Genomic DNA, 576,716 nt, shown 5'->3' with positions numbered 1-576,716 from the left:
TTCCCCGCATACAAGTTGAAAGCAATAGTTGTTTATGCAGCTGTCCAGTATTAGAAATAATTCGGGGAAAAAGAGAGGAATTGACTTGGTGTCTAAGTCTACAAGACTTAGACTCAGAGTTTAAGGCCCAAGGGACCATCATGATCATCTAGTCTGACCTCCTGCATGTTGCAGGCCATAGAACCTCATCCATCCACTCCTACAGTAGACCCGTAACCTCGAGGTGAATCAGTGAACGTCTCAAATCTTGATTTAAAGACTTTATGTTTAGAGAATTCGCCATTTATTCTAGTTCAAACCAGAAAATGACCCATGCCTCATTCTGGAGAGGAAGGCATAAAAGCTTTATATAACACTGATAGATGCAGGTGATCAGTTGCTAACTGACCTGCATTTATGTAGTCAAAAAGCAGCTGAAAAAAACAGCCTAGGGACTTAAACTTGGCAGTAAAACGTTGCAGGAGGGAATTAAAGCAAACCACTTTGGGATATCTACAGACCATATATCATTAAAAATGCACTTCACGCGTAATCCCATTATTGATTTAGTTATTAATGTCTTCTTCATTCTGGGATGGAGTGGGAAGAGAGCAAAAGACTTTCTCCAACGCTACCGTTGAGGTAATCTACAAAAAGGCAAGGAATCCCCCAAGATGGTAAGTTTATTCAAGATGGGTCTTGTGTTGGGCTGTGACAGAAGAATCTTTGAGAAAAGCTTGTCATCTTGACTTGAACTAGTAACCCCCTTCCTTTGTAAACCAGGGAATGCGTTTTTGGGTAAAGGGAAGAAACTGTGCAGCCAACTCATGAAAAAATCTTTTACTTTCTTTGTCACAAAAGTTTCCATCCCACTGTCTCTCATCTCCATGCAGGGATAGCTCAGAGTCCTTTCAGCTTTGCCGAATCAGCATTTTCCAATGAAACCATGTTTTGTTGGAAAAATCCCGACCAGCACTAGTTCTAGGATATTGGTGATATTGTTGGTAAAATATAATAAAATTATAGATTAAAAAAAATGTTGGGGCTTGATCCTGGACCGCTCAAGCCAATGGGTGTTTTGCCCTTGATTTTTATAGGACAGTAGTGGATTCCTATTGTCAATATCAACACACGGTGTTATTAAATACGCTAAACTAATTCTCAGACCTCATACGCTTTGTTCTTGTATCCTGAGTAGACAGACATCCAGTTTGTTGGCATCCAGTCATCAGAGACAGAGGAAGAGAGGCTAATTCTGCAGAAAAGGTCTTATACAAAGGGTTTCTTTGCCAAGGGACAAGATCTAGTGAATGATTTCAGAAATCAGTTCTTAATGACAAATTCCTTCTTAGAAACATGAGCAAGTGCTCTGATTATATGGTCTCGTCACAGTCCAAGGATGGTGTTGAGTTTATACTGTTGTTAGGGTGATGTGATTGGGAGTTATAACTCAGTGTCTTGATTTGAAAAAATAAGCAGGTGTACTGAGCTGGACATTCTACATTTTTAAAAAATATTTTCTCTGACATGAGCCTGCATTGCTGTTTTCTTTGCAAAAGGTGCGCTATTATCCCATGCTTTTCCGAAAGAACTCATTCACCAAGTCAGCGTTGACATAAAGTTTTGTGAGTATTTCGTTGTACTGCCCAATATGACATGAATTATAGAGAGCTCAGAGCACTTAAACATCTGGTTAGTTGCTCTACCTGCCCTTCATACCCACCTCCTTCCAATTCTCCCTCTTCTACCCTACCTTTCACCCTTCATTCCCTTTCCTCTAAGGTCTGTCTCCCTTCTTTTGTCTTTATGTCTAGCTAATCCCCTCCCAACAAACCTCTACAAACATTGTTTTTTAAATTGTGACTCTTCCATAATGTTTGCAGGCCATCACTGTTTGAAAAAATAATGTTGGGGCTTGGTCTTGCACTACTGAACCAGTGGGAATTTTGGTATTGATTTGAACTGGCTGAGGAGCAGGCCCTTATTTTCAGTCTCAACATATGGTATTACTAAATATGGTAAATTAATTCTCACACCACAAGTGCTTTGTGTTCATATCCTGATTAGACAGATACAGTTTGTTCACACACATTCATCAGAGACAGAGGAAGTTAGGCTGGTTCTGTGGTTACAGTATACATAAAAGGGGATGTTTTGCCAAGGGATGTAGTCTAACAAATGATTTCAGAAATCAGTTCTTAATTGCAAAATGGTAGCGCCATTTCTGCAGCTGTTGTTAAGGTTATGTCATTGGGTGATAAAACCATTGATCTGGACAGCAGTTTAGTGCATCATGGCCTAATCTGTGAGGTGATGTAGTTTAATCTCATTGATACTGAGGATTGATACAGCGGGTTGCCCCATAATATATAAATGAGCGTAACAAATTCTTGGAGAGCAGAAACTAGGAGAACTGTTTTCTTAAGCCACTTGGGAATTAACTTCAGTTATTGATGGTTACAGAACGTGAAGAAGTTGTCACTTCAGTGGGAACCATTTGGGACACAAGTATCTAATAGATCGTGGTCCTCTTGTATTCCCCCCATGGAGGTACAGAGTTACAGGAAGAAGACCAGCTCTCAATATTTCTATTTTATAAATTGTTCCCTGAGATGCTAAACAGGCTGTAAACCTTGTAAACACAAATATAAGAATCACAAAGCCTAAAATCTGCACATAGCCCTATTTGAGGATTAATATCATTGGAAATTTTAAAATTCAAGATAATCATAAAGTCCTTTTTTCAAAGAAAATTAGAAAACTGTTTTGGAAGACTTAAAACTGCTATTTTAAAACAATTCTTTAAAATCATCCTGTCTTCCATTCACTTGCTGAGACCCAAGTTCAGGATTCCATGAGGGATTTTTGGTGAAAAAGCAGTTCCCTGTTCCTACCACCTGAAGGTCAGCAGAAAACTGAATTACTTAGGGCTTGACTTTTTCCCCCCTAAGAAATTACACAGTTCAGTTGATGTTTTTACTGTCTCCTTTAAAATGTGATGATTAATATCTTCAGTGTTTATTCCAATTAAACTTGGCATTTATTCCAAACGAAAAAGTTCTGATTTATAAAGATTGAAATGAATGATAATACTGGAAATATTATAGGTGAGATTCACTTTCACCTGGATTCACTTTCACCAGGTTTAGTTCTGCTCACAGAGTCTCTTAAGAGCTCAGAAACAGAGGGATCCAAAGACTGTCAAATATATAATGTCTTATACATATATACGTATAAAGCATGAAAAAGCTTTCAGATGATGGAAACAGTTAAAAGATTGGGACAGTTTAGCTTTGTGAGGATGCAAATGAGAGGTAATAGGCTCGAGGTATATAAAATAACAGATGATATAGAGATAATAGATACCCCTAGAAGATAATATAAGAACAAGGGAGTGTTTAGTGAAATAGGAGAACAGATTAAAAACTGATAAAGGGTATTTATAAAAACCTGTGGGATTCATTGCCACAAGATATTGAATCTCTTTGAACTGAGGTTTCAAAAAGGATGTGGATAACGAGAACATTGATATTTATTCAAGACAGAAATAAAGAATATAAACCATTGTGCATCAGCAAACCACCACCTGATGGGTTAGGAAAGAATTTCTCCACTGAGCAATTTATTCTGGTCCATAGGGAACTGGACTACATGACCTCGCAAAGTCCCTTCCAGTCCTACAATTCTATGATTCTGCAATTGTTTATTATGAAGACTTTTGCACCTTACTTTAATTCATCTAGTGCTAAACAGAGTCGGCGACAGATTATTAGTCTAGATGTACCTCTGGTATAATCTAGTGGGGGAAATTCCTATATTTCTAAACTTTAATCCTTAGAGGTAAGGCTGAAACTGCACACTTCACACCCTATCATGCCAACATGTATTATAGCAACATGATGCATAAGGTCAATGTTTGGAAGTCAACAAAAAATCCAGTGCAAACAGAACTAAGTATGTCATATGAGGCAATCTTGGCACTATTATAAATGAGGTTTCCAGTGTTTACTTAGGGCTGAGTCCACAGTATTGCATTTGTCTTGAGTCTGAGATTTCAGATAGTATTTTTATTCTTCAGTTAATGCTTGTGCAGTTTCATATACACGTGTTAAACCCACATCTGATATTTATTTTGTATGTCATGTGAATCACTTTTGGGGTCTGTAACTTATAATGCTAATTCCCAAGTACATAATGCGGAAAATTCCCAAATGCAAAGTAGTGAGTTATAAGTTTCCTTAGCTGCGTCCAACATAATGCTGCCAACCTGCCTCTGAATTCATCTGCTGGGGATACCAAAATGTTCAGTAGGACCAGTGGCATTCCATTCCTGTATGGCATGATAACAAAATTCATACAGCATGGTGACATTCCTCAACAATTTGCTGTCCCTTTGCATGGAATGACCTCCTAGTCACAGTCTGCAAGGCCAACAACCTCTTCTCACTTACCACCTGAACCAAATCCCACTGAAGTCAATGAAAAGACCCTCCGTGAGTTCAATGCCTTATCATCAGGCCCATAGTGCCTTTCTAGATGATCATAGAATCAAAGAAGATAAGGTTGGAAGGTACCTCAGGAGGTCATCTAGTCTGACACCCTGCTCAAAGCATGACCAACCTCAATGAAACCAACCCAGCCATGGCTTTGTCTTCTTGCACAGTGCCCAAAAGATTAGATTTCATGACAGTAATAATTAATTGAAAATAAACTTAAGTTATTCCCTCCTCTGGGTTTCCCTCTGATTCACTTTTAGATTACAAGCTCTTTGAGGGAGAGATTGCTCTTATTTTTCAGTGTTTTACATTACTGAGCACAGATATTTAGCGCATTTACCATTTAAAAACCAGTGCTGCTCTTACCGTGGACTAGTAAAATATAATGATATAATTAATATAATATCTGAAGATGGTCCTGCCATGGAAGAAGGGTAGTCCAGTGGCTATGGTTCTAACCTAGCACTTAAGAAACCAGATTGAATTCTGTGCCCTGTCACAAACTTCCTGTGTGACCTTGGCCTTATCATTTAGGCCCACATCCTAAAAGATGTTTAGGGGCCTGGCTTGCACTGAAATCAATAGTCCTAGGCACCTAAATACCTTTTGAAGATCTGGTGATCTTGCGAGGAGCTCTGATACTATGGTAATAGGGACATATAAGTACCTTGGATAGATAGCATATAAGTGAGAAAATGACATGTTTTTCTCAGTTGTCTTGCTGGCCTTGGAAGATTTATTTTAGAGCAAAATTACTCCTCCATCCCTCTTCTGTGTGAAAGGGTGCAAATTAGTGGGAAAGCCCAGTTAGCATTATTTGTAGAATATTCTGTAACTTTTGCTCGGCCAAAAAAGATCTGCAAAAGTAATAGTGAAATAAGCAAGCATGAGTATAGTAGAAAAGGGCCAGGGTGTTTAGGCTTTCCCAAGCAACATTGATTGAAAATCCAGGGTACACCCTCCAGTTATTTGCTGTGACTAAAAAGGCATTAAAGGCATGCTACAGATAGAACGGAAACATTAGGGGTCAGAACTCAAGCATGCAATGAACTGATTACCTCCTGTGTCATCGTCAGCCCTCTCATTGATCTTTCTAGAAATGAAGGATACCCGGTGCATTTCAGGATCATGTCCCTAGTCTCCAGTTATTACAAGGCTGGAAATCCCAAATCCAAGTAATTGGTAAAGCTTATTTCTAATGTGACCCTGAATGACACTGTTGATCCCTTCAAGGTACTGTCATGTACCCTAAACTATGTACTTTTTTGGCAATTTGGGCTGTTCTCATATTGATCTACTTGGGTTTCTCTTAACAGAGCAGTTTTGCTTTCCTCTTGCTTTATTTTCCAGAGTCCCTGGACAGTCTGTTTAATGTTAATCTTTTCTGAAGAAATGAGGCTTGCAGCCTACACACTCTGCAACCTGCTCCTGTAGCCATGAATTTGGAACATTGTCGCTGTGTGTTTAATGGGGTTCAATTTAGCGATTATGCTATTTCTGGAACTGCTTGGGAAATGCATTGTTTACAGCTGCCTGTCACTGATGTTGAAAAAAGAATGGATGTCAGTGGATTGAAAAACTAAAGGGGCTTGCGGGTCCTGTTAACGTATCTGACAGCTGCTGCCTAGACATCTCTGCATCCTCCCTCATTCTCCCAGAGGTCTGCATTCAGCCCTTCATGTAGATCCTCTCTCCAGCAGAATGCATCCACTATGTATCCGTTGTGGTTGTTTAGCAGCTTAACTAAACTTGGGCAGTTTTCCTTTTTGGAGCCAAGAAGATGATCTCTGTCTAGGAATGAGCAGTGACTTTCTAATCAGTTGCACCATTCTTACCAATGAATGCATTTTATTGGTTTCACAACACTCCCACTTAGTATTTCTGTGCCTTGTCTGAGAAAAAGTACTACCACTGCCATCTAGTTGCTCTATAGCAGTTTTACCTTTACTACCTTCACTGTAAAGTCTCCTTTAAATTAAAATTATTTTCTTTCTTGGTAAGTGGTTCATATATTGGAGCACAAACCAACAGTTTCCCCAGTTGTTGCCTTTCCAGAACGTTGATCATTTTCAATGAGTCCAGTTTCTTTTTATCAGCTATGAACATTTTTATTTTAGGAGTGGAACTGTGCTGGAAACAGTTATGTTTCTCATCTACTTATCTCTCTCTTTTAACTGGCTACAGTGTGCATTAGATCTATGGAATAGAACCTTCTGGTAATATATGGTTTTACAGAGTATACTCACCATGAACCTAACCCTGTTCTATTGACATTGCTACCCTAATAGGTAAGAAGTGCATTTGGGGTTCAATGTTTATGGTATTTTAATAATTTCCAAGCCCTATTTACAGGGTTTGCAGGGTAAAGGATGGTTTATCTAACTACAGCACCTGAGAAGTCAGTGTCATTTGAACAGTGCCAAAAACTCCTGGGTAGAACTTCCGTGGGCAAATTACTTACAGATAGATTATTCTCAGTCCGTATGCTGATACACAAGGGGGGAGAGACAGGAGGAGAGTAGAGGACCAGGACCAGGACCAGGACCCACCCACCCCCCGTTCAATGCCGGGCTCCGCCTAACTGACCTCATGTAGCTCCCGGGTCCTCAAGCAGGCTTCAGGGACTCACTGCCACCGTCCCTTTCTGTATGGCTAGTTGGGAAGGGTGATCCTGAAATTTATGGGAGAGGGTCCTGAGTCTTTGTTTCTGTTGTAACATGAGGTCACAGCGCAGAGAAGGTTGGGAATGAGGTGCACTGACCTGTGTTAAAAGTGCAAGTGTGACAGACAGTGCGTTGGGCTCCCGCCCGAGAAAGTGGAGTGCTGGTACACTCCCATCCTATGCAGGCCCCGGAGTGTCGTGCCTGGCCTCTGGCCACTGTTTGAGAGCTCTCCCCAGTGCAGTGGGACCTAGCAACTTCCCAGGCTGAGCAGGAGGCAGGTCGGAAGCCTCCGTGGGCACAACAGGGCCCAACAAACGGTAGTGTTGAGCAGCAAAGTGGTCCTGCAGCCTCTCTAAGCATGGCAAAGCTCAGTAAACTCAGGTGTAATGATAATAACAGTTTTCTTAGGACTTGAGTCCAATGCTGTATGAGTATTTAATAAAAGTCCTTTTAATTTAGGGTTGTTTTTACCGTGTCACCATTTTATCAGAAAAAAATAATTTGGGGTGTTACAATTATCATTCAAGAGCACTAACAAATGCAAAGATATATAAGTTCTGACACTTCCGTGAAATATTATGATGCTAATAGTATAATAATTACTATTGATATTACCAAATATTGAGTTAGTCAAATCCAGGAATTAAAAATAATATTACTTAAAATTGTTTACTACAGAGAGTACTATTTAACATCAACAACTGGTCAAATTATTGCATGAGCACAGCCAGTAATCAAATCACAAATATCTTTATGTATCCCAGATTATTCTTAGAGATTGCTCAACCTATCTTAATTAATACCCAATGGTATCTTAAGGCTGGTCTACACTAGTTAGGTCAGCTTAAATTCTTCTCTGTGGCTATGGCTAGAGTGACAGCAGCAAATTTGCCACCGTTTGATCAATTTATCCAGATCGATTGAGCGGAAGTGGAGACCCGCTCAATTGACCTGGTATTCGATGCTATTAATCCACCTCTTCCAGCTGCAGTAACTCCTCAAGTGGCTACCTTGAAGAGTGCCTCAAACTAACACCACACCATGTGCCTCTCCCACACATCGCAATTTATGTACCAATATAACTGATCCACACAAAGGAGTGGGGGGTTCATTCTTAGGAATATAAAGGTAAACTGAAGGGGTAAGACAAATGGAGAAAAGACTGCATGACCACTTTTCATGGGAATTGTGTGCAGAGGGCACAATTGGCTGTACGTCACTATATCATATACTGCAGTTGTCAGTACAACATGTTTGTCAGTCAGGAAGAGATGTTATCATAAGAAAATTTCCAGTGTAAGAACTTTTACCAGACGAGAACCATGGGACTGACTTGCCTATATTAGTGTCTGAGTTCCTTCCCAGGGAAATTCCAGAAAGAGATTGTCAAAGACAAGTCATGTTTCCGTGAAACGACTTTGGTTCAGTGGTCCGTAACCATATCACTTGTATCTAGGACTAATTACTCTTTAAGATCATCTGCATGATGCATGATTAAGATTTTTATAGTTTATTCAGCAGAATGATTAAGTGAATTAGACCTGCTTGGGTTGCCAATATTCAGCAAAGCAGGAATTTGCTTTTCCTTGCAGCAGTCATATACCCACCCGGCACACATGGCAGAACTATGCAGATGCAGACTAAGCAAAGACACAGGAAACACAGCAGGAACAAAGGAATATTCCGGCAATATCTTGGTCTCTTTTCAGAGCTAGTTTAGCATTTGTCTCTATTGAGGAGAACTTAGTAGTTACTGCGAGGAATCACCTCAGTGACGTGGGTTCCATTACAGGTGTTTTGAGCCTCAGTTGTGTTAGGGGTGAGGAGGAGCTAGGATACTGCTTAGCAGCCAAGGCTGGAGGCATTAAGCATTTGCAAAGTATACTGCTTCCTGGACTGTATGGGGAGAGATACTTTTGCTAAACCTTTGACAGCAGTTTCAGTTCACAGCCAATCCCTGACCAGACATGCCCCTCTGTGACCACTAGCACAGCCAACAACACTAGCTGCCTCTCAATCCTTTGAGCTCCCCTTGCCAATGACCAAACGAAACTGCCCTCTACACAGAGGTGCAATGAGGAAGGACTCACTACATCCTCTCCCCCTGGAAGGCAGTTCATTTGGAGTTCATATAAATTGCTCTCCGCTCCAGTGTCAGAATCGTCAGCCCTCACTTAGCAGCTGCCACGTGACACTGTTGTGTAAATTATGTGGCCTTCCACACACCTAAAACATGCGTGAGGAAATTCTTGAGGCCCCATCCCCTGATACCTAAGCCCTTCCTTCAGCCTTTCCATAAGAGGTATCAATCTTAAGAAGGCTGATCTCTACACAATCCCCAGTGGGCTAAATTCTGGTCCCATTTACATACCTGTGTAAACTCAGCGTTACTCCAGATGTAGTCTGGTGTAATAGAGAGCAGAGTCTGGCCTACTTTATCAAGGGGCAGTGGCAATGGCTACTGAAGAAAAAAGTCAGGAGCTTTGAAATAAATGGAATCGTATTCAGATTTCCCTTCCATTGACCTGCCTTTCTCTACTTCCCCCTTACTGTCAACACACAGCAAGTACTTGCCTCCTCCGAATTTTCTCACCATCTTGCGGTGTTTGTGCAAGAATATTCTCAGACCACAGAGCCTTCCTGTAATTTTCTGCCTTGTCAGCTTCTAATGTTTTCAAATTTCACTGGAAAGCATCTGCGTAGCATACTGGTGCCTATGTGTTATTGATCGCATTTTTCACACACACACCCATAACCAATTCAGAGCAGATACAATTTGTTATAGCCCCTAGCTATACAGATTTGTATTAAGCTGTAAGAGTTCATGCTTTTAGCTGTGAAGGTCCCCCATTCTGTTCCCTATATGTTGGTCAAAAGAGCTGTTGGCACATATGCTCGTTGGAGATTTATCAATTCAGACCAATATACTACCAAGGATTACAATGTTCTTTTCTTCTTTACCATATATTATTTACTTTATGCCTTCTGATCCACTGATCTCTGCCTCCTGCTGGAGATGTCAGTGCCCTGACATCCCCCCTGCTCAAGAAAAAGCCATTCAGACCAGACTATCAACAAAACTTAGCCTCTAGAGGCCTAAAATGGTTACGGGGTGACCCTGACCAATAGGGAGACATCAAGTCAGTAAAGAAGGCTTGCCTGCTGCTTAGCAGGGAGCAGAATAGGGTCAAACTGGGTTCCTCTGTGCTAGCGCAGAACCCCAGCACCACTTGCCCTCAAGTGTTGTAAATAAGCGCTTGTGCTGAGTTTGGTTTGTTTGTTAAAGGCACAGACAGTCAAATTTTGAGTTTTGTTGTCCTTAGTTAACTGTTGGTAGCTTCTAATAAACTATGCCTCGTGGTGTCTTCATTCTCTTGCCTCTTGTATTTTTTTCTTAAATTATCAGAGAATTATATTGGCCATTCTCCTAATCATTCAAGAATATATATGATTTTAATATCATGTACTCTCATAACTCAGAAACAGAAACTCCAGGCAAAAAAAACAACCCCCCCCCCCCCCCCCCCGCCAAGCTGAAGAATTTCAGTTAGAATCTTCATTGTTAAGAATGTTAAAAATTACTATTTTATGCATATGCATTCCAATTTTCTCCTTATTTCCTTCTCAGACATTCTTCAGTGGGTATGTCTTCACTGAAATAAGACCTCCCTCATTTATCCATGTCATGCTGAAGAACTCAAAAGCAATTTAGCTGCACATTGTCCTTTTTTTCTTTTCTTAGTGCTTTGATTTATTTTAAAAAACCAGGAAAATGAAATTCAAATAATCCTGCAGTCTTTCTTCTAAACTCATACTGAAGTCAATGGGAATCGATCAAAGTCTTTCAAGTTTGGACGATTGTTGGTTTATTGATACAAATGATACATGGCTACCGGAAATTATACCTGCTGTGGGAAGTATTTAGTAGTCGCTGTTGTTTGCACTATAAATAATCAGTCATTCATGTATCATAACTCTACTCAGTCTCACCTCACAATCTCACCTGTTTAAAAAGAGCCAGGTCTTTCCAAAGAGAAGGGAAACTGCATTGATTGTATTGCATCATGCATCACGATAGTATTGACATATCTGAACTTCACGGGTGAAATCCTGGTTCTGTTAAGTTAATGGCAAAACTCTCATTGACTTGAGCAGGGCCAGGATTTCCCATGATATTCTCATTACATGAGAGACTGGTGGGCAGTGGGGGGAATTGCTATCATTTGGATTGATTTTCACACCTGTAGGTTTTATGTCAGGCACCAGAGACAAACAAAATCCTTGTTCCTAAAATCAAACTCACTTAATCATCATTGATTCAGACATTTGACTCTAACTCTCTAGTTAAACATTCTACCTGCCCTTCATACTCACCACCTTCCTCCCCTCCCACATCTACCCTACATTTCACCCCTCATTCCCTTTCCTCTAAGGTCTGTCTCCCTTTGTTTGTCTTTCTCTCTAGCTAATCCCCTCCCAACAAACCTCTACAAACATTTTTTTTAAGATCATGATGTTTGCAGGCCATCACTGTTCGAAAAAATAATGTTGGGGCTTGGTCTTGCACTACTGAAGCCAGTGGGAGTTTTGCCATAGATTTTAACTGGCTTAGGAGCAGGCCCTTGTTTTCAGTCTCAAAATATGGTATTACTAAATATGGTAAATTAATTCTCACACCACAAGTGCTTTGTGTTCATATCCTGATTAGACCGATACACAATTTGTTTACACACATTCATCAGAGACAGAGGAAGTTAGGCTAGTTCTGTGGTTACAGTATACATAAAAGGGGATGTCCTGCAGCCTCTCTAAGCCTGGCAAAGCTCAGTAAACTCAGGTGTAATGATAATAACAGTTTTCTTAGTCTGGTGTAACAGAGAGCAGAGTCTGGCCTACTTTATCAAGGGGCAGTGGCAATGGCTACTGAAGAAAAAAGTCAGGAGCTCTGAAATAAATGGAATCCTATTCAGATTTCCCTTTCATTGACCTGCCTTTCTCTACTTCCCTTCTTACTGTCAACACACAGAAAGTACTTGCGACCCGTGAATTTTCTCACCATCTTGCGGGGTTTGTGCAAGAATATTCTCAGACCACAGAGCCTTCCTGTAATTTTCTGCCTTGTCAGCTTCTAATGTCTTCAGATTTTACTGGAAAGCATCTACGAAGCATACTGGTGCCTATGTGTTATTGGTCGCATTTTTCACACACACACCCATAACCAATTCAGAGCAGATACAATTTGTTATAGCCCCTAGCTATACAGATTTGCATTAAGCTGTAAGAGTTCATGCTTTTAGCTGTGAAGGTCCCCCCATTCTGTTCCCTATATGTTGGTCAAAAGAGCTGTTGGCACATATGCTCGTTGGAGATTTATCAATTCAGACCAATATGCTACCAAGGATTACAATGTTCTTTTCTTCTTTATCATATATTATTTACTTTATGCCTTCTGATCCACTGATCTCTGCCTCCTGCTCGAGGTGTCAGTGCCCTGACATCCCCCCTGCTCAAGAAAAAGCCATTCAGACTAGACTATCAACAAAACTAGGCTCTAACTGCATTCCTACGTGCTAGCACAGAACCCCAGCACCACTTGCCCTCAAGTGTTGTAAATAAGCGCTTGTGCTGAGTTTGGTTTGTTTGTTAAAGGCGCAGACAGCCACATTTTGAGCTTTGTTGTCCTATCATGCCGTACCAAGTTAAATGCCTTACAGAAATCTAGGTATATTATATTGACACTTTTACCTTTATCAAACAAACATGTAATATCATCAAAAAAAGATAGCAAGTTAATTTGCCAGGTCCCATTTTCCATATACCCATGTTGATTTGCATTAATTATATTATCCTCCTTTAATATTTTAATCAACTGACTCCTGTATTTTCTGTTCCAAGGCTAAGGGCATATTGGGCTGCATTAGCAGGAGCATTGCCATCAGATCTAGGGAAGTGATTATTCCTCTCTGTTCAGCACTGGTGAGGCCATATTTGGGTTAGTTTAGGCCCCCTCACTCCTCAGTGCAGAAAGGATGTGGACAATTTGGAGAGAGTCCAATGGAGGGCAACTGAAATGATTAGGCGGCTGGAGCTCATGACTTATGAGGAGAGGCTCACAGATTATTTAGTTTGCAGAAGAGCAGAGTGAGAAGGGATTTGATAGCAGCCTTCAACTACCTGAACGGGGGTTTCAAAGAGGATGAAGCTAGGCTGTTCTCAGTAATGGCAGATGTGGGAACAAGAAGGAATGGTCTCAAGTTGCAGTGGGAGAAGTTTAGAAGCTGGGAATGGATGACTGGGGATGTATTACTTGATGATTACCTGTTCATTCTCTCTGAAACAGCTGGCATTGGTCATTGTTGGAAGACAGGATTCTGGGCTAGATGGACCATTGGTCTGACCCAGTATGTCCGTTCTCATGTTCTTATTTGCCTCTGTTCTCATGTACTCTCACATATGGTGCTATTTGTACCTTAGATATAGCTATTCAAAACAAGCATCCTAGGGAGATGTTTTATATATAGGAAATAGATAATATGGTAAATAATGTGAATATAAATACATATATGTAATATTTTTCTAAGAGAATTATATGTGCACTCTTGGCCTGATCCTGCAGTCTCTCTTCATAACTCATACTGAAGTTAATGGAAATCAACCAGAGTAAGTCTTGCAGGTTAGGATAATTGTTGACTTGTTGATACAAACAATACATGGCTACCGGAAATTATATCTGCTGTGGGAAGTATTTACTAGCCACTGTGGTTTGCACTATAAATAATCAGTCATTCATGTATCATAGCTGTACTCAGTCTCACCGCACAATCTCACAATGTTTACAAAGGGCTACACCTTTCCAAAGAGAAGGGAAGCTGCTGTGATTGTATTGCATCATGCATCATGATAGTATTGACATATCTGATTTTCACGGGTGAAATCCTCGTTCACTTTGACTTCAGAAGGGCCAGGATTTCCCATGATATTCTCATTACATGGGGAGTGGGGGGAATTGCTATCATTTGGATGAGTTATCACGCCTGTAGATTGTATGTTAGGCACCAAAAACAGACAAAGTCCTTGTTCCTAAAATCAAACTCACTTCATCCTCATGGATTCAGACATTTGACTCTATCTCTAATACTACTGGGTTTGCGTCCTGCCAAAAAATACATTATGAACAAAATGAACAAAGAGAAATATCTGTTGAAAAAATGGACCAGAGACTAGACAGAAAAAACAGATGCAGGGAAACTGTGACAATAGCTGTGGAGATGGGGAGAGAGAAAATTGAATTAAAAAAATAAATACGGCTCCTCACTTGATGTAACTCAAAGGAGATGATTAAATGGAGCAATGCCAGTTTGCACCAGCTGAGGATCTGGTCCACTGTGTCTAACGTACATGAGGCACCTAGTTGTGGTGGGCTCACTTGGGGGGATTCAGCTATCCCCAACAAACAGCACCATTTTTTGTTTTGATAAAGAGACAGGGGAGACAGAAGTGCCTAGGAAAAAACTGATTTGTCCTTCAGAAAAATCCTGTAAACCAGCCTAATCCTGATCCAATTTACAGCACTGTAAACTGTGGCAAAACTGGTTTTCTTCTATAATTGAGGAGCTGACGCCTGCATCTTGGAAAGATGAAAGGGATATGATTCAGGATGTCTATCCATTTGGAAGCTGATTCCTACGTCCACCCAAAAATCAATAAACTCGCCCCACAAATCGATTAAATTAATAAAATAAATCATCTATTAATTTGCTGCCAAAATCAGTTCTGCTATTTCAAAATGGTTATCCTCCAAATCAATCAATTCTTCATTTCTCTACCCACCAGTTCTTCCTAAAGCTCATATTAAATTATCTGTATGATATTTCAATGAGTTATTTTAATATAAATCCCAGGATCATCTACACTTCAATTTAGGGAAAGATGAGAAATGATATAAATTCAGAACTTATTTCATGGATGCAAAAGCATACACACTTGTAATAAAGGAGCAGCTATTCCAGTCTTGTTTAAAAAAATCAGTGTCTCATTTTCATTTCAGTTTATGCTGTTCTAGTTTGAGATGAACAGCTTAACAGTTTTTCTATAGACCTAAGGTACAGACCGATTCATTCATTGACATCATATACCAAGCTTATTTATCCCTTTTTCTTGTAACAGACCCAGGGCACTTTAAACATTCCACTCTGGCCAAATGAAATGAATGTTTATGTCAATTCAGGGCCGGTTATTTTGTGACTTTGTATCTTCTTATTGAGCTGTGAAGGCTTTCCCACCGCTTAAAAAAATCTGTTTCAGCCACAGGTTCTAAACAGCCCACCCATTTCTGTTCTAAGTACCCTTTATTAACTACCATGTGCTGCACTTTCTCCATTGCCAAATCCTTTGAGGATGAGGGCTAGCTGTTTAGAATGATCCCACTGACTTGTCCACTTCGTTACTGTGAATCGTTAGTTATTTCCCTCAGGTGTCTTAGAGGTAGCTTTATTTCCATTTGCTGCCACCTCTCCCCTCTCTGTGCTAATGCAGGAATCCCCTGCCAGTTGCTGTGCCAGTTAGTCCTGTTGAGCATTGCAACACCTAACTATTGGGTACCTTGCCAGCCAGTGAAATGCGCTGCCCTGAGTCAGGTGTCCAGACTTCCAATACAAGGAATGGGGAGAGTTAGGTTATCCAGAATGGAATTCACAAAAGCCAGCAAGTTGAGCCGGGAGCCGTCAAAACTAGAAAATGCCAGCGAGAGGGGCTTAAGTCCCACTCCTCAAGGAAACTTAGGTGCTTAACTCCAGGCAGGAAGGAGGCATCAATTTCCAACGGGGATTCTCAGATGTGAATCCTCTCCAGGAGTTACATGTCTAAACCAGTTCAGCCATTTCTTGCAAAGACACAGCAAAGAGGAGTCTCTACCCTCTAGTCCAGTGGTTAGAGCATCCCCAAATATGTGAGACACCCAGGTCCAAAATCCCACTCTCTCTGATTTGGAGCAGGGATGGGAATTTGCATTTTCTACCTCCCAGGTGAGAACCACTGTGCTATAGAATAGTCTTGGGTAGAGCTTTCTCAGTCCCTCCTGTTGAAGCTGCTCCACTTTGTACAAAATACTTTAATATTTACTGTAGCAGGAACTGGAACCTGGGTTTTCCCCGTGAGTGAACTCACCACTAGGCTATAGAGTCATTCTTACTCTCTAGCCTGGTGAATATGTAAGTATTTCATACAAAGTGAAACAGCTTCAACAGGAGAGGCAGAGTGAGATCCACCACAGAAGAGGATACTCTGTCGGTACTCATCTGGGAGGTAGGAAACCCAAGTTCAAGTCCCTGCTCTGAACCAGACCACAGTAGTGACTTGAACCTGAGTCTCCCACATCCAAGATGAGTGCTCTGGGAATAAGGGGACCTATCACACCGCAACATATTCTGCCAGGAATTAGGAAGCTTTGTGCATGCCCACTGGCAGAAATGTAGGTACCATGGGGAGTTTACTGGCCAAAACTTAGGTGCCTACAAGGTTATCCAGAAGCTGAGCTGAGGTTTTGAGGACCTAAATTTTGGATTTAGGCACCGAAATCCCTTTGTGGATCTAGCCCTTTGTAGCTGCAGGACAAGGGCAATTTTCAGGCTCCAGGACTCTAAGGACAGTGAAGGGGGTTTATATTTTAAAAAGGTCTGGCAAACATGTATTTTATGGCAGTGTCCAAGACTCCACTCAGGATCAAAGTCCAATTCTGTTAGACCCTGTCCAAACCCAGTTCCTGGCCCAAAAAGCTGAGAATGTAGGGCAGAAAATGTCCCCCTGAGTAGAGTCATTATTCTTGCCTCTCCGCACTGAGCCAGTCTTATCACTGTGCTCCACTAATCGCTATGCAAGTTTTAGCAAGTTTTGCTTCCTGTTACATAATATCCTAAGGCTCTGGTACATCTTTTTTTTTACTGGGTGTGTCAGGGCCCTCAAGGTCCTTGTTACTTAACCTTCCTTTCTTGAGCAAGGAATAACTGCAGCTGAAGAACACTGACCTTTATTCTTTCCACTCTACCTGATGGGATTCCTTAAAGGTGCTCATCAGAGGGGAATGTTTTTCAATTATATATCATGTGAAACAGGATTGGCTGACACAGCAAATTGCAGGGGATTCCTGGGTTAACAAGAGATCAGAGAAGTGAGAAGTGGAAGACATTGGCACTATAGCAACCTCTAAACAGATTGAGGAAAATAACTAATGATTCAAACTAAGAAAGTGGACATTTCAATTGGATCATTCTAAACGGACGCAACACCCACAGGGACAAAACTGGGATATTCCCCACATACAAGTTGGAAGCAATAGTTGTTTATGCAGCTGTCCAGTATTAGAAATAATTCAGGAAAAAAAGAGAGGAATCGACTTGGTGTCTAAGTCTACAAGACTTAGACTCAGAGTTTAAGGCCCAAGGGACCATCATGATCATCTAGTCTGACCTCCTGCATGTTGCAGGCCACAGAACCTCATCCATCCACTCCTACAGTAGACCCGTAACCTCGAGGTGAATCAATGAATTTCTCAAATCTTGATTTAAAGACTTTATGTTTCAGCGAATCCACCATTTATTCTAGTTCAAACCAGAAAATGACCCATGCCTCATTCTGGAGAGGAAGGCATAAAAGCTTTATATAACACTGATAGACGCAGGTTCTATAGAAACTTACCGTGATCGGGTGCTAACTGACCTGCATTTATGTAGTCAAAAAGCAGCTGAAAAAAACAGCCTGGGGACTTAAAGTTGGTGGTAAAACATTGCAGGAGGGAATTAAAGCAAAGCACTCTGGGATATCTACAGACCATATATCATTAAAAATGCACTTTACGCATAATCCCATTATTGATTTAGTTATTAGTGTCTTCTTCATTCTGGGATGGAGTGGAAAGAGAGCAACAGGCTTTGTCCAAAGCTGCTGTTGAGTTAATTTACAGAAAGGCAAGGAATCCTCCATGTTGGTAAGTTTATTCAAGATGAGTCTTGTGTTGAGCTGTGACAGATGAATCTTTGAGAAAAGCTTGTCATCTGACTTGAACTAGTAACCCCCTTCCTTTGTAAACCAGGGAATGCAATATTGGGTAAAGGGAAGAAACTGTGCAGCCAACTCATGGAAAAATCTTTCACTTTCTTCGTCACAAAAGTTTCCATCCCACTGTCTCTCATTTCCACGCAAGGAAAGCTCAGTCCTTTCAGGTTTGCTGAATCAGCATTTTCCAACGAAACCATGTTTTGTTGGAAAAATCCCGACTAGCACTAGTTCTGGGATATTGGTGATATTGTTGGTAAAATATAATAAAATTATAGATTAAAAAAAATGTTGGGACTTGATCCTGGACCGCTCAAGCCAATGGGTGTTTTGCCCTTGATTTTAATAGCACAGTAGTGGATTCCATTGTTAATATCAGCACACAGTGTTATTAAATATGCTAAACTACTTCTCAGACAGCATACGCTTTGTTCTTGTTGACAGACATCTAGTTTGTTGGCATCCAGTCATCAGAGACAGAGGAAGAAAGGCTAGTTCTGCAGAAAAGGTCTTATACAAAGGGATGCTTTGCCGAGGGACGTGATCTAGTGAATGATTTCAGAAATCAGTTCTTAATGACAAATTCCTTCTTGGAAACATGAGCAAGTGCTCTGATTATATGGTCTCGTCACAGTCCAAGGATGGTGTTGAGTTTATATTGTTGTTAGGGTGATGTGATTGGGAGTTATAACTCAGTGTCTTGATTTGAAAAAATAAGCAGGTGTACTGAGCTGGACATTCTACATTTTTAAAAATATTTTCTCTGACATGAGCCTGCATTGCTGTTTTCTTTGCAAAAGGTGCGCTATTATCCCATGCTTTTCCGAAAGAACTCATTCACCAAGTCAGCGTTGACATAAAGTTTTGTGAGTATTTCGTTGTACTGCCCAATATGACATGAATTATAGAGAGCTCAGAGCACTTAAACATCTGGTTAGTTGCTCTACCTGCCCTTCATACCCACCTCCTTCCAATTCTCCCTCTTCTACCCTACCTTTCACCCCTCATTCCCTTTCCTCTAAGGTCTGTCTCCCTTCTTTTGTCTTTATGTCTAGCTAATCCCCTCCCAACAAACCTCTACAAACATTTTTTTTTTAATTGTGACTCTTCCATGATGTTTGCAGGCCATCACTGTTTGAAAAAATAATGTTGGGGCTTGGTCTTGCACTACCGAGCCAGTGGGAATTTTGGCATTGATTTGAACTGGCTGAGGAGCAGGCCCTTGTTTTCAGTCTCAACATATGGTATTACTAAATATGGTAAATTAATTCTCACACCACAAGTGCTTTGTGTTCATATCCTGATTAGACAGATACAGTTTGTTCACACACATTCATCAGAGACAGAGGAAGTTAGGCTGGTTCTGTGGTTACAGTATACATAGAAGGGGATGTTTTGCCAAGGGATGTAATCTAACAAATGATTTCAGAAATCAATTCTTAATTGCAAATTGCCTTTCTTGGGTAATCAAAAACTGCTTTAAGTATATCATCTCATAATCCAAGCATTGTGCTGAATTTATAAACAGCAGCGCCATTTCTTCAACTTCTGCATTTCCTTCAGACAGAGACAAAAACCTACTGGATCTCCATAAAATATTCTTAAAACTACAATACCCACCTGGAGAGGTGAAGAAACAAATTGATGGAGCTGACGGGTACGCAGAAGTCACCCACTATAGGACAGGCCCAACAAAGAAAACAACAGAACACCACTGGCCATCACCTACAGTCCCCAATTAAAATCTCTCCAACACATCATTAAGGATCTACAACCTATCCTAGCAGATGATCCCTCACTCGCTCAAGCTGTGGGAGGCAAACATACCCTTGCTTACAGACAGCCCCCCAACCTCAAGCAAATATTCACCAGCAACCGTACACCCTACAAGAAGGCCAACTCAGGAACCTATCCCTTCAACAAACCCCGTTGCCAGCTCTGCCCACACATCGACTCTAGTGACACCATCACTGGTGCTAACTATATCAGCCACACCATAAGGGGTTCATTCATCGGCACATCTACTAGTGTAATATATGCCATCATGTGCCAGCAATGCCCCTCTGCCATGTACATTGGCCAAACTGGACTGTCACTATGCAAAAGAATAAATGGACACAAATCAGACATAGAAAAAAGTAACATCCATAAATAAGTCGGAGAGCACTTCAACCTCCCAGGACACTCTGTCACTGACTTGAAAGTTGCCATACTTCTACAAAAATACTTCAAAAACAGACTTCAAAGAGAAACTGCTGAGTTTGAAATCATCTGCAAACTTGACACAATCAAACTGGGTCTGAATTGGGACTTAGAATGGTTATCTCATTACAAGAAGTAATTGTCACTGATTACACATTCTCACGTCCTAATCAATGGTTGTGAATAGGCCTCAACTACTCTAACTGAATGGACTTTGCTTTTATTCACCTTCCCCATTGTTGTTACTTACCCTTGGGTATGTATATATATTCCTCCTATGTGATTTCTATTCCTTATATCTGACAAAGTGGGTTAAAGCCCACGAAAGCTTATGCCTGCAGAAATTAAATTTGTTAGTCTTTAAAATGCTACAGAACTCTCGTTGTTGTTTCTGCAACTGTTGTTTTTATTATATCATTGGACGATAAAAACATTGATCTGGACAGCAGTTTAGTGCATCATGGCCTAATCTGTGAGGTGATGTAGTTTAATCTCTCATTGATACTGAGGGTTGATACTGGGGGTTGCCCCATAATATATACTCTAGGTTGCCCCATAATATATAAATAGGTGTAAAAAATTCTTGCAGAGCAGAAACTAGGAGAACTGTTTTCTTAAGCCAGTTGGGAATTAATTTCAGTTATTGATAGTTGCAGAACATGAAGAAGTTGTCACTTCAGTGGGAACCATTTGGGACACAAGTATCTAATAATAGTGGTCCTCTGTTATTCACACCATGGAGGTACAGAGATACAGGAGGATGACCAGCTCGCAATATTTCTATTTCATAAATTGTTCCCTGAGATGCTAAAAGGCTGTAAACCATGTAAACACAAATATAAGAATCACAAAGCCTAAAATCTGCACATAGCTCTATTAGAGGATAAATACCACTTGGAAATTTTAAACTTCAAGATGATCAGGAAGTCCTTTTTTCAAAGAAACATGCAAAACTTTTTTGGAAGATCTAAAATTGTTATTTTAAAATAACTATTTAAAAATCATCCTGTCTTCCACTTGCTTGCTGAGACCCAAGTTCAGGATTTCATGAGGGATTTTCGGTGAACAATCAGTTCCCCGTTCCTACCACCTGAAGGTCAGCAGAAACCTGCATTACTTAGGACTAGACTTTTTTTCCCCTAAGAACTCACACAGTTCAGCTGATGTTTTTACTGTCTGTATTATTTTATACACCAGATTAAATTTATCATTGATTTTTGATAAGCCAATGGCACAAGAAAAAAATTCTCTAAGTAATACAGGAGATCTACTTGGCTATCATTTGTTGTTTTGTTCTTGTAGATGAATTTGCAGCACCCTGATATCAACAATAACAAAGATTAAAGCCAGTTCCATAACATAAACAATCTAGAAACAAACGACAAAGTTTTGATGTATAAAGAATAAGACTAATGATAATACTGGAAATATTATAGCTGAGATTCACTTTTATCTGGATTCTGGGTTTAGTTCTTGTCACAGAGTCTCTTAAGAGCTCAGAAACAGAGGGATCCAAAGACTGTCAAATATATAATGTCATATATATATATATGTATGTATGTGTATATATATATATATGTAAAAAGCCTGGAACAACTTTCAGATGATGGAAACAGTTAGAGATTGGGACAGTTTAGCTTTGCAAGGATGCAAATGAGAGGTAATAGACTCAAGGTATATAAAATAACAGATGTTGTAAAGATAATAGGTGTCCCTTCAAGATAATACAAGAACAAGGTAACATTTATTGAAATAGGACAACAGATTAAAAACTGATAAAGGGAATGTATAAAAAGCTGTGGGATTCATAGCCACAAGATAGCATCCTTTAAGAATCTGAAAGGGGGTTCCAGGGAGGATGGAGCTAGGCTGTTCTCAAAGGTAGTAGATGACAGATCAAGGAGTAATGGTCTCAAGTTGCAGTGGGGAGGTCTAGGTTGGATATTAGGAAAACGTTTTTCAGTAGCAGGGTGGTGAAGCACTAGAATGGGTTACCAAGGGAGGTGGTGGAATCTCCATCCTTAGAGGTTTTTAAACTGCAGCTTGAGAAAGCCCTGGCTGGGATGATTTAGCTGAGGTTAGTCCTTCTTTGAGCAGGGGGTTGGACTAGATGACCTCCTGAAGTCTCTTCCAACTCTAATATACTATGATTCTATGATTCTAAGATATTGAATCTCTTTGAACAGGTTTCAAAAAGTATGTGGACTATGAGAACATTAATATTTCTTCAAGACAGAAATAAAAAATATAAACCATTGTGCATCAGCAAACCACCACTTGATGGGTTACTAAAGAATTTCTCCTATGAACAACTTATTCTGGTCCATAGGCAACTGGATTACATGACCTCACAAGGTCCCTTCCAGTCCTATGATTCTGCAATTGTTAATTATGAAGACTTTTGCATTTAGTGCTAAACAGAGTCAAAGACAGATTATTAGTCTAGATGTACTTCTGGTATAATCTAGTTGAGAAATTCCTATATTCCTAAACTATTACAGATAAAATGATATAATTAATATAATATAATATCTGAAGATAATTCTGCCATTGCAGTGACTATGGTTCAAATCTAGCACTTAAGGAACCAGGTTGAATTCTGTGCCCTGTCACAAACTTCCTGGATGACCTTGGTCTTATCACTTAGGCCCAGAGCCTCAAAGATGTTTAAGGGGCCTGGCTTGCACTGAAATCCATAGTCCTAGGCACCTAAATACCTTTTGAAGATCTGGGAATCTTGCGAGGAGCTCTGATACTATGATAATTGGGACATATAAGTACCTTGGATAGATAGCACATAAGTAAGAAAATGACACGTTTTTCTCCGTTGTCTTGCCGGCCTTGGAAGATTTATTTTAGAGCAAAATTACTCCTCCATCCCTCTTCTGTGTGAAAGGTGCAAATTAGTGGGAAAGCCCAGTTAGCATTATTTGTAAAATATTCTGTAACTTTTGCTCAGCCAAAAAAGAGCTGCAAAAGTAATGGTGAAATAAGCAAGCATGCCTTTCGCAGAAAAGGGCCAGGGTGTTTAGGCTTTCCCAAGCAACATTGATTGAAAATCCAGGCTACACCCTCCAGTTATCTGCTGTGACTAAAAAGGATGTCTCTGCCACATTAAAGGCATGTTACAGATTGAAGGGAAAAATTAGGGATCAAAACTCAAGCCTGCAATGAGCTGATTACCTCCTGTGTCATCGTCAGCCCTCTCATTGATCTTTCTAGAAATGAAGGATACCCGGTGCATTTCAGGATCATGTCCCTAGTCTCCAGTTATTACAAGGCTGGAAATCCCAAATCCAAGTAATTGGTAAAGCTTATTTCTAATGTGACCCTGAATGACCCTGTTGATCCCTTCAAGGTACTGTCATGTACCCTAAACCATGTACATTTTTGGCAATTTGGGGTGCATTAATATTGCACTACTTGGGTTTCTCTTAACAGAGCAGTTTTGTTTCTTCTTGCTTTATTTTCCAGAGTCCCTGGACAGTCTGTTTAATGTTAATCTTTTCTGAAGAAATGAAGCTTGCAGCCTACACACTCTGCGACCTGCTCCTGTAGCCATGAATTTGGAACATTTGTCGCTATGTGTTTAATGGGGTTCAATTTAGCGATTATGCTATTTCTGGAACTGCTCAGGAAATGCATTGTTTACAACTGCCTGTCACTGATGTTGAAAAAAGAATGGATGTCAGTGGATTGAAAAACTAAAGGGGCTTGCAGGTCCTGTTAACATATCTGACAGCTGCTGCCTAGACATCTCTGCATCCTCCCTCATTCTCCCAGAGGTCTGCATGCAGTCCTTCATATTGATCCTCTCTCCAGCAGAATGCATCCACTATGTATCCGTTGTGGTTGTTTAGCAGCTTAACTAAACTTGGGCAGTTTTCCTTTTTGGAGCCAAGAAGATGATCTCTGTCTAGGAATGAGCAGTGACTTTCTAATCAGTTGCACCATTCTTACCAATGAATGCATTTTATTGGTTTCACAACACTCCCACTTAACATTTCTGTGCCCTGTCCTCTGAGAAAAACTACCACCACTGCCATCTAGTGGCTCTATAGCAGTTTTGCCTTTACTACCTTAATTGTAAAGTCTCCATTAAATTAAAATTATTTTTTTTCTTGGTAACTGGTCCATATATTGGAGCACAAACCAACAGTTTCCCCAGCTGTTGCCTTTCCAGAACGTTGCTCATTTTAAACGAGTCTAGTTCATTTTTATCAGTTATGAACATTTTTATTTTAGTTTTATTTTATTTTATTTTATTTTATTTTAGCTTTGTCCAAAGCTGCTGTTGAGTTAATTTACAGAAAGGCAAGGAATCCTCCATGCTGGTAAGTTTATTCAAGATGAGTCTTGTGTTGAGCTGTGACAGATGAATCTTTGAGAAAAGCTTGTCATCTTGACTTGAACTAGTAACGCCCTTGCTTTTTAAACCAGGGAATGCGATATTGGGTAAAGGGAAGAAACTGTGCAGCCAACTCATGAAAAAATCTTTCACTTTCTTTGTCACAAAAGTTTCCAACCCACTCTCATTTCCATGCAGGGAAAGCTCAGTCCTTTCAGGTTTGCTGAATCAGCATTTTCCAATGAAACCAAGTTTTGTTGGAAAAATCCTGGCCAGCTCTAGTTCTGGGACATTGGTGATATTGTTGGTAAAATATAATACAATTATAGATAAAAAATATGTTGCGGCTTGATCCTGGACCGCTGAAGCCAATGGATGTTTTGCCCTTGATTTTAATAGGACAGTAGTGGATTCCTATTGTCAGTCTCAGCACACGGTGTTATTAAATACGCTAAACTAATTCTCAGATGGCATACGCTTTGTTCTTGTTGACAGACATGCAGTTTGTTGGCATCCATTCATCAGAGACAGAGGAAGAGAGGCTAGTTCTGCAGAAAAGGTCTTATACAAAGGGATGCTTTGCCGAGGGATGTGATCTACTGAATGATTTCAGAAATCAGTTCTTAATGACAAATTCCTTCTTGGAAACATGAGCAAGTGCTCTGATTATATGGTCTCGTCACAGTCCATGGATGGTGTTCAGTTTATACTGTTGTTAGGGTGATGTGATTGGGAGTTATAACTCAGTGTATTGATTTGAAAAAATAAGCAGGTGTACTGAGCTAGACATTCTACATTTTTAAAAATATTTTCTCTCTGAGATGAGCCTGCATTGCTGTTTTCTTTGCAAAAGGTGCGCTATTATCCCATGCTTTTCCAAAAGAACTCATTCACCAAGTCAGCGTTGACATAAAGTTTTGTGAGTATTTTGTTGTACTGCCCAATATGACATGAATTATAAAGAGCTCAGAGCACTTAAACATCTGGTTAGTCGCTCTAGCTGCCCTTCATACCCACCTCCTTCCAATTCTCCCTCGTCTTCCCTACCTTTCACCCCTCATTCCCTTTCCTCTAAGGTCTGTCTCTCCTACTTTGTTTTCAGTCTCAACATATGGTATTACTAAATATGGTAAATTAATTTCCACACCACAAGTGTTTTGTGTTCATATCCTGATTAGACAGATACAGTTTGTTCACACACATTCATCAGAGACAGAGGAAGTTAGGCTGGTTCTGTGGTTACAGTATACATAGAAGGGGATGTTTTGCCCGGGGATGTAATCTAACAAATGATTTCAGAAACCAGTTCTTAATTGCACATTGCCTTTCTTGGGTAATCAAAAACTGCTTTAATTGTATCATCTCATAGTCCAAGCATTATGCTGAATTTATAAACAGCAGCGCCATTTCTTCAACTTCTGCATTTCTGCATTTCCCTCAGACAGAGACAAACACCTACAGGATCTCCATAAAATATTCTTAAAACTACAATACCCACCTGGAGAGGTGAAGAAACAAATTTACGGAACTGACGGGTATCCAGAAGTCACCTACTATAGGACAGGCCCAACAAAGAAAACAACAGAACACCACTGGCCATCACCTACAGTCCCCAATTAAAATCTCTCCAACACATTATTAAGGATCTACAACCTATCCTAGCAGATGATCCCTCACTCACTCAAGCTGTGGGAGGCAGACCTACCCTTGCTTACAGACAGCCCCCCAACCTGAAGCAAATACTCACCAGCAACCGTACACCCTACAAGAAGGCCAACCCAGGAACCTATCCCTGCAACAAACCCCGTTGCCAGCTCTGCCCACACATCGACTCTAGTGACACCATCACTGGTGCTAACTATATCAGCCACACCATAAGGGGCTCATTCATCTGCACATCTACTAGTGTAATATATGACATCATGTACCAGCAATGCCCCTCTGCCATGTACATTGGCCAAACTGGACTGTCACTACGCAAAAGAATAAATGGACACAAATCAGACATAAAAAAAAGTAACGTCCATAAATAAATCGGAGAGCACTTCAACCTCCCAGGACACTCTGTCACTGACTTGAAAGTTGCCATACTTCTACAAAAAAACTTCAAAAACAGACTTCAAAGAGAAACTGCTGAGTTTGAAATCATCTGCAAACTTGATACAATCAAACTGGGTCTGAATTGCGACTTGGTATGGTTATCTCATTACAAGAAGTAATTGTCACTGATCACACATTCTCACGTCCTAATCAATGGTTGTGAATAGGCCTCAACTACTCTAACTGAATGGACTTTGCTTTTATTCACCTTCCCCATTGTTATTACTTACCCTTGGATATGTATATATATTCCTCCTATGTGATTTCTATTCCTTACATCTGACGAAGTGGGTTAAAGCCCGCAAAAGCTTATGACTGCAGAAATTAAATTTGTTAGTCTTTAAAGTGCTACAGAACTCTCATTGTTGTTTCTGCAACTGTTGTTTTGGTTATATCGTTGGACGATAAAAACATTGATCTGGACAGCAGTTTAGTGCATCATGGCCTAATCTGTGAGGTGATGTAGTTTAATCTCTCATTGATACTGAGGGTTGATACTGAGGGTTGCCCCATAATATATACTCTAGGTTGCCCCATAATATATAAATAGGTGTAAAAAAACCTTGGAGAACAGAAACTTGGAGATCTGTTTTCTTAAGCCAGTTGGGAATTAACTTCAGTTATTGATAGTTGCAGAACATGAAGAAGTTGTCACTTCAGTGGGAACCATTTGGGACACAAGTAACTAATAATAGTGGTCTTCTGTTATTCACACCATGGAGGTACTGAGATACAGGAGGATGACCAGCTCGCAATATTTCTATTTCATAAATTGTTCCCTGAGATGCTAAAAGGCTGTAAACCATGTAAACACAAATATAAGAATCACAAAGCCTAAAATCTGCACATAGCCCTATTTGAGGATAAATACCACTTGGAAATTTTAAACTTCAAAATGATCACGAAGTCCTTTTTTTCAAAGAAAAATGCAAAACTTTTTTGGAAGATCTAAAATTGTTATTTTAAAATAACTATTTAAAAATCATCCTGTCTTCCACTTGCTTGCTGAGACCCAAGTTCAGGATTTCATGAGGGATTTTTGGTGAACAATCAGTTCCCCGTTCCTACCACCTGAAGGTCAGCAGAAACCTGCATTACTTAGGACTAGACTTTTTTTTCCCCTAAGAACTCACACAGTTCAGCTGATGTTTTTACTGTCTGTATTATTTTATACACCAGATTAAATTCGTCATTGATTTTTGATAAGCCAATGGCACAAGAAAAAAATTCTCTAAGTAATACAGGAGATCTACTTGGCTATTATTTTTGTTATTTTGTTCTTGTAGATGAATTTGCAGCACCCTGATATCAACAATAACAAAGATTAAAGTCAGTTCCATAACATTAGCAATCTAGAAACAAACGACAAAGTTTTGATGTATAAAGAATAAGACTAATGATAATACTGGAAATATTATAGCTGAGATTCACTTTTATCTGGATTCTGGGTTTAGTTCTTGTCACAGAGTCTCTTAAGAGCTCAGAAACAGAGGGATCCAAAGACTGTCAAATATATAATGTCTTATATATATATATTTTAAAAGCCTGGAACAACATTCAGATGATGGAAAAAGTTAAAAGATTGGGAGAGTTTAGCTTTGCGAGGATGCAAATGAGAGGTAATAGGCTCAAGGTATATAAAATAACAAATGTTGTAGAGATAATAGGTGCCCCTTCAAGATAATACGAGAACAAGGTAACATTTATCGAAATAGGACAACAGATTAAAAACTGATAAAGGGAATGTATAAAAACCTGTGCAATTCATAGCCACAAGATAGCAGCTTTTAATTACCTGAAAGGGGGTTCCAGGGAGGATGGAGCTAGGCTGTTCTCAAAGGTAGTAGATGACAGAACAAGGAGTAATGGTGTCAAGTTGCAGTTGGGGAGGTCTAGGTTGGATATTAGGAAAACGTTTTTCAGTAGGAGGGTGGTGAAGCACTAGAATGGGTTACCAAGGGAGGTGGTGGAATCTCCATCCTTAGAGGTTTTTAAACTGTGGCTTGAGAAAGCCCTGGATGGGATGATTTAGCTGAGGTTAGTCCTTCTTTGAGCAGGGGGTTGGACTAGATGACCTCCTGAAGTCCCTTCCAACTCTAATAAACTATGATTCTATTATTCTAAGGTATTGAGTCTCTTTGAACTGAGGTTTCAAAAAGTATGTGGATTATGAGAACATTGATATTTCTTCAAGACAGAAATAAAAAATATAAACCATTGTGCATCAGCAAATCACCACTTGATGGGTTACTAAAGAATTTCTTCTATGAACAACTTATTCTGGTCCATAGGCAACTGGATTACATGACCTCACAAGGTCCCTTTCAGTCCTACGATTCTGCAATTGTTCATTATGAAGACTTTTGCATCTTACTCTAATGCATTTAGTGCTAAACAGAGTCAGAGACAGATTATTAGTCTATATGTACCTCTGGTATTATCTAGTTGGGAAATCCCTATATTCCTAAACTAATACAGATATAATGATATAATTAATATAATATCTGAAGATAATTCTGCCATTGCAGAAGGGTGGTCCAGTGGCTATGGTTCAAATATAGCACTTAAGGAACCAGGTTGAATTCTGTGCCCTGTCACAAACTTCCTGGATGATCTTGGTCTTATCACTTAGGCCCAGAGCCTCAAAGATGTTTAAGGGGCCTGGCTTGCACTGAAATCAATAGTCCTAGGCACCTAAATACCTTTTGAAGATCTGGGGATCTTGCGAGGAGCTCTGATACTATGATAATAGGGACATATAAGTACCTTGGATAGATAGCATATAAGTAAGAAAATGACACGTTTTTCTGAGTTGTCTTGCTGGCCTTGGAAGATTTATTTTAGAGCAAAATTACTCCTCCATCCCTCTTCTGTGTGAAAGGTGCAAATTAGTGGGAAAGCCCAGTTAGCCTTATTTGTAGAATATTCTGTAACTTTTGCTCAGCCAAAAAAGAGCTGCAAAAGTAAAGATGAAATAAGCAAGCATGCCTTTAGCAGAAAAGGGCCACGGTGTTTAGGCTTTCCCAAGCAACATTGATTGAAAATCCAGGCTACACCCTCCAGTTATCTGCTGTGACTAAAAAGGATGTCTCTGCCACATTAAAGGCATGTTACAGTTTGAAGGGAAAAATTAGGGATCTTTCTAATCAGTTGCTCCATTCTTACCAACAAATGCGTTTTATTGGTTTCACAACACTCCCACTTAACATTTCTGTGTCCTGTCCTCAGAAAAACTACCACCACTGCCATCTAGTGGCTCTATAACAGTTTTGCCTTTACTACCTTAATTGTAAAGTCTCCATTAAATTAAAATTATTTTTTTTCTTGGTAACTGGTCCATATATTGGAGCACAAACCAACAGTTTCCCCAGCTGTTGCCTTTCCAGAACGTTGCTCATTTTAAACGAGTCTAGTTCATTTTTATCAGTTATGAACATTTTTATTTTAGGAATGGAACTGTGCTGCAAACAGTTATGTTTCTCATCTAATTATCTCTCTCTTTTAACTGGCTACAGTGTGCATTAGATCTATGGAATAGAACCTTCTTCCGGTGATATATGGTTTTATACGTGGTATTCTCACCACGAGCCTAACCCTGTTCCATTGACATTGCTACCCTAATGGGTAAGAAGGGTATTTGGGGATCAATGTTTATGGTGTTTCAGTAATTTCCAAGCCCTATCAAATATTCCCAGTTTGCAGGGTAAAGGATGATTTTTCTAAGTGCAGCACCTGAGAATTCAATGTCACTTTGAATCAGTCAGTCAGAGCTAGGTTCATTCTGGGACATGGATGATGGAACTTCCCTTTGAGCTTTCTATGTACTTAGAGGGCATTTTCAGCAGCCAAGAGAAGTTTGAGCACAGCAGTGCTCTCACCATGCACTATTTCTCATGCCACACTCCCAGGTACCCCTGATGGTGTGAGAAGTGGTATCAGAGAGGCGGTGTAATGGTCTGTGCTAGCCAAAGAAGAGAATGCAAAGGGGAATTTCCTTGTACCTCCATCCTTTAGGTTTCCTACCTTCTTTACACTGTCAGAGCAGTATAAAGGGACCATAGAACAAAGGAGAAGCACGACAGGAACTCATATATGAAATGTAACCAACAAGATATGTTCAAAGAGCAGCATCTATGTGGGGCCTGAATGGAACAAGAACCTTCATGACTCAACAGAACATGTCCCCAGTATCTTTTGACAAGGCCCTGGAGGTTACAGAGGTGAAGTTTAATTATATCAAAAGACTGATGTCTTTCCAGAGGGCTGAATATTCTAGGAAGGCAATGATTTCAAAAATACTCTATACCATTGGGCACTGCATGAATAGAAAGTCATGTACATACACCGCCTGCTGGATGTTCTTAACATTTAAGGTGTTTGGGTCATTGTATTTGGTGGATGAGATAACGTGCAATTGCTGTGCAGTGCTGCAGTGCATTGACTTTTGAAGAAAGTTTTCCATACAGCTATTGGTTTGCGTAATAGATCAAATTCAGTGCTAGCTGCAGGCACAAAACTCCAGCTGAAGTCACCTGAGGGCTATAATTGGCCCCATGACCATTATTTTCCAGCTATAAAGAGTTCAAAGTGTAGTCTAATGCTTAGCACTAAGGGCGTGACTCCAGACTCATAGGATCTGTATCCAGTTCTTCTTCTTACTCTTCTGGGTGACCTTGGGAAAACCACTTTAACCTGTTTTCCTTCAGTTTGCCTGGCTGTACAATGAAGATGATAATACTTACCTAGCTCACAGGGGTGCTGTGAGGCTTAAATTTACATTGTTCTTAAAGGTGCAGAGTACGACTGTCCAACATAGCTCACACAGGGGGGCAGTGGGCGGCCACCCCATTCTAGGGGGCGCAGCAGAGAGATCTTCTCTCAGAGAGGCAGACGGCCTTCCAGAGCTCCTGTGTCTGCTGGAGAGAATGCAAACTGCTACACTCCTTTAAGAGTACAGCATACTCACTGAGCTGTGGCTGGCCAGCTCTTCTGGGCAGCTTATAATGGGGGGCAGACCCATAGCTAAGCCCACTCCCTGATCCCTGGGGGACACTGTGCATCCCTGGGAGAGCATCTCAGCAGAAGCTCTGTGTTTCCTTGAGTGCAGGGGTTGCAATTCTAGCCAGTCCTGATGTGGAATGTGTGAGGAACGGGGAGACTCCTTACCTCCAGCACTGATCAGCCATGTTAGGTCCGGGCAGAGCGTAGCCTCCCTGGGCACAGCAGGGCTCAACAAGCATCAATGCCGAGCTGTCCAGCAGTCCTGCAGCCCCTCTGGGCGTGGCAGGGCCCAAGAAACGGTAGCACTGAGCAGCAAAGCGGTCCTGCAGCCTCTCTAGGCACAGCAAGGCTCAGTAAACAGCGTTACTGTGCAGTAAAGCAGTCCTTAAAGCCTCTTTAGGCGTGGCAGGACTCACAGACAGTCTTGCTGAGCAGTAAAGCAGTCCTGAGGCCCTTCTGGGCGTGGCCGGGCTCAACAAAGAGCAGTGTTAAGCAGTAAAGCAGTCCTGCACCCTCTCTAGCCCTGGCGGGGTGCATCCCTTCCGGCGGGCTCTGGGAGTGTCTCTCCCCTCTATTGTCCCACCCGATTGTGAGGCCTCTGCTGGGCTTTTAACCCCTGCTTCTTGCCAGGATGGGTACAGCGTGCATGACAGGGAGGGCCCTTTCTGGCCACTGAGGAAGCTGAGGTCTCCCCCTCTGCTGGGAGGGACTAGTACACCCCATCACAGTAAGGTGTCACTTTCAATTTCAGGGTTTTTTCTGGATCCTGCCTGCAGACTAGGGGGCTTGGTAAGGAAGCATGTGAACTGGGCCTAGCAGCTGTCAGTCAGCAAGCCAGCATAGAGTAAGGTTGGCTAAGTTGTGCTCTCTGTTTTGGGAAGCAACCTGTTTTCTCTCTCTGTGTTTTGGGGTTTTTTGTGTGCTATCATTCTGAATTCTAAGAAATAAAGTGGCATTATGATGCAAACTTCCAGCACGGGTGTTTCATGTTTTTATCTAACTTCTCTGCATGCCAGGAATGTAAGAGAGAACTACTGGTCTCTGCAAGATAAGAATTTCCCTCCCACGTACTGAATGTGTTGCCTTATCAGGGCTTCCAGTCTCTGCCAGAATTGGGATTGTGAGGCTAGCTCCAGAAACCAAACTCAGGTGTAATGATGATAACAGTTTTCTTAGGACTTGAATCCAATGCTGTATGAGTATTTAATTAAAGTCCCTTTTGTTTAGGGTTGTTTTAACCATGTCACCATTTGATCAGGAAAAAATAATGTGGTGTGTTGTAACAATTTTCATTCAAGAGCATATACAAAGTTATATAAGCTCTGACACTTCCATAAAATAGTAATATGATAATAATATGATAATTAATATTGATATTACTACATATTGAGTTAGTCAAATGCAGGAATTAACAATAATATTACTTAAAATTGTTTAACTACAAAGAGCACAATTTAAGATCAACAATTGGTCAAATTATTACATAAGCACAATCAGTAATCAAATCACAAATTTAACATAACATGAATGATCAAATGGTTTATTTAATATTTCTATCGCTATATGGTTTACTTAGCAATTCATACTTTCCGTTGTGTAAAGATTAGGTTATAGTTTGAATCTTTATGTATCCTAGGTTATTCTATGGGTACATCTACACTGATGATGGCAAAGTCGCCACCGTCAGACCGACCTATCTGGATCGATTGAGCGGTCAGTGAAGACCCACTCAACTGATCCAGAAGACGCCAGAAGTCAATGTTAATCCACCCCCTCAAGTGGTGTAGCGCTGTGTCAACAGGAACACGTTTCCTGTTGGTGCAGTGCAGTGAAGACGGAGCACAGAAGGGAAGCACAGCAGTCAATGGGAGTCACGCAAGCTACTCAGGCTGCTGCTGAATCGCTGGGTAAGTGTAGACCAGCCCTTAGAGATTGCTCAACCTAGCTTAATTAATACCCAATGGTACCTTAAGGCTGGTCTATTCTACAGAGTTTAGGTCAGCTTAACTACTTCTCTGTGGCTATGTCTAGAGTGATGGCGGCAAATTCACCACTGTCGGATCGATTTATCCAGATTGATTGAGCAGAAGTGGAGACCCGCTCAATCGATCTGGAAATCGACGCTATTAATCCACCTCCGCCAGCTGGAGTAGTGCTATGTCGATGGGAGGGCATTTCCTGTCAGCGCAGTGTACTGAAGACACCATGGTAAGTAGCAGTTAGGTAGTCGACAGGAGATATGCAAGCTACTCTACGTAGCTTGTGTATCTCCCGTCGACTGCCACCGAATTTGGCAGCAAGTGTAGACATAGTCTCAGGGGACTGAAACATTTTGTGTCTGTGTGATGTAATTAAGCCAACCTAAGCCCTGGTGTAGACACTGCTAGGTCAACAGAAAATTATTTGACCTAGTTACTGCTTATAGGAAAGGTGGATTTACTACAACAATGGAAGAACCCCTTCTGTCAGTGAGCTGGGCTGCGATGTCTTCGTCTCTACTTTCACTGAAACAGGAAATAGGAATATCAGCTGTCAAATTTTCATCATGGTGACCCCAAGAGGAACACATTTCTTCCTCATTTACCTGGTCTTTTATGTGTGAAACTCAGGGATTATCATCCCACAGGACCTCCCCTGTCTTGTTGTGATCAGATTAATGGATCACAAGTCTCTCACCCCAGCTGTATTGTCCAATCTCAATTAGGTGATGTCATTCTGACTCTTGGTCATTTTTTAGGGTACTATTTCTTAATCATGTCCACCAGTCTGTCTTTTTCCCAAATAAGGAACATTGAGGGACTAATAGAAGATGATGACTCTATCCAGATGATCTCAACCCTTTGTGTTTAGATGAACAGCCAAGGCTTTTCAATGGCCTCTTGACTATTGGGGCCTGTCATCTTCCTGGTCATAACTTACATCCCTTTTGCCTTTGACTTACAAAAGCACTTCCTTTTGCTTTCACACATCTCATTCTTATACTTCCTCTCGGTGGACAAGGCCTCATAAACCATATAAGAATTTACGGAACTGTCACCACATCTAGGATATTGGGTGAATGCTTATTTCACTCTATGAAGGTTCAAAGTCAAGCTGCTTCAAAGCTACTTATTACATACATTCACATAAAGTTATTAAAAATATAATCAATTAAAATTTATACTCAGTGTCTACATGACTATATGCGTATATGTCCTACACAGGTCTTCTATTTGGCAGTACAGAGCATGCTGTGAGGTCGTTAGGCCAGTGTAGTCTTTCATCTCATTAACTTAATAACTCTATGGTTTTTCTTGACCCTTTCAAGTCATGAACTCCCATTTTTGATTTTATAGACCTTAGGAAGGGGACAGAGTTGTCCTTAACTGTTTGTTGTTCATTGTGAGCATTTCACCAGATATCCTTTTTCAAAGGGGATGCAGTTTATTTATTTATTGATTGATTGATTTCTATATAAAATTTTGATTTTTGATTTTATTTTAACTGATTTTTTGTTTTACTTCAATTAGATCTTTTAAATTAGATTTGATCTTTAGCTCTTTAGATTAGATCTTTAGATTAGATCTGTTCAATTAGACCTTTAATCTTTCGATTAGATCTTTTCAATTAGATCTTTAATCTTTCAATTAAATCTTTAGATTTTTAGATTAGATCTTTTCAATTGTATTTATTTTGTTTTGCTTCAATAGTTTATTGATATTTCTTTTTTATATGGGGGAACTTTGATTTTATTTTAACTGATTTTTTGTTTTGCTTCAATTAGATCTTTTCTTTTGCTTCCTTTAAGCATTTTACTTTGTACTTTTCACAAGCATTACTTTTCATATTTCTTTCTGGTAACATTGGGCCCAGTGTGTGGAAAAAGGGTCTGCTCTTCATAGGTTCATAGATTTTTAGGGTAGAAAGACCATTAGATCATCAAGTCTGACCACCTGTATAACATAGGCCATGGAATTTCACCCAGTTACCCCTGTACTGAGCCCAGTAACTTGTGTCTGAGTAAAGTATATCTTCCATAAAGACATTCAGTCTTGATATGAAGATTTCAAGAGACGAAGAATCTCCCACTTCTGTAATGCCCCATCTGAACTGGAGGCTGTTGGGTAAGAGAGCAAGGGAAACAGCACAAGTTGGCTGCTCAGAAGCAGCCTTGTGGTGTTTAGAATATGCGGTTCTTTCTTTCTTTTTTTTTTTTTTTAAAAGAGGGAGCCTGAAACAGCTTGAGCCTGGGATGGTTTTGGGGGGAAGGAGGAAAAGAAAAAATCAGTGGCAGCTTCCCCCTGTGGAGTGCTGCTGTGAGCAGGGCAAACAGGCAGTGGTGTAAATGGCTGGTGGAGTCTGGAGGGACTCTGAACAGTGCTGGGAGATAGAGGTCAGTAGTGAGTGAGGCAGCAACTGGCACCAGAAAAGAAGAGACACAGTAAATAGGGGCCTAGTGGCTAGGGACCTTGGTGGCTGAGTTGTGGCATCGGAGAGGCTGAAAGGGAGAAAGTCCAGTTTAGGAGGGACAGGAAAAACAGAAATAGTAGGAACAGTAGGGATAGCAACAAACGGGGCAGTACCTAGAAAAGGGAAAAGCTAAAGGAAGAAGAGTTAAACAAGAGGAAAAATAACTAGAGTTTTTAATTGTTGTATGCATGTTGTTGTAACTCTGTGGTTTCAGGACATTATTGAGGCAAGATGGGTGAAGTAATATCTTATATTGGACCAATTTCTGTTGGTGAGTGAGACAAGCTTTCAAGCTACAGAGGGCTCTTCTTCAAGTCTGGAAAAGGTACTCAGAGTGTCACAGCTAAATTCAATGTGGAACAGATTGTTTAGCATAAGCAGCTAACACATATTTCAAGGGGCCATTCAAGGTAAATTGTTGGTTTCAGTTAGTTGTTCTTTGTTTATCTTTCAAGCTAAAAGGAAATTATATATCATTCAGGTAATTTATTAGTAATTATTCTGTGCAATTATGTAATTTACACATGGTTCTTTTTCTACTTATTTTGGGGCCAATGTCAAATATTTTTGCACAGTAAAGCAAATTATTTTAATAAATTGTGAAGGGAAAAAAGAATTCTCGTGAAAAATCAAATCATGGGTAATACATGATTTAAATTATGAGATAAAATTTAAAATCCCAAATTATGTTCCCTCATATCTTTTGTAAAAACCCTGTAGTTCCCTTTTGCCTTTTTGGCATGCGCAAGTCCGTATTGTTGAATGAGACTCACAATTCACTTGTATTCATTCAGTTTATTAATACCTTTTGAAGTTGAAAAGTAGTCATAGTCATGCATTGTTTGTGTTGACTAAATAAGCAGCAAATTCATAAGGCACTGGAACAATACAATAAATATCAAATGGGTGAAAAATATCGACTTAAAAACACCAAAAGGCATGATTTTAACATTATTTTGAAATGGATGCTCAGATTCTCAGCTGTTGTAAATTAGCATCACCCCAGTGAACATCAGTGGAGCTGCATCAGTTTACAGCAGTGTGGATCAGGCCTGAAGTACTCTCAATTGATCTATTTTAGTGCTAGACTGCAGCCTCCTTCCCTAAGTAGCTCATAGCTCTTGGTATTTGCCATGTCTTCTTGGTTTCTATAGTATCATTCAGGCTAATGGTTTCCTCAGAGCTTCTCTCTACCTTTGATGCCTGATTTTAGGCACCTTGCCATTTCTCTAATCTCACTGTGGCTTGTTGTGAAGGTGTCATGGTCAACTGTTTCCATGGGGACATGCCAGTATAAAAACATTTTCACATGACATCACTGCAATATCTTAAGGTGATGTCTCCACACTCCTGGTATCAGTCCTGCTTTCTGACCCATTCTTTACACATATGAATTCCCCAATGATCAAATGGAAAATTTCCCAATATAAGGACTGCAGGATTAGCCCTAATTATTTAAATAGCAGTCGCCATTGGCCTGTTCCTGAGAGGTGCTGAGAGCCTCTTGCAAGATGCTAAGAACCCTCAAATTAGTGGATTTGATTGTACATGCGATCCCACAGGATGAATTCAGCATCTCGCAGGGGGATCTGTTTAGTTCTTCATTGACTTTAAATGGTCTAATGTCTTTTGAAATGCTAATCATTTTCTTCTCTCACCTCCTATTAAATTAATTCAGTTCCAGACTGATATAAGCTATACAGTTCCCATATATACAGTATACCTTTGGTGGCAGATAAACAGAGTTTGTTCACAGAATCATTCTCTATAAATCCCTATTCCCACAATAGTATTTCCATTTGCTTCAGGCTGTTCCACAGCTTGCAACATGGTACCCAAGTAGAAAGTGATTAGCACCAGAACATGGAGTTAGTTTTCAAGACACGAACAATTCTTTTGCTCCAGATGCTGTATTCAAACTGCAGTGGCCCGTTGAAAAAGTAGATGTAACCTGTCGGGAAAAAGACTTGTTAAAATGAATTACATTCACAAATTAATACCAGTTGGAATTTTGTTATAAGTATTACTTCAAATAAAAAGAAATCCTGGGTTTTCAGACTAAGTCTATTCAGCAAAACGATTTGCTATTTGACATTCTGAGCTAAATTTTCAAATTGGCCTAACTCTGGCTCCTAAATTAGTGCCAGCAGTCAATATTTTGAATGCTCAGAAATTTGGTTCTTCTCTTTTACATAGCATATGGCTGTGAAAATCATGTGGTTACTCATTTATTCAGTTCCCTGATTTGAAAATACTATTTAAATATAATGTAGTCTGATCTCAGAGGCATGGACACATTGTGTAGAGTTCTGACTCTAGTTCTACCAGAGAGTTTTTGGGTGGCCCTGGAAAAGATATTTCACCTTCCTTTCTCAGTTTCCCTCCTACAAAATTTTAAAACCTGCCCACCAAACTCACTATTTTGAGCATATAAAGCATTGTACATGACAAACGTTCTTATTAAAAAGAAAACAATTTAAAATGTCACAAAATAATACATGGTGATTAGAGCTGGTTGAAAAATTTCAAATGGAACACTTTTCCATCAGAAAATGTTGAGTTAATGAAATGGAAACATATCACAAGAATATATTGATTGCGTTGAAAGTTTTGACAAAATCATTGAAACATTTCTTTTCTATAAGATCAATGTGCTTTGTTTCAGCTTTATTGGTTTGATTTTTATATATTATGTTACTTGAAATGAAACATTTCTATAAGATCAAAATGAAATATTTTAAAACAAAACAGAATAAAGTTGTTTCAAAATTTCCAAAGATTCATTTCACAGGACATTTTCAACCTTTTGCTCTGTTTTGGATGGAAGGAAATTTCAAAATGTTGGGAATTCTGATTTTGGACCAGCTCTAATGGTAAGAATGAAAGGGAGAAAATACCATTTTTTTGGTAGACTGCATCCACTCTATTGCCAATTCCTGGGAATTCTTCCTCTATCCGTTTGGAATAGCCTTTTTCCATAACTTGGTTTTCTTCATCATAGCTATATTAATCACGGAAGAAAATACAAATTCAGGAAACCTGCATGGCTTGGGGCATTGCACTCTGACAAAAGTCCTATAACCCTTTAGGTACCTTGTTCAAAGATACCCAGGTTGTGAGTGGCTGGAAGTCACTAGATTGTCTATGCCAAATGAAATGGTGATTATGAGTTCAATTTTCTAGGTGTCACTATACCAGAAACACAACTTCAGCTGATACAAGAACAATAAAGGTAAATTTGTAAAGGTTGGGTAATAAATGACAGAATAAAAAGGCTAGATTGTACCTGGATCTTGTATACAGGGGCAATGGTGCTGCAAGTCTTTCTCTGGAGCAGGTGGGCAGAGAGTGGCAGGGAATGCATGGAACATTGTCTCTGTGCCCCACTAGCTGGCCAGCACAAGAAAACCAGAACTTGGTGGGTCACATTTGCTGGTGGATTAGAGCAGTAGTAATTTACTACCTTGTCCCATTCATGCCAAGGAAGAGGGAAGCAGTGAAGGAATTCTGTCTGAGGTGTACCTGAATTATAGTGCCTCATGGGGGTAATCCTGGAGTGGTGCAAAGTGCTTACAACCTTCTTCTCAGTGCTGTGCTGAAAGTCGTAATTTAGTCCTATGTGTTTATTTAATTATTGCTACCTACATCTTTATGGTACATTCTAAAGAGCTGCTACTCCTATAAAATGTGGAAACTATAGAAAAAAACATATGATCCATGTGGCCGTAAGTGTCTACACTGAAACAAACAAACAAAAAATTGGCCCTTTTGTATAAAATTAACTTTGCTAGAATTGTAAATAAAAAGTAATAAATCTCTAACATACCTCCAGTACTTGTCTCCAGTAAAAAAGAGAGTCTTGCCAGTGTCTTTAATGTGGACAGCCGCATCTATTGTTTTAATGTCTTTAGGGAACCCCAATTCATGTATTTTTTTAGGATAACCTTCAACTATGACATAGCCATTCAGAGCCCAGAATTTCCTGCCTGTAAACAATGATGACAAAATGTTAATCTTTTACAATAGTGTAGCATCAATGGAAAAGTATTAGAAGAGTAAAACTCAGCAATGATTATTACATTATTATATGACATTTTTATTTTTATGTGACTTAGATTGTTGGGGCCAGATCCTCCCAGGTATAAAATGAAGCCATTATACCAGTTGAGGACCTAACTTTCTGGTCTAAATTCTGCATTCTTTAGTCCACTGAAGTCTTGTAGGGTTGCATGGGGTGAAACCAATGGAAGTTTTGTCTGAGCAAAGACTGTAGGATTTAACCCTAAGTATCTTTATTCGGTGAGACTAATTAAGATACTTCCAGTTTTCTGCCATTTGCAAAAGGCTTACCCCTAAATATGAACACATGATCTTTCATGGGATTTTCATAAGCAGCATCAATTTTGTTTGGAAGTTCTGGCCAAAATGACTTAATTAACACCAGTTCTGCGTCAACCATCTGAGGATGTAGGCGCCAGAAGAACCTAATTCAGAAAGAGAAAATGGACTTTTTATTATCTTCTTTCATAGTAAAGCATTTTCAAAGTGCTTCACAAATATTAACTAATTTGGGGTTCCCAGTCTTTTTTATAATGTGGACCACACTTTAATTCAAAGACAACCTTATAGACCTCCACCTCCTCTCCTAGTCATGATGCTTCAGATTACCTCTCTCATTCAGAACAGGAACACTTTCTCAGAAGAGAACAAACTGATTTCATTTTGCCCAATTTTTTTTTCCCTAAGAAGAAAAAGTACAGCTAAATGTGGCAGTGCACATGTAAGGTTGTTGTGTGCAGTGCAATTTTGCACAGGGAATGAAATAATTTCTGAATTTTGGAGAAAATCCAGAGGAATCCTGTGAAATGGTAAGTATGGCTGCTTGATCACGTGCAGACTGAGCCCCTCATACCAGTTTCATATCAGTACAACTGTACTGACTTCCAGGAATTTACTCTTGATTCACACTGGTGTGACAGGGAATCAAGCCTGTATTTATGTTATAAAGGCTGCTTAAATGTGATAGGCTTTATAGCCCTTACAGTCATTTTTGTTGATTTCACAACCTATTTTAGCTGTGCTTAATAAAATCTTAAAGAGATAAACCTCTAAAGGAGAAAGTTAGCAGTTTTGTTGGAAGATAAAAAAGAATCACATCAATTATTTTTTCAGAAACAAATGATTAATGGAAAATAAAAATAAATTAAATAGTGTTTTTCCTCTTACTCAAGTTTGTACAAGGTTTTGGGGCCAATTTCTTATTTCAGTTGTACCAAGTGTAGTTCTAGTAGTGAGTTGGCTTGGCCCTATACCGCAACAGAAGAGTATGTAAACCACACTTTCCATCATTTATTACTGTCTCACCTGTCCTTGAAGATCACCATTTCTCCTCGAAGTTCTGTTATTGCATCAAGTGACAAATTTGCATCACATTTCTCTGGAGTTTTGGGGTGTTTTGGGTTGGGATCTCTGTCTCCTGCACCTGTAACCATAAATTATAATTTAGCTTTGACTGCTTTCGTTCTCCTTCCATGTAAGATAACCATGTACTAAATGGAACACTAAAGAGTCCACCTGTAACAGAATGAATATGACTATCAAGGACAAACGGTCTGGACTGATGATGTTTACTTTCCCTTCTTATTCGTCCTCTAGCAAATCATGTTCCTGTGCTTTGGGGTTTAGTTATGTTGCAAAGATATTAGTGGCTAAAGCTAAATGGGCATCATGGACACCATGATCTCTGGGGCCTCTGAGAATGTTGCTTCCTCTCAAGGTCTCCCTTATGGACATTTCTGTTTCTTCCACTTCATGATCTTTGATCATATTCTCATGTGAGACAGCTCAGGGACCTTAAGTCCACCACAGCAGGTAGCCAGCTAATAGAAACCACCTGTGCACTTGATACTGCTTACTGCAGTTTATGTCTGACAGTTAAATGTGGGTGTCTTCTGACAGTGGGACCTGATTCCCATGATCCTTGGTTTCTGTCTAATTTACCATGTAGTGACCATTGAGCAATAGGAACATCAGCAGCAGATTGCTAACCCTAAATTAAATTGCAGTGCAATGTCTACGACCCAGGATATATGGATGAAATGGCAAAAGGAAGACAAACCATAGAGAACTTGGATTCCTTGCACATCATCATCAGGAAGCAAGAAGCCCGTGTTGCCAGTGTATGTGTAAATAGGGAACATCAGTGCTCCCGGGTCTCTGGAGTGCTCAAGCCCCAAAGAGTGACCAAACTCATGGGCAGCCACAAGAAACAAGTTATATCCTACAAGAAAACAAAGCAAAAACAGCACTGAGTCAATTAAATCTGTTCCCAACAAAGCTAGATGACACCATGCTGAAAAACAGTAACAGCAGCTGAAACGATGTTAGTGACAATTGGATCAATTTTTCAAAACTGGCTCCTTGTGCAGAGAAGGGCAAATATTTTCAAACTTCATAAAAGTTGGCTGATTTTTAGATATGGTGAGTATCTACACCTGGCTCTAGTGGGAGTCACACCATCTGTGTGAGATACGAGCTGGGCACCCTATATGCAAGTGCAACAATACGATGATCGAATGGTTAAAAAACCCAAACTGCCTTGTTTCTCTGGGTACCTAGGTCATGTTGTTCATTATTTTGGTGTATTCAGACAACTGACAGGTATTCTAGAAAAGGGTTGCAAATCCCCAATTTTAGCACAAATAATTTTTTGTCCAAAATTCGTGCCAGACATGTACCATTCTCCTATCTACAATCTGGAATTAAAAACAGCTCTCTGTGATTTTAGTAACCAATCACACAACATGAATAATGAAAAACAAACAGAGAACAGTCAAAGCAATTGTTCACAAACAATATATAGGGTAAAAATTATCCATCCAAAGTGTCTGGCAAATATTCTGAATAGCAAATGCATTTTATGAAATCAGGATGAGATTGTGAATGATTTGCTATCCAAAAGGGCCAAAATTCATAGCCAATATTATTTGAAACAAATAGTGCTCCCAGTTCTAGTTAAAGTGATCTTTAGAACATATGTTACCTCTGGAATCAGTTGACCAGGTTTCATCATCATCAAAATGGGCATCTCCTCCGTAATTTGGTCCAGGAGGAAAAGCATGAGCCAGTAATCCAGAAGGTCCATCAAAGGGATAAAAGTCGCCATGTTCTACAAAGCAGCATTTAAAATACCAACAGCATTTACATCTCATTATTAACAGGTGAAGATATAATTAAATTGCTAAAAAGTAATCTTTCTTTGTTACCTTTAGTTCCAAAGGAAATCATGATATCAGCAGTGCCACTACGAATTCTAGTAAAGTTCAGTGGTGTCACTTCAGACCAAACCTTGAATGCTTTTTTGAACGCTCTGTCCACTTCAGCACGTGTCAGATCTCGAGTGTAATTCACAATTCTATCAATCAGATAAAATATTTTAAATTAACCTTTCTGCAGAGCCAAGTAACTTTGCAATGTACCTCCATGAAAACCTATTTTTGACTGGGAGACAGTCATTTCTCAAAAGCTATCCCTAAAATGCATTTATCTCAGAAAAAAAAAATATTAATATGTAGTAATCCAAAAATAAAAATGTACATTTCCATCTATCAGTATCATTCAGAGAGATAATGACCTAACAATTTGGGATTTGGGTTTTTTTCCCCCCATTATTATATTCACTAGAGAAACCCCAGAAAACTAAAAGTTTGTTCTTTATTAAGATATTTTGTATAGCTAATATTGGACTTTAATCAGGTAGAGCATATTTTACAATAAATATTTTGAAGAGATATAAAATATCATGCACCTGACCATTCTGGAGAGATAATACATGATCAAGAGAACATTAAAGAGATACAGTGGTCATCACTACAAAAGCAATGTTTGTTAACAGCTTACTATGCAGCATTATCAGATATACTATAGTTATTTCCATATTCAATACACAGGAAAAATAGCCCTCTGTCTCTTGTTTACTACTCTTTGGTTTCTGGCTAACAGTGACTTTTTAATGGCACCATTGTATCATAGGTGACAACTGAGTTCTTCCTGAGCTTGTCAACTTGATATTCAATATAATAGCTGTTGAACAACTATGTAGCAGGATATCTTGAAAATAAGAAACAATAACACTAAATGTTATAATTTTACCTGTATGTTAAATTATTTTTTGACCATTTTAGTTTTCTAGGGAAAAAGTTGTATTCCCCCACATCAGGAACACCACATCTTGGCTGCTGCATCAGCTCATATGTTTCTTCATCTAATATGCCAGTCACCTTCAACCCAAAAAAAGATTGCATTTCTCGAAGTTTGGATGCCACTGTGTTAGCATTCTTCCTCATTATGCCAGCAGGACTGGAACGTAGGTTGTAATGTGTCTTTAGATAGCGCTACAGAAAAAAGAAAATATTTCTAGTTTCCAAAGAACAAAGGCAATCAAACAACAGACCTTCATATGTGAAGAGTGATTTTATACTGTACCTCTGCAAACTGGAGGTCTTCTGTTGTGAATTCATCGCTGTCTTCATGGGAAATAGGCAGTGTCAAACAGTATGACAAGCCCAACAAGAAAAGGAAGGCAGCTGCAAGGCTTGGATGCATCATGATGAATTCTTGGGTTCTGAAACTCTGATTTTCAGAGTGTAAATACCTTACTTTTATAGACCTAAACTGGTGACTCATCTCTTGTGGACCAGTTAGAACTTCCTTGTCATTGTAAAGTAAACATGCTTACATGGCTATTTTTTTTTCTTCACCCGAAGAAGTCGTGGTTTGGACATCTGTGGTCCCACTAAGGGCTTAGTAACTCTATCTTTATATAAACATTCTCTCAGCATATTTACAGATGCTGTGGGAAGTATTGTGTAGAAGCAACTCAGCATTATTTCATTACTTTGCAATAACTTAAATTGACCTACTTTTCCCCCCTTTGATAGGATAATTACTTTTCTTTTATTTTGACAATATATGACAAGTTATGTGAACTGATGGATTTTCTTAAAGTAAAATAATTGTATAATTTTAATGTCTATACTAATTCATTAGCGAATCACCTATTTAGCACACTTACTCTCTTAATTCATAACACAATAGCAATGAGAGGTATATTATATTACTAACATGTTTCTGTTTTGGGTTTATTTGGTGCGTCTCAATCCATATCAGAATAATTTTTAGACACATTTTTAAAATTGGATTGGGCTGTCCTAGGTTTTGGCTACCAAGTTGAGATGTACCTGTAAACACAGCAACTGAAAATCGGTTACTCACTTTTGAAAAATGTTGGCCTTAGAGATATATTGAGCCTGTAAAATGGCCAGTTCACGTCATCTGACTTCCTTTAAAAACAGTAATATAATTTATATAGGTCTATTAGGCATACAGTTCCTACTGTCATGTGGGCTGTATAAAAACCTAGATAGGCAGGTTCTATCTGTGTACAAAGCATGAGAGAAGCATGGGATTACGCTAATTTACAAACCCAAGATATAGTGAAACTGGTAGAATGGCAGCAGCAAATGCTACAATACTTTTGAGTTTGTGGCTACTTCTTGTTTCCACAAGGTCAATTCAATATTTTAGAATCCAGATTGGTTACCATTACTGATTCTGTTCCCATCACATCACATCACATGCCTACATGAATACCAGACAAAAGTTCTGTCAGAGCTGAAATTCACCTGCCACCTTCATTTAGTCTGATCTTCCATCAGAGACCTCACCCAGCTTTATATTACACAGTGTGTCTCAGTATAATTCAGCCTGTTTATAAAACAGGCAAGAGACAATGATGCTAAATGTTAAAAATTCAGCCAGTTGCCCAAATGAGAAAAAGAGTTTTATCAAGTGATGACAAATAGCAAAAAGAGATGAAGGTGGGCGGAATTTTGTATTGGATTATTTGGTCCGGTTTCTAATTTAACTGTAAGCTTCAGCCAGTATTAAATATAGTCATAGCAATTAGATATGGAAAACACCTATTAAATCATCTTGTCCATCCCCCCGTGAATGCAGGGTTTTTCCCTACATACTATCTAATATGCTAATGTGGACACTGAAGCAATGAAACACGTATGCCTGCGAATGGTTAAATGGGGAAGCCTCAGGTTTATTAAACTATTAGCCAATGAGAAACCTCTCCCTAAACTAACCAGCCGAGGAATTCTAGTGTGGAATTTAACTGGGCATCAATGGCCCTGGGTTCTACACACCTAACGATGGCTCTGAGGCAATTCCCTTTCTACTCCTCTCTCCCTCAGGCCTGCCCAGGGACCCTGGCAGGCAATCAGAGTCCCAGCCCAATCCCCTCCTTCCTGCCGGAGGTAGGAGAGATGAAATGATGGGAGACATGAAGACTTACCCCCTCACTGTGCAGTATTATGCTCTGAGCCCATTGGGTTACAGAGACCTCACATTGGGCAACAAATGGTGATAAATGGAATGTAAATCCCTGAACCAGATCTCCAAGATGGCAGATGGAAGGTGAAAAAATCCCAAATGGTCATTTGTCAATTTTCCCATCTGAGGGGGAAAAAAGCCCTTTCAGACCCATAAAATCTTGTGACCAGTATAGCCCCCACCAGCCCAAGAACTCCAGAAATAAAGGTGTGAAAGGGTGGTGCTGGAAATGTCTACAAGCCATCAGGGGGCAGAAACAACCTCCGCTTCCTCCCCTGCCTCTGGAAGTGGGAGCCAGTTTGTCAGTCTGTCCTGGCCCCCATCATCCAGTTGCAGTGGGAGCAGGTGGAACAGGCTCAGAACTCAGACCAAGTTAAAGCCAAACCCCTGTCCCAGAGAGGGAGAGGGAAGGAAAACCAACTGGGAGCAGAATTACCCTCATTTCTTCCCCCCATCACCCACCATGAATGGGAAGTGAGGGGTACCAGTGTCCTTGCCACTCCCTGGCTCGCTAGTAATGCACCCCAGTTAGCAAGTGTGTATTATCCAGTCCACCTTTAGACCCTTCCGTCTGCACTCAGATACTGTGGTGGTAAGAAGTTAAATTCTCATCTCGTCTTAAAATACAGTTCTCCTCTAAGAAGTGACTTTGACAAAATGGGATTGTGGGGTTTCATGGTCTTGTGTTTAATTCATTTCTTGTCAAATTTATTCAGTTTGTCACTAAAAAGATAATTTTTCTAACGGCAGCCTCAGCAAACGGCCCCTGGGCTGTGACAGTTGCACTAGTTTCTTTTCCTCTCATGCACCAACAACAGCAATAGGTAGCAAAGTTCTTTTGCTTTGCTCATCCCTTCTCTTCTGCTTGTTGGGGGCCCAGTGCAATTTGAGTTGCCTGACCACTGTCCTACAGGCCTACCATAGCTTCAGTTGCTTGCTTGGCTATTCTGACCCCTGTAGCATGACATCTTCCAGTTGGCAGAGATGAATAGGACTACTGAGTAACCTTGCAGATGTCTCAATGTCTGCACACCACAGCACATAACAAGACAAAATACACAACATGTATGCTTGCAGCTGCACATAGATAACAGTGATGGGAACAAGAAGTTATCCTTGAATGTCTGGGGGTACACTGTTTCACTGCAAAGGGGCATATTTTTACCCTGCCCTTCCTATCACCAGATGTTGTTTTGACGACCCCAATTACCATGGTGAGAATGGAATGTAGTCAAGGGTGAAAACCCAATGTAGATAATTAGCATATATGATAATGAGTAAAGAGGTAAGTAGGTGAAAGCTGTTTATAGAAGGGTATAAGAAGTCACCACTTAGACAAAGGGGGGCGCTCCATCAACACCTGACTCCGCGGGAGGTGCTGCCGGTCGGACCAGAGGATCCACTGACTCCCTGGCGGGGCCCCTGAAGAAAGCCGTTCCTGTATACAACCTTTTGAGTGACTGCTTAGCTCTCGAGGCTTAGTGAGTATGATATATTATAGTTAATTTTAGGCTTTGTATTCAACTAGTATATTTATAGAAAACCTTGCACATTAAACCTTATTGATCTGCAAATCGGGCGTACCGTGTCTCACTGGTATCCACACTGATCACTAAGTGTCCAGTATCAACACTGCCCCCTCTCACCTGGCTGTGACAGGCAGCTGAGTTCTGCTGTTCTGTGCAGCCCCTTTGTTACCCAGAGTTCTGCCAACCCAAAGCTCATGGTAACTTTACTTTGTGCACGGTGGTGCCAGGAAATAAACCAAAGGGAGACACGACCATCTGGTCGATAGCTGGACTGGTAAAATAGTATAACACAAAAGTGCTCTTACTTTAAAGCTATATTTTACTTAGGCTGAAGGACTTACACACGTCCGCAATAGGTTAGTAAAACACCCCAACCCTGAACCCTCAATAATTACCAAAGTTTGGGGCAGCTTTCAAGTGGAAACAGTGACAGCTTTCTGACTGACTTGATCTTCCAGCTGTCATGAAAGGATCCCAAAACTGTGTCCAAGAAGAGATCCCAAAGAGTCCAAACCTCTCCCCTCTATTTATCCTTTTTAGTAGATAAGAACACATCAAGAAAAAAACTTGTTGGGCAAGCAGTTTCAAAAGTTAATCAAGAGGTCGCCTCAGAGTACTAATTACCTAAATGTATTCCTACAGAATCTATATATCTTGAGGCCCAGACACACATCTCCCAGAGGACATGCATATATAAGCTTATTGGTTTTTTACTGAAACACAGATCCCATCACGTTCACCAGAGCATCAAGGAAGGGGGATGTGGTGTCAGGCAAACATTGAGTAAGGGGTCTTCCTGTTATCGCCCAAACCCCCCTCCCCTCCTGACTTAGTTATGCTAAGGCTGCACAAGCCTCTCACAGAGGCCTACCAATTTCAGTTACTGTTAGTAACAAATATGATAGTCAATATTACACTATCAAGTGGTCCCTAGCCCTTTCACTGGTCTATCACCATACACCTCCTCACCCTACAGTAATGAATCTCAGGTTGTTGTTGCATTCCCACTTAGGCTGCCTGTCATATAGCTAGCAACTCAATGTACAGGCAAATCATAGGTAATAACATTGTAAATTCTGGCATACACTCTTTCTAATAATGGATCCAATAATGATTTATACATCTCCTACTCCCTTCCCTCTGAAAATACCGCACCCTGAGTTAGTCAGTTCTCCATAATTGCATTACTGACATATGTGATATTGCTTTTAACTGAATTAAGTGGTGGTGGCAGATCCTCAGAATTACTAGTCATAGCTCTACTGACATCAGAAGAGCTATGACAATTAACCCCAGCTGGGGATCTGCCTTGTAATTTTTAAAATAACCTTCCATATTAACACTTTACTAAATTCAATCCCAGCTGTTGTGAAGTTCTGAGCGTGTCTGCTGTGTGGAACAGCAGCAAATCTGAGTCCTAAGCAGTCTCAGAGATGTGTGTTAGTATCAGGGAATAATTTAAACTCCTTGAATCCCAGATGCTCTGCAATTAGCTTCTTCTAACTAACGGGGTATGCAAAGGAACAGCTGGAGTGCTTGTGTACTACTGCCCACTACACTACAGGCTGGAATTAGAAGTGACCCACTGTGTGTCTTAGGCTCCATATTGCTAATATCAACTCTTTTGTTAGCTCAGGTGGTAGGAACAATGCTTAATTTGTAATGAAAGAGGTGCTGGGGCTCAAGCCATTAGGTGCTGGGGCTCAAGCGATATTTTTACTTTCTTAATTGATGCAGCAAATCCAGAGGTGCCAGGGCTATGAACTGCCCAGCCTGGATGTGCTGGGGCTGCCCTGGCACAACTGAAGCACTGGGTAGGAGCCTGTGTTTTTGGAATAGGAGGCTATAATTTCTATGCTCATCGTCAGAGTGAAGTTCTAAGTGACCACGGTGTGCAACATAGTGACACTGGTAAGTTCCTAGGTGGTCACAGAGTTATTACAATAAGTATAGCTTGACTACGTGATGTTTAAAGATGAGGATGGGTAACTACCGGCAAACATTTGAAGGTTATAAACATAAAAGGGAGAGTAATTATTTAGGGACAAATGGTTTGAAGCCCTGAACTTCAGATATTTAATGTGAGACTAGTCAAAACACTAGTAAATATACTGTTAAGGACTGCCCTGAACTAGTAGGAGGATGGACTAGATAGCCAGAAAGTCCTCTTCCACTATAATTTTCATAATTTGATTATTGTTTTAAAGTGATTATACTCAGGCTCCTGAGTCTTTGAAGTCTATAAGGAAAGCACTCTTCTAAAGATTCTGTTTTTAGTGCCTTTTCAATAATTGTTCTGTGACCTCACGGCCCAGATACACAGCCATTTTATTTGTAGAAAAAAAAATTACCATGGGAATGATTTTTTTCTCTAGGCAAACACTAACCTAATCAGTCTTGTAATAAAAGACATAAAGTTAAATATAGAAGGAGAATTGGAAAATGGGGGTCTTTTTCAACATTAAATGTTAAAAGAAAATGGAAAAACAATCCATCCTGCAGAAGTTTCTGCATAATAAATGTTGGTCCTTTTCTATTTAAAGGCAATGTCCACAAATAAAAAGAAACCTCAGTATTTTGGATGGTCTTTGCTTGTGGGTAGAAAGACATACCGCAAGGAAAAGTGATCAACTCAAAGACTATCTTTAATGTTTCAGCATAAGAGGGTAATTATTTCGTCACAAACATTAAACATTTTTCTCAAAACATTAATATAGAAGTTGAGTCATGAAAGATTACTTACAACAATCATCCTGTGTGCAGGTGATGGGCTGAATCCTGCATTCATGCACATCCAGTTGTTTTCATTAGAGAATTTTTGGACATGCAAGGAATGCAGGCATGGATTTTATTTCTATCCTTACTTCTATTATACTAGTGGCTTCCAACGGAAGGGAAACACTGGCGAGGCACTATCTAAATAGATAAGGCAGACAAAGGGTTTGAGGAATTGGGTCACAGAGCGATCACGTGACTTAAAGTGAGCCAGAAATACCATACCAGAGATGGGAATTGAACTCAGATCTCCTAAACCAGTGCCTTAATCTTAAGCAGCAGCAAAGCATGTTGTTGTTAACTGACATTTCCGGCTGGCAATTATTTGCAGTGATACCAAAGCCTTCTGACAACACCCAACGGTGTGAAGTATAAAATGCTATCCACCCAGGCTGAGGTGATAACAGATGACACTAATATTAATGTTAAAAACATCCTCTGCTGAGGATTGCAAAATAAAGCTTAAGGTGGGTATTAAGTGGCTCATAGGCCTTGTGTTGGTCCTTTGCACAGAGGTAAATTTCCCCCAGTGCAAACTTGCCAGCACAAACTGTTACATAGTCAAACACCTGTCAGGAATGGTCTAGTTATTACTTAGTCCTATCTTCTGTGCAGAGGAGCAGACTAAATGCCTGTTGAGGTCCCTTCCAGTCCTATACTTCTATGATTTTGCAAGTGTGCGAGTCTGCCAAACTGCTGAACAATATGCTAACAACAAGCACAACACAATATCTGCAATTCTTGTTTTTGGGGTCATGTGTAAGGTAGGTGGGACTGATGGTAATTTTCTCAGGGAGCTGAAAGATAGGAGTTTTCACTAAGCATATTTTTTTTTCCGCAGAAAGAAATAAACAGAGAGGAAGAGAGGCGGTGGGATAGATTGAGCCCCAAACAAGCACTGAAGTGCTAATCAATTGAAAACAAGGACCATGCCAAGAAAATAGTTTCAAAACAAGTTTAACAAAAAAATAATTGAAACTGTGGCATATTTTGATTTATTTCAAATAGCATTCTAAGGCATATTTATATCTTCATTTTTTCTGTGACCCTAAGCTGGCAAACAGTAAACTTTAGAAAAACAAATAAAAGTGAATAGGCCACTTTGTCACCCTCTGCTACAGCAAGTTAAACTTAAAATAGAATTGTCTCTAATATGTAGGGCTAGCTCACCACATTCAGTAGCCTTTTGCTTCATAACATCCCTGTGAGATAGGAAAGTATTATAAGGTCCATTTTACAGCCGAGTAAAGTAAGCGCTAGAGTGGTTAAGTAACCTGCCCAAGGTCATACATAAGGCCCAGCTCCTGCAACTATACAGGCAGACTGCTGCAGCTATGTCACTTTCGTGGGGTGCTATCCACTCATAGGAATCCAGTTACAGGACCAGGGATAAGGAAAGTTGGGAATAGAACCCAGTACTCTTGAGTTCCAGGGTGCAGATCTAACCCCTGCAGCCTCATTTCATTTGCAGACAGTTGCCAAACAGTGGTATCTGATAGAGTTAGGTAGAAAACGGTTTTCCTATCCCTGGAAAACATACGAAATCTCGAAAAATGTTCCCATTCCGAATAGGGACAAAAATTCAATCTAAAAAATTTTTGCACATTGAAAAATCAAAAACATTACAGTTTGGATCAGTCAAAATGCTTTGTTTCGATCATTTCAAAATGTTTCATTTTTATTTTGGCCATTTTTTGTATTTTGTACACTTTTTTTTTTTTTTTTTTTTTAACTATAATTAGCTCACAGTTCAAGCTGGGAAACCAGAATTTTTCATTTGAAAATGTCAAAACAGGCCATTTCAACAATTGTGAAATGTTTTTCAAAACAAATTTTGACTTGAGAAATTCATCAAATCTGATTTTTTCCCCAAAAACAGTTTTGGTTTTGACAAATTCACTTTTTTTTTTCCAGGAAAATAATTCATCAAAAAATTCCTACCGCATTCAAAAGTTCCAGAGGGGTAGCCGTGTTAGTCTGTATACAGCAAAAACAATGAAAGTCCTGTAGCACCTTAAAGACTAACAAATTTCTGCAGGCATAAGCTTTCGTGGGCTGCAAACCCACTTCCTCAGATGCATAGAATGGAAACCACCGATAGGAGGTATATATATATATATACATCCAAAGGTAAGAAACATAACAATAGGGAGGGCAAGTGCTAACAAAGTCAACTCAGTTAGGGTAGATGAGGCCTATTGACAACCGCTGATTAGAAGGTGAGAATGTGTGAACAGTGACAATTACTTCTTGTAATGAGATAACCATTCCAAGTCCCGGTTCAGAGCCAGTCTGATTGTGTCAAGTTTGCATATGAGTTCCAGCTCTGCAGTTTCTCGTTGGAAGTCTGTTTTTGAAGATTTTTTGTTAAAGAATGGCAACTTTCAAGTTAGCTACAGAGTGTCCTGGGAGATTGTCAATAATAATAATACTATCTTTTAATATAGTATGTATAGCACCTAGCACAATAGGGCCCTGAACTCACTTGCGACATTTTGGAGCTACCATAATACAAATAAATAATAATAATGCATAGTGCATGTACACTGAGACCAGTGGGCTTCTTGCATGTAGTGAACAAACAGGTATGAATTTCCATTGCAGATAAATAAAAATAACCATTTGAACATGATTTTGCAGCATTAGACACTCATAATGACTAAGAAGAAACATCTAGACTCAAGAAGACGATAACTAGAGAGATTTTAAGCACATATGTACATAGATTTCATGGTCTTTAAGTCCAGAAGGGACCACTGGATCATCTAGTCTTGAGTTTGTCTAACATCAGCTTCCACCCACTTAGACCTTGTTCTGTAAGGCTATAAAGCTTCCCGTCTTCATATATCTTTTCCATATTTTAAGTACCTGTGCACAGTGACTAAATCATTTCTCAGACTTCTCTTCAATAAACTGAGCTCCCTAAGCCTCACATTGTATGGCTTGTTTACCAGTCCCTGGATCATTTTAGTGCCCTTCCTTTGAACTCTCTCCAGTATTTCAACATCTTTCCTGAAGTGTGAAGAACAGGACATAATATTCTAGTAGTGGTCTTACCAATGTAGTATACATAGGCAAGATCACTTTCCTACTTCTACTTGATATTCCCCTTTTTATATATCCAAGGATCACATTAGCCCTTTTGCCACAGCACTGCACTGAGAGCTCATGCTGAGGTAATTATCCACAAAGACCGTTAAATATTTCTGAATTATTATAGATATATTGTAAATATACGTACGCAAATTATATAGCTTTGATTTTTAGTAATACCATCAGCAGCAGAGGAGCAAGAGGCTCAATTTTTTTCTTGAAAAGCTGTAGAAATCAGTGGAAAGTCTTACCCGAAAAAACAGAGAACTGAAAGGGGTGGGGGTGGGGGGGAGGAGAATGCAAAATATAGCAGGCTCCTTTTACCTGTATGTCAAGTTATAAATTGGCCATTTGAATTTCCTGGGGAAAAAGTTGTACTCTGCCACATCAGGGACACCACATCTTGGTTGTTTCATGAGATCTAAAGTTTCTGCATTCAGCCAGCCATTTATCTCCTGGCCAAAGAACAACTGCATATGCTGGAGTCAACTTGCCAGGGAGTCTAAGCTTCTTTGCTGCACAACGCCTGGATTAAAGTGAGCTTTGTAGAAAGCATCCAGATAACTCTGAAAACATATGAGAAATACAGCACTTAGTGAAACAAAAATAAGATTAATGAGGAAGTCTAGGTCACTATCTGTGATGGCATCCATTTCTAATATTGCCATTCTAGGAATTGTCAATGGCAAACAATGTGCCAGACAACAGAGTAGGAAAGCACTGGAAACAGACATCTTCATCTTTATCATGTATGATTACTAGATAGTGTTGAGCACTCTTTTATAGTGAAATATCCTTTTATAATGAAAAATATTGAGTGCTTGACTCACCTCCTATCCACGTGATACTGACACATCCTCCCTTTAATTCAAGGACACGAATGCTCTGTATCACATTCTTTTACAAAAAGTCAAAGCCTGTGGTTTAAAAGTTAAAACTAGTGTACCATCTCTTTCTCCTTCAGAGCTCTGTCTCAAATAAGGTAGCTTTTTCCCACAGAACTGGTGTAACACAAGTAGTAAGATGTAACACAACAGTAAACATGCCAGTGTGCCTTATTCTAAACTGGAGAGGTAACCCTCTAAACCAGGGATTCTCAAACTTGTTTTTGCTGGGACCCACTCTGAAAATATTTCAGTCTGTGTTGACCTCCATCCACAAAAGTGATGCCCCCCCCCCCATGCCATGCCATCCTTACCGGCATGCACAGGGGCTGACAGTTTGTGACCCCCCCTATAATAACCTTGCAACCCTCCCTCCCCCCCCCCATAATAACTTTGTGATCCCCCTGAGGGGTCACAACCCCAGTTTGAAAACCCCTGCTCTAAACATTTGAAACCTCTAGGGTAAAAAAATATTTAAGTTCCAGTACATAGTTCGTCTTTGGTCTCTTTGCTGAGACTGACCCAGGAAGCCATTTAGAGTAACATTGTGATGTGTATTTGGAAGAGGACCAATACCACCTGCTACTTTCACATAGGACCACTGAACATCTCTGACACTGATTGTTAATTTTAATGCCACACCTTTCCCTAGATCCCACAAAGGATTTTCTGTGGACCCAGGGATCTGTACAGGAGAAGAGGCAGGCAGTACTGATTAAATAATTAGAGCTGTAAATAATTAAAAGCTGGACTTGATCACTCTTTAGTGAATAAAAGCATCTAGTTCAATTTGCTATCATTCCTGGAGTCAGGTTATTTGTTACTTCCCAGGATCCATCAAAATGTTCATGAACTCTAAGAGTTTCATGACTTCAGCACAAATGATTATCCATAATGGAAGTGCATTTTTTCACGACATTATTCACTACTCTTTATTCTCTCATTTACAATATCCCAGTCATCCAGTCAGGGATAAGAAACAAAATCATATGACTGAAGTGACCAGTCATATGCCAGAAACAGCAAAACATAGAAATAAACAGCTTTTGAAAAACACATAGGCCCCAATGTGGGAAAGACTTAGTTAGGCATATGCTTAAACGTCTGCACAATGAGTAGTTCTATTGACAACAGTGGATCTTAGTTTGAAAATTATGCATCCAAACTATTTTGTGAGCATATTAAAAAATTTTTAAGAATATCAAACATGGTTTGGAAATGATTTACTCTCCATAAAGGGGGCTGAATTTGTAAAGAATGTTAGTTGTAATAAATAGTTTGACCAGGTGTAGTGTACATAACAGAGATGAAACGAAGCTGCAACATCTGGATCTGGATCCTGGTTTCAAATCTCCAGAATTTTGGGGGATCTGAGATTGAGACCGTTATACAAAGAGTGGTCAGCTATGAAATTAGGATCTGGATGTGAATTCAGTGCTATCCCCCCCTCAATATTTGAAGATGATCAAGGTTGGAGGGGGAATGGGGTGGGCCAGTTACTTTTCCAAATGGTAGCAAATTCATCATATTAGGGATAAAATTTTCAACTCCTATTTTTAAAAGTAACTCAGGTATTTATGAGCCAAAGTCACATTGACCTTCAGTGAAATGTATGTACCTAATTGCATAGGTGCCAGATTTGCGAATGTGTTTATGTGCCTACAGATCCAGCTTGACATCTAGCGGGATTTACAAAAGCACCTGAGCAGGGTAGGTGTCTAACTCACATTGAAATTTATGGGAGTTAGTCACTCATATGCTTTTGTAAGTACCCCTTAGGAGCCCATCTCCATGTTTAGATACTCTAAATACCTTTAAAACCCTGGCCCTAAATCACTTTTGAAAATGGGACTTACGTTTGTATGTCATTTAGACACTTTTGAAAATGTTGCCCTAGGAGACAGAAAGTGCAATTGAGAGAGCACCACTTTAAAAAAAAAGAGACCGCTTTTCTCTTTAGATTATTGTACATAATAGCTTGAGCAGTAAAGGAAGAACAGAACTCCAAGAATGCAGATTGCTTCATGCAGTTATCCAAACACAAGGATTTTTTTACCTTGTTGGGCAATTCTAACTATAGTGTGTCATCATTATCCCTTACAGGAAAAGAATAAGTAACAGGAAGAAATGATAAATTTCTTGTTCAGAGCTGAGACACCCCCCAAACAAAAATAAATAAACATGGTAAAGTAAACTGCCAGTGACTGAAATTATAGAATATGTGGTGCAGTGGCCAACAGTTAACCAACATGCAAGTGTTTATTTCTTTCTTAGCAACATTGCTAGCAATAAATCAGTGAAAAAAGTACTAGTACTTAGCACGTATAGAGGGCTTTACAGCTTCAAAGGACTTTATCAGCATTAAGTAATCTTCAGACAACCCAGTCAGCTAAATATGCAATTGTTATTATAGAGAATAATATAAAATTTAGAAACCTGAAGTAGTGAGATTAAGGCCAAATTTTCAAAAATAGCCTCTATTTTGCATGCATTAATTTATGGCTGTCCAGCTTTAAATATGTGCATTCTGATTATCAGAGAAGCTAAACACCCACAACTCTGTTTGAAGTCACTGGGTAGTTCAGGTGCTGAGCATCTGTAAAATCAGGCCCCAAACGGTGTCACCCAAAATTACAGATCACTTTTGAAAATGTGAACTTAAATGACTTGACCAAGGCCTCATAAAATGTTATTTTAAAGCTCATTAACAAGAACTGGCTTCATGAATATGGTGGCAAGCTTACAGCCCCAAACAGCTGGTAATTGTCTCCAGTGTTTATAATTAGACCTGGCAGAATTCAATTTTTATTTTCTTATAATTTGGATGGATAATAGCAATATTTATTTTTAAGCATTTTTTCAATTTGTATGTATTTAAATTTTGACAATTGTGGGAAATTATGTGTGGGCAGACAAGGATTATTTAATGACAGTAGATGTTCAGATTCAATAATTAAAGCTTTATAATCATAAAAACACAAATTGTCAACATCACAGGTGAAAATATGCAAGGTATTCAAGGTATTTCCTTAAATCAAACTCTAATAAGTTGTCAAGGAGCATTTTTCTTACTTTGTCTATTTGTAAATTTAAATTATGATCAATGGAAATATTTTTCATCTGTTTGTGTACATATGATGAAATGACATTTATTGACATTTACCAATAAAAATCTAATCCTTCCAAGCCAATTTATAACATTTCTAAAGCTGTGTATCCAAATTAGAGCAAAGTGTTCTTTGCAGTCCAATCCTCCAGCTACTAGGTCTAACAAAATAATGTCGACTAGCATTGGTCTTCCACACCAAATCACTACGTGATCTCTCCTTGCCACTGCCCTACTTCCAACCAGCTGTCCCCAAGATGACAATTCAATATGGAAAAGAAAACGTGTAGGTTCCCTCTTCTTGAATTACATGCAATGCACAGCAATTATCAATATGCTAAGAAACAGAGATCTGAAGAGGAAGAAATGTTCAGTGTGATGAAATGACTAACTGATGCTATCTGCAAAATGCTACTTATAAGAAGCTGAACATTTGGTGGTGACTTGGATCTAATGTTTATACTGGGCTTTTCTCTAATTCTTTCACGAGGGGATTCAAAGCTACAAGTCAGTACCAAGACGATAAGTATAATAAACTTCCTGTGAGATCAAAAACAAGCATTTGTATTGCATGCAGTTTATGTGCACAGTTGTACAGGATCAATTAATTTTATGCTTACTATGACTGAAGTGAACTAAATCTAATCTCTTATGAACTGATAAGATTCATTACAAGGCCCTTTGAGTCATATGAATACTGTGAGTCAAGCTCTGGTCTCAAATTCATACAATACTTGTGGCTTATTAAAGAATGGAAAGACAAATTTCCTTGTCCTGTTCGCTTGAAAAGGAGAGAGAAAGGTGTTGCATACCTTTCACAAACATTTTAAAGCTGATATTTTTCAGTGAATCACCACTGGGTTTTCCATGCGTAGTAATAAATAATAGCCCAAAGACACAAAAGCAAACTGCTGAAGTGCAAAATAAATGTCATGTTAAACAAGGGTCAAACTTTGTTGCAGAAAGTGGAGAAAGCAACTAGAAGGGACAGCCATTTTAGACTTGTTTCTGACCAACAGGGAGAAAATGGTTGTGAGTCTGAAGGTGAAAGGCTATTTGGGTGAAACTGATCATGAAATGATGATTGCATAATTTTAAGGAAAGGAAGATGTGAGAACAGCAGAATAAACACAATAGGCCTCAAAAAAGCAGGCTTTAACAAACTTAGAGAATTGGTAGAAAAGGTCCTCTAGGAAGAAAATCTAAGGGATAAAGGAGTTCACAAGAGCTGGCAGTTTCTCAAAGAGGCAGTATTAAAAGGACAACTGCAAACTGTCCCAATGTGAAGGAAAGACGGAGGATTTAAAAGGCCAATATGCCTCCATCAGGAGCTCTTTAATTACCTGAAAATCAAAAAGGAATCCAACAAAAAATGGAAACATGGATGAATTACTAAAGAGGAGTACAAAAGAATAGCACAAGCATGTAAGGAGAAAATCAGAAAGGCTAAGGCACAAAATGTGTTGCACCTAGCAAGAGACATAAAAGGCAATAAGCAGAGGTTCTTTAAATATATTAGGAACAAGAGAAAGATGAAGGAAAGTGTAAGTCATCTACTTAGCAGGGAAGGAGTGCTAACAACTGATGACATCAAGAAGGCTGATGTGTTTAATGCCTGTTTTATTTCAGTCTTCACTAAGAAGGTTAATAGTGACCAGATACTCAACCCAATTAATATTAACAAGAAGAAGGAACACATGCCATAATAGGGAAAAAACGTTAAAGAATATTCAAAGCATCAGGGACTGACTAAATTCATCCTAGAGTACTCAAGGAACTAGCTGAAGCAATCTTGGAACTGTCAGCAATTATCTTCAAGAACTTATGGGGGATGGTTGAGGTTCCAGAGGACTGGAGAAGGGCAAGCATAGTACCCTTTAAAAATGGGAACAAAGAGGACCCAGGGGATTATAGACCAGTTGACCTAACTTCAAGAAAGATATTAGAACAAATTATTAAGCAATCAATTTGTAAGCACCTGGACCATATGGAATAGGCAGCACAGATGTGTCAAGAACAAATCATGCCAATTTATCCATTTCCTTGTTTGACAGGATTACTGGTCTAGTGGATGGAGGTAAAGAGTAGAAGTGATATATCTTGATGTTAGTAAGGCTTTTGACATAGTCTCACACGACATTCTCATAAGCAAACTAGAGAAATGTGTTTTAGATGAAATTACGATAAGATAGGTGCACAACTGGTTGCAAGATTGTACTAAAAGAGTAGTTATCAATCATTAGTTGTCAAACTGAGAGGGCATATCTAGAGGTCAGAATATTTTCACTAATATGAAAATGGATAATGGAGTGGAGAGTATGTTTATAAAATTTGTGGATAACACCAAGCTGGAGGGGGTGGCAAGCACTTTGGAGAACAAGATTAGAATTCAAAATGAGCTTGACAAGTAGAAGAATTGATCTGGAATCAACAAAATTAAATTCAGTAAAGACAAGTGCAAAGGACAATGCTTAGGAAGGAAAAATCAAATGCACAACTACAACATGGGGAATAAGTGGCTAGATGGTAGTATTGCTGAAAAGGATCTGGGAGTTATAGTAGATTATAAATTGAATCTAAGTCAACAATGTGGTGCAGTTGCAAAAAAGGTTAATATTCTGGGGTGTATTAACAGTAGAGTCATATATAAGACACAGAAAGTATTTGTCCAGCACTACTTGGCACTGGTAAGGCCTCAGTGGAAGTCGTTTGTCCAGTTCTGAGTGCAACACTTTAGGAAAGATGCAGAAAAATTGGAGAGAGTGCAACTTTAGAAAACCTCACCTATGAAGAAAGATTTAAAAAAACTAGGCATGTTTAGTTTTGAGAAAAAAAAAGACTGTTAAGGGCTGTTATAAAAAGGATGGTGATTTATTGTTCTCATGTTCATTGAAGGTAGGACAAATAGTAATGGGCTTAATCTGCAGCAAGGGATATTTAGGTTAGATATTAGAAAAGCTTTCTAACTATAAGGGTAATTAAGTGCTGGAATAGGCTTCCAAGGGAGGTTGTGGAATCCTCATCATTGAAGGTTTTTAAGAACAGGTTGGACACCTCTCAGGGGTGGCCTAGGGTTATTTGGTTCTGCCACAGCACAGGGGGCTGGGCCTGACCTCTCAAGGTCCCTTCTAGATCTCCATTTCTATGATTCTAAATAACTCTAAAATCTTTTTTAAACTGCTACATATTTGTCAATATATTGCCAAATTTGCTCAGGAAAGAGACACAGGGCATTTCCTCATCTCCCAGTCTTCAGCCACATGATCCATTTTACTGTATGTTACTCTATGAAATTTTGTGCTGCAGCTCTCCTTTACCAGTCACTGACTACACCCGCCACCTCTTCCAACAGCTATAGCTGGTTCTTTGTAGAGTTAACAACCTCTGTTTCATAGAATTATAGAATCATAGAGTCATAGGGCTGGAAGGGACCTCGAGAGGTCATCTAGACCAGTCCCCTGCACTCGTGGCAGGACTAAATAGTATCTAGACCATCCCTGACAAGTATTTGCATAAGCTGCTCTTAAAAATCTCCGAGATGGAGATTCCACAGCCTCCTTCGTCAATTTATTCCAGTAATTAACACCCTGACAGTTAGGAAGCTTTTCCTAGTATCCAACCTAAACCTCCCTTGCTGCAGTTTAAGCCCAGTTTAAGCCCAGAGGTTAAGAAGAACAATTTTTCTCCCTCCTCCTTGTAACAACCTTTTATGTACTTGAAAGCTGTTATCATGTCCCCTCTCAGTCTTCTCTTCTCCAGGCTAAACAAACCCAGTTCTTTCAATCTTGCCTCATAGATCATGTTTTCTAGACCTTTAATCATTTTTGTTGCTCTTCTCTGGACTTTCCAATTTGTCCACATCTTTCCTGAAATGTGGCGCCCAGAACAAGACACAATACTCCAGTTGAGGCCTAATCAGCACGGAGTAGAGTGGAAGAATTACTACTCGTGTCTTACTTACAACACTCATGCTAATACATCCCAGAATCATGTTAACTTGTTTTGCAGCAGCATTACACTGTTGACTCATATTTAGCTTGTGGTCTACTATGATCCCCAGATCCCTTTCCACAGTACTCCTTCCTAGGTAGTTATTTCCTATTTTGTATGTGTGTAACTAATTGTTCTTCCTAAGTGGAGTACTTTGCATTTGTTCTTATTGAATTTCATCCTATTTACCTCAGACCAATTCTCCAATTTGTCCAGATCATTCTGAATTATAATCCTATCCTCCAAAGCACTTGCAACCCCTCCCAGCTTGGCATCATCCGCAAACTTAATTTGAAACATCGTAGTTAATATATTTGACTTATTTACATCAATATTTCCACATAACCTGTGATGTTTCAAGTTTCTGAAGACTGGGTACATATGGTAAAGTGCAATCAGAGTCTTCTAGCCATTAATCTGAATTGCTATATGCTGCGGGGGCTGGGATGGATAGAGAAGGTAATTAAATTCTAGTGTAATGACTACCATCTTGATCACCACCAGGAACTGAAGGGACTTCCAGAACTAAAATCATGGGTGCGACAGCTTGAGCTAAATGACTAATTTCCATAGATGATGTTTGTAACAATCTATATTTTCTTTGGAACGGACACTGAGACAGATGCATAACACACAGTGAAACTGGTTACTCCGACATGACCTAAGTTTGTAACATTTTGAACAGCAAATATCTGGGGTTTGGCGGAGGGCACTGCTTGCCAAAAGCAGTTAAGATTTCTTCCTAATAAAAATGACTAACCATAGACACACATAAAGGAAAACGAAAGGGGTTTGCATTAAAGCTTATGTTGTCATTTGGTTTCCAATTAAAAAACAAAATGTTTGTTAGAGAGAGCTGTTTGTGAAAATCCTTACGATTGTTACCAATGAAAAAGCTGCCGAGCCTGATTCTTGTCTCACTTACACTCCAATGCAACTCCATTAAAGTCAGAGGAGCTACACTGAATTTACACCAGGGTAAATTGATTAACATTTGGCCCATTATTGTCTTGATACCTTGGAAATAGCAATGTTGTTATGCACCTGAATTATGATAATGAATGAAAGGGAAAATAGTGGCTTTAAACACCTGTAATTAGATTTTTTATACAGTGCATTCCTGTTCTCCTTTGCCATACATGTCCCTCCTACCCACAGAATCTGGTTCTTGCCTTGGAGACAATGGACTTCTCAGGGATGAGTGTGTTTGTCTGGGGAATTCTCTTTCCTTGCTGTCATACTGTGAAACTTTCTTAATTCCTAAGATTTTCCCTCCTCATAGGATAGGAAAAATCCCAGATATTAAACACAGAAAATGTATTAGGTCACCCAGACATGCCCTATTAATGAAGGATTGTTCCCCACAATTTGATTTCAAGAAATTTGCCCTGACAAGCTTTAAACGTCTCAGTCAGTGGGACTTCTGACATTTTGCTCCAGTCAGAGAATCACCTTAAGGAAACTGTTCCTGATATGAATTTAAAAGGACCTTAGTTTCATGCCATTACCCCTATGAATCCGAAGATGCCCATGAATGCTAGTCTGCTCACTCCCTACCTCCTTATATTAGGGTCTGAGACTCTTAGGGTACATCTGCACTGCAATGAAAAACCCATGGCACCAAGTCTAGGTCAAGTGACTTGGGCTCACGGGGTCCTGGCTGCAGGGCTAAAAATTTCAGTGTAGACATTCAGGCTCATGCTGGAGCCTGGACTCTGAAATCCTGCCCCTTGCAAGGTTTTAGAGTCCAGGATCCAGCCCAAGTCCAAACGTCCACACAGCAATTTTTGGCCCAGTGAGCCATAATCCTCTGAGCTAAGCCAGCCACTCCACAACACAGGACTTTTATTGCAGTGTAGACATACCCTGAGATTCTGAGTACCAGGCGCAAGGAAATGAGTGCTGTCTACTCTCAAACGGGTCAATGGGAGGGGAGGATTCTTAGCAACTCACAAGATCAGGATCTTATTGAAAAGAAGAGCATTAAAAAAATAAAAATTGTAGAACTGACAACGCATGCTTAATTTTTCCATTTCTTCACCTAGCTTTTCATTGCTTACCCACCCCCACCTTTGTTTGTATGGTGTCTATTCAGATTCTTCAGGGCAGGGACATGGTCTCTCAGATGTCTATCAGGCACCTGGCACACTGTGGGGGCTCTGCAAATAAAATAAATAATGGAACAGTTACCAGCCCTTTCAATCTAATCTAATAGTTACCTAATTTCCAAACCTGGCCCAAACACTGAATGAAGAGAGACCAGCTATGCAAGTTGAACAGTAACTACCATGGATAGGCTCCATAGTTTTCCTTATCCTCCTATGAACGGTTAACAACTTTCTTTCACATCTCCTCATCATGTTAAGAAAGAAATGGCATTCCTCCCAACTCCTTTGTGGCATTCCCTCACAACTCAGTGTTGCCAATTCTCATGATTTTATAGCAAATCTTGAGATGTTAGGTGTGTTTCTTAAAACTCCAGCTTTCAGAGTCTCATGGCTACTCACATGATTTAAATTTCTCACATGTATAAATGTTTGCAGCATCAAGCCCTTACACCATAAGATGATGAGAGTAATTCTGAAAGGGGGGCACAAGGAATTTTTCTTATATATTCATCTGTACTTAATACAGTATTTATAAATGATTTCCTCTAAAGCAGAGTAAAAGTGGGGAAGAGCCATATTTTACATGAGAAAAGTACTAAATAGGGCAATATTTTGAAAAATGTACAAAGATGCATTTTCAAACGTGTTTTCCCCTCATACTGACGGGAACTCGTTCTCAGGGGAAGAATAAGGCAGTATCCTTGGAGGACCTGGGCACCATGAGTGGGTTGGTCTCAGATGTAGCAGCGAATCAGAGGTGGAACAAAGGAGAAGTACATACACGAGGGATTTGGGGAGGATGATCAAGTGCTCAGGCATGGGAGGGAAAGACAAGAGTCCTTCTGGAGATGAATGAGACAGAGTGTGTCTGTGGTGAAAGGGTTTGAAGCCAGTGAAGTTAGGCTGGATTTACACTAATGTAACAGAGAGCAGAATTGGGCCCATCATCCATAAACCAATCCTTTTGTTTTGCATAGAGTAGCCAAGGATTGGACCGCAGTCTTGAATGGTGAACGTGTCATCTACATGGCACTGGTTTGATTTGATCAATCTGTTGCTTTTTTATCAAATTGATTAATTGCACCAATTTGTCATTCAGAGTGTGTGCAGTATGAATGGGTGAATTTAGTGGGTGCACATGTCAAAGGGGAAGAGCATGTTCTTGTCTTGTTTGCATACCCAGTGAATAACAAATGTATGTTATTCTGCTTTGCCACTTTTCATCCATTTTTCTGGTCAATTTACACCTGACATGCCAACTTACACTGACATTTACGTCACTGCTGCATTTGGACCATAGATTTCCACAAGAGTTGCCTCCTCTCATTTTAGGCTTCCACCAGAATGAATTTCAGTGGAGAGTAGAGAGGCCTTTCCTGCTGTTAAGTTTCTGTTGGGGGTCAAGGTTTGGCCATAAATCCTCTCTTGTACAAGGTGTGGTAAAGCAAAAGAAGTAAGTTTGTGCTGGAACCTTATTAAGGATATGGCTGGCCTTAGACAGAAGATAGGCAAGCAGCTGTATTTGTTTTTTCCAGTAGTGGAACTATAGGGAGAAACAATTCATGGCTTGATACTTTGGTCCTGAAATTTCACTTCTTCTCCTGTCTTAAAGCCAATTGCTAAAGGTCCCACAAATTGTAAGGCCAGCGTGCATTAAAACTAAAAGGGGAGTTTCCCCTTAGAAAAATGTACGGGCCTTCCTAAGGAAATTTTCCTTAGTTTGATATATTGTACCTGTTTTATAATTAATTTGAGTGAAAAAAAGAAGGAAGTTAAATGCTTATCCAAGCAACTCCAAAACTTTTCCATACTGGTGAGAACTACAGTAGTGTATAGTTTTACAATTTTGTATAACTAAAGCCTGCATAAAGAAGGACTAGTAGCTAGTAGGTGGCAGGTTAGAAATGTGAAACAGTTAAACTCACTGCGGAGGCAAAATGAGTGAGTGAAGGAGATGGTGGCTCATAGCAGGTGTGGAAAGGTGAAAGCATTTGTTATCTTAGATGTCTCACGGCTCACCTTCTTGTATTGTAATGTCACAAAAATGATATCTGAAGCCTAATAAACAAAACATATGAGTCATATTCTGGCATCAAACTCAGACAGCACCTAGTAATTAGGCCTCTAAAAATGTGCTGCTTATCCTGAAGTATTATTTTTGTATGTGAGAAGGGGATTTTGTATTTCACTGAGGTAATATATGCTGCCTATTAGCAAACAAGTGCATATAAAATGCTAGGTGTGAAATACTGACAATATCTCACATACAGCATCATTCATTCCAAAAGATCCCAAAAGAACTTCAGAGACGATAAACATCAAAGGAATCCTTTCCTTCATCAATGCAACAGAGCCAGCGTTGAGGTGCACAGCAGCAATTTACTACTGCGCATCCACCTACGATACTTATGAACATATTTAAAACTTGAGATCTCTTTACTTCAACTTCTGCTTTGAATAGCTGTAAACATTGTAGATCCTAAAGGTGTAAACCACACCCACTCACTGTGGCACTCTGTCCCCCTTTAGTGGTAGCTGAGCCGTGTAGAGGTTGATGAATGTGTTTCCTATAGGTAACAGATGGGAGTCTTTTAACTCATTCAATAGCAGATCATGCCTCAAGATCCAGAGGTACCAGATTCACTCTCCAGTGCCAAATGACCCACGGTTGTGTTACAAAGACAATAAATAACATATTCAGAAATGATAAAATCCAATACGGTAAGACATCCAATACAGTAAGACATTCATGCCAATTCCCTATAGTCAGTTTTCTATATTCAGTACTTTTAAATTAACAGTAGCCGAGATCATACAGATTTTTTAAAAAATCATTTTCTATTTGATTACCAGATGATAAGCTGCAACGTTTATTTTTAAAATACTTACTAGTCTCATATTTTTGTGCCTCCAGGGCAAAAGTTAGTGTCAACAATAACACAGAATGAACATTTGCACAAGCATGACTGTTTTTTCATAGCATTACACAATACCTGATCTTACTACGTATGTTGTTTCTGCTATTTTAAGTCAGTCATGGATGGAAAATGCCAACTTAGAATTAAAAACACTGAGGGTCCAATCCTGTTGTCTTTGTACAGACAAAATTTAGGGCAAGATCCATATAGGATATGTTCATTACTTATTACATATATACTTATTACATATATTAATTACTGAACTTTAATAAAATAAGTTTTATATTTAAATAACACCTTATGCACAGGATAGACACTAAGAGTAATTCACTCATAATTATTACATGGAATTGTAGTCTTCCCTTTTAGATATAGGTGATAGATTTTTAGGCCAGCCTTTACTTTTGTTAACAAATTAAAAAATATGGAAAGTTATAATCGCTATTTGCATTTCTGATATTTGGTTTGGGATTGAGGCTTTCATATCAGGGTCTGTCTATATCTGTAACATCTGATAAATGATTGGAGAGTTTATAAGAGCAATACATATCTGTCCGTTGTTATGTTTGTAAACCAACATAGATTGATTTTTTGGAATGCTTCAGTGAGTCTGGCACTTATTTGTACATGAGACCTCAAACAAGCTCACAGAACTACTTCAGAACCCGTTCACAATCATATGTTCCACCTTGAATAGAAAAGTTTTTTTTCTCAAAACAGGTAAAAAACCAGTGATCATAAAGACTGAGCAAAGACACAATAAGATTTTTAAGTCAAATTAATTGCTAGTGTAATTCCACTGGTCTCTATAGAGTTACACATGGGATGAATCTGGTCCTGTGTTTTGGACTTCTCACCATATAATTATATAGGCAAGATGAGCACAAGAAGTGGTTTTCTGGCTTTCCCATCAATGTAGTGACTGATCATTTTGGGAATGAAGACAACAGCAGGCTTCAGTTATATTGTTGGTTAGTATTTTTTTCCATTAAATGCTTAGGCAAATCTTCCCTGTCCTCTGACTCTTTCTTGTCCTGATGAGCTATGACGGATTTTTGGAAACAATATCCTGAACCAACTGAAATGATTAAGAAAGTCCTGTTCATTGAACCACACTGACCGAACTTTTTCCCACATTCTCCTTGGTTTGTGGAAGCTGTTGAACTTTTATCACATTCTTTACAAACCTCAGGTGAAACTAAATAAAAAGTACTTATTTTGAGACAGCATAGCTACATACATAAGAATGGCCATATTAGAGCAGACTAAAGGTCCATCTAGCCAGGTATCTTGTCTCTAACAGTGGCAGTGCCAGACACTTCTGACAATGAGAGGTTTAGGGACACCCAGAGCATGATGTTGCATCCCTGACCATCTTGGCTAATAGCTATTGATGGACCTATTCTCCATTACCTATTCTTACCTGTACTTTTCTGAGCCCAGTTATACTTTTGGCCTTTTCGACATTTCCTGGCAACGAGTTCCCCAGGTTGACTGTGCATTGTGTGATGAAGCACTTCCTTTTGTTTGTTTTAAATCTGCTGTTTATTAATTTCATGGGGTGACCGCTAGTTCTTGCATTATGTGAAGGGGTAAATAACACTTCCCTATGCACTTTCTCCACACCATTCGTGATTTTATAGGCCTCTATCATATGGCCCTTTAAGTCGTCTCTTTTCTAAACTGAACATTCTCAGTCTTTTTACTCTCTTCTAGTATGGGAGTTGTTCCACACCCCTAATCATTTTCGTTGCCCTTCTCTGCACCATTTCCAATTCTATTTGTTAAGATGAGGCAACCAGAACTGCATGCAATATACAAGTTGAGGGTGCACCACGGAAGTATATAGTGGCACTGTGATATATTTGTTTCCTAATGATTCCTAACATTCTGTTAGCTTTTTCAACTGCTGCTGCACACTGAGTGGATGTTTGCAGAGAAATTCAATAGCTATATTAGAATCTGGCTAATTTGCGCTCATTACAAACGATGGGATGTTACAAATCACTGAGGGCTAGATCTTCACTGTCTCTAGGTGCCTGTGCAAGGAGGTGTAAGGTACCACCTATACTATGGGTTGCAACATGGGAGGGCACACATGCTCTTTCTAGCTTCCACTTTCCTCCAACAGACTGGTGGAGGGTAGGGCAAGGACTGAGTGAAGACTTAGCTTCAATGCACCAGGTGGTGTAGCTATGTCATTGCAGTGGGTGATGTCCTTTGGGTATAGGCCCAGTGTAGTTTACTTCCTCCCCGGAGTGCAGGGCAGGGGAAGATAGGGAGTGAGATAGTGATTATCAAATCACAATCTGCATCTCATGCTGCTCCTGGGGCAGTTCACCTGCCCCTTGCTCATGATATGTGACAAAGTGACCATCTAGCCCTGAGTAAGCAAAAAAAAAGAAATGAAAGAAAGAAAAGGAAAGCAGGTGATGCTGCATCACAAAATGAACCTTATTCATCTATCTGATGAATATAACTTATACCTTATTACTTATGACCCTTCCATAGTATCCTACTAAAAGCACTGAGATAGATTTAGTAAAAGTAACAAAGTCTTAGCAGCATGAAACACCACCAGCGCACTGTGCTAGTAAATCTTGGCTGAGATGTGCTGAGCAGCTGCCGACTGCAGTGTGTGAATTATAAGGTATGTGGATTGGTGAAGTCCCACTGCAGTATGTTGATATGTCCAATTATGGAAAATGAACAATCACTTGTGTTGCCTCAGAGGCTGACCACCAAAGCTAATTCGGAGTCAAACAGATGATTTCCCTGTTCATTTATACACAGGAGCTTTCCCAAGGGAATCATGACATGATTTTCTTGCAGCATAATCTAATATTTATTGCCTGTTTATAGTAGGATAATATAATTTTTAGGGTCAGATCTTGCTTCCACTGAAATTATTTGGAGTTTTGCTTTTGACTCCCATGAAAGTAGCATAGGTATCCTGGACCCTGATCCAACAAAGCACTGAAACATTCTTAACTTCAAGCATTAATCTCACTAGCATGATTTCAGTCGACTTTGGGGGACGTTCAGACCCTCTCCCCATATAAGTTAATTATTTTTTGTCTCTGTCAAAATAACAGAAGCAAGATACTGCAAAAGTTCATTCTTCTGGAGGAACTTGGTGCAGTATTCAATGTATCCATTGACTCCCCCAGCTTTTTAGCAATGAAACACTAATCAGCTCATATTGCATTACTTCACAGCAAGCTGCATGCAACACTATTTCTTATGGCCTTCAAATATTTCCAATGTCATGGAGTATGATTCTGCTTTCAAATATAAGCCTATGTTCCTGACATCTGAATTGACTGAATAATTTTGGGACACTCATAGCATAGATTGGTCTATTCAGTCATAACAAATATATGATAGTGTTAGGCAATGTACATGTGGCAAAGCATAGAATGAAGATAACACTTAATAAAGCTGGATGAACCTGGCTCTTCCAGAATGATACTGTATGTGTCAAAAATAGTTCGTTATTGAAAATTTCAATACAGTTTTAAAATAGATCAATTACGTTTCAGTTTTGGTAGAGAAATGGGGAAGATAGGCAGTTATAATGATAATATCTAGCACTTATAGGGTTTTTTTTTTTGCCAGTAGATCTCAAAATTCTTTACTTCACCCTCATTTTATAAATGGGGAAACTGAGACACAGAGAGGGGAAGGACTTGCCCAAGCTCACTCAGCAGGCCCATGGCAGAGCCAAGATTAAAACCCAGCTCTTTGGAAGCCCAGGCTGGGGTGCAATGCATCAGGCCACCCTGCTTTTCCTACTTAAATGTTCTCTTGTTCTTCCCTTCTTAAATAAAAAGGGCAAGCAGCAGTGAGCCATATGGGCCTGGTTGTCTTCTCACAGCAGCGGTATAATCTAAGGTGTTACACTAGGGTAAAGCTAGTGTAACTGATGTAAGACTCAGGCCCATAGAATATAAGGATATCACCTGGGCTTCACGCCCTTTCAGTATTGTTACACCACATGTTTTAAAAACTAAAAGTGGGGAAAGGCGACAGCCAAGGTTGAAGAAGGAGGAATTTTCAATACGACGAGATGTTACAGGAACTAGCACATACTGTATCCTGGACAACCTCTGTTGGTCAATGAGGCAAGCAAAGCAGGTCCTCAGCAATTTTGTGAGACGCCTGGACCTCAGGCCGCTCAGGCCCGTAAAAAGTCAGACAAAGCCACTGTGCCAACCACAAACAGCTGGGAATTGAGAGGGGGCCCTGACCAAAGACACTGATATTCCCAATGGACACATCAAGCTCTCTGAGATCTAATTACATCCTGTGGACAGTGCCTGGCAAAGACAAAGCAGAGATTGCCCTCCAGCAAAAAAAAAAAAAAGAGCAAACAAGTATTCAGTATGATCCAAAGTCTGTGGTCAGTGTGGTTGGGAGACTTATTGCTTCCCAGTAGAGGTGGGTTGCACAGGTTTTACAACACAGGCCATGCCAAGGGCAGGGAAAACAACCTCCACAGAGGCCTCCAAAAGGACAGCAGCCACACAGACCAGAAAGGGAGAGGAGACGGGTCACGGCAAGTGCTGAGCATAATTGTGCCACACCTCAGCTCTTGGAATTGCTTCTTTATGTGCTTGTTTGTAAAAGACAGTGGCCTATTTTTGACTGCACCACAACTCATAAAGATACCTTCTACCTGGCTTTCAAGACTCACTCTTGACTCATGGGGAACATTTCTCACCACATTTGTTGTCCAGCACTAGCAACTCTTGAATTGTTCGTAGTCACCAGCTGCTTTCCCCCATTTCTGACTGGCTGTTTATGAGCACCCCAGTATGCCCAGTTCACTACTAGCCATCAATTACTGTATCTCAAGCACAACATAAGTCAGATCCCAGGGTTACCAGCATAATGAATACACCTAATTTAATTGCCATCAGACACGTACCATTTGGTATTTACAGTTATAAATGTCCCTAGGCTGCACTGTCTACAAAGCAGTAATATCCTCCTAAATAACACAGCCCTCTCCAGCAGGGCCAGATGGCATTTCTGTACTTTTTAATTGTTTTACTTTTTGTAGCTGGCATGGGATATAAATCAGCATAGCCACTCTGCTGCTAATCAAATACTAGTTGTTATTCTGGCTGGAAGTAATTAGTGCCATTAATTCTAATGCAGAACGCTTAAAACTATTAATAATAAATATTATTGCTCCACCCAGAAGGCCCAAGGTTCTAGGGTCTGTATGTACAAAGCGTAGGGGATAAACCCTGTCCTGAAAAACTGACAGTAAAATTACACAAAGGGTGGAAGGGAAAGGCCTGATGTAGTGTCACAGAATAGGTCAGTAGCAGAGGCAGGACTAGCACCCAGGTATCCTGATTTCCAGCTCAGTGCTCTCTCCACTGGAGCATGGTGCCTCTGAAAGTGTATGTGATAAGTATGTCTTTGATTTTTACATTAGTTTAGTTGGCATGGAAGAAGCTTAGCAAGGAGGAAAAATCCAGAGTTTAAAAGAAACGTTTGCCTGATTGAAACAGCCTGGTTATAGGAACAGTATGTTAAGGAAAGTGTAGTAAAGTGGTTATCATGCGGCTATATGGGCCAGCGGTTCTCATCCTTTCCAGACTACTGTACCCCTTTCAGGAAGCTGATTTGTCTTGTGTACCCAAAGTTTCACCTCACTTAAAAACTACTTGCTTACAAAATCAGACATAAAAATACAAGTGCGTCAGCACTCTATTACTGAAAAATTGCTTACTTTCTCATTTTTACCATATAATTATAAAATAAATCGTGATCCCCCCCCCAGGTCGAGAAACATTGATACAGTATATAGAGCAGTATAAACATGTCATTGTCTGTATGGCATTTTAGTTTGTACTGACTCCACTAGTGCTTTTCATGTAGCCCGCTGTAAAACTGGGCAAATATCTAAATGAGTTGACATACCTCCTGAAAGAGCTCTGTGTATCCCAGGAGATACACGTACCTCTGACTGAAAACCTCTGATCTAGCCTACCCATTGTACTAGGGGATGCTGGCAAACTACCCGCTACCCTACTTCCTGTTTGTCAGTGGGAGTCCCCCGCCTTCCCTACTCAGTCTGTGGTGCAGATGGATAATGTAGCATGTCCCCCACCTGCAGTCTTGTGAGCCTAGTGTTGTTTTTGTTGCACTGTGTTTCTTCTCCAGGACAGATGCAAAACAGAAAGAACTGTGACATTTGCTCCAGTTCTAGCTAACCCTTTAGCTGAAACGTAACCCACAGCTAGGGTGACCGGAGAGCAAGTGTGAAAAATCGGGGCGGGGGTGAGGGAGAATCGGTTGCCTGTATAAGACAAAGCCCCTAATATCCAGATGGTCCTGATAATATCGAGAAATCTGGTCATCTTACCCCAGCACAGGGCATGTGTAATGTCTGCTCTGTGGCTGATCCACTGCTACTGCTCCCCGCTAATGGATCCAGTCCTTTGACTCAAGCAGGAGAGGGCTGGCTGGCTGGCTGGCTGTCTCTGCTGAAATGCTGAAGGTCCCCAATTCAAAACTCCCCGGTTGCCTATGCGGGAGGGCTGCTACATGAGCTTACAACATAACAAAAGTGAACCCTTTTAATAAACTGAGGTTAAAACCATAAGTGTCCATCTTGCAGATAAGACATAAAACTGAGGACCTGGCTTCTAAGGAGTAATAAATGAGGTGCTAACCCCCAATGATCTGGCATAAATTCCCCCTGAAGTTGTCTTTGTGTGATCTCCCCCTCTAAAAGGGGTACATAACGATGCCATCTACTGTTCAGCAACTTGACACAATCTCCCCTTCGGGCAGTTTGTACTTCCTCCTTCTCTGTTCAGTGGCCATCAGCCACAATTTACTCTTCTTATAAGTAAAAGCAGTGACATAATTTTGGAATTCAGCTGGTACCAGGCAGGTGGAGTCTGATCGGCTGTGACCTATTCACTGGCAGAGTTCTGCCTAAAGTTTAGAGAGAGCAGAAACTCCGCTGGAGATATTTTCCGACTATGCATTTTACCAGACATTTGAATCAATGGTATTATTTGTCAAAATTCCCTTAGAAGGTTATTGCTGGCTCCTCAGCTTCCCAAAATGCCTCCAGTTTGAGGTCAATGTAGAACACAAAATGCATTGCTGGGGCCTGATCCTGCAAGGAGCACATTGCCTCTAGAGAGGGGCTAAGCTTGGAACTGAAGTTAATAGAAGGATAAGCACATTGGGATCAGGCCCTGTCATTTAATCAGACCTACATAAGAAAAATAACTACGGGATCCCACTTCACATTCTCTTTCCTTTCTCAATTCTATCAGGCTTTTATAGGCATTGATCCATATTCTGCTGTCAATTACACTAGGGAAGTCAGAAGATTTACTCTAGATTTGTACTAAGAACATATTCTGGCTTGTTATTTTTAAAATCTGTTTTTTCCCTAAAAAGACGACAGGCCAGAGGAGGGCTGTGCTGAACCCAGCTCTGATGCTGCTGGGATAAAGATGGCTTTAAACCACTATTGTACCCCACCAATCCCTGCGGCTTGGCCCCTGGATAACGTAGGCTATGTTTACGCTGGCGGCGGCAAAATCGCCGCCGCCAGATCGATCTTTCATGATCGATCGAGCGGTCAGTGAAACACACTCAGTTGATGAGGGAGTCGACTTAATAAGTCCACCTCCTCAAGTAGCGTAGTGCTGAGCCAACGGGAACGCTTTTCCTGTCGGCTCAGCGCAGTGTGAACAGCGTGCAGAAGCAGTCGACGGGAGTTACACAAACTGCTCTGTGTAGTTTGCATAACTCCCATCGACTGCCGCCGAATTTCCAGGTAAGTGTGAACAAGCCCCCGGAACACTTTCAGGGGTCTTTTAAGTAACATCTGCTTGCAACAGCTGCCTAAGACCTATTACACTGGCCAGGGATTTCCCAAGTTCAGTATGTTCCACACTGGGGGAATCCCTAGCCGCCCCATTAGGGCAGCTTTTCATTTCCTTTGCACTGCTGACAAGGTACAAATGGACTGGCACAGAGGCCAAGATCAGGCCCTCAAACTCTTTATTTCCTGGTTATCGTTCTAGAAAATTGTATAACTAATCAAGATTAACGAGGGTTTTTTTTAAATGACAGCACTTGGCTCTTATTAATTCAGCTCCATACAGCACTGATGCTGTAAAATAAACTAATCTGGGGCTGGCCCTGACAGCTCATTCCTGCTTTCCACTCATGGGGTTTTTGTTTACCAAACCACTGATTTTTGCCAGGAATAGTAACCACAAAAATTACCATTTGGATTATGAATGCAGTTGGCACAGACAACAAGTCCCTTTCTTCTTAGAGTGTGGAAAAGGAAACGGGAGGCCTACAGTTCCACTGGCTAAGAGGTGACATGCTCTCTGAGCTAGTGTAGCAGGACACCACCACAGGAAATATAACACTAACAGTGGTTTTATTGCTGCCAGTAAGGGTTGGCTAGTGCCACAGGACACAGCATTTTGAAGCTGCTGCTTTTTTTTTTTTTTTTTTTGTTACTCCCCTCCAAACTGAACTCTCACACAGCTGGTGCCTGTAGTAAAACAAATTGGTATTTATGTTTATTAGGTTATTAAGCTAGAAACAAGAGACTAAATGTTCAGGGCCCCATTGTGCTAGATGCTGTACATGCTATATTAAAAGATAGTATTTTATTATTGACAATCTCCCAGGATACTCTGTAGCTGACTTGAAAGTTGCCATACTTCAACAAAAAAACTTCAAAAACAGACTTCAATGAGAAACTGCAGAGCTGGAACTCATATGCAAACTTGACGCAACCAGTCTGGGTATGAATAGGGACTTGGAATGGTTATCTCATTACAAGAAGTAATTGTCACTGTTCACACATTCTCACCTTCTAATCAATGGTTGTGAATAGGCCTCATCTACTCTAACTGAATGGACTTTGTTTACAACTATCCTCCCCATTGTTGGTTCTTACCCTTGGGTGTATATATATATACCCCCTATCTGATTTCTATTTCATGCATCTGAGGAAGTGGGTTGCAGCCCACGAAAGCTTATGCCTGCAGAAATTTGTTAGTCTTTGAAGTGCTACAGGACTCTCATTTTTTTATTATCAATATGGATCATCACCTAGCAACTGAGGGTACTCCATATTGTTTTGCCACAACTTCCTATTCTCTGACCTATGTAAATGACATGTCCTGGATGATTTGGGGGTATTATAGTGCTGCAAGCTCTAGCTCTGAAATGAAAGATGGATTAATAGACATGTTTGCATTTGATTGGTTGTCTCCCATCTTACCTTCTTATCATAACATGAAAAAATGGAAGCAGTAGTTTTTGTAACCTCTGTTGTTAGGTAATCATGCCTTAGGTTCTGGGGTGATCAAGCTTGTGCTGTGGCGTGCCCTTGTATTAGAAAAATACTGCTTGTAACGTTCCTCTCAGCGCATCCTTCTTTCAAAAAAATAAAAAGTTCTCCTCTTGTAAAGGTGTTTTAGTCCCCTGGTTGGGATCTCCTTTTGTTAAATGGTGACATTTCAGTTGGCTTTGTGATATATTACTTGTCTTTTCTATTATCTATTTGGCTGGCTTTTAATTGGATTGTCCGTTAACAGTTTTCAGCACCCTGAGCCTCTCTTTGACACTGAGCACTTCACACATCATAGATCCAATCCTGAAGACCCCACTTAGCACCTATTCAGTCCTGACACTGGCAAAACACCCACTGAAATCAGAGGGTTTGTTCTCATCTCACATCAGTTTTATACGAGTGTAACTTGGCTGATTTTAACTGAGTGATTCCTGATTTTCCATGGTGTCAGAGGAGAAGCAGGTCCATTGACTTCAATAGGAATTTCACCTGAGTACAAATGGAGCAAATATTAAATGTCAAGATTTGGCCTAAACTCAATCCCATCAGGAAGGGCTATTGGCCAAATGGCAAGAAAAATTGTTCTTTAAAAGAGGCCATGGTATGGCCAAGAATGGACAATTTTACTTTTGGCTGATTGTACTTGAAGCACAGAGGTGGAATCTAGTCTTAGTATGTATCAAAATAAATCTCAATCTCAGGTAAAAAAAGAATATATCATAATACATATCCTCAGTATTATTATTTATTATTTGCATAATCATAGCACCGAGGAGCACTAGTTATGGACCACGACTCTATTGTGCTATGCAGTATACAAACACAAAACTGAAGATCAGTCCCTGCCCCAAAAAAGTTTATATTCAAAATATGAGACAAGAGACAACAGATGGATATAGGCAGACAGACATCTAAGGAGCTTAAGGTATATTACAAAGTTATCACACAACAGCCCCGTGTGGCAGAAAGTAGTAGAGTACTCATCCTACAGATGATGAAACTAAGGCACAGAGAGACAAAAGGAGCTTGGTCAGAATCCTGCCATCATAGAACCCAAGAAATCCTGATTTCCAATCCCTTGCTCTAGTCACTAGACCACATTCTTTCTTTTTCCTATGGCTAGTTGTTGAAACACAATAGCCACCTTAGATGCTGGTATACTTGGCAAAACCAAAGGAAAATTCACTCATGTTCCTCATCTCAAAGTTCAAATATCCAAAGTAAGGGTAAAGTAGCCTAATAAAGGTAGGCTTCTGCTTCAATCTTGTGAGCCGTTTAGCTTGGTAAAATTGACATCTCTTGAGTTGTTAATGGAATAGTATATCTATAATATTATATGTATATGTATATATAATATGTATGTAAAATATATTTATGTATATTGTATTATAATATTCCATTAACAACCCAAGAAACTATGATCTGCTTTATGTTTGTTACTACAGTTTGCATCTTGTGAATAGTTATATCTTACCTTCCTGTAGTCAAACAAATGAGTACTTATCTTATTCCCTATAGGTTACCTTTATATTCAGTAGGTTAACCTGTATATACCCATAGTCTTTCGCTTTGAACTTATATCTTGTACCCAGAAAATCAAATGAAATCCCGCTTCCTCACCCTGGAAAGTCCAACAAATTCATCATCCTTTACAGATGTAAACATAGGTAAGGAGCCATATGGGAGGAGTAACTCACTGTGAGAGGGAAAACTACAGCATTTCATGTCCCATCCACAATATAAGTTTTTTTGCCATACTTTTAGTATTGCAGTGATGATAGGAATGAAAAATCCTAACCTGTGCTTACTCCGTTCAGCATAGCTGCTATCTGGTTATTTTGTTTGTGTGTTTGGTTGGTTTTTTTATATTTATATTTTTTATTAATTTTTCCCAATACAATAAGCGTACCAAAATACCAGATTCATCACCATAAAGTGATGGTGAGTTAGGTAAAGTAAAGAAAGTGAAAAGGGTTAGGATAGAGGGAGGTGAGGGGAAGTGACATATTGATCTTCAGGGACAGTCATTTGTAGCTACAGGGTCAGCCATATCACTGAGCCAGGATCAGTGTTTGGCGGGGATTGACTTTTCCAGTTTTTGCAGGATTAATATTTAGCAGCCAAAGTTGCATGTTGGAATCATGCCACCTTGTAACCAAGTAACCTACAGGTATCAGGAATATATCCAAGAGCCAAATTTAAGGAGGAGACCTCCAACTGAGCATCCAATATCAAATTGGTCTTTTGACCCACCTCATACCAGAAATTCTTGGTACAGGGGCACTCCCAAAACATCTGAGCTAATACAGCCCCAAGAGAGTTACATTTCCAACAGCGGTCAGCACTTATGAGGCCCATTACCATTAATTAGCCTTTGAGGGGACCACTATATTCGAAAAAGTGTCCTTTGCTGAATAAGCAGTCTCAGGTCTATAATTGCTTTTTTAACATTAGATACAATTGTATTCCATTGGGTCAGAGATAGTTATGCAGCCAAATCTCTGTTCCAAGCAACTCTCAAATTAGCAATCTAGGGCAGAGTTTTTTGGGCCAGAGAATTGTTAAAGGATACCACTGGTCAAGTTAATCTACGAAATTTTCTCCAAAAGATGAAAGCTTTCAAGGTTCTGGAGCTTCCAATGCATCTGGTCCAAATATATAATTAGAGCCTAACTGCTGGCTGTGTCATGCATTGAACAACATGAATGTTGAGAGCACACATTACATATGACTTATTCTTGCCAGTGTTCCATAGAATGCTGGGTTTTTTGCACCTAACTTCTTGACAACAATAAACATTAAGGTTCTTAGAAGGTCTAGCATAAGAGTTACATGGTCTTTGGCCTATCAGTGACATTGAATACTTTCTGGAAAACAGAGATTAAATAAAATTTTGGTTTTACCATTGCAACCCTGATCCATATGTTTGGGATAATGTTAGTCCCAGTCAGTTATATTCTGTGTACAACCAGGTGAGGTAGAATAAGGAGCTTGGTCTGAAAAAGGGACCATGAGCCAATTACATACGTTTAAATCTAGCCCCATACATAGGGCAAGTTATTGCAGAACACTGGCCATGTGCAGAGGAGTGGTTCTGCAAACTTCTCCCACAGCAACCTGACCCAAAATACAGCAGAACCCCATTTATCCAATCTAATTGGGACCGGGGCCAGATTGGAGAATCAAAAATTTGGAGAAGCCAGAGAATGGGAAAGTGCCAGGCTGCAGTGCCATCTAGCGGACACAGGAGAGATTGCCCGCTTCTGAACTTGCGGGAGCTGGCTGTTCAGTTAATATGAAGAGCCAGAAAAAGGGGATTCTATTGTACTGGCAGAGCTCACAGGCAATAGAGAGACCGGTGGATCACCTTGCCAGGATGATTTCCCCCTAACTAAGTAAACAACCCCTTCACCACCTTCTTCAGTATATTACATAATGATGAAAAATTTTTAGTTTTGCAATTTGTAAATATTCAGGAAGGCATCAGGAGAAGTTCTTATGAAATCATGTGCAGATGCATTTTGGTTTATTGGACATTTTAGAAGTCTTTACAAATACATGTTCTTACTCACCCTCTATAGCATCATAAGTCATCACTAATGTTAAAAAATATGCCCTCACTATCTTGCCAGGATAAACTAAAGACCACATGAAATGATTGCTCTCAAACTCCACATTTCAATGAACTGAAGTATTTTGCAATGTTTTTAAAAGTACTCCTTGGCTTCCATTTTCTTGCACTTGCAGTCAGCTCTGTTATATGATGATCTCAGCATTCTGTCACTGCATCATGGAAGTAGTTAGCTCTTTCTTTTCTTGCTTTATTTATCTTTCATAACATAGTGTGACTTCCACCATACAGGCCAGAATTTAGCAAAATACATTAGTAAAGGTAAAATCGCCTTCGCTTCCCATATTGGCCCAGATTGCATATAAAATTTAATTGATTAAATTACTTAAATGAATACATTAAAATGATATTAACAATCTGAGCCAATTAAAATACATATTGATTTAGTTTATAATTTTCAGCATGGACTTATTTTTCAGTCTTTTTAGAACTTCTGATTAACTGCCATGTATCATTCAATAGGTCTTGATTCCTACTCATCGTAAATAAGACCCTATTAGTCAGGTAAGGGATTCCCAAAGCAACAATCTCATGCAGAGGTTTTCCTTAATATATTTGCATTGTATCTTATGATGACTAGTTATAAAGATGGCACTTTACCTGGAAAGCACTATATATAAAATCTTCAGTGAAAAACTCATATTTATAAGCATCTTAATTTGAAATAACCGTAACGTAGAGTAAAACAACAATGGGGAGTTATTTTTTTCTCTTAAAAGTATACTGTGGTGATATGCAAGTAAGCAAGAATCACACTGAGCTTTATATTTTCAGCAAGCAGGTGGTGCAGGCAGTGTTGGAGGGAGGAATGAGCAGCAATACTAGCCGCTTCCTGCATGCAGGTCAGTTCCCCAGGTGAGCGCGGGAGGAGATGCAGGGGTTAGGGGTGAAGAGAAAACGGTGCAGGGGCTGGGATGAAGGGGGAGTGCGGAGCCCATAGGGGCCAGAGGATTGCACTCAGAGGCTTGCCGTATGAAAGGGATCTCCAATTCAAAAGGTCTGAGAACCATTGCTAGGGTGTATTGTCTGAGAGCTTTTTCTTGATATGTCCCTTCTCTGGAGTACTCCTCCACCGCATATTCAAATATTTACTTTTTGAGCAAGTTCAAGATTGCATTACAGAACAACCATTCACTGAGAATAACAATGAAAATATTAAAATGTGTTATTAGGGTTGCTTAGTGAGCCTGGTATTAATACTATGCCCCACCATGCAAGATCATCAATGGAATTCCACAGGGATCGATATGTATTGTTCTGTTTGCAGGGTGGGTGTCTTAGATGCTAATATCTTTGGATAGTAACAAAGGACCAAATTCAGATCTCAGCTACATCAGTATAAAGCAAGAGTAACTATATGGAGTTTTTCTGCTTTTACACTGGTGTAACCGGTGCTTAATTTGTAATGAAAGAGATGCTGGGGCTAAAGCAATTAGGTACTGAGACTCAAGCAATTTTTTTACATTCATAACTGATGCAGCAAGCCCAGGGCTATGAAATGTCAAGTCTAGAGTTGTGGGAGTTAAGCCCTGGCACAAATTAAGCACTGAGTATAACTGAGAGCAAATTTTGGTGCTGTGTTTTTACCCACTACGCAGTTCCATGTCAAGCAAAGAGTTGGCGCTCCACAAATAATAAATATTATTTATATGTTTTTATTATTTGTTTCCAGTAGCAACCACAATATGGTAAGAGCTCTATAAACATGAAGGTGTGCTCCCTGCAATAAAAAGCACATTATAATCTCATGTAGTCGTGGGTAGATTGTTGTGCAGGTGCAGCAATTTGCTTATTCTCTGTTATTTTTAAGATCAGGGACTAGCAAGGTAACAGGCAAAGAGTAGGGCGACAATATACAATTCAAGTAGTCAAGGTGATGAATAGCCATACCTCAATAGTATTTTTTTTAAATTGTATATTCAATAAATATTGGAGAGGGGGTGTCATTAATAATATAAACAATGAATCCTCCTGCACAGAACAAGAAAAATAGAGCAGTAAATCAGGCATTCTGCCTGATTATCTCTAAATACGTAAGTGTCATTTACTGCTTTATTGAATGCAGAAGCTGAATGTTTCTCGTCAATTAAATATATAAAGGCAAGCCAGTTATGACGCATTGTCACAAACTTTCTGAAATTGGCAGCGGTGCCTGAGCTGACACTGGAACTGGCAGAACATCAAGTGGCTTCATGCTCAATTGTAAAATACAAAGCGGACACCGTTTTAACTTGGATTGCCTACTACTGTTTGGTACCTAATACAGAAATATGACAGGCAAAGTGATCTGATCTATACTAGTCCTAAAATGTAGTTTTGCTGTTGGCTGTGTTCCAGATTATGACTGGCTCTAAGGTCAGAAAGAAAAGACTAGATATATTTATTGTAATAAAGCGAAGGTCAACTGACCAAGAGCTAATAGTAAATATGGATTAGGACAGAGGTATGTCTACACTGTACAGTAAAGTCGACTTACTCTCAATCGACTTTCACTGGCCGATTTTTAGAAGTCGCAGGAGCGTGTTCACACCACGCTCCTTACGCCGGGCTCTTGCGTCCACACTCGCCATGCTTGGGTCAACGTTCAAAGCAGTGCACTGCGGGTGGCTATCCCGCAGAGGCTGTTGGGAAGATTTTCATCGTCCCATGATGCTACACTTCTTCCCTTTCCTTCTTGCCCCAAACAAACAGGAAACTGGTTTTCGCGCCATTTGTTCATGCCACACGCTTGCCATTGCTGCAGAGACATGGAACCTACTCAACTTGGCACTATTATTGTGAGCATCACAAATACATTGTGGGTTATCCTGGATTATTTTCAAAGGTGAGAGAGAATCTGAAGCACAGACAACAGCAATATCACCGAGGCTGCCCTGCTACAAGCCAGAGAGCGGAACAATTCCTAATTGCTGCAGGCTGTTACACATCATCTGCAGTCAGTGGAGCGGCCAGTTCTGATCCTGGGAAACAAGCACAGACTGGTGGAACCTCATCGTTATGCATCTGTGGAATGAAGACCACTGGCTGCAGAACTTTCCTATACAAATGGCAACTTTCCTTGAACTTTGTATGGAACTGTCCCCAGCCCTGAAGCGCGTGAATACTCACTTGAGACAAGCTCTGATGGTGGAGAAGCGAGTGGCCATCGCTCTGTGGAAGCTGGCAACCCCCGACTGTTACTGTCTGGAATCAATTCGGAGTTGGTAATTCTACAGTGGGAGCTGCCATGATGCAAGTGTGCAGGGTCATCAATAGACTTCTCTGACAAAGGGTAGTGACTTTGGGAAACATGCAGGACCTACTGGACAGGTTTGTCACAATGGGGTTCCCAAACTGTGGCAGGGCAGTAGATGGCACGCATATCCCTATCCTAGCACCTGACAATCTTGCCACAGAGTATGTTAACAGGAAGAGATATTTCTCAATGGTGTTGCAGGACCTTGTGGATCACAAGGGACGTTTCACTGACATCAATGTGAGTGGTCTGGTAAGGTGCATGACGCGCGCATATTTAGGAACTCAGGTCTGTTCATGAACATGCAGGCAGACACTTTCTTCCCAGACTGAAAAATTAACATCGAGGATGTTGAAATGCCCATAGTGATACTGGGGGATCCTGCTTACCCTTTGCTCCCTTGGCTAATGAAGCCATACACCAGGCACCTCAACAGCGACAAGGAGCGTTTTAATAACAGGCTCAGCACTTGCAGAATAGTGGCAGAATGCGTGTTTGGGCATTTAAAGGCCAGATGGAAATGTCTCCTTACTAGGCTAGACATGAGTGAGAAAAACATCCCATCAGTGATATCTGCGTACCGTGTTCTTCATAATGTGTGTTAATCGAAGGGGTAAAGTTCCCCCAGGGTTGGGCTGTGGAGGCAGAAAGGCTGGCTGCAAATTTTGAACAGCCAGATGGCAGCAATAAACTCAGAGCCAACCGCGGAGCGCTTTGCCTTCGGGAAGCATTGAAAAATCGGTTCTGCAATGACCCGCAGTAATGTTTTCTGTATGTTTTGTGCCTTTCTTTCCCATCCCCCCTACCATCGATATCAGCACCCTCCAAATCCCTCTCCAACCAAGCTATGAATTAATAAAGACACATGTATTGAAATGTTGCAAAGTTTTATTTATGAACATTCCAGTGGGTGGGGACGGGAGTGTTAGTTCACAGTTTAAAGTGATACTAAGCAAGTGTGATACTAAGCAAGTTCTCAATGGGGCTGCTGCGTCTTTCTGCTGGCCTCCACCAGGATGGAGTGCACCACGTACTGCAGACTGCCCAGTCTCCTCCTAGGCCGCTTGGGGGTGGGGGGAGGGCAGCAAAGCGATAGGCAGAGCAGCGTTCTGGAGGGGCTGCAGAGGGACTCTGTCCGGCCGCCGCTCTTCCTGTAGCTCCAGAAGATGCCTGAGCATGTCAGCCTGATTTCACATTATTTGCAGCATCTCCTGCTGCGTACTGCGCGCCTGCTCCTGTGCAGATCTTCTATGTTAACGCTCTGTCTACACTGACGCAAATTTGACCCATGAAATTCAAATTACGAGCTATGCCACTTGCAGAGGTGATTTTATTAGATTAACTTTTACTGCACTTTAAGTCAACAGAACAAACGTGCCAGTGTAGGTGCATGCTTTAGGAGTTCGACATAAGCAACATTACGTTGACCTCCATTGCCAGTGTAGACCAGGCCAGAGATTGCACATTTACAAATCAGAGCCCAGTCCTGCTACCTCCAGGGAAGAGGTGAGTGGCTTTAACTCCCACTAAAGTCCCTTTCCTTTTACCAGTTGGGTCTGTTCAAAAGTACATCTAGAAAAACAAACTTTCATATAGTATTTTGCACTATTTATTTATTTGGCATATGCAGTTTGGTCAAATCAAGCCACACCATTCTGATCGGCAATGTTCAAGGCCCAAAGACCTCCTGGAAGTTGAGTCATTTTGCAGTCCTCAACAATATGTGCCATGGTTTCTGGTTGTCCACATCCACTGCAACACAAATTCCATGTCTGGTACAAAACTGGTTCAGAAGATTCCATTGCCTTCGTGGTAAATCAAACCCAGGTTGAGGTTGAGTGGGGCCTGAAACAAGATGATTATTTGTCACTTTCTGATGTAGACCACAAAGCTTGTTGTTGTAAATCCCTCACCTGGTGAATTATCCACAATGAGCCCCATGAGGGCAGATGACTATGTGGTGGATTAAACAAGTCTTTAATTAAGGGTAGATGTGGCATATCACACAGTTTAGTCATGAGCTTTGCTATGGTTTCCTTTTTGAGAACACTGGGTGAAGCAATATTGCAGAGAACCAGTATTTTGCACTAGAGTCAACTCACATCTCTGCTAATAAGGAAATAGCCCTTTGCTGGAGTCATGGGATCATAAAAATAAAAGGTGGACAGGCCTATTACCATAAATCATCTAGTCCAGTGTTTCTCAACGACCGGTCCGTAGACCGGCACCGGTCCCCGAGATCTCCCTGACACAGTATAGAAAGTCAGTCCCTGGTATCAAAAAGGTTGAGAAACACTGATCTAGTCCACTGCCCTGCCAGTGTAGGATTATTCCCTATTGTATACTAACTAGAGTTTTGTCCAGTGTAGTTTAAATGTCCTAAATTGTGTATCACTTTCTTTGGGAGAATATCCACAGCCCAATTATCTACCTGTCAGTTGAATTATTACTGATATTAAGCCTACATGTTCCATTTCTTAATTTCATGCCACTGCAACACCCCCACCAACCCAGCTGTCTTTTGTGGTGATGTGTGCTGTGAGAACACCTGTGAAAACCTGCCCCATGTAGGTGGGGGAATGTCTAGTTTGAAAGTCCTGCCGGGGTTTCAGTGTATATTAGGGCCCTGAACAGCTTGTAACTGTGAGAGAGTGTCAGGATTTAGGCGGCTTTGTGCATGTCTACCTGTTGAAATCTAGACGTCTAGGGGACTGTAGGTGGCAGCTGAGTGGTGGCTTGGAGAATGTTAATGGCACCTAGATGCTGTTGGACATAGGTATCTACAATTCAGTGTCTGAGCGCCTTTGTGGATCTAGCCCCTAGCAGGATTTTCAAAAGCTCCTAGGTGCCTAACTACCACTGATTTTGAAAATCCCAGTAGGCGCCTATCTGCATCCTTAAGCACCTACATATCTTTGATGATCTGGTCCTTTATTTCAATGGGAATTAGGTGCCTAAAAGACCTTTGAGGCTATGGGCATAAGTCAATTTTGAAAATGGGACTTAAGTGTCTAAGTCACTTCCATGCTTTTAAAAATGTTACCTACATCTTTCATAAACGTTGTTTAAATGTTTACATTTCACTCACTTTTTCCTTGTGTTGAAATAACTGTCCAAAAAAACCCAGACGGGGATAGACATGTTCAACTATCCATGCCTATTCTGCATCTTTGCTTGTTTCCTGATTAGGGCATAATTAAAAATAAAAAATCATTCAAAACTTAGTGGCAAGATAAAATTATTTCATGTATCATTGAGGCCATCACTGGGCAATGGGAGAATTAAGCTTTTGCTTAATATATATTGCAGTCTAATGTAGATTTCTCTGTCTAGTGAAGTAGACTACATAAACTTGAATCTTTTGAGGTACACAGAGACCTCTGGTGGTAGCAGCTTGGTATATATCATTGTCTTAATATTAGCTAACTGAAGTTTAAACATTGTGTCACCTAAGTACTAGTTTACAGTTTTCAAGCTGAGCTCTAAGGGTATTCTTCTGCATTAATTGCCTTCACTGGCCTGATTTTTTATAAAGTTACCAGGCAGAAAATATAACTCTTTACTGAAAAAATAGTCAATGCACTTTCAACATTGACCCTCAAATTATTATAGATAATATTAAGTACTTCTAACAAGTACTTCTGGATAAAGAAATAATACTCTCTACAGCAGGACTTATTGGGTGAAATTCTCTAGTTCCAAATTCTTTGGAATGCTGTCACTCTGCCTATGGAGCAATAGGGGCTTCAAAATAAGCAGTAAGCTAAATGGCTAACGGGCATTTCTGCTTACAATGTTTCTATATGGTTGTGAGACATAATCAATTTCATTTGGGCTGTCTTCTGTCTGTTTTCAGGATCAAATAGTTGGACAAGATTCCCAGTATCAAAATCCTTAACTTTGTTGGATGTCCGGCATTCAAGGCATGTTCATAAAAGCTCAGCTGTCTTGGTCTGGGTGTCTCGTTCATATACCTGACTCGAGAATACCCAAGGACATATTTTATTATCAGCTGAAGCAAGGCATCCATTCTCATGGTGACTAATACAAACAATATAAAGACACACTGCAGTCAAACTTCAAAGTGTGTCAGGTTGACCCCATCAACTGGGAAGCAACAGCCCATGACAGAGCAAGGTGGCAGCAGATTTGTCATGTCACCGCTAACTGCTATGAAGCAAGGCCTGATGTGAGAAACATGAACAGCTCAGGATACAATAGCCTGCAATTGTCATGGACAATCGTGTCTGTCCAATATGTAATCAGGCTCGCAGTTCTTGCATTGGTCTTACCTCAAACATATTGTTCACCTATAACGTTTGTTGAATCCTCATGTGTTGATATGACATGAGAGTCCATTATCATCAGTGTTTATCAAAGTACAATATATCCCCAACATTTTCCTGCTGATCATAGCTGAAGTGTGGGAAGAGAATACTAATTTTTATTTCTATGGTCATTTGTAATTCTAAAGATACACAAGCCTATAACTGTCTGGATTTGTTTGGAATGAACAGAGTAGTGTGTATAATGAGGATAACTACATCCCAAGACTGGATTTAATTAAGAATAAGGACCTCATTGGCAAAATAACTTGGGGAGGAGGGTAGTGGAAGGACTTGCTGTAGGGGGAGAGATGGAATGACTAGAGAATCATTCAAAAGCTGAGCAGGCAAGAGGAGCAGAGCCATGGCCACTAGAGACATAGATCAGGATATGGGACCAAATAAAGCATCTGCCTGGACTATGATCAAAGTTGCAAAGAATCCCTTCTTCACTCATCTATATAAGGAACTCACTGGGGTCCCTCCAGATCAAATGACTTTTTACAAGTCTAGGACTGGGTTGGGCAGCTCAACTATCCTAGGCAGCATCACTGAAACCAGTGGGAATTGCAGATGCTCAACACTTCTGAAAATCAGGCCACTTATTTAGGCCATTTTTTTAGGTGCATGTAATGGTGTCCACCCTACACAAAGCAGAACAGGTTAAATTAGAATAATTAACCTGATGGGCTGCATCTGGGGAAAAGCCAAGGATTGAAGGACTGATTGAAGATGGAGCCCATCTGGGAAGGAATAGGCAAGGCTAGGATAAAGCCAGGAAGCTGGCTGTAGAAGAGGGCTGCAGTGATGGAACCTGTAGCCACTCTCTGGCCAATCGAGAGGGTGAGAGAGGATGATGGGTGAAGAGACCTCCAGAGGAGGGCACAGCACCTGGAAGGAGCTAATCCCCAGATGCAGCCAGGAGGAGGTCTAACTTCAGGCACCCAAGTTTATAAAAATGTTGGCTTGGCCTTTAATTGAATAACCAATATCTGCATCAGCAATTATAATGATCTGACTTTTATATAGGACTCTGTAAATACAAGAAACTGATAAACAATACACAGAGATCATCCACCACCATTTAAACATAAAAAAGCAAAACTATGCCACAGTTTAGGATAAATAGGCCAAATCAGTAGCTCCTAATGTATTCATAGTTTCAGATATTTTTAAAGCCAGAAGGACCGTTACAATCACCTAGAGCATATCTACCCTACAAACTTTTGCCTATGCAAGTTATGTCAGCACAGTGCTGCCGCAGTTAGTATATCGCTTGTGCACATGCATACTTGGCTCCTTATGTTGTCAGTGCACATACTCACCAGGAGTGCTGGTGTCTGCACAGTGAGGTCCACTGTTGGTAGGTATCCCAGTATGCAACTCACCATCATCCCGCTCACTGGCTTTTGGGAAGCTTTGGCAATGCATAGTGGGGCAGAAATGAGTCGCATAGGAATGACAGGGACTGCAGGGTAAAGTTCCCATCATGCAACTTTCTCCATCTAATAATGCCATCCCTATCTCATAATTTTCACAGCCACTTTTAAAATTCCACAAATCCATGCGGGACTTGTCTCTGACCAACAACGCTGACAGAAGTATGGAAGAGGCACAGCTCTGCACTATTGTCATAAATATTGCAAGCACAGGACATATGATTCTCCAGTATTTGCAGATCTGCAAGAAGAGCTGCAGGGAACATGACGATTTTGTGGTGAACAGATTGTTGCAGGACATAGCGAGAACCAATTCAAGGTTGTTGATAGCATTCCTGGAGCAGCTGCAGATGGTGGAGTGTTACTTCTGGGCCTGAGAAATGAGCACTGACTGGTGGGATCACATTGTCATGCAGGTTTGGGATGATGAGCAGTGGCTGCAGAACTTAAGGATGTACAAGGTCACATTCCTGGATCTATGTGCTGAGCTCACTCCAGCCCTCCAGTGCACGGACACCAAAATGAGAGCTGCACTGACTGTGAAGAAGCGAATTGCGATCTGACCATGGAAACTTGCAGTGCTGGATTGCTACAGGTCAGTGGAAAATCATTTTGGAGTTGGAAAATCCACTGTGGAGGCCATTGTCATGCAAGTATGCAGGACTATTAATTATTTCCTGGTATACAGGACTGTGACTCTAGGCAATGTAAAGGATATACTGGACGGATTTGCAGCAGTGTGGTTTCCCTGATGTGTTGGAGTGATAGATGGCACATATATCCTTATTTTGGCACAAGACCATCTTGTCACAGGATACATCAACAGAATGGATTATTTTTGTACGGTTATGCCAGCATTGGTGTGTAGCTGAGAACATTTCACTGACAGCAGCGTTGTCTGATCAGGAAAGGTGCATGATGTTCACATCTTTCAGAGCATGGCACTGTTCAGAAAGCTGCAAGCAGGGACTTTCTTTCCTGACTGGCAGATTACCATTGGCAATGTTGAAATGCCAATAGTGTTCCTGGGGACCCAGCTTACCACTTGATCCCTTGGCTCATGAAGCCATGCACCAGGCCACCTTGACAGCATCAAGGAAAGATTCAGCTACCGACTCAGCAAGTGTGGAATGACAGCTAAATGTGCTTTTGGTAGATTGAAAGGGTGCTGGCATTGTGTACTCTCAAGATTCTATTACAGTGAGAAAAATATCCCAGTGGTTATAGATGCCTGCTGTGTCCTACATAATAACTGTGAAGCAAAAGAGGGAAACTTGTTAGCTGTTTGCTCTGTCCTTCTCCATACAGTCTGCAATATCCCCCTGCTCATGGTCTGATGCACCACTGGCTTGCAGGATCTCACTGAACAGTTCATCCCGAGTGCTCTTCTTTCTCTTCTTTTTCTGGTTCAAGCATTCAGAGGGTGTGGAGCGTGAGCCCTTAAAGGCCATAACGCATAAGCTACAGATAACACACAGAGGTATCATTGTCAATATAGCCACAATGGAATGGGAAAGTTAAGATTTAGATCTCCCTTCCCTTGCTTCCTTGAAGTTATACACAGGATGTGCTTATTCACACTTCCGCTTCAGAGTGCTTGTGTCTGGCACCACTCACAGCACCAGCCCTGATGAGTTTGGCCCAGCAAGTATAAGGGAAATTAGGAGGAGATTGTCTCGTTTCATGAAATTATGAGTATAATGCAATGACACTGAATACTGGCCAGGTTTTTCACAGGCAGTGGTGATTTTACCTGGCATCTCACTCCCGAGGGTAACAAAGGCATTTGTCAACATGATACTGATATCCCAAAGCCACCCAGGCCAATATCCCGTTAGCCTGTTTGCTACAATGGTGCCTGCCAAAATTATTGCCGACTGGCATGGGCAAGTGTCCTACCGCAGAGGAAGAAAATAAGGCTGCCCTTCCTAGAAACCGTTGGGAGAGGATTGCAGAGTACCTCCTGGAAAGTTACATTGAGATCCCTCAGGAGGATTCAAGTGACATCGCTGTGCACATAAACAAACTGCTCCTTGTGCCCCTCCCCCCATTTAACTGTACATGAGAATGAAAAGCAGAAAACCAATGCTACCTCTCTGTGTTGTACCACTACCTCTTCTCATACAAATAAATTAATGAAAAATCAATAGCTCTTTCCTGCTAAATTGGGGGCATCATCCATTCTAATGGGAAATAAATGTACACACTTACCTGAAGTTCCTTTCCCTGCTGTGGGCTCACCTGTGCTCAACTGCTAGGACTGACTCGACTGCAATGGAGTCTCAAAGAGGTCCTGGCTTGTGGCATAGCTAGACTCCCCAGTTACATGTCCCTCATCCTCCTCCTTGCTGTTCACATCAGGGGCCTATGTCTCGGGCTCCTCATAGGTATCCACAGTGGTGAGCGGGGTGGTGGTGAGATCTCCACCAAGAATGACATGCAGCTCTTTGTAAAAGCAGCAGGTCTACGTCTTAGCCCCAGACTGACCATTGGCTTTCCCGGCTTTCTGATATGCCTGACATAGTTCTTTCACTTTTATGCAGCACGGCTGCTATTCCCAGTCATACCCTTTCTCCTGCATCCCCTGAGCAATCTACTCATAGATGTCCACATTTCCATGGCTGCTCCATAACTGTGCTTGCTTCTTCCTACAGGCTCAGGAGATCCAATATCTCCTGTCTACTCTAGGCCGGAGCACATCTGGAACGTGTAGCTGGCATGGTCTGCTGGGCAGTTGCACAGAACAATGGAGAGCTGCTGGGTGTGCTCACCAAGATGGACAACCAGAAAAAGGCATTTAAAAATTTGCAGGGTTTTAAGGCTTTTGGTCTTTGTGACCCCTGGCCAATAGAGTTCACAATTGTGACCAGAGTGGTCACTGTTGGGCATTGTGGGACAGCTGCTGGAGAACTGTTAGTGTCGACATAGGCAACACAGAAGTGTCTATATTTGCATTGCATCAACTTTAGTACATCAACTGTGGCTCACTGCCGCTCGGGGAGGTGGTGTTACTATGTTGGCATAATGGAGCACTTACATCGCTTGAAGACATATTTAAGTGTAGACACATGCACAACCAGTTTGACACCGGGTGGATGTTGGGTTGAGAATACCCTTGTGTTATGTTCCCTATTCCTTATGGGTAAAATCCTCAATGTGGGAATTATTATGTTAATTAAATGAAATGTTTAAGCTGATAGTCATTTTGAAATGGCGAAAGAACAACTAGGACTCCATCCTGGAGGTCTTCTTCCCCTGTGTTTCCCGCCCTTTCTGGGAAAAAGGCGGGAAAGGTAAGGTGAAAAGGAGTGTGATCTGCCTGGCAACAGGAATCTATAAGTTGTAGTGAGCCAGTCAGCTCGGGGCTGTCAGCCCTAGAGGCAGCAAGGTGTCGTCACGTGCAGGAGTCGCTGAGAGAAGAAGAGAAGCGTCTAGGAAGAACATCATGGCTAGCCCCCACATAAGTGTCGGAGGCCCATACAATTTGAGTTTCTTGACCACTGTCCTACAGGCTTAGCATAGCTTCAGTTGCTTGCTTGGCTATTCTGACCCCTGTAGCATGACATCTTCCAGTTGGCAGAGACTGAATAACCTTATAGATGTCTCAGTTTCTGCATAGCACGGCACATAGCAAGACAAAATACACAACATGTATGCTTGCAGCTGCACATAGATAACAGTGATGGGAACAAGAAGTTATCCTTGAATGCCTGGGGGTACACTGTTTTATTGCCAAGGGGCATACTTTTACTCCGCCCCTCCTACCACCAGATGTTGTTTTGATGACCCCAATTATTATGGTAAGAATGGAAGGTAGTTAAGGGTGGAAACCCAATGTAGGTAATTAGCATATATGATAATGAGAGAGAGATACTTAGGTGAAGGTTGTTTATGGAAGGGTATAAGTAGTCACCACTAAGACAAAGGGGGGCGCTCTATCAACACCTGACTCCGCGGGAGGTGCTGCCGGTTGGACCAGAGGATCCACTGACTCCTTGGCGGGGCCCCTGAAGAAAGCCATTCCTGTATACAGCCTTCTGAGTAACTGCTTAGCTCTCCAGGCTTAGTGAGTATGATATATTGTAGTTAATTCTAGGTTTTGTATCTAACTAGTATATTTATAAAAAAAAACCTTGCACATTAAATCTTATTGATCTGCAAATCAGGTGTACCGCATCTCACTGGTAGCCACACTGATCACAAAATGTCCAGAATCAACACACACTACCATCCTTCTGTCCGTGGAATAAGGGGAATTAAGAACTCGCCTTACCCATCTATACAGGCTACCCAGATTTAGGTTCATGAACATAAGATTAAATGTTTGTTGCATGTTTACTTACTCCCTGCTCCTGCTGGAGAAGATGGGCAGTGATTTGGTTGCACCCCACAACCAGTGGCCAGAACAGTTGAGCTGGTTTTGTGGGTGGGTGTCATAATTTGAAACTGGAAGAGGACAGCAGAGCAAGAAGGAAGCGTGATAAGGTACGGCCAAGTGGCTATGAGAGAGTCACTGAAGGCAGGTATGTAAGCCTCAGACTGGTCAGAGCCCTGCTCCCAGCCAGCTGGGAAGGGCTAACCTTAGGTTAATGAGACCACCTGGGGCTAATTAAGGACCCGCCTAAGATCTATTAAAAGCCCTTGCTCCAGCCAGAGGGCAGAGAGAGTTTGGAGCTGGGAGAGTGAGGAGCTGAAAGAAGCAGAGTGGAAGAAACCAGAAGCAGGAGTGGACTAGGGGACAGAGCCACAGTAGGGGAAAGTTGCCACTACCAGGAGGGTGACTATGAGAGTCCGGGGAGGACAGCATGGGGAAGCAGCCCAGGGAAAAGACTGTAGCAGTTTACACAAGCCAGCAGCAGGAGGCTGCTGCCATCAGGGTCCATGGGCTGGTGTCCGAAGTAGAGGGAGGGTTCGGACACCCCCCACCAGCCACAGCTGGGATGGCCAAAGCTCTCCCCAGAGAGACGTGAAGACCGCATGGGCCCAGCCAGGGCTATAGGTGACAGCGTGGGCTGACTGCTGAGGGAAGCGCCAGACCCAGGGGCACCAGGTGGATGCCCCATCAAGTGCCACACCTCAGAAGCAACAAATTAATTGTGACTTAGAGTCATAATACCTCCTCAGGCAACTCCTATAGCATTTCTGCACCACCCATTGCTCTGGACTGTGCCTAGAGTCAATACTTAGTTCCAATAAACTGGTCTTCTGAAATAAAGGACAAGATCTTTTCACAGAAGAGCTCTCTTTTGAGATGATGCCAAGCTGCAAAATTGGATCTAGATTTCCTTCCCCCAATCCTCAAAGTTGTGGGGTGTTGGCTCAGGCCTATCTCTGGTTTTATGAGTCATGACCCAATCAGAACAAATTGGAAAACTACTTAAAATCACAGATTTCGGGGAGGGGGAGGGAACCTCCTGGTTAAACAGCCCTGCTGGGAAATGAAATGTGATGCAAGTAATTTGTTTATACACATCTGCTAATTACAAATATCGAAGTGGTTTAATTTTTGTTACTGTTGATGCACTTGAGGAGAGGAAACTGACTTTACAAGACAGCGCTGGGAATTTATCCCTCGCAATTGAGATCAGTCATTGATAGTCAAGTTGATCATTTTTCTATATACCATTTCAGTGGAACCTGGACTATAAGCCCACGGGAATTTGAATAATTACAAAACATATTAATATCATAATTGATTATTAGAATAGCACCGAGAGGCTCCAGCTATTATTGAGATTGTACAAATCCATAGTAAGAGACAGTTCCTGCCCACAAATGCTTACAAGAGAGAGGAAGTATTGTTAACTCCTTTCATACATGGGGAACCAGCGCATAGAAAGACTGAGTGAATGGCTCATGGCTTCAGGAAGTGTATGGCAGCTGGCAGAAATGGAACTCAGATCTCTTGACTTCCATCCCATTGTTTGGATCATAGGCCATCTTTCCATTTGAAATAGTCTCTCTCCTCTCCTATGCAGCTTCCTTTCAGTCTGCCTGACTCCCAAGTAGGGAGCAATCTGATATTGGGCGAGGAAGTTAGCAATAATTATTAGAAGGGAGGAAGGAGTGTCTGAATGGGACAGGGGAACAGCACGATAGCAGGTCTGTCATTAATAAGGCATAAGGAGAAGGGGAGAAGAAATAGTTGATTATGTGATGAGGGACCAAATGGGAACAGAGCCTTTTTTCCTCACCCAAACCAGGGTGACTCACCATCACAAAAAGAACCATGGTGCAGTTATCACAAGGACTAGGCTGTGCTGCCTCCTTACTATTCAGTTTCAAACAGGTACTGAAAAATGTATTTACCTAAAGCCGGTGTTAGAATTTTGGCTGGAATTCAGAGCAATACTAATTTGAGGCTGAATTCTGGGACAGTCACAGTACCATCAAAGTGAGTCAGCTTTCCTCAGCCACAAAAATCACCTTACTAAATATTCTTTGGCTACTTTAAAGCTACTGCAATAACAGTAGCTAAAAGTAATGGATTTGTTCTTTGTCCTATCCACATGTGGGCAGGAAATAAAATCCTCACTCATTCTTCAACTTTTTCTAAAGACAACCATCTAAGCTATTAGAGAGAAAAGGCGGGTGACGCAGTATCTTTTACTGGACCAACATCAGTTGGTGAGAGAGAGAAGCTTCTGAGCTACACAGAGTTCTGTTGAAAGCTTGTCTCTCTCACCAACTGAAGTTGGTCCAGTAAAAGATATTACCTCACACACCTTGTCTCTCCAATATCCTGGGACTGACACAGCTACATCAACACTGCATACAGCTAGGTACGAAGCAGCACACTTACAGGTCATAGTTCAGGCGATTCAGAAGGCACAGCATGCCCATCCTCTGTTTTACAGTGGGTCGAATGCTAAAAGAGTAGTATTCACAAATATATACTCAGTTGCTGAACAACTCTTTTCATTTTCATACACCTAAGTAATTACTATTCAGGAACACACAAACGAACAGGTTTTGTTTGTGTGAATTTCTGTTTTTCATACAAATGCCCATATTCATGTGTGTGTCAAGACTCTTCTCTTTTCATTATTTGCTCTTTGTTATTCACCGTTTGTTTCTTGTTATTCCTCTTTGAAATCTCAGTCAACCAATTAAGAAACAGAAATGATGCCATGTGACAGTGGACCAATCTCACTCTACAAGGAATGGGTAGTTCAAATGCAGGGTTTGCAAGCAAGCAATAGGCTGGCATATGTTCATTCCATCTATTTGTGTCATATTTGTGAGTAGTTAACACCCTTGCAGAAATCAGTATTTGTTCACACAAAATTCTCAAACGTGCACCAAAAAAGGGTTAAATTCAAGAGGTAATTTACTTACACTGGATGACTTGTCCAGCTCTAATCTCTTCAGTATCAGGGTGGTGACTGATGCTGTGTGAAATATTAGTAACAACCAAATTTTTCATTGAGATATATCTGTGTTTGAATTTATGGAACCTTTACCAAATGAGAAGCAGTTTTTCAGAAATTTAAAAGTTTTTTTATTTCCTGTATAAATCTACTTTCTTAATCTTGGAATTTTTTCTCACCAAACCACAACTTTTGGGGTTTTCTCAGCTTGGCTATCATTGAGCTGATTCATCATAACCACTTAAACAACACATCCCTTGACATACTATACAATAAAAACAGAGGTAGATATGGCACATCACTATTATGAAACATCAAGTTGGGAGAAGGGAAGTGGTTAGGCTGCCAGTAAAAACTCTAGAAATGAAGCATTTTTAATATATTAAATATAGAAGATTGTATTTTAAAATAATACCCAGCATTTAACAAATGATCACATTTCTTTTTCCCAATGGCCTCTTTTATATATGTAGTCTTTATTTTAATTAAGGTTTTGTTTTGCTTTGCAATTTTGGACAAACATTAGTAAAATTCATAATAGGATGGAGGAATTCTGGAAACCAGCATAAAACCCAGGTGATTAGAGTATAGTGCTCCCAGAACACAGGAACAGGCCATATGACTGGAATAATGGCTGCCACCCCTCCACACTCAGGGGGTTCCTGACCATTGAATGTCCCTCCTCCAGCCCACTGGTGGACCACACCCAGTGCTCTCCTTGACAAAGGCCAGAAAGAATAAAAATTCACCTCAGTAACAGAAAACTGGAATTTTGCTTTAATGTGGCTACTCTGACGATAAACCATTGTCATCAATAGAGGATAAACTACTTAGGCTTTTGAGAATTATTTTTGGTGAGGAACATTGTAAGTGAAATGCTTTTAGCATGAAGGAGGGGTGGCATGAACTCAAATTTCTTATTACACTGAAATCAGCTTATTACTATACGATAGTATGGGATGTCATCAGACTATTTATGACATCATCTTACCTGGATAGCAAGTAAAATTCACACTTACACTAGTTTACTTTCATTATTGTCTTGCACAAGCCATAGAAAAATAAGATAATGTCCCAAAGGCTTTCTATGAATATTTTAAAAATATTAAAAAGACAGCTTCACACTGGAGGAAACTTAAAAAGATGAATACAAAGAGAAATGTATCTAGCCAAGCTCTTTTTGCTGTTATTAAAAACACCAATACTAACAGCCTAGCTTCTCCATCCATTATTTTTGCAGTGTCAGTGAATTGTTTGCCTTAATCTACTATTGCCATTTTTATGACAATTTATGAATTCCTACCAGCAATTCTACAGCCTCAGGCTGTCATCCCTTAAATTACAGTAAGCCAGGTTGGACTGGGCCAGACCTCCAGGGAAATTCCAGGTGGCCAATGAAGTGATTTTACAGGTCTTTCTTCTGAGTCAGTGCTGACCCAACGGCTCCAGCCTACTGTTGCATACTGTGCTCGTAGTGTTACCCCAGAATTTGATACTCTTGCATGTACCCCGGAACTTGACGATATTGCAGTTAGCCATTTTGTATGTTCAACCACTGCCAGCTGAAAACCAAATACCATATAGCGAGGAATAATCTTAAGCCTTTGTGAGGCAAGGTCAGATAGCTGCATACCTGCAGTTTGCTAATCAGAATGGGAAGATGGGACAGAAAGCTATGGAAGAGAGTGAGTGAATAGCAATCTTGGTTTTAAGTGCCCCTGACATATTGTTGTTATGACTAAAAATAGTAGAAATGTTTTGAGATAATAAGTAGTTTTGCTGAAATTAGGAGAATTGGTGACCCACTAGGAGTCATGATAAGTTATGTGTTTTGTTTGAAGTTAGATATAAAAGATTAGGTGAAAGACTATGCTTTGGAGCAGTCTGAGGGAGCTTTTCTTCAAGCAACGAGCTGACATCTGAACTCCCATCATCTGGACAGAAAGAAAGCCCCTGAAAGCCTGGCTGGTGATCACTCAAAACTATCTCAGACTATGGATAACTATACGTGAGATGTCCTAAACCTATTGCGTATGTGTGTGTGTGCTTAACATCTAATAAATAGTAGTTTTAGATAAAAATACTCATTTGTATCAATTATTTATCAGATGGAAGTACTATGTTCCCAATGGTTTACTCCTGACACCGCCTGGAGTGAAACAGTTAAGTTACCACTGCTTTGGCTTCTGAGAAACCCTGGGTAACGCTAGATGCCATCTTTCAGATGAGATATAAAACTGCTGTCCTGGGTGTGATGTCTCTAAATTCTAGTGAATTTTCATTGTCATTGATTTACATCTTGACCACCCACCTTACCAAGAACCTAGATTGAACCAGTTTGTAGTTATCCATGTTATTCCTCTTATACATTCTGAGCCACGTTCAGAGATGAGTTTAATCTATAGTCAAAGCTGGTAAAACAAACCCTTTCTTCTGGTCTCTGCATTGCATATGTTATGCCAGTTTAGACCATTTCCAGACTCCCTTAGATTTACTTAGATACACAGAACCAAATTAGCTGCTGCACTCAGCTTCCTCTACAGCATAATGGAGCATGGGGCATCAGAAGCCTGGTAATAGCTCCCTGATGCTCTGTCTGAGCCCTGGTCATGGTGCCTTGGGTCTACCTTGCTCCAGCCGGCAACCATCTACCAGTCACATAAAGCCAGGGCACAGTATGCTCCAGCCACTTCTTTCCCACTCCCTCCTTGATGTGCCTCCTGTGTTGGGGGCCAGGGGAAGCTGGAATAGGAACCTGAGGGGCAAAGGTGATGGAGTGGCTCAGATAGTCTGTGCCTTACATGCTGTTAGACTCACAAAGCCAAATAATCAGAGGTGGTATGTTATCCTTACACTAACTCGGACTTCTTTAGATCTATTTATGTTCATTCTGTTGATGTCCAAGAGACCCTACATTGGTGTAACTTGTCTACGAAGGAGCCAAAGGAAGGTGTAAAATGTTTTGGTTGCAAATACTGCAGGGAAATATTTTTGTTTCAGTTTGCTCTTTTAAATGTTTCCATGCAGATATGGCACTATGCAGACAGGGCTAGTATTTCAAAGTGGCATCATCTCAGTCTCTACAGTTGCACATGCAAATTGGGTAGTTAGCCATGATCTGTAGAGTTTTTAGAGTCTCTTTTTGAAAATTTTTGTCCACAGCATATTCTAGGATTTGTGGTTTAATTAAACGTATTTGTTGATAGTAAGGGCAGGACTTTTTCTGATCTCCTTTGGGAAGGGTGCTAGCTGCAGCTAGGTATGGTGGCTCCCACCAGGAGAGACACTCCTGAAGACAGATTGAATCTATTCCATATGGAGATTTGTAAATCAGAACCTTGATATGAATCCAGTAGTTAATGAGGCCTAATCAGATATGACATCTGAAAAAAATGCAGTGGGACACATCTTGCTGTTCATTCCCAGGCAAAATTCTCATTGAATTTGGTTACTTAATTGTTCAAGCAATTGGGAAAGGGAAGGGGAAAGAGGTATTCATTCCAACTTTATCATCAGATTTTCTTGCAGGTACTCTTGCTATATTGCGTTGTTAACTGATCCTAATCACCCATTTTGGTTAATATTGCAAAGAACGTGTTACATTTTATTAATCTAAAATATGAACCATTTGTTTTGATTGCATCCATTGCAGAAAAAGAAAATATGGAGACAGTGATTCATAGCTTAGTGCTAGTGCTGGGTTGCACTAATGTCAGAAATAATAAGTGCCAGATGTAGAATTCAAGGTAATAGCATTAGGCCAGATTCATCTCTTGTGTACCATTGAATTCACTGGAATTACACCAAAAATTAATTTAGCCTCAGTGCACAGATTATGTGGCACAGTTATAATATTTGTCAAATAGGCACCGTTTATGAGGCCTAATTATAGTATTTGTCAAAACAAGAGACATATTCAAGTTTTTTAAAAGCTGACAGCATTTTGAGTGATAAGTGCTTTTAATAGCCAATGTTAATGCACCAAATGTTGAGGTTTGATTCAAACTATTACATAAAAGAAAGCAACATACTAGTAACAAAGGAAAGGTTAAGAATTACCAACTCTGACTCTGCAGTTACTGTAATGAACTATTTATAATATTCTCAAGCAAAACTTTCATTAATAGGCCACAAAATGGGCATTAAGAAACCCAGCTGTTAAAGACTTGTTATTGGAATTTTTTATGATGATGTGAGAAGCATTAAGCTGCTACATCTGTGAGTGCTTTAAGGGGATAATTTTCTGATTGATAATCATAGGTAGGCGCTCTAGTAACCCAGCTCACACATCCATTTCAGGAAAGAAAATAGAGACTCTGGAGGGTCTTGTTGATTTGTGTTTTTCATATACTCTTTCTCCCTCTCTCTCTCTCTGGATGATTTATTGTGGCTAGGGTTTGATTTAGATTCATATTGATCACATCGGAGATTAGCTTTTGAACATTATTATTTATTCATTGTATTTCATCAAAACTTGCTAAGCACTATACAGATGAATATAAAACTAGGCCCTTCTCCAAGGAACTCGCCTTCTAAGGCCCCAGTCCTGCAAGCTTCTCCAAGCAATCAGACTCCTTTGAAGGATCAGAGCCTAAGACAATGTGTCTGTGGTGTATTAAGAACTGTGTTGGAACTGCAGGCTATCACTTTAAGAATGTGTATGGAGGGGTTTCCTGGTCCTGCTTGCAGGGTAGGGAGCTCTATAAGGAAGGGTGCAATCACAGTCAGTCTGGAGAAAACCAGTCTAGAGTAAAGTCAGTTGAGTTGTTCTTCTGTTTTATGGACCAGTCTGCTTTGTTTCTCTTTCTGATTTTGGGTTCTTTTGTGTTATCATTCTAAATTCTAAGAAATTAAGTACTGTTACACTGCAACCTTCAAGCAAGAATATTTTATGGTTTTATCTAATTTCTCTCTGTGTCCTGTGAACACAATGGTATTGATGAAGGTCAGGAACAAGTGATTGGTGGTGAAGTGTAACATGGGTCTTGCTAGTGACAAGGGTGAACGTTTTGTTTTCCTTTCCTTTTTATCATTTACAGTATTTTTCTAGCACTTTGAGGAGACTACAGTTCATAGGCCTCAAGTGAAAAGTGTGCTGTGAGTAGGGACTTGAAGATGCAGAGGGGAAAGTCATTCAGGCATTGAACTTGAAGATGCAGAGAGGAGAGTGATTCAGGCATTGGGGGAAGAAGGCATATAAAAGAGATTGGGAGGTTAAATGTTTAGGATGGCTGGTGCAATGAGGTGAGGTGGCCCAATCCTCCAATTTGTCTAGGTCACTCAGTATCCTATTCCTACCCTCCAGGGTATCTACCACTCCCCTTAGCTTAGTGTCATCTGCAAACTTGCTGTGGGTGCAATCTACCCCATCCTCCAGATCATTAATGAAGATGTTGAACAAAACCGGCCCCAGGACCGACTCCTGGGGCACTCCGCTTGTTACTGGCTGCCAGCTAGACATGAAGCCACTGATCACTAATCAACTAAACAAACCTTTAAACTAAACAAAAATTTTCTTTTGGACTTAAAATGTCAGTTCATTTTGTTTTTTTGGTTTAAAAACATTAACCCAAATGCCTCTAAGATGAAATGTCATTTGGAAACAAAAAATTACATTTTGTTTTGACTTAAAATATCATTTTGTTTCAGTTGTTTGAAATTTTTTGAAACGATTATTTGGAACCATTTTTTTTGTTTTGTTTTACATCTATTCAAAATGTCTTGTAAGGAAACTAACATTTCACCTCCTCTACTTAAAACCCACTTCTTGTATCCTGCCTTCCATTTCTGACTTCCAACAGCTGTCTCTGTTCCCACCCTTATACTTCAGCCATCTTCCCTTAAATTGTATCCATCCACTTTAGATAGAAAGTTCCAAGGTAAGATTTGTCTGAGATCTTTAGGGCAGGTACAATCATTTTGTTTTGGGTTTGTATTTCTGCGATGGGTTCCTGGTCCATGGAGAAATGGGAAGAAGAACAGACCTATTTTGAGGATATATTTCTGCTGAAACATTAGTTTTTCTTTTCTTCTCTTACTGCTTTTGTAATCAGTTTCAGATCTTTTCTTGCAAGGAATAGGGTACACTAAGGTCTTCTCCTTGCTATTTCCTAGTTAGAAACAAAACAGAATTTGCCAGATTCACTTTACATGTGTAACATTCCATAGAACCCTACAGTACAATGAAGTGCTATGGGTTGTAATGTTGTAGCTCTGATTCACTCTGATTACTTTCTGAAAGTACTGGGTTGAAAGTACATTATTTTCCAATTGAGTCATTTAGTGAAATGATAAACAAAATAAAATCCTCCTATCATAACTTGACATTTCTCTTTGTTTCTTCACTTATGGAATACATCTTGGTGATTTTTCCATTCTCCTGCAGCTACATATCTGAAAGATACATACGTTCTAAATCTTTAATTTTTTTGTATTAATTTACTGTGGTTTGCAGAATTTTTTCCTGTTCTCTGTCTCAAAACTCCAGTAAAAAGAGAGCTTGCATAATGACAGTAGATAATATTGCAAGCCTCATGTTTAGATTCAGGCATTAATTTACTTTCAGGAAGTAAGTGATGCATTTTAACTTTTTAAAAGGTAATGTGGATGATTTTTTTTTTTTAGAAATCATGAAGGCTGGGTTAAACAGCAGAGACTTGTAGTTAATGAAATGTAATAACAGCAATAATAAATGTATACTTGATATCATATTTCACCCAATGATCCCAAAATTTAAAACTCCCGTGTTTATTTTGAAGAGAGAAGAGGATGTCCTGACCACATCCTTTCTCAGTTTTAGTTCCCTTGGCTTTTTGCTGTTGCATGAAGCATTGCTTAACTAATTTGAAAGGGCCCAGTTGTGCAACACTTATTCACACTGGTGAGCACACACACAATTAGTTTCAGTGGGGTGGCTCACCGAAGTGAGGTATGGTTTTACAGTCAGGTTCAAACATTAGCTCGAACAAGTTCGACCAGTCGGGAGCCATACTCTTATGACAAAGACAGTTTTGAACAAATACAGGCATCTGTTTCCCAAAGATGTGCTTCACAGACACTGTCTTACTATATGAAACTCTGATCACTACCCTGTGTACAAAGTGAGTCGTAACAGAAACATTGACAAATGGTAAAATAAAATTTAGCTAACTTTATAAAAACAGAGCAACATGGGGCAATGTGCATTATAGCTGCTAAATGGCAATTTCTGCACATACCCTTACTAAATTCTATTAAAATTGGATCAATCTAATCCCTGTTCCGTCAGGATCTTTAAACAGCCACGTATTCTACATCTGATTTGAAGTGACTCTTGTAATGTTTTCCCCACTAGCTGCCAAAGGTTAATGTTCCACATTCCCATACTTTCTGTACACATTCTAGGGCAGTTTCTGCTGGGTATATAACTCCTCAATTCCCTACCCTAGCCCTGACCCTAGCTTAAAGGCTATTCTAAATTGTGCCAATTGGCTGTGGTCCCCTAGGAACCATACGTCAGCTGGAGGTAGCTGGAGTGCATCAGAATTTGGCCACTCCCCCGGATGTCCCTTGTAATGGGTTTGCAAGAAGGGAGGTATAGGTGATGGCTCTACTGGTCCCATATCCATTATGGACTCCCTCACACAGAAGAATCTCCAGCAAAGGGTTTGTGAGTGGCATTCCCTTCCTTAGAGCATCCAGAACGCATAAAATGAGTAGGATGGGACAGAGAATGTGCCACTTGAAGTGATGAACTCATAAGCAGTGGAAGTTAAGAAGGTTAAGTATCATTAAGATCAGAAAGCAAGAAATATAAACCAACATTTTCAAAAGTACCCTCTAGTGATGGCTATCTTAAGTTTCAGGTCTGCAGCTTGAGAGATGTGACATACTGGAAAAATGTGGGTCATTTTTGAAATTTGTGATCCTGACGCCTGATTTTCAGTGGTCCCAACACCAGTAACCCCAGCTAGTCAGTAAGAGCGACAGGTGCTCAGCACTTCTGACATACAATCCCTATGTCTAGCACATTGGGCACAAAAATACTGAACCACCCCAAATTAGAGGCCACTTTTGAAAATTCAGACCTGAGAATTTTGTTGTGAGATTCCAGCCAAAAATCTAAAACTGTCCCAGACACTGCCAGACACTACTGTAATTTCCTCACATTTCTCTGTTCCCTGTTATACAAACTACCCCGTCAACTCTAACTCTTTCCAGATGGTTCATATATAGCATGCAGCAATCTTTGCTTCCCACTATCCACATTAAAGGAAAAAACTGCTAACTTAGCAGAAATACAGCCCAGTTCACAGGGTTTAAAGACCAGGGCTTAAAAACTGTATACTAAACAAGTGATGTGAACATAGACTTAGTACGAACTTGATTTGACATGAGTGCACTCTTTCTGTCCTCTGCCTGGTAATTAAAGACAGTTTATCTAACCATATTCTGTTCACTTGTAAATAATGTTTTCTATTGTGCTTATAGTTAAAAAATCCACACTTTTGGGTGTGGAAGGAACATTTGGATTGACCGTTTAAAAATATACAGAACAACATAAAAATGTCTGAAATAAACTTTGTTATTTATTGTTGAAAGGGCCAAATTTTGCCCATGGTAGCCATGCAACTCAACTGGACTCACCGATGTGCTTGAACTACAACAATAAAATCTGAATACTGTGTCTGTATTGCATCTTAAAGGTTGGCACATCTGGGTTTCCTGTCCCAAACTCCACTTGCCATGTGAGGGGCAGCCCACTTACAGGTAAAAGGTGAAGACACTGAGATTCACAGGCAATGCTATGAGCCCCTGCTGCCAGTGCATGGGATTCTTCTGTCCTAAGTGCAGGACTCTGCACTTATCCTTCTTCAACCTCATCAGCTTTTTTTTGGCCCAATCCTCCAATTTGTCTAGGTCACTCTGTATCCTATCCCTACCCTCCAGGGTATCTATCACTCCCCTCAGCTTAGTGGCATCTGCAAACTTGCTGAGGGTGCAATCCACCCCATCCTCCAGATCATTAATGAAAATGTTGAACAAAACCAGCCCCAGGATCGACCCCTGGGACACTCCACTAGTTACCGGCTGCCACTAGACAGTGAGCTGTTGGTCACTATCCTTTGAGCCCTATGATCTAGCCAGATTTCTATCCATCTTATAGACCATCTTAAACTCGATGATTTAATGGTTTCTTCTGACCTTAAAATGTATGAATCTATTAATCTGGAATTGTATTTCTCTAGATTGGGCTGAGTGGGCCCAAGGCTCTCCAGTGGCACAGAGCATTCTGTCTCAGGTGCTTGGATGGCTGGTTCTTGCTCACATGTTCAGGGTCTAACCAGTTGCCTGTATGGGATCAGGAAGAATTTTCCCCCAGGTCAGATTGGTAGTGACATTGGGGTTTTTCATCTTCCTCTGCAGCAGGTGGGTGTAGGTCACTTGCCAGGATTATCTGGGAATATTAACAACAACAATACACTTAGACAGGAGAGATCCACAGCGCTGAGTGGTCCTGACCACACTGTATGGTTTTATTCCAGGTATCAAAGAGCTCCAAAGAATTATTACTGATCTGGTGCAGCAAACTTCATCACAGACAACTGCATGATGGCCACCAGACCATGATCAGGCAGTGCCCCTTCTGACCTCAAGTCCGATCTTCAGAGCTCAATGTGGGGGACCTTTGTCTCGGAGACAGGCGACATGACAGCCAGCAGTGGTCAATGATGACTTTAATCCTCTCAAGTCTAGTTCTCAATGATACATCCCTATTACTGATAAAAATTGAACTACCTTATACCCAATAGTTGCTGCTGGCAATGCTTATGAAATGCTTCTAGCCTCCTGATGTCTTGTTCAAGCAACATCCATGTTTCATATAAGATTATCAGAATTATGCAGGTTTGATAAATCTTTTATATATCGTTTCACTGGCTCCAGACCCTATGGAGGTCCTCCATGGCTAAGGCTGCTATACCAGTTCTCCTTAGGATGTCTGGCTGGCTGCTCCTGTTTGAGGACAGTTTATTCCCTAAATAGCTTAAATCATCCACTATTTACATGGTTTGTTTGGAAGCATCGATGTCTTGTACCAGAACTTTTGCCCCTACACTCTTTTTTTTGCCCCTTAGCCCTGGGCAGTTGCCTTCTGTGGGAAGGTCTCTAACGCATCCTTGTGATTGCGTGCGTCCTGACCAGAGAGAACAACGTCTGTCTTAACCTCATGAGTTTATCTCACTTAATCATTTCTCTGCCATTGTGAAGGCCTCGGGCATTGATGCACCTTAGTCTCACCTATTCTCTGCCTGTGGCACATAATTGCCCAGTCTCCTGTGAACTATTTAATTTTGGTTATTGAGTTTAGTGTACGGGTGCTGGACAGTGTTGGTGGGCTGTGATATAGAGGTCTGACTAGATAGTCTGGTGGTCCCGGCCAGCTTTAAACTCTATGCCTCTAAGAATCAGATCTATTGTGCTGAATAAATCTTATAGGACCAAATCCTGAAGTTCTTACAGAATTCTTACTGAGATCCTTTTCAGACAAAATTCCTATTGACTTCAATCATTAAACATGTCTGTTCCAGTACAGATCCAGTTTAGGAGTTGATTTACGTCATGCAACAATATTTTACTTGCATCTACGCTAAAAGCTCTTGTTAGTATATTTGTGGTTTTGTGTATTGCATTGACTTTTTAACATGAAAACAAAGATTAATTAGTGAATGTTCATGCAGTGTTTTGAAATGTAAAGCACTGTGTAAATACAATTTATTATTATTAGCAAATTTGAATTTTAAAATTAAAATTCTTCCCGGTTGACTGTCATTTAGCCATCAAAAAACCTACCCTTCTGCCAGAGCTTTGAAAGGTTATACACAGAAGATTTTCAGCATGAATCCTAGCAGGTTGCACATATACAACACACAAGCTGAACAGCTTTATAGACTTTTTCCAATCAAAGGAGAAAGGAGCAAAGCTGTCAGTCTGGGAGATCTGAATTATTTAAAAAATTTATGAGTGAGACTTTAATTGTCTTGCTGGAACATATGAAAAATCCTTCTTGATAAGAAGGATATGATTTAACACTCCCTTAAAATGAATTCAAAATGAGCCTCCCTCCAGATGAATGGGATTCAGAAGGTCTGGACTGTCACCTATGGCCAAACTGCCTTTATGCAGTTGCTTCTGTTAAGTTACTCTTTGGAACAGGGAGAACTTCCCATCATGACTATGGAGATGGGGGACTTGTAGCGCCTCTGTAGGCTAACAGCTGCAGAGGCATTTTTGGGGCAGAAGAGAATCCACATTGTGTATATAAAATGATTATGAAAAGCAAATAATTTTCAAAGGGGTAGATCTGGCATCAGTTAGCGTATTATCTATTCTACGACATGGATGTGCTGACCTTACAGGAAAGATCCTTGAACTTCACAAGCTATTCTGTACTGTTTGCCACAGTTTGCAGTTTCACTCACCAAAAAACCACAGCAGAATCAGAAGTGGGGAGAAGCTTATATTTATCCACCGCTGGCAGTATGAGTTAAAGAATGGTTTTCCAGCTAACCCTCCAGCTTCTCAACTTTCTGCTCATGAAAGTCATCACAATCTCATACATTTTTTTCCCTTTTCCTTGGAGAATCACAGATAAAATAGAAGGAACAGGAGTGAAATGCTGGCTTTATTTTTAGGAAAATGACAAAACTCCTATTGACCTTAGTAAATCAGAATTTCACCCAGGGTGTACCCTGTTTAGTATAGTTATAAATACATGCATAGTAAACAGACATGGGATTGGTGAAAAGCATGTAATGATTTGTTGCAGGTAGATCACATTGGATAAACAGCTTCAAAGTAACACAAGAAACTAATAAAGTGCAAGTAATGATGCACTAGGTGGTTTAGTTGCCTGAATATCAGTTTCAGCATTTTTGAGAGGTAGGGAGTTCAGGTCTGGGTGTCGCAAGTGACCATGATCCTGGGACAGGAGATCATGCCATCTCAGAAGCTCCAGCATGGGGGTGATCGATAGGTCCAGCAGCATGCTGAACCAGTGCTGGTGTGGCCAGTATGGTGCAATTAAGATAATGTCCATCTTGTCCCTCTTGATTTTCAGGAGGACTTTGTGAAGGAGAGGAATGGGCAGAAACGTGTACATGAAGTTCCCCAACCACTGCAGAAGGAAGGCGTTGGAGAGCAACCCGGACTCCAGATCGTGGAGGGAGCAGAACTGTGGGCATTTCTTGTTCCATGCTGATGCGAACAGATCCACCTGGGGAGAGCCTCACTGTTGGAAAATCATTGAGACCACACCTGGATGCAGTGACCAGTAGTGGTGGGGTAAGAACAACCTGCTGAGGCGGTCCGCCTCATCGTTCCTCACTCCCGGGAGGTGAGAAGTTGTTATGTGAAAATTGTGGCTCACTGCCAGGTCCCACAGACAAATGGCTTTCTTGCAGAGGGCTGAGGAACGGGATCCCCCCTGCCTGTTGATGTAATACATAGCTGCTGTATTGTACCTGTATTATACCTGTACTACCTTGCCTGCAATAAAGTGGAGTAACACTCTACATGCTAGTCACCACCGCCATACATTTTGTAAATACCCTTGAGGAAAGGTCAAAGGGCAATGCTGCAAACTGGTAGTGGGAGCCAGCTACCATGAAACAGAGGAAATGCTTGTGGCTGGGGAAGATAGAAATGTGGAAGGTCGAGGGTGGCATACCAGTCTCCTGGATCCAGGGAGGGGATAATGGAGGCAAGGGAGACCATGTGAAATTTCAACCTCTTGAGATATTTGTTGAGATGACGCAGGTCTAGTATAGGTCTTAGACCCCCTTTCGCTTTGGGGATGATGAAGTACCTCGAGTAAAACCCTTTTCCCCTCATGTCCCGTGGAACCCTTTCTATGGCCCCCAGGCTGAGAAGGATCTCTACCTCTTGCATGAGGAGTTGCTCATGAGAGAGATTCCTGAAGAGGGACAGGGAAGGAGGGTTGTTGGGAGGGGTAGAAGCAAACTAGAGGGCATAGCCTGCCGAAGCTATGCCAAGAACTCAGCGATCCGAAGTGACCTTGGCCCATTCAGGCAGGAAGGGAGATAGGTGGTTCAAGAAGGGACGGGAGGGATCCAGGGAACAGGCTGGAACGCCTCCCTTGGGTGATCCAAAATGGCCTTCTTTGATTACTGGTTCGCCTAGACGACCCTTGCTGGGGGGGCTGAGGAGGAACCTGGTGTTGGCTGATGTCTCCTAGACCCCCTATTTCTGTCCCTCTGTCTGTAGGGAGTGAACTGCTGTGGTTGGTACCTCTGCTGTTTCTGGCCCTGAGAATGGAACTGGCGTCCAGAGATCTGGGGCGTATAAAGACCCAAAGAGCAGTACGTGGCCCTCGGGTTTTTCAGACCATGCAACTTTATATCCGTCTGGTCTGAAAACAAGGCTGATCCGTCGAAGGGGAGGTCCTGGATGGACTGTTGGACCTCCTGGGACAGCCATGAGGATTGCAGCCACAAGCACTGCACATGAAGATGGCGGAGGCCATGGCTCTGCCTGCCGAGTCTGCTGTGTCCAAAGACGCCTGCAGCACTGCTCTGGCCATCATGATATCCTCCTCTAGGATGGTACTAAAGTCCAGCGCCTGATCCTGGGGCAAAACGTCCACAAAGTGCTTTAGCGAGTCCCAGAGATTGAAGTTGTACCTGCCCGAGAGAGCCTGCTGATTGGCAATTCGAAACTGCAGGCTTGCTGTCACATAAACCTTTCTCCCGAACAGGTCCAATTTCTTGTTATCTTTATTTTTTGGTGTGGAACTGGGCTGTCCCTGCCTGTCTTGCTGGTTGGCTGCATCTACCATCAGGGTACCAGAAGAGGGGTGGGTGAAGAGGTACTTGAATCTTTTTGCTAGGACATAATATTTTTTCTTGGCCCCTTAGAAGTTGGGGCCACTGATGAAGGGGTCTACCACAGGGCCTTCACTATCTTCAATACCCCCTCATGCACGGGGAGGGCAACCTGGGATAGGGCGGCTGCTGCCAGGACATTAAAGAGACTGTCTGACGCCTCCTTCAGCTCCTCCGCCTCCAACTCCAAGTTGGAAGCCACCTTCTTTAGAAACTCTTGATGTGCCCTGAAATCATCCAGGGGCGCCAAGTGTCCCTGGGTGACCTCCTCATCTGGGGAAGCGGAGGAGGACTGGAGGGGCGTAGCAGGTGGTGGCATCCTTTCCTGCTGACGAGGGCCCCAACAGAGGTCCCTTTCTAGGGATCTGAATTGTCGTTGGAGGCCGAACCATGGCCCTTCTCTGGCACCGATGGTGTGGACTGCACCTCAGATGACCTGAATGACTGCGGACCTGGCCTGACCAGAAACCCCCAGGGTCCTCAATACAGCCGTTGGGGTGGCCACTGCCCCTGAGGCCATCCCGGGGCTGCCTGAGCTGAAGGGTGCTCCGGCATCTTTTGCTGGTGGTGACGACTCACCTGGTGGCCGCCCTCTCAAGAGGATACCGACTCACTGTCAGACGACCACAGTGGGGACTGCCTCAGAGGCTCCCACTGCATGGTGCCGAGTGGTGGGGGAGTTATGACCCGATCCGTGGGTGCTCCGGCGCTCTGGAGAACAGCCTCTCGGTGTCACAACCGGTACTGATGCAGGGAACCATGCTCCGACTGTAACTGGAGCGTCCGGAGCGGCGCCTGGGCACCAATAACTTATGGTGCTGCTTCCCTCTCGGTGCTGAGTCATCCTCTGGTGACCAGGTTCTGTGCCTCACCGGTGCAGGAAAACTCCTTGATACTGGGGAGCGGTGCTGACTTCCCTCTGGAGAGCGGCCTCCTGCAAGCGACCCAGACAGGTGCTGCCTCCTGGAACGAACTTCGCTCGGTGCCGAGGATCATGACCGGTGCTGGGAGGGCAACCTCGCTCTGTGTCATGCTGATGTGGGGTGCTCCGGCGACCGTGACCTGGAGCAACCTCTGGGGGAGTGGCGTCGTGTTGACCACTCCATCTGGGATGACTGTGCTGTTGGAGATCTTCCTCCCTGCGCCGGGGATTGCCTGAGACAATCAGGGGATCCCAACATGGGCTTCCTCTGCAACACTAGCCCCTTTTCTCTGGGTGGAGGCCAACAAGGTCCATGCTACCTGAAACGCCTCTGTCTGGCTTTGGTGAGGCCCCGTGTTCAACCCCGCTTTCTTGGATGGTGCAGGGGAGCAACCCTGCTCTACGTGCTGTTTTCGCTGCTTCTTCCTCTCTGTAGAGGAAGTAGTGTGGTGCAGAGGTGGGGCTGGTGCTGATGAAGTAGAACGAGTTGGTTCAGAGGCTGGTCTGAGTGCTGCTTCCATTAGTAAGGTTTTCAAGCAGATCACTGTCTTTTTGGGTTCGAGATCTGAAAGTCTTACAAATTTTGCGTTTGTCCTTATGATGAGCTTCCCCCAGGCACTTTAGGCAACTATCATGGGGGTCGCTCAGTGGAAAGGCCTTACCGCAGGATGCACATGGTTTGAAGCCCGGTGACCAGGGCATGCTCCACTCCTGGCAAAGTCCCAGCCAGGACTATCCTAAGTGACTAACTATCACCATTAATAACACTTAAGGTCTAATCTACCTAAGACAAACAACAAACGATTAAGGAGAACAAAAGGGAATGAGCACTTGCGATGCAAGCCGAAGCAGTTCCAGCAACCGTCAGAGGCAGAAAGAAGGAACTGAGGGGGTATAGGGCCGGCAGCGTCTCATATGCCGCGGCATGTGCGTAGGGCTCCAGGGGGCACTGAAGCCAGCCCTACTGCTAAAGGGAAAAAAAGTTCCAGTAACCGTGCACGAAGGCACGCACACATCTACAATGGAATGGACATGAGCAAGCACTCGAAGAAGGGAATATTAACATCTAGATGAATCTTGGGTATAATAATGTCATTGCCTGTATTTGCCTTTGAGGTTTAAGTAAACTGTCTATTAACTATTTAATGGATAATTACCAATGTGTGCCTAGAAGGTAGAAGATGTTACTTCATAGCTACAAGTAATTACATATTATGCACCCAAGGATTACCTGCTATGATGTCTGCTGTCAAGTGGCTATCATAAGCCTGCTAAAAGATTATAAAAGAAGCCTTGGATCCAATCCTGTTTATTTTAGAACTGCTTAAACCTTTGTCAAGGGCAGTTTGGATTGCAAGTCTAAGATTCCAGCACCAAGTCTGGATTTACCCTGTTAATTCTCATGGGAGAATTTGAACAGACTCTGTACATGGATTATTTGAACTATAACCTGTGAAACCGAAAGAACTTTTGAACTCAGCTACCATTTATACTATGAAACTGACCTTTGGGCTTTTATTCTCATCTATATGTATAATGATCTTTTAACCAATATTTTTTCTTTTAAAAAATAAATATTAGTATAGTTAATAAGTATTAGCTATAAACGTGTATTTGGACAAGATCTGAAATATTTATTGACCTGGTGTGCAATGTGTCGAGTCCTTTGGAATTGGTAAAACTTTTTTACATATGATAGACAAAGATTTTCAGTAATCTCCATAATATTTGACTTGCTTGTCTGGGTGGAAGCCAGAGGGCTGATTGCTTTAAGGGAACTGTGTTTTTGTCTTCAGAATAACCAGTGAGGTGTTCAGAAGCTGTTTGTTGCTGGCTTGGTATACTTATGGAAGAATAACTACCAGTATTTGGGGTTTGCCTGCCCCATTCTTTGCAGTTAACCCTAATTTGAGCATCTCAGCATGGCTCCTCTAGAGGCCAAGATCAAAAATGATTTTACTGATGTATGATTTTTAATGCTGCTGGCAGGCTGAGTTTGTGTTATCCTTATCTTCAGGCATTGGTGGTTATTTTTATTATCATTATTATTGTAGTGAGACAGACTAATTTTCAGGACATTGAGAAATTTTTATAAAGATGTTTTCCCCACTTTGTTGAAATCAATGTAACTCAATAAATACTATAGTAAATAATAAGAGAGAGAGTTTTTCTATTTGCATGGGCTCCAATGCAGCATTTTAAAATATTAATAACGTTGTTAATCCAAACCCAATTATTTTCAAATTTATCAAGAAGGCAGCAACATGGAAGCCTGACGTTTTAAAGTTATTATCTTTGTGCTGAATGAAAAAAGCAGCAAGGTTTATTTTTTAAATAGGAAAAGTATATTTTTCATGACCTCATATCCCAGAAAGAGGTGAGAAGATTTTTCTTGCTCTCTTGTTAGGCAGCAGGTGTGCTGTAATCCCCTTTTATTAAGCTGCTTTGAATGATTTTATTGTTACTGGGTGTTACTCTTGTTTGTTGGTAATAGCCACCTGTTATCTCTTGTCTCATACTTGGGCTCATACTTTGCTTTATTACTGTAAGTAGTGGTGCCATTGATTTCAATGGGACTACTCAATAGTAAAATTAAGCATGTGCTTGTTTGCAGGGTTGGGGCCTCAGACCGTAAACCGTTCAGGGCAGGGGCCATCTCTGTTATACTTTTGTATAGTGCCTAGCACAGTGGGCCTGCAGCCTCTAAGCACTACTACAATGCAAATAAATTAATGAAATAACAACTTTCTTCTCAGTGTTTAAAAAAGAACTTTTGAGCTGAGACTTAAGGACAAAGGGTGTGAAAATCAAATATTTTTCCTACTCTGGTAATCTTTAACTGAAAGATCAGTATTGTATTTTTGCTGAAATACTACTGTTTTATCTTAATTTAGAACCACCAGCTCATGGTGGACTAAAACTTCCACCCCATTTTTGACTTAGTCAACACTAGAAAAGTTTTGCTGGTTTATTTATGCTGGCAAACCCCCTCCTAGTGTAGGCTTAGCTTATACTGGCAAAAAAAATGCTTTTGCCGGTATAGCTATTGCAGTTCCTCAAACAAAGCAAGTTGTACTGCCAAGAGCAATTTTATGTCACTGTAACTGCATCATCAGTAGAGTTTTTGCTGATATAGAAAGCTTACAGAAAAAACAAAAAAAATCATATCCCTAATTGACATTGCTTTAGTGGCAAAAGCTTCTAGTGTAGAGCTGGCCTTAGTCAAATGTACAGAGTGCTGCATCTGTAAAGCCACTGCATCCTCATTCTTTTCTGTTGGCAGAGTCCAGGGGTTTGCTTGGCATTCATGGAATGAGGTCATGTAATCTGGGAGCCCAACTGGTTTCACTCGCATCCAATCGAGATGTCCCCAATGAATTTATAGTGGGCTTGTCAGTCACAAATAATGCTCAGTCAGAATCACTGAGTGGCTGTTTGGCTGCTGACCAAGTTCACCAATTGCCCCCAGATTTAACCAATAGCAGTGGTGCTGTAGTTTCTAGTAGGGGTTACTTGTAGCTGAGTGATCTAGTACCTGGTGTAGTCGGAAATGTTGCTGGGACCAAAGGTGTTCAGATCGCCTTAAAGTCAGTTTCTGCCCAGTGCAGTCTGTCAGGTTTACAACTGTGGACAGAATCATTAACATGCTGGTACTTAGTACTCTGCCCAAAAAATGCAATTATGACAGTAAGTGATACCATCCAAGAAAAAGTTCTAATAGATAAATACAACAAATAAGGGGATATTAATATGGAGCATGCCATACTGTGATTAAAACTAAGATTTAAACAAGGGAAAACAGATGTGGGCAGGGGTCTAGGCAAATAATAACCTATCCTGAGAGTCCAATATTTTATTTTAGAAATAAGAACAGTAGTGGAGAGTACATTGTTGGGGAAGACACCAAGCAAATGTAGCATTAGTGTACACTGAGCCTTTGACACAAGTAAATAATTTAAGCTGAGAGCTTTTTCACAATTGCAGATTCGAAGATTTACCATTTAACGGAAAATGAGCCTTAAAGGAGGCAACAATAGGCTTAGGGTACTGTAGACACTAAATAATCTTTTGCATCATCTATATGCTGATAGAAAAGATGATTTCATGTCTAGTCAAGTATTTGTAGGAGGTTGACACCTAAACATCAAACTGATCTGACAGTATAATTGCCACAGAAGATAAGACAGAAAGAACCTGTCCGCACTTCAGACTGAGAGTACGTCTACACTGTTGGGACTGCACAGATCTATGGAGTGGGATTGATTGAGCGGGCTGTGGAGACCCGCTTAATATATCCCAGAAGTGCTCTCCAGTTGACGCCATTAATCCATTCCCCCATTACATAGCTTGTGTATCTCCCATCGACCGCTGGCGCCAGTGTAGACCAGGCCTGAGACATATGCATAAACTAAAAAAGTAAGGATTTTATTATTTGGATGAAAGGTTTGTCCATCCATGAGGGTAGGTATGCAACTTTTGGCCTAAATATGATTTCATACTAATGATCTTTGATTTGGATTTTCTAATGAATATGGTTTTCTTTACAATACTTTTGGATTTAGGCTGTTTTGGAGGGCAGGTCCTGCAGGTTTTACTCATGCACACCACAAATTTCTGACCTTTATTGAAATGTAGAGGGACAAGAGATACCTAAGCTGGAGCACTCATTCTAAAATATAGGCCGGAATGGTGGCCATTCTGGTAGGGTACCATCAAGATCGTGCCTGAAATCAATAAGGGTTATAGAGAAAGTCTGGTGACTGAAGATTACTGAAATGCAAAAGGTAACATAAGGCTGGATATATTGCCTGATCACAATGTGTTTGACAGACCTAGATTTATAGACCAGCTTCCATCAATTTGATCTGGGAATTAAGAAATATCTTTAAATTCCCTTCCTGGCACAGAGACTGAAAAATGTGAGGCAGTAGTATGGAGTCTGTTCAATAGCTGAGAAAGGTCTTGTATAGAGCCTTGGTATAGGAAAATTCTTGCCTATGGCTCCAAAATCAGTCCAACTGTCAAGCAGCCAATTGTTATTGATGCACTCCATTGAGTAAACCAGTTATGTAGTAGCTTTGATTATGGAGGCATAATTACAAAATATTTGCCTTTGAGACTTTTAGAAGATAGTTAGTATAAAAAAAAAAAAAACTAGTGAAACATGAGTGGCTGAAGAAATTCCTCACTACTCTCAATTTTGATAGGGTTCCAGGTGATGGGAAGCAGTAACGTACTTGACACCCAAAATTCGTCACTGAGTTATTGAGCTGTGCAGGATTTTTCCTAGAAGTCAATATATTAGCGTATGTCCAGCTGCAACAATGTTCCATTACGTTAAGCAATATGCAAGTGTCCATTGTAAAAACAGAATGAAGGTGCCAGCCCAACACAGCAGGAATGAATGTGCTGGTCATGAAAAGCCCTTGTTGTCCAATAGTTTGTTTTTGAAACTATGTACAAGTTGGTCAATTTCAAGGAGGCAGATAATCAAATGTTTCTAACTCAGTCAGATAGATGGATCCTTGTTTCAATTCCTCCCTGGAGAAGACACTAAAAGAGTCCATGGGAAAGTGCATTGAAAAACATGGCACAGTAACGAGAATGTGGTAATCAGATGAAGTGTTCCTTTTCCATGGTGGAAGTTGGAGCTGCTTGTTGAAGAAGATATGTGATTCACATACTGAATCAGATAGGACAATTATTAGAGGCAGTATTAGAGAGAATAATTGTTGTCTAGTAACCTGAGCAAACAGTTAAGTGCCTGCTACAGAAATTGACATGTCACTTTGCTACTCTTGTTTAAGAGCAAATCTCTATTCTCCAGCAAATCTGGCAGAGACAGAGACTTTATTCAGTAAAGCTGTGTTTTAGCATCATGTTGTATTTGATTTTAAACACCATGGAATATACACAAATGAATAACTGATAAAAAGGCATCATAACAGGAGCAGGGACAGATTTTCTGCCTATTATATAATTTATATTTATTCTTCATTTTTAACAAGACTAAACTTGTACAAGTTTGTACATTTTGCACAAAACTCTTCTCTAGCTTTAAAAACAAAATACATCAGAAACAGTTAAATTTATGGTCCCGTTGTAAAATGCATGTTGTCTTCACTACCAGTATGTCTGTTCAAAAACTTTGGAAAGGTGAAATAAGGATATCCAAGACAAAACAGTTCAAATACGGATTATGACACATCCCCTTCTGACAATGTGACCTATACCAAGTTTGTATCTGTATTAATCAAATCCTAGTTTAAACAATTCCACCATAAAAATATGTGAAATTACAAAGTCATATTAGGAAAGGATTAGATGCTGAAATGGTAAAGTTAAATACAGTACAAAGAGCTAACATGGGTCCCAATTTTGCAAACACGTATGCATGTGCTTATCTTTATTCTTGTGCATAAAACTCACTTATTTAAGCACCAAGTTAGGCATGTGCATAAGTGTTTGCATTATATGAACACACAGCTAACTCTTTTATTACTATGATTTCTAAATATGGGTTGCATCTTTACATAGATGAACTATTGCCCTCTTCCCAACCCACATAGTTTTTTAAAAATAAATATGAAGTGTTATGAAATAGGAAAATTGTATATTACCTACACAAGCTATGTAAAAGGGAACTTGCTGTATGAAAACATAAGAATTTAGGGGAAGTTTTCTATTTAATACCACAGAAGAGATACCATTATTATTAGGTTTTGGAAGACATAATATATTTCATTCCATTTACATTTCTTTGCTTTTATTGTTATAAATGTGACAATGCATTTTACTTGGGAACTATTTTTTTTTAATTGAAAAAGTTGTTATAGCTGTTTTAAATCCTTCTATTGAAATGCACCTGAGCAAAGCAAAGCTAAAATTCTGAAGCTAAAACATTCAGATGGACTCAGATTTGGCTTGTGGACATGGACACACAAGTAAGAATATACATTAGTAGCTTTTTGGGCACTTATTTGAATAAGAGGTAAAGAGGTTTAAATACTCTCCCCTCCAACAAAACAGCTAAAGTGACAAGTCCACATTTAAACTGTGCAAGCCAGTAGTTCACATTTAAAGAACAAGCTTGATTGCAGTTATGAGCATAAAAACATGACTTTAAAAACCTAGCTTCTATTTTTTATTCAATTTGACAAAGTTACTGATATTTTTAAAATCTAAATACAGTACATTCATTCCCAGGCTAAGAAGTTTTACAGCAACTCATATGATTTTTAAGCACACACAACCAAGTTATAAATCCCTGAAATATGAATTTATTACAGGAATATTGACAAAAACTTGAGAGAGAAATGATATATCGAAGAGTCCTCAACATTAAATACTTAAACATGTTGGCATTGGCAGATGAATCATTCCAACTGTTTCACACTAATACCACCTCCTAGGACCATCTTGTTTAAAGAGACTTCACAATTGTTCCCAATTACTTAAAAGGATGCTTTTATACACTACAAACATTTAATGTCTTAACTTGTATTCCAAGAATTTTGGAAAAGTTACTTTCACAGCCTCACAGGGTCTGAACACTCTCTTCTTGCAACGATATCTTTGCTTAACTTCAACAATTCATTTCATGTTTTACTTCTTCCAACTGTTCAAGACACCCAACACAGCAGTTCTTGTTCTTTATCAGAACTTTTTTGGTGCCTCATTTCACAAACCTTATGACCCTTCCTGTCAGTGCATTCTGGGACTCCTGAAATAACTCTCATAAGACTTCGCAGTACTTCTCTGTAGGAGATTTCGGGTAATTTCCAAACAAAAGGCACTGTGTTGTGGGTGAAGTTAGAAGTACCAGCAAATACAAAACTTGTGGCTTTAATGCTTGGGCGACACTTTTGTGGACTGCATTACATCAGCACAGCGGTAGTGTGTGTGTGGACACTAGCCACTGTATAAGAATAGCAAGCTCAAAGTGTTTCAAACAGTGCTTCTTCACTTGGATAGAGTTATAAAAGAAGTGTATATCTACAGTATAAAGTGACCCCTATAAGACTGCTCATGCAGCAGCACTGGGTGTCTCCTGCACCTTGAACAGTAGGTAAATCTAGAAAGAGTAGTAATATTTCTCTATTGCAGAACAACAAGAACATGGAGATACTACTACATTCCCCCACCCCCTTTTGTCTACTGTAAACTAGTTACTGAAGCCAAGAAAAAAAGTTTCCTCAGATATGAGATTTCCTAATCTTTCCTGAGCCTGGATAGGATGTGTGCAAAACAGTTATCACTTCCCTGAGGCAAAGATTTTCAAGTCACACCTAGTTCCCTGCCTTAAAGAGCACACTATATTTTTTATCTTTTGGATTTACAGCATTTAGCACAATGGGGCCTTGATCACTGACTGGAGTTATATAGTGCTACCACAGTATAAGTAATAACATAATAAGGCAGGGGTCACAAACGCTTCATTCTCTCATGTCCTGAACTTGCACATTTCCTCAATAAATTCCCCTCTCTCTTCTTCATAAGTATGCTACGACTTCGATGTGGTATCCATCTTCACTGATAGTAAAGTATAGTGATTCCATTCCCCCAGATTTAAATGCTGCAAGATGATATCAAGTGCCAAAATGAGGCAATGGAAAACAGTTACAGGGATCAATACAAGAGTAACGGGGGAAATTGAATGGCTTGAGATACACGGGAGGTCAAATTAGATGATCTAATGGTCCCTTCTGGCCTTAAACTATCCAAAAAAAAAAAAAAAAAAAAAAAAAAAAAAAAGCCACCCTTCAGGGAGGAAAGGTTAAGAGAATCACCTTGAATGCTTCTAGTCCAAGGTATAAAAATCCAAATTAGCATTGAAGCCAAGTCATTAAGTGTTCCCAGCTCTCCTTTTTAAAATATAAATTGCACTTTCACACAAAGCAATCCAGAGACTCAAATGTGGTAAGAATGTACAGCTGCCTTGCTGTACCAAATAGTATTAATGTTAGTACCCTTTGATATACACGTGACTTTTCTAGGCATACAGCATATGGAGCCATACCCATACCACTTTCCATTTAAAATGGCCGTGCCTTTAAATTACACGGCCCTGACTGGGTGCTGGAGAAAAATGTATTTTTAAGGCCTTTGTCTTCACCTGGAGATGAACGTTGTGGCACAACCCATGGCTGGTACTAGTATGCAAACTAGTAAAACAGCACCCAGAGCTTAATATCAACAGTCGTTCTTCCTAACTTGTGTCACACAAGACAATCTTACCCTTAACAAACTACGTTGCAAACCAGTTAAGTGCATTAAAAAAAAATCGAAACAAAAACAAACAAACAAAACCCAAAACAAAACTCATCGCAAAGGGCATTTCTGAGAAAGAAAAATCTTAAAGTTTTGAATTTCAAAAATAGACACCACACTCAAGGGACATCCTTCACTTTTAGGCCTTTGTCACAAATCTGGATCTTTATTGTTCTGAAATAAACGCTATAAACATAAGACTCAAAAACAAAGAAACTCCAACTTGCAGTCTCAGAAGAGGTGTGGTTCAATGCCCATATCACATGTAACAAGAAAACTTCCTTTAAAAAAAAAAGGAAAAAAAAAATCACTGGAAAGTCTTTCATAAGCATGAAAATGCAACCCTTGGTTTTGTCTCATTAGTTTGTACAGAAGTGGGCATCAACAAATCCTGCATTTTCTTCAGAGTTCTTGCTATGACACTTGACGAACTTTTTGCCACTCAACAAATTCATCAAGGAGAACAGGCCCTGGAAATAGCAATATTCAAAGTCACAAGATGCAAAGTCTTTTAAAAATACTTTCTATTCTCCTCGTGAACTATGAAGGCTAAATCCTTCAGTTTAGATAGTGTTCAGTGTCAATTATTATGATAAAATGTTAATGAAGAATTTAAGGTGACTAAAATCATACCATATGAAAAATAGATGAACGAGATTTGTATTTAGGGGCTGGGAGTAGGTAGGGGGTGGTGAAGTTTTTTGGTTTCTTTTATATAAAGCATTTGACAGTTTGAGTAGATTTTATTAAAGAGGTAAGATGATATTAAATTAACATCTTAATAGGGCTATACTATAAACCAAGCCAAATAATTCCCTTTTACTAAAGATTTCAAAATTGCATGCAATTGCCTAGAATAAGGAGCAATATGAGATGCCTTATTCAATAAAAGTGTAATATTCTTGTCTGTACTTTAGTTTTGTCTGGAAGAGAACCATAGATCAATTCTCCAAGGATGAGCAACTATGTCGCTTCACAGTTTAACTGGAGGCCAGAATTCACTGGCTCAAAAGAGAGGTTGTTTCCAAAACAAGGGTTTCATGTAGCAGCTGAACAGAATGGACCAAATCCTGAGCTCATGTAAATTGGCATGGAGCTGTACCAATTAACAACTACTGATGATCTGGCCATTAGGCCAGTTTTTCTTTATATTTTTTCTAAATTATGTTTTGTCCTTTAAAGTAAAATTTCCTTTCTTGGAACTTAGATGTATTCCTCTATTCTGGGAATATAGAAACTACACTCGAATGAATAAATGTTATGAACACTTACATGCACCATCTTCATCGTAGTTGCTAAGATCTGCATGAACGGTTCTGCTGAATTCTAACACATTGTACCACTGATCCTTGTTCATAACTCTATACTTTGATTGCTAAGAAAAAGAAAAAAATATTTAATCAAGGAATCAGATAATCATTTCTTTAATTTTTAGTATTTCTAGAGTCATCTTGAACTATTTCCCAATGTTCACAAGTCCATTACTGGATACTGCATCCATTATTTCATCAATTTACAAGATACCCATTAAAATAGTATCTCAGCGCATATAACACCAGCTGAAAAAACAAACAGAAGATTAGGGAGGATATATTCTGCACCCGCTGCAGAAGCCAGAGCAGTTTCTTTAAGGAATTTGGTTGTGGCTAGTGTCCAGAAAATAAAAATATCATGAGAATCTAGTGGCTGTTATTGGGAAACTTGGACAAAAGGGTGTGTTTTACATCTTGCCCTGAATCAAATTCAACAAGGGATTCTCCTTCCTTCCAGACTATGTAGCCAAGTACAGTCCTCATAGATACTAACTTTGGGTCATGTAGTGGCTTAAGTGTAGAGAGGCACATTTAACGTCAAGTTTATCTTCTCAATATGAGAAGGAAGATATTTCAGCTACTTACAGTACAGCTTCCTTTGGCTCGGAAGGGTATAGAAGACAGGAAAAAAAGTTCTCCTTTGAGATATACAGAAGCTATTACTATTCGCTGAGCCCTCAAACAAAGGTGCACAAGTCACAAAATCTCTTCTTACAACAGCACATTGCAAAGTCATCAGCCAGACAGGTGAGACAATTTGTTATTTTTTAAAACAGTAACAGAGTGCATACCTCCAAGTACTGGTAAAATACTGAGAACAGTGGCCATGTTCTTCCAAGCAGAAGAGCTAACATAGATTTTGCAGTATCAATATCAAGACTTCGCTGGTCTTTATCCTAAAAATACAAAGAAAGGAGCACTTAGAAAAAATTGATAAAGGAACTTGTACTCAAATGTTCTAATGATCAGACACAGAGACTTACCCTTGCAAAATCAAAGGCATATCTGTAGATATTCTTAAAGGATGAAATATCATTCAGTTGTGACCGCAAAAAATCAAACTTATTCTGTAACTTTTCTGTGCAGTCACACCTTAAAAAAAACCCAAAACAAACAATGTTAAATAAATTTTAAAAAAAACCAAAAAAACCCCCCAAAAAAACAACCTATATGCCAGGGTCAAGTTTGCTCCTATTATAAACATGCTTGCAGAGTGTAATATAAATCTGTTTTTCAGAAGTGTTCAGCATTCGTAAGTCACTGACTTTATGGATGATCAGGCCTGTAAATAGACTTTCGTTACCAAGTACAGTTTAAATTCTCTTCTGGTATTTTTCAAAATACAACCTTTTTAATTACTAAGGGCCAGGTTCTGCCACCTTACTCATACTTAGTAGTACCTTACTCTGCAAGTATTTCAAGCCTGATTGAGTAAGGTACTGTTCAGTGTCAATAAGGGCAGCAGAATCTAGCTGTAAGTGAAGACCCTATGCTACACACCTTGCATATACACAATTTTCATTATAGTTATACATATGTAGGATTTGCAGGATTGCTCAAGCACTATGCAAAATATCTTAGAGCCAGTTCGTGTTTTATAGGACTTAACTGAAAGTTGAGAGCAAATGCCACAGCATGAACTGCTCAGTGCTCATTAAACTGGGATGGGCAGGAAAGAAGGTTCACAAATTACTGAACAGAATTTACAAGTATAAAAATTATTGCTCATGATATTGCTCTGTTATTCACTAAGCTATTTTTATTTTTCTTAGCATGGCTCTTTTAAAAAAAAGCATATGGGCTACATTCACCAACACAGGCACAGAAAGGGGTAATTTTCTCCTGTGAATCTCTCTGTAGGGATTTACTTCTAAGAGGAGCAGTTGGTTATATTGACTCTGCGCTCCACTGGGGTTCTATTGCAGGGGTTATAAATGAGAGAGAAGCCCATAAGAGTCTTGCAATGCATGCTGCTGAGATGGTGCACCGCCTTCCCAGCCAGCATCTCCTGGCTCACTGTGTGCTTCCCAGGGGAAGAATACCGCTGACGTTTTGCTCTGTCACAACCTCTTTCTGGCAGACTTTTTGCTGCTGGTGGAGGCCACTAGCATCTACAATGAATGGCACAGACCCCAGGCCAAATCTTCAGAGTGCAGAGAAGATCAGTGCTCAGTAAATAAAGTAATTAGCTAATCAGATTGTATGTACACATGACAAAAATTACAGTTTTATACTTAACCCATGTTTTAACCTCAATCTTGCCTTATTTTTGTAAAATATGCTAACTCCCTACATAAATAAAAACAAGACCTAAATTAGTTCAGTTTTTATTTAGCCTCCCAAGAGAGTCTGAACCCTGGAATATATTCGTCAACTTACACCCTGGACACTTGTCCCTAAATTTGAATATAGTATAGTTAAAATAAAAAAACCAAAATGCATACATAACAAGACATCTCACACTCTTTCATTGTTGGAACCTTTGTCCTGATAGCTGAAATAAAAAATATGTCTGCAATATATATAAGTATGCAATACATAAGTCAATATAATGCCAGGAATGAGTGGTCCTTTGACTTCTATTCTGGGGATCCACCTATGGCAGACTCCACATAGAAAGTGCCATAATAGATTAACTATTGTCCATCAGGCCCAGTATCCTGCCTTTAGCAATACCTGTTGCATCAGAGGAAAGTAAAGACACCTCGCACAGAGCTGTTTGTCACCAAATTCTTATTGGTGATTTATCTACCAGATTTTTAAATAAAAGAAAAAACCACAAGCTTTATGCTAGTGTGTCCAGCACTTCTACAAAACAAAGTACCACCATGAACACCATAAAACCTCAAGGCTTAAATGGTACTGACATAAATATTCTTTGTTAGAACCATTTTTTAATCTGCAAAGGAGAGAGAAAGCCTCTCAGCAGCTCCCACCTCCACTTGTATTGTGGTTGATCTAAATGAGCAAACTGCACCAAGGAACTGGATCCATGTTGCCTATTTCTCCAGTCATGTAAAGCAGTCGCTGCAAGTTCCTCTGAAGTATTAGCAGACAACCTATAAAGTGCCTCAGACTATGGACACAGTACAGCTTCAGTGAGAATAGCAGAGAAGCATATCTTTGTTGCCCCAGAAGTCCCACAACATCAGTTGATCAATTGCATGAAATGTCTGGCGGAAAATTTCATTTATATTAAACTTACTACTTCCTGTTGGGCTATGGAAGAAGGGAAGGAGAGGTGATGATGGGGAGGAAGTAAGCGGCAAAGTTAAATGATACCCATAAGAGCACAAGAATAGCCATAATGGATCAGACCTATTGTCCATCTAGCCCAATATCCTGTCTTCAAACAGCAGCCAGTGCCAGTGATCCATCTTCTGTCATTCAGACCCAGCTTCTGGGAGTTGGAGGTTGAGGGAAACCCAGAGCATGGGATTGTGTTCCTGATCATTTTGGCCAACAGCTATCGATGGAGTATCCTCCTTGAACTTGTCTAATTCTTTTTAAACCCTGTTATACTTTTGGCCTTCACAACATTCCCTGGCAATTAATTCCACAAGTTGACTGTGCATTGTGTGAAGAAATACTTCCTTATCTTTGTTTGAAACCCGCTACCTATTAATCTCATTGGGTGACTTTTGGTTCTTGTGGTACATGAAGAAGTAAATAGCACTTCTTCATTCACTTTCTTCACACCATTCAAGATTTGAGAGACTTCTACCATATCACCCCTTAGTCATCTCTTCTCTAAGATGAAAAGTCCCTGTCTTTTTAATTTCTACTCATATGGAAGGTGTTCCATACCCCTAATCATTTTTATTGCCCTTCACTGCACCTTTTCCATTTTAAATATATCCTTTTTGAGATGGAGCGACCAGAACTGCACACAGTATTCAAGGTGTGGGTGTACCATTTATTTATATAGTGGCATGATGATATTTTCTGTCTTATTGTCTATCCATTTCCTAAGAGTTCCTAACCTTCTCCTAGTTTTTTTGACTGCCACTGCACACTGAGCAGATGTTTTCAGAGAACTATCCACAATGACTCCAAGATCTCTTTCTTGAGTGGTAAAAGCTACTTTAGACCCCCTCATTTTGTAAGTATAGCTGGAATTATGTGTTCCAATGTGTATTACTTTGCACTTATCAACATTGAATTTTCTCTGCCATTTTGCTGCCCAGTCACTCAGTTTTGTGAGATCTCTTTAACTCGTTGCAGTCAACTTTGGATTTAACTATTTTGAGTAATTTTGTATCAGCTGCAAACTTTTCCACCTCACTGTTAACTTATTTTCCAGATCATTTATGAATCTGTTGAACAGGACGGGTCCCAGTCCTGATCCTTGGGGGATATTGCTGTTTACCATTTTCCATTGTGAAAACTGACCATTTATTCCTGCCTTTCATTTATTTTTTAACTAATTACTAATCCATGAGAGGGCCTTCCCTCTGATTCTACAACTGCTGAGTTTGCTTAACAGCTTTTGGTGTAGGACATAGTCACAGACTTTCTGAAAGTCCAACTGCACTACATCATCAACTGGATCACCCTTTTCCACATGTTGAGATGCTCAAAGAATTCTAACAGATTAGTGAGGCATGACTTCCCTTTACAAAAGCCATGTTAACTCTTCCCCAACATATTGTGTTCCTCTGTGTCTGATTGTTCAGTTCTTTACTATAGTTATAATCAATTTGCTTGGTACTGAAATTAGGCCTATAATTGCCAGGACTGCCTATGTAGACTTTTTTTTTTTTTTTTTTTAAATCAGCTTTAAATTAGTTATCTTCCAATTATCTGGTACAGACACTGATTTAAGCGATAAGTTACATATCACAGTTGGTAGTTCTGACTATCGCCTGGTCCTAGTGACTTCTTATTGTTTTATTTATAAAGGAAAAAAAGGAAATACACGGATTCAAAACTGGGAAAGTAGTTGTTATTTTAACTCAAACCCATTGACAATAGAAAGATTAAAAAAGGGAAGAACTAAAATAGCTATGGTTAAAAACAAAGAAAAGAAATAGAGTTCAAAAGGGTGACAGTTATGTATGGATTTAAATTTAATTAAAATCCTAGCATTTAAATATCTCTTCTTCCATGTTAACTGTCTAGTTAAGAGTATAAAATCTTTGAGTCAAGAAACCGTCTTCTTGCATATCTACAAAGTCCACTTTTGGGCAAAATGTAAGTAATTTCATACAAAAATCCCAGTATGTTAAAATATTATTTAGGTTGCACAGTAAAGCACTCCAAAGTTAGATGTATAGTTGCACAAGTAACCTTAATATTGCCCTCTTGTGCGTCCATCCTGTGCACTGACTGAGCCAGAGGTCCTGTGAAAAAAAATAGTATGTGATCATGTAATTAAAGACTGTATCAGAATGCGTATACACAAGGGGACTGAATTAACGTTGAAGAGGCAACTGTAAGTCTGGCACTTCCTAACTTTGGAGTGTTTGATTTTGCAATCTACATAACATTCTTTTGACAGTTTTTTGTAAGTAATTTCTTAAAAAGTTCTTTTCTGTTTAAAAGCTTTCTTTAAAGGGAGTTAGGGGGATTCCTGCCCCATATGGTGCCCTTAGGACAAGGGTGGTGGAGGGAAATAAACTGCTGTGACCAGGTGCTGGGTCCAGGAGGGTTTATAGAGTGGATCCCAGTTTGACTTTCTCTTCCCCAGCACTCACTAAGAAGTGGAGAATCTTGTCCTAGGCAAGGGGTCCCAGGGGCCATAAGCTACTGGGGGCCATGTGACAGATCAGGGGGTGATCCCAGCTTTCTTTTCCCCACATTACAACTGCTCTGGCACCTCCCTAGCATTTCCCTCACAGTGTGTGCTGTTGTTGCTGTAGCAGCCCAGCCTTAGAATGTTCATGTTTAGTTATTATCTTGGCATGTTGTCAAAAATTTCCTAAGAAAGAAAGAGAGAGAGAGAGAGAGAAAGGAAATTGTGATTTTAATAGTATCTCAGCAAAAAGCTGAATGGAATTTCATGAGAGAAAGGAAAGACTTCTCTAGACTCAAGGCTTTGCCACTGACAATATCAAAGATCTGTGAACAATGGAAATAGGAGAGCTTCTCAAAGAAAGGACCTAAGAATCCACTGGGCAATGGAAACATAAGTGTCATTTAATATAGATGACTGACAGCATTAGAGACTGGATATTGAAATCCTCTGTTTATCCACTGAGCTGGTGTCGTGTAGGAAGCAACAGTGCAAATTTCCCCATATTGCCCATCAATAAACCTCAACACTGATATGTCTCCATATCCACTCACTTGCGTGTCTGCTGACCAGGATAACATTTCAAGATATGATTTTTGCTAAGTGAATATTCATTTATTATGGTCTGAAACAACACCACCAATTCATTTAAGAGAAATCATTAAATTGATGATTTGACAGCATATGGCTGCTACTGCCAGTGACTGACTGGGGCCAGGTTTGAACTGGTGACCTACGAGCAAAAGGTGTTATCTTATTATCAGTCCTGCATAATATTCAGAAATTGGGAGAAGGATAATTAATATCTGATGCCTCAAACATAAATTTGAACGCACTATCATATATAAAAAGCTCTTACTGTAATGAGGTCATCCCCTTTAACCACTCTTCCTTGGTAAAAAATCCCATGCTTTCAGCCTCTAATTTCCAGGCTAAAACTAACATAATAATCTAGTGAAAAAAGAGAGTAAAATATCAGTATACTAAGACAACAATAATTATAACTATAATTTTCAAACTGGTATCTAGATGTTTATGAAGAACATTTAAAGCATTCAAATAATTAAGTGATTATTCTACAGACTTAAAGGAATCCAAAATGTGAAATGTAGCTAAATTAGTTGAATTCTGTGTGACAATCTTTCCCTAATTCTACATTTCAGAAAATAAAGTACATCTATTCTTTTTAAAATAAACATAGTTGACACATTTAACCACTCTCCCCACCCCTCTCCCCCCAAAACAAAAAAAACCCAAACCTCCCTAATTGTAACCATGAGAATAATAGGAAAAAAAACCTATAATTAAGAGGCCACAACACATTCCCCTTTCACTTACTGAAGTGAAATTTTTTGGCATAAGATTAAACTTAATCAATTTATTTACTTAAATTTCCATTAGTGTCCAGTAGTAAAACCTACATTTTCAGGTTCAACACCAATATCTTCACAGAACTTTTCCATTCCCTCTGGCCCTACCACTTCATCAGGACCTTCAAAACCAAAGAGAAATCAGTCTACGTTATATATAACATTCAAATCACAATTGCTGCTAATTTTGATTACATATAATAAAAAAGATCTTAAATAAAATATTACATTTAAAAACTGACATAGAATTACAGTATAACTTATTACTAGATTTTGTGGTAGAAAATGACCCTATATGCAACACAGGGGAAGGTGAAAAGTAAAGAGTACCAGTTATTTACAAAATATCCTGAAAGGCTATTTGATAACTCAGCAATCTTCAACATGCATTGACCTAATCAACAAGAGTCCCTACAGCTATTTTATCCAGGAAAACATTCGCTGAGGCCAAGTAGCTATTGTTATTATTATTTTTTAAGTACTGCTAACATTATGATTTAAGTCTAAATTTGCAGGAGGAATCAAGTGCTATAGGATTAATTATTTACCAATTAGTAATTGTCCATAGCCTCAATTTCAGAATTTAGGATGTTGAATGTACTTTTATAATAAATAATAATAGTATGATAACATTAAATGTATTACATAGCAGATCTAAGGATGAGCTTGACTGGGATTGTAATGCTTGGTTTTATGCTATATGCTGCCCCTTTGTATAATAAGGCCTCTGACAAGCAGCAAACTTGGCATCATATTTAAAAAAAAAACCAAAACACATGTACAGACATATTCTGCAGTTTATCAATCACATTGTTTCTATGAACCTCTTCCTGGTACTTCAGGTATTTCTGCTGCGTTTGTTCCAACAATTATTCCAACTGGGATATTAACAAAGATGGATGAATACATGTTGTTGGAAGGTCTGTTTACTTTACATACCATTTTGCTAGGTCCTGGATAATTACTTTAGTATCACTAAAATAGTGTGTTAGCAAACTACAAAAGGTGGATGTTATGTTTTCGGTACAACTATGGTAATTTTGCAAATTATTACTTTTTGGGGTACATGGATAGCTTTGGAGGGGATGAGAGACCTATAATTTTCCATGCATTATAGCCATTTTAAATTAGCTGTATTATGGCTATCATCCTGAATCAGAACTCATTTTAAAAATTTGGAAATTTTCTGCTGGTTAATGGGATGAGAGCCATACTCAATTCTGAATACTGAAAGTTACAGCCTTTACAGGTTATGGGTGTGCTACTGGCAGGTAGGAAAATGAATCTGGTTTACAGAGCACAACCACTGGTTAACTGAACTAGTACAAGGTGGCACCCTATTGTCCAAGTACCTGGTCTTGAGCAGAAGCAATCATATGGAATATATTTAATAGTTGAGCATTCAATCTTGAAAAACTGTTAACACATATGAGGAACTTTATTTTACAATTAACAGCCCCATTGACTTCAATGGCAGTACTTGAGTGTCTTTGCAGGATCATACACTTAGTACTTTGTAAAGTTCCAGAGGGGTAGCTGTGTTAGTCTGTATACAGCAAAAATGAGAGTCCTGTAGCACTTTAAAGACTAACAAATTTAATTTCTGCAGGCATAAGCTTTCGTGGACTGTAACTCACTTCGTCAGATGCAAGAAATAGAAATCAAATGGCAGGTATATACATACATACAAGTTTAAGGAACAACAATGGGAAAGTAGTGGAGGACCATTGTTGTTCCTTAAACTTGAATGTATGTATATACCTGCCATTTGATTTCTATTTCTTGCATCTGACGAAGTGAGTTACAGCCCACGAAAGCTTATGCCTGCAGAAATTAAATTTGTTAGTTTTAAGTGCTACAGGACTCTTGTTGTTTTCACTTTGTAAAGGACACTATGCATGAATCTCATGTAAATGTGTTGCAACTTCTTTGTGATTACAGTTTTTTCTTCTCTACATAATGTATTTTTTTAAAAAGATTAAACATTTTTATTACAAAAAATAATTTAATTGTATCCTTAAAACATTTAGTCCACTGGGTTATATGCAATAATAAATCAATTTATTTTTTTAAATATAAAAGATAAATTTACATAGTTCAAGACTCTATAAAACTGTAAATTGTATAGGATTTTAGTTGTCATAAAAGCACTATGAATTTAGTGACCAAAAGCCCTTGAGACTGAAATGCTCTACTTTTCCACCGGAAAGATGTGGGAAAGCCCAGGCTAATATGCCTCAAATGTAGTTTGGAGGGGCCACCATTAAGGGTGAGAGGTTAGTTCACTTTCTAGCTTCTTTGCTGAGACTATCAACAAGGGTGTCAACTGGTGTCAGTTGTGATATAGATATTTGATCCAATTCCTAGTGGACAAAACCAACTCATTTCATGTTGGCTGGTGAACAGTAATGACTTAGCCATAAACTCTTTAGGATGGATTTTAATCAAAAATCTACAGAAGAAGGGCTCTGTAAGCCATTAGCAATTTCCTAAGGCCCAATTTCTAACTGTTTAGTAGTAAATAAGCAGCAAAAGTAATAAATTACACAAAACACATTGAATTTTTGTTAAGATGAGTGATGAGTTATATAGCAGGTTTAATGTATAAAAAAGGAATTTTCTTTAATATTTAAAACAAACCATTGTTGTTTGTGATATTGATGTGTATAGGTTTTGTTTGTTGTCATAAATGGAAGCAAAAAGTTAGTATTATGAACTAATGCACAAAATGCTATTTAAGAGCTTCCCCATTATGTTTTAAACAACAGAATTTAGTCAGACAAAAGATAATCAGATGTTATTTTACTGTCTGGAGAATTTTTTCACCCCCAGATTTACTGTGTTTTGTTTTCTCCAAATTAAGAAAAAGGACATATGGCCTTTGGACAAGTACTGTGTACAATGCGATACAGTTATATTATTTTAAATAAGGCCACAATAAGTAATAAGGTTTAGGAGTATTGATCAAGTAGAAGAGGAATAAGGAGGAGGTGGAGGAGATGGGATACAGAGGTTGATTCTAAAGAAGTTAGAGGCCTACTTTTTAGCTGAGAAATACAATTGTACAAGAAACACTAATCCATATGTCTTATGACCTATTTATTCAGAAAAACATTAATGTGAAAAAGCACGTGTTAATTTTCTTTAATTTATTATTAGCTTGTTAATTTCAAACAAACGCATATGATTTTAAACATGTCTGTAGTTACTTCCATACCTGCATATTCATAAAACCAAGCCAGGCACTTCTTGCTTGAAAAATGCTCCTCTCCACTTATCACTTTACCAGAGGCTTGCGATCTGCAATAGCTTATAAAAATACACATACAAAGATGCCTAAAATGTTACATCCACTGTTCCTCATTTTAAAAATTGACTTCTTTCCATTAAATTCCAAATAATTCATTACTAATCAGAACTAAACCAAAAAATGTCTTTAGGAACAGTCAACATATATGGAATAAAATGGAATTTTTTTTAGTGGCAGCAGTTTGATACAGTACTTCACATAAGTTCTATGCATTAGTAAGAGTTGTAGACAGTTTTCTCACACTACCAAATGTCTGGCAAATATTCCTTGTTTTGATATTTAAAAATATTACTAGTTTGCAAGAGCATAAAAGGACATGGTCTGTCAAAATATTAATTCAACAGCAATAGGTCTTATGTTGTCAACCAAATTTTTAAACTTGGGTGCTTAGTTAGGCTTCTAAATCCATAATTAAACATCCCAGTTTAAGTGGCCTGATTTTTCAGAAGTGGTGAGCACCCACAAATCCCACTTAAAGGGAACTACAGAGTTCAGCACCTTTGAAAGTCACACTATTTTTATTTATGTCTATAAATCTGAAAAAAAAAATCTGTTTTCTAAGGTAAACATCTGTTTATATCATCACATATCCTATAAATGGTCATTCACAGTTTGCCTGGATGCCAGAGACATTAGTAACAATAAACAATCCATGTTAAAACCATTAACATTAACACACACACACACACACAAGACAGTAAGGACCAAGTTTTGCTCTTGCATTTGTGCACTAAACCCAAATGAATTAATTGTGATATACAAATGTGTATCTGAGGGTAAAATCTGTACAGTACATCATTCTACATAGATTACACTTTATAACCTACATTTCTTTCCATTAAAAATGGTCACATGAAAGCATCTTTAACAAACTATAAAACCTTAGAAGATGTCTCCTTTCAAACTCAGATGACATCCGTTTAGATTATTAAATTTTTAGTTTATTTAAAAATGAGATAAAAACTGACTGTAAATGAGGCTTTGGAATTATACAACTCCTTCACAGCAATTTAAAATGAGACATGTCAAGCAAGAAAAGAAGGTTCCAATCCTGGGAGGTACTGACCACACTTATCGCCCAATAAACCACTGCAAACTTCATTGGGAGTTCAGAATGTGCAGCACTTTGTAAAATCAGGCCTTAAATGTCAAACTGCACTTAACACTGTGCTGCAGAAAAGCATCTATCAATTTGAGATTAAAAATGTAAGCACTTAGGAAGAAAGAAAACCATACAGTGAAACTTGGTTAATTTTTTTCCAGCTTAATATGTTTAATTTTTTTAAAAACACTGGTCCGAGTACAGAACATTAGAGCATTCCACTAACCTTTTGCCATGTTGAAAACTGACTACTCCATTCATATTCTTTGTTTTCTCTCTTTTAGTTAGTTTATAATCCATAACAACTGCTTACTTCTCACCCCGTTGCTACTAAATTTCCTTAATCTAGGGAGAAACTTTTCAAAGGCTTCTTGAACGTCCAGATAATTTCAGTCAGTTGATTCTCTTCCATTCACTATTTTACTGACATGCGCTAATAATTCTAACAGATTAGAGAGGCACAACTTTCCTTTACAGAAACTATACTGTTTAGTTCCTACCATATCACGATCAGGTGGGTGTTTTATGTTTAATTATTGCTCTAATCTGTTTATCTGGTACTGAAGCACAAGTGACCTTTGAAAGGGGACAACTTTAGATACTCAACAGGCCTCTGATATATTCATTCTTTTTAATGAGATGCTTCTTACTTTTGTTTTTAGTATTCTGGGCTTCCTTGGTTTTGTTATGAACTGTGCTGCCCTCCTCCCATTCTGTAACCTAACCTGGAGATTATGGGTACTATGAAATCCAACCTCCCAGATCTACACCCCAGCACCAGCAATGGGGTGGATTAGAGTGATCAAGGAGACAGATGGCAGCAGCAATCCAACTCTATAGTAAATGGTATAGTTATGCAAAATAGAACAGGAAAGAAAGGTAGAGTTTTAAGCTTGCCCCCTCAAGCTTATTGAACAAGCCAAACATGGAGGCCATGTCACAACATGCAAGATGTGTCCGTGACCCCCTTATGTTATGTCAAGATGTCACTGTACCATGTGATGCACTGAATGGGTGTGCCACCCTGAATGGCTGCAACACAACACCCCATATCAGAACAACGTGGTGCCATGTGTCAAACATGCCAACACGCCATGGGATGTCACGGCCAAGCCATCTCGCGACCTGAGGACACACATCGCCAGGCTGCGAGGCCAGGATACGCTCCAGATGCCCTCTGAGCTGTGACAGCAGGTCACGGTGTCACCCGCCCTGTGGCACCAACACATGCTCAGGGCCACCGGGCAGCGCTGACAGCCCGGTGCCCAGCAACGCCCCCCCCCCGGCTGCATTCCAGCCACGCCGCAGCAGGACCCCGGCCGGGTGACGGGTGGGGGCCGGGAAGGGGGGGAGGGGCGGGGATACGGTACCTGCCCAGTTTACATTTCTTGAGGCCGGTCTCATCCGCTGCTGCCGCCGCCGATTTTCTCTTCTTCTTCACCGGCATCTTCCTGCCTCGGGGAGCGGGAGGGGCCGCCCCGCGGCGGGCAGCCGGGGCCCTCAGGCGCCTCCTCCCGGGGCACAGCCGCGGACGCCGCCTGGGAAGGAGAGGAGCCCCTTGTTCCCCGTCCTTCACCCGCCGCCCGGACCGCCCCCGGCTGGCGGCTGCTTACACCCGGGCAGGGAAAGTGCGTGTCCCGCGGCGGGCGGGCGGGGAACGAGGGACCCGGCAGCGCCACCAGGACCCACACGGGAGCAGGAAGTGACAGAATCGCGGGGGCGGGGTCACGCACTGGCTCCGCCCCCGCGTAACTCCGCCCCCGGGGCGGGGCTAAGAGCGGGGGCGGGGACAATGCCGGTGCCTGACAGGCGCACACACACGCGCCCCTTTGCCCCACGGGCTGAGCGCCGGCCTCACGCTGGGCGGGGTGGCGCGGCCAGTGCCGGCGCCATGTCCCCGCCCGAAGTCGCGCGGGTCAGCCGCCCGGGCCCCTTTGGGCCCTTTCCCTGCTCCGCAGCACCTGCCCCATGGGAAACGCCCTTTGTCTGGACAGATCCCCCGCCTCCTTCGTCCTACCGGGCAGCAGCCAGCAGCCAGCTCCCTGCAGGGCCCTCCCCACCCCCTAAAACACCCTGCGGTCATTGGACTCCAACAGCTGCTCGCTGCCTTCGACCCTGAACGGCTTCTGCTTCTCGGAGTGTTTCTCCTGCAGGACTTACACACGGAAGCCGTCCTGTTGAGCTCACCGCTTGGGGCAGCTCCTCCTCAGACAGGGTCCCTGCCAGGGCAACTTTCCGGCTCCGGAATTCCCACACTCAGGACATCGCCCCCACCCTGGGCTGTATCCCAGACTTGTCACAGTCTTAGCTTCTCCCTGCACCTACCACCTGCGCACTGCTCTGACTCCCTGATGGACAGCACCCTCAAGGGGCAGTCTCCTTGGAAACTGGCAGGCTTGTGGTGCTGCAGAGGAGAGGTGGCATATAGGAGACACATGATAGTGAAGGGGGCACAGTGGAATGTAACAATTTCCAGAGGGGTAGACATGTTAGTCTGTATATAGTAAAAACAACGAGACTTGTAGCACCTTAAAGACTAACAAAATTCTGCAGGCATAAGTTTCATAGGCTGCAACCCACTTCGTCAGATGCATGAAATGGAAATCACAGATAGGAGGTATATATATATATATATATATATATGTACATCCAAGGGTAAGAAACAAGTAAACACTGGAATTACATGGGGCCTTAAGAAACTAGATGACCTCTTGAGGTCCCTTTCAAACCTAATATTCTATGATTCTAAATAAAGTTCAGTTTCATGCCAATACTCAGGTATGACACAGCCTTATAATATAGGGACAGAAGTAAACTGAATCTTTCATTAAAGCAGAGCAAAGGAAGTTCCTGAATCCTTTAACTATGAGAGTTGAACAAAGATAGGATAAAATGTTTCCAAACTTTTCTGAAGCATATAGAGTTGCTGAGAAACTGGAAAGGGTGAAATCCTTCACACTGCTACATGTGGCAGCCCCAGAGGCACTGGGGAGCTGCAATACAGTGCAGTAGTTTTTAACTTTTTTTCATTTGTGGACCCCTACAAATTTTCAAATGGAGATATGGACCCGTTTGGAAATCTTAGACATAGTCTGTGGACCCCCAAGGGTCTGCGGACCATAGATTGAAAACTACTGTTCTATGGTAATGACAACCTTTCACAGACTCCTTAGACATAGTCTCTGAACACACAGGAGTCTGCAGACCACAGGTTGAAAGCCATTGTGCTAGTGGGAAGATGAAGGGAACTGGAAACCGCTAGCCAAAGTAATTAAAACATTTCAAAGATATGTGATCCACCCAAGAATGTCATATGGGAAAGTAATATTTTCTTTATATGAAGTTAGTTTCTGGGTCAGCTAACAAACAAAGCTAAATCATGTGACTCTGAACATTTAACACATGGGGTTAATTAGAGTCTGAAATATGTGTAGTATAACTGAAAGCCAAGTTAAAGCAAGGTTATTGAAATAAATTGACTTTACATTGCAAAGAAGAGTGGATATTACAAAAATAGTAAAAACTGTGCTTTCCAAATGAAAGTATTAGCAAAAAGTGAATGAACAGGAGAGTACCTAATTAAAAATGCATATTAATTGGCAATGAAAACATCAGAAGCAGCAAACATGCTCCAGATGGTGGAAGCGTGGTAACAGGAAGACACTGAATAAAAAGTGACCATGTGATTGGAAAGTTATCAAAATTCAGAGATTATAATTACTGAAGATTTAGTTTGTGATTTGTATTTTTGTTGTTTATTATTATTGTATTTATTTGTATGACACCTGCATTGAGAGGCTTCAGTCAGAATCAGAACCCCATTGTGCTTTACAAATATCCAGCAAACAATCTCTTCTCTAGGAATTTAAGACAGGATACAACAGTTGACCATAGTAGACACAAGAAAGATGAGATCAACACTAATGATAATATAATAGAACCTCAGAGTTATGAACACCTTGGAAATGGATGTTATTCATAACTCTGAAATGTTCCTAATTCTGAACAAAACGTTACAGTTGTTCTTTCAAAAGTTTACAACTGAACATTTACTTAATATGGCTTTGAAACTTTACTATATAGAAGAAAACTGCTGCATTTAACCATCTTTATTTAAATGAAACAAGCACAGAAACAATGTCCTTACCTTGTCATATCTTTAGTTTTAAACACTCCCTTAATTTTTTTAGTAGTTTATATTTAACACAGTACTGTACTGTATTTTTTTTGTCTGTTGCTTTCTGATTGCACACTTATGGTTCCAAATGAGATGTGGTTAACTGGTCAGTTTGTAACTTTGAGGTTCTACTGTACATAATTGCACAAATTAGCTATGTGCATAGTTTGTAGATGTTCAGGCAGATTTTTTAAAAAATGAACAGGGGTAATGTCTCTGTACTTGTCATTTACCTAGCCTAGCCATTATTATATCTAGTAAAATTTTCTCAGGGGTAAAGTTTTTTAGTTGGAAAATGAAGTTTTGTGAAAATGAAAGTTTTTTTTTTTTTTTCAAAACTAAATAGAATTCTCTTTTTTGTTGAAAACCCATTTTTATGATTTTTTATAAAACCCCCATTTTACTTGTGGAACATTTTTAACAGAAAACTAAAATGATGTGTACATCAGAATGTTTTGTAGGAAAAAAACATTTCCTAACCAACTTTAATGTTTTTAAGTTTGGTTTTGTGCATTATTTTTCCTTTGAGTAGTAGAAACAACATCAACAAAAGTGGAAAGAGGCAAAAGTAACATGATTTGCTTTTAGAGAGACAAGGTAGGTGAGGTATTGTTTTTATTGTCCCAATTTCTGTTGGTGAGAGACAAACTTTTCAAGCCACACAGAGTGTTTCTTCAGGTCTGGGAAAGGTACTCCAAGCATCATAGCTAAATGTAAGGTGGAACAGATTGTTTAGCATAAGTAATTAGTACATATTCTAAGGGGCCATTCACCTCTGCAGTAATAAAACAGAGAGGGTTAGTGGGTTAGTCCAGATTGTTGTAATAAGTGTCTCTGTTCAGCCCATGATTTTCAGTGGCTAGCAGAGTTATGAATTTAAGCTCCCAGACTTGTTGCAGAGGTGGTAATGGGTCACACTACTTTGATCTTTTAGCATACGCCCTAATTACATTTTAGTACCTCATCCATCTTGTCCCTCTAATATCCCAGGCCTAACTGACTTGGAAAACTAAAACTGGAGCTAGGAAATGGAATGGTTCCTCTTCCCAGCAGTCCTGCCTGTAGCACTTTTGTAAGAGATCGGTGCAGCACGGACGGTAGGGCTGGGGTGCAGGAATGTGGAGGCCGGAGAGGACACCTCCTTGGCGAACGGGCTGCAGCAGAAGAAGGCGAATGATGCAGGACGGTGGCAGCGGCTACGGTGGCACCTGTTTAAGGGCCAGAGGCCGAAGCTGCTAGGCAGGCGCGATGGGACGCGGGGGGATACCGCGGGGGGGTAGGGGAGCGGAGCGGAGGAAGCGAGGCTCGGGGTAATGGTGCTGCGGCCTGAGTGCGCTCCAGAGCCCCAGGGCAAGACCTCCAGCCAAAACCGCCCAGGCACAGCCGGGAGAGCTGCTGTGCTTACGCGCCCGCGCCTCAGGGGGCTGGGTGGGGTGGGTGACGGTAGGAGTGAGGCTCAGCCAGCTCCCCTCAGCTCGTCCTTGAGGATCCGGGGCGAGGATTTTCTATCGATGCGAGCGGGGAGCGGCTAGCGATGGCCTATCTCTTCGATCCCTCCCTTGCCCCCAGCGTCCACGGCAAACGCGCGGCGCGCTCCCGACATTCCAGCTGAGCGCGCGAGCGTCCAGCGGTGCCGCGTCCGCCATTTTCGGTCGCCATAGTGACGGACGGATCCTGGCAACACGGGGACGCCCGGCGGTTCTAGGACGAGGCCCTCGCACTGAGCCCCCGCGTCAGTGACCTGCCATTCCGGTGTGAGCGCTCCTGCCCCGAAACCCCACCGCGGGGGGACACCCCGTCGTCATGTCTCTGGCGGGACAGGGAGACAAGAGGAAACGCTTCATATCGGTCACCGCAGCAAATTATTTCGGCCTGGCGCCATCGGCCGGTGCCACCGACCCGTCCAGTGAGCTCGCTGCCAGCCCCCAGCTAGCCAGCTTCCTGGACGACGGCAACGAGTTCCTCCTCACTGTGCAGCACTCGGGCACCCAGCTCACCGTGTCCAACAAGGTACGTCCTGGTGCGAGCACCCGTGCCGGGCATGGATTGTGCCGTGTGACAGGCCATCTCGGTGTGAGCATCCATGCAGGGCATAGGCTGTGCCGTGTGACATGGCGTCCCAGTGCGAGTACCTGTGGAGACCGTGGGCGCTAGCACGTGACACACTGTCCGGCTATGGGTGTCTATGCAGACCATAGGCGCTGGTGTGTGACATGCTGTTCTGGTGCCCATGTGGACCATGGGATCTGGTGTATAACATGCCATCCTGGTATGTGACATGCCATCTCAGTGCCACTGCCCATGCAGAGCACAGGTTCTGATGTGTGACATGCTGTCCTGGTGCCAGGGCTCTCGTGTGTGACATGCTGTCCTGGTGCCTGTGTCCTTGTGGATCATGGGCTCTGTGTAACATGCCATTCTGGTGTGGGTGTCCATGCAGACTACAGGCACTGGTGTGGACATGCCATTCTGATGAGAATGGTCGGGACGCGTTACATGCCGTGTCCCTACAAGTTTGAGCAGAGTCCCAGATCTTAATGTGTGTCTTTGCAGATCACTAGGTTTGGCATATGACATGCTGACTCCGTGCATGCACAAATAGTGAGGATCTGCAAGGATCTGTACTTGGACCTGGGTTGTTCAACATATTCATAAATGATCCGGAAAAGGGGATGAACAGTGAGATGGTTAAATTTGCAGACAATACAAAGTTACTCAAGTTAGTTAAGTCTAAAGCTGACAGTGAGAAGTTACAAAGGTATCTTGCTAAACTGGGTGACTGGGCAACAAAATGGCATATGAAATTCAGTGTTGATAAGTGCAAAGTAATACATCCTAGAAAAATAATCCCAACTGTACATACAAAATGAATCTCAATTAACGGTTACCATTCAAGAAAGATGTTGGAGTCATCGTGGATAATTCTCTGAAAACATCTTGTCAGAGTGCACTGGCAGTTATCTCATGAAAGATACATTAGAATTGGAAAAGGTGCAGAGAAGGGCAAGAAAAATTATTAGGGATATGAAACAACTTCTATGTGAGGAGAGATTAAAAAGATTGGAACTGTTCAGTTGTGAAAAGAGATGACTAAGAGGCGAATATGATAGCAGTTTATAAAATCATGAATGGTATGGAGAAAGTGAATAGGGAAGTGTTATTTATCCCTTCACGTAACGTGTGAATTAGGGGTCACCGATGAAATTAATGGGCAGCAGGTTTAAAACAAACAAAAAGAAGTACTTTTTCACACAATCCACAGTCAACCTGTGGAACTAGTTGCCAGGGGATGTTGTGAAGGCTAAAAGTATTACTGGGTTCAAAAAGGAATTAGATAAATTCACGGAGGATAGGTCCATCTGTGGCATTTAGCCAAGATGGTCAGGGATGCAACTCCATGCTCTGGATGTCCCTAAACCTGCAACTTCCAGATGCTGGGACTGGAAGACAGGAGATGGATCACTTGACATTGCCTTGTTCTGTTCATTCCCTCCAAAGCATCTGGCTCTGGCCACTGTCAGAGACAGGGTACTGGGCTAGATGGTCCAATGGTTTGACCAAGTATGGCTGTTCTTATGTTCTTATGTCTATATAGACTATGGTCTCTGGTGCGTTACACACTATCCTGATGTGAATATCCTGACACACTATGGGCTCTGGAATCATAGAATCATAGGGTTGGAAGGGACCTCAAGATGTCATCTAGTCCAGTCCCCTGCACTCATGGCAGGACTAAGTAGTATCTAGACCATCCCTCACAGGTATTTGTCCAACCTGCTCTTAAAAATCTCCAATGATGGAGATTCCACAACCTCCTTAGGCAATTTATTCCAGTGATTAACCACCCTGACAGTTAGGAAGTTTTTCCTAATGTCCAACCTAAACCTCCTGTCCTGCAGTTTAAGCCCATTGCTTCTTGTCCTATCCTCAGAGGTTAAGGAGAACAATTTTTCTCCCTCCTCCTTGTAACAACCTTTTATGTACTTGAAAGCTGTTATCATGTCCCCTCTCAGTCTTCTCTTCTCCAGACTAAACAAATCCAGTTCTTTCAATCTTGTCTCATAGGTCATATTTTCTAGACCTTTAATCATTTTTGTTGCTCTTCTCTGAACTTTCTCCAATGTGACATGCTGTCCCAGTACTAGTGTGTATGTAGACCATGCGGTCTAGTGTGTTGCATGCTGTGTCCCTACAAGTTCTAGCAGAAACCCAGATCCTAATGTGTGTCATCTTGTCTCACTGTGAGTGCCCTTGCAGATCACTAGGTTTGGCGTGTGTCATGCTGTCTCAGTGTGTGCACAAACCATGAGACCCAATGTATAGTATTCTGTCTCAGAGCAAACTTCTGCACGGGTGGGTGGGGACATTTTACTATCTTTGTATATAGATAATGGGGTTTGTGTGAAATGTACCATCCAGGTGGAAGTGCACACAAAGATGATATGGCTACTAGGGCTTGTGTAGACCTCTGAGCCCAGTGTGTGGCAAGCCGACTAATGGAAAGCAACTGTGCAGAACAGGGCCCAGTACATACTGTGGCCATGGTGTGCAGCACTTTGTGTTTGTACAAGTTTCCATATAGTTTATGGGACTTGGCACATGGTTTGATCTGAATATCTGTGATGATGAAAGACCTAGCTTATGATGTTCAGAGATACCTGTGTAGGTAACACCTTTGTATGCATAGTGCTCTGTTTTATGTAAATTAGGTGCAGCTCCTGCCAACACTGAACTTTTGGCAAGTTGCTTTTGTTGTCCTCAGTTGCAGAAAATTTGGGGTGCCCCTAACTCAGAGCATTTAAAGTTAATTTTATCCAAAACATTATGCACTATAATATCTTGAGAAATAGGTAACATACATGATTGTGTAAAAAGGTGTCTCCTGTACTGTACATTAGGAAAAGAAAATGGGGTGACACAGACTTTAGTGTTATATGCAAAATATCAATGTTCTGCCTGTTAATTCCAATACTTCATTCTTGAGTTGCATTGTAGGCTTTTTCCCTCTATAATAGAATTTAAGAATAGATTGAAAGATTTATCTCTTGGTCTTGTTTTGGTTGGATTGATAGAAACTTAGTTATTTACACACAAGGGTTTCTAGCAAGTGGGATGGATTGGGGCGTTGGGGAAAGTTCTCTTCGGTGCAGATGGAACCATAGCATGTGAATTGAAAATTATACAGTTATTAGACAAAAGATTGAACTTACTAGCCAGAGACCAACATGAAATATGAGGTGACGGCCCACTAATGGAGTCCAGAGGCAAACTCCTGTGTTGTCAGGGGATCCTCCTCAGATGCTCCATTTTTCATTTTAACCTCTGTCTAGGAAGTATCTGATACATTTAAAACTTCCTTACCATTGTCCTCCTCTGCCTGTTGGAAGGGAGAAAATGATTTTTCTTCCCCCCTAAACCTAGACTCTTGGCTGCTGTGCAGAAGCTGGTATCTTCGCTAGTCTACTTTTTCCTCAGCCTTTGGTTTTATGAGTCTTCTTTTGTGAATAGTTTCAGTGCATGCCTCTGCTGCTTGTAGCTTTGCCAACAAGCTGCACTATGAAATTTACATGAATCTTGTGCTTCTACTGCTGCCTGTCAAATACTGGGTGGCAACATTGAAACTGATGAGAATCATATCAATTTCACTCTCCCATTGCTTGAGGAGTCTATGAGCAGCAGCCCAGACTTTGGAGCTATCTGTCTGCAGACCCAGGAAGATTGCATAGATTCACAATTGAGAAGTTATCTCCAAAATCATGAAGAGTAGAAACTAATTTTTTAAAATGAAAGCTTAAATTCTGCAGCGTCTGATGTCTCTACCACTTGCAAGTGAAAGTTTCCTACTTGCCACTGGAATGTGGGTGAGTGGACTTTTCAATCCCTGCATAGTATAAGTAAAATGGTTACTTGAAGTTAGAACTGGTTGTGGATTTTTTAACAAAATGGTTTTTATCTAAACCACTCAAACCATTTCGTGCCCAGCTCTGCTTATAATGCATAGACCATTTTAAGTATTTGATTGTGTATTATATTTTAGATACCTATTCAGCCCAATGTAAATATCATGTGAAGTTTTGAATTTGTGTACAAATCAAATATGAACAGAATGTTTATCACAAGTCAAGTAACATGACATTTTGTAATTAATGATTTCCTTACTCTAAATTGTATAGAAAGTGCATTTGGGGGCAAAATCCTGTGATTTGCAATTTCTTGTGTTTTCTTTCTTTTTTTTTTTTTTTTTTGATCCTTTTGTTTTTGATCATTATAGGTTGAAGCTGGTGATTCTAAAGATAAAGTGTTGGTATTCTTTAAGCTGCGACCTGATGTTATTACAGAAGATAATCTTCATAGTAATATTCTTGTGTCGTCTATGTTAGATTCACCTGTTAATACACTCTATCAAGCAGTACGACAGGTATTTGCACCAGTATTACTAAAGGTGAGAAATACACTGTTACAGATATTTTTATACATTAAAAATGTGTTCTTACAGATTAATTTCCTCTATTTTCACTATAAATCTTCCCCATCTCATGTTAATTCTTCCCTGAGATATATTATAATTTGCTTTTCTGTTTGTTAGTTTTAAAATTAAATTGAGAGAGAAGTTAAAGAATGAACAGTTTATTTCATTTCCAAGTTAAAAGAGGCACCTTACAGCAATCTTTACATAAGACTGTGTCATTTTTAATATATGTATCAGATATTGTCTCAAGTTCAAAGTCAAGACTGCACAAACCACTGTAACTATTTTACATGGCAAACAGGTGTGCTGGATTCCTAAACTGACTTACATGATTCTGTTTTCCTTTGTGCTGATGGGTTTGCCTGCTTAAATTCCACTATGCATCAATAGGAGAATTCTGAGAGTTTTGCTTAAATGAGGACTGCAGAATTTGGCACAGGGATTGGACAGGGTAGCAGTGCATCTTACATATGAAAATGTAAAAGCTAAACTGAGGATTAATATCTTTTGAAATGATTTCTCCTTTTCCTACTTTGTGATATGGAAGTTACTTGCTTTATTTGGTTTTTCACAAACAAAAGAATATCATGGCTAAATTTCTTTATCTTACCAAAAGAAATTTCAGTGTTTCATAGTTCTCAAGCTCCAATTTATTTCCTGTCATACTATTAGGTCATGTCATACAATCAGTTTTTGAACTGTAGACCATGTTGAAATCAGTAAGGAGTTTTTTCAGAAAATTATTGGCATGATATGGTTCAGTGTTCTGATTTGTCCAACCTGTAAAGAGTTAAGATGTGTTCCCCTGAATTTAAGGTACATCCCCTGTTCCCTTCCGCTATCAAATGAATAATTTTTTTTCATAATCAATTATTTATTTTTGAAAAAACAGATAATAGGAAAATAATAAACAGTTCTAACATGATTTTTATTGCTTGAAACTTTGTTGTAGGATGAGAAATGGAGTAGGGATTTTGACCCCAAACTCCAGAATCTTCTGAGTGAACTAGAGATTGGTTTAGGCACTGTTCTCAGAAGATCAGATCCTAATTACACAGGAACCAAATTCCGTGAAGATGATGTGCGAGGTATGTACTACAATTATTTCTTTTACAACACAATTTAAATTAGAAATGAAATATTTTATTAGATTTGTGAATCCATTTCTCTATCAGTGTGATGCAAGTGTTTTAAGAACCAAAATAAAATAGAACAGATCTTGAAAGGTTGGGAGTACTTTTATGAATTAGGAATTGAGGGCACCCGCTATCTAGCAAGACTGAGTGTATGGCACCGTAATATTAAGCTGATATCATACCTAGACTCAAAAGTTGAAGCAGAATTATATAACTCAAAAGTAAAATTTTCCATTTTGTAATGTGTTTTGCCTAAAGATATTTTCTTGTTATGCATTTGTATCTTAATGATGTAGTTAAGTGCTTTCTGTTTGTATTTGCAGCAATACTTACACCAAATGATGAGTTTCAGTTCTGGATAGAGCGTGCTCATCGTGGAAGTAAATCATGTAGCAAAGAGAGAGCCTCTCATTTTAAAGATCTGTTTGAAGCAATTGCAAGAGTATGTCTTTTTTTATATTTATTCAGCGATGTATTTGTATCAAACTTAAGGCATGTCTACATTATAATCTTAATTTGACCTCGTAATTACTGCAGTGCCTGTTGTGCACACTATCCTCCTTCTGTTGGTGGTGCACGTCCTCACCAAGAGCACTTCCACCCACTGAAGAGGGGCAGCATGGGGCGGTTGAGAGCCAGGGCTCTCAACTCCATGCATTTTCCCGCCAGGAGCCCAGCCCTTCCCCCCCGCCCCTGCGCTTCTCGCCTCCCTCCTCCCAGCCGGAAGTGGAGGGGAAGCCACCCGAGGCTTCTCGCTTCACTGTGCCCAGTTCTCCCAACAGAGAACTGAGAGCCTGGCAGGGCAGCCAGGCTTCTGGTGAAGAGATCTGCACCTGGACTGCGGTCGGCTGCCATGCTCCTGGTGGGGAGCGTGGGCCAAGAGCCCAGGTGGCAGCTGGGTTTTAAGCTGGGAGCCTTGGTGCAGCCAAGCTCCCTGCCATGAGTGGGGAGCTGGAACCCCAGGAGGAGGAAGGGGGCAGCAGGGCTGTTGAGAACCTGGCTGGCAGCCAAAGCCGGGAGCCAGGATGGTAGCCCAGCTGGAAGCAGAGATTTGGCAGCAGCCCAGATGGGGCGCTAGGAGCTGGCTGTGACCCGTCCGTGCCCAGGGTAGCCAACTGATAATGCCAAGGTCAGGGCAGGCTGTAAAAGGAGAACAGATTCTCTCAGCACTGGTGGGTGGCACTGAAGCCAGACTTCCCAACCAGCCACAAACTGCACTTCTGAATACCCACAGAAGCCAGTACACAAATGCACACAGCCCCCTTTACTGCATTTCAGCTCCAGGCTCCCAAATCAGCACTAGGTCCAGTAAATAGACCAGTTGTTTAAACTCTATGCACTTTACTGAAAAGGTTCTCTGTGACCTCAAGGGGTCAGCCGCAGTACCAGTTCAATATAAGTTTGGATCTTACCTAAAATACCACGCTGGCAGCCAATCCTTTAGTAACTAAAACTAAAGGTTTATTGCAAAAAGAAAGAAATAAACCATAAGAGAAATGTAAAAGGGTCAAAGCAAATCACATACATACAAATGATTAAAAGTCCATATACATCAGGTTTCTGGAAGAAATGTGGAGTTGCAGGCTTGTATAGTTCCCATCTGGTACACATCCAGTACCTGGATGGATCTAAGTCCTTCGGTTCAGCTGCAAGATGAATTGATCCAGAGGTAGGTGTGTGTCAGTAACTGAACAGGAACAAAGGCAAAATGGATTCTGTGGTTTGATCTTATATTCTCTCTGTCCTGGGCCATGCGGCCTGGGGAAAGTCACAAGAACTAAAATAACGAGAGTTCTGTGGCACTTTAAAGACTAACAAATTTAATTTTTGTAGGCATAAGCTTTCGTGAGACTCAGCTCACTTCGTCAGATGCAGAGGTAGAATGATACAGTAAATAGGAAACATAGATATACAAGTGCATAGAGAACAATGGGGGAGGTGGATGAAAGCCGGGTACTTGAGGGCTAATGGCAGTCATTGAATAGGAGGTGAGAATGGGTGAGCAAAGCAATTACCTCTTGTAATGAGAGAGCCATTCCAAATCTCTGTTTAAACCCAGTATGAATGTGTCAAGTTTGCAGATCATTTCTAACTCAGCAGTTTCTTATGCGGGTGCCCATAGCTGTGCCACTGACTTGAAGGTATAGATTGCCTCCAAATCTGAAGTAGTTGTGGGTCAGGACAAAGTAACAAAGTTCAACTGTGAGGTGTGACATATGGCCCCACAGTATGCCAACATTTTTATGGCTGACCTAGAACAACGCTTCCTCAAAACACGTCCCCTAACACCTCTTCTTTACCTACGCTACATTGATGACATTTTCATCATCTGGACCCACGGGAAAGAGTCCCTCAAAGATTTTCACCGGGATTTTAATAATTTCTATCCCACTATCAACCTCAGCCTGGACCAGTCCACACAAGAAATCCACTTCCTGGACACTACAATAAAAATAAAGGACAGTCACGTGAATACCACCCTATACCGAAAACCAGCTGACTGCAATATGTATCTTCATGCCTCCAGCTTTCACCCTGGATACATTACACGATCCATTGCCTACAGCCACGCCTTAAGATACAACTGGATTTGCACCGATCCCTCAGACAGAGACAAACACCTACAGGATCTCTATGAAACATTCCTAAAACTACAATACCCATCTGGAGAAGTGAAGAAACAAATTGACAGAGCCAGACGGGTACCCAGAAGTCACCTACTACAGGACAGACCCAAAAAGAAAACAACAGAACCCCACTGGTCATCACCTACAGTTCCCAACTAAAATCTCTCCAACACATCATTAAAGATCTACAACCTATCCTAGCAGATGATCCATTTCTCGCTCAGGCAGTGGGCGACAGACTCATCCTGTCTTACAGACAGCCCCCCAGCCTGAAACAAATACTCACCAGCAACCATACACCCTACAAAAAGTCCAACCCAGGAACCTATCCCTGCAGCAAACCCTGTTGCCAGCTCTACCCACACATCCACTCTAGTGACAACATCACTGGTCCTAACCACATCAATCACACCATAAGGGGTTCATTCACCTGTACATCCACTAATGTTATATATGCCATCATGTGCCAGCAATGCCCCTCTGCAGTGTACATTGGCCAAACTGGACTATCACTACGCAAAAGGATAAATGGACACAAATCAGACATAAAAAATAATAACATCCATAAACCAGTGGGAGAACACTTTAATCTCCCAGGGCACACTGTCACTGACCTGAAAGTCGCCGTACTTCTCCAAAAAAACTCCACAAACAGACTTCAAAAAGAAACTGCTGAGTTAGAAATGATCTGCAAACTTGACACATTCAAACTGGGTTTAAACAGATTTACTGTATCATTCTACCTCTACATCTGATGAAGTGAGCTGAGTCTCACGAAAGCTTATGCCTACAAAAATTAAATATGTTAGTCTTTAAAGTGCCACAAAACTCTCGTTGTTTTTGCTGTATACAGACTAACACGGCTACCCCTCTGAAAGAACTAAAATGGAGTCCAGAGTTACATGGGCCAATCCTAGTAACTCTTCAGGTATGCCTGGGGTTTCTTCCTGGGCCCCTTGCCTCTGTGAGTGTCTTAATGGGCCATTAAGCAGGCTATTGTCTTGCCGCCTCTCTGTCTGAGGTGTGTCCCAGCCAGCCCAAATTGACATAAAGAAATATCAAATGCATCCATAACTTTCACTTTACATATAATACATGAATATAAGTATTATTATCTTACTCAGCACGATATATCTCTTCTAACAGTACCTGACATGATATATCTCACATGAATCGTTATGATTCTGCCATACTGATTTCACAAAATATACTAAATACCGCCCCACTCAAGTCAGCCTGCGTGACACCCCCAACGTGAGACTGGTGTAGAAAGGAGTAATCAGAGCTCCTGAATACACCTCAGGGCGCCCCCTTATCCAGACAGCGTGACACTGGCTTTCTTGTAAATTTCACGGTTGTGTCGCCCTGACTACACCGACATAAGTCCTACGCCTCTGGGGGAGGTGGAGTTATTATGTCAATGTAGCAGGGCATTTACAACGGTGGGACAAGGCTGTAGTATGTACACTGACGTAATTATGTCAATATAAGCTCGTAAGCTACCTTACATCGACCTAACTGGGTACTGTTGACCAGGCCTCAGTAAAGAATTTACTCAATTTGTGAAATTGTATGAGATGTTCAGAAGTACAAAGTCTTGGGCAAAATTCTAGCTGTTACTCTTCTGCATCTCCCACTGACTTTAGTAGGGGTTGCTCAAGTTTAATTCAGAGCAGAATGTGTCCCCTTCAATCCTAAAATTTGTCTTAAAGAGATTAATATTAATAAAGGAATGGTAAGAAGATTAAAAATGGGATGATAGTTTTTTATTATTATTATTAATCAACACAAGATGATGATTGTGGTCTCTGCTCTGCCAAGTGTTAAGCACTTGAATCATTTTACTCACATGAATAGTTCCACAGAAGTCAATGAGAGTATTCCCATGAATAAAGTTACTCACATCCTTATTTTTTTGGAGGATTCTGTCTTATATTTTTAAGTGTTAAAATAAAGACCTGGCATATCTGTAAACAGGAAAATGGCTCAATTAACAAACATATTTCAATATGTTCTAAAGAACTTTAATATTTCTAATTCATTAGTAGCATAGTCATTTTATTTTAAAATGTATTTTATTTCTAGGATTATTACAACTTGGATAGTCTCTCTTTATTTGAAGTTGTGGATTTAGTGGAGACTACTCGGGATACTGTTGATGATGTATGGAGACAAACAGAACATGATCCCTTTCCACAGCCACGCATGCAAAATCTTCTGGATGTCATAGGTAAAGCTGGGGGTAGAAATGATCATACATTTTCAAATCAACAGGCCTGGATAATTTACAACCAAGAGTTTCAAAGGAACTAGCTGGAGAGCTCTCTGAACCATTAATGTTAATTTTAATAAATCTTGGAAAATTGGGGAAAATCCAAAGGATTGGAGGACTGCCATAGTTCCACTATTTAAAAGGAGTGAAAGGGACGACCCTTGAAGACTGATTAATCTGATGTCATTCCCAGCAAAATTATTTGGGACTATCAACAAAGAATTGGAGGCTAAAAATATAATTAATGCCATTCAGTATGTTTTCATGAAAAGTAGGTATTGTCAAACAAACCTGTTATCTTTTTCCTTTTTTACAGGATTACAGGTCTGATTGATAAAAGTAACTGTTGATATAGTATACTTGATTTCTCCAAGGCATTTGACTTAGTACCATATGACATTTTGACTAAAAAACTTGCATTATATGGAACCAACAGGGCACACATTGGATGAAATAAAACCTGGGTCACTGACGGCGCTCAGAATATGGGTGTTAATGGAGAGACATCAGTTAATAGGGCCATTTTTAGTGGGGTCCCTCAGTGTTCTTGCTCCAATGCTATTCAATAATTGTTTACCAAAGGTCTAGATGATAATATAAAATCTTTTCTGGTAAAGTTTGCAGATGACATAAAGACTGGTGGGGTAGTAAATAATGAGAAAGGCAGGTTACTGTTACAGAGTTATCTGAATCTCTGGTTTTAAATGGTCACAATCCAACAAAATGCATTTTAAAACAGGTAAATGCAAGATAATACATCTGGGAGCAAAGAATGCAGGCAAATGCCTGCAGGAGGGGAGACGCTTGGAAAGCAATGACACAGAAAAAGATTTAGTGGATATCCATTGTGGATATCCACCTCATCATGAATTCTCAGTGCAGCATTGTGGCAAAAAAGGCTGTTGTGATCCTTGGTTGTTTAAACAGGAGATTATCAAGAAGAAACAGGGAGGTGACCTTGCCGCTGTACACAAAGCATTGGTAAGACCAATACTAAACTACTATGTTCAGTTCTCCACACTTCAGGAAGGATGTGGAAATACTGGAGAGTTTGACAGACAAAGGTATAACAGGATCCATTGGGTAGAAGTTGAAGTTAGACAAATTGAAACTTGAAATAAGTCTCAGTTTCCTAACAGTCAGTGTAATTAAACATTGTAAGAACTTACCAGGGGAGGTAGTGGACTCATCATTGCTTGGAGCCCTTGAAATCAGATCAGATATCTTTCTAAAATATATTATTTAAATTTAATTAAACTTCTGGGAAAAGTTCTACTGTCTGTGCATGTAGGGGTCAGGTTGTATGGTCATGGTGGTCTCTTTTGACCTTGCAGTCTATGAATCCTCATATTCATTTCTCCCTTCATAAGCCGTGGAGAGAATGGGAATCTCTGCATTGTCCTCAACATGCTCATAACACATGCAACTGTGCATTAAGACAGTGACTATAATTAAGTCTCTTGTTTCAGGTCTTCAACCTGCAGGGATTAGGAAGAACTTTTTATCCTCTTAGTGCACAACTGTCCAAATGTATTCTGGGTTTTGGGTTTTGATTGCATCAGGGATTGACCATAGCTGGAACTGGAATGCTGGATGGAGTGGATCATTGCTGTGAGATGGCATAGAAAATTCTCTTTTTTTAAATGGCTGGTGTGTCTTGCTTACCTGCCATGGGTCCAACTGATTTTGAGATTTGGGGGTGGGAAGTAATTTCCATCCAGGGAAGATTGGCAGGGACCTTGTTTTTTTGTTTTGTTTTTTTTTCCTTCTTCTGCAGCATGGAGCCTGGATACCTGCTAGGATTATCTGGGCATATCTCACTAAATTAGTTCCCTGGCACTGCAGAGGCCTCAGGCATTTGTGGCATCTCAGTCTCTCTCATTCACTGCCTGTGGCATACAACAGTTTAGTTTTCTGAGGACTGAGGTGCTACAGTCTAATCCAAGTTTTTGGACTCCACGTAGGGACAACTGGGTGAAACTTAATTGGCTTTGATATGCAGGAGGTCATAGTAGATGATCTAATGGTCCCTTTTGGCCTTAAAAATATATGAAAACTATAATATCTGTTAAAAGTGGTCTGCTGTAAAGTGAAACTTTTACTTTTTAAATACGTTGTCTTACACAATATGTATATAATTTAATTCATTAAAGATCCGAGTTCTGTAGCTCTTACTCATGAGTGAAGGATTGTAAAATCAGGCCCTAAGAGAATAGTTGTTTGTTTATGAGATTAGCATTGTTTAGTATAAAAATATCTTTGCAATAGCTTTTAAAAATGTAAAAGTGCTATGGTCTGGAATGTAAAGAAAGGATTTTAAACATACTTGTTATATTTGGGTTTGTGTATGTTTTTGTGCTGTTTTAGGTGGCTCTCTTGGTAGATTTGTTCAAAAAAAAATGGGAACTTTGAATCTGTGGGAGGATGCTTTTCACATTGTGAAAGAAAATCTGAAGGCTGGTATCATGATTTGTGAACAGTGGGTAGCTACCTGTGATCACCTAACTGGACAACTATGGCAACGGTATACTCCACATCCATGGAAAAATGAGAAATATATTTCTGAATCATTAGATAAACTTGGCAAACGTCTTGATGAGGTATTAGTTTGGTTAATGTTGATTTTTTTTTGTTGGAAACAAAACTACAGAGAGTTTTCTTAGTTGTGAATAAAACTAGTAATAGTGTATAATATTTTTACATCATTTTTATAATCAGAGCATGGTTTAATACACATATTTGGGTTCGTCATTTATTTGACTATATAGCTTATTGCTAAGAAAGTGTTTTTTGTGATGGGGTGGGATGGTAAAGACTGAGAAGATTTTGCTGTCTATTGCGTTTCTTGCTTTTAATGTAAATCATGTGTTCAGGCATCATAATGATGGGCACATATATAATTATTACAATGAATGAATTACTTTTTTGTTGTAGCTGCTAACTATTAGAACACTTCATGAAAAACTTGCATATTTTTTACCGCTGGGGGAACAACAATCATTACATCTTGCTCAGGTGTTTGAACCCTTTGCTGGCCTGAATCCTGTGCACTATAACCCCTACACAGAGGTATAATGTTTATTTTTATTTTTCTATAAATTATTTCTGTGACATTTTTATTGTGAGTATTAACGTATCTCAAACTAATGCAGCTGTCCATTATCTCTAGCCTTTATGGAGAGCTGCAGTGTCTCAATATGAAAGAATTATTGCACCAGCGGAACAGAAAATAGCAAATAAATTGAAAACATTTATTTCAGAAATTCAAGACAGTCCACAACAGGTAAAAATATTTTTGTAACACAAAGGCTTTACTATGTATCAGGTTGCAGAATTCACAAATAGTAATTTTAGGACAAAGAAATAGTTAGTTATTATGATCATACATAGTATTTATGAACGATGGTGCTAGGAATGTGTTTCATTTTACTGAGTAGCAATAATCTTTTTTTCTTTACATTATTTCTTATTCTAGCTACTTCAAGCATTTCAGAAATATAAGGAACTGGTAAAACGCCCAAGCATTAGCAAAGAATTGCTTTTTGAAAGGGAAACTTTGCTAGCAAGACTTCAGGACTCTATCAAAGGTAAATGTATATCACAGACAATTCAAAGTCAATTTGTGCTTTTGGAAATGTTTTAATTTCTCTCTGTTTTGTTTGTTTACTTTTGGGAGTAGCATTTTGCAACACATTTATTTTTTGTAAAAGACTAATATGTTGTATGTAGCTATAATTCATTATTGCTAACTGAGTCTGTTGCTTTGGTCTAACACAAACTGTTTATTTCATTGATACAGATTTTCGAACAGACTTTGAAGCTCGATGCCATGGTGTTCCTGGTGATGTATCTGGACCACTTTCAGGCAAAAATCTTTCTGAAGTTGTCAATAATATTGTTTGGGTGAGGCAGTTGGAGTTGAAGGTAACAGTTTAAATTCTTGCTGAGACATTGTATACTGACTTCCCAGTAAAAAATGTGGCATAAAAAACCTGGGAGGTGCTCACCATCTGCAACACTTGTTAACTTCACTGGAGTTACTGGTTCAAAGCTCCTCTTCAGTGGACTGCTTGCTAAATAGTTTTTCATTTATCCAACACACAAAAAATTGTCTCTTGGATAAATAATAAATTGAAAAATCTGTTATGTTTTAAACGAAGTTTATTACAGAATATTTTAGAGTATTACAAAACCTTGGAAAGACCAGAATTCTATAGTAGTGGTAGACACTCTGGCTCAGCTTGCTTTCTCAAGTGTGCATATGTAGTTCCCATAAAAGACATACAATGAGCCAGATTGTGACCCCCCCCATGCTTAGTAGCGAGTAGTAACTCATGAATAGTCCTTCAGAAATCAATGGGATTTCTCGTGTGAGTAAGTGTTCACCAGTGCAAGCAAGGGGTTCAGAGTGTCATATTAAAAGGCAGAATTGTTGGTCCTTTGTAGTAGTCAGGATGCTATACATTAGGGTTTTCTGCTTTACAACAGGGTGCGTTAAAGGTATCTGTTGCTCAGTTATAATTTTCTGGCTTTGCTTAGTTGGTATTCACACAGTTAAATATCATCAAACAATATCTGTGCCTTGCTATCATCACATTTATAATTTGTTATATAAATGGGTTTCTGAGATTAAAGAAATGCACGTGAGGTGTTCAGTGTGTAACATACTTAAGTGTGTGGAATAAGGAAAAAGCAAGTAGAAATGAATTAACTGAATGGAAAGATTTGTACAGATTCATATACTAGATTCACATGTCCTGATTAATTTGACTTTAGAGGAAACATTTCCAGTTCTTAGACATTCTTAAATCTTACTCAGAAGGTAGCATCTGTTATAACATATGTACCATCACTTCTTTATACCACTTATTGTTTTGCCAGTGGCATACTTTTTGTTTTTCGAGAAAGGCTTACTTTCTCTGCTTTCCTTCTGAAAACTCCAGAGCCATTGTAGTATTTTAAGCTTTTTACTTATATTGCAGTTTATGTGACACAGTTATGAGAATAGGCACATTTTAAAAACATACATGCCACAAAAAGGTATTTTTAAAAATGATTGACAAGTGTTCAGATCCTCTGAATATTTCCTTATGCTTTTGACACTCAGTTGAAATTCATCTTCTCATTTTCTGAAGATCTTGGGAGAAACACTGCTTACTAATATATTTAATTGTATAATAGTTTCACCTCAGTAAGACAGAATGAGGTCTCTATCAACATAATTATCTTTACAGAGAGAATTTGTACTGATTTACCAAATTCAGAGTAACCAAAGCTTTGTAATGTCCTCCATGATTGTATTGCAATTTTCTTTGTGCTCCAGGTCTCCCAGGTCCAGGGCACACTAACAAGGCACCAGGTGGCTTCAAAGAGGCTGTTTTACTTACTCAAACCAAAAAGCACAATAAAGAGGATGCTAAATAGCTTTTTGGACTATCCAGTTGTAGGTCTGATGGCCTGTCTACCCCAGCCTAAGAAGGACTAATGCCACAGCTAAAAGTCTATTCAGGTCCTTCTTTCAGGGCACAGTTTTATTCTTCAAATGCAAAAGTTGCGAAGTAATCCACAGTTCTTCTTCAAGTGTCCTCTGCATATTGCTGCTCCTGGGACTTTAGTTGACTACGGCAGCTGGATGATAGAATCTTCTAGTAGCGGTACCCGTTAGGTGTCCACACTCCCCCATCCTCCCTGTTTGGCGCTTGAGCGTGTTCTAAAAGCATGAGTATAAAGGGGCTGTGGTGGCATTGCCGCCTCAGTTCCTTCCAGCAGCAGCAGCAGCAGCAGCAGCGAAAGGATATGAATCACTGGATCTCAAAGATCCATTGATCGATGGTGCCTTTATATTAGTTTATTGCTATTAGTTGAGAGTTTTTGTAGTTAGTGGTCTATAGTTAGTTTTAGGATAAATTAGCCAGATTTAGATTACATCATAGTTTTAAGGTGTAGTTTTATTGTTCGGTGTGGCTGATCCCAGTATAAAGAAATACGGGTTCAAGTGGTGCACATCTTGCCCAGAAAGTCGTCTTGGCATCTGAAGTACATGTTCAGTGTCTAAAGTGTTTGGGGGAGAACCTTTCCCCAGCATGTTGTCCTATCTGTAGCAGATTCACACCTGGGATCCAGAAAGAAAGACAACATAGACTTCAGGCCCTTTTATTACTTTGCCTGTCAAGCCCCTGGGATCTGAACACTCTAAAGGATCTGAAAATAAGGATAGGAGGCATGAAACAGCTCTGAGTACATCTGGATCCAAGAAAATTCCACCAGTGAGGGCTTTCATTTTGGCACTGAGCTCTGGTTCCAAATTGGCAGATCTGACTGTTCCTAAGCCTTTGGATCTGGCCACAAAATTAATACATTTATTATTAATTGTGGAACCGGTTTTGGACAGTCATCCTAAGGTTCCGAATAACTTATTGGAAATGGCTGCTTGGTTCAGAGGAAATGGAAAGCTAAATTAAAACATACCTCTGGTAGTTCGTCAGACCGTTCACATGCGGCTCTGAGACCAAAGGATGGTAGATCTATAGATCCGTTCTAGAGATACGGATCAAAAGGATAGATCATCGATCTGAACACATCAATTCAGGAGCACACTTTAACTATCATGGTGTAGATTCACTTGGACCCACATCTACTAATGGATCCAACTATTTCTCATGGTTCTCGTGATGAAAGACTGAGATGGGACATCAAATGTGGAGAATCTCCAAAATCTCTTCCACCACTAAAATCCCAACTCGATTATTAAAAAAGAGATTTGTCACCACTTTACATGATCCAAATCCTCACAGCAATCATTTCAACCGCTGCTTCAGTATTGGATCCAGGATTGAATCTGCGATCAGATGTAGAGCTGAATCCAACAAGCACGAAAACAATCTGACCATTTTAGGATCAGAATTTCCCTCCTTGGCACCCTATGTTCCAAACAAAGATGTGAGACAGGATTGAGGTAACTATCAGGATTGTCATGTACTGCCTTAAATGCCTTGGACATATTGCCAACCCCTATATACCACTATCAGTCCAGGAAGCACAAATCTTCATAGCCACTACATCTTTCATTGGGACTGATGGATCCAAGGGGTGCAGATCTAAGGGGTAAGAATCTGGAACCTAGAGAATGTTCCCCATCCTTACTACAGAAGGCATTATTTTAGGAGGAGTATCAGACATCTCCTCTACAGAAATTTTAAAAGCAATATATAGAAAATGTGGATGAGCTATAGTATTGTCTCCTTCTGATGACACAGTTCAATTTCATGACCTAGTGGATATAATGGCATCAACTTTAAAATTATCATCAGTAGCTTTGGAAGAAGCCACACATCCAATATTTGACCCTTGTGTTCTACTGCAAAGAGTACAGTGTCATTGCCTATATTGGAAGATCTCTATCAACCAACAGAATCTTCCTAGTCCCTGGTCAAATCTATCTTCACATCAATCAGTTTAAAAAAGGCAGATAAATTATAGCAGGTCCCAGAGGAAGCGTTTTCCTGTTTTCATGTGCACCCTCAAACCAATTCTCCTGTGGTAGCAGCATCAGATGAAAGATCCAGATCAGATCTTCAGCACTTGACTCCTTATGACAAAGAAGGAAAAGAGTTGCACTTTCTAAGAAGAATTTTTTTTGTCATCTTCTTTAAACATGCGTATGGCCAATATCAAGCAGTAATGGCCAGATATCAATTTTACTTGCGGGAGAAGATCTCAGTCTTAACCAATAACTTCCTAGAGGATCAAAGAAGATTAACAGATCTCATTATGGAGGACCAGCATGTGACAAAACATTCTCTCTGTGGTGTCAGTGATAACTCTCCACAGAGATGCATGGCTACAATCCTCATCTTTGCCTATGGGAAAAAGCCAAAAAATTAGGATTTGCCTTTTGAAGGAGATGGATAATTTTTAGTGCAAAAACTGATAAAGTGCTGGAGAAAATGAAGGACACAAGCTCACCTGTGAGATCTTTGGGGTTACTACCTCTTTATCGTACAAAGACGTGTATCTATCTTCAGATATCATAGACAATACTTTCCATCTTATTTCCCTTCTTCTTATACCTATAGGAGGCAGCCTTATTATCAACACCAACAACAGACATCCTCTGAATGCAGGAGAGGAAAACATCTCACAAACCCAGGATGAAGATGAAGAACTCCTCGACTACATCTTCCTTGCCTAATATCAGTCTGCAGGTTTGATGGGATAAACGAGAGCTTCAAACCAATTTCAATAAATACTACTCATCTTTTTGGAAACAGTCTCTTTCATTTATACAATACGTGAACAAATATCACCGCGGACAGGTGAGATTTAGATAAAATGAAAGCATGTTATGTCATCCAATTCAAATTCCTTCCTCCATGCAACTCCCCCTGCCAAGAACATAAGAACAGTGATACTGGGTCAGATTAAAGGTCCATCTAGCCCAGTATCCTGTCTTCCAACAGTGGCCAATGCCAGGTGTTTCAGAGGGAATGAAGAGAACGGGCAATCATCAAGTGATCCATCCTTTGACCCCTACCTTTTCAGGGACCCTTCTCATGATTAAGGGTAGAAGCCCAAGCTCTGCTGCAAGAAGGGACTGCAGAAAAAATACCTTTAGATTCCAGACACAAGGGATTTTACTCCCAGTATTTTCTAATCCCCCAAAAGAATGGAGGTCTTAGACCAATTCTAGACTTCAGAGCTTTAAACAAGTTCATCAGGAAGTTTCAGTTTAGGATGGTGAGTATGGCTCTGGATCTGAGTTGGGTGCTCTCAGTCTGAAGGACGTATATATTCATATTTCATTGCATTGAAAATATCTCTATTTTTCAGATCATCTCTAGGACAAAGTCCTATCATTTGGCCTTTTGACTACATCTTGAGTCTTTACCAAATGCCGGTAGCAGCATATCTGAGATGACATGCAATTTTTGTCTTTCCGTACTGGTTCCCTCCAAAGAAGAATTACAGAAAGCCATTTTGTTCACTCATTCTTTATTCAGAACCCTGGGTCTTCTAATGCCATCATGAAAGATTCAATTCATTGGTGTGATTCTAAACTCCATAAAAGGAAGAGGTTTTAAAGATTAAAAATCATTATCTCAAGATTGTTTCAATATCACTTTCAAAAGGTAGTTTATTTGTTAATTTTGATTGCATCCATGACCTATGTGACTCCATACGACAGACTCAGAATGAGACAGAATCCCTGTTGCACATAAATGTATTGAAATTGAGGTCAATCTGACTAGCTCTCAAAGCATTTATCTCACAGGTGTGAAATGCAATAATCCAGGTGGCCACAGACGACTTGTCAGCAGTGAACAAACAAGGAGAATCTCCATTGTCTCAACTTTGCAAAGAGGCAGTAAGACTTTGGGGTTGGTGTATCCAGCACAATATATACCTGGTTGCCCTACATGTAGTGGGTCAATACAAAATGATTGCAGATTGACTGAGCAGAGATTCTTCACAGATGCATGAATGGACTCTAAAATATTTGGTGATTCAGAATATTTTTAGCCTTTGGGGATTTCTGAACATAGACCTTTTTGCAACCAGATTCCAAGAGTGGACTCATACAGACTCCATTGACAGATGCATTCTCCTAAATTGGGGAGAGTCCTAAAAAAGAGAAGACAAGATTCAGCGTGGTTCAGCATGGTCAAGGCAACAGTACTACCCTGAGTTACTCCATTTATCCAAAGGCAATCACAAAATGCTCCTGTTATCAATGGATATGCTACCCTAGCAATGGGGGAAAGTCTTCCATTCAGATCTCTGGTCATTACATTTGATAGCTTGGGCGATAGGCTTTTGACAGAGTTAAAAAGATCATGCTTGGCTTAGATGCAGAGTTTTAATTAATGCCAGAAAGCTGTCAACTACAAAACATTATGAGTTAAAGTGGAAAAGATTTGTTTTATGGACAACTGTAAAAGGTGCTGACCCAGTTTCAGCTTCAATGCAACTTAGTCTGGATTATCTGTTATACTTAAAAATAAATGGGTTGTCTCTGCCCTCTATTAATATTCATTTAGCAGCAATAGCAGCATATCATATTCTCATAATTGTTAAATCTGTTTTTTTCATATGCTGGTTAAGAACTTTTTGAAAGGACATTGAATCTGTGTGAGACCCTGTCCCTCCATGGATTCTGAATTTAATTTTGATTCAACTCATGTTGCAACCATTTGAACCTATAATGAGCTGTTCTTTGTTCCATTTATCTGTGAAAACAGCCTTTATAATAGTAATTACTTCTGCAAGAAGAATTAGTGAACTACATGCATTGGTGCTGGATCCTCCTTTTACTACTTTTTGTAAGGACAAGGTGTTTCTTAGACCACACCCTAAATTTCTCCCTAAAATTGTTTTTGAGTTTCATGTAAATCAAAACATTAATCTACTGCCATTCTTTGCAAAGCTTTATTCATCTAAAAGGGAGGCCAGGTTACATTCATTGGATGTCAAGATAGTACTCTCATACTTCTCTGATAGAACAAAGAGTTTTAAGTCTTCTTCCAAGTTATTTGTTTCATATGCTAGTAACACAAAGGAAAAGCCATTTCATCTCAGTCCCTGTCTAGGAGTGTTAGACAGTGCACTGAAAATTGTTATATACTGAGAAGCTTCTCTTCCCACTTCTAGTCTTCTTAGAGTTCATTCTACTAGGGCAGTAGCTACATCTACAGCTTTTAATAAACATTTTTCCCTAATTGAGATATCCAAAACTGGATTGCTATTCACACTTTCACGAAGCCTTTTGCTTTGGTTATGGCATCCAAGTGATGCCCAGTTTGGTAGAGAGTTACTCCAATCCTTGTTTAATTAGAACTCTAATTTAATTAGAAATCCAATTTACCTTACTACTTGTTAAACTACAAAAGTGGGACTATGCAGAGGATACTCAAAGAAGAAATGAAGATAGCATATTTGTGACTAGAGTTCTTTGAGATGAACTCTGCATATTCACACTTCCCTCCTGCCTTTCCCAGTCCTGCAGAGTCCAAATTAAAATAGCAGTGGTTTTCCACATTTGCAATGGAAGGAACTGAGCTCATATGCTCAGAATGTGCTCGACTGCTAGATAGGGAGGGTGGGGGATCATGGTCACCTAGCGGTCACTGCTACTAGTTTCTACCATCCTGCTGCATGGGTTGGTGCAAGACCCCGGAGTGTGAATATGCAGAGTTCATCTTGAACAACTCTGTTACAAGTAATTTAACTTCATTTATTCTCCTGAACAAAACAACCTGCAGGGACCCAGAGGCCTTACACCTTGTGTCTCATTCCGCCCTGTTCAAGGGCCAGCCACAGGAACCAAATTCCTTCCTGTAGTTCCCTTCCACCTAAGTGACTGCCTCAGTTCTTTTATAGGAATCACCCACCCCTTCCCAGCTGGGTCTGATAATCAAACAAGGTGGGGCACTTTAAAGGGGCAGACCACCCTATTACACCAATATTAAAGTATTGTACTAATCTTCCTTACAGTCAGTCATCTGGCACCTCTTCACTGTATTCTGTGCTTGGGCCTGTAGTGCAGATTTCAAAGCCTACTGGCAGGTTCCCTGGATTTTGACAAAACCCTGTTCCTTGAGATTTTGCGTGTTCCTTGAGATCTTTAGATAACTGTGGCTGTATTCTTTTTTAAAATTTATAAATATAAGTTGTGTGTGTAGTGTTTGTTTGGTGTTCAATGATCCGTGTCTGCTGTTTATGCTAGAATAAGTGACTATAGTATGTTCATGTTAGATTAAAAAAGAATTAATGTAAGGGGTGAAAAGGACGCTGTGGTTAGGGATTGTGACATACAATAGCTGGTTCTTAAAGAGGGAACACAAATGTTCCTTGAAAACAATGTGCTTTACCAAAAAGATCCCTTCCTTGGAGAACTCCACTTATAGCAGTTTGTCTTTTAGATGTTTTATGTTTTGCAAATAATGATCTTTGTAGTTCTTATGATATATCTTTAAAATAAAAATACAATCCAGAAATTATGTCCCCTTCATCTTTGACAAATGGGATTGTGTTTAAGGTGGATGATGCCGTCAAGATTGCAGAGGCTCTTCTCTCTGACTTATCTGGATTTCAAACATTCCGTCAAAGCGCAAATGATCTTTTAGAACAGTTTAAGGTTTACGAACAAGAACAATTTGATGGTTGGTCCAGGGACATTCAGGCAGGTTTGTCGAATCCCAAATCGGGACTTTGGTAAGTATAAAATATTGTAAGAAGTAAGAACTATTAACAAAATCTGTATTACAGAGTAATCTAAAAAGAGCTAATGAAGAGTTATAGAATGATGCTGTGATGTAGAAGAAAGAACAAATAAGAGAAATAAAATAAGGCAGTGCATGGCCACTTCATGGTTGTGGATCCTATCAGACTGGGTTTGGTAGAGCAAAAAATACCTGAAGAATAATGTTGTTAACTGATTATAGCGTGGCAGTTCCCTATTAAAACACAAAATTAAATATTTGTTTCAAGGGATTTTTTAAAATTATTTTTTAGTATTTGTGTTACAGTAGAATGAAATTGGAGTTCTGTTGTGCTAGCTGCTAGACATATATAGAGTAACAGATAGTCACTGCCCCGTAGAGCTTGCAATCTAGATAGACAAGGCAGACAGAAAATGGATTGAGGAAAGCAGTTAATCTCATGAATGAGTATTTTATCTTTAAAATCATGAGATTTTAAAAAAATATAGGGTTGTGGGGGCAGTTCTTTTTATTTACCTTCCATTTTTTGAAATATTAAGACACACTTGGGTTGCTCTTTCAAGCTTTTCTCTGCAACCACGAGGACTACAGACTTAATTTAAAAAAGAAAGAAAGAAATGAGCTTTCCACATGTTCACATGACTCCAGGTTCTTTAAGTGAAACACCAAACAATACAAGACTCATGTAAAGTCATGAGAGTTGGTAAACGTGGGAAAGGGTTACAACAAACAAGCAGAATGAATAATATGATGCTTGGCAAACATCTTGTTTCTTAGCTCCACACAGTTTTGTTTTTTGCTGGGCTTTTTTTTTTTTTTTGTAGAAAAATGGGTTTGTTGAGAGAGGATTAGCTAAATTGAAAAGAAGAGAGAGAAGGCATCGAAGGGAGAGAGGCAAGGAGAATGGGGCAGAGGCAAGAGGGTGGAAAGAGAGCATGGAGGGCAGAAGGAATAAAGCTGAAGTGAAATGACTGAGGGAGGGCAGGGAGAGTGTCGATACAAACAACCAGTTAGCACAGGAGGGAGATTATTAAGTACAAAAACTAAAGATAGCCTGATGACATTATTAGTTTCTGACAGTGTGCTGTAAGTGCTTCTTCTGGCTTGAATCTCTGGCCCTTGGGCTGCCTCTCATAGAATCACAGACTTTAAGGCCCTGGAGTTTCTCTATTCCATGAGTTCAAATGACTGAGGAACCCTGGTGTCCCCAGAGGTTGGGAGTCCTTTCTGAGCAATTCTTGGTGTAGGGGACTTTTTTGGGAAAAATAGGTCTCATCTTTTCTTCTCCAAACCCAGTGTTGCTGTATCTGGTGCAAATGTTTCTGTATCTGCTGCTCCTGGACAGAGTCTCAGACTCTCAGGCTGGCTCTGCCCTGGAGTTTTTCTCTTCCTCAATCTCACATGGCTGAGTGGAGGGCTAGTGTCATGTGAGCTCTGTCGCATTCAGAGTGGAAGTCTCCCTTGCATGATTCTGAATCCAAAGGGTGCTCAGAGTATACCTGGTTGGGAGGTAAAGAAACAGTGTATGTTATAACATGCCTGACAATCTTCTGAGTAAAAACAAACGTTAAAATGAAGTTTGGTTGTGTGTTGCCCTTGCTGCTAGTCTTCAGAGGTCTTGGATAGTAATAGAGGTTAATGGATTAGCACATAGAATCACAGAACTTTAAAAAATAGTCAGAAAAAAGTTAATAAATAAAATGTGATCCATCATTTTGGAATTTGCACCTTACATGCCAGTTAATGTTTATAATAATTAACTATACCTAAGAAAGGATCCAGGACAAATCATACTTGATAATTTTTAATATTAATTTTGGTTTAGCATACAAGCTAGTAGTCCTGTTATGGAGCTGGATCATTGTGATGGAGAATTAAAAATACATTATTCAGATCGTTTGGTGACTCTCCTAAGAGAAGTGCGTCAGCTATCTGCACTTGGCTTTGTTATTCCTGCTAAAATACAGCAAGTTGCAAACACCGCACAAAAATTCTGCAAGCAGGCAGTTATCCTCAAGCAGGTATGAGATAATAAACCATAACCAATATCTGTACTGATTTCTATGCTTTATGGTAGAGAATTTCCAGATCATTATATTACCATTTTGATTATCAGGCTAATAAACTTTCTGCTATAAGCATTTATCTTTATTAAAGCTACAATGTGTTTCTTGAACTATTTAAAAACATTGAATGATGATAATATGGGAAATGAATTTAATCCTAAAAACTGAACAAAAATAAAGAAATAGATACATTTAAATATTTAGAACAGTATTAAAAATTAATCTGTTTTTGATATTAACTACAAGATAGATGTTACAATAAAGAGAGCTAAGTTCAAAATAATATCTGAACTTAAAGAAAACGAAGCCCTGCTCATGTTTTGCTCTCCCTTCAAGTTTCAATCCTCAATCTCTATCCAGTATACCTTAGGAAAATAAAGTAGGCAAAACTGCACTCACCACTGTTAGCTCTCAATCGAAAAATCATTAATAAGTATTTTAAAGTAAATTTATTCCTGTATTATAAAGGGCATTTTGTAGTGCCAGATGTTACAGAACATCATTACTAGGCCTGTGCCCTAGCTTATATTTCAGTTGGCAAACCAGTAGCAGGGGCCTTTTCATTTCATTTTATGATGTAAGAATAAAGATATGTGTAAGGGCAGAATGCACATACATACACCCCAGGGATTGAATCTAAGGCCATCAGCCATTTTCCACTTAAGGTAAAGTATAATCCCTTCAGGTGTGAGTGAGTAGCAAATGTATAGGTACTAAGGCCAGCCATTAAAGGGAGACATGGTCACATGCTCTAAAATGACGCATTATATATACTTTACTCTTGTTATATATATCTTATTAACAATAATACTGATAAAGTGTAAGTCTTGAAAATATTGGGATTGGCAATACTCAGGAATATATTAAAAGTATTAAAAACTATTGGCATTTAAATGGAAATATGCTGCTTATCTGTAATAGCAAATGCTGCCTCTTTGTTTTATAGGTGGCACATTTTTACAATTCAATTGATCAACAAATGATTGAGAGTCAGAAGCCAATGATGTTACAGTCTGCCTTAGCATTTGAACAAATAATTAAGGTAAAGCAATTCCTCTTTGTTGCTTTAAGCTTTGGCAGTGTCACTGTTGTATATATTTCATGCGCTGTTAGCTTTTTGTGGTTATTTATTAGCCTGTTGATTTTATAACTGCAGCTTTTCACTGACTGAGAACATCTCTTTCATCTGCATTTAGCTAGACAATTATGACCATTTCTTTCAGATACAATTCTTTCCACTGTTACTTAATGCCTTTTTTACCTCCATATTTAGTTATTTTAACGTGTTTTCTATGAGTTTGCCCTTAAAGACCAATTGGAAGCTACAGATAGGGCAGAATGTGGCTGTGTGCTTCAGTAATGGTGGTGATATAGAAAATATTACAGAAGTTCTCAGAAATTTGCACTGGTTTCCTGTTTACTTTCAGGTGCAATGCAAGATTGGTGTTGAACTCTAAAGCACTATGATTTGGGTACTGGTTTTCCAAGAGGCTCTCTATTTACCACTATGACTATTGAGGTCAACTTTGGACAGGTCTCAGATTCGGGGGCTAGGGGCAGATGGTTCTTCTTGAAGGGCTCATGACTGCTCTTCATGTAAGCTCAAAACAGCCTGAGATTATTGCTCTTTAGGACATTTTGTAAGATCCATATAGTTACTAAGGCCTTTGTTGGTATATACGTACATGGTGGGGAGGCTTGCAGGCAATGGCTATAAGGACCGTCTTGGGTGAAAGTCTAATTTGTTACATTATTTTAATTTTTATGAACATATGTCCAGAGAATGGATGGTATAAATTTTACACGTCTAAAAAGAAATAAAATATATCAAAATCTCATGTAAGCATGGCCTCTCTACAATAATATTTAAAATATAAACTTGGCAAGACATGTTCCAAAGAACAAGGAAAAATATAAAAATGTCTAAACTGAAAGTCAGATTGTTTGAAAATACAGTGTAGTTTTAAACAATTACTTTTTTCATAGAGAACGTGTACATTTGATGAAGTAAGTAGTTGTTGGTCAGTTCATGGTCCACTCTGAGCAAAGATGCAAGGGAGTAGAGGAGATGTATGGCATCCCTGTGCCATATCAGACTGTGCATAGTGGCTAGGTCCTATATCTCTGTCAGGTTGATGGAGCATGGGCAGTGTCCTGATTCCTTCCCCCTCAACCCACTCATTGGTTTAGTTACTCTGGTATGTTATGGAGCATATGCTGTGATATATACTCCTTTCTGGAGCAGTTTCTCAATCTGTGATACGCGTACCCAGGCAAGGGGTACACGGGGAAAAACAGAGTGAAGGGGAGGCAGGTGGCAGTTGCCGACTTCTGAGGAAGCCAGGCGGCAGCAGCCTGCTTCCCACCCTGTCACAGCTCCTAGCTGGGAAGTGAGCAGCAGCCCCCAGCTTCTGGGGAAGGTGGGCGGCAGCCCTCTGCTTCCCGCCTGGTCACAGCTCCTATCTGGGAGGCGGGTGGCAGCCGCTAGCTTCTGGGGGAGGCGGGCAACAGCCTCCCACTTCCTGCTGGGTCCCAGCTCCCAGGTGGGAGTCCGGTGGCAGCCTCCTGCATCTTGCAAGCTGGGCTCACAGCTGGGTGGCAGCCACCCACTCCCCAGCTCTGAGCTGAGGGACATCCTCCAGTGCCCCAGCTTGAAGACAGGCAGCAGTCGCCTGCCCACATCTCTGGGTCCCAGGCGGCTCGGAAGCCTCCTCTGCTCCAACCCGGATTGTGTGGCAGCCCTCCTTCCTGGCTCAAAGCCCAGTGCCCAGAAAACTTGTCAATTTTACTGCTCTAGCTGAGCAGTGAAATTGACAACTATGACAGCCCCAGATTTCACCAGTTACCCTCTTTTCCTGTCTCTCTCTCTCTCGCCCTCCTTCCTTGTCCCTCTGTCACCCCTTCCTCCTCTCAAATCTATGGCATAAAATTTGGCATGGCACTTTATATTCCCCAGCATTGGCATGCCGCTCAAAGCCTCCTAGCTTTGACCAACATCACCTCTAGCCCAGGTACATACTTGAGTTGTGCACCCCTGGTGTAAAGGTGGTAACCCTACCCACACTAGATCTGACATCTGTCATATCACGGCCTTATATACTCAGCCCTTCTTCCAACATATGGCTCACATTAGTCTGTAAATATAAAATCCTATGGAAAATTGAGTGTTGGGGTACTTATTAAAATGTTCAGAAGTTAGAGGGTACTTGCTTCTTAAAAGGTTGAGAAACACTGGGCTAGACTACAAACTGATGATTTAGCTCTATATTTGTCATTAAACCTTGCAACGTTTATTTTATTTATTTCCCTTCTCCCCCAGCATTCGAAAGCTGGCTCTGGGGGAAAGACACAGATAACATGGGATAACCCTAAAGAATTAGAAGCATATATCCAAAAACTCCAAGCTGCTGCTGAACGGCTTTCCACTGAAAATAGAAAACTAAGGAAGTGGCATACTAGCTTTGTTGAAAAGGTATGTTTTAATAATAAAACTGAAATAACATTTTGTGTAACCTGCTTTCTTCCATTTTCATTGATGACTAATTAATTGTATTATATTTAGCACATTTTAAATTCTTTCTCTAACAGGTTGTAGTCCTCATGAACATTGATCTACTGCGACAACAGCAGCGTTGGAAGGATGGACTACAGGAACTTAGAACTGGTTTTGCTAGCCTTGAGTCACAGGCATGGTTTCATTATTGTATTGTAGGCTAAGAAGTAACTTTAAATGGAATTTTCAGTAACAAAAAAGAACTAATAATAAAAATGCAGAGCTAAACTATAATGCTTTTGTGCCAAAAACATAAGATCCCAAGACAGCATAGAATATATGTGTGGACTTTAAAATTAGACATGCATTTACTTTTTAAATAATGATGAAATGTTTTCCTTGCCTGTCAAGTCCTGAGTACATAGTAACATATTTTCACAATAAAAGTTAATGGCACTGCTATCATCTAAACCAAAGCAAAGAATGCTCTTTTGAGATACCATTTAGGTCGATGGGAGTTTTTCTATTGACATTAGCAGTTATGGGATTATACCCTTAAATGGATGTAATGTTCCCAGCATTTCTAGTGCAAACCTGTAATACTGTAGTCAGGTGTTTGCAGATAGGCAAAGGAAATATTCACCTTGTATTTTCTTTACGTTATCTGCCACAAACTCTTGAATTGCACAGTATGAATAATAAATAAACTAGGCAAATATTTGGTTCTGCACATATTCTGCTGCTACTTTTGTTTCCTAATTGTTTTTTTATAAATTCAGTTTTTAAAGCTTTGCAATTTTACCTTGAAGTCAATATTTTTTTTAAAAAAGGTTTAAAAATTTAACCATTCTTGTTGTAAAAGCTGTATGTGTGCTGTTTCATAATTAGGGAAAATGAACTAAAAGAAAAACATTTTTCTGCTAAACAGCTTCTCTCCTCCTTCATAACAAATGGGTAATGCCTCTGACCTGTGGAATCAGAGGGATCAAGTGTTGTTGATAGAGGATCTAGGATTAAGGCCCATCTTTCAATTGAGCCCACTTGAAATTCCATCTCTAGTGGTGGAACAAGGAGGTGGTTCTGTTTTTCTTGACCACTTTGTTTTATTAGTTTAATTTTTATTCACTTTCATGCAGAAGCATTTGAAAAAGAACGATGGTTCAGTAATTAGATCATTAGTTTAGGACTTTGGAGACCTGGGTTTAAATCCCTGATCGTCCACAGGCTTCCTGTGTGACTTTGGGCAAGTCACTTAGCCTCTCTGTGCCTCAGTTCCCCATCTGTAAAAATCTGGATAATAATATTTCTCTACCTCAAAAGGATTTTTTAGTATAAATACGTGAAAGATTGTGACGTACTCAGGTACGATAATGGGGGCCATATCTGCCTAAGATAGATGTTCCAAATGGCTCCTGGTTTACTGAGTAAAGTGGTATTCGATTTCAGTATTCTTTTTTGACAATTTTTCCTTAATGTAGTTAGAGCCAAGAGCAGTGTTTCTTAACTCAGTGGCTACAAGGAAACAGTGTTATATCCATGAATAATGATCTATCATCCCAGACCCTGTGCATCCAAGTTTAAAGATGTAAGGATGTTTGAGGAAACATTAGAGAAATGAGTAGCTGAAAATGCAGAGACCCCTCAACCTGCACCATCAAATCCAGCATAACAATCCACTGATTGCTACCAATACCAAGTTTATTCAAAAGGAGACTATTGATGTATCAGAAAGAAAAATCTGGAGCAGAAGCTCCCTAGGAAAACCAAAGTAAATTTTCTTCCAAAACCAACAGAATCCTCAGCATGAGAGAGAGAAAATGAGTGTTTATGTATGAAAGCATACAATTCCTGTACAAGATTTTTCCATTTGATCTACCGTCTGCACCCAGTCACTTTGACTGGTGATAGTAACAGCAAGGTTCAGGTCACAAGTCATGCATACCTGTTCATGGACAGCATCACAAACAATGTCCTGTCCAGAGAAGCAGACCCACACATAACTTGCTAGCTGCTGGAAAGGATTAATATTCACCAGTTCTTCAAAATGAACAAGAGCCTTTTCAACACAGTGCAGAAAATTGTTCATCTAGGGGTCAAAATAGACATGTATCTATCCATAATTTTACCATTATGGTAAATATTTTCACAGATCAAAAACTTCATTGCATCAGTCATTTTCTGGAAGTGGTCATGCATAGCCAGTTATTTCCAGCTGTTAGGTAGTGCTGCCATGCATTTGTATCATTCCCTGAATGGGATTTCTCAAAATGTGCCTCTGGAAATTCCTTCTGAAGATACAGAATCACTCACTAGATGCAATGCAAAATTAAGCATCGTTCCTGGATTACATCTGAATGTCCCTCTGTGGGCAGGTGAGTACAGACAACATGCTGAAAGCCAACCCAGTTGTTACTCTAGAACCTTTCTTACTTGTAGTGGAGAAGGGAAGCATACCTGCAGAATAAGAGCATATTGGAAGACAATCTGGCCCATGGGTTATGGTCCTTCTCTCTCTCTCAAAAAAGAAAAACATTCAGGTTGTTCAACCTTACAGATTGTGCCTTATAGATTTCTGGAATCTCTGAGTATACATCCTTTTAATTTACTTTGACAGCTCTAAAACATAGGTATGGCCACACAGCAACAGACCAGCAGTTCATTGAGTCTAGTATTGTTTATGAGAGAGACCAATACCAGCTGCATTAAAGGAAGATGCAAGGAATTCTATAGTGGACAGTTATAGAATAACTTGCCCCCAACCAAAGTTTCATCTTTTTGCCTGTTAGTTAGAGGTTGGCTTATGCACTGAATTTGAATGTTTATTTCCCTTTCAAAACCAGGGAGTAATAGAGGTCAAAGCTTCTCTCAGAAGCTATGGAAATGACATTCTGGGCAGAGAAGAATATCATTATCATCTTGGCAGATCTCACAGAGATGGAGCCTTCTTACAGATCGAGTGCCACTTGGACCGATCTCTAGCTAGGTCCTGGAGATGGCTTGGCTGGATATTCAGTTTATGTCCATCATTAGCAAGCCTATTGTGCCGCCAAAACTTGGCATACACATGAATGCTGGCAGTGTAGTGGATTCCGTTGTAATCATGCTTAGTAATTCATTGGTCTTCCATCCTAATAATCTGCTGCCTGTCAAGACAGTTCAAATAAAAGATACATAAATGAGGAAAAAGAGAAAACTGGACTCCTCCTTCTAGTCCTCTAACATAGAATGCATATGTTTGCACTTGATAGACAGCCAAGGAACCTCCATTGCATCAGCACAAAAGACCAGACATATTGAAGCAAGGATTTCTTCATCCAGACATGGACCACCGACAGTTAACAGTTTGAGTATCAAAGAGAAGTAAAATTCAGAAGGAATTCTCTTTAAACTTCATTAATACATTTTGGTATCCAGACAGAATTCATGTGGGAAATTTAATTTATTGATCTGCTCAGATTTCATTTCCGCTGTAACGTGAAGCAGAAGACTCTCAGAAGAAAGGCCTATTTTTTGTTTGTAAAGTGCCTGGGACAATGGGGTCCTGGCCTCTATATGCTACCATAATACTAATAAATAATTAAAATAATTAGAAAGTTCTGGTAATCTCAGCTGCGCTAGAGTTCTTCAAGGATATTTGGTGGGAGTCCTAAAACCAAACATCGTATAATAGGATAACGATGTGACAGGTATATCAGACTCCCCATCTGAGTATCACATATCAAGATTAATCAGAGTGATAGATTAGACAAGCCTCTGATGGCCTTTTAGTTGTCTAAAAGACAGGTTTTGAAATTAGTTTAGTTCTCTATACAAGAGCAAAACTGCTGTTGACATGAGGAAATGTTATTCTTATCATTCCAGAAACCTTTCTGCCCAAGGTAAGTTCTTTTCACTATTTCCCTGGGAAATAGTTCTCCCATTGTTTGTTTGTTTCAAACTTTGGCACTCTTTGGAAAGATTGTGGCATAAATGGGCATTCGTAGAGCTCTAAAGCATACAGACTATAGACACCAATTTCTCCTGTTCATCTTATTCCATCCAAAATGGCAGAGTCTTAGAGTCTCTAGGTTGCTGCAGGCAAGATGTTAAATTCCTGTACCAGTTGACATGCTATGCATTTCAGAAACCATTCATGGAGAGAATTGGGGTTCCCTTTGCAAGGTACTTAATTACATTATAAGAAACAGTTTGAGCCTCATCCAAGGAAGATTTGCAAAGTGGGTTTCCATTCATCTGCAGAACCATCCTTTAGTAGAAAGGTGCCGCAAATAATTCCTTAAATGACAAAGCTTTTGCTTCATGTGGGGGGGAACCTTCCATTTCTAATTATTATTCTGCTGTAATAATAATTATAATTCTTCTCTGTCCTCTCCTCCCACTTCTGTGAATTGCTGCTCACTACTTCCTATTTATTATGTGTGAGGACTGTGGCTGTGCAGCAGAATAAGAAATTTCTTACCTGATAATTTTCTTTCTGTTAACTTCTCTCCTCATTCAACCCATCTTGGTAGTGTGGTAAATGATCAGAATGTAGTTAGTAACACGTTCACGTTTTTCTCTAAAAGGAGACTTAAACATATAATTGCCTTAAGGTTAGTTGGTTTCTTAATTTATGGAGTGTTTTTATAGCTTTGGAAGAACTTTTCTGGGGCCTTCATTCAAGGATGGGGCTCAGTCCTGGAGACTCCAGCAACAACAGTAGACTGGCTCTGAATTCCACAGGTGAGAGGAATAATCCATTTGTGATGAATGAGGAAAGACAGTCCTAACAGAAAAAGAATTATTACGTAAGAAATTTATCATTCCTTTTGCCCTTTGAAAATTTGCTGCAATAGTGTGATTGTTTTACAAAGTAACTTTTTGAAGTGCACGATATAACTTTAGACTTTCTCACAGTGTAATACAGCAAATTCCAGTGAAATTCTCTTTAATCATTCCTGCTAGTGTGCTTTCTTCCTCCTGTAGAGACTGTCTTCAGTGACTAATGTCCTTGCTTTGAGAGACAAGATCTAAAATATATTTATTAAATAAGGATAATTCTTCAAACCACACAGGATTTCCCAAAACAGATACCTAAAGATAGGCTTCTAAATCGTAGGAACATAGCTATTTCCATACTGGATCAGACCCCTGGCCCATCTAGTCCAATGCCCTGTTTCCAACTGTGGCCAGTACCACATGCTTCCGAGGAAAGTGCAGGTACTTCACAGTAGACAGATGTTGGATAATCTGCTTCCATAAAGATCTCATCCTAACATCTAACAGATATTGTTTTAAGCCCTGAAGCCTGAGATTTTTTATCCCTACCAAACCTCTTTCTTTGTATTAAGTGTTATAATTGTTTTTTCTTATTAGCCATATAAACATCCAGTACCTCTTTGAATCTTACTAAATTCCTGGGCTCAATGACATCTTTTGGGACTGAATTCCAGTCTATTTATGCACTGAGTAAAGGTATGTAAATTAAATAAATTTTATTAAATTTTAGGGTTTCCTTCCACGTGATATGAAAGCCTGGAGACAACACTGGAATCATCAACTCTACAAAGCTCTGGAGCATCAATATCAAATGGGTTTGGAGGCACTCAATGAGAATCTACCAGAAATAAATATTGATTTAACTTACAAGTAAGATATTTTTTCCTGCTGATAAAATATTGTGACTAGAATTTGTCTAAAATATTAATTTTGTTATGGTTTGTTTCACTTTTTAGACAAGGAAGATTACAGTTCAAACCTCCTTTTGAAGAAGTACGAGCTAGATATTACAGAGAAATGAAGAGATTCATCTCCATTCCCAATCAGTTTAGAGGAGTGAATGAGACAGAAGAGGAGTCGATCTTCACTATTATGACTGAAAGAAATGCAAGTGGATTTCTGACTACTTTCAGTAAAGCAGAAGATTTATTCAGAAGACTGGCAGAAGTTTCAAATCAGTTTAAGGTGTGTACAATATTTTGATTGCATCAGACTTTTCATTTTAGACCTAATTACAATTTTTTTCAGAGATGAATCATTTTAGAAGACATGGAACATTGATTTTTGTTAGTCTCTGTGCATTCTGGTTCTGATTTAGCAAAGCACTTAACAAGTGCTTAATTTTAAACATATGAATAAGTCCATCCCTAATCAACAAAGCACTTAAGCACGTGCCTATCTTGAAGCATATGCATAATTCCCATTGAAATCTTAATTTTATGAGAGACTGCTGCCCCTTGTTCAAGGTTTGTTTAACAGTATCATTAAAAAGCATAGTCATGTCATACCAGTCTATGGTTTCTGATTTGAGCACTGACTAATGCAAAATATTTTTGTGCCAACAAGAGAACCTCCAGTTGTTATGGTTAAAATGATTGAATTGAAAGGTACAAAATATTTTTAAAAATGGTAGATTGAGAACATAATAAAAAGAGTAATCTATTTTTTAAAATTAATGTCAAGCAATGATTTATAATCTTTAACGTCTTATTTTCTATGTAATCAAATATAATTTTGAAAAGGAATGGATTATAATTGGACAAGTAGATATGGAAACTCTGGTGGAAAAACATCTTTCTAGTGAACAAGATTGGGAAAAAAACTTTAAAGCATTAAAAGGGAAAGGGAAAGAAGTGGAACGTCTTCCAAGGTACAGTATACCTAAAAATTGTTGTGTATGAACAATGGACTTTTTCACTGGCTATCACTGTAGTATAAATAGTGTAATAGAAATATATTTTATATGAAAAAAATTTGGCAGCGTTTCAGAATTTTTAACATCAGTGTACCTTTATACATTTTTAACTCCTCATTCTTCAGATTAGTGTTACAGAACTTTATGACTTTGAGTCCAATACAACTTCCATTGAAATCACTTGAAAGACTCCCACTGACTTTATGAGAATTGAGTCAAGCCCTTCTAGATTAAGGCCCTATCAAACACATATACCAAGAAAGTGCTTTACAGTTGAATTCACGAAGTACTGTTCCAGTTAATAAGTACTTGGGGACTTTAGGGCCTGACTTTTGCAAACACGTTTGCACATAGGGTTGCCACCTTTTCAATTGCTGGGAACTGGACCCCGGAGGCTTTGCCCCTACCCTGCTTACTTCTTTTCTTCCCACCCCCTGTCACTCGCTGGAGTGTCTCCAGCTCCCTGCCCCGTCCTCCCCCAGCTGCACTCCCTCTGCCTGGGGGCTGGGATGGGAGCTGCTGCAGCCTGACAAGGAGCCTGTCTACAGGTAGGAGGTGGCCCCGGCTGAGCAGGGTCTGGCATTGGTTAATGACCCAGTACCTCCCCCTGCCCTGCGGTGACCGCACTTTTGGTGTCCAGTTTGTACATCTGACCGGACACTGCCAGGACCCCTTTTTGATCAGACTTTCTGGTTGAAAACTGAGCATCTGGCAACCGTAAATGGCACCTGGACATAGAAGCCAAAAACTAGACTGTCTGGATAAAACCTGGATAAGTGGCAACCCTATGCACATGAGTAACTCAGATGCTTAAGTTTTTGTAGGATTAGGCCTTTAGGCTTGATCCCACATTGACATATGCTAGCATGGACCCTTGTACATGTGGATTTCCATTGATGTGAATGCATTGCATGAGTGCAGAAATCTGGGTTAGAAAATACTGTTGCAAGTTAAAGATCTAAAGCCCCGATCCTGCCAGTACTTAAGAAGGTACTTAACATTATGCATGTGTAGTAGCCCCTTTGACTTCAGTGTCACTATTCTTGTGTAAAGTTAAGTTCATGCATAAATATTTGCAGGGTTAGGGTCTTAGCTTGTAATGGCTTCCAGTGAAATTGTACATACAGTGATTGCAGTATTTGAACATTTATGAATAACATAATTGCATATACACACATTAAACCACATTTATTTGTGCACTTCTTTATGAGCAGTTTTTCTTTGTAAAATATTAAGATGTAAAACTATGAAAATATTATTAAAGATAATTAATAAAATATTGAAAGTTACAGTTTTTTAAGTTTATTATATAACATGTATCATAATGAGAATATTGCCTCTAATCTTTTCTCTTTTGGAATCTGTCATATTGAATCTTGAAGCACCATAAAGATAGATTGTTTAATTGTTAATTGCAACCCTGTGAAGACTGTGATTGATGATCTTATTCAGAAGCTGTATGATGTTCTTGTTATATCTTTAAGAAAGTCCATACAAGGTAAATAATTTTGAAATACAATGGTGGTAGGTTGGTTGGTTGGTTTTCTTTTTATTTTGTTGTGTTTGCTAGCATGTAGTAACCATTTTATTTAAAAAAAATTTTTTTTTATCCTGGGGAATACTGAAGTACCAAAGGTACTATGGAGCGAAAGTAGACTGTTTTTAGTTTTCCATTAAGGGCTTGATACAAACGTTCAAAGTAAACGTTTGTTGTTTTTATTGACTTCTTTGGGTTTTGGATAAGATTCTGTAAACTTAATTCGGCCACAACTATTCCAGAAATAACCAAAACTATATGAAATTTCTTGTGTGTTTCTCTTCTAGAGAAGATTTCTTGAAAGTTTGAGGGTAGTGGAGGCTAGGGAATGGACAGAACTCTTGCTCCATCCTTACAATGGGACAGGGGAATGGTATAGGTCAGAAGCAAATTACTGCCCACCTTAGGGCAAGAGGGGTAGGGAACTGTGTCTCAAATGGATGTCCCTGAGGCACAGTGCCTAGTGGTGTTTGTATTTCAATTGTTAGAGTATCATCAAGCGGTTAGGTTGTCTGCAGCCACTGGCTGCAGCCTCCTGAATTTTGCAATGACATAGACTGGGAGAGCTTATTAGAGCTTATTAGCCCTTATTAGTCTTTTTTTAAAACAATAATGGGCTTAGCTTCCAATTATTCCACTCTGGTTCATATTGAGTAGTACCTTACTGAGGGCTAAATTGCATTTTTTAGACATGGCTTTAAGCAAAGCATACTATATAAACTGCATTACCCCAGCAATAAGCCTGTGCTGGCAGCAAATTACATGACAGCTCAGCCATCTTTGCTGTTGTATTTTGGGAGGCAGAGCCAGGTCTCTGCCCATCTCCCATTCCTCCCTGCCCATCTACTATGGGAGAGCAATGACTATGTGCCTAGATCCATAGTTTAGGTATTAGAGCAGAGGTGATTTTTATTCTCTCTTTTTGCCCTGTTATCTGAGTATATATGGTATTTATACAACTTTTATTCCTTTAACATCTGAGTGCCTTATAACCTTTTTTTAAAGATATATGTATCCTCACAACTGCTCTGTGTGGTAGGGAAGTGCTATTATTCCCATTTTATAGCTGGAAAACTGAATTACAAAGTGACTGAGCGGAGCAGGGAATTAAATCTGGGTCTCCAAAGTCACAGGTTAATCCTATAACCACTGGACCATCTTTCATGTAGTCCAAATGACTGTCTAGCACACTTATTTATTTGACTTTCAGACTGATATGGATATTTTTATTTGTAATACATTTGTTTTCCGATATTCTTTACATAGCTCATCTACATGATATTTCTTCATTTCTTACTGATGCCATGGAAGCATTAATAGTTAGGCCCCAGACTGTAGATGAAATTGGAGAAGATAATTTAAAGTATGGAAATTTACAAGAAAAAAAAGCAGAGGTAGGATTTTGTTTGCTCATAGTCAGGAAAATATCTAGGCAATAAGTTTAATCATGTTTTACTATGGCTGAGCAAAATACTTTTCAACATATTATTAGTATAGTTAGTTACTACATTTTTTATTGTTGCTCTTATTGTTTTTCTTGCTTCTTCCTTGTTTTTTTCTGTCATTTATTGTACTATATATTGTACTGGTTCATATCACCACACCTCACCTATACAGCAAATTCAAAAACAGAGTGGTTTCTCAGGACCTCTAAACTATGGCGATAACATTTGGCTTGATTAAATTTTAGTTTAATCTTTAAAAATCCATGCTTCCTTAATATGATGCATATCCATAAGAATTTAGGCCAGGTACCAATAGAAAGCCTAGTGGCAGCTGAGTTTTCTTCTGCAGACCACACCTATGCAGGGAATGAACTCACTAGGAAGGTGAGCCAAGGTTCTGAGAGGGAGAGAGAGAAAGACAGAGAACAGTATTGCAGGGCTTTGCTACTTAAAAAATTACATTTTAAAAAAATGATGGGAGGATCACTTCCCCTTTACATTTACTACTGCATATAAGAAATTTGGATAGATTTGATTCTGCTGAAGTGATTGGCAGTGAAGTATTTAACAATATTTACATTGAATTGTCATTATTAGTCTTCAGCACCAAACACCTCATTGCAATGAATGGGCACTTGACCCTGTGCCTGTGAGGAGTCCAATTGACTTCTTTGGTGTAAGCCTTCACATGTATGGATCAGACTTTTGACCTATAATTGCTCTGTATTGTCTCCTCTGTTTTCCTTCATCTAGTGTTTTACTCTGATAAATATCAGTAGAATTACAAAGATAAAAATATATATAAATATCCTTGACTAATAATTATTGTCTTTATTGCAAGAAAGTTTGCATAAAATACTGCACTTTATAGAAATTCTTTCATATATATATGAAATATCTTTTCAACTTTAGGTTTTTCTTCTGTTTCAAGAAGCTGAAGATAAAAACAAGCTTTTGCGGACTGTGGCTGGTGGGGGTTTAGACACAATCAGCAACCTGAGAGCTATGTGGGATAAATTTGAATTAATGATGGAAAGTCATCAACTTATGATTAAAGAGCAGGTGAGAATGAAAGTTTAGTAATTCACTCAAATGCACTGATCTCATTTTGACTTAGTCGGAAGACACATTTTTTTCTCCTGTATTAAAAACCCCCCTAAAACTGCTGCAGTTCAGTACTGGCACCAAGGTTAGTGGCATGAGTAAGTGGCTTTATAGCAAGAACATCTAAACTATTGAAGAGATTACTAGCATCAGGAGATACTGTTGTAGGCCCAGTCCTGAAATGAGCTTTATGTTGTTGGATCTCTGCTCCCCTAAAGAGTACCAATGAAGTCAGCTAGGGTACTCTGCAGGTGCAAGAGCTCATTGTAAAATCCCGGCTATGTTAAATACCTCACTTCATTGGTTTCTGTTTATTAAATGAAATGAAAAGAATATAGTAGTTAAAAATGACTATGTTTGTCAGCTTTACCATGTTACTAAAAATATTATTAATACTGTTGCATAATGTTTTTAATTTTTCTGAAAGTCCCTGCTAAATGTTATGGCCCCAATCCTGCAATGGGCAACATGCAGGTGGACTGTTTGAGTCAATGGGGCTCAGTATAGGCACAGTAATTTTCCTGTGTGCTGCTGATTCCAGGATCATCACTTATATTCTGAACGTGAAGATGGTTTAAAACATTATAATTATTGTCTATTTATTACCACTAAGGCCTCTTATAAAAATGTGGTTATACAGAAAAACTGTTTATCAGACCAAGGTAGCTGACAAACTAGGGAGAAGCAGATGTAAATAGTATGTGTAATTACTGTGAATATAAAATTACATAATATAAGATCAGGAAATGCATATCCATACCAGATTCTCTAAAACTTTGAAGTCTTTTAAAGTGAAGAGTAAAAAAAATAGTACCCCTTTTTTGAAAAAAATAGAGGCATAAAGAATAGCTATTTCATGAAATGTTTAACAAGTTGAAACACTGTTGGTTATTTTGATCTTGACTAGATATATATTGTATGCAAATTACTGAAGGAATAGATTTTATTTTTTTAAAACTTTTTTGTTTGTAGATTGAAGTGATGAAAGGAAATGTGATGTCAAGTGTTAATGTGTATCTTCAAGAACTAGAGAAGTTTAAAGCTCGATGGGATCAGCTAAAGCCCAGTGATGATATCATTGAAACAGGTCATCAGGATATGCTTGAGAAAAGTGCTCAGATCATAAAGGAAAAGAAAATTGAGTTTGATGAACTTGAAGCCACAAAGAAAAAACTGATGTATGTGTATTTCTTTGTATATATCATTTTATGGATGTTCTGCAGTAAATCATGCAGCTGCAGCTTTTGCTGGATCAGAAAATATAAGCTAATAGTTAACTAAATATGAACACAACAGATAATTTAATAAATCGTATTTTCATTGTATTTCAATGTATTGTTTAATTTTCAGGGATTGAATTAATTGTTTTATATAACTTGACTCTTCTGAACTGATGCTTGTGAAGTGGAAGTTTCTGAAAATCTTTTAGGCTTTGAAACAACTGAATCTATGCATTAAATGGCATGTGGTTCTATATAGGGTACTACTTGTAGAAAAAAACAATTAAAGATGATTGATTTTTTTCTTTAAGTTTTTGGGAGACAAATTAATACACTTTTCTTAATACAAAGGAATTAAAATCTATGGAGAAGAAAGCTGTGAGTGCTAGGAAAGACCATTGCATATGACAGTTGTCTCTTATGCTATTTTGTTTTTCTGCTTGGGGAATGCAACAAAATGTGTTCTGCTGTACAGTCAAATCAATGTATTTACTCACGTAGGTAAAGTTAAGCATGTATGACAGCATGTCCAGGATCACAGCTTCAATATGCAATATTATAACAATGCAATGATCTTTTTATTCAGCGAGGATTGCCATCATTTTGAATTAGAAGAGCCTGATTTCTCTTTCGCAAAAGCTGTCTGTAGAGATATTGAGAGCTGTGCAGAAGTGTGGGCACTATATGAAGAGTTTCATCAAGGTTTTCAGGAAAAAGCCAAAGAAGACTGGATTACTTTTAGGTCTGATTTTGTTTTTAAACTTTTATGCATGATTATTAGTTATTGCAGTACTGTGTTATTGTGCTCCTTTTAAAATTTAATTTTTGTACAGGAGTAGGACTTACCTGTTTGAGGAATTCTTGTTGAACTGGCATGACAAGCTGAGGAAGATGGAAGAACATACGCTAATGACTGTGAAGTTGCAAAAAGAAGTGGACAAATACAAAGTAAAACCCTCATTATACATGGGGAAATTAAAGCAAAATGCTTTCTGATGTTATTGTTTGCTTCACTCTCTGTATATTTACATGTAGGTCTGTTTGTGTATTAAAGTGAGCCTTAAGGATATTTGTGTTCAACAAAATATCTCCTACAACTATTTTTGAGCATATCACTCATTTCAATGTACATTTGAGCTGCTTTCAGTGAACGGGACAATCATTACAGTTTTTATCAATGTGTTTGAGACACATTTAGTAATAAGACAACCGTAATGGCATAGTACCAAACATTAACATTAGTTTATTCAAAATACAATACAGATCTCAATTTAAACAGATTTATTTTCAATACATAGTGGGAAAAATATATTTTGATATATTTTGAAAGTATATAACTTTAGAACTGAACAGATATAGTTATTGTAAAAACTTGGTATATTTCAGTTTGCATTATTTCTCATAGATGACACTTCCTGTCTTGAAATATGTTAGAGGAGAACACCTGTCTCCAGATCATTGGCTGGATCTTTTTCGTCTTCTTGGTCTCCCTAGAGGCACTAGTTTAGAGAATTTGTTGTTTGGAGATCTGCTCAAAGTGGCAGATGTAATTGTAGAAAAAGCAGCAGAACTTAAGGTATGAATTCTTTCACAAGTAATGCTATTAATTTTTTATTCCATATGTTTTATATTTTTATTCCTTTTTGAAAACTGTAGTTATGTATTTTTCCAGTAAAACTGTTTTCCTCTGTTCATTTCTGTTATATAAGTAGTAATTTCTTTGTGTTTTATGTTTTAAAATAGGATTTGAATAGTCGGGCCCAAGGTGAAGTCACAATCAGAGAGGCCTTACGTGAGCTTGAGCTCTGGGGTGTTGGAGCAGTCTTTACATTAACAGATTATGAAGACAGTCAGAGCAGGACTATCAAGCTGATTAAAGACTGGAAAGACATAGTCAACCAGGTTGGAGATAATCGCTGTCTTCTTCAGTCCCTAAAGGACTCTCCATATTACAAAGGGTTTGAGGATAAAGTATCTATTTGGGAAAAAAAACTTGCTGAGCTGGATGAGTACTTGCAGAATTTAAACCAGATTCAAAGGAAGTGGGTGTATTTGGAACCCATTTTTGGTCGCGGAGCTCTACCCAAAGAGCAGGCACGCTTTAACAGAGTTGATGAAGATTTCAGGTCAGTGTTATTAAACACAACTTTATTTTGTGCTTCACACAGCTGTAAGCCAAGATTCAAAATTAATTAATACAAAATGAACAGGCAGAGACTGTACAGGGAGATAAAGGTATACATAAGGATTTCAGCAAAGGTTGAATTGAGGCAAAGCTATAGACAGAATCAGTGTTGCAGATGGGATGATAGACAGATTTATTGACATGGGGTATGTGGAAAGACAAGGAAGGTTCTTAGTCAAGTGTGATGGCCAGGGTTATGAAGATGCAGACAAATAGAAGGTTTTATCTGAGAAAGGAATTAGAGGAGATGTAGTTGGATTTTGAAAAATAATTTCTTACCGAGGAGAAACAGTTTTCTTTCCAAAAAATTACACTGAAGGAATTTGAGATGAAACAACAAGTTTATTTGATCAAGATGTGCAGAAAAGATGAACAGGTAGTGGTCTTTAGAGGTGTCCAAAGATACACACAAATGAGTTTCTTTAGTTTAGATATGGTAGTTGAGGTTAGAAAGAGAGCTGAAATGATTGAGAGATTGAGGCACTCAGAAGAAAATGGTCAAAAATTTAACTTTGTAGGACTTCTTGGATAAAGGGCTCTTGATGTAAAGGAAGGGTTATGATCAGAAACAATATGATAGCTATAATAGGAGTAGAATCATGACAGACTTAGCTAACGTTTAACTGGAAGAAAATTGACATAAATGTTGGAATTTTTACATTCAGATATTGACTGCTGAATATTCAATATTATTTATCTGTGCCTTCATTTTTAATCACATATTAATATAGATATATATTCAGACAAAACGCTGTGGTAGATTTACAAATAATTAAGATTACTTTTTTTTTTAAAGGTCCATAATGATAGATATCAAGAGGGACAATCGAATAACATCACTGAATGCTCGGACAGGAATGAGGAATGCCTTGATTACCATACTTGACCAGCTTCAGAGATGTCAAAAATCCTTGAATGAGTTTCTGGAGGTATAACTTTTTATCTTAATATATAATTCTATAAAAAGGCAATACTTTAGCACTTAAAACAACAAAAATATATATTTTTTGTTTTTTAACAGGAGAAGCGTTCAGCATTCCCTAGATTCTATTTCATTGGAGATGACGATCTATTAGAAATCTTGGGACAGTCCACTAACCCTTCTGTTATTCAGTCTCACCTTAAGAAACTTTTTGCTGGTAAACTAAATTAGTATTTTCATAATGCATTAGTCATCATTTGTAAAATGTACTTATTTAGAAGTAAATTGATTTGATGCTGAAGAGCCTATTCTAGAAATCATTTCTTTATTTTCTGTTACCATAATGTAGTTTAGAAAAGAAAAAATGTTTTTGATATTTCACCATTTGTTTGGCAAAAAAAGAAAAAGTATTTCAAAATATCTTTCTGAGGGACTTTTACCTTCATCTATTTAATTAACATAAATGTTGTTATATTACATGTCAAACATGTATTGATTTAACTTTTTTGACTATTTCCCAAGTAACTGCTCTTTCAAGAAGCAAATGTTTAAGAATTCTGCAGTAAATCATCTAGATTGTATTTAATCGCTTGCTGACCTTAATTAAAAATATAATTTTATTTTCTGTTTAACAGGCATTAATAGTGTGAGCTTTGATGGGGACTTTAAAAACATAATAGCAATGAAATCTTTAGAGGGAGAAGTTGTGCCTTTTAAAAATAAAATTCTTCTGTCAAGTGATGTTGAGGTAAGAGAACAGTGTCCAAATATAATACCAGGAATTGTAGTAAATATGTTTGCTGTGTGATTTTTGATTATTTTTCTCCCATCTATATTTTATTTTCCAGGTTTGGCTAAATCATTTGGCTTTGGAGATGAAGGACACATTGAAACAATTATTGCTTGACTGTGTTACTGCTGGAAGACGTTCACAAGGTTCTATTGATCCATCACTCTTTCCTTCACAGGTAGTGGGTGATAAAGTGGCATCTTGATATAGTCTCAGCATTGCAATATAACCCAATTTCTGAATGGTTTTAAGGACAGATCTGCTTTGGAATTATATATGGGCTTGAAAATCAGTTTATTTGCTGTATGCCTTGATTTTTGATAGACAAAAATTGCTCAGAATGTGCAATGTTATAAGCATATGTAGAATAGTACTCTCTGCTCACTTGGGGGACTGATTCAGTGCCCATTTATAGACTCAGGGACTTTAAGGTCAGAAGGGACCATTATGGTCATCTAGTCTGACCTCCTGCACAATGCAGGCCACAGAACCTCACCCACCCACTCCTGTAATAGACCCCTAATCTAAGACTGAGTTACTGAAGTTCTTAAATAATGGTTTAAAGATTTCAAGTACAGAGAATCCACCAGCAAGTGATGCATGCCCCATGCTGCAGAGAAAGGTGAAAAATCTCCAGTGTCTCTGCCAATCTGCACTGGGGGAAAATTCCTTCCCAACCCCAAATATGGCGATAAACTAAGCCCTGAGCATGTGGGCAAGACTCACCAGCCAGACACCCGGAAAGAATTATCTGTAGTAACTCAGAACCCACCACATCTAACATGCCATCACATGCCACTGAGCATATTTACTGTTAGTAGTCAAAAATCAGATACTTGCCAAATTAGGCTGTCCCATCATACCATCCCCTCCATAAACTTATTAAGCTCTTGAAGCCAGCTAGGTGTCTTGCCCCCACTGCTCCCCTTGGAAGGCTGTTCCAGAACTTCACTCCCGTGATGGTTAGAAACCTTCATCTAATTTCAAGTCTAAACTTCCTGATGGCCAGTTTATATCCATTAGTTCTTGTGTCCACATTGGTGCTGACCTTAAATAATTCCTCTCCCTCCCTGCTATTTATCCCTCTGATGTATTTATAGAGAGCAATCATATCTCCCCTCAGCCTTTTTTTGGTTAGGCTAAACAAGCCAAGCTCTTTGAGTCTCCTCTTATAAGACATGTTTTCTTTTCTTTGGATCATCCTAGTAGCCCTTCTCTGCACCTGTTCCAGTTTGAATTAATCTTTCTTAAACATGGGAGATGAGAACTGCACACAGTATTCCATATGAAGTCTCACCAGCGCCTTGTATAACAGTACTAACACTTCCCTATCTCTACTGGAAATACCTTGCCTGATGCATTCTAGGACCGCATTAGCTTTTTTCACAGCCATATAACATTGGCAGCTCATTGTCATCCTGTGATCAACCAATTTGCCCAGATCCTTCTCCTCCTCTGTCACTTCCCACTGATGTGTCCCCAGTTAATAGCAAAATTCTTGTTATTAGTCTCTAAATGCATGACCTTGCACTTTCCTCTATTAAATTTCATCCTATTTCTATTATTCCAGTTTACAAGGTCATCCAGATCTTCTTATGTGATATCCTGGTCCTTCTCTGTATTAGCAATACCTCCCAACTTTGTGTCAATGGGATTCTTTCCACTGATTTCAAATGATGTTAAATCGGGTCCAGAGCTATCAAAAATCAGTGGTGCAGGAACTGTTTCCTGCTATTGATTCAAAACAGCATTATTAGAATAGTTTTTGAAGTTCATGCATAACTTGGGTAGAAAATGCTAGTAAAAGAAAATGATTGGTAGCAAAAAACATAATATAAGCTCTAGTTAACCCCATTAATTTGAATTTATATTGCTTGAATCAAACCTGGCTTCATAAATATTTGCAAATAATAAATAAAATGTCTTTTAAATATAAATGTCATAGACACTGAGAAGGTATATTCATTCAGACTAGCCTTTTGTAATGATTTAGGCCATGATCCTGCCAACTGATATGTGTGGGCAGACCCTTGAGCCTATATGAAGCCCCATTGACTTTAGTGGGGTCCACGTGGGTTCAGGGAGCTGCCTCCGTGGGCTTCTTAGGTGAAATAAGCCTTCTTCGAGTGATGTCTCTGCGGGTGCTCCACTTTAGGTGTTCGTGCTCTCCTGTGCTCGTAATTGGAGATTTGTAATAGTGGTGCGCCGGTTGGGTTGCACATGCATGGTCCCTGTCTCATGCCGGTTTAGGGGTTATATGGCACTGTGCGACCAAGTTGCGGGATCCTCCAGTACTGTGGGTACCGCGAGACCCTAAGTGGGCTAACTCCAGTATCAGCATTAAAGAGAAACAAAAATCCCATATCTTGGTACCGATGGAGCCGACGAGGTGCTCGGCACCCAATGACTTCACAACACTGAAGACCATGCTGCCCCTTCTGTCATGGTGCGTGCAACCTACAATCACTGCATAATCCTTGGTACTGACTTTCAGCCATTCCACGGTACTGACTTTAGCGGTGCCGAAGGAATTCCTGCACCATAAAGACTGAATGGTCACCTCAACACCCCAGTCTCCCATCCTCAGTACTGAGATCATCCTGGTATAAACAGTACCGAGAACCATCACCAGTCCACCTCGATCAGCTCCACCATTTTTGAGCGATGACAAGGATGCACCTGAGAAAGAAATATATTCTTCTCACCAGTCTTCTCTAATCCACGTGCCCACCAGACATGATCCACCATCATGCAGGGCTTATCATACTGGACCCAAAGAAGGACACTGGTACGGGTAGCCATGAATGCCACCGAAGCCCTTTCCACTACAATGGGCTCATTGGAATCCATGGGCCCAGTACCCACCACAACACTACAACCCCCCCAGCCCACCCAGGATGAGCACACAACACTTGTTGTCACAGTCGGTAACAGGACCATCGAAACCCACTGAGGACGTGGCTGAAGAGGAAGAACAGACCTCAGACCAGGAGATGGCTCAAATAGTACATTTTTCCTCATCTTCCTCTGATGACACCATTATGCCACTCCCTCCCAATATGGGTGATGATTTTAAACAATTTCAGGACTTATATCAGAAAATCACTAGTTCTCTGAATATATCCTTAGAAGAGGTCCAGGAAACACAATATGAACTACTGAACATCTTAAAGAGGACCACTTCATCCAAGAGTGCCTTGCCCAGGAATAGTGCCATTATGGAACCTGTCAAAACAATTTAGCAGACCCCCGCAATGATTCCACCAACTTGCAAGAAGTCTCACAAAAAATGCTATTGTGCTGGTAAAGGGAACGGAAGTTTTATTCTCTCATCCTGCACCAAATTCCCTGGTGGTGGATGCAATCCATGGACGGGACAGACAACAGCATCCCAAAAATATGCCACATGACAAGGACTGGAAGAGTCTTGACCTCTTTGGCTGTAAACCCTATTCCTCGGCGACTTTACATCTCAGAATTGCCAACTAAGAAGCACTGCTGGCAAAATATGACCATAATAACTACACCAAACTCTCGGAGTTTATGGAATTTATTCCCGACGTGGAAAAAAAACAGTTTAGGTCCCTTATTTCAGAAGGGCACCTTATATCCAGAACAGCGTTACAGGCTGCCCTAGACTCAGCAGACACGGCTGCAAGATCAATAGCTACTGCAGTAGTCATGAGGAGAACATCCTGGCTCCTTCTGTCTGGATTTCCCAGAGAAATCCAATCAGTGATGGAGGATCTTCTGTTTGGAGGTCCAAAGCTTTTTGTCACTGAAACAGATGTGTCCCTTCACATATTGAAGGACTGTAGGGCAATGTTGAGATTCTTGGAGGCACCTGGAACAAAGAGAAGACAGGGAAACTATAAAAAGATTCCAGGCCACTTCCTACGCACAACATAGACAATACAAACGTCAAGGCTGCAAACAGAAGCCTGCGAGGAGATGACATCCTCCTCCTCCTCAAATCACCACGTCTCAACAATCGATATCCAGATAGCAAATTTGAAACATTGGTTGAAGGCTCAAGAACCTCATATTTTCTAATGCTGGAGCCATCTACTATCTCTCAATCATTTGGAGATTGTCTGATTCCCTTTTACTCAATCTGGCAAACCGTCACAATAGACAGATGACTATTAGAGATAGTTGAGAATGGATATTCCATCCCTTTTACTTCCACCCCCTTACATACTCTCCTTCCCCATCCCTCTTCAGGGACCCCTCTCACAAACATCTACTGCGTCAAGAGGTAAACCACCTCATACACTTGGGAACAGTAGAGCTAGTACCAACAAAATGCAGATGGAAGGCCTTGTATTCACATTATTTCCTCACACAGAAAAAAACAGGAGGGTGGAGATCCATTCTCGATCTACAACAACTCAATCAGTTCATGAAAACTCAACATTTCAAATTCAAGCTATAGAGGCTTATGCTTTCGTGGAGTAAGTGCCTGGTTTAATCCCCAGTTTTGGCCAAGATGATGATCCTCTGCTCTTCTGATTTTACTAAGCTCCTCACTCTGGGCATGTGTTTCAGAGGGCATTGAGTGTGAATAAGGGGAGAATAGTGTACTGGCTGTGAGTAGCTCTCTTTCACCTCTAGCGTATTTTTCAGGAGTGGAGAGGAAGGAAGGAGATAGATACACAGATTTACAAAGTATTAGTGAAATGAGTGAAATGAATCCACATTTTTTCTAGTCCTGAACTAGTTTTTCTAGTTGTTCTTCAGTACTGTGAAGAACTCCCTCAAGCATTAAGTTTAGCTGAAACATCACAGCTCAGACAATAGGCTGCTATAGTGAATGTACAGTAATTATAAGATAGCACCTGAGGCAATAGCTATACTAAATTATTTTGTAGCTGTTTGCTAAATTTTAGTAAGTTAAAATAAAATTCTATTTGCTTGGGAGCACCTTTAGAGTAACTAAGGTGTTTTTTTTTTACAGGGATAGTGGAGTCTTGGTATGATAAAATTTAATACACTAAAAGATTTATTTAAACAGTCAACTTTCATAAGAATTTATAAATGAGGTGAAAATCTTTTGTTCTTCGTGGTTTCTTATTTTTAGAACTTTACTTTAATCTTTCTGTCAATAGATTCTTTCCTTGGCAGAACAAATTCAGTTCACTGAAGATGTTGAAACTGCTATCAAAGAGCATAACCTGCAGCAGATAGAGTTAGAACTCATGGCTAAACTGGAGCATTATACCAGCATAGATACTAGTATGGAAGATCCAGGGAGAGCAGGTATGAAAAATGATCATAAATATATAATTAGTTTAAATAAATTTAAGGTTTTAAGCACTTCTGAGCTAGAAATTATATTGAGTGACCTATCAGTAATGGCCTGGTTTGGGATATTTAATATTTCACAGTGAATGTCCTTTCTTTTCCAGGTGTTTATTCTATATTAAATGTTATTATGTAGTTTGAATCTGTTTCCTTTTTAATTTTATCCACTTCCTTGATGCTTTTGTCATTTAATATATTTACTAATAATTTGTCATCACAAAATCTGGTTCTCCATTGTTGTCTTCATCCACTGATCTCCACTCTAGCATTATGTTTCACTGGAACTGGCCTGATATCACTGGATAGACTGGTACCAAGTCAAGACATTCTCTATAAGCCCAAGTGTATTTTTTCCCTTGGAATATGATTTTTGATTGGATACTGGAGTTATTTCTTGAATTAAATGTGACACCAGAAGCCCATAAAGCACCAATATGATGTGCAGATTGTAATGTGTACTGTCTATCAATATTTATCCTTCTGCATCTGGTCACTCTGCTGAATTCTAGATTAAAATTTATTGGCTGTTAACCTTTTACCTAGTAACTATATCAGCATCTCATTTGTATGTTGATTACTTTAGTTTTTTTTTTAACTATTTCCTTATTTTTCGCCACTGTAAATGAGATTTAAATCAGACCTCTTGATTGTAAACAGCAACATAAACTACTTGAAAGTGGCTAAGAGACAATCTTCTTTATGATGTTTTTCTGAATAATTTTATTTATTTACAGAATCTGGAATCCTTGAGCTGAAGCTTAAAGCACTGATTCTTGATATTATTCATAACATTGATGTGGTGAAGCAGCTAAATCAAGCCCAGATTAATAGTGCTGATGACTGGGCTTGGAAGAAACAACTCAGATTCTATCTGAAAGACCAAAAATGCTACATTCAAATGGTAGATGCTGAGCTCCAGTATACGTATGAATATCAGGTATGGTGTTTTTTAATTCTATATTTGCTGAATGAAATACTAACTTATCGACCTTTTTTCTGTGTATTAATCCATACAATATATTTTTTGTTTCTACAGGGCAATTCCCCGAAACTTGTTTATACACCATTGACAGATAAGTGCTACCTAACTCTTACTCAAGCTATGAAGATGGGCCTTGGAGGAAATCCCTATGGCCCAGCTGGAACTGGAAAAACAGAATCAGTAAAGGCTTTGGGTGGATTACTTGGAAGACAAGTTTTAGTTTTTAATTGTGATGAGGTGAAGTAATATACATATTTATATATGTTAGGAGATGTGTATCTATGCAATATGGATTTAAAGAACAATTTTAAACAATCTAGTGTAATTTAACAGTTTTTTATTTGTAATCAAGTAGAAATTTGAGAACCTTTGCAATGGCAGTCAGAGACCTCTTACCTGAAGTAGAAAGAACATCTTTATTGATTGCTTTCAGGGTATTTACCATATAAATAATGTTCTCTTCTTATTTTAAGGGCATTGATGTGAAGTCGATGGGGCGTATTTTTGTTGGTTTGGTGAAGTGTGGTGCCTGGGGATGTTTTGACGAGTTCAATAGGCTGGAGGAGGCAGTATTGTCTGCAGTATCCATGCAGATACAGACAATTCAGCATGCTTTGAAGAAGCATAGACCTGTATGTGAACTACTTGGCAAGGAGGTATAGAACAGCATGTTATTTTTTGTTTTTGCTGAAAACTGTTCAAATATTGTCACTATTATTAAGTGTCTTCTAAATCTCTGTGAACCCTTGTATTATTAAAAAGTAATCCATTTTTAGGTCCAATATTATATAAATACCATATACATCAAGTAAATCTTTGCCCAACATTTCTAATGTTCTTTTATAGAGACACAAGGTGGAAGAGGTAATATCTTTTATTGGACCAACTTCTGTTGGTGAGCGAGACAAGCTTTCAAGCTACACAGAGCTCTTCCTCAGGTCTGGGAAAGGTACTCAGAGTGTCACACCTAAATACAAGGTTGAACAGATAGTTCAGCATAAGTAGTTAGCACATATTCTAAGGCAGGGTTTCTCAACTTGTTGGCTAGGTCCCAAAATTGGGTCACCAGAATGTTTCAAAAGGTCGCTACTACAACTAGAACCCCATCCTGAAAGAAATCTTTCCTGAATTCCCTCTTCTGGTCTTCAAACAACCCCCCAGCTTCTCCAATCTCATCATCAGAAGCAAGCTCCTCACAGACCAGGACACACCAACTCAGAGTGGCACCAGACCTTGCCAGAATAATAGATGCAAAACCTGCAGACACATCTCCACTTCTACAATGATCAAGAACCCCCACAACATATATTTCAAGATACATGGGTCCTACACATGCCTCATCTAATGCAGTAAATGCCCTAATAACAACTATGCTCTTGAATGAATTCACACAGGAAAATGGTATCACTTGTGGTAAACACCCTTTCATAAGGCGATCACTCTACATGCGACTCATCCTCAAAAGAAACCTGCAGACCACCTTCAAAAGATGAGCCTGGGAGATTAAATTCATAACTTTGCTAGAAACTAAAAATCATGGTCTTAATAAAGACACTGGATTCATGGCTTATTACAACAATCTGCAACCCTCTAACCTTCCTTTTTGTCCTATGACTACAGGGGTGTTAATGGGTCATTTCACCTTGAATGATCCCTTTAGAATTTGTGCTAACTACTTATGATAACCTATTGGTTCCATCTTGTATTTAGCTGTGATACTCTTAGGCCATGTCCACACTACAGAGTTAAGTAGATTTAAGTTATGTTGACTAAATCATACATTGCTTTAATAACATCGGTTGAGCATGTCTACACACAGCACCTTTTGTCATCTCAGTGTGTCCACAGTCATTGCTCTTGCATTGATAGAGAGAGTGTTGCATTGTGGGTAGCTATCCCACTGTGCAACTCACCACTCTGTTACCCTCTACAGCTAGGAGCTCTGGGAACAGATTGTGATGCAGTTCTTTAAGGTCCCATCATTCCATGGGCTTCCGACTTTGTTTCATGCTGTTTTTCAATAGCCGCTGTAAACTGTACCCACCATCTCTGCCTGACAGCATGGATCTTGAGCTGCTGACCGTTGGGGTGATGAGCGTTATGAACACAATGCAGCTAGTCCTGTAGTATTTCAGGAACTGTGAGACACAGAGTGAATTCGTGATGCCTGCCCTGCTGTCTACCATGGAGATAAATAATTCAAGATTGCTGCTGGCATTCACTTCACAGCTTGCCATGATGGACCGTCTTTACTGGGAAACAAGCACTGAGTGGTGGTATCGCATTGTGATGCATGTATGGGAAGATAAGGAGTGGCTGCAGAACTTTTGGATGCACAAATCCACCTTCCTGGAACTATATGTGGTGCTCACTCTAGCACTGCAGTGCAAGGCCACCAGAATGAGAGCTGCTCTTACTGTGGAAAAGCGAGTGGCAATTGCTGTGTGGAAGCTGGCAACTCCAGACTACTACCATTCAGTTGTGAATCAGTGTGGAGTTGAAAAGTTTACCATAGGGATTGCTATGCACGGCCATTAATCACTTCCTGCTGCGAAGGATATGACTCTTGGCAATGTGCACGAAATAATTGAATGCTTTGTGGCAATGGGATTCTCTAACTGCAGTGGGGTGATAGATGGAATGCATATTCCAATTTTGACTCCTGATCATCTTGCAATGTACATCAACCGAAAGGGCTACTTCTCTATGGTCTTGCAGGTGCTGGTGGATCACTGAGGCCATTTCACTGACATGCTGGGTATGTCATGATGCATATATCTTTCGGAACACTGGACTGTATAGAAAGCTGCACGCTGGGACTTTCTTTCCAGAGCAGAAGATTCCAATGGGGGATGTGGAAATGTCCATAGTTATCCTTGGGGATCCCACCTACCCCTTGCTCCCATGGCTCATGAAACCTTATACTGGGAACCTGGACATCAGTAAGGAGTGCTTCAACTACAAACTCAGCAGGTGTGAATGACCATTGAATGTGCCTTTGGCTGATTAAAGGGCCAAGAGTTGTCTTTTTGGCTGGTTAGACCTCAGTGAGAAAATGGTCCCATGGTCTTTGTGGCCTGCTGCAGTCTCCATAATATTTGCGAATCGAAGCAAGAAAAGTTTCTGCAGGGGTAGACCACTGAGTCTGATCAGCTAGCTACTGATTTTGAGCGGCCAGATACAAGGGCAATAAGAGGGGCACAGCGGGAAGTTATTTAAATCAGGGAGGCTTTGAAGGAGCATTTTGACAATGATTCCCAGTAATGTATCTTTATGTGATGCATTGGCCAGGCAATGTTTACTTCCCACCTTGAATTACCCTTATAGTACTTGCTTCCTGAGCATTAATGGCAAGGAGCAAATATTCCTACCGATAGCCACTGTGTTTCAGTGTTGGCACTGAGTGATGTATGTGTAAGCAAGGTCTGAGTGTCTGAGTAAAGGGGGGCACATTATTTGCATGGGCTTGGTATCTGCATGAGTACAATTAAGTACTTAGCATAATTTACCTAGGTGTGGAGCATAATGGGAGATGGTTAGCAGGGCTGGGTTTGGGTTACAAACCACTTTTGTGTTAACTGCTGGGGTAATGAAATGTTGTCCTTCAATTGTATGAACAGATGTCAGCAAAACTGTGCTTAGTCTGTTATGATAGAACACTTCACCCCAAACTAGACAGAGCTCCACAAGGGTGGCAGGCCGATGTTCCAGCCTGGAAAAGTGGAGGTGGAGGAGTCTCCTATGGGGATTGCAGGGGCCAGCGAAAGGGCTGCCCCAGGCAGGGAGTGACTCTCACCTCCCATTGTTAAAAGGTAGACTTAATGACTCACCTTGGAGTCTTTTGTCTCTTGAAAGCAGGAACATTCTCTGTATGACAGCAGAAGGTTTACCTATGAGCTGAAATCACTAAGAGCTGAAATCACTAAGAGCTGAAATCACTGAGAGCTGAACTTTGCCTGACCACTAACAGAGCTGAGTGGGCAACAGGCAACTCTGGTGGGAGGCTAGCACAGTTGGTGCCAGCCCAGGGCGGCCAGTGGTTGATGGAGGGGCCGGCACAGTCAGTGCCAGCCTAAGGCGGGCGGCGGAGGGGCTGGGCACAGTCGATGCCAGCCCAAGGCAGCCAGCGGTTGGTGGAGGGGCCAGGCACAGTCGGTGCCAGCCCAAGGCAGTCGGCGGAGGGGCCGGCACAGTCGGTGCCAGCCCAAGGCGGTCGGCGGAGGGGCCGGGCACAGTCGGTGCCAGCCCAAGGCGGTCGGCGGAGGGGCCGGGCACAGTCGGTGCCAGCCCAAGGCGGTCGGCGGAGGGGCCGGGCACAGTCGGCGCCAGCCCAAGGCGGTCGGCGGAGGGGCCGGGCACAGTCGGTGCCAGCCCAAGGCGGTCGGCGGAGGGGCCGGGCACAGTCGGTGCCAGCCCAAGGCGGTCGGCGGAGGGGCCGGGCACAGTCGGTGCCAGCCCAAGGCGGTCGGCGGAGGGGCCGGGCACAGTCGGTGCCAGCCCAGCCAGCAGTCGGTGGGAGATCGGCGTGGTCGTTGCCAGCGGTGGGGGACTCAGTGAGGCCCACAGGCGATAGGAGACAGCGGCAGTGGGGGCCTGGACAGGCCTGTGTTGGACCGTTGCAGCCGACGGGGCGGAGTCACACCTGAGAGGTGGATATTGCAACTACAACGGTCAGTACAGGGGCAAGAAGGAAGGGAGAGGCGAAGGACACGCCCTGTACTCTGGGATGGGTTTGGGCCCATTGAGTTCATAGGCGAAGGACACGCCCTGTACTCTGGGATGGGTTTGGGCCCATTGAGTTCATGAACTCTGTTCGCACTGTTTCCCAAACCAGTGCGGTGTTATCTCTGTTTTGCTATTAAAAGGTTTCTTTCCACACTCAGACTCTGTGCTTGCGAGAGGGGAAGTATTGCCCTTTGGAGGGCGCCCAGGGGATAGTGTGTAATTTCCCAGGTGACTGGGTGGGGGCTCGAGCCAGTTGGTGTTGCATCATTTACAGGGACCCCTATATATAGAACCCGGCCCTTGCTGCGGCCGACTGGGTCTGGCAGAAGGGTTACATATGTATGTATGTATTTCACAAATAAAGATTCATTTAATTTAAAAGACTTAAGTTTGATAACAGGATCAAACACGAACTTTTGGTCAAAAAGGGGACATGACAAAGAAGAACAGTCTCATGGTTAGGGCTCTCACAGCTGAATGTAAGTCCAGCTTTCACTGGAAAACCAGTCCCTAGGCGTGGAGTGCATGGGGTACTGTGAGGGACCAGGAACACGTGAGGAATGTGGTGGGGAATTTGGGGAGGGCATGGACTGGAGTTCTGTTGTGGTGGAGGGGCAGTCTGGAATGGATGAGCTCAAATTGAAGGTTAATGAGGGACTTCAACATCTCTGTCTGGCCCTCTAGGAGCTTTATCATCTGGTCCTGCCACTGTATCTTTTCCTGGCTATCTAGCCTGAGTCTCTCATTGATTGTCTCCCTCCACACTTTTGTTTCGCTATGTGCTGCATCTGTTGACTGCAGCACTTTGCAAAACATATCCTCCTCATTCTTCCTGGGTCTGCACCTTATCCGGTGGAAGTGCTCCTCTGGTGTGGAGGAGTAGGTCCTCAAGGGCACATCTGCAGAAGACAAAGTAAAACAATGAACAGAGACAGTATTGTGAGTGCGCTCACAGCTGTGAATCACAGAAGTTACATACATCTATTTCTCACTGTCCCTTGGCAAGTACACAGGTCGGTGCGAGTCCCAAATATAGTGAATTTGTGGTGGGAGGTAGGGAAGGGGAAATGGGCAAGAAGGGACAAAGGGTGGTTTGCAAAGGGGGTTAACCTCGGTAGAGGTTTGTAGAGTACCTACAGGAAAGTTTCCTAGAGAGCTCTGTGGAGGATTACTGAGACATCTTCATGTACATTAACAAACCTTTCCATCATGGCCCCCCTGCGTAAATGGGCGGGTTCTGTTCTTAATTTCCATCCCTTATCCCTCATGTACCATATAACAAAGTACATGAGAACTCAGTCCTCACTTTGCAGTATCAAAGCAAAATGAGCACTTACTGAAACTTTCCTGTCCTGCATCCTCCGTGCCAGCATGCTTGGACTGGCTAGACCCCTCCGGAGTGGAAATGAGATCCTGACTCACTGCACCACCGGATGACCCTGCTGTGTGCTCCACATCATCCACCAGCTCCACTTCCTCATCCATCACTTCCTTGTCTGGGCTGAGTCTGATGGCCGCTGCCTCCAGTTCCCTTGAAGTATCCATGGGGCTCTTGGTGGTGGAGGTGGGGTCGCCACCAAGGGTGGCATGCAGCTCCTTATAGAAGCGGCATGTCTTTGGCACCACACCAGAGCGACGGTTGCCTCCCTTGCCTTCTGGTATGCCTGCTTCAGCTCCTTGATCTTAGCATGGCACCGCTGAGTGTCCCTCTCGGCCTCTTCTCATATACTTGCAATTAGCCCACAGTTATTGAAATTTCTCTAGCTGGTATGAAGCTGTGACTGCACAACCTCCTCTCCCCATATACTCAGCAGATCCAATAGCTCCAGCGTGCTCTATTCAGGAGAGCATCTGGTGCATAAAGTTGGCATGCTCAACTGGGAAGATGCAGTGTGAACTGTGCACACCAAGCAAACAGGAAGAGGAATTAAAAAAATTCCCAGTCCTTTAAATGGGGGAGAGGCACATACCTGTGTACTTTCAGGGCAGCAGAGTTCAAACTGCTAACCATAGCAATCATGATGGGCATTGTGGGACACCTTCTGGAGGCCAGTTAGGGTGACATAACCAAGCGCAGTGTCGACACTGACACTTTATCACTCTAACTATGTTGCAAAAAGTTCTATGCCACTTATTGAGCTGGTTTTATTTTGTTGGCATAGCAGGGGAGTTATATCAGCAGGAGGAGCATTCAAGTGACTTTTGTCGACAAAACTGTAGTATAGACAAGGCCTGAGTAACTTTCACAGATCTGAGGAAGAGCTCTGTGTAGCTTGAAAGCTTGTCTCTCTCTTCAACAGAAGTTAGTCCAGTAAAAGATGTTACCTCACCCACCTTATGTCTGTAATATCCAGGAACTGACACTACTACACCAAAACAGCATACAATGGTATTTTATAGTGTCGAGGAAAAATAAAGTCACACTGCTACATTTTAGAGTAGGATTGGGTGCAGCTTTAATTGTGACACACACACAATCACATAACCATAACTATGGGGAATACTATAGCCATAGGGAAAACCCAGGTGGCTATAGGGAAGTCAAGCAGCATGTCTGGATGCTGGGCAAATGTACTTCCCCTGGCTACCAGATACAAAAGACTTATATAGGGGTTGCTTAGGTTCATTTACATGTTGATCGTATAGTGGAATTGGATTAACAGTTTATACTTAACAGGAAAGATAATCAATGCACAGTGGGGCACACCAGATGCCCTCACAGGAACGCCCAATGAGTCACTTGAGTATACAACGTAGTTTTCAGGGACCCTGGCTCACACCCGAAGGTGGGTGGTGACACAATACTTGTTCAAATGCTAATTTGCATGGAGTGAGTTTCTATGGGGCCAGTAAGACAAAGGGGGGCTGGTACTGGTACTTATCAAAACAGGAGATGTCGGTTTACAGACATCAAAAGGGCTAGAGTTCACAAAAGGAGTTTGCATTTAAATTGTGGTCCTGAGACATCAGGGATTTTAGCATCTTTATTTCAGTCTCAGTTTGGGGCATCCTGTCAATGATTTAACCTGAGGGCTTCCATCAGAGTTCAGGCTACCCAGTTTCAGGCCAGGCCTTCTATAATCAATTCTATGATTAATTCTTTGATTCCACAATAGTATTCTAATTCCATGAGTTATTTCATACCTGACATACATAGAGATGAAATATTACCCTTATGACAATATATTGATTTTAATGACAGGTTGAAATGGATCAAAATTCTGGAATTTTCATCACTATGAATCCTGCTGGAAAAGGTTATGGAGGAAGACAAAAACTGCCTGATAACCTCAAACAGCTTTTTAGGCCAGTTGCTATGACACGTCCAGACAACGAACTCATTGCAGAAGTTATTCTGTATTCAGAAGGTTTTAAAGAGGCTAAAACACTTGGCAGAAAGTTGGTGGCTATTTTTAATTTAGCCAGGTAAGCACATTTTGTTTCATTAATTACATTTCTGTCAATATAGACATTTTGTCTTTTGTAATCTATAATACTTTCCCCTTAGGTTATGTCATTTTATCTTCCTTCTGCTTCAGTCCATTCCATATTAAACCTTGACAAGATTTATATAGAGAACTTTTAAACATTCTTTCTGTAAGTTTACTGTTTTCTTTATGAAATGGACACTCCAAAAATCACCCTCAGACAGCTATGTACCAAAAACAGCATAGAGCTACTGTTTCATGCCTATAGTCTCCTTAAGCTGTTTATTTGTATTAGAATGCTATCAAACACAATTCTCCAAAATTAGTTGAATTTTATTAAGTTGCACTGCTATATATTCAAGTAAAAATGTAAGAAAACAGGAATTGCAGTTCCCATCCCATGATGGGAAAGTACTGCTCTCTTAAGACCCTGGCTGTTTCCTTCTTCTCTGTTGGCATCTTGTATATACATGTAATTTTCTCTTAAATTGGTAATTAAAATATTAAAATTAATATTTTTAAAAGTTCATATATGGTACTTTTAGTAATTTCTTTCTGCCACACACACTTTGCTTGCCTTTTTTCTTTTCCTACTTCCCATTTGTTTGTCTGAATGGGAGCACAGGTTATTTGCCTGAGTTTGCAGTGCCTCCATTAAAAGCATACACCTATGATTTTTTGGGGGAGTAACTGACATCCAAATAACTGCTATGGCACTTTTTCATTTGTGTGCATATTTAAAAAACCAAGGGATGGAACAAGGTCCTATTTATTATTATTATTATTTATTTATTTATTATATGACTTTTGAAGAAACTGCCTCTCTGGAAGTTTGAAAACATGTAACTTCATGTATATCTATCTCTGAAATTCAAGAAAAATGTTTCTGTATGTGGACAGTATATTATTTTCTAATGGCTCTGATTTTCAGAAAAATGTGAATTCCTCAGTGATCAACTACAATAAATACTAGAGTTGCAACTGTTACAACCTATTACAATATTAATATTTTTAAAACACAGGGAGCTTTTGACACCCCAGCAACACTATGACTGGGGCTTAAGAGCACTGAAGACTGCTCTGAGAGGATGTGGTAATCTCCTTCGTCACCTGAAGAAAAATGGAATGAAGGAAAAAAGTAAGATTGACTATGCCATGGATTTGTTCACATATGACCAATCAAGACATTATATTGAAATAAATATCTACTCCATCTTGTTCATTCAAGTACCAAAAAGTTATATGCCCTGGAATTGTAGAAAGCCAGACTATTCAAAAGAAAGAAAAGCCTCTATGAAAGCCCTTCCTAATCAAAGCCTTCTCAAATTAAAATAAATAATGAAATTATTCATAGAAACTCAGTGCCCATAATTTGCAGAGTTGGCAAGTTGAAGAGAGCTCTTGCAAATGAGGTCTCGATTAATCTTGGCTATTATTTCTGATTCTGACTAAATACTGCTAACATACTCCAGTGCAAAAAGTTGCTATTCCAGAGCAAACAGATACAAGTTGGAAGGTATAGATAGACAATGCCCATCATTCATTAGTGGTATTTTATTGGATGGGAATGTTGTGTATTTAAAAAAAGTGTGTTTGAATGGGCGGTCATTTTTCAGTCTGTATATGTGTGAGTGTTGGGGTAGAGGTTTAGGATGGGTGAGGAGTTTAAATGTTTGGGACATCAATGTTACTTTTTTGTTGCTTTAAGAAATGTCAGATCTGCTCTGACTGCTCCTGGGATTATCAGAGACCGCTCTTGTTTTCCCATTAGATATAAAAAGCAAACAGCTAACATGCAACTCAACATAATCAACTTCAGGAATTCATCTGTCAGCTGAAAACACACAAACAGCATATTTAAGGCTGCATCTCCTTCAAAGTTCCTCCTTTGCTGACTACTATCCAGTCAGGATAGAGAGCCCCCCACACATTAGGTCAAATAGAAATTCCCACAGTATATACTCAATCTGGCATGCATTATCATTTTCAAGAACCCAATTATATACAGAAGCTGAGATGGGTGCACTTTGAATCTGTCTTTTATAACCTAAGACTAAAATGTTCTGTTACTACTACTGCTAATTTCCTACCTAAAGTTATAATCCTTTGGGATGCCAAAAAGCAGCCTGGCATGTTGCCACTATGACTTCAGATGGTGATATCTGAGCTGTGGAAATAAATGTAAACTGAATTTTCTTTTGCAGTTAATGAAAGCCATATTGTGGTCCAAGCTTTGCGCCTCAATACCATGTCAAAGCTTACATTTGCAGATTGTGCACGGTTTGATGCATTGGTTAAAGATGTCTTCCCTGGCATTGATTTTAAGGATGTAGAATATGCTGAATTAACCACTGCTTTACAACAAGTCTTTGAGGAAGCCAATTTGGAAATTATAAATACCCAGGTAAATATGAAATACAGGCCTAGATCAAATTTAGATATTCTGAATTAAGAGTCTGAGTGAGGCTTGTGTTGCTAATCTATTCATTTTGATTTAGTTACCATCAACCTTTAATGTTTATAATGTGAGCTCTTGATTTGCTTGAATACAGATTTTTTTTTTGCACCTTTGCTTCTGCAAGTGCAAGTTCCTAAAATAAATTTAAATTAAGGGAAGAGAATGACAGCATACAAAACCAAACAGGAATGTGTGAAATAGAGGTTAGTGAACAAGTTTGATTAGTTCTGTTACCTTCATGTAACTACTGCTTCTTTTTCATATAGATCAAGAAGGCTTTGGAATTGTATGAACAGCTACGTCAGAGAATGGGTGTGGTTATTGTAGGTCCGAGTGGTGCAGGCAAATCAACACTTTGGCAGATGTTAAGGATAGCACTTGGTAAAACTGGCAAAGCAGTGAAACATTATACCATGAATCCCAAAGCTATGCCTCGACATCAGTTACTGGGTCACATTGACGTGGATACCAGGGAGTGGTCTGATGGTGTGCTTACAAACAGTGCTCGACAAGTGGTACGGGAACCGCAAGGTATGTCTATCTAGAAGTCTGTGTCATGCTCAATTTACTGAAATAAACTTTTGTATTTTTGTTCACATTTTGATAATATGCTAACTTAAAATTGTTGAAAGTGGCCAGTGTAAGGTCAAAAAGGCTTATGGCAATACCATTGTCAAGAACATCCCTTTGTAATTTCAAAGTTAATGTAATATGAAAATAAATGGTATACAAATATGCACCAGAAGGTAAAGAATGTGAGTATTTAAAGAGTTTATACATAAGGTATATAAATCTAATAAATTATAATTGTCATAGAGAATGAAAAATGGTTAGAAATTTAGCAAGTATTTGTATTCTTCAAGTATTTCCATTGAATTTGTTGTTTTATATTTTTATTTGTAAATAGATGTTAACTCATGGATAATCTGTGATGGTGACATCGACCCTGAGTGGATTGAGTCTTTGAATTCTGTACTGGATGACAATCGATTACTTACTATGCCCAGTGGAGAAAGAATTCAGTTTGGCCCAAATGTAAACTTTATATTTGAAACACATGATTTGAGTTGTGCCTCTCCTGCCACAATATCACGAATGGGAATGATCTTCCTCAGGTGAGGCACGAGGGCATTTGAAATGTACATAACTTATTTATCACCATAAATATTTATTAACTTTCTAAAACCCTTTTGTGTGAACTGTGTTTGGCTGTGATAGGCTAGTGTATGACTTTTAAAAATTATTCCTTCTTAACCAGCAATATAGTCCCTTTATAGCGTTTCAGCAACACATGTAAACATCTTTTAATTTATCTTGTTTTTCTTCTAGCTTTGCACCTTTTTATGCCTATTCATTAGTTTATTGATATTATCATAGAAATGTAAGGCTGGAAGGGACCTCAAGAGGTCATTGGGCCCAGCCCCCTGCACTGAGTCAGGACCAAATATACCTGGACTATCCCTGACAGGAGTTTGTCTAAGCTGTACTTAAAAACCTCCAATGATGGGGATTCAACAACCTTCCTTGGAAGCCTGTTGCAGAGTTTAATAACCCTTATAGTTAAAAGTTTTTCCTAATTGCTAACGTAAATATTCCTTGTTTCAGATTAAGCCCATTACTTCTTTTCCTACCTTCAGTGTACATGGAAAACAATTGATCCCCATCCTCTTTATAACATTCCATAACATAACTGAAGACTACCAGGTCTCCCTTCAGTCTTTTTTTTTTCAAGACTAAATGTACCAAGTTTTTTAATCTTTCTTCATAGGTCAGGTTTTTAAACCTTTTTATAATTTTTGTTGCTCTCTTCTGGACTCTTTCCAGTTTCTTCACATCTTTCCTAAAGTGTGGCACCTAGAATTGAACATAATACTCCAGCTGAGGTCTCACCAGTGCTGAGTAGAGCACAACAGTTACTGCTTCTGTCTTACATACAACACGCCTGTTAATACACCACTGAATAACATTCGATTTTTTTGCAGCTGCATCACATTGTTGACTCGTATTCAATTTGTGATCCGTTCTACTATACCCATTAGCTCCTTTTCAGCAGTACTAGCCAGTTATTCCCCATTTTGTAGTTGTGCCTTTGATTCTTCTTTCTTGAATGTAGTCCTTTACACTTATCTTTATTTAATTTCATCTTTTTGATTTCAGACCAATTCTAATTTGCAAAGGTCATTTTGAATTCTAATCCTGTCCTCCAGAGTGCTTGCAAGTCCTCCCAGCCTGGTGTCATTTGCAAATTTTATAATTTTATAATTTTATAATTTCCACTCCATTGTCCAAGTCATTAATGAAAATATTGAATAGTACTGGACCTGGGACTGACCCCTGCAGGACCCCACTAGATGCACCCTCCCAGTTTTAACAGTGAGCCATTGATAACTACTCTTTGATACCATCTTTCAATCAGTTGTGCACCGACATTATAGTAATTTCATCTAGATCAGATTTCCCTACTTTACTTACGAGAATGTCATGTGGGATTATATCAAAATCCTTACTAAAAATCAAGATATATCATGTCTACTGCTTCTCCCCTTATCCACCAGACCAATAACCCAGTCAAAGAAGGAAATTAGGTTGGTTTGGCATGATTTGTTCTTGACAAATCCATACTGGGTATTCCTTGTACCCCTGTAATCCTCCTGGTGCTTACAAATTGATTGTTTAATAATTTGTTCTAGTGTCTTTCCAGGTATCAAGGTGAGGCTGACCAGTCTAGTATTATCTTTTTTAAGTTAATTTTTATGAATGGTATTTTATTTTATTTTATTATTATAAAACTGGTGAAAAGGTAGACCTTTGCAAATTAGAATTGAATTAAATTGAATTAGGATTAGAATTGGTGTAGACCTTTGCAAATTAGAATTGGTCTGAAATAAAAAAGATGAAATTAAATAAAGATAAGTGTAAAGGACTACATTCAAGAAAGAAGAATCAAAGGCACAACTACAAAATGGGGATAACTGGCTAGTACTGCTGAAAAGGAGCTAATGGGTATAGTGGAATGGATCACAAATTGAATGTGAGTCAACAATGTGATGCAGCTGCAAAAAAATCTTATGTTATTCACTGGTGTATTAACAGGCGTGTTGTATGTAAGACAGAAGCGGGAACTTTTAAAAAGTCTAAAAAGATACTCTATTTTTAGTTTGCATCTTTTTTCTCTTATCTTAAAGCCCTTTATTGAAGAGCGTAAATTTTCTTACCCTTTTTTTTATTTAAAGGCAAAATTAAATCTAGAAAGGTTAAATGACTTGCCTAAAGTTAGACAGTGGATCATAGGGAGAGCTGAGAACACAACCCATATCTCTTGACACAGTCATCCTGCTTGAGCCTTTAACTCATACCTCATCCTGTTGTCAGTTGTTGACTGTGGTGTGTGTTCCCCAAGTGTGTATGCTGTCTTAGCTCTGCGCAGATAGCCAATATAGCAAATTGCGATTGGATTACCCAGTAAGACTAGAGATCCATTTCAGTCACGAAGGCACCAGGCCAGGTTTATTGCCGACGAAGCACGGTAAAAAGCGCCCTATCTGTGCTACAAGTACACTTAATATATGTATGCTCATGACAAGGGACTGGCTCAGTAAGCAGTGGGACTTCCTCACTCGGCCAGACAAAGATGCTTCTTCTGAGACCTTCTTTTATACACTGAGGCAAACAAGTTGTGTATTGCCTTTCTGACGTGTAGTTGCTAGGGATGTAAAATTTTGTTTAATTAATTATCCTTTTAAGCTTCTAAAAATAGAATGTTTAAACTGTTAAACATTAACTTACTTGTAGAAATAGGTGGGAGATGGTGGGGTGGCATCGGGCGGTGACAAGCTTCTTCTCCTGTTGGCTCATACCCACTGAACTTCTGCGAAGTGACCAGCTCTGCCGGCTGGGTGCTGGCAGCATCAGCGGTCTAGCTCTGGCAGAAGCTGATAGAGGGGAAAGGAGGCTGAGGTGGCCTGTCCATGAGGGCCTGGGTGTAGAGCTAACAGTTGTTGCCGGCTGGGTGCCTGCAGAGCCTGGGGAAGCAGCCACACAGCCCTCTCAGCAGTGTCAGCAGTCTAGCTCTGCCTGAGACTGCTGGAGGGAGGAGGATATGGAGGCGGCCTGTCTACGAGGGCCTGGGCACGCGGTTGCAGAGCCGCAGCTGGGCAGCTCTCGCTCAGCAGTGAGGCTCCCCCGAGGGCAATGTTTAAACTAATTATTAAACAGCAAGACCACTGCTTACCATTTAAGTGTTTAGCCACTTACATCCTTAGTAGTTTCCACCCTCTGACGTTGTGAGATATCACCCATTACATTGCACAGGATAGTCTGATCAAAACATATCTATCATTTTATTAGAACATTTCTATCCATCATATTGTCATCTTGATCTAAAAGAGGGGTCAGTGTGTCCTCGCTATCTTTAAGGAGTGAGCTTGTACCATTCCTGGTATTGGGATGTTCTGATACCAGCTTTCTGGAATGTGCTTGCTGAATGTTCTGTGCCTAGCACTTTTTTAAGAATGTGCCAGTTCTTGCCAGTTTCTGTGAACTTGCATGCAGGTCTACAGCTTGCTAACTTTGTTTTATAACAGCAGGGCTTAACTGCTGTTTTAGCTCAATCTTCAGGTCTCATCTCCGGGCTGTTTTACTAGGCCTCATGTCTCAAGCTCTCACTTTCTAATACACATCCATTTGCATGGATATATGATATTTGTTTTAATCTGGAGTATGTCTTGTTCTAGTGATGAAGACACAGATCTTAATTCATTGCTAAAATCTTGGCTAAGAAACCAGCCTGAAGAATGCAGACATAATCTTGAAAATTGGATTGGGGACTATTTTGAAAAGGCTTTAAATTGGGTTCTAAAACAGGTGAGTAACTCAGAAAGTCTTAATAACTTTGCAGCTTTTATTCAAACTTATAAACTTGGTATAGACATCAGCCAGAATTTCTAAATGTGGTCTCTAAAGTTAGGCACCTACAATAAATTATTATTTAGGCATCTAAATAAGTGGTCTGATTCAAAGATGCCAACTTCCCAGAGCTCCTATTGACTAATCATGGATTTAGGTATCTAAATTTAGGCCTGTAAAATTTGAAAATTCTGGCCAAAATCCTTAACAGGAAGCATGTGCTTTGCTAGGCTTGGGGAAAATGTAACAACATTGTAAGTCATTAATAATTCTAATGAGGTGGGAACCTCTGCAATCTGTTCTTTGCAGAGATTTCCCTTCACTTGTGCTATCTGGAGGAAAGAGAGGTGGGCAGGCTGTGTACACACATGCATGAACATGGCTGTAGGGTCTGTCCTGACATGGATCCCAGATCGAAGGCTATGATGATGAATATAGACAGCTTGTGTCTCTGTGCTTGCTTTGTGCTTCCTCTGGCTCCAGTACCTCTCCCTGGTTTCACACCCCTCACAGTGGAGCCACGTAGGCCTTGTGCAGCTGGCCTCTGTTCCATGGAACTTCCTTTAAGAGGGAACCCCAGAGCAGAGAGGCAAGGGCAGCAAGCTATTATGTCTGGGAACTGTATTAACTTTCTTTGGAGAATCTACATAGCCTGATGGGGATTTCCAATAGTTGGCTCTTTTCTCCATGCAGATTTCTACACTTATAGAGCACCTTGTGCAGGGCCCAGGAAGAAGGGGACACTGTTGCAGAAGTGGTTAATTCCCCATCCTTTCTATGGGGGAGCGTGAGAGCCATACATGGTGGGTCCCTTCTGGCCACATATCTCTAGTGTCCCATTGTGCTCATTTCTTTAAGTCAGTTGTCTAATAACATCTATAACAGAAGTGATGCCTGTGCATCAGAACTGATAAACAGTAACTAGGTTTGGTGTAAGAGAGGTAAATATTTAAAAAACACATGATTGTAAATGGGTCACCTGTTCTAGAATTGAATGGATCAAATTTTCCACCAATTTTAAAAGTATAAAAGTGGCTCCTAATAGCAATAAGTCTGACATATTTACCTACACCATAACTTATTTATTCTACTTCTAGAAATTTGTTTATAGTTATGTTGTTATAAATTATTATAAATTCCAATTTACAGAATGACTACGTGGTAGAAACAAGTCTGGTTGGCACGGTGATGAATGGGTTGTCTCATCTACGTGGGTGCACTGATCGTGAACAATTTGTCATTAGCCTAATGCGGGGTCTTGGTGGAAATCTCAACATGAAATCACGACTAGAATTTACAAAAGAGGTAATAATCTTTCTATCTTATCTCAAACTACTAGATGAATAAAATGGAATTTTGATTTTGCTATGGTTTAAGAGTATAAAAGTTCAATAAGAGTTAATCCCTGCCTCAATGAGTTTATAATCTACCTCCTTCCATCCAATCTCAAATTAGATCAGCTATAGAAAGGCAGATTTGTGTGTAATTGGTAGACAGATGGTAGTCAAATCCATGAGAATTATTAAGATCACTTATAGATAAGGTGCAGAGAGAGAAGGGGATAAAGGATGGAGCCCTGTTGGAAGCCCATAGAAAGGGGCAGAAGGGAAGAGGAGGAGAATCCATCCAGTGAGACTTTGAAGGTGCCATCACTGAGATAGGAAGAGAACTGTGAGAGGATGAGATTGCAAAACCAAAGAGTTACAGGATTTCAAGAAGTAAGGAGCGATCAAGGGTATTGAATGCCACTGAGAGGTAAAGGAGGATGAGTAAGGAGCACAGGTTCTGGAATTTAGCCACTGATGCACGAGTAACTTAATTCACGTGAATTGTCCCATTGATGTTAATTAGACTATTCATATTAGTAGTAAAGTTTATCATGTGTTTAAGTGTTTTCAGTTGCTTTTAAATTTGCCAAACTTCACCTGTTCATGCTGTAATTTTCAGTACCGGGTGTATGCCTCAGGCTAATTTCTTTTGGGAAAGTTTCAGCAAAAACAATTTAGTCATTTCTGAGGATGAGATTAGATGTCCTTTTCCATGTTAAAAACATTCTTAAAATTGTTTTGTTCAGGTCTAATACTGCTCAGCTCTACTACTTTCATGACTTAAAACTTGTTAGGAGTGTGTCTTTTGTCATCCCCATGAAAATTTGCCCATATATGGCCGAGCTATTTGCCTCGGTTCTCACGTATTCAGTAGAGACTTGTTGGAATATGGGAGATATATTCTCTGAAGATTCTGTACGTACTAGGCATGCTGCAGCCCAGTGTGATGTTGAGCAGGACTTTCCCTTAATAAACCATAATTTCCCTTTTAGGACAGCATAGTTTGTGCAGCCACACTTTTATAGCCCAGGGGACATGAAGTGATCTAAGACTGTATAAATTCTAAGTAAATCCTCTTACACAGAGATATACTCTCATTCATATCTTAAAAGTTTTAGAAATGAAATGATGACTGTGAGCAGTAGTTGTTCCTACCAGACCACAAAATAGGAAAAAGAAAAACTTATTTAAAAAGAAAAAACGATTAACTCTAGGCAGCCTTAATTCTGGAATTTCCTAACTTTTAACTTTTGTTCAAAGTTGATCACTAATTGTGTTTGCCTCATTTTCTCTGTACTCTGTGTGAGAAGCCTGTGGCCACATTTGTAGGCATGCTGAGTGCTCATGACTGCAACTGAAGTCAATGAGAGCTGTGCTTTGAAAATATAAAGTACTAAGTAGTTTGTAAAATGAGGCCCTCAGTGTTTCAAGGAAATGAATGAGGAAATTTATCCCATAAGGTCTGGGCCCATGCATTGAATGAAAAGTAAATATTGGATAACTACCCATTTAGTCACTCACTACCCATTGTATACACACAACGGGATTGAATCTAGGTTGCATCGGCAACCTTAATTCTTGCGTTTCCTAATTTTTGAGTGCTTGGCTTTACAAATTTAACATTCTTTTAACATAGTTTTTGGATGTACTTGTACTTATAGTTATGCATTGTTTTTAGGAATGCAAATTTTTGATGGCTTAATTGTTATTCTTTTAAAATTTTTGTAAAGATTTTTAATTGGGCACGAGAATCTCCACCAGATCCCAGGAAGCCACTGGACACGTATTATGACCCTAACTCTGGACGTTTAATGTCATATCAGCTGCAAAAACCTGTAAATTTGACTGCTGATGACTTCAGTAATCTCCACACACTTCCTGTCATTCAAACCCCTGACATGCAGAGAGGTTTAGATTACTTCAGACCATGGCTAGACTTTGACAATAAGCAGCCATTTCTTCTTGTTGGGCCTGAAGGATGTGGAAAAGGGTAAGTTTTTTTTTTTCATTTTTTGCTTTTGTTTTTTGTTTTAGCTATTTTAATTTAACGTTTCTGAGTTTCTGACAAAATTTTGGAAAATTTTTGTACATCAAAGCATTTCTGCTCCATTGATAGAGAAAGTTGTTTCTTTAGATGAAATAGTAATAGAATCATTGGAAATGTTCTTTGGCAAATCTGTCACTAGAAAATTAGTAACATGGGCCTCAGTCTGTGTGTGTGTATTTGTCCAGCACCTGTCACAATGGGAGCCTGATCCTACGTGGAGGCTATGGTGCTAATGCAGTTCAAATAATAAATTATACATAATTGTGGTGGGCAGGGACCCTTTTAGTCCCTGCCAGACCATTGTTTGAGTTACTTCCTTCTCTGGCCCTAACAGAGTGCTTCCTCTGCTCAGGGTGTACAAGAGTGTGTATGTGTGTCACTCCCTCCCTCCCACACTCAAAATAAGAGTTCCTTTTTCCCGCTCTCTCTTTTGCTCCTTGGGACTAACAAAACTTTATTACTCCTGTTTGTGGATCTCTTTCAGCTCGGTACAGGTGCTCTTTCTCAAGTACAAAGTGTGGATATTGCTTGACCTGCTAAGGCACCATTACTTCCCCATTTATAGAGGCCAGCTTGTCATATGCATTATTTAGTGTAAGATCAGTTTTCCGTGCCTTCACAAAATTCCCGCCCTATAGGAGCGCTTCCACATCTAAACCGATAACCTCTTCTTACCCTTCAGAGGCTGATGATTGTTTTGCTCATGATGTTCCCTCCTCAGTGTCTTCCAATTCCCCAAGGTTTACTAGGCTTTAGGGCTCATTCTGCAATGATAGATCCGGATCCATGTTTGCTGGGTGGGCCTGTTCATTAGCCACTTGCCAAAAATATGGCCAGTTCCGGCCTCCAATTATGCAATAGTCCAATTTCTCAACCAGCGGTTCAGCTGTCACCTTGGACTGTGTCCCCACAGTGAACTGTAAATGTTAGCTGGGGTAGGTTTTCACATTTCCATGTATACACTGTAGATCAGATCAACCTTTTGATGGTGTCATCATCTCCTGTGAAGGAAGCTTGGACCACCATCTGGTTATAGCCACAGTCCAAGTCCTTGCACTCTTTTCCCTTGGACCAGCACCAGCACCTTGGGAAGTGCTGTTTTCCATGCATGGGTGTCTGCAGTCCAGCTGTGGGCATACTTGCATTCCTTAAGAGGGCATTCTTTCTTTTATGTGTTCTGTGTGCCCACAGGAGCAGCAAGTCACTGGGCTGGCGCTGATGATATCTTTCCTAGCTGGGGACGAACTCAGCCATGGAGTAGTGGCGGGCCCGTGTTCTGCAGGTTCAATTTCAGTTGTTTGAGAGGCTTGGTAGTCCCACTGGCAATGGCGTAGCTGAACCTGACCTCTTGTACCCCCTGGGCTTCCCATGGTCTATTGGCTGGTCTTATTGTTCTGGAGGATATCCCGAAGGGTGGGCCCCTCTGAGTGGGTGTTACCAGTTTGAAGTTGCCCTCCCAAGTCTGTCTTGCATGGGGTCGAGGCTCTGGGAAATTCCATCTCTAATAATTCTTTGGCCTTTAGAAAGCTGTCCATTAACCTCACTGCATCTGACAAGGTCCCAGGGCAGTGCTGTAATACCCACTCTCTGCCTTTTGCAATATCCTAACAAATTGTTTGGTCACAACTGACTCTGCAACCCCTGGACCATTCTTGTGGGTGGAGTCACTTCTAATAGTGTTCCTTCAAATCCTGGGCTACTACCGGGGGTCCAGCTCTCTTGGGATATGTTTCTTATCTAAAAAATGTACGTGAGTTGCCTCACCAATGTCCAAATTGTCCAAGATGGATGACTTGACTTGTTTATAGTTCTTAAACTTCTCCAAGTCTAGGTCTCCAAGTCTATGGTAAGTCATCTGTACCAGACCCATCAAGTATGGAGCCAAAATCAAAGTCCCCTATACCAGGAGGTTTGTACTATGCTCTCAAAAGTAATTAAAAATGCTTAAAGGTATTGTCTGGACCCATCTTGGTTACCTTCATGGGTACTGGTCGTGGACCCACTTTAATAGAATGGTGCCCTGCATGGGACTTGTGGGGAGTGTAAGGTCAGCACTATCTGTTGTATCATCTTCTTATGGAACTTCTGCTGGTGGATCATCAACTCCCTCAGCAGCTGTTGCTGCATTGTTTGAATTTGCTAGTGGGTGCAACTGCTGCAGCACTTTTTTTGTGCTGCTGGAATTGCTGTTGCTGAGTGCTTGCTGCTATTGCATTTCAGCTAGCCATTTACACCGCTACTCGGATTCCAGAAGAATATAAGAATGGCCACACTGGGTAAGACCAATGGTTCACCATGCCCACTGTCCTGTCTCTGCCAGTGCCAGATGCATCAGAGGGAATGAACAGAACAGGGCAATGTTGAGTGATCCATCTCCTGTCATCTAGTCTCATCTTTTGGCAGTTGGAGATTTAAGGATGCCCGGAGCACAGGGTTGCATCTCTGGCCATCTTGATTAATAGCCATTGGTGGACCTATCCTCCATAAACTTCACAGACAAGGTCAGCTCCCAGACTACTGCACTGGGCAGCACAGAATGGGAAGGAGGCGAACATCCCTCAGTGCTGAAGGAACAGGTCCAAGACTATTTAGAAAGATTGGACATACACAAGTCCATGGGGTCAGATGCAATGCACCCAAGGGTGCTGAGGGAGTTGGCTGATGTGATTTCAGAGCCATTGGCTCTTATCTTTGAAAGCTCGTGGCAATTGGGAGAGGTCCTGATGACTGGAAAAAAGCAAATATAGTGCCCATCTTCAAGAAAGGAAGGAAAGAGGATCCAGGGAACTACAGACTGGTCAGTCTCACCTCAATCACTGGAAAAATCATGGAGCAGGTCCTCAAGGAATCCATTTTAAGGCACTTGGAAGAGAGGAAGATGATCAGGAACAGTCAACATGGATTCACCAAGGAAAAGTCATGTTTGACCAACCTGATTGCTTTCTATGAAGAGGTGACTAGCTCTGCGGATGTGGGGAAAGCGGTGGACGTGATATACTTTGACTTTAGCAAAGCTTTGGATACGGACTCTCACAGTATTCTTATCAGCAAGTTAAAGAAGTATGGGTTGGATGAATGGACTATAAAATGGATAGAGAACTGGCTAGAGCATAGAGCTCAACAAGTAGTGATCAATGGCTCCATGTCTAGCCGGCAGCCAGTCACAAGCGGAGTGCCCCAGGGGTCGGTCCTGGGGCCGGTTTTGTTCAACATCTTTATTAATGATCTGGAGGATGGGGTAGATTGCACCCTCAGCAAGTTTGCAGATGACACTAAGCTAGGGGAAGTGGTAGATACCCTGGAAGGTAGGGATAGGATACAAAAGGACCTAAACAAACTAGAGGATTAGGCCAAAAGAAATCTGATGAGGTTTAGTAAGGACAAGTGCAGAGTCCTGCACTTAGGACGGAAGAATCCCATGCACAGCTACAGACTAGGGACCGACGAGCTAGGCAGCAGTTCTGCAGAAAAGGACCTGGGGGTAACAGTGGATAAGAAGCTGGATATGAGTCAGCAGTGTGCCCTGGTTGCCAAGAAGGCTAATAGCATATTGGGCTGCCTTAGTAGGAGCATTGCCAGCAGATCTCGGGAAGTGATTATTCCCCTCTATTCAGCATTGGTGAGGCCGCATTTGGAGTATTGTGTCCAGTTTTGGGCCCCCCCCACTACAAAAAGGATGTGGAGAAGTTGGAGAGAGTCCAGCAGATGTCAACAAAAATGATTAGGGGGCTGGAGCACAAGACTTATGAGGAGAGACTGAGGGAACTAGGCTTTTTTAGTCTACAGAAGAGAAGAATGAGGGGGTATTTGATAGCAGCCTTTAACTACCTGAAAGGGGGTTCCAGGAAGGATGGAGCTAGGCTGTTCTCAGTGGTGGCAGATGACAGAAGAAGGAGCAACGGTCTAAAGTTGCAATGGGGGAGGTCTAGGTTGGACATTAGGAAAAAGTTTTTCTCTAGGAGTGTGGTGAAGCAGTGGGATGGGTTACCTAGGGAGGTGGCAGAATCTCCATCTTTAGAGGTTTTGAAGCTGTGGCTTGACAAAACCCTCGCTGGGATTATTTAGCTGAGGTTAGTCCTGCTTTGAGCAGGGGGTTGGACTAGATGACCTCTTGAGATCCCTTCCAACTCTATGATTCTATGATTCTATAAACTTACCTAATTCTTTTTTTAACCCAGTTATACTTTTGAACTTCACAGCATCTTGTGATAATGGCTGTGTGTTGTATGAAGAAGTGCCACCTTTTGTCTGTTTAAAATCTGCTGCCTATTAATTTCACAAGGTGACCCCTAGTTTTTGTGTTATGTGAATATGTAAATAATACTTCCCTATTCACATTCTTTGCACCATTTATGATTTTATAGACCTGCTTCATATCCCCTCCTTAGTCATCTTTTTTCTAAGATGAACAGTCCAGTCTTCTTAATTTCTCCTCATATGGAAGCTGTTCCATATCCCTAATCTTTTTCATTATTGTTCTCTGCACCATTTCCAATTCTAATATATCTTTTTTGAGATGAGGCAACCACACCTCCATGCAATATTCAAGTTGTAGGCATACCATGGATTTATATAGTGGCATTATGATATTTTCTGTCTTATTATTGATCCCTTTCTAATGGTTCCTAACATTCTATTAGATTTTTTGACTGTTACTGAACATTGAGTAGAAGTTTTCTGAGAACTCTGCACAATGACTCAAAGATCTCTTTCTTGATGGTAACAACTAATTTAGACCCCGTTATTTTGTATGTTTAGTTGAGATTATGTTTTCCAATGTGCATTACTTTGCACTTCAATGGGATTCCCTTTGAGACCTTTTCCACTCGGCTTATCCAGAATACCTTGTCCAGTTCTGGGAGAACACTTTATTCAGTTTTCAGGGATCCAAAATACTCAGTTTGGCTCTGGATTTTGTCACTCAGGTTCTTTTATTTGGCATACAGCAAAACTACTCTGAGTTGATGAGACTCAAGCATAGGGGATAGGTATGGGATTTACCACACATCCAAAGTTACACAGACAACTTCTTCCTTTATATAAATTTACACATTTACATTTCATTTGCTATGCAGTAAATCACACATTTTTGGATTGGCTGAGTTACTCTGCAGTATCCCATCCGTGCTCTGTCCATATGCTGTTCACATGGAACCTGATTTTTACCTCTGTAACCCTCTATCTCTTGGCTCGCCTTTGTTGTTTTTATTGTCTTGATCAGGATTAGAGTCCATCCTTAAACCCTCCTTTTGGGTAGTATCCAATCTGTATGTGGTCCAGGCAGTTTCCGGGGCAGCTGGATCAGTAATTATCTCCCTCTTGGCTGATCTTTGTCTGTAATCAGCTGTCTCAGAGGAACAACAGTCTTTCCCAGTTACCACTGGTTTCTTCTCAATAATCTAATGCTATTTCCACTGTTGAAAATTCAGTCATAAATATGATTCCTAAAAGAAAAAGATATTCAGCATTCTTTTTTCTTTTTTTATCCTCATGTGCATAGGCTCTGACTTACAATGTATACTGGATGAATGGATCGCTGAGTTTTTGCAGAGCCCTGTTGATTTCCATTGCCCATGTGTTGTAAATAGTAGGTTTAGGGCCATATTTCATTGCTCACCAACCAGCTGTTTCCTGCACAGATCTGTATAAAGTACTTTTCCAGAACTTTATAAATGTGAAATGATACAATTTGATTTTATAATCGAGACTATTTAGTTCAACAAAACTGTACATTATATGCAATATATTAAGGATGTGCTGGCAGTTTTGAAGTTTTTTAAATTGGTTATGAAAATTATATAAAATATATATTTATATCTTTTATTTTGTTAGAATGTTGCTTCGTTATGCCTTTTCTCAACTACGATCCACTCAGATTGCTACAGTTCACTGCAGTGCACAAACTACATCTCGACATCTTCTGCAAAAATTAAATCAGACTTGCATGGTAATTAGTACAAATACTGGGCGAGTATACAGACCGAAAGACTGTGAAAGGCTGGTTTTATACTTAAAGGAGATCAACCTGCCTAAGCCTGATAAATGGGGAACCAGCACTCTAGTGGCTTTCCTGCAACAGGTGAATGTATATGACTTTGATAATAATTATCTTTATTGTTATAGACTAGAAATAATTTATTATGATTCAATAAATACATATGAGACCTATTTCCAATGATCTGATATATAGGCAAAGCATTTTGAATTGAACAACCTGCAATGTGCTGGTGATCTTAATAGTTAACATCCTACATGTTTATTATCATTATGTTTAAGTGCAGTGTGGTAGCATGTACAGATGCCAACTAGAGATCAAGATCTCATTTTGTGCTAGGCACTGTACACATATGTAATCAAAAGACAGCCCCTGTCCCCAAAAGCTTACAATTGAAGTAGTTGTTACCAAATAAGTTTATATAATTGCATAATTCTCTCCTCATAGATTGGAAATTGAAATGTAATGCTTACAGTATTTTAGAAATAACTTGTTCCTCATTTTTACATCCTGTCCATCATGCACTCTTTCTTCTCCTCCTCCAAATTCCTTCTTAAAACCCACTTCTTCACCCCATGCCCAACTCTTTTGTGTTGTGTGTTGATTTTTAACAATGGGTTTACTACATTCTCCATTTTATTGATATATTTTTCACTTTGGTTTAATTTTTGTCTTAAATTGCAAGCTATCTGGGGCCAAGACTGTGGGCTAAGGACTGCTCTAAGTTACTTCAGCTGCTGTGGTTTCTAAGGGACCATTTAGGAGCTGAGAATTGGCAGAGTGAAGCTCCATTATGCCCTCTTCTATGTCTGACATGCCCTTTACCCTGGGTGAGGTGAGGGAGGTTAGAGAAGGAGCCAGCTCTTTTGGCTTTTCTTTAGCTGAGTGCTACTCCCTTTCAGGAGGAATTGTCAGTTGTCCAGTTGCAACTGGATTCCAGCTCCTTTGTGCTGCTGGGTCATAGAGGAGAATCTGGCCTCATTTCTGATTTTATATTTTATAACGTGCCATACACATTTTTGTTTATAGTGCTGCATAGTTGCTTAAAAATAATAATATTAGATACTATTGAGAAAAATGTTATTGATGGGTACATTGTTGACATTTAACAAATAATAATAATCATAGACTCATCATTAATCTATTGTTTTATTAGGCACCTTGCTAGTTTTTAATTTAATTTTACTAAAATATTTGTTTTATTATATCAAAGATATTGACGTACCAGGGATTTTATGATGAAAATCTTGAATGGGTTGGATTAGAAAATATCCAAATTGTGGCATCCATGTCTGCTGGAGGAAGATTAGGAAGGCATAAACTTACATCCAGATTTACTTCTGTTGTTCGTCTTTGCGCAATTGAGTAAGTGCCTGCAAGAAGCTACTTGACTCTTAGATCTCAGATTCAGTTTGTAGGGCTGCTTGCCTCTGTCTGTCCCTGCTGAGGTGAGACTTCTGAAAACATGGAATGTGATTGTCTGGCAAGTCAAGTCCCTGGTCTTTCCTAATAATGTAGAATCTTCAGATATAGTATCATTGTTGCTGCCTCTCAATGTTTGAAACTAGTTAAAGAGCAATACATAATTACTTTAATGCACCTTGTTGTGCCTAAGTATCTGAAATAAGTTTTCAAGTAGGATTACTTTGCTTCCAGTAGGTTACAGCTTTACAGCTTTATTTTAAAGTGCTGTTTTGATAGTGGATTAAATACATTGTGAGGAAGGGTTTATAAATTGGAATAAAAATTTAAAGACACACATGGAAAGTGTCTGAGGGTTGCATCTTCAGATAAAACCAAAATGCATTTAAGTTACTGCTGGACTACTGTTTATTGAAGCTTCAGAATAATTATAGATATAAATCTACACCCCTTTTCGGTATGAAAATTAAGAATGTTGATACATCACAATTTCCTTGGACTCTTCTTTTTTTTGTCTAGCTATCCAGAGAGAGACCAACTGCAAACAATTTATAGTGCATATTTAGAGCCTGTGCTTCATAAAAACCTAAAGAATCACTCTGTTTGGGGTTCCTTACCAAAAATACATCAGTTGGCAGGATCTATGGTCCAAGTATATGAACAGGTATGGTGCTTTGATTTCTTTTTTTGGAAATGGAGGTGAAAAATTGAGAAGCAGCCATGTCTTTAATCTCTGGATTTTGACCATAACAATAGATGATATAATGTTTCACCAGCATTAAAATCTAAATGCAAGTAATTTTTTTATATTGATCTGAGAATAAAAGTGAAGAGTACCTGCATATGGTTATGGACATGAAAGGAAGGTTCAGTGGTTAGGGCACTAACCTAGGATTTGAGAGGCTTGGGTTCAGTTCCTTGCTGCACCACAGACTTAATGTGTGACCTTGGACAAGCCACTCATAGACTTTAAGGCCAGAAGGGACAATCATGATCATCTAGTCTGACCCCTTGCACATTGCAGGCCACAGAACCTCACCCACCCACTGCTGTAATAGACTCATAACCTCTGGTTGAGTTACTGAAGTCCTCAGATCATGATTTAAAGACTTCAAGTTACAGAGAATCCACCATTTACATTAGTAAATTAGTAAATGGTGGATTCGGCCTCTATGTGCCTCCATACCCTATCTGTAAAATGAGGATAACTTTACTTCACACTAAAGACTGTGAGTTGCTCAGATACTATGATTTTGTATGACGATGGGGGGCCATACACATTTAGGACAAGTATTCAAAATATTGTACATATAAAACATGACATTTAAGCACGAAAATACATTTTTAATTTTCCACTCAAAATTTTAGCCAACCAAGCACATAATCACTTTAAGCATTTAAACATCATCTCACTGGAGTTAGTAGGACTAATTACATGCATTGGGACCCAAGTGCTTAACACACATATAGGTAGAGTTATCACATTCTATAAGAATAGATGGAACATGGGCACAGCCTCCAATTAGTCACATAATTCAAATCTTCAAAGAAATGTGTGTAAGTGTCATTCTAGTCAGGCAAGGTTAGGTGCTTGAAAATCTTGATTAAGGAAACTTAGGTTAGCCAAATGGTTTCCATTAGTGGAAGCCTGAATCTTTACGATGATAAAAGGCTGTGGTGGGGGTAGAGCCTGGTTTACGGAATTTAATAACTAGTCTGTTTCTCACCATGCAGAGAATTGTATTACGTATAAACCATTTAAGACTTCATTTGGAAAATTTAACTGGTTAAATACACTAAAGAAACACTACCTATGTATTGAATAGTAACAACATTTCTATCCTTTGAGACCCTACACATTTTGAACATCAGTAGCTTACATAAAATAGTCACAGGAGAACCAGATTAAAATATTTATCCTTTTGGTAAACATCTGCATTTTCATGCTTTGAATACATTTCACATGACCTAGTCTTAATCTGTATATTTTATGAATTAGTGTAAATCTGTATAGATAATTGTCTCATTCTCAAAGAGAGCTGTACAGTTATTCCATGAATAAAAAATCAATGTGTGATTTCAGATATCAGTAAATAGTTAATATTTCCATTATCAGCCAGCCAAATTATGATATGCAGTGTTCTTAATTTGTTTTATTCATTATATCTTACATTTATATAGCATCTTCTATCCAAAAATTCATCTTGGCCCCTTACAAGTAATGTAACACTACACAAATTCAGTCCTGTTTAATACATGTGATCTGTATGATCACAGATCCCTTGAAAGCATGTCTTGTATACATAGCAAATGTTTTTGGGATGTCCTCCTAATCTTCCACAGGCCTTGCACTCTCTTGGGCTATCCAAGAACTTGGACAAAATTCTTCTGCTGGTGCCAGACTAGAAAAATCAATCCAACTATAGATGTTTTAGGCTGGAGGAGAAATCGTTCCCATGAAAAGAACAGAGAACTAATTTTCCAACATAAATTTTGTCTCAGAAATAATATAGAATAAATATATTAGAAATGAAATAGTTTTGCTTTTTTGGTCTGAAAACAAGATGAAAACAATCCAAGCTGTGTATTTTTCAAACGAATTAACAAAATATATGAACCTGTTCACTTGAAGTAAATCACTCGGTGAAAATATGGACAATTACTGAACTAAATTGTCAAGAAATCTTTGCAATTAAAATATAAATTGTGTTGTAAATAATTTATGTTTTCAGGTCCGAGCAAAATTCACAGTTGATGATCATAGTCATTACCTCTTTACACCATGCATTCTTACTCAGTGGGTTCTTGGCTTATTCAGATATGATTTAACAGGAGGTGAGTCACCTTGATTTGTTCTGAAAGAGAAAACATTTTTAGACTGTCCGAATATTTTGTGATGCATTTCTTATTATTGACATATCCTGCAAACTCTGCACATGCTGAACTCCCATTGAAGCCTGGAAAATTTGTAGGATTGGCCCTAATGTCAGTTGAAAGCAAAAGTGTTTTTATAAAGCATTCAATTCCAGGAAAAGTTATGTTGTTTTTAATTTTGAAAAATTGTGTGATATTTTAGAATGTAGATGGGAACTATCCTGAGTTTAAATAAGATAAATAGGTCTGGACTGCTCACTTCAGTCATTTTGATTATGAAATCTGTCGGCTCCACTATCTGCAATTATCTGGTTTTTGTTGGGAATGTTTCTTGTATTCTGCATTCACACAGTATGTCTACATTGCAAAGTAAGCCCTGGGTTAGTGGAACTCGAGTTAGCAGATCCCAGGTTTGTGAACCTAAAGCTTGAGCATCCTATACTTATTTGTAATCCCAGGTTAGGAATTTTTGAACCTTGAGTCCCAACCTGGGGCTCCAGCATCTACACCGCATTATGCAGGCCTGAGTCCAACCATCCATATCCCAGACTTTCCAGTGCACTCCCAAAATGTGGCGACTCTAGCCCTTTGTTCATGGTGCTATGTGGAAAAACTTGACTGTCCACCAAACTTGAATGTCCAGAGGACAAAGAAAGTCAGCTTGTGGAATTGTGGAGTATTTTTGCTGGTCTCCCAGAGCATGAGTCCAGGGGACCTGCATCTACACTGCAAAGCAGTAGGGCTTGACCTCTGAGTCCCAACTGGACTCAGGCTTGAACCCTCCATCTCCATGTGGTCCTGGGATGCTGGGTTCAAGCCCTGGGTTAGCATGATTTGTGTGTAGATGGAAGGGGGGTTAGGCTTGAGCCTGAGCTTGAACCTTTGGCTTACATTGCAGAGTAAACACACCCACAGAGGCCTGCCGTGAATGACTTTAGTTGTATTAGTTGCTTAAAACTGGGTGCCATTACCGATTAGCATTATCTGTCCTGCTTAATGAGGGGAGGGTGTGACCAATCCTCATGATATTGAAGTGCTTGCTAATTACCACCTGCCCTCAACTTTTTCTTTTCTCACCCCTTAATAAGCTGAAGGGAATTTAGTTTTAGATTCTCTTGGAAACTGGCAGCTTAGATTGGTTTCCAGTCTGACTTTTATCCTTCCTTTGGAGTTGATATTTTACTGGGTCATTAATAATATTATAATAATCATATTGTATTTGTTTTGTACTAATAATTGTGAGCTTTTACGGGATCATTTATGGATTGCTCTGTGTTTTTTACATTGTCTGAATGAAAAGTGCCAGTTAGTTTTTAAACTGGCACTAGTAGAGATGTAGTTGATTACTAAATTTGAGACATGCTTCGGGAGCATTGAACTGATAAGCATCTGTACTGACAATGCACTCATTAGGTTGGACCCTCAGCTGGTGTAAATCAGCATAGCTCCATTAAAGTCAATGAAGGTAAATTGTGGGGCTCTCTCTCTCTGTGTTTAAGGATTCCACTATTATATCTGAAGTTGGTGGATGAGTGTGCTTTTGCTGTGATGAATGTTGTGGTGTGTAATTAGCTCCACCTGAAACCTATATCATCTTGTCCCTTCTGTACTCCTAAGGAGCATGTTAAAGCTTTATTTTTCTCAAAGGTGATTTAGAACAACCATTGTCTGTTCTTGGGTTTATTTTTTGCCTTGGCTGTGGATTTATTTATTGTAACGTCAGAAAGGGGAACTACAAAAAAAATGAGGAAACTAGTTAAACAGAAATTAAAAGGTATGGTCACAAAAGTGAAATGCGTGCAAGCTGCATGGGAACATTTTAAAAACACCATAATGGTACTCATAAACACCCAAATAAAATGAATCCCCCAAATTAGAAATTAGAAAACATACTAAGAGGACCAAAAAGGTGCCATCATGATAAAAAGTAATGATATGTGGTTATCCCTCAGCCTCTGATGGAGGCCAAGCCTCTTTGTAATCTGAGGGGTAGGGGATAATCTGAAAAGACCGCCGGGGGGGGGGGAATTAGCGGCAGTCTATGCGGACCCTCGGGCAGGGCGGGGCAGCCAAAAGTTAGGGATCAGGCCTGTGACCAGGTAGTCCCTTAACCCAGGGACTGTTGTCTGTCCCCCCGGAGTAAACTGCCAGGGGTAGTACCAGCAGTTCCTCGGCATTTGGGTTGTACAGCAGCTCCAGTGGAACAGGCCAGACCTCGGTACAGCTGGAGTCCATTCTGGCTTCCCACTCCAGCAGCGGGTGCGAGAGGCCCCAGTGGCCTCTCCTGACTGAGCTTCAGGGCCTGGCTTTTATACCTCCCCTTCCTGTCCCGCACCTCCACTTAAGGTCATGATGCACCTGGTTCCACCCACCAGGTCACGTGTGTCGGCCCTTCTGCATTGGCATTTGATGGAGGCAACACTTCCTCGTTAATTCCTCCCCCCAAGCTTAGCTCCCTGTCTCCAGGGCTACCTAGTCCCTCTACCCCAACCATGACAGGGCATCAGCATTGGCGTTTTCTTTACATGTCCGGTGTTGCACTGTAAAGGGGAAAGGTTGGAGGGACAGGTACCAGCATATCAGCTGGGTGTTGGTGTCCTTCAATTGTTGTAGCCACTTCAGGGGGACATGGTCACTCATGACGACAAAGGGGCTCTCAAAGAGGTAACAACAGAGGGCCTCTAAGGCCCATTTGGTGGCCAGGACTTCTCTTTTGACCACCAAATAATTGCTTTCCCATAGGAACAATTTTTGGCTCAGATACAGAACTGGGTGTTTCTCTCCCTCGATGTTCTGTGAGAGGACCACCCCTAGTCCCTCTGCTGATGCATCCATTTGGACTACTAAATTGCAGTTAAAGTCCGGTCTTTACAGTATGGGCTCCTGGCACAGGTGGTGCTTCAGTTCCTGAAAAGCTACCTCACAGTCCAGGGTCCATTGCACTAACAGGGTTTGGTCCTTTGTGAGCGGCCCAGTCAGGGGAGCTGCGATAGTCGCAAAGTTGGGTCTGAATCATGTGTAGTAACCCACCAGTCCTAAAAACTGCCAGACTTGCTTTTTAGTTGAAGTTGAAGGTGGGTGATTGTGGATTTTTTTAAGTACATCAGAAGCAGGAAGCTTGCAAACAGTCAGTGGGGCTAGTGGATGATTGAGGTTCTAAAGGAGCACTCAAGGAAGAAAAGGCCATTGCAGAGATGCTAAATGTCTTCAGCGCAGAGGATGTGAGGGAGATTCTCACATGTGAGCCATTCTTTTTAGGTGACAAAGCTGAGGGGAACTGGGGACAAACTGTCCCAGATTGACTGGAGAATAGCTAATGTGACACCAATTTTTAAAAAAGGCTCCAGCGGCGATCCTGGCACTTACAGGCCAGTAAGCCTAACTTCAGTACCAGGCAAATTGGTTGAAATGATAGTGAATAACAGAATTATCAAATATACAGATGAACGTGATTTGCTGAGGAAGACTCAATGCAGCTTTTCTAAAGGGAAATCATGCCTCACCAGTCTATTAGAATTCTTGCCAAGAAGCATGCAACAAGGGTGATCCAGTGGATGTAGTGTACTTGGATTTTCAGAAAGCCTTTGACAAGTTCCCTCACCAAAATCTCTGAAGTAAAGTAAGCAGTCATGGGATAAGAGGGCAGTACCTCTCATGGATCGGTAACTGGTTAAAAGATAGGAAATGGGGTAGGAATAAATGGTCACTTTTCAGAATGGAGAGAGTTAAATAGAGGTGTCCCCCAGGGATTTGTACTGGGACCAGTGCTGTTCAACATATTCATAAATGATCTGGAAAAAGGGGTGAACATTGAATAGGCAAAATTTTCAGATGGTACACAATTACTTAAGATAGTTGAGTCCAAAGCAGACTCTGAAGAATTACAAAGGGATCCCACTAGATTGGGTGACTGGGAAACAAAATGGCAGATGAAATTCAGTGTTGATAAAATGCAAATTAATGCATATAGGAAAACAAACTCTCAACTCTACATATAAAATGATGGGATCTAAATTAGCTGTTAGTACTCAAGAAAGATCTTAGATTTATTGTGGATCGTTCTCTGAAAACATTAATTCAGTGTGCAGGGGCAGACAAAAAAACTGTTAGGAAAGTAATAGATAATAAGACAGAAAATATCATCATGCCACTATGTAAATCCATGGTATGCCCACACCTTGAATACTGCATTTAGTTCTGGTATCCACATCTCAACAAAGATATATTAGAATTGGAAAAAGTACAGTGAAGGACAACAAAAATAATTAAGGGCATGGAACAGCTTTCATATCAGGAGAGATTAAAAAGACTGGGACTTTTCATCTTGGAAAAGAGATGGCTAAGAGGGGAAATGATAGAGGTCTGTAAAATCAAGAATGATGTAGAAAAAGTGAATAAGGAAGTGTTATTTACTTCTTTGCATAATACAAGAACCAGTAGTCAGCCAATGAAATTAATAGGCAGCAGGTTTAAAACGGACAAAAGGAAGTATCTCTCACACAAAACACAGTCAACCTGTGGAACTCATTGTCAGGGGATGTTGTGAAGTCCAAATCAATAACTGGATTAAAAAAAGAATAATATAAATTCATGGAGGATAGGTCCATCAATGGTGATTAGACTAGATGACCAGGGATGCTCTGGGTGTCCCTAACCTCTGTTTGTCAGAAGCTGAGATTGGATGACAGGGTGGATCACTCAATTATTGACTTTTGAGTTCATTCCTTCTGAAGCATCTGGCATAGGCCACTGTCAGAAGGCAGGTGCTGGGCTAGATGAACTGTTGGTCTGACCCAGTATGGCCATTCTTATGTTCTTGTGTTTGTTTATGCTCTTTATTATCAGTCCCTTTCTTTCCCCCTTTAAAACTGGATCCCCAGGTTTTTTTTATAGTATTCTATTTTAAGAGGGTTGTATTTTGTTATATTTTTATTGCAATATATTTGTTTTATTCTGTGTACAGAACCTTGTGCACATTAAACATATATTACATAATATACTTTTGCAGATAACTTGTTTTTAAATTATTTATTTCTTTTATGTGCTTGTGTAATTTTATCTTATCTGTACTAATGAGATTTCAAAAATTACTTTATAATGCTTGGTTTTTCTTTTCTCTCCTCTGTCTTGATGCGATCATGCTGGTATGTAATCTGATTCACTATTTTTCAATTTGCCTGTATTTTGAAATGCAAAATTTCAAATCTTTGAAATTATATTATAACAATATAGAAATTAAATATATGTGTATATGTGTGTGTATATATATATATTCAGTGTATGTGTGTGTGTATATATATATATATTCATTATGTATGTGTATGTGTGTTTATATACTTTATAGGGTCATCAACACACACACTAGATTACGTATTGGAAATTGTTGCATATGAAGCCCATCGTCTCTTCCGTGACAAAATTGTTGGTGCTAAAGAACTCCTCATGTTTGATAATATTTTAATGAAAGTGTTTCAAGGAGACTGGGGCTCAGATATCCTGGAAAATATGGCAGGTAAAACATTTAAAATTATTAAATGAGATTTGTTGAAATATTTGGTAAAGAATTATCTTTACCACTTGAGAATGTAGACTCCTATCACAGTTTTGATTATATTTTAACAGATATCTTCTATGTAACATGGGGAGCTCGTTATGAGGCGGGAGCATTCATAGCTCCAGAGCAGGCATTACCACCTCATGGCAAGCCACTTGGCAGACTAAATTCAGCAGACCTAAAAGACGTCATCAAAAAGGTATGTCAAGAATAAAGAATATGAACAGACAAAAATACTACAGTTATATGTGAAAATTGTTTAAAGCAGTGTTTCTCAATTTCTTTCCCCCCATGGAACCCTTGCGCGCCCATGCCATACCCTCGGAACCCTTGTGCGCCCATGCCATACCCTCGGAACCCTTGCCCGTCTACGCCATACCGTCCGCCGAAAAGTCCAGGAAATCTTCATCTTTTCGGCAGCGCGGTGTTTGCTTGATTTGGCGGCGCGCTCTCAGGGCCGTTTTCGGCGGCCCCATCAGCTGTTTGGCGGCGCGCGAGCAGCTGTTCGGCAGCAACATCAGCTGCTAGGCGGCGCACGAACAGCTGATTGGTGGCGCGCGAACAGCTATTCGGCGGCACCATATTTTTTTAACAGTCGGCGGCGCGGTACAGCTTCTTCGCAGAACCCTTCCGCTCTAGGGTTCCGCGGAACACCATTTGAGAACCACTGGTTTAAAGTAACCAGAACTGTGTTGCCAGACATTTTTCTTTTGGTTAGAATAGTGCATGTAATTTGCATTATAACAGGGATATACAGTTATTTAACAACAGAAGTTGGCACGCTTTAAAACAATAAAGGACAAGTAGAGAACCTGTGGAGGAAGGGGCTTTGTGCTAGCCTCTGAACTGGTCTGACTGATTCTGTGGATAGTCAGGCGATAGTGGAAGGGAGCATGGCGGATTTCCATACCTACTTGAGTGGTAGGACCTGAAGATGGGAAACTCATGTAAATCAATTCTCTACAACTCCAAGTAGTCCTCTCCAACTCTGTCCATGTGGGGCCCATGGAGGATAGTGGGTAGGGACATGGTTTGGTGGCCTCAGAACTCTGGGAGTTTCTTTCTCACATGTGTAATGCTCCATGACCACACAACAATGCTGGGTTTCAAAGCTGTGGCCAGTTCAGTGCTGTTAAGTATGATAGGTCCAGAATTTAGTCCTAAAACCGTAGGTCAGATTGGGTTGGCTAGGTGACTACTCTAGCTGGTGTAATTTATAGGAGCCTAAAGGCTCTTCTAAATTATGCCAGTGGCCACTTTGATTCCTGATCAGGGCCAATGATCAAATGAGTAAAAAGGTGGCTTTGAGCACAGTTTGGCAGGACCTGGCGCTCTGGCCTGTTATGTATTTTAAATTCATCCACTGGTGGGTTCTTTTGTTCATGTTTCAATATATTTTAGTCTGTAAGTGTTACTCTAGGGTATACCACATTTGGATCGGTGCTACCTTGGGCCTCGAGTTTAAATGAGTTCTTTACTATGACTCTGAAGTCTATCCATTGCTGGAACAGGGATAGCAAGATAATAAACTTCTACTGCATTAAATAATTGAGTTTGTGAAGAACATCAGTGTCATCTCTTAAGTTTTCTGACCCTCTGTTTCTTGTAAAATGTTGGACATTAATACATTTTATAGTTGCACTTGCATTTATCATTAACACAAATATTAATTTCTCTCATTTTTATATAGGGTATTATTCATTATGGACGAGATAACAAGGAGATAGAGATTTTACTTTTCCAAGAAGTCCTTGATTATGTATCCAGGATAGACAGAGTGCTGAGTTTTCCTGGAGGATCACTTCTTTTAGCAGGACGTAGTGGTGTGGGTCGTCGGACAGTTACCTCTTTAGTTAGTCACATGCATGGATCTATTCTGATTACTCCCAAGATTTCCAGAGGTTATGAACTGAAGCAGTTCAAAAATGATCTTAAACAGGTATATCACTCACATTCTTATATTTTGCATTTTATTTAAATTAAATTTGTGTGGAAGAAAACTGAATAATCATGGGAATTTTGAAAGACACAAAATAAAAATGTTTCCTGTGGGTCAGACTTTTAGAATTGCTCAGCACTCATTTAAGCTCAGCAGCCAGCTGTTCCTGTTGTTCTCAGGGAGAGCTACAGTGTGCTCAGCTTTTTTGAAAATATGGTCCCAGTGGTGGTGCTGAGCACCTATAAAATATTTCCCTGTGAATTTTATTTTTGACAGTTATATATACTATTAGTATCAGTGCCTATTTGTACAAGGCACTGTCAAGGCACAGATACATCCTCCTTCTCTGATCCAGATCTTACACAGAACAGCTTGTATGTGGACACCTGCACTTACACAGAACCCCATTGATTTCATTAGGGCTCTCTCCAGGTACAGAGTCCGCTTCTACAGAGTAACTCGTAGATCAGGACCTAATTTGAAGATTCGAAAGCTTTTTCTAGAAAAGTAGATCCCCATTTCTGAAAATATGTATTTAAAATTCTGTTCCATCTTTTTGTTTTCATTAGGATATGAATTAGTAGGTTTGTCTGAGAGTATCCTGTTTTATTATGGACCATGTGAGCTCAGTACAGTATGCTTTATCAAGAAAAAATCCAGTGATGTATGAAGATGTACACATTAAATTAAAACAAACAACAAAACTAAGGATCAAAATTCCCAAAGAGGCCTCCAAAATTCACAAGAAAACTGCATGATATTGTGCACACAACAAAGGGACCATGCACTGCATAGTTTTATGGGTACAATTTGAGGTCATATTAGGAAAAATTGGTCCTTAATATCATGTAGGCATAAATGTATTTATCTTTATTGTTTTCTAATTAGAAATCTCTTCTTCCATTTAGAATGTTCCTTACCTTATATTTGATATTTCAGATGACCAAAATTATCTGATCATCTGTTGAGAATATTTAAATATAATTATTCAGAATCTGTGAGGGGGAACAGATAAATATATTAAATAAATTAAGGATTTATTATTCTATTATAAAAGAATATACATATTATGATCAATTAGATTAAAATGACTTCTCTACTATTAGGTGATGCAACTTGCTGGTATTGAAGCACAGCAGGTTGTATTGCTGCTCGAAGACTACCAGTTTGTCCACTCCACATTCCTTGAGATGGTCAACAGTCTATTGTCTTCAGGTGGGATGAGTACAAAAGGCTTATGGTTTTCCAGCATCCTGGTTTAATTCATTGCACAAAACAACTTTCTTTTAAAATAGTTTTTTGTAAGTAGAAATATCCTATATTATGTGTTCTGCTACAGTGTTTCTCTCCTAATTCATCATAAATGGGTAATGCCTCTTATTTGTGGAATTCAGAAGCAATCCATTGTTGTTGCTGGCGGCTTCAGGTCTAAGCCTCACCTTTGAACACAAACCACCAGAATTTCTGCCTCCAGTGGGAACAAATTATGTTTCATTTTCTCTCAACCGCTTTGTTTTATTCATTTTCATGTAGCAACAACTTCATTTCAACATCTAGCTTTGCTCTCCTTAACTGAGGAATCACTGGAGCATTGAGGGTCTAATTTCTTGAGCACCTCTCAAGTGGGCTCTCTCTGCCCTTCACCTCAGCAGCAGAAAAGCCCTGCAAGCACAGCCACTGTCCCTTGCTCCAGCAGTGCATTTGGGCTTTCAGATGGCAACACAGGATTGGTAGGCCTTATCTCTCTGCCCGGAGCTGTTACTTCATTGTGGAAAGGCTCAAACCAGGGTCATCATGATTCCTAAGGATAGAGCATTCCCTCACCACCTGCTCAGGGGTAAGTCTTGCAAACTCCAGAGGCTTGGGGCTTCAAAAGGAGAAAAGCTAGCTTCCCCTTTGTAAGTAATTTGTATTATTAATGTGTAAGTGGCATAAAAAACAGGGTTTAAACCTTTTCTCCTTTTCCTTCCCACTCTGAATGAGTGTTTGATAAGGCTTCTATCCTATTTTCAAAAAATCCATAACAAAATATATTTTTATTGATGTAACTAATAATCCCTACTGCCATATTATCTAAACATCTCAAATAAGGCACAAAATCCCTGAGACACAAATCCCTTATGGCAAGTTAAAGAGCACTTAAACCACAATAGCATATAGTTTAAATGATTCTAAGTGAAGCAATTTGTTGCAAGTGGCTAGTTTGCAACAATTTGCTGACAGCAGAACTTAAAAGTGCCTTAAAATTTACATAGATATGTTGCAATTAATAACAGAATTTTATGCATTCTTATCAACAGACACACACACATACTAACTATATATACTGTCCTATACTATACTTATAGTAAACTATAATTAAAATAATATTAAAATAATTAAAATATTAAAATATAGAGTCCCATTCCTTTGCAAAGGCATCCTTTGGTAGGAAAAGTGCTACTGGACTGGTTCCCAAATAATTCCTCTTCTTTATATAGGTGGAACTTCCATTTTTACATATTATCAACTGTAATAATAATTACTGTAATATTATAATTACATAATTAACTATAATTATTACTGTAATGATAATCACAGTTCTGCTCCTTCCACCCATCCTCTTCCTGTCATGAATTCTGAGAATCACCACTCGATACTTCCCATTCATTATGAATGAGGAGAGAAGCTGTGCGAGAGAATGAGAAATTTTTCATCTAATAATTTTCTTTCTGCTAGTAGCTTCTCTCCTTATTCAACTCACCCTGATAGTATGGCAAATGACCAGAAAACAATTTGTAACAAATTGAAAATGTTTCTCTAAAGGAAGATTTAAATATATAATTGCCTTAGTCAACATAATTTAAAGTTTTTATCTTAATGCTAATAATCTATATGCTGGAGTGTTTCATCAGCTTGAGAAGAACTCTTCTTCTCAGTTGAAGGGCAGGGCTTAGTCCTGGGGCCACCAGCAACATTATTAGACTGTCTCTGAATTCCATCCATTTGTGGTGTTTTTACCCATTTGTGATGTAGACGGAGAGAAGCTGCTAATTCTCTTTCTGTTAGCAGGTAAGAAATGTCTTATTCTTGTGTCATGCTGGGTAGTAGCTCTAAGTTTTTACAGGAAGTCGACAGGGTTTCCATCTGAAGGCCTCTATACCACTAAAATTCCTAGGTTTCGCTTGTCCTTTGCCTCACATATCATATGTATGCATTCTAATGTTTTTGTTTCTGGAGTGAAGCGTCTTCTGTAACTGAGTTGGAGGGGAACAGGATTTGTACTCAGCCTCCTCTTTTCTGTTTTCTGGTACATTCTGGAGTCAGTCTTGGCTTGTGATGTATCAGGTATATCCTGTAGTGGCTATCTGTGCTAGGATAGTATTGGAGGATGTATTGAATTGTGACTCAGTGATGCAAACAAGACTGGGTGCTTCATCCAAAATGAGATTATAAACAGTACTAGTTTTGTTGTTTTGAAAAGGAAGGTCGTATAAGTATATTGATAGTAGATATATTCTGTGTCACCCAAATACACCGAACAAAATGTTCAGAGGTATTTTATCAATTTTATGTTGATTAATTCATTTTACACATTTTAAAGCTGATTAAAACTGTTCCTGACATAGGTGAGGTTCCTGGACTGTACACAATAGAAGAATTAGAACCATTACTGTCTCCTCTGAAGGATCAAGCTTCACAAGATGGATTTACAGGACCAGTCTTCAACTATTTTACATACAGTAAGTGAATTGGACTACATAATTTTTAATTGATTAATTATCGAAGGCTATCAAAGTGAGTAAAATAATAAAATGTGCAAATAATTATTCAAGGGATGTTACTTTTCAAGTAAATTTTGAATTATGCAAGTTCTTTAAAAATAGTAAGGAACGATCAATACATTTGTTTAATTAAGGAATACAATTAACATAAAAATCACATTCTGTTTGAAATTGTTTACCCACTGATGTTTCAAGTAACATCTAAAAATCCTATAATTGAAAGAGATTACAGGAAAGAAAATATTTGTCTCCTTTTTTCAGTTTGTGTACTTTGTGCATTTGATAGGACATATCAGGGTTTCCCTTTTACAGTTAGTTAACTCGAATCATGCAAATACACACACAAAGAACTTTCCACACATTAGTGAATAGTTGTAATGAAGTTAATGTTTGCAAGATAGGAGCTTTAGATATTGCTTAATTTGTGTGGGTCTTCACGGTAGAAATAAGGAAATACAATCATTTAAAAATTGGAAAGCATGATTAAAAAAACACAGAAATTGGCATGCAGACTCAAGGGCACTAAAATGTCTTCTGACTTGTTTTTGAATTTTAAGCTAATGGCATTTTAAGCTAATGGCATCCCTTATGTATTTTCAAATTTCTTAAATATAAAAAAAAATACACTGTGACATACATTGTGATACTCCAAGTCATTAAATTAAGTTCTTTCTTTAAATATCATCTTTAAACATTCCTAATTTTTAGTTTGTTATTGTCTCTCTCTGGAAATTGGTCTATGATACAATGTATGAAGGACAGTCAAAAATTTTATTATATTTGATCTGCAATAAATTTATCATTGGGTAGTCAGAATTCAATTGGCTTAATATGTTATTATGCTGTATTTCCTTTAGGGATTCAGCAGAACTTGCACATTGTCTTAATTATGGATTCTGCCAATTTAAATTTCACAATAAATTGTGAGAGTAATCCAGCACTGCATAAAAAATGTCAGGTGTTGTGGATGGAAAGATGGTCCGAGAGCACTATGAAAAAAGTAAGTATAGGAAATAAACAAAGCAAAATTAAAAGTGAGCATTAATTCATTTATTTGTAAATGTCATTGTACTGTTTTCCTTCCTGTTCTATTAGGTTATTTTCTGTTTCTTTATCAGTCTAAACTGTCATGCTGATGTAATCTTCTTAGCCAAATATTCAGTTTTTTATAAAGCTAAGGAAAGCTAGCAATCACATTTTCAGTCTAATTCACTTCACTTGCATCATGTTTGAATAAGATGTCTTTGTTTAGATTATCAGTAATTCAAAGGTGCTGCGTTAGGAAAAAGCCATCTGTTCATGTTAAATCACTCAATTCCAAATTACTCAGCTCTAAAAAGTTGGTTTTAATTAAAGTGTTTAAGAACCCACTGGCATATCTTGCTTTCTTAATTAATGTTTGTACAGCCCTTAAAAAATAGAAAGTGCTTTAAGAAAAGTTACATATTATTATTATTTGATAATTCACCAACAGTAACATGTTAGTATCTCGGTATTTACTTTTGTTTTTCCCAAGTGCTTCCTCTGCCCAAACACAGAATTTAAGTCTTGATTTCAGTGGGATTATGCACATACTTAAATGCTTTGCTTTGCTGGACTGAGGCCAGGGAACTGAGCACTTTATAGCATCAAACTATACCCATTGCAGAATGTTAGAGGCATTATTTTGAGAAGATATTATAGTAGTGTATGTAGAGCTGCCAGAGGATGACAGATCTGTTTTGTGACAACTTCTGAGATTTCAAAATGTGTTTTTGTTCATCACTGAAACAAAAACAAAACCTTTTGAATGTTTTTGTGAAACAGAATTGTGAAACAGCTGTTTTCAGATAAAAGAAACCTCAAGTTTTTGGTTCAGGTCTCTCTTTCATTCCTTCCTTGATCCTGGACCTCAAAAACCTTCCAGAGAAAAATATTATCATAACCCATGTCTTTCTGCAAAATGTTTCGGCTTCCATGAAACAGCGTTTTGTGGATGAAATTTCATTTAATCAAAAATGTCCTGACTGGTTTTAATTGTCTTAAGTCAGTAGGATTTGCTTGCGTATGGATTAAGCAAGGACCCAGGATTTGGTCCTGTAGTCATATTTCCATAATACTGTGTATATATATGGTGTTTATTGTCTACCATTGTGAAATTCATGAGATTAGCTATCATGTCCACCAGCCATCTATGACCGTGTACAAGATCTTACTGCTGATCAAGGTCAAGAAAGTTTGCTCTGCATGAGGGAAGCTCATTCCTATGGTGCCTCCTCAAATAATGCATTATATAGGTCATCTGAATTCATGTTGAATTTTATAATAGTACCTTGTTAGTTCCTTGGTGTATAAATATAACTTTAAAAGTCCTCAGTGATATTATCTGCTGTTTCCTTAGAGTTGGTGGAAGATTGTTCTGTTTGAGTGAACAGTTTTAACAACTGACAGGTTAATTTTTTAAATTATTAATCTGTGAATGAAGCTGTTGTTTTCAAATTATTTTTATATTTATAACTGATGTTGCCATTTTATTAATAGTTTGTTTCCTTTTATCTTTACTTGAAAGTTCAGTGTATGCATTTTTTTGCCCAAAAATGCTTTATATTTTAGATACCTGAAATGTTATTTGCTGGTTTGGATGAACAAGAAAAGACTGGTAGAGCACATAAAGAACCCAAGAAAAAATATTCTGGTAATATTTTGGTGAATTTGATTAAAGATATGTTTTTAATGTGATTATTGTATTGTTCTTTTATCTATTTTTTTTTTTTTTTTTACTTTTGACAGATTTTATTTTTGACAGTTTGCTCAGGGCTGTACGAGGCACAAATAATGGTCTAGATTCTGCAGATGGATCTGTGCAGACAGATTCCTGTGCCCAAGAAAGGCTCCATTCACTTCACTGAGGTTCTGTAAGGGCAGAGCAATGTACAGTAAATTTCAGGAAATTTAAATAATGGCATCAAAGACACAGTGTGGGAGTGATACTGGAGAAAGAAGCAAAGAGAATGGTGACACTAACATCACAGGTGGTGCAAGGGGTTGAGGAATGCATAGGAGATGAACCAAGACATAGGGTATTGCGGGTGTTTCTTAGAACCTTAAAGGTGAGGATGAAGATATTAAATTTGATTAAGTGGGCAAAGGGGAAAACAGTGGAGGAATTCAAGAAGTGTGAGATGGTTGAAGCAGAAAACAGAAAGTGAGTTAAGCTGCTTCATTACCAGATATACTGGAAAGGGGCTAAGGTAAGAAATGGAGAGTTCAGAGAGAAGGAAGTGCAAATTTTAGTTGTCAGATTGGCATTTAGTGAGAAAGGATCAGATTTTAAATATGTTGTATGTAAGGAAATGGCAGTGACAGCCAGGTTTGTGAGAAAAGAAGAGAGTGAGCCTGGATAATGGGGAGGATAGTAGTTTTGTAGACAGCTCTGAAGAAGGCAGAAAGAGGACAGGATTTGGGAAGCACAAGAACTAATAGTTTGTATGTGAGGTTGTACACCTTGTTGAGCTAGTGTAAGATCCATGACTACATCAGAAAGATGAGTGGTATAAGCTTTGCTATACTGGAATGAGTTGAGTGGAGACGTAAATTTATAAGTTATCACTATACAAATAAGAGTTGAAGTAATGTACAGTGGAGGAGATAGAGGACTAAGAAGAAAGAGTCTGGTGGCAAAGAGTAGAGAGTTGAGAGGAAGTGGAAAAGGAGGAGTTATAATGTAAGAAGTAGAAAGATTAATTAGAACTGTCTATAATGGTTAAAATAATGCAATGTATTTTCAGAACAGGAAATTATTAAGTGATTAGGTCAGATTGTGTGCTAAAACTGCACATTTGTCCATTAATTTTTTTCTGAGAGAGAGAATAGTCTAAATCACAAAATCAGCACTTATCCTTGTTTGAAAAATATTTTTTCTCAAATTACTATATAAAAACATAAATTTAAATAAGATTATATGCAGAAACCCTAATGATAACAAGAAAACCAAATGTTAAATGGTTCCTGGTAGATTTCTTATATTTCCCCACTTTTTAATAAAAAAAGACTCAAATGTTTGACGTGATACTCAGATTATAGGGCTAAAGTCCATGCAACTACTCATAATTCTAGACACCTTTATATGTTTACCTTGATGCTACTTCCAAATATTCTTTCACATATACATATTTTAGTGTTTTTTCATTTGTAGTGTTGCATAGCTTATTTCATGTTTTCTTCAGTTCATTTACAAAAATTCCATTCAGCAAGCTGAAGGAGCTGTTTAAATATTTATTGTTTGCAGCACCAGTTTAAATATTTATTGTATTCAGCACCAGTGACAACAAAAGCACTCAAACCTAGATCCTGCAAGGTTCTGAGCATCCACCCTCAAGTTCTGTTGACATCAGTTGGAAATGAAGGTTCTCAGCACCTTTTAGTATTGAGCCTTCAGTGATGTGGAACTAATTCTCGCAATGCTCAGGGCTGGATTTAGGGGCAGGTGACCCAGGCAACTGCCTGGGGTGCCAGGCTTGCGGGGGCTCTGGGCTCCAGGTGCTGTTTTTGTTGGTGACAAAAAGGAAAATAGAATGTTTGAAGTAAAATGTTTCAGGTATTCTGTATGTGGATAAAACATGATTTGCATGCATGAACCAAAAAAATGAAATGAGCTACAAATGCAATAACAAATAAGATATTCAAAAAGTTTAACAAACGGGGGGAGGAGAAGGTGCCATAGACGCTCCTTAACTAGAGTGCCATTTGGTCTAGGACCGACCCTGGCAATGCTTATATACCTTTTCAATTAAATACAAAACTTTTAATATTTAAAATAAGAACAGAGTGTTTGTTGACTTCTGAAGGGCAAATCTTTAGGCTTTGTTTCTCCCATGGGACTCTGCAAAACTCTGCCCTTATAGATACTGTGTATGTCCTCAATTCATGATTTAAAAAGTGTGTCACATTGCTCATCGTGAGTTATTCTGTGTACAATAGGAATGATTTTTGTAAATAATGTATTTTTCTGCATAGGTGATTCTGATTTTTTGAAGTCTTTTTTGGTGATCCATGAGTCATGTAAAGCATATGGAGCAACTCCAAGTAGATATATGACTTTCCTGCATGTATATAGTGCCATCAATAGCAGCAAAAGAGCAGAGTTGTTAAAAAGGCAAAGCCATTTGCAGGTATGTCACTAATAACATTTTCTACATATGAGTTGGCAAAATACTTCCATATTTGTGAGTCGATTTTCACAGTTGATACAGTGACAGTTGCTCTCCCTCTTTGTTATCGTATCTTGCGTATGTGTGATTGGCAGCATGCGCTGCTGCTAGGTTGATTGGCCTGAGTTTCCACTTCCTTTGTGCATGTGCTCATACAACATCTTCTCTGGTTTGAGGTGAGGGACACTAGTAGTCCTAAAACAGAGACCCTCACTCTCCTCTCCCAAATGACTTCAGAAGTAGTGGGGTTCCCTCATTTTACTTTTGTTTTTCCCAAGTGCTTCCCTTCAGAAGGGAAAAACATACTTGTCAGCACTGCAATATCTAGGGTTAGCATTCTGGCTTGAAAAGTTTTTCATGAGTGAATGTGTGGGTGGGAGTGGGTCTGGGAGCAGAAGTCCTATTCTGACAGATGCATATTGCATAGGGGTATGGGTACTGTGACTGTAGCAGGGAGAGTTATAGTTAAAGTAACCAGTGAAAATCATTACTCCTTTTTATTTTGGTGTAGAGTCAAAGACAATACAATTGTTTGATTTTAAGTGTGTATGTGTGTATGTATACGTAACAATAAAATATTCTCTACATGGTTGTCAATTGAAATTATTTTCCTATTGACCTCATTTGGATGTAATGTACACCAACCAGTCAAAAACTCATCAACAATGGCTTTAGTTATTCAAATCTGTCAATTTTTGACAGACCACTGACAGTACACACGTTTCATACTGGGAAGGCAACTTGTTTACTTTGCACAGCTTTCCTGATCATGAGTGTTGGAATTATTAATAATATTTGAAATAATTAATATTGATCTGGCAAACTCCCAAACACTAATTTCATCATAAATTCCTTTATTAAATCCATAGGCCAAATGGTATTTTATGCAGTTGCTCTAAACGTGTTTGAAAGCCTAACAATGTGCAGTTACAACATCTAATACAGTAACAGTATTTACAAGCATGTGTAAACAAGTATACTTACAAATAGACCAGACCTAGGCATGACAATCTCACTCTGGCATGCTCCAGCATGATCAGATAGGCTCTGACAAAGAACCCCCAGATTTATGGCCTTCTTTATACCGTTCAGCTAATTTGCTAGCTTTAGCAAAAACTTAGTTTGAAACAATTTCTCCTTGCTACTTCCCTTCCTCCAAGGTGTTCTCTTACCTTCTGTCCCTCCTTCCCCTGTGTGACATTCCCCTCTGCAATCTGGACTGCTGTATTGCTGTGTCACTTCAGTCCCTCACTCTTGGAGCTCCTCTCACTCTGTTCTGCTGTTTGAACTCCCACTCCTGGGAAGTTCGTACACAGCCTCCTGCAAGCAAGCGAGCGAGCGAGCAGTTCTTACCTTAGTTAGTGAGTACTTCTGGCCAGCCACTTATGAGATTGTGCAATAGAATGACCCCAGCAAACACCCCAATTCTAGATGCAACCCTAGGAACTTCCATCTTACTGAACAATGCAAGCTCATAATCAGTTTAGCAATTTATCAAAAAAATTTATTTGAATCAGCCTTGTCACTTGGAATGGATCCTTAACGCACCTCAGACTACATGCACCGCTTTAGCTAAAACAAATAAATTTATTAAGTTCAGAAAGATTTTAAGTGATTATAAGTCAGAGGAAGACAGGTCAGATTTGATCAAAAGCAAATAAAAGGCAAATCACATTCTTAACTAAGCTTAACACTTTCAGTAACCTTATAGTCTTAGCTGATTTTCACCACAGGCTGGCTGGTCTTCCTCTAACCAGGCCCTCCCCCTGTGGTCGACGCTTTAGTTGCTTGTTGCTGTTTGTAGATGGGAGTGGAAGAGAGGGCCCACACAGCCAAAATGTCCCCCTTTTTACAATCTCTTTCACCACCACCCTCTTTCAGGGTCAGGTGACAAACAGCATCTGTCCCTGGTTTTCTCCACACCCTGAGACACTGTTTTTTTGTGGATTCGCTTGTTATCATCTGGGCTGGTCCTTTGTTCTCTGAATGCTGAGCTGGGTTGTTCTATATGAGTCCTAGTGAGGTGTGAATGGCCCTCCATCTCTGGAGAGGTTTGCCTAGAACTGCCGCAAGCTATGAGACACTTATTTAGGAAGATTACATAGTGAAACCTCATAACCATACACATGACATTGCAACAAACTTACTATTATAACAATAATGTTCAGTATGCCATGATCATTTCAAAAACATCTTACATGACATACCTTGCATTAAACAATACACAGTTACACTATAAGGGTGAACATGAATGATACACAATCATACCAAATGGGTGCACATGGGTGTGCAGTGTGATCCTTGCTTGCATAGCAGAACAGTGGGAAGGTTTGGGTTTTTTTTCTTTTGAGACAATTTCCATTTGTCTTGTTATGGCAGGTCTTTACTTCATTAGTTACTTTTGGAACTGTAAATCCTTCCTATACCATAAATTTAACACTACTTACTATTCTCATGGTCTTTATTTACTTGCTGATTGGGGTCTTTTCCTTGGCCATGAAGTATAAAGTGAAAATGTTATTTTCTTAAACAAACTTAGAAGCAGGCATCACAGACAAACAGAAAAAGCTATACAATGCCTCTCCTTAATAAGCCTCAATTCCCCAAGCATAACCCTCAGTAACTATGCCGGCCCCGCATAATATCCCGATTAGCAAATAAAGCAGGTATAGCTATCACTTCTAGGTGAAGACTGTTTCTTCTCTCTCCTTCTTCCTTCAAGTACTTGGTCTATTTTCTGAGTCCTCATAGCAGGGTCTTGGCTACCCTGACTCTGGTTCTTCTTGAATACCTGATCTGTTTAATGGTCCCTTGTGGTAATGTGTTGGCTACCCTGAGATCCTTTGGTTCTAAAGTCTCTCTTCAGATGTTAATTGGGATGTCTACATAATGTGATATTTCCTAGTACTTATACCGTTTTCCCAAAGGAGTCACGTCCCCAAAATATGCTCTGCTAGCGCTTATTTAGCATATCATGATTATTTATAACTTGTTTTTCTAATTAATTTTGGGAGGGACAGCAGGGATTGGCTGACGTACATATTGTCAAATATTCATGCGGGCACCTGATATTGTGCTGTTCTACAGGGTCAGTTGACCCAGGTCAGTTAGTCCCAGATTCACCATTACATACACACACATATACACCCTAGACTAGCTCGCCATTGGCTGACCATGACCGTTGGTCTGTCACATCAGCACAGCTACACACACAGGGCCTGGATAAACATTCGTGGTACACATCAGTGCCAAGTGCAAGTTTTGTATTCTTAGTGATTTGCCATCTAATCTGTCTAGTACTAAAAGGCCTTAATCTGTGATTCCTTTAGCATTCAGACTTACTAAACAGTTATTATCCTACAATGAAGTTCCTTATTTAAGTTACAGACAGCATGTAAATGAAATTTTCTGATTATACCTTCACTCCATTCCCTTTCTTTGCATCTGATTCTGTTCCCATTGAAGTTATTGGAAATTTCACTTTAACTGCCATGGGAGCAGCGTTAGGTCCTTTTCATGAGATTATTGTGAAACAAAAACAGCAATTCTTATATTGTCCCCTGAGAAAGTGGAAAGGTAGAGCAACCAATCACCTTTGACTCCTCTCTTTTCACTTCTGTAATTTCTTTCTTTATATCTCCATAATCCATCTCTTTCTTTTTTATCCCTATTACATATTGCCCTTGTCCAGGCTTTAGGAATTTATTGCCTAGAATACTGCAATTTCCTACTCTACCTGATTCTTTCTCTTCTCTAGTCTACCACTTCCCATTGTTGAAGTCATCCGCCTCTTCTGCAGCTTTGCTCATGATACCCTAATCCTGAGATTTAGCCATAGCTTCACATCTTCTGCATCAAATCAGATTCCTTGTCATCCCATCAAAGCTTTACATAGCTGTTGCCTGCCTGTACATCTTGTCTCACTTTTCTCTCCATTCCCTTGCTCAGGACCTGAGCTCTTCATATTCTGCTTACTTTTGTGACCTGTGTGTACTCTTCCACCATTTCCTCTTTGTTTTTCCCATAATGTCTCTTCTCTGGAAACACCTGCCTGATCCTGTAGCCGACACAACCTTCCTCTCTTAACTTACCCATTTTGACCATCTCTTCCACATGGACCATTGCCTTGATTCCTGCACCAGCTTAACCAAAATGAATTTCTTCTTATAAAAGGAAACACCATGATAAAAACAAATATCCTCATGGACTTATATTATGTAAGTCTCCTGTTCACCCTCCTCTGCTAATTGTTGTCTGTCTTTGAAACTGTCTGGTCTTATCTAACCTAGATTTTAAGATTGTGAGGACAGGAAACGTCTTCATTTGTCTGTGAAAATGACATACCAACATGACAAGCAAAATAATCACACTTGTGTCTTGATTTGTTGCTTATACCTGGTCACATGACAGACCCCCAAGTAATTTTTGTATAATTTAAGTGAAAGAAAAAAGTTATTCAGAAGAAATTGAAAAAAATGGGCTCCTAAATAAACCAGCATTTGCCAATTTGAGATATTTTACACACAATATTTAGATGGATTATATCTTGCTATTATAACTCAAGTAAAATAAAAATAATTAAAGAAAAAAGTTAATTTAAAACATATTTGATCCTTACATTATATACATCTACATTATCTACAGAATGTACAACATAAAGAAACAGAATAGTGCAATTTGATTAATTGCATTTTTCTAAATTTGCGTTCAAAGGGAATATAATTATTCTGGCTACTGAGATGTAATTGAATTAATGGCAGTCAGATTGAGTCCCAATCATTGTTTTTTACTAAAAATTACATTTACTTCTTTTGGTTTAGATTGCAGATTTTCACTGTAATGAAAGTAAACTGTTAATGTTGAGAGTCCTAATACTGATCTACCTTGAGAAGTTGTTGAATCCACTTGTTCTGGGTGAAAATACATTAAGAAAATTATGCACAATGGAGTGTAAAGTTCACAAGATGCCAATTAGGGCACTATTGGGCCAATGCAGCTCCCAGTAAAGTCCCTGTAAAGACTTCCATTGATATTAGTGGGAACTAGATCAAGTGCTATCTTAATTATAGCTCATGCACCCTGATTTATTGATGATGAAACAGGCATTAAGCCAATTGTGTTTTTCTTTTTCCCTGAATGAGAAATGATTGAGATTTAATGGAGGTGAGGGTAGGAATATGTACTCCTTAACACACAGAGATATAAAATGGAAGCATTGTCAGAATTGGTCACTTTTTAATCCTTCCAACATTGTCTGTACTGTACTCTCTATCTGACAAAAATAACTTTGTTTACTAATTGTTGCTAACCATGTTTTTTTTTTTTTTTTTTTTTTTAAAACATTTGTAGGCAGGAGTGTCTAAACTGAATGAAGCCAAAGCCCTAGTAGATGAACTGAACAGAAAAGCTGGAGAACAAAGTATATTACTTAAAACAAAGCAAGATGAAGCTGATGCTGCACTCCAAGAAATTACAGTGTCTATGCAGGTAATGTTGATCATCACAACAGAATTAAAAAACAAACAAACAAAAAAAAAACCCTCCCTCCCTTTTTCTTTCCTATGTGAAATTGTCTCCACAGATTCCGATGCATGGAGTTGCATGTTGAGGAGTGCAAAACCTGAAAATATTTAAAAGCAGTTGGCTTAGGAGATTACATGAAGCTTTGAAGCCTGAGCTGATTAACATTGAGATGGAAAATTATAAGGGAATTTGATCAATGTCTGGGTCGACCAAGCAGGGTAGGAGAGGAGAACAGTCTTATTTCAGCAGCTGATTGGTACTTACTACAGTAGTTAAGACTAAAAGGCCCTCCAGATTTGTCTATATCTAACAGATCTACTTTCTAGAATTGATCAAAGACTGAAATTCAAAATTTTCAAAAAATTTTCCGACTGATCTACTATTTTATCTATGGTTTTTTGAGTGCCAAGTTCTGTACATTTTTTTCTGTGGCATTTTTGCATCTAGTTGAAAGTAGGGATTCTTCTTCGAGTGCTTGCTCATGTCCATTCCACTATAGATGTGTGCGTGCCTCCGTGCACAGCTACTGGAACTTTTTACCCTTAGCAGATCCCTTAGGGTCGGCTCCGGCGCCCCCTGGAGTCCCGCGCACATGCCGCGGTATATGGGGCGCTGCCAGCCCTATGACCCCTCAGTTTCTTCTTTCCGCCCGTGATGGTTACTGGAGCTGCCTGCACTTGCATTGCAAGCGCTTAATTCTCCGTGTTTGAACTTTAAGCAATGATTTTTTTTTGTGTTAATTAGCTAGTTAGAGTAATAACTGTTGTAGTGGTAGTTAGAGACTTTGAGATAGTCTAGCTGAGACTTTACCCGGAGCCGGTATGCTCCAGTGTCATGGCTTCAAGCTGTGCGCTCCGGCGGGAAGGCTTTCCCGTTAAGTGACCCCCACTACGTGAAGCATGGGGGGGAAACACTTCATAAGGAGAGAACGGATCAATAAGGCTTTCAGACCTCCAGAAAATCCGCCTGAAAGCCTGGCTCATGGAGCCCCCGAGCCAGCTCTGAGCCAACCTGCTCTGCTGCGGTACTCAGTGTGCTGTTGGTAGAGAGGGCACCGTCGGCACCGACCCGACTTAGCATTGTGAATGGACGGAATTAGCACTCAGAATATGGATACTTCCATGCACAGTTGAAGCAATTGGGGTGGAGCACCAATCCATACTGAGGTCGGATCACAGAGACCCACTGCCTGAGCCAGCGTCTCCAGCCAGGGAGCCTCCCCTGACTCGGAGGAGTGGGGGAGCCACTTAGCACCTACCGGCACCGTTGACTTCAGTGGTCGACGGGCAGCAAGAGCCTTGTTGGCCTTGCATATGCCACCGCCGCCCATACCTCCATGAGAGAGAAGGGGCTCATGTTACGGGGGAAGCCCGCGTTGGGACCCCCTGAATGGCTCAAGAGATCCCTGATATGGGGAGGAAGATCTCCTGCAGACCAGTTTACTAGGGTAGAGCAGAAATGCTCCCCTAGAAGTTATCAGAGGTCGCGGTTGCCGAATCGACCTGCATCGAGGCGGAGAGCGAAGTCGCCCTCCCGAACACCAGTCTCAACTCCCCGGTACCGGGTGAGGTCCATCCCACTGCTCCGGCAATGAAGAGTTTGCCCTCAAGGACGCGGCGCTGATCTCGGTCACCGGAGACAGCCTCGGTACTGAGGAATTCACCGGGCGGAGCCGAACCTGGTTGCTGGAGACAGACTTGGCATCGAGGAGTTCGTCCCCTGCACCGAGGCAAACCTGGATGCCGGAGACAGCCTCGGCACCGAGGATTTGTCCCCGCACCGAGGCTGTGCCAAACTCTGTGGCTGGAGACAGACTCGGCACTGAAGCCGGGCAGAGCCCGGTCGCCGGAGTTTGTCTCGGCACCGAGATGCATGCAGAGTGCAAAGTCCTCGGTACTGGGATGACGCTTGAGTCAGCCTAGATTGCTGGGGCGTTATCCCTACGTCTGCTCTGGCCGCGGCACCCACGACGAACCTGGTAGTCGAGGTCATCGATGTCGAGGGGACGCTTTCTGGAGTGACGGTACTGCACAGTGAGAGCCTTTGGGGCAGCCCCAGCCGTGGTCTTTTGACGGTGCCTCAGTGTCCCTTTGGGGATGTAGTACCTGGGGGAGCCACCACCAACGAAAGGTGCCTGAGCTTCAGGCAGATGGCCTCAGAGGCAATGGTCACCCCAATGGCTGTATGGAGGTCTAAGGAGTTTCCCGGGGGACGGGACCACAATCTGTCAAACCCTCGGGGATGCAGTCAGTGCCTCCGGCACAGGGAAAGGGCCATCATTTGCCCTCGGACGACGACGTGGCCCCGTGGGCAGGGACTCCTGTGGGGACCGCCTGTCGGCGGGAAGAGGTGCTGTGGCCTGCAGAGCCCTTCCCCCTCTGCCCCCCTCCTTCCCGCTAGATGAAGCATTCTCCCGAGCCCTGGTTGATTCTAGTGCACATTGGGAACTGCTCAAGAGGTAGCGTCCACCTTGGGGCTGGAGGTGAAGGAGCAAAAGGGGCGTCAGGCAATTTTTAATGTGCCACTGGTGGGCTCCACAGTGTGGTAGCCCTCCTGGTCTACAAATGGGTGCTCAACATAGTGGGGGTCCCGTGGCAAACCCTCTCCTCCATAGCCCAATGCCTAAATGAGCCAAGAAGAATATTACACCCCAGCCAAGGGGTTTGAATACTGTTCACCACCCCGCCCCAGGTCCCTGGTGGTGGTTTCCGCCAACCACAGGGATAGGCATGGCAGCCGGGCTCTACTCCAGAGAACCAGGGTGACTGCAAGCCAGACTTATTTGGAGAAAAATTTTATTCAATAGCACTACCAGCAAGTAGAAAGTGAGCCCTTGGGGGATTCAGCGAGCTGCTTTGCTGAGGCTCTGCCTGGCAGCAGACGCTGAACCTGTGTACCATTGCAGAAGAGGGTACCAGGGGAGCTAGAGCAGCGCTCCAGGCATACTCAGTTGCTGCTGATTTGGTGGGCAGAGCCATACCTCCCTCCATCAGCATACCCAGAGGTTAGTGGCTGGCATCCTGGGCTGCCCAAAAAGGTCCAGCAGCCCATCCGAGGCCCTTCCTTGAATGATGCAGCCTTCTCCTTGGTTCAGATACAGGCGAAGCTGCATGGTCTCAAGGACTCCAAGACCACGCTCTGTTCCCTGGGCCGCTATACCCCACAGACCTTTAGGTGTCAGGCACGTCCCCAGGGACAGCAGCAGCAGAGGTGTCAGCCATGGCCGTCTTGTGACCTATGGGCAATGGGACAGAGTCAGGGGTCTAGGAGACACCATCTGCCCTGAGTGGCTCCTTAGGCCCTCAGTGAGGGTCCCCTCGGTGATAGGGCAATCGGAAAAGGCCCTTTCTGATGGTGCATGCAAGGGCAGTGCTCTAGCCTGTATCCTCCTTCAGGTTCGTGTGAGCCAGAATGCCTTCAGACCACTGGGTCCTTGATATAGTTCGGGAGCTAGGGCCCCCGGTCATCTCCTCTGCCTTCCCCCTCGACACCTCCCCCTTCCTCCCTCTCAGTGGCAATTCCACATCCAAGAGGTTGAGGCCGCCTCAGCCCAGAGCAGTGGGAAAGGTCCCACAACGCATGGCGGAAGAGGTCCTACTTGAGGTACTTCCTCATACCCCCCACCTTCCCCCTCCCCCCCCCCAAAAAAAGGGAGTTAAGGATGGTGGCAGACCTACGTCATCTCACAAATACCGATCAAGGGACTCAAGTCTCGCATGGTCTCCCCAGCTCCAGTATTGGAAACAGGAGCCTGGTATGCCACCCTGGATTTCAGGGACACATATCTTCAAAGCTTCCTTCACTTCATAGGGGTTGGCTCCCTCTAACGCTTTACGGCTTTACCCTGTGGCCTGTTACTTGGCCCCGAGAGTGTTTACTGAAGGCCTGGCAGTGGTAGCTGCATGCTTGAGGGTGCAAGATTCACCCAGGCAGGTCCAGGTCCCAAATCCAAAGCAGTGTGAGCTGGTCAGGCACCACTTGTGGCTGATGTGTCCTGCTGGTAAACACACAAAAGTTCACAGTAGCTCAGGTGCAGCCTACGGAATGCATCGGCGTGACCGGTTCCTCCCCGGACCAGACCTTTTTGCCCCCACCGTTCTGTGAGGTAGTGTCCCTCAGGATGGTCCACCTGCTCAAATGCCCTACGACGACAGCCAAACGTTGCCGACAGCTGATAGTTTACATGGTGGCTTGAACCTATATGGCGAGGCTAGCTAGCCTGATGCTTAGGCCGCTTCAGGCACAGCCCCGGGATACAGTCCGAGCAGGTACTTTCTTCACTGGGAGGCTACGGTCCCGTCTCCTCCCTTCCCCCCCCCCCCCCCCAAAAAAAAAAAAAAACCCAAAAACCAACAGCAGCAAACCCTAGCCTCCCTAGACTGGTGAACGACTTCCCTGGATGTGGGAAAGGGTGTTCCATTCATGGAACAGGCTTCTTCAGTTACCCTGATATCGGCCACCTCGAGCAGGGGGTAAAGCGCCGTATCAGCACCGACCTCGGCTCACAGGGTGTCTGGCCAAGGGAGGAGAAGCGTCGGCACACAAATGTAAAGATCTGCGAAATGCTTGCAGGGCTTGTGGAATGTTCCTCCGTACAGGTGCTGACATACAGTGCAGCGACCGTGTACTACATCGACAGGCGGGGGGAGCCCATTCGTCAGCCTTATGAAGGGAAGCTATCAGTCCTTAGGACCTGGTGGTGAGCACCTCCTGGGGGTGATGAACGATGAGGCAGACTGTGTCAAGGGGTTGCTCTTACTCACCACGATGGGTCGCTGCACCCACAAAGGGCGCCTATGACCGTCTGGAAGGGGGGTTTCCCTAAGGGGAATCTGTCCGTATCGGACTGGAGCATGAGGTGTCTGCTCTCTCCGTGGTCAAGGGGCGGAGGCGATCGCCAACGCCGTCCATCTGTAGCGGTCAGACAGTTTCATATTCACTTCCCGCCTTTCCCCTCCTGCATACAGTCCTGCTAAAGATGAGGAGAGGCTAAACAGATGCCATCTGGACTGTTCCGGCCTGGCCACGCCAGCATGGATTCAGCATACTGCTGGATTCTCAATCGCCGCCTTGGGAGCCCCCAAGTCAGCATGATCCCAGCTCCCAGGTTCATGGTCACCTGCGGTGCCCAGACCTGGACCATCGACACCTCAGGGAGTGATGGATCAGTGGCCGAGAGGCGATGAACGAGTTGCTCAGAACAAGTCCAGTGAGTCCTGCTGGGTAGCAGGAAGCCCTCCACGCAGGTCGTGTACCAGGTTAAGTGGAAGTGGCTGTTTCCTGCCAGGAGGAGTCCCGGGGTATTCTGCCCAGCCTGTAGCCAGTGCAGGTGATCCAGGAAATACTTGCCACTGTTAAAGCTCCAGGGACTGAGGGTGGCCTCCTTGAAGGCACACCTAGCAGCCACATCAGCCTTACATCAGTTGCTGGAGGGGGGATTGCGATTCTCCCCTCTGATGTCGGTTCAGTTCCTGAAGGAGGTGGGAGGCTCTATCAGTAGGTCCGTGACCTGGTGCCTTCCTAGGATCTCAACCTGCTCCTTTCCCGGCCCACGGGCCCCCCCTCTGGAACCCACGGTGTCATGCCCTCTACTCCAGCCTTCCGGGAAGGTGGCCTTCCTGGGGTGGGGGGTGCTACCTCGGTAAGGAAGGTCTCCAGGATCAGGGCTCGGACCCCCCCCCACTGTAGTCTATAAGATAAGATTCAGTTGAGACCGCACCGGGCCTTCCAGCCCAAGGTGATTTCCCAGTTTCATTGTGACCAACATATATTCTCCCTATGTTTTCTCCGAACCACACGGTTCGGAGGAGAAGAGAAGGCGGCACTTGTTAAAAACGTGAGCAGGTCCCTGGCTTCTACATCAGAGGTATGAGGCTGTTCCAGAGAGCGATGCAGCTCTTCGTCACAGCAGGTGACCGGATGAAAGGCATTTTCCTTGTGAATAACTTCCTGCGTCGTGTTCAGCTATGAGCAGGTGAAGGTGCCGCTTCCGGGCGCCACCACAGCTCACTCAACAGAGTTCAAGCTCCATCTTCAGTCTTCCTAGCGTAAGTGCTAGGGCAGGGCATCTGCAGAGCAGCTGCCAGGCTGGCGGTACATACCTTCATGTCCCACCACACCACTGTCCAACGGGAGTGGAAAGACGCAGGCTTCAGCAGAGCTGGGCTGCAGGCAGCTCACCACTAACTCTGGCCAATCTCCAAGGTACTGCTTGTTAGTCACCTATAGTGGAATGGACATGAGCAAGCACTTGAAGAAGAAAACAAGGTTACTTACCAGTAACTGATGTTCTTCGAGATGCGTTGCTCATATCCATTTGACAACACCCCCCCCCCCCGTCTCTGCCGCTGGAGTTGGTGGAAAGAAGGGACTGAGGGGGTGTAGGGCCGCCAGTGCCTCATATACCGCAGCATGTGCGTGGGACTCCACGGGGCGCAGGAGCTGGCCCTGCGGGATCTGCTAAGGAGAAAAAAGTTCCAGTAGCTGTGCACGGAGGCGCGCAAACACCTATAGTGGAATGGACATGAGCAACACATCTCAAAGAAATCAGTTACTGGTAAGTAACCTTGTTTTTCCTGAGATTTCTGATTTTTAAGTAGACAAGCTTATATCTTTTGTTGATAAATGGCCAAAGGGTGATGGAGATGCCTCATTCTTCACCCCTCTTGGAACTAGAGAGTGTCTTTTTTCAGAGAGATTCTTTTTTTTTTCTTCCCTAGTTAAATGCACTTTAACTAGTTTAACACTTTAGTTTAACACTTTAACACTAGTTAACACTAATTTAACACTAGTTTAACACTAAACTAGTTTAACACTAGTTTAACACTTCCCTAGTTAAATGCAAGGTTTCCAATTCGTGTGGAAAGTAGATATTAATATTTGATACACATCTGGTTCTGAAGATCATAAACAGAAGGTAAGCCATAATGGGTTGATCCTACTCTCATTGGCATCAGAGGAAGTTTTGTCATGGATTTCAGTGAGAGCAGATCAGGCACAAATGACACTTCGAACCATAAATGAGGTCTAAGAGAACAGATTTCCTATGTACAGTAGACCAAGTGGCTGCAGCCTCAAAATACTTGGCTTGCAGCACCATACAACTGCATATGTTGTCTTTATCTTATAGAACCTGTGAAATCATGAAGATGTGAGGGAATTTTTAGCAAGTTTTTTGAGGCTTTTATGTATTCTGTATCTATTTGATGTAGATGTACTTGAATGTTAGCCAGGATGATGGATGGATTTCCTAGGTGTGTTGGCTCCCTGTACCAAAGATAACTTTTACCCAATTTTGCCCAGGGCAGCTGAAGACTGTTGGAAGCTAGAAGACATTTGAAAGTCCTTGGCTGTTCCCTATCCATAAATTCCCTTGTATGCTTGTAGAGCATGTTTTACTGTGCAAGGTTAAAACAGGAGTTGGAAACAAAAGCAGTGAAATATGATATGCTCAGTGGCATCAGAGGTGTGCTAACAGGACTGACAACACTGAAATTAGCATATTACTGTTGAAGCACTATGCAAGCGTAAGGTCCCTCTAACATTTTAATGAAACTTGAAAAGGAACCAGTTTATCTGGGGTAGAGCGCTCCAATGAATACACACTTCCTACATGTGTTCTCTCTCAGAACAATGATTTTAACCTGTGATTGAGGCTATGACTTCTTTTTTAATTACTTTTGATATATTCATATTTTCATTGCATAAAATGCCTGACCTAGCCTTGGATGACTTAATGCTGTATCATTATAATATATTAGCAACCTATCTGTCTGTAAATGCAGCTACTTTCAGGTTAAATGCTGTAATTAACTAGTCTCATCCTTCATTTCCACTTCTTATATGCAGTCACTGTTTTCTGCTACCACATTAATTCAGGGCACAAGTGCCTCATTTCTTGGAATCATATTCTGTCATTTTATATAGCAACTTTGCTTCACTTAATGTTCATGCATTTGTCTTTTAAATCATAATTACAACTGGAGATATAAACATCTATGTTCACAATCGACATAAACCAGTGACCTCCCATTTCTTATGCCTCCTTGATAACTTCAGCCTCACCAAAATGATTTCTTCCTTTGTGGTCATATCCTTTACTACCTGTTCTCTAGTTGGGTGTCTCTTTGGCTTTCCATCTCTTTCTCTGTGCAGCATAAGGTAGATTATTCTTCCATAGAGTTTCCAGAATTTTGGACAGCCTCCTTGTTTTTATATCCAATTTACCCCATCTCTTTCAGATCACTACTTGTACTCCTTCCTTCTTCCTGGCCTATGCCCTGTTCTCCATGCTCAGTGTTCCATCCCAAAACTTGGCCTTCATACTAACCCAGGCTAACACATTTATTGTTGCTACTTTTTGGGTGCATGTTTTGTACATTATTGGCCTGATTTTCAAAGGTGCTAAGCACAGTCAGCTCTCATTAACTTCAGTGAGAGTTGTGTGTACTCAACACCTCTTTAAATAATAGGCTATGTTGCTATTATTGAGTAGTAGTAGTATTACTGTAACGCCTAGGGGCCCTAGTCATGGATTAGGTCCCCATTGTTCTAGGTGCTGCACTAACACAGAACAAAAAGACAGTCCATGTCCCAAAGAGTTTATAGTCTAAGCATGAGACAAAAGACAATGACAGGTGGATACCAATAGGCAGACAAGGGAATTCAAGGAAACAATGAGACAATTTTGGTCAGCGTGTTAGGCAGTGGTCACAGCACAAGCAGCCTAACCATTGTAAAAATTTTTATAGACATCATGGAAGATAAAAGTGTTAAGGAGGGACTTGAATGAGGATAATGAGGTAGATTTGCAGATACTTATGGGGCTCTCCACCCAAGCATGGGGTCCATCATTGGAGAAAGCATGAAGGTGCTTGTTTGAAACTGAATAAATGGGTGAAAGAGGCTGGCATCATGGACTGATTGGAGGCAGGAATCGACATCTTGATTGTGAATGGAAGATTACCTGTAGAGTGGGGATACACCATGAAGGACTTTGAGAGTGAAGACAAGTAGCTTATATTTGATGTGGTAGAGAAGTGAGAGCCAGTGGAGGGATGAAAAGAGAGAGGTGATGTGGTCAAAGGAACAGATTAGTAAAATGATCTTTGTAGCAATATTCTGAATGAATATGAGCAGGGTGAGATTGTATTTGTCAAGGCCAGAGAAAAGGATGTTGCAGTAATTGAGATGCAAGATGATGAGAGCATGGATGAGAGTTTTAGCTCTATAGATGGATGGGAAAGGCCTTATCCTAGAGATGTTAGGCAGAAAGAATTGGCAAGATTTACACGTAGCCTGGATCTGAGGACCTGGAGACAGGTTCAAGTCGAAGATGATGTCCAGGTTACAGTATACACTTCTTCCTTAGTTTAGTCATATCTATTTATTTATATGTCTTCCACAACCATAGTATATGAGTGCTTTTCCAGTGTTTTAAAATAGATATAACAGTAATAATCTCTTTCTCTTTTCCTTACCAGTCTGTTGAAGAAATATGTGTGTTACTTTACATAGGCCCCAATTCAGGCAATTGTTCCTATTTTCAGGACAGAAGTTAAGGTCATTGAAGTCAATGAGACTTAAACATGTTTAAAGTTAAACATGCTTACGTGCTTTCCTGAATCAGAGCTATAAACAACAATTTAGTATCAAGTCTTTCTTGGTACTTTTGTATGAAAGATACTATGCAAATTAAAATGTATTTTAAAAGTATGAACATTTAATATCAAAAGTACAATAGTACCGCATATTCAAGTTTGGAAAATAAAGTGGGTTCCTTCATGAATAATCTCTCTTCTTACAGGATGCCAGTGAGCAAAAGACAGAAATGGAAAAGATTAAACACAAGATAGCAGAAGAAGTTGTAAAAATTGAAGAAAGAAAAAGAAAAATTGAAGATGAACTAAAAGAGGTTCAGGTGAGAACTGATGAGGAAAATGAATAGATAAAACTGGATAAAACAATAAAAATGAAAAGATAAAACAGTATTCTTTCCTGAAAGATAAAATAGACAAAAATGAATAGATAAAACAGTATTCTTGCCATCAAGTAAAAGAAGTATGGGTTGGATGAATGGACTATAAGGTGGATAAAAAGCTGGATAGATCATGAGGCTCAGTGGGTAGTGATTAATGGCTCAATGTCTAGTTGGCAGCCAGTAACAAGTGGAGTGCCACCGGGGTTGGTTCTGGGGCCACTTTTGTTCAATATTTTCATTAATGAACTGGAGGATGGATGGATTGCATCCTCATCAAGTTTGCAGATGACGCTAAGCTGGGGGGAGTGTGGGGATAGGATACTCTGGAGTGTAGGGATAGGATACAGAGTGATGTAGACAAATTGTAGGATTGGGCCAAAAGAAATCTGATGAGGTTCAACAAGGACAAGTGCAAAGTCCTTCACTTAGGACGGAAGAATCCCATGCATTGCTACAGACTGGGGACCGACTGGGTAGGCAGCAGGTCTGCAGAAAAGGACCTGGGGGTTACAATGGACAAGAAGCCGGATATGAGTCAAGAGTGTACCCTTATTGCCAAGAAGGCTAATGGCATATTGGGCTGCATTAGTGGGAGCATTGCCAGCAGATCGAGAGAAGTGATTATTCCCCTCTATTCAGCATTGGTGAGGCCTCATTTGGAGTGTTGTGTCCAGTTTTGGGTCCCCCACTACAGGAAAGATGTGAACAAATTGGAGAGAGTCCAACAGAGGGCAACGAAAATGATTACATATGTAATTCAGCCTGCAAGATTACGTCTCAGGCCACTTCAGGTGTGGCTAGCCTCAGTGTACCATCTGGCTCAGGACCAAATAAACAAATTAGCCTCACTTCCCCCCTTGGAGATCAAGACCCTAGATTGTTGGCTCAACCTGTGTAGGGTATGCGTAGGAGTACCTTTCTCCGCACTTCACCTTTACTTGCCTAGTGATGGAAGCCTCAGTGATGGGCTGGGGAGCTCAGCTAGGGTAGCTCAGAACCCAAGGTCTTTAGTCTCTCACAGAACTCTTACTCCACATCAATGTAAGTGAACTGAGACCGGTACACCTGGCCAGTCAGGCCTTTCAAGTCCATGTGGAAGGCAAGTGTGTATCAGTCATGACAGACAATACAACAGTGATGTTTTATATATAAACAGACAGGAGCATGCTTCTCTGCACTGTGCCAGGAAGCCCTTGGACTATGGAACTTTTGCATCGCTTAATCAATATACCTGGAGGCATTCTACCTTCACAGAGCTCAGAATGAGTTGGTGGACAGCCAGCAGATCCTTTTTAGTCACGAGTGGTCTATTTGCCCAGATGTGGGAGCAACATCTTTCAACAGTGGGGAGTTCCCTGTGTAGACTTATTTGCAACAAGGTTTAACAGGAAGTGCCTGCATTTCTGCTCTTTCCAGAATCACAGTCCATGATCAATTGTGGATGCTTTCTCATCCCATGGACAGGTCAGCTGTTCTATGTGTTCCAGCCTACACCGCTCATTCACAAGGTTCTGCTGAAGCTCAGGAAGGAAGGATCCTTCATGATTCTGATAGCCCCAGCCTGGCCATGTCAACACTGGTACATCACACTTCTCAACCTCTCAGTGGAAGCCCCAATCACTTGGCCTCTAGTTCCGGACATGATCACCCAAGACCATGGCAGTCTTCGGCACCCCAACCTCAAGTCTCTTCAATTCACGGGATGGAAGCTCCATGGCTGAACCTTCTGGAACTAATGTGCTTGGTATCTGTTAGAGAGGTCCTTTTTGATAGCAGAAAACCTTCCACAAGGGCCACTTACCTAGCTAAGTGGAAGAGATTTTCAATTTGGATTTCTCAGAAGGGCATCCCACCTAGGCTGTCTTCAATACCTTCTGTCTTGGACTATCTGTTATATCTGAAGCAATAGGGTTTTGTTGGTGTTGTCAGTTAGGGTCCACGTGGCTGCCATCTTGGCTTTTCACCCAGGGGTTGCAGGCCATTTGGTCTTCGTTATCCCCTGGTCTGTGTTTCCTTAAGGGCATAGACAGGCTATATACTCTCATGTGTCAGCCAATTCCCCAATGGGACCTTAAGCTTGTGCTGTCAAGGCTGATGGGACCGCCATTTGAGTCCCTAGCAACATGCTCGCTCCTCTATCTATCCTGGAAGGTAGCTTTTCTGGTGGCCATAACTTCAGCCAGGAGGGTGTCTGAACTCAAGTCGCTTCCGTCAGAGCATTCTTACACAACTTTCTTCAAGGACAAGGTTCAACTTTGCCCTCACCCAGCCTTCCTTCTAAAGGTGTTTTCCCAATTAGATACAAACCAGAATATATTCCTCCCAGTCTTCTATCCGAAACCACACACCAACTGTTGGGAGTGGAGGCTGCATTCTCTGGATGTCAGGCAGGCCTTGGCCTTCTATATCTAGAGGACAAAACTATTAATGGAAACAACACAGCTCTTCATAGCAATAGCAGATAGGATGAAAGGTCTCCGTTTCTTTTCAAAGAATTTCTTCATGGATCACATTGTGTAACTGGACATGTTACGACTTGGCAAGAGTGCCTGCCTCTGCATTGAGAGGTCATTCCACATGCATTGACAGCTCATTCTACAAGGGCACAGGCATCTTTGGCAGCATTCCAAGTCCCTATCCAGGACCTTTGAACAGCAGCAACATGGTCATCTACTCATACCTTCACTGCACACTGTCTTATTACACAGCATGACAGAGACGATGCTACTTTTGGCAGAGTAATACTACAATCTGTGGGTCTTTGATCTCTGCCCCCTCATCCAATGGACCAGCTTGGGAATCAACTACTTGGAATCGATATAAGCAAGCATTTAAAGAAGAAAAATGGTTACTAACCTTCTGTAACTATTGTTCTTTGAGCCATATTCCTCATGTCCATTCCAAGACCCACCTGCCTGCCCCTCTATTGGAGTCAGCTGGCAAGAAGGAATTGAAGAGGCAAGGAATCAGCAGGGCCCTATATATGGCGCTATCAGGGTGTGACAAGCTTCCAGAAGGCCTGTGGCAGTAAGAGGAGAGACTTTCCCAATTCAGGAGATAGGGTTTCTTCCCACAGGGGGGACAGCAAAAGGAAAACCCAGGCACGAGCTTGGGGAAAAGACTGTTACTGCCCTGACCCCCAGGGCTGCACTACCATGACTATAGCCCCACTGAAGGAGCGAAGGAAAGGTATGCCCCTAGGTCTGTGCGTTATAGATTTACCGGCTTACCCCTCCCTCCCGCCATCCCCATAGGTCGGAGGGGCATTGCACAGTCCCAAACCAATGCCCACCCCAAACATTGTAAGACAGAGGCACTGAGAGGGAGAAGCAAAAGACTCATCCAGGGTGTGGCAGATTTACCCCAGGCCTGTCCCGCCAGAAGAGGCAGTCCTTACCCAGCAAAAGTGAGGGGGTGCTTTGCCAAGGTAGGTACAGACGGGTTAGCTGAGGGCTTGAATTGCCATCCTCATCCTCTTCAGCCTTCCAAGGGGAGCAGCGGGGACAAAAAATGTAGCTGGCTTCAAAACTGAGCTTGATAAATTTATGGAGAGGATGGTATGATGGAACACCCTAGTTTGACAATTGACTGATCTTTAATTATTGGTGATAGACATGCCAATGGTCTGTGAAGGGATGTTAGATGGGGTGGATTCCGAGTTATTACAGAGAATTCTTTCTTGGGTGTCTGGCTGGTGAGTGTTGCCCATATGCTCAGGGTTTAACTGATCACCATATTTGGGGTCAGGAAGGAATTTTCACCCAGGGCAGAATGGCAAAGTCTCTTGGGGTTTTTGCCTTCCTCTGCAGCATGGGGCACGGCTCATTTGCTGGTGGATTCTTTGTACCTTAAAGTCTTTAAACCATGATTTGAGGACTTTAATAACTCAGTCATAGGTTAGGTGTCTTTTACAGGAGTGGATGGGTGAAGTTCTGTGGCCTGCGTTGTGCAGGAGGTCAGACTAGATGATCATATTGGTCCCTTCTGACCTTAGAGTCTATGAGTTGCACCGATTCAATGGCCTTCCTCCCTTCAGTGACCACCTGCCCCATTTCAGGCAGGCTTGGGAGTCCATTACTACAGACAAATGAATTTTGGAGATCATCTCCACAGGATACACCATCTACTTGACTGCACTCCTATCAACACACCCCCTTCTCCCTGTCCCTCTGAACAGACCCCCCTCATGAGAGTATGCTTCGTCAAAAAATAGACACTCTCTTATGCTTGGGAGTTATAGAGCCATGCAGCCCAGGGAGAAGAGGTTTTATTCAAGGTACTCTCATTTCAAAAAAGAGTGGAGGTTGGAGACCCATCCTAGATTTGAGACTTCTCAACACCTATGTGAAGGCATAAAAAGTCAAAATGGTGACACTTGCAATGTTGCTCTTTTAGTAATCACTACAAGGGGATTGGTTCTCAGCCCTTGACCATCACGATGCGAATTTCCATATTGCTATTCATCCATCCCACAAATGATTCCTACATTTCACTGTTGGCAAGGACCACTTTCACTACCAAGTGCTCCCCTTTGACCCATCATCTGCCCTGAAGGTCTTCTTGAAATTTATGTCAGTAATAGCAGCACAGCTCTGCAGGAAAGGAATTTTATTATTCCCTTACCTGGACAATTGGCAGCTGAAAGACCATTCCCTGGAACTGATATTTCAGGTAACCTCCAAGGCCATAGATCTTTTTCTCGAATTGGGCCTGCAATTGAACATCCAAAAATCCAATTTGACCCCTGTGCAAAACTTAGAGTTCACAGGAGCACACCTTGATTCAGTAAGAGAGAGAGAGAGAGTCTACATTCCTCTGCACAGGTTTGTGGCCCTTTCCAACATGGCCAACACAATCCAGCTCAGCCCCCAAACTACGGTCAGGAACTGTCTTCAATTGCTGGGGCACGTGGCAGCCACAACCTTTTTTACAGAACATGCAAGGCTTCAAATGTGCTGCCTTCAATTGTGGCTGAGAGTGGTTTATTCACCAAACAGACACAGTTTAAATATGCTTCTTTCCATAGCTACCTCCATAAAACAATCCCTCAGCTGTTGAAAAGACCATCAGAATATGGGCACAGGAGTGCCATTTGCATGTCCTCCCCCAACAGTCATCATAACAACAGATGTTTCTCTGCTAGGGTGGGGAGTGCATCTAGACACTCACACGTCCCAGGGCAATTGGGTGTCACAAGAGGCCATGCTACACACAAACCTCCTGGAACTCAGAGCAGTCACGTATGCCTGTCTCTGGTTCCTACCACTAACTGGGGGCAAACACGTAAAGATCATGACGGACAATATATCATGCATGTTTTACATCAGTCTCCAAGGACGAGCAAGGTCCCCTTCCCTCTGCACCAGTGCTATCAAGCTTTGGAAAAGGTGCATATGCAACCAGATTGTCATCACAGCTGCATATCTTCCAGGGGTTCAGAATGTGACTGCAGATGCACTCAGCAGGCACTTTTTCCAAGACCATGAGTGGGAAATAGACCCCAATATATTACACCACATATTCCACCAATGGGGCACTCCTCAGATAGACTTGCTCGCCACAGAGTTGAACAAGAAATGCACCCATTCCTGCTTGAGGGGCAGTCACCAATCCCTGGGGGATGCTTTTCATCTTCAGTGGTTGTCCATTCTCCTGTACTCATTCCTGCTGACTCCCCTAATAGCCAAAGTTATGCTCAAAATAAAGAAAGACAAAGCCAGAGTCATCGTAATAGTTCTGACCTGGCCCAGGCAAACATGGTTTCTTTACCTGATACAGATGGCCTTTTGCTCCCAGATCACTCTCCACACTGCTCCTCATCTCTTCTCTCAGAAAGGCAGGAGGATTCCTTACTGCAATCTCATAGTGATTTGTGTCAAAGCATGGTTGGTCAGTGGCTCATAGGATTAGAGGCAATCTGCTCAGAGAACTTAAAACAAGTACTATTACAAGTAGAGGAAACAATCCACTCACTATGAAAGGTTTTCCAGTTGGTATGACCTCAAGTATGTTTCACTGATAGTCCAACATATCTAGACGTGATGAGATTATCTCCTAACTGTAAAAACTTCAGGACTATTGATGAGTTCTATAAGAGTCCGCCTGGCAGCCATCATGGTTTTCCATCCCTCAATAGAGGGTTATTTTGTCTTTGCTCACTCAACCACAGCAAGATTCCTCTGAGGTTTTGGAAACCTCTATCTGGCAGTCCAATGCCCTACTCCAGTATTGGACCATAAGCTGGTCCTTGAATGCCTCACAAGACCACTGTTTGAACTGATGGCCACCTGCTCACTGCTCCATTTGGCAATGAAAATGACATTCCTGATAGCCATCATGTTGGCACAACAAGTTGGAGAAATAGGGTCTTTGATGGCATAACTCCCCTTCATGATATTATTTAAAGGACAAGGTTACATTGCGGCCCTACCCCAAATTCTTACTTAAGGCTATGTCTTCACTGATAGCGGCAAATTCGCGGCCGTCAGATCAACTTATCTGGATCGACTGAGCGGTCAGTGAAGACCCTCTCAGTCGATCCAGAAATGGATGTATTAAAACCACCTTCTCAAGTGGCATAGCGCTGCATTGACGGGAATGCGGTTCCCATTGGCGCAGTGCAGTGAAGACAGCGCACAGAACAGAAACACAGAAGTGGACGGGAGTTACACAAGTTTTTTGTGTAGTTTGCGTAACTCTGGTCGACTGCTGCCGAATCTCCGAGGTAAGTGTAGACGAGCCCTAAGGTTTCTTCCAAGTTCCATATCAATCAACCCATTCGCCTGCCTATCTTCCACCCCAAACCACATCTAGGTAGTCAGGAGCCACTGCTACACACCCTTGATATCACGAGAGCCCTGGCCTTCCATTTTGGATAGGTCGAAGTTCTTTAAAAAGACAAACAGTTTGTTTGTTTTGCTAGCAGATAGATCAAAAGAGTCAGCAGTCTCTAACCAGAGGCTTTCCAAGTGGACGTCAGGTTGTATTAACTCTTGATATGAGTCTTACAATATTCAACCACGTTCGAATATATGCACTTATTCCACAAGGTCCATTGCCACTTCCATGTCCTTCCTCAAAAACGTGCCCATTATTGAAATCTGTAAAGCTGCTACTTGGGCGTGTATATGTACGTTCACCAAACACTATGCTATAACTTATGACTCTGCTTCTGATACTGTGTTGGGCTCGGTTGTGCATTCTTCCATATTGGACTCAACTCCAAAGCCCCCTCTGCCTTAGAGAGTACTGCTTGGTAGTCACTTGGAGTGGAGCACCCATAGGAATGCTACTTGAAGAAGAAGAAATGGTTAGTCACCCTGTGCAGTAACTGTGGTTCTTTGAGATATGTGTCCCTATGGGTGCTCCACTATCCTCCTTCCTTCCCCTCTGCTGTGGACTTCTTTGCTATGGAGCTTTGCTGTAGAGAAGGACCTGGGGGCAGTTCACCTGCACAATGCTATGTAACAACAGGACGGGGCATGATACTGACACAGGCTGAATGGATACTGCTATGAGAAATCTCTGATCAAAGGCGTAGGAGGCTCTAGCACACCTAGAGTGGAGCACAGGTAGGAGGACACATCTCAAAGAACCATAGTTATTGCACAGGGTGACTAACCATTTTTTTTCCACTGAAGTCTGCAGATATGAGTGAATACTTTTGAATTATTACTGTCCTCTAAAGACCCAAATATATCATCCTTTGGAGGTGATAATATCATAGAGTTGAAGCAATTAGCTTAAAAAGCAGATATATGGATGGATGATTATTTTCAATTAATTCTTAATGCTAAACTAAAACATTTTATTATTGTACTCTAAGGCTGTATTTTATAAAAAATATTTTAAGGTTACATAACCTGGAATGGAGAGATGAAGTTATATGATTGCTAGAAAGGTTTTATAGCCCTGAAGTGTGAATGTTTTGGGAGATAATTAGTTGGAATAAATCTTTTCAGTCATTGAGATCTCTGCTTTTTCATCCAAGACATTGTAGACATTCTTTTAGAGAATGATATCAGTTCTTGCAGATTAATTCTTTTATTTAGCCTAAAAATATATTAGGGCTTGATTGTGCTGGTTAAGCACAGTCTTGTACTGAGAGTTGTGTAGAACTTCTGCAGATGCATCCCCTTTCATGCTCCTTGTTGTAAATGAAGAATATGCAAGTTATGTAATCCTATAAGATGCAAGAGTCTACTTCTGCAGCCTCGCTTCCCTTATGGCTCTATGCATGGGGCTACAGTTGTGGCTGGCGCTTAGCCTCTGATGCAGCTGCCCATGATGAGAAGGCTTTTTGTGGCCCACCACTCCCATATCCCTACACAAGGACAGCTTTAATTTGGCCCTTGGTGTGTAGAACTTCCTTAATAAGATTTATTATGTATTCTTTATACAACTGAAGTATCCTACAGCAAAAGGGATAAAAAATGAATACATTGTTTAATATCTGTACAATATTTTTAAATGATAGTGTCGAATAAAAATTAAAGGAGAATGGCAGAATTATAATGTACAATGTAACATGAAAATAAATTCTTGCATAGGTAAAATATCTGCTTACTTCACCTTTTAAAAATTAAACTTTGAGTAAGTTAATACAAAATTAAAAACTAAGTTGGATATAATAAGGAAAATAAAATGCTAAAAGTGAAACATGAAGCCAAATTCTATGAAAACTGAGAGGACATAAATGTTTTGTTGTCTCCTGCTGATATAACAGTAATGTTTATTTTTTGTAGCCACTGGTTAATGAAGCTAAATTAGCAGTTGGAAATATAAAGCCAGAGTCTTTGTCAGAAATCCGGTCACTACGTATGCCACCTGACATAATCAGAGATATATTAGAGGGTGTTTTACGACTGATGGGGATCTTCGATACATCATGGGTGAGCATGAAGAGGTAAGTTGAGGATTTTATTTAAGGCATTAATGCAGTAGTGGAAAATAGTTTCTGTTGTACTCTCTCAAAAGGTTTGGATATAGATTCTAATGGTCTTCTTGAAGATAAATAATTTTATTTTTAACAATGAATAGATAACATACAGATAGTCATGGATAAAACTAGTACATTTCCTACAAAATACTCTTACAATGACTCTAGTTTCAGAGAGAAAGATCCTTTTTAACATTTGTTCTCCTTTGAGTCCACATTCACATTCCACTGATGGTGCATACATATCGCATATGCCAGAGATTGGAGTCTTTTTGGCCAGCAGTACTTGTAGGATGTGCATGTGCTCTTCAGTTCTCATGTTCCACTGTAAGGGCATATAAGGGTGACATGTGCCCATGGGAGTTCAGTTTCTCTCACTGCTTCACAGCTTAGAGAGGGAGCCTGAAGGTCTGAGAGACCAAAACCAAGCCCTCTTAAGAGCTTTAGCTAATAGTTTTTACAGTTAGTTTTATAGTGTAGTTTTAGTAATTTTATTTTTTGGTTGCCTGTTGCAGTCTTTAGTTGCTTGAACCTTTATCCATCTGATATGCCGTCGTTCGGTACTCTTGGATTCATACTCTGCCCCCTTATATGAGGGAGCTATTTGAACAGATACTTGAAGTGCCTCTATTGCCTGGAAGAACTGCACATTCCCAATAAATTTGTGATTTGCAAGTCTTTAAGCTCTCAAGATAGGAAGAACAGGGAGATCCACCTTCAGGTTTTCCTGATGACTAAATCAACTGTACCTGCTTCTGAACTGGGCTCATGAGACCTTCAGAGCCAAAGAACATGAGCATGGACTCTTTGCCTTAGAGAATCCTAACTAGAATCATCACTACAATGACAGCATCATCCTCCGACAGATGGCAGTTGTCAGGCACTGCCTCCTGGTAGTCAGGCCTAGTGGTTGGAATGGAGGTTGGAATGGAAAACCAGACATATGGTCAGGACTGGGCTGAGGGCAGCTCTGGAACAAGGATTTGGGGACAGGCCATTTTCAGAAGCAAGACCAGAGTCCATAGACAAGCCAGATCAGTACCATAGCTGGAGTCCAGATACAGACCAAAGGTTGAAGCCTAGCATTCAGAGTCCAAGGGTGGGTCAGGAGGCAGTGATAGGGCTGGAGTGGATTAGTTATGGGCCTAGAGTAAGATCAAAAGAGGGCAAAGACAAGGCTGGAGCTTATTGGAATAGGGCTCAGGGAAGGCTGGGGCAGAAACAGGAACTGGATCAAGAGCAGGCTGGAAGTCTAGAGAATGTGTTATACTGTGAGGCAGCAGGAGGGTTTCTGGCTGTTGCAGAGACTGATTTGCAGCTCTGGTGGGTTTGGGGAAATGGGGTATCTGACCCAGGCTCTGCTTAGGGTAGGCTTCTGCCACATGCTTTTTGAATGGATAAGTTAGCGCAGCTGAGTTGTTGCCACACTGATGACTGTCTGCGGCTCTGTTAGAAGGACAGCTGAGTGAACAGCTCTGGGTTGGCTGTGGGTTTTTCTCACAACGGGGAGCTAGAAGTCTCGGGTAGGTCACACAAGCAGGACTTCCACTAAGAGGAAAGCCTCCCCGTGGCACAGAACATTGTCTGAGAATTTGCAACCTAATACAGTGGTTCCTGCTGAAGCTCAGTCCCAGGTCGCTTCCAACTATATGGTATTGAAGCATCCAGCATCCAAAACCAGAAACTTGGGAAAGAGTATGGCATTATCCTGGCACTGTCTACCTCAACGGCACCAGCACCGGCCCTCTAGGCACTGGAATCAAGCCAGTTGGGACAGTACACTGTCACTGTGAGGAAAATTGCTGTGCAAACCCAAGAAAACCTGGTTCTCACACACTTGTCTATGCTGTCCCACATGGCACTTTTTTGATACTCAGCCCAGTGGCTCTGCAGATACATCCAAAACTGCAGTTTTCCTTATGATCAACTTCAGCACTACACTTGGCACTGACTTTTTCTAGTAGTGCAACACAGTCAGTTCCTAACATTCTGGGGGCCATGATACAGCTCCTGGATCTAACCAATGTATTCTCCATGGCTTCATATTCAGAATCAGAGGGTTAAGGGCCCATGGTCAGGACCCGGGGGAGTGGGAAGCCCCGGGTCCCCCTGTCCTTCTCCTCCCCTCTGTTGTGACAGAACATCAAGGCTGAAAGATAAGCTGAAGTTACTGTCAAGCCAAGCCAAAGGTCAGAGCCTGAGTCAGAATTAGGGCAGAGAGGCAAGGACTAGACTGAAGCGGGCAGAAGACAGGGCTGGAACCAAGGACTGAAAGAAGGGCTGGAGCAGGAAGAGGAAATGAAAGCCGGGCAAGTGCAGCTGTGGGCATGGTATATTTTGAACAGCTGCTGTGCTGCTGCCAGGCTTAAGTAACAGGGTGCTGGGCTCCCCTGCCTGATCAGGAAGCACGTTATTTGGAGAAGGCTCCTTGGGCCCAGCTCAGCTTGCTGAGTTGCCTAGCGACCAGGCTTGGCACCAGCTGTGCTCCTGACAGCACTCTCTTCCCTAGGTCTCTGTCTAGAGGCCCCAGATTCTGATTTGTAGGAGTTATCATTGGAGAAATACCTAGGATGTTTTCTCTGGGATCTAAGGATCACCCCTTTCAGTCCACTACATGCTGGAACGTACCCCTCACCCAGTGGGAATTGAGGTTTTGATGGATTTTGTACTCTTCCTGCCCTGGGCCATTGTAGTTGGCAGTGGTGGATCCATCCGCTCGGGAAAGAGGTTGTTGATTAATGTTTTGAGAAGGGAGACATGAAAGACAGGCTGGATTCTGAGGAACTCCAAGAGCTGGAATTTGAAGGTCACTGGATTTATTTTCTGGGTGATCTGAAAGGGACAAGGTTCTTGTGATTGAGATTGGCAGAGGAACAGGTTGATTTCAAGTTCTGAGCAGAGAGCCATACCTTAATCACCTACATTTAAGTCCAGGATGACTTGCTGATGTTGATCAACATAGCTCTTATAGGACCCCTTGGAAGCAGCTAAATGCTCCAGAAGCTCCTAATGAATTGGCTGGAGATGGAGGAAATGTTGGGCACTGCTAGGACTTTCTCTTCTCAGACAATAGTGTTCCTTTGCAGGTTCCTCCTGCTACCTGCCTTGTTCGAAATATCCAATTCTGGAGTCTTTGGTAAGTATTTAAACAATAGATTTTATTACAGAAATTAAATCATAAACACTGGAGCTCTGGTGGTCAGGCAGAGTTACAGTGGGGCAACCTGGATGGCAGATAATTCCTGGCCAGATAACACCTAGCCAGATAGCTGCTTAACTCCTAGCCAGATAACACCTAGCAAGAAAAAGCCAGAGAACTGGTAACAGTGTACAGTATGTATATTAACAATTGATTAACAATTGACCAATCAGTACAAAACCCGAGAGAGATATTGATAAGTAAACAGATTACACAGTAACATTTCCTCATTTGTTAAAATAGAAATTGTTGCTGAGCAGAGTAAGACTAGTATCCTTCACATGAATCATAACCATAGCAGGACTTTGAGACCTATGATCCTCAAGGCAGGAGTCCCTTCTGCATATGGGCAGATCCATAAAGATCATACAGTGGACATTGTGATTGACAGCTACTAGGTTGCACTCACTCTACTGGGGTGAAACGGGATGAAAACAGAAGTTTCCAAAGAATGGACTTTGCTGGGTGGGGACATGAGTTGTGTCATTGTAAGTGAATTTGGCCAAAGACAACCGGGAAACCCAATAATTTTGGTGAAAATTTAGGAAACAGCTGAATTACTGTTCCAGTGACTGGTTTACTCTTTTTGTCAGGCTATCAGTCTGAGGGTGGTAGGCAGTTGAGAGAGCGTGTGTGATGTTGAGAAGACGGAGGCGTTCCTGTTGGAACTAAGAGGCAAGTTTAGTGCCTCAATCAGAAATGATGTGTTCTGGCATGCTGTGGTACTGGAAGATGCGTTCTAATAAAAGCCATGCCGTTTCAAGGGCAGATGGAATGGTACAGCAGGGGATGAAATGGGCTGTTTTCCTCAGGAGGTCCACCACTGTCAGAAGCACTGAGTGGCCTTTGGAATGGGACAACTCCACAGTGAAGTCCATAGAGATGGTAGACTAAGAGTGTGGAGATGTAGGAAGGGATTGGAGATGGCCCATAAGTCTCATGTGTGGATTTTTAATGTGGATGCAGAGGCCATATGTCCTAACATAGCCCTTGATGTCTTTTTGTAAGGCTAGCTAGGAGAAATATCTAGAAATCAGATTCCTGGTCTTGAAATGGCTGAAATGTCTTCTCATGGAGGAGTCGTGACACCACCTCAATATTTGGAGTCCAGGGACTCCTTCAGGAATGTAAATGTGATCTCCATGGTAGAAGACAACTTGCTGTAGATGGAAGCTTGACCCTGAGAAGGTACTGGGATTTTTCAGGGACTGGCAGATTGGTGCTGCAAATGTGTTTCTGGGGATTAGATAGCAGATGGCGATCATCAGATGGCCCTTGCCTGCCCCTTCAATAGAACATAAGAATGGCCATACTGGGTCAGACCAATGGTCCATCTAGCTTAGTAGCCTGTCTTTTGACAGTGGCCAATCTCAGGTGATTCAGAGGGAATGAACAGAAAAGGTGATCATCAAGTGATCCATCCCCTGAACCCATTTCCAGCTTCTGGCAAACAGAGGGTAGGGACACTTCAGAGCATGGTTTTGCATCCCTACCCATCCTGGCTAATAGCCATTGATGAACCTATCCTCCATGAACTTATCTAGTTCTTTTTTGAACCCTGTTATATTCTGGGCCTTCATAACATCCTCTGGCAAAGAGTACCACAGGTTGACTGTGTGTTATGTGAAGAAATACTTCCTTTTCTTCATTTTAAACCTGCTGCCTACTAATTTCATTTGGTGACCTCTACTTCTGTGTTATGAGAAGGAGTAAATAACAATTCATTGTTTACTTTCTCCACACCAGTCAAGGTTTTATAGATGTCTATCATATCATCCACTTAGTCATTTCTTTACCAAGCTGAAAAGTCCCAATCTTATTAATCTCTCCTCATATGGAAGCTGTTCCATATCCTTAACCATTTTTGTTACCTTTTCCGTATCTTTTCCAATTCCAATATATCTTTTCTGAGATGGGGCGACCAGATCTGCATACAGTATCCAAGATGTAAGCATACCATGGATTTATTCAGTCAAGTGAGAGGTTTGCTAATGGTGGTAAGAGCTTCCTTCTGAACTTCACTGTGTTTGTCCTTGCAGGAAGGAGCATTGGCCTTCCCATCCTTAGTCCCTGGAGGGTTGGTGATTTAAGATTGAATTTGGAAAGGAAAGATGCCCAGTGGATCTGGTGTTGGTTTAACTGTTGGGTTGTTTGTAGGTGCTTTAGATTTTTGTGATGTGTCCAAACTTGGACAGGGATATAGGCCCTTTCAATGAGGTGCTGTCACTTCTTGAAGGAAGCCCTTATGGCCAAGAGTACCCTGTTCCATATGTCACATAATTTTTGTCTGCAGATGTCAGTTTCCAGATGAAAAAGGCACAGGGGTGAAGTAGCTGGCAGAGACCTGAAAATTGGGAAAGGACTGTGCCTATTGCAAAGTCCAAGGCATCAGTTTCGACAATGAAGGCCCGAGTGGGTTCACCGTGGGTTACGAGGGGAGCGAATGTGAAGGCTCTTTTCAGGTGATATATTCAGGAGTTGTATCCTGCTCATTTGCAGACCAGGTGAATCTGACTCCTTTCTTGAGGAGGAACATTGAGGAGGCAGCAAACTGGAAAACCCCTTAATGAATCACCTGTAAAAGTTTGCAAAGCCTAGGAATTTCTGTACCCCATGCACATTTGAGGGTGTCTTCAACTCTGTAAGTGCTGCAACCTTGCAGGGATCCAGTGGCAAGCCCTGTCTGTGTGATGACGAATCCCAGGAACTCTATTGTGTCCTTATCAAGCTTCCCATGTCTTTATACTTTTTGAGCTTGGCATAGAGCTGATTCTGGCTTAACCAATCTAGAATGATATGTATGTGGTGGTCATGGACTTCCTGGTTCTCATAGAAGATGAGAATGTCATCTAGATAGATGACCACGAACTGATCAAGGATGTCCCTGAAGATGTCATTTATAAAATGTTGGAAGGTAGTGGAAGTGTTACAGAGGTCATAGGGCATGACCATATATTCAAAATGTCTGTACTTAAATTGGTACTCTGTCTTCTACTCATTCTCCTGCTGGATCCTCACCAAGTTATATGTTCCACAAAGATCTAGTTTTATGACGTTTCAGTCTGATCAGAGTCTCTCCAGGAGCTCATTAATTAGGGGGAGGGGTTATCGACTGTGTACTGTGATTTGTTTTAGTGCCCAGTAATTGACACAGCGTTGGAGAGGAGCCATCCTTCTTGAATATGAAGAATATAGGGGCACCACCTGGGGAGGTGGAAAGATGAATTAATTCCATCACAGGTTTTACTCTAGGTACTCTCAGTAGGTCTGGCTCAGAGAAAGTGTGTCTGAAGGGAACCTCCCTCTCTTGGCAGAGTTCAGTGAGTCAGTCGTAACTGTGATAGGGTGTCTGCCTTCTATTTTTTGATTGTCTTGGTGAACTCCAGGTATTTAACCGGAATATTAGTTGTGGGTGGACCTGCTACTTGCCTCTCTGGGAGCCTTGGGGGTTGGAGAGCACCACAGAGTGTGGTCAGCATGAACGAGGGCTAGGCAGGCGTTCTTGTTGGCACTGCAGGGAGTGGAAGAGAACTGTCTTTGATTGCCAGCTGATTAAGTGGTCATGGATGCCAAGCCAAGGGGTGCGAAGAATGACTGGCAAATGTGAGGAGCAGATCATCCAAAACTACATGATTTCCTGTTGGCCACCACTGATGATGACCTCCAGAGGTGACATCTGATATGTGATGGGCCCCGAAGGGAGGGGTGACCCGTCAATGATCTCAATGAGCTTAGGAGAGTTTTTGTGGAGGGTAGGAATTTGATGTCTCTTGACAAATTCTTGGTCAATAAAGTTACCGGATGCACCAGAATCAACCAGTTTCTCCAAGCAGAGGTTGGGCATTGCAGGGTGCCAGACGTGGAGGAGAAGACAAACTGGAGTGGTGTACTGTCTAGGGTTTGTCAGGATTCCAGAAGAGCATTGGAGAACAGCTCATTGTGGGGCAGAGCAGAGTATTGACCCAGCTCTGACTCTGTTTCTGGGACTGAATTCTGACTTTTTCCAGCCTGGGCATTGGTACTTGACCAGGCAACTTGCAACAAATGCCTGGATTCCCCACAGTACAAGTTTGGTCCTAGAGCCTGGCACAGGTTCTTTTCATTGGCAGAGAGGTCAGATCAAACATGTTTGATCTGCATTGGCTTGAGGTCTGGTAGATGCCTAGTGTCCTGTGGGTTGGAAGGGTCAACCTTATGTGCTCTTGCAGCAGAGCATGAGGACTGAAGAGCGTGTGTGTGTGTGTGTGTGTGTGTGTGTGTGTGTGTGTGTGTGTGTGTGTGTGTGTGTGTGTGTGTGTGTGTGTGTGTGTGTGTGTGTGTGTGTGTGTGTGTGTGTGTGTGTGTGTGTGTGTGTGTGTCTTCGTGTTCGTTCTCTCCAGGTACTGCTGGCCAAAAAGACTCTGATCTTTGGCACATGAGCTCCATGCGCACCATCAGTGGAATGTGCCTGTGAACAACACATCCCAAAGAACTCCAGTTATTGTACACAGTGAGTAATTTTGTTTTATCGATGCTTTGTCATTTAATTATTTAATATTATCTACAGTTTCCTTGCCAAAAGAGGAGTGAGAGAAGACATTGCAACCTTTGATGCCCGTAACATTCCAAAGGAAATACGAGAGAGTGTAGAAGAAATTCTATCTAAAAACAAGACATCTTTTGATCCAAAGGTAACACTCTTATTTAATTACATTAAAAAATGTGGACCATCAGGACCACTGTGTGCTACATACACAGTGCAAAGTGGACTTAAACTGATAGCAGATAGCCTTCCCCTGTGTAGGTAGAATTCTCCACTGACTATCAGTAGAAACACAGAGAAAAAATCTGGCAGAGGGGACTCTGCTGCCTTCTGCTCCAGCTGCCTCACCATCCTTGTGTAAGGGGAGTTTGTTGGAAGTGGTACATGGATGAGATGAGAAAAAATGGGGGCATGGTAAACTAGAGGCCTTAGGGACCTTATGCCAATGACGTAAATTAGGGTTGTGAAAGAGCCAAGCGGTTTCGAATCTGGAGGCCACAACCTGCTCCTTGTAACTCCCCTGCAAACAGAACCTTACCTCTGGTTTTAATTACCAAAAGGGACTAAGGTAACCTAATGGGACAGTGGCCTTCAAAGCTTAATTTTAATAAATCAAGACAGCGATAGTTATATAAAAGAATTCTAAAACATTGGTTTCTTATTTTTTAAAAGGAAGAGTATAAGGCTGTGATCTTGCAAATTGGATATTCATGCTAGTGGACTCTGCACTCACTCCAAACCCCATTGACTTCAATGGGACTCCTTTTGGACATACTGGCCCACTCAGGCTGTTCTCTCTGCAGAATTGTGACCTAAAACATAGTCTCTTTTCATAACAATATCCCACCCCTCATTTAAAAGATCAGCTCAATAGCAAAAAAAGGCTAATTGGTAGACCCTGATATAGTGTCTATGATTTCAGTCCGTTTTGTAGTTTCTTTTATGTTTGAAATTCAGTAAGGACTTTTAAAATAATTTTTATTGATTTTTCTTTTCAGAATGCTAAACGAGCCAGTACTGCAGCTGCTCCACTTGCAGCTTGGGTTAAGGCCAATGTCCAGTATTCCTATGTCTTGGAACGAATTCAGCCTCTGGAAAAAGAGCAGGCAGGATTGGAAGCGTGAGTGAGATGCATTTTACTCTGCAATTGATCTGAATTCCAAAGATACCTTTAGTGTTATTAATTAAATACTCTTTTAGGTGTTACTATACAGTGATAGCACATAACTTTGGCTAAAAGCACATCTAGTTCAATAGCAAAATGATGACAGCAATTAGAAATAAGAAATCAACATATAACAAATGAAAGAAGGGGAAATAGATTATATATGAATTAAAATTTATGAAATGCAGGAAATTAATAAGAGAAACCAAAGATACCAGGGAAAAATCTGTGGCTGACTAGGTAAGGAAAATAAGGAGTTTTTAAAGTATATTAGGAACTAAATAATTTCTAGCCATGGTGTAGGCCTATACCATAGATGGAAATGGAGATTAAGAAAAGCTGGAAGTGTTGAATAAATGTTTCTGTTTAGTACTTGGGAGGAATCAGGATGACGTATTTATATCACATGAGGATGATGAAGTACTTTCCAGTCCATTAGTAACTAAGGAGGCTGTTAAACATCATCTACTAAGGATAAATACTTTTAAATCAGCAGGCCTGGATAACTTGCATCCAAAAGTCCTAAAAGAGTTGTCTGAAGAGATCTCTGGTCCGCCAATGTTAATTTTTAATAAATCTTGGAATACTGGGGAAATTCTAGAAGACAGGAATAATGCCAATATTGTACCACAATTCAGAAAGGGCAGGTGGGGTGACCTGTGTAATTATAGGCTGATTAACCTGACGCCAATACTGGGCAAATTAATGTAAAAGCTGTTACAGGATTTAATTGATAAATAATTAAAAGGATAGGAATATAATTAATGCCACTCAATATGGTTGGGTTTTTTTTTTGTTTTTTATTGGAAAATAGGGCTTGTCAGACAAACATGAATTCATTTTTTGATCTGATTGAAAGTTTATTTCATAAGCTAACTGTGTAGATGTAATATACTTAGACAGTTGTAAGGCATTTAACTTAATAGTCTACAACATTCTGATAAAAAATTTGCACTATACAATATCAGTTAAACGTTAAATGGATAAAGAACTGGATAGCTGATATATCTCAAAATGTAATGGTTAATGGGAAATCATCATTGAATGGGAATGTTTTTGTAAAGGCATTCTGCAGGAATTTGTATTGTGTCCAATGCTATTCAACATTTTCATCAGTAATCTAGAAGTAAATATAAAATCACTGCTGATAAAAATTTGTGGAAGTGGTAACTAAGGATGACAGAAAAGTCATACAGGGTCATCTAGATCACTTAGTAAGTTGAGGCCATTCAAACAAAATATTTTTTCATGAAGTCAAATGCAAAGTTATACATCTAGGAACAAGGAAAGCAGAAGCAGGCCTTACCTACAGAATGAAGAACTGTATTTTGGAAAGCAGTGACTCTGAAAACTATTTAGTGGTCATACTGGACGAAAAACTCAATATAAACTCTCAATGTGATGCTGTGACAGAAAGGGCTACTGTGATCCTTAGATGTATATAGGGGTAGCTGGCTGAAATTTAATGACCTGTGATATATGGGAGGTCAGACTAGGTGATCTTATGGTCCCTTCAGGCCTTAAATTCTGTAACTATGAAATGATGCAAGTATCATATACTAGTGCATAATCATTACTTTATTGGATGTAGAAGCCTAAACTCAATATAGCATGTTAGGTGATCTCAATGAAACTCGTGCTACTTTATAAAAGGTGCAGTTTCTCTCTCTGCAGGCAGCTGGTTAGGAGGGATCTTAGGGTGGTTTTAACACAATCGTGGCTTCTGGGTCTCCCCAGCAGTGAATTAGTCTTAGGATCTCCCATAAATTGAGGGACCTGTGGCCATGGTTTTCCAAAGTCCCAAAAGTCAGTCCTGATTGGGTATTGTGGGGCAGCGGGGGTGACCCCTGATATTTATTAAGAATCACAGTGACAAACTTTCAATATTCATGATTGGTTTACACTTTCAAGGCTGTTTTTATAATAAACAGTGCTAGAAAAAAGTTTCAAGTGAAAACTGAGAATTTTGTTTACATTTATAAGTCACCAAAATCAAGGAAGGCCTGTGTCTTTGAGTTCTGAAGTCTCAAATGCTGTCTCATCTATTATTTTTTTTTATATTTTTAATTGTTTTTTCGTTTTGGTTGGTATGAATCTGAATCTACAGCCATAATAAAGTAGCAAATTATTTTTTAGTAACCTAAAGAAAACTGAAGACAGGAAACAGAAACTAGAAGATTTGCTTAACTCTGTTGGTCAAAAAGTGTCAGAATTAAAAGATAAGTACGTTGGTTTTGCTTACACATGTTTTTTGAATGTTTTTCATAATAATTTTGTTGATTGATTTTAATATTTTAATGCTACTTCAGCAGAAAAGGCTTCACAATAAAAATATGGTGGGGTTGATTAGTCCTTATTCTTGAAATGTCTAGAAGGTTAAAAAGTGTTCAGAGAGAAGCTGTTTGTCATCCTTTGTCTAAAAGAGGACAGCTAGTTTTCCTTCATGTGGTTTTAATCCATTGCTCTATTTTTCTGCATCCCAGAGTCTCCTGCGATTCTGGACATATGGGTTGCTTTCCTCTCCCTTCAGCTCAAGGAGGCAAATCAGCATTTTGGAGCTGCCTGATCTGGCTATGCCCCCTCTGCACCTGCTTGCTGCCAGTTTTCTTTCCTTCTGCAGCAGCAGACAGTGGCAGTTTCTTTTGTTACTGCACACCCTCCTTCTATTTTAACTTTTCTGCCCAGTTTTTTGGGCAGTGGGAAGTAGTGTTCTCCCTCATTGGCATTCCTCCTCCTCCCTGGGTTGGATTGACTCTTCACGGTTTAACCCTCCCTGAGCCTCTCCTGTGTGGATAATGTTGGGTACCATAATAAAAGGTTTGGTTAAGAATGAATTTGAGTAAAGAAATTCCACCATAGATTAGAAAAAGAGGCCATTTTTATGCCACTGTGGTATAACAGTATATGATGGGATGCTACAAAGACAAATGGGAGATCATTGATTAGTCTCAATAACAAAAAATATCTTATCAATAATTTCCATTCTACTAGCAACATCTCCCACAATTCTGGATTTCTAGGTTGCTCGCCTGTCTCTGAAGCTCATGGAGGTGGATCTGCGTAATGGATCATGGTCTGTCCAAGACCTCTCTGTTCATGCTTGCTGTCAGATTAGTTATTCCCAAAATGTAAAACATGCGTAACATCATCAATACATATTCCTTAGATAAAAAATAACTATGTACATTAGACCAAAGAAGACAGGCATAGGGTAATGATTCCACTTAACATCTGACTTGACTCATGAACCATCTAGGGTGGGTAGAACTGTGGGAGGTGCTGCAAACATAAAGGAAATTATCAGTAAGAAAAAAACTATTTACCTTTCCATAACTGTTGTACTTTGAGATGTGTTGCACATGTTCATTCCACTCTAGGTGTGTGTGTACCTCATGCACAGTTGTCAGAGAACCTTTTTTCTTAGGGTACCTGTCGGGGCAGCTCGAGTGCACTTTATTTCAGCACATCACTGAGCTAAGGTATAAGAGGATGGAGCCCCTGCCCCCCCACCCAAACCCCGCTCAGTTCCTTCTGACCGGATAGATTCCAATACACAGCTCCAAGCATAACCAGCACTATGCAGAGAGGGAGAGGGAAATACCCGATGCAAGGGCTTTTATAAAGATAGTTCCTTCATTAGAAAAAAGGAAAGATAATTAATGCTTTTCATGTTCTGTTACAATAAGTACATTAAAACCTGACTAATGTGGATATTACTAAACCACCCACTTCCTCATTTGCACAAAAATATTGGTGATTTCTCCCAACTACTTAGCATAGATTTAAAACTAGATGCTTCAGTGAAGTCTCTTATTGCTGAATTACTGTATATTATATTTACAAAATAGACTGCATTTAATTTACTAGCATATTTGGATGTATAGTTAACATGTTGTGAAGCACAGTTAGTGATGTATTAACTTTGCTTTTTGATTGGGGTTTGTTTTCTTATTCATTAGTAATTCACAACATTTAGTATTTTGCACTGTACTGAAGTGACTAGTGTTAGTTAGCAAGATTCTACTCTGTAGGGTTATTCACTGAAATTTACCAAAGATAATTTCTTTATAAAGGTATTGTAAAGCATATTTCAGCAGAGAATAAATACTGTGATACTGATAAAAATCATGGTAAAATCACAGTGAGAGTCCTGTGGCACCTTAAAGACTAACAAATTTATTTGGGCATAGGCTTTCGTGGGCAGAAACTTCGTCAGATGCATGAAATGGAGATTTCAGTTTGCTAGGTATATATACACATACAAGGATGGGTGAGTTACATCACAGTTAGGAGGGCAAGTGTTAACGAGGTAAATTCAGTCAGGGTGGATGAGGCCATTCACAACAGTTGATGAGAAGGTGTAACTGTCAAAAGAGGGAACATTATTTTTTGTAGTGGGCTAGCCACTCCCAGTCTCTATTCAGACCTAATCTGATAGTGTCAAGTTTGCATATGAGTTCCAGCTCTGCAGTTTCACGCTGGAGTTTGTTTTTGAAGTTTTTTTGTTGAAGTATGGCAACTTTAAAGTTTGTTATTTAGTGTCCAGGAAGATTGAAGTGCTCTCCTACTGGTTTTTGAATATTACCATTCCTGATGTCTGATTTGTGTCCCTTTATTCTTTTGCATAGAGACAGTCCGGTTTGGCCAATGTACATGGCAGAGGAACATTGTTGGCACATGAGGGCATATATCACATTAGTAGATGTGCGGGTGAATGAGCTCCTGATGGTGTGACTGATGTGGTTAGGATCTATGATGGTGTCGCTTGAGTAGATATGCAGGCGGAGTTGGCAACGGGGTTTGTTTAAAGGATACATTCCTGGGTTAGTGTTTCTATTGTATGGTGTGCAGTTGCTGGTGAGTATTTGCTTCAGGCTAGGGGGCTGTCTGTAAGCGAGGACTGGCCTACCTCCCAGGGTTGTGAGAGTGAGGGATTGTCTTCCAGGATAGGTTGTAGATCCTTGATGATGTGCTGGAGAGGTTTTATCTGGGGGCTTTAGGTGATGGTCAGTGGCGTTCTGTTGTTTTCCTTGTTGGGTCTGTCCTGTAGTAGGTGACTTTTGGTAATATCACACAATTTTTCAATCCATATTTCAAAGTGTATTCAGTTAAAAATGAGATAGTACTGAGCCAAAGTAGTTAATCAGTGTCCATAGCATTTCTTATAAGTTTTAAGGAGAATAGAGAAGCCTGTTACCTGCCAAGACTTGACTTCAGTATTTTGCAGTTTCTCTTGTTACGTTTGATGATACTACTAATATGTACAGTAATTGAGAGAGCTGGCATTTCCTAACCCTTTCCAAAGTGGAATACCCACAGAAGTCAATGGAAAGTCTCAGAATGATCAAGTCAGGTATCAGCTGTTAAGTAAAAGAGGAACTGATTTTCAATATTATGTTCCATAGTGGATTTATCGTATCTGCATGATATGTGAACTGTGTACCTTACGGGAAAATCTGACGCACCTCCCATTCAGATGCAAAAGGGCTGAATGAAATGAGGGATGAATGAAATGAATGAATGAAATGGGGGATTTTTTCCTTCCTGTCTGGAAAGTTATCCAGTTTAGTTGTTTGGACTGGGCATTTAGAGCAGAATTTGGGGGATTAATGATTTGGGAACTTAAACAAAACCTTCAATTTTTTAAAAAGAGCCTCTCAATTAAAAAAAAAGTATACCAATTGGTTCTTGACAATAATTTAAAAGCATAGTATTTTTACAGGTTCCAGCGTAGAACAACTGAAGCAGCTAAACTTGAAGCAGAAGTAGCTAAAGCACAAGAAACACTGAAAGCTGCAGAGGTACTGATTAATCAGCTTGACAGGGAGCACAAGAGATGGAACACACAGGTTTGTTGCAGAAGCTTTCATAAAATAGATGTTTAAAAAAACTTGACTTAATAATTTATATTCTCTTTTTTTTAAAAGGCAATTCTATGATCATACAATGTGCTTGTAGAATACGAATTATGTGGCACTCGATTGCAGCCTATAATTGTTTATTCCATTATATTTGAAAGCAGTTGTCACCATTTGAAAGCTTTATTTTAAATTCTTCTGAAAATTTCTCCTATTGCATTATTTAGGTTTTCTTGGTATATGAGGTCTGAATGTGCACAAAATTCACTGTTTAATTAATATGATAAAATGTATTACAATTTTCTTGGTGTAAAACTGTTTTGAGTCACAAAAGTCTTGTGACTGTTATGGCCAAGATTATAAAAAATGTCCAGTTAGTTTGGTTGCCCAATTTTGAGACACTTTGAACAGGTTTGATTTTTCAGAAATCTCTCACAATCAGCTTTTATGTGTTTCATGCTGGGAACTGAAAAATTGAGGCATGCAAGATCATGGTTCACTTATGAAATCTTGGTTTATGTGTTTAATTTATCACAGTTTGGTATCTAGTGATACTGGGGAAAAACAATATTTTCTCTCAAGCCATCTCTGCTAATTGTCAGTTAAGGATTTCTTTCCTTTAGCATTGTGAAGTTGCAGCTGGCTTCTTTGGAGATGTCCTGTTGGCTACAGAAACAGGGTGCTGCAGAGAATCTAGTCCCCAAAATGATCCTGTCACTCTTCTACAATGAAAATATCACAGTTTTACAGTTGTTCTTCAAGTGATTTCACGTCTTTTCCTCTGTAAGTGTATGTCTGCCTTGTGCACAGTTGTCAGAGATTTTTCCCTTAGCAGTATCTGTCGGGGCAGTGTGAGCTCCCTCTGGTGCCTTGTGCCACTGCACAGAGGCATAAAGCTCTGCATTGCCCCAACAGGTAGGTACTGCTAAGGGAAAAATCTCTGACAACTGTGCTTGAGGCACACACACACACACGCCCCTACAGTGGAATGCATTAGTTTTTGGTCTTGTATAATATATCTGTAAATAGTTATAGGATTACATTTGGAATACTATCTTTTTAGCATAGGGTTACTGGTGCCTGGTTAGACACAGGCTCGTTACTGGACTGATGCCCCATTCTCCTGGCTTTAAGGCTTGTTGTTCATGTAACAGATCTATGCCAGTGAGTGATCCACATCCCAGCTGCCTTAAGTGTCTGGGAGAGGCATGTGTAAGTGACAAATATCACATTTGTAGAGGTTTCAAACCCTGTTCGAAAAAGGACAGAGCTGTCAGACTCAAGTATCTGCTCAAGGAGTCTGCACTTTGTCTGCCATCAGAAAGAACCCTCCCACTCTGAATGCGTAGAGAGCATGTTGAATCTGTTAGGAGTGCTCCTCCCATTCTGACAGAATCCTCAGGCAGATCTGTGTTGCCAGTGCCTAAGAAGAGACTGTGTAAGTCTCCTAAGGACTCGGTACCGGGATCCTCAAAGAGGAAGGTTTCAGAGGGACATTAAAAACAGTCCTATCCCCCAGTCGTATCCCCCAGAAGCAATATGTGAGCCAGCAGGGATTGCTGACTCCGGGACCCAGGAAGGGTCTGTTGAGAACAATATGTGAAGGATCGGCACACCTCTCAGTACCACAGGGTCAGGAGTCCTTTCCAGTGTCGTCAACATGTGAGGGTTTTGAGGCAGCCAGAGAGTTGCTTAACTTGTTGATACTGTCTTCTCCCATGATCCAAGAGCCTTGCATTACACTGGTATTGGAACCACATGCTCCTGTGGCCCCAGCCCAATCCCCAGAGCACTACTCGATACTGACCACTTCTACTCTTGCGGCACCTCTATGACGGATTGCCTCTAGAGGTAAGCCAACGATGATTTTGCTGGTACCCCCTTCTCCAGGCTTGGAATCTCTTTGCCTGGCATCAATAGGTTTAGCTGTTATTTGGACTCTACATCAGACTTGAAAGTTGGATCCTTGATGTCCCAATCTGAACATGCCCAGCAGCCTCAGTGGGGTGCCTGTCTGCTGTGATACCATCCACAGCCTTGGCATTCTGGTAGACCTACTTGGATGAGGGTACCACCTCCATATTAATGGTCCTTCTGAACTCCTGGGGGCTTCTCTCCACATTCCAGAACCTCTCTGCTCCCTTCCCGCACCTCTACATCAGCCAGGCGCTGGGAGCATCTGTAGGAAGGTCACTATATACCCTTAATACTGGGATCATTACCGTGCAGACAGACTGCATGCTGGGGACTCCCCTGTAGAGGAGTTGGAGGAGGGACCTCTTCAACAACCTTTAGCCTCTTCTTCATCGTTCCCTGATAAGGCAGTAGTGGCTGAGTCTACCTACCTCCCTCCTGATGGTTTTAGAGCTCATCAAGACTTGTTGCAGAGGATGTCTGTAACTCTAGATATCCAGCCAGAAAAGGTACAAGAAAGGTCACACAAGCTTGTGGACATGTAGCTTTCCCTATAAATGAGGCTATTCTGGAGCCTGTCAAGATTTTATGGAAGACCTCTTCTTCTCTGCCTCCCACTGCCAAAAGGGTGGAGAAGAAAAATTATGTCCCTTCACAGGGATTCAAACACTTTTACAACCACCCTCCTCCAGGATTTTTTGTGGGTCAAGGCTGCCAATGAAAAGGAGAGGCAAGGACACCATGCCTCAACTCCAAAGGAAAGGAAAAAAAAAACTAGATCTGTTTGTCCAAAACATTTATTCCACAGGAGGTTTACAGCTCAGGATTGTGAACCAACAAGTTCTGCTGCGTCGTTATGATTTCAGTCTGTGGGATAATATCCTGAAGTTCAAAGATGAGATTCCTGATGAGGCAAAGAAAGAGTTCTCTGCTTTGGTGGAGGAAGGCAAATTAGTTGTCAGAACAGCATTGCAGGTGAGACTGGATGTGGCAGACTCTGCAGCTCAAGTTATGGCCTCCACTATCATGATTCAGTGTTCATTTTGGCTGCAGGCATCAGGCCTCCCCATTGAGGTGCAACAAACGATTCAAAACCTCCCATTTGAAGGCCTCTCAATATTTTCCAATAAAACTTGATAAGAAGCTTCATAGCCTTCAGGATTCAAGGATGACCTTAAGTCTCTGGTAATCTATATGCAAAAAGAAAGCCATTCCTTCCACAGCATTCCCAACAGTTTCAGCCACACTTGCTGCGTTCCCAGGACCTGTCCAAAAAGAGAGGCGGGGGTTGCAAAAGGCATCTTCTTCCTCCATCCTCCTCTGCAGTTCTTCTAGGCAGCCTGGATCATCTAAGCAGTCATCTCCACCAGCTGGTGGAGAACAATGTACCACTCCCCACAGTGCCATCTTTCTCAATTCCTATTATTGTCAACTTCCTAAGTGCTTGGACCCATATCACCATTGATCAGAGGGACCTTAAACACAGTGGAACTTGGATACACCCTTCAATTTATTTTTACATCCCCCTTCCCACTCCTCTTCACTGTCCCTCTTCCGGGACCCCTCTTACGAGAGCATGCTACTTCAGGAGGTTCAGTCTCTTCCTTATGGGGGTCATACAGGGAGTTCCCATTTCATTCAGAGGGAAGGGATTTTATGCCCACTATTTCCTAATCCAAAGGCAAAGGTAGGTCTCAAGCCTATTTTAGATCTGAGGCAATTAAACAAGTACCTATGAAATTAAATGAAATGAAATTCCGGATGGTCGCTCTAAAGTCTTATCAATTCCTTAGATCCAAGGGACTGGTATGCTGTTTTCAATTTAAAAGATGCTTATTTTCACGTGGCAATTCACCAGAACCTCTGAAAATTTCTTGGATTCATGGTAAATGGATTCCACTATCACAGTGGGAAAATGGATTCCACTGTGAATTCACAGTGCTGCCTTTCAAACTATCAACAGTGCCTCGTGTTTTCACAAAAATGCATGGCTGTAGTAGTGTATTTCCTCACCTGGATGACTGGCTAATAAGAGGCAGGTCCAGGTCTCAGGTACTCTCCAGCATAGCCACTATTTAATCCTACTTTTGACACACTGGGGCTACTAATCAATACAGAGAAGTCCATCCTGTATCTTGTTCAAAGAACAGAATTCATTAAAGCAGTCCTGGACTCTAAAAAGGCCAGGATTTCCCTGCCACAGTAGATGTTCCAAACAATGTGACTCATTGCTCTAGATCTAAAGGCGCACCCTGTCACCACAGTTCGGTACTGCCTCAAATTTCTAGGACACATGGCAACATGCACCTATGTGGTGCAACCTGCTAAAACTATATTTCAGACATCTACCAGGTTGGATAGTTTCAGTGTACTCACCAGCCCGTCATCATATAGACAGGGTGGTCCAAGTATTCACTGAGGCCTTATCTTTCCTGGACTGGTGGATAGAACCTATGAATGTTTGTGAGGGGGTTCTCTTTGCCCCTCCACAACAGATTCTCACTCTAGTCACAAATACATTGGATCTAGGTTGGGGAGCTTACTTCAGACGCAGAGCCTTTGGACTCCCCTGGATCTAAGTCTCCATCTAAATATCAGGCAATCCATCTAGCTTGCATGGCATTCCTTCCGCACGTCAGGGGATGGAACTTATTGGTGTGCACAGACAACACAGCAGCTATGTTTTATATAAACAATAAAGGAGGGGCCTGATCCACAAAGTTATCACTGGAGGCAAACCTCCTGTGGAATTTCTGCATCACCAGTTCCATCAATCTGAAAGCTGCTTACCTTCCGGGCGCTCAGAACACTCTGGCAGATCACCTGAGCAGGTTGTTTGCAGGCCATCACGAGTGGTCTCTTTGACTGGATGTTTCCAGGTCCATTTTCCAGTGGTGGGAACTCCCCAAGTGGACCTGTTTGCAACAAAAGAGAATACAAAAATGTCTTTTTTGTTCCTGAATGGGCCTCAGCCCGAGTTCACCAACAGATGTGTTCCTTCTGCCTTGGTTGAGAGGGCTGGTGTATGCCCTTCCTCCAATTCCATTCATGCCCAAAATCTTATCCAAAGTCAAGCAAGATTCTGCTTACCTTATTCTATTAGTCCCTGCGTGGCCTCATTGAGATTGGCTTTCAACCTTATTAGCCCAATTGGTCAGATCTCCACTGTTGCTCCTGAGATGTGGATCTCATCTCCTAGGACAATAGCAGCCTTTGTTATCCAAACTTTCAGGTCTTTCACCTGACAGCATGGATGCTTCAAGGCTGATAGCCTTGAAGCAAGTTTACTCTAAGGGGGTGCAGGAAGTGCTACTGAATACAGAAAGTCTGCAAGTAGGTCTACATACTTTGCTAAGTGGAAGAGATTCTCCATCTGTTTCACATAAAAAGGCATTCTCCCAGCTTAAGCTCCAATTAGACATACCTTGGACTATCTTCTGTTTCTGAAACAGCAAGGATTGGCTCTTAGTTCCAACAGAGTCCATCTGGAAGCTATCTCAGCTTTCCACTTGCCTGTGGTTAACCAATCAATTTTTTTGAACTCCATGTCCATCAGGTTTCTAAAGCGTTTGCTCAGATTATACCTATGATCTGGTTGCACAGTGGAGTTTAAATCTGGTTCTAGAAAAGTTGATGGATCACCCTGTTTGAGCTGTTAGTAACTTGTTTTCTGTTGCACCAGTCAATAAAAGTAGCTTTCTAGGTTGGTATAACCTTGGCCAGGAGCGTATGGGAGCAGCAAGCTTTGGTATCAGAGCCACTCTGCAATTTTCTTTAGGGACAAGGTTTTCCTTAAGCCTCATGCAAAATTCCTGTCTAAATTGGTTTCTGAATTTCACATGAATCAAGCAATTTATTTACCAGCATTCTTTCCAAAGTCCCATTTGAGGAAAGGGGAGAAAAAATGCCACACTTCAGATGTTAGAAAAGCTTTGGCTTTTTACCTGGAGTGGACTAGACCATTATGTCTTTGTCTCAACTCTTTGTCACATTTTCAGACTGACTAAAAGCCACACAGTCTCTTTCCAGATGATCTCTACTTGGATTTCCAACTGTATTTGTTTATGCTACCAATTGACCAATATTGCACCTCCTAATAAAGTGATGGCTCACTTGACCAGGTCGATGGTGGCTTCTGTGGCTTTTCTGGCTAGGGTTCCCTCCCATTCTGGATATTTGTAGGGTGGCAACTTGCTCATTGCGCCATCCGTTTGCCTCTGACTGTGCCACATATCATCAATCCAGAGAGGATGACAGATTCGGCTGAGTAGTCCTTCAGTCCTTATTCAAGTAGATTCTGAGCCCACTGCCAGTTTGAACTGCTTCGAATCTACAGTGGAATAGACAGGTACAGTCACTTGAAGAAAAAAACGTTACCTATCTTTCCATCACAGTTGTTTTTTGGAGATGTGTTTCACATGTCCATTCCACGACCCTCCTCTTTCCCGTCTCTATCAGAATCTTTCCGGTTGGAAAGAACTGAGGGGGATCGGAGACAGCACGGCCCTTTATGTCTGCGTGCAGTGGTGTGAGGCAATGGAGGGCACTTGTGCTGCACTGACAGGTACTGCTAAGGCAAAAATCAGTGACAACTGTGCACAAGGTGCTCAGACACCTATAGTGAATGAACATGTGCATCGTGTCTCGAAGAACAACAGTTCTAAAAAGATAGTTAACCATTTTTTTCAAATCTCAGGTCCTTCCCTTGAGAAATTGGGAATCTCCTGCTAATGGTATGCAAGAAATCAGACTCCTAAATGTGTCACTGGTCCAGGGCTAGGTATTGTTGATTCTGAAACTTGGGTCACTCATTTTAGAGAAGAAGGAGTCCTATTCAACTCCCAGTAAAGGCAACAGAAAAACTCTCTTTGACTTTAATGAGAATTGCATGAGTCCCAAATCTGAGATTAGTGTGAAAGAGGGAAACTTTTCTCTGTCAGGTTGAGGTTTTTTAAAAAAACGTGGCAGCTTTTTGAATATACTCAAATGTTCAGAATGTTAGAATATTTCCTAGTGGGGATAGGTCAGTGGGTAGTGGAGGTGAGGTATTCAAAGGTAAATGGTAAATTCATTTTATCACATGGTGGGACCCATCCCGTGCTCAGGGTAGCCACCTGGTAATGCCAAGGTCAAGGCAGGCTGTAAAAGGAGAGCAGATTCTCCCAGCACTGGTGGGTGACCCTGAAGTCAGACTTCCCAACCAGCCTCAGACTGTGCTTCTGAGTCCCCCAAACTGGTTATCAAGAAGCCAGTATACAAATACCACAGCCCCCTTTACTGCATTTCAGCCTCTGGCTCCCAATCAGCACTAGGTCCAGTAAAGAGACCAGTTATTTAAACTCTATGCTCTTTGCCAAAAAGGTTCCCTCTGACCCCAAAGGGTCAGCCACAGTACCAGATCAATGTAAGTTTGGATTCTACCCAAAATATCACGCTGCCAGTCAAACCTTTAGTAGCTAAAACTAAAGGTTTATTATTAAAAGAAAGAAACAAACCATAAGAGAAATGTTAAAAGCTTAAAGTAATCAGATACATACAAATGATTGAAAGTCCATATAGATCAAGTTTCTGGGAGAATTGTGGAGTTTGCAGGTTTATATAGTCCTCTGGTATACATCCAGTACTTGGATGGGTCTCAGTCCTTTGTTTCGCAGCTTCAGTTCAGTTGCAGATGAAGTGATCCAGAGGTAGGTTGGTAGCTGAAGCTGAATCCCGACTGAAAGACAAAATGGATTCCCCAGGCCTCTGTCTTATATACCTTCTGGCCCTGGCCATGCTGTTTGTGGAGTTTTACAGGAACTAAAATGGAGTCCAGAGTAACATGGGCCAGTCCTGGTGCCTCATCTGGTATGCTGCCTGTGGAATTTCACAGGAACCAAAATGGTTTCCAGAGTCACATGGGCAAGTAGTCCAGAGTCACATGAGCAAGTCCTGGTGACTCTTCAGGTATATCTCTGGCTTCTCTCCCTGGCCCTTTGCTCTTGGGAATGTCTTAATGGCCATTAAGCAGGCTATTGTTCTGCGGCCATCCTGTCTGGGGCATTACCCAGCCAGCACAATTTGAAATACAGATATATCAACCATATCCATATCTTCCAGCTTACATATAACACATGAACATAAACATCATCATCTTACTTAGCACATTATAGCCTTTCTAACAGTACCTGACATGGTATATCTCACATGGATTATTATGATTTTGACATATTGATGTTAAACAATATAACAAATGCCCACCTCCCCCCCAATCACATGGCTCTGCATGACACATGGCTCTGCAATTTTTTGTGCGTGTGTATAATATATACATGCAATATTGTGTATGTATGTGTATGTTATAGTTAGGGCTGGCAGCATCACCTATTAGTAAGGTTGCCTGACATTTTTCATTGTAAGACTCCATTGTCAGTTGCTTATAACTTTGTCAAACTTTAACTGTTCGCCAAATCCATGGATTTTAGCTGCTAAATTCCCTGGAGAGTCCATCTGCATGGTGGAGCATACTCCAGCCCAGGGTTGAGCTGGGATTTCATTACTAGTGCTGCCCTGGACTCCTTTGGGCCACGCTAGGTCGGAACTGAGAGCAGGGGGACTGCCTATCTTGTGCTCTCAATGACACTCGTGCTGGGACCAGTCAGCATTGAGGAGGAAGGTGCCTGATTTGAAGGCATTGAGAAGAAGAGCCAAAATCTGCAGGGCCATATAGGGAGAGTAGATTGAGACAAGGAACTGGAGAAGGGGGAGACTGGGACTGGAGGCTGGCAGTGTTGGGGAGAGGAAAAAATGGGAGTGGGAGTTGAGTTGTGGAGGGGGAAGGATGGGAGAGGGGGAGCGGGCGGCGGGGAAACTGAGACTTGCTGGGCAAGGGACTGGGCCTGGGAGCCAAGGGTGGAAAAATAGTTTGCAGTCATGTAATTAGAAACTGTATCGTAATTCATATACCTATAAAGGCATATGCCAAATTAAGATTGCACAATGTCAGGGCCATGCTGTGGGTTGCCTATGTGCATGGCTCAGATACCAGTTTGCAGTCAGGAGATGAGTAGCAGAGTCGGGTTTAAGATGGGTCAGGATGCCAGGAAGTCAGGGTCAGTTACCAAGTTGCAGTTAGGAGAAGGAGTAGCAGAGTTGGGAACAAACCAGGTCTGGAACCAGGGTCTAGGATTCACAGTAAGGCAAGGCCTGGAGCAGAAGCAAGCAGGCAGTCTGTTGTTTCTTAGATAGGTCCTTGTGATAGCTTCCTGGTGTTTATTACTCAGGGTCCTCTGGGTGGTACTTTCTGCAGTGTCTAGCATCACAGGACTTGGCCTGAGCTTGCAGTAGCAATAAGAAAGTGTTGATGGCTCAGAATCCTGATGGTCCCAAGTTCTTATACACAGGCAGCTTTAATTGTGGCATTTCCTAACTTTTGAGTGCTTGACATTGCAAACTTAATGTCCTTTTTATGTAGCTTTTTGTGTAATAAACTTATACACTATGTACCCTTTTTTTTTTTTTTTTTTTAGGTTTCAGAGATAACAGATGAACTAACTACTCTGCCTAAAAGAGCTCAGTTGGCTGCTGCTTTTATTACTTATCTTTCTGCTGCTCCAGAAGATCAGAGAAAAGTTAGCTTGGATGAATGGACAAAATCAGCTGGTCTTGAAAGTACGTATCTTATTTTCTTTGATATGAAGACAAGTGAGAGATATTGTTAATTTTATAAAGTGAGAGATATTGATAATTCTAATACATATTTTTGTTTATACATTTTGGAAATTCATAATGCTTTGACAGATTAATAACACTACTCCACATTGAAAAACATAATCTCAACTATACATACAAAATGATGGGGTCTAAATTAGCTGTTACCACTCAAGAAAGAGATCTTGGAATCATTGTGGATAGTTCTCTGAAAACATCTGCTCAATGTGCAGCTGCAGTCAAAAAAGCAAACAGAATATAGGAGCCATTAGGAAAGGGACAGATAAAAAGACAGAAAATATCATCATGCCATTATATCACTCTGTGGTACACCCACATCTTGAATACTGCATGCAGTTCTGGTAGCCCTATTTCAAACAAGCTATGTTAGAATTGAAAAGGAGCCGAGAAGGGCAACAAAATGATTAGGAGTATGGAGAAGCTTCCATATGAGGAGAGATTAAAAAGACAGGGACTGTTCATTTTAGAAAAGAAAAGACTAAGAGGGGATATGATTGGTCTTTAAAATATTAAATGGTATAGAGAAAGTGAATAGAAAAGTATTATTTACCCCTTCACATAACGTAAGAACTAGAAGTCAACTGATGAAATTAATAGGCAGCAGGTTTAAAACAAACAAAATGGAATTCTTCACACATTGCACAGTCAACTTGTGGATTGGGATGCTGTAAAGGCCAAAAGTATAACTGGTTCAGAAAAGAATTAAGTAAATTCATGGAGAACAGGTCCATCAGTAGCTGTTAGCTATGCTTTGGGTGTCCTTAAATCTGCAACTGCCAGAAGTTGGGACTGAATGACAGGGGTTGGATCATTTAGAATTGTCCTGTTCTTTTCCTTCCCTCTGAAGCATCTGGCGCTGTCCACTGTCAGAGACAGGATAGATCGACCATTGATCTGATCCATTATGGTCATTCTTATGTTCTTACATACTGTAGTTACAGGTAGGCACAGCTTTGGGAATCATCAGTGATCTAACTGAGTTTGTTATCCCTGGATGAGAAAGTGACAAAAATTAATTCTTCTTCCAGGGGTGTGTCTTCCCAAATACTTATAACAACATAACCTGAACAGATTATAATGTCTTTTGATTGCATAGAGGCACACTATCACTTCAGAGAAAGCAAAGATGGAAAGAATAGATCCTCTTACCTAGAATATTGTTGATTTGTCTATCCCAAAAATGAGGGATCCTTTGAAGACAATCATTTCTTTATTAATTTCTGTATTAATAACACTCTCCTATAACATCAGAGATATAGCAAATAGCCGTTATTTAAAAAAAAAAAAATTAACGGAAATATACAGAACTGTATTGTATACAGCAGAATCTCTTGTAACTAATGACATAATATAAACAGAATATAAATGTTAGTACAGGTACATGGTATATAATGAATAAATCTATCTTTAATTTGCCAGAATTTGATATGCGGCGGTTTCTGTGCACTGAGAGTGAGCAACTAATTTGGAAAAGTGAAGGCTTACCCTCAGATGACCTTTCCATAGAAAATGCTCTTGTGATCTTGCAGGTAAACAGTTCTATATTTTTTGTTTCTTCTCTTGGAGGCATTTTCACTGTAACTGGTTGCAGTAGGTTATTTTTCTGGGTACTTTTATAACCTCATTCATCTTTATTATCTTGTTAATACACTGAACGCACAAATGTTACAGAAATAAAGATTTATGCTGCTTGTTTATGTACACCGCTCTGAGTTGTCTAAAATGAAAGTAACAAAACCGTTCCAGAATTTATGCATTTTTCTTTTTTGGTTTTATAATATTTATCTGAAAATCCAAAGGAAAAGCCCTCTGTCCATCAAATTAAGCCAAACATGTGAGTTACCGTTAGCGTTATTACACTCTTTTGAGAATTATCCACTGTGTTGTAAATGTGCATTTTTGTCATATCCTCCATTCCATTGCTAAGATATAAAAAATATGGTCACATCCTGCAAACACAGAGATTTATAAATTCATAAATTTTGAGGCCAGAAGGGACCATTAGATCGTCTAGTTTGACCCATATGACACAGGCCGTAGAATTTCACTCAATTACTCTTGTACTGAGCCCAATAACTTGTGATTGACTAAAGCATATCTTCTAAAAAGATATCTACCTTTGATTTGAAGACTTGAGTACATCTAGAAATGGAGAATTCTCCACTTCTTCGGTAGTTCCAGTGGTTGATCACCCTCACTCTTAGAAATAAAGCACAGATTTTTTTTTAATTTGCTTTAACTTCCAGCCATAGGTTTTTATTGTGCCTTTCTACACTAGGTTAAAGAGCCCTTTAATACTTGGTATTTTCTCCCTGTGAAGGTATTTATACACTGTAAACATATCACCTCTCATTGTTCTTTTTGATCATATATAAGAACAAGCTCTTTAAGTCTCTAAATGTAGGTTTTTTCTGGCCTTCAAATAATTTTTGTGGCTCTTCTCTCTACCCCTCTGGTTTTTCAACAGAATTTTTAAAATGTAGAAAATGTGGAATTGGATGCAGTGTTTCAGCATTAATCTCACCAATGACATATAGAGAGGTAAAATTACCTCCTCGCTCTTAATCACTACTCCTCTCTGTACATCCAAGGATTGCATTAGTGCTCTTTGCCACAGCATCGCACTGGGAGCTCATGTTGAGTTATTTGTCCACTATGACTCCTATTTTTTTCAGTCACTGCTTTTTCAATCACTGTTTTCCCAGATACTCTCCCACATACTATCTCCCATCTGTTGAGTTTACTATCGTGAGTAGTTCCGTCCCCCTTTCGTGCAGCTTGCTTTCTGCCTCACAAAAGGAACAGTCTCTACAACTGAAATTATGACTGGCTGTTTTGTGAGCCAAGTAAGGATGGGAAATTTTCTTGCTGCTTCACCCTCCTACTGCAGTGTTTCTCAACCTTTTAAGTAGCAAGTACCCCCTAACTTCTGAAAATTTGAATAAGTACCCCAACACTCAATTTTCCACTGTGAGAAATACGTTTTCCCCATTTACCGCTGGACGACTCTATTTCTCGTAAAGCAGGAGAGTTCTGAGTTCTTCAGTGCTGTGTGGCTGTAGCAGATCACAACCCCCCCTGCTGTTTCTCCCCTCCTTCCTCATCTGTTTCCTCCATATAGGAGCCAAGTTCAATGCCAGCCAGTCACTATGGTCTGATGGCAGGGTCACGTGGTGTTCTCCTCACATAGGCGGGAACTTGTGAGGTATGAGCAGGCACTAGCAGCCCACCAGAGTGGATAGCAGCGCTCCCAATAGCTATCCCCAGGGGAGTGCGGGCCTGGGGAAAATCACACTGTGTGGGCCCCTCTTAACATTTTTATACTAGTAAAATCTGGGGCTGTCATAGTTGTCATTTTTGCTGCTCAATTAGAGCAGTGAAATTGACAAGTAAGCCTGTGGGCCACTAGGCTCTCCACCTGACTTTCTGCACACCAGGCTTTGAGCTAGGGAGGGGAGCTGCCACCTGAGCACGTTACAGGCGGCTGCCACCCGGCTGCTAGCCTGGGAGGTGGGCAACTGCCACCTGCTCCGAGCTGGGGTGGAGGAGGCTTCTGTGCAGGCTGGGACCAGGGGATGTGGGCAGGCGGCAAGCAACTGTTGCCCTTCTTCAAGCCAGGGTGCAGGAGACTGTCTCTCGGCTCAGAGCCGGGGCGTGGGTGGCAGTCACCCAGCTGTGAACCCAGCTCGCAGGGCACAGGAGGCTGCCGCCGGGCTCTCACCTGGGAGCTGGGACCAGGTGGGTTGCAGGTGGCTGCCGCCAGGGTTCCCAAAATGCCAGCGGTTGCTGCCCAAGCCAGCGGCTGCCACCCAGCGTCCCAATAAGCTGGCAGCTTCCACCCAGCTTCCCAGGACTGGGGTGGCTGCTGTCTACCTCCCAGCTGGGAGCTGGGGTCGGGCAGGAAGCAGGACGCTGCTGCCTGGCTTCTCCAGAAGTCGGCGGCTGCCTCCTGCCTGCCTTCACTGGGTTTTTCGCTGCATACCCCCTGCCTGTGTCTCACGTATCCCCAGGGGTATGTGTACCACCGGTTGAGAAGCTAAGTCCTACTGGACACGTGCACAAATGGCCATTGTCACTCTAGCCCTTAGTTTTTAAGATGAGATACAGGAGCCACGTATCCATTCCCTCCCCAAGGCAGAAACTTGTTTCCCTTTCATTTTGTTAATTTGCCTCCTTAATACTCCACATTTCCCACTCCTTCAGACCCAAAGTGGGATGTGGACAAAGAGTCTTATGCTGCAGAATTGGTTCTATACAAACATGGTGCTAGCAATATACTGGTTTCTTCCTACTGTAACCCTGTCTAAAACAGATCAGTTTAAGAGAGGAAGGGTTTTTTGAGCAGGTTGAAACGGGGCTGGGCATGACTTATTGAAGACAAGTTTCCAAACTTGACCATACCTCGCAGAAACTCTCCTTCCACTTAGCACACCACTCTCTGAATGGTCTCTATATTCTTAGGAAATGTCCAGCAATTAAGGTGTTGAACAATTAAATATAAGGTAGTGTAGGAAGAGTTAAAATCTCAGGGTTTCAAATGCATCCCCTACATCTGTTCTCAGCCTTGTAGCATATACCTTGTCATAATATAAATTCCAGCTTACTAATGGCTAACACAGCTTGATATCATCCTTATGCTGATAACATATTATAGTTTTCCACTGGGGCATCAGCGATTATTTAAATGAGTTTTTATTAAAAAGAAAGCCTACGACATCATCAATATGAAGGTTATAATGTGATGATGTCCTAGTGGTACTAATTATAATACAAAACACTACACGCAGTAGTGTATGCAGGATTGTGACACTCACTTTCTTTGTGGCTATAGACAAACTACTGTTTTTACCTATTTCCTTGTCTATAAAATGACCATAATAATACTCCTTTGTAAAGTGCTTTGAGATATACAGATGAAAAGTGCTATATTTTTTGTCAGAGGGAAAAGAAAACCGGGGGGCGGGGGAGGTGAAGACATACTTCTAACAAGGCACAAAGTGGTGGTAGAGGTGATTAGGGAAGGATGTATCAGACAATATAGTAATAGTGGAGGAAGATGGAGCAGATGTGCCTAACTTCTGGGAAGGGGACCTAACACCAGGGAATATAATTGTATTACAAAATATTAGTCTTCTTCTGCCGGAATCAGTTGTTGTGGTTCTGTTATTAGGCTGCCTCCTTTGATCAAGCAGCTCAGTAATAATAACAACTGTGGAAATTTCTAATTATTCAGTGTTACTTATATTTTTTGGAAATGAAGAAATTTGTTAGTTTCATATTTTCTTCCTAAAACCAGATTGTAGCATATTTTTTTTTTTCCAGAGTCGAATTTGTCCCTTTTTGATAGATCCTTCTTCAAGGGCAACAGAATGGTTGAAGACACATTTGAAAGAATCTCGCTTGGAAGTTATTAACCAACAGGTCCAGTATTTACTCCTAATCCTAGATCATCAGTTCTGGCTGAGCTCTGCTGGCCCTTGGTCCCCAGGGTGTAGGTTGAGGGAAAGTGTGATGGTATTCACTGATGATGTAGCCAGGTTCCTGGGATCATATCATTTCACACAAAGTTCTAGGAGGAAATAACTACATATGCAGTCACTCTTTTTAAAACGACCAGGAAGCCCTTTAAATATATATATTGCACCAAAATTGGCAGATTCAATTCACATTTTACATACTTTTAACATTAAAAGTTTACCTGTATTAACAAATTTGGTGTTCTGCTTCACTAATTTTTAAAATTGTATTACAGTTGTATTACAATTTTAATAGAGATGACAGGTTGATATGAGTAGCACAGAAATGAGATTTGTTAAAATTATAGGGCTAGATCCTTGTCCCTGTCAAATCTGCTTTATGTTGCTTCCACACAGAATAATTTCACAGCAGCAAGTTCTTATGATGAACTTTTCTCATGCTCTTTTTATTTTTTTTAATAAAGGTAAGGTACCTTGGGACCACATCCAAATTTTTTTTACTAAAGTAGTCTCCAACTTTCATCTGAATTCATCTCTTCTTTACTAGAGTTTTTCCAAAGTCCTGTGATTTACCAGACAAAACCAGGTTTCGTAGCTTAGATGTAAAAAGGACTATTGGTTGTTGCCATGAAGAACTACTGTAAAGCCCTTGGGTCTAGAACTTAGGCCTGCAGAACTGCTAGGCTGCCCACAGCTGCCGTACAGCAACAGTTGGAATCAGCTTGTGCGTCACTGCTCATGACTGGCTGTGGACATAGACCATGGATAGTCTTGCCTCAAGGGGTCTGAAAGGCAGCAACTTCATGACTCCTGATAGGCTCTCTGCCCTATGTAAACCCAGCAGGCATTCCAGGAAGTGTCCAGGCAACAGTGTCGATCTCCCTTAGCTGCCATGACCATTCCTGCTCCTTGCTCTTGAACTCCTGGCTTCAGCCTTGATTTGATTTGGATTTCGCCTTCTAATTCAAACCCTGAAACCTGACTTTGACTCTGACCCTTTAAATTCTTGCTTGGCAGGGCATGCTGTTCCTAGCATGTGACTCTGCAGAGATAAATATATTTAAAATACAACAGTTATGGGTAACTACAATACTTTTTTGACAAAAGCATCTTATGGTGTGCATCCTTAAGGAGGTACAGATTCTTTGCACAACATTCAATGTTTCCATAGTTGAAAAAGAAATGTATTAATATTCAGGAACTAAATAAATCAATAGGTGTTAATTTTTATTTACACAGGATGCTAGCTTCATTACTGCTCTTGAGCTGGCAGTGAGATTTGGGAAAACACTTATTCTACAGGAGATGGATGGAGTAGAGCCAGTTCTTTATCCACTGTTAAGAAAAGATCTTATTGCTCAAGGTAAATGCCTCACAGTTTGAGAGAGAGCTGTTTTAGATATCTGTGAATTAAATCAATGTACTTAATACAGAATCTAATTTTAAATCAGTTACTTTTTAGAAACATGAATGTTCGTTAGGATTTTGCTCTTTTATGTTTACCCTCCACTATCAATGTAAAGTGTGAACTGCGTTGCAGACCTATGCTTGTCCACTGTGAGGATTATTTAAACATATTTAAAATTTTCTCAAATAGAATAAAACAAGACAGATTGAACCATTCTAAAATTTAAGTTGACTTTCTAGTGGTATTTTGAAGCACATGCTTTTGTTGGGAATCTCTGGTCCTTACAGAGTCCAAAAATGAGGGGCCTTAAGTTAGGGCTGGAAATCAGCTTTTTAGATTGTTAGTGTTGCAGTTTCTCTTTAATTTGTTAGAAAACCGTAGAAAAAGCACAGAAACATCAAAATGATTTCAGGATGGAGGAGGTAAATAGTTACCCACAGGTTATCAAGTCTACTGAGTTGATGGAATAAAATGCAATAAAAACTGGTATACATTTCATAGTATATTCATGGAAGAAAGTGCTTTGTTTTGAGTCATTTTAAAAGAATGATTGTCAACTTTTCTTGACTTGTTAATAAAAAAAAACGTGATTTGGTATATTGCGGTCACTTTGTACTTATACAGATTCCGTTTTTGATTTGACATTTTTACAACAGAGGCCTGAAAATTATGTTGGTCCCTGGTGAAGAATCTAAACTGGTACACACAGCCTTCACCAGTAACAATGTACTTGTAACAGATTTATATTTAGGGCTATTTTGACTCTTTGCTTGTAGCTGAGTGTGCTGTCCCTTATTTTCTGGGAAGGAATTGTGACTTGGAGAGCATCTCTGCATCACAATTTCTTCCCTGCTGCCCTGTTGCTTCCGGAAGGTAAATACTTGTGCAATGCCTGTACCAGATGTAGATTGTTTACCTTCCGATGCACCCTGCAAAATCCACTGATTGGTGCATTTCAGGGCAAAACCAAGCCTCTGCCCCCTCCTTATTAACCTGCTTCTGAGGGAAAGTAGAAGTCAGGCTGCATCTGCTCTCTCCCCACATCTAAAGTGATGATCTTTTGCTTAAGCAGGGGGATCATGATAAGCCTTATGCCCCCTCTTTTCTCCGGTTGGCTGCATTAGGCTGGTCCCACAATTGATTCTTATATCAGGCATATTGGGAACCTTCTGATTGTTACAGGTATTGACAAAGTTTTCAGTAATGCACATTTACAGCTGTGTTAATTAACTGTATCTTGCACATTGTGTTTAAATTAAATGCATTAAGTGAAAGAACTACCTGTAGTGATTAATGGAATATTTCTTACCTTCATAGTCTGATGATTAGCTATCATAGCATCTTTAGATACATAGTGTGCATTTTTCTGTAAATGTACAACACAGAGTTATAGAAATTATATTGAAACTACTACTAATACACAGCAACAGTAGGTTTCACCTGAAGACTTTCCACACATAATGGGGTGAGATTCACTGGTAAACTCCTATTGGTTTACACCACTCCCAGAAACACAAAATGTCTACTAACCCATTTAAACTAGCCAATTAAGCTGAGTTTATAGCTGCTTTGCATTTCTAGAATGGTGCATACCTCAGTACTGTTACAAGTAATATGCCACAAATTCTAGGAGTCAGTCCTCAACTGCTCTGAACATGACTTCAGCACCACACAGTAAGGAAGGAAGGGGATCCTGGGTCAAAGTGGGGGGAAAGGAGGGGAGAATGACCCCTAGAACAAGTTACAGTACCCTTAGGTCTGCTCTAATTTACATCAGCTGGGAGCATTTCTTGGTCCCAGGATAGCCAGAGTGCTCAGGTTGTGCCTCCACCTGCCCCCAATATGCCCCAAATGTCTCCTGTGTGGGGTGGGGAGTGGGTGAATATAAACCACAAGAGGATTCCTCTACAAGAGAGGAATCCTCAATTGTGTAACTTGGGATGATTTTGAGTCCACTTTGCATCACTGAAGCAGCTCAAAGAAGATTTTACCTGGGCTGAGGCTCTGACTATTATTATTATTACTTTACCTCTAATGTATTTTTTGCCATTTACACTTTTCATTTACTTTTTTGTATTTGGATAATTAGAGCAGACTGGTCTGAGTCTTTTTAGTATCTGGTTCTAATGCACTTGCACAATGCTACTGTATTTGTATTTCCGACAATATAGGGAAAAGTTAATCTCATAAAAATAGTTTAATTTATTTTTTATAATATTTATGAAAATATTTTGTTAGTTTTTTATAAAACTATTTCTTTTAAACTAAACCTAAATTTTAGTTCTCAAGTTCTTTCACACTGGGGGTATTTTTTTTTTGTTGAAAATTCTGGAATTCTAATCACGTCTAAAGTAATATTTATGTATTTTTAATAGGACCACGATATGCTGTACAAATAGGTGACAAAATCATTGACTATAATGAAGAATTCCGCCTATTTCTGTCAACACGAAACCCAAATCCCTTTATTCCACCTGATGCAGCTTCCATTGTTACTGAAGTTAACTTTACTACAACAAGAAGTGGTTTAAGAGGACAGGTAGGCATTTAACATTTCTTATAATAAAATAATAATGATTAATGGACATTGGGCTGCATTCGTATCTAGAATACACTCTGACTTCTGCCAACATAGACCTGGCTGAGGCCCCTATTGAGAGACTCTAGCTGCAATCTCCCATCTGTTGTGAGGACAACGGGGATATAATGCAGGACAAAAATGGTCACAAAAATTATTAAAATAATTAAATACATTACATTAAATTACAAATTTAAATCTTTTTTTTTAATGTACCCTACAACCAAATCATAGACTGGCAGATGTAAGAGTCTTCATCCACCTTACACCTAGTGAAGTAAATGGAAATTCTCCATTGATTTCAACTAAAGCAGATTAAGCCCTAAATTATTAGTTTCATTTGTAATAACATTAATGATGCTTTTGAAATTTTAGCAGAACCATTCTGCAGTCTTCTATCTTTCCAAACAGTACTGCTGGTGTCAAAGTACCTTGCCTTGTGGTCAAGAAGAGGTTAATGAATTCAAAAGGCTGAATGTGTTAGGTCTTAACTTCCTCCAAGTTGGTGGAGTTGCTGAGACTTTGGTCTATGACATTTAGAGAAAAGTGGGACAAATAGAGGGCCACTAGGAAAAATTAGGAATTACAAAAACCCTCAGCACTTCAAAACACTACTTATTGTGAAGCTATATTCAAAACTAACAAACATAGAATGGAGTGAAAAATTGACATTGGGGAAAAAGGAAAATCTCGAAATGTCTAGCTTACCCAGACATACAACTCACTCTGCCTGCTGAAAACAGGAAAACAACTGAGCAGCTTTAGAAAGTCAACCAGCTCCATTCTTAGGAGAAAGTGATAAAAGAAAAGCTTTGCTTTTTCTTGTCTTCAGCTTTTGGTAGGAAGACTGTTTGTGTTAGCATACATTGCTCGAAGAAGCCAAATAAACATGTAAGAAACTACCATTATTTCTCATTGGATATACTTTTTGGTTATGTCTCTGTTATGTGTGTGCTTCCCAGCTTGGATAAACATATCTGTGCTGTCTCTCATCTGAGCGAACGCACTAAAAATAGTAGTGTAGTAGCAGTAGCACAGGAGCAGCAGCTGTGCGGTATGGGTTAGCCACTCCAGGTATTTATCCACAGGATTCAGGTGAGTTTGTACCTCGTCTGGCTAACCCGTGCCGCGGCTCTCTGCATTTCAGTAGTTATACTACTATTTTTAGCTTGCTAAATCAGAAAGCTAGTACAAGTAAGTCTACATGAGCAGAGATTCACACTTCTAGCTTGGAGTGTAGATGTAGCCTTTGTAGCCCATTCTTTTACTTATTCTCACAATGTACTTCATTTACCTTCACTGTATTTTGCACACACAAAGGAAATAATGCTGGACTTAAAGACTCTAGCTTTTAAGCATGTGTTAAAAAATGTACTCATTTTTTAGTAATGTACGTGGCCAAAGTTGATGCATACATATTACTGAGGTTAGTATTCTGTTCCTTCTTGTTGAATATGTTGCTTTCCTCTTAGCTTTTAGCTTTAACTATCCAGCATGAAAAACCGGATTTGGAAGAACAGAAGACAAAACTGTTGCAACAGGAAGAGGATAAGAAGATTCAATTAGCTAAACTTGAGGAATCTCTTTTGGAGGTAAAATAAATATGTCTTACAATTGTCAGATTAATCTAGTAGAGCTAATATTGATATCTGTTTAAATGCGTGATACTAAAATTGTTAATAGCTATAATGAGCTTAACAATTTGTTTGGAAGGTTGGGTAAATTGTAGTATTTCAGGACGTTCAAGATTTTCACAGCCACATTAGGAATAAAAGTGACTGTCCAGTTAGTGCTTGAATTGTGGAACTTGATGCAGGAGAGGTTGATATGTCATGCTACCGGTTCTTACTGCAGTGGGTTGAAAAAAGGAAAATGTTTATTTTGTTTTATTTGTTTATTTATTTACAAAATAGGAATTGTACTATTTCTTTTTCGTTTATTTTGAGTGATGAAAAATTGCCATATTTTTGGTCTGGGGCCAAATATATGTTGAAATGGAAGAAATTAAAAAAAAAATCCAGTAGGATGTAAAAAGCCTGAGCCATGTGTTACGTTTCTGCCTTCTTACGCATATTTTGTATTTATTCTCAAGATCTCAGAAAATTAAAATATGAAAATGAATTTGGAAAATATTATTCTCACTTTTAATACTCTACCATTAGTACAGAGGTACTCATTGCCTATGAAACATATTTCTCTTTTCAGTTCTGTTTTCCTTCTGTTATTTTGAAGTTGGTTCTGTTGGACTTTTATCCTAATGAAAGGAAAAATGATCTGACTCCAATAGAGGAACTTCAAAGGAAGTAGAGGAACATCCTGTAGAGGACTTTCAAAGGAAGAGGATTAAGTTTCAGCACAATTGATGCATTTGTGAAAATAGCCAACAATTTATTTGAAACAGTGCAACTGTCTTTTTTGTGTTTAATAAACCTTATTAGGTGCAGTACATTTTAGAAAACAGTGAGTTTTGTTTTCTGTCTCTCTTCAGCCATAAAGACTTTGTGAAGACTGTGAGTAACTGTTTACCATTAGGAGCAAGCGGATCACAATCTGGTCATATTGCCTTTTAGTGTACAAGTCTTGCTCACTATGGGCCTGCTCCACTGCCCATTAAAATCAAAGGAATCTTTATGTTGCTTTTAATAGACATTGGATTGGGCGTTCTGTATCATTCTGCACCATTAATTCAATAGAGGCTTTTCCGTTGGCTTCAGTGAGAGTAGAATCATGCTGTCTATGCACTAGTTTTAAGTTCTACTAATTCTGTTACATCCTTATATTCTTTGGTATTCTCTTGATGTATTGTTAGAGCTGTTGATAGATTTGAGGAAAGCCTCCTAATAATTATTATTTCATGAGAATAATTCTATGTAAATTTTTAAGTGAATGAAAGCCTTTTACAAAGCAGTTTGGGAAAAAAAGATTTAAAATGTAGATAAGTAGCAGAACCTATTAATTAATTACTTTTTAAATAGTGCCATTACATGCAGTCAACCTTTCAAAAAGACATAGGAATGAAAACATTGATAAGTTGACTATGTCCTTGCAAGTCAGCAATATTTCTTATTGAAATTTTCTACGGAGGTTAAATACTAACATAATTACAGTAGTTGCAGGTATATTGCAAGCTGTTAATCAGCTAATTTCAGAAGGGAAGTTAGAACCTTAGAGCAAGTAGAGCACTTGTTCTGTGGTGAGGGCTGATTTATGCTTTCAGGTGGAGACCAGGAGAATGGAGTAAAAGTTAACTGGCAAAAGGCAAATTTAGCAGTATTGTCTGACTAGAGAGTATGCAGAAGTAGTGAAATTAAATAGTGCATTTACAGATAATTAGATGTTTTAAAAAAGTAATTAATATCCTTCCACTGTCCATTTACTTACCTCTGTAAATAGGAAAGGGGGATCAGGTTATGAATTTGCTAGTTAGATTTTGCAACTAAAATCTAACAAACTCAGTTTGCCAATTGGATAAGTTTTAGTAGAATAACCCCTTTTTATTCAGTCCAGGGAGTGTTAACTTATTATTTTTAAAGCTGGGCTTTTTTCAGGTCAAGTTTTAACTTGAATGATATTTCTCAAATCAGGACACTTGCTTATTCTTAATAGAATAGAAGGGGAAATACAATCTTTGAAATGAAATCTATCCACTTTTTCTGTTCACCGTGGGATGGCGAAGAGTCTTTTCTGCATGGCAGTTGTTCTTAGGATTCTGCAACTTCTTGTTGGGTTCAGTCAATTCTCTTGAGCACATGGTGACCTCAGTTTATATATTAGAATTTATGGGTTCTTTGGAGGGGCCTATCCCTCTATTCCTATGGGACACATGCCATGTGGGTGTTCAGATTTCAGCTCTCTTAGGGTATGTCTATGCTGCAATGTAAGCCCAGGGTTCAAACTCAGGTTCATGTCTAACCCCCTTCCATCTACATACAAATCGTGCTAACCCAAGACTCAGGCCTGAGGTCCCAGGACCCCACAAGAGTGGAGGGTCTGAGCCTGAGTCAAGCTGGGACCCAGGGTTTAAGCCCTATTGTTTTGCAGTGTAGATGCAGCATCACTGGACTTGTGCTCTGGGAGTCTGCCAAAAGTATTCAACAATCTCATACTCCAACTTTCTTTGTCCTGTGAACAGTCATATTTTCCCACACTGCACCACAAACAAAGAGCTAGAGCGGCCACATCTTAGGAGGACATTAGGAAGTCTGGGTTATGGGTGGTTGGAGTTTGGCTTGCATAATGCAGTGTAAGGTGCTGGATCCCCAGGTTTGGACCCAGGGTTCAACAATTCCTAACGCAGGGTTGTAAACGAGTGTAGATACTAAAGCCCTAGGCTAATAAATGTTAAGATCTGCTAACTTGAGTTCTCCTAACCCTGGACTTACGTTGCAGTGTAGACATACCCTTAGTTTTTCTGCTGTTTCCATTGGTATCCAATAGATGGCGATGGGATATGACAAAATTCTTCAATCCTTTCTAATCGGTGGGTTTTTAAGTTTGATTCATTTCAAAGATTGAGAATATATCAGTATACCATGATTCCATTAGTACTTTTTAGTTAAACAGAAATTAAAAGGAACAGTCACAAGAGTGAAATGCCTGCAAGCTTCAGGGAAGCCTTTTAAAAACCCTATAATGGAGGCTTAAACTATATGTATATGCCAAATAAAAAAAACAGTAAGAGGACAGAAAAATGCAACCATGGCTTAACAACAGAGTAAAAGAGGTGGTTTGAAACAAAAAGACATCTTTTAAAAATTGGAAGTCCAATTCAACTGAAGAAAATAGAAAGGAACGTAAACTCTAGCACGTCATGTGTAAAAGTATAATTAGGCAAGCCAAAAAAGAATTTGGAGGGCATCTAGCAAAAGACACAAAAAACAACTGAATTTGTTGTTAAAGTACATCAAAAGCAGGAAGCTTGCCAAACGGTCAGTGGAGCCAGATCTAGGTGCTAAAGGAGCACCCAAGGAAGATAAGGCTATTGCAGAGACACTAAATGAATTCTTATGCATCGGTGTTCACTGCAGAGGAAGTGAGGGAGATTCCCACACCTGAGTCATTCTTTTTAGGTGACAGATTTGAAGAACTGTCCCAGATTGAGTTGTCAATAGAGGAGGTTTTGGAACAGATTGATAAACTGTAATATGTCATTAGGACCAGATAATATTCTGAAGGAACTCAGATGTGAAATTGTAGAGCTACTAACTGTGGTATGTAATCTATTGTGTAAATCAGCTTCTGTACTGGTTGACTGGCAGATAGCTAATGTGATGCCAAATTTTAAAAAAGGCTCCCATGGTTATCTTGGCAATTACAGGCGGATAAGCCTAACTTCAGTACCAGGCAGATTGGTTAAAATTATAGTAAAGGACAGAATTGTCAGATACATAGATGAACACAATATGTTGGGGAAGAGTCAACACAGCTTTGCAAAGGGAAATCATGCTTCACCAATCTACTAGAATTCTTTGGGGGATCAACAAATGTGCCCAAGGGTGATCCAGTGGATATAATGTGATTGGACTTTCAGAAACCCTTTGACAAGGTCCCTCACCAAAGGCTCTTAAGCAAAGTAGGCAGCTTTGGGAGAAGGAAAATCCTCTCATTGATCAGCAACAGATGAAAAGATAGGAAACAAAGGATAGGAATAAGTGGTCAGTTTTCACAGTGGACAGGTAAATGCGTGTGTGGGGGGGTACTCCAAGGATTTGTATTAGGACCAATGCTGCTCAGCATATTCATAAATGATCTGGAAAAGGGGCTGAACAGTGAGGTGGGAAAGTTTGCAAACAATACAAAATACTCAAGACAGTTAAGTCCAAAGCTGATTGTGAAAAGTTATAAACAGATCTCACAAAACTGGGTGACTGGGAAAAAAATGGCAGTTGAAATTCATTGTTAATATATACACAGTAATGCAAACTGGAAAACATAATCTCAACTATATATACAAAATGATGGTGTCTAAATTAGCTGTTACTACTCAAGAAAGAGATCTTGGAGTCATTATGGATAGTTCTCTGAATACATCCGCTCAGTGTGCAGTGCCAGTCAAAAAGGCTAAAAGAATGTTAGGAACCATTGGGAAAGGGATAGATAATACAACATAAAATATCATCATGCCACTATATAAATCCATGGTACGCCCACACCTTGAATACTGCATGCACTTCTGGCCACCACATCTCAAAAAAGATATATTAGAATTAGAAAAGGTACAGACAAGGACAACAAAAAATGAGTAAGGGTATGGAATAGCTTCCGTATGAGTAGAGATTAAAAAGATAGGGACTGTTCAGTTTAGAAAAGAGGTGACTGAGGGGGAATATGATAATCATGAATTATTACAAAATAATATCATGAAATCTATAAAATCATGAAAGTGAATAGGGAGGAATTATTTGCCATTTCATGTAACAGAAGAACCAGAGGTCACGCAATGGCATTAATAAGCAGCAGGTTTAAAACAAAGATAAGGAATTACTTCTTCACACAACAATTAACATGTGGAACTTGTTGTCCGGAGATTTTGTGAAGGCCAAAAATTCAAAAAAGAATTAAATAAGTTCCTGGAGAATAGGTCCATCAATGACTATTAGCCATTGTCAGGGATGCAACCCAATGCTCTGCAATGCAACCTAAACCTCTGACTACCAGAAGCTGGGATTGGATGACAGGGGATGTATCACTCAATAATTGTCTTGTTCTGTTCATTCCATCTGAAGCATCTGGCACCTGCCACTGTCAGAAGATAGTAGATGAACCATTGGTCTGACCCAGTATGGTCATTCTTATATTTGTATGTATTTCCAGCCAAAGTTAATGGCCACCAGTTGTGAGAGCTGAAGTATTATTATAATCTTTCTTTGACTATCCCCCAAGCCCTTTAGAGATTATTGTCAATTTTGTGCATAATAAATTAAATCAGCATAATTATGACAATTGGCAGCTGCAACTCTGTGTAGCAGGGAAGGGTGGGAGGATTTGCTGCTGAACTTTGTCCTTTCCGGGAAGTGGATTCCCCCATGCAGTCCCAGAATCCCACTCAAGTGTGTGTTACAGCATGTAACCACACCCTTTGAAATCAGAACTGTTGGAGTTGGAAGGGCTTCATAATAAATCATATATTCCAAACCCATTCCTTTTTTTTTCTAAGATTCAATTTAGACCATCTTCAAGGTGTTCTTTAGAGTTCAATGGGGGCAGGGGGTATGTCTTCCTATATGTTTGTGCAGTGCCAAATACAACTAAGTCCTTTTGCTGATTGGGGTCTCTGATGCTATCATAACGCAAGTAAATCATAATTTAAAGATTTCTAGTAACTGCTTCCACCACCTCTTTTTTTAATGGTAGTTCCTTTTCCTAATTCATTGCACTATAGCATGGGTACAGATAGGCAATGGTAGTCTCCATAAGAGTATATAGGAGAAATAAAATCTAAGTCAAGACTGATATAAGCGGAATAGCATGTTTGTTGTTTGGAAGACATCTACCAGTTTGTTCTATCTCTCTAGATCAGGTACTTATATGGCTCCATCACCACAGTATCTGAGCACCTTGCAACTTTAATGTATTTATACTCACAGCATCCATGGGAAGAGGGAAATACTATTATCCTATTTTGCACATAGGAAACCGAGACACATTAAATATAGGTACTTTGTGGAGGACCAGGGATTTGAACCTGAGTCTACCAAACCATAACCACAGAATGATCCTTCCTCTCCTATTCTATCACTTCTTACCAATTCTATCAGTATTTACCAATCTTTTATATAATGTCTGTCCCTATGAAGAAACATGGATATTCCTTAGTCATAACATCTGTAATCTGCCTACCGATGGGATCTGTCTCCTCTGCAGGGAGCTTTGGGGCAGTCCACTGTTATGAGTAGGAGACATTAGGACTCAGCCCTGCCTCCGTGTTTCCACTCACCAAAAGATCTTTCCCCATATCATCATTGTCAGTGTTCTTTTGCTTATTACTTTAAATGTTTACTGTAATAAAGATTTCAAGCATTAGCAACTGTCTATCTCTTTTCCTTCATTTAGCTCTTCCTACTGCTCCTCTGATTCAGCCAAGACTACTGGAAGATAGAGGTGGCATTCTTTAGGGCATTCTGGTGCAGTACCTCCCTGCTTGTCTCTCTTCTCCCTTTCATGGTTCAGTAGCCTAAGAAACACAGAAACAAGTGAGGTTAACTTAGCAGACTCAGTGGAGGATGGACTGTGCCTTGCCAGCTGTCAGCAATTATCCCTGGAAATGGGTGCTATTATCCCTTGAAAAGTAGGCTGCCATCTTGGCAATCTACCCATTCTGTCACAATGAATTACAAGAAATCTGTGGGGAAACCGCATTGATCTTGTTTTCAGACCTGGTGTCTGTGAAAGGCGTGTCTGAGGGAGATACTCCCAAGAGTCTCAAATTGGGTCAATGTGGGGAAGAGAACTTGCTCACTCTTGGAAGTCAAAAAAGAGAAAGGAAAAAGCTTAGGAAGTTCTGCAAAGCTTCCCCCACTCCTCCTCCAGCTTCTCAGTGGAAGAAGGAGAACTTTTTCAGTCTGATCAAGAGCAGGCAGCACAGGTGAACCAGTAAAAATAACTGCCAACAAATACAAAAAAGTGGTGGCTGCAATAGAGAATCATCCATGAAAGGAGGAATCGGCAGATGAATCAGGGGCCCATTGAATGCCCAAGCAGAGACAGCATTCCCTCTCTATCTGTCTTTTGAGAGTGTCATAAGGGAGAAACCCAGACAAAGAAAAACAGGCTCTGAAGTTCTGTAAGATTCAGGAATAGAAGGATACAATCCAGGCTCTGCTTAAGGCCAACAGGACCATTGCGTCCTTAGCAATAGATATGGTCATTCCCTCTGAGGGGGAACTTTTTTCTGCAAAGACCAATTGACAGAAAGTTAGAGAGGAGAGATTTCAAAACTGCCCTCAGTACATTGCTTGTCACTATTTGATTTGCAAGGATCACTCTGTCCTGTCTTAAAGAATGCCACGCATTCATCTGACCACTAGGAATCTAACTTCTCATCAGAAGGTGGATTTGGGAAAATGTTATTCCCAGGAAAGAAATCATCTGCTATTTTTTCACACTTAAATAATAGTGCTGGATTCAAACTTTTCATGTACCTTACTAGATTAACCTGAACTAAAAATAAATGTACAAGAAAATTCAGGAAACAAAATTATGGAGCAGTGCCTGGGATTTCAGAGAGGAGCTCTGATTGCATAATTGGGATATTTTTAGTTGCCAGTAAATCACAGTAGTTGCAGTTGGGGGAGAGAGGGAGTAAGTCTTACAGAGGATGACACTTGAGTTTCTTTAGAGAGAGTGAGTGGTAGGTAGAAACTTCCTTGGAATCTGCAAGGTTATAAAAACCAGTCAACTACTGTTGAAATGGTAAAAGAAATGCTATAGAAAGAAAGAAAGAAAGAAAGAAAAATAATTTCTGCATCTGAGTCTTAGATCTGCCTTGTAGGGGGAAGTGGATAAGACTCTAGCTACAAGACAGTCTTTTTCTATGAGCCCAACAAAAGTTAGCAAGTCCAAACTGGGCTTTCTGGAATTTTTGTAGTTTGTTCATATGTTTTATTTTTCTTGCTGCACCAACATAACACTTCAGTGTTCAGGCTGACTATCTTATTTCCAGTATTCTTTTTATCCATTCCAAGACTAACAAACATGTTAGGGGCACCTAAAAGGTAAAAGTAACTTCTCTCTCAAATAAATTCTGGTACTGGCATCAGCATCCTATTCCATTATACACTACACAATTTCCTGAAATGTAAACTTATGAGTTAGCTTATTACTCAAAAGTTCATTTTAATTTTTTCAGACTCTTGCAACATCACAGGGCAACCTACTTGAAAATAAGGATCTGATTGAATCTCTGAATCAGACCAAAGCAAGTAGTGCACTCATCCAAGAATCACTTGCCGAGTCTCACAGACTTCAGATTTCTCTTGATCAGGTAATGGCTTTTCTTAAAATGTTTCTTTGTATTATTTTTTCAGTGTCAGAAATAACATTATTGCTCCTTTGTAATCCTGTTGATGTCCATAGACCAGCTGTGCAATATATAAGGATTCTCCTACCTACCTTATTTTCCACTTCAGTTGGTTGGTTGTTATTTTTTTACTTTTATACTGGCTATTTTGCTATATGTCTCAGACTAAAATGAGAGCACTTACTGTGCCTGATGTTTAAGAATATATATGAAAAAAATCAGAGGTGAAATCCTGGTCCCACTGAAGTCAATGGGAAATTTATCTTTGAAATGGAGCCATGATTTCATGCATTCATTAACGTGTATGGGTAGTGCTGCATCTGCTTCTTTTTCTGAAGTAAGGGATATTTTGAGATATACAAGCACAGAAAGCATTTTTAATTGTTACACTTCACATGTTTTACATTTCTTGAATGAATATATAACTGGAACAATCTTTTAAAAATATAAATGGTTAAAAAAAAAGAATAGAAAAATAATTTTGATATGTTCTATGCCAAATTTCAACCTGGAACAAATGTAAAGGAATGGATTATATGCTCTAAAATTCAGGATTTATAATAAGAATACTGTAAATTAAAACATTAGGGCTTATTATAGGAGTACTAACATAATTTTAATTCCAGAAGCACAAATGAACATGTTTAATTCATATTTTTATGTGGATCAATTTTTTAGTGTAGTAGAGTTTAAATTATTTTAGAAACTAAAATATCTGTGATTTTAATGTGATTTGTTATGGCATATTCTGAAATTGTAGAATGCATCTGAGTGGTTTTTCATTAGGTTGAACAAGCATTTATTCAGTGTCCCTTAGATGGCAGTAGAGTACTGATCCTGAGTATTTTTTTTTTTTTATCCACAGGAGCGGGATGCCTATCTTCCTCTAGCTGAGAGTGCCAGCAAGATGTACTTTATTATCTCTGACTTGTCCAAAATTAATAACATGTACCGTTTTAGTTTGGCTGCTTTCCTGCGGCTTTTCCAGAGGGCTCTGCAAAGCAAGCAGGTATGTCCTGTTGTCTTGCAGCTGCGAATGCAGGAAAAGGATCAATATGCTTGTGGTTTTGAAAAATGTATAAGTGCTCTAATTGTTTTAAAAGAATAACACACCAGTAATGTAGATGTTGTACCGCTGCACATTATACATTCCAAATATATATATATATATTTACTTTTAGTATGTAGGAGTCCTTGCTGCAGCATGTCAAAAACAAGTAACATCCATTCTTCTTTGAGTAGTGTCCCTGCAGGTGCCCGACTTCAGGTGCACCTACCCCCTGTGCCTTTGATCAGAGATTTTTGGTAGCTGTGCCCGTTTGGCCTGTGCGTGTGCCCCACATACCGTTGTGCTCCGCACCACCTTTGGCCTGATACATAGTCAACTGTGTGGTTGTTCAGCAGTTAGTTACTTGAAACAATTCTCCTTTTCTTTTTCCTTTCACTTATATATAAAAATATTTTTTCATAGAGTTAGGTAATTTTTAACCACTTTCCTCTTTTAGGGGTCATTTTTCATTATTTTGCTCAGGAATGCTGGGACTGCCTGGGACTCAAGAGGTGCCTCTCTTGCTGGGAAGCTATTCTGATCAGTGGTGAAGCATTCCCAGGGCCTCTGCAGTTTGGGTGATATTCATATACCCAAAATCTGTACTTCCTTCAAGGGAAGACCCTGGAAAAATAGAGAGATCAAGTTGAAACTCCTGATGATAGAGCAAGCTCTATTACCAGGCTCAGATTCAGGGGCGGAGGACACCGCTATGTATAGATCTCCCAGTACTGCTAGTGCCTTATCCACATCAAAATCTCAGTCATCAGAGATTTCCAGACGCATAGGCGGTACTGAGGCACTGAATACATCTGTGGTATTAAAGTCCTCAGCCTAGGTACCCTCAACATCTGCTTCTAAGCAGAAGGAGGTAAGGAGTAAATCACCAAAAATAGTTCAGTCACTGATGCACAAGAAGGCTTCAGGTTTGAAGTGGAATTCCGTGTAGGCTCCGAGTGACGCCAGTACTTCAAAGGCAAGGAGGAGCCAGTTGTCTAAGGCAAACTTGGTACTGATTTTGGGTGTCCATACCCAAAGTGGCAGAGACACTGCTCAGAAGAGTTCTAAGCATGTCATAGAATCATAGAAGATTTGGGTTTGAAGAGAACTCAGGAGGTCATCTAGTCCAACCCCCTGCTCAAAGGAGGACCAACCCCAACTAAATCATCCCAGCCAGGGCTTTATCAATTCAGGCCTTAAAAACCTCTAAGGATGGAGATTCCACCACCTCCCTAGGTAACTCATTCCAGTGCTTCACCCCCTCTTAGTGAAAAAGTTTTTCCTAATATCCAACCTAGACCTCCTCCACTGCAACTTGAAACCATTGCTTCTTGTTCTGACATGTGCCACCACTGAGAACAGCCTAGCTCCATCCTCTTTGGACCCCCCTGTAGTGAGGCAGTGTTGCCTCCCTCTAAGGCGGAAGCGGGTGGACAGGACAGGAAGTACAAAAGGCAGGGCCTCTAATTCAAAAGGCAGGGCCTCTAATTCAGTTGGGAGAGAGCTGCCAGAGGAGGGGTGCAAGTCTGCCCGCTGCATCGCTGAGGAACTGCTGGAGCTGTCTACTGCCTGGAGCCCAGAAGGACTGCTGGAGCTGCTCGACACTTGCGACCTGGGGGAGCTGCCTGATGCCTGCGATGCTGAGGGCCTGTAGTTTATTCCGGGGAGACTGGTGGTGACCCTGAGGCCCAGATACTGTAAGGAAGGGGGGTAGGAAGGAACCAGGGGAACGGGACAGTTGTCTGGTTGTGTTATGGCCTGCAGTCAGGTCAGAGAATTTCCTCTGGAGCTCCGCTGACCCAGTGGCAGAACGCTCTGCTACTGTTAGGTCCCTGGGCTGGGACATGGTTGAGTCGGGAGGGCCTATGTCCTCCTCCCCCCTTACCACCCCACCTCTGGGGTGGCAGCCTCACTCGGTCTGTGAAGCCTCCTTGGGCTGTATACTGCTTGTTTGCCCCACCCTGCCTGAGGGCCTGGGCTTTAGACTATTCCTCTGCCCTGCCCTGCTTGGAGGCCTGGGCTAAATACGGTTTGCTTACCTCACCCTGCCTAAGGGTCGGTGGCAATAGACTGCTTGCCTGCCTTACTCTGTCTAAGGACGATAGACTGCTGCTCAGCTTACTGGCTAATTCCCCATGCCAATAGACAATGAGTGAGTGAGGCGGTGTGGCCTCCCTCAGATCCAGAGGGGAGGAGCGACTGGCACTTTCTACATCCCCCTTCAGTAAGTTGAAGGCTGCTGTCAAATCCCCCCTGTTCTCTTCTGCCCACTAAATAAGCCCAGTTCCCTCAGCTTCTCCTTGTAAGTCATGTGCCCCAGCCCCCTAATCATTTTCATTGCCCTTTTCTAGACTTTCTCCAATTTGTCCACATCCTTTCTGTAGTGGGGGGCCCAAAACTGGAAACAGTACTCCAGATGTGGCTTCACCACTGCCAAATAGAGTGGAATAATCACTTCCCTTGATCTGCTGGCAATACTTCTACTAATGCAACCCAATATACTGTTAGCCTTCTTGGCATCAAGGGCACACTGTTGACTCATATCCAGCTTCTTGTCCACTGTAACCTCCAGGTCCTTTTCTGTAGAACTGGTGCCTAGCCAGTCAGTCCCCAGTCTGTAGCAGTGCATGGGATTCTTCCGTCCTAAGTGCAGGACTCTGCACTTGTCTTTGTTGAACCCCATCAGATTTCTTTTGGCCCAATCCTCCAATTTTTCTAGATCACTCTATCTCCTTTCCATACCCTCCAGCATATCTACCATTCCCCCCACCTTAGTGTCACCCTCGAACTTGCTGAGTGTGCAATCCACCCCACCCTCTAGGTCATTAATGAATATGTTGAGCAAAATTGGCCCTAGAATCGACCACTGGGGTACTCTGCTTGATACCAGCTGCCAACTAGACATCGAGCCGTTGATCATTATCCATTGAGCCCGATGATCTAGCCAGCTGTCTATTCACCTTATAGTCCATTTATACAACCCATACTTCTTATACTTGCTGGTATAAGTTTGATATGATCTGAGACTGTATCAAAAGTTTTACTAAAGTCAAGGCATATCACGACCTCCGCTTTCCCCACATCCACAGAGCCAGTCATCTTGTCATAGAAGGCAATCAGGTTGGTCAGGCATGACTTGCCCTTGGTGAGTCCAATGTGACTGTTCCTTGTCACCTTCCTCTCCTCCAAGTGCTTCAAATGGATTCCTTGAGGACCAACTCCATGATTTTTTCCAGGGACTGAGGTGAGGCCGACTGGTCTGTAGTTCCCCAGATCTTCCTTATTCCATATTTTAAAAATGGGCCTCATATTTGTCTTTTTCCAATCATCCAGGATGTCCTCTGATCTGCACGAGTTTTCAAAGATAATGGTCAATGGCTCTGCAATCACATTAGCTAACTCCCTCAGCATCCTCAGATGCATTGCATCTGGCCCCATGGACTTGTGCATGTTCAGCTTTTCTAAATAGTCACAAACCTGTTATTTCACCACTGAGGGCTGCTCACTTCCTCCCCATACTCTGCTGCCCATTGCAGTAGTCTGAGAGCTGACCATGTCTGTGAAGCAAAAAAAACATTGAGTACTTTAGCTTTTTCCACATCATCTGTCACTAGGTTGCCTCTCCCATTCAGTAAGGGGCCCACACTTTCCCTGACCTCCTTCTTGTTGCTAACATACCTGTAGGAACCCTTCTTGTTACCCTTCACATCCCTTGCTAGCTGCAACTCCAATTGTGCTTTGGCCTTCCTGATTTCACCCCTGTGTGCTCAAGCAGTATGTTTATACTTTTCCATAGTCATCTGTCCAAGATTTCATTTCTTGTAAGCTTTTTTTTGTGTTTAAGCTCACCAAAGATTTCTCTGTTAAGCCAAGCTGGTCGCCTGCCATATTTTCTATTCTTTCTGCATCTCAGGATGGTTTGTTCCTGTGCCCTTAATAAGATTTCTTTAAAGTACAGCCAGCTCCCTGAACAACACACTGTACTGGTAACATAAAAGTCAATGATACCAACGATCACTTTTTTACCTACCATCCTGATGGCACTGGAGCCAACTCATTCCCATGCCAAGCCCTCGGTACCAGCTGCATCGGTACCAAAGCCATCCTCCACAGGTTCTCACTTGACCCTGTCTTTGACACCATCAGTACTCCAAGAATTTAGGTACTCTAGGGACCTGATAGTATCTTTGGAGCTGGAGTCTCCTTTGTTAATGAGTGCTGGGGTTTTGTCAGCATCAAGACTTTCTTGGTCATCTTTCCCTCAGTCACCTAAAGTACCATCCTCCCCCTCATCTGTTTTGCAAGCTGAACATATGTGCCACCTTTCAAATATGTGGAAGAGGACTCCTCAGCTCTCAAATTTCAGTGCATGGTTCTCTTGTCTATTCTAGGACATTTAGCTCTCCCCTCTATACTGATGTATTACAGAAGGATGGACATCATATGACACCATATGGCAAGAACACAGACAGATTCATCCACCTATGTCATTTGGGCCACCTCTGTGGCCTTGCTAAAATCCATGGGCGATCTGTGGTCAACAATTTGCAATGAGGTCTTTGCACCTTATGGAAAAGAGAAGGTCCCATTTTCCTCAAACTCCTCTACCACCACCCATGCAAAAAGAAATCTTCAAGGAGCAAGAATCAAGGGTGAATAAGGAGGTGACACATCTTACTAATATTTCTTCCTCATTTCCTGATGAAGCCATCATATGATGGCTCCATCATGATGCCTCAATTTCAGGCAGTTTCAGGACCCGATTAAGCAAAGTGCTGGCACGCTTAGAGGTGGTTCAGGAGTCCCACCATAAACTCCTAGATATTTTACACACTTTGATATCTATGAGAATTGTCATTCCAGTCAATGAAGCTCTTATGGAGCCCGCTAAGACTGTTTTGCAAATCCCAGCCTACCTGCAAGAGGACAGTATTATGTCTCTGCTAAGGAATCAAAGTTTATATTTTCTCACCCAGCTCCGAATTCTCTAATAGTGGAGGACATTAATGAATGAGGCAGACAACATAGGACCACAGGAAGCTTGATCTTTCTGGACACAAATCTTACTCTTTAGCCACACTTCAGTTTAGAATAGGGAACCATTAGGCACTCAGGGCCATATAAGACTATTTAAATTACAACAAATTCAATTGCATTATTGATCACCTGCCAGCAGAGGTACATTGTCACTAATTTAAGGCCATTATACAAGATGCTCAGTTCCTGGCAAAGTCTTCTCCAAGGCCTTCTTGGATGCTGCAGATACTCCAGCATGGTCTATATCTACTCCTTTGGTCTTGGCTCCAGAAATCAGGCTTCCCAAGAGAGGTCCAAATACTTGGTTTTAGCAGTTACAAGTTTTTTGCAGACTTGATGGATACATCTCTATACATGTTAAAGGACTCATGCTGCGATCCCTAGGTATTTATACTTCTGTAAATAAGAGGCGATTTAGTAGGTCTCAGATGACACAAAGAGCACTCCCAGCCCTAAATGCAACTTATCATAGACCATCTGAACCCCAACCAAGAGACCAAGATACTCTAAAAAGAAACCTCTTTCAGCTACAGCTACGTCTTCTCAGTGATCTACATCCACTAAGCAAGAATCACACCCATCCAGTCAACAGGGTTTTACAATTGCAACGTTCTATCCCCTTCCTTCCTTTTGGATGCCACCTCTCCAATTTTCAGGCTGCATGGGAGAATGTAACATCAGACAAATGGTTTTTGGAAACCATAACATCTGGTTACACTATCGATTTCAAGTCCATTCCTCTTACCCATTCATCCTCCCCATACTTCTTCAGGGACCCCTATCACAATCCATTGCTGGCACAAGAGGTGGCCTCACTTCTGTGTTTAGAAGCAATAGAATCAATTCCTGTACACCACAGAAAAAAAAGGTTCTATTAAAAATACTTCCTGATCTCCAAAAAAAATTAGGATGAAGGCCAGTTTTAGCCTTCAGGTCTCTAAACAGATATGTAAAACAGCAGAAATTCATGATGATGATCCTTGCAGCAATAAGTTCCTCATTAGATTTAGGAGATTGATTTGTGATTCTTGACCTACAAGACGCATATTTTCATGTCGCTATTCACCCTTCACACAAGAGGTTTCTTTGTTTTCTAATCAACAACAAGCACTACCCTACAGGGTTCTTCTGCCTTTCAGCCTATCTTCTACCCAAAGGGTATTCTCAAAGATTCTGGTGGTAATTGCAGACCACATGTTCCATTTGGATACTATTTTTCCCCCTATCTTGATGACTGGTTGATTGGGGCAGATAGTATCAGAAAATGTTGGCGTCCATAAAGGTGACATTTTCTCTGTTTCAAAGCCTGGGCCTTGAAATCAACGTAGAATAGTCCATTGTGATTCCATGACAGCATCTAAACTTCATAGGAGCTTCTCTGGATTCACTGACAGGCAGAATGTACCTTCCTTGCAGTAGATTTCTCACATTAGTGAATCTCATCTCAAAGATTCAGGGCACTCCTCAAGTAATAAAAAGTGATTGTCTTCAACTACTAAGATACATGCTACCTTGCATCTTTGTACTGCAGCATGTAGGATTACATCTCTGAGGTCAACAGGGATGGCTTCAAACTGTTTAGAAACTGAGCCCGGGCAGCTGAGGCAGTTTACTGTCTGTTCCCCAATGGGTTCTACAGTCACTTAGCTGATGAAAGGACCTGACCAATACCTGTGCACGTGTGCTATTCTTTCAGAATCCCCATACCATAGTGATAACATCTGATGCTTTTCTTTTGGGATGTGGGACACATCTGGGCCTTCATAATGTGCTGGGAAAATGGTCACTACAAGAGCAGCTTCTCCACATCAATCTTTTGGAATTGAGAGTGGTCAAAAATGCTTGTGTATACTTTCTACCTTTAATCAGATGCAAATCAGTAAGGATAATGACAGACAACATGACTTCCATGTATTATATCAACTGTCAGGAGGAGAATGTTCCCTATCTCTCTGTGCCAAAGTGATAAAACGTTGGAACTGATGCATAGCCAACCAGATAAAATCATCTCAGCTTCTTACCTCACAGATATTCAGAACATGGCAGACAACCCAGCAGACATTTCGTTCTAAATTACGAATGGGAACAAAGTCCCCAAAAGATGTTCCTAACTTAGGGGTTCCTGAAGATCGATCTGTTTGCCATGGCAGCCAACGCAAAATGCATTAGGTATAGCTATAGAGGAAGTCTTATTTCCCAATCTGTGAGAGATGCTTTTCTCATCTCTTGGGTGGAGGAACTTCTCTACATGCATCAGCCAACATTGTTACTGTTTAAGGTTCTCAGCAAGATCAAACAGGATCAGGCCAGATTGATAGCAGCAAGGTGGCCAAGTCAAGTTTGGTATTCCTGTTTAATCAGACCCCTTGTGGCAGCTTCCACCCTTTGTGGCAGCTTCCAATTGATCCTGGCTTACTGACTCGGGATGCCGGTCAAACACTTCATGCCAGTCGACAGAATCTGGAGCTGCAAGTATGGTTCCTTTATGGTTCTCAGGAATAGAGATATCCTGTTCCTCAGAGGTACAGCATGTATTAAATAGCAGAAAAGAATCTACAAGAAATACTTATCTCCAGAAATGGAAACAATATTATCTTTGAAATAACTGTCGTCAGATTTTGCGACTCGCTCTCCTCTTCCTAGGGTATTGGATTACCTGTTGGAAAACATCCAGTCTTTCTGTGAATTCCATTATGGTTCACTTAGCAGCAGTAGCAGCTTTCCCACACACCCATATAGGGTTTTTCACTTTTTACTCACCCAACTATGGCAAGATTCCTAAGAGGTTTGTCAAATATCTCCCCACAAGTCAGAGATCCTATTCCTAGCTGAGACCTGAACCTTTGCCCTTAATTGCCTTATGAAACACAATGTGTTTTCTATTAGATTTATCATTTGAAGACAGCCTTCCTGCTTGCCATCACTTTTTCCTGGAGGGTTGGAGAATTGGGGACTTTAATGGCAGTCCCCCCATTTATGTTATCCATCAGACAAACAGTGTCACTATGGATCCATCCAAGATTTTTACCTAAATTGTCCTCAGAATTTCATATTAATCAAACCATTCATCTCCTGTCTTTTTGCCCCAAACTGCATCAGACTAGTCAAGAATATCCTAGATGTCAGGAGGGCATATGCCTTCTACCAAGATAGAACCAAACCATTTAGAAGATTTCCTAGATTATTTGTATGTATTGCAGACAGAAATAAAGGTTCAGTAATTTTGAAACAGAGGTTATCAAAATGGATCTCCGGTCGTATTAAGATCTGTTACAACAGAATTCATGTTCAGCCCTCTTCAAAAGTGATAGCACATTCCACAAGATCACTGTCTACATCTATGACCATATTTAAGGATGTACCAATTGCAGACATCTGTGGAGCGGCAACTTCTCTGTTCATACTTTCTCTAATTATTGTGCCTTGGTACCTGTGGGAAGATCAGATGCTGATGTAGGCAATGCAATTCTTTCTTCTGTATTGGACTCTGCTCTGAACCTTCTACCTCCTTAGTGGGTGCTGCTTGGGAGTCACCTGAAGGAGAGCTTATTCACTTTGTGCAGTGACTGGAGTTCTTTGAGATTGGGTGTCTCTGTGCGTGCTTCACTACCTGCCCTCCTTCTCCTCTGTTTAGGATCCTCCCCTGTGGGACTTTGTGGTGGAGAAGAAATAGTGGACGGTTCATCTGCATAGCCCCATGTAGCCTCTGCGTGGGCCATCAGGATGTGTGGGCCTCATGCATGGATTGAATGGGCACTGCTACCAAAAATCTCCAATCAAAGGCACAGGGCGCTGATGCACCTGAATTGGAGCACCCAATAGGACACACGTCTTGAAGAACTCCAGTTACTGCACAAGCTGAATAACCTCTTTTTTGTAATTTAAGGCTCTTTGGCTAAGATTAACGTACAAATGAAAAAACAAGACTGAGTATAGGGATCTTGAGGCTCTTCAGCTAATCTGTGAATAAAGCAAATTCTACCAGTAAGGCACAGAATAAGGAAAGTAGTGGAGCTGTAAATGTTTCAGCAGATTTTTAAGAAGAACTGGAACCTTTCACTAGTTTGAATAAAACTTTTAATTTAGCATGGCCAAAACCTAGTTCCTGTCTTTGCAAGCACACTCTCTCCGCTTTTTATCATGGTGGATAATATAACCACTCTGTCTGTTGCTCAGGCCCATAATCTTGGATTCATTTTCAGATCAGTGTTTTCATTAACTGCACAAATTAAGTCTGTGACTAAATCTTGCCACTTCTTCCTGCACAACGCTTCAAAAATCCAACCTTTTCTCTCTGTCCCCACACTTCCAAAACTCTTGTCCAAACCTTGATTGTCTCATACCTCTATTTCTGTAATCTCCTTCTCACTGTCCTCCATGCTTTCAACCTTACCCCCCACCTCCCATCTCCTTCAAGGCCATTCAAAATGCAGCTGCTAAGATCATTTTGCTGGCACATTATGCTGATTATGTAAATCCCCCTCTCTTTGACCCTCCACTGGCACCATCTCTTTTTATAATATCAAACACTAACTTCGTATCTTTATTTTCAAAGCCTTTCACAATTTAACTCCATACTACCTACCCACCATAATATCCTATTGTAAAGTTGACTCCTGCCTTTGCCAATGATGCTAGGCTTGATTGCCTGCTTTTTGCTTGTCTGACAAGCATCTTCAAGCTTTCTCCTGTGCAGCCCCATAGACATGGGGAAAACTTCCAGTCAAGTCGTCAATCTGTAAAGCGACATTATCCTCCTTCAAGTCCTTCCTCATATGCTTATAGTAAACTGCAACCTGATAATGGCTAGGCATATACAAGTTGTGCTTACTGCTGCTGATTAGCCAAGAACTGTACACATCTTATTATTTTTGTTACACTCACCCATCTCCTCTACCCTCACCCTGACACCCTTGTTCGTTTCATCCTCCTGCTATGTTTGTCTTTTAGATAGTAAATGCTTTGGGGCAAGGGCTGTTTTCTGTATGTTTTGTATAATAGCTGGTACAATGCGGCCCAACTTGGCTTGAGTGTCTAGATGCAACTGCAATATAAATGTATTATAATAAATATATAATATATATAATAATATAATATATATATAATATAATATTATATAATATAATAAATATATAATATAATGTATATATAATAAATGTATAATAATAATAAGTCAGTAGTGAAGGCAAGCTATCAGTACGTTAAAAGCTATTGGAGGCCAAGGATTTAATGAGTTTGGAGAATTAATTATTCTTTCATTTTTAGAAGTGGCTCCTCCAGGGCAGGAATAAAGAATATGGGTGGGGCAGTGTGGAGAAACCTGTGTTATCACTATCTGTGATGTGCCTGGTCTGTGCTTTAGAGAAACAGTCTCCTGGGTGTCAGTTCAGTTTATTTTCCTTGGTGTAATATCTAAGTAGAGCAGTGGAAAATGTCATGTTTTGTGTGCAAATGGTCACAGGTTCATATCCCCTGGAATCTGTCATAGAGTTGTGAACATTCAATCTATTTCCTTTGACTAAGACCGAAATGTTCATATCTGAGTACTTAAATTTAGATCTCCAAATCTGTGTTATGGGACATAAATACAGTCATGGGTGCTGGAAGTGAACTCAGTAAGAGTGCTCAGCAACTCTGAAAATCTGGCCACTTATTTAGATGCCTGACTTTAGACATATGTGCCCAAAGTGCCCATTGTGCACTCTAGCTATTTGTACAAATATACATAAATACATGTTTATTTCCAGTTACACTTTTCATGTTCAAATTACTATTTTCAGGATTCAGGAAATACTGAAGAAAGAATTAAGTCTCTTATCAGCTCATTAAAACACATGGTGTATGAATATGTTTGTCGCTGCTTGTTTAAGGTAAGGTTTATTTTCTTTCGCCTTTTCTGTACTAAATATGAAACTATATTCTCACAGCAACCATAACTTGGCCTGCTTCACATATGCACTATTTTGGATCAGTGTATATACTACAATACTAAATTCTGGCTATGTATGAGCAATGGCTGCATTAGCTTTTGTGAGCGGGCTTGGATCATCTAATGTTCTTCAACAGGGTAGTGTCTCAAAACAGAGCAGGTTTCTGGCTGCTTTAAGAGAACAAATGAGCTCCGTGCCCCATCAGCAATCTACTACATGTCCTGTTGCTCTTTTAATCCTATGCAGAGGTCATGGGGTTATTGCAATGCTGAGGCTGCACTAGCCTCTGCCGATCTGTAGCAGAGGATATAAGTTTGTCCCCATCAAACACATTGTTCTTGTTTGGGAGGTAGCAGAAAAGGCTTTGGCTCTCCATCTTTCTTGAATCTTTTTGTTTTAGATACGTGTGATTGTACAGTGTCCTGCACAATAAGTCCCTGATCCCTAATTGGGACTTTTTCAGTCTTCAGAACTACCCCAGTAACACCAACAATAACAATAAGTACATACCCTACCTGAATTGACTTTGTTAGCACTTGCCCTCCCCATTGTTATGTTTCTTACCCTTGGGTGTATATATATACCTCCTATCTAAAAATCAACTAAAAATCAGCTTATAATACATACACAATAAAAAAAAAATACACACACAAAATTCATTGACCTGAATTTTATACTTAACAGTACTTCACATAGTGTGGTTAAGAATCAGAAAATTGATTATTAATAGTTATAAGTTTTTGGTTTAAAAAAAAGGTATCCTGATGATTAGATTCAGCAATAAAAAGTAGAAATACATTTAGAAATGTAGATGCAACCCCAGGGATTTCTACTGCACACAAAGAAAGATAAAGTGGTTGAATTGCTTGAGCATTCTTATGCACTTTTTTGTCTATGTGCAGTGTTGGTTTTTTCTAGTTAGCCTGAATAATACTTTTCCTCTGTTTGTTGTTGTAGATCATTAAAGGAATATTTGCTTAGTACCCAAAACATGTTTACAATTACACTGTAACACTTATTTTGTAAAATTAATACCGTTTAAGCAAAATTATACACGTGTATATATACCCAATAAGGCGTGAATAGGGAATAATAAAGCACCGTAGTCTTTGAGTAATGAGCTGCATTTTTCAAGATTTAGCCATACTGACCTTTGTTAGACTGAAGCCAGCTTTTTATTTTAATGAAAGCTCTTCTGGGTTTTCAGCAATCAACATAGTATTAAACCGTAAGCCAAAGTGTGCCTCTCTGTTGATTTTTGCTGTTGTATCAATTGACAGCAATATGACACCACTGGACTATTTGAGAATAGAGAGAAAGTTGGATTTTATATATTTGTATGCTAGACACATTGGACTGAAAAGGAAGTGAAAAATCAGTGATTTTTTTGTAACAGTAGATTTTTTAATAAAACTTTTTTTTTAAAATGGCCTATCCAATCTGACAATTTGAACACGGTAACATGTTGTAGCCTGACTGATGAATTGGTGTATTGATTAATCTCTTAGACCAAAATGGCTGATAAGGGTTCAGTCTCCGGAGCAGTTACAGCACCAGGAAGATTATTACCAATATTATTAGAATGAGAGACCCAAGGATCACATGAGAAACAATTGCGGTTTATCACAAGTCTGTTGATTAACAAATATAGTAAACAGATAAACAATCCCACAAGCCCTGAAAAACAACAGCAGATAGGGCAATAGTACAAAATGTTCAGCCCTCACTTACATCTCCTATTGGGGAACCGCAGAGTGTCAGTCATTATCTTCCTCTTCCTCATCCTCGTCGTGATTATCATCACCAGTGGTTGTCACACTGGTGTCTCCCAAAGCACGCAAACTGGGATACAGATTTTATAATGTGTTATGATGATGCTCACTGAGGTTCGTACATATTTGTGAAGATTTCAAACCCTTTTTCCTTATTTATATATCCACACCCCACTAAATTTGGGGTGCCCCATTTTTCATAGGCTAATGTCTTAGTTCCTCTTATACTCATTAAAATGTATGTCACTCAGTCACCATAAAAAGTGACATATAAGGAAGCATGAATCCACCACCAGACTCTGTTTCTTCTCAGCAGTCTGCAGCTTGAGGTGGAGAGTTCTACTGCCTGCTGTATTCAGCATCCTGCCTTAACTTGTGAATTATTGTTTGATTTATTTGTTTTAGTAGTTTCTTTCTTTGAATTGTTTATTTTCATAATACCTTTATTTAACTTTAGTTTTTGTTGGTCGAGGAGAGAGGGCAGCTCCTTGCCCTCCTCTTCTCCAAGTTTGTGTTGGAGCATAATTGTTATGCTCAAGACCTCAGGGTTTAAGACCAGTAAGACTTGCTGCAGGTCCTTTTCCTATGCCAAATGGAAGGTCTATCCGGGTTTTAAAGGCAGATCCAAGAAAGACAGTGAGATTGGATTTAAGCTCATATTAATTGAGTGTGCCCTAGCTCCTGAGGGGTCTGCTTGCCCCTTTCCCCTGTATGTCAGCCTTTATGGCATAGACAGTCTTGGTCACTGTTGCTGCTTCATCCCCATACAATAAGACTTCAAAAAAGAGGAAACATATCTCTCCTAGCAAGGAAATGAAGAAGAGAGGCGAGTCATCATATTAGACCCACTTTTGGGAGACCTTTCATCTCTGTAATGATACAGCAGAGGTTCCTACTAAATCTGGCACCTCATTCGGAGGTGCCTATCACAAGAGCAACTACTGAGGTGGCACCTTTTGATCCCTTGTGGCCCAGCGTGACACACAGGGCTACCATTCATACCCCAGTACCGGTATCTGCAGTGCCTCTGAAAGGGGTCATGACCCTTCAATCATCTCAGTATCACAAGAGCTTCTATCTTATCACCTGGACCTCTTTCCAGATTCCTTTCTTCATAAGATCTCATTATTTCTGATGAACCTGTATCTCCAATTATGAGAGAATCTACCAGCGCCACCTCCACAGTACAGCTACAAAAGCAGCACATTGGGACTGGTTTAAACCTCCAGCCTTTGGTACTGATTAGAACATCAGAGTCCCCTTCCCCATTAATTCAGGGAAAGACTCCTCTGACTTAGAGATATCACTAGAGGGATTCATCCTGGTACCATTCTAGTCTATCCCCAGGAGCTCCTTTCATAAAGATGAGCCTGGGGAACCTACCAAATATCATCGGCTCAGAGATTATGATTATCATTGAGATCTCTTCCCTTATACCCTCCTCAGTGAGGTTACAGGACCCATGGACCCGCTATGGCAACTAACTCAATCAATGCCTAAGAGAAAGCACTAGTACCCACCGTTACTGTACCAACTACCAGCTCCTACAAGCCATCTTATAGTACAGCATGCATTGGCACTGCACATCTTGGTACCACACACTTCTCAGGTCCTGGAAGATATACAAGAGGAACAGGAGTCTTAGACAGAGGAGATCTCACCTCCATCTGGAAAGTCCTGTTCATTTCCAGACAAGGTGGTAATTCTGCCACCCCCTCTGCTAGGTAGATAATTTCAGAACCTTCCAGGAACTCATGAAAAGGCTAGCATATTCCCTTTAAATCCCACTAGATATGGTGCAAGAGTCCAAACACTCCCTGGTTGTCATCATGAAGATCAATCCCCAAGGAAAGTTTGCCCTATCTATTGACAAGGCATTGTTATCTCTTGCACATGCCCTGTGGCAAACACATGCCAAAATTCCTCCGACCTATAAGTGGGTAAATAAAAAATACCACTCAAAGGACTGGAATAATTCTTCTCCCATCCTAACCCCAACTCTCTTCTGGTGGAGGCTATGAATAAGAAGAACCATCAGATTCAATCTAGGTCCTCTCTCTCAGATAAGGAATTCAAATGACTGGATTTGATGGGAAGGAAGAACTGTTCATCAACCACTCTCCAATTTCACATTGCCAACTACCAAGCCTTGATATCAAAATATTATTTCAATACATACTTCAATTTTACACCTTTTATTGAGCATTTGCCTCCAGACCAGAAAGATCAATTTCAGTTTGTCATCACTGAGGGATAGTTGGTTGCAACAACTTCTCTGCACACCACTTTAGATGTTCCTGATACTGTTTCCAGAACCGTGGCCATAAGGCAGTGGTCATGAAAAGAGCATCCTAGTTCTAATCTTCAGGACTTCCAAGAGAAGTTCAAAACATGATGGAAGACCTCCCATTTGAAGGCCTAAGATCTTTAGTGAGCATACAGACTTCTCTCTCCACACATGCAAGGACTCCAGAGCAATGTTGTGATCACTGAGGATTTATGTGCCTGCAATAAGAAGATGATTTAATAGATCCCAAATCATTAAAAGATCGAAACCATTCCTCTACCATTGAGACCATTTCCTCTTACCCTAAGCCTTAGGAGCTCTTCAGGAGAAAAGCCAGACCTCAGAAATGGGGGCCTCCCACCCCTACTTCTATCCAATCACCCCTTCCCATTAAGAGTCACTTTTGACACCTTGATCGAGGGCATTAAGTATTCCACTGCACTGAATCATCGGTTGTGTAACTACCCACACTTTGGAAACCAACTATCTCACTACCTACGTGCCTGGGTGTACCTTACCTCAGACAAGTTGATACTGGAGGTTGTCAAAGTGGGCTATTCTGTCCATTTCCATTGTAGTCCTCCTTCCCACCCACCCTCCTGTGTCTCTTTTTATGTACCCTTCTCACAAGAAGCTCTTAAAACAAGGGGTCAATTCTCTCCGTCTTCTGGGAGCTATAGAACTGGTTCCACCAGAGTTCACTGAAAGAAGGTTCTATTCCAGTTACTTCCTTATTCCCAAGAAAGGCAGAGGGTGGAGACCAATCCTCGACCTCAGGAACTTGAACAGCTATGGCCTAGAACACTTCAGAATGGTAAGACTAGCCACCATAATTCCATCTGTAGGCCCAGGAAACAGGTTCACTGGCCTTGACCTTCAGGATTATACTTCCATGTAGCCATCCAAACATCATACAAGTGTTTCCTAAAATTTGTGATAGGGACAGATCACTATCAATATCGAGTTCTCCCCTTTGGACTCTGCACATCCCTGAGATTTTTAACAAAGATTCTCACAGTGTTAGTGGCAGATACCTCAAACTGCTGATATATTCTATAATTAGATTTCACCAAGTCAGTAACAAATGTGAACTCCTGGATCACTGTATTAGTCTTATCCTGGAGTCACAGGCATCCTTAGGCTCTCCAGCCCATCTTGCCACCCAGACAAATTGGTCACTATACCAAATATCACATCACATTAGACTACTCCCAATCCCAAAGGATCGCGTACTTAACCCCTGATCAGTTAGTACTCTGGATTTTACAAAAGACAATGCAGGCAGCCAATTCTCTAGTAAATTAACAAAAGATTTATTATCTAAGAAAAAAAAAAAAGAGTTATTGAGAGGTTAAAGCAGGTAAAATAAATTAAATGGTGAGTCAAAGTTTGTAAGTCCAAAATGATAGCAGAGATGCAGTAATCTGTTAGGTTTCCAAAAATCTTTCAGGGTTACACAGAATAACTCTGGGGATCTTCATTTTATTGTCCAGATATTCCATCCTGTTAAAATCCAAACAGTTCAGAGATACAGGATCATTCCTTGAAATGCATGTTATAGTTTCTCCAGAAAGCAATCTGAACAGAGTCTCCACTCATGTGGATTTTGATGAGTAGAAAATGCAGACTGAGTCTGTGAATTCCCATTGATGAACACGAGGAGCCTTGCTTTGAAGTTAACATTCTACTTCCTTTGCATTTCTTTGCAAGATTTCTTTGATGAGTAATTTAGTTACAGTGATATACATAATGTAAATGCTTTTTTTTTTTTCACTAGATAAGTGAAAACAATATAAGTAACATTTCATTCATTTTCATGAAGTTTTAATACCTGAATACATTCTTACATTAACACATCTTTGATAGAGTTAATTATTTACCAGGATATATATATAACGTAATGCATATACATATATATAATGTAATGCAATAGCAATCAGTAGGTTATAGATAAGTGAAGACAATACCATTAACATTTCCTTTGAACTAAACTAACACACAAGTGAATTGGCCTGATTATGCTAAAATACCTTTTGATACTCCTTTGATTTCTATCAGCATATGAATGAATTAGCTGCAGCCCTGTCCTGAGCTGGCACCCCAGTAGACAGTGTACTTGGAAGTACTTCCAGTCCTGGTGCTCCCTGCCATCTTCTCAAGCATCAGAAGTTCCACTTTCCAAGAGCCTGGACTGCCTATTAGGTCTCTTAATTATCTCTATCAGAGTACATGAGGCCACCATCAGTCTTTCACTCACCCATCCAGGGCTTCTCAGTCTTTGCCCATCCTACAGCAGCCAGTTTATTTAGGGCCTATACAACTTATTTACTTCTGTTCTAAACTGGCCCCCTAATGGGACTTCAACCTTGTTTTTGAACACCCTAAGGAACACTCACTTTGAACCTATGACAACCTGCTTCCTCCTTCATCTTGCCTTCAGAATTTCTTTTCTAATTGCCATCACTTCAGTGAAGTGAATGGGGGACCTGGGAGTACTTTATGATGGACCCAGCATACACCACTTTCTACAAAGATAAGTTATATTATGTCCCCATCCTCACTTTCTCCCAAAGTGCTCCTTGGAATGTAACATTAACCAGGAAATTCGCCTACCGGTTTTCTGCCTGAAACCTCGTGCCTCCAGAGAAGAATCAAGTCTTCATTTTTTGGATGGCTGGAGGGCCTTTGCCTTCTATCTGGACAGGACTAAACCATTCTGTGTCTGTACTAGACTATTAGTATCAATAGGATGAAGGGCCAACCGATTTCTACACAAGGACTCTAAGTGTGTGCTGGGTTGCATCGGGGCCTGTTATGAGAAAGCAAGGATACTGCCCTCACAAAGTGACAGCACATTCTACTGGAGCTCAGTCCATTTCTGTAGCTCTACTGAAGGACGTTCCCATAGTAGAGATCTGTAGTACTGCTACTTGGTCTTATATCTATACCTTTGCCAAACACTATGCCAGCTTACCTGCTTTCAGAGGTTATACCACCTTTGGTGATGCAGTCCTTTAAACTGTCCTGGACTTTCTGCCTCAGCACCAGCTTCTCATTAAGTTACTGCCATAGGGACATATATTTGAAGAAGATGGAAAGATTACTTACCTTACAGAAACTTGAGTCCTTCACAATGTTTTGTCCCTATGGGTGCTTCATCTCCTGGACTTCTTCTCCTCTGCTGTGGACTTAGGCTTCACAGAACTGAGTGTCGGCTCCCTATACACTCTTGATCAGAGCACAAGGCACCGTTCTGCACAGGCACGGGCCCCCAAATACTACTTTGGAGTCTCCGGTTGAGAGTGCACAGCCATATGCACATGCTGTGGTGGAGCACCCATTGGGACAAAACATCTAAAAAAACTCAAGTTACTGTAAGGTAAATAACATTTCCTTCCCTTGCCACCCTCTGTGGTATTCTACAAGGATACAGTTGTACTCTGTACCTTTCCTGTTTTTCTCCCTAAAGCTTATCCCTCTTTTCATCCAAATTAGGACAATTCTCTCTCATTTCTTTTCTATCTTCAATTCCAGGTTAGAATGGAGTGAATCTGATTTCAGGAGAGTCTTAACAATGAATTTAAGCAAGATATGGCCAAATAATAAGGCCTTATGCTCTGAAGACATTCTTTCTGTGGAAGACATGAACAGGCGTGATGTCTCCAGGAGTGCAAGGCCTCGTGTTTACCTGTAACATGAGGTGCCTGTGCTCCGTATGTTTAGCATGACACCACCCTGTGCTGCTTTGCATCTGCTGGTGTTGTCTGTAATCCATGCCTTTGACCTGATTTGGCTCCTTTGGGTTGTGGAGTTTAATTTTACAGTTGATTTATGGCTACCTCCTTCACAGGTGCAAACAGGAGATGAGGGAACAGACTTCTTGGGCTTGTTCCCCTCTCAAGTGGAAAAAAACATTATTCAGTCCAAAGTTAACCTTACCTAGAAATTATTATAATCTGGTGAATAGTGTCCTCTAGTTTCCAGGACCAAGATTTTTCAGAACAGGACCTAAATTTAGGCTTCTAAGTTCATATTTAGAAACCTAAAGATGTCTGATTTTCAAAAATGTTGAGCTTCCCGCATCTCTCCACTGACTGCAGTGGGAGTTGCTGTGTGCTCACAATTTTTGCATATCATGCTATCTATTCAGAAACTTAAATATAATGATAACAACCTTTTGACACCTGCTTTTGAAAATCTTGGCTTAGATGTCTGCTACCTCTAGCCTATGCATTTCCTTTAATCCTTTATTCATAGGTTTCTTCTCTGCAGAGACTGTTAGAAGTTCAACTATTTTAGCAAGAGCCTAGGACTAAGTCACACCCATTGAGCTACTGCTGGAAGTTCTACTTCTTGCATCAGCAGAATTTCAAACATTTCACGTTTTTAATGTTTCTAAAATAATTTTTGGTTTTTGGATTGGCAATTACAGCCATAAGGTTAGATTAAAACTCCATCCCTCTCTTCTTGCAAAATTTGGGTATATTCAGATCTGGATCTGTTGTTTGAGTCCATCTCTAGTTAACTACTTTGGGACAATATATAGTGTATCTGAGTGATGTTCCATGTCACCAGTTACTTGAAACTAAAAATTTTGCTGTTGTGCTTTTCAGGATAGGTGCTTAGTGACTGAGGTTCTGTTAGCTAGCTTTACCCAGAGGGTAAAATTAGAAAAGCAGGAAGGTGATATCTAACAAACGTATTTATCCATTTATCTTGCTCTTATTTCAGGCTGATCAGTTAATGTTTGCTTTACATTTTGTAAGAGGAATGCATCCTGAACTTTTCCAAGATAACGTAAGTACTGTAGAAAAAAAACTCAGGTGTGTTACTTATCTTAATACAGAAAAATAAATGTAAAATAGGATACATACATTTGCATAGTGGCCCACTGCAGTAAATATACAGTGTGTATTTTTGTAGTTATGTATTTGCATTTCTGTATAATTTTTAATTGTTTCTTATTTTGGGTGTTAACTTTAATTTTATTAAGTTGAAAATGTAGGTCATCACTGGGGAGGTTGTGGAAAAGTGAATTTTAAAGAGGGATTTCAAGGAGAACGCAGTTGCATGGATTCCAGGATCAGGATGGACATATGAATGTGTAGAGAGCATAGAAGAAAGTGCAATGTGTTTGTTAGAGAAAGCTCTGACAGGATCAGAGTTAGAGTATAGATCCCAACTGGGAGAGTGATAGAAAACAAAAAACAAGATGTACGTTGATGGTGAGGACGAGAAGTTTGAATTTGATGTCAAAATATATGTTTTGTATGATTAAGAGACTGAAAGAAGTGACATGGTCTCTGAAGCAGGAGAGAAAGATGAGTTTGGTGATAGCATTTAGATGAACTGTTATGCCTTGTCTAGCTTGTGGTGGCATGTAAATTATGTATAGTACATGCTGCAGTGAAAGGCAGGCTAAATCCCAACTGCAGTGTTTAGTTAGTTACATGTGACAGTGAAAGGGTTTTGCAATGGAGAGACAGCTGGGAAAGGTTCCAGCAGCAGGACACTACACTGCCTCCTGCCCGCCAGACTTTCTCCAGTATCAGAGTCTTTCACTGTGGCAATGGAAATAATATTTTTTTGACTAAAGTAAAGCCTGGCTACACAGCCTTTGTAAATGTTTGTGAGTACTAATTTATATCTTGACTGCTTACATTTATTATGCACTTGTATCAGCTGTTAGAATTTCTGCCTGTCTAATCTAAGTTCATATGTGGGACATATCCCTTTAGTATCCGAGTACTTCCAAGAATTAAAACAAGTAAATAATATCTATATGTCATTCTTCTTCGAGTGCTTCCTCATGCTATTCCAAGTAGGTGTGCGTGCGTTGCATGCACAGTCCACTGGAAAGTTTTCCCCTTGTGGTACCCGTAGGGTCAGCTCTAGTGCCCCCTGGAATCACGCCTCCATGGTGCCCTATATGGTGCCCTGTCGACCTTCCACCTCTTCAGTTCCTTCTTACCGCCCAGGTCACTGGAACAGATTCTCTTGCACTGCAAGTTCTTCCCCTTCCCCTTTGTCTTTGTTAAGTACATGTAATAAGATGTAAGAGCAGATTCTCCCAGCATTCTCCAATTACTGGATGTATACCAGAGGAACTATACAAGCCTGCAAACTCCACAATTCTTCTAGAAACCTGATGTATATGGACTTTTAATCATTTGTATGTATCTGATTACTTTAAGCCTTTAACATTTCTCTTATGGTTTGTTTCTTTCTTTTTATAATAAACCTTTAGTTTTAGTTACTAAAGGATTGGCTGGCAGCGTGGTATTTTGGGTAAGATCCAAACTTATATATTGATCTGGTACTGTGGCTGACCCTTTGGGGTCAGAGGGAACCTTTTTAGTAAAGAGCATAGAGTTTAAATAACTGGTCTCTTTACTGGACCTAGTGGCTGATTGGGAGTCAGAGACTGGAATGCAATAAAGGGGGCTGTGTGTATTTGTATTTTGGGCTTCTTGATAACCAGTGCGGAAAGTCAGAAGCACTGTTTGTGGCTGGTTGGGAAGCCTGGCTTCAGTGCCACCCACTAGTGCTGGGAGAATCTGCTCTCTTTTCACAGCGTGCCCTGACCTTGGCATTATCAGGTGGCTACCCTAGGCACGGAAGGGTCACAGAGGGGTCCCTGAAGAGGGACAGGGAGGGTTGAGGATGGGAAGGTGAGTGAGATGAAAATTGGAACAAATATCCCTGTCTCACCATGCATAGGACCAATCGATCCAACGTGATCTGGGTCCAAGCACAGTAGCAGTGGGATAGTTGATCCAAAAATAAAAGGAAGGGTGGATCCCGTACAATGATTGGTCTACCATCCTTGGGTGCATCCTCAAAACTTTTGCTTGGGCCCTTAGGGCTGCCTCGTTTGACCAGTGCCCTGGCTAGAGGATTGTGGTGGCCTCCTTCTGTTATTATGAATGCTTTGATGGTTGAAGTCCTGCCTTGGCTGGTTCTGATAGAATCGAGGCATGGGCTGTGGCTTGAAAGGCTTCCTCTGGGTTACCAGAGTATGCAGCCCAAGGGACTTTAGTGTGGCCCTAGAGTCTTTCAAGCTATTTAGTTTGGAGTCTGTTTGTGAGGAATATAGGGCTAGGCCCTTGACTAGCAGGTCCTGGATGGTTAACTGAACCTCATGAGGGAGGCTCGAGGCCTAGAGCCGCCTTCTCATGGCTACACCCGACACCATAGTCCACGCTGCCATGTCTGCAGCATCTAAGGCCGCCTGAAGCAGAGTCTTTGATACTGCCTTACTGTCTTTCACCATGGTGGAGAACTCAGATTTGGAGTCTGATGGTACTGACTCTGCAAATTTCTCCATGGATTGCCACGAGCCTGGTGGAATGCCCACGGGGTCCAGAATGGCCATTGCGAGGGCACCTACCATTGACAGGGCCATGGCATCACAAGGAGATGAGTCACCTCTACTCTCTGATGCACCTCAGTCTTTTGCTTCACAGCTTCAGTTCAGTTACAGAAGAGCTGATCCAGAGGTAAGTTGGTAGTTGAAATTGAATCCCGACTGAAAGACAAAATGGTTCTCCAGACCTGCGCCCTCTGGCACCAGCCACACTGTCAGTGGAATTTTACAGGAATCAAAATGGAGTTCAGAGTCACATGAGCAAGTCCTGGGCCCCTTGCACCTGGGAATGTCTTAATTGGCCATTAAGCAGGCTATTGTCCTGCTGCCATCCAGTTTGGGGTGTTGCCCAGGCAGCACAATTTGAAATACAGATATCTCAAATCATATTGCAAACATGTCCATAACTTCCATTACACATATGACACATGAACATAAGTATTATCATCTTACTTATCACATTATAACCTTTCTAACAATACCTGACATGGCATATCTCACATGAATTATTATTATTTTGACATACTGATGTCAAACCCTGTACTAAATGCTGCCCCCCAATCTAGCCAATGTGACACCCCCAACACGAGACTGCTGCAGAAGGCAGTAGTCAGAGCTCCTGAATACACCTCAAGGGCCCCCCTGCTCCAGCCAGCGTGACACCCCCCACGCAAATATTGATGCAGAAAGGAGTGTCCCTAGACACTGCTGAATGCATCACAGAAACTTTTCCTTTCCAGTTCTTAACATGTTTTAAGGGTTTTACAAAGTATCAGACACATGGTACATTTTTACAGTTTCTGGCATTAATAACAATTTAACTACAAGACTTAACAATGACATACATATTAACAGCAAAATCATGTTCAGTTAAAACAGGCTTTTTCTTTGTAAGGTTCACTATGGAGGTAACAATGTTATTCAATTTTTACAAACAGTTGTAAGGGTTTAGTTAGCTCAATAGTGGGTTCTTGGTGCATAATCTATGCTCCTCTTATGTGATTTTGCAAGCTCTCTCCAAACTGTGACGAATACTCCCCCACTGGTTGTTCTGTCATCTTTGCATTACCATCCCAGGAATCACCAATCAGATCTAGGGGTCCCCTGACCTGCCTCCCATAAAGCAGCTCAAAAGGAGCCAACCCTGTAGACTCTTGGGGTACACTCCTTTATGCATACAGCAAATAAGGCAGCAAGACATTCCAGGTATTCTGGCATCTGTCCACATGCATCTTTAACACAGCCTTCAATGTCCCATTAAATCTTTCTACCAAACCATTTGCCTCTGGATGAGAAGGGGCAGCTTTTAGATGACTTACTCCACACATTTCCCACAGCTGCTTAAATACAACCAACATGAAATTGGCACCACCGTTTGACACGATTTCCTTGGGAAAACCCACTCTGCTAAAAATAGTAAGCAGAGCTCAGGCCACTGTCTCAGCCTTAACATTAGAAAAAGCTACAGCCTCAGAGTACCTTGTGGCGAAATTCACCAACACTAGGGTATACTTCTTCCTCTTTCTGGAAGGTTTAGGGAGTGGCCCCACAATATCCACAGACATTCTGGCAAACACCTCCCCGATAATGGGTAAAGGCGTAGGGGTACCTTTTTAGGACCCTTCAAACTCTTGCATTCCTGACACAAATCACAGCTTCTGCAATAACTCCTTACTGTGTCAGACATGTAAGGCCAATAAAAATTTTGCTTCAGTCTGTCACAAAATCCTCCTATGCCCAGATGTCCTGCAAAGAGATCATCATGAGCCACCTTTAACAACTTAATTTCATATCCCTCAGGCACTACATGTTGATGGCAGTTTTTATCATAAGGCTGCTTTTTCCCTGTAGGGAATTCTCTGTATAGCAAGCCCTCATGCATGAAAAATCTGTGTGCTCCTCCTGCTGGGGCTAGGCTTTGGGCTCCGCTTCTGGCCCCCTCCAAAGAAACACCCTCTTGCTGAGCACTAACAAACTCTTTCTGAACTTCACTCAAATTCAGAGCCACCCCAGGCACATCCAACCCACTTTCAGCGAGCCACACCCGAGAGGAATCCTCCTTGCTAATAGCTATGGGCGGATCTTTCTCCCCCTTGTTAGGCAGGTAGTTTGCATTACCTCCTCCCCCCCAACACACACACACTAGCTAGTTCACTAGTTTTTAAAATCTTAACTGTTATCCATTTCAAGTCTGGACTTGGTTTTAAAGAGATATTAACCATTTTCACTAGCCTCTCATAAACAGGATTCTGTTGTTCCTTCATTGCCAGTCTCTGACTCCACATAGCATCAGATATACCTGAGTTCACTAAGAGACTGCAAGATATATCCACATGAATTATTATGATTTTGACATATTGATGTTAAACCCTATACTAAATGCTCCCCCCCAGTCTAACCAGCGTGGCACCCTCTCACGAGGAAATCTTTCAGGAAGAAGTGCAAGCTCTTCTAAAAGTAGGAACAGTGGAAGAAGTTCCTTGCGAACTAAGGGGAAAGGGATTCTGCTCCCGTTATTTCCTAATCCTGAAAGCCAAGGGAGGCCTTTGTTACATCCTTGACTTGTGAAACATCAACAGATTCATGAAGAAGCTGAGTTTCCACATGGTTTCTCTGGCTTCCATCATCCTCTCCCTGGATTCACATGATTGGTATGCAGCCCTTGACCTGAAGGATGCATACTTCCACATGGCTATCTTCCCAGTCCACAGGAGGTTTCTCCGTTTTTTGTCAATCAGACCCACTACCAATTCATGGTCCTTCCCTTCAGGCTGTCTGTGGCACCTCGGGTATTTACCAAATGCATGATGGTAGTCACGGCATTTTTGAGGAAGAGAAAAGTGCAGGTATACCCTTACCACAATGACTGGTTGGTCAAGTGCTGTACCAGGGAGCAGGTGGAGGTGGATGTGAGCCTGATAAGGGCTACCTTCAACAGGTTCAGCCTTTTGATCAATGAGCAGAAGTCAATGCTCACGCCTGCCCAGAGGATAGATTTCATTGGGGCTATGCTTGAGTCACATCAGGCCAGGGCATCCCTCCCTGAATCTCATTTTCTGGCCTGGGGCACCGTAGAGGAATTGAAACGTTATCTTTATAACACAGCTCAGAATTGCCTCACGCTGCTGGGGCACCTATGTCATACAGCATGCAAGACTACACTTCAAGCCTCTACAAATGTGGCTAATCTTGGTTTATCACCTAGCTCGTATAGACAAGGTAGTCTCGCCCCCTCCCACCCCAAGTGTTAGCAATTCTAGACTGGTGGTGCAACCCTCACATCACATGCACAGGAATCCTCTTTGTGACACCCCTACTGTGATGTTCCCCTTTGAAATCTGGACTGGTGAATTGCTGTGTCACCCCAAACCCTCACTCTTAGAGCCTGTCTTACCCTGCTTTGCTGCGAGAATCCCCACTCCTGGGCAGCTCACACACAGCCTATAACAGGTAAATTGCTCCCAACTCAGTGAGTGAGTGCCTTTAGCCAGCTACTCATGGGATTATGCACTGGTATGACCCCAGCTAATATCCCCAGTCCCAGATGCTACCTTAGGAACTGCCATCTTACAATGTTTAATGTTGCCCACTGAATACTGCAGGCTCATCTGTTCGTCAATTTATCAAAGAAATTGATATGCACCAGCTTTGTCACTTCAAATGGAGTCTCTAACACACCTTAAAGCAAATACACTGTTTTAGATAAAATAAACAAACAAATTTATTAAGTACAGAAAGATTTTAAATGATTATAAGTCAGAGGAAAACAAATCAGATTTGATCAAGGGAAAACAAAAGACAAATCGCATTCTAAACTAAGCGTAACACTTTCAGCATCTTTACAAACTCAGATGGTTCTCGCTACAGGCTGGCTGGTCTGCCTTCAGCCAGGCCGTCCCCCTGTGATGAGCACTTCAGTTGCTTGGTTGTGTTTGCAGATGGAGGTGGAAGAGAGAGAGAACAGCAAAATGTTTCTCCTTTTTAAAATGTTTCTTTAGCCCCCTCCCACCCCCTTCAGGGTCAGGTAACAAACAATGTCCGTGTATGGCTTCATCCATGTCCTGAGTCAGTGAGCATCCTCTTTCCGTGGTTTCATTGGTGATGCTCAGGCTAGTCCTTTGTTCCTCGAAGAGCTGGGTTTGTTTTATGCCTACCTTCATGAGGTGCGAATTGCCCTTCTGTTCTGTAGAGTTTTGCCTAGATCTGTCTCAAGCCACGAGACACACATTTGGGAACATTACGTAGCGAAGCCCCATAACCATACACATGACATTGCAACAAACATAGTACTATAAGAATAATGTTCAGTATGCCATGAGCATTCCAAAAACGTCTTATATGACATACTTTGCACTAAACAGTACACAATTACACTCTAAGGATGATCATGGGGAGTGCATCATGGGGGGTGCAGTGTGTCACACCAACCCTCAGTATGTCTGGGAATGGACATGTCGGCGATGGGCTGGGAGCTCAGCACCCATGGCTTCTGCTCTCACGCAGAATTCTTACTTTACATCAATGTGAGGGAGCTGAGGGCGGTACAAGCCTTTCAAGGACACCTGAAGAGCAAGATAGTATCAGTCCTAACAGACAATACAACTGTGATGTTTTATATAAACAGACAGGGTGGAGCTCACTCCTCTCCCTTATGCCAGGAAGCCCTCAGACTTTGGGAATTTTGGATCACTCGATAGATACATGTGGAAGACTCCTACCTTCCTAGAGCTCAGAATGTGTCTCAGCAGGTCCTTTCTCAATCATGAGTGGTCAATCCGCCCGGATGTGTTGAGTGGCGTCTTCCATCGGTGGGGAGTTTCCCGCATGGATTTGTTTGCCACAAAGCTCAACAGGCAGTGCCTACAGTTTTGCTCATTTCAAAATCACAGTCCGCAGCCTATTGCAGATGCTTTTCTCATCCCGTGGACTGGCCAGCTCTTCTAAGACTTCCTTCAGGAAAAGTCTGTTGTGATCCTGATAGCCCCTGCTTGGCCTTGCCGACATTGGTACCATGCTCTTTGAGCTCTCAGTGATCACTCTACCTTTGCCCTGGACCTGATTATGCAGGAGTACGACATTTTTTGTCACCCCAATCTCGAATCGCTGCAGCTCACTGCATGAAAACTCCATGGCTGAATCACCTAGAGCTAGCATGATGGGAATCAGTTAAAAATATCCTCCTCGGCAGTAGGAAACCCTCCACTAGGGCCACTTACCTAGCTAAGTGGAAGAGGTTTTTGGTTTGGGTGGCCCAGAAGGACATCCAGCCCACACTGGCATCAATTACAACAATTCTGGAGTATTTTCTGCACCTGAAGCAACAGAGACTATCTGGGTCATCAATTAAGGTCCACCTGGCAGCCATTTCAGCATTCTATCCATGGGTAGCGGGACACTTGGCCTTCACAAACCCTTTGGTCATGCGCTTTCTGAAGGGCTTGGAAAAGCTGTACCTCCTATGCGCTTGCCAGTCCTTCAGTGGGACCTTAGTTACCCATTTCCTCTGAAAGGATTTCATCATGGATCCCTTCATGCATCAAAACTTGCTACGAGTTGGCGAATGCACCCGCCCCAGCAATAATGGCCCGTTCCATGAGGGCACAAGTGTCCTCTGCTGCTTTCCTGGCTTTCTGATTCAGGACATTTGTAGAGTGGCAACGTGATCTTCTGTTCACCCCTTCGCTGCCCAGTATGGCATCACCCAGCATGCTAGAGATGATGCTGCCTTTTTGGCAGGGCAGTGCTTCAAACTTTGGGACTTTGAACTTGAACCCCTCCTCATACAGTCTATCTTAGAGGTCACCTACTTGGAATCAACATGAGCAAGCACACGAAGAAGAAAAAAGACTAACCTACTGTAACTGTTGTTCTTTGAGGTGTTTTGCTCGTGTCCATTCCAAGACCCACCCACCTATTCCTCTTTCGGAGGCAGCCAGCAAGAAGGAACTGAAGAGGCAGAGGGTCAGCAGGGGCATATATAGGTTGCCATGGAGGCACAACTCCAGGGGGCACTAGACCTGACTCTACAGGTACCCACTAGGGGAAACATTTCCGGCAGACTGTGCATGCGGCTTGCACACCTACTTGGAATAGACATGAGCAACACATGTGGAAGAACAACAGTCACAGATAATTAGTAACCATTTTTTCTTTCCCTTCAGGTAGAGGTAAGTTACTTGATGAATTGAGTACATGTTTGTGAGAGAAATTTATTGAGGGAAATCTAAGTGAAAGAGATGTTTTGTGTTTAGCTCTGAATGTGGTGAAGTTAAAAGTCACTTATCTCTTTTGCTAGTGCGTTCTATAGTCTAGGTTCTGCTCCTGGAAAAGTTGTCTCCTGTGCTCGTGAATCTTCCTTTAATGGTCAATAGTTTTGTGGTTCAAGAAGAACATACTTATTGTGGGAGGGGGCATGATTATAGAGGGAGAAATGGTCCCTCTCAGTCTTTTTGTACAGATTTGTGTTGAATCTGATTTATATGCATTTCTATATATATTACTTGACTATATTTATATTAATTTTTTTTCAGTTTTTGGTGCAGAAGTCATGCATTCATATTTTATGCAATAAAAGTATATTTTATAATGGATATGCTTTTTATGTTAGAATGGTTAATCAGTAATATGATTCTTAGTGCTAAGGCAGTGGCTATAAAGCATCTTGGGAAGAGATGGAATGGTATCAAGATTTAACTGGATGGATGGATTCAGAAAACTGTGTTTTGTTGATGCTGATGACTTTTGATTTGTAATGTCATAGACAAAAGCCCAGTGGATTTGTGGATTGACCTACTTCAAGTCAGAGAAATACTATTTTCCTTAAATAAGAAAACCTCATGTATAGTCTTTTATATATTTTTAAAAATATAATAAATTAGCCCCTGGCCATAGAATCATAGATATTAGAGATGTAAAATATTTATACTGTTAAGTTATTTGGTCTAACCATTTTCTCTTCTAAATGAAGGATTGTGGCCAACAATATATATATATTTTAATTTATCCAACCTAGGGTACAGTGACCCAAAGTACTCAACTTCAATGACTCTACTTCACTCTAATTGATCTAATTGTCAAGAAGTTTTATCTACTTTTTTTCCTTTCTTAATCATTCTTTTTTCTTGGTGATTACACCTTTCAAATGCTGTAAAATGGTAATAGGAAGCAGATCAAATCAGGGTCTATCTAGTCCAGTACTAGCTGCTTCAGAAGAAAGTGCAAGAAACCCAGAAGTAGGCAATTATGGCCAGATTTTCAAAGGTAATTAAGTGCCTAAAGATGTAGATAGATGCCTAGTGGGATTTACAAAATTTCTTAAACAGGTTAGTCGCATAACTCCCATTGTTTTAAATAATGTAATATTTAAATAATATAATTAAATAATATAAAATAATAACTCCTATTGATTTAGGTACCTAAATACCTTTGAAAATGTGTTCCTTATTGAAGAAACTACTGACACAAAAACTTTCAGTTGGCTTATGTACTGAAGCATGATGGTTTATATTATTTTGATAAGTCTTAGGAGGCTTTTTTGTTGTTAATCTTTCCTTTTGTAACTCTTGATGATCATATTATCCATAGAAATCTCTAGTGCCTGTTTGAATCCTACTAAGTTCTTGACTTTAATGGAGATCATACCCACTACATCTCTATTTTAGTTAGGCAAGTTATGTATGTTTAGCTTCTTTTATCTTTTCCCATAAATCCATCCCTCCAACCCCTTATTTGGGATTTACAAAAGGAATTAAGCGCTCACTTCAGGAGGAGCTGGGTGACTCCTTAGGCCCCTTAAAAATCCATTCTTAATTGTTATTCCTATTCTCTGATCTCCCTCTACTTTGTCTGTGCCTATTATGTTGAGTGCTTCAAGATATCCATGTGCCTTGTCTAAGCTGTTTTAATTTTTTTCATAGGAATGGGATACTTTTACAGGTGTGATCACTGGGGACATGTTAAGAAAATCAGTAAGCTTTATTCATTTATTCTGAAATAAGGAATGCATTGAATGAATCCTAAAAGATTATGCTCAAATATCTTTTGTTTGTTATTTATTGTAGTATATGTATAGTATGAACAAATCAGCTCTTATATAGCAATAGAAATATTTAAAATATGTTAACATAGTAAGTAATTTTTTTACTTTTGATAAAGTTGTGTCCTTTTTTCTTGTGTGACAATAGTACCGTCCCCACATGTAAGTTTAACTATATTTTGAATGCAGTAATTTCACCCTCTTTAAAATAGGGATTTCTGAATCCTGACCTCTCCCCAGCACAAAATATCTGGGATATACCTCTCTTCGTAAAAGCACCAGAGTCAATCAGACTTGTCCACATTACTCTGAGGCTTTGACAACCCTTCCCCCGACCTCAGATTTTCTGTCACGGACTGTGCAGCAGAAAGGAAACTGAACACTCCCACTTTATCCATTACTGCCCTGGCTTTGGAAGCCACATTTTAGAGAAGAATGAGCAGTAGGGGAAGACCTGTTTTGTGTAGCGAAAGGGAATTGGGTGCTTGGGTTTATAGCCCTCTCTCCCAGCATGTTAGAGCCAGCCAAAAGGAGTATATTGAGGGCTAAGTACTGCTACATCTCTGAGGAAGATACTCTCTTGGGAGCCTCAGAAGGGAAACTCTGCCAGTCTGCAGAACAGCCTTCCAAAGTGAGCAGATGAGCAATGGAGGCAAAAAACCTAACTGGGTTCAAGACTGAGCTTGATAAATTCATGGAGGGGATGATATGACGAGATTGCCTACAAAGGCATGTAGCTGGTGAGTAACTGCTAGCAACAAATGTCTCCAACAGCTGGTGATGGGACACTAGATGGGGAGGACTCTGAGTTACTACAGAGAATTCTTTCCCAGGTGTCTGGTTGCTGAGTCTTGCCCACATACTCAGGATCTAACTGATTGTCATGTTTGGGGAAGGAATTTTCCCCAAGATCAGATTAACAAGAGATCTGGGGGGAGGGAGGTGACGGGAAAGGTTTCGCCTTCATTTGCAGCATGAGGCATGGGTCACTTGCAGTTTTAAACTAGTGTAAATGGCAGAATCTCTGTAACTTAAAGTCTTTAAATCATGATTTGAGGACTTCAGTAACTCAGCAAGAGGTTATGCGTCTATTACAGGAGTGGGTGGGTGAGGTTCTGTGGCCTGCAGGAGGTCAGACTAGATGATCGTGATGGTCCTTTCTGTTCTTCAAGTCTATGAGTCTAACCTTACGCTGTGAGGGGAAGGGATTTGGACAGTGGATAGATTTTTGAGGCCTCTGTTTCATCCCCACATCAGTTGAGATTGCTCCAAAGACACCTTTGCAAAGGGCTGGTCAGTCAACTTTAGCCCTTGGATTTAGCAAACTGGACTTACTCACCCATCAAGGACTTTTTAGGGTAAGTCCAACCCTCCAGACCATTTGGTCCAATCCGCCTCTAAAGGAACAATGGCTAAGGTCTGTCCCAGGTTTTATGTGGATAATTGACAGACTTGTCAAGAAATTCAGTCTTTTTGGTTTCCCTCTCTTCCCAAGGATTTCTTGAGACGTTCCTATGTCTTTTCTCAGATTATATATTGAATGGTGAAGATGGGGCTCAAGATATTCCCCCATGTTGACTGTGGCACAAAACAGAGCATCAGATAATAAAAGTGAGCAGTCCGTCAATGGAACAGTCACTCTCCAAAGGACAACCAAAAAATCCAAATCCAAAAGGAAATAAAAAGTCCCCAAAGCACTCCAGATCTTCATTTCTTTCCATAAACTCTAGCTCCTCTCACAAAATTGAGGTGGACTACCAGCTCTAATATAAAGGCAGAAGCTCTTATTGTTACTCACAATGATGGACCAAGAAGAGATTTTTTTTTTTTTTTTTTTTTTTTTTTTTTTTGCAGGGGTAAGACTTGGCGTAGCAAAGGGAAGCCCAGATCAGGAAATGTTTTCAATCTTTCCTTCCAATCCATGCTATCAGTATGACTGCAGCAGGCCCTACCTCAGTCCAGAAATAGGCCTAAGGGGCAGAATTTCTCAATTTGAAAATATGATGCTGCACTGCCATCTAGTGGCCACAGAAGAGATCACCCACTTCTTGCCCTGGAGTCCTGGCTGTTCTGTAAATGCAGAGATCTGAAGAAGGGAGGGTTCAATAAACAGGGTTCTACTGTACCCACTATTTTTAACCGTTCCTTATAGGTCATATTTTCTAAACCTTTTATCACTTTTGTTCCTCTGTCCACATCTTACCTAAAGTGTGGATTCCAAAACTGGACACAGTACTCCAGCTGAAGTGCCATTAGTGCTGAGTAAAGTGGCATAATTACCTCCCATATCTTACATACAACTTTTATGTAACCTATTAATTAATTAACCTATTAATACACCGCAGAATGATATTAGCCTTTTCCACAACTGTATCACGTTGACTTATATTAAATTTACAATCCACTATAAACTTCAGATCCTTTTCAGCAATACTAATGCGTAGCCAGTTATCCTCCATGCTGTAGTTGTGCATTTGATTTTTCTTTCCTACATGTAGTAATTTGCACTTGTCTTTATTGAATTTCATCTTGTTGATTTCAGACCAATTCTCAAATTTTTCAAGGTCATTCTGAATTCTCATCTGTCCTCCAATGTCCTTGCAACCTCCCCTAACTTGGTCTCCTCCACAAATTTTATAAACATATATATTCCTCTCCATTATCCGTGTTATTAGTGAAAATGTTTAGAGGTATCAGATCCAGGACAGACCCCTGTGGGACCCCACTAGATATGTCTTACCAGTTTGACAGAGAACTATTGAGAATTACTCTTTGAGTATCATCTTTCAACCAGTTATTCCCCTGCTTTATAATATTTTCTTCTATACCACGTTTCCTTATTTTGCTTATGAAAATGTTTTGTGGGACTATGTCAAAAGCCTTACTAAAATCAAGATATATCATGTCTACTGCTTCCCTCGTATTCACCAGGCTATTATGGGATTTTCATAGGATATTCTAGGAGTTGAGATAAACACAAAGAGAACCAAAGCATTTCCTACACAAAAAAGATTTAACAAAATGCAGACACTAATGTCCAAGATGTTATGGTACAGAGTATCCTACATCCATATTTACCTGCTGCTCCTTTGTCATTTGCTCTCAAACGTTATTCAGTGGACAAGACTGCACATGACAGAGCTTTTGGGATTCCCCTTAAAAACCTGAAACCATTCCCAAATAAGAGAAAATGAAGATAACATCCAGTGATCCAGCCCATCAGTGGGTGGAAACTGGATGGTTTAGTAGCATTCTAACTGCAAAAGTTTGAGCTCAAAATCATAACCACAGATGCCAGTCTTCCAGGATGGGGATTACATCTGGGACAATGTCCTGGAACATGGTCAAGGTCAGAGACTCTAGAACATCAACTTCTTAGAGATGATCAGCATGGTTCATCAGACTTCCAGGATCACTTGAAAAAGGAGCACTTTCTTGTTCAATGAGTCATCACTATGACCGTGGAATATATAAATCAAGAATAGGGCAGAAAAAGTGCAAATCTAAATGCCAAACAATAACTTTTTTTTTCTTGGGCAAAGGTCACCTAGCTTTATCAGAGTGATCAGTACAAAAGGGATATACTGAAGACACAAGTGAACTAGGTAAGCTTTCAGCAGATAGTTCAGAATGATCTCTAAAAAGCTGATATCCAGGAAGCTATGCCATCATTAGGTGTAGGTGATTTTAGGTGATTTTCTTCACCCAAGATCACTGGATTTTCTTCACCCAAGATCACTGGAAACAGACAGTTTCACTAACCACTGAATTTGCTTTTCTATGCTTCCCCCCTTTCTGCTACTAAGAAGCGTGTTTCAGAAGATTTAAGAGAAAAAGGAGAAATAATTATAATTGTTGTTGCCCTAAAATCAGCTAAGAAATCCACGGAGTTTGGACCTAGTGAAACTGTCATAAAGGTCTCTACTCTATATCCTATGTTATAGCCTGATACTGCATCCTAATCCAGACTGAGTGACATATTGGCTATGTAATGACAAGTACTAAACAAAGTAATCCATTCCTCTAAAATAATTGTTTTTCATAGTTTCATAGAAATTTTCTATTCCTTTGGCCTATTAAAGAATTTGGACAGTGTTCTCCCATTGGTATCAAGACAGTAAAGATTAAGAAAGCAAGCATTATAGCTCTTCTGGAATTTTACAGAATGACCTAGTCTGAGACCTGTCACCATTACTGCTGATGACCCATCAGCATATTAGTGCAACAATATGGGCAAATCTCTGGTAGATCACCCAATAATAATAAATGTCCTCGTGCAGCATCTATCCAAACCAAAAGTCAGACCTATTTCCCTACCTGGGGTCTGTCGAGAGGGCTACAATATGTCAGAAGCAAATATTTCAAACCAATGGCTTCTAATTCCATGTTTCCTGGCGTGGCAAGGTGGGCCTGTTTGGCCCCATGGGTCTGCGCTCCCTACGGCTATGCTGGTGGTGTGGCTGAGGCGGGGGGGGGGGGGGGGGGCCGGTCCTGCCCTCTACCCCAGGCCCCGACCCAGGAACCCTGCAAGGAGTAGCCTCAAACAGCTTAGTCCAGGGGCTACTACCTTCCCTGGGTCGCTCGTCTGTAGCCCCCCCGGCTTGTGGTCCTCCTTCAGTCTCTTTGGGGCCAGCGTCCTCTGGTCTTGCCTGGACCGGCTCCTTCTTAACTTCCGTGGCTGGGTGCTCTCGCCACACCCACATTAACTTCTCCACAAGCTCCACACCTTGCAGCAGCTCAGCTCAGCTCAGCTCAGCTCCGCTCCGCTCCTCCACGCCTCACAGCAGCTGTACTCCACTCCTCCACTCAGCTCCCTCTCAGCTGCCCACATCTGCCTGACTGGGAGGCTTTTAACTGCTGGGGCAAGCTCCTTGATTGGCCCCAGCTGGCCTGATTGGCATAATTGGCCTAATTGCCCTGGAGTGGCCCAGCTGGCCTGATTGGCCTACTTGGCCTGGAGTGGCCGCAGCTGGATCACCCAGAGAACAAGGATTTGCTAAGCCTGGGGCTGATATATATGCCTTACAACACCCTCCTATAGCCATCAGGGCTGGTCCCGTCACACAGGTTACAAGCAAAAAAAGCCAGAAATGTCTCCAAAATGTATGCTATTAAAACACAAGGCCCATGAAGAGAAGATAGTTCTTCTAACTTCAGAATCATCTGTCACAAGGATTAACTCTGTTTTCCATACATTACCAGAGATTATTTTTCCTTTGGTCTGCCCAAAGTGAAGCTCATCTTTTTGGACGTGGGAAGAGACATTAAGATTGAATTTGTTAAACATCATCTTTACTGATGTTCTTTCACCAGAAGTGCTTGGGTCTGCAAGATTCTAATTGCTTTATAGCCAGGTGGATCATGCTGTGAAATACTGAAGCTTATATGGCTGCACAGAAACTAGTCCAAAAAGGGAGCAGAGTCCATTCAGAACACTATTGTGCTGTGCAGAAAAAGTGTCAGTCACAACAAAGGAAATATGTAACACTGCCACCTGATCATCTATCAACATTTTTATTGAGTGCTACAGTCTTGACCTTCATTCCTCTGCAAAAAAAAAAAAATCCTTTGGCAGCTAATTGCTCCAAGTGGTGTCAGTGATAGGCTGGGTCTTTGTCTGGGTCACATTCAGGCAGCTTTGGAGTCTCTTCCCCTTTAAGAGTCCTTCTCCTGTTTGGGAGCTTTATTCCAGCCTTTCTGGGTCCTTGGCTATATGGGTCTCCTGTTTAAGGGGGTGTTCAGTCTATAAGTTACCTTATAAACATCTGGCTTGCCCTTGTGGGTGGCAGAGGCTTGTCAGCTGTTTCCCTCTCCATTGGTCTGTAGTAAGGGCCAGCTACTCCTGAGGCACAGCTGCTTTCTTCCTGGTTGCCACCCTTTCCTGTGACAAGTGTCTCCTTTTAAAGCTTGCTTCCTTCAGCTGGAGCAGGCTCTGCAGGGGTGACTATCTGGTAACAGTTGAGCACAAAGGAGCTTGTTAGCCTTCTCCTGATTGAGATGGGGGTATGCCCCTTCACAGGATTAACCATACTACATTTCAGAAAAGAGCAAAATCTTGTTCCTGTATATTACTTATTTCTTGTTCCATATTTTTTTTTCTTGCTGCTTCGTATACATCAGATGTCTTAGAGAAAAGATCCAGACTGGAACATTTCTAACCTGATTGTTTCCTTTCTCAGTATGACCTCTCCTCCAGTCTGTCCTAAGTTGAAATAAGTCCTGTGGGTTCTTCTACAATGGCCTGCTAAGGGTCCCTATGTATCATTAATATGCTTCAATAAAACAATAAAGCATTACTGTAAAGTTTATTTAAATGTATTAATAAGTATCTAAATTTCAATATTTTAGAGGTACTCATCTGCTGTGAAGATGAAGGGGTAGGAGTAAGCCTCATAGTCAAGTCTGAGGTGCCTCTTATATGAGCAAAATGTAATAACTTTATAAAATAGCAATAATAAACAAACATTGCTACATCATTCATAAATTTATCAATAGAACACCATTGAAAGGTTTCTGTAAAGGACGTTGCCAATGTTTTCATATCTGTTTTCATTTGAAACATTAATTATTAAACAACTTGTAGGTTTGAATTTTATAAACATATGTATAATGTATACAAATATATAGTTTACTTTGTTTTATAAGGATTCACAAAGAGGTATCCGTGACCAAATTCCCTCTTGGATAGAACAGGAACGAACTTGGGCAGTAGCATCTCTGAAGGTATTGTCTATGTGATGAAATTTGAAATGGTCTTGATTTATTTGCAAATACTAATATGGATTTGAAAATAAACTAAATATTTTCCAATATGATGGCAGTTGTAGTTATTTTAAACTATGTATTCAAAATTAGTTAAGAACTATTTATTACCTCTTCCAAAAAAACAGTTTAATATATACCCAGTTGAAAGTAATTTTTCATTTAATCCCTGTTTACTTGAACCTTTTCACTTTTTAGTATTTCTCATCTGTTTCCTACATAATAATGAATTTTAATCTTCATAAAAGTGCATGTGTAATAGTTAGATTGCAAGACTACTCAAAGTATTACATTTTCATTTCATTTAGATAAAAAATAACCATTATGGGAAGTAGAAAAATTACTAAACATTTTTGACATACTAATTTTAGGCTGCTTATGGTCTTTCATTTTAGAAATTTGTATCTACAATTTTACATGCATAAATCGGATAGCTAGATCAAATTTTATGCACACATTTAGAGGCCTGTTTGAGGCTCTATTGGTTAGATTGGGTAGCTTCATATTAATATGAAGTCCCAACATTTTCTTGGTCTTATTCCTGTAAAAAAAGTCTACATTCCTCTGCTGAAAGGAGTGAAATTGAAGTAACAATCCTGAAGTGCTACTCTAGGGCAACTCTCCTACTGCATAAAGCTCACCAGCAAGAAGGAAAGGGCTGAGTGTTCATGGGTCAGGGAGAGAAATTAACTAGCTTCAGAGCACTAGAACTGTGATACTTCAATATTGGTTATTTTTCACTTCCTCCCTTCAGTAGGGAGCAAGAGCAGTTGGGGGAGAGAAAGGTATGGGAGCAACTGGGACAGAGAACAGTAGGTGCATTGAATGAAATAAATTAGCCATGGGTGATGGAAAGGACTGAGGTGGGATGAAGGAAGGGAAAGGAACGAAGAGTTTATAAAAGAGGGAATAAAAATAATACAGAGTATATGTCAGGCTGTCTATAAGTCATTGCTATTTTTTTATTGTTAAATGTTCACTGTTTACTTTGTAGATCTCTCTCCCAGCTTTATATCAGACACTCTGCTTTGAAGATGCTGATCTGTGGCGTTCTTTCTCTCAGAGCTCTATGTGTGAACAAAATTTTCCATCCATTATTGCAAAGAATATTTCCCTATTTCAACAGGTAATATTTTAATACTAAATAATTTTGAAAATACTTCTACTATCAGTGTTGAAACACAGTTTTACTTCATAATTAAGAGATTTAGGCTCGAATCCTGGTTTAACAATAATCATTGCCTATAATTATGTTGTCTTCAATGGGAGCCTGATCGGTTTATCTAATTAATTTTTATTTATTTATTTTTAATGTCCTTTACCATTGTACCAGGGTCTTTAATATATGTGCTGGTGGGCTGGTACTAAAACTGAGCATCTGCTTTAGGATAAGAGACTCTTCGTTAAAATGTACAGGTTTCATTTTCTAGACAGGTGACACTACCTTTTCCTTGTTATTCATCCCTTACTGAACTATTTTTCAGCCTGTCAAGCCGGATATCATTAAATTAGTTCAACAGTAAACATAAAACCCCCTACATTCATGTAATGTTAAGGTTGCAAATTAAGCATTGAAAGGTCAGGCAATACAATAGTTAATGCAACATGAACTCTGTCCCTTTTTGCACAAAAGTCTTTATTTCTGTGTTTTGCATCCACATTATGGAAGCAATTTGATCCACTGAATAGGAGCATGGAATTCGGAGTCAAAAGAAACAGGTTCTAGTCTCTATTCTGTCAATGACTCACAATGTCAACCTTCATTTTTCCTCTTCGTAAAATGGAATTTATGATACTTTTTCACTTGCAAAAGTTCTCTGAAGTATGTTAACAAAAACCCTATAAGTGCTAAATATTATAATGTTCTTATCCTTATTACTTTTCCGATGATAAAATTGGATTATACATAAACACAAAGTACTATACTTAGGAAGGAATAATTAATTGCATAAATACAAAACGGGAAATGACTGCCTAGGAAGAAATATTGGAGAAAAGGATCTGGAGGCTTATAGTAGAGCACAAACTAAATGCGAGTCAACAGTGTAATATAGTTGCAAAAAAAGTGAACCTCGTTTTGGGATCATTTGCAGGAGCATTGTAAGCAAAATAAAACAAGTAATTCTTCCACTTAACTCAGTACTGCTAAGGCCTCAGCTTAAGTACTGTGTCCAGTTCTAGGCATCACACTTTGGGAAAGATGTGGACAAATTGGAGAAAGCCCAGAGGAGAGCAACAAAAATGATTAAAGGTCTAGAAATCATGACCTATGAGGCAAGATTGAAAAAACTGAGTTTGTTTAGTCTGGAGAAGGGAAGACTGAGAGGGGGACTGATAACAGTCTTCAAGTATGTAAAAGGTTGTTATGAAGAGGAGGAGGATAAATTGTTTTCAACCCCTGAAGACAGGACAAGAAGTAGTGGGCTTAAACAACAGCAAGGGAGATTTACGTTAGACATTAGGAAAAACTTCCTAGCAGTAAGGATAGTTAAGCACTGGAACAAATTACCCAAGGAGGTTGTAGAATTTCCATCACTGGAGGTTTTTAAGAACAGGTTAGACCAGTGGTTATCTACCTATTTACCATTGTGGGCTGCATATGCAGCTCTCTCTGTATTATGTGGGCCATGTCCACACAATATAAATTACTACCTGTGTGGCCCTGAGGATGTCACATGGGCCACAGCTGTGCACTGATTGGGCTACAAGCGGTCCACGGGTTGAGAACCACTGGGTTAGATGGTGGTCAGGTTACTAGGATGGTCAAGGTAATACTTAGTGCTGCCTCAGTGCAGGGGACTGGACTAGATGACCTATCGAGGTCCCTTCCAGTCTTGCATGAGATCTTCCAGTCTTCCAGTGTTGCATAAGATCTGCAAGGCTTCTACTTTGTCTTCAATTCATACCTTTTCCAAACGTTGTACAGTGGTTCCCTCTTCTAAATCAGATACTGTCCTTGAGACTGCAGTATCGTCTTCAGTACTGGACTTGCCTCAGAAGCTACCTCCTTCTGCTGAAGATACTGCTTGGAAGTCACCTGAAATGGAGCACCCAGAGGGAGACTTCTTCAAAGAAGAAGCAGAGGTTCCTCACCTTATGCAATAGCTATAGTTGTTTGAGATGTGTGCTCCACTCTCCACCCTATTTTCCCTCTGCTTTGGAGTTACCCCGGTGGGACTTTGGAGTGGAAAAGAAACTGAGGGCAGTTTGCCCAAACAACCCTATATATCCTTGGTCCAGGGCATGAAGAGGTGTAGGGTGCATATGTAGGCTGAACAGGAACTGCTACCAAAAATCTCCAGGGGCATAGGGGGTGCATGTGCACCTGACATGGCACACCTATAGAGACTTGCACATAGAAGAAATCCAATTTATTGCAGAAGGTGAGTAAACTCTACATACTGAACTCTGCTCTTCAAATCAAAGAGTGGCAAGATGCTAATGTTAGTAGCTAAGAATACATTAAATACATTTCAAGTGCAAATTAGCAAAAGTAAGGCTAACCTTGGTGCTTGTCACTCTAGCTACCTACATGACACAATCTCTTTATTGGACAAGGAGTTCCAGCCTGACAGATGTATAATAGGTTCACTTCACCACTAGGGCACCTCCTCATAGCACCACTCCTCATGACTGTGTCTGGGGAATTGCTCTACCTGATCTCAAGCTTCTTCCCATGTCTCGTTCATACTTCAGAGTTGCAGTGCTTCTTCTTTGTGACTCAGGATGCTCCCTTTTCACCCTCCAGTCAGTTCACTATAGTTTTCCCTTTCTGGGAAAATCTCATTGGACTGGATATTATTCTTAGCAGTCCTCCAGTTCAAGACTATGCCACTTTTCCAGTGGCAGGTAGGGAACCTGGGCCTGCCCTCTACTCCGGGTTCCAGCCCAGGGACCCTCAAATAAGCGACCAAGATTTCTATTGTCCCAAAACTTGCTGTCATTTCCCTGAACATTTTTCTTCTATGCCTCTATCCAGCTTCTACTTTACCACCCCTCTGAGGGTACACCCTTCCTTCAGGACCAGGATCCCAGGGCTTCTACTGGCACCCTGGGTTTCCTGTTTTCCTCCTCTCAGCCCAGAGAGTGACAGCAGGCTTCCATACTGCAGCCCCTTGTATCCTCACTTCCTGGCCTTATACCAGCTTCACCTGCTCATGCACAGCTGGGTTCCAGCCTCACTCAGAGCTTGTGTATCAAGCCTAACTCTCTCTTATATGTGGCCTCACAGGTTATTTAATCCCTCCTGAGTCTCTTAAGCCTTTCTGCGCTAGTGTCAGGTGAACACCCCATCACAAGGTGTAGCTTAGGTGGTGCATAGCAATTCTGCGGCTCTCTACACAGGGGTGAATTACACCCAAAAGGAACAGTTATATTAGCTATTTATCTTTGAATTGGAATAGTTTTACTAGATGATTTACAATTATAAATATCAAAAGTCAGTAAACCTATTCTGGAAAAGATGTTTAAAATTCTGTTATTTTGAGAAGAATCTTCCCTCTCCCCCAAAAGGATTTTATTAGATTTTATTATTGTAAGCCTGCTGTTCAGGTTTAAAATTGTTACAACATACTGCTCTTCTAATATACTTGAATCTTACTGAATATACTTTTTTTCTTAAGGTCCTTGTGGTCCAGGCTGTCAGACCAGACAGACTTCAGAGTTCAATGGCCCTTTTTGCATGTAAAACCCTAGGTAAGTTTGATAGTTTTTGTAGCATTTTTTTTCTGCCATTATTTTACAGTTCTTATGTATGTCTTAAGTCTTTAGAACTAAAGAGCACAGTAGGATTTGGATTTGCTTGCTTCTTTCTAGTATACAGGTTTTTTTAATACAACAGGCTAATAATTAATCTTTTTGTTTATACTGTATTTTTAAAACAATAACTACAAACCTAATTACTAAATTTGTTTATTCTGTTCTTTTTTACTATTACTGTACTTCTAAAGGTTCTTTGGAGGGGAAGGGAGCTGATTTTGAATAGATTTTATTCTGTAGTATTTTTCTGTGACTTTAATTTTTGAAAACTGAATTACATAGCTAAGTCAACCTAAGTTTTAGGTGTAGACCAAGCCTCCAATATCTCTGAGACTCAGACATGTCATAGTCATTATTTGTGGCATATGGGACGCAGCAAATTCATAGCCTTGCAACATTGCACACTCAGAACTTGCTGTAGAGGTCTGACAATCAGTCAAGGTATATACATAGGAGATGGATTATTATGGGGATGGGGGCTGTCATGCTGGACACTGTATATTTGTGAAAGTCAGCTATTAAGCTTACACTCTAAATAGGGAAAAAGATGTAACGTGTGCTGTAGAACACAGTGATGTGAGTGGTGACAGTAGCAGGAAAACAAAATTGCATGTATTCTTAACTAAGTGTACAATTTGAAGTCTTCAAAGGTTTCATTAATAAGAAAAGAGGATGAACTACTAATGAATCTCTAAGGGCTTGTCTTCACTATGGCGCTAAATTGGCCCCACAGTCATTGATGCAGCAGCATCAATGGAGCGAGTCTAGTGAAGACACGCTCACTCGATGGCAGAGCACTCTCCTGTCAACTCTGGTACTTTACTGGAACGAGAAGCATAAGCTCTGTCAACAGGAAAGTGTCTCCCATCAACATAGCATAGTGAAGACAGCACAGCTAGTCAATGTAAGGTACGTCAACTTCAGTTACATTACATAAGTAATATAACTTGAGTAACTAACATTGACCTGGTGGTGTAATGAAGACAAGCCTTAACTGTCTATTTACTTTCTTAGCCATTATCAGTAGGCAGTTTACCTGGGTGTCGCAGTACAGGTGGCCCTTGAGAAGGGATTTGAAGGAAAACCAGGGCAGTGGTGGTGCAAACCCATTTGGGGAGGCTGTTGCACACATAAAAGGAAGCATGGAAAAAGGTGCTTGTGAGAGAAGTAGACAAGCAGATGAAAGAGGCTGTTGTTACTGGTAAAACAAAAAGAACAGGTGATACCATAGCAAGATAAAAGATTGGATAAATGGAAGGAGGGACTAAATCATGAGAGACTTAAAAATAAGGACTAAAGTTTGGGTCTGATATGAAGATAAAAGAGAGCTGGTAAAGGGACTCAAAGGCTCAGGGGTGACATGCTTGAAATAATACTGCCAACATTTTTGTAGATCAGCATTTTGCATGGACTAGCCGTCAGTAGTTTGGAATGTCAGTCCAGTAGCTGTTGAGCCATATCTAAAAAATACAGCAATGATCTGTTTGTTGTTTTCTGAGTCACTGTGAAAAACCTAGCTATTTCTTATTAATATAGGTCAACAACAGCCTGTTTCAACCTTTAACTTTTTTAGATTAAGAACAAATGGTACATGATTTGTTTTGACTAACTATCCAGATTGGCCTTATCTAGCTCCAAGAATTGAAGTTATTAGTCTTCTGGAAATAACTCAATTGGTAATCATTCCATTTTTTGCAAGCAGATTTTTTCAAGAAAGTGCCGAAAAAGAACCAACAGACAGAATGTGTCCAACGTATTTACTCATTTAAAAAAAAAGTCTTGAATGTTGATCTTATTGTAGAAGAACAGCTTGGCATAGTTAGTATACTGTAGAAGTCCCACATCTTGTCAAAAATTAGCATTCTTCCTCACTATGTGTGTAATGTCTCATCCACTACACAGTTATGTCTCAGTTCTTTATGCCAGCCCTGGATTTAATAAAATTCATTTTTGTCTTTTGAGTTTGGTAATGCTCATCATTGTGGCTTACAACAGTATTTTAACAATTTTCATTTTGTTTATTGACCTAGCACTTGAATTTGCTTAGATTTGGTGGGCCAGATTTTGACTAAAAGGTGCAGTAGTAATGCCTGAAAAAGATTTTCTTCATACAAGTCTATTTGCAGGTGCAAATGCTCTTTTTGTTTTGTTTTTTCACTCTTACGAGCCTTATATGCTTTAGCAAGCTAAACAGTTTAGACTAGACTTTGGCTTACATAAGAGTTGTAAACTCTTAATTTCTTACTTATATGTGATATTCTTTTAAGAAAGCATTAATTATCATTCTTTTAGAATTTATCATAGTCAAAATGTGAAATACCAGCTTAATATTAATACCTATTTGTACACATAACAAGTAATTCTCCAGTTTGGAGATTGACTGACTTGGTTAAGCATGTCTACAAAGGCCATAGAAACAGCTAATAAGCCAAAGACCATGGTGCATTCCAGGCTCCTCACATATAAGTTTTGGAACTCAGATGCAGCCTACGTCTGCTGCTTCTTTGCCATCACGAACAACTATTCACAGAAGCTGTGTTCTGAGCATGGGGATTTAGGCCTCTCACCCATGTTTGGGTTTTTTGGTGGCATTATTTCTTTTCTTTTTCTTGCTTTCTCTCTGTGGAGATTAGTCATGTAGTCAAATCCTGCTCCAAGAAAGCAAACAATGCCACTATATTTAATGAGAGGGCATTAGCCTACCCTGTCAGAGGTCACTACTGATCAAGTACTGTCCTTCATGACAGTGAATGGACAGACTGAAGCTAGCTCCCAAATGAGAGCATCCATGTATGTTGGCAGCAAGTGCCCAGTATGGTTCTTGACATGAGTGGAGAAATGTCCAGCACAGACCTGGACAAAAGTAAGACCTCGACTTGACCCAGTGTTATCTATCCTGAACCTGAGACCTGCTGTACAATTGAATCTGCTGCCCCAACTTTCCACCTTGGTAACCCAATTTTGTCTGTGCTGTACTTCGCTCAGACAACCTGTCACTCTTCAGGAATATCCTCATGGGATGTTTATGCATTCTGATGCTGAAATTCCAGCCATATTGAAGTGAATGGAATAAAAAAAGAAATTCTGATGACTTCAGTGGGGCAAGATTTTCACTCACACTCTCATGCTTCTCAATGAGATGCTGATTTTGAGATCACTTCATAAATCATGAACAGCTCTTTACAAATAGTATGGGAGTCATGCTTGGAGGGGTTGCTTGTTCATACCTCTTCTGCCCAATTAATAACCACCATGATCACCTTCTCCTTCTCTAGGCCCCTGGGATAAATCTCCTAATTCTAACATGAATTACTTCCTCTGTTTCTTCTCTGTCCTCCTCGGGCTCCAAACCTAGAAAAAAGAAGGCTCCCCAAAGGGCTAAAATCTTCTCTAAGAAAAGCTTGCAGACTGACTTTGGTCACAGAGAGCTTTCCCCCTTGTTACCTTTCACCCAATTGTTTAATTTGTTAATGGAGCCAATTCAAATGGCTTTATTTGAAGAAGTGAAAAAATCAATGGTTAAAATTTATGAATCTCAATAGTCTGATGTCAGATTAATTTACTGAAAACTGATTTTGCTGATACGTAGAAATATATTTTTATCTCTTAACTTCATGTGCTATATTGAAATGCATCTTGTTAGAAGAAATCCCTCGTGCCTCTCCCTCTGATCAAACGCCATTTGAACGGGTGGCCATAGACCTGGTTGGGCCCCTGGAACGAAGTGTGGCAGGATATCGATATCTCCTCATCCTGATGGACTATGCCACCTGCTTCCCGGGGACCATCCCTCTAAAGAATGTTACCGCCCGGACGGTTGCAAGTGAACTGGTCAAGGTGTTCGTGAGGGTGGGGCTACCTCAGGAGCGCCTCACAGACCTGGGAAGTAATTTTACCCCCCAACTGTTTTGGGAGGTATGCGACATCCTTGGGGTCCAGAAGCTCCAGACCTTGATATACCACCCCCAGACCAATGGGTTAGTGGAGCGATTCAATCGGACTCTGAAGCACATGTTCCGGAAGTTCCACCTGGAGATTCTGTGGCGGTGGGACCAATTGATCCCACTCTTGCTCCTCGCCATCCAGGAAGTCCCCAAGGCCTCCACCCAGTTCTCACCATTTGAACTGTTATACGGCCGACAACTGAGGGGAATCCTGGATCTCATGTGGGAGCAGGCCCCGTTGCCGGCGAAGGGACTGCTCCAGTATGTCCTGGACCTAAGGGAACATCTGCGACAGGCTGGGATGCTCGCCCAGGAGAGGCTGCAAACTTCCCAGACCACCCAGGCCTGATTGTATAACCAGGGAGCGCGGGCCCACTCTTTCAAGCCAGGTGACCAGGTCCTCATTTTATTGCCCTCTGCCGAGTCCAAGCTCTTGGCCCAATGGCAGGGGCCATATGAAATTATCCAACAGGTCAGCCCGGTGAATTATGAGGTCCGACAACCAGACTGGCAGAAGAAGAAGCAAATTTTCCACCTTAACCTGTTGAAGTATTGGCGTAAGCGGGAGGGTTTACTCATCGACCCTCACCCCTCAGATCTGGACTTAGGCCCACAGATCCCCGACAAGGAGGACCCCGGTGAGCCCCAGCTGGGCGGCGACCTAACCGAGACCCAGAGGCGACAGGCAATCTGGTGAAAGGATTTGCCACGGCCTTCACCGCGACCCCCGGGAGGATCACCCGGGCATACCACACAATTGAGACCCACCCAGGCGAGGTGGTGCACCCACCATCTGTAGGGGCATTGGAGAAAGAGGTCCAAGCCATGTTGAGGCTAGGGGTGATAGAGCCCTCGACTAGTGAATGGTGCAGCCCCATTGTGTTGGTGCCAAAACCCGACTGGTTGCGCCGATTTTGCATAGACTTCTGGCGGGTCATTCTCATCTCGAAGTTCGATGCCTACCCCATGCCACGCATTGACAAATTGCTGGATCAACTCGAGGAGGCTCGCTATTTTACCACTCTCGATCTCACCAAAGGGTACTGGCAAATCCCCCTTGATGCCAGCTCCAAGGAAAAGACGGCATTTGCGACCCCTAGTGGGCTATACCAATTTATCCAAATGCCCTTCGGACTCCACAGGACCCCGGCGACTGGAGTGAGCACCTAAATCAAGTGGCCGCGGTTCTGAGGACACTGCGGGATGCGGGGTTAACCGCCAACCCACGGAAATGTCGCATAGGGTGGCAGGAAACCACCTACCTGGGATACACCCTAGGTCGGCGAACCCTGCGAACCCTGATTGGGAAGGTACAAGCCCTGCAAGAGTACTCCCAACCGACTACCAAGAAGCAGGTGCAGCAGTTTCTGGGCTTGGCCAGCTACTACTGTAGGTTCCTCCCTAACTTTGCCACCCTCGCCGCGCCGCTCACATACCTCCTGTGAAATGATCAGCCACTCCGTGTCCGGTGGACCCCAGATAGTGACAGGGCGTTTACCACGCTGAAAGATGCGCTGTGCCATGAGCCCGTTTTGTACAGCCCCGATTTTAGCTGCCCCTTTGTGGTACAGTCCGATGCCTCGGCCGTTGGACTGGGGGCCGTGCTCCCCCAGAACTTTGATGGGGAGGAACACCCCATCTTATATATTAGTCACAAGCTGTTTCCCCAAGAAGAACGGTATGTGACCATTGAGAAAGAGGCATTGGCAGTGAAGTGGGCACTCGAGGCCCTAAGCTATTACCTCCTTGGCAGCCCCTTCATGGTGATTACCGACCACGCAGTCCTCCGCTGGCTCCACCAAATGAAAGACACCAATGCCCAGGTGATGCATTGGTACCTCACCATGCAACTGTTCGCCTTTAACATCCAGCACCGAGCCGGTAGGGACCACACCAACGCCGATGCCTTGTCCCGCATAGGAGATGGGTAGCAGGCCAGCCCCGGAGACTGGGAGCTGGACTTGAGGGGGAGGGGTATAGCAAGGCGTTGTGGACTTCCTTGGAGCCTGGGCCCGAGGAAGGGTCGCGATGCCCTGGCCGGACCCTGCCACCAGCTTACACTGCTAAACAGCACATCAGATTTCATCTCACAGAGACTTTCTCAAAACTAACCCATACTTGAGTTTGTTTGGTCCCCTTGCATCTCGGTAAATCATAATTATTCGCAAAACAAATAGCATCAGTCTGTTGTATACTGTTTAATTTTAAAAATAACTGAAACATACTAACATCAAGAAATTGAACTGTGCACCAACATTGGGTGGATCAGTATTACATAGTGTTACAGGAGGTGACAGCTTTAAAATGTTAGTCCTAGTCCTTTAGTTCAGAAGATCACTTTTCTCGCATTTGGCCTCACAAACTGAAGCACAGCATCAGAGATACCCAAAGACTGGCCAATGGCATTTTCAAGCGATACAATACCAAGTGATGTCAGTCTCTTATCAACCATTATCGATCAAAGATATATTTAATGATCTGGAACTTCAAAAAGCGGTGCTCATCACTAGCAACTGACTGGCAGCATGAGCAGAATCCTCAAAGCTGTCCACACATTAGGAAAAGTTCCTTCAGCTCTGCATCATGAATGAATTGGAGAAGTTGGAGTGGAGAGTGTTTCTTGTGTGGCAAAATGTGACAGATCTTGTCCAGTTTAACAGAGGTCGTTATCATTGATGTCTGAACATTCCCCATGTGTCAGCGTCCAGTGAAGGTCCATACAATTGTTCAAGGATGTTTTCCTGTCTGCCAGCAGCTAACTAAGGTCATTCAAAAACCGCCAAGTCTTTTCATGGTGTTTCATTTGTCTAAACCTTTCTTCAGTGGACACTCAAGCAGTGTCAACAAGCAAGCAAAAAAACTCCCTCTTGAATTTTTTCCGAGCTTCCCAACACCTCATCTCTTCCCTCTTAACCAAACTGTCGCATCTTCTGATGAATATGAGTTTCCTTGAGACAGGCTCAACTCCTAAGTTTTCCACCATTTCTTTTGCAGCAGTGATGACATCTTCAAATATGTCTCTGTAGGCCACAACGAAATCAAGGCAGCTTCTCATAATGTAGTAGTGCTTGCAATGTCCCTGAACTGAGTTAGTAATGCCTTGCTTACAGCATTTAGTTGGAACAGGATATCATGCCAGATCACAAATTAGAGCAGAAATTTGAAGTCAGTGATCTGGTTTGCCAGGCTTTGCACCTCATGTTGGATTCTGGCCTCAGCTTTACTCAACTGTGCCCGTTCCTTCAGGGCATCGTACACCTCAGTCACTTTGTACGTCACTGGCCTTATGCTGTCAATGTGGCTCTCCTAGCGAGTGTCACTTAGCATCTTCACGTCAGATTTGTATCATTGTTAGTGAGGATCTTCCACCTGATAGTTGATGCTGAAAATAGGACGAATATCCTTTGCAGTACTCCAAAGAGAGATACAGAATCTAAAGAAGATGACGTTGCATCTGACACAACCAGGTTGAGGTAATGGCAGCCAGAAGGATACAGCCATCCTCGTTGTCAGCAAAACTTACTGTAAATGACATCTTTTCACTGTGACTAATGTTGGGAGTGCAGTCCATTATTACGGTGTGGTACTCCTCTTTGCTGAGCCACATCAATATGTTATTAAGCACCTTCCTTGCCATAAGGTCAATCAATTCATTTTGAATTGTTTTGCTCCAGTAATGATCCATAGCTTCTTTATGAACTACTTGACATAAGTGCTAGGCATGACATCATTGTGTTTCCCAGGGGACTCTACCAAATTTACTGTTTTTAAGGAAATTACCATAATTTCAGTGAACAACTTCTCTGACGAGCCCTGGAATGCCAAATTATTCTTTGCAAGGAAGAGTGTAATTGAGATCAGATCCTCGAGCATGTTCTTCCAATGCTGGCTTTCTAAATTAATAATGTGCTGTTTTCTGTGTCTGTGCATTTATTCAGCTTGATTCTGGACTCAGCCTTCACTCATTTGGAGTAGTTCGTAAAATGGCCAGGTGACTTTTCATGTTACTTCAGATCATCAGTTAAGTTATGTCAGTAAGAGTACACAGAAAGCACAAACAACTGTTTGGCATTCTTGACGAATATTCTGCAGCAAAAACAGAACACTTTCTCAGTTGATTGTGAGTAAATTAGCCAACGTCGATTCTCAAGCACTCTTTTGCAGCGTGACTTTGAGACGTTGCTTTTGCTCATTTACTGGAAATGTCATATCCTTGATTTTGCTCATTTTCCAAGTGAGCCATTACAGATTTTACTTCACAATCATCTTTGGACAGGCCATGAATATCTGTTGAGATGGAATCCAGTCAGTCTGTGACGAATTTTCACTATTGAGATATCCTGGGCTAGGTTCTGCTGTGGCCTTGCAGTTTCCCCCTTCAGTTGCTTAGATGATTCAGTCTTAGGTCTTTTGTTGCCTCTCATTTTTTTCATTGGTATCCCTAGTCAACAGTTTGAAGTTTCTTCAGAGGATTATTTAAATTTTTATGACAGAAACTCATTGCCAGTTTGTTAGGAATGTAATTACTAGAGACAAATTGATATGTGGGGAGTGAGAAGGTCCAGGATTAGGCAACCATCTTCCTCACAGTAGAATGTGACCCACAGGATGAATTTAAAATTTTTTAAATTTAAACTTCCAAGAACTAGTTTCTGATTAATTTTTTTATCTAAAATTAGAGGTTTAAGTTCTCATTTAATTTGCCTTTTAACATTTATGTGGAAAATAAGGTCTTTACGTTACAGTTATCCTTTGTGCAATCTTTGCATTTCAGAAATGGACTATAGTTATAGAAAACATACATCTCACTAGAGAAATAAATAAATATATATATATATATATATATATATATATATATATATATATATATATATATATATATATGAAGGAGAGAGGATGTGATGATGGATGGAGTCCCAACCCTTTTACTGTATTACTGTCCCAATACTAAAATGCACATGTACATCTTGTTTGTCTCTTCCATCCCTAGAAAGAAAAAAATTGAGCTCAAGATATTCTAATAACAGGGATGAAATGTATAGTATCTTCTTAATCACTAACTTTCCATTTTCATTGTTACCACTCTTTAATAAAGGAGCTAACGCTGTGACAGAAAATCCAATAATGAGGCACTCCAGGGTACTCTGTCTTTACTTTATTTTTTAATGTTTGTTTTACTTCGATTGCTTGGTGAAATTCAGTTGAAGCTTAATTTATTCCATCTTTAATTATGGCTGTGGTGAAAAGGAAATCAATCTCTCACTGTATCACACTGAACTCCCCCCCCACCCCCACCCCCGATTCTTCACATTTGCAAAATGAGATTTTATACTAAAATAAAAATGTGTAAATTATATACAGCCACACAGGTGTACACAAGGGAGGGGTACAAGGAGTCTTTCTTTTTGTAACATGTTGGTGGGCACTCCATACAAAGGCCAGGGATAATTGCAATCCCTTCTCCCTCCATGCATCCTTGAGATTGCAAATTGTCCCAAATGAAGCGGGGAATTGTCTGGCCGTACATTGAACAGCAAGCTGCATGATTCTAAATGCCCCATAGTGGGCCAAATTACAATTTATACCATCCATACTAAAGGTCTGAAGATTAAACGTGCATATGAAAAGATACAGTATTATGCATGTGATTCTTTTGTTGTATGTATTTGTCAAAGCTATTTTGTAGTTTCAAGATACAATTTTGTGGAATGCTCTTTATATCTTGTATTATATTTCTACTACACTTTGACATTTTTAATAATTTTTGTAGAGATTTATTTTTTACAAGATCCTTTTGCACTAATCAGCCAGGTTCTTAATAACGTAAGTGTCAACACTTGGCAAAGGCCAGTCAGTACATGCAAACTGTGGCCTAGTTCTGCAGTTTGTAGTACATAAGTGGATTCTAGAATAGAATAGAATAGAATTATTTGTAGGGCTGGCAGCTCTGCCTTTTAAGTTTGCCAGACATGTTCCATTATCAGGTCCTGTTTTCAGTTACTTATAACTTTACCAAACTTTAAACATTCAGTCTGAAATTTTCCATGCTGAGTTTCTGCCTTAAGATGAGTATTTTTGGAAATTTTAATCTAAAAGACCAGTTTCTGAGAAAGAGGCTAAGGAAAAATACCTTGTTTTGCCCATGTTAAATAATTCTTGCAGCCTTTTCTTTGAAAAAACTCTAATTCTGCCATGCTTTGGAGCTGGGACTTGAAATTTGACAGGCTAGTGGCCTTTGGGCCAAGAATGTACCTTTTGCCACCCCTGTGAAAATCTGTCCAAATTTGGCCAAGTTATAATAAAGCTTTGAAAAATCAAAGTTTGCACACATTCACTAAGTTCTTAGATTTTCAGTAGCTAAATTTCTTGAAGATTCCATCCACACTGAGCATGCTTCATCTGCAGCTGAGCAGGGCTTTCCCTGCAATTGCAGCTCTGGGAGCTAATACAAACGAGGCCTTGTCAGGCACCTGAACTGAGAGCTAGGAGACTGCCTGAAGTTGAATTATAGGACTTTCTTCTATATTCTGAATTGGCTCGTAAACTTGCTTCTGACAATTTAAAGCACTATAGAATTTGTACTACTAGACCTAAAATGAGGTAAATATGTTTAAAAATGTGCTCCTCTTTCTAAAATTCAAATATATTTTAAAAGCAGTTTGATGTTTGACATGGAGCCAATTTGCAGCAGCCTTATCAGCAAAGTTTAGAGCCCTCAGAACACCATCAAATCTTGTCATAGGGCAGTTATCAATGTTGTGTGACATTGTCTGTCTGTAGCCAGAGCCTCATGAGGAATCCTCTTGTTGACCCCAAGTGTAAAGGCTGGCTGCACATTAAACCTACCACATTCAAAATCCGTTAAGAAGGGTTCATGAGTAGCATAGCAAATCAAAACCAGGTACACACATGGTCAAGTCAGTTATAAGAGACTGATTTCTGACATCAGCTGCAAGCCATTCTTCACATCACATAGATGTCACAGAGAAATCTGGGCAGACCAAGTGGGCCCACAATGGGTGCCTTGATGAGAAGTGCACTACTGGGTTTAAGAGGTCTCTATTTTGGCTCAGATTTGTCCTGATCTTCTCTACCATTCTGGATGTAGCACCCTCACAACAGATGTGTGGAGGAGTGATGTTGCTTAACATGGGAACCATGGTACTGGTGTGAGTCTCATCATCCCCATTACACTGCACATGGTTAAACGTAGCTCTGTGTTATACTTCCGGGAGCGGTGGGCGCTGTCCGGGGTTCTCTGCTCGGTGTCCCCTTCTGGTTCCCTTCTTTTATACCTTTGACCCTCACGCCCTTTTCCTGTTCTTACATTTGTTGTCCCAAGCAATTAGTTGTATCCTAGGTCTGGTGGCTCCTCCCCTTAGGCTGTGGGAGGAGCCTTGAGCGGTGGGCGGGCTCCCGCCCGCCCACCTGTCCTAGTTTACAAATAGGAGTACCCTTTCATAGCCCTGCGGTCTGGCCCTGTCACACTAGATAAAGCAGCAATGTTTATATGTTAATTAGGCCTTGCATGTTCTGTATCATTAGTAAACATGGTAAATTGTAAAAAAAAAAAAAAAAAAAAAATCAACTTGACATGAGTTGAAGAGAGCCAAATCAGAGCACAGTATTCTGCTGCAGAGTAACAGAGGGCTTAACTGGATGATCGAGTAGTTTGAGTGTTTGCATCCCAAGAAGTGCTGGCTAGTTTGCCTTAAAGGTTGTTATGTGTCCTCACTTTAGTTGCATTTTTCCTCAGGTGGTTAAGATCTGTGAGAGAAACATAATATTGCCAAGCACAGAATTATCACTGAAGCATGTGGTTAAATTCTTTTTACATCAGTGAGACTTCAGTCATACACATAACTTTAAACGTGCTTAAATGCTTTGCTGAATTAGGTCAAAGTGCTCAGCATCAAGTTACATGTTGCAGCAAACTATGGATGAAATTCATCTTCGTGTAAAGAGCATGTGCAAGGTCATCCTCTAATCATTTAGGCCCTCAATATAAGCAAGACCATAAGGTTTATATGGTGGTACTGTCACACTGGAGTTAAACTGAGCCTATGTCAAAACTTCCTGTGTTCTTTTTTTCCAGTTCTTCTCTTTCTGTATATTACCTGGAAGATAAGGAGACACAACACTTTTATACATCTCATTGTTCCAGTTTAGGAGCATCATTTTGAATCAGCTTGAATCATATGGATGGGTTATTAGAGCATGGGTGCTTCTATCTACGCTCCCAGATTTTCTTTCTCGTTGTAAGACTAAATATTCTCTATCCAAATAGCTGAAGAGTCCCTATGCTATATGGCCTAAATCATGATCCTTATGAAACATTGATGTTGAATGCTCCAAGGAAGCACAGTCTCTAAGTATCTACAAGGAAGTGTTACTTCCTGAAATCAAAGCAATTTAATTTTGGCCTTATCTAAAGAGTTGTCACTTTTCGTCAGTTCCTGAGATTCTGAACTTTGAAGAAGGCTTTTCCCAATATTAGAGTGCACTTGGGAGCTATTTCTGCTTATCAACTACAAGTACATTTCATTTCTCTTTAGTCCTCTTATTGTTACTATGGGTGTTGTATTTATTAGTTCTGAAGGTTCAAGATTTAATCCCCCCCCCAATACATGTGATGTCTGTATATACATGCAAACAATTCATTGTAATTGAACTATGATATCCTGAAATAATGTGGTGCTAACATATGCACATTTTTGTGATCACTAAGTTCATTCACAGCAGCTAAGGCAGTCCATAATCACATCTGTCCAATTGTGTCTTGATGTTTAATTTTGCAATATGAATTTGTTGTATTACAGTACCTTATTTATATACCAAAGTAGGTTTCTTTTGTATGAATTAAAAGTTTTTTTTTTTTTTTTTAAATAAGTCTTTTAGGAAATAATGTTTTGTTTCAGCCATATATGTAGCTGCTTGATCTTTTAGTGGAAAAAGTTCATTTCTCAGGAGCATTCTATTCTTCTTTGTTGCTTTATTTTCTTAATATTTGTCCTATTGCAGCAATAAAAGAATTGTCTCCAACGCCTCTGAATCTAAAACGTTTGTATAAAGAGACATTGGAAATTGAGCCCATCTTGATAATTATTTCTCCTGGCGCTGATCCTTCTCAAGAACTACAAGAACTTGCCAGTGTGGAAAGACATGGAGAATGTTACCACCAGGTTGGTTTCAGATATGCATAATGATACAATAAAATGTTTGTATTTAAAATATTACAATGGTCATATCAGTGTTATTAATTTCTATTTTTAACTGAAAAAGTCAAATCAGAATTTTAAGTAATATTCAATACTACTGATCATCATTTTCTTCAGGAAGTTTTATTAAATAGTTTGAGAAACATACAAACTAAATTTTAGTTAATTGATAGCTGATAGTAATATGTGTACAGTACTTTACTCTTTCATGTCTGCCCAGTAGATCGTTCAAGATGGCTTCTCTGTGGAAGCATTTAGATTCAAGAGGTGCATGTTTTGTGATAACATGAAGTCTATCACTGACCAGCACAACAGATGCTTTCCTGCCTAAGTGAAAGCTGCTCTAGTTCCACATGTTGTTTGCTCTACGCTGCATTTCATCACAAAAGGTTAATTGATGTGACAAAGGAGTCTGAAGATCATTCTTTAAGAGTGTGTCTCATCAGCCCATCTGTCAGCACACTACAACCTGACTCTGGATTGTACCTGAAAATCCAACTATGAATAAACAGAAGACTCCGAACTTCTCTAAGCCTCTTTGTTTCAAGTACAGAGAATATTTGGTGCTATTGAATGCAGCTCTTAAAATTAAAAAGATGCACAGTAAAGATGAGAAGGACTCATCTTCAAAAGTCAGCTGCTTAGAGCTGACCAAGATTATCTACAATTGGGTCCATATGTGCATAACCGGACAGCAATTAACCTTTTAAGGTCTTCCCATAATCCTGATGCACTTGTCCCCAGTGGGTGTTTGAATCTGAGGTACTCCACTTTGGATCTGACACAATCTTCCTCAACTCCTCTGATGACGTAGTAACAGGATAGTGGCAGCTTAATCTTGCCTCTCAGCAGTCTTTGAATTTGTTCTTTTTTCTCAAATGAATACTAATGTGATCTGTCCCTTCTCTCATATTCTAAAGATTCAAGTCTCTCTGGGATCCCTATCTACGAGAGCAGCTTTCTCACACTTCATCTTTTGACACATCTGGCATTGGCTCTGTATGATTATATCCAAGACTGTCCCTTCCTTCTTGGGCATCTCATATAATGTAATAGAATTCTGGAATGATATCTGGACAAAGAGTGACATTTTTATGGTAAATCTTCTGGAGGTTGTCCTACTAAAAGAAATTAGAAGAGAAGAACTAGATCTCCAAAAATCATCTTCCCAAACATTCCACAGAGAAAACAGAATCTCTCAGATTTTTTAATTTATCTCATAAATCATCTCTGTAAACTGACAGAGAGTAATTCTGAAACGGAGGTGAAAGATAAGTAACAGACCATTGAGGCTTTAACATCTACTTCCACCTCACCTAATAACTTGATCTCCTTTTCCTTATATTCTCCTGGTTATTCAAAAGCATTCAAAGATAAGGTATAATATGTTTGTCTTATACAGTATGCATCCCTGCATCATCAGTCCAAGAGAAGGCCCACAAACTCTTTGATTTATTGGAGCTCAGGGATAAAAAGCAGGACAGCTCTTCCATCAATAGGTGTCTTCTGGAATTAGCCACAGAGTCATGGTTTCCCCTACCACTGTTTCATCAGTGACAAAGAAGCCAAGACAAACTTTAGTAGGTCCCTCAGAAGTACTTTGACTTCTTCTTGACCTATGTTGTACCAAGTCCCTTGTTATTTGACAGTCTCCATTAGATGGTAGGGGAGCTTGGTTGAATTTTTGTTAGGAATAATGTACAGTGCATCTGACACAGATGCCTATTTCATTAACTCAGCAATTTCATTGAGATGAGGAAAGGGAAATCTTGTCTTCACACATCATTCCTCAGAATGTTCACTTTAGATTTTTGACTTCCCATTTGGAAGTCCTAATTTATTTAACAGCCAAATGGGGTCACCAAATGAAATTAATATGCAGCAGGTTTAAAAAGAACAAAAGGAAGTATTTCTTTACACAGTTAGCTGGTGGAACTCCTTGCCAGATGATGTTGTGAAGGCCAAGAGTATAACAGGGTTCAAAAAGTAGTAGATAAGTTCATGGATAATAGGTCCATCAATGGCTATTAGCCAGGATAGGCAGGGATTGCTGTTTGCCAGAGGCTGGGAATGATTGACTTGGTGGATCACTTGATTATTACCTGTTCTATTTATTCCCTCTGAAGCACCTGGCATTGGCCACTGTCGGAAGACAGGATACTGGGCTAGATGGACCATCGATTTGATCCAGTACGGGCATTCTTATGTTCCTTTATTCTTTTGTTCAAACAGATAGGACTTCCAAGAAGACAAGTTCCTCTGCTAGGGTATTTGTATCTCCCCACAGAAAGAAAACATGTCTGTTTCTCCTGTCCTTTACCAATTTTACACTGATGTAACTACATTATTTTCAATATCGTTATTCCTAATTTACATCCATGTGAATAGAAGAGAATCAAACACATCTCTTTTGGTACCAAAGGTGGCATCAGCAATCTCAGTACCAGCAGTGTCACACTTTCAGAGCTCAATATCTAACAAAGCATTTGTATGTCAGCCGCAGAAACAGCACTGCCATCACCCAGCAACATTAGCTCATTCAATACCAAGCACTGATTTTGATATTTTGGCTAGTGAGCTCCAGTCCAATCTTTTGCAATAACCCATCTCCCATTTCATCATTATGTGGGAACAGACTCATTTTTAATTCCATCATAATTATATTGGACCAATGGTTCCTATAGATCATAAAGGATATACCATCTAGATCAAATCACTGACACCTTGTCTAAAATGCTGAGTTCTGTGTGTTGATGCATGTACATTCCCTAACACCCAGATGTTTGTAATGTTTGGAGGATTTGTGAGGTCTGTTCTACTCCTATAAAGGGGATCTGCAAAAGTAAAACATTCAGAGAATTCTAGTTAATGGTGAATAACCTTTCTATTTTGTATTTATAATTTAATTTTAAGTAGGTTGTCTTGTTTTCACTATTAAACAAAACATTCAGGCATAATAAATTCCTGATACAAATGTGTTTCTTGTGCAGGTTGCCATGGGCCAAGGCCAAGCCGACCTAGCCATTCAAATGCTAAAAGAATGTGCACGCAATGGAGAATGGCTGTGTCTGAAGAACTTACATCTTGTCGTATCTTGGCTTCCTATTTTGGAAAAGGTGAGAATAACTGCATCAGACTCATCTGCTTCATTTCAGAAACATCAGGCAACTTCCATGCTATGTATATAAAATTCAGGTTTCTTAGTCACCAGGGTGATTATATGTTTGAAATCAAAGAGAAACTCACCTCATTTGATGTGGTAAATTTAATTTTCATTGTGTTACAGAAAATTAACTATTTCCTTAGAGCCCTATTCTGCCACCCCTATGATGAATTAGTACTTAATTTTTAAGTAGTCCCATTGTGACTCATACGTACTTGAGAACATGTACTGCTTAAGAGACAGTGTCAGCTCAGAATTCATTTTTTAAAAATTAGTTTTAAGTAGTTTGAGTACTACACCTGCCTCTGAGTCCTCCTGCTAGTTTTTCTTGTTTTGCATCATATTTTCCTGTATTTACAAAAAGATTTGTTTCTCTGTTGTGTGAAAGGCTCACACAGGGAGGGGAGAACTGCTATAAAGGTGTAATAGTGAAATAACTATATACAAAGTGTTGTGAAATCCACAAAGTAAACTAAACTGAAAAAATTATTTTCTCCAATCTCTCTCAGTTATTGTAATCTCAGATGTTACTTGCAACAACAGTAGGTGTTTTCAGACAGAAGTATGATTTTAAGTCAGTGGTATCCCTTTAAACTTTTACTGTTCTGCAAAATCATTTATAATTTTTATTACAGTAACTCTTTTTTTTTTAAATAGGAATTGAATACTCTTCAGCCCCAACCTAATTTTCGCCTGTGGCTTACTGCTGAAGTTCATCCAAAATTTACTCCTATTTTGCTTCAGTCAAGTCTGAAAATAACATATGAGGTAAGATTTCTAAGGAAAGCTTTTATTGAATAGCTACAAACAACAAGTATTAATGTAGTCATGAGAGATGAAATAACAGGAATATGTCTAATAAGAGGAAAGTTCAACAAATTGTAACTAATACAGAATATGATTTTTTTTTTTTTTTTTTTTTTTTAGATTTTGTCTTCAATTTTTTCTAATATGAATGACATACAAATTGCTATTCATTTACCTTAGGAGATTTTTAGTGATCAATTCGTATGATCATGTATGAGAATTTGCTGATCCATGAAATTAAATGGTTGTTTATAAGACTTCCTTCTAGAAATTATTTTGTTCCAAATTGGACTTAGAGTGGTGTGAAAATTAACTTTATTAAAAGATTGCATAGTGAAGTGAATCAATGGTTACAATATTAAATATGTGTTTAAAAAACATCTGATTTAAGCAAGCAAAAATGTGGAAATTCAGACTTAAGGCTTTTACATAATCCTTATTGCATCCTGGTATTCCTGAGTAATATTGTTTCTTCAGAACAGTACATGATCATACATAAGTTGCTATAGTGTCTAAGCACAAAGAGAAGAGTTAACAGAATGAAAGACTTATTTCTGAATTTCTTTTTTGTTTTTACTTTTTTTATTAAGAGTGACAATTTCTTGATGTTTCTGCATTATAAGCTGCTCTTGATACTCGGTATCATGCACTACGTCATTTTGGATAATATGTTTTCTCTGAGTTTACAATCTAGCGGCTTAGTTCCTACTTAGTGATCTTTCAGAGTATCCTGGGCTGATAATCTTTCTATGTCTCAATCTGTGACAATGCAGACATTTGTTTCTTCTGAAACAGCTCTGATAGACAGGATGATGTTTTTCTCTCTCTCTAGGTATCTCCTCTTCTTAGAGTATCAAAAATTACTCAAGCATTTATATCCAAAAGCAATGGGAATAGATGGGATTTATGTCTGTTTCAATATTTTAAGTTCCTACCTCATGAAAAATGTTGTAATAGAAAAAGACAACAGTGGCAGACATACTTAAAGTTAAGAGCCTTTGCATAAGGGTGTGTAATTCACCTAGAATCAATAAGGTGGAAAATATAAGTTCCATTGCAACTGCCACAGCTCCGTTAGTACTCTTTCAGGTCATTCTTTTCTAACCTCAGTCAGTAAAAGTAGGACCCACAGGAGCTGTCTTTCAGACCTTTTGCTTTGCTCTTTTTTTAGGATGCAGTTTGACCTTGGGTAGTTTCACAATATCATTTATTGCTGTCTAGATTTCAGTCATGCCAAGTAATAAGTTTTCAGTTGGTGCTGAACCTTTCGTCTCAGGTTTAACTGGTAGCTTCTTTCAAAGCCTTGGTTGTTTTCTCTGAGCTGTAGTAAATCTGCAGTTCAATGCAGCTGCTTCCTGTTCTTCTACCAGTTGAAACACAGAGCAGTCCCTTCATTTTAGAAGATTATCTGCCTGTGACAGCTTAGAGCAGTTGCTTGTCCTTGATGTATCTGTCTGTCTGTCCGTCCTGAGAGCACTTGCTTTGTCAGAGAAATTGTAGGTTAAATTTTTGACTCCTTATTTTCTTTTTTGTTTCTCTGATCTTGTTTTTCAAGGGTTCATTTCATATTCAAATTCCTTCCACCAGTACCTCACTACACAACATTTAAGTTGTTTCCTGTGATACTTTCTGGATGGAAAACTCCTAGGTCCTGCCATAAAACTAATGAAGTCTCCAATTCTACCCCTCTCTGGAATTGTTAAGGCATACTGCCCTGCTTAAGGGCTTGGGAGGGCTCTAGAGGCTGTAGATACGTTATTTTTCTATACTGAGGTCAAGACTTGCAGGAACACTTGAGCCCAGAAACTTGGAGACACAGAAAGCTGACATACAGAAGAGGCATATCTGACCTGCGGTATCAGCTCCAGGCAATGGGTTATCTGTACTTTAACCTAGTTGCATGAGTGTGAGGCAGGAGTGGCAGTCTACACTTCAGAGTCTCTGCATGGATACATCAATGCCAGTCAAAGGAGACTCAGATTTAGCTATGCAGTGTAGGCAGTCTAATGCATCAGCATCTCTGCCTGTACGCACCAGTCTGGAGAAGTGCCTCAGTATCCCTACCTCAGCACATTGGCACTTATACCTTAGCAATTGACAGATAAGGCACACTGGAGCATCTTTGGTAGTAAGGCAGCTCACCAGCACATAGAAGTGAGGTGCATTGCATATCGATGAAGTACCTCATCATGCCTGTGCTTTAAACATGCTGTGTGGGTGCCAAGAAGGTGAGGTGTCCCTTCACGCTGGTGTATAGTTGTCAGAAAGTGAGATACCTTACCACACAAGCTTCAGAGGTAAGGTCTCAACCATCAAACCTGTAGATAAAGTCCACCAGAACTTCAGCTCCTTGGCATTGGCACCTTGGGCATGCTCCAAGTTTGGCACTTTGGCCAGGAGGTGCTTTGAAGGTATTGGTGTCTCCTCTGTCCTTAGATGCAAAGCAGGCTTGGGTGATATTTGCACATTAGTTACCCTCTGTGATTTGATGGTACTCACTGAAAAGAAATTGCTTGATTGCATCTGTCAGAGAAGGGCTCCCTTGGTGTTTTGATTTGGAAAGACACTATCTTCCACAGCACATGTGGGATTGCCATTTCTCCAGAATACACTTCACTGATGTCTTTGGTGATCTAGGGCTGGCCTACTGGAACATAGTTTGCTGTTCTTGGTACCTCTTAAATTCCTTTGCTCTTCTTCTCTGACAGCAGATGATCCTGTGCCACAAAAAGGAGGTAATTCAAGGAATGGACAGAGCAGATGCTCTTCTCAGGAACACCTGAACCAACAGAGTTCAGGACCCCTGCAGCTCCATGTTACAAGGGCATAGCTCTGTGTTCTGAATTCCAAAATAAGGCCAGTTCCATGCTGAGTGAAGTTTTTACTTTAGGCCCTTAGGATAGGGACACCTTCTTACCACTGTTGTGTGGCTTAATAACACACTAGCCACAGAGTCTCTGAGACTCACCACCCATAGAGTCTCTGAGATTCTAGCCCCTTTCCTGATGTTCTATCTCCTTGGTGTTGTTGGAGCCACAACATCGAAAATCATTGAGGCTCTACAATGACATAATTGTGCTGATACTTTCCCTTATCTCTTCATGTAAGCCCAACATCTTATTCTTACTAAGGACACTAGTTGTTGATTTGGCTTGTTTTCTTTGGTGATTGTTATATGGTTGTGCCTCTTAATCATCATCTGATCAAGATGTACATATTTATTTAAAAGGCAAATCATCAACTTGTTAAAAAAAATCAGTCAGAAAATATTTTGCTACTGTTACAAGTAATCTTAAGATTTCTGTAAGTAGGCGAGATTAGCCAAACATTTTCTCTTTTTCAAAGGAGAGGAAAAAATCTTTAAAAATAAGAAAACACGATTTAAACCTAGCTCCCCTTTGACACTACCTCTCCAGTTGATGATTGCCCTATTCTGTTTATTCCCTCTGAAACATCTGGCACTGACCACTATCAGAAGCCAGGATACTGGGCTAAGTGGATCATTGGTCTGACCCAATATGGCTATTCTTGTGTTCTTATACATACAAAAAACATTTGATAATGGCTGGGCAGCAGGTATATAGTGTTACCTTTTTAATACAGTAATCATAATTTTCTCACTGTTACCTTGTGCTCCCCACATCTTATATCTATGTCTCCCCACATCTTATATCTATGTCTCTTGATTTGTACTTTTGAGTGGAGACTGTGTCTATCATATGTATGTTGTATGCCTATATACATAGCACAGGCAGCCCTGATCCTTGATCAAGACCACTAAGGTTTATTGAAACAAATAGTAATAGTGATTGTAAAACAAAAAATGGGATTTGTATTTGAATAAATTTGAATTCAGTCTTTTTTTAAATGAACACATTTCAAGATGATGGTCTTCCCTTAATCTTTCATGTACTGGATTTCAGTCCCTCTAAATTATTTAATGTTTTGCTCAGAATTCCCTTCAGTGAGTCAACATTATCTCCAGCATAAGATGATTCTATTATTAGGCTACCTGCTGTAATTCCTTAATCAGCCTTTTATCTTGTTTTCCAAATCTAATTAAGTTAATTTTGAAGATTTAGGAATTAATTAGCATTAGATATTTAGCTGTATTGTAACTTTATATATTTGTTGTTGTTATTTAGCAAAATATATATACACACACAATTACGTTTTTTTCCTCTACCATAGGCACCTCCAGGTCTAAAAAAGAACTTGATGAGAACCTATGAATCTTGGACTCCAGAGCAGATTAGTAAAAAGGGCAATTTGTCTCGAGCCCATGCTCTCTTTAGTTTGGCCTGGTTTCATGCTGCATGCCAAGAAAGAAGAAATTATATCCCTCAGGTAAGTACTCTAACTTCTTGTAAATATTTTGTTTGTTTACAAAAATGTTTTCTTTCATTTCATAACGTATTTATTAGCTTTTAAGTTTGCTGCTTAAAATAAAATAAGTACTTTTTTGTATGTTTTGGCATGCACAAATGATAAATGTAGCTACTTATGTGGAATTTTTGGTGGCTACTAATTTGGAGATCCTAATTATTGAGTATGGCCTCGGTGCACAACTCAGACTTGATAGCACAGACCTCTACTCCTTTTCAGAGTTCCTTTTGTTCCAGTGGCACTCTTCATGTACTTAGAGGTCTGTGCTAGCTGATCCTGATACGGGTTTGGGACCCTGTGACAAGGTATATGTGCTCCCTCCTTGCTTGATTTGGGAGAGCATTAAAAGCCTCTTCACTAAACAGAAAGTTAGAAACTAGCCCTTAAAGATCACTGAGTTGCCAAACCTGGAGGGCGGAGCTGGGACCTGTAGAATGTTGGGAGGTAGAACTGACAGCTATGCCTCCTCAGTGGTAGAAGCTATAAAAAGGAAAAGGTGATTCCAAGGGAGGAAGGATGATGTCTGGTCTCCTCCTGAACCTAAATCCTGGTTGTGGGGGAGGAAGAAGTGGGGAAACATTTACCTGGCTTGTACTGAGAAGAACTATACTGAAGCCCAGGGAATGTAACCATAGTAAGAACTTCCTTGTTTTTTTAACCATCTGGATCCTTGGCTAAAGGGAGCAGCTCTGTGTAGTTTGTGGGCGTTTAGACTAGACAAAAGAAAGCTGCCCTCCATTTGGTTTGTTTTTATTTGGACTTGTGGCTAAATGAACCTGTCCCGTGACTGTTTTATTGTCTGTTGATTTAGGCAGGAATGTTTGGAATCTTGTGTGGTTCTGGTTTTGTTTTTCTTCTCCTTTTTGGGTCTTTGTTTAAATGAACTATGACCCTTATCACAGAGGTGACTAATGGTGCCATTGAAGGACCTACAGCATCACTGCAGTAAATTATGACCAGAAGTTTGGTTTTGAATGTGACATTCAAACATTAGAACACTTGAGAATATTGTATAATAACATTGATCAGATTTGTATGGGACAGAGACATGACCAGCCACAAGAAAATAAATCAGCATGCTGTCCACCGTGGAAATGAAGATGTTGAGATGATCTACACTTTCCTCCTTCTAGTCATTTCTCAAAATGTACTTTGTCATAAAGGCTTCTAAAATTAAACTTCTATTCAGAGATCCAGAGCACTTAAAATTTAACCTCAAATTAGAACAGTCCTCACAAAAAATCATGGAAATATTAAGAAACATGCTAAACTTTACCACTCATTTTTCAAGGCCAGAGGAACCTGTTATGTTCATCTAGTTTCACTTCCGCTTGACACAGGCCATATAATTTTCCCCTGCGATACCTGCATCTCACCCAGTAACTAGTGGTTGAAACTACAGCATATCTTTTAGAAAGACATCAAAGAAAGATTCCAAATGATGGAGAATTTGCCATATCCTTTACTAACTTATTCTGATGACTAGTTAATTACCCTCATTAAAATGTTACCTTTTTTTTCCAGTTTGAATTTTGCTGAATTGAACTTCCAGCCATTGAATTTTGCTATGTCTTTGCTTGATTAGATCCCTCTAATAGCAGTTATCTTCTCCTTTTGTGGATAATATATTATGATCAAGTCACCTCTCAATCTCTTCTTTGATAGAGCTCCTTTAGCCTTCTATTTTTAAAGCATGTTTTCCAGACACAAAATCATTTTTGTAGCTCTTGTCTGAACCTTGTCTGATTTTCAGCATGTTTTTTTTAAGTGTTGACACTAGAATTGGATAAGTGTTCCAGTAGTGGTGTCAATAAAAAACATAGAAGTAATATAACCTCCTTACTCTTGCTCAATATTCCTTTTTCTATACTGAAAGATTGTTAGCCCTCTTTGCTGTAGAATTGCAATTGGAGCTTTTATTCAGTTGATTATATACAATGACCTGTAAATCCTTTTAAGAGTCCTTGCTTTCCAGAATGCAATCCCCCATCCTGAAAGTATGGCCTAAGGTATTTGTGCCTAGATGTAGGGCATTGCATTTAGTATATTAAAATGCATGTTATTTGATTGGTCCCATTTTAGTAAAGAATCCAGGACACTCTGTATGAATGACCCTCCTCATCATTATTTTCCACCTCACCTCTCTCCGTTTCATCGACAAACTTTATCAGCAATGATTTTAAATTTTCTTACAGATCATTGAATTTAGAATTTCTAATAGTGTTGAAATGAAAATAGTTCCCTGCAGAACCCACACTAGAAACACTGCTATTTGCTGATGATCCCCCATTAACAATGAGATTTATCAGTCAGCTAGTTTTTAATTTATTTAATATGTGCTGTATATGCCCCTTTGTTCCCATACGTCTCTTTGCTGTGTAAACATTCTGGGACAGGTACTTTTTTTCTTTATACCAGTTTGTAAATTACTTAGTACATGTTAATACTATACAAAGAATAATACAATCACCAACAAATAAGGATCTAGATACTGTGCCAGCAATTAAGAATATACACATTGCAGGCATCATACAAGCCATAAGAACAGTGACAGTGATTGCTTGCTGCATAGTTTTTTCTGTTTTTTTTCCCCTGAGTATAGAGGTAAAATAAGATGAGGAGTAAAATGGTTGACGTGTTGTAGGTAGTGCTTAAAAGAAGCAGACATGCTTATCAAGTCTGAAAGGCAACTGAAATTCAGTAAGCCATCAAGAGTAAGGAAGTGTCTAGTCGTAGTTACCAATGAGTCATAGTTGCAACAAACAGAATTAGGGAGGGGAGAGAGTTACATGCTCATGTGCATCATTTTCAAGAAGCCTTGCTGATTAGTCTAGAATTTTTAAAATATATTTATTTTTATAGAAAAATAGTCAGTTACTACACAGGTAGGCATACAGCTGATGTCATCTAGCCTGTATGCCTATGTAAAATTAAACACATTGATAGAGATGTTTGTTGTTTTGTCTCTTTGCTGCCCGTCTGTCTGTGAGACTGTCTGTATCTCTGAGAAGCAGCCTAGAAATTACGGTTTCAAACCAGTGGTGTAGATATTTTTTCCTGGTGTTATTATATATGTTCCATAAGCAGCTATTTTTGTATACTTTTTCATGTTCATTTAATGCTCCTTGACCCATAACTCATATTAACTTTGTGTTTGTTTGTTTTAATGATAGGGTTGGACCAAGTTTTATGAATTTTCTTTATCTGATCTCCGTGCAGGGTATGATGTTATTGATGGACTCTTTGATGGTAAGTAACTCCTTAAGGATTGTTGATTCCTTTCTTTGCCTCGTCCAATATTTCTGCGTGTCTTCCATTTCAAATCTTTATAAAATTAGCAGACCATAGAGTGATATTTTTATAATTTGCCTATTTTGATTAGAGCTAACCAGGGGATGACAATCCTATTTCTGTGCAACTTTTGAGATTTTAAAATTTGTTTTTGTTCTGCACTGGATTGAAAACAAAATCTTTTGAACATTGTCACAGAAGTAAGTGTGCATGCTTGTATGTGGTCTGGTGGGTTCAGTCACTGGCCTGGGATGTGGGAGACCCAGAATCAGGCAGAGCAGGGACTTGTATCTGGGTCTCTCACAACCCAGGCCAATGCCCTAACCACTAACCTAACCTAACCAGTGTGTGTCTCTCTTTTAACCCCTTTCCCCTAGCTGAAATGATATTTTACTGAAATATGCTGTTTTGTGGATGTGTATCATTTTATTGAAAATATTCCAACCACCTCTAATTTTGATCCTCTGTTTATCTTACTTAAATGAAAACCTCAAGGGTTTTTTTTTAAGTTCCAAATGCCAATAAAACTAGTGACCCGATATTCAAAAGTGTTCAGTATCTCTAGCTCCTGTTGATTTAAATGGGATTTATAAGTGGTAGTACTTTTGGAACTCAGGCAATGTACGTGCAGCCTTAACAGTTTGAATATATTATCAAGAGACTTTGGGCCCTGGATATTAACTATTGTGGTGAGGGCAGTTTTTCCTGCTCTAATTGGAGTGTGAGAATGAACACTAATAATGTACATGTAATACCAAACTTTTTCATTCAAAGAATCTCAAAGTTCTTTTCCACCCGCTGGAAAAGATGGTGAAAAATCACAATATATTGGGTGAAGTGTGGCATTGATTTAACACTTCACAGTAGTTTGGGACAAGAAATGAGGGGAAAGACATTTTATTTGAAACTATAGAATACAACTAAGTAGGCAAAATGTAATGACTTGAACATAATTTGGTCAGAACATCAATTTTAACATCCTAAATTTTAAACATAGTATATAACAGTGTCATATGATCTTTAGTGATCACAAATAATTGGGACGTCTTTTTGCCTGGCATCAAAAAGCCAGCATCTCAGTAACAATGTCTTTCTTTGTCATGGTAGAGTATTAGTTCAGTCACCCTGCTTATTTTGTGAGGTCAGATGGAATCACAGCACAAAGTGATATGGCTGTAACACGCTTAAAGATCCTTTGGAACTAAGGGAGTTGAGCAGGCTGATGACAAGGGATTAAGAGGTAGGAGGCCATAATTGAATAGGTAATGGCCTCTAGTGAGAAGGTACTTTTGTTCTCCAACTAAACAGGGTTTATGATAAAAAGTTCCCCAAGACGTCTGCACTATTCATGTCATTTGGTAGAATTTAAAACATGTTAATTTACACTTGTATCACAGGAAAAATATTTGCAAACATTTACAATATAGCTATTGGAACATTTAATATTTTACATATTATGTTTATTTTATTTTACCTCATGGTTTCAGTTAAGAAATACATGCTTAGTAATGAGTATTACTTTATAGGCTTTCTTTGTATTTCCTTGCTTCACCAAAGGATAGCTATAATAAGAGGAAATGTTCATCATATAATGCAAAAAAAAGGTCAATGTGACAATAATATTTTTTAACTTATAGGTTCCAAAGATTTTCAGTGGGAGTTCGTGCATGGCCTGTTCGAAAATGCTATTTATGGAGGCCGCATAGATAATTACTTTGATATGAGAGTCCTGCGGTCCTATCTGGAACAGCTTTTTAATTCCAGAGTCATTGGTGGTTTAAATCTGAGGGGCAAGAAGATGACAAGCTTCCCATATTCCATCTCTCTACCCAATTCCTGCAGCATTTTGGTAGGTATGCTTGCCTTGATATCAGACATGGACACCAAAATCTTTTTTTTTTCTTACAGTACTAAATTAGCAAATTAATGTACTAATTAAAGGCAGGCTCCTGCAAGGTCCTGCATACATTTAAATCCCACTGAAATTAATTGGAGCTAAAGGTGTTCAATCACTGTAGGACTACACTCTATAACACTAATGGTAATAAATACTAATGCTAATGTTTAACAGGGAAAAGCACTAAATATGTGTTCCTTGAGCATTTCATATTTTGAAGATTTTGAGATTTGATATTGATGAAAATTTATGATCAAGATCCATATATTGAACAAAGATCCAAAATAAGAGACACAAAAAAAAAAATAGAATGATAAAAATATTAGAGAAATTTGAAATAACAGAGGGTTAACTTATGATGTTTTCTTGATTAAAGTTTTTGTATGTGCTGTACAGTAATGAAGTAGGTGGAAGAAACAGATCTGTGAGAGAAATATATTTGGCTAACAAATCATCCCTCTTAATGGGACCTGTGAGAAATGTAACAACATATTGGCTTTGTTGCAGCTACAGAAGGAACAAGTTTGCATCAATTTGTATTGTTATACTTTGTATTGTTGTCTTGCTGTTCCTGATTTCACCACTTGGCCCTTACATTAATTTATGAAAAGTGAATCTCACCTTAAATTTCAGCTCGGTTGTGGAAGACTAAGAGGTTGTAGTTGATTGGAGTGAGAGCACAGTGTGTGAGGGAGAAAAAGCTGGCAAAGCCAGTGGTCCATTATGTGGAAACTGAAAGATGGTCAGTGTCATCTGAAATGAGCAGATGGAGAGGTCAGGTGGGATATAGAACAGGCAGGCTGGGAAGGAATGTGTTATGTTAAAGGATTCCAGTTCCCTATCGTAGAGAGTAGTCTTAACTCTCCACCATGGAGAGTGACACGCTGGCATCGAGGGTTAAAATTGACTCTGAGGAAACTCTGAGAAATAGTTTATGTATGCCATTTATGATTCAGACCTTTTATGATTCAGTATTTTAATGGCCTATTTACAGTAGCAAAATTAAACATGTTTGCAGGATCAGGGCCCAACCCAATTGCACATGATCTGCTGGTTATAGGATATGGTCAGGCCTCCAGACACCTGGTTTGCATGCTGTTGGAGTGGTAATAAGGGACACCCTGCTTCATGTTCCTTCCACCCTCACCCATGATGAGCCCTTAATGCCTTGTACCAGAACAGTAGCTCGAGTGGCTTTTAGACACAGAGCTGGTTCTACTCTGCCCCTTCTACCACCATACAGCTATATCTTTTAATGAGCTATGTATAATAAATGGTAGCTTGACAAAGATTTAAATGTAAGTGGAAGTATCTCACTTTGGACCACAACATGAAGGAGGAAGTGACTAGTAGTTCCAAATTCAAATTCCAAATAGTGAAAAACTTTAAATATGGTGTTAATAGCAATACGGGATATACATCAAACTGATCTGTTGAAGTTTTATAATTGTGCTGCAGAGAGCCTTTGTATAGTGAAATCAGTTTTTGTTGTTGTTGTTGTTTTTTTACTTAACCAACTTCACTATAATCGGAGTTGTTCTTTGCTGATTGTGAATTGAAGCAATTTGGGATTTCTGTTCTACTTCACTACAGTGTTTTATTATTAACAGTTTCTATGGCATGTCATGTCATGTGTTCATATGCTTGAGTCAATTCTCCATTTTAGTGATGGTACTATTTGAGTGATGTCCACAAAACGGTGTTATTCAATTAATCATAAATCCTATGAAATAAGAGTTTACATTTTGAAAATATATTGCTGGAATTCTTTTCAGCACATACTGTTGATTTCATGAGCTGTGATTGCACAGAAAACTTTTACAATTATTTATACTCTTCTCCCTGTTTTTGTAGGATTACCGAGATATTATTGAAAGCCTTCCAGAAAATGATAAACCTGATTTCTTCGGCCTCCCTGCCAATATTGCACGCTCTTCTCAACGCATGATCAGTTCCCTGGTAAGTTTTAAATTTTGTATTGCTTGTTAATATAATCTGAAATATCACCAGCCAGGGAGACCAGATATCTGTTCATAAATATGCATTTCCATAAGAAAATCAGACCACACTGAGATAATTATTTCCATCTCCATCAGTAATATAAGTAAAATGTTTATCTGAGTCACTTCACCTGCTTTGAGTTCTGTTCTGCTGTGGGATTTATTTAATTGTGAGACATTTTTAATGTTTTAAATAGTGTAAACATTTGAAATACTACTTGCTTAGAATGAGTAACTTGCTTTGATGGCCAAGCATCTGCCAGAATTCTGTGAGGTAGGGTCTTTTCCCCTCTTCTCTGCATCTCTGGAGTCAGATCAGCATTACCACATAGCCCATGCTGGCTATTCTCTTTCTCTGACTTGGCACCAGAACTTCTGCCTCCATGGTAGTAGTTGATCAGGAGCAAAGCAAAGAGCCACTATTTCCTTTATTGGCTTTACTTTTAGTTTGTTTTTCAGACAGTAGTGAGCAATTAAGCTATCTTCCTCTGCCTCCTCCTCCTCCACCAGATTGGGTAATTGGCAGCATGGTGTCTCAGTCTCCCAGATCCACCACTGCAGTGTCACCCATCTGGGAGTCCTCTGTCGACCCATCCCCAGGCAATGCCAGGGCTGTTCCACAAACACTGGCTATATCAGAATGGTGCTCTATATGTGAGGTAACATTTACAGGCTCTTCAGAGGGCAACCTATGTCCTAGATGTTCACAGCAAGCTGACCCTCACACTGCCAGGGCCCGGGGCTCAAAGACAGACTGGAATGTCAACTCCCTGTCCCCTACCCTGAAGACCTTGCCCAGAAGAAAATAATCTCTCAAGTGATCCAACTTTAACCCACCCAAGTGGGTCTTCAGGTCCCTGAGGAAAAAAAGTAGGGCTCCCATACAGCTTGCCTAATTCCCAGTGTGAATTGGGATTCTCACAACAGGACTACATTTCAAAAACAGTGGCACTGGGACCCAGAGGGTGAGGACACGGATGGATATCTAGAGTATTCAAGGCTTTTTATAAAAAGGGATGCAACAGACTCTAATGTGGCTACACTCATGCAGGGATTTCTGCAAAGCAGATCCCTTCCCCCCCAAAAAACCCACACACCACAGGAAACACAAAAAGAGAGTCATCCTCAGATGACAACTCCACTGCTGAGAAAGGAGAGCATTCTGATTCAGGCACTGAACCAGCCACAAGTTTGGCATTCCAGCAGTCAAACTGTTTGCTAGTCATAAGGACAGGAAGCTGCCAAAGTAGCAGGGAAGTAAATCCCAGGTCACTGGAGAAGGTGGCCAAAGGGCCTGCTTTATACATTCCCTCCACTTCCACTTCTAGAGAAGGTGATTCAGAAGATAAGGTGAGGGGAAGGAAAGCTGATTGTTCTAGCTGCATGCAAGCAGAGAGCACATCACGGTTTTTGGACTTAGTAGATGTGGCCTTGGTACCTCCCCTGTATATACAAGAGAGACTGTACATCCTTTACCAAGATCCGATTTTTCATCTAGACCCAGGCTTTGTCCAACTCAGAGCTTAGCTATTGGGAGTGAAGTATTAATTGTACTCAGATTATCCTCCAAAGTTATTGGGTCTCTATTGACCTCCACATGGACTTCCATATTAAAAGCTTTCTTCTCTGGTAATGGTTTAGTTCATGGTGTCAAAAAGAAAACAAACCTGAAGGACTCTGGAATTCCACCTATTCTGGATTTTCTTCAGGATGGTTTGGACAAGAATCTTCATCCCAGCACCATAACACATTAGGCAGCCATAAGCAGTGTTTTACAAGCAGGATTCTCAGGGTCTTTGGCCAAATAGTCTCAATCAAGTCAAGTCTCAAGATTTCTTAGAGCAGTCATACTGGTTAGACCTGAGGTCAGACCAATCTTTCCTAAGTGGAATCTCTTATTGGTACTAAAAGCCCTAACAACCTACCCTCTTGGCAATGGTCATACCATTCTATCTATCAAAACCTACTTTGTGCTCACTGTCATGTTAGCTAGATGAGTGTGAGTTAGTAGTTGTATGCATGCAAGAGCCACATTATGTGTTCCATGGTAACATAAAGGTGAATTCCTCTTTCCATTTCCTGCAAAGCATGATCCCCCTATATCATTCTGTCCAAATCCACAGTATTCTATTGAAAACATGTACAATAATCTATGTACAGCATTAAAGATTTGCCTGAAGTGCACAGAATTGATGAGATCAGGCTCTTTATTTGTGCCCTTTCACCCAAAGTGACAAGGTCTTCGGGCATCCAAACAATCTCTGACCAGATAAATTAAGTTGTGCATTTTGGGGGCGTTCTAGTCATCAGACTAGCCTATTCTAAAAGGAATCAAGACACACTCTACAAGATGTCTGGCGATATCATGAGCAGAACAAATTTGTGCTTCAACTGAAGAAATCTGTAAGGCTGCAACATGATCTTTTAGTAATACCTTTTATTAAATGTTATAAAGTGGATTTTCTGTCTTCTGCAGACGCTTCCTTCTGAAAAAAAGTTGCTGCGTGCACTATTGAAAAAGTAACTTACCATTCAGGCATTTACTTTCAAGGGAAGAATTCTCTATTTGTCTTTCTTTATCCCTCCCTACTCAATATTCGCTGTTCGCTACTTCCCATGCATCACAGAATTGTGGGAGTCAGTTGTAGAATGGAAAATTTTCTTACCCAATAATTTCCTTTCTGCTAGCAGTATCTCTCACAATTCTCCCAACCTGGAATAGCTTCATTAGCCAAGGGATAACATTATTTTTATATGACTCCAGTTTCTTGTTTGGCTAGCTTACTGTTCACTGGTTGACTTTAACATTATTGGTATTATCATATTCTAAGAGTTCTTGCATATTATATGAATTGTTCTTATGCTGGCCAACTGGCAAAAGGGGCATAGCCAGCATGAACTATACTGCCACAGTGAACAGATTCTGGAACTGCAAAGAGGAGGGGAACAGCGCAAGCATCACAGAATTGTAATGATCCCTCCATCTCAGGCTTGGAGAGAGGCCATTCTAACCTGCTGTGTCAAGCAATCAACAACAGTGGTCCTTAGCCCAGGCCTCTTGGCTAGGGCATACAGTACTCACAATCTGGGCTCCAACCTTCTGGGTGGGCAGAGTAATAAGCAGTCTTTAACCTTACCTCCTGGCTAAGGCAGACAGCAACACAGTCAATGGCAATTGCCCTTTGGGCAGGGCAGAGCAATAAACAATCAAGCAGTCTGTAGCCCAGTCTCCTAGCTAAATCAGACAGGGGCTTGCAGCCTTCTGGCAGGGGCAAGCCACAAACAAGGCATGGGTCTTCCGGCCTAGGGTGAGTAGGCTGCCACCCGAGGGTCCACCAGGTCCCAGCCCAGTTCCCTAACAGTGGCAGGGGTTCCCACCACTGGGTCAGTAGGGATCCGGCTGAGACACGTTGACTCATATGGCGATAGCACTACCTGACTAATGTCTAATTCCCTTGGGCTACTTCCTACCCCAGTCCATTGGTGTGACTCTGTAATCTGTGGGTCCTTCATCTCTACGGGGTAAGTGGTGGATGACAGTCCCAGCAGCGACTCTCCACTGTTGGTCTCCTCCTCCAAGGGTAGAGAGTCACACAGCTTGGGGTCTAGTCAGGAATCCTGCAGCAGGCCAGAAATGTCTGCTTCCTTCACTGATTCTAGCCCAACTGAGCTGAAGGGCCCACCTCTTATACTTCCTGTCCCTTCCCTCTGCTTCTGGTGCAGGGATGGGGCTGTCTTGGCTCCACCCACCATGGAGATTGTAATGGTCCCTCCATCTGAGGCTTGGAGGGAGGCCACTCTGCCTCACTACAGAGACACAGCTAGCAGAAAAGAAATTATAGGGTAAGAAATTTCCCATTTCATTATCACCATAATGGGACAAAGTGACTGAGTAGACTTTGTACCTGGACTGATAAATTTTCATGATACATTTGCAAGACAATTGTAAATGAATACTAATTATTCACGTACTGGAGGTATTTGGTATTGCATCATATCAGAGATACTATTCTATACTATTTAAAGATTTTCATTATTGGTCACACACTCAAACTTGAAAGTAGAATTTATTTTCTTGTCATCATTATTATTACTGCCTATTTTTATTGTAGTACCCTCAACATACTAAGCATGCACACACACCACTACACACACACATGAAGTATCTCACCCAGCATGTGTTCCATTTTCATTAAGTATATACCAGCATAATTTTCATGAGCATTACTGACATAGTCAAAGGATTGTGCACTACTAAGTTGAAAATGAAAGCTTCAGAGACAACCAGATGTTTTTAGGGTTGACATAAAAGCAACATTTTTGTGCTTCTCTTACTCTTAGTGCCCAATTATGCAACTTGTATATTAATAATTCTGTAGTAGCCTCGCGGACCACCAGGGGTCTGCGGACCACAGGTTGGGAACCGCTGTCCTAGGTTATTTACCTGCTAAATTGGATTTAACTCTACCACAAAGATTTTGGTTCTTGAGGGCTGCAATGATTACCAAGTGAATGATTTTACAAAAATGGAAGAGAAGAATTATGCCCAGTATAGAGCAGTAGTATTCGGTCCTGTATGAGTTAGCAGCTAAAGAAAGAATAGCTTATCGCCATAGAAAGCACTTATATAAATTCAGAGAAATTTGGACCCCATTCCTAGATACATTTGGATTAAAAATGTTCAGATTAAATACTGTTCCCTCCTTTCCTCTTGTCCATAGTTAAGTCTTCTTCTATTTTATTAGTGTTACCCCTACACTAACATCTTATGTCTGTGTAGCACTGTCTGGTCTTTTATTGTCTTGTCTTGCAGCTTTGACAAGTTGTAATATTTCATAATTCTCTTGGATATACTGTGAAAGATGCACTGTTTGGAAATTTACACAAGATGTAAATCATTTACTTTTCTCTGTCTATTTCTTTTGAAAATCAATACAAAATTTATCTTTAAAAAAGCAAACACCTATTCATTCTGAGTATCTCACTGATCATTGTCTTATCTCTAATTTATTGAGAAGCTTGTGACTAGAGCTGAGCAATATTTTTTGGTAAACATTATATCTGCTGAAAAATGCTTTTTTCAGGACACCAAAACCTATTCTTGAGTTTGGGTCTAATTCAGCAAATATTTTTGGCCGAAAAAAATTTGGGGAAAATAATTTGAGGGGGAAAAAACCCCTTCGACATGTAGTTTCAAATCAACACTTTTGAAATGATGTGTTGAAACAGTTTGTTCAACCTGAATGAAATGTTCATGGATTCCAAAGCCAGAAGGGACAATTGTGATAAGCTGGTCTGACCTCCTGTATAATGCAGGCCATACAAATTCCCCAAAATAATACCTAGAGAATATCTTTTAGAAATACATCCAGTCTTAAGGTTATCAGTGGTGGAGAATCCACCACTACCTTTCGTAAATTATTCCAATAGTCGATTAACCTCACTGTTAAAAATGTACACTAGATTTCCAGTCTGAATTTGTCTAGCTTCAGCTTCCAGCCAGTGGATTCTGTTGTATCTTTTTAAGCTAGATTGAAGAGCACATTACTAAATATTTGTTCCCCATGTAGATACTTGTAGACTCTAATCAAGTCACTCCTTAACCTTCTCTTTGTTAAGCTAAATAGAGTGAGCTCTTTAGTCTGTTACTGTAAGGCCTGTTTTCTAATTAGACTTGGAGCATAACATAGTAAAATCTCATTCTGTGGGCAAGTTAGTGATAGAAAGGGAAGGGTGCTGGGCAAACGGTTGCAGGGTGGTGAGCATCTGGACTTTACATAAAAGCATTTGAGTAGCTGTAGAACTAATTCAGGAGTGTGTGGTATTTAACACATAACTGGTGCCATCAGTACATTTTCCAAGAACTATCCATGCCCGATAGGGGAGAGTAGTTTTGAGTGTGCTTGATCATCACATAGCCATTCCATTGCTTGATAGCAGGTATGAATGCACCTCTTGTTGGTGCCAGTTATTCTCAGTTTATTTTCTTTTTCAAAATCATCCATCAACAAAGCTTTGCAAGCGTCATAATGTTGGTTCTCATGTGGTAAACTCAGTATATGAATGCCTCCAATGGATTTGTGACCTCATCAGTGACTGCCTCAGCTGTTCCAAACACCTTCAAATTAAGGAGTTAGTCTGTGGAGGCTAAATCAAATGCATCTCAGTAAGATATTTTGACTTTTCCAGCCAGTCTTCCAGTAGCGTCACATCCTGAAAGTCATGGAAACCTGGCAATGTGGCAGCTTTTAATGGTCTGAGTGATAGGAACATATCTCTGAGGGATATACAGCAATTCTGTTCCCCAGCAGCAGGCACAGAAACAGAATCTTGGGTAAGTTTTGGACAGCGTCTCACAGAGACCTCTAGAACATCTGAGTCTTGTGTAAAAATCTAGCATTTAGTGGCACCTCTCTCTATGGCATTGATGGCATGCAAGATAATTTTAGGGTCAGCCTCCTCTTGGGCACTATAAATAAATTCCACTAAACAATGAAAGACAGCAGCTTCATTATACCATGCAAGGATGAAATTCTTTTAGCGTAGCATTTTTCCTGCAATGTGTGTGGTTAACTCATTCTTCGTGAGAGTATGAGACAGTAACTTCTTCATTGTGACATAAGAGATGTTCGTGGAGTAAGTGATTTTGTATTGGACAGGTGCAATGCCATGGAGTTTCTTCTTTCTCATAATACTTTTAATTGATTCCTCTGCATATATGTCAAATGGAAGGTGCTCCATCATAGCTCCAGTATTTTCTCTGTAGTCTCATAATAAAGTGTTTGGCCAAATCTTCATAGGTTTTAAGAGTTTCTGGTTTGTTAAGAGCATGTACCTCATCCTTGCCGTCTATGATTGCTACACTGAAAGGCCTCTGCTTTCATAAGGTACAGGTCATGTTATCAGTAGATACTGGCTAAGAAAGACCATGCAAGATGGACATTGATTTGCTTTTCACTTGGCACATATGCATTGTTCCATCACATTCAAACATTGATCATCGTACCATGGTGAACTCATACTTTCCAAAAGTCTCATCTGGACATGACCATGAGACAAGCAAACAAGGATTTGTCTGTATTTAGCTCTGTAATAGTCTGTCACCTTCACTCTGACTTTCTTTTTTGCATTCAAGCCCCTCATTAGTCTCTTCTTGATTGAAGCACATAGATTGATGGTGCCTAGGATAATTCTTTAGGTTTTGGAGGCTGCATACAAGTCATTATCCAAAGTAGCCATTTGATTGACAACTTTAGTTATCTCATCACTAAAGACTGTTTTCATCATAATATTGAAGAACTCTAGTCCATCAAATGTGAATGGTTTGCCTGTGCAAATAAGCTCATAGCATTAAAATTTTCTTGGCATTTAACAGCACCTAATGAGTATCGATGGTACTTGGTTACTTCTGGGGAAGTTATCTCAGCCATGATTAACGGTTTGTTTAAAATTCAATGGAGTTAAGGGGTTGTCAGGAGAAAACTGGGATAGAGCATTTGGATGCCATGTTATGCCCATCAACCCAGTCAATGAGTTTCATTGCACTGTTTTCATGCTCTAGAGTTGAACAAAATGCACAGAAGGGAACTGGTGACGTTTTAACAACCCAATTTTATTTTCACAATTCCTCCCATATATCAGGGTCATACTTTTTTACAGCTCTTATTTCATCAAGGTACCAGGCAATCACCACAGAACAGTTGGTTAAATCTTAACTAAAAAATATTTCACAAAGTCTTCCACTGCTGTGAGATGCAAATTCCAATTAGCAGTCCTGACAGATCACATAAAGAACAACAAAGACTCAACCATCTTCATATATTGCACACTATCCTGAAAGTTGGCTTTGTCACCAATTCAGCCTCATCAAATTGCTTGATCTGTTCTGTGATATTGCAGCTCTCTATCATGTGCAAAAGGTCATTGAGAGGGGAAAGTAAACTGGAGTATGGAACTGGTCTCGCCCACAGCTTTTATGCCTCTTCAACTTTTACTGAGTCTCGATGTAGTTCCTCTCCAAGCTTGCCAAATTCATTTTATGGGTGCACTTCTTACAGCATATTCATGTACCACTGAGCATTATGTTTAACCAAGTCCTACTTGGTGGTATTATCCAAAGATTCAGCTACTAATCGGAACTCTTTGTCTCCCCACTGATGCTTAAAAATGATTAAGACCAAAGTAAAAGCAAAGATTTTGTGAGAAATTAATTTGGGATTGTAATTAATTACATTATGAAACTATGTGCTTGTAGTTTGCAAATAGATTCCAATAATCTTCAACTGGTTGCTGATGTCTGAATCAGTGCCTCATTACAACTCTTTTGGTTAATAAAGAAAGCTGATAATCAATACCTCTGAACCACTTTTTTGCAGATGATGGCCTATTAACTTGAAGCACTTCTTCCATTTAGAGTAATTGGTAACATTAAAAAATTAATCAGGTATGATGTTCTGAGCATTATCTGATAACAGTACCATCAGTCGAGGGCTACAATTTAACTTTGTGGGGGCTGCATGTTTGACATACCTGTGTTAAAATATAATTTTAAAATGTTTATTTTTAAACATTTTCTCGAATATATCTACTTAAGTATTCTGTGTTTGTCATATTTGTTATTATTGTTTTTGTGGGAGAAAGGGCTTTCAAATGATACACAACTTGGCCCATTTTCGATTATGTGTTATCAAAAGGACCTGAATCTGGGAGCTACTGGAGGGTTGGTAGGGAGTCCCTCCCTACCATGCTGCAGATGGTGACACCATTGAAAATATGATTTTGTAAATTTTTACAAATCAAATAACATCTTCCCTACTTTCTATCACTAACTTGCCCGAGGAATTACATATGCTCCCAGAATTAATCCTTTAATCATTTTCATGGCTCTTTTCTGAACCCTCTCCAAACATCATTCTTGAACTGTGGGCACCAGAACGGGACACAGTCATTCAGCAGTGGTCACATCAGTGCCAAATATAGCGGTAAAATAACCTATCTGCTCCTACTCGAGATTCCCGTATTCATGCATCCCAGGATCGCTTTAGCTCTTCTGATTATAGCTTCTCACTGGGAGCTCATGTTCAGTTTATTATCCACCATGACCTCCAAATCTTCTTCAGAGTCACTGCTTCCCAGCATAGAGTCCCCCAGCTTGTAAGTATGGCCTACATTCTTTGTTGCTAAATATATACATTTACATTTAGCCATAGTAAGATGCACATTATTTGCTCACCCTCATTTTACCAAGTGATCAAGATAACTCTGAATCAGTGATCAGTCCTCTTCATTATTTACCATTTCCCCAGTTTTTGCAATCTCTGTAAACTTTATCAGTGATGATTTTATGTTTCTTTCCAAGTAATTGATGATAACATTTAATAGTGTATTGCAAAGAAATGATCCAGGTGGGACTAGAAACAAACCCATTCGATGATTCCCTGTTTACAATTACATTTTGAGACATATGAGTTAGCGAATTTTTAATCCATTTAATTTTATAATTAATTAATTTAATTAATTTTATATCATTCTAGCTTTTCAATCAAAATGTTGTGCGGTACCAAGTACCATGCCTTACAGAAATCTAGTGTGGTAGGGTGGCCTTCGTGCTCCCGTGGGCCGAGCACTTTTTCAGTGTGCTGGGCACAAAATGGCCGCCCGGGGCTCCCACCAGTCTTAAGATGGCGGCCATCTCGCTTCCTCCCCATCTTCCTTCAGGCCAAGTAGGCCAAGCAGTGCCCTCGGGACCTTAGGTTCTAAGGTTGGGGTAGGGGGTGTCCGAGCCTGCCCTCTTCTTCGGATACCAGCCCAGAGACCCTAATTGACAGCAGTGGCTGGCTGCTGCTATAAGGCACTGTGTGAGTCTCCTCTCTGGGCTGCTTCCCTACCCTGATCTTCGTTGGGGATAAGTAGCCACTCCAACGGGCAAGCCCCCCCTGCTTTCCTCTGGCTCCTGCCGCTCACAGCTCTCGTTCTCCTTCTCCCCAAACTCTCCAAAGCTCCAGACCTCCAAACTCTCCAAACTTCAAGAGCACCCTGCCTGCCTGGAAGGGAGCTTTTATCTGCTCCCAGGCATTCCTTAATTGGTCTCAGCTGACCCTGGCCTCAACTGGCCCTAATCAGTCTCAGCTGGCCCTAATCAGCCTGAGGGAAACCTTGGGCAGCTGCTAGGGGAACAGGGCCTTGGCCATTCTTAGGCTAATATAGCGTCCTTCTACTACCTTCCGGTAGCCCCTGTCACACTAGGTATATTATATCAACGCTATTACCTCTATCAACCAGACTTGTAATCTCATCAAAAAAGATATCAAGTCAGTTTGACATGATCTATTTTCCATAAACCCATGTTGATTAACATTAATTATATTACCCTCCTTTACTTCTTTATTAACTTAGTCCCATATCAGCTTTTCCATTATCTTGTCCAAGATCAATGTCAGTCTGACAGGCCTATAATTACCAAGTCATTCAATTTACCCTTTTTAAATATTGGCACAACATAACTTTCTTCCAGTCTTCTGAAACTTCCCAGTGCTCCCAGACTTATTGAAAATCAACATTAACAGTCCAGTGTGCTCCTTAGCCAGCTCTTTTAAACTCTTGAATGCAAGCTATTGGAGACCTGCTGATTTAAAAATGTTTATCTTTAGTAGCTTCTATTTAACATCCTTCAGAGATATTTTTGGTTGCTTCTTTTGTCAAGGAAAAGCTGAAAATTCAGTTTTAGTTCAAAGTTAAACAAATTTTTTCTGGATTTTTCACTTTGGCTAGCAAACAAAAAAAAAAATCTGTTATTTGCTGTAGTTGTGGCAAGCAAGCTGTGGCAGTAGCTGAATCCACAGTTTTCATTGACCTCTATCAGTCTAGTTTCAGTTTTGGCTATAATTTTGGAATCTTCACTGGACTTTTGGTCAATGATGTCCTTCTAGTGATGGACAAAGATCAAATATCTATTACTTACTTCTGATACAGTAGTGCCTACAGGCTCCAGTCTTGAGGGGGGACCCATTGTGCTAGGTGTTGTACAAACATTACTTCTTTTAGGTCTATCAGTTGCCTGTAACACTGTCAACAGCAAGATACTGGTGCTATATGGGTAGTTAATGGTAGGGTTAGCAGTTTCTCTTAAGTGGCTCTGTTTTTTATTGTTGGTTTTTTTCACTGAGGATCTAGAGCATAGAAATAGATGTTTGCCTGCCCTGAGGGATCTCTCATGGAATCATAGAATCATACGGTTAGAAGGGACCACAAGGATCATCTAGTATAACCCCCTGCAAAGATGCAGGATTTGTTGTGTCTAAACCATTGAAGACAAATGGCTATCTAGCCTCCTTTTGAAAACCCAGTGAAGAAGCTTCCGCAGCCTCCAAAGATAATAAGTGAAGAAGTTGGGAAGATGCTGCCATCATCTGGATTAGTCATTTTGCCATTATCATTAATTGCAGGAAGATGAAAGTCTCTTAACTTCACCTTCATTGCAGCACTGAGTCAGAGTTTCATACTCATTGTGATATAGCAAGGGCAGAGGGCAGTAGGAAAGTGCTACTATTTGAGTTCCTGCACCCACCCACTGCTAAAGGCTCTTCCCCCAGCCTAAGGGGAGGAGCCACTGGACCCGGGACTCAACTGATTTCTTGAGACAACTAATGAAAAAACAGGAAGGGGCATGAGGGTCAAAGGGTCAAACAGAGGGAACCAGAATGGGACACCGAGCAGAGAACCCCGGACAGCGCCCACCGCTTCCGGAAGGTGTCAAGGGAGCCAGCGGATGCTGCTCAGAAGAACTCTGCCAGGATGCGTGAGTGGACAGAAGAACAGAAATAGGCCCCACAGTCACAGAGCGCCCCCCAGCCAACCTCTTCTTCCTGGTGTTATAGATGGCCCCTTTGGCCAGGGCGAGGAGGAGGTTGACAAGGAGATCCCGCAACTTTGTGGGGCCACGGATGGGGTGTGCATATAAAAACAAGTGTGGGTAAAAGTGCAGCCAGAACCTCAGCAGGAGGTTCTGGAGGAGCCAGAACAGGGGCTGCAGCCTGGCACACTCCAGATAGATGTGAACCAGGGTCTCCCTTGTGCCTCAAAAGGGGCAGGTGTCTGGGCGAGGAGTGAACCGCACCAAGTACATGCCCATGATTACGGCTCCATGAAGAAGCCGCCAACTTATCTCCCCGGCAGGCCGTGGGGTCAAGGTGGAGTAAAGACTGGCCCACCGGGGGTCCTCGCCCTCCGTAGGTGGCAGCAGGTCCTGCCATTTGGTGTCAGGGCAGGACATGAGGGCGAGGAAGTGAAGGGTGTGGAGCACGAGCATGTAGAGATGGTCCCACAGCGCAGTTCAAAAGAGGACCGGCTGCAGGTTGTGCAGCCAGCTCGGTGCGTGGGAAGAGGGCGGCCAGGGGGGCTCGCGGGGCCGGGGCCCAATATTCAACACCGGAGGGTTGGGACTGAGGGAGAGAGGCGGGGGGTGCCCTCTCTCAAGACCTACTCAAGGTAGACTCAAGCAGTGGGGGCCAAGGCTGCCCTCATCTCCTGGAGTACGCGCCGAGAAGTTTGAAGGGTGGAGAGCCCCATGTGTCAAGCCAGTGCCTGGGGAGCCACCCCATCCCCCCGGTCGTAGTCCCGGAGATCTCCGATCTTGGTGACTTCTGCCAGGAGCAACCTCCATAGCACTGAGGGAGTCTCTGCCACCTGCACACGGAGTTGGGGGTTGTGTGGCAGGAGCTCAGCGAGGAGATCCTCCCCCTCGGTGACCACAAGGGGCCTGGAGGCCGAGACCAGCCTCCGGGTCTGGAGGAGGTCCTGTCGAAGACTGGCAGCTTGGAGAGGTCTCGCAGAAGGCCTCTCGGATGGAGATAAAAGAGCTGCTGGTCGTATCGGAGCTCTCGGAGGCGGCAGAGGAAGGTGTGCACCAAGTGGCTCCACGCCAGACTACCTGCACCATAGAGGAGTCTCTGCAGGGCCTAGAGGCGGAAGGTGTGGACCTGGTTGGGAAGAGTGCTCGAAGGGAGGTATGTAAGCCCCAGAATGCTCAGGGCTCTGTTTCATGCAGACTGGCTAGAAGTCATTAGAGGGCAATTAGGAGCAGCTGAGGCCAATTGAGGCCCAGCCAGGTACTTGATAAAAACCCTCTGCTCCAGACAGACAGCGCGTGGGCTGGAGGAGTAGGTGTGCCGTGCTGTCTGAAGGAGCAGAGACGAGTGCAGAGTTGTGTGAAGGAGCAAAGAGGAATGCTGAGAAAGATACTAGGCCCAGGAGTGGGAAACCTGCCCCTGGCAGGACTGAGATACTCCCTCAGGCACAGGGGCCTGGGTAAGAAAGCCCAGTCCAGGCAGCAAAGAATCAGGGCCTGAGAAGCCAGAAGGACCGAAGGGGGGAAATTAGCCCAGGAGAAAAGACTGCAGCTGCAAGTACGGTGCCAGCAGCACATAGCTGCTACTCTTAGGGCTCCTGGGCTGTGACCCGGAGGAGCGGGTGGGCCCGGGTCCCTACTGCCTCCCTGGGAAGACGGGGTGACTGGTGACGCCTTGGCTCACTACAGAGATAAAAGTGTGAGACCCACTATGGTGAAGCCGGCTATCTGCCACAACATTCTTTGCCCTTATGCTTAGTAGTGGTTTCTAACACACCTGCTCTGCCACTGAGGGCATGTCTACAGTGCTACGATGGCAGGCATTGATGCCGCGGCATCGATTGAGCAGATCTACGCAGATCCTCTCAGCAATAGGAGAGTGGTCTCCCATCGACTGAATTAGTCCACATCCCAAAAAGGTAGAAAGTAGGTGGAAGGATGCTCTCCCATCAATGTAGCATCGTGAAGACACCGCGCTTCATAGATGTAAGCACATCAACGTGAGATATGCTAGTTATTTTATGTAACTAGCATATCTCACGTCTACCCAGCATGGCAGTGTAGACCAGGACTTAGTTTGTTTTTTCACCAACATCCCTCTACCCTGCTGTGGAGAGAGCCACAAAAGAAAAGTGTGAGGCCACTTAACTGGGGGGAGGGGAAGGGAGGGAGGAGCAGGATTTTTCTTAAACTTAAGAGGTATTTTGTAATCCCTTAGACTTAATAGAAGAGAAATGTCAAAATTGCTGCCAGTTGATTTAACTAACAGATTTTTTAAAGTCTTCATTCTAGGCTGATTTTTAAATCAGAAGTTGTAATATCCCATGCTTCATAGTTTCAGAGCAGGTTTTGAACAATACAGGTATTTAAGGTAGTATTGTAATTTATTAAATAAACAGTAAATATTGAAGTGAGTCTGTGAGATAATTGGTATCTAATTTTATTTTATGAAATTCCCATTGTAACAAAAGACAGGACACTTAGGAGATTAATAAAAATATTTGCTTTATGTGGCCTTTCTGTGTCTATCACTCAGTCACTTTTAGATTGTTTACACCTCAGCATATTTTAGGTTTTTTGATAGACCATTAGAAAATTTTTACTGCTGCAGCATGACTGTGATGTAGAAGATAGCGATTTGCTGCAGCACAATGCAGCATACTGCAGAGTCATGGGATCTTCACTGTGAACGTCCTACTATATTACCAATGCTTATATAAAAAAGTGATTTATAGGGCATTAAGCAGTTTTACTTTAAAGGAAAGGCAGTGTTTTCACATAAACGTTACATTTCTCTTTTGTAAGGTATATGAGCAGTTTTGATCATATTTAATATTGCTAGTCAATCAGAGCATTTAATAGTTTTTATAACTTCTATCTCATTCCTTTTATTCCAAGGGATAAATAGTGTTGCATAGGGAGCCCTCTCAGCTCCTGAGATGAGGAAATATTATTATTAGTTTAATGAATGGCATTGATGGGCTCAAAAGGAAGCGCTGTGTAGTTCTGATAATGTGTATCAGCATCCCAGGGTAAGAAGTGTAGTGAGTATGTATGGGGGCGGGTAAAGGGAGTTATTTGGACTTCAGCAAGTTTGCAGTGTTCAAATGAACACCATAACAGGTTTTTTTAATAAGAAATAATAATGAAGACATTGGAAATCTGTATTGTCTAAGGCTTGCAGTTTTACTGCAAATGAATTTCACGTTTAGTGACAGACATTAGATTTAGATTAGATTAGATTAGACAGACAGAGATTTCTCTAGAATCACTATTCTGAGCCATTTAGAGGTTATCATTTTTCTTTTATATACTTGCTTTTCTGAATTTATGCAATTCATTTTCAGACTTTGACATTGGTTCACATATTTGTCTGTCTAGTCCATTCTGGTTTGGAGACAATGTCTTGGTTGAAGTACTTAAAATTTTATCTTATTTCTTATGGATGTATTTTTAGGAGAGTTATTTTATCAGTTTTAAGTCTCAAATCAGTGTAAATCTAAGTCAGTGTATTCTACTTTAAACCAGTTTTAATCTCATAAGAGAAGCTAGGGTAAGGTATAGGATGTCAGATGCATGTGTGTTTGTGTAATACTGGATGGATACTGAGGTTTGACAATCTGTTGGGTTTTGTTTTTTATTTTCTTTTGGTTTTGGTATGTATTTTAATTGACATGTTAGTCTGGATTTGTGTTTGATGTCTGTAGTCTGAAAAAAATGCTATTGTGGTGTTGCAGCAATATGGTGGGATTCATGAGCATCCAAGCTCTCTTTTAGTCTCTGAGGTCAAGTGTATTAGATATTTTAGATGGCTATCTTGATGATATTTGTGTCTACTCTTCTCTCTCCCATAACTAATGTAGAAATGTCTAATTGGAATTATTCTGTTAATAGTTCAGTACCATGTATTCGTACTGGGAAAGGAGTCAGACTGTTGGTATGACATGCATTTTAAGAGTTCTCATCCTACCAGTTGGTGTTAACAGTAGAATTGACATTATGCTTAACTGTTTTTAAAAATATATTCTGCTAATTTGGAAGTTGGTTTTGCCATATAGAGTTTTTGTATTTGTGTATGTTGGGTGGAATTTTTAAGAGTCCCAAAGTGATTTCTCAAGAAGATGTTAAACAGCAGCTGCTAAAGTGACACATCTTCAAATCAGTAGGTTGGGATAATTTGCATCCGAATTGTTAAAAGAGCAGACTGAGCAGCTCATTGGACTGTTACTGTTGATTTACTGTTGATGCTAGACAGATTTGGACTGGAATTAAACTATAAAGCTTTAACAATGAGGGTGATTAACCTTTGGAACAATTTACCAAGGTTTGTGGTGGATTCTCCATCACTTATACTTTTGAAAACAAGATTGGATATTTTTCTAAAAGATATGCTCTAGGAATTATTTTGGGAGAGTTCAACAGCCTGTGTTCTACAGAAGGTCAAACTTGATCACAGTGGTTCCGTCTGGCCTTGGAATCTCTGAATTTAGAAGAACAAATCCAAATTAAAAAAAAAAAAAAAGTGGGCTTTTGAAAAATCCCACTGTAGGAAGGCGCAGTGGCCTTCCTCCGAGCCTTGGCCTGAGGAAGGGCCGCAAGGACAAGATCAGGCCCTGAACAGGCCGGCAGCTCAGTCTGCCCGACAACCGGGGAGCCGGCCACCGAAAGGTTCTGCCGGCCGGCCAACCCGGCAGCAGGGGGGCGGAGCCTCAATAAGGGCTGTAACTACAAAAAGCAGACCCCATTGCTCAGTAGAGGGAGAGCTGCCGCTGGAGGCAGAGGTGCCTCCCACCAGCTGCAGCGAAGGCCTGAACCGGGCTGGGCCTCCACCCCAGGTGAACGCCTCCCAACTCAGAGACCCCGGGAGCAACCCCAGTGGCCCGCCTCTAAGGGCTGGATAGGGCCTCCGGGCCCTCTAGACTGGCCTAGGCCTACAGGCCCGAAGGACTGGGCCAGGTCTCGGGGCCCGAGTGACTGGACCGAGCCCCCTGAGACTGAGGGTTGGGAGTCCCCCCCTGAGGCCAGCCCCAACTTGGAAGAGCTGCTGGACACTGAGCCCCCAGAGGTAGGACCAGACCTGGAGGAGCTGCCTGAGGCGGAGCCCTACCCCAAGCTCTGGGACCTGGAGGAGCTGCCCCTCGCAGAGGAGCTCCCCGCTTTGCCGCCTGTGGATGAGGAGGGACTGGCTGGTTTGCCTCGGGCGGTGTACCCCAGCGACCCCGAAGAACCAGCGGACGCAGGTACCGGGGGATACGGGGAGGAAGTGGCCCAGGGACAGCCATAGGCGTGGTTGTACAAGAGGTAAGCTCTGTTGGCGTGTTGCGGCGGGAGCCCTGCCGACTGAGTAGCATCGCCTTTGCCACTGCTAGGGTCCTGGACTGGGACGCAGTGGAGTTGGGTGAGCCTGCGTCCTCCTCTCCTCCCCCTTATCCTTGTCACCCAGAGAACGAATACCGTCCCCTGCCCTCTTGACTTGAGGACAGGGCTTGCCCGCCCTCCCTGCCTGAGGGCCAGGGCGAAAGACTGCTTACTCGCCCACCCTGCCTGAGGGCCGGGGTTATAGCCTATAGGGCCTGGACGATGGGGCCTTCACTTCAGAAAAAGAAAATGAACACAGGATTAAATCCTTTGAGACCACAATTTCACATGTAGAATTACAGCATAATGGAACTATATCAGGAGACAGACTTCAGCATAGATGCTTGCTAAATTGTTTGTTATGTACAGTGCATTGAGTGGTTTAATGGGAGTTACTTAATAAATAAAATGTTTTATTATAATTAAAATCTGTAGAACTATTTGTATCATGCTTAGTAGTGGGCCAGGCACCCTCAATAAAGATTAAAACACACTATTTCTACCCTAGAGAGTTTACAGTAGAAGGTTCCAATCCAGCAAAGACTTCATCATGTGCTTAATTTTATGCACTGAATAGGCTACTGCCTTTAAGCATTGTTCTTAAGTCTTTGCAGGATCAGGGTCTAAGATTTAGACAAGACACAACTGTGATGATGAATGATTGAGTAGGGAGAGAGGGAAAAGGAAGACAAAAATAAGAAAAAGCTGTTACTTAGGCTTATATGTATAATATGATTGTTCCATTAAATATGTATTTGCCTATATATATTCTGCCTGTGAGGATGCACACTTCTCATACATTTTTAAAAAGTAACAATCATGAATAATTTAATTTTATAAATGTAAAAGTGGTTAGAATTGAGGGGTGTAGGATCGGGGAGTTTTCAAGAGATGGTTCTTGTAAGAGTTTGAAACAGGTGGCAGAGGAGAGAGGGTAGAAGAGTAAAATACAACAGAATGATAGATAATGTACAGCACATTAAGGCCCAGATTTTCAAAAACTCACAGTCCTGGGGCTACATGCACAAATAGTGACTTTGAAATCTAGTTGGCTGTTTGTATGCACAAATATCAGATTTTTTCAATGCTTTTTTGGCAATAGTACACAGAAATTAGACATGCAATTTCAGTGAAATTTTTATCTGCAAATATCTAGTATTATTTTTTTTATCCGGTTTATATTTAAAAAAAACTAGACTAACAGTAGACTGTAGAACTAACAGTAAACTATTATGTGTTCTAATTGAGGAAGTGCAGTCCTCTAGAGCTGTCCGCAGAGTATTCTACCAAATACAATATTAAAATAACCAAAATGCCAATGTAAATAACTGCAGACTGCTAATTATCTTAAGAATTTTTGGAGTAGACAGGAGGAATGATTTCATGCTTAGATTACAGAATTTTATGGAATAAATCAAATGAACTAATCTTAAAAAAATACTAGTCAGCAGGTGTCCAACATCTATTATATTAGAAAGACAGGAACTAGAAAATGTAATCTAATCCCTTACAATATTCAAATCCCAGACCCAGTCAGAAAATGATCTTGGGACAAGTACCTCCTGGCAACCCTCACCCTCCCCTGCACAATGGACGCCATTCACAAACCTAATATTAAATTAGTTTAATTTTATGCTCAGATCTTGTTTCTCTTTGGGTTTCTTAACATTGAAACATTCCATTATCTTTCACTTCTATAAAACTTAATTTCTCCCATATAACCTACCCCTCCATATTATCATTCTCATTGTGTTAAATATAATTTAGATCACAAATTCCTTTGGGCCAGAGACTGATCATTTTATTTCTTTCTAAAGCACCATCATAATTCTGAAGGAACATCAACAGTATGTGTTCAATCAGTGTAGAATACAGTTTTTGTAATTTGACTAATTCTGGTTTTAAATTACAGTTCTACGGAATTGCATCTTCATTGTGCAGGAATACTTGTAGTTTTCTCTTAGTGATAAGAGTAATATTAGGAAGTACGAATTAATTATGCTTTACGTAAAACTGGAATACTCACTGATATTATTTTTAATGATGTATTCAGACTTTGCTTTTGCACAAATGTGATGTAACTAAATCAGTGTTGTGAGCTACTTAAAATTTAGAGAACAGTCCTCAAGTCCTTGTCCCCCAACTTTGAAATTAATTACTCTAGATAGTTAATAAATGTATCTACTGTTATCAGTATAGTTTTTCAGAATATAATCATTTGTCTCTAGTAAAACAAAAAGTAAAAGGGGAAGTGCATTCATTGTATAATGTATGATTTTTTGTAAAGTCCTAAGTGTGAGCATATATAAAAAGGTTTTGTTGGCTTTCAAGTCTTTATTTTAGCCTGAGCTTCCAAGTTGATTATGACTTCCCTTCAGCCCACAAAAAGAAACCCAGTTTTGCTCTCAAAGCTGAATTAGACTGAAGATACCATAAATAGAATTTACGTTGTCTGTGTAGATAAAGCAACTGAAAAGGACAGTTTCTGCACTAAATTCATGCGGTTTCATTAAATCCATGATTATCTATGTAAGATGTTGACTTTTAGTTGACAAGCAGTTCTACAGATTATAAAAAAATGCTTAGTATGCAAGCAGTGTTGAATATGACCATTAAAAATAATGACATACTGCCAGGGATTAACAATTCTGAAACTTGCATAAAAAAAAAAGGGGGGGGGAGTGGGTTTACAGAGGCTACCATTGCTACATTAGGAAACCAAATTGTGGAGAACACGGCACCAAACATCCACCCTGGAAATGCATGGGTATTCTGATTTTTTTTTTTAATTCTCTCAACTAAGTCTTTGCCTTAATAATTATAAAATGAAAAAGTAGAGTCCCAATGATCAGCAGTTCTGTAAAAATAATAATGAAAATTAAAACCACAGGAAATAATTATGGTATTTATTTTGAACTAATAGCTTCCTTCATGTGAGCAGGTTTAAAAATTAATTCGATTACATTGTTTAACCACTCTTGAGTCTGTACGGATATTGATACCCTTAATTATTTAATCTCATATGATACTGTAAAATCCCTGGTTGCTTCATTAACTTTTTCTGTTGGATTAATATTTTTGCATTTCTTCCAGGGATCTCAAATATTTGTGTAAAATGTGTTAACTGTTCCGTATTCTTAAATGTAAAATGCATCTAATTCAAAATAGTAAAAAAAAAATATGATAGGTCAATTTTTTTCCTTTATTAAAACTTATAGGACAAAATTGTACCTGTGGAGATGCACAAGGAGCTCTCATTGTCATTGGGAGACACCCATTCAAGGGCAAATTTGGGTAATTAGCCTCCTTAAAGATACTGTTGTTTGATAAACCCTTTGCTTCAGAAGGTGTTCAGCACAACACATATATGGATTCATGCTGAATAAAATCCTTATGATATATTAGTCATTTAATGTGAAGTTGTGTACTTTTGGCTAATTTAGTAATTTCCTTAAATGATCTGAGAATGAAACAATATGATGATTGAATCAAAGCTACAGCTGAGGTTGAATTGATAAATCAATGAATTAACAATGACATGAAATGGAGGGGAAAAAGATCAAATCAACACAATAATCAAATCATGAAGTCAATGTAATATATGATGAACATTACACATGCTAACCCTGGACACTAAAGGAAGTATAGTTTTCTTTCTCCTTGAAATATTACTCATCTCCTTCAAAGAACTTGTTGTTTGATTGATATATACCTTGTTTTATCCCATTCCAGCTAACTTCTCTACTTTCAATACAGTTCTGATCAGCAGCTCATGATTTCTCTTGTGGGAAGAGTATTTTAACTTTGACACCTTTAAGAGCCCAGGGTGAGACCTTATAATCTGGGGTAAGATCTGCTTAGAATTTGGGTTGGTGTCTAATTAATGGTGCCCTTTTTAATACAAATTTAAGCACGTGCTACTATTTAAACGCACACTTAAACACACATTCATACTCACATCTTTAAAAGTTAGAAACCTCAAGAATATTAGCTGAGGGAATATTAGTCGTCACAACTGTAGTAAAGTTAGGAAAAAAGAAAAAATTACTAAAAAAGAAAAAGGATCTGTTCTTCAACTTGCCTGATCTTAGAAACTGCATTTTCAGGGTTCTAGGTGATGTTGGTTCTGAGTTGGTATCTTACACTGTACAGCAGGCTTCCTCAGAGCAATTGGCTGTTTCGTGAGACCTGGCCTGTTGTAGTTTGGGCTTTTCTTTGCTTAGGATTAGCCCAGAGAAAGTAGGGGCATTAGCTGTGGTGGCCTAACAGGAACACATCTCTTCCGCATTTACCTTGACCTCTCAGGATGTGATTCATTCTGGTTATGACCATGGTACCTCTGAGAAGATTCTCCAACCCAGTCAGGGATCACAAGGTTCTCACTCCAAGAGCATGGTCCAATCCTTTTCATGTGTGGTCTAGCTTAATGTTTGGTCTGTTTTGGAGGCCTTCCCCCAAATGGCAGTTATTGTGCCCTTGACCACATGCCTGTGCTTAATTTCAAAATGCAGGAGCATGAGATCAACAGGAGATAACTCCACAGAAGCTGCTTCAACCACTTCCTCTGGGTTAACTGCTAAGGGATGCAACTGGCTCCTACTTTATTAAGACTGTGGAAATGACTGATGGTCTACAAAAAACGTTGTCTAGCACCCATTCACACATCTCAGTCATTCAGTATGTTCTTAAAATACCCTTCTGGGCCTCCTGCCACAGCAAGAAATTAGGGAACTGACAGTTTGTGGCTTAAATAAATAAAATGTTACCTTTTCTTTTGCCAGACCTAGAGACGGCGCTGCTTTAAAATCCAGTTAATCTAAATTCCATATAAGATGAAGCAAATTAAAGTTTATGCACACTAGGCCACACTTCTATAGACCCATTTAAATCCATGGTATGCCATACCTTGAATACTGTGTGCAGTTCTGGTCCCCCCATCTCAAAAATGATATATTCGAAATGGAAATGATACAGAGAAGGGCAACAAAAATTATTAATGCATCTGATGAAGTGGGTTGCAGCCCATGAAAGCTTATGCCCACAGAAATTTGTTAGTCTTTAAGGTGCTACAGGATTCTCGCTGTTTTTGCTGTATACACACTAACACGGCTATCCCTTTAAAATGATTAAGGATATGGAACAGCTTCCATATGAGGACAGATTAAAAATACTGGTACTATTCAGCATGGAAAAGAGACAACTGAGGGGAGATATGATAGTGGTCTATAAAACGGTATGGAGAAAGTTTAATAACACAAGAATCAGGAGTCACCCAATTAAATTAATAGGCAGCAGTTTAAAACAAACAAAAGTAAGTACTTCACACAATGCATAATCAATCTGTGGAGCTCATTGCCTGGGGATGTTGTGAAGGGCAAAACTATAACTGGATTCAAAAAAGAATTGGCTTCCTATCCTTTTGCCTACCTATCAAGTTTTTTGGAAGCACAAAAACTCAGGATTAGTCACCTTCCTTTGCCTCTCCTCCACATATGAGGAAGAAAAAGGGTTATTCCTTTTTGAGTCATCTTAAACATATGCTCTGTCCCTGCTGTTGAAGGATTTCCCTAAAAATGTGATGAAAAGGCCACTGTACCCATCAATACTCAAATTTATATCTGTTAAAAAGTAATCAAGGCATCATGTTCTTCCTTCTCCTTCCCATCTAATTCAAAGAAGGGAGAGATTTATCTGCTTCAGATGTGCAAGAGTTTGACTAAATTGAAGTTGTTGGATTTTTTTTTTCTTTCTCCAGAACATCTGGAAAAGCCATTAGTGACTTAGGCATCCAACATGGAGAAACAGGTGAATAGAGAACTTCCAAGCAAATATCTGTTCTTTAAATGCAGATGTGCCTTTCCATCCTTATTTCAAAGACATTACCAGATAAGAGTGGGAATAGCCTAATAAAACAAAGAGACTGTCAGAACCTGTAATTTAATCAGATTCACGAACCTCATAACTTCACCAGTCCTTTTTATGGCCAAAACAAACAAAGATATGCAAGTGAGGGCTCAGACTATTTGAGAGGAAAATATTGAATCTGGCAGGTCTTGACATTAAATAAATGCGTCCTGGCAATTGTGCCCACGGCTACTCCTTTGAAGAATGACAACTAAACATCTTTTCATCCAGTCTCAAAGAAACATCATCTAACACTTCCAGATCTTCAGAAAAGATTCTCAGTGTTATACTCCATATTTTTTTTATTATGGAAAATAAAGCTGTAGGAGTCAGAGTTTTCCTTGACATGAATAATCTAAATTCCAGAATCAAGAAGACAAGATTCCAAATAGACACCTGATGCCAGCCATTCTTTCACCAGGAATTTATTTCTTACTGATTCCTTTCTGCACATCACTGTCAGACAATGTCATCAGAATATCCTAAAATGTGTTCCTACTTCACTTTCTACACAATACCCTGCTTTATTCGTCTTTCATCGCATGAGAATATTAGTGGTGATTATAGTCCATGTACCTTCAAACAGCTCTAAAATATTGATATCATGTACATCTTGAAGAGGCTTATAAAGACTTACAAAGCAAAATATGGATTTTGTAATTGGCTCTCATAATGTTGACAACTCTGTAAGGGGCAGATGATGACACTTATCAGCTTATTAGTAGTGCACTCAATGGTATATCACCATAGGCTTCTATTGTCTGTTATTTGCGATAGGCATGTTATAAAATCTTACACTGTTATACTTCTACTTTAAATTATTTCTATATTTGGTTTATACTTTTCCACTTTATTCAATTTTACAGCATTAAAAAGTGGACACACTGATTATGATCAGCCTTTTGTTTTTGTTCTTGTCCCTTTTTTAATACCAAGAATTTTCCTCTTTATTTAAAATATATAAATATGTAATTCATTTGCTCAAAAGATATAACTTACATTTCCGTGAATTAGCATCTCCGGTACACTGATGATAAACAGCTATATTCTTTTTATTTTGAAAAAGCTATAAAGCATTTTAATTTACTAAAGCTTAAGTCTTAGCTCTTTAATGGCAAAGACTACGTACAATAATAATTAAGAAAGTATTCCCTTCCTGTTTCTTTATTGGGTGTTATTACTTGCTCCATTTATTGTTCTGTGATATGGACAATTAATAAGGCTGAAACATATTAACTAAGTTGTGTGTCTTGCTGTGTAATTAATAACTGTCTCTTCTTGGCAATATAAAGACAGAAAGATGGTTTATCCATATTTAACTGCTAGTTTAATACTTCAAAACAATAAAAATAAACCTTAAAAAACAAGTTTTGATGATAATGATACACAGCAAGATTGAATCTTTGTCTTGCCCTGTATACGGGGGAAATGCCTCTCACTATGTTTTTGTGTAGTGCCGCATATAATGGACCCTAATTTTGAGGTTTGTAGGTGTTGTTGTAATGTAAATAGTAAGTCTACAGCCTCTCATTTTTCTGCAGACTAGAATTTCTTTTTTCAAAATATGAGTCCAATCCAACGAACACTTATTAGTGGGTGTAGTGCTTACTCCTGTGAGTAGTTCCAACACTGTGTCCCAATGATGGGACTACTCATGATAATAAGCACTGCCTCTGATATGAAGTGTTTATAGGATCAAATCCAGTGTTGAAGTTAAGGACTTTCTGATTTGAATTACTATAGCAAAAAAATGGAAGCATTTGCTGAAAGACAGTGCTCTTCACAATTATGAAGACACTAATACAGTGACGGGTATTTTTTAAAGCACACATTTAAAAATGTTCCTGTATCTTGTTACGTAAATATTGATATCATTATTGACAGTATTAGAACTAATAAATACACTATTCCTTTAAGAGGAATTGACCTTTATTTTACCCATATGTAAATTGTACAGAATCTTTATTTAGAAATAATATTCAATGATAACATTTGTTTAATAAATTTGCTATCATGTACATACAATTAATAGGCTTTATTAGAGCTAGATGCGTTGTGAAATGTCCAGCTGGGGGTACCATTAACCAGTTAATGAGCACCTGAATACTTCTACCAAACTAGTATCCTAAAAATGCAGAAAGTATTCCATACCTGATTTTCATACTCACCAGTGCAACATAAAATATATTTACCCTGCCACAGTACCTGTGGTAACATCAGTAGCCTATAATTCAATCCCTTTTGTGGCTGGACTCTCACCAAGCAACACTTCAAGTAGCCTTAGTAATTCCCATTAGAATGATGCTGTTCACCTGAATTAGCATCCTTCCACAAAAGGCTGCAGTTTATCCCCAAACCTCTTGAATTTCCTAAGATTCACAGTTGGCCAGGGTTATCCACGGCTTTGGCCTCCTCATCAGTCCTGGGACCTCCTGCTAACCCTTCTCCCTGGTAGAGTGTATTCATTAGACCTGTGCCAGCAGTGCTTCTCAGCCAACAGGTGTCCTGAGAAGCTCTGCAACAAAGGATCGTTAGTACAGATGTGGTCCTTGGAAAGAGAATGCAGCTGGAATCCCAACAGGGCCAGTGCGGAAATAATGTGTGACACCCTGGGGTCATCCAGTCTTCATATTTTCCATCTGTGCAGGTCCCAAGACCCATAGAGAGTCCTCCCTGAGGTCAAGGGGAGATGGATGAACACTGCAGTGTGGGAAGGTCACCCCCTTTTCCTTGAAAAAGAAATGTATGGCTGATAGGGCCCTTCCTTCCCATCCCCTATCCCCATGCATGGATTAGGGAGGCATTTACTAAGTGATATATACTATCATTTTAATTATAGAAATAATAACCGAGACTATTGTGAGTGTCATATTTTAGTTAGAGCTGTAAAATTGTATCAGAACAAATGTCTTTGTGAACAACATGGTAAAGAGATTTACAGTTTCATTTAGATGTACTAAACTTGTGGGAAGAGCTTTTCTGTGTTTAAGATTATATATTTGCACTTTACATCTGGTAGATGGCAGTAGAGTATCTGCCTGCATATGTTTCTGTAGATTTACAGATTTTAAAAAAGTTTATTAGTTTTTGTAGAGCAGAAAAAAAATCCCTCTTATCTCTCTCCTAGTTTTGAAAATGTTTGCAGAGGGATTTTGGGGAAATTGTCTTCTATAAGCTCTAATGAAACATAATTTTAGCATTTTTCTTTGGTAGATGCTAATTTCAAAGTCTATATGCAGTGTTGTTGTAGCCATGTTGGTCCCAGGTTATTAGAGACACAAGCTGGGTGAGGTAATATCTTTTATTGGAACAACTTCTGTTGGTGAGAGAGACAAGCTTTCATAGGTCTGAAGAAAACTGCCCTGCAATGGCTTTATTTGATTTGGGACCTGTGGTCCAGGACTGTGCTGCTTTCCCAAAGTTGAATCTAGAAACATTTTATTTTCTCTTCCTACCTTGTTTTTGAACCTGCCTTAAAGGGGCCTTAACCTCAACCTAACCCCAGAGGTGGCTGCCAGTCCCATTACATTCCCTGCACATCAAGATGCTGCTTTATTCAGGAAAATTAGATGTAGGAGATGTTATTTTTGTTGATATTACATAAATAATAATAATGGGAAAAATAATGTACTAGACCATATATTTTCTTGTGTTTTTACAAACTTTTAATTTCCTAACTGCAAGATCTTTTATGCTAATTTTTTTCTGTTACTCTTTACAAAAAAAGACCAACAAAATCATGTATTTTCTTGCTTTTCTGTAATTGAAAAAATAAACACATCTATTTCATATACAGATTTATCTTAAAAGAATGTTAAGGTTGCTTGATTAAGGTTTGCAAATGTCACTAAGCTAGGGGGAGTAGTAGATACCCTGGAAGGTAGGGATAGGATACAGAAGGACCTAAACAAACTGGAGGGTTGGGCCAAAAGAAATCTGATGAAGTTCAACAAGGACAAGTGCAGAGTCCTGCACCTAGGACGGAAGAATCCCATGCACAGCTACAGACCGGGGACTGACGAGCTAGGCAGCAGTTCTGCAGAAAAGGACCTGGGGGTAACAGTGCATAAGAAGCTGGATACCAAGAAGCTGGTTGCCAAGAAGGCTAATAACATATTGGGCTGCATTAGTAGGAGCATTGCCAGCAGATCACGGGAAGTGATCATTCCCCTCTATTCGGCATTGGTGAGGCCGCATTTGGAGTATTGTGTCCAGTTTTGGGCCCCCCACTACAAAAAGGATGTGGAGAAGTTAGAGAGAGTCCAGCAGAGGTCAACAAAAATGATTAGGGGGCTGGAGCACAAGACTTATGAGGAGAGGCTGAAGGAACTAGGCTTGTTCATTCTACAGAAGAGAAGAATGAGGGGAGATTTGATAACAGCCTTTAACTACCTGAAAGGGGGTTCCAGGGAGTATGGAGCTAGGCTGATCTCAGTGGTGGCAGATGACAGAAGAAGGAGCAACGGTCTCAAGTTGCAGGGGGAGGTCTAGGTTGGACATTAGGAAAAAGTTTTTCACTAGGAGGGTGGTGAAGCACTGGGATGGGTTACCTAGGGAGGTGGTGGAATCTCCATCTTTAGAGGTTTTGAAGCTGTGGCTTGACAAAACCCTGGCTTGGATTATTTAGCTAAGGTTAGTCCTGCTCTAAGCAGGGGATTGGACTAGATGACCTCCTGAGGTCCTTCCAACTCTATGATTCTATGATTTAGTGCACAAAATTGAAGTAATATATTTGCAACATTAGCTCTGAACCTTAGTTTTTTTGAATTACAATATAGTCATATTATATTTGTTTCTCCTTTTGACCCAAATGGCTAGCCAAAAATTCCAGGCCTTTTAGGTTGTTCAGGTTTTGAGGAGAAATTGGTAAAGGAATTTGTAACTTTTGATGTAACCTTGTTTATTTACAAAGAATGTACAAAGTCTTGTTTACCTGAACACAAGAGGAACCAAACAATAGGAGATAGTGTCCTTGCTCATGTTGATTCTGGACACTTTGTGATCAGTGTGGATACCACTGAGACACGGTACACCCGATTTGCAGATCAATAAGGTTTAATGTGCAAAGTTTTCTATAAATATACTAGTTAGATACAAAGCCTAAAATTAACTACAATATATCATACTCACTAAGCCTGGAGAGCTAAGCAGTTACTCAGAAGGCTGTATACAGGAATGGCTTTCTTCAGGGGCCCCGCCAGGGAGTCAGTGGATCCTCTGGTCCAACCAGCAGCACCTCCCACGGAGTCAGGTGTTGATGGAGCACCCCCCTTTGTCTAAGCAGTGATTAATTATACTCTTCCATAAACAACCTTCACCTAATTATCTCTGTCTCGTTATCTTATATGCTAATTACCTACATTGGGTTTCCACCCTTAACTATGTTCCATTCTCACTATGATAATTGGGGTTGTCAAAACAACATCTGGTGATAGGAGGGGCGGAGTAAAAGTATGCCCCTTGGCAATAAAACAGTGTACCCCCAGACATTCAAGGATAACTTCTTGTTCCCATCACCGTTATCTATGTGCAGCTGCAAGCATACAGAATCTGTATTTTGTCTTATTATATGCCGGGCTATGCAGAAACTGAGACATTTATAAGGTTATTCAGTCTCTGCCAACTGGAAGATGTCATGCTACAGAGGTCAGAATAGTCAAGCAAGCAACTGATGCTATGCTAAGCCTGTAGGACAGTGTTCAAGAAACTCAAATTTTACTGGGCCTCCAACAGCTCACAACACCAGATCTCTGTCAACCTATATCCCTGCAAAAGCTCTTTCTCAATGCTTTTTTCAGGGTTGTGGTACCAGCCGCTTGTTCAGGCTCTCTCTTATTTTCTACTTCTTCTGACTCTGTCTCTTGTGCATCACAATCCAAACCTTAACTCTCGCAATTGAAACCCCTTGGGCAACATAGTTCAACTTTTAGTCAAGTTTTTTCATGTGCCTGTGTTTTGGTTGCCACTGCTATTGTTTCAGCCAATCCTTTACAATGGCTTCTTTATATTTATCCTGAATATAAGGCAGTGGTTACTTGCAGAACATAACAAGGTTTAACCCAATCTATAACACATGATCATATATGTATTTTAGAAATAGTATTTTCTGGTATAATTGGGAGATCTTGAGAGCAGATCTTCCTGTCTGTTCTGTGGGTGAGTAGAGGGAGGGGCAAACTATGGAGCTTTCCCATCCCCAGCGCTCCCTATCTATAAGTTTTCCATGGGAAAGAGTGATCTATCCCTGACTATTATTTATTTCCCTTCCACTTCACCATTTTGAAATCCAAAAGTCTGTGAGGAGTCCCATGTGAAGCCACATTTACTATCCCTTGTTTTTCTTTTTCAAATGAAAAATTACATCTTTGCAATGGTCAATCCTTTCCCCCCCCACTTTCATATTTAATACTTTGTCCCATCACATCATGGCCATTATATTTCTTAATTCCCCAAAATTTATTTTCTTTTAATATAATGCAGTGGTCAATAATGAACTAGCATTTGCCCTAAGTAACCCCATAATTAGAATAGGCAATGTTAGAATCTCAGATACTGTTACATTTTGGTAATAGTGGATAGGTAAATAATGACTTTCTTCAGGTGATCACTGTACCTTTACTAATTATGTTAATGTATACATTTCATTTTTCCTAAAGACAAGAACAAGATGGTACATCTGATACATTAATTTTTCACTGAGAAAGAAAAACTTTCATCAGATAGCATGTTCTTGGTAGTTTCCATATATATTAGATGAACTATTCATGAATAAATTTCTGTTTTGATTTTCAATATAAATGCTGTTTTGCCTAGTTTTCCATATATAAATTAGTTTGATTATTTGAAAATTCTCATGGTTCTGTAAAATCCTTTCACCATGCTAAAAAGAGATTATTATTATTTTGGCACTTTTTATATATGGATTTCCTTATTTTCTCTCCTTCTCTTGCTTTTATTCGTGGCAGGTTTTTTGCACTGAACAATAGTAATTTACATACTGCATATCTATTTGGACTGTAATTAGTAGGGCATATAATAGTATCACACACAAAAAAAACTATGTTAAAAGAACGTTATTAAGGTTGCAAAGTCAAGCAGTCAAAAGTTAGGAGAGGCCAGAATTAATGTTGCCTGAGCAACCTTAATTTGACTCCCATGTGCATATGCATTGAGATAGTCTTTAATTACATACTATTTTTTCCACAGGACCCCTTTCTCATTCAGTGCACAAGGTGGACAGTGCCTAGTTAATGAGCAGCATTCAGTATTGTTTTGTCTTTATTCAGAGCAGCAGGGGGACTGGGACAGGGGTGGTTATGCCTAGTGGTTAGAGCAAGAGGCAAGCCTAGGGTTTAGAGCCAGAGTTGGTAGCCAGGAATAGGAGCAAGGGTCACAGCAGAGTCAGAACTCAGGAATTGGAACCAAAGGTCAAAACCAGAATTAGAGGCCAAATGCCAGAGCCAAGGATTGGACCTAAAGTCAAGAATCAGAGTCAAAGGTCAGAGCTGAAGTCAGGAATTGGAGCTGACAGTCAGAGCCAAGCTACCTGGAGTGATGCAAGGTAGGAGCAGAAGCTGACACAACTGCAGGCAAATATTTTGAGTAGCCAGTACCCTCAGCTGTTGCTAGTCTTAAAAGCTAGTCTGCTGATCCCCTCAGCTAATCAGGTGGTTTGGCCAATGAGGTGGCTCACCTGGGGCCCAGCTTCGCTTGTTAGGCCTGGGGGTTAAACCAGCAGATAAGGAGGCTAGCTAAATACCCTTACTCCTGACAGTGTCAGCCCTAGAGCCAGACTTTTAAAGGTGTTTAGGTGATTTTTCAAAAGAGCCTAAGCCCCTAATGCCCATTAATTTCAGTGTGTTAGACTTTTATTTGGAAAATACCACTAGGCAGCTGAAAATGGGGTCTTCTGATGGGAAGTGTTGGACTACCTTAATAGGTGGTGATACCATCCCTGCCTATAATATTTGGTGAATGGATTTTAAGCTCAGAAGGGACTATTATGATCATGACAATTATGATTTTCCTGTATGCAAAAGTTCCTGTATTCAGATTCTGTACCAGGATGTGAATTCTGCTCACACTGCTCACAGTGACCTACAATACAATGCAAAGAGTTATTTACTCTAAAAGAAGCTATATTTCAGATGAAACAATAGAAGGACTCTTAAAGCCATCTTTGGTGGTTGTCCAGATAAACATGAAAGGTCCCACAGTACTTCTAAAAAAAAACTGAGAAAAATCATAATATCCTGATCACCATCCCATCTCTTCATAAAAATAAGGTTGTATTTACTTCAAGGAGATTATGGATGCTCAGCACATTTGAAAATATGATCCTCATACATACTCAGGGGAGTAGTGAGTAGGAGTAGGGAGGTGATTTTTACCTCTGTTTCTGGCACTGGTGAGACAGATACCAGAATACTACATCCAATTCTGTTGTCCACATTTTAAAAAGGATACTGAAAAATTGGAGAGCATGCAGAAAATAGCAACAAAAATAATTTGAAGTATGGAAAAAATGCCTTACACTGAGAGGCTTAAAGACCTCAATCTGTTTAGTTTATCAAAAAGAAGATTGAGAGGTGACTTGATTACAATTTATCTTCATAGGGAGAAAATACCAGGTACTAACAGGTTCTTTAACTAGGCCGAGAGAGCCATAACAAGAACCAGTTGTTAGAAGTTAAATTCAAATTAAAAATAAGACTTAATTTTTTAACTGTGGGGGTGGTTAACTATTGGAACTAACTACCATTGGAAGAGATAGATTCTTCATCTCTTCAAGTCTTCAGAATATGACTAGATGCCTTTTAGGAAGATATGCTTTAGTCTTAACACAAGTTATTGGGCTAATTACAGGTGTAACTGGTTGAAATTATATGGCCTGTGTTATATAGGAGGTCAAACTAGATGATTTTATAATCTCTTTTGGCCTTAAAATATATGAGTGTATAAGGGAAAAAAATAGGAAGCCACTTATTTAGCTTTTGATACAGTCTCTCACAGTATTCTTATCGGCAAGTTAAAGAAGTATGGGTTGGATGAATGGACTATAAAATGGATAGAGAACTGGCTAGAGCATAGGGCTCAACGACTAGTGATCAATAGCTCGATGTCTAGCTGGCAGCCGGTAACAAGTGGAGTGCCGCAGGGGTCAGTCCTGGGGCCGGTTTTGTCAGCATCTTCATTAATGATCTGGAGGATGGAGTAGATTGCACCCTCAGCAAGTTTGCAGATGACACTAAACTAGGGGGAGTGGTAGATACCCTGGAAGGTAGGGATAGGTTACAGAGTGACCTAGACAAATTGGAGGATTGGGCCAAAAGAAATCTGATGGGGTTTAGTAAGGACAAGTGCAGAGTCCTGCACTTAGGACGGAAGAATCCCATGCACAGCTACAGACTGGAGACCAATGGGCCCGGCAGCCGTTCTGCAGAAAAGGACCTGGGGGTAACAGTGGATAAGAAGCTGGATATGAGTCAGCAGTGTGCACTGGTTGCCAAGAATGCTAATAGCATATTGGGCTGAATTAGTAGGAGCATTGTCAGCAGATCAAGGGAAGTGATTATTCCCCTCTATTCGGCATTGATGAGGCCGCATTTGGAGTATTGTGTCCAGTTTTGGGCCCCCCACTACAAAAAGAATGTGGACAAGTTGGCGAGAGTCCAGTGGAGGGCAACAAAAATGATTAGACTTATGAGGAGAGGCTGAGGGAACTAGGCTTGTTTAGTCTGCAAAAGAGAAGAATGGGGGTGGGGGGGATTTGATAGCAGCCTTTAACTACCTAAAAGGGGTTCCAGGGAGGATGGAGCTAGGCTGTTCTCAATGGTAGTAGACAGAACAAGGAGCAATGGTCTCAAGTTGCAGTGAGGGAGGTCTAGGTTGGATATTAGGAGAAAGTTTTTCACTAGGACGGTGGTGAAGTAGTGGAATGGGTTACCTAGGGAGGTGGTGGAATCTCCATCTTCAGAGGTTTTTAAGCTGCAGTTTGACAAAGCCCTGGCTGGGATGATTTAGCTGAGGTTAGTCCTGCTTTGAGCAGGGGGTTGGACTAGATGACCTCCTGAGGTCCCTTCCAACTCTAATATTTTATGATTCTATATCGGAGGTCAGACTAGATGATTTTATAATCTCTTTTGGCCTTAAAATGTATATGTATAAGGGAAAAAAATAGGAAGCCACTTATTTAGGTGCCTAAAGATGGACTTAGAATCCTAACTTTAGACACCTGGTATTTAAAAAACAAACAAAAAAACCACAACATTGGCCTTTTTGAACGTCGTTAGGCCACAAAATCTTTAATTCCTGGGATGTAGACCAAGTTACTGCGTACATTTCTGGAAAGCCTAAGGATTTACTTAATTGATATATTGGGACAAATCGTGAGCCTATTTCCAGTGAGGCCTAAGTTTGTACCTATCCTGGCTGTGGTTTTATAAGGTGTAATGATCATTTTAATATGTAAGACCCCAATAAAATTATGGTGAAACATCATAGTGCAGAAAATATTGCTTTCTATCCTCAGTCTGCAGGTTTACAGAGGTATGTGAATTTATGTATCCAAGGATTTTTTAAATTATTATTATTATGGGGCTTGTTCCTGGCAACAGGCTATATCAGAAGAGTTATATATCAGTCCAAACAACGTCATTTTTGTGTTGTGTCCTGGTTGTGAGGGAGCTAGAATTCTGGTAGAGGATAAATGCTGCCAATGCCTGTTTGATAACCTGGCCATGAAAAGAGAAATTGGAGCAAATGAGCAAGAGTTGGTGAGATTGTTGGCATGCAGAGTTAGCCCAGACTACAGCATTTATTAGTGTTTGTATTAGGTTCCCACCTTTCAAAGAGACAATGATTATGTCATTGATCATAGCATCCAAAAATTATCAGCAGTGAGGGGCAGGCATCCATTTCACAGCTGCTGAGATAGACATTCATCAATACTTCAGGTCTATCTTTTGGGTGGTTGGTCCAAACTGCATCAAGACACAGGTAATGCATATTGTTTTTGGTTCTGGTGGAATTCCTTTTTACTTAGTGGATTCTAATCATGTTGAAAATTACCTCATCTGTGCCATGAAGTTTTCTTATCTGTTCGCATTTTCAATAAAATAAATAAATACGCAGTTTATTAACTATCTTTATCTAGAAATGGTATTCCGAATATTTTTTCTTAGCGTTCAGTTTTAGTTACATTTTTTCTAGTTCCTGTCTCTAAATAGCAATACAGAGACATTTTGCAACCATTGCATGATGCTGATTTGTGATTGATTCAGGGTAGGACATTTCCTGCTATGAATTGAGATATATTATGAAGCTGTAGCTTAAAGTAGAGCAGTAAGACTATGGAAATCAATAATAAAACATAGTTGTAGTGTCTTGGGGAGGACATCTGCTCTGTCCTTTTAAACTGTATGGTATGAACAGTTGTTGAACATGGCATATAAAACCGAATAGAGTTAAATTGTGATAGACTGTTGCTAGTATTAATCATTAATGCCTACACTGTACATAGTGTACCTGTCTGTGTCTGTCTGCCTGTATTATTTTTCTGAATTACATAATCGGGTATAGAAAAGAAAAACTTAATTTAAAAAAAAAAAGCATTAGTCTGTTTTGCGTGATATTTAATGGACTGACATATCCACTATGCTCTTAAACATATTTCACAACCTAGTGGAATACTCTGTTTCAGTTTGTTTGGAAATTATGGGGCAAATTTTCTGGTCCATTCTGTAGTGTAGAAATTCCCTGTTCTGCAGATGAACGTGTGGTAGATCTGACTCCTATACCAGCTGGTCCTCCTTCACTCCCACTTCTCCACAGTGTTGCTCACACAATTTTATTGTGAATGTTGTTACTTAATGTTTTTCATGAAGCTCCTGGAGTCATGTGAATACATCAGAATGTAAGCTTTAATTTGAAAATACAGTTTTAGACCTCATGGTTGCAGAGAGAACCTTGAAAAACTAATCCTAAGGCTCAGAAACCAGAAAACAAGTAAAAAGAACCCAAATCATATATTATTTTTAAATCTCCTGATACTTAAGATAATTTTGTTATTTTCTTTGAGGCATAACTTATGATTTTGAAAGCTTGAAATAGGCAATCCTGCATACTGACATGGGGGAAATAAAGGAAGTGGGGGTGGGGAGGGGGCATGGTGGAGCAGGGCTTTGCCTATCTTCCTCTTCCATAAGATTACTTTAGATCCTTACATCAATAACTTAAGTTAGATCAGGCCTCTAGCTACTCCGGTTTCAACCAGAGCCAGGCAACATAGGATTTGGGAACTGCAGCCAGCTCACTCTGGCTGCAGTAGAGGCAAAGCTGAAAGGCACTGGAGAATTGAGCCCAATTTGAGTGTTACTTTGTATGTACCTTATACCATAAAGAGAATTACATAATCATATTTACGTTTGCAATAAATATACAATTATGTCATTCAAACAAATATGCTCATAAGTTTCTTATTAGGATTCAGCTTATGCTGTGCAGTCATTTTTAAAGTGATTAACATGACTGAAGGATGACCAATCCTTACATATGGGTTAGTTCCCTTCTCACTTGATTGATGGAGGCAGCTGGAGCTGTCATTCAGGGAACGCCATGTGGAATTGGGCCCACCCATCAGCTTTGGTCTGATCTGTGAGCCAAGAACAAAGAGAAGATATAACAATGGAATATATAGCATTTAGTAATGGAATATCTTCAATCCCTAGTGTATAAAGTAATCTCTGGCTCATTAGGTCCTGTTCTGTGCAACACACTTTGGATTTTCTTTTAAATTGATTCAGGAAACATCTCTCTATTAACTCCTGGATAGGAAATACGACTACAAACTTTGCAGTTTGTGATCCTGTCAAAAGTTATCCTTTGGATATACATCATTATGTATTGAATCTTTTCTTTTCCTTTCTGTTGAAATGGGTAAGAGGCTTATTCATGGTGGACATGAGACTTCAGGCTTTTTTTTTGTTAGAGGTGTTATTTAGGTGAGTGTAAAAGTCTTCTATTATAACGGGTCTTAGACACTTCAGTATCAGGCTTGATAGACGCTTTGTTACCTCAAATATGAAACAAGTGGAGGTTAAATCAGTGATCTACAAAGATGAACATATTGGATTTGTTCTGTATCTTTTACACTAGGTGTACACATCCAAGTGGTGTGTTTTAGAGTAGACTTTGATGTAATCCTTGACTGGGGTTGTGTTGTACCAAATGTCCCATTGGAGTGAGGTATGCTAATATAGAGCTGGCAGTGTTATTTATTCATGTCTCAGATGCACCAAGCCATAGGTGCTAGGTGGCTTTATCTACAATTGACATTCTTCTTCGAGTGCTGGTCCCTATGTGTATTCCACTGTGCTGCCTGAGCCGGAGAATTTTAAAAGCAGTGTCCATTGGTCTGCATATCGGCCCTGGCTCACTTTGTGCCTCTTACTAAGGAGATGAAGGAGGGGGTGGATTGACCGCCTCTTCAGTTCCTTCTCATTGCCATATGGCCCAAGTCAGAACCTCCAGTGTCCAAAGGTTCAGCTTTCTTTCTTATCTGTGAAAATATATGAAGATATATGTAAGTAGATTTTGTATTCTAGAGTTTTAAAGATTTTTTTTGTTAGTTTTAGTGTTTTATAATTAGTTAATCAGTCTCCCTGACCTGGGGAGGACCCCCCCACTCCCACCCTGTAACCTGTTTGGATACTGTACCATGTCCAGGACTACTGGCTTTAAAATTTGTGCTTCCTGCCTGCAAACATTCTTGGTGAGAGACTACCACCAATGCTTCTTCTACTTCCTTGGGGAAGTCCACATCACAGCAAGGTGCAGTATCTGCTGTTCATTCCCCAGCCATATCCAGGAAGGGGAGGGAATTTCAGCTTAGGAAGCACCTGAAGGCCGAGAAGCTGCAATTGGATCCAGGCTAAGGGATCACCCTCCCTCCCTCCATTGGTACATTGTCCTAAATTAGCAAGTAATGCACCTGCTGCCATGAGGTCTGAATAAGAAGTGGCAGAATCTGCCCACACAAATCCCTCAGTGGGGTCTTGTCAGTAGAACAGGGCGCATTCTCATAAGCATGAGGCTATCCTCCAAATCTACTTAGAAGAAGTTGGATCAAGCCCTGCCTAAACCAAGCACTAGCTCAACCCAAGAGAACTTAGTACATCCTAAGTCTCAGATCCATGATTAGAAAGCCCACAAGTCGAAGGCTCCATTGGCACAGGATCACAATCCGGCAGTATCGATGTCTCCAGTACTTCCCAAGCACAAATTCCATGATCTGCTGGCACCAACAAAGGCCAAAATTCCATCTTTGTCTTCAACAATTGTGGCACAGACTGTTTCTACAGTGGTTCCGGTGGTTCAGGTAGACAGGACCCCTCTCAGTCCAGGAAGAGTCAAGCCCTATGCTCTTCCTGAGGACATCTTTGCTCTGCTAGATCCAGAATTTCCCTCTGCTGTTGGGTCCCTCTCTTTTGAGAGAGGTTATTATTCCACCAGGAGAGCTATCATTTAGAAGGAATTCGTCTCCCATTCCATATTCAGACTAATATTTCTCTCCAGTGGCACTGTCAGTACTACCGTTGGAATCATAATTGGTTTTCTTACCAAGAGATTCTGAACCTCCTGATAAGCCATTATGCCCTCCTCCTCAAAGACGCACCCTCCCAGTCAGAAGACCTGGGCCAGTTTAGAATTAACCTCGATCTCATCATCTGCCTCATTCCCGTTAGTACCCTTTTCCTTAGGGACCACCACAACCCCCATTCAACTCATCCTGTTGACCATTGTGGGGGCCCTGGAACCAGTACCATTCCACAGTGTTAGTCCAGTCTGCTAGGAAGTTGCACCTTCCCTCCCCTTTGAGGGGACAACCAGACCTGCCCCCAGGAATCCATGCCAAATCCAGCAGTTCCATCAGATCTGACAAGACTGCTGTCTTCATTGCCAGATGAGGCAGTGAGTTCAATTTCTCCATCCCCTCTGCCCCAAAGACTATAAGCAATTCCAAAAACTTCTTTGCAGAATTGCAGGGTTGCTGCAAATGCGTCTTGATGAGGTGCAGGATGCTTAACACAAACTCTTGGACATCCTTCAGTCTTCTGGCTGCAGTAGAATAGTGCTCCTTGTTAACAAAGCCATCCTGGAGCTTATTTAGAGTGGTCTCGCCTACTCCCACTACCTGTGCCCCTACTCTGAGAGGACAGAGAAAAGGTACTATGTCCCAGCCAAGAGGGTGGAATTTCTCTTCTTTCACCTTGCTTCTAATTTTTTAGTGGTCCAAGCCGCTTCATAGGTCTAGGAGCAGCATCACTGATCTACTTCAGCTGATAAAGAGGGCAAGCATCCTGACATATTGGGAAGGAAGGGATTTTCTTCTAGCTTTGAGTTCAGAATAGCCAGTTACCAAGCACTACTGGCTAAGTAAGAATTCCTGAACTATTGGAAATACACAGATGTTGACACGCAGCAGGACAGAGCTCATTTTCAGGCTCTTTTAGAGGACAGCAAAATGGTTGCCAGGACCACTCTTCAATCAGCAGTAGGTGCAGGTTATATATCTTTCAGGGCAGTGGCTACTGCCATCGTGAGGTACAGAGTCATGGCTCCATGTTTCGGGGTTTTCCAGGGAGGTCGAACACCGTTGAGGATCTTTGACAAGACTCATCTGTTTAATCAGAAGACGGGATGAGTACTTACACACTTTAAAGGATGCCAGAGCCACTCTCTGTTCCTTGGTAATATATACACCTGCCCCAAAGAGAAAATTCCACCAACAACAATACAAACCTAGACCTATCGCTCAACAGATTTTCCACTAAAGACCTTATGTGCCATCCCCTAAGAGACAGAGAATTCAAAAGACCCACTTATCCACACCTTCTGCAGTGGGTTCTTCATTCCAATCCCAGCCCTCAGCCAAATGTTGTTTTTGATGGGAGCTCGAGAGCTGCAGACCACTGATTACAATACCTCCCAACTCCCATGTACTGTTTGGGGGGTCGTCTAGCACTCTAAACACTTGGAGTGTAATAACAATGAACAAATGGGTGCTCAGTGCCATCCATTCTGGCTGTTCGCTAGAATTTGCATTCCTACCCCCTCCAAAACCCCTTCCTCACACTCGCTTGGGGGCCACTCTTATGAGATTGTTCTCAAACAAGAAGTGGAAACTCTCTTACAGTGAAGAGTGATGGACCCCGATTTCTTTTCAGTACCAAGGGAGAGGTTTTTACTCAACATATTTCCTAGTCACCAAAAAGAAAGGCAGTTGGAGATCCATTCTCGACCTCTCCCATCTCAACCATTTTATTAGCAAACGCAAGTTTTGCATGATGACATTGTCATCTATAATTCCATTCCTGGAAAAAAGATCTGGTTTGAACTCGACATGAAGGACACCTTCTTTCACATAGATATTCACTCTGTTCACTGATACTTTCTCAGATTTTGGCTACCATCCCCAGGATCTTTACCAAGATGTTTTCTGTTGTAGCAGCCTGAATCAGATGCTGTGGTTTCACCATCTTCCTCTACCTTGATGACTATCTCCTTGTCTCCAGGTCATGCCAAGAGGCCCAGGCGTTGACTTTGACAATGCTACAACTGATCTTCTTCCTGGGTGGGGGTCAGCATAAATACCGAAAAATCCATTCTGACCCCTACACATAACTAACCCGCACAGTCAAGACCTGTTTCTCTTTCCTAGGCAATATGGTCTTATGACTTATGTGACACCATTTGCAAGACTCCACCTTCGTTGCCTACAAACATGGCTTCAAACTGTGTGCTTGCCAAACCGACAGTCCGTGAGCACCATAATGGCTATTTCCATCAAAGTGATATTGTCCCGATCATAGCAGAAGAATCCCCATCAGGTTTGCATCGCCATTCCCTTCCTCACTTACACACCAGACAGAGCAATCATTACGATCGCATCCATGTTGGGTTGGGAAGCTCACGTAGACAACCATATGGTGCAAGGCTCATGGACATCTCAAGAGTCCAAGATTCACATCAATGTTCTAGAGCTACGAGCGGTTCAAAGGGCTTGTGAAATCTTTCTCCCGTATTCAAGGTCACCATGCCCTCATAATGTCAGACAACATCATGCCCATCTTTTACATCAAAAAACAGGGAGGAGTGAGATCTGCCCCCTTTGTGTGCAGAAGTGGTCAGTGTATGGAACTGGTGTATTGGCAATCAGATTACCCTGTTGACGGTCTACACCCCAGAAACCAGAATGTGCTAGCAGACTTTCTCAGCAAACATTTTGCTGCCAGGCACAAGTGAGAGCTTCTGTGGCAAATGGTATTTTCAATCTCTAGGTGACCCTCACCAGGGATCTCTTCACCACCCAAACAGACATGAAGTGCAACATATGCTTTTCCAGAGGATCCGTTGGTCACCACTTATATGGTGACACTACTCCTTCCATAGTCAGATAATCTGAACTACAACTTCCCTCCATTACCATTCTTGTCTTGAGTTTTGTGCAAGATTCAGCAGGACAGGATACAAGTTATTCTCTTTGCCACCAACTGGTCCAGACAGTTATCGTTTCCAAGCCTTTTACACATGTCATCTCAGGCACCAATCATTATTCCTACGTGTCCTGATTTCCTGACTCAGGAAAACAGCATGATCAGACATTGCAACCCACAGCTGCTTCATCTCAGAGCCCGGTTTTTGAATGGGCATCATCCTTAGAGCAATCATGTTCTGGAGCTGTACAGAACATCCTTTCTAGTTGTAGGAAGGATTCCACTAGGAAATGTTTCCTACCCAAGTGGTAGTGTTTTGCTATCTGGGCACATCAAATATGTGCTTCTCCAGAAGCCATAAATATTCCTTTCATTTTGCACTGTATTCTTTCCTTGAAGACAGCAGGTTTGTCTGTCATTTTCTTACGGGTCCACTTCGCAGCAATCAGTTCATACTATCTGCCTGTGCAGGGCTACTCAATCTTTGCACATCTTCTTACTAGCAGATTCTGGAAAGACCAAATCAGACCCTTTCCACCTATAAAAAAGCTTACTCCTCAATATAACTTGAACCGTGTTCTCTCAGTATTCACTAAGCCTCCTTTTGAACCATTAGCTTCTTGCTTCATGTCTCTCCTATCCATTAAGGTCGCATTCCTGGTAGCCATCACCTCAGCTAGAAGGATTAATGAGCTTGGGGTATTGATGGCGTATCCTCCTTATACCATATTCAATAAGGACAAGATTTCATTATGTTTATACCCTAAATTCACCTCCAGAGTGCTTTCTGAGTTTTGCCAGAACTAGTCTATCCATTTACCTGTGTTCATCCTAAAACTTCATGCATCCTCAGAAGAAAGGAAGTTCCATTCCCTTGACATTCAGCAAGCCTTAACCTTTTACCTGCGGGGAATGAAAACAATCAGAAAGTCTCCTAGACTATATGTTGCCATAGTGGAAAGGGCCAGAGGTCAAGCTATATCATCTCAAAGTGGATCTCAGGCTGTATTTTGCTGTGCTATCAGCTGTCTAATCTTCCTCCTCCTCATGGGGTAAGAACTCATTCGACAAGAGCACAAGCAACATCTATTGTAATGCTTCAAGTGGTCCCTCTACTTGATATTTGTAAGACAGCAATGTGGAGCTTACACCACACATTTGCTAGACATGTGCCTTGGTACAGGACTCTTCTGCTAATTCATCTTTTGTAACTGCAGTCTTTCATTCGGCTCTGTTGTCTATGATCTCTCAGCCTCCTCAGTTTGTCAGTCACCCACAGTGGCAATACACAGAGGGACCAGTACTTGAAGAAGAAGAGAAAGTTACTTACTTTATAGTAACGGGAGGTTCTTCAAGAGCTGTGGTCTTATCAGTATTCCACTACCCACCCTTCTTCCCCTCTGCTTCATATCTTCTCTGATTCATGGTAGAGAAGGAACTGGAGAGGTGGTCAGTCTGCCCCACCCTTTATCTCCTTGGTCAAAGGCACGAGGTGAGCCAGAACACATGTGGACCAACAGACACTGCTTTCAAAGTTCTCCAGGCACATAGAGTGCAATTGTATGCCCAGGGACCACACACATAAAAGTTACTATAAAGTAAGTAACTTTCTCTTATATCATCAACTTGGGGCTGATGTTTGGATAAGTGGATTTTGTTTTTGGAGGGATTGATGCAGAAGATGTCACACTCTCAAAGGCCTCTCTTTGCTCCTTTTAAAAGAAAGGGAAGAAGGAGAGCAAGAGGCTTAACACAATGTGGAGTTGCTCTGATTGAGTGCAGAGCTGCAGGAAAAACCTGCCCAAATCTGGAGCCCTCCATACAACACAGGGTACGTAAGAGATGCTGCTCAACTGAATATAGAAGTAGCATAATGTTGGATCCACTTCTAGGAAATTTAGTTTTGTGGGATACAGGGCATTTGACTAGAAGGATACCATGTTAGATAAACACTTCCAGATAAACACTTCTTTGTTACCATGGTATACATTATACATAGTTTTATGGTCTATCCCTAAGTCATTCAAAGAACAACTTCAGCAGACTCATATGTTCTAAAAGAAAAATTACTCGTCATCTTGGGCAAAATTATTTGATTTCTGTGATGGGGTTATAAATCTTTTTTTAATAATTAGAATTTCATTTGTGATTAATTGCTGCAGATTGTGCAGCTTTCCATCAAGAGGCAGTCACTCAACATAACATTATTTTGTAGATAAGTTTCAGTCAGTTTATATTTCAATTCATTTTAATTATCTGGGTTTTTTTCTAATGCTTAAGTGTAAATTACAGATGTGCATTGCATGGCATTGTAGAAATAGAACAGCCAATAAAGTCAATGGGTCACTTAGGTAAACTCGATGTAACACTTAGAAAATGTACTGCTGTGGATTAACGTTCTTCTTATATCTGTTGAGGTAATCTCTTCTTGTTTAATCCAGACATAGGGAGAATATAATATTTTGGTAGAGACTGGCCGCACCACCCTGGAACAGTAGTCAGTGGAGAATTTTGTAATTCAATAGGTGTAGAAATGGTCCCTCAGTCCCTGCTCCTAGGAGCTAAAGCACTGTTTATATAGGGTTGCCATAACACCTGCCCAAAACAAACATGATTGGACAAAAAGAAACCTGCAAAAACTTCAAGAAATAAGCAGGGCAGGGTTTGCATCTGTTTATAAGATGACTTGGCAACCACATAGATATGACAAGGATATAAAGCAAATGAGAGTGTCTCTTTGAACCAGAGCGAAGGGAGTTAGAGCAGAGTATGTTCTGGGAGGGAACCCTGGGTACATTCAAGTTTGGAAAGGAAGTTTAGGATGAGATTAATATTTGATGTTGTTCCTGGAAAGTAAAATCAAACTCTCTTTGAGGTGATCTTAAGCAGTAACTCAGGTGCAGTGTGATTTATTGAGGACAGGCTAGTCTGCTTACGGAGAACTTCAGTCCATTCTTATGTCTGATTTTATCCTTACATATTTTTCTTAATTGTGTATTTCTAAATGTAATTATGAAACCTAAATATGTACCCTCTAATTTATTTTTTTACCCTTTGCTCTTTTTCAGTAGCTGTTGAACAGGCTACTTAATTAAAATCCTTGTTGGTGTATAAAGGTGTTTTCCTCATTACTCTCTTCCCTCATCACTTATTTCCCTTTCTTTCTGTTCCTCTCCTTTTTCTTATCGCTCTCTTCTCTTCCCCCCGCCCTCCTGCATTAGCCTGAGAAGGGCTTCAAATAATGAGCTGCCACTGCACTCCCTAAGCTTAGCAGATCAGTATAAGTAGTGTTTCAGAATGGAAGCTATCACTGCAGTCCCCCAGCCCCTTAGCTAATCATCAGGAGGATGAATTGAAAGAACAAGTGATCTTCGAGTTTCATCATTTATTTGTTGATGTTTTGCTACTGCCAGTAAATTGTGGAGACTGGAAATGCATCCAGTTCATTTTTAGATACATTTAAGCCACAGACCTACTGAGCACCTCAGTTTCCCCAGCTCACTCTTGATAGCCCCACTGAGGTTACTTTGGTATGCCTGCAGAGTAAGCCCAGGTGATCTGCACTGAGGTTAGCATAGCCCGGATGTGAGCAGCCATATTACAAAGCCCTTCTCAACTTACTGGACCTTACTGTGTGTCATTAGGAATTCTGGGGGACATATCCCTGATTATTTGTGCTGCTGTAAGCTGAGCTGCTCTGATTTTTCTTAGTGAATGGTGAAGGAACTTATCTGTCCTTCTGGGCAAACAGGGAATTGTGGGAAAGCACTTGCGCACTCTCAGACTTGAGTGATTTATCCTGTGTCTGCACTGCAGAACAGGTTACGAGCCCAAGTGAAAATAGAACCCAGACTCTAACTCACATCCCCAAGCTAACTTACCTTGGTTGAAGAGTCCACTAAACTTGGGTGAGAGGTTTTTGAGTGTGGACAGGAGCGGGGTTAGGGCCAACACCCAGGTGAGAGCCTGGGCTAAATTTGCAATGAAGACACCCTGAGGGAGGGCTGCGGAGGAAGTGAAAAAGATAGACAGTTATGGAGTGGTAGCTGTTTAAAATTATGGTAAGGAATTTCATTTATCACTGATATTCTTAATTTTTACTGTTTTTATAAATACTTTATATAAGTTGTGATTGCAGTAGTGGCCTAAATAGTAAAGAGGCTTTTATAGCCCTGGCAGGGATATTCATTATGGCTTTAGTTCAGGAAAGCATTTAAACATGGGCTTAAGTCTATCCCTATTAAGTATGTGCTTAAGATCTGTCTTGAACTGGGAAGCTTTACTGAATGGAACCTACGTGTGTTACAAGCCTCTTCAACTAATCAGGGTGCCACTTAGATCCTAACTTATTTATTATATACATTATTACCAAAGCCCCATTTCAGTGCAGAACAATCAGTGGAGTAAAAAATATAATTTCTCTGCTTAGTTCAAGGACTAAGAGAAAGGAGTATTATAGTGTCCTTTGAAAAGAGTATTATAATATCTGTTTTCACAAGCACTTCAGTAAAATACATAACACACAAACAGAAGTAACTGTTTTAATTAACAATAAATAAAAACAATGTTTTCAAATATGCTTTCCATGATAAACTCAGCAACCAAATTTTATAATAAAAAAATTGCAACTGGACTGCAGTGAATAATACAATAGGAAAGTGCTTCCACCACCTTTTAATGCTTGACCATGCAGACATTGGACACTCATAGCATTAGTTCTTCTTTGAGTGATTGCACATGTCCATTCTACTTTACCTGTGTGCATGCCCAGTGCACTAGCATCAGATTTTTCTCTTAGCGATATCTGTCAGGGCAGCACATGCGTGCTCTGCTGCCCAGTGATGGTGTAAAGGGCAGAGCTGCCCCCCGTCCCTCCTCAGTTCCTTCTTACCAGTTATGAGAGTGTGCTACTTTACTGCTGCAAGTGTTTCCCTTTTTCTTAATTTTTTTCTATTGTATATAGTTAGTACTCTTTAATAGTTCATAGTCTTAGTTTAGTATTTTACTAATGGATTTCCTTTATTTACTAGTGTACTTAGTGTACACTTCAGTTCTCACTAGTTCTGGGAACCAGTGCTCAGTAACAGAGCATGCCTTGGTCCCCAGGTTTCAAACCTTGTGATGGATGCAAGAAGCTGATACTTGCCAGTGACCCACATTCCAGATGCCTGAAGTGCTTTGGGGAAGCTCACATCAAGAACAGGTGCCAAATCTGCAGGGATTTTATGCCAAGAACTACAAAGGGCAAGAAAGTCAGACTAAAGCACCTTCATATGGAGTCAGCCCTGCAACCACCATCACAACCTTCCCACTTGGGACAGACACTGAGTATCCCTACTTTGGTTAGAAGCACTCCTTTTGACATGGCAGAGTCTCGGCACCAGTCTCCTTCTCAGTACTGAGGAAGAAACTCCATTAGACTGCATCGAGGGACTCATTGTCCAGGAGATCAAAGTCCCCAGCACCAACATAAAGTAAACAAACTGGGGAGCAGGTTAGAGTGTGCTCAGTGCCGAGACACTCCCTGGTGCAGATAGCATGGCAGATGGGTTGTCAGCTCTGGTGCTGGTAGTGCCATTGAGATTGACATCTGAGTGAGCTCCATCCTGTTCAGAGGTGACATCCTCTGAGGGTCAGGAGCAGCAGCAGCAGAATCTCTTGGCGCCATCAATACCTGAGACAGATGCCACAGCGTGTGATCTGCTCAGTCTTTCAGTGCCAGCTTTGCGGGAGGTTCAGGAGATGTCTCTTCCAGTACCAGTGGACACTCTCACCACTCAGACTTACCAGCTACTAGAGTTCAGCACCCGGTAATGTGGGCACCTCTGGACAGTCTGGTCCCCTCTCATACAATGCCGTCTAGAGGCAAACTGGCTATGATATTGCCAATGCCAGCTTCTCCTGCCTCCTGTCATCACTCCCAGGCATCGCATCTCTCTACTCAGATGACTTGGGTTTGTCTGAATTGGAAGTTGATTCTTATGTGTCATGGCCACAAAAGAATGGTGGCAAACGCTATCTTCCCTGCATCCCACAGCTAAAAGGACTGAATGGAGGTATTATATTCCCTCACAGGAGTTTGAACATTTTTATACGCATACCCATCCCAGGGTCCTGGGGGTTTCAGCTCTTAACGAAAGAGAGCACCAGGGTCAGCAGGCATCTACCCCAAAATCAAAAGTTGCGAAGAAGCTCGATTTTCTTGAGAGAAAAGTTTATTCTTCAGGTGGATGACAACTCCATATTTCTAATCAGCAAACATTGCTTCCAGAGGAGTCCAGACAAGAGTTTCTTGCACTGGTGAATGAGGGAAATATGGTAGCTAGGACCTTGTTTCTTGCTGTATTGGATGCTGAAGCTTCTGCTGCCAGACCCATGGCATTGGCCATTACATTGCATAGTTGTTCATGGCTCCAATCATCAAGTCTTCCTCAGAAGGTTCAGCAGATCATTCAGGGTCTCTCTTTTGAGGGACTGACACTTTTTTGCAGCAGACCAAAGTCAAGCTTTATAGCCTAGGGCTATGCTGAAGTCTTTGGGTATTTACACTCCTCTCCAAAAGAAGTTGCAGTTTCAATCACAGTGATCCCACCATTATGTTTCCTCGATGCCTCTCCAGCAGGACCAAAGGGAGGAAAGGGAATAGTTACAGGAGGAGACCATCTCTGCCTCCTTTTTCATCCATTGGAAAACTCATCCAGATAGCCTGGGAATACCAGTCAGTTTGACATTCTCATCAAGGACAGTTTAGCAGTTTGTCAGCTTCTCCTACACATTTTTTTCAACAGCTTTTCCCATTTGCTAAATTCTTAGACCCATTTCACTACAGTCCACTGGGTCGTAAGCATAGTGACATTGGGATACACACTTACGTTTATTTCTACCCCATCACCGCCACCCTTCCATATCCATTCTCAGGGACCACTGTGAACATGTGCAACACAGAACATGTGTGTTTGAAGAACAACAGTTACAGAACAGGTTAGTAACAGATTCCCCCCCCCCCCCCCATAGTTGGAGCTGAACATTTATACCAATCGCATTATTTGAACTACAATAAAAAGAATTATTTTTTCAATCCTACATATTAACAAAACAATCACATACGTCTATGCAATTTTAAAGAAAAGGTATGCAATGCTCATATGAAGTGCTACCTACTGAATTGTCAGTTTAAAAGTGAATTTGAGAGAAATCTTTTTTAGTTCATTACACATAATCTGAGATAGCCATCCAAAAACAAATTACAGAAAATAGAATTATAGCTAGAACAAATTATAGCTGGAAGGCACAAAATTATGTTTATGTACCTTATGAACTATCAGAATGTTTGTATGTGTTCAGAATGAAGATGAGCAACTTTAACACACATGGTAAACACAATATGAACAAAAGATTATAGTCAGAAAAAATCAGTTTGGCTGACTAAAACAAGAATCTTTTCTGTTATAATAAAATTAACCAAACATTCCAAAGCATCTTTTAATGGCGTTGGTGTTTGAAGAATAGAGAATGGTTTAAATGGAAGTCACAATAGCAGAATAAAATAATCTCTAGTCAGAGTTCAGGAAGCAAATTAGCAAAAATGGGGAATTCCGGTGAAGATAGAAGTGCTGAAAAACAGGAACAGATAATATTCAAGAATCTTTAATGAAATAATAATTTTTTCTTGGTTAGGTACATACTTATTGAATTTGAAAACATTTTCATAATTTCATTGTAAAAAGGCCATTAAGAACAAACTGGTGATTTTCAAATCTGTACTTTTTCAGATAAATTTAAACAAGCCATTTATCCTAAATATTAAATGTAGGCAAGAAGTAAGACCCCAGCACTTCAGTGGGCTTCTCACAGGCAGACCACTGTGCTTGAGTGGAAGTCCTCTTTCTACAGCAAAATGGAGTATATAGACAAATGTATTTTATTGTAACATACTTTGACACTTGTCAGTTAATAGTGTTACTTAGAACTTTGAATTTTTGTTGTTACAATTCCTTATCAAAGTGATAATGAAACAAAAACAAAATTTTCCTCACTTAAATTCTCTACTGTACAGTCCGAAAGGATAACACATTATTTTGACTTAGCTTATGGAATATAAAAGCAAACTTTTCTTTAACATTTTTTGAGGAAATAAAACATTAACATTAAATAAAGTAGTGAATTTTTCACAAAAATTGGAAGTCTCTTTAGCCTAATTAAAAGCATAAGATGAAGCCTTTCCACTTTGTATATGTTTCTCTGAAGTTCTTATTCATTTTCTGTCATGTTTGGCAAATTTAAAGAGAGAGTAAATTATAGTAAATATTACAAAAGTTAAAATAACACTTCCGTGCTCTAGCAGTCAGTGATTCCTCATCCTGTAGCAAGGCTGATAAATTAGATGCTGTTTTTTGTTTCAGCCAAAGCAAATGAAAGTAATTTATCAGGGAAACAAAAGAAAATGAAACACTGCATCATCACACATTTTTCAAGATTAGAAAATCAATCAAAAATGCAGAAACAACTTGACTTCAAGTGCATGATTCTGAATGCTTAAAAATGAAATTGTCCAGTCTTTCTGAAAGATTAATGTATTTTACATTACAAACTTTAGTTCTTTGAAGTCAAGCAAAACAAAAATCACATGATCTGAAAACAATAAAGGAATTAACCATCTAAACCAACATATCTTGCAAGTCATATCAACAGAAGATCGCTTATTCAGCAAGACTGTTACCTTAAGAGCAGTGTCAGTGCCATACTGCATTGCCATTGAAGATTATGTTTAAATGCAATTCAACAGTTGGGCTTTAGAAGTGAAGAATCCTGCACATGTATGGTGAAATAATGGCCCCACTGACATCCCTGGGTGTTCTGCCATTGGCTTCAATGGGGCCAACTGTTCAACCGGGATATTTACAAACACGGAAGCACCAATGCTGAATTTCCCAGTGCCCTGTTAAATTATTCCTGTGCTAAATTATAACTCCAGTTCATCATCCATATTATCATAAACGTTTTTATATGTGTCTTTCCCTGAAATAAATGGAAAATAGTTTGAGCAGGCATTGGTAGCTAAATAAACAAGAGAGTTCCACTGGGAAATAAGAATAAACAAGTTTTAACTGATTTCATGTCCCTTCATAGTTCTGCATACCTGAGAGGTAATGTATATATTTTGGATCAAATTATGCCTTCATTTGCACAAACAGAGCTCTGATAAGGACAGAATTTTGTACTTTGTTTTACATTTTAGGGGAAAAAAAGGTTTTAATTAATTACAAACCTCATTAGTGTATAAGTTATAACTGGACACTAGGAATGTGACAGAGGTAAAGAAAGTGCAAGATATTTTTTTTAATGAACAGGGGTCAAATAATTAGCATAACTGGGTCTTGGGATTACATGTGTTTGGTTTACATCACAATATTAAAAATTAGTTGTACACAAAATTGTAGTCTATAGACAAATTTCACTTCATTTGCTTTTGTGTTTTATTTTTATAAAGGAGGACATTACTTTCTGTTTATTTACCTTATTTCTAATCCTGTTCAAGATTTACATATGTATTGCCTTCCTCTTCATCTCATTTCTCAGGTCATTTCACAGCTTCGGATCCTGAGCAGGTCAGTAACGGCTGGCTGCAAATTTGACAGAGAAATCTGGTCAAATGAGCTTTCTCCTGTGCTCAACCTATGGAGGAAACTTAATCAGGTAAGAAAACAGCTTGTTAAAAAAACTGCTATTTCTCTTCAGAAGTACATAATAATTTTAAAGTTAGGTTTAATATGTTTTTAATAAGGAGACACTACGACAATAAACGAAATGAAGTGTACTTGAAATCAGAAATATAAGGAATACAGACAGTTGGATTAGGTATAAGGTCCACGTCCAGGATGATAATCATCTTCACTGTCAATCTTTTCCTCATATTGACATGACTGCACAGTCCCAAAGTTTTTTAATAAGATCTCCTCTGTGGCTTTGAAACCTACATAAAATATGTAAGTCTCAAACTCCATCTGCTCATTTTCTATGGCATCCGGTAGAGATTATGTTAGATTTTAAAATACTGCAATTGCAAATTCACATCCTTTGATGTTGTTGTAATTAAAAAACTACTGACTCTTTGTGCAACTCTTCTCCACTCTGATCTCCCATGTATGTCTCAAGTTCATTAAGGTATAATTATTTTAATGTATTTGAGATGTATATAAATGAGATGCATGTAGAGCACAGACACTGATTTTTCTGTATAGTACTGTAAAATTACACAATGGTAGTTCTTGTAAGGAATTAGCAATTTTTAAAAAAATTCATAATTACAATTGTAAATAATACTGTCTATTAGATCGTTCTTGACTTGATTTATTTCTATAATCTGGAAAAGATTAGGGGCCAGATTCACCAGTACACTCTGACTACTTTGGATCACACCAGAAGTGCAAAGGAGCTATAAACATGGTTTAACTTGCCAGCTAAAATGGGTTTACAGATGCTTTAAGTTACCATAACAGCACAAACAGCATGAGCAAACGAGCATACTGATGAATCTGGCTGTAGATTTATATTGCCTTCAAACACCTCAACATTACATACAATGCTCTTTTGCATGAAACTGGCAAATCACCTCAATACCACTTACTGTAATATTGGAATTAATTGAGATGCTAGTCCTGATTACATGTGAAAATTGTTGTGATCACTCTAAGAAGAGGGAAGGATTTTTCTTAAGTGTTTCAAAAGTCTGATACTTTTCATCTGTTATATATAGTGTGTGTTATATTCAGAAATATAATATCTCAAAACACCACACATTTCACCAAACAGTGAAATAAATGGGATACCATTTTATATTAGTTATTGTTGACTCTAATATTTGCAGAACACATGGACAGTTCTGGGTTTTCTTTTTAATTACAATATTTGAGTAACAGACATGTCAACAGTTTTTTTATATGTTAATATGTCACTTTCTAACCTTTTAGTACTTGAGTCTTTTTAATCATGTTTATATTAAGATATGATTTTTTCAAATACTTGATCAATATCTTGTGAATCTTAATTGTAAATTAACATAGTTATTTTGAAACATAGTCTGATTCAAACTTTCCACCACTAAACCCCACTATTTATTGTGCATACTGTATTCTGTGTGATTTCTCAGGATTAAACATACAACACCTTCTCCATGAAATATCTCCATGTATGGTCTTTTAGACAGCAAGATTGTTTAACCTAGGACTATTTGACATATCTGAGGAATTATTCTATAGATGCTGTTCTCATATAAGTTCTGTGGGTTTTAGTCACCCACACTCCAGCGTATACACACATGACCAGCCATCTGCTGGAGTTAAAATCAAATGCAAGAGTGCTGGGGTAGAGGCATCCCTCTACTAATAATGATTGGTTAGCAGAACAAAACTCAAAAGGTTGATACCTATGCAGGATGGTTGTTGTGACCTATATGATTTCATTCAGCTTCATGAAGCTGATATGTGTTTGAAAAGATTAGCAGTTTAATTCTGTTGGACTTGCTGGATGTCAGCTGAATCTTACATGTTTCACATTTCTCAAGTGCTCCCTCAGTGGCCAGCTGGGAGGATGGAGGAAGCATAATCCTCTTTGTCAGTCATGGTGCCAGGTTGTGGCCAGATGCTAGCAACCAATGGCCACAGCAGCAGCCATTGCAAACAAACAGGCCAGAAGTAAGCCAGCAGCAGTAACAAAAACCTCTTTCTTTCCATCTGTTTTGAAGATGGTGACCTGGCTAGTTCCTCTACCTTGGAGTTCCTCTCAGGAACTTCTTGGTAAATCAGAAAGGGACATTTCTCTTTCAAAGTCACTGGCATCACCAAATGGGGTCCGATAAGGTCACCTTTGTACAAAAGAAGAACATCTATTCCTTTGGGCTTGGAAAGTCCACAATCCAAAAATATACCTTCAGCCAGTAAGTTCATAGATCTTTTGAGACATTTGAGGTCATGGGTCAATCCACAGGCATTATCTCAGCCATCATAAAATGTTGTGTCTCAAAAACAATTTAAAAAATGTAAAGCTGGAACTGAAATTATAGGGATACATAAATCATACATTCACTCTGCTGTGCCCTGGGAGGGACAGTTCCTGTTTTAAAGACAGATACTCATAACTTCCCCTTTGTATTTTGTTACTTAGCAGCTCAATTTTGAATACTATTGTTTTTACATACAAAATCTGGGAGAAAGGTTAGACTTTAATTCACGATAAAAACTAAAAAAGTCTGAATCAAGGCAAGGTTGACACACCTTTCTGCCAGACAAAGGATGTATTTACCTGTCTGCCTCAATTCACATGTAAATTAAGCACTGTGAGCCAGTACAATGGAAGCCCTCTTTGCATACTAAGTCAACATGAGGATGTGAAGTCAACATGAAGTCAGCATAACAGGGAATAAACTGTGGGAATGGTGTCGTCCTAACTCTGGTAACAATAAATTTTGGGGGATATAAAGAAAAGGCAGAAGACACCCTTTTGTCCTGCACCAGAGGAAGTAATCAGACAGTGTGACTACATTAATAAAAACAGGATCACAGCATGCCTTTGTTGGAAGCACGGTAAAGAACATTTAGGTGAGATAAGACTGCTTTTAGATTTAGGATTAATCTGTTAAGGTTGGTCTTTAGAAAGTGGGTATTGATTTTGTTTTATAGGTAACTTTTCTGTTTCCATTATCCTTACTATCTCTTACATCTTAATCTTAGATAATAAACTTATGATTGTTTTCCTGATATATATGTGATGTGATGTTATGTAGGAGCTCAGTTGAATCAAACAAAACAGTTTGTACTCTGTCACCTTGGGGATAGTTTCTGTGAGTAGTCAGTTATGGGCCTGGATATCACAGGGGAATGCGTCAAAGAGGCTTTGGGACTGGGCTGTACCTATTATTAACGTGCAAGACAAAGTAAGGGCTGGCATAGCCCTGAGGAAATGTTTTGGCTGGAAAGTAGACTGGTGGCATCAGGGAGTTGATACCCAGTTAAGCACCATCAAGACTCCCTTTCATTGGAGGCAGTGGGTAAAAAATGACTCTCAATAAGGGGCACCCTGATAATCCTCAACCTTACTTCCATCTTTGACAATTTACTGACTAAGTGGGTGGGGGAAGCAGTAGATGAGATATATAGTGATTTTAGTAAGGCTTTTGACACAGTCCCAGATGACATTCTCATAAGCAAACTAGAGAAATGTGGTCTAGATGAAATCTTTATAAGGCAGTACAATTGGTTGAAAAACCATATTCAAAGAGTAGTTATCCATGGTTTGCTGTCAAACTGGAAGGGTATATCTAGTGGGGCGCTGCAGGGGTCTGTCGTGAGATTTCAAACTTTTAAACATTTTCATTAATGACTTGGATAATGGAGTGGAGAATATGCTTATAAAATGTGCAGATGACACCAAGCTGGGAGGGGTCCAAGCACTGTTAAGGACAGGATTAGAATTGAAATAGGACCTTGACAAATTAGAGAATTGGTCTGAAATCAACAAGATGAAATTTAATAAAGACGGGTGCAAAGTATTACACTTAGGAAGGAAAAATCAAATGTACCATTACAAAAGGAGGTGGAAAGGTGGTAGTATTGCTGAAAAGAATGTAGGTGTTACAGTGGATCACAGTCTTGAATATGAGCCAACAATGGGGTGCAGTGTCAAAAAGACTAATACCATTCTGGGGTTTATTAACAGGAGTGTTTTATGTAAGCAATTGTCCCACTCTTCTTTGCCCTGGTGAGCCCTCAGTAGCGTAGTGTGTCTATTTCAGGGCACCCCACTTTAGGAAAGATGTGGACAAATTGGAGAGAGCCCTGAGGAGATCAACAAAAAAGATAAAAGGTTTAGAAAACTTGATTTATGAGGAAAAAACCTGGGCATGTTTAGTCTTGAGAAGAGAAGACTGAGTGGGGACCTACTAACAGTCTTCAAATATCTTAAAGGTTGTTATAAAGAGGACAGTGATCAATTGTTCATCATGTCCAGTGGAAGTAGGACAAGAAGTAATTCTTCAGCCAGGGAGATTTAGATTAGATATTAGTAAAGTCTTTCTAACAATAAAGTTAGTTAAGAACTGGAATAGGCTTCCAAGGAAGGTTGTGGAATCCCCATCACGGGATGCTTTTAGGAACAGGTTAGACAAAAACCTGTCAGGGATGGTCTTGGTTCAGCCAGAAGCTAGACTAGGTGACCTCCTGAGGTTTCTTTCTATTCTATTTTTCTATGATTCTTTGCTACCAAGATTCATTCACAGACTTTGCAATTGCACAATAAACTCACTTTCAAATCCCTGGCAACTGCATTCAGATCAATATCTTAATTCTGATCTCATATTTCCTTTTGGATTTTTACCCTACACCTGTGCTTATTAGTTACATATCTCTATCTGGTTGGAGTTGATGTCAAGGTTTTGCATTTGACTGTGATTGTCATAAACTGTATACGTGTGTGTTTTGTGGAGGTTCTCTGTTTGAATATGAAGTGAGTTTACTGTGCAGTTGCAAAATCTGTGAGTGTATTTTCACAAACATAGAAAAAATTGAACAAAACTTGAAAGAATATCTATAAATATCAACCCTTCATTATATACAGAAATAACTAATTAAAATTGATATATTGTAAACAATAAATATGTCACTAGCTGACATCTTAAACTGGATTTCTTATGTTGAATCTGTTGAAAACAGGAGATTCTGTTCCTTTGTAACCTCATCTAGGAAAGACAATTGATCCTTCAACACTTCAGTCCAGTCAGTGAGTGAGTCTGGTACTTTGTTAGATATACCTCACAAATGTCAGGGACCAGAGTAGCTAGGAACAGCTGCAGCCTGCTCCCTGACTAACTGCACTGCTAGGCAACCAGTAAGCCCAGCTGCCCTGCCTTAAAACTCTGAGTGGTCACAGCCCCTGGTTCGCAGCTGGTTTTTAAGCCCTATTTATATGCCTGGCCCCCACAGCAGCTCAGTGGCTGCTCAGTGCATGCCACAGTTGTAGCTGTGCTTGTCACTGCTCCCTGCATCCCTTTGGCTTCAGACTTCTGGCTCCACCTCTGGCTTATGACTCTGGTTTACCCCCTTTGACTCTGGCATTTGGTTTCTGCCCCTCCAGTACTGTCCCTAGGCTTGTTTCCTGGTCTCCACTAACCCCAGACTCAGCTCTAACAAGTAGGCCAAAGTCTCACCTTCACCTCTAGTCCTGACTGCCCAGGACACAGTTGGCAAAAATAAGTTTAGAGTCAGGGAATTCCATCTATCAGTCTTCTCTGGTATTTTGTGTCATTGAATCCTAGTTATTCTGAACATTGTTATTGAGTCCTTTATTCATATTACTACTTACTTAAACTAAGTCCAGAATTTTAAACTTAAGTGCCTGAAATTAGACACACAACTCCATATTTAGATACCGAAATAAAAGTGGTATGGTTTTTTTAAAGGTGCAGAGAACCCATAGCTCCCATTGAAATCATATGCAACAACTCTGAAAATGAGACCACTTTTATTTAAGTGTCTATGGATTTAAGTGTTTAACTTATCTGTCCAAAGGCCAGATCTAAAGCTGCTGTAAACTAGTATAGCATTGAAATGCAGTTATGCCAGTTTAAAGTAGTTGAGGATCTGACCTCAAAGCATAAACATAGCTGGCATACTTCATAGTAGATCAAACATGGATAAGGTATTTAGAAATGACAGTCATGCCAATCCATGAATTAATACCAAGGCAGTAGAGTCTGACTTACAATTTTAATTTGGCTAGGTCCTCAAAAAGGCCTGAGAAAAGTTGCTCTGTATTTAAGAACTCTCACTGCCCTTCAGGTCCACCATCTGTTTCTGTGTTTTCCTATAGGCACAGAATAGTTCTTATGTTTTTAAGAACATTCTTATGTTCTTATGTCTTTGAAAATTTGAAGCAGGTGAGTGTGTGCAGTTGCACATTAAGCATGAACTCAAGTGCATCTCTTTGAAGATAGCAGTTACTTATGAAATTCTTACATGTGCCAGGGCATATAATCATTAGGAAAGGTGGACATGGTTCTTCTCTCACTTTTGATATTAACTAATATAATTCCCAAAAAGAAAAATAAAATGACAGCAGTGTAAAAGTGGTTTAAGTGGGGAGAATCAAGCCCATGGTGCCAAAAATAGATTTTCCTGATGCAGCTTGTTTCTAAGCGCTTTTAGTCTACAAAGTGTGCGGATCTCTGGATGTAAAAGAAGCTGAAGAAATCTTGGGTACCATTTAGCTGTATCAGAGGTTAGACAGTCACAGCAATGTTCAGTAATAATGGATCTTTATGAACAGTGGTTTTAATCTAAATACTAATCTTAGTTTCAATTATATTTAGTTTTCATGCTAAAATAATCTGCATAATTAGTCACTGCAGATTTTTTTCTTTTTTTAATCAACACGATTAACTATGAACATATTTCTCTCTGGTAGTCATTTCAGATTGAAGAGTACTCTGTGAGAAGTCTGGGTTGTTTTGTTCTTAAATTAACCTGTGTTTGTCTAGTCCTTTGTCCATTATTACCATGTCACTTCCAAAAACAAATAAAGTTTCTTCTAAATCTCTGATAAAGTATCATTGTTATATTTCTTGATAAAGAAGACTGTGGAATTCATAAGAATTTGAATACAACTTAGCGTCTCATTAAGTTCTAATTAGGTTATATTTCACTATAGAACTTACCAACAAATTCTAAAAACACTACCAGTTTCTAAAACTTAATTCCAAATCCTGACCTTATATAACTTTACATCAGACATTTGTGGCTCATTAATTTATATTCTCTAATTTAGTTCCAGGATTCTGAGAAGTCAGTTTGTTGCAATCAACAGGCCTGGTCATGGTAAAGCCTTACTCACGTAAATAGTCCTTATAAGTCCCATGGATATCGGTGGGGTATTCATAGATCATAGAATCATAGGACTGGAAGGGACCTCGAGAGGTCTTCTAGTCCCATCCCCTTCACTCAAGGCAGGACAATGTAAGTGAAATCTACTTAGTTGAATGAAGGCTTTCAATTTCAGGCCCATACAAATGCAAAGTATGCTAATACATCTTTTAAAATGTTTTTATTTTTTAAAAGTCATTGGAAGTAAATTACAACCCAGGGAACTCTATGGGATTTCCCATATGCATAAAGTTTCTTATGCACCAACAGGAGTACAAGGTTGTACCTACATGGAACATTCTAAGGAAGCAGAGGAGGACAGTCCAGTAAATGTCCAGACCAGTTTTTCCCAGTTAGGTCAAAAGGGAGGCTATTTACTAGTGAGTTTTCATCATTTATCTGGTAAATTATTTTTTATTTTTATCTGGCTGGCAAATGAAAATCTTGTTTAGTGGAACATAAATAAACACTGTTTGCCAAACAATATACAATATTTTTGGCATCCTAAACACTATAGACAAGATTTTTGGTGTATGTACTTCTTTTGGTCTGTACACTCATGTGTTCAGTGTGTATCCATAATGAAAAATAGGGATGGATCTTCTGGTAATGCTGTTGGTTTTAAAACCCTTTTATCAGCATTCTAGTGACAACACACTTGTTATATAATATAATTAGGATTAATGAATGACCAATTGTATTAAAGTATCCTATATTTCTCTAAAGGCCTATGTTCTTCCATCTAATTAGTGTTAGCCTTTTTGTTAATAATATCTTCAAGATAAGTGCTAGGAAAACTGTACCACACTCTTATGTTCCTTGATAAAAGCACTAGTAGGTCAAAACACCCTTAGATCATCTAATTGAATATTCACTAACACATTCATTCTTCTGTTTCCTTAAAAGACTTCATTGACATAACCATACATATGTTTCTTTTACATACTTGACATTGTTTTGCATAGTGTCCATCAAAGACAGAAATATTTATCCTCAATCATTTCAATCACATTCCCAGTTATAAATTGGAAAATAAATGCAACTAATACTGGTTGGGGCCAGTTATTCCTGGATGTCATAGATGACCGTTTTCTTCATCAAATTATCGCTCAATCAACAAGAGGCGATACAACTTTAGACTTTGTTTTAGTAAATAGTGAGGACATCATTGAAGAGCAGGTCATAGGATCAGGTGATCATGAGATGATTCAGTTTACATTAAATGGAAAGATCGTCAAAATCAGGTAGTCAACTATGTTTTTTTATTTCAAAAGGGCAGACTTTGGGAAATTAGTGAATTAGTTAATGAACTCAATTGGACTGAGGAACTCAAGGACTTAAATTTGGAGGAGGCTTGGAAAAGATGTGGACAAATTGGAGAGAGTTCCGAGGACAGCAACAAAAATGATAAAAGGTTTAGAAAACCTGAACTGTGATGAAATATTTAAAAAAAAAAAAACCTGGGCATGTTTATTCTTGAGATAAGACGGTAACAATCTTCAGGTATATTAAGGGCTGTTATAAAGAGCACAGTGATCAATTGTTCTCCTTTTCCACTGGAGGTGGGACAAAAAATAATGGGCTTAATCTGCAGCCAGGGAGAAATAGCTTGGATATTAGGAACAATTTTCTAATTATAAGGGTATTTGTAGTGTTCGTATTATATCTTGGTGGCGGGATGGAGCAAACAGACAAAATTATTCAAAATTAGCTTATTTATTAAATGAGATAGTGAAAGAGAGAGCCTTCTGCAATAGTACAACAGAAGTTTCAGCACAAGTCCTAATACAAGGAGTAAAATACAGGCACAATCAATCATAAAAGCAAAAAGTAATTTATGACACATAGAAATGGGCATTTTACCCCCGGGCAGCCTCATTTACATAGCAGCAGTTCCACAGAATTTCTAGCACTATTGCTCAGATTAAAAAGAGTATGAGGAGGCTACAATCCACATAAAAGGTATAAAGTAACATTCAGCAGGTAGATATATGCATTTTACACCAGGGGAAAATGCCCACAATTATTGTTGTTGTTATTGTTAACTGAACAGCAGCAACACTTAACAAACCACAGAGCAAGGAAGAAGCCCACCAAGAGGACACCCACTGCGATATACTCCTGGGGGCCCATCAATCTAGGAGAGATAGTCCAAGAGGGCTTACAAGCATGTCTAGTCCTACCTAAGCAGGAAGGAAGATGCAATGCAAGAACGAGGAGACCCATGTTTCGTTCTGATAAGCGAGTGGCGACCAGGGAGCCATCCTGCCCGAGGTATCTGCTAGCGCTTCCACGGATCCACGGAGAGTCTCTTGGGAGGAGGGAGCTACCAGGCCTTCTTATACCCTTTTGCTATCACTGGGGTAGGTGACGCATATCTCAATCCCTACAGGGATTGGGCCTTATCTTATGTTCCATTAGTCTATTGGTGGTTAATTAGGGACTTTTTGGAATAAGGTAACGTTAGTTGTTTACTTCAAAAAGGTTAATCTTAATGCTGATACTACTTAATTTTATTGCTAAAACAGCGATTATTCTGCTGACCAAGCATCAGCAGATTTATATTTTTATCTCGTGGACTTTCCAGGCCTTATGACTGTTCCTCTTTTGAGCCGGGGCCATTTAGAGGGCAGTTTCTGGGCCTGGCTCCTGAGAGGCTAACTCTTGCTATACTTGCCATCAAAGCTTATACTTGCCTTCAGGGCCTTGCTCTTGTCAAGCTAAGCTGATTTCGCGTTACAAAATCTTGCACGCCCTCACAGTATTTAAGCTCTGAAATAGGGTTTCAAGGCAGATTGTGGAAGTTGAAAGTTTTTGGAAACAAGTTAGATAAATGCCTGTCAGGGATGGTCTATGTTTACTTGATCCTGCCACTGTGCAGGGGGCTGGACTTGATGACTTCTCGAGGTCCCTTCCAGCCCTACATTTCTATGATTCTGTTATTCTATGACTTACAGTATGTCAATGGAAAGTTATAAAAACAAGAAAAGAATAGAAATTGGATCTTGAAGCCAGTGAAGAGCCAGGGAGGTTATTTGGGTAGGGAAGCAATTTAACTATCCTACTTTGTACACATCAGGGAAGTGATAAACGAGTTGGAATAGTTTAGATGAAAGTTTAATATAGATGGAGTCATAGGTAGATATTTTATCAAAGGTGGAATAGAGGCAACATTGCAGGTAGAAAAGATGGACAGAAAGGTTGATGAAAGATTTCAGAAATATGTGCAGTTGGATAATAAGCCACATAAAAATGGTATTTGAGATTAAAGTTACAGATGTACCCTAATTGTTTTGGATTAGAAAGCGCACACTTAGCTTCAGCAGTTCTTTACAAGTTGCTCCACTTGTCCACTTCACCTCTCATGTCTACTTTTCACATGCATTTCTGACTCCTTCACAGGTGACTAGTCATAAAAAACATAAAATTCAAAGGGAAAACAGGTTGCTCACAGTATTTCCTTTTGGTGAGTTGTTTAGCTCTCACACATTGTTCTTGTAAATCGCCCAGTGATGCAGAAGTATAGGGACAGAGAACAGATGTGACAACAAGGTGGTTTGAGGATTCCGGGGGAAGAGGGGTGGTCCAGAGCCCAGGAGGTGAACAACATGGGAGAAAGAGGAATCTTTTGCCAAGAATTAGAAGAAGACTCTTATGATAGACACGCCCACTGTTGGGAAACTTATAGCATGCTTTGAAATGGATAATGCCTAGCACCTCAGAGAACTGTACTTTCAGGAAGTGCTTGATAAGATAGGATGCTATATGTGGAGGAAGAATAGAGCCTGAAAGTTCCACTGCCTTGGCTCTCTCTCTGCTTATACTTGAGCATTGAACAAATACAAAGAACAACTTTGATCCAGAAAGCCCAGAAGCATTTCTTCATCAAGCAGAGTATTTGATCACGGAAATTTATATCAGTCTAGTTTTGTAGATTCAGTATGTTGGGGGCACAGAGTAAATTAAAGTTAAAAAGCAAACTAAATTACTATTGTTTCATAACTTATATGAAATCTAAAGTGTATAGGTAAAGCCAAATTACAGATACTGGGCATTTATTATACAGACTTCTGGACAGTAAACAACTTTATTTAATTGTCTGTTGTAGACCTGTATTCTATATGTTGGTAACCATGACCCTGTCCCTTTATTCTTCTGCCAGTCATGGCCATACAGTTCCTTTAGTTGTGAGCTTGAGACCAGTGACATTGAAGGTTCCTGTTGGACTTGTAATGCATGCAAGCATAGATGAAATATAGAAGTCAACAGCCAACTGGACTGCAAAGCAGAATACCATGGGAGGGATTTAGAAATTGATTTCATCTAATTTCAGCAAAGACAGGGCCTCTAGTCATTTTCACAGTGGGTACTTCCCTGATTTTTAGTTTTAGTAAAGTAATGGAAAACGATGACGTGGACAAAAATATTTTACAAATTGGCAAAATAGTGATTTTAAGGTATTTGTGACTTATTGAAAATATTTTACAAAATTTACTTATCCCATGTTTAAGATTCAATACAATATATAGTTACCATGAGTTGAATTGGTTATCTCAGAACAGTTGCTTCAGAAATATGCATTGGGTGATATTCTGCATGTACAATAACATTTACAAGCTGTTTAACATCCTCTGAGCTAATAAATTAAGTGATTAATAGATATGAATTTTGAATAGCTTTAATGTAATCTGAAAACAAAAGTGTGAAATAAAAATGACAGTGGGTATTTGAAAACATGAATACCTTTAAGAGTCTTAGTTTTATATTTAAATTGTGAAAAGCTAATACCAGAATATTAACACTCTTTCTGTGTTTCCTAGTCAAAATCGCTGTGAAATAAAATCTAGTTTAGGTACTTCATCTTCTTGCAGAGATAAGTACTTGGAAATGTAATTCAGTTTGCCCCTTGTTCCATAAAACAGAGCATTACAAATATTTCAGCATAATGTAGTAGGTAGACTGTATGCATGATAGCACAGAATAAACAGTAAAACTGAAACTATTCAAGATATAAATACAATAATATTATTATTCATTGGAGTTGTAAGTGTAGCAAGATTAATAGATCTTCTGAAATCACACCTTAAGTATATTGGAAGGAAAAACCACTCTTTCATGGGGTACATAACTGATCTTGAAAAGTCAATAAACCAAATTGTATTTCTTTATTTTAGAGCCCAAGCACAATGAAAATCAGAACACATCCTCTAGAGCTATCACACACTATACCAGCTAGTTAAAATGTCTGTTCTTATTCCATGCCTACATACTGAATGATAAATTTTGATTGATATAAAGTGATGGTTTAAGTAGAGTCTTTTATCCCTGCTAGTTCAATTTTCTATTCATTATCTATTAATAATATGATTGCACTGCATGATTTTGAAACAATCAAGATCCTTAGAAAATTATGTCAGAAGTAATTTTCTGTTAATGGCTTTACTTAACTTTACACAACTCTGCAAATCACTCTTAAGAACATTCATTATTGCAGAAGAAGAACTAATTAGTTGCTTTAAAATTATAGCGTTAAAACCTTTTTGTACTAAAATCTGCATTACAGATTTACAGAGTGTAATTCTCTTACTTTAGCCTATTTAAATTTCAATTTTCTCACTTTCTTCACAGAAGCTGCGTTTGCTGACTCTGATAAGGCCAAACATGATCTTTAGAGATGTACCTACATGAAAGTCCCAAGTGCAAATACCAAAGAACTTTGATACGCAAATTCTGAACCCAGACCTGAATTTTGCAAGTGGCTTCTATAGTTAAAATGATCCAAACCAAAAACTCAGATCCAAGCATCCCCAAACTTTTGTCATATTTGATAACACGATCATTTTGAACACATCTTCAATGCTAAGTGAGAACTAGTACCTATCAGCCCAGCCTGTACTGTTTGTTTCCCAAAAATAATTAAATACTGCTAAGTATATTTACAGCACTGTGCTAAGAAATAGATTGGCAATATTTAATAGAATACCTCTATTTTATTTACCTGTTTTCCTTATAAATACACTTCCATATATGTTTCCCCTATCTTGTTTTGTCCCTCCTAGTTTTTCCTCTTTCCTTTATTGCTTCATTAATACTCTCACCAAGAAGCTTTCTTAGTGAGATGGGCTTTTCTTTGGATGGTCAATTGATATCAGTACTGTTTCTTAAATGCTTGAAAGAGGTTTTTGCTTCACAAGCATGACTGAAAGTTTCATTTTCATAACGTATAAATACAGCATTTGCACACTCAAGATGTCAGATTTCTGGGCCTAATCTTCAGCTTGTGTAAATCATCCTAGTTTAATTGATTTCACTTTAGCTAATACGTGAACTCAAGGAGCTCAATCTATTTAGTTTAACAGAGAGAAGGGGTGCCTTGATTACAGTCTATAAGTATCTACATGGGTAACAAATACGAAATTGGCTCTTCAGTTTAACTGAGAAAGGTATAACATGATTGAAGTTGAAGCTAGACAATTTGAGATTGAAAAGAAGGTTTACATTTTTTAACAGTGCGAGTAATTAACCATTGGAACAACTTTCCAAGAGTTGTGGTGGATGTTTTTCTAAAAGATATACTCTAGGAATTATTTTGGGGAAGTTCTATGGCCTGTGTTATACAGGAGGTCAGACTAGATGATCACAGTAGTCCCTTCTGTCTTTGGAATCTATGAATACATGAATATAGCTTTCATTTGTTGGACTGATTTTGGTGGTGTTAATAGTAGAAAAGGAAAAAGAACAATGTTTACATCCATGTTGTGTGCCTTACAACTCCAACGTTGGTGATATAGAAAAATAAAAAAAACCCAGCAAACAATAATCTCCCCCCCCCCACCTCAAAACTTAACATTTGTATAATCCAGTTGTTCCCAACCTGTGGCCCAGGGGCCAAAAGTGACCTGCGGGGTCTTTCAAAGTGGCCTGCGGCTCCCCTCCTGCTGACTGCAGAAGGGAGCTGCTACCTAAGGACCCAGGGGGAGCATGTTGCTGTGGGGCTACAAGACCAATGCAGGCTGCTTGCTGCAGCCAAAGGGACAGGAGATCAATACTCCCCTTCCCCTGGCTGTAGCAGGAACCACGGCAAATGCTCCGCCTAGGCCCATAGGCGCTGGGGTCCCTGCTGGAGGTCCCCTGGCTCCAGCAGACAGCAAAGTTCTCTGCCTGGGTCCCTGCAGGAACCAGAAGGAGGGAAGCACTGATCTCCCATCCCCCTAGCTGCAAAGGAAGCCATTGCCTAGGGACCCAGGTGGAGCGCATGGGGCTAAAGGACACATGCAATTTCCCTACTGCAGCCAGGGAGAATGGAGATCAGCAATGAGGCAGCCTCCTCACTGAGCTCCTTCCATCTGGCTGCAGTGTAGGCGGTGGGGGGGAGGCTGCTGGCAGAACAGCCAGAGCCCACCATGTTTGAGGAGGGCCAGGACTCTAAAAATCAGTGCCTTCTGGTTTATCAGCCACCAAGACTTAACTGCCAGGCCACATGCTTCAGTGTATAGTGACACTCACTCATCTACACTAGTGCTTTGTCTATGAGTGTATGACATACTGTGAGTAATTTGTAGGTGTAAAATAGTTGAATGTAAAAATGAGCACAGTAGCATCAAACATTTACTTTAAATATGTAGTAATTTGTAGTCCTTAATGGTGTACACGTCAATACATTGTTGCTCCTTCAGGGCTGTAAAAATTATATTTGTGGCCCTCGAGCCAAAAAGGTTGGGAACCACTGGTATAATCCATTGACAATTGCTAATCTTTCCACAACTATCCCAGCACCAGGTTTGAAAAAAGGTAGACTTCTGAAGAGAGAAGCTTGTAAAAGGAGCATGAGGGCATGGGTACTCTCTTGAATCTGGAGAGTACACAAAGAAGACCAACATCTTTGATTTCCCTCTCCTGATTATTTGGGAGAGTATCACAATTGGCCCTAACAACGAGAGTCCTGTAGCACTTTAAAGACTAACAAATTTAATTTCTGCAGGCATAAGCTTTTGTGGGCTGTAACCCACTTCGTCAGACATCTACAGGACTCTCGTTGTTTTTGCTGTATGCAGACTAACACGGCTACCCCTATGGAACTTTTCACAATTAGCCCTGTTTTTTCTGCGGGTTCATGATTCTTCCAGCACTGCCAGGTACATCCTGTTCCGTGGAGTGAAGGAGCGTGAGATCATGTCAGCAGATCTTCCACAGTCTAAGACTTTCTTCTGGTAGTGTCATTTGCCTCTGAGCTGCTCTTTATTGAAAAAGGAAAATGGGAGGAGTGGGGCTCAAGAGAGGGAAAGTGAGCATGAACAGGGAAGGTGAAAAGAATGAATAAGAACAAAGAAAACAGTATTTCAGTTATTAGCAAATAGAAAGTTTAATGGCTTCATGGGGGAAAAATTGGTTGTCTGGTAGAAGAAAAATGCTACCAAATCATTATAAACAATTTAGAAAAATAAAAGCTTCATATACGTAATATATGTAATAACCATATTAAATAAAAGACAGTGCTTCAATGAGAAACACATATGGGCAGTATGCACTAGCAAATATATGACTGGAACCAGGACCCACTACTGCACTATAGACTCTGAATTCTATGAAAAAAGTGACAATATGCCTGAAATTGCAAGTTGTATCTGATTGAAATGGCAGCTGTCTAAAGTAATGTATTAAAAAAGTAACCTGATATTTTATCTTTTCTTATTATGGGAGAGCGAGGATCTGCACAATGTTCTTTACTTAACAGAACAGTCTCACTACTTATATAATTAATTTTTAAAAACTGAGTTCATATTCCATTCTGAATTAGTGCTTCCACTTTAACATTGTCATGAATCTCCATAGTAAAATCTTTCATTGTATTATAAAAAAATAAAGATACAGTGACAGAAAAATACTGAAGAGAGAAAATGTTAAAAGGACTGGATATACTTAATAGAGTGTATGTCCCGTACATCCTGTCTTACATTAAAAAGACACAAAGGTCCAGTGGATAGGACTTTGGACTTGGAGTCAGCGGACTTTTGTTGTATGCCTGGCTTGGCCACTGACCTGCTGTAACCTTTGGCAAGTTATTTTACACTTCCATTTTTCTTTCCAGTCTTTGTCTTTTTTTTCTATTTAAATTGAAAGATCTTCAGGGCAGGGACTCTTTCTTACTATTGTTTTCATGCAACGCCTGGCACAATACTACTGTGAACTACTATACTACAAATATTAAATTATCATAAATGAGAGTATAAAGAAAACAATATGTAGTATAATATTATATTTGTCTCCTTGAATTTATTAACTGAGCATCATACATTCTTCTTTTAGAACTCCAGCCTGATTCATCAGAAGGTATCTCCTCCTACTGAGCAACAAGGATCTCCAATCTTGTCATTCATTATTCTTGAACAATTCAATGCCATTCTCCTAGTGCAAAGCGTCCATCAGTCACTTGCAGCTCTCAGCAAAGTCATCAGAGGCACCTCACTATTGAGTTCTGAAGTACAAAGTCTAGCAAGTGCTTTATTAAACCAGAAGGTAAGTTAATATTTGGGAAAAAACATGTATACATTTAACTAAGCATTATAAATCCTTATTCTATAACTATGATGACATTGAACAAAAGTCTGCTAAATTCAGACACGAATGTACATTTATTTCACCATTTGTTTGGTTTGTTTGTTCAAAATTGTCATTGGTAGGTTAGATGCTTCAGGAGATTCCTAATCAAATAGGGAACCTTTCACCTTAAGGTCACTTATAGTTCAAAACTAGTTAATTGTTTTAGCACCAACTGTTAAATAGCTAGTTTCAATCTGTTACTTAGTGGTTTAGTTGTCTGCCTTACAAACAACTGCCATACTACTTGGTTTTCATAAGTAGTAGGCTCAGGAGAGAGTCCAAGAATTAAAACAGAGCTACTTCCTTGTACCTAGAAGTTTAAGGACATTGGGAGTGCAACCATCATGCCCAGAAAAACAGCTGCTAGCCATGTTGCACATTTTCTGTGGAAAACAAAGGAATTCTATAGTTAGTGCTATCACTGTGGCACCTTTGATTTTGAGGGTTAAGGCCTGAGAGGTGCTGAGTATGCGCAATGCTTTATTGACATTAGGATAAATAGAAACACAAAACCCCCAAACCACTCAACTGTCCTGAAATATACAAATATTACTATTTTAAGAAATTAACTGGCTTTTCAGAATGAAAACTAAGAAAAATATTGGCTTTAAAAATCAGTGGAGCTTCTGAGTGTATTATGAACCTTAACTGAACTTTCTCTATGAAGGATATACAAAGCTAGTAGAATTAATGATCCTGGAACGGTATTTCTAACTCATCCCATAAAATCTCACAAGCTAAATCATTCATGTTATCCCTGAAAAAGGTAACACATACTTTGTATAAATTCAGCACTGCCTCCTTTCTGAGATTTGATTTTATGATTAGAAGTATTAAACAGAACATAACAAACTCCATTGCAGCCTTAAATGCCTTAGGACCCATCTGTTCCAGACCCAAACTCTCAAGATTACTTGGCTCATAGCCTCCTGTATCTGTCTCCCCAAATGCACATCTTAGAACAGTGGTTCTCAACCTTTCATGACTACTGTACCCCTTTCAGGAGTCTGATCTGTCTTGCGTACTCCAAGTTTCACCTCATCTAAAAACTACTTGCTTATGAAATCAGGTATAAAAGTACAGTTTCACAGCATACTATTACTGAAAAATTGCTTACTTTCGCATATAATTTTGCATATACTTTCGCATATAATTATAAAATAAATCGAATAGAATATAAATATTATACTTACATTTCAGTGTATAGTATATAGAGTAGTATAAACAAGTCATTGTCTGTCTGAAATTTTAGTTTGTACTGACTTCACTAGTGCTTTGTATGTAGCCTGTTGTAAAATTAGGCAACTATCTAGATGAGTTGATATACCCCCAGAAGACCTCTCTGTACCCCAAGGGATACGCCTAGCCCTGGCTGAGAACCACTGTCTTAGAATTTCACTACCTTAGTGCCAATTGAGCATTCAATATCAGGCCATGTAGGACAGTCTTTGTCTTTTCCACAAGACATTTTGGAAAGTTTATGGTGGTAACAGTAACTTTCTGTCTTCTTTTGGAGGTTCTGTGCTCCCCCCAGTCTTCATCAACACATATAGTCCAGGATGGACTTGGGCTGGTCTGGATGGCTTACTTAGACCAACAGACAGCTCATATTTCTTATGTCAATGTTTTGAAGTTTTTGGTTTGTTTGTGAATTAAGAGAAGTCATTATAAGGTAAACTTAAACCAATTGTAATAGTTCTCACAGAGTTTTCACTGATTTAGCTAAATTGATTTAGAAACTGGTATAATTAAATAGGTTCAATTTCTATACGTAGACTGATTCCAAGTTACATTCTTTTCCTCAGTTTTTTCTGTGATGTGCAGTATCTTGTTTCTCTTTTGTAAAGAAGTATAGACACTTAGTACATGTGCCAAAACAGAAAGAGGAGAATTTTCACTCCATAAGGTTTTTAAAATGACTCTTGAAACCGGTGCATATTTATATGTTAGACAGTAACAGCTGTTACCTGTTGGATAAATAGTGAGCATTCACAAATAGTCAGCATACCATACTAATACAGGAAGATTACATTCGTCCCACATTCAGAATCGTATGTAGCTGTCTGACATTTAGATTTTGCCACTTTTATTTGCAAGCAGCTTGGTTTTAAAAATAGCATAAAATCTTAATAAAATTGGTAATAAAGGACATAGTATAGAAAAAATAGAAAGGAAACTAGAAACTCTTGCTTGTCCTACTTAAGTACTGAACTGACTAGCTACTAATGTTTCTGCATAGGTTTAACTAACTATCTGAGACCTCTTCCCCACCTTTATATTCAGTTTCTAATTAAAGGGAATAGAAGTTTGTTAAAGGGTTTGTCTACACTGGGTTTTAAAACCCACAGTAGTGAGTCTCAGAGCTTGAGTCTACAGACTCAGATTTGTGCTACCGCATTAAAAATGAGTCTCAGACTGGAAATTAAGCTCTGCAGCCCAGAGGAGGTGGGCTTCAGAGCCAGAGCTCCAGCTTCAACTGCAACATCTACATTGATGTTTTTAGAGCCGTATGTGGGCCATGATTGGGGCCAATAGATCTTTTAACACTCATGAAGATTGGGTGAGGGAATGTGATAGGGTGTGCTCCACACATTGGCCCTGCAAGAGCTGAATTGGGCCAGGTGGGCCCAATTAGCTAATTAGGCTGCAAACGGGAGCTCTAGGATGGAGGCAGCTAATTAGAGAGAAGCTCACCTGTGAGGGACAGGTGGAGCTTCTACAAAAAGACAGGAAATTGGAAACAGAAGGGACTTCAGGGAAAGAGTCTTCAGTCACTCCTTGGGAGAAGGGAGGCGTGCTTGGGGGGGGCTGCAGATATGAGTTGCCTAAAGTTACTCCCTGACAGGAGGGAGTGAAGAGACTGGCAAACCCAGAGCAGTGGGGAGGACCAGGAGTTATTGAAGTGGCTCAGGGAAAGGCAGCAAGGTGCAGGAAACAGACCTTGGCTGTTGTGTAGAGGGTCTCTGAGCCAGAACCTGGAGAAGAGGGTGGGCCTGGGTTCCTCTGTCAGTCACTGCAGGAGTGGCCCAATGAGGCATGAAGCAGAAGACTGCCTGAGATTGCTGGAGAGCAGGAACCTTGATACACTCCCCCCTGGAAGGGGACACTACAATAGTGACCTGCAAAAGAGGACAGCTTCGGCTTCTGAGAGCAAAAGAGGGGCTGTACAGGAGAAACTGATAGGGTGTAACCACTGGAAAGAGTGTCGGCCTGACCAAGCTAATCCCCAGAACTGCCAGGAGGTGGTGCCTTCCAGCTTTGAGTGGAATTATCCATCAGAGGGGAAATAAGCAGGTTGTACATAGTTATGATGTGATGAAATGAAAGAATATGAAACTAGAAAGAGCCACAAAGATTCATCACATCATACAAAACTATGAGACAAATAAAGAAGTCAAGAAAAGAACTTAGCTGCATTGAAGTTAAGGATGGCAGGATGTGCTATGAAAATATCCTGGAAAGGTGGATGGAATACATGAATGAACTTTTTGATGATTTTGAAAAAATAGAAGATACAGACATCAAAAGAAAAGAAAAAGCACTACGTAGTAAAATATGGGAACTAGAAAGAGAATTAAAAACATAAACTGAGGAAAAGTGACTGGGGAGGATGGCATTGCAACTGAAATGTTAGAATGCCTGAATGAAGGTTAAAAAACTTAAGTGTTGAAACTTTTTATTCAGATATACATACCAGGAGAATTTCTGGGGGACTTTAAGAAGTCAGTCTTTATTCCTCTACCAAAGGTTAATAATGCTAAAGAATGTGAACAACTGCAAACTATAAGCTTGATAAGCCATACACTTAGTTTTGTTGAAAATTATTGGCACACAGATACCTCTCCATCTTGTGACAGAATTAGTAGTAGTCAATTTGGTTTCTGCCCAGGAATAGGCAAAAGGGAGGCACTCTTTGCCCTGAGGATCTTATGCAAGCATGCAATAAATGCAAAGGAAATTTATATGTGCTTCATAGATTATGAGACAGCATTTGATAAAAACCAACATGACAAGATGATATTTATTCTTGAGGAATATAATATTGATTCTCAAGATATACAATTAATAAAAAGCCTATAATGGAGACAGAAAACAGCAATCCAAATGAACTATAAAGTATAAAGACGAGTATGACAGGTTCAAGGAAGATGTGGAACTAGAAAGCAACCTTGATGGACAACTAATTAACGTATGTGTAGAAAGTATAATGAGGGAAAGTTTAGAAGACACCAACCAGGGCATACATGTCAATGGCATATAAATCAACAACATAAGATATGCTAATGACCTAGTTTGCATTGCTTCTATTAGGGAAGAACTTCAGAGCATGCTTATTGCTGTGAACAGTGTCAGCAAGAAATACAGAATGATGATCAGTGTTAGGAAGACAGAAGGTCTGATAATAAGTAAACACAATGATGCACAAGACAGGCAACATCTATACCTTAATGGTTGAATGGTTGAACAAGTGAATAGGTTCCCCTATTTAAGGAATGTAATAACAAGAGACAGAAGATATGATGAAGAAATCAAAAGGATACTGCTTTTCAAAGAATGTATTTAACAACTTCCAAAGACTTCTGTGTTGTTGAAAGTTAAAACTGCATATCTGCTATATGTGGTCAGCTCTCCTGTATGGCTGTGAGAGCCGGATGCTTAAAAAAGGACACGGGGGGAGACTCAGAACATTCAAGTTTTGGTGTTCCAGAAGAATCTTAAAAATTATTGGATAACTAAAACTACAAATGTAAAGGTAATGGGAAGGATACATTTTAAAAGAGTAAAATTACTTGATACCTTACATAAAAGAATAACATCTTTCTGTGAACACATAGTTTGCTGATTGCAGAGTGACTCATTTCCAGACTCATGCCATCAGGCAAGATCACGAGCAAACCAGGAAGAGGAAGAAAGAGAGTTAGTTATGTCAGAAATGTCCTGAGATAAACTGGTATCCAAAGGAATGGAAGTTTTACAACTGTGTCATGACTACAAAAGATGGAAGGTGGTTGTTGATAATGTCTGCATTAGAGACATCATTTGACGAAGATGATAGAGTTACTGCAGCTGAATACACAAAGGCAATGGGTAATGAGTCCAGTCTATCTCTACTTCTCATAAAAACCTTAAATACAAAAAGTATAATTCATTTGAAATCACAGACATAAGAATTCCTTGCAAAGTAATTTAATAGATCATCTGAATATGATTTATAAATTGAATATGCTTTGACATGTAAATAAAGGTAAACTCTGGAATCCTTAAATGTTTTTTGGTATTATTAGCAGTAATAGTAATGCTAATGTGAAGCTCATAAAAGATGTTGTTGACACTGTACAGTCAAATAAGACACAGAAACAAATTTCATCTCCCTAATACTGTTGTAAAACTCATTCACACCAGTGCAAGTGATATCAGAATGTGACCTGCAGTCACTGCCCCAAGGAATTTCCAGTCCAGGTTCTGTAAGACTTAATATGATGGAAAAAGAGAAAATGCCAGACAGAGGATTGGGGAGAGCTTAACTTAAAAATCTAAATTAAAAAGTATGTTGCTTTTTACCAGTAATTGTGGCTGCTTTCGTTACACCCTTAAATATTGACCATTTTGTGCACCTTAAGATAGTGCACCCTCGCAATCTGTCTTTGGATATTCACCAGACTGAGGGGATCCAGATGCTGAATCCCTATGTGCTTTAAGCTTTGAGTTTGAACAGAATCCATGCCTTGTCCCTAGCTTGGGATATTCTTTCTAGTACCCCGTCCTGAGAGCTGAGACCTTTGCGATCTAACAGCCCAGCCCCTGAGACCAGTGCTGATTCCCCAAACTTTCTCAAAGCTTAAACACTCCAGCAGCGTGGGTGTTCTGGGTTCACAGGATACTCTTCAAGGGCAGATGAAATAGGTATAATACATAGTACACACGGACTTGAAAAAATCATTGCCCTATATTTAATAAAATGAGAAATACATAGATCTATCCAAAAAATAATAAATCCTACACACATTTCTCTGCCTCAGTTTCCACACCACTACATAGCACTCTTTGCACTTGGGTCAGAGGCCTCTGGGGCATCCTGGACCCTTCTGTTGCATCTGATAACTTGGAGCTGCTCTGAACCATGCAGCTTCTCTGTCTAGATCAGCTTGCTTTCTCTCACCTTGGTTGGTCTTCCAGCTAAATCCCCTCCCCTGCTATGAATGTAATGCCTGTCTTCCTCTCTCCTGCCCAAAACTTCCTGTGTCTCTTTGTGAGTCTTCCCCCTAGGACTTGTTTTTAAACTTCTGATTTGTTCCCATTGTCCCTTTTATCCTTAGTGGACAATTTTCCACTCTCTCTACTTCCCTCTCCTGTTAGACAAGTTGGAGGAAGTAGCTTCTCCTTGCCTCAGCCAACAAATTGTCATTCAGCTGTTATTTAAGGTATAAAAACTGACTGTTGTCCTTGGTCTGACAGAGAGGATCTTTATAGTCCTGCCAGTATTGATGGAATCCACATTTACATAGAGGCATTAAAAGATACAGTTGTTTAATAATAACAACTTCATAATATTAACGAGAATTCATAAGTTTGACAGACAGATTTCCTAAGTCATCACAACTTTGCTACCTAAGAAAAGGTAGATGACGTGATTACAACTATTTTCTCCACATTGTCCAGTATCAACACTACTGCAGACATGTTTGTAGACTATTAAAACCAGTGACTGTAAACTAACACATTCCATAACTAGTAGTTGGTTAATTGGATGCCAAAGATATATTTTGTTCCATCAGCAACAGCTGATTGATTAGTTGTGTTAATGCCAAGGCATAGGTATTGAGACCAGCTCTAGTAATAGATCCAGAAATGAACACTAATTCATATTAACTTACGACTTGTATCTCAATGTGAAGAACAATTATTGTTAGAAACATTAAGTATTTGTAGAACTATCAGTTTTTTCATTAAAATGAGTTCTGTACTAAAATTCTATGTTAGTGTTGTCTTCTAATCATTCAGATTTCCAAGGTACAATTAATGTTAGCAAATATTTACAGTACAAACAAAATAAAATAGTACTGCTGTATTACCAATATAATTGGCTCTTTAAATACTATATTTGAGTATATAGTATTGGTAGAAATTGGTGCATATGTGTTGCAATGCGACACATTGAATGCCAATGATATGCACAATGGTCATTTTTTAGGATTTTCATTTACTCCTATTGCCAATCAAGAAATGTGGCTCATTTGTGTGCTTAAGAGAGACTTTTAAAATAATCTGAGAGTGTGAATAGCGATGAGGGCCAGAAATTGTCACAAAAATGTGTCAAAGGGTTCTATGAAAACCTTAGCTTTCTCAGCCTTCATCAGTCCAATGTTTATGATATTTTGAACACAAGTTTTTTGTTGTGATGGGTTTTTTCACCTATTTGCTGTACCGACTCACCTTGTCACAGTTCATTTTATTAGACTGAATAATAAGAAAACAATGTGCTCAGCAGCCCTCAGGAGACACTTAATACTTCTCTCTCACAACAATTAATTATTTCCTGGAGAACTAAGCTCAAAGTGCCCAAAATAATTCTACCCTGCCTTCTCTCACCCATTCTAGCTATGTTGTCTAATTCTATTATGTGTCAGATGCTATTCCTATTGTAAGCCCTATTCTTAGAGCTATATCATTTGTAGATTTCAATTTTATCTGGCTGAATCTTGGCATACGTGTCTTCCCAAAGTGATTTATTTTTTGTACATTTTAAATATTTTTATTCTTAGAATAGTCTAAATGTTTTGTTTTGATTTATAATGGTCACTTGATAATAAAAGGATTAATTTTAAATGTTTAGATTTTGTAGACACCAAGCTTATAATAGTATTGTGCCCAGGAAGATATTAGTGGAACTGTCAAACTTTATAAATACATGGATCATAATGGTTTCAAAAATATATTTATATGGACTAAATTGATACTATAAATCAGTATAAGTCTGCAGGTTCCTTTTTAAAATTTAGTATGACTTGTATTTCTATTATATTGCCATCTTTGGATAGACTATTTCTGGGTGACTGATTGGTAAACTTTCTGCAAATGTAACTTCCACTTCTGAAGGAAAATCTTATCACCTATACTGTATATGCTCACTGCCTGTTATCTCAGAATAATCTGTCTTGATTTCTAAAGGTTTCAGAATTTGTATGTAAAGAAGCTGTTAGCTTGAAATTGCTACAGGATTTCTCTCAGTATAGAACTATCTGATGTGACCACAGTCATGGGCACTTAGAAGTTGAAGTCAAAGGAATTGAAGTTGCTATGGCCCCAATCCTACAAATAAACACTTAACCCACATGAGTGTTTGCTGAATTGTTGCATCTATCTGTAAACAAAGCTGTAGCAGCAATTTAAAAAAAATATAGAAATTAAATTATTCTTCTTTGAGTCCTTACATATATGTATTCCTCTTAGGTGTGCATTTGCCCTGCATGTTGGAGCCAGACAATTTTCTGCAGCAGTTCCCGTCTAGGGAGCACATGAGCCCTGCACATCCTCATGGCACCTCTGAAGGCTGTAGATGGGCAGCGCCATCCCAACCCTACTCAGTTCCTCCTCTCCATCTGTGGCCTGAGTCAAGCTCACTGTGCAGTTTCCCTCACTGTTTTTTCTTCTGAATAGTTAGCCAGTCTAGCTTTCCACCTCATCTGCAAAATAGGAAGTTAGCAGTTAATACCTGTTAGTTAAGTTTATTTTATTTTTACTTTAAAGTTTGTTTTGCTAGTTTCTGTGCTATGCATCTGTGGTAGGCATGCTCACCAGGCTTTAAGGTGTGAGGTTTTTATCCCAGATAGTGACCCCTGTAAACACTGTCTTTGTGCCTCATGGAGGGTCATATTAAAGAAAGATGCAGTATATGGCACTCTTTCAAGAAAAGAACATAGATTTCGAGAGACCTATCCACAAGCAACATCTCATGGAGCAGGCAGTTATACCCCCAAATGAGTGCCCTGCACCTGCAAAGTATGCTAATGTGACTGCAGTTGTTTCTGATGGATCCCTGGTCCTGGCTCTTCTCCACAGAGAAAGAGGTGTCAGTCTTCCTCTCTAGGGCCTCCCTATAAGAAGACACATAAGATGTACTGGGGTCACTTGAAGTCAAAAGAACTCATCTCTTTCATAAAAGGACTTGGAACATCATCAGGACTCTTCAAGTACCCAGAGTAGAGTTGGACCATCAACTCATGTTTACCTGTACCACAACGTGAGGATATCAATATTGTGCCATTGACTCTGGTACCATCTGCAGGACAGCTGTTGAGTCCAGTACTAACAGGCACTCTTTCGGTGCTGACATTGTCAATGCTGACAACTCCATAGGCTTTTGAGACATCCAAGGATTTGCTTTGCCTCTCTGTTCTAGACTCTCCTGTGGTGCACTGGTCCACTGCTTTCATGGCACCTCCTGTGATAGCAGATCTCTAGGTCGTCTCAGCTCGAGTATAGAGGCTGATAGTTATACTGAAACTAATACCAGCTAAGAAACATGTCAAGGGCTCAGCTCAGTTGTTGCTGGTATTGTCTTCAGCTTCACTTTCTGTCTCGAACTCTGTCTTGGTGCTGACAGCCTCTGTACTGGAACAACTGTCAATTTGGGTACTGACCTCAGTTTATACTATGGCACTCATTACTAGGTATTTCCCTGACACTGATTCATGACATTGGTGGCCCCAGTTCTTACTGGCCCTTCAAGCTTTAAACCCCCTGTATTGTCATTTTGGAATCCCTGGGGCGTTTCCCATTCCCCTCAGTCTTGATCATTGGCCTAGACTAGATTCATAAGGTTGCCAGACTATACATTACAACAAAGCAATGTCCAGAGCCACCTTGGTTTGAAGGATGAAAAGAAACTGTTCTCCCACAGCAGCCAGTGCTACAGGAGGAGCCATTGCCTGAGGAACCAATTTTAGCAGAGGAGAAGCCATCTGCTTCTGTTAAACTTTGTTCGTCCTCTTCTGAGGACTCAGCGATCATGGACAGTTCTTCTCCAGTTCCAGATTATTTTAAGTCTCATCAGGAATTTTTTAGAAGAATGGCTGCAGCTTTGGGCATACAATCTGAGTTTGTACAAGAGAACTCTCACAAGCTTTTAGACATTCTCCAGGCTGCTGCCCCTGGGAGAGTAGCTCATCCTGTTCATGAGGCTCTTCTAGAACCAGCAAAGACCTTATGACATATGCTGGCCTCCTCAGTCCCTACAGCTAAGTACACCAACACATGTTATTAGATTCTTATACAGGGCTTCTAGTATTTTTATTACTATCCTGCCTGCAACTCTTTAGTAGACACAACTGTCAGGCTGTCTAGAGTGGCTCACAACTGTGAGTGCCAACCTCCAGGCAGCCTGTTAAGAAACAGGGCACAAACTCCAAACTGATTGTGTGTTCTGTAGTTAGATTTCACCAACCAAGTATCCAGTGTGAGCTCTTCAAGCACTACAACAGCCTTCACATGGAGTCACAAACAGTCCCCTTGAGCACTCCGGTCTATCTTGCCATCCAAGCAAGCCTGCCTTTGTGAAAGATGGTCCCATACACCAAAAATCACAACAATATTCAGATTACTCCCAGTCCCAAAGGACCGTCACTTACCACGTGTCAGTTGCTCTTTAGATCTCACACCAAAGGCAATGCTTGCAGCCAATTCTATAATAAACTAATTAAAGATTTATTAACTAAGAAAAAGAAATAAGAGTTATTTACAAGTTTAAAGCAGGCAAACATACATATACAAATGAGTTAGTGTTAGGTTCCAAAAGGTAATTAAAGCTTCTGCGATTTGCAAGCTTTCTACGTCTTACAGAGCTAACCCAAGCTAAGTAGCTTGGGGATCCCTTGCTTATGCTTAGAAATATTGCCTTCCCAAATTCCAAGCAAGATAGTTATAAAGTTCCTTCTGGTCAAGGATTTCTGGTCTGATTCCCTTTCCCCAGAGTTCAGACTGATGGGACAAATATTGGCGCCTGTCTCCTCTTCATGGGGGATGGAGGTGGAATCAACAAAGTCTTTATCCTTTTCTATTTCACAATGGTCATTTGGTTTCAATGGGCCTTCTTCTGTGCAGGACCAGCATTGTACATTAATTAATACTTCTTTCTTGTTTGAGTTACATAGTTACAGAGATTTACAATGCAAACACTCAATATAACTTTATACCATGGGATACAGATGTTATAAGTGAGATCAGTGTATACAGCATCCTACAAGCATTTCATCAAGATTAAACACATTCTTATAAACTTAACATTTATTTTCACAGTACTAACACACAGGTAGGGTGACCAGATAGGAAGTATGAAAAATCAGGACAGAGTGAGGAGGGTAATAGGCACCTATATAAGACAATACCCCCAAATATCAGGAATATCCCTATAAAATTGGGACATCTGGTCACCCTATACACAAGTGTGATGGGGTACATTCACCCCTCACTGAATGGGGAAGGGTGAACTCCATATTGTGGGCTGAGGAAGCCATGCTCCCTCAGCCCTACTGGGCATGCTCCAAGTGCTCTAGTATAAAAGGGAGCATCTCAGCTCAGTTGTGGGTGGACACCGAGGAGGAAGGACTTGCAGTGGAGGCTCCAGTCCAAGAACCCCAGAACCTGGCCGTGGGAGCCAGAGATGCTGGGACTCTGTCGACTGCCTCAGAACCAGTGAACACCTGACGAACCCCAGAATCACAGGGTGCTACACTCGCAGAGGGATCTCTGGAGACCCCAAAGACACCCAGGCTACAGCTTTAGAAGTCAAGATAGGAAGGAGCCGGGGGGGGAGGGGCTAGTGAGGTGGGGTTAGACATTACCCATGAGTTGTCAGCGCATTTAAGCTGGATCCCCGCTGACCCAGTGGCAGAACCCTTTGCCACTGTCAGGACCCTGAGCTGGGTCCTAGGTGGCAGCCTACCCAACCTGGCTATTGGGCCAAACAACCCCATGGACCAGGGCCACCATACTGACTCTGGCCACTAGGCCTTACTGCCTTGCAGCTAAGGGTGAACCCACTGACTCCATTTGCAGGGACCCATCTTACAAATCAGTTCTCCTTCAAGAACTGCAGATTCTTCCCCCTTTTTTGATCCATAGAAGTTCCCCTTCAACATCAGGGAATGGAGTTTTACTCATGCTGCTTTTTCATCCCCAAGTCCAAAGGAGGTAAGACCCATTCTAGATCTTTGAAATCTCAACAAATCCATCAAGCCTGTAAGATTTTTCCTGGTTTCTCTGGTATCAGTTATTCTTTCCCTAGATTGCAGTGACTGGTTTACTGCTCTGTTTCCAGGATGCCTACTTCCATGTGGCAGTCTCTCCAAGGTACAGGAAGTTTCTAGGATTTGTAATAGTAAGCCAACAATTTCAGTACGTAGTACTTCCCTTCAGCCTGTTGTCAGTCCCTCAAGTACTCACCAAATGAATGGTGGTGGTGGCTGCTTACTTGAGGAGGAGGGACATTCACATCTTCCATTACTTGGATGATTGGTTAGTTCAAGGCACATCTGAACATCAGGTTCTCCATGATGTCCGATACATCCTTTGTCTCTTTGACCATCTGGGATGTATGCTGAACAAAGCAAAATCTACATTAGTCCCAACACAGAAAATCAAGTTAATTGGGGCTGTTAACACACCTCAAACCACATGCAGTGCTTTAGATAAAACAAACAAACAAATGTATTAAGTATAGAAAGATTTTAAGTGATTATAAGTCAGAAGAAATGAAGTCAAATTTGACTAGATGAAACAAAAACCAAACGCATTCTAAACTAAGCTTAACACTTTCAGCAATCTTACATTCTTTAATGATTCTCACCACAGGCTGGCTAAATTCCTTCCCAGCCAGGCTCTCCCCTGGGTCAGTATTTCAGTTGCTTGGTGGTGTTTGTAGATGGCAGTGGGAGAGAGAGAGAGATTGCAAAATGTCACTCCTTTTTAACATGTTCTTTCGTCCCTCTCTGGGGCCTGCCCCCTCGCCCCCCTTTCAGGGTCTGGTGACAAATAGCATCCTTGCACAGCTTCTTCCATACCTGAGTTGGTGAGTATCCCTTTATCAGTGCTTAAGCTAGTCCATTGTTGTGGGAAGAGCTGATTTGTTTTATGCATGCCTTAGTGAGGCACAAACTGCCTCTCTGCTCTTTTTACCTGAATTTGCTTTAAGCTATGAAACACGTTTGGGAACATTACATAGCAAAGCCTCATAACTATTCACATGACATTGCAACAAATATACTACTATAACAATAATGTTCAGTATGTCATGAGCATTCCAAAAACATCTTACATGACATACTTTGCATTTAACAATACACAATTCACTATGAGGGTGATTATAGGGTGTGGAGTGTGTTACACCCATCCACCTTGGAGAAATACATGGAAAAGATCTTGTCCCATCAGTTTGAATGCTGGAAGAGGGAAATAAAGATAGCTGACATGAAGATTTTTCATCCCTTTGCTGTTTGGATTCTTACAAAGGCTGGAGCTAAGAAACAAAATAGCAGAGATCCCCTGGGTTAAGCCCTGAAAAGACATTCAGTGCTGACAGATTACTACATCTGTCACCTTTTGGAACCATAGACTGACCTCATTTGTGCATATAGGTTGCCTGCTTTAAACTGTAAATGACTCTGATTTCTTTTTCCTAGTTAATAAATCCTGAATTAGTTTACTATAGCATTGGCTACCAGCATTGTCTTTGGTGTGCGATCTAAGCTACACATTGTGTTGGGGTAAGTGACTGGTCTCTTGGGACTCGGAACAACCTGAGTATTTGGTGATTGTTGTTGTAAGTGACCATTTATCAGTAAGTGCAACCTGGATGACAAGATAGACTGGAGAGTCCAAGAGTACTGACTGTAACTCCATGGTCAGTTACAGTAAATTACAGTGTTACAATGAATCAGGAGTTCACATTTGTTACTGGGTTGGTGAAATCTAATTATAGAACATATGACTGGTTTGGGGTATCTGCCCAGATTTTGGCAATCTGCCCTGAGGTATGTAGTCATGGTCATGAACCACTCCAGAAAGTATGACACAGACATCCCTTAGATACCTCCTATGATTCTAGAGGTGTTTTGGATGGTGGATGGATCAGAACAATTTATACAAGGACATGCCATTTTTTCATCCTCTTCCACCCAAATCAGTCATTACCAATGCATCCCTGATAGAAGGGGGTGCTCACCTACAGAGTTTGCAAATGTGTTATGGATGGAACAGGAAGCAACCCTTCAATTCAATGTCCTCAAACTCCAGTCAATTTGCAAAGCTTGCCACAATTTTCTCCCTCACATGAAGAAGGGCTTGTCAGTGAAGATACTGACCAACAATACAGACACAGTTTACTGCTTGAACAGACAGAGATGGGCATGGACTGATCAGCTTTGTCAAGAAGCAATGATACTGTAGCACTTTTGCATCAAGGAGGACATTACTCTCTTTGCTGCAAACTTACCAGCTCTGAGAACCAGGTGGCCAATCATCTCATCAGGAGATTTTCCCAAAATCACAAGTGGTCCCTGAAGAACAATGTGTTCAAAACCATCTTTTTAAGTATGGGGTATTCTATGAGGTCAATTTATTTGCAACAATAGATTACAGGAAATGCTCTCAGTTCAGTTCCCAAGTAGGTCATAGTCCAAATTTATTTGTCAACACATTTCTTCTCTAGTAGGGACCAAATCTCATGTATGCATTTTCCCCTATTGTGCTTATCCCACAAGTGATCCTCAAGTTGAACCAGTACCACACCATGATAATTACATCAGCCAGAAGAGTGGTGAGCTTCAAGTTCTCATGGCAAGAACTCCATAAGCAATATTTTTTTCAGAGCTAAGTAGCTTTAAGGCCACATCTGAAGTTCTTAACCAAAGTGCTATCTATTATTCATTTGGACCAGACAATATACTTACCATATTTTATTCCCAAAACCACACTCACATAAGGATGAACAATGTCTACATATATTGGATGGAATGTGAGGATTAACCTTTTATCTGGGTGGGACTAAGGCTTCCAGGCTTTCTCCTCAACTATGTTTTTTATGCTGACAGAAGGAGAGGTCAAGCAGTTACTGTACAATTTCTAGATGGATTGATTCCTGTATTACCATGGCAAACACCCCTCATCCACAGGGACTATTGACTCATTCAATGAGTGTTCATGCTACGTTGGTGGCTTTTCTAAAGGATGTTCACATACTGGATATTTGTAGGGCTGCCACTTGGTCCTCTGTGCATACCTTTACTCATCATTATACCATCATGACTGCTTTGAGGACTGATGCAAATTTTGGATCCTTAAGTAGACTTTGAGCCCCTTTGAGTCCCTTAAGTCTTAAGTACTTAAGTCCTTAAGTATTAAAGTCCTTAAGTAGACTTTGAGCCCCACCATCTAACAGTACTGCTTGTGAGTCATCTGAGTGGACTTGTGCAGCCACTTGAAGAAGAAATAAGACAGATAAGTAACCATTTCAACTGTTGTTCTTAGAGATGTTCTAGCATACATGTATTCCATGACCCATCCTCCATCCCCTCTGCATCCTGTTTTGCTATGTTTTCATGTGAAGGATCTGAGGCCAGGTTGTGGCATTGCCACCTATTATATGACCTCAGGAGGGGACAAGACAACGTACAGGCACATATGCTGTCCTGACTGGTACTACTGCAGAAAATTCTCTGGCATACTAGACACACACGCCTGAGTTCAATACATGCATGCAACCAAGCCTCTTGAAGAACAGATGATACAATACAGGTAAGTAACCATTTTGTATAGCTTTCTCTTTCAGAAGTTATGTTTTTTAAACATAAGCAGAAAAGTTAATGATTTTTCTTTATTTGCTGCGTCTTGTTCTTGTTTGTTCATTTAAATGATTGCAGACAGTAGTCCTTAGACCCAAAGTTTTTCTATTATTTGTATTAAGATTAAGTTTATTCAGTGAAAGGCACCACTGTTTAGCTCACTTTGAATGTTATTCTTTCTTATATACTTTAATGGCCAGACTTCAAAAGTCATCAGCATGCAATAGCTGCTATTGTTCTCAATCACAGCTGTTAGATGCTGAGCGCTTTTTAAAATCTGGCCCTTAATTTTCAAGGGTATGAACCTTCAACATACTCAGCACCTCCTGTGTAGTGCTATGTGCCCTCAACTCCCATTTAATTAAGTGGGAGCACCTTGCAGAATCAGGGCCTACAAAGCTTTACAGGCTTTGGTTAATACTAACCTTACTCCTGTCAAGTCAGTACTGTTAATGTTTTTCTTCACACTATAAAAGGAAAATGCTAGTGTTAGGCCACATTTATCTATTAAACATAGGCTCGTTTATGGCCTTTGTCGCCATAGTGTCTGTGTACGATGTAAGGAGTTTGCAATAGAGCTGGGAATTCATGGTTGTATTTGCAAATCATCAGATCCTTTTTCTTTTTAAACTACATTCAGTCTCCAAATAATTAAATATAATACAAATAGTGGCATTAAAACATAGTAATAATAGTTTTGAATTGTACTGCATATCCGATTAATCTATTTTTATTTTAGTGTCCCCTCACATGGCAGAGCAAGTGGGAGGGTCCAGAAGATCCTTTACAATACCTCAGAGGGCTTGTAGCTCGAGCACTTGCTATCCAGGTAAAGTAGAAGACTCAATTAACTTCAGCACATTAACATTTTTATGATATAGTATACTGTGTACTTCTCTACAGTAGGGCTTGCCAAGTTGCTGTGTGAGACTTAGAAATTGTCTGAAAATAATTAAATAAATTAAAAATGATAAACATGGATGAACAGCATAAGCATCTCAAATGTTGCCCCTTTAACCTTATTGTCAGTGCAGTAACATTGCTGTTCACTTTTACAGCAGTTTTAAATTTCAATCAAAGTTTTAATTCAGGATCTATGGAGAAGGAAGAAGTATCTTAGTCTTTCTTACTGTTTTTATAGAACTCCTGTTATATTTCTAAATGACATGCTATCTAAAATAAAACTGAACCTTTTTATGTAGAAAAGATGGTCCCTTATGAGACTTCTTATAGTTGCCAGTGAAACTAGGGTATGGTTTGTTATGTGATTTTACCAAATTGTTGAAAAAGAGTCAATTTTTTCACAAGATGAGAATTATGTGAATGAGCTGGGGAGAAGAAGGAATCTGTCATTTGGATTCACATGGGTTAGGAGCAATCTATAAAAAAACTAAAATTAGACAATCATATCAAAGCATGAAATAGACTTCATAACCCAGATCTTTTTTTTTTTAAATGCACTGAATTTCTGAAGACACGCTGTTTTATTCAGTGGAATAGGATGGATGATTACCTCTATTTGTCCTAGGTGTGTTCCTAAATGTATAATTTAATTGTAAATTGTGTCTTTAATTTCTGTGGTACTTGCTCTGGAAAAAACAAGTGAAAAAAATAGTTGGACAATAAATTCTGTTCTTCTGTCTGTTGAATTAATGCTTGTTATGAAATGACTTACAGAATTTGTTTTTTAAAGGACTTATACCATATGGTCCAGCATGTATTTGTGATGGCATATGGCTGTAGAGAAGTGCCCTCAGATTAAAATGCTAATAAGAATTAATCCATGTTCATGCCTCATACCAAGAGCAAATATGTCTGTTGTCTGTTTAGGTAGCAGTTGGCTGGGTTGTCATTTATTTAGCAAGAAGACAGTGTAAAAATTAGTTTCAAATCTGTAAGTCTAAGAAAATAGAAATATGTCTCTGTGTGTACACATGTATACGTATTTATGTGCATACATGTAGAAAAACATCTTCCCATTGTCAATAGTAATTGCCTGTCTTGCTTTGTGGTTTAGAGATATTGTATAAATCTCTGGCAGAATTGTTACCGATACTCATACTACATAAGTTTTTTAGATACATTATTCTTTGTCTCTAGATGGCTGGTATGTGTAGGCATTGTTGCTTTTGTTCAAATACTTCATAAGAATAGGGCATTAACGATATTGTTTATAGTTAAAGTCTTGTGCTTTTTGCAAAATGTGAAGTACCATGAAATAAAACTAAAAACAATGAATAAAAGAAAAAGAGAAACAATTAATAAAATGCACTACAGCAGCAGCTCCTGTCCTGCAGGGCTGGGCCCGGCTTCTTGCTCCAGGTGTTGTGACCTAATGCATGGGATCACAGCACTGCTCAGGTTTGACCTTGCCACTCCTCCATGATAACAGAGGGGTGGTCAGGCCAAGTTTTAGTGAGTGGCTTTGTGATGTTGCAGAGCTGCTCAGATTTGGCCTAGTGGCCCCATGATGATGAAGGGGTGGCGGGGCCAAACCTGAGCTGAGCTTTGCTGCATCCCATGCACTAAGTTGCAATGCCTGGACCAGGAAGCCAAGCCAAAGCCAGAGGAATAGGAGTCACCATTGCGGGGTGAGTGTAGGGCAGGCTTCCTCTCCAACACTCCCCACCCTCAAGGCCTGCCCTCCTTATGGGGATGGGGTGGGCTAACACTTGAGCATTCCCCCCAGGATCTCCCACCCCCTGGGGACAAGACTAACCCCTTCCCACAGGGATAAAACAAAATTAAATGAAATTCCTCAAAAAATAAAACAAAATATTATAAAGATTTTCACAGGGCTCTGTTTATGGTACCTCTGTATATGACAGCCTTGCCTAAAGTATTAACAAGCACGTTGCATTCTGTAGTATCAATTATAAATAAAAATCCTCAGAGGAAAAGTGAAATAATACTGATCCATGGGCATTCATTGATTCCAATGAATCAATTGATTCCAATTGTAGCATTCTTGAAATCAATATTTGTTTCAATATATAAAGTTCGTTTCCATATACATTTATTTGTGTATATCATGTCAATTTAATAAGAATTAGCCGCTGATTCATATCTGATGTATCATAAATGTAACATTCACTCAATGTACAGCAGCAGCCAAAACAGCTCATATACTGTTGGGAATCATTAGGAAAGGGATAGATAAGAAGACAGAAAATATCGTATTGCCTCTTTATAAATCCATGGTACGCTCACATCTTGAATACTGCATGCAGATCTGGTCGTCCCATCTCAAAAAAGATGTATTGGAATTGGACAAGGTACAGAAAAGGGCAACTAAAATGATGAGAGGCATGGAAAACTTCCATATGAGGAGAGATTAATAAAACTGGGACTTTTCAGCTTGGAAAAGAGATGGCTAAAGGGGATATGATACAGGCCTTTAAAATTATGACTTTTGTGGAGAAAGTAAATAAGGAAGTGTTATTTAGGGAAGTGGTGGAATCTCCATCCTTAGAGGTTTTTAAGGTTTGGCTTGACAAAACCCTGGCTGGGATGATTTAGTTGGGGTTGATCCTGCTTTGAGCCGGGGTTGGAGTGGATGACCCCCTGAGGTCCCTTCCAACCCTAATTGTCTATGGTTCTATGATTGTATGATTTACTCCTCATAACACAGAAACTAGGGGTCACCAAATGAAATTACTAGGCAGCCGGTTCAAAATGAACAAAAGGAAGAATTTCTTCACACAACACACAGTCAAGCTGTGGAACTCCTTTCCAGAGGATGTTGTGAAGGCCAAGACTATAATGGGGTCCAAAAAAGAAGTAGATAAGTTCCTGAAGGAAAGGTCCATCAATGGCTATTAGCCAGGATAGGCAGGGATTGCTGTTTGCCAGAGGCTGGGAATGGCTGATGGGATGGATCACATGATGATTATCTGTTCTGTTCATTCCTACTGAAGCACCTGGCATTGGCCACTATTGGAAGACAGGACACTGGGCTAGAAGGACCAGTGGTCTGACCCAGTATGGTCGTTCTTATGTTCTTATGTTTTATATTTGATGTCTTTTTGCCACCCACTAATACATGAATCTTCTAAGTTATTTGAGCTTCAGCCTCTCTCAAATTGGGGGAAAAACACTAAGGGTGTAATTTAGAGTTGTTTAATTCCATATACCTTATATTGTTATTCAAACTTATAATAAACACTTCATAAAATTATAGGTATAAATCCATATCTTGGCCAGATTCCAGTGAAATTCCTCCCATGGTTTCAGTTTCTATTTTAAACTGTAGTGTGTGGTTGAACATTGTTGGAAAAACACCTTCTAGAGCTAGCTGGTGGATAAAGTGTTGCTTTTTGGGAGATATTTTTTTCAACTTGTGAAAGGATTTAAGAGAATATGCCCCACCGATGTTCAGTAGGGCTTGTGCTCCTTAATCTTATGCATTTTGGAAAATCGCATCCTATATACCTATATAAGTTTTTTTCCTTTGGACAGCACTTGGGGATGAAAGTAATGTATAAAAGTAAAATTATCAGCCAGCATTTGAAAAATGACTAACTATATTTGGATGCCCACATTGACCCGATCTGAAAAGTGCACCAGCTAGTGCCATTGAAGTCAGTGGATACACATACATGAAATGTGACCCCAGCAATTAAAAAATAAAATAGAAAATCCTCCCAAGAAAAAGTTGCTTCAACAAGAAGTTCTTCAAAGAGACAGGAAATATTTACTTTGCTTGTTTTCTCGTGAGAATTTCTTGTATTAAAAGTGCCTTAATAAACTGCAATTGCATATACATTCTCCCATAAAAGGAAACCCTTTTGAAACTCTCCCAATAATTGTATTGTTAGCATTCCATAATTAATTTGAAACAGATTAAGTTGAGGAATACAAGGTTCACACATTATGAAAATACTTGAAACCTTAGATAATCCATTCAAATAACTTGAATTTCTTTGAAAACAAAAATATGGCAACCTTTTCAAAATTCAGAAAGTGGAAATAGTGGGAGAACCTTTTCTCCAGTTATCAAACTGAGTTCCTTATTAGAATTCTCTCTCTTAAGCCTTTATGACTGTGGTCCGAATGTCTGTCTTATTGTAAAGCACATAAAATGTTCTTCCTTATGATTTTTTTGGAGAGAAATGTTAAGGACAAGGAAAATGTGGGTAAGTCAGTTTAGAGGAGGGGACAGGAGAGTAGAAGTAAAACTATATTGTACTACTAAAAAAACACAGATGGTTTCAGTGGGTTTTGTCCCCACCTTTGTCATGTCAACACCCAAACTTTCTAATACTAAGTATAGTGTTTCAGGCCAGTATTTCTCTAGCTCCTTTTCTCAAACAAACCAAAACATCTCATACTTACAGGGTTGCTTTTTAAGTGAAACTAGGTCACACAGTTCTAACAAAAAGTATCACACTGATATGTTCTTAGATTTCAATGAAGACTGCAAAGAAAGCAGAGAAAATTGCACTGACTCTTCTTCCTGTCCCATATTTATTAATATCCTGACAGAGATATAATCTAAATACCATACTGATTGCATGCTTTCTATTATCTATTTGTATTTAAGTTTCAATAAGTGTTATGGGTTTGATCAAATTGCCTTGAATTAACCCATGATCGCAGGTGATACAGAAACTATAGATGCAAGCATTCAACACTAGTAACCCATTGACTATTTCAAGGTTATCTTTGCAATGAACAAGGTTAGAAATTTAATTGTTATATTTAAATGGCAACTAAGAATCCCCTTAGGGGACGGCATAGACAGACACACCTTTGAATCTTCCTTTTCTTGGATATGATTAAAAGAGTGTGTGGAGATTTTATATATATAGAATCATAGAAATGTAGGACTGGAAGGGACCTCAGTAGGTCACCTAATTCAGTCTCCTGTATTGAGGCAGGATTAAGTATTATCTAGGCTATTTCTGACAGGTGTTTGTCTAACTTGTTCTTAAAAACCTTCAGTGATGGAGATTCCACATCCTCCCTAGGTAAGTAGTTCCAATGCTTAACTACCCTGATAGGAAGATTTTCCTAATGTCTAAACTAAATCTCCCTGTCTGCAATTTAAGCCCATTACTTACTTCCTATCCTTTCCTCAGTGGTTAAGGAGAAAAATTTATCGCCTTCCACTTAATAACAACTTTTTACGTACATGAAGACTGTTATCGTGTCCCCTCTCAGTCTTGTCTTCTCCAGACTAAACAAACCCAATTTTTTCCAGATCTTTTCTCCTAGGTCCTGTTGTCTAGATCTTTAATAATTTTTGTTGCTCTCCTCTGGACTTTCTCCAATTTGTCCACATCTTTCCTGAAGCATGGTGCTTGGAACTGGACATAGTAGTTCAGTTGAGACCTTATCAGTGCTGAGTAGAGTGGAAGAATTGTTTCTCTTGTCTTGCTTACAATATTCCTGCTAATACATCCCAGAATAATGTTAGCTTTCTTTGCAACAGTATTACATTGTTGACTCTTATTTAGTTTGTGATATAACCTCCAAATCCTTTTCTTCAGTATTTCTTCTTAGGCAGTCATTTTCCATTTTATATCAATTGCACAAGTGTAGTAAGTACATTTGTCCTTATTGAGTTTCATCCTGTTTACTTCAGACCATTTCTCCAGCTTGCCAAGATCATTTTAAATTCTAATTCTGTCCTCCAAAGTGCTTGCAACCTCCCCTTTCCCCCCTCCCCCCAGCTTGGTATCATCCACAAACTTTATAAGTGTACTCTCTATGTCCATTATGGAAATTATTTATGAAGATACTGAATAGAATTGGACCCAGCATAGATCCCTACGAGGCCTCACTCTATATGCCCTTCCAGCTTCACTGTGTACCATTGATAACTACTCTCTGAGTACAGTTTTCCAACCAATTTTGCACCCACCTTCTAATACAGTGGTTCTTAACCTTTCCAAACTACTGTACCCCTGAAGCCTGAGTCCCACCCCCACGGGGCTGAGGCATGTAACTTAGTTTCATGGCGCCCCTGTGGCTCCAGGCAATTGCCTTTCTTGCCACCCCCAATACCAGCTCTGCACTTGCGACCCCTCTAAACCCCCAGGTTAAGAAACACTGTTCTAATAGGTTCATCTAGGCTATGTTTCTCTAGTTTGTTTATGAGAAGGTCATGTGAGACAGTATCAAAAGCCTTACCAAAGTCAGAATATATCACACCTATTGCTTTCCCCTATCCACAAGACTTGTTACCCTGTCAGAGAAGGATATGAGGTTGGTTTGACAGGATTTGTTCTTGCCAAACCCAAATTGACTGTTACTTATCACTTTATTATTTTCTAGATGCTTCAAATAGATTGTTTAATCATTTGCTGCATTTCTAGGTACCTACATTAAGCTGACTGGTCTGTAATTCCCCAGATTGTCCTTATTCCCCTTTTTATAGATAAGTACTGTATTTGCCCTCTTCCATTCCCTGGGATCTCTCCCATCCTCTACAAGTTCTCAAAGACAATCACTAATGTTTCAGCGATCTCTTCAGTTAGTTCCTTAAGTATTCTAGGATGTACTTCATCAGGCCCTGCTAACCTGAAGACATCTAGTTTGTGTAAGTAAGGCTATGCCTACACTAGCACTTTTGTTGTGAAAAAAACACACACCCAACCAGCATAAGTTTCACTGACAAACATGGGCATAGTTTGGGTGGATGCAGGGGGGCACCCAACAAAGGCGAGGCATGTGGGGTGTCACATGGGGTAACATGCCACCCCCTCCGACCCCTTTATTTCTGGAAGTGCCAAGCTGCCCTGCAGGGCTTGCTCTGCTCAGCCTGTGGAGGGCAGGGCTGGGCAGCTCTGGCGCCTTCCTTTATTTGCGCTTTGGCACATTTCAGAGGAGGCAGTAGGACAGAGCAGCTGTTTTCCTGTGCTCCGGGTCCCTGCCTTGGCAGCTGGATGCTGCCTTCTGGGTCCCAGTGCCCACCCTTCCTGTACAATGGTGAGTGCTTGTGGGGGCAGGCAAGGGAGTGAGGTGTAGGGTAGGGGGAAAAGACAGTGGGAAAAGGTGGTGGGATGGAGTCGGAGGAAGAGAAGGGATGGGATAGGGTAGGGGACAGTGGGGAGAGGAAGGGAATGGGGATAGGGAAGAGAAGGGGATACAGGCATGGGCGGGGGGAAGGAGGAGCCCAGCATGTGGTGTCCCCTTGGCTGCAGCATAACAAGAGCAGCAGCATCCCTTCAGGAGCCAGTGCTGGAGCAGCCAGCTCCCCCATTAAACCAGACCTTCCTCTCCCTCCCCCAGCACCGGCAGCCCAGGTACCTCTCCAGGCGGATGGAGAGAGATAGTGAGCCAAGATAACTGGCTTCAGTCTGCACGTGTGCGTGCAAGTGCACGCCATGCTTTGCCCCCCAAATATAACAGTCAAACTGTGCCTTTGCCGACAAAAGCACTGGTGTGGACAGCACTATATCGGTGGGAGAGCATCTCCCATTGACATAGCTACTGTCACTCATTGGAGGTGGTTTAATTATGCCGGCGGGAGAGCTCTCTCCTGTCGGCAAAGAGCAGTGACACGGGAGACCTTACATTGGTGCAGCTGCAGCAGTACAGCTGTGCCACTGTAAGGTCTCTAATGTAGACATAACCTAATTCTTCACATGTTCTTTCCCTATTAAAGTCTCAGATCCTACCCCATTTACACTTGGTTAGTCATCCAAACACTGCTAAGCTTTTTGGCAAAAACTGAAACAAAAAAGGCATTTAACACTTCCACTGTTGCTGTGTTTTCTGTTATTGTCTTTCCCTCCTCACTGAGTGATGGGCCTCCCCTGTCCTTGGTCTTCCCTTTGCTTCTAATGTATTTGTGAAGTGTTTTCTTGTTACCCTTTATGTCCCAAGCTAGTTAATCTTTGGCTTAAACCTACCAGTTCTGAGTTTGTTAAAGTCTGCCTTATATATTGTTGTGTATATACTGTTGTGTATTAAGGTTCCTCTACACTCCCACTCTGGTCCCTTTATGCCACCTAAAAGGGCTGGAGCAGCATAAAGAGGACCTAAAAGCCCCATGACAGCTACAGGAGGATTCACTCAGTGTAGGTACTATGGGAGACAGCCATAAGGCTGTCTCTTGAGGACCCTTTATATACCTTACTATGAGGATATTCTGTGGGCGAGGATGCAGTACACAACACTGCAGAGATTCCAGGTAATGCTGCTGCCGATAGGGTGGCGTGGAGATGCTGATATAATTTAAACAGGTGGGCCCTGGGGCTGTCTGTTATCCTAGTGCCCTCCAACAGCCTGCAATCAAGGGAGCACACAGCTGGCTTAAAGCCACTGTAGGACCACCTCCACCCCCTATCTCCCACTGCATGTTCTGTGCTGACCCTCTAACTGAATGCAATCCAATATAGCTAACACAAAACCTAAAAAGCAAGGAAATGAAAAGTTAAACTACGAACAATACACGCTCTGTCTTCATTAACGCATAGACACACATCTCGCCACTAGCACAGTTACAGAGAATATATCTTAACTCTGCCGCAGTAGGGATGCCAGCCTTCCCATGCTCCCTTTCCCAGCCACTCACCCACTTCCACTCGAACAGACCCGACTTTTCTTCCCCTCATCCCATCCAACTACCCTTCTGCAGAGTTCTGTGAAACAACATGCACACAAGTTTGGGGAATGGGTTGCTGGAAGGCTGACAGTCTTACTGAGTAGAACACTGAAACTGATTTATTTTCTTGGAACTCATCAGAAAATTCAACTCTGCTCAGAGATTATGTACTGAACATTTTATGGCAGATGCACTGTTTTTCTTAAGAAACCAAGAAGTTGAACTCCCACTTCAAATGCAAGAAAGGACACAACCTTGCCTAGGGCATCACAGTGGCTCCACCATAATAAATATATTAAACACTTCTTAAAATATGTATATTTTTATTCTGAAATATAAAGTTTGCAATTTATATACCTTGGCTTCCCATTACTTCTTAACCAGGAAAGTAGCTATTCATTACATAGTAAAAAATAATTTAATGAACATTTGTAGATTTTTTTTTTACTTGTTATATTTTTTTCCATATTTCAGAATAATAAATGGAGTATCTTATAAACTAAATAATAAAGAACATATAACAAGGAAATGGGAAGGTAGAGTGCTACATTTTGGGTCAATTCAAGAAATATTTTTGGCATAACAGATTTTACAATATAGATCTCCTTCAAATCTCTGATGGTGGTAGATTCAATGCAAAATATCAAGTATTTCCCCAAGATAGGACTTCATAGTGTGTTTGTCCATGGTGTGTGGAGAGAGAGGTGAGCAAACGAGAGGAGCAACTTGTGTTTATATCAGATAGAAAAGGTAATCGAACATTAAAAACAGCACAATTCTCAAGATGGACACAGATTGACATACAGGAATAAAAGGATATCAGACATTTTCATCTTCACTCGATAACTCTGTCACACTGTCTGGAGTGGCTCACGACCATGAGCACCAACCTCAGGGCAGACTATCAAGAAGCAGGGGAAACACACCACACTGGTTGTATGTTCTATAATTAGGCTATGTCTACACTGCAGCTTATGTTGGCATAACTTATGTCGCTCAGAGGTATGAGTAAATCACCCCCCTGAATCAGAAAACGACATAAGTTACACTGACAGAAGCGCTGGTGTGGACAGTGCTATGTCGGCAGGAGAGCTTCTCCCACCAACATTGCTACTGCTACTCGCGGGGGCTGGAGTAGTTAAGCTAATGGGTGAACTCTCTCTCATTGGCTTACAGCAGCTATAGTAGAGAGCTTACAGTGGCACAGGTGCACTAATGCAGCTGCACTGCAGTAAACTCTCTAGTGTACCAAGCCCTTAGATTTCTCCAACCCAGTAACAAGTGTGAACTCCAAAAGCACTAAAGTCACAGACGGTCCCCTTGGACATTCCAGTCTAGCTTGCCACCCAGGCAAGCTGGACTTATTGATAAATGGTTGCTATACACCAAAGATCACAAAATATTCAGGTTGCTCCCAGTCCCAAGAGAACAGTCACTTACCCCAGGTCAATTTGTACCTGAGATCTCACACCAAAGACAATGCTTGTAGCCAGTCCTATAGTAAACTACCTAAGGATTTATTAACTAAGAAAATAAATGAGTTACTACAAATGAGTCACAATCTATGGTTCCAAAACGTGACAGAGCTGTAGTAATCTGTCAGCTCTGAATGTCTTTTAGGGATAACCCAGGTTGACCCTGGGGATCTCTGCTTCTGTTTTGTAGCTCTGGTGCTCTGAGAGTCCGAACAGCAAAGGAGATGAAAAATGTTCTTGTTAGCTATTTTTATTTCCTTCTTCCAGAATTCAAGGCGATGGGAAAACCCTTTTACATGTATCCTCTTCATGGGTGTCAAGAGTAATTAACAAAGTCTTTGTACTGTGATGTCACACAATAGCCCATTTAGTTTTGATAGATTTGATGAGCAGGAGATGATCCGTCCTGTCTGAGTTCCCAGTTTCAGAGCAAACATTTTGTACAGTCACAAAGCAAAATCTTAATTACCTTTAGTATGTGATAAAGATATTATAAGTGACATTTATACATGGAGCAACTTACAAGCATTTCATAAAGTCTAAATATTAAATACATTGTTATATGTCCAATACCCATCTTAACCATACTAATCTGTAGTTGAAACAGACTGTTTCCAGCAATGAATTTGTCAGTGCTCGGCTGAGGCCTAAAGCCTTGGTAAGAGCTAGTACCTTGTCTGCCAGCATCACAGGCTCTATTTCAGAATCTGACTGTTTAGTCCCATCCCCTATCAATAATCTTCTTCAGAGGTTTATGTTCAGAAGATATATCTCAAAACAGAAAAAGTCTTGTTGTTATCATACGTTGCCTGGAGCTTAGCCAGAAACATCATAAATTCTGAAACCACAATATCAAAAACCAAATTTTAAATCCAGTCAGTATTTTCTTCCTTTATTGAGTTACAGAATTCAGATCAGGAAACACTTATGAAAGGTTATTCTCTTATTGTATTTTGAAAGTAATATAGCTAGGAAAGTCTCCTTGTCCTGGGAATTAGTAAGACTAACAATTAAATATAGCTGGCAATAGGCAAACCCCTTTTAGTTGTTTGCAAAACTAGATGGCATTTCTTGACATATGCAGATTCATTCTTGATATCCAGACTCAGCAGAGCAGTGATTTCATTATTTTAAAATTTTTGATCTTGCTTATCAGCCCACAGTCCTTGTTGTACAAGTCTCTTTAATTTCCTGAGTCTGCTGTGAGCTTATTCTTTGCTTTCTTCAAGCTGTAGACTAGTACCTACATTTTGCAGTTAAATATCAGTGTTGGAGAATTTAAGAACACCCACTTTAATATGAAGAGCTTTGACCATGCTTTACAGAACGGATTGCTTTTTATCTGCTTTCTGAAGCTGCTATCAGTTCTCTAATGGTGACAAGGGGAGGGAGTATACTGTGTTCAGTGACCTGGCACATTCAGAAGCTGAAGCTTAATTGTTAGCCTTTGTTCTTTTGTCTTTCCCCATTCTCAAACATCTCTAGTTTATAGCATAGTTTATAGCATCATCTGGATTATATATAAATAGTGTTCAAATTTATCAAAATAAGCGGCAGCAGTTTGTAAACAGATACAGAATGCTGTGTCTGTATGTATTTTTAAAGTTTTAGCAATTCAGTAGGTTGTATGACCAATAAACCCTGGGTGATGATATTCTGTCTGTGCCCATAAATTTGCTGTGAATGAACAGCAGACTGCAGTCTTCATCACTGATATAACTCCTAGGCACAATTATTCATATATATCAGGAATCACAGGTAGAGGGGTCAATTCCAAGAAGGGGCCTAATACCAACATTCCATTTTATATTATTGTTCGGCAAATTCAGATCCTTATATCTAACTCACACAGTTTTGGTGAGGGTTGTATGGTAGTTCCCAGAACAAAAGAGAAGACCTTGCATTGTTTGTTGTAATGAGAACATAATTTATGGTTTGTATGTTTTCTGTCAAACTGGGATGACATATCAAGTGGGGTTCCACAGAGATCTGTCCTAGATCCAGTACTAGTGAATATTTTTATTAATGGCTTGGATGATGGAGTGGATGGTAAACTTATAAAATTTGCAGATGACACCAAGATGAGAGGGGTTGTAAGCACTTTGGAGGACAGGATTAAAATTCAAGATGATCTTGCTAAATTAGAGAATTGGTCTGAAATCAGTAAGATTAAAATCAATAAATAGAAGGACAACATACTACGCTAAGGAAGGAAAAGTGAAATAGACAAATGCAAAATGGAGAATAACTGGGTAGGTGGTAATACTACTGAAAAGGCTCTGCGGGGGTCATAAATTAAAAGTCAACAGTATGATGCTGTTGGGGAAAAAGACAAATGTCATTCTGGGATGTATTAACAAGAATCTTGTATGGAAGACATGGGAAACAATTGTTCCACTCTGCTCTATATTGATGAGGTGTCAGCTGGAGTAATGTGTCAAGTTTTGGGCACCACATTTTAAGAAAGATGTGAACAAATTGGAGAGCATCTGTGGGAGAGCAACCAAAACAAAGTTTAGAAAACATGATCTGTGGTGAAAAAGTAGAAAGAATTGGGCATAGAATCATAGAAGATTAGGGATCTCAGGAGGTCATCTAGTTCAACCCCCTGCTCAAAGCAGGAACAACCCCAACTAAATCAGCCCAGCCAGGGCTTTCTGAAGCCAGGCCTTAAAAACCTCTAAGGTTGGAGATTCCACTACCTCCCTAGGTAACCCCTTTCAGTGCTTCACCACCCTCCTAGTTAAAGCTTTTCCTAATATCCAACTTAGATATCTCCCATTGCAACTTGAGACCATTGCACCTTGTTTTGTCATCTACCACCACTGAGAACAGTCTAGCTCCATCCTCTGTGGAACACCCTCCCCCACTTTAGGCAGTTGAAGGCCACTGTCAAATCCCCCCTCACTCTTCTCTTCTGCAGACTAAACGAGCCCAGTTCCATCAGTCTTTCCTCATAAGTCATGTGCTCCAGCCTTCTATCATTTTCATTGCCCTCCACTGAATTCTTTCCAATTTGTCCACATCCTTTCTGTAGTGGGGTGGGGGGAAAACTGGACCCAATACTCCAAATGTGACCTCACCAGTGCCATATAGAGGGAAATAATAATTTTCCTCGGTCTGTTGGCAGTGCTCCTACTAATGCAGCCCAATATTCCATTGGCCTTCTTAGCAACAAGGGCACACTGTTGATTCATATCCAGCTTCTTGTCCACTGTAACCCCCAGGTCCTTTTATGCAGAACTGCTGCCTATCCAGTTGGTCTCTAGTCTGTAGAAGTGCATGGGATTCTTCCATCCTAAATGCAGGACTCTGCACTTGTCCTTGTTGAACCTCATCAGATTTCTTTTGGCCCAATCCTCCAATTTATCTAGGTCACTCTGTGTCCTATCTCTACCCTCCAGGGTATCTACCACTCCCGCAGTTTAGTGTCAGCTGCAAACTTGCTGAGGGTGCAATCCACACCATCCTCTAGATTGTTAATGGAGATGTTGAACAAAACTGGCTCCAGAACGGACCCCGGTGCACTCTGCTTGATACCAGCTGCCAAGTAGACAATCGAGCTGTTGATCACTAACCATTGAGCCCAGTGATCTAGCCAGCTTTCTATTCACCTTATAGTCCATTCATCCAACCCATACTTCCTTAACTTGCTGGCAAGAATATTGTGGGAGACGGTATCAAAAGCTTTTCTAAAATCAAGGTATACCATGTCCATCGCTTGTTTAGTCTAGAGATGAAAAGGCTGAGGGGAGACATCATAACAGTCTTCAACTGTGTAAATGATTGTTATATAAAGAGGACAGCGATCAAATTCACTTAGGGTAGGACAAGAAGTAATTGGCTTAGTTTGTAGCCAGAGCGATTTAGGTTAGGTGTTAGGAAAATCTTGCTTACTATCAGGAAAGTTAAGCTTTGGAACAGGTTACCTAGGGAGGCTGTGGAATCCAGTCATTGGAGGTTTTTAAGAACAGGTTAAAGAATACCTATCAGGGATGGTCTAGGTATACTTAATCCTGCTTCAGCAGCAGAGGGATGGACTCTATGACATCATGAGGTCCCTTCCATTCCTACATTTCTATTATTCTAATATGTTTATCTGTTAGCATTTGCTACATTTTGTTCAGTTAACCTGAAAGAGTCACCCTGGGATCAGGTATTACTAATTTAGAAATGCATTTTGATAAAATCTTAGAGTTAGAAGTATCCTGGATATTTTGCTAAATATTTGTCTAATATTGTTTGTGATATTCATCTTGGATTCTTGTTACCGTTTCAAATCTTAGGTCTAGAGACTTGAGCCATCTGTTATGTTCCCTGCTAGAATGACTTATATTGCCAACTTTCAAAAATTATACTCTCTTGGAATTAGAGAATAATTTAGTGTGGGTCCTTGCTTCTCTTTTTCATACTAATAATTCTAACTGTTGTTACATTTGGAGCACTAGGTGCACTTTTCTACTTAACCTGATTACCATGTTGACTGCATAAGAACCCAATTTTCACCATATGCTGGGATGTGCTGCAGCACATCAAGAATATTATCACTTCCTGTAAAGACAATTATTTACATTTCCTATATGGAACCACTTTTCACAATCCACATTAAATTTCAGACTATTTTGAAATATAGTTATTTTATTCTTGATATACATAGAAGAAATTGATATCTTCCCTCATCTATACAAACAGATGTAGCTAATGAAAGAATAGACATATGTGATATAGCTTGGTGCAGGTATATAGCTACAGAGACATATATATAGATTAATGGACATACACACACACATATATATACACACATGGGCACAGGAGAAAAAAAAGAGAGGCAATTCTGATTAAAGCAATGTATAAGTGAATAGAAAATTGACCTTTACTTTGAAATGGAGAAAGTGTATTCATATTCTCTAATCTTAAAAAGGCTATATGAAAGAGGGCCTGGGGTCTGACAATAACTTGTATTTCATATTAAAAATTGAATTTTACAAGAAATTGATTAGATTAATTTTAAAAGATGTATATCCTTGCTACTCTTTGATAAACTAAAATAGAAACTGGATATATCCAGTTTACCAGAGGAGGCGGTGGGCTCACCATCACTTGAAGTCTTTAAAATGAGATTAGATCTCTTTTAAAAAGATATGCTTTAATATAGCTTTTGAAAGAAATTCTATGTCTGCAGGGGCAGTGCTGGATGGTTGTGGTAGACCCTTCTGCACTTGTAATCTGTGGACAGACCTCTTATCCTCAGCTCTCAGAGAGAAGCACAGCAGAGAGTCAAGCTACCTTTGGTTATCTGTGAGCACAAAGTGATAGGAGAGGTGGCTGAAAAATCTGGATAGGACAGAGAAATTTATGCTGCTCTTTATATCTGTCTAGAGACATACAATTTCTTTCTTTCTTTTTTTGTAATAAAGCTAAGGGATACTTACATCACTGGGTTTTGCAAGATATTCAGAAGAGGCTTGTTATGCAAACCATTTATTTTGATTCACTACCATCTTCTCTCTAATTTTACTAATTTTAACTACCTCATTCATCAGTTGTCTTTTTAAAACTAAGATTTATGTTTGACTACTGTGGTATTCGGTGATTTCACACAGACTGCTCCAAATGAAATGAGAATTCCTCATCCTCTAGAGAGAGGTACTGAAGGGTAAAGAGATTGTGAAGCCTAGTATCACACTGCCTAGTATCACACTGGCGAAGTTCGGCGGCAGTCGATGAGAGATACGTAAGCTACATAGCATAGCTTGCGTATCTCCCGTCAACTTCCTAACTTCTACCTACCGCGGCATCCCCACTACGATGGACCAATGGGAAATGCCCTCCCGTCAATGCAGAGTTACTCTTTTTGTAGGGGTGGATTAATGGCATCAACTTCCGGATTGATTGAGCGGGTCTCCACTGCCACTCAGTTGATCCCTCAGAATCGATCCGGCAGCACCAATTGCCATCAATATAGATATACCCATTGTCTCTGTCAGATGGGCATGGGCAGAGTCATGTCATACTAAAAAGTACTGGAAAAGGCTGCAGTGGGTGAACAAAAGGAAAAACAGGAGAAGGCAAGAGTGTGTGACACCAGAGCCCAAGCATAATTTTTTCGGGCCCAGTACAAACTTGTAATATGAGCCCGCTCCCACACACATACCATAATCCCTCATCCATACATACAATCTCATGAGCCATGAAAAAAGTTTGAATTCTGAAATTACTGTTACATATTCTATACTTCTGAAAAATGCCCCCCCTTGCTATATTCGTTTAACATAAAACACAGCCTGAGAGTCCAACAAGTTTGCTGATTATTTTGGTCATTATAAAGGTATTATATCCTGTCAATGTCTTGATTTTGTTCATCTGCTTCCCTAGTTAGTATATTGCTTGACTGCAGAAAGGCCTTGTCTGATCTGAAAAACTGGAGAATAGATTGGTGTCCTTTAGCTTCTTTTAGTTCCCCGTTCTTTTACCTCCTTACGTTTCTGGCTGCCTGATTTGTATTTATAGCCACCAAGCAGAGATGGCAGTATGGGGTGTGTGTATGACTGTGAGTGAATTAGACACTTACTCATATATATTTTGGGCCTGCAGATCCTACTAGAAGAAGCAGCAGCACTGGCTCCCACTGTCTTATGGTGCTTTGCTTTGCCCCTCCCACCAGCTGTCCTTCCCTCCTGCCTATGCACAAGGAACTCTGGGACTGATAGTTCTTTATCTTGATATGATAGACCATGTCACAGAGAGGAGCACTAATCTCTCTGTCTATCAGTGTCAAACTACAAGTCCTAGTTTAACTGCACAAGCACACACTCTCTAGTCTAGAGAAGAGCCTGGGCTGGGCCAGGAGGCCCAGCAACTCACTGTTCCGCATGTTGCTTGAGACTGCGCTAACACTGCTTCTGATTGGCTCCAGCAAATCTCACAAGATCTGGACAATAGATACATAGATACAGGAAAATACATTTCTATAATATCCTCAGGCATGATCTATAATTTAGCGTCAATTTTTTCCTCATGGTAATGGGGGTTGCAGCCTGGGCTGGGACCCTCAGGGCCTCCGGGCCCTGGTAAAGTATACCCTTTTCCCCCCCATGTGGGGGCCCTGTGTGTGACAGGAGACAATGCAAGGAAAACTTGAGCAGTTACTGCGCTGTAGAGAAAAAAATTGGAAATGCAGATTAGATAATATCTATCTGAATATCAATTTTGAACTGTGTCTAGTCTTCAGGTGCATATAGGAAACACTGAAGGGATATGGTGTAGTAGGTTTAAATTGTGGTTTTACTTAATAGTTTCTATTGAGAGAGGAGAGGCAGATCTGAGGAAATGTGTGTACTTTTTCCAGTAAATGTATCAAAAAAGTTTCCTTATCAGTATATTGCTATGGTCTACCACTGGCTAAAGTGCCAGCTTGTTATGTCAAAGCTGCAGTCAGAGTGTAGGAGATCAGCATAGATGATCCCAGCAGTCCCTTCTGGCTTTATAATCTATTAATCTATTTATTTTTGGCAGATACTACCTTTCATTATGTGTGCTTGTGATGTGTAAAGATAGTTACAAATGCAAGAAACCTTAATTTAATATGAAAGAGAGACAAATTTGTTTAATTTTTTCCCTAAGGTTTAGGCCAGAGCATTAATGCAGAGATCCAACTGCATCATCACCCAGTGAAGTCTGTAGAAATAAAAATATGCCATAATTATTCTTTGACTGTTGGTCCCTATGTGTATTCCACACATGGATACGAAGGTACAGTGTGCATCTGAGTCTGGAGATTTTTAGTAAACAGGGTCTGTTGGTCCACACACTGTTCTCCTCTTGCTCTGAACTGAAGGCGTAAAGGCCAGTGCGGACAAGCACCTCTCCAGTTCTTTCTTGCCACTGCATGGCTTGAGTAAGAATTCTATGTTCATTTCATTCCTTCTCTACTTTAATACCTGCAAATACAAATTGTAAATAGTTTTTAGTAGTTTAGATTTAATATTTTTATAGTCAGTATAATTAAATTAGTTCTCTCTGCCTTGAGGTGCTTCCGCCCATGGACAGAGATTATGCCAAGAATCCTAGGGTTTAAGAACTGTGTCTCCTGCCCCCATTGTTTCTCCATCAGCACCAGCACTGCCTTTTTTTTTGCCTTCAGGAGTGACATGTCTCCACCAAGTGCAGTATCTGTTCCTCCTTCCCTCCCCAAACACATGAGGGATGAGAGCTCCATTTGCAGAAGCAACTCATGGAGAAGGCCATAAAGCTCCATTTGGATCTAGGTCAGGGAGACCCCTCTCCCGCCCCCCCCTCCCCCCCGCGAACAGCAGGCTCAGACTGCAAGCAGCACCCTCCAGTCACGAACTCTAGAATAAAACACTTAAGCCTAAGAAACCCTCTCAGGAGAGTAGGGTTTATGACCATAGGCCTAAGGACAGATTACCATCCAGATCTTCCTCTTAGAAAAAGGATCCTTCCCCATCTCAATCCAAGTTTAGTCCTCATGCATGGGTCCTAAAGAGCTAGGTCTGCATAAACCTGGCATTCAAAAAGGTAAAGCATGAAGGGAGAAGCATCAGATGGTACCAGTTCCAGCTCCATCCCACAAACCAAAAGATTGGTAGCCACCAGTCCCATCTGTGAGATCCACGCTCCCACTCAAGAGCTATACGCTGTGCCTACCCTAGATCAAATGGCGCTCCAAGCAAGGAGTGTCTTCAGCAACCTCCCCTCCCCCCCCCCCCCCGACAATTTGTTAAACTTTAGAATACCTTATTTTTTATTGCATTTGTAAACAGTTTCATGAATTTGATGCACGATTTGTATGCATGATTTATCCTTGTCATATAAGAAGATGAATTTGCATGCTAGGATCTGTAAATTTGCATTTATTCATGCCATTTATACGCAAAAAAAATGTTTCCTGTAAGCTTATAGAAACTTTTACATTTTAAGAATAACTGAAATGTACTAATATCAAGAAATTCAACTGTGCACCAACGCTGGGTATTAAATAGTGTTACAATAGGTGACAGCCTTATAATGTTAACCCTAGTCCTTTAGTGCAAAAGATCACTTTTCTCACCTTTGCCCTCACAAACTGAAGCACAGCATCAGAGAGATCCAAAGACTGAACAATGACATTTTCAAGCAATAAAATAGCAAGTGATGTCAATTTCTCATCAGCCATCGTTGATTGAAAATATGTTTTAATGAGCCTGAGCTTCAAAAAGCTGCCCTCACCACTCACGATTGTGACCGGCAACATGAGCAAAGTCCTCAAAGCTATCCACACATTAGGAAAAGTGTCCTTTAGCTCTGCATCATGAATGAATTAGAGAACTTGGAGTGGAGAATATGGCAAAATGTGCCGGATGTTGTCCAATTCAACACAGAGGTCTTTATCATTGACATCTGAACATTCCCCATGTGTCAACGTCCGTTAAAGGTTCGTACAGTTGTTCAAAAGTGTTTTCCTGTCTACTGGCAGCTTACTAAGGTTATACAAAAGAACCCTCAGGTCTTTTCATGGTGCTTCAGTTGTCCAAACTTTTCTTCGATGGATATTTTGAACAGTGTCAACCAGCAAGCAAAAAACCTCCCTGTTGACTTTTTCGTCCAAGCTTCTGCAGCCAGGAGGTGTGGCGTCCCTCTGAGATTGACGTAGAGGGAGAGCCAAACCCCCCTTGGGGGTTGGAACCTGGAAAGACAACACCTGAGCAGAAGCAGGTAGGCGGGGCTAGGTCTTTAAAACCCAGGCCTGCTCACTCAGTCAGGGGTCAGCAGCCGGGGGAGAAGGACACCTCTCCCTTGTTGCTTGAGCCTAGGGCCGCGCCCAGCGTCCACCCAGAGGAGACACTGCCAGATCTACCCACGGCGTGAGGCCCTGTGGATCCGGAGTAGCTGACTAAACCGTACAACCCAGAGGAAGGCCTGCCTGAGCTGCCTACTGGCTGGGACCCGGAGGACCTGCCCAAGCTGCCTGCTGCCTGGGACCCGGAGGACTTAGAGGAACTGCCCTCCGCAGAGGACCCCGCACAGTTTCTGGACCTGCCGCCTATTGACGGTGAGGGGCGCGTGGGACTCCCGCATGCCTTCTACCCCAGCGACACAGAGGGACACGACTAACCTCAGGTACTCTAGGGAGAGGGTGGGAGGGAGAAGCCCAGGGAAGCCAACTACGGTTCGGCTGAGCTGATACTCACTGTGAGTCAGCGCGTTTCGGCCGGAGCCCCGCTGACCCAGTGACGGGACACCCCGTCATTGACAGGGCCCTGAGCTGGGACGCAGTGGAGATGGGTGGGGCTGCGTCCCCCTCCCCTCTTCCCTCACGCTGACCTGGGGTGGATGCCGGCTGAGCAGAAGAACCCTGCCCCTTACTGCCTGCCCTGCCCTGCCCTGCCCTGCATAAGGGCCAGGCCATAGACTGCTGCTCACCCTGCTAAGGGCTCGAGCCTGTGTGTTCGCCTGCTCTGCCCTGCCTAAGGGCCAGGCCATAGACTGCTGCTCACCCTGCTAAGGGCTCGAGCCTGTGTGTTCGCCTGCTCTGCCCTGCCTAAGGGCCGGGCCATAGACTGCTGCTCACCCTACCAAGGGCTTGAGCCTGTGTGTGTTTGCCTGCGTGCCCTCCAGGGAGGCTAGGCTATAGACTGCTTCCTCACCCTGCTAAGGGTTGTTTCCCGCTGACGGCCCGTTCCTGACTGAGAGCCGGACCATAGACTGCTGGCACGCCCCGTGGGGCAAGAGACTATTCCCCCAAAGGAGCGGCTTGAACCAAGGCTCATCCTACTGAGGGCCGGAGGCGGCCCCTTAATTCAGACTCCCTGAAGGGGATAGGCACTGAGAGGTGTGGCCTACCTCTGAGATTGATGCAGAAGGGAGTGCCACCAGCTCCACCCCCTACGTGGGATCTCCTACATTTCCCATAACCTCATCACTGCCCTCATAACCAGCTGTCTCTTCTTCCAATGAACATGAGTTTCCTTGAAGACAAGCACAACTCGTGAGTTTTCTGCCATTTCTTTGGCAGCAGTGATGGCATCTTCAAATCTAAAGTAACAACCTCTGGAATTAGTGAATCAGAATTTATATGACGTCTTTGGCGGTATACTTACCTGGGAGAGCCACAATTTCATTCTGAATGAAAACTTTACTCACTTGGGATCCCTTCGCCTTGCAGCCAAATAAGAAACCACCTCTATTTTGCTCCAGAGAAACTCTGGGCCTCGCTCAAATGGCAAAGCCCTGCTGCTACCTTGGATGGACCACCTCAGATATGCCTTCTCTCCTATTCCACTAATACCACAAGTCCTGTGAAAGATCTTTCATGATGGCGTTCAGGTTGTTATTGTGCCCAACTGGCTGAAACAGCTTGGTTCTTGGAACTCCTGAAGTTTTCAACCCATTCACTCATCAACATCTGACCATTTCCAGATCTGTGGACACAACACAACGATACAGTCAGGCACCCTACCCAGGACCTCTACAACTCAAGGTCCGGTATTTGGATTGGCAACAGATATAGAATGCTCATGTTCAATGGTGGTTCAATCAATTCTCAACCAAAGCCAGAAGGGTTCTACCAGATGATATTTGGTCAAATGGAAGTGGTTCTCCTATTGGTCATGACAATGCCAGTTATCTCCAGAATCTGCTGGGATTCCTGTTATTTTAGAATACCTACTTACCATTAAGACTTTGCCATCTCTATCGGTTCCCTATCTTGCAGCAATCAGTGCCTTTCATATTCCAGTTGAGGACCACGTTATCCTTACTTGTCCTTCGATGACTAGACTACTGGAGGAACTTATTAGAACTTTCCCACCAATGGTGAAACCAACACCAGAATGGGATCTCAATCTCGTCCTTTCAGTTCTCACTGAACCTCCCTTCAAACCACTAGCCACCTGTTCTATATCCCATCTCTTGATGAAAGTTGCCTTCGTAGTCACTATCGTATCAGCCAGGAGGGTGAGCGATCAGGGAGCCCTCAGGACAGATTGGCCATATACCATCTTTCATAAAAAGGTTTCTCTTCATCTCACCAGAAATTCATCTCTAAAGTAATTTTGGAGTTTCACATGAATCAAACTACACAATTAAGAGTATTTCTTTTCCAAAACATCATGCTTCTGATGAGGAAAGAAGGCTTCCCTCTCTAGATGTCTGACAGGCACTGGCATTTTATCTATCTGCGCAAAGACTCTCTAAGTGAATCTCAGTCAGCGTCATCCTTTGTTACCAGCTAGCAACCTCTACAACATCTCTGTGAGACGTACCCTTACTATATATAGATAGATATAGATATAGGTATATGGCGGCGACCTGGAGCTTCATACACACCTTTACAAAACATTATGTATTGTTCCAGACTTCTATAGATAAAGCTGTGGGGATGGCAGACTACAGACATGTATGCCATCTGCATCCTCACACCCCACCTCCTGTTTGGCTATTGCTTTCAAGTGTGAAATTAACATCATACAACTTATAACTTCACATACAGTGTTGCCACACATGTTTTACGAGGACAATAATTACCAGCAAATTATAAGTTTTCAAATGATACCTCACAAGGCATACTTTGTACAAAGATTATTACACTAGTGTGTGAACACAGGGGTACATTCTGTCACAGAGGTGTTGTGCTGCCCTTTGTACCCTCAATTCAGAGCACAAGGAGAACAACTATGCATATGCAGACCAACAGACATTGATTTACTAAAAATCTCTGTACCGAGAGGTGCGTGGTGCGCATGTATATCCAGGTGTGGAATACAGATAAGCACCAAACATCTCGAAGAACCTGCATTTACAGGTAAGTAACTTCCGTTTATTTTTTCAATGGTTGTAGAGAATAGTGATGGATGACAAAATATTGGATATCATTTATTTTTAAAAGAATGACCTTGGAATGTTAAATATAAAATGTTGTATTTGGAATATTGCTAAATAACACATTACCAGAAAGACACACTTGTTTCCTTGGATCCTAGTGAGAACCCCTACACAAATGCTATTCCAATTAGCTTTTGTTTATTTTTATGAATTGTAACAGATAATATTTATTATTTGAAAATATGCATTTTACTTTGCACATATTTCTCCTCAACTTTGACCCCAATATGTGCTTATGAATATAACGCTGAGACTCTGATTAGCCTTACATAATTTTTTTTATTTATTTTCCTTCTCTGTAAATTTTCATTAATTATATAAAATTAGCTCGTCATTGGTTCCTTTCATCTGCAAACTGTCAGGGATTTAATAAAGGTACATAGATTTTCATCATCAGGTTTGTGAAAATGATCTTCAGATTTATACTTTATTAAAGTTGTTATTTTATGATGAATTTGTTTAATATGCCCACCTCTGTCTTATTACTTCTCTATTTTTTTCCATGCCTGTATGATATTCTTCTGCTCTGCTGACTTGCCCCTCTGATTTGTTATTTTGGTGGAAAGAAATTTTGGTTTGCTCTTTACCTTTTTTTTTTTTTATAAACTATAATTTAATTATTTGTATTAGTCTGGCTTCAGGTTTGTTATTTGACTAAAGCAGCTTTGATTGAGGTATTCTTCAAGAGGAGAACTGAGATACCGGAAGGACCAAAATTACAACTCTGATAAGGCAATGTAGCAGCTCAGCCAAAGATTAATGTTCGTGTGTGTAAGGCGGTGGCACTGTCCGGCCGGGGCATCACAACCCTTCTTCAGGCCCAGGCTCTGAGGAAGGCCCCAGCACCTCCCTTAAGGGGGACTAATCAGTGCCTGTTCACAAGTCTTTAGCCCCAGTCCCCAGCTGGGCAGGCTGGCAAGCTGTCTGTGGCCTCCGGCCCTCAGGCAGGCAAGCCGTCTGTAGCCGCAGAGGATAGCACTTCTTCCCGGGGTGGGTATGGGGACACAGGCCCACCCATCTCCACTGCGTCCCAGCCCAGGGACCTGTCAGTGGCACAGCCGTTGCCACTGAATCAGCGGGGCTCCAGCCGCAACACGCTGATTGGGGTTAGCCCCTAGTTCAGCCACTGTCTAACTGGCTGTCCCTGGGCCACTTCTTCCCCCTGGTCTCTGAGTATCTGAATGCTCCCTGTTTCCTCTGGGTCACTGGGATACTTGGAAAGCAGCAGGCCCACCAGTCCCTCCTCGTCAATCGGCAGCAGATCTGGGAACTCTTCTATGGAGGGCAGCTCCTCTAGGTTACAGTGTTTCTGTGGTTCCCCCAGGCCAGCAGGCTCATTCAGCTCCCGGGTTTTCCCAGCGTCAGGCAGCTCCTCCAGGTCAGCGCCAGCCTCGGGAGGTAGTTCCCTCCCAGGGGCTTCGGGGGGCTCGGTCCAGCTGCTAGGGTTTGGCGGCCCGGTCCAGTCACTGGGGCTCAGTGGCTCTATCCAGTCACCGGGGCCTGGCCAGCCAGGCAGGTTTTGGAGGCTCCGCTCCGTGGGGCGGTTGCTCCGCTCGGCTGCTCGGTCAGGGTCAGGCCTAGACTGCAGCCTGCGGGAGGGCACGTCTGCCTCCAGCGGCAGCTTCCCCCTTACTGAGTTGCTATGCCGGCCTTTTGTACTTCCTCTTCCTGTGTAGTCTCCGCCCCCTGTTGCCGGGCAGTTTGGCCTGTGAGGCCCAGTTCTGCCCACAAGGGGCGTTGCGACCCTTCCTCAGGCCGAGGCTCTGAGGAAGACCACCACGTCTTCCTACATCATGAAACAAAATGTTCAGACTGAAACAAAAATTTTTTGATTCAGGTTGACTGAAAACTAAATTGATTTTCCCAATGGAAAATTTTGATTTCAACAAAACCACTTTCTGGCAAGAAAATATTTCATTCAAATTTTTTGACATGCATGGCTTTGGAGCTATTTATAGAACAGTTCATTCATCTTTTGGAATGGTGTTTCTGTCAGATGACTATTTAAAAATTAATCCCCGTTGACAATCAAGGGACAGCTCAGATATGGTGGACATCTGAAGCATAAAGATTATTTTCAGAGTGATGGACCATGAAGTATTTAATTAACATTGGTTGTATGCAGGCTTCAGCGAAAATAAATTATACAAATTGTTACAAATCTTTATTTGGTTACATTTCATGCAGTTCTTCCCTTTTTATCTTTTCTGGAAATAGAGCATGTGTGATTACCTAGGGTTGTGAAGCATCTCACTACTACCTTCTCTTAGCCTGACAAAGTCTTGTCTGTGCCTGCTGTGGATCAGCTCCCTGACTCCACCAGCCTCTGGCCACACAAATAGTACCTTCCAGACCTCTGCATGCCTCAATTTCTCTGTACAATTTATCAATGCACACACACCAACCTCTGAGTTCTCTGAATATCCCTGTGGGATGCCCAGCCCCTATTCCACTGAACGCTTACAGAACTCTGATTCTCTGCTCACAAAGGAATAGCACACGCCAGTTTATTAGTTTTAACTTAGGATCACCAATCCACTTAACACACAGCACTTAGATATATTTATAATGAAAACAAGAATAAATTTATTATCAAAGAACAGAGATTCAAATGATAGTAAATAAGATGATTGGAAACAAGTGGTTACATATAAAACATAACATGCTCTCTAGAGCTTAAACTTAACTCACAAGACATTCTCCTATCTCATACAGGATAGTTACCCCAAGTTCATTTCCCAGCATTTTCAACCAGGATGGCTTTGACCCACCTTTTATAAGATCAAACCCACTGGCAGCTTGCCTTCCCAGACTGAAGGATATTTGAGGGTTCATCTGCATCCCAGATAAATCAGACTAGACCTTTGATCTGCACCTGCACTGTGTTCCTTTTCTCTGTTTACCTCTTCCTATTAATTTTCTTTTGAAGTCCCCACAAGCTTTTCATTAGCATTTGACTTAGAATGCTTATAGATTTCTACTGTAAGACATACAATAGTTAGTTAAGGAGATCAGTGTCTCCTGTCTGGAGAAATTTGTCTCAAGGCACACAGCTATTGAATGACCTGCCTTTAACTACAAGGCCTTAAGAACATAATTTCCAATATATATGTACATATCTTCTCACACATTATCCGAATATACATCTCACAATGATTATAATGACCAGTGTGATGCAGACTTTCATTAGAGACCTTAAATTACATTCTTTGCTGGACTATTATGTAGACTGCAGATGCAGGGGATCCCTGTAACCCTTATATACCCTTGTGCCTCCTGCCGGTTGGCACAAACAGGTCCCTGGGTCACAGCATGAAGACAGCTTCTATTCTTTGACACAGACTATTTCCTTCTGTGTATTTTTCTCCCTCCCCAGTCCTCCTTATCTTATCCCCATCACAAATGGAAGCCGGATTAACACTGTATTTTAATGGTGTTTGTTTCAATATTAACCCATAAAATCATTTTCAGAACTTTTCAACATAAGTTTGCACGAAGACAATATGTACAAGTTGTTTGGAATGAAAAGAGAGTATACAAATTGGATCAAAGTTAAAGAACTTAGGGACCTAAACCAGTCATTTCAGAGACAATAGTTTTCAGGTTTCAAATGTAGTTTATTTAGGCCCTTTTCCTGCAAGGCATGTGTACATGCTTACCTTCAAGCACTTGAGTAGTCCCTTTGATTTCAGTGGAACTACTCAGATGCTTACAGTTCAAGCAGATACCTAAGTCTTTGTAGGAATGAGTCTGTGGTGTGGTGTACAAACCCCACACTTGCAAAAAAGGGGAAAAAGCTGCTCTGGGTCCAGGTGACTCTTCCCACTGCATCTGCAAAGCCTGCACAGGTTGGAGGAGGAGCTTGAAAAGGGGAACAGAGTTGCTCAGTGGCAGGTAGACAGTGGAGCTGCCTGAAGCCTAGCTGTAGTGACCTGAAGAAGCCTACAAAGAAGGGACCTGTAACTCTCATAACTGTGACAGTATGTTTGTGTTTTAGTTCTTCATTTTACCTTTTGAGAAGAGAGGGGACTGCTAGGAATTGAGGGATGCAGGACTTAGTTGCCTACCATTGGGTGCTGGTTGGAGCCCAGTCGAGGGGGTGGCTGGGTTCCCCTACCATCCCATAAAGAGAGACAACTACAGAAAACGATCTCTGAGGCAGTAAACCTATCTGGGGAGAGAAGACACTAAAGATTAAAGGGTCTGGGATATGAGATCTTGACACAAAAAGGGAGCCCAGTGGTCCCCATAAAATCACGACTGCCCCATTGTACGATTCTTTATACATACTCTGAAAGAAGCAGATTTGAATACATTACCTGGCTGGAGGGCAAAGCCACTGGAAAGACAGACTGACCACAGTGCAAAAGTGGCAGTAAGAAAGGGGGTCGTCTGGGAGGAAGGCAACTTGTGTGCCCCTGCTTTACTAGGTGGCATCACTGGTGAGCATACCATTTCCCAGGGCCATAAAAATGGAGAAGTGTCACTCAAAAGAATTAATATTAGAAATAAACTCAGACAGTAAAAGCTCTTATAAAGTAAACAGATAGAGTAGGATTAGGTAGTTGGAGAGAGCAAGCAGTTCTCATTCACAGTGCCAAAGATTCCTATTATTTTATTTTCAAAATTAATCTAGAATGGATCTAATTAGATTCTATGGGAAATTATATATTACCAGTTCCCAAATGATTGGGAGATCAATTGAAAGCTTGACCATGCAGATATGGCTTACACTTAGCCCTGCAGATGGTCAAAAACAGGCTCTGGCACACTGTCAGAAAGACCAGGGCCTAGAAGTGTTGCTCCTCTGCTAAAAATGCCCTCCATCTAATCCTAGTGTATTCAGCTGCAATATCTAGCAGCAAGAGTTTCATTGAAGTTCTTTATAAAGAGTCTTTTATCCAATTAAAAGGTTGCATTTTTGTCAGCAGTTTAGAATTTTTCTTACATTCCTGTTTAATTTTGTCCTTGATTATATACACTTTTATCAATATTCATCGTACAGTACTTCAGTGATTTATACTTGGTTTTTGAAAATCTGATACTCATTTATTGAATGTGCTAGAAATAGAATGCTGTCCACTAGTGTAACCTTTAAGTAGTGTCTATTGTGCACTTGTTTGACTGCATTATATGAACTATTAGGCTTATTTTGTCTTTCATCTGTGATGCTTTCTTATTATAATCACTGACATTTATAAAACAGTTTTCTCTTCATTGTCCCGTTTCTGCTGTTTCTCAATGTCAGATCAGTAGTGTTGAGATAGCTTGGTTGGTCGTGCACTTTTCTTATTTTATTAATGCCATGGATGTGCTTAGTACTTTGCAGTTAGATAAAAATGTCAGCTCCCTGCATGTGGGAGCTTATGTTTATTGTTATTCATTGCTCTGTGTAGAGTGTAATTTATGGTTACAATTCTTCAAGGGCTAAGTGTCCTTAATGCCCATTGAATACAGCACCTCACATGGTGTGAGAGGAATAGAAAGGGAAGACAGGATTCCATGTGCAATCTTTTTAATTTTCTTAGTTTGTTTGAAGTTGTGTGTTTAACATTTGGGCAGTGCTTGGTGGAGCCAGTAATGGGAGGCTGTCACATTCTGGGGTGCAATCCAGACCAGTGAGGGGTTGTCACAGCCTATTCTGCAACCTGGGTGCCCCACAATGCTTTGCTGTTGTCGCTCCCAACCTGGGCTGCTCACAAACACCTACCAGTATGCAGGTCACACCCTGAGAGTCTGTGTATAGCTGCAGCCCTGGTCCAGCAGGTCTGACCCCAGCAGCCTGTCAGCAACATCCAGTCACACTCTGGCATCCAACAGCCTTAGTTACTACTTGCAGAGTGATCCAACACACTCCCAAATTGTCCCAAAAAGTGTGTTCTGCACTGTCCAGCCCTCTCCTGAACAGATCAGATATTAAAGGTCCATTGCCTCTGTGACCCATCCATGCCTAGGGTAGCCACCTGAAAATGCCAAGGTCCGGGCAGGTTGTAAAAGGAGAGCAGATTCTCCCAGCACTGGTGGGTGACACTGAAGTCAGACTTCCCAACCAGCCACAAACAGTGCTTCTGATTCCCCACACTGGTTATCAAGAAGCCAAAATAAAATATACACAGTCCCCTCTTCTGCATTTCATTCTCCGGCTCCCAATCAGCCAGTAGGTCCAGTAAAGAGATCAGTTATTTAAAATTCTATGTTCTTTACCAAAAAGGTTTCTCCTGACCCCAAAGGGTCATCCACAGTAGATCAATATAAGTTTAGATCTTCCCCAAAATACCACGCTGCCAGCCAATCCTTTAGTAACTAAAACTAAAGGTTTATTATAAAAAGAAAGAAACAAACCATAAGAGAAATGTTAAAGGATTCAAGCAATCAGACACATACAGTTGATTTGAAAGTCCATATATATCAGGTTTCTAATAGAATTGTGGAGTTTGCAGGCTTGTATAGTCCCTCTGGTATACATCCAGTACCTGGATGGTGTGGAAACGGAGAGAAAAACTCTCTGATAGGTTCGGTTTGGGATACGGGGGGTTAAGCGAGACAGTGATGATTCTGGGGGTTTGCTTAATCAATAAACCCTTTATTTTACAATAAACAATCCTATCCTTATAATAAAACAGTTCTATTTCTATAATAAACAGTTTCACAGCAAGCAATTGCACAGCAAACAGTGATAGCAAAGGGCAGGAGAACTCCGTGCACAAAAGGACAAAATGTGCCACCCAAGACTTTAGCGTTTTGTGATCTCTCCTGGATCAACGCGTGGCTGCCAGCATGTGACACTAGGGTGCCCGGTTTTGGAGTTCCCCAAAGAAGTTACAAGACAAACACAACAGAAAACAGTTAATCCATACTCACAAACATTATATACAGGTATACCATGCTGGCCAGATTCAGTTGCCGTTTGCTTTAGATACTGCAGACGGGAGAGAGCCACTGTGAGTGATCAGTTCACAGTGAAGCGGGCTAGGGAAGATGTGTCAGCCCGCCGAGCCGACACGACCAAGAGATACACGGGGTGCCGGGTAGATTCAATTCCTCTCTGCCCTCTGCTACCTGGGTTTGAACTTTTATAGTTTCCCACGGTCAGCAGAGGCTAAGCCCCATTGGTTGCTATTTGCTGCATGACCTTCTAAGGTCATGGCTCGGAGTTTAGCCAACCAGGTGCTCCTGATTTCCCGGGCAGGTATGAACCAGCCAACCAGGTGATTACAATTATCCTGGGCAGTTGCTGACCACACACCAGCAGGTGGGGTCACTTCATTTCCTTATAAGGAGACAGGTACATGCGGCTCGTGCTGCTGAGTCAACCCTCCGTAGGCTGCCTCTTTATCCACGTGGGGGGGCAGTGCATGAGGTGCTGCAGACGCCACTATGCAATTCAGTTTCCACAGATGGGTCTCAGTCCTTTGTTTCACAGGTTCAGTTTAGTTGTAAATGAGTTGATCCAGAGGTAGGCTGAAGACAGACTGAAGACAAATGGATGGGGTGCAGCTGCCTTTTATGTCCTTTGGCCTTTGCCATGCTGCTTGTGGAAATTTACAGGAATAAGATGGAGTCCAGGGTTACATGAGTGACTGGTGACTCATCAGGTATATCCCTGGCTTCTCCCCCTGGGCCCATTGTACCTGTGAATTTCCTTAATGGGCCATTAATCAGGCTAGTGCTGCAGCCATCCTGTCTGGGGTGTTGCCCAGAAACACAATACAATATGAAATACAGATAAACACATATCTATAACTTCCATTACACACATAACACATGAACATAAACATTATCATCTTACTTAGCACATTATAACGTTTCCAACGGTACCTGACATGGCATATCTCACATGAATTATTATGATTCTGATGTATTGATGTTAAAAAATTTAATATATGTCCCCCCCATCCAGCCAGCATGACAGCCTCTGTAAAGGGGTCAATATAAAACCATTTGCTACTTTAACTGGAGTTATCAAGCAGCTCAGTTTAAACACAGCACTGGATTGTTTTAGTTTAAAAAATAAAACGAGTTTATTAACCAAAGAAAATAGGATTTTAAGTGAATTCAAGTATAGGAGACATAGTTAGAAATGGTTACAAGCAAATAAGAGTGAAAACGCACATCTAAAAGACTAAAACTTAATCTATCAAGTTTGGTTCATTGCTTTTGGTCTTTCTCACCCACATCTTCCAGCAAGATGGTCACTAACCTTTTCGTTGCTCAGGATCTCTCCCAGAGATCTCTCCCAAAGGTGCTAATGCCCTTGTCTTCTTAGATGAGAGAAAGAGAGAGAGAGTTACTTTGGGATTTTCTGCCCCTCAGCCTATAATCCAGTCAACCTTTTGAAGCAGATTCTTCTGAAGGTTAACCCTCAAAGAAGTTTATTCAAACAAGAAAGGAGGTGATATGGAGTCTTGTGGCAAAGTAGACTCCATGCTTTTGCTTCTCACTTGTGTTTGCTAAAATGCAAATTTGCTTTGTTTTCTGCCCTCTCCTCTCCCTGCTACCTCTACGACCCTGTTCATTACTTACATGCAAATTGAAGTAAACACATATTCCTTTGTTTAGGATAGATCTGTTTAACATCTTGCAGGACTGTGTGGTTTTGTACATGTGCTAATAACATCATACAGAAGGACTTTGTAACTTTACTTATAATGTTGCTACATGTGCTTCACCATGATATTACTGACCAGCAAGTTATTAGTTTTCAAATGATACCACAACAGGCACATTTTGTACGATTATTACAATAGAGTGCAGGGTGTGAATACAGGAGTGCTCCCGGTCACTGAGGCTGCCTTAAAAAGTGAGGTTTGAGGAATAGGAGAATGAGATTGTCTTCTGCACACAGCATCAAGGAGACTGGAGGAGCCACACTGAGAATGCTTACTCAAGGCAAACTGCAAGTAATAGGGCAGATAATCCCTATAACTGGTGGTTTATTCTATAATTAGATTCACCAAGCCAATAATCAAACAGTTTCTATAATACTACACTGGTTACCAAGAATCCAGATACAGTACCCTTTAAGCATCCCAGCCCTTGATTCCCATCTAGACAGCCAAGTCTAATATAGTGAGTGGTTACTGAAAACCAGATTCACCATATGTTAGGACACTAGTCCCAAAGGACCAGACACAGATCCCCAGATCAGCATGAGTCTCAGATCTTACCCAATAATCACACAGATGCCATTGCTTTCATAACTAAAGGTATTAATAATAAAAGGAAAAAGAAGGAAGAGAGTTGCAGTGGTTAAGAGATCACTATACATACAGATATGTGAAAAGTCCTTAGGTCAGTTTCATAGCAGAGATGGAGAGGCTGCTGATTTATAAAAGTCTCTCTGGAATCAATTAAAAAAGTTGCAGTCCAAGTGGTGTTTGTTCAAATTCTTCCATGAGAATTCCAAGGTAAATCCAGAGTAAACCTGGAGACCTCATTCTTGTGGCTTAGACTTTCCCTGTCAAAGTTTAAGCAGACCTGAGACAGCAGGATCTGGCCTGGGACTTTTTCTTTATAGTCTTCTAGCAAGTTGATATGCCTCTTGACAGTAATTGTCACAGCTGGATCTTTCCCATATGAAGAATAGGAAGTATATATTGTTGCTTTGACGTTAATCTTCTATTTTCTATACATACACAGATAAACTGGTAGCATTCATTTACATAAGGCAATTGGACATTCAAACTAGCCATTCAAGACCGTTTATTTTATCATAAATCATTAACCTGACGACAATGTAAATAATATTATTAGTTCCTATAGTATCTTACATCTTTGATTTTAAGATTAACTGAACCATCTGCATCCATAATATAGGGCCATTAAAACAGGAAAGAGAATTAGCATCTACAAACTAATCTGATTACATTGTTAAACTTCTAAGAAGATATAGGTAAAAACAGACAAATACACTTAGCATCTACCCTTGATTTCTATTACAACAAGTAAATGGGTTAATGGTTTTTGGTCTCTAGTACATTTCTTTGAAATTGACATACAACTAGATTACCTTGATTACATTTCAGTACTTCTTGTTAAATTGTTATGGGTCACACACAAGTCGATCAGTCTGCCTGTGTCCAGGCATGGCTGGCCATCGTATACTCGCCAGGCCATCTTCATCTGGACATTGTGCTCGTGGTACCTTCACAAGTTCGGATTTCACTGAATTGGTGGCTGGATCCTTTCAACGTTTGTGCAAGCATTTCCTTCATCTGCTCTCAATCATCAATGACTGTGGTCTCAGATGCATCAGCTCTAGGATGGGGACCTCGCCTGTGGCCCTCCAAACTCAGGGTCTTAGATCTTCAAGAAAGCTCCTTTCTCAAATCAACATCAGAGAACTCAGGGTGATTTGTCTTGCCTTTCAGGCTTTCATACCTCATATCAGAGGGAGAAACCTGTTTGTTCTTAGAGAAAACACTGCAGCTATGTTGTACCTCAATAGGCAGGGAGGAGCTTGTCATCCCTCATTTGTTAGGAACCAACTCACCTGAGGGAATTTTGCATAGCCCATTCAATCAACTTTGCGACCTCTTAGCTTCCAGGGGTGTAGAGAAAACTACTGGACCACCTGAGAAGGTCATTTTTGAGTCATCTCTGTCTAGATATTGCCAGATGCATTTTCCAGCAGTGGGGGGGGGCCCTAAATAGACATATTTGCAAACAAGGCCAATACAAAACTTCACCAGGTCTGCTCCCTGCAAGGCCAAAGTCCTGAGTTTTTCTCTCTAAAATAGTTTCAAATTTTCATAACTGTCAATCAATTTGCTTATTTGGGTTTTTTTTACCCAAAACCACATGCAAATAGGAACAAACAACATGTTGGACATTAGATAAGCTCTAGCGTTCTACAAGACAGGACCAAACTGTTTTAGCGGTCCACACAACTGCTCATGGCTGTAGTAGCCAGAATGGAAGATCTTCCAGTCTCCTCACAGAGAATTTTGTCTTGGATAATTTTCTGTATCCACGCTTGTTATGATCTGCCAGACATTTCACCCCCAGACAAGCTGACTGCTCGCTCCACAAGATTGCAGGCATTCTCAGCAGTGTTCCTAGTGCAGATCTCTATCCAGGACATTTGTAAAGCACCAACCTGGTCATCAGTACACACTTTCTCCTCCCATTATGCCATCACCCCTACTCTAGAGATGATGTCAAATTTGGTTGAGTTGTACTACAGTCTATGTTTACATGAACACCGATCCCTCCACCTATATAACTGCTTAGGAGTCACGAAGAGTGGAATGCACACGTGCAGTCACTTGAAGAAGAAAAAACAGTTACTAACCTTTCATAACTGTTGTTCTTCGAGATGTGTTGCACATGTCCATTCCACGACCTGCCCTCCCACCCCTTTACATCAGAGTTTCAGGAAAGAAGGAATTGAGAGTGCGCAGGGTCAACTGGGCCCTTTATACCAACGCCAGTGGCAAATGGCAGTAGAGAGTGCTCAAGCTGCCCTGAAAGGTACCATTGAGGGAAAAATTTCTGTCAACTGTGCATGGGGCACGTGCACACCCAGAGTGGAGTGGACATGTGCAGCACATCTTGAAGAATGACAGTTATGAAAGGTTAATAACCATTTTTATTACTAGGCAGCTAATGAAGGCATTAAAATATCTAGTGTCCTGTACATTCTAAGTTTGCCTTTCTGTAGAAAAGTATTATAAATATGAAAAATGTATATACCTGAATTAAAATACACTGAACAAAGGTACCCAGTCTACAATATTTTATTTTTGTTGCAATGACCTATCATCAGTCCCTTTTGTGGTTGACCCAGTGTATTATACTTTGCTACTTTATTACACTGGCAGCGTTTTTACAGTGTATTTTATGTGCTCTGTTCACTGGGGAGATATGCGTGTTGATATATTAAGTGCTTTGTTCATTGTGTGCTGCTTTTGGATTTCAAATTTGATCAGTGGACAAAGCACTTTCCTTTATTAGCCTCTTGAGAGGCAGAGCTGCAGTCCTGATAGATTTTTCAGGAGTTCTGGATGATCTGTGGTCAATTTTGAATTTAAGCTGCTTTTGCCAGGATCTTTTTTCCATTGGTGACTAGATGTGGATTTTGAATTTAAAGCATTCTACTGCTGCATCCTGGTTTACTGTATCTCTTATTTCCTTTTTGGAAGTGTTCCATCTTGGAAAGGGATACCTCTATATTTGGGGAGTGTCCTTCTTTTAATTACTTTTAGCCATTATGTTCTGACTTCTGGATTTTTCCATATGGTGTAACAGCCTTAGAACCCTGGGAATGTACTAAGAATTTGGTTTAGTTGTCTCTTTGGGCACAAAACTGATTTTTAGTGACCTAAAGAAGATTTCTGACTACATCTAAGACCATCTCCCAGTAGAGAGTTTAATGCCACCCCAACTTAGAATAGTTGGCTCAGATTTTTTTGGAATATGCGCTGCAGTTATGTTTCTTACTCCAATTCCCCAATTTAATCTCAGAGGCTCCTGGAACATCAATTTGTTGTAAACACAGTTTCAGGCTCCAAAAATCAATGTTAATATTTGTTTACCAAAAAAATTACATGCACTTTTCTCAAAAATGTAAAAATCAATTACAATAAAAAATACACAATAAATCTGTGAACTTTTGACCCTGAAGATTTGAATATTTTGAGCTGAAACAACTTCTTCAGTATTTTAACTCAGTTCCTGTCCTGTCCAAGTAAAAAGGTACCTACTGTTTTTGTAAGACTTTAATAAGAATCATGCAAAAAATTACACCTCGCCCTTGAACAATGTTTGTAAAACACAAATTCGCACTAACATTCTAAATTAATGGAAGTCCCATAATATTCTTTCCAATTAATTTTGACTATTTATGGACCAAAAGAAAGAAGAGCTTATATACCATCAGTATTGAATTAAAGGTTTCTGGGACCTTCAGCAAAAAAGCATATTTAAGAAGTACAAAACCAATACACATACAAAACAAATCTGGAGTGGATAGACTAGGGGGATAATCAGTCTCAAACTTAAAAAGTAGAAACAGGCTTACTAAAAGTACAGAAATAAACAATTCTGCCTTGTGTACATGGTAAAGTTTTTTTTTTTAGAATACTTTGAGGATAAAATGCCTTGTATCTACACACACAATTTTTGTTCTAATTGTCTGTCATCTTAGTCTGCATTAATTAATCCTCTTTGTAAGTGAAATAACTCTCTTCTGGAGCATGTTTTTCAGGATGAGGTATGTGTGGATGCATTTGTATTTCAAATTAATATTCCATTTCTGACTGTCCTCTTATTGCCATCCCTCACTGTCTAGCTTCACACCGGGACCAGCCTGTATGTTTACTTTTTTGCCCTTTATTTCTCTGGGATCATCTTGACTAGATGTCACCACCCCATTTAAATGCTGGCATACACCCATGTCACCCTTTGCTATTCCAGCTCAAGGCAAGTTCATACACCCAGAGCCATGTACCAATTATAGCAGTCATGCCCTGGGCTTCTGCATGGACCTGTAAGAAGCCCCTGGACTTCCTTGCCCTCTGGGGAGAGCAGCATGTCAGGCCCATCTGAATAGCTGTCACCAGAATGCCAGGATCCACAAGAAGCTGGCAGAGTAAACACAGCAAAAGGGGTACTCTTGGGAGAAGGACCAGTGCCACCACAAAGCAAAGCAGCTCCGGCGAGGCTACAATTACACCAGGGGCAAGAACAAGACTTCTGGTAATTATCCCTTTACCTGTCCATACTATGAAAAGCTGGACAGTACTTTAGTAAGAGTGGCCACCACTAAAACCTTGCATGGAGTTCTAGACAGTTTTGGGAGGAAGGCCTGGGAAGACACCAAGTGACTCTGAACCCTGATTAAGATTCCCTCAGACAACCAGGATGTTTCTTTTTTTACATTTAGTATTGCCACAACTTGAAAGATTAAATGCTGAATGAAGGGTGCTACGTTAATTTTACAGTGTAAGGCTGTGCTAATGATTCCTTCTGGTTCACAAATATACAAGCACACCAGATTCCTGGTGTGTGTTCTCTTTTACCAAGTCTTTCATGTCTTCATTAAAGAGGAAAAGAAAACTCAGTATAACACTACACATAATGGAAACCTCACCCAAATAAATAATGGAATTTACTAGTGTGTTGCTGTCACTTTAAAGTCTCTTATATGAGTACTTGTGACTCCAAACAGTTCCATGAAAGCTCAAAATAAACTTCTATTAGTTGCTAAACCACCTATCTCCTTTTTTCCTAACACAGAGTTGGAATCATCCAAACAACATATAGAAAACCTTACCAGCAGTCTTCTACTAATATGAAAATGTAGACTTACAAAAGTAAATTGTACTTTAAAACCACTAATTGCCAAGACAATAGCAGTTTACCTAAATACACTCTATCAACCTGCTGTCCAATTCTTCAGCTGCAGTCCTAAATGCTAAAAACAATATAGTTTAACAGAATGAAGAATTTTTTGCTATCCCTCTGTAGAGCCTTCCAGCTGCTGCTCTGCCAAATGTTAAAAAAAAAAAAAAAGGCACAAGCTAACTGTAAGTAACATGCTTACTTTCTTGAGGGAATTACTTACAGTTACTTTTGCTCATGGCAGGACTAAGATAATAATCTTGAGGTCCCTTCCAGTCCTATGATTCTATGACCAAACAGCCTACACTGGGTCCAGAACCCTCACCATGCTACAGAAGGTCTTATCTTTCTTCAAAATTGATGAGTCAAGATTCAGCACTGATACAACTTCTGCTGAAATTAGGGTTCAGTTGTGATTTTAAACCACAGCCTGCAGTGGGTGGCATTGTGGCGGCATACTTGCCCCAAAAGATGCTTTTGAAGCTTATCATGCCTAATACAGGTGCAGTGCCTCCAAAAGCAAAGTGGGCATGTGAGATTTTTGTAGGACATAGGGTGAACTCCATCTTTAAGGGAAAGCCAGCTTTCAGGGAATCTAGCAACAGTAGCTGGAACAGTTCTTGTTCTCAGAGGAGTGCAAGAATTTCTAGCCAGGTTTCTGCATGGGTATCCAAAAGGGGAAGGAATCCTGGCACCCTGTCCCATGCTTTATGTACGCATTCAGGGTTATGAACAACCAAACCTATGATTTGCACTCAGTGTATATTATTTCGGGCAAAGTCTGTCATACAACTTAGCAACAGTTATTAGACATTCTTAAAAAAAACCAAAACAGTTCAGTTCAAAGTGCCAAGCTCCCTCTTCTCTAGAGCTCATTGGGAAATGATGTCTTTATGTTTGAAAATATTGGGTTTAGATCAAAAAACATAAAGTTTGCAGTTTTAAATTGAAAGTTTTTGGCTATCAACAATAAGAGAAGTTTTGGATTCTTCTTGGATTGATTGCACATGTGCATTTCACTCTTGCTGTGTGTGCGGGCCCTGTGCACAGTCAGAAATTTCACCCTCAGTGGTACCTGTCAAGGCTACTCAAGTGCCCTCTGCTGCCACGTGCCACTGCGCACCAGTGTAAAGGGCCCAGTTGACCCCCAAGACCCCTCAGCTCCTTCATGCTGCCCGTGAAAGTCATTGGAATTGCTCGACTTGCCTTAGCATATGCTGTCAGTGTACTTGTACTTTTATTGTAGATAGTTTTTATAGAGTTATTAGAGTTATTAATTAGTTATTAGTGCAGATAGGTGGGGTAAAACTTACCCTGAGAGGATACCTAGGTTACCAGGCTTCAGGACCTGTGTGTCCTACAGAAGCCAATGCCCATGAGTGTCCCACACTCCAGTGGCTTGAACTGTTTGGGGAAAGCTCGTATTCAGGATTGTTGTCAGATCTGCAGAAACTTTAAGTTTCACACAAAGAAAGACCAAGAAACCTGGAAGAAGTTCTTACTTATGGAAGCAGCCTTGAGATCTCTGTCAGGCAGGTTGGTCAGACTCAGCACCAAGTGTCTCAGCGTCAGTTAGGAGTGTGCCTCCTATGTTGGCTGAGTCCCAACACCATCACCCACCTAATTGCCTAAGACGCCTAAGACCTCCAAACAAACTGCCAAGAGGGGAATATCTCCAGCACTGAAGTCTGCTAGGCATGAGGTTAAGAGTAGTGTGCAGACAAAGTACAAGCATTCCTCTTTTCTGGAACCGCAGAAGCTGGCACCTTTGATTCCAGCACTGAGGCAGGTACCATTGAGTCCTGAGTCTGAAATAGTGCCTTCTATATCCTGAGGCCATTTCAGTACTACCCATCTAGTCGCGTCTGCATCAGCAAAAGATCTCCAGAGCCTTTTGGTTCTGGTATTGCCAGCGGGACAGGAGTCCATGCTTTCAGTACCAAGAGACAGAGGGAGGCCAGCAACACTGGTACAACACTTGGTGCTGGGATGTCCCTAATTTGCCTCAGACTGCATGCCCTTTGGTACTGTCGAAGGGGAAGCCTGCAATGCTGCCCTGAGTCCTTCTCTGGGCTCGGCCCCAGTCCCCGGCACTGTTGGTCTGGAGAAGGAGACTTGTCCTCCTGAAAATCAGAGGTTGGGTCCTACATTTCCAGCCTCAGAGCTGCTCTCACTACTCCCAGTGAGGCACTACTACCCTGCTAGGGATCCTTCAGCAGAAGTACCATTAAATGGGTGGCTAGGAGTTCACTGGGGTCCACCACCCATCCAGTGGCCTTTTTGGAATCTGTGGGGTTTCCCCTGGCTTCTAGATCATACTCAAGGCATTCCTATACTGTGTGCTCAGAGAGACATGTGGCACTCATCCCCCAGGCACCACCTGTTCTTGAGCCCAATACCGAGCACCAAGAGGTAGTTCAGGAGGACGCTGTTGAACAAGTGGTGAAGGAAGAGCAGCTCCAAGCTGACCTTTTTTTCATCCTCTCCTGATGAGGCAGTTTCATCAGGGGGCATTTCACCGCCCCCGCATGTCTATAAGGCCCACCAAGAGCTGTTAAAAAGGATGGCCTTATGCTTGGGGATGTAGGAGGAGGAGGTGAAAGAATCCTTACACCAACTTGTAGACAGTTTGGCCGCAGCAGGTCCTTCAAGAGTGTCCTTTGCCTATTAATCAGGACTCCATTAAGGATCTCTGACAGATCCCTTCCTCCACCTCTAAAATGGCCAAATGCAAATTCTATGTTCCATCTCAGATGTCTTCTCTTATTCTGCCCCTGCCTCTACCCCCCAGGCTCTCTGATGGTGTCAGGAGCCAAAGATGAGGAACAACAGAGGCAACAAAGGGTGACCCCCAAATCAAATAATGCAAAATAAACTAGACCCATTTGGTAGAAATGTCTGTTCTTCTGGGGCCTACAACTCATGACTGCCAACTAGCATCCGCTTTTGGGCTGGTATGGTTTTATTGTGTGGGACTCCATTCTAAAGTTTAGAGACATGCTGCCAAAGGACTCTAGACAGGAGTTCTCCTAATTAATTGAAAAGGGGAAATCTTTGGCAGTATCTGCTCTGCAAGTTGCACTGGATGCAGCAGACTCAGCAGCTAGATGCAGTAGGCATAAGCAGGAACTCCTGACTGCAGTCCTCAGGGCTTCCATAAGAGGTCAAACAAATTTTACAGGGCTTCCCCTTTGAATGGTTCTCACTGTTTCAGAGCAGACTGACTCTAAGCTCCATTGCTTGAAAGACTTCAGGACAACCTTAAGGTCTTCAGGGTTGAACACCTCAGCCCCATCTAGGAAGCACTTCCACCTGCAGCAGAGCCACCAATACTCTGGCCCAGCTACTAAACAGGACCTGCAAAGAAAGAAGAGTAGAAGGTTACAGACATAGACCACCACTTCCTTCTGCTTCTGCATCAATGCCTGCCTCACCGAGACACCCAGGGGGTTCTAAGCAGGTGTTCTGATGGGACACTTCGAGGACACTGTATCAGTTCTCAGGATGCCAGACCCCTTTTTCCTGTGTTTTCAAACCACCTTTTCCCATTTCCTCAGAGCTTGGTCCCGTATCACCATGGACTGTTGGGTGTAAAGCACTGTAGAAACTGGATACACCCTTCAGTTTATTTCTATCCCTCATTCGCATCCTCCCTCCCTGTCCCTCTTCAGGGACCTCTCTCATGAAGAACTTCTGATCCAGGAGATTCAATCTCTCCTTCAGGTGGGAGCCATAGAGGAGGTTCCACAGATTTTAAGCGGGAAGGGTTTCTACTCCTGTTATTTCCTAATCTCAAAAACAAAGGGAGGTCTCAGACCTATTTTAGACCTGCATCAGCTTAACATACTGCTCAAAAACATGAAGATTTGCATGGTTACCCTGGCTTCCATTATTCCCTCCCCCCACCCCAGATCCTGGAGACTGGTATGCCACCCTCAACTTAAGAGGCTTCCCAGTGTGGCATCACCAACACTTGCTCTCCCCTCTACTACCCTGTGAGTGTCAACTCCAGTTTAATTCCCTTTACACCCGAACTTAATCTCCCAAGATCATGTTTGATTGCTTCACCCAAAACTTCACCTTCTCTTATTGGCTTGGAAGCTCCATGGCTAAGTCCCAAAGGACTGAATAGAAGAAAGCCCTCTACCAGAGTGGTTTACCTGTCAAAATAGAAGCATTTCTCTGTCTGGGTTACTCAAACCAGAGTCTCACCAGTGCAGTACTCTGTCCAACATATACTGGACTGTCTATTGCATCTAAAGCAACAGGGATCAGCAGCTTCTTCAATCAAGGTCCACCTGGCAGCAAGATCAGCTTTCCATCCTCATGTGGATAACCATTCTCTATTCTCTAATGACATAACAATTAAGCTTGTGAAGGGCCTGGAAAAGTTGTATCCTCAAATAAGAAAATCTGTCCCCTCTGGGATTTGAAACTGGTTTTATCAAAGCTTATGGTGCCACCATTTGAGCCTTTAGTAAAGTGTTCCTTGCTACACCTTTCTGTGAAGGTGGCTTTCCTGGTAGCTATTAGTTTGGCCAGGAGGGTAGCCAAATTGCATGCTCTGACATCTGAACCACTATAAATTCCTTTTTAAGGATAAATGTACTTATGTCCTCATCTGAGATTTCTCTTTAAAGTAGCATGAAACTTTCACATTAACCAGTTAATTTACTCATTTGCATTTTACCAAAAAACACATGCCAATAGTAAGGAACAGCAGCTGCACACATGTCAGAAGGGCACTGGCATTCTACACTGATAGGACTAAACAGTTTCAAATTATCAACCTACTATTCGTGGCAGTGGCAGACAGAATGAAAGATCTCTCGGTTTCTTCACAAAGAATTTTGTTCTGGATAACTTCCTCTATTTGGGTTTGTTATGATCTGTCATCTCCTCACCAGGCAAACTGACAAGCACATTCCAAAAGATCACAAGTGGCCTCGGAGGCATTCCTTGCACAAGTTCCTATCCAGGACATTTGCAGAGCAGCAACCTGATCTTCAGTTAACACCTTCGCATTCCATTATGCATTTGCTCAGTATTTGAGAGATGATGCTACATTTGAACGATGCTGCATTTGTACTCCTGTCTCTGTGTCCATGAACTCCAATTCCTCCTTGTATGTTACTGTTTATGAGTTGTCAAGAGTGAAATACACATGTGCAGTCACTTGAAGCAATAAAAATGGTTACTAGCCTTTTGTAACTGTTGTTCTTTGAGATGTGTTGCACATGTCCATTCCATGACCTGACTGCCTACCCCTCTGCATCAGAGTTATCTGGCAGGAAGGAACTGAGGGGACTCAGGTTTCGCTGGGCCCTTGATACTGCCATGCAGTAGCATGTGGCAACAGAGGGTCCCCAAGTTACCCCAACAGGTACCACTGAGGGAAACCTTTCCAATAACTGTGCATTGTGTACACATGTACATCAAGAGTGGAACGGACATGTGTGACACATCTCAAAAAACAATAGCTATGAAAGGTTAGTAACCATTTTTTCTTTTTCAATCTGAAAATCCTCTTTTTTTTTTTTAATTGAAACCCCATTTTTCAGTTAGAAGTTCTGGCTGAAATAATTTCAACCGGTTCTACTTAGCACCCTTTGAATTTAATCTGGAGTTATGGAAGATCAGCATCTCTGAAAATTAGGCCAGAAATTGAGGCACACGCAAGTTATGGACACTTCTGAAAACTTGGGTCTTAATGTCTTATGAAATGTAACCATTTGTAAAGACCTGACTCCCATTGATTCAAGCCTCAAATTTCTAGACATAGCTTTTGACAATGGCTATTTTTGTATTTAATTCAATCTCATTTCAAAAGCAGAAATTAGACTGAAGCATGTCTTTTCTGCTGATGTCCCAAAACCCACAACTGCCAGCTCTGTGACTGCAAGAAATTGATTGTGAGGATGATCCGTGTTCAGTGTTCCAGAGGAAAATTGGAATAAAAGCCCAGGCCAATGTTAGTATGTGCATTCTTAGAAAACATCTTCACATGAGAGAAAAATTTTTGTGTCAACAAAGGGATTTAGTCTTCTGTATTTCATCTGGGGATATAAGTTACTATTTATATACTCAATAATGTATTAGAAACCATGCTATATACATATGCCTGATTTAAAGCTGCACTTTCTGTAAGTATTTTATTTAATCCAATAAGAATCATCAGCATTCTTACATTTTCAATGAAAGCTGCTTTCCACTTTAAAGTAATAAATCTGAAAAGATGTCATGATACAATATTAATAAAAGTTGCACATTTAAGTTGTTAAAATTTAATGTGCAGCTTGTTCAGTTTGGAATAACATATTTTTCATAACATCTTGATCCTTCATCATGAAACAATGATCCAGCGGAGCTATTGCTGGGAATAAAATGTAAAAAAAAAACATAACCTGAATTAATAATAATGCTTATATCTTGCATTATTTTCAAAACTCTCTAGCTGTGGTGAAGTTCTGTCAAGCTGGCAAACAATAGAAAAGCACTCATGAGAAATAGGACAACCTCATCTGCCACTTGTACCTCTTCTTCTGCACCTAGTAGTCCTCAGACTGATGGTGAAACTGGGAATTCATCCCCATTTCAGAATGCCAACTTATACCTTTGCCCTTCTGAAGACTGCTGCTCCTGTCTCCCTGTGGCATGGGGTGAAGTTTCATCTGACTGTTAAAGGTCTTTCAATCCAGTACCATTCTATGCAGCCATCCAGCCTATCTTCCCCATCCTGCTAGTGTATACGTTAGCAACTGCACCTATTCAGTCATTACTAAATTCTGTTTTGATACTTTGGATAAATGTTCTTCCATCCAAGAAAAGCAAACAAACAGCCTCCAAAACTATCAGTGAATATTGGAATTTTGCCCATGTTTTTGTGACTAAACTATAATTTTTTTTTAGGAAAAATACCAGTATTTAAAAAGGGGTGCTATGATGAGCTGCAATCAGTAAAGCACAATGTAAAACTGATAGTGGTCTCTGACAAAAAACTAAAGTGATAAGTGAATTTTAATATATGTGGTAGAAAGGAATTATGTGGTATTTGCATATGAAAATTATACCTCTTACGTTATGCTTTCAGATCCTTTGCCAATGTTAAACTCCAATCTCAGATACTGCAAAAGTGGCAGCAAAGCATATTAATGTACCAAATTGCAAATACAATCGACCAATCTTTTCATTTTTCAATATACATTGATTACAGTAACTTTCATTCTCTCTGCATCTAATTACATTGAGTTTGATGCTAATAGTGGATCTATTAATGACTGCCAATTTATTCAAAATAATTTTTGATAAAGGAAGTTATTGTGCTTAATTTATTCATTTATTTTCATAATCAGACATGCCTGTCAAAATACGTTCTTTATTTTTAGAGTAGTGAGTCAATTTATTGCTAAAGAGAAACTGTTTTTGTTGTTGATTATGTTTTGGACTGTGGGCACTTTTGGTGGGAATCGGATGGGTCAGGGGAATTGACAATGGTCAACCAAACATTTTACTTCTTGGCCACTGGTTATAATTCCCACAAGTCAGTGGTGATTCAAAGTTAACATCATTTGACATCTGTTTGTTTGACTATATGAAAAAAGACAGTCATCCAATTTGTAGTAGAAACAAGTTTCCCTATCAGAAATAAACACTATTACCACTTGGCTTTCTTGTTGTCAGTCCCATCGGAGAGGACAAGGATTTAATAATATGAGACAGATCTATGCAGTTTTTTTTAAGCTCCCTTCTAGTGGAATTTGAGCCACATAGGAGAGAGAGTGTATAGAAAGCTTTCACTGCCCCTACCAGTATAGTACCTCTTTTGCAGATAAAGAGAAGTCTTCAGTTTCCAGGACTATCATCTAGCACCTTCCATTAGCACAAATTCACCTGCCTACCTAAGTACTTACTTGGTCCTGTTTAGTCTTTTGTGAAAAGTGGGGTCTCCAGGGAGAATAGTTTGGAAGAGTTTTTTTTCAGCTCATATGAATAGAAGATGAATGTAGATAACTTCAGAACATGAATGTCAGAAGCAGAGTTCCTGATTTAATATTCATTGTTTGGATTTATACATGTTTCTGGTGTTGGGTTAGCAGGTGAATCACAACATACTTGTTATACGGCATGGAGGTCCTTAGTGGAAATCAAATCCTTATTTACAAGTTCATTGATCAAAGAACTCAAAACATTCTTCCAGGTGTTGCATGCACTATTCAAATAAGAGGAGACCAAGGACTAATGAAGATGGAGTACTCTCTGAAAGCATTGACCTTACCTGCACTGAATGAGAAGAGTATTTGTTTAACTCAAGACAAGTTGTAACTAGAATTTAAACAAAGGATGCATGAATTGCCACAAGAATGAAGACTATGTCTCAGAAAACATTTTAAAAAGCAGATATAGTTTTGTTAGGTGGTCTTACAAAATGCAGATTTGAGGAGACCTTGGAAAGGAAAATCAATTGTGATAATAAGTACTATAATTTGAAAGGCAGTAAGGCATTCTGGAATTTCATATGGCTAAGTCATACTGCATTATCAATATCTATAATTAGCAGTATTTTAATTTTTCATTTATGTGTTTATGAATAATTTTACTCTTGGGAATTCACATTAAAATAGAGACTGCTCCTAGCACATTAATATTTTAGCATGTATCAGATCTCTGGTGCTTTAAGCTACTCTGAACCTGCCTTAAATCTTGAGTAGGATCTGTGATGGGGCATAGTGTCCACTGGTCTGATTCTCAATCTGTGCAGAATTCTTGTAGTGTAGTCAATGCCAGTGAGCTATTCAGCAAGCAGCACAGTTGAGAAAAGGGGCATAGCAAAAGAGAAATGAGATGCTGTGTGTGATCCTATGGTTATGGCTATTCCAACTAACCTGCTTGTAAAGAAAACAGAAAACCACATCATATTTTGTACTGCTCAAAGGTTGCTCTGTATGACTATGGCACTGGGAACAACCGTGTCGAATGACCAGAAGAAGCCCTCCCCAGACCAACAGTTTCAGCTGCTTTTGTGCCATGGGGGAAGGAGAAGCACCTCATACTTCAAAATACTGCAGAAGGCAATATGACTATGGTTGTTTAAATTTCTTTCAGGGAGCATGGTATGCAGTATTTATCAGTAATCCTCTAGGAACGGGGTAGTTTGTGTTCACCACTGCGCTGTCCTGTAGCCTCTTGTTGGTGTTGGGACTAAGGAACAGGAACATGGCCCGTGTGGGCCATTTAAGTTAGTAGAAGAGTTTGCCACTCCCTCCTCCTTTCATTCTTTAGCACCTGCAACTGTTAAGGAAAAATACTGGGGTGTCGTGTTCCCCTCGCTCCCCCTTCCTTTACACTTCCCCCTGCACAACTGCAGACACAGTCTAGTACTGTATGTCTAGTATATTTAGCTGCAGAGAAAGTACAAGCTAGTAAAACATAAAGTAAGAATGCTGTCGAGTGGATGTATTATCTGATGACAATAAGATGGAGGAAATATCCCGAAGTATATTTTTAGAGGCCTATTCCAATGTGCAACTTGTTTTGTGTGGTTTAAAATTAATGTGTTCGCTAACATTTAGAATTTATACCTGTATTCAGCACTCTGCTATTCTTATTAAATGTAAGAAAACAGTAATCTGTGGAAAGTTGATTCTGGTTTGATAAAAGTAAATTATCACTGCAACTGAAATTAGATCATATTTGCTAATGCTTCCCTGAGCTATGCCTTCTTGCATATGTGCTTCTGGCATATTGTTACCTAGCATGTTGATCCTAATGCATTCAGAAGTTTTATGCTCAAACTCTGTGCTGTTATTCAGATTTACTGAACAAACATGGGGTTTCTGGGGCATGTCAAAATGAAATGGGAAAATGGTATTTTATTTGAAAGCAGTGAATAGTAATTTTGGTCTACACTCAAAAAAATCAAAGGCAAAATTGATAAAAAGAAAAATTACATTGTCTTATGACTCAGAATATGATCACCACATGATGTGAACTCAGGGAAGGCCTTTTCCCTAAAGCATAGTATTCTGTATGTGTTCCTTCTAGCTTACATAGATTCCAACAGATAGCATTGGTTCCCAAAAAATTACATCACTTCCTTTGGGCTTGTCTACACTTGAAAGTTAACATGAAACTTAATCCGGAATAAGATAGGGTGTGAATTTAAAGCAGATTAACTATTTCTGCTTACTTCCATGTATGGACACTCTTATTCTGGAATAAGAGTGCCTTATTCCTCAATAAGAGCCTTCACACATGGAGTTAATCAGCAATATATATTCCAAAATAACTCCCAGTGTAGACAAGACTGGAGTTTTATACAATTTTTTACTTCAATAGAAGACCCTTTTGGGGATAAGACAAAGGATAAAAATACTGAAGCATAGAATACATTTATAATTAGTCAAAACTTGAGTGCTTGACTCATATTGTAAAGGAGTTATATGAACCTAAAGTTGTATAAATGATAATGTGAAAATCTGGTGGCCTCTGTTCATTTCTTCTCTCTGCTGTTCAGTACAAGGTGTTCAATTGTTTGGGGATTATAGAAGATAAGAACAGTTTTTTCTTTTAAATGGAAAATACAGTTCTTAGATGTTAATGTACTACATGTGAAAATGTTACTTGAAACACCTGAGACCATCCTAGCAGATTTATTTTGGAAAAAAAAGAAAATCTTATATATATAATATAAAGAAAGTGATTCTGTGCTAAGTCACATTAATGTAAAGTTTAAAAATATTCTACTAGGAATTGCTTTGAAAAACTCTTTTGATATATCTGCCAAGTTATTTTTCGTACTATATTTTTAATCATCATATGCAAAATTAATCTGCAAAGGTAGTTTTTATAACATTTTAAAAGCTAGTTTGATCACAGCAATAAGAAATCTAACATTGTTTTAAAAAAGATTTAAGTAGTGCTCATCTCAACAATTGTATAAAGGGTTTGTGTTGCAGCTTTTTATTTTTGTGGGACAATGTGTTTGGGTATGTGGAAGATTCAGAGTTGTGAGTGTCATTCTTGCTATGGTGGAGAGGCTTTCTTGAAGAGGAGGATAAGGTGACATTTCCTAAAGATGTTTGGGCTCTGGAGTCACCTAATATTCTTTGAAATTTCATTCCGTAGCCAGAGATAGTCAACCAATAATGATTTGACTCCAGCTCTCGTGCACTTCATCCTGGGCTTTATAAACTATATTGTCTGTCTCAGAGGAACACAACTGTGACAGTAGTTCATAGATAGAAATTTGATCTTTAATGTAGCTGGGGCTTGATCCATTAACTTTTTTGAAGATTAAGACCAAATCTTAAATGGCATCTGAAACTGACTAGGAAGCAGTGAAGGAGCTCGAGCATAGGCTAGTGATGGCCTAAACCATGGAAGAGGAGTCAGGCAACCAGATCCTGTACCAACTGGAGCATTGTAAGTGGCCAATATAGCTGCATCAAGAGTTCTTTAGTGACCTGAAAATAAAAAAAAAAAAAAAGAATCCTACAGAAAAATGGAAATATGGACATATTGCAAAGGATGAGAACAAAAGAATACAACGAAAATGGAGGATCAAAATCAGAAAGGCTAAGGCACCAAATGAGTTACACATACCAAGAGACTTAAAAGGCAATACAATGTTTTATAAATATATTAGGAACAAGAGAAAGACAAAGGAAAGTGTAGGTCCTCTACTTAGCAGAGAAGGAGAGCTAATAACAGATAAGACCCAGAAGAGTGAGGTGTTTAATGCTATTTTGCTTAAGTCTTCACTTAAAGGTTAATTGTGACCAGATGCTTAACACAATTAATATTTATGGCAAGAGGGAAGGAACACAAGTCAGAAAGAACAGGATAAGGTATATTTATATAAGTTAAATGTTTTCAGGTAGACAGTGTCTGATGAAATTCACCCTACGGTACTTAAGGAATTATCTAAAGCAATCTAGGAACTTACGTAGTTAACTAAAACAAGTATCTTTGAGAATTCTTGGAGAATGGCTGAGGGAGGCTGCGTGAAAAGCAACAAATAGGAAGGGAGCTGCAAGGAGCAGGCAGACAGGGCCAGGGCCATATAAGAAGAGCTGCAGGTCAGAGCAGAGACAGGCACTCCCTGGAACTTGAGGAGGGAGGACTGGCTGCCTTGCAGACTGATGGCAGCTAGCACATTGGACAGAGCAGTGCTTCAGGCAGCGACCGGGAGGGTGAAAGAGAGCTCTGGGCCAGTGGCACAGACTTGCAGGCAGAGGCCTTGAGAAAAGGACAAAGAGGGTGCTGGAGCCACAGGGAAGTGGCCCAGGGAAAGGTACAGAGGAATTGGAGCAGATGAGGCAAGTGGCTACCATCTACAGGATCCCGGGCCAGGACCCGGAATGGTGGGCAGGACCAGGTCCCTCCTACTTCCTTGCCACCAGCGAAGTGGCTGGACAATTGGCTTCAGTAGCCACTGAGGTAAGTGGCTACACAGCAGACTCAATACTTTACCCTACATAGATAATGCAAAAGAAAGAGTAAATAAGTCTAAAAAAGACAGGCCTACATATACAATTCAAGGACTGGTTAAGATCATGCCTGGTAAACGAGTTAAGTGTGGGAATGGAAATTAATGGACCAAAAACTGGTGTGGCATGGCCACAGTCCTGGGAGCGATGCAGGTCCTGGAGAAGAACTGATAGCTACGAGGCACCACCAGCAGGGGGCACACTGGCAAGCAGAGCTATTCCCCAGAACAACCAGCAGGAGGCTCTAGAGTGGTGAGTTCACCCCATCACACAAACATATACAAGAGGGAATCAAAAAAGAACAGTGAAGATAGAAAAATACAGCTTCTGCCTCTGGTATTGATTTTCACTAGGAACTTCACTGCTAGAAAAACACAGGTACAGCACATAGTCTTACAAGCCATTCTGAGACCTGTCAAACTTTACCAGCATTGGACTATTTATAACCTTGCTTTTAGCTTCCTCTTTTGAGCCACAGGTTCACAGCAGTGTTGCAAAATATACAGTCTTGGTGGGTGAACCAGGCTTTTGTTACACAGAAGGCAAAAGGAGAGGGCTAGGAAAGAAGATAAATAAGGTAGAGAAGGAAAAGAACAGACTGAGAGGGGGAAGGAGAAGGTGACAAAGTTGCACATTCCAGATGGTGTTTGGGAGTTAGCCAGAGCCAGTGGAGGTGACAGTGTAATCTGTGTCCTTGTCTCTGTTGATACGGTCAGACATTTCTCAGGATCAGGACGACAAATGCACAATGTTGTCACGTTGGATCCCGGGTTCTCAGAAGGCTGTGGGGATGGCCAAGATGGTTGAAACTCACTTTGTCCCCTTCTTCCAGTCAGCAAGCATCACAGTAGCCAGCATCCCCTCATTATTTTGTCCACCAATTAGGTCAAATTTCTAACACACCATTTAATCTTTCTCTTTTCTTCCGCATCGTTTCCCATCAACATCTGTTGTTAAAGGTATTGTGACATTTTATGAATTATCCCTCACTTTTCACAAGTGAAATTACAAGTGGGGTAGTTTTGTATGACCAGTTATTACAACGGGGAAGCAGCAGACTCCATATATCTTAATTTTGATACATTCCCACATGACATTATCATAAGCAAACTAGGAATATATGGACAAAATGAAATCATAAGGTGGGTTCACAACTGGTTAAAAAAATGTTCTCAAAGAGTCGTTATCAATGGTTCATTCTCAAACTGGAAGGCTGTATCTAGTTGGGTCCAGTAGGGACCTTTCCTGGGTCCAGTATTGTCAATATTTTCATTAATGATTTAGATAATGCAGTTGAGAATACACTTCTAAAATTTGCAGAGGACACCACACTGGGAGGAGTTGCACACACTTGTGTGTGCAGAACGAGAAATTAAAATGACCTTAATAAATTGGAAAATTGCTCTGAATTTCAAACTGAATTTGAGCCAACAATATAATGTAACTGCAAAAAAAGCTAATGTCATTCTGGGGGTGTATCAAGAGGAAAGTTATATGTAAGACATGAGATATAATTTCTCTGCTCTGCACTGGTGAGGCCTCAGTGGAATATTGTGTCCAGTTTTGAGTGCCACACTTCTAGAAAGGTGTGGATAACTTGCAGAGAGTCCAGAGGAGAGCAACAAAAATGATCAAAGGTCTAGAAAACCTGACTTATGGGGAAATGTTAAAAAACCTGGGCACATTTAGTCTTGAAAAGAGAAGACTTGGTGAGGATATCATAACAATCTTTGAATATGTAACCTTATTATAAGGAGAATAGTAATCAGCTGTTCTCCATGTCTACTGAAGAAAGGAAAAGAAGTACTCATCTTAATCTGCAGCAAGAGAGATTTAGGTTAGATATTAGGAAAAAATTTCTGATTATAAGGATAGTTAGGTGTTGAAATAGTTTACCAAGGGAGGTTTTGAAATTCCCGTCACTGGAATTTTTTAAGAACAGGTTGGACAGAAATCTGTCATGGATAGTCTAGGTATACTTGGTCCTGCCTAACACGGGACTAGACTAGATGACCTCTTAAGGTCCCTTCCAGCACTATGTTTCTATGATTTAATAATTGGCTTCACGTTCAGCTTCAGATATAATGTTTTACAATAGTCCAGCTTGGAGGTGATAAATGCATGTATCGCCATGCTCAGTTCCTCATCCTGGGGGGAGGGGCAAAGATTTCTTGCTAGTTGCAGGTGACAGAAGGCATTTTCAGAAACTGTTGCTATCTGGTCATCCACGCATAGTGAGGAGTCACACATGTTCCCAAGATTTCATACCAGTTTGACAACTGGGTGTATATGGCATAAGTGGAAAGTGGGGACAAAAATATCTCAGCTATTCATTATAGTATTTCCCCCTTTCCAATAGCGTTGGTTTGGTTTTTCATGGGTTTAGTTTGAGGCAGCTGCTCTTCATTCAAGAGTCATTCTGTAATTTTAGTAGTGGTAGTATCAGTGGTGAATGAGTTATATATATATGAGTGTTGTCTGCATATTGTTAGTATTTGAGCCCATCATGTCTCACTCTCTCCCAATAGTCTCATGTAGATATTGATAAGAAGGGGGGATAAATATGAATATTAAAAATGTATTGATTCCTGTTTCTTAGTTGGTGTCTTTATGAATTATAAGTATATTTTTCCTGACTCTTTTTATGTAAAAGTTTTATTTAATTTAAAAGTATTAAGGATATCCTTCTCATATGCTGTACTGTGTACCAATGCAAGTAACAATTTCATGTTTACTTTTATGATCTAATGAAAACTTTTTGTAGAGCAAACTTCCCAGCCATAATTAATTATATTAATTTAGACGTTAATGGAGTGAAATCTGACTGTTGGCCATGCTGACCTTTTTAATTAGATTAAACATGTGGATTATATTCCTGCCAATATCTCTCTTTAACAGTTAAAAGTTTATTTGAAAACACTAATAAAATGAATTTATTAAATACAAATTGAAATAATTGTGTGGCCTCTTATAGTATACTAAACAATTTAAAATCTCTCCTTCTAATATAATCCACAATTATTGCTGTACAATAAAAGGGATTACTGTTATTTAGAGTCAGTAGGAGAAGCATGCAGACAAGAGCAATTAACTGCATATTGTTAGCTAATGAAAGTGGAAAGCAAAAAAACTAACTAGCCATAATTGTCTGGAATGAGGGCTCATGATCTGTGTTGTGACAGATTTAAAGGTCGTTGGATTAAATGTTTGAGTGTGGTAGAAACATGATGAAGATCCCTTTTGACACATTGACAGAGAAAAAACTACAATTAATTAAGTGATAATTTATATGTATTTTAGATGACTTTCCCATTTCTAAGTTAATTTTATGGAAGCAGCCTACTAACAATTTAAAGGAATCAGAAAAGTATGCTTTCTTCAGCAAGATGTGTATGTTTGGTAGGTACAATGTGTAATTATAAAATTTGAGTAGCTTCACATTTTTTTTTTATTCCCTCAGAATCTAGAGTATACTCTTAGTCACAGTTACACGCATTATGGTACTTAGCAAAGAGCACAACTTGCCATCCTTTCTATATGGTGATAACAAAGAATTTGTGGGCTGGTATTTATTGGGTTAGTATTAGGCGTTAACCTTTCCATATACAAGTAGTTAGAAGTGTATGCTGTTGTTTAATATTGAGAAGCCACAGTCAGGAATGGGGCTCCATTGTGTAAATAAATATGAAGATATCCTCTCTCTCCTGAAGGTCTTGCAATCTAAAGCCCGGAGTTTAAAAAACAGGATCTTCAAAGTTAAACTCTTAAATTCTAATTCAGACAACTAAACAACTACCATGATTTTTAAAATGTGCTGAGCACCCAGTAACATCGACTGACGTCAGTGGAAACTGCTAGGTCTCATCACTTTCAAGAATTGGGCCTTTCATTCATAAACTTAACTTTAGGATCCTCATGTGCTGCAAGAACGTATCATGGAAACAAATAGGACTTTCAAGCACTCATGACCAAAATAATTTTACAGTTGTGTCATTCAGGACTACAAGAATCCTGGAAAAAAGTGCTGAATGTAGCATTGAGGAAACCATCATTTTTAATTACTATAGGTATTCAAGAGTAGACTATATGTGAAATTAAGAGATTCAGAGTAAAGGGAAAACATACATTCTGGATAGGGGGATGGATAGGAGAATCAAGGAGCTCTTTTCCAGCACTATCTCCTGTAACTCTGTATTATAATATAGATGTAATTTAGTTCCCATCAAAATTACATACTCTCCATATAATCATACCAGATATTTTGAAGGGATATCAATGGAATATACTTTAAAATGGTTCTTTCACACTACAGCATGAAAATCAGACTTTCTGTATTTAAAAGGTGATTTCCACAAAAGAAAATAAGCGGTCATAAATTGAAAGAAATTCAGTAATCTATCCAAACTAAATAAATTAATAACAATAATGATGATGATATTTGACTGGGACACATCACCACTTGGAAATAATTTTAATTAGAAACTATGGTTTACCAAAGGTGAAATAGGAATGCTAGACAACAGCCTAAAAATCCAGTGTTGATATGCAAGGAGCTGAGTTCTTCAAGTGGGCTGCATTGTACAAAGGATGGAAAGGTTTTTAAGAATATGTATAATGGTGAGTCACATCACAGAAATACAAAATGAACTACTGTCTTCAAAATGTTAAATGCTGCTTGGTTTTGTTTATTTTCTAGTTGCCATTACCAAATAGTGAGAATTAATGTTCCTCTTTAAGATTATAGTACATTTATACTAACACATTCATCATTAATCACCACAGCTGATAAAATTGCACCAATTGAAAGTGCTAGAAGATCAAGCAATAAGTTACTGGTTTAATTGTTCTCCCAATTAATGGGCTATGTGTTTTTTATTTTTTTAAGAACTGGGTAGATAAAGCAGAAAAAAAGACACTGCTCTTGGACACCCTTGACCTCTCAGAGCTCTTCCATCCAGATACATTTCTTAATGCTTTACGCCAGGAAACAGCCAGGTAGGTGACATGAAGCAGCTTATTTACATATTTCTCAGTGCATTATTCCCCTCTCCCCTTTATATACACTTTTATTACTGTGCCTTCATTATCAAGAAGCACACTTAACATATGTCAAAATAGTATCCTTAATCATCTTATTTTCTTATTATTTACCCGGTGGTAAAATAACTACTTTGTTATTTCAATGCTGAAAAAATCCTTTACTTTGTTTCAAAATTCTAAATATAATATTCTTTTAAATTTATATTATGTGATGCAATCAACAGTGTGACCAGCTTGATCCTGTTTTTATATTTGAATTTCCTATTATGTGCCTGTGACATTTAGGGTATATTTGTTTATCTTTTAGGGTAATGAACTGTTCGGTGGACAACCTTAAATTTGTAGCATCATGGAAGGGTCAAATACAAGAAGCAAAACTCCAAGTTAAGGTACTATGCTCACTCAGATTTCCATCTGAATTTGTGGAGCTTAAATATAACAGAAAGATAGTGTTTAGAATCACAACATGGATATTACAAAAAGCGTTGCTGGAATGTCTTGTGGCAATCAGAAGCCAGATGTTTCATGGCATTTAGGGAGCTTTCCAACAAATGTGGAACGCATATCTAGGGAGCCTTCAGACAAATATCACTGCCAGGTGCGGTACTGTACCTGAAATATAAAGGATCTTCAATAATTTACTTGTACAAAAATATTAGTACAGTAGAATACTATTATTAATGTTCTGGAGAGGTAAAGAGGAGCATGGGGACAGTTTTGTTTTTAGTTTTGGTGTTGGGATTTTGGTTTTGGGGTGTTTGTTTTTTTAGTTATAATCATCATCTTCGAACTGTTCTTCCTCTATTTTTTCATCTGTCCTTCAAATAAGAATTTAAAGTATAACCCTGCCTGATAATCTCTAACAGTTGTCCACATAGTACTTAAAGACCTTGTGGCATTTAATAAGATGTGTAAAGGGACATAAAAATAAATATCTTTAGCATCATGGTAAACATTTTCTTTTTTAGTAAAACAGGCTCTAATGACCAAGACTGTGTGTAAGGAATTGCTGAACCTCTGAGAGGGGATTTTTAAAGGAGTTAGATCTCCAAATTTTTAAGGGGCATCTATCCTCTTTAAGATCCAAACCCTTATCACTGGTACATTAACAACACAATCTGTACACAACCAGTATCTAACACATTCTTTTGTAAAGCAATCAAATATATTGTATATTAAACACTATATATAAAATATGGTGATGCATAGGATCCAAAATACATACTGTATTGCATAATAAAAGACTAAATACTTTATACCAGACTATATTGTAGTAAGTGAGACTCAGAATCATCTTCTTTGTCATTATGTGCATAATTAAACAAGCTGAGATGAGGTCATGCAAATCTAACATTCAAGTGACAAGTTGGACAAGTTCTGTAAACTTTGGGCTAAATTGACATTGTCTCCTTAATTATGCCACCAAATGTGGACATCTCTGTCTGCATGTTGTGGCAAAGCACCCATTCAGTCTTGCTGGGCTAGGGCTGTCTCCTCTGGCGGGATAGGTCTGGGGTAAATTTGCCTCTCACTGGACAAGTCTTTTCCCTCTCGCCTCAGCGTCTCTGTCCTAGAATGTTTGAGGTGGGCCTTGGTTTAGGCCTCAGGAAGGTCCTTCCAACGCCGGTTATAGAGGACAATTTTGGTTTGAGTGATCATGAGTTAATTCAGTTCAAGATAAATGGAAGGAAAAAATAGGTCTACAACTAAGATCCTTGATTTAAAAGAAGGCAAAAAAATGAAGACAATTAGTTAGGGAAGTTGAATCAACTGAAGAACTCAACTATCTGAATGAGGAGGAGTGTTGGGATTATTTTAAATCAAAATTGAAGAAACTATCTGGAGCCAGTATCCAAACAAAGGGAAAAACTCATAAGGAAAGGTTGTAGACCACACTGGATGAACAAACAGGTTATTAAGGGAAAAACTACAAGGAATGGAAAAAGGGTTGGATCAGCAAGGAAAGCTATCTTTTGGAGGTCAGAAAGTGTAGGGATAAAATGAGAAATGCCAGAAGCAAAGCAGAGCAAAGGAAATTAAAACCAGTAGTAAAAGATTCTTTAACCATATAAATAAAAAGAAGTGAGACTGATAAATCCTGAGGACAGAGTGGAGGTTAAAGATAATCTAGGTATGTCCCTAGAATATTTTGGTTTAGTTTTTAGTAAGGGTAACAAGGATCTTGGGGGCAGTGGCAGGGTACCTAATGTGAACAAGGATATGGAAATACAAATTACCATATCAGATCTGGAAGCCAGACCCAAACAGTTTATGGGACCAAATCAGGCTAATCTCCATTCAAGAACATTAAAGGAACTGGCACATGAAATTTCAAGTCCAATAGCAAGGGTTTTAATTAATCCATAAACTCAGGGATTGTACCCTAAGACTGGATAATTGCAAACAGAGTATTTATATTTAGGAAAGGAAAAAAGTGATCCAGGAAAAGTGTACAGGCCCATTCGATTGACTTCAATTTTATACAAGATCTTAGAACAAATATTAAAAGAGAGTGTAATTAAAAACATAGAATTAAATGGTATTTTGTAAAACTATGCAGTATTTTATCACAAAGGTAGATTGTGCCAGACCAACCTGATCTTATTTTACGAAGATAATTAGTTTTCGAGACAAAAGAAATGCCCTAGATTTAATCTACCTGGATTTCAGTAAAGTATTTGATACACATGGGAAATTATTAGTTAAACTGAAAAGGATGTTGATTAATAGGAGAATCATAAGGTGGATAAGGAACTGGTTGAAGGGGAGACTACAACTAATCATGCTGAAAGGTGAATTGTCAGGAGGAAGCTACCAGTAGCATTCCTCAAGGATTGACCTTGGGACCAATCTTATTTAGCATTTACATTAATGATCTTAGGACAAAAAATGGGAGCATGCTAATAAAATTTGAGGATGACACAGAATTGGGAGGTATTGCCAATACTGAGGAGGAATGAAAAATTATGCAACAAGATTTGGATGACCTTGAAAACTGGAGTAATAGAAATGGGATTCAATTTCATAGTGCAAAGTGCAAGGTCATGCAGTTAGTACTAACAGCAAAAAATTTTTAGTAAGATGAGAATTAATCAGATGGATGTGACAGAGGAGGAAAAAGAAATTTTACCAACTGAGAAATGGATCATTAACTCAGCAGACAATAGAAAGGCATGATTAGTAGCAATTCCTTCCTAGTAGGGATGTGAGGAATACCTGATTCGGAATCAATTTGTATACAATGGCATCTTATTTAATGGCACTTAGAATTGCTTGGACAGAGACTCTGAAAATGTATGACTCTTATCTGACAATCACCATTACTATGCAAATATACCTGCTCTATTTACTCTGTGCATTGATTGGTCTGTCAACATTTGAAATCAGATGGTCTTATCCCTTTTGACATAAGATCTCAATTTTCAATCATTTTGGAATCAAATGCATGACAAGAACAGAAAAGCAGTTCTTGTCATGAGGAACAGAAAAAAGAACAGAAGCTGAAAGTGAAAAAAGGAAAAAAAGAAAAAAAAGAGGGAAAAAAAAAAGAAAAGAAAAAAGAACAGAAGTTGAAAGTACCGATTTAACGATCATTTATTAAAATTATTCATTTAAAATATGTTACAAGTAGAACAGTATGAAGATAGTTACATTTGCATTCAACCCATTAGAATTTATTTTACCCAATAGCACTTTAACCTAAAATCTTACTTCATATTGATTGATTTTGTTCATTCCCCCGTGTATTATTTCTGAATAGAGTATAAGTAGAAAATTATCTTACTTGCTTCTGAAAAAAACAGACAGTAGCTTATTCCTCTCTTTGAAAGTTTAGGTCAAACTTCCAAGCAGGAAGCCTTGCCTTTTCAGTGATAGTTGTATTTTGTTGTTGTTGTGTAGTTTTGTTTTTTTGTAGGTTTTTTTTTTGACATTGTTAATAAATGTTTACTTGGCTGTTGCTACTCTATTTCCATTAATGTAATATACCAGGGCACCTGCAGTTTCCTAAATGATGACATTGACAGGTATTATTCTCTAGCATTTTCAAAGAACGTTAAACCAAAATAGAGGAAGTCCTTGCTGAAGAATAGATCTTCTTTTTAAACCATATTTCCAATTCTCACATGTAACATTATGATAATTAGTTTCCTGTTATTTAGACTTTTGTCACAATACAGAGGACTATCAATGCCTTTGTTAAGATACAGTATAATCATTACTGACATTTCCGGCTCTAATATATATATGAATATTTTTTATATTTCCATGACAGATAAGTGGCCTGCAACTCGAAGGTTGCAGTTTTGATGGATATCGACTTTCAGAAAATCAGCATGACTCTCCCAGTGTGTCATCAGTTCTCGCTTGTTACATGGGCTGGATTCTACAGGTACTAAATTATTAAGGGACCTAACTTTTAAATTCTATAGTTTCCTTTCTTCTGTATACTAGCTTTTCAGTATGATGTTCTTGACCTGCTTCTTTCTCCATTTAAAAAATGATCAGTTCCTAGCTTTAATAGAACAAACAATCATGCATAACATGGTAGATTTATTTACATTTTCCAAATAGTAAAAAACAGATGAAGAGAAAGACACTGTAAACAGGAAATATATTCAAATCAAAGCGTTTATTATTTTTATTTTCTCTGCTTTAAATATATGATCATACATTTTAAAAACTATATTTAATAAAACTTATAAAAGAATTTGGAAGTTCTTAATAAAATAATTTTTCCAGTAGAGTTTTAACACCATAAAATGTAAAATTTGACTTAAAGTAAATAAAATCTTCTGAGCTGCAGGGAAAAAACCTTACCTTCTTATACCTAATGAAAAATAAATTCCAGTGATTATTGAAGTGCATTAGATTAAAGCAAAATAAGAAATCCAAACAGTAATAATTGTAACCTATACAACTTTCCAATTACAGTAATAATCTTTGCTAAATACGGGAATTAAAGGCTGCAAAGCAATGTGTCTGACATAGCAATTTGTCCAAGTATGGGGTAGCATTACAAAATCACAAGTTTATAAAAGCTGTAGATAAAAAGCAAACTAAAAAGCTTAACAGAACCCTAGAAGATATATAAAATATAAATATAGAAAAGCAAGAATGATATAGGTAGGGAGAGGTGTTTTTTCCCCTTCTCCTGTATTACAGTAAACTCAATTAGCAGTACATTATTTTCCATTGTATTATGTCACTTTTTCTCCCATCCTGCAAACAAGATCCTGTACAACAAATGGAAATGGCAAATGGTAATGTTTGGTATGTGTCAACCTGTGAACTCTTCAGCCAAAGTTAGCTTTTTGGGGTAATAAATTGAGCCAGTGCTAAGTAATAAAAAATAAATTGAGGATCACATTAGATGTTTCATACTGCTCTGTTGTGACGGCTCTGGATATTTGTGCTTTGCTGTAATGTGGCCACGTAAACAGGAAATAGCTACTCCCATCAAGTCCCAGGAAATTTTGAATGACCATTTTGGGTTTGGACAGCGTGGAGAGAGCTTTGTAGCTGAACCGCTTATGGCGACTTCACGACCCAAACGCTCTCCAGCATGGAGTCGACCAGAGGTCTTGGATCTCATTGGTCTGGGGAGCGAAGAGTCTGTTCTGGCTCAGCAAAAGAAATGTAGATATCTACAAGAAGATATCTCATGGCATGTTGGAGAAGGGGCACAACAGGGACGCGCAGCAGTGCCATGTTAAGATCAAAGAGCTGAGGCAGGCTTACCAGAAAACTAGGGAAGCTAACAGCTCCTTGCCCAGGACATGCCGCTTTTACGAGGCGCTGCATGTGATTCTCGACAGTGACCCCACCACTGTGCCACCATGCAGCGTCGATACTTCCTCAGAATCCCAGTCCCAAATGAATGAGGAGGACTCTGTGGATGAGGATGGGGATGGATATTCTATTCAGATATGTAAAGACAACTGAATAGGGCATGAGGCAAACAACATTATCTCTAGAAGAGGAAAGTAAGAGTGATATGTTTGTCCCATGAGGTTATAAGGAATTAAAGCTATGGGATGCATTCCTGGCCTCATTGAAATTAATGCCAACACTTGCACTGACTTGCCTGGACCCAAGATTTCAATCCTGTTGTTGAAAAGATGGGGGAAGTTGACTTACAACAGCAACAAAAATCTTCAAAAATGGCTAGAGAGTTCAGGTGCAAGACACAGTGCTCAAAACAGTCATTGTTTGCATTTTCACTTCTTTCCTGGTTTGAGATATTTATATGGTTTCTAATAATGAAACTTAACTCACTCATGCTTCTTTGATTTGCACTAAAAAAAACCCACCCTTATATTTTGTTCCAATTCCTTACCGACAGAAGTCAGATGCCTTGTTCTTTGTTTCACAAAAGTCTTTGACACGTCTCTGAGAATACAAAATGAGGTTTTGATGTTGTGGGGAGTATAATTTTCTGACTACACTTATTGCACAAGGATTGTGTCAAACAAATTTAGTGAAATCAAATTATTATATCATGTTTTAAAGGCTGGGTTAAATACTGCAGAAGATTGGAGCTAGAATAAGGCTTTAGAGTCAGTCCTTTATAGTTGCAGTGCCTCAGGAGAGAACCCTCAGAGGGAACTGTGCATCAGCCACAATTCTCCCCAGCTCACCTCTTGCTCTACAATTGGGGAGGGAATATTTTGCTTTTCAGACTACATACATCTAGATCTACTGATCCAGGTGGGGGAAGGGGAGACAGAGCCATGGCTCCATCCATCCCCTGCTCACTTGTTCATCATAGCAATATTTAGCGCACGTTTGTAATTCTTATGTATAGCAGAATTGCTGATAATATTGCACAGTAATGAAGGAAGTATATGCATATCTGAATATAAATAAATTCAGGTAAAGTGTTCAAGCCTGGATGCCTAAAGTTAACCTGCTAAATCCCTATTTAGCACCTAAATTGAAATGACCTTTTTTCCAGAGGTGCCAAACACCACCACCTGCCACTGTACTGAATATTGCTGTAAAAAGTTAATGCATTTCCCTGTATATGACCAGTAGAAATATCTGCCCTACTTGTTTTAACTAATATTCAAGCATTTTAAATATTTTTACATGTATTGGATTGCTAAAATTACATGTGGGGTTTTTTATGTTTTATACTTGTGATTCCCTTTCTATCTAAGCTCTTGTCTGTCTGTTAGAAAGAAAGCACGGAGGGGGCAGTAGGAAGATTTTACATTGTGGGCCATATCCTCTGGTCTGGCTGAGCTTACCAACTTTGTGACCTTCTTGTCCTGCTGCTAGCTGGGGATCATGTCAGTCTATGGTATAAGTTAGAGCAGCTCCCTGTGGCCTGAAGAGCACTCCTAGTAATGGTATTCTGTCTGTTTACCCAATTTCCAAGGGCACGACAGAGGATTTTTTTGTTTGTTTTATACATAAACAATGGCTGCTGCTCATCAGTTTGTGCATCTCAGGATGTGTGACAAGTCCCTATCCTCCAGGACACCCAATTCTCCTTCATAACCACTTCCCTTTTGCAGCAGCACTTGTGCTACTTCAGAGACCCAAACAAACTCCTGCTGAAGACATTTACTTCAGTAAGTAGAAGGATGAGTAAGAACTCAGTCACTTGCACAGCATTAAACCCTATATGTCAGAATTTAGAAATAACTCTTCTGGTATTTTAAAACAAGACTACTTTGTGTTTGTCTCTTTCTACTTACTGCAGGTCAAAAACCAAGAATATTTATTTGTATTGATTCCAGTTAAAATATGTAAATGCTTCCTTGGACATTATTGGCTTAAATCAGAGTAACTCAGTTGGCAGCAGACTTTAAAAATCTTTGAAATGGAAAGTGTTGGAGCTGTGCTCACGGCAGCTAATACGACCTGCTTTAGATTTCTGGTGCAGGTGTCATATGACATCATATGTTATCAGTTTACCCTTGAAAACCTGACAGGGCAGAGTAAAGAAAATTGAAATGCTGAGTTGTGTCAGAAGTCTAGAGAAAAATTCTTTTTCTGAAACCCCTGCTTTGCTGACAAGCTTTCTCTTCCCCCTTTCCCAGTCTTAGCCAACAGGTTATTCTTATGATACCTACCAAAAGTTGCACTTTTATAATTATAATTTCTAAGTCTGCTTTGGATACCATGTCATCAGAGGTTGTTCTTGCTTCATGTTAATATACCTACTGTACTTCTAAATTATAATTAAAAGGTGGTTTGTTGACAGGACGCATACGGTCCATATTCTCCAGAGGAGTGCATATCCTTACCAGTCTATGCTAGTGCTGAGAGGGACTGTGTGGTGACAAATATTGATGTACCCTGTGGAGGCAACCAAGACCAGTGGATCCAATGTGGAGCTGCTTTATTTTTAAAAAACCAGTAAGAAGAAAGTACACTAACTTTGTGCAATACATTTTCTTTTTTTAACATCTGAGCTATTTGCTGTCAGATGGCTTTGGTTTTAGTATATATTAAATATTAGTTCAGAAACAGAGGTGTATAAATCCCCTAAACGTTTACACCTTTTAAAAATATTACTTGGGATTGGAATACATTGCATCTTTGTGAGATGATGTAAAAATGATCTGCAATACTGTAATACCAGACACGCAAGTGGCAGTTTCTCAAGATTGTAATGTAACTTTTATTTCCTGTTCTAATTTATTGCAATCTTACATTTTGACTATTGCAGTCCTATAGAGATTGAACATAAGTGAAAATCAAGCATGTTTTCTTTAATCTGCTTATTTTTACATCTTATATCTGTATTTTGCTTGATATATTATATTTACAATTATTATGTAATAAAGTAGCTAATAAGCCTTATGATTAAGCAGTCTTTTTTATGCACAAATTGAAATTTTTTTTTTTTTTAATTTACTTTAATGATTAACTAATCACATTTTGTTTGAGCATGGTCAGTAAATTACATGAAATTCATGCAATCCTCTCGTGCAATGAGTTGGGGCCTCTGGCTGTTGCACAGAAATGGCTGAACGCGGAATTATGAAACTGGGTGGAATTCAAACAATGTAAATGTGAAAGAACAAATTAATGTGAATGCTAATGGGTTCCAAATTTTCCTTATCTGTTAATATGCCTAAAGGAGAGGCTACCAGTGATGTCACAATAAAATACAGAGGCAGACTGAAGAGTCCTTCACCATGCAGTAGGCTGACATAAGAGACATAATTGTACTTATAGAATCCTGGCATCAAGTGAATCCTGTTCCTAGTTCAGGCTACTCTGTGTTTGAGCACACTGATTCACTCCAAGCAATATGCCACAAGATAGTGTGTCACACTGGGATAGTGCCATACGTTGGGTCTGCTGTTAGATACAATGCCAAAGGCTGAGATGAGCCAAAACCATCCAAGAATAACAAAATCTGATCATGACACACATCTCAGTGTCTAATTGTTAATTCTGGTTGGACAGTGGCATTATGAGGGTAATTTTAGAAAACAAGAAAAGAATGAATTTGTTGCACTACTAAAAATAGTTCCCAAATAAAAGTGTAACAACTGACTCTGATCTCTTTTACATTGGAGTAAGTCAGGAGGCAATGCAGACACACTAATGTAAAACTGCCATAAGGAAGAGGTAAATCAAGCCCATACATTTTTTTTTTAATTAAGGCCATAGCTCTTTAAATTGATGTTTGTTTGGGTGGGGGAGGGGTTGGCCATATTTCCAGTTTGTTTTTCTGAAGAAAGTGGCTTTCCTTCTGTTCCTCTCAAACCTGCTCCACTTCCCTAAACCCCCTACATCGGGCCTTTTGTCTCTTGCCTAGGAAGTTTTTCAACTTTAATTTTACTTTTTATAAGATGAATCAGAAGTTCTAGAATACTCTGATTCAACTGCAGTTATAAATTTAAAACCGAGTCATGTATAACTATTGAATGGATTTACATGAAACATTTCAAAAAATTGGCTTTTTAGCCTAAGTGTCATAAATTTGGGGCTGATACACATTCTTTTTCATTTAGAATAAGGGTATTCAATCCCCATTGGAACAACAAATCTCTTAATTATAACGTTTCAAGGGACACCTCCATAAAATACAATACCATGAAAATGAAGCACTACATCGTAGATACAGAACTCTCCCACACACACAACAAATAAGAAGTTAAAATGCAAAGAATTTGCCAAAAAATGAACATTATTAGGAGGACACAGTGCTGTCAGATGTTTTTATAGAACAACAGAAGTCCTCTTGCAACGTACACACTCTGTGAGGATTTATCAGGGGAACCCTCCAGAGCCAGTATCACTCAATTCCAGGCTTGCTTGGTAAAATATCTGTGGGACAGAGACATAGTTATCAAGTGAGCCCTGTGGTCACAGTGAAGTCTTCTGCGGTTGACGAAGAAGACAACGTTACTGACCCTGACTTTAAGCTGAGAGTAGAGTTCCATAAAGCAAGCTGGGCTGAAACTCCCCTCAGAGATTGAGGGATCAGCTGGCTCCTAATAGTTCCAGTTTCTCTTTCGTGAAGGCAAGGCAGACTGAGAAAAATAGTCTACCAGGCAATCAAAGTAGTAGTCCTAGCCTGGGACAAGACAGGCTAGGAAATAAGGGGAGTATAAAACTTCATTCTGGCAACAGATGGGAGAGAGCTGGAAGGCAGTAGATGTTGCTGACAACCTCTTTTGGAAGTTATGGGCAAGTCAGCCCTTTTTCTTTCTTTCTTTTTCTTTGCAATCATTTCTGAAACAGACACTGCTAACACATCAGAAACAGCTTCTATGACTTTGTGCAGATGTTTTACTGCCTTTTGAGATAAACTGAAGTACATATCCCTGCAGAGGATTTGGGTTTTTTTGGGGGGGAAGGGGTGCAATTGTTTGTTTGTTACCTTCCTTGTTTATGAATTCCACAGGCATTTTTCTGTCTGTCCTGTCAATTTTTTTAAATAAATACATATATAAAATGCATTTAAGAGCCTAGGGGCTTGATGCCGCTACCTTACTCAAGCAGGTAGTGTTAATTCACCTGATTAATTCCACTGAACACAATGAAGATTGCTCAGCTATGTAGGGATTACCTGTGAAAATAGTTGCAGAACTGCACGAAATATCATTAAGAGCTGGATTGTGGCATTTATGCCATTGTGCTGCAAAGAGAACCGTGCAGAGTTGCACTAGCCTCCAAGGATCACTAGAGAGCTATCACCTTAGGGGATGGGAAGTTCGCTCCCTCTATTAACATGGAGCAGATTACTCTCCCAGGGTATCAGCTCTATTCAACAGGCCCTAACCTTTTCACTGTCTTCTTAGGAGACTTGCTGTCTGGCGAGGAGCAGGAGGAGGCAGTTCCTGTGTTCCATATATCACAGAGACTGCAATTTAAGTGGTCCTTGCATAGCCACAAAAATTTTAAGGAGTCTCCCTCCCTCCTTTACATGCCTGTGTCAGGGCCATTCATAGTCTGCCCTAATCAATTAGATGGGAAGATTTCAATTCAGGTACATAATATGCACCATTGCACAAACAGTCACCGTGTCTGCACATACCAATGATTAGTTGTGGGTTGGTCACGTGCTCTCACAAATAACAAGAATGCACATGCAGTCACAACAAATGCAAGTGCAAATTAAGTATACAAATGTGCATGCCTGAACTTCTGAAAATTAAGTCCATTTAGCTTATGTAACTTCCTGTTATACCAATAAATTGGAGTTTTGTGTAAAAGGCTGGAAATATTTTAAAGACATATTTCTGGTACAATTGACATACCCAAAGATTTTAACAAAATCAGTGTGTAAATGTATTAAACAGAGATGGGACTGAACAAGTTGGCCATGTTTTTCCTTCCACATAATAATAAAGTTTGGGATTTCTTTAAAAAATATTTGAATATACAGTAGTGGACCTAGATTTGAAATTAATAGGATATAACAGAGCCATGAGCTATTAAAGAATTATTTAAAATCTGAGGTCAAAAAATGGATTGGTGCTATCCATATTTCAGTAACTCTTAGTGCTTTACCAAATTCACAGTACAGTCTTAAAGTTGCAAAATTTTCCTAAAAGCAAATTAAGACCCCCCCAATCTTAATTTTAAAAAAAACAACAGACAATGTTAGGCCTTGATTCTGCAATGCAATGCGCATGATCAGATCCCAGCACCCACATGGTGCTTGATTCAAGTCAGTGGGGCTTTTCACAGGTGCAACAGTCTGACCATATTGTTGGATTGTAGTCTAACACTGTCCAATACTTCTCTTTGTTGTTAGTCCTATATTAACTCTGATTATCCAGATAGGTTGCAGCTGGCTTTGAAGTAACTCCAGGTGCAGTGTGAACTAAGGTGTTGAGGTTATGAGAACCAGTGTTCTTATAGGGAATTTAAAAAGGATCATATGGGTAAATACAAATAAGTATAATTATAAATCAAAATTGTTAAATATCAACAGAAAAGCTTTAAAGGAATAAATGCAGACGCCTTGAGAAGAATCTCAGTTGTTCACATAATTCATAGGTAGACAAATTATAAATAAATGCACTGAAAAAATTTTAAAAAATCATTTCATATGTTTAAAGGAAAATGCCACAAACTCATGGCAATCAAGGGTTTTTTGGTCCTGTCAGCTGTCAGAAAACAGCATTTGGTGCACTGAGGAAGTAAAGGTAAGTCTGCTGTCACAGAAGATGTTAGGTTCTCAGAGAGAAGAATAAATGTTTGTTGAAGAGTCAGACCCACTGCAATCTTTTTGTTGCTGTTGTGTGAAGTGAACTGGCTTTCAGAAACCAGAAGAATGTTTTAGTTGTTTTGAAATGCCACCATTGTTTACAAAAGGAGAGATATTTGCTGTTTGTAACTGTATTTCCAGTCTGTAAGTCTCAGCATCGACTATGGAATTGCAAGCTGTAATGATGTATTTAAAAACAGAACAAGTCATAAGTTTATGAGAGGCAGCAACCTTGAATACTAATTACTATAGGATCATGTGACCTGAAGTTGAGCTAATGATGGAATAACGTAGAGATTGGTTGGGGAATGGGGAAAGCTTGAAGTCTGTATTAGTTCAAGTAGTTTTTGCAAAACATTTTTAGAACTACACCAAAATCCAAAGAATTTATTAAAAGGGACGTTATTCTGAGTACAAATAGAATTGGCCATGATATTGTTCTTTCTCTCCCACGGTCCATGCTGTCAGCTTTCAGAGAATGCTTTGTGGACCAGAGGTTCTTTGGGGAGCGTCCCTGTGGGTGCTCCGCTTTAGGTGTCTGTGCATCCTGCACCTGTAATCAAAGATTTATGGTAGCAGTACCTGGTTGGGCCATATGTGTGTTGTGCAATCTTGCGCTGCCCTCAGGAGGTTACATAGTGCTGGGTGACCAACCGTCCCTCAGTTCATTCTCTACCACCTTTGGCTTGAGTTGAAGCCCTCAGCAGCACCTCTTCTCTCAACTTATTATCAGATACCTGATAGGAATTTTTTTTAAAGAAAAGAAAATTAAGGTGAACAGGAAGGGTAGGAATAACTGTCTAACTGCTAACTAATCAATAACTATCTCATTAAGAAAATAAGTTTGTTTCTCATTTTCCCCATTAGTGTAGTTTTCCTCATTCCCCTCCCTCAGCTTAGGACAGAAATCTCTCTGGCATGCCTGGCTCTCCGAGATTCAAGAGCTGCCTGAACTGCAGGCTGTCAATACCTATTTTAGATGGACACGCATAGTGCGTCCGCTGTCTCAACAAGACACATATTCCACACAAAAAATGCTCGCATTGCTATAATATAAAGGCCAGAGCAAGGAAGGCAAGAGACCTCCAGCTCAAACTCCTTACGGAGAAATCCCTGAATCCAGCCTCGGATACCACCATCCCTCTCCAGGCGAATGATCACCATCAGCAGCCTGTGACATAGATCCTGCCACAAAAACTCCTACTAAAAAAAGTGACAAAAGTCACAAAAAAGCACTCTCCAAAAAGTGGCAAAAGTCACAAAAAAGCACTCTCAAACTTCACCACTGAGAGATCCTGCTAAGAAAAAGCGCTCCACAGCTGCTGGGACCATATTGGCACCATTAGCACTGAGTGCATTGGACTCAGAGATGCCAGGACCATCTGGTACTATGGTATCTAGAGAGCAAAAGCCCCTAAGAAGGCAATCTCCGATAAAGGGTAAAACAAAACCCTCAGCCTCGGTACTTACGGCGCCAAAGAGACGCTTGGTGCTAAGCAGCTCAACCTTGCAATAGTCAATGGCACCACCTACGGTACCTATGGTGCATAGCACAAGACCCTCAGCACCAGTGACAACAACTCGTATGCCAGTACTGCCAGTACGGTCCTTTCCGATAACATAACAATTCCTGAGACAGGGAGACTTAATGGTCTTGTCCACTCCAGAATCTCTGCTCTTCAGTACCGATGTTACTCCAGCCTGCTCGGTACTGAGTCAACTGATCACTCCACCCAGGTCTGCTCCCCCATTCCCCAGTGAAGATGAGGAAGAAGAGAAATTCACTCCATCATTTCTCACCTACTTACTCACCCAGACTAGAACCATCCTATAAGTCAGGCTGTCACTCAAGCTCAGAAGCACCCAGATAGTATGGGCACTCTTGGGCGCTGCCTTCCATGCCATTCCCACCACAATGGCTCTACTGGGACCAGTGGGCTGTATATAGAGCACATCACAAGCCCCCCACCCCACCAAGATCAAAAGCACCACAATCTCCACCATCACCCATACCAGGACCCTCAGAACCCCAAGAGCAGGCGACTTAGGAGACTGCTGATGGTTCTGATTAGGAAGCCTCATCGCTGCCAAACTTATCATCATCATCTCCAGATGAAATTATAAAGCCCCCACCACTCACTAGGGGGGATGATCTCAAACAATTTCAGGAACTCTTCAAAAGGGTAGCAGAGTCCCTAGACATATCCTTGGAAGAAGTACCTGAGTCTGAGCATAAACTACTGGACGTACGTCAAACATTTACCTCAGCAAAGATAGCATCGTTAATTGGAAGTGCTATCATGGAACCTGCCAAAACCATCTGGCAGACACCAGCAACAGCTTCACCTTCATGCAAGAGTTCAGACAAAAAATGCTACATCCTCTCCAAAGGAAGCGAATTCTCGTTCATGCACCCCTCACCAAACTCTTTAGTGGTGGATGCAGTAAACCAGAGAGGAAAGCGTCACCATACCAGGACATACCCTTATGACAAACATTGGAAGAGGCTGGACCTCTTTAGGTGAAAGGCATTACATTTCTGGATAGCAAATTATGAAGCCCTTTTATCAAAATATATGCATACAATTTTCTCTAAAATGGCAGAATTTATTGATAGGTTGCCAGTTGACAAAAAAAGAACAATTCAAGGCCAACATCACTGAAGGTCACCTCATTATCCGGACATCACTGCAGGCTTCACTCGACTCTACAGACACGGTAGCACGCTCTATGGCAACGTCAATGGTCATGCATTGCACTTCCTGGCTCCATCTTTCAGGGTTTCCCCAGAGAGGTGCATTCGTCAGTAGAGGACCTGCCTTTTACAGGCCCAAAACTATTTGCGGCCAAAACTAACAAGTCCCTTCATACTCTCAAGGATTCAAGGGCAACTTTGAAGTCGCTGGACAGCTATATACCTGCAAATAAATAGAAACAAGGCAGGTATTACACAGAGATTCCACCCAAGTTATGCACAGCCATACAGAGAATATGACCAATGTTATAAATAGAAACAAACCAGATGACAACAATCACCAAACCAACCTTCAACATCCCAACAATCTACTTTGAGACAGCAATTTTGAAGTTGTGGTCAAGAGCATGAGACACCCACAAATTCTAGCGCTGGAAACACGTCATCTCCCAACCATTCAGAGGTTGACTGTCACCTTTTTACCAAATCTGGCAGAACATCACAGCAGACAAATGGATGTTGGAAATTATTGAGATGGGTTATTCGATTTCTTTTATCTCCATCCGACCTGCCAAACCTCCCTCTCCATCCCTCTTCAGGGACCCCCTCATAAGTACCTGCTGCAACAGGAAGTAAACCACCTCATTCATTTAGGTGCAGTAGAACCAGTACCAGTACAATACAAAAGGTTTATTATTCACTTTACTTTCTAACACAGAAAAAGACAGGTGGATGGAGGCACTTCCTAGATCTAAGAAAACTCAACAAATTTGTCAAAACCCAGTTTCAAAATGGTGACATTAGCAACTATAATTCCAGCACTAAAAAGGGGGGATTGGCTCTCTGCTCTTGACCTACAGGATGCATATTTCCATATAATTATCCATCATTACCCAGAAGATTCCTAAGGTTCACCTGAGGAGAACAACATTTCCAGTACAAAATATTCCCCTTTGGACTTTTGACCTTCTCAAGGATTTTCTAAAAAGTCTCAGCAGTGCTGGCAGTACATCTATGCACACATGGTATTCATGATATTCCCACATCTGGACAACTGGCTGATAAGGGCACCAATACAACAGGAAGCGATAGAGGCCACTCAAAGCACAATAATCCTCTTCACAAACCTAGGGCTACAAATAAACAAAAAAAGTCAACACGAATTCCAGTGCAGAAACTAGAATTCATCAGGATTTGTCTCAACTGCCCAAAAGCTACAACTCCTTACCTCAACAACGCTTCACCGCACTCATCAACAGTCACTGACAGCCCACAAACATCAGGCAGAACGTGTCTACAACTACTAGAACACATGTCAGCAACAACATTTGTAGATAAGCACGCCAGACTGTACATGAAATGTCTACAGGCATGGCTTCGAACAGTCTATACATCACACAGGCACAGTCTCAACAGATGCCTCACAATGCCAAACAAGATAAAGGATTCTCTAAAATAGTGGACACAACCAAAGAATGTCTGTACAGGAGTTTCCTTTCTACAAAGGACTCCAACAATGACAATCACCACGGATGCCTCCCTAATAGGCTGGGGAGTGCATCTGCAACATGGACCAAGGCCGATGGCGCACATTGGAGTCCAACTTGCACATAAACCTGCCCAAGCTAAGAGCAGTCCTCAACGAATTCAATCAGTTTCTACCACTGATCAAGGAAAAATTGATCAAGATCCTAACAGACAGGGTGTTGTGCATGTTCTATATAAGCTGCCAAGGGGAAGCACAATCACACTCCCTGTGCACGTATCAATGCTGCTCTGGAATTGGTGTGTAAGGCACAACATTGACATATCAGCATCATACCACCCGGGATGTCAGAATACAACAGCAGATGCACTAAGCAGAGACTTCTCACAGAACCACAAAAGGGAAATGGACCCTGGAGTTCTACACACAATATTCAAATAGTGGGGGTTCCCTACTACAGACTTCTTTCCAACAGCAGAGAACCCCAAGTGCCCACAAGTTTGGTCCAGAGCAGGACTAGGACCCCAAATCCCTAGCGATGCTCTCCTTATCAAATGGAATGCACCCTTAATGTACACTTTTTGTCTGATACCGACCCTAGCCCGAGTCATACACGAGATCAAGAGGGACAAATCCAGATTTATCTTATTAGCACCTTCATGGCCGAGACAAACCTGGTTTCCATACCTCTCACAGATGTTAGTCTGCCCACCTCAAAATTTTCCTCTAATACCTCATCTCCTCTACCAATCCTCTACACATCCATCATCCCAACTTGATGATACTGCGCCTAAAGGCTTGGTTACTCCATGGCTCCTAGAAAATGAAACAACTTGCTTGAAGGAAGTAAAGGACATTTTATTAAACAGCCATAGCCCAAATACAAGGAAGACAAGCTCATAAATGGAAAAGATTCTGCACATGGTGCCAGAACAAACATTATACCAACTTCCTCTCCTTTACCAAAGGTATTGGATTACATATTGGAATTAAAAAAACGGAGTCTCTGCAAGCTCCATCAAAGTGCATCTGGCAGTTATCACAGTTTTCAATGATGAAGTGGATGGGGTCACCATATTCACCCATCCAACAACCAAACAATTCCTCAAAGGCATTGTAAATATTTACCCCGAGATAAGGACCCCAGCTCTAATGTGGCACATCAACCTGGACTTACATAGACTCATGGAAACTCCATTTCAGCCACTCACCACTTCCTCCTCACTTCATCTTTCTATGAAGGTAGTCTTCCACATTGCAATCATGTCTGCTAGATGTATGGCATAATTAGGTGCCCTCCTGGCACACCCTTCATACACAACTTCCTTTAAAGACAGGATCACCTTAAGACCATACCTTAATTTCCTACTCAAGGTTACTTCCCCATTTCATTTAAACAAACCCATCCACTTACCTGCATTTTTTCCAAAATCTCACACAGACAAAAGAGAGAGTACTCCGCACCTCAGATGTCCGAAGAGCATTAGCCTTCTACATGGAGAGAACAAAAACTTTTCGAAAATCACTGAAACTGTTCATGTCTATAACGAATGATCAAAAGGGGAAGCCATTTGAAAAGAAACAGAGACTATCCAAATGATATCAGGATGCATCCACTTCTGTTATCAAAAATATCAGTTACAAGCTCCAACACGGATCTGTACACACTCTATTAGAACACTTTCAACATCCATTGCCTTTCTCAATAATGTCCCCATTATGGACATTTGCAAAGCAACCACTTGGGCATCTGCCCACACTTTCACAAAGCACTGCACTACAGAGCAACAGTCATCTTCAGATGTCATATTTTGACTCATGGTATTAACAACCATCACGAGTGCAACTCCAAAGCCCCTTCCTTCCACTGAGGGACGCTGCTTGTCAGTCACCTAAAGTGGAGCACCCACAGGGACACTTCTCGAAGTAGAAAAGAAGATTACTCACCTTGTGCAGTAACTGAGATTCTTCGAGACAGTTGTCCCTGTGGGTGCTCCACTACCCTCCCTCCTACCTTCTACTTCTGAATCTTATGCAACTCACTCTCTGCAGTAGAGAAGGAACTGAGGGACAGTTGGTCACACAGCATTATGTAACCTCCTGAGGTGGTGCGAGACGCCAACGTGTGTACATCCCAACCAGGCACTGTTACCATAAATCTATTATTACAGGTGCAGGGTGCACGGATACCTGAAGTTGAGTACCCACAGGGACACTCCTCCAAGAACCTCTATTCCACAAAGCATTCTCTGAAAGCTGTCAGCATGGAAAGTGGGAGGAAAAGACCAACATCACGGCTAATTACAGGCGCAGAGCACACAGACACCTTAAGTGGACACCCATCTCAAAGAACCTCAGTTACTGCACCAGGTGAGTAACTTCCTCTTCTATTTTCTAAGGCAACAATATCATTTTTGGCAATTAGGAGAGAAGATCCTGACCCAGAATATAATCATCTGAACTCCATCCTCCAAATTATCATTGTCTAATAATCATGTAACATCCTAAATTAAGACTGAGCCTGTCATCCAGAAGAATGGCTTATGGGCAATATATATTCTAGCAATATTTAGTTGTGGAATGAAGACTGATCATGCATCCACCAATATTTTCTCTTGCTTATTGTTTTCTTTAGATGTACCATTAGGCTAACATTTCTTATGCTTGGCCTCAACCAGGCGCTGAATATTTGGGAATTTTCACAAAATTCTGTTCAGCCCTTGGGTTATCCCATGGGAACAGGAGAAGAGATGTGAATGAGAAGCCAGATGTAGAGGAGAGATTCAAACTACATGCAAAGACTCACAGCTGAGGAGTAATCTCGCTGAACAAGTGAGAGCTTTAGCTCAGCAGGTCCTGGCTATAAACAAGACCTTGATAAAACTCTGTTCTCCTCTGAATGTTTTCTGCACAGATCCCCACTCTTGGAATGCATCAGCATGCTCCACACAAGCCTACAACTCTGAGAAGCTCAGAGTATTAAGTATTAAGAGTATTGTGGGGCCATGCATCCCTGCCTCAAGCCATGAACTATTCCATGCAAAATTATTTGATGAAGCATAGCGTTCTGTAGGTGGTGTCCTCAGCTCCTTCTAACCACCCAAACAACAGGTCCCTCTTCTTCTTCCTTATCAGCTGGAGTTTATTCCTCTAGTTTAGGGGTTTCTCTTTGTAAATTGTTCCTTTATTGTTCTTGGGTTTTGTTTTATTGTGAAGTGTAGTTATTAGAAAGGAAATTTTTCCAATAAAATGTTTTCTCTCTGCTAAATACTGCAGAAGTCACAAAAAAGGCTGCATTCTGGACAACCCCTCTTGCAGCTTTAAATTCTCTCTTGCTAATCCATGCCCCCTACTGAAGATGTTTGGGTGAGGACCATAGAGCAGAATGTTGTTTGCATTGCCTACGTATAAAGCCCAGAAAACAGAAAGACTTAAGTTGCTTCATAATTGTTAACATTTTCACTATTTTGGATTGGAAGTTCAAAGAATAAAAATCATTGTTCCTCTTTCTGAACAGCAGCAGAGCCTCAACAATTTGGTGCAATTTGGCAGAGAGAGCATCCTTGGGTCACAGATGTACTTTTCATTGTCCTGGTGAAAAATAGTTTTGATTTGGCCAAGTTACAATGTTTTTAAAATCTCTATCGAACATGTTCAGGATCTTAGTACAGTCTGGTTCTAAAATCGCTTTTATGTGTAAAAGAGACGCATAGAGACCATTTACTGCAACAAATGTTGCCAATTAAGTAATATTAAAACAGGTATAATTGGCTATTATATTCTTGTAGTCAAAATTATTTCCATTGATCTGTCCCTGATGAAGTCATAAGCTAACTGAGAATCTGTAAGGCTCAGTTACAGTACAAAAACATTGTGGTGAAATAATTACAGCTTGATGGTCCCACCTAGGAATTTATCCAAATAGCAATAACCAGTAATGCATAAATTGAAGTCCAATCCTTGCATCTCATCTTTTTGGGATGAGCTTCTAAGTAAAGGCCTGTCACAAGAGTCACTGGCTCGCCAGCTCTGAGGAGAAAGTCAAAGCTGGGGTCTAATGAAAAAGAAACAGCAGCAGCAGAGGTGGAATTTCCTTCATCTTCTTTTGCATTGTTAGGTTCATATCTTTTCTCCATTTCTTGTGGGGATCAGCAGACAAGAATTTTCTCATCAGTTTCACACTTCTTCAGGAAAGGCAATCTACAATATAGTGCTTGTGAAGTGTGCGAGATAGACAGCTCTGCAGAATGAATTATTATGGCACACCAGTCAGTGTCAGTAAAGCTCCTTGCACATTACCCCATTGACTTACTTAAGCTCTGACATAGAGGGACCACCTTTAAGAGCAAGAGATTGTTTCACTCTCTATATCCATTCCATCCATTATGTCTGCTGAGACTGTCAACCATTTCGAAAAGGTAATGTTTTTGTGATGGGTCCTGCAATATTATTGGATGCCACTAGGTGGTACTGTGACATAGAGCCTTATAATGACTTGAGCCGAGCTACTCAGAAAATGCAAAAACCAAAAAAGTTAAAATTACATACAATGTTTCCAACTTCCCATCAAAATTTTGTTTCAAGAGGAATTTTCTGACCAGCTCTACTGCATAGGCAGCTGCATCTTGAAGAAATGTTTATAGTTAGTTGTGATGTGGCTCCTTTTAAAGTAAAAAAGTTTATTGCCTTTCCCTCTTCTCCTGAATCATTTCTTAGCTGCAACTTCTTCCTACGGCAGAGATTCCCAAATTGTGTCCCATGGTCCACAAGAAGCTGAATGATCACATAGGGCTTGGTCTCCTACCTGTTTCCAGCTGCTCTCCTAGGTCTTCAGTTTCTTTGTTGCAAAGAAGAATTAGGTGGGCCAAGAGTAACTGGAAACAAGAAGGAACTAGCCAACCTCTTTCTACTAGGGTTTAAACCTTCCTGAAAGATGAAACAGGACCCCCACCTCATATACTGGAACTGCTAGCCAATCAGCAGCTGTAGTAGTAACTTTCTGCTCTTAGTTTCATGAGATTTCAGGTGTGTGAGAGAAAGGAATAACAAATGGAGAGCTCTGAGCAGGTACATACTGCAACAGAGGGAGTTCATTCTAATTTCAGCAGTTTCAATTCATACCTGTCATTTTTCAGAGAGTTTATTGCTTTGTCACTGAGATTTCTGCACCGTTAGTTGTTCTTTCCTGGGAGAAGGTGCATTTAGTCATTGGGCACTCAAGCCGGAAAGCACAAAATGAAAGTTACAAGAGTTTCCCTGAGTATCATCGTTCTAGGAGAGATTTCTCTTCATTAGCTGGAATACAGCTATGTACACCGGTATTTACAGCACAGCCCATTTGGAGAAGACCAAAGTTCCAGGAACACTCGGATGGGTGCAGGGCAGTCTTCTTCTGCAGAGTTAAAGAGTGGCATGGGAAGACACCCAGCAGCAGGAGGAATCAGGCACATCCTAATGATGACCCCAACTGCCCTGACACCTGGGCATCCCCACTGATTTTTAAGGCGTATAAATCAGTGCAGACCCTGGCCTATTGTATTTCGTTTTACTCTTTTGCCGGTAGCTTAGGGGAGCTGACAGCACTAACAAGAAGAGTGTGACACACAGGGGTATAGCTGAAAGACTGACCTTTATTGCTACTAGTGCTGAGCATCTGCAACACAGTGTCTTCCAGTGTGGACTCTCCCTCTGGGGCTGTGTCTCCTTCCTTCCTATTTTCTTGCATCCCTTTGTGTCCAGCTGGCTTCCTTCTTTCTCTCTTTTGTATGAAGAGAGCAATGGCTACTCCCTCAATGCCAGCCACACCAAGGCGCGTCAGGCTGCCAGAGGCACAATCCCTCCCTAAAGTCCTCGTAGGGCAGTGACGGCACCACTCCCTTCTCAGGCCGGCAGTTTGTCCCTTATTGTTGAAAAGGACATTGGCAACAAACCAGGATCTTTGCGCCTCACCAGTGCAACTCCTCCTACTGCCAATTCCTCTTGTGAAGTCACAGTTCCCTGAGGAATAAGCAGCAGAAGCAGATGAGCACGTAAACAACTGCCATCATGTTTTCATGCCTTTCGTAATAAAAGTGCAGCACCTCACCCATCCGGTTACCTCCTTCCATGCCCATCTCTTTATTGGTGGACAGGCCTGGGTTCATTTAAAATCCAACCTGCAGCTCAGCAGGGTATAACTTCCTAATTTTCTTCTTATATGAATTCATTTGGCAGTGCCACCACCCCACTCACTCCTTTCTGGCAGCACAATCAGGGCAGCTTGGAAGGAAAATTCTAACCACAAGGTAACCCCCACTTCCTTCCAGATAGTTGGAGACACCCAAGAAATAACACAAAAACACACAATATATTCAACAGAGTTATTATATTACACAGAAAGCAAATGTTAAACACCACCCTCAGGGGCGCTGGTGCCAACATTGATAATACCAATGAATCCCCCCAGTCACATGACCCAATAGAGCAAGAGTAAAATTCAGTGTCCTGTTGATACCCATCTTCACAGGGGCCCTAGATGACTGGGACAGCGATATCTTCTGTAGCAGCAACGCAACTTGTCTGATTGGGTTCAGGACAGCCCAAAAACTCAGAAATGGGATAACATGGTAAGTCCATCCACAGGTTTAATAGGCAGCAGGTAATAAAATATCCAGATCCTTACCTCCTGGCTTGAGGACACAGTTCAGGGAATAAGGGGTCTGCCAAACAATTTCCCTGACTATCTAAGTAAAAGATGGTGCACTCACAGCTCCGCGACGGATCCTCAGGTTCAGAGATGAATCTGGACGCCTCAACCACTGCAGACGGGCTGATGATCGCTGGTGGCAGGGATCCTCTTCAGGCTGCTTCTGTTCCCAAGATTTCACCTCACCACAAAGTGATGCAGGGCTCCAGGTGCAAATTGTAATAATTGTACTAAAATCCTAACTTTAATCTCCTACCCTAGAGCTCAGATACAGTCACAGCAGGTGGGCAGCCCTGAGCCAGCAGCAGCAGAAGTCCTTTCCACTGGGTAATTGATTTCATGAAGAGAGCTGAAAGCTCCTTCAGGAAGCTGACCCACCTTGAGTGGGTGGGGCAATTTCCCAACACAATTCTATACCCTGGGGAGTTACCTGGAAGGGGGAAAGGACCAAGCTGAGGGATTTTGCTTCCACATACTCATAGGCCAGTTCCTGGGAGAAACCCTGTGGGCAGGCCTCGGACTCACCAGTTGCTCATGCAGCCAGTTCAGCCCTTTTAATGACTGGCTCCAGATTCTTCCAAAATGGCTTTCACTTCCTATTGGTCAGGCTAGCTCTTCTTTTCAGGCATTTACTTGGCCATTGTTTGACCCTACTGCTCCCCCCCTTTTCTCTCAGACACCACCCCTCCTCTGAGCAGGCATGCTGGAGGCCATTCAGGCACACCTGCTATCGTCCCCTGAACAACGGGGGGGGGGGGGGGGGAGGAGGGAGACCCTATTGCGCTAAACAATATCTCTCCTCTCTCCCTCTAGGGTGCCTAGCAGGCTGACCCTGAATCTGCCTTTAGGTCCCTTCCTCCCAGGGACAGCTCCTCTTGTGAGTTATAAGCTGTCACCAGTCTTTGATGAAGTCTTTCAAGGGGGGGGTCTCTACTGCTCCCTGACTGGCTTTCTTTGGCTAGCCCCTGTCAGGACAGTTCTTGGCCCCTGACCTCTAATTAGGCCTAATGGTCTGCTTCAGTCCCTTTGGGCCATGTTTTCAGAGGCAGCCTGGTGCAGGGTCATTGCCCCTTCACTGTCCCAGACCCCCTGATTCTCTGAGATCTCTCCTTTTATAGCAGGCCTTGTTTCCACTATTGGTTGGAGCTGAGGGTGCCTGCCTCCATGATGGGCAGTTATGGCATCTGCAAAGGAGTGTGGTCAAGCTGCTTGCCCCTATTTGGGTTCCGGGATATGGGCAGGTTTGTGCCCACCCATGGCTAAAAGCCCCACCCCCAGCCTAAGGGGAGGAGCTACAGAGCCTGGGACTCAATTACATTCAGGGGACATCAAATGAGAAAACAGGAACAGGCGTGAAGATAAAAGGGTTAAACAGACGGAACGTGAGCGGGATACAGAGCAGAGAACCCCAGGCACCACTCACTGCTCCTCAAAGATGTCTAAGGAGCAAGCAGACACGGCCCAGAGAAAATCTGCCTGAATGTGTGATCAAACAGAGGAAAGGAAATAGGCCCCTCAGTCGCAGAGCACCCCCTCAGCCAGCATCCTCTCCCTGGTGTTGTAAATAGCCACCTTAGCCAGTGCTAGGAGGAGGTTGACGAGGAGGTCCTGCAATTTTGTAGGGCCACGACTGGGATGTGCATACAGGAACAGGTATGGGGAGAAGTGCCGCCAGAACTTCAGGAGGCAGTTCTGGAGGAGCCGGAATAGGGGCAGCCTGGTGCACTCCAGATAAATGTGTGCCAGGGTCTCCCTCATGCTTCAGAAAGGACAGGTATCAGGACGGGGGAGGAACTGCACCTGGTACACACCCAGGGTCATGGTTCCATGAAGGAGCCACCAGCTAATGTCCCCATTGGGCTGTGGAACCAAGGTGGAATACAGACTGGCCCCCCGGGATTCCTCACCCTCGACAGCTGGCAAAAGTCCCACCACTTAGTATCAGGGTGAGACATGAGGGTGAGGAAATGGAGAGTGTGGAGCACAAGTGTGCACAGATATGCCTGTGGTGCAGTTCAGAATCGAACTGGTTGAAGATCTCGCAGCCGGCTTGTGGTGTGTGGAGGGGATGATGGGAGAGGAGGGGGCTCGTGGGCTAGGGGCCCATTGAAAAGATCCAGAGGGCTAGGAGTGAGGGGTGGGCGGGGAACACCCTTCCCCAGGTAGGCCCGAGAGGCAGGTAACAAGGCTGCCCTTATCTCCTGAAGTATGTGCCGGGGGGGGAGGGTGTCAAGCTGTTTGTCTGTAGGCAGAAGTGGTTCCCTTTCCATCTCTGCTCATTATGGGGTTTGTAGACCCTATTGCACAAGCACACAGAGACCCAGGAACCAAGATAAACTCCTTGGGGGTTACAAAAGAGAAACAGAAAACATAGCAAAATTTCCAAGGAAAAGTTTTTTACATTTGCCAGTAGTTCTGCAAGGGTGCTTTAGCGTAGCCTTTCATATTTCATGTTTTAAGGATGTTATGGCAAAAGTTGCTAACGGCTTGCCCGCTGGGATCATTGGCATATAAGCACCCAGGATTCATATTCTCTGTAGAAGGAGCTCGAGATGCCATGCGGTAAGTGCACTCAGTGAGTCTTTAAGGCTTATGTGTGGGTTAAAGGATTCTTCTTTTCTGGGCCATTAGACATTCTGCTACCATTGTGTCCCAAAGCAGCTGCACACAAGGAGTGTTAGATGTTCAACCTCACCTTCCAGGCCTTGACCAACCTTCAGGGTTGGAAGGCAGCTCAACTTTGGACGAGGGGCTTCCCAGGTGGAAAGTGCAGGGACTGAGGGAAGAAAAGAGGCACAGTATGTTAAGCAGTTAAATTTGTGTGAGGCCCTAGAGAGAGATGGAGGTGCAAGCTACTTCTGGGGACAGGGCAGAGGTGCCTTGCTGGAGGCTTCTGCAGGAGAGAGGAGTGTGTTTGAGGTGTGTAACCATCTCTGCTCGAGGAAGAAGGGCTTGTGTCTATTCCGTACGTTAACAAGTTACACTGAGAAAATCCCCTGACTCTGCATCACTGAGCTTGCTCCAAATGGGAAACTGGCTTGCAAGGCCCTGAATCCTGCCAGCAGTCAGCAAACAATACATGAAGGGGCTGGCTCATTAGAAAAAGAAACCAGCCCCTCAAACTTTTGATTGAAGCTGTCTGGTGTGCATGCACAAGAACCAAACTGAAGAGCGGGAACTCATCAGCGGAATGGGTCCGAATGTCGTCCTGACCAGCTGCACGAGCACAGCTAATCGTCCCCAACGCTGTACTTCTGTAATCAGTCAGTGGATAATGCTGCAATAAATGTGTACGGCTCTTTCTAAAGAAAGGTTTAATCTTTGCGTTAAGCATGATGTGACTTAAATATTCCTTCTGAGGGAGACCAGGCAGGCACAATGAATACACAATGAATTCTGTCAGTCAAAGCGTTTGTTATCATTTATATTACCCATCGGACAAAGAAGCTTCGTGTGATACTGGTGTCAGAATCCCGGGGTGGCCAGCTGAGGCAGGAGCAGATGCAGGCTGGAGCAGGGGTTGGCTAGTGTAGGAACAGGCACCGTCGGGAGCAGAAGCAGACTGTCAGAACTACTTGGCAAAGGGAATGTTCTCAGGCAGGTAGAGACACTGAGCAGACGAGAGAGACTGTGTCCCTTAGGAGCCTGTAGACCTGTCTTGGGATCACCTGGGTGGGCCTCGCCTATGTATTGGCTGACCCCTGGTTGAATGGTGTGGGACCTATCACAAGACTTGCAGGTAATTGCCTCTGTTGACTCATCTCACTCTCTGGCTCAGGAATGACTCAGGAGGCTTAAGCAAACTCAAGCTCTGCAGTAACGCAGGGATGACTCCCCACAGTTATGCATAGCAGTGATTATCATTCAATAGATGATAGGAGGAGACACTATCTGTCTAGTTTTATCTCTGCCGATTTTGGCTATTGCCCAAGTAGGTGTTTAAGATCTTGGCGGCTATTCAGTGTCTGGTGTATAGGGGTAGGCAGTTGGTGGGGGAAGAGGTATTGGGCACTGGAGGTGGTGCTATGGTGGGTTTCTGAAGAGGAGAAGCTCCCTTGCTTACCCCTTTCCAAAAATCTCCTCTCCTGGCCTCGGAGGTGACCTGTATCCAGTTCCCGACTCATCCCTAAGGCTAGGTACCAGAAGAGAGAAGCAAACAACATTGGGAGCTGAGGTTGAGAAGAACAGCCCTGGAATCTATTGCTCCATATAGAAAGGTGGAGAAGAGCTGAGGGAGCGAGTGGCTGTCTCTAACCGCTCAGTGAGGTGGGCACTTTCAGCACTCAGCTGCGTGGCTAGGGTGTTTGGAAATACCATATTTGATTTCAGGCTGGGAGGCTGGGTTCCCAATAGGAGGTTTAGTGGCTAATTTAGAAAATGCCAGTAAATAAAGTGACTTTCAAACATTTTTTTATATGTGTATAATTTCTTGGAAAACTTTGCAGTGAGTCAAGAAGGCCAGATCCTTAGCTGGCGGAAATCATTCTAGCATCCTTGACGTTAGTAGAGCAATGGCAATTTACAGCAACCAAGGATCAGGCCCAAATGTGTTTTATCCAACTTTGACGAAACAGAAATCTCAAGCAAACATAGTGTCACAATTTATCAAAATGTCAGACTACACTGAGCAGAAACCTACATTAATTGTACAGTCTTTACCAGACCATCCCATCAGAGCCATGAGTCCAGATCCTCAAATCACTATTGCTCCATGAACTTCATTGACTTGAAGCTGATCAGCAACTTTTTGTGCCTTTATGATGGGAGAGCCAGGTAACTGGCTGCAATTCTGCTCCAGTGTTTCCAAAGGGATGTAGATTATCTTCTAACCTCTCCCTGTCTCCTGTGTGCCTGTGTAGTATCTCAAACAGTGAGATATTGATCCTCCTGGAAGGTGGAAAATAAATAAATGACTGATTTGCCTTGCTGGTGACATTGCTTTACTTTCTCAAGTAATCAGTACAAAGACAGTGATATTTACAGTAATATAAGGTGAGATTCATGTGCTTCCATAATACTGCTACTCTGGCTGGGAGTTGCTAAAGTGAAGTAGCAGTCATAAAATAATTGTATGGGGAGGATCAAGTCTGTTTTTTCTTGGCAACTGTAATTTTATTCACATAAAGGAATAGCCTGTACATTCCAGCTGCTTCACAGAGTTGCCTGAAGGAGTAAGGACATTGCTCTAGGCATTAATGTGAACAAAGGTATGTTGACAACACTTCTTGATGGGCTCCCTGGATCCACAAGGAAAAGACCGGAGGATTCAAAGCCGGCCGCTTTCCTTGTAAAGATCTGCTCCTAAGAATGTACTGATGAAATCTGAAACTCTTGTAATACCATGAGCCAGTCAGATTGACCCCTTTATGTATCTGAAGTGCCAAAGTAATTAGTCCCAGTGTAGCACATTTTAAATATAACTTGCTCTACATATTTAGAAAAAGTCAAATACTTTTAAATTTTTTCTTCTTCTTTTTTTTTTTTGGTCAGCACTCAAAAACTTTATTATATGGAACTGAAAAGGTTTGACACTGAAAGGGATTTAAAAAAATGCAGTGGATTGAATTTCTGAAGTTAAATAACAACCAAGTGAGAACTGAAAGCTGATAAACCATGAACTGTGGAAATACAAGTGGGGTCAGATTAAAATACAGAAAGCTAAAATGGAAGGAAAACCAAATGAAGGAAAGAATTTCATAGTCTAATTACATGTTGTGTGAAAAAGCATTTCCTTTTATCAGTTTTGACTTTGTCCCCTTTCAACTTAATTAAATGTCTCCTTGTCCTTGTGTTATGAGACAGGGTGAACAGAAGCTCCTGACCTTTTTATGTAGTGTTGTTGTAGCCATGCTGGTTCCAGGATATGAGAGAAGACCAGGTAGGTAAGGCAATATATTTTATTGGATCAACTTCTGGTGGTGGAAGGGACAAGCTTTTGAACTTCACAGAGCTCTTTCTCAGGTCTGGAGGAGGTTACCAGAGTGTCTAAGATAGAAACAAAATGAGACAGATTGTTCAGCATAAGAGGTTCACATGTGCTGCAGAAGACCATTTAAAAAGAGGTGGGCAGTTAAGGGTTAGCAGGCAGTGTGGTGTGTTACAAATTGTTGTGATGAGCCAGAAAGCCAGTGTCTCTGTTACGTCCATGATTTTTAGTGTCCAACAGAGTTATGAGTTTAAGTTTCCAGGCTTGTTTTTAAAAGATGTTTAAGTTTCCTTTGAGGACAAGGGGATTGAGAGCAAAGGCTGAAGGAGCTGGGTACGCTTAGTTTGGAAAAGAGGAAGTTGAGGGGGTCATGATAGCAGTCTTCAAATGCTTGAAAGGCTGCCATAAAAAAGATGGATAAAAGTTGTTCTCTCTTGCCACAGAGGGCAGGACAAGAGACAATGGGTTCAAACTACAGCATAGCAGATTTAGATTCAATCTCAGGAAAAATTTCCTAACTGTAAGAACAGTAGGACCATGGAATAGACTGACTAGGGAGGTTGTGGAAGCTTCTTCACTAGAGGCTTTCAAAAGGAGGCTGGGTAGCCATCTGTCTTGGATAGTTTAGATGTAACAAATCCTGCATCTTGGCAGGTGGTTGGACTAGATGACCCTTGCAGTCCCTTCTAACCCTGTGATTCTATGAGAGGTCAGATATGGAATTATAGCTCTGTGAAAAGTGCTCACCCACAGGTGATAGGGTGGTTTTGGCTTTTGTCATTTTCCTGTGTGAGTTCATTCAAAAGTGTAGTGATTGTCTAATTTCACCCACATAATTCTTATTGGGGAATTGGATGCTCTGGATAAGGTACACCACGTGTAGTGGTAGGCACGTGTAGGATGCATGGATCTTGAATGGTGTGTTGTGGGGATATTGATCATTGTAGCAGTGGTGCTCTGTCTGCAGGTTTTGCATCTGTTGTTCTGGCAAAGTCTGGTGCTGCTTTGAGTTGGTGTTGCTGTGTGTAGCTGGCAGGCCAGATGCCAGCTCCTGCCTGGGCTTCAGGCCCTAGCTAAAAACTGACAACCTCGTAGCTGGATACCATACCAGATCACCTGTATGTTAGTTTTGCTCAAAATAGGTATTAGTCTTATAAGAATGTATTTAGTATTTAGACTCTATGTAATGTTTGTATGTTGCTACATGTATTAATTTCATTTATAATATCTATGTCCCATGTTATAAGGTAATATTTAGCTGTTTTCTCTGAAATTGTAGATATTTGCTTTGAAACTGTATACCCTCACAGTCAGGAGAGCAACATTACCAAGTGTGAAATGCTAGTTTGGTATCTACAAATGCTAGGAGGTATCATCTCCTGTCCAACAAAAGAAGACCCACAGATACCAGAGAAACCATTGTGTAACATCAGAGGACAAAAGGCTTTGTTGATTGCTCCCTCCCACCTATGAAGAAGAGACATGCATTCAAAATTGTCCCATTATCTTGAACTCTAGGGGAGGGAAATAAAAAATCCCTGACAAGAAGAATCTGCATCATTTTGGCTGTTTGAACTTTGAAGGGTCAGAGACTGTAAACCAGTGGTTCTCAACCTGCAGCCAGTGGGCCACTTACGGCCCAATCAGCACACAGATGCAGCCCATGTGACAGTCAAAGGACCATACTGGTAGGATTGGATGCGGCCCGCATAACACGTGGTGGGCAGCATATGTGGCTCACAATGGTAAATAGGTTGAGAACCATTGCTCTAAACTGAAGCCAGAGATCCCCAGGGGCTGCCTCTTGCATCTGCCCTGAAAGAAACTTTGAATAGACAAATCACTACAAGTCTGTCACTCTTAAGAATTAGGTAACTAATTTGTGTGTATATTTTTGTTTGCTTTAACCTGTAAATAATTATTTTATTCCTTTTTCCTAGTTGTTAAACCTTTAGATACTTTATTATAGGATTGGCTACAGGTGTTGTCTTTGGTGTAGGATATAGGGGTAAGTGACTGGTCTCTTGGGACTGGAAGCAACCTAAATGTGGTGTGATTTTTGGTTTAAGTGACCATTTATCATTAAATCCACTTGGTCTGGGTGGCAAGATAGACTGGAGAGGCTTAGGGGACTATCTGTGATTCCATGGTAAGACTGTTATTAGTGATCCAGGAGTTCACATTTTGTACTGGTTTGGTGAAATCCAGTTATAGAACATACCACCAGTTTGGGGTGTCTCCAGTTTTTGACAGTCTGCCCTGGGGTAGGCACTCACAGCCACGAGCCACTCCAGACATCAGGAAAGCCTGGTCTGTGGGCAACCTGCTTCTGATGATGATCTTGTTGAGGTTGGGGTGTTTTCTGAAGGCCAGAAGAGGACATTCTGGAAAGATTTCTTTCAGGATGTGGTCTCCATCAAATATGGGTTGCAATTGTTTTTTGGTGGCCCATTCTATGATGTGAGCTACTCCTCTGGTGGTGTGCCCTTGTTTAGTGAAGGTGGTTTAAAGTGTGTTTAGGTGTGTATCCCAGACTTTTCCTTCTGAGTAAATTCTGTGGCATCTGAGTGCCTAGCTGTAGACAACAGATTTCTTGGTCTGTCTGGAGTAGTTGCTGGATCTGTGAAGGTAAGAGTGGTGATCCATAGGTTTTTTTGTACATAGTATTACTAATATTCCATTGTTGAAACTTATCATGGTATCCGGGAAGTTGTTGTTAGTGCAGGAGTGTTCTAGAGATAGTTTGATTGATGGGTGGTGGTTGTTGAAGTTGTCGTGGAAATCACTGAGGGAATTTAGGTCATCTGTCCAGAGGATGAAAAATAATTGATTTACCTCTGGCATATCATTGATTTTGTGCTGTATTTTTCCAAAAATTCTTCCTCAAAGTGGCCTATGGAAGAGTTTTTCATACTGGGGAACCATCCTAGTACCCCTGGATGGTCCCATGGTTTGGACAAAGAGTTTGTTGTTAAATATAAAGTTATTATGGGTGAGGATGAAATGGATGAGTTTGGTGATGTTTCAGGTGGATTTCTGAATGTTGTTCATTATCTTATAGGTATTTGAGGCAGGCAGAGATGTCATCCTAGTGAGGGATGTAGGAGATGACATCTGGCATGGTAAGGATGGTGTTCTGGGGGAGGTTGTTAATGTTGTGAAGTTTCTGGAAGAAGTTGGTAGTGTGTTGCAGGAAGCTGGCCCTTTGTGTGTTGAGTGGCTTGAGGATGGTTTCTGTGAGTCCTGGTATTCTTTCAGTAAGAGCACCGTGGCCAGATATGATGAGTATGCCTGGGTTCCTTTGTTTGTATTATTTGGGAAGCATGTTACTTGGGAAGCATCTGGGTGAATTTGTGAGGGTGAGGTTATAGAGTTTTTCTTTGAGTTGTTTGGGGAAGGATTTGATGGGATTTTTAAATTCCTATGTGAACTGTGGTGTGGGGTCTTCTTTGAGTTCTTTATATTAGGTAGTGTCAGAGAGTTGTCTGTTGGCTTTATTAATGTAGTCATCACAATTAAGGACTACAGTGGTGCCCCCTTTGTCTGCTGCTTTGATCACTATCTGATGGTTGGATTTCAGGGCTTGTATAGCTATTCTCTCAGTGGTGGAGAGATTGTGGTGGATGTAATGTTTGTTCAGTATTTCATAGTGAATTTTTTTTGTGAAACAATTGATGTAAAGATCCAGTGGGTGGTTTGATCTGCTGGGGAGTATCCAGTCAGATGACTCTTTTTTTCGTATGACATTTTCTTACTGCCTGTGAACCCTTAATTGACTACTTCATATTTAGCGGTCTTCTACAGCATGTTTGAACCCCGTATGCTTAACAATTCATCCCACCTTGTGCTTAGCTTAGACCCTCTGTTTACCTTCTCCAGAGCTGAGGAAGACCTCTGTGAAGTACGGAAGCTTATCCTTTCCACCAACAGAAGGGGATTCAATAAAAGATATTGCCTCAACTACCTAGTCTTTCTTTATGTAATCATTATTTTATATATGCTGATTATATTGTCTCTTATTTATCTCCTTTCTAAGGAAAACAATACCAGTCTTTTTAGTCTTCATTCATAGGAAAGCTTTTCCTTGTCCCTAATCATTCTCATTACCATTTTTCTGGACCCTTCCAGTTTTGCAATATCCTGTTTGAGTAGGGGTTGACCACCAGCATTTCAGACAAGGCCTCACCATTGTTTAAGATGACATATTTTGTCCATGTTATTCTTCATCCTATTCCTTCAGGTTGATTCAGGAAGAGATATTGGTATGGTTCCAGTGATGTTACCCTTCCTTCCGAGACAGCACAGTACCAATGCTTCTTGAGTGGTAAGATAAGACCAAGATCTTTCTTCTTCTTCTTCTTGCATGTGGTATAGAGTTCCATTTGATCATTCATTCAGCAATTGTAAGTGGCAGACCTCAGATCCTTCTGATTTATCATCAAAGTTCCCATGATCCTTTTAATGAGATTAGGGATTTTAGTTTTCAGACTTTAGCCAAGTTCCAATTAAGATAATAACATTCTTCCTACATAAAAATTGCTTTTGTTGTTTCAATTGGATGCTGCTTTTTACTAATTCCTAGTTTGTCTATAAAGCTATTTGGGATACAAAATACTATAAATACAAGGTATTTTAGAAGTAGGAGTCCCTAGAGACTTCCAGCATGCCAGACTTTCCAACTGCAGAGAGCCATTTGTTTCAGCCAGGCATTTATCCACAGAATTTTTGAAAAAATATTTCAAAGTTGTCAAAACTTTGATTAATTTTCAAATGAAAAAATTATTTTTCAGTTTGAAATATTTATATGTTTAGAAATTTTAGTTAATTTATATTTTTAAAAAGTTAAAAGAATTTAAGAGGTCAAAATCCAAACAAATGTTTCAAAATTATTGAAAGGAAACAGTTTGACTGACCCAATCCAAAATGTCTTCCAGATTATCAATTCACAAACATTTTTGAGAATTCAAATTTTTGTCCCTATTCAGGACAGGACCATTTTCTGAAATCTCAAAAACTCATGGGACTGGAAAACCATTTCTCACCTTGTTCTAGTTTGAATGGTAGATGAGAGCAAGGCTTTCATAACAATCAACTCTTAGGGTTTGCCTAGGCACTCCCCTGAGAATGCTGTAGGCATGAATTAAAAGGTTCCTACTTTGCATTAATGTAATCCTGTGAAGAGAATTAGTTTGTGCCCACAGCATCCACGTGGGGGGAATTACAATGCAGCACTTTTGTGAGCACTGCTATTCACATCCCTGTAGTCTGAACTGTAGGGCAGTGTAGCTATAACCTTAAATTGTACTATAAAACTGCAATTAAATTATTTGGTTTTGTATCCAAAGCCCTGATTCTCCCCCAGGTTACATGGATGCAACTCCTGTTGATTTCAGTGGACCCACGGAGAGGAGAATTAGGATCCCTGAGTCTATGCACATGGAATATATGTGTCATAACCTTTCCTCCCAAGTGTAATTTATGCACTTCTTAGAGAAATTGACTGTCTGATTAAATGATTCTATAGTATACGGCATTTGAAATTCTTTATCGAGCTGCTACTAGGATGTATAGTACAGGACAATTAAACTATCCTTCAATGTGAGGCATGAAATCTCAGCCCAGATGCACCACCTTTTAAGGTCAGAGTGAGATGACAACATATCTCCCCTTTTTATTAGTGTACAGGCCATTATTTTTCATACCACAATTGTTCCTTTCAAGTTACCACAGGCCTCTGGCTGCCTTAATAGTAATTTTTGTTTTAGCAAATTTTCCATGAAATAAGGCAAGATGACTACTAAAAGAAATCCAAAAGCCAGATAGCAAAATGACTGCATCCCACACCGTAACATACAATAATCAAACCACAAACAAGAATATATATCCTTGGGAGATGAGCGTATGGAATTTTAGACTCTGGCAGCTATAGTCATGGGACTCATCGACATAAATTCCATTGATTTAGGCATTTTTGAAATCCAGTCCTGTGCTTTTAAGGTCAAGTTTTCACAGAAGTTCAGCACTCAACGGCTCTCACTTGGGTTATGTGTTCTCTTCGTTGCAGACTTCTCAGTTTCTTACCCAAGTGTGGTCCCATAACCCCCTTCCCATCCACACACAAAACCTTCTCACCTGAGTTTAGTGGTGCTTTAAATCTGGGCTAGCTGGCATGGCTGAAAGTATGGATTAGGACCTGGGTTCTGCTTTCACATGGGCTGGTAGCTCTCCCATTGTGCAGTGCAGACACAGGCTAAATCACTCAAGTGCTGATATTCCTCCAATACCTTCCCATAATTCTCAGAAAGACAAACAAGTTCTCCCACAGTTGACTGGGAAGATATCATACAGCTGTTCAGCTTATTGCAGGACAAAGAACATGGGATTTTCCCCAGAGATCTTAGCGCATACATACGATGCAGCAACAGTGAGGGCACAGTTAAAAAAGGCAGGGCTTTGCAGTGTGACTGATCACACCCGGGTAGGCTAACCTGGGTACTCAGCTGAGTTAACTCTGCAGTGAAGACATTCCTCTAGGTACCTGGGTTTTTTTTAGCACCGAGTAGCTCCTATTGAGAACAATAGTAACTCTTGGACACTGAATGTTTTCAAAATCCATTGCTTGATAGTTTCCATAGTTAGTCATGCTGTCACCCTTCTGTTTGAAAGCTACTTTTGTTACCAGTAACATCCAAACATACTCAACTGCTGGAAATTAGAGAGAGATTGTTCTCTTTTTTTTCTTCTTCTTTGATTTGTTTCTTTTCTGCTTTTGACAGCACTTTGAGTCAGTCACTTTCACTGTTTCCTCTGAATAGTTCAGTTTGTAAGTTGGTTTCTTTTGCATGGTTGTTTTATAGAGCAACATGAGAGAGAGAATATTTAGGCTATAATTTTCAAAAGTGACCAGGGATTTTGGCCAAATTGAGGCGCCTCAAGGGCACTTGTTATCTGAGCGCATGCCTGGTATTTTCTGACAATCAGGCCCTTTTAAGGATGTCAAGTTAGGCACCCAAAATTACTGTCACCTTTGAAAACTGTGGCCTTGAAAATATAAGAAAAAGAGGTTGTAAAATCACAGACTCTTGACAGGGTGACTTATAACAGTACCTGGAACTATTTTTAAATTGACTGTACGTCTTTAAATAAAGAAGGTATTAATGCACAATCGGGATACTATCAGGCACAAGAGCTGCAGAAAAATGTGTCAGTACAGCCTACATTCATAATGCACCTCCAGGAATGCCTGATAAATAAAAAATGCATCTTAAAAAAAGCAGTATTTACATTTAAAATTGATTTGTTGGTAATGTTAGAATCTGTTCAACTATTGTGGATTGGAGCTTGCATTACCTCAAAGCGTATGGTGTTTTCTGCTTTTCTCCCCGCCCCCCCTTTTTTAAAATCTCTCAGGTCCCATTTGAATTTTCATGTACCTTCAGTAAACTCAAGTTGAGTCTTAAATGCAAATGTGTCAAGTTTAAGCTGCCAGGGACAGCGGAACATGAAAGTTTTGATCACAAACCAGGCAAAATTCAGTGGTTTCAGATGATATTTGCTTGGATTTTTCAGGCTAATTTGAACTCAAAATTTAGGAGATATAAACCCAAAATAAAGAAAGGTTTCAACTCCAAATCACTTACTTCTTATAGCTCTGTTTAGGACTTTTGGCCCTGGCATTTTGCCAGCCTTAGGGTATATCTACACTGAAGAGTGAACTTGATTTACTTTAAGTTGACATTCACCCGCTGAATTGTAGAAATCGCAGGAGCATGATCACACCACACTCCTTGCGTCAGGCTCTTGCGTCCCCATTCACCATGCTAGGGTTGACATTCAAAGCAGTGCACCTTGGTAGCTATCTCACAGTGCAACTAGTCGAAGAGGCTTTTGGGAAGCTTGTCATCCTCCCATAATGCAACTTGTTTCCTCCCCATCCCTTCTTGTCCCAAACAAACTGCAAACTCTTTTTTGCACCTTTTTTCTATGCCACGCACACACTGTTGCTGGAGAGCATCACAAATACCTCACAGCTTACCCTGCAGTATTTTCAAAGGCGAGAGAGGGGCCGTAGCATGGAAAATAGCGATGTTACTGAGGCCGCCCTGCTACAAGCCATAGAGTGGAACAATTCCCATTTGCTGCAGGCTGTCATGCATCATCTTCAGCCAGTGAAGCACCGGTTCTGGTCCCGGGAAACAAGCACAGACTGGTGGGATTGCATCATTATGAAGGTGCGGGATGATGAGCAGTGGCTGCAGAACTTTCGTATGCGAAAGACACTTTCTTTGAACTTTGCACGGAGTTGTCCCCAGCCCTGAAGCGCTTGAATACTCGCTTGAGACCAGCTCTGACAATGGCGAAGCGAGTGGCTATTGCTCTGTGGATGCTGGCAACCCCAGACTGCTACCAGTCAGTTGGAAATCAATTTGGAGTCAGTAAATCCACTGTTGGAGCTGCTGTGATGCAAGTGTGCAGGGCCATTAATAGACTTCTGTTACTAAGGATAGTGACTTTGGGAAACGTGCAGGACATAGTGCACAGGTTTGCCACAATGGGGTTCCCAAACTGTGGGGGGAGCAATAGATGGCACGTCTATCTCTATCCTAGAACCTGACCACCTTGCCACAGAGTACATAAACTGGAAGGGATACTTCTCAATGGTGTTGCAGGCCCTTGTGGATCACAGAGGACATTTCACCGACATCAGTGTGGGGTGGTCTGGAAAGGTGCATGACGCGCGCATCTTTAGGAACTCTGGTCTGTTCAGTAAGATGCAGGTGGGCACTTTCTTCCCTGACCAAAGAATAAATATTGGAGATGTTGAAATGCCAATAGTGTTCCTGGGGGATCCTGCCTACCCCTTGATCCCTCGGCTAATGAAGCCCAATACCAGGCACCTGGACAGTGAGAAGGAGCCTTTCAATAACAGGCTCAGCAAGTGCAGAATGGTGGTGAAATGTGCATTTGGGCGTTTAAAGGCCAGATGGAGATGTCTACTCACTAGGCTTGACATCAGTGAAAAGAACATCCCATCAGTTATATCTGCATGCAGTGTGCTCCATAATTTATGTGAAACAAAGGGTTGAAAATTCCCCCCAGGTTGGGTCGTGGAGGCTGATAGGCTGGCCACAAATTTTGAGCAGCCAGATTCCAGCATTATGCTCGGCGCCAACTGTAGAACATTTCACCTCCCGGAAGCATTTCAATGGAGGGAAAGGAGGATAAGTTAACATTGTAAAGTGTCACTGTGCAAGCAACTGTGGTTGCCTACAATTCTTAAAGGGGCCGTTGCGACTTTCTGCTCGCCTCCACTGGTATGGAGTGCAGCACATACTGCACCCTGCTCATCCTCCTCCTAAAGTGCTTGGGGGTGGGGGCTGATAAAGAAGTGTTAGGCAGTGGAGCATTTTGGAGGGACTGCAGAGGGAGTCGGTCCTGCCGCTGCTCTTCCTGGAGCTCTACCAGATGCCTCAGCATTTTGGACTGATCCCTCATAATACGCAACATCTCCTGTTTTGTATCATGCTCCTTCTCCTGTCCTGATCTTCTGAGTTCCATTTCCTTGTCTAGTTTTTCAGACAAGGACATTGTCCAGGCTCTGAGCTCTGTGGCAGCAGCCGTGGAGGCATTCATTAGTTCGCTAAACATGTCATCCCGCGTTTTTTTTTTCCGCTTCCTAATCTGGGAAAGTCCTTCAACAGGAGTTCTGCAAGGTAGGCTGAAGTGTCGACTGTAAGAAAAGCAAAGCACAAAGTTGCTATTGTTAGCTGACCCAAAGTAGTAAAAGAAATGTTACAATGTAAAAAGCACTCCCCTTCACGTTCACAAGACTAAGCCATACCCACATTCCAATCTATAAGTAGCAGACGGCTCGGAGTGGTGTTCCAGACATGGTAAGCAAGGGGCCCCTGTGTCCATTATAGAGAGGTTCAACTAGCACTAAAATTAACAATCCACACTTGAGCAAGGAGAGGGATCACTGGGCTCCCCTGTAACATCCCAAGGACCGGTTTGGGAGGAGGTGGGCAAAACAGATTAGAGGACACTGTGGGTGAAGTCTAGCAACAGAAAACATAGGGCAACCAGTGTCCTGACCCATAATGCCCATTGCAACAGTACCAATACTAGGAATTGTCTTGGGGCGGCACCCAGGGACACTGGCCACAGCAGAGGAATAAAACGGAGTGACTGTATTGGTCGGGTACTTTAAACTTGAGCCATCTTCCCTAGGTGACTGTGTGATATCAGTCTCCTGAGGGTAACATAGGAGGAAAGGGAAGATTTGCTGCAAGTACTGGGGTACAGGTCTGGCCCTTATGCTGCTATGTTGTGTTCCGTGATGATGCCTGCTCATTTAAGAGCAGAGTGGTGGGGTAAAGTCTCCTACCATGGCGGAAGAAATAAGGCTGCCCTCCCCAGAAACCTTCTGCAAAGGATTACAGATTACCTACATGAAAGTTTCCTTGAGATATCCACAGAGGATTCTCAGAGCATACCTCTGCAAATAAATAGTCTGTTCTGGGAGTAACCATCCACTGAAATTTGGCAATACCCAGGAAACCCACCCCCTCAAAAACACAAACTCCTTTTAAGAAGCTGGACTGGGGACATAACAGCAAAAATTAGATTTGCCGCACACACTCACCAGATGTGCCTTCCCCGGCATCTTGATCAGTCCCGCTGTCCTCCTCCTCATCCTCTTCGTCCACAGAGTCCTCCTCATTCATTCTGGACTGGGATTCTGCAGAGGTATCGATTCTGTGTGGTGGCACAGTGGTGGGGTCACTGCCAAGAATCACATGCAGCTCCTCGTAAAAGTGGCATGTTTTGGGCAAGGAGCCAGAACGGCTGTTAGCTTCCCTAGTTTTCTGATAAACCTGCTGCAGCTCTTTGATCTTAACGCAGCACTGCTGCGCGTCCCTGTTGTGCCCCTTCTCCAGCATGCCACGAGATATATTCTCATAGACATCTAAATTTCTTTTTCTGGCTCAGAGCTGAGCCAGAACAGACTCTTCACTCCCCAGACCAATGAGATCCAAGACCTCAGGTCGACTCCATGCTGGAGTGCATTTGGGTCGTGCAGTCGCTATGAGCGGTTCAGCTACAAAGCTCTCTCCACGCTGTCCAAACCGGAAATGAGCATTCAAAATTTCCCAGGGGTTGAGGGGAGGAGATATTTCCTCTTAAGTGGCCACATTACAGTAGAGCTTGAATGTTCAGAGCGGTCTCAACAGAGAATTATGGGATACCCCCCGGAGGCCAATGGTGTCGATTTACGTTGCGCTCTGCCTACACTGACACAAATGCGACCCATGTAATTTGACTGCAGCGCTACGCCACTCGTGGAGGTGATTTTATTAGATTGCCCATTATCACGATTTAGATCGGCAGAACTTATGTGCCAGTGGAGACGCATACTTTAGGAGGTCAACTTAAACGACGTTATGATGACCTCCCTTGCCAGTGTAGACCAGGCCTTAGTTTTAAACAGGAACATCCCTGTGAATCAATATTATTGTTGCCATGTTGATCCTAGGATAAGAGAGACAAAGTGGGTGAGGTAATTTATTTTACTGGACCAACTTCTGTTGAATAGAGAGACAAGCTTTCAAGCTACACACAGAAGAAGAGCTATGTGTAAGCTCAATATCTTGTCTCTGGTCCAATAAAAGATATTACCTCATCCACCATGTCTCTCCTGTGAATCAGGGCAGGTAAGGATAAACTTGGGTAAAAGACTTTCCAAAAGCTCGGTGTGATTTCAATCCTGGAGAGCATTCTGCTTTTAAACCACTGAAGTGTCGCTCTAATAAAAACAGGTGTTGAGGATGTAAAGAAAGAGTAAACTACTGCCATTTCAATATTGTAAATATACAGCATGTTGCATGATTAGAATGACAGCAAAAACACCGATAACAACCCTCAGCTGTAAACATTGACTGGAATCCTGAGTAGCTTGTAAAGGATATCTGCCATGAGGGAATCCTATGGATTTTAAGAGCTATCCTTACCTACTGCAATGAAAATTACTACAGAGGAATTCAGAGGAGAGGTACAAACTGAAATGTGTACCATGAAGCATTTTAAATGTGTCAGGGAAAATCTAATACACACCATTTCCCTCTTGCTTCTACATGTCTGGATGTATCATACTGTGACTTACCTTAACAAATTGCTCTATTGTGATGTTTTATATTGCATTGGGTTGGATTTTATGCTTTGTTTAACTCGACTAAAATAATAGAGGATTTTCTTACACAAATAATTGAATAAAATGGCATTTGTGTACAGAAAATATCCCTTGTAGTATTATAGATTAGAAGTCTGTATATGGTAACGACACAATATATTACCATAATTACTATAAAGCAATATACAATGGCATATAAAAATGACTAACAGAGTATACTGCCCCTTAAGAATAGAGGGTCCAGAAGCTGGAATGAACAAAGGACCAAGAAATGGTCTTGTTGTGGAAGAGAAGAAGCAGCCCCAGGAAATTAGTAGCTGAACGTGGGGAAAACCCAGGATACTGAGATCAGGAGCTATGTAGTGTTGGGTGGGGCAGGCATCCTGCTAGTTGCTTGGAGCTCTCTCGCGGCGGGCAGGAAATAGACATTCTTCTCTCTCAGAACAGGGGCAATGCAGGTTGGAGAAGAAAGCTAGTCAGAAGAACTGGAGCAGCATGGTGCCTGGGACAAAAATATGCATGAGGATAACTCCATACAAATGTGCTTGCAGGAGAAATGTTTTTATCTTGTTAAGGAAAATGCATTAATGCAAATGTGAATACAAAAGGTTATAAACATTAAAGGTAATTCCATTTCAAAGCTACTTAGAGACAGAAAATATTACAGAGCTGTTATAACATTGTAAATTATGTCTGCTTTGAACTTCATTTTAAACTGGCACAGTGAAAGAATTTCCAGTTAAATACAAAAGTTTAAATGAGAATTCAGCACACAGGAGACAGCAGGCTGACAATATATGATCTCGCTGAAGCTTGAGTGTACATAGACCAGCACAGTTAATCAAAAACTCCACTCTTCTGCCAGCTCTTTATGCATTCATCAAAGCTCAGCGGAGAGTTATCAGCATAGAAGATTCATACATCCAGGCTTCAGCTCAGGCTTCCTTGACATTCCACGCAGATTAGGCTGTGACAGATTTCTGCAGCCCAGTAAACATCCCAAAGTGAATCTACAATGGAGATGACAAGCAAAGCCTTGGCATCTAGTGTCATGTCCACTTGTTTTATCAAAGCCAACATGGCTGCCACAAAGGTTATGGAAGTCAGACAGTTTTAGGAGAAATGTTTTGATTTAGCAAGTGACAGAACAAGTCTTCAGTGAATCACACAGGATATTACCTAGTAATCATCTTAGATAAAAAAATAAAATAAAACATGAAATCTAAGTTTCCTTAAAAACAATCACACATTGCTACTGCGAACGGACAAAGGTGAGAACGCAGTCACAAATAGCTCTCTAAAACATTCTCTCCATCTGCGAGGCTGCCTCAAATGAGCCACTAAATATAAATCACAGCTCTAGGAAAGAATTAACATAGTCATTAGAGATCCCTTGTGCTTCACATAAAACAGTGATGTATGCAAATCCTGAAGCTAGTGCATGCAGCAGTAAAGGGCATGGTGGGCTCAGATGATCAGGCAAACTTGCTATGCACAAGGCCAGTTGATCTTTGTGGCTGGCTGGCCCAGTGGGACTGGAGTGTGAGAAAGGATTCTTCTCCCAGGCCCCATTCTTAATTGTCAGCTTCTGGGAAAGGGGCATGTATTTTCCTTCCTTCTCCAGCAGGAGATTCTATATAATATAGGATTCTATATAATTAATACAGAATAAGGGCTGGTTCATACTACAAAGTTAGGTCAACCTAACTACAATGCTCAGGGCTTGGAAAAATTCATGCCCTATGTGATGTAGTTAAGCCGACCTAAACTGTGGTGTAGGTAAATGGTAGATGGAAAACTTCTTCCTTTGATCTAGCTACTGCCTCCCAGACAAGTGGAATTACTACAGCAATGGAAGAACCGATCTGTCACTGTAGTAAGTGTCTTACACAACAGTGGTAGGGTGGCACAGAGAGCATTTCTAGGAATTTCTAGAAATGCTACAGTGGCACAGATGTAGCACTGTAGTTGCGCCCCTGTAGCATAGACACTTACTATGGGGATGGAAGGAGTTCTTCTGTTAGTGTAGTAAATCCACCTTTCTGCGAGGCAGTAACTAGGTCAGTGGAAGAGGTCTTGAATTCTGTGATAATGCCTCTGCTGCTCCAGCAGGACAGGAGATGGAATGGAAACAGGGCCCCTACTTTTTTCCAGTGGTGTTGGAATCTCTGTGCTCCTTCCCCAGTTGCCAAAGGAACAGGGATCTTTATCACAAAAGACCCGGCTTTTTTCTTCCTATTCTTCAATGTACCTCTGCTGAGATACTTTTTGGAGCTGTCAGTCAAGGGATGTGTTTTTGAGCTGCATGGCCCCTTTAAATTTATTCTTGACTGATTGTCTGTCACTAGGAGGGCAAGGGAAGAGAAGTAGTCATCATTCCTGGGACATGACACAAGGAAATGCTCATGCTTGATGCCTCCCCTGACATCATCTTCAAGGCCCTAGATGCTTTACAGGGTAAGAGGGATGAGGGGTGGAGTCTTTGCTCCCACTGTGGTAGTCAGAGGTACATGGATGTATACAGCTTAGCTGCTCATCTCATTGAATGATGATTCCCGCCTCAGGATACAGCGAAGCTTCTGTGATACTCAGCCACCCTGTAGAGCTGCTGCAGGCTCCATTCTATGGATGCTCCAAGTTCTGGAATTTGCAGCATATAAGGTGTGACTCGAAAGCATAGAAATATCAGCACATAAAGCATATGGTGCCTTTGCTTCATGCATGGTGAACAGAAATAAGCACTTGTATCATACAACCCATTGGCAACGCAACCCATTGGCAATTGCAACCCATTGGCAATTGCAGGAGTGATTTTTAAGCAGCTAATTAACAAATATCTGTTGCTAGTCTATTATTTTTCACTTGTCAAAATGCATTTCTCTCCCAGCCTAAAATTTAAATTATTGCCCACACATGAAGGAAGCTGTAAACGTGCCCTACTGGGGGCAGCGTCGGGGTTTCCCCTCTGAGTCCTTTCTGGAGGGGGACCACTCTTCCTGACTCTCCCCTGCGGGGGGAGCCTAGTGCTTTGCCCCGGCCCGTAGGCAGGGCGGGCGAGCCAACAAGCAGTCCAGCGCCCAGCCCGTAGGCAGGGCTGGTCAGCCAACAAGCAGTCCAGCGCTCGGCCCATAGGCAGGGCTGGTCAGCCAACAAGCAGTCCAGGATGGTAGGCAGGGTAAGGTTCTCCCGGGGTGGCTCAGGAAGGGGGGAGGGGGATGCAGGCCCACCCGTCTCCACTGCGTCCCAGCCCAGGGCTCTAGCAGTGGCAGGGGTACCTGTCACTGCATTGGCGGGGCTCCGGCCGCAACACGCCATCTCTGGCGGGAAAATGGAGGACTTTGTTTCTTACAGTGAATAATTAGCTTGTTCATGCACTTCTGGGCGTTTCAAAAAACTTTGCTGCCCATCGGAGTGAGCTTGCATATGAGAAGAGACAGAAAGACACATGGCCAAAACACCCCTCACAACTTTGGATGCCCATGTTCTTCTGCTTCCTCCTGTGAAAAGGACCACTCTTCTATGGTAAGCATTAATTGTTCTCACCCCCTGATGAGTAAGAAAAAAATATCTCTGCTATTCTAGAAAGATTTTCACGCCTCCAGTGTACAGTGGTCACCCATCAGCATTTGCCAGTACTGATCATGCAGTGGTGTCTGAGGGCACCTCTGTTTTCTTCTCTGCCCCCTTTTTGATCTCTCTGAGAACGCCCATTTCAGGTGTTCCGCCTCTTGCCCCTGCTTATTTCAGGGTGGGATCTCATGTTTCTTTCACTCTTAGACTGGGACTCATATACACTATCTGTCTATCTTAAGTTTTATATGCTGCCCATCACTGTAGTATCTGAGAGCCTTCCATGGGAAATAGATAGCAATAAAAAAAATCCAAGTGGATTTTATGGCGTCTCTGGCATGTCTTCTGTTTTTGGATGTGGTTCTAAAGTGCATTGTGCTTTTTTACCTTTGGATAGCTCATGTGAGTTAGTTACTCCAAGGTAAAAGAAATACACCTTTACTGGCCGTGAAGAAAAGGTCTCAATCCAGTTCTTTCTGAACCTCCATGTTCATACTGGTTTGGGTACCACCCAGTTGCTCATGCTAGAGACTTTAAGGCCACTCACTCTGGCATTATCTCTTAATGAGCCTTACATGTAAGCTTTTAAGGGACTATTAGAAAGGGTGACAGATGGAAATACAGGATTAAGAATTGTTAAAGGGCACCCTCACATTTGTCACAGTTGCCTTTTTAAAGGAAATCACTACAGATAAATTGAGTCTCATTGTGCAGTGGTCTTTCACGTAAGACCTTAAAAATGGTCTGTTATAGATAGACATTTAGGATCCTATGGCAATTCTTGTAAGAGTGGATGTTTGCCTTGGTGACTTTGACCAAAATGTTCCTCCACCCTCACCTCAGCTGCTGCGCAGAATACTGTGTGCAATTTGATGGGTGCCTTCCACCCCAGAGGTGACAGCATCATGTTAGTGGTGTTGAATGTGTGAAATCCTTGCGAAAGGAGCAACAAAATTAGAAAGAGAGAATGGTTTCCTGTCAATGGTGCGGGTGGATATTAAAAAAGAGTTTCCTCCTGGAACCATTTCTATTTGCAAGAAAAAGTCTAATTGCTGCACATATTAACAGGCTCAGTAATTCAGTTAAAAATGGAAATGTAACGAGATCTAGGAATACGTTAATGGCCATTAGGAATGCAGACAGTGCTTCAAGAACATATTTTTCCTCCCCAGCTCACAGGATCCTAATTTGTTAATGCTGATCATAATAAGAGCAGCAGCTGTTTGAAACTAGCCATAAATCACAGAAACTGAGAGTTCTAGTCAACCAGGCTGATAATCCGATTACCAGAAACTGACTATTACTGGCTTTTAATGGTCTGAAAAACCCAGTAAAATTTATCTTCCTTCCCGTTTTATTTCAATTCACAAAACCACACAAACACACGCACATAGACATTGTTATAGTGAATCACACTGTTATTCCATGTGAGGGTCTGATTCTGCAAACACTTATGCTTGTGAGTCACTTCCGGTGGTCAGCAGGGCTACATATACACTATATAGTTACTAAGCAGATCTGGACCCCATTGTATGTAGATTACCCTTGTCTTGAAGAGCTTACAATCTTAGGGCGTGAGCCTCCCAAGACTTACACAGGTAAGTGACTTCTGTGACTGTTCCTATTGAACTTAATGGATCTTTTCCCAGGAGTAATGTAACTCATGAGTAAAGGCTTGCAGGGTCAGACCTTACATTAGGAAGATATTCAAGTGGGTGTAACAAACAGAGTGAATAGTGGAGGGACAAGGAGAGTAACAATGCTGGTGGGTTAGTATCCATTTTACAGAGCCTAGCTATGTGCACATTTTGCAGGATGAGAGGGTGAATATCTTTAAATAAGAGAGATTAATGATGTTAGTAATCCTTGTGGGCTGCCTGCCTAGTATTGGCTGCTCACAATGAGTAAGGTTACACACAGGCAATGTGTGTAAACATGAGTGTTTGGAGGATTGGACTGGTAGTGTGACATCCTGCTTCTGGCAGGGGGCAGTGCCTGGTGCTGCAGAGGCAGCCAAAACAATCCATGATGCACGTAAACCTTTGGTCAGGGCTATTTGTCCCGTTTGCTCTTGATCAACTTGATCAACTTGGCAAGAGCAAATGGGACAATTTTGCCAAAAAAGTCGGGATGGCTGGAACAGAACTTAAAAAAGGGACTGTCCTGGCCAAAATAGGACATATGGTCACCCTAGATTTGCCTCAATGAGCTCCTGTGACTGTGAACAAACACACAATTTCCTCTGTTTACTGTAGCTTCCACCCATTCTGTCCCTGTAGCCAAACAGGAGCATCATTCCATAATATCATCCCTGGTTATGTGGGCAGCTCACCTAAACATAAAGATCTTTAACTAAGCTGCCTTAGTAGTGAACAATCACACCACTGTACACTTTAAAATATGATCAGTGTGTTTTGTACAGCTGTTATTAAATATTTATTTAACATTGCTGCAAAAACACACTGCAAGAGGATTTAGTATTACAGAAATAGACTCTTGGGACTAAATGCAAGCCCAGACTTATAGCCTGTATAACCCCCCTGAACTCCCTGGGCTTGTATGAGCTGTAAATTATGTCTGAATTCAATGGGCTTCCACTGGCAGAAGGTCAGGGCAGAATTTCATCTCGAGAGTCTATTCCTATAATGGCGAATACCTCTCATTCCATAACTTGGCTCAGGGGATAGAGTGATGAATACATTATAATTACATAGGAAGGTTAGCTAGGATTTAGATGTGCTATTCTAAACCACTGGCATTGAGAAGATAGTGAGACAGAAGAAGACTAATACGTTTCATGTCCCTGTTTGAATGTATGTTAGAAATCTTTGCGCTATCACTCTTAACGTCAGGCTGGCAGGTGTGCCTGAGTCTCGAGGAACCCAGACCACATACAGTATCCCAGGTCTGTTCAAAGTCAGCATTTTTTCTCCTGGGTACTGAGATTCACAGTACTGAGAATACAATGTTTTTTCTATTTGTGACTTGATTTCTCCTCCTCCTCCCAGCAAGTTCCGCTTCCTCAAGATACCAGAATATCCACATTGATGCCCAGTAAGCAACTGTTCTCTGAAAGACCACAATTTACAACATATATTTTCTCCCGCAGCCACATTCCACATTCCATCTTTTTTCTCTTGTCTTCCCCCTGCTGCACGAGAAGCTGTTAAAATGTCTGCCTGTTACCCCTTGTCTGACAAATCTAGCTTGTCAGGCTCACAACTGGCTAAGAAAGGAGTATGGTCTACAGGGACGAGCACAGGACTATAAAATAAGCACTCACTACTAACCCAGGCTCTGGAACGCCTTTTGACAGAGAGAGAGAGAGATGTCTCTATCAAATTGTGAACTCCATATTGAATTAGGAGCCCCATTGTGTGTTGTGTGCTTGTGACACTTGGGAGTTCACCCAGGCTGGTAAGGGATTCCGTCAACATTTGCCTTGCAATTCTGGGTGTCTCACAGTCCTGACACCATCTACCCGCATACAAGCATGCAGGCCCCACCATGGCTTCCCCCATCTATTTACTCTTTGCAGGGGAATCTCAGCAACCCTTTCAGCCTGGAGTTCTTCCCCCAGAAATGTCTTTCTCTGCAGTGCTCAGCCCCTCTTACTGTATCACTCACAGAGTCTCATTACATTCACTGCTCCTTTAAAGAGAGAGCACACAGCAACCGCCCATTAGTTTAGCTAATGATTTTATTCTGCAGTTTGAAACATTGTACAGAGATGGTTGTATTATAAAACACAATTAAGTTTATTAACAAAAGGACACAGGTTTAAGTGATACCAAGGAGAAGGAATTGAGATAGATATAGCTACAAGCAAAGCAAAACAAAACATGTTTTCTAGCAACTCAAACTTAATTTCAGCAAGTTACAATCTTTGTCTAAGCAGGTTTCTGACCTATATTCTGTTCCCAGAGACTTCAGTCCATTTGGTTGAAAGGTCCATCTTTCTCAGTTTATAAGAGTTCTGATCCTTGGGTCCATCCAATGATGGATTGCCTTGCCTGTATCTTCCAAAGTGTAATGAACTTACTTCAGGGGGCAGGAAGGTTTCCTGGAGTTGCAGCTTCCATTCTCCACTGAGTGTGTGAAGTGGTCATCCTCCATTCTGGTTTGCCTGATGGCTTTGCCAAACTTGCATGCAAATGTTCCTTCATTGTCTCTGCCTGATGACCAGGCTGGTCAGATAAGCAAATGCACATTCCTTTGTCCAGGGCAGAGTGGACTTATGCATTGCTTGCCAAACACATTTTAAGAACAAAATTTTAGCCCTTATTTATAACTTTTTGCACACATCCCCTACATGCACCACATAATGAATTTTCAGGACCAACATGCTATCTGTTTGTATATGATACCTTACATGATACCTTTTAGGTACAGCTTATGACAACAGTCACAGTGAGCTCAGTTTTAATGTCAAAACAGAAGTACGTCAGGGGCATGTTATGTCTGCAATCCTCTTTAACATTGCTATTGATTGGGTGACACAGGGTACATTAGAAGACATGCCAAGAGGTATTAGATGGATACCTTTCTCATCCCTTGAAGATTTGGACTTCACAGATGATCTTGCTGTCTTATCAAATACCCATCATCATATACAAGAGAAAACAACCCGACTCAACATATTCAGCCAACAAATTGCACTGAAAATCAACCACAATGAGACAGATATCATGACTTTTAATATTGCCTCACCTTCAGCAGCACGGATAGAGGATTATGTTCTCACTAATGTAGAAATAGTCACATACCTGGGCAGTACCATCAGCAGGAACAAGTCAGGACATTCAGGACATAATCAATAAAAGCAGGAACACCTGTAGGAGCTTAAATACAGTCCGGAAATCCTCACAATGTAATATCAAAACTAAACTCAAGATGTATCAGATTTGTGTTCTTTCAACATTTTTTCTTTATAGTGCAGAATGCTGGGAAATGGCAAAATACGACATGTCCAAGCTGTCTTCATTTCATATAACCTGTCTCTGAAAAATCACCCGTATCTTTTGGCCCAGAACAATCTCAAATCAAGATCTATTCATACAGTGTAGCCAAGAAAATATGAGCACCATCATTACCAGAAGGTGTTGGAAATGAATTGGGCACGTGTTTCAGATGGAAGTTGAGTCCATCACTAGAGCAGCAATAAGATGGACACCTGAAGGCAAGTTAAAACAAGGCTGTCTGAAAACAACATGGCAAAGAGCTATGGAAGCTGAGCTGAAAAACCTAGGGCACAGCTGGGGAACCATTGAAAGACTTGCCAGAAACTGAAAGGAGTGGAGGAGCTTCGTCACTGCCCTCAATGCCAGTGGTGTAATGGGGGACTAACTAGCTACGATGACAGTGGGTTAGGTGTACTGTGTATGTCAGGCCTGACAAGAGTTGTTGACACAGTGTAGTGAACCACCAATGAGCCTCTGTGTCACAGTGCTGAACACATCTGAACTTTCCCAAGGCAGATTATTGAACGGCATTCCAGACAGCCGTCCTTGTCCAGGAAAGGGGCATAATCCTTGCTGAAGGACATCAACCCCCCGGACCTAGAACTATACAGAGGAGACCTCCCTGGGTATACTAGAACCAGGCAGTACCTCTCTTCCCCACTGCCATATGGACTACACAGAGGATCCAGCCAGAGACATTACCTGGTAGGACAGGAGCAACCCAAGCATGAACCTTTGGACAGTCCAGTCAAAACTGCAGCATGTTTTGACATTCTCAGCCATGTGCTGATTGGCTGTTTGCTCCAATCCTCCCCCTTCCACTATCTCTTCGTGTCCCTGTCCCCCCACTCTCACAGTGTCTTCACCTCAGCTTTACTCTGTACCTACCCTGTCCCCCTCAACCACCTTTTATTCTTTTTCCTTTCCATTTAGCTGATCGCCTGCTAAGTAACAGACCTCCGCATTAAATAAATAAATAAATAAATCACGGCACTAGCAGGACGTTTGCCGTCATCACACTCTTCTCTTTGCTTCTGTATCGGGATGGGTTGATTTAAATCACAGCAATATAAATTACTGATTTAAATCAGCAAACAGAAAACCTTGTTTTAAATTACATATTTTAATTGTGTTTTACATTTGTACTTTTTCATGATTTTCCTAAAGAAAGCTTAAGTCTCATTGGCCAGTAACCATTAAAACATGTTGATTTATAACTAAATATAAAATATGTTGATTTATAACTAAATATAATCTTCTAATACTAATTATAACACTAAATTTAGTCCTGTGTGTGTATATATATATTTTTTGGGGGGTGGGGTTGTTTTCTTTGCTAGCCATGTGGATACACTATATATATACACATTTATTTAAGCTATTTATTTATAGCTTAACTTACAAGTACTCGGCTTCTTTTTACATTTTTATTATGTTAGAAAATGGGGAATGTTGCAGTTCTTATCTAATAGATGATTAATTTTTTAATTGCGATTTGTGTCAAGCTCTAGCTGATGGAAATTCAAATTCAATTTAAAATGCACAAAATAAGCATTTTAATTTCTTTGTAATTCAGTAAAACTACTTTAAATGTGCTGAATACATCAGAAAAAAAAAGTTTATCACAAAGTATATCAAACATGTTTTGCATTTAAAACTAACTGATTTGTGAATATAGGAAGTATTATCTGTAGCTAGTGAATTGAACTGATTGTATCTGATCACCATGTTCTTCAAGATGTGAGAATAGTTGATCTCATCCTCTCACATCTAGTTTTTAATTCATGGATTGGATGAGTAAAACAAACTTTCCTTCTTTTTCAATCCCAATTGGTTCCTTAACTTTGAAAGAACTAGTAATTGCACTGAATTGTTTTAGTAAACTGAAATTAAGAAAATATTTTCTCTGAACTTGCAGAGGAGGCTACTGCTATTAAAAGGCTGGTTTAGTATTTCAACAAATTCTGGTGCCAGGCTACTTAGCCAGTGACTCAAATCCCTCTTCTGTTGGCAATTTCTTTAAAACTTGTCAGCAAACATGTACTGGTTAGCATTATTTTTGTATTTAATTTTAATGATTTTAATGGAGTATAATAAGTTTAGGCCTTAACATAGGCAGACAATTTCAAATTTAATTTTAATTAGCTTTATTTGAAAAAAATAAACCTGTATTTAATTGAAATCATAAAAGCCCAATTTAAGTTATAAAAATCAATTTTATTTAAAAAAAATATTTTTATCCACCCTATTGCTTGTTATATTTCTTCCCCAAGCCTGTGTCTATCTTGTCTATTTAGACAATATTGTCTCATTGTTTCCTTGTACCCCCCCCCCCTCCCCATCTGTCTGTATCCATCTGTAGTCTCTTGCCTTTTATTTAGATTATAAACCCTTGGGGCAGGGACTCTTTTTGTTCTGTGTTTACACAGCCCCTAGCACAATGGGGTCTTGGTCCATGACTAGGGCTTCTAAGCGTTATGGCAACACAAAATAATAGTAGTAAATAATATAAATTGAGCTGGCCAGGAAACAGAATTTCCATCCCATGAAAAGTTGTCAAGTTTCAAAATGTTTTATGTCCCAAACTAGGATGACAATTTACAACTTGAAATTTTTCACAGGATTGAAATTCTAAAATATTTTGTTTTGGAAGCACCAAAATGTTTCTGCTGCCCGGGTAGCCCAGAAAGCAGGAATATTTTGATGTTTCCAAAATGAAATATGCTCCCTGGCAGGCTACCCAACTCTCTGGAGAGCTCTGCTTTCCATCAGTCCATTGATCAGCCTAGGCAGCTGGCCTGGTGGGGAGCCAGGGGCCCTAGGAGACAGGGAGCAAGGCAGCCCAAGAACCCTGATAGCTGGGAGGGATGGCAGTAAACCAGGCAGCAGACTTCCTGCCTGGCTTCTGTCAAACTTTCTATGGAATCAACACATTCCCATGGAATGTTTCAATTCTGTTTGAATAATCATTTCCAAAGTAAAACTTTTCAGCTGGAAAATTTTTGACCAGATCTATGAAGAAGCCATCAAGACTCCAGTCTGAGGCCATTGTCTCTGATTGTCAACTACTGGTGCAGCCTCTTGGAATTATGGGTGTCTACACAGGTAAGGCAGGAATGACTGGGCTTGGGGGTTGGAGCTTTCCAGCTGAGCACACAGCAAGAGAGACAGAGACTTGATTTAAAAGATGGCTCTGTTCTAAGTGGGACGCTAACCATCACAGCATCAAAACAAGAGAGAGAGGGCATAAGGGACTGTGCTCAGCCTGAAATACTGACCAACCTCAGACTCACATGAAGCATGAGAATAGACCAGGTGAGGGTGTGTCTCAGGACTCTCGTTATTTTTCAAAGATCTGTAGCGCTCAAGAGCTTTCAGCGTGTAGTCACTGTGGTTAAGAAATTCCTTCACCAAACCCATGTTCCTTCCTTTTCCTGCCACATTGTACCTGAGGGGGTTAAACTAGAAGCTCCAAGTGCTGTCAGACTTCCGGAACTCTGAGGGAGCATATATAAGTGACAGGGACTGGGGCTTGGGAGGTCTGACAGATTGCAGGTCTGGAGCAGCTGGATAAGGGTGGCTGAAGTCCCATATCCCAAAGGAGAGTGTCAGATAAGAGATCTGATCCTGGGAGTGTGCCCTATATAGACCCAGAGCTAGAACCAATGACTAGTCTCTGCCCAGACCTAGCTGGCTTAAAAGCATGTGGGAACCAGCAAATGGGTCCACTCACAACAGACTGGTGACCAGACAGACGGATAGTAGGCCAGGATGTGACATCCTTAGGCAAGTCACTTATCCCTTAGGATCCTGGCTAATCCTGAAGTGTAAAACACCTTCTTGAATAGCCAACTTCCTAAAGACTTTTGGAGTCCTTTTGGAGGGCTGTTGTGACACAGAGGCTGGGATGTTGGGAGGAGCTAATCTTCACCTGACTTCTATCCCTCATAAATCCTTCTCCCTCATCCAGTCTTTTACTGTTCCCTTCTTCTGTTGTCAAGTCCCCAACCATTCACACTTGTCTCTCTGAAGTCATGTCTATATGAGAGATTTTTTCAGTTATACCAGAATAGTTAAACCACTATTATATCAGTATAACTTGCTGTGTGGACACGCCTATTCTGGTGTAGGAGTGCCTTTTTCCACTATAGCGTCTGTCTCTTTGCAAGTGATTTACAAATGGGGAAGAGTGCCCACATGGGGAGTTATACTGGTATAACACTTTAAATTCACACCCTATCTTACGCCGGTAGAACTTCTCTATACAGACAAGGTCTCAGAGAAACATCCAAGGTCCAGCAGCAGGAGCAATGGAGATTAGCAAGGCACAGAGAACCTGGCTTGATATGCTTAAGGGGCAAGAGTTGGGGGTGAGATGGCAACATCAAGCTGTCAGCCCATTGGGGGTAAAAACCCTCTTCCAGTATTCAGCTGGGTTGAAAGGAGATCTCTGATTTGTGTGGGGAGATAGGCAATCTCATACTACAAATATGTCTCACTTGGTATCCAGAGTTATCCCTTTATGCCAGATTTGAATGTAGCCTTTAATGTCTGACTAACTTCTCATTTTAATAAAAACTGGCAGCATAGTTCTGCTTTTGTCTTCCTCCTGTCTCAGAAAACGTTTCTGTCCTGCTGGTGTTTTTAGAAAAAATCTCATTACCCTCTAGTGACAGCTTATCTGTGAGCATGGCTCTGGGAAATTCCTCTCTCCCTCCCATATCTGTTCATTTGAACTTTGGTTCCTTCTTTGTGAAATTTTGCAGGGCCAAAATGATAAATTCCCAGAAAGAGCCACTTTCAATCCAGTTATGGCATGTACATCTCCATTGCTGAAACTGGCCCACAAAATACTATGTGGTCAAATGTTTTACTTCTGTCCTGTTCCCAATGGCTTTGACTCCTCAACCCTCACCTTCTCCCACTGTCTTCCTTCACTACTGAGAAGGTTTAAACAAAGCACTTAGCATTCCTGAAGGTTAGGTTTCACAGTAGCAGCTCAGGATCTTCTGCTTCATTTTGGTATTGTAGAATGTGGACTGATAAGGATAATATTCCATTTGTGTCTACTAGTCTACTCTTGTCTCCTGAACATAAGGTCCTCTTGTTCTCCTGCCTTAGTCAGTGCTTGTGAGGCATGGGACATTTTTCTCTTTTCTAACTTCAGGGTGTCTTTAGGAAAAAGTCTAAAACTTTCTTTCATCCCCTAGAACTAGTAGGTGGGTTTTATCATTAGGAATCTTCTCTGTCATATTTACAGACCTGCCAAGCTCCTTAGGAAATCATTCTAGTTCTTAAAAATCATTGCCAGACATTTCCTTCACTTTCTAGTGACCCAGTTGTCTGGCTCAACTCGAGCTTTTAGTTCTTTCTTCTTGCACAGATTGTTTTGCTAAGAGAGAAAAGTTCTGCTTCTTAATTAATATGCACAATTCTTTCCTGTGCCTTGAAGTCTTTTGACCGGTCTGTAAAAGGCTGATGTTGGGGCTATAGCACAAGAGTAATAATAATCATCTCTATCAGCTGATCAAAATTGAAAACAGGGCTATTTTGCTACACTACAGTTAAAAAAATCATCATAAAACAATCAAGTTTCAAATGTTTCTTGTAGATTCAGAAAGATATGTTGGAATTCCAACTGAGTTAGAATATCTGGAAGTATGTTAATTTTTCTAATGCCTGAATGAACTGGAATCTGATCCTGAGATTTCATTGGTATGGAAATGTATGCTGCTGCAGACAAGTACATTTGTCTTTCTCCTACAGAAGCATCAAGAACATTTAATATTTTATCCTGAGTAAGAGTGTTATTCTTCTGTATCCAAGGGTAATTTATCTAGGTAATATGTGGATGGCTGAAATTCATCACTTGAAATATACTATAGATTTTCTTTTAACCTTTGGATGTTTTCAGAGTCACTGTGTTTCACTGTAATCCCTCAGAGAAGGTCATTGGAGTGCTGTAAACGTTAGCAATTCTTTTATGAATGAATCCCTTCAGAAAGAATGGAATGGTTACTTTACTGGTAGCATATTTCTAATTCCAAAAATACCATTTCATTTGGGGGTTATGCGGGAGTGGGATAAAATTCCTCTCGGTTCCTCTAAGTCTACTTTAAGACATTGTCATTGGTTTTAATTTGACAAAAATTAAAGGATGCATAAATAAAGGAATTTCGACTAAGAATAAAGAGGTTATTTTACCAGTGTATTTGGCATTGGTGCAACCACTGCTGGAACACTGCATCCAGTTGTGGTGCCCACAATTCAAGAAGGCTGTTGATAGACTGGAGAGGGTTCAGAGAAAAGCCACAAGAATGATTAAAGAATTAGAAAACATGCCTTATACTGATAGTCTCAAGGAGCTTAATCTATTTAGCTTAACAAATAAAAAGTTAAGGTGTGAATTGATTACAGTCTATATATCTATCTAGATGAGGAACAAATATTTAATAATGGACTCTTCAATTTATCAGAGAAAAGTATAACACAATCCAATGGCTAGAAGTTGAAGCTAGACAAATTCGGGTGGTAAATAAGGCATACATTTTTAACAGCGAGGATAATTAACACTGAAACAAAGGTCATGGTGTATTCTTCCTTACTGACAATTTTTAAATCGAGATTGGATGTTTTCTAAAGGATCTGCTCTGCAATTATTTTGAGGAAGTTCTATGTCCTGTGTAATATAGGAGGTCAGACTAGATGCTCACAATGGTCCCTGCTGGTTTTAGAATCTATGAATCTCTGAAAAATAAATGTTAAGGACTAGCTGCTCAGCTTCTGTAAATTGACAAAGCTCTACTGACTTCAATGGCGTAACAGCCATATATACTGTACTCTCACGCCTTCCCTACTAGCTCCTTTTTTCATTCTTTGTCCCCCGAAATCAGTTGTGTCCTGGGTCCAGTGACTACTTCCCTCCAGGGGCAGGGGCCTTTAGCAGTGGGTGGGCTCGCACACGCCCACTTCCCGGCTCACAAATAGTAGACTGCAAATACATATTTCTTTAAAAATAAAAGATTTTTACACCCATATGTTCCAAAACAAAGTCCCCCAATTATATCTGTAGGACGGTAAGTTATTGCCACTAAAAAAAATATAAAATGAAACCTACTTTACTCCACATCTAAGTGCAGTGTGTTTAACTCTGTTTTTACTGGGGCTGGAGAGCGTCAGTAGACCTGTCCCTTACTAGTCAGTTTCACACATTGGTTCTTACTTAGTGAGGGTCCAATCCTGCAAGTCCTCTGTCTGCACATGTGGCTCTCCAGTGCAATGGAAGTTTGCACATTGAAGACCCTAGCACAGTTTCTCTCTCCCTGAAGGCTGTACTTTCTGTCATGTCTCTCCCTCCCTCCTCTATAGGTCTGTCTGTATTATCTCTGTCCCTTCCTTCCTGATAATTTTGCTCCCCGGTGCTTTCACCATCCTACTCCCTGGATACGGTGCCTTTCTCCCCGATACATAATTCCCTAACAGGTCCCGCCTTCCAACCTCCCATGGACTAGATAACACTTGTAGTCTGCATGGCTTATTCCCCCAATGGGCTTAGGTGCTGAGTCAGAAAGAATGCCTTTTTATAGGAATACTAGGTCATTTCCCTTTCCAAGCTTGTAAATCACCCTTTGCCCCGCAACAGACCAAGTGACCATAGCTGTATGTTCACTGAGGAACGACAGAGAATGAAATAGACAGACAGACAGACCAGGCTTTGAGTAGCTGCAGTCCTAGAGCCTGAAAATTCCACTTTCCCAGAAGGGTGAATTCCATTGTGTCCATGCAAAAGTCTGCAGGGCAGATGGAAATTGAAAGTTCAGAAGGTGTACGCATGTGAGTAGCTTCAATATTTATATATTGGTGTAACTATTAGCTGTAGTTAAACACCCTGATTCTATGGCAATAAGCATCAAAGAGATTTTTCACTGTGCTTTCTGCTTCATCTGCCCATTGCAGAGATACTAGATTTTAGGACATGAACATCCCCAGTCACATCCAATCAGTCCTCATTCCCCATATTTATCTTACTAAACTATATACATAAATCACTTGCGTCCCCGTCATGCTCCTGCTTTGTTCTGAATCAGTGAGTTCTCCAGCTAATGACTTTGAGACCTCAACATTTTCAAGGATTTATATTAAAATAAAAATAATAGAAATGAAACTGGCAGAAAGAGGGGGACAGAAAACTCCCTTTTTTTCAACAGGAAAGAAGAATGATAGAACACTGGCTCGGTGAGCGTGATTGTGTTTCTCTAATTGCAGACCATGACAGCTACAAATCTGCTACTTACTCATAGTTGCAGGAATTGTTCCTTTAGCTCAAGTGTTAGATCCTCTGTTGTTTTTTTGCTGAAGGTCGTGGGGGTTGAAGGTTGACACTGGCATTGTCTATGCTGTCTTTTTTTCTAAAGGGTGGATTGTTCCATCACAATTGGTAATTGCTTTAAACAATCCCTACAATTATTTCCCAGTTCTCCTGTCCTATTTTGGCACACGGAATGTGGATGGCTAGAACAGCAAGTATATGCATATGGACTGTGAATACCTTGGGTCCTATGAAAGGCAAAGGCTGGACTGCTGCTGGCTTTGGAGAGCCCCAGACAGCTTGTTTGATGATGAGGTTCTGAAGTGTTTGAAAGGCCTGAGATGCTGTCATGCTTCCCGAGCTCTGAAGAGTCCAGTTGACACACACTCCATATTATAGCCACACTCTAAAGCATGCAAAGTCATCCCTGAGAGAAGGTCAGAGGGGAATGTGTTTTATATGGGTGCTAAAGCATAGAGTGTAAATGTTTCGCTGAAACCTTATATCTTAATATATGTAACAGCAACAAAGGAACATTGGTAGATTTATTGTCCATTAGCTTTTGTTTAAAAGTTATTCATAGTATTCCAAATACTGTTAACAGTGGTTTATTAAAAATGTGTACGGTGTTTACTGTCTGCTGTTGAATGGGAACTATTAACATTTATTTATCAGGGTTTTACATATAGTAGTCCTGAGGCTTTATTGTATAATGCTTTCTGAAAAGTCCTGGAAAGACAGAACTCTGGCCTGTGCTTCAGCAAATTTAAGCTGAGGTGCAAGAAGAAGGGGAGTGTACCAGAATTATATGTAATATTGCCTCAGTATCTTCCCCGTCTCCTAACTGCTCCTGGTTACAATAACATTCAGGAAAGGGTGTTCCCTGCTCCCGGGAGCTCACAGTCTAAGGATAGACAAGTAGACAGAGATCTAAAGATTAGAGAAAGAGAAACAATACTATAAACAGAGGGAGGTAGCATAGATAGTAGACAATAGCACACTGGGATGAGTCAAGAGACCTGGTTTTATTTCCAGCTTATGAACAATAGGCAAGTTGTTGTGCCTCTTTCCCCTGCTGCTTTGTCTGATCTATTCAGATTTTACGGTCTTTGTGGCTGGGACTGTCTCTGTTTACATCTCTGTACAGCAAAATGGGGCCACAACCTTGTTTGGAGCCTCTCGGTGCTATTGTAATATAAACAGCAATTTAAAAGCCAACTCAATTCATTCTGAGCAGTGTGGCAGAGGTGGGTCTTTAATGTGAGCAGGGCATGGGCCTTGTGGGTGAGCTCTGGGAGACCATACCATGCAATATAGGGGGGCAGAGGACAAAGGTGCTGGGTTGATTACGAGGGACGCTGTCAGATGGGTGACCAAGCCTGGGAACACTGACATGTTCAATTGCCAGCCTGGCATTGCGAGAGCACACATTTGTGAGACTAAATGCAGGTTTTTAAGGATGCAATGTACATATGTGCATTTTGTGGGTACTTCCAGTGCCCAGCTTTGCACATCTGGCCTACAAGACTACTCCTCCCTCACTTTCCTTCCAAAGCTCACTTCCTGTCTGATTCTTTTCCAGCTGATGCCTAGGGATGACCAAGGGACCCAATTCATTACAACAAGGACTATTTTTTTTCTTTTTCCACTCCAGTGGAGCATAAATGACCCCACTAAATCATGTTCCTTTGGCCCATGTAATGTGCGGAATGCATTCCTGGCACTCTGTCAGGATTTATCTGTTGGTGCACACTGTGAACACACATTTCTTTCCAGACAGTACAAAGGTTATAGTCATACAGCTTGATTATTGGGGGTGGGGTGGGGGATATATACAGGTGATTTACAGGATATACAGCCACAGTGGCTGGAGAAATCCATTTATTTCCAATGACTGAATTACTCATTTCTGACATCAATCTATCTAGGATACTCAGCTCTTACCCTAACTGCTCAGCTGTTGTTCAGCCTGCTGAGGTTTGTTTGTGTAGTGAACCACTGGCCCTTCAGATCCTTAAATTTAGGTTGTCATTGCTCTTAGCCCTGGTCTACAATACAGAATTACTTCACCATAACTATGTTGCATGGGGGTGTGAATAATCCACACTTCTGAGCAACGTAGTTATACTGACCTAAGTGCTGGTGTAGACAGAGCTATGTCAGTGGGAAAACTTCTCCTGCTGACATAGCTCTGATGGAGGAGGAGTTATTAAGCTGACGGGAGAACTCTCTCCTGTTGGATTAGAGCATCTTTACCAGAAGCGCTACGCTACAGTGGCGCAGCTGCTTCGTTGCAGTTTCTAGTGTAGACCTGCAGGGCAGCAAGGTTCCTTTACTGCACTGATCAAATTGTGCCTCTGGTCCACAGGCAGAAGCTGCTTGCTCAATGTTCCCACAAGGGAGGATGTGGATGTGGCGGGGCAATGGATGGTGAGGGGCAACAAATGAGATGAGCCCTGACTCTGCCCCCTCTACTCACCAGCCAAAGTAGCTGATGAGGTGTGCATTGAGGAGAGAGCTACTGTACAGAAATGGGTAACGTTACTCACTGGCCTGCCAGAGCAAGGGAAGGAATCTGACTCCGAGTCACAGTTTGTTCTATTCTGCTCCTGGGATGATGTAGCTATGTGTTGTCCATTATGCAGGGCATACTATTAAATTACATTCTAGTCCTTTATGAGCTAGATGGTAATACAGTGTAACCCCTTTGATGTGGCTTCTTCAAGGTCCATCTGTATTACTTCATTTTCCTTGATGAAAAAATGATGTGTGACCTAATAGATTTTGGCCTATTTTTCAAAAGGCCTTTTGGGTGCCCATCTTGAAACATCTTAAAGGGGCCTGACTTGGGCCCCTCACTACAACAGGGATGTGGAGAAGATGGAGAGAGTCCAGCGGAGGGCAGCAAAAATGATTAGGGGGCTGGAGCACAAGACTTCTGAGGAGAGGCTGAAGGAACTAGGCTTGTTCAGTCTACAGAAGAGAAGAATGGGGGGGATTTGATAGCAGCCTTTAACTACCTGAAAGGGGGTTCCAGGGAGGATGGAGCTAGGCTGTTCTCAGTGGTGGCAGATGACAGAACTAGGAGCAACGGTCTCAAGTTGCAGTGGGGGAGGTCTAGGTTGGACTTTAGGAAAAAGATTTTCACTAGGAGAGTGGTGAAGCACTGGAATGGGTTACCTAGGGAGGTGGTGGAATCTCCATCTTTAGAGGTTTTTAAACTGCTTGACAAAACCCTCCCCGGGATTATTTAGCTGACGTTAGTCCTGCTCTGAGCAGGGGGTTGGACTAGATGACCTCCTGAGGTCCCTTCCAATTCTATGATTCTATGACTTTCAGAAGGTGAGGGCCTAGCACATTTTAAAACTAGGACATGACAGCACACAGGTTCCTTCACCAAATAGTTGCTGAACTAATAAGAGGGGATGCCATTTTAGATTTGGTACTGGTGAGTAGTGAGAACCTCATAGAAGAACTGGTTGTAGGGGACAACCTTGGTTCAAGTGACCATGAGCTAATTTAGTTCAAATGAAATGGAAGGATAAACAAAAATAGATCTGTGACTAGGGTCTTTGATTTAAAAAAAGACTAACTTTAAAAAGTTAAAAAAATAAGATTATTAGTTGGGGAAGTGGACTGGACTGAAGAACTCATGGATCTAAAGGCGGAAGAAGCTTGGAATTACTTCAAGTCAAAATTGCAGAAACTATCTGAAGCCTGCATCCTATGAAAGGGGAAAAAATTCATAGGCAAGAATTGTAGACCAAGCTGGATGAGCAAGCATCTCAGACGGATTATTAAGAGAAAGCAGAAAGCCTATAAGGAGTTGAAGATGGGACGGATCAGCAAGGAAAACTACCTCTTAGAGGTCAGAACATGTAGAGATA

At 40.6% G+C, this 576,716-nt stretch overlaps 3 protein-coding genes across 7 annotated transcripts; 1 reads left to right on the top strand and 2 right to left on the bottom strand.

Moving 5' to 3' along the window:
• Positions 1-38,137: 38,137 nt before the first annotated feature.
• Positions 38,138-44,894, bottom strand: LOC137165708 (collagenase 3-like). Its single transcript, XM_067567101.1, has 10 exons — positions 44,772-44,894; positions 44,439-44,680; positions 43,553-43,701; positions 43,330-43,455; positions 42,406-42,567; positions 41,652-41,769; positions 40,638-40,771; positions 40,114-40,273; positions 39,185-39,288; positions 38,138-38,238 (listed from the first exon to the last, which is right to left on the bottom strand). Exons 1-10 carry the CDS (start codon positions 44,892-44,894, stop codon positions 38,138-38,140), a joined length of 1,419 nt encoding a protein of 472 aa, XP_067423202.1.
• A 72,335-nt stretch (positions 44,895-117,229) lies between these two features.
• Positions 117,230-135,060, bottom strand: DCUN1D5 (defective in cullin neddylation 1 domain containing 5). 2 transcript variants are annotated; one of them, XM_067567753.1, is made up of 8 exons: positions 134,727-135,060; positions 132,162-132,253; positions 128,996-129,066; positions 128,434-128,525; positions 122,824-122,932; positions 122,632-122,736; positions 121,800-121,902; positions 117,230-120,808 (listed from the first exon to the last, which is right to left on the bottom strand). In XM_067567753.1, coding segments are annotated over exons 1-8 (651 nt in total). In that variant the 5' UTR covers positions 134,804-135,060; the 3' UTR covers positions 117,230-120,806. The 2 variants fall into 2 exon arrangements, with proteins under 2 accessions (XP_067423854.1, XP_067423846.1); XM_067567745.1 differs by having other exon boundaries at positions 117,230-120,997; positions 134,727-135,051.
• A 4,049-nt stretch (positions 135,061-139,109) lies between these two features.
• Positions 139,110-549,255, top strand: DYNC2H1 (dynein cytoplasmic 2 heavy chain 1). Of its 4 annotated transcripts, XM_067567730.1 has the most exons (90): positions 139,110-139,543; positions 143,805-143,975; positions 144,955-145,090; positions 145,462-145,580; positions 149,851-149,995; positions 152,405-152,637; positions 152,972-153,106; positions 153,207-153,320; positions 153,513-153,624; positions 153,837-153,961; positions 162,072-162,247; positions 164,081-164,276; positions 165,268-165,363; positions 167,641-167,793; positions 167,910-168,008; positions 173,303-173,442; positions 173,529-173,757; positions 174,315-174,442; positions 175,870-175,985; positions 177,291-177,418; positions 178,382-178,531; positions 179,546-179,751; positions 180,380-180,535; positions 180,627-180,741; positions 181,199-181,369; positions 181,537-181,919; positions 182,775-182,907; positions 183,000-183,117; positions 183,536-183,648; positions 183,749-183,868; positions 188,799-188,949; positions 189,729-189,931; positions 190,031-190,213; positions 190,450-190,632; positions 197,904-198,127; positions 199,152-199,267; positions 200,334-200,533; positions 200,854-201,118; positions 201,495-201,702; positions 205,321-205,450; positions 206,642-206,797; positions 208,551-208,810; positions 214,700-214,946; positions 216,076-216,227; positions 216,804-216,948; positions 219,017-219,119; positions 224,503-224,670; positions 224,781-224,911; positions 226,403-226,651; positions 227,758-227,866; positions 230,260-230,373; positions 231,273-231,415; positions 233,008-233,089; positions 235,411-235,565; positions 240,954-241,091; positions 250,933-251,046; positions 259,851-260,011; positions 267,790-267,913; positions 268,764-268,885; positions 271,067-271,153; positions 274,653-274,779; positions 284,211-284,352; positions 285,832-285,941; positions 289,735-289,833; positions 291,129-291,252; positions 293,673-293,836; positions 295,348-295,467; positions 303,723-303,857; positions 304,759-304,902; positions 315,759-315,848; positions 324,699-324,764; positions 335,250-335,300; positions 342,014-342,091; positions 343,125-343,256; positions 346,753-346,825; positions 359,854-360,014; positions 363,041-363,166; positions 363,871-363,981; positions 368,212-368,367; positions 371,580-371,655; positions 373,335-373,546; positions 375,449-375,553; positions 425,776-425,892; positions 442,413-442,622; positions 459,282-459,371; positions 514,169-514,278; positions 514,631-514,712; positions 518,597-518,713; positions 548,041-548,124; positions 549,146-549,255. In XM_067567730.1, the coding sequence occupies exons 1-89, from the start codon at positions 139,337-139,339 to the stop codon at positions 548,119-548,121; spliced, it is 12,855 nt and encodes a 4,284-aa protein (XP_067423831.1). In that variant the 5' UTR covers positions 139,110-139,336; the 3' UTR covers positions 548,122-548,124; positions 549,146-549,255. The 4 variants fall into 4 exon arrangements, 3 of the variants coding, with proteins under 3 accessions (XP_067423831.1, XP_067423821.1, XP_067423836.1); XM_067567720.1 differs by lacking the exons at positions 548,041-548,124; positions 549,146-549,255 and adding an exon at positions 522,536-523,137; XR_010923568.1 differs by lacking the exons at positions 459,282-459,371; positions 514,169-514,278; positions 514,631-514,712; ... (1 more) ...; positions 548,041-548,124; positions 549,146-549,255 and adding an exon at positions 438,735-438,969 and having other exon boundaries at positions 442,413-442,499.
• The last annotated feature ends 27,461 nt before the right edge of the window (positions 549,256-576,716 follow it).

The sequence above is a fragment of the Emydura macquarii genome, unplaced genomic scaffold (genome assembly GCF_026122565.2).
Source record: "Emydura macquarii macquarii isolate MOO-44397 ecotype Brisbane River unplaced genomic scaffold, CSIRO-AGI_Emac_v2 contig_318, whole genome shotgun sequence".
NCBI classification, from domain to species: domain Eukaryota; kingdom Metazoa; phylum Chordata; order Testudines; family Chelidae; genus Emydura; species Emydura macquarii.
Note: the sequence above shows the minus strand (reverse complement) of the source record. Positions and strands in the feature narration are given on the sequence as shown.

Excerpts from the sequence above, each read along its gene's own strand:
- DCUN1D5 (XM_067567745.1), bottom strand. The coding sequence starts at position 134,803 with ATGCCGGTGAAGAAGAAGAGAAAATCGGCGGCGGCAGCAGCGGATGAG. Across the intron at positions 128,526-128,995 it reads TTGGTGTTGAACCTGAAAAT|ATTATTATGTTAGTTTTAGC; the intron begins GTAGGTTTTACT and ends TTTTTTCACTAG. Across the intron at positions 122,737-122,823 it reads ATGCCTTTGATTTTGCAAGG|GATAAAGACCAGCGAAGTCT; the intron begins GTAAGTCTCTGT and ends TTGTATTTTTAG.
- DYNC2H1 (XM_067567720.1), top strand. The coding sequence starts at position 139,337 with ATGTCTCTGGCGGGACAGGGAGACAAGAGGAAACGCTTCATATCGGTC. Across the intron at positions 145,581-149,850 it reads TGTTTGAAGCAATTGCAAGA|GATTATTACAACTTGGATAG; the intron begins GTATGTCTTTTT and ends TTTTATTTCTAG. Across the intron at positions 224,912-226,402 it reads TAAAAGACGTCATCAAAAAG|GGTATTATTCATTATGGACG; the intron begins GTATGTCAAGAA and ends ATTTTTATATAG.
- LOC137165708 (XM_067567101.1), bottom strand. The coding sequence starts at position 44,894 with ATGATGCATCCAAGCCTTGCAGCTGCCTTCCTTTTCTTGTTGGGCTTG. Across the intron at positions 44,681-44,771 it reads AAGACCTCCAGTTTGCAGAG|CGCTATCTAAAGACACATTA; the intron begins GTACAGTATAAA and ends TTTTTTCTGTAG. Across the intron at positions 43,456-43,552 it reads GATTTCCTTTGGAACTAAAG|AACATGGCGACTTTTATCCC; the intron begins GTAACAAAGAAA and ends GCTGCTTTGTAG.